The sequence below is a fragment of the Gorilla gorilla genome, chromosome 9, assembly GCF_029281585.2.
Source record: "Gorilla gorilla gorilla isolate KB3781 chromosome 9, NHGRI_mGorGor1-v2.1_pri, whole genome shotgun sequence".
In the NCBI taxonomy this organism is placed as follows: Eukaryota; Metazoa; Chordata; class Mammalia; order Primates; family Hominidae; genus Gorilla; species Gorilla gorilla.
In genome coordinates, this window is record NC_073233.2 from 42265989 (window position 1) to 42842704 (window position 576716).

Sequence of the window (576716 nt, forward strand, 5' to 3'; positions counted from 1 at the left end):
GATGGTTGCCATAAGGAGTGGGTTTGTGGTTGGAAGTAAGTAAGAGGGAGCTTTTGAAGTGCTGGTTACACAAGGATGTTTAATATGTGAAAACGTACCCAGTTGTGTATTTATGGTTTGTAATTTTAAAAAATCAATTCCTGGTGGATGGATAACTATGACTATCAAAACTAAGAACTTCTGGACTAACAGAGCCACATTGAAGGTGGTAGGTAGAAAAAAACTAAGTCACTTTGGAAAATAGAATTCTGGTTATATATTGTAAAGCTAAAGACAAAAAGAACCATATAGAAATATTGTACTATAGTTAAGTACATTTCCTTCTTATAAAGGCTATGAGGTTAAAGGTTAAGTACATTTGCTTCTTATAAAGTTTAGCAATTCTGAAAGCATTTGATGTCTGTACTAGGTTTGAGCAAATAAATACATTGTAGATAATGACAGGTTTTTCACTATCAGAGAAAGAAGATAAAAATGAGGGAAATGAGGGTCAAAGAAACTCTGTGGTGTTAGATTATAACCTATACCATCCGTATGAATTCATGGCTTTTAATATGCACTCCCACAGAATGCATAGATATAAAAATAAACATAGCTATATGTATGTGTGTGCTGTACATATATGATATACTTCCTAGCTCTTTCTGTTGAGAGGGACTAGAAGCACTGAAACCTCAGTAACAATGAGCAAAGCTAGCACCAAGATCTTGATTTATAAATATCATCTTACAATAAAAGGAACAATAAATCCTTGGAAAAATGGTTGACTCCAGAGCATGGACAGGGAAAATAGAAGATGAGCCTGGAGCATATTGTGGGACCCGAAAGTAAGTTTACAACCAGAAAACGAGGTGATATTGATAGGAATCAACCTGAAAGAGCTCCCAATGGTTAATCCTGGGACCATTTGAAAAACAAAATAAATATGAAAGAAATGAATTGTAACCCATAAAATAAAATCAATATCCTTGAGTCCATATCAGTATAATTGAATAAATAAATGGGGACAAAAGGACACCACTTCCTTACGCAGAATTCCAATTAATAAGTGCAAAGGGAATTATAGATAAAGAAAATCATCATAGGCAACAACAGAGTAATAATTACTGGGAGCACAAATCATTGCAGGATGCCAAAATTAGTAGGTAAAGGTAGAACGAGAAACAGGATAGTTGTATGGTCCTAAAGTATGTCCCTACAGGATACTTATTAGTTATAAAGGAAAAAATAGTAAATTTACTGTGAATTCTGGCACATATCACCTTAATCAAAGTTAACCCGACCAGTAACAATATCAGCATCCTATACTTTCTGATATGATGCACTGAGAAAAGCAAAATGTCAATGTTTTATTCTTGAAAAAAAAAAAAGGCATAACCCCAATCTAATCATGAGAAAAACTGACAATATCAAGTGCTATCAAGGATATGGAGCAACTAGAACTCCCATATGTTGAGAGTGAGAATGCAAAATAGTACAGCCACTTTGAAAAACAGTTTGGCAATTACTTATATATAAACATTTACCATATGATCCAGCAATTCCATCACCACGTATTTACCCAAGAAAAATGAAAGCTTGCATCCACACAAAGACTTCTATACAAATTTTTTAATGGCTTTATTTGTATACAAGTCAAAACTTTACCAAAAACTGGAAACAGCTCAATGTCCACCAACTGGTGAATGGATAAACCAGTTAGTGCCTATATATTCTTTACCCAGCTTTGTCTAATAGTAACATAACCAGAGTAAAATCATTGAAACGAACAAAAAACCAAATTGTGGTACATCCATTCAATGGAATACTACTAAGAAATGAAAAAGAACAGACTACTGATACAATCAAATAAAGTGTCTCAAATGCATTATTCTAAGTGAAATAAGCCAGACTCAAAAGGCTCTATTCTGTATGACTCTATATGTCAATTCTGGAAAAAACAAAACTATAGGGATTAAAAACAGGTCAGCAGTCCTCAACCTTCTTGGCACCCAGAACCGGTTTCATGGGGAGACAACTTTTCCATGGGGTGGGGTAAGGGGGATTGTTTCAAGACAAAACTGTTCCACCTCAGGTCATCAGGCATTAGATTCTCATAAGGAGCACACAACCTAGATCCCTTGTATGCGCAGCTCACAATAGGGTTTGTGCTCCTATGAGAATCTAATGCCACTGCTGATCTGACAGGAGGCAGAGCTCAGGTGGTAATGCTCACTCACCTGCCACTCACCTCCTGCTGTGCAGCCAGGTGATAACAGGCCACAAACTGATACCATGACCTGGGGGTTGTGGACCCCTGAGATAGGTGGTTGCCATGGGCTGGAGTAGGGGAAGAGGTTGACTAAAAAGGGGCATGAGGGGGCCGGGCACGGTGGCTCACGCCTGTAATCCCAGCACTTTTGGAGGCCGAGGCGGGTGGATCATGAGGTCAGGAGATTGAGACCATCCTGGCTAAGATGGTGAAACCCCGTTTCTACTAAAAATACAAAAAATTATCTGGGCGTGGTGGGTGGGCGCCTGTAGTCCCAGCTACTGGGGAGGCTGACACAGGATAATAGCGTGATCCCGGGAGGTGGGGCTTGCAGTGAGCTGAGATCGCACCACTGCACTCCAGCCTGGGCGACAGAGCAAGACTCTGTCTCAAAAAAAAAAAAAAAAAAAAAGAGTAGGGGGCATGAGGGAATTTTAGGGGGTTAATGGGACTGTTCTATTTTTCAACTGTGATAGTTATTACATGACTGGAAATATTTGTCAAAATTCAGAACTATACACTAACAAGGGTGAATTGTACTCTATGTGAATATAAATCATACTCAAAAACCTGACTTAAAAAAAGACAAAGTAAACCAAAATTTCTTAGATACGCCATGTTTATAGTTACTAATTATTGGAATAGTTTTGCTAATTATGAGAAAACATTAGAGAGTCCCAAATTGAGGGATAGTCTACAAAATACTTCTTCAAAAGTGTTGAGTTCAAAAAGACAAAGAAAAACTGAGGAATCACCTCAGATTGCAAGAGACCAAGGATATATCACAATTTTAGTCAATGTAGGAATCTTAGGTTGGATCCTGAACTGTAAAAAGGGCATTAGTGGACAGTTGACAAAATGGGGATTAAGGTCTGTAGATTAGTAATAGTATTGTGGCAGTATTAATTTTTTGTACTCTGGTTAAGTAATATTTTACTACCAGGGAATGCTAGGTAAAAAGTATACAGGCACTCTCTGTATTATTTTTGTAAGTCTAAAATGATTTTATTGTAAAAAGTTTTTTAAAAATTAACAACTTCTATTTATTAAAAGATTCTATGAGAATGTAAAAAGGCAACCCACAGAGTGGGAGACAGTATTTGCAATACATATATCCAACAAAGAACTCATTTCCATAATATATAAAGAAGTCTTTAATATTAATAAGAAATATATATAACACTCAACAGAAAAAGGATGAAAACTGTTCTAAGCACTTCATAGAGGAGGATCTCCAAATGCCAATAAACATAAAAGGTATGCAATCTTATTATTCATCAGGAATATGCAAAATAAGACCAACAAGATGCTGCCACCCACTTAACAGAATTGCTATCATTAAAAGACCAATAATACCAAGTGCTGGCAAGTATTTGAACTGATACAGGACTTTCATACCTTCTTGGCAGAAATATAAATTGGGATAACCTACAAACAGTGAATATATACATACCCTCTTCCCCATTAATTCTGCCTCTAGGTACATATAACTAAGAAAAATGTGGACATATATTCACCAAAAGACACATACAAAAATGTGATAGCAGTACTACTTGTAATAGCCCCAAATTTGCAAATCAAATGGCCATCAACATAAATTGTAGTGTAGTCATCCAATGGAATGGTATGCAGTAGTAAAAAGGAAACTACCATTATCCATCACAACACGATTGAATCATACAACTGTAATGTCGAGCAAAAGAGGAAAAATTTAGCTTGATGATAGGAGTCAGAATAGTGGTTACCTTTGGGAACAACAGGCAGGCAGCGACAGTGAGGGGACATGAGGGGACAATTGTTACACAGCTGTGCTCACTTTGTGAAAATGCATTGAACTATACACACATCTGCATATGTGATACTTACAAAAAGGTTTAATTTTTAAAATCCTTTGGAAGGCAAGGAATAGGGAGAGAAATAGAAGTGTTTTTCATGAAAATATTAAAAATTCCTTTTGTTTTGAAGAAAACTATTGTTCTGTGTAATACACTTCTCCATATGGGCGAAGAAAAGCGTCCGGATAGCCCTCTTCAATGTAGGTATAATGTAAAAGCCAAGACTTCCATGTGCTAAAACAGTAGCAACAACATAAACAAATACCAAAAGGAAGCAGACAGAAAAATTAGAGAAGAAAGTAACCATACGCATCTGGAGAACCAAAAGCAAACAAACAAACAAAAAAATTCCAAGATATCAAATTGGAGAAGTGAAAATACAGTATATGTTTTATAAGATAATCAAACTGCCATGCCCTTGGTGATTTCAGGAAGCTGTCTTCTCAGAGTGAAAGCCAGGGGTTACTTTGCGGGGTAAGGATAAAGAACAAAAAGATACACTGCATAATGAAAGGGCATCAGAATGAATAGAAGATAATTCCCTTGGACATGAGATGCAATGAAGTCAAGACCCATATTTTCTCTCTGCTGGAGGCAGTCTTATTTGTTAGTAAAGTGCTAGGATAATAAACCATTGTTCTCCTTGCCAAGAACGTCAAAACAAATACAAGCTTCTTTGCTCAGTGCTAAAAATGTCTGAGCCTTTGGAGAACAGCTGGGCAGAAAGCGATCTTGTTCAATTTCAGCACATTTTTTCCCAAGTATTAGGCTGTCCGAACTCAGCCCACATCAAATCATCCCAGGCACCCAGTGCTGGGACAGACCTGTCATGAAAACACAGCCTATCAAACCTGAGCGAGCAGAACGCACAATAAAACCACTTTAAACTTGTCCAACTCTCTGTCTGAAGGAGCAAGGACTTTGAAGCACAAAAAAAGCTACTTTAAACAGATAATTCCTTTGAGGTGCTTTTTTCATAAATACAAAAAAAAATGTTGCTGGGCTTGTAAAATTCTGTATATTGATAAGGCTCTGGGAGCATTAGAAATGATTTATGATCTCCTGGCTACCAATATCACTGTTGCCTAAGGGACAGCTTCTCCTAAGAATTTGCAAAATTGTTCTCCATGCTATCAAGTCAGCTCTCATTAAAGTATGTCTCATTTGTGGCTTGTGATTTGTATTAATTTGGAGGTATGTCATTTAGGATGTTTGGGGATTCAAGTAACTAAAAATTAAAAATGAATTCAACTGGCTTAAACAATAAGAACCCTTCTTTTATCAAATAACAAGAATCCCAGAAGTAAAGTAGTCCAAGGTGGGTTAACCCAGTGACTCAAATGATGTCATCAAGGACCCAAGTTCTTTCTATCTTTCAGTTCTTCCATTCTCATGCTAAGTCCCCTCATGGGCCTAAGGTGGCTGCCACAGTCCCACGCATCACAGCCAGATCTAAAAGTATCTAAAAGAAGAAGGAGTGTTCCTATGAGTTTCTTTTCATCACTGAGAATAAAAAAATCTTTGCAAAAGGCCTATCAGCAGACTGTCTGTCGAGTTTTAGTGGCTAGAATTGTATCACATGCTTATGTCTAAGCCAATAACTAGACAGCAAATAGGATCACAATGCACCTATTAGACTAATTTACATCTAAACACAGGGATGGGGGTTATCCATGACTGATAAGATGATGGAGCAGACACCCAAGTAAATGTGTGGTACGGTCAACTTAGAAGAAAAGAGAATAGGCTGTTAGGTAGGCAAGCATCTGTGTCTGCTACAATTGACATGAAAGGTAAAATAAGTTTGGTCTAATTGAATTTTTTGGCTTAACTATAGTATGTATATATTTTAAAAAACCTTCTTACTTTCATTTTTTAATAGGCAGAATGTCGTTCTGCTGCCCAGACTGGGGTTCAGTAGTGTGATAATAGCTCACTGCAACCTTGAACTCCTTCAAGAGATCCTCCTGCCTCAGCCTCCTGAGTAGCTGGGACTTCAGGCATGCACCACCATGCCTGGCTAATTTGTTTTTATTTTTATTTTTGTAGAGACGGGGTCTCATTATGTTGCCCAGGCTGGTCTCAAACTCCTGGGCTCAAGTGATCCTCCCGCCTCAGCCTCCCAAAGTGTTGCAATTACAAGTGTGAGCCACCATGCTAAGCCAAAACCCTTTTAGATTGTGACTCTGGCTGTTAAAAATTATTCTATATTAGTTCACCTCCCCCCTACTATTTAAACTGGAATGACACCTTTGGTGTGTCTATACCTAATGACACTCACCTTTCCCCACCCTTTGAAACTCCTCTTTTATTTCCATCTTCAGGATCTTAGGAGTAAGCCTCCCGCACCTGTGTTTGTGCAATGCTGTCTTCCTAGCCACAGATGATTGGAGCTGAGGTGTACAGCAGACCTTAGCTAAACCAATCAGCTTCTTTCTCTGAGAATTTCAAATTGGGGGCAACTCTGGTTGCATCAGTCTCTTCATGTGCTTGGATCTATAACATAACCTCTAGAATTGTGGGGCAGCAGTTTTTCTGCCATTTGGGACAAGAAGCAAAAACTAGTGGAAGGGAAAGTAAAAATGAAAAAGATATACAGTGAGTAGTTTCTACAAGTTTTGGCTCCGTAAGACACTTTGAACTACCCCTTCACCACACACAGGCATGTGGGCTTGTGTACATGTACACACACACCTCCAAATGCATATGCAAGCCAGCTTGAGGCAGCTTATGTTACTTGCAGCCAAACAGTCCTAACCAAAAAGGAACACAGTGTCCCTTTTCAGAGATGATTGAGGATCTTGCAGAATGCTAGGGTCATCCTGAAGAACTGCCAGTTCTCATTTCCTTTGTGCATAGAAAACTGAAGACAATGAGTCATACCTGTCATAAATTCACCCCAGACCTTGCTGCAGAGGTTGCCTTTGTTCGATTTAAATCTTCACTATTGGTTTGGTTTCTAATACTTTTTACTCTTTTTTCTAAAAGTATTCAACAAAACACTCAACAGTAACAGCAACAAATAACTGTGTATCATGTGAATGGGAGGTGTTATGTTGTATCTTGGAGGGGCAGGGAATGGGACTAATATCTATTGAGTTCCAACAATTTGCTTTGCATGTATTGTTTACTTTTATCCTTATCACACACTACCTACTAGTAATAACAAAACGAGGCCATGCCTGGTGGCTCATGCCTGTAATCCCAGCACTTTGGGAGGCCGAGGTGGGTGGATCACTTGAGATCAGGAGTTTGAGACCAGCCTGGCCAACATGGTGAAACCCGGTCTCTACAAAAAATAAAAAATTAGCTGGGCGTGGTGATGGGGACCTATAATCCTAGCTTCTTGGGAGGCTGAGGCAGGAGAATCACTTGAACCCGGGAGGTGGAGGTTCCAGTAAGCCGAGATCGCGCCACTGCACTCCAGCCTCGGAAACATTGCGTGACTCCATCTCAAAAAAATATATGTGTGTATATGTATGTGTGTGTGTGTGTGTGCGTATTTATAACAAAACCATTTTACTAGTGTGGAAGCTGAGTCTCAGAGAAGTACATTGATTTTGTTAAAGTCACACAGCTAGAAAGCCATGGAAGATTTTAAGCCCAGGTCTCCGGAGAATCAAAGTTGATGATGTTTTCACTATTCCACGTTGTTAAACAGAAAAAAAATAAAAGTGCTTTGATTAACCATCCTGTTAGGCAGACTCTGATTAACTGACATCTGACTCTGGCTATTTTTATTCTCACAATATAGGATATTCTCTACCATCAGGGAAAGAAACAGAGACAGGGAGAATGACCTTGTAGCACCAGATCTATTACGGATATTTCTGCATTTTTAAAATTTCTAAATTAAGCACTGCTACCTCTGGTAAAAACAGAGGATAACATTTTTTAACATGTGGAACAAACAAAGGCCAGGGAAGATTAAATGAGGGGCACAAGATCCTTAGAGACAGAAGCACTTTGTAGCCATCCCTTCTCGCTGTCTTAGTAGGTGTACATTCTCAAGCTGTTGATTTTTCTTGACTAATTAAAGATGATTGGAGTTTTAGAGTTTGGCTTTATTTTTGTTTTTCTCCATCTTTCACATATTCCAACTCACACACTGCCTGCTGCTGCCAATTAGCAAGAACGTGGGAGAAGAGTTAGTCCTGGCTATAACCAGGCTGGATACAAACCTGTCACAATGAGATTAGGGAGATTCAGGCAAAAGCATTTACCTTAATGTGTTTCGTTCCTAGCAAAACAATCATGCAAATGTTTTAAGTCAAACTTTCCAAAACAGACACAGTCATGCAAAGCTGTCCATGTGAAACAGGTTGCGAGTCAGAACCACCATTTTTATCTTCCACTGCTGTTCTGTAGGCCAGTTAACTCTTCTCTACCCATAGAATGTTTTGGTTTTAGATTTTTTAAAAAACCACCCAGTTGAATTGTTACATTACAAAAAAAGGTTACACTTTTGTTTTTAATACATTCCAACATTACAGGAATGAAATGCAGAAAGGGAAATTTGGATTTGAGTTTTTCATACTGTCAGTAGCCCTTCCTGTAAACCTTGCCAATATCAAGAAGGTCTTAAAAAGTGTAAACTACAGGAAAACTGCAATTAGTCAAAATGCCCCGGGTACGGGAGATTCCAGGTTATCTCAGAGTTAACCAGAAAATCCTTTTCACTTCAACCCTTGCCATTGAAAGTCTCTGAAAAGCGTGAGTTGAGTTTCCTGCCTTAAAAGGCACAGTTTACTCTAAATGCAATTTAATGTTTGCCTGATAGCTGAGGGTCAGGGTGGACCTCGGGCTAAATATTCTGGACCCCAATTCCCATTGTCCAGAAAAAGCAAAACAAAAGGAAATGGGAGATTGGGTAGAATTTCTGCTCAACCCTAGGACATGTTTTTGAAGTTCTTGAAATGAGCCTTTTCCTTCTGGTATTTTGCTCCTTTCTACTTCTATAAGGAGAGAAAAAAAAAAGTCTGCTAAACTAGGAGTTTTGCCTATATAAGTTCCAGTGAAATCAAGATGCTATGATATTTGAATTTTTCATTTAATCTTTATGAAAGAGATGACTGAGGTGTTGGCCATCAGGAGTTGGGAGCCATCCTCTTCCACCTGGTCTTGGATCTAGTACAGGGAGGCTTGGAAAAGTGAGTTCCCCTAGCCACCCCCTACCTTTCACTACCCCTCCAACGAGAGAGCAGAATGGCATGGGTCATGCATTTGGTTATTTCTTCTCATCATTTGTCACTCTCTAGACCAAGGTTCCTCATCCTTGGCGTTACTGACATTTTGGGTTGGATAATTATTTGTTGTAGGAGGCTGTATTAGGGTTCTCTAGTGGGACAGAACTAATAAGATAGACGTATATATAAAGGGGAGTTTTTTTTATTTTTTATTTTTTTTTATTTTTGAGACAGAGTCTTGCTCCGTTGCCCAGGCTGAAGTGCAGTGGCACGATCTCAGTTCACTGCAAGGTCTGCCTCCTGGGTTCACGCCATTCTCCTGCCTCAGCCTTCCGAGTAGCTGGGACTACAGGCACCCACCACCATGCCTGGCTAATTTTTTTGTATTTTTAGAAAAGACAGCATTTCACTGTGTTAGCCAGGCTGGTCTTGATCTCCTGACCTCATGGTCCACGCACCTTGACCTCCCAAAGTGCTGGGATTACAGGCGTGAGCCATCACGCCTGTTTATTAAGAGTACTGACTCATACCATCACAAGGGGAGGTCCCACAATTGGTTGTCTGCAAGCTGAGGAACAAGGAAGCCAGTCTGAGTCTCAAAACCTCAAAACTAGGGAAGCAAACAGTGCAGCCCTCTGTTGGTGGTCAAAGGTCCAAGAGTCCCAAAGCTTGGAGCCTGATGTTCAAGGGAGGCATCATCCAGCACAGGAGAAAGGTGTAGGCTGGGAGACCCAGCCAGTCTAGTCTTTTCACATTCTTCTGCCTGCTTTTATTCTGGCCATGCTGGCAACTGATTAGATTGTGCCCACCCACATTGAGGGTGAGTCTGACTTTCCCTATCCACCGACTCAAATGTTTATCTCCTTTGACAACACCCTCACAGACACACCCAGGAACAATACTTTGCATCTTTCAATCCAATCAAGGTGACAGTTGATATTAACCATCACATAGGCTGTTCTGCACTCAGTAGGATGTTCCTGCTAGATGCCAGCAGCACTCCCCTCACCTCCTCAGTTGTGACAACCAAAAATGACTCCAGACATTGCCAAATATTCCCTGAGAGGCAAAACTGCCCCTTGTTGAGAATTACTGGTCTAGATGGAGGCACAATTATTCTTTTTCTCCCCCACTTGTCAAGATTATGAGTTTTCTTGACCTTGGCAAGTAATTTCATAACATATTTCCTGTGCTATTTCATGGAAAAACAAAAATAATTCTCTGATGAAAGTGGTATTTTGACTTGAATTGTATGAGGCAGGCCTTGTTAAAATACAACTGCAGGTTCTGCATTGTTTACTCTTCTAAATTTCCCTTGAGCTCATTGTCATTATGGACACGGAGTCAAGCCTTAGCCACAGCCTCTTATGTTGTATGGTCATCTTCAATTTCATTTTTGCATCTGTCTCAGAAATACTTTCACTACTGTTGCTGCTTCCTAAAGGCTTAACAGATTTTTCACCCACTGGGTTCTTTTAAACCTGTTATTCTTTCTCTCCAGTGGACTGGGTTAAATTTAAATTCCACATTCTTAAAGAATATTTTGTATATTTTAAAAATTTGATAAATTAGTTGAATTCAGGCAGTTAGTTCTAGATGCCTGATTTTAAGGGTGTAGTAGTATTTCTGCTATAGAAAGAGCAGAAGTTAAATTGTTGTGGAGAGCAGATTAGGAGAGTTACTTACATATGTTGATTTTCAAATTTCAAACAATTAAATATTTCATATATTTATATTATAATATAATGTATGTACAATTTTCCAGGTTCATCGGATTTTTTATGTATGTTACTTTTGCTTAGATGGTAAAGAATAGAACACAAAACAATAGGTGCTGACTATATAAAAAATGTTCATTTACCTAGGTAAAGCCTAAAATATAACAATTAAGGCCAGGTGTGCTGGCTCACGCCTGTAATCCCAGCACTTTGGGAGGCCAAGGCAGGTGGGTCACCTGAGGTCAGGCGTTTGCGACCAGTCTGACCAACATGGAGAAACCTCATCTCTACTAAAAATACAAAATTAGTCAGGAGTGGTGGCGCATGCCTGTAATTCCAGCTACTTAAGAAGGCTGAGGCAGGAGAATCGCTTGAACCCACGAGGTGGAGGTTGTGGTGAACTGAGATCGCACCATTGCACTCCAGCCTGGGCAACAAGAGCAAAACTCCATCAAAAAAAAAAAAATCTTGTTTACATAAATTTAAAATAGCATGTATTTTTCTGACATGAAAGTAACACCCTCACATGACGTTCACTGGAAATACAAAAAGTGAAATGATGAAAAAGTACTTGCAATATTATCACCCAGAGATTGTCACTATTAACATTTAGAAAATGTTTCCTTTCAGTCTTTCTTTCCTTTTACAAAACTGAGACCACCCTAGAGTTATTCTGATTTTTAAAATCATAGTAAGCACAGATATAAATATAACTAGTGTATTTAAACTGCACCCCCGTAGGACTTTAGGTGATTTCCAGTTCTTCACCATTATATGTTTAGTGCTGCAATGAAAGTCTCTATACATAAATCTTTGCACACATGCCTGAGCAGCACTTTCAGCTAAAACTTGAAAAGACAAATACAGGGTCAAAAGGTATGAATTTCTAAGACTCAATCCATATTGCTGAATTACCTCAGGAAAGCTATGCCCATTTTCAGGCTTTCTTTATTGACAATTTTCTTGAAGGGCTTCCATCTTGTTCTGTCAACCTCCAGGCCTGTGAAGACATTTCCCACAGGACATTCTTCAGATATGTCAATGTCAATGTAATAAGATCCATCTTAAGATATCTGTCAACAGCCTCCTTGGACCCATCTCAAACCATCTGTCAATGGCAACTCTAATATATTTTAGGAAGATGCTGATGCAGTTACCAAAAAAAAGTTTGCAATGGAATCAGATTGTCCAATCACTCAAGTTGCAGAATTGAACTGTGTTAATGACATGTGACAATTTTATCACAATATCCAGAGACTCCGTGCTAGGAACATGTCCTTGTAATTTTTTTTTTTTTTTTGAGACAGATTCTCACTCTGTCACCCAGGCTGGAATGCAGTGGTGCAGTGGCGTGATCTTGTCTCACTGCAACCTCTGCCTCCTGGGTTCAAGTGATTCTCCTGCCTCAGCCTCCTAAGTAGCTGGGATTATAGGTGCGTGCCACCACTCCCAGCTGATTTTTGTATTTTTAGTAGAGATGGGGTTTCACCATGTTGGTCAGGCTGGTCTCGAACTCCTGACCTCATGATCCACCCACCTCAGCCTCCCAAAGTCATGTCCTTGTAAATTTAAGGGCAGGCTGCAGGAGGAGGAACGGGAATTATCTTTCATGTGGCTTCTGTAGAACTCACACAATCCCAGCCATGTCGCAAACTTGGCAGCAAGAATTGACTGCCAACCCTTAGCTCCAGTCAAGACTATGGAGAAAAACACTGCTTAGATACAGGACTATATGACTTAGAAAGGTAGATTAGTATAATCTGACTATAACACATACAACTGTTACTTTGCTGTAGGTTTGAATTTCGTGCCTCCAAATGATCTCTAACCAAGACAAGTATGGTGTTCCCAGGAAATGGAAAGGACCAGCCTTCTTACACTATAGAAAGCACTTTCATAGGTGTATAAAAGTACTTTTCTTTCTTCCTTTTTCTTTTCTTCAAATGGAGTCTTCCTCTGTCCATGGGCTGGAGTGCAGTGGCACCATCTTGGGTCACTGAAGCCTCCACCTCCTGGATTCAAGCGATTTTCATGCCTCAACCTCTCAAGTAGCCTAGACTACAGGCACGCGCCACCACGCCTAGCTAATTTTTGTATTTTTACTAGACATGGGGTTTCACCATGTTGGCCAGGCTGGTCTCAAACTCCTGACCTCAAGTGATACACCAGTCTCAGCCTCCCAAAATGCTGGGATTACAGGCATGGGCCACCATACCCAGCCCATAAGTGCTTTTCATTACTGTTTATTACTGTTATCATACTTTTATTATTGTTCTGAGGTGACTCTGAAACCCAGAATCTAAAATATCTGGAGAACGAATTCATTTTATTTTGAGGCACAAAATTGGTATCAGTAATCGCCTGGTCTCATCCTCTTACCAGATCCTCGCTGGCAACTTGACCCTCATCAAGAATCATAAAGCCGGAATTAGCCTTTAACTTTCAAGAGGCTGGTGTATAGTCTAGTCTAAGTTTTCAAGTGGCCAGAGTAGTCTCTACCCTCAAATGGACGAAGTGTTCATGGGTTCTCATTGCTCTGAACCACTGGCTAATTGAGTCACTTTCTGAACTGTCACAGACAGTACAAAGTCCCCAGGCATTCAGGCTGTTCCTTAGCTCTCTGGACCATATTATCTCCTTGGCATCTCATCTAAATGCAACACACCACCAAAGTCAGAGCAGACAGAAACCACAAGGAACACATAAGAGACAGAAGTCAGGGGCCTACCGCTTTGCCAATGAGGCAGACTGGAAAGGCAGGCCTGACCCAAATTGCTTCTCACTATAAATAGCTTTATTAAGAGTGGGTTGTACTTAGCCACCCCTCAGATGAGATCAAGGCATCTTGAATACATTTCCTGGATGTGGTCTGTTGGGTATAAGAATGACCCAAATTCTTTATGTCCGTACACTGTAGCCAAAATTCACCCAAATGGCATTCTCCTGGAATGGAGACCAGAACCTGGCTTATCCATCTGCATGTGTTCTATGGATATATTCCTACCCTGAGTGTAGGAAAAGAAAGGGGGAATTAGAAACATAGACATTTTTTAAGCATTTCACCCATTTTATTGCATGTAGTTGTCCCAATAATTCTACAAGCCAGGACTTTTATCTCGTTCAGAGAAGAGCAAAATGAGGCTCAGAGAGGGTAAGTATCTCACCCTAAGTCATACAGGACAGGAAAGAAATGGCAAAGCCAGGACATGAATGTGAATCAAACTGCCCAATTTTTTTTTCTTTTTCTTTTTGAGATGGAGTCTTGCTCTGTCACCAGGCTAGAGTGCGGTGGCACAAGCTCGGCTCACTGCAACCTCCGCCTCCTAGGTTCAAGAAATTCTCCTGCCTCAGCCTCCTGAGTAGCTGAGACTACAGGCACACACCACCACACCCAGCTTATTTTTATATTTTCAGTAGAGACTGGGTTTCACTATGTTGGCCAGGATGGTCTTGATCTCTTGACCTCGTGATCTGCGCGCCTCAGCCTCCCAAAGTGCTGGGATTACAGGCATAAGCCACCTCACCTGGCCTCAAACTGCTCAATTTTAAGGTCTCTGTACTCTCCATCATCACATAGCAGGGGGTCTCAAGTAGGCAAATTTCATATGGACTGACTTCTGAGATGGCCATGTCCCTACAGATGTACAGTCTTCTATCTTTGCCTTAGAGTTGCTGTTGAGCTATTGCGGGGAAGGAAGTGGGGAGGTGGTGAATGTAGGAGAGTTAGAATGAGGACTCCAGGGGTTATATCACTTTGATGAAAAAATAACATTATAAGGCATGGCATATTGGTTATAAATTTGTGCAATTTTTATGTGTCAATTTCTCTGTCTGAATGAACCTCTTCTATCCTGTATCAACACAAGTAATTTGTATGTCTTTTTATACGTTTTTGTTTCATCTTGAACTCCTAGGGCCTGAGAGCCCTGACCATCTATGTTATACCTAGAATTTAGAATTGTTTTTCCTTTTCTTTCAATCCTGATTTAGTGTGGAATTCAGAGTCAGTGCAGGCAACTCAAGAGTGTATGATTATTGCAGAAACAGGCTGCCCAGCCAGGGTCACATTTCATAGTCCTCTGAATGTAGCTGGCCCCATGTGGTCATTTCTAGTCCAAGGTAGTTAAGAAAGAGATATGCTCCTTCACGCTTCCTCTTTTCTCTTCCACCTGGTTGCAGAGAACTTTGCAACTAGATGTGGTAGCTCACACCTGTAATCTCAGCACTCTGGGAGGCCAGGAATTTAAGACCAGCCTGGGCAACATAGTGAGACCCTCATGTCTACCAAAAAAAAGAAAAGAAAGAAAGAAAGAAAAATTAGCCAGGCATGGTGATGTGCACCTGTGGTCGCAGCTACTCAGGAGGCTGAGGCAAGAGGATCACTTGAGTCTAGGAGGTTGAGGTTGGGGCTGCAGTGAGCCATGATTGCACCACTGCACTCCAGCCTGGGTGACAGAGCAAGATCCTATCTCGAAAACAAAACAAAACTTGAATATGCCTCAGAATCAACTAGAAGGCTGTTAAAACACAGATTGCTGGGCTCTATCCCCAGAGTTTTTCTTCAGTAGATCAGGGACTTGATAATTTGCAAGTCTTACAAGTTCCCAGATGTTGTGGATATACCAATCTGGGCACCACACATTGGGAACCACTGCCCTAGGGCAACACCCTTGTGTAACACTGGCTATACTTTAGACACCCCTGGAGGTGTTTTAAACTTGTTGATGCCCAAGCTGCAACTAAAACCAATAAAATCAGAATATCTTGGGGATGGGGTTCATGTATTAGCATAAAGCTCCTCAGGTAATTACAATATTGAGTTAAAATTGAAAATCACCAGTGTAAGGTGGAGCCTTAAGATTGAAGAAACATTGGTTCTTAAATCATTGAGTGGAGGAAAGCAGCCCTACTGGAAGAAATACCCACTTTGGATTGTTATACAAACAGAAAATAAACTTTTATTGGGATAGGCTGCTGAAATTTTGGAGATGAGTTGCTGTTGCAGCTGGCATTATCCTTATTAATACTACAATGTTGACTATTAAGAACCAGCTTTCAAACATTCTGTTGCTTATCCTTTTAATTCCTGCCTTGTTCTGCTCTGAGAGTATTGATAGGATTGGTTAGCTTCTGCGATAATTAGTGGCCCATATTTTCTAGAGGTGGAACTTACAACAGAAATAGGGTTATATAAAGCACACGTAACATAGGCATAGCCTCTCTTTTTCTCCCTATCCTCGTGGCCAAAATAGCAGGGTAGCTCTAGTTCATTCTCTTCCCTTCTCCCCACTCCTTCACTTTTTCTCTCCTTGGAAACACAGTCCTCCTCCCACCTGGAAGCAGGCTCAGATTTCTTCACTCAATTTGAAAGGACCTGGGCAGCCACCATTCGGCAAATATTCTAGGCAAAGGTGACAAAATACTTTCGCTTTTTTCTCTGATATAGTTGAAAACCAAGAATCAAAACCAAACCACAAAAAACCTGAGCCAATATACATCAGCCAGAGGCAGAGAACATGAAACTAGAAAGTCGAACAGGTAATACCTGAGAATCGGGCTTGAACCATGACAGGCAAGAAGCATGAGGTCCACTCTTGCTCAAGTTTGCATTATGGTTTTTCACCAAAGCTCTCTCTAAAAATAAAGTGCTACTTACCGCTCCTGTGAAGGCACTGCTGAGAAATGGGGCTAGCCAGCCAAAGGTGGGATTCAGGTGTTTCAGGGTCCTCTGGCCAAATGTCTTCATCGACCGACCCTCCATTAGCTAAAAAGATGGTGTAATTGTGCAAACATAAGCATTTAAAAGGCATGGTGACCAAAAGCAGATATGGATGACTTTTATTGAGGAATCAACCCATGTCTGTGTTCATTCTAAGGGAGACTAACATGTGAATAAACAACTGGACAGATTCCCCCCACCACCCATAAAACTATCAGGTTTTTGATGGACAGAAATGGAAAAGCTAATGGCTCTAAAAGCATATGTTGCAAGTTCTGCCTTTTCATGATAAACGTAAAGGGACAATAGCCTCAGTTGAGAATCAGTTTCCTGGCTGACGGCAGTGAACTGCCCCTCTCCTGGCTGCTCTTGTTCTTGGAGCTTCCCCTCAACTTTCCCTAGTGGGAAAAGGACAACTTTTTTGGTTGTGAGAAACAGAAAATCCAACCTAAGATAGTGCTCAAAGAAATTTTATTGAATCATGTACTGAATGTCTGAAATCAGGACTTACTTTAGACATTGATTGATTCGAGGGCTCAAGCACTGTCCTCAAGATCTAGCGTCTCTTGTTCTCGTCCTGACTCGACTGTGTTCTCAAACCCGTGTTCCCTCAATAGATGCAGATGGCTACAGCTGTTCCAACCTCATACCTCTCAAGTCAAGCAAGGATCTAGTGAGAGTCTCCTTCCCAGAATTCCCTGCAAAAGTCTCATTGTGTCTCTAATTGGCTCTAGTTAAGTCACATAATTATCAATGAGCCAGTCATTGGAGTCCAAGGAAATGCAATACCTCGATGGGCTTAAACCTAAATCACATGCCCTAGTCCTGAGCCAGGATGAGTCATCCTGGCAGAAAGAAGAAGGGATGGCAGAATTGTCAAAAGAAGGGGGATTAGATTCTGGACAGCCAAAAAGGAACAGGTGTCTGGCATAGTATCCCTGACTTCCAGGGCCAATCAAAGAAAATTCTTCCTTAACTGTTTTCTCCTGCGGGGCAGCTTAGCAGGCACATATGATTCCCTACATTATGTTTCCAACTAGTCACAGTAAAAGGGGAAGGATGGAGACAGGAATAAGCCTGAAAAGGGAACAGAATTGAGGGGAGAGCTCTCCTGAGGAGGCAATAATGAGACTGCAGAGTGGGGACAGTGTTATCCACTCTACCCATCATCTTTCCCCCGGCAGAGCAGCCTGCCCACACAGGAACCGGATCGCAAGAGCTCGTGGTGTTCTCTTTCCAATGGAGACTCACCAGGCTGATGCTTCCTTGTTTGCCCTGGGCTGCTTCTCTCCTGCCACTCTATTGACACACACATAGATCCTCTTATGATGATGCTCCATGGAAACCAGGGATGGAATGAATCAAAAGTGGTCAGAAGAACCATTGTTCTCCTTTGCAAAATAACTGAACCCTTGTTAATCTGTTGCCAGCCTTACATTTCTCCCAGAGAGATCTCCATTGGATGGAGGCTGTAAACAGGAAACTTGAAACCCTCAGTCATCCTTTGTATTACTTATTGTTTGCAGGCAGCTGCCGGGTATTCACCACCACAGAGCTTATGCCTGGGGTTGAATCCTAGTAGGGAGATGAGCAGTATAGTTTCTAAGACACAACCCGCAGAGGAGAAAATATACTTCTTCAAAAGGAAAGCAGAAATAAGGCTCAGAATTGAGCAAAGACGCATTTTTAAATGGGTGACAGATTTGCAAGGATAGTAAAATAACTCTTAGTTTTACTTTGTGTACAATCAGCATGCCCACATGCTGTGGCTATAGGAAAATGTAAAAAATTTTTAATTTCCTGTAGTCTGGCTGAAGATGGACTATTACTATGGACAATACTGAAGCTTTGGGCAACAGAAGTAAATTGCAAAGTAAGGCATTCTTTAGAAATACCAGCAGATGCAGCTGGTGTCTAGGCTCAAGAGATCCTAGCTATAAAGATGGTACCATGTGGGGAATAAGAGCTAGGACCCAGACTATATGAGTGTGAATCCCAACTCTGACACTCACCAGCTGTGGGCTTTGGGAAAGTCACTTAACCTTTTTCTGCTTGTTTCATCATCTATAACACGGGGATAATAATAGTACATACCTCATTGGGTTATTGTGAACATTATATAGGTTACTATGAATAAGGTGCTTAGAAAAATGACTAATGCATGGTAAGAGCTTGTATGTGTTAGCTATCATTATTTTTACTAAATAATTCTTCCCCATGTAGGTACTGGATTTGTTTGTTGAGTGAATAAATAGATGAATGGATAAAATCAGCCTTAGCATTCACTGCACATAAAACACCAACCTCTCAGTCCCATTTTGCCCAGGTCCATTTTCTCAGCCACGACTGGTGTGCGGTGAGGCTCAGACCTCTTGGTTGTTTCTAAAGCCTTCTTGGGTCTCCACTCTGCAACTTCTGGAAGCTAACCAACCCCCACCAACCCCTCACATATTTAAAAAACAAAGCGTAGTCTAAAATCCATTCAGGGAAACAAGTTTATTTAAATAAAAATAAAACAAAGCAATATTGTCTGTGAAACAAGCACTGAAACATTTTTCACTGTATGGAAGGACTTTGAAATGGACCAAATGCATTACTGAGTACATTCATTGAAAATCCACGTGCTGTCTTGGGCAACCTTCCAGGGTGTTTGATTCTGTGGGATTGCTGCAACTTTCACTGCCTTGAACAATTTTACAACTTTGTAAGTTGCAGCTAACTGATTGCAATACAAGTGATTATTTTCCATGGACATGTGTATGAGTTTTCTGTTGCTGTTTTAAAAAAACTACCATAAACTAAGCAACTTGATATAACATACATGTATTATCTTGTATTTTCTGTGGGTCAGGAGTTCAGGCACAGGTTCACTGGGTCTTCTGCCCAGGATATCAGCAGGTTGAAATCATGATGTGGTCCTGGGCTTGGGTTTCTCTCCTAAGTGCATTTCATTGACAGAATTCATCTTGTGGTTTAAGACTGAGGTCCCTGAATTTTTTTTTTTTTTTTTTTTTTTTTTTTTTTGAGAGGGAGTCTCGCTCTGTCGCTCAGGCTGGAGTACAGTGGCACAATCTCGGCACACTGCAACCTCTGCCTCCTAGGTTCAAGCAATTTTCCTGCCTCAGCCTCCCATGTAGTTGGGACCACAGGCACGTGCTACAATGCCCAGCCAATTTTTTGTATTTTTAGTACCGACGGGTTTTCACCGTGTTAGCCAGGATGGTCTTGATCTCCTGACTTCGTGATCTACCCACCTTGGCCTCCCAAAGTGCTGCGATTACAGGCGTGAGCCACCAAGCCCGGCCCCCTGATTTTTTACTGGCTGTCAGCATGGGCCATTCTCAGTTTCTAGAGGCCACCTGCTGTTCCCTACCACGTGGCCTTCACAACTTGGCAATTTGCCTCTCAAAGGTCAGCAGAATCTTTCCTACTTTAAATCTCTTCATTTAAGGGTTTGCTTGATTTAGATCATACCTACTCAGGATAATCTCCCTTTTGATTAATTTGTCTCAAACATTTAATTACACCTGCAATTTCCTTTCACCTTTGTTGACCAATGTAACCTAATCACGAGAATGAAATCCATCATACTCACAGTCCTGCCCATACTCAAGAAGAAGAAATTCTGCAGGGGGTCAGCCATGGTGGCTCACGCCTGCAATCCCAGCACTTTGGGAGGCCGAGGCGAGTGGATCACTTGAGGTCAGGAGTTCAAGACCAGCGTGGCCAACATGGTGAAACCCCTTCTCTATTAAAAATACAAAAATTAGCTGGGCATGGTGGTGCACACCTGTAGTCCCAGCTACTCATGAGGCTGAGACAGGATGATTGCTTGAACCTGGGAGGCGGTGGTTGCAGTGTTACAAGATCACACCAGTGTACTCCAACCTAGGCAACAGGGTGAGACTCCGTCTCAAAAAAAAAAAAAAAAAAAAGAAAAGATTAAAAAAAAGAAATTCTACAATCTCAAAAAAAAAAAAAGTTATGCAAGGCATGTACATTAAGGGGTAGGACTCTTAGAATTCTGGCTACCACCACATGCAATTAATTTTGAAAATTGTCCCTACTGTTTCCCCTCAAGCCAGTTTTTGCATCTCTTCAACAAATTTGTCAGCTTTCTTGTTTTTGTTTGTTTGTTTGTTTTGGTGGTTTTTTGGGTTTTGTTTGAAACAAGGTTTCACTCTGTTGCCCAGGCCAGAGTGCAGTGGTGTGATCATAGTTGCAGTTGCTCACTGCAACTTTGAACTCCTGGGCTCAAGAGATCCTCCCCCCTCAGCCTCATCTAGGCATTACGGCCACCAACCACCAAGCCCAACTAATTTTTAAATTTTTGGTAGAGATGGGATCTAACTATGTTGCCCAGGCTGTTCTCAAACTCCTGGGCTCAAGCAGTCCTCCTCCCTGGGCCTCCTGAAGTGTTGGGATTACAGGCGTGAGCCACCACACTCAGCTGTCGGCACTCTTGATTGCCCATATGTGTATCTACTCTTTGATTTCCTTTGAACCTGTTATAACGCCTTACTGTTTTCCTCATTAATTAATGAGTTAAATAAAATATTTGACATGTGTTCACTTTCTGTTTGTATGAGTCATGGTTTTACTTTTTAAAGTATTCTATTTTACATCAACTTTTATATTAATATTTATTGCATAATTTTTCTGAAAAATGATGGATATGTTACATACTTTTACATGTGCAACCAAAGGGCTGTTTCCCTTTTCTAGAACTTCTAGCTCTTGAAACCTAATATTATTTGCTTCTGTGAAAATATAATGTTTCTGGCTTTTACTAGCCTCATTTTAAGCGGCCTAATCCTGGGACATAGCAGTAGAACTACCATTACCTTAGCGTTAGAGAGGAGCAGACAACAACCCACCTCACCACCCCTAGATTAATTTCCTTCCTTATGAACAAAAAATATCAAAGGGCCCTGCTGACATTTTCTTCTAGAATCTTGGGATTCCAGGATTTTGCTACTGGAAAGGGCAGAGGATTTTTCTCCTCTCTATGCTCAAAATAACGCACTTTTCTGATCACTAACAATGCCTCTGTGGAAACAAATATTAATGAAAATTAGATGTTATCTTCCTGTGCCTAGTGTGGTGCCTGGTACATAGTAGGTCTTCAGGAGATGTTAGGTCTCTGCTTCCTTTCCAGCCATACTGTGAAGGGTGAAAAGAGAAGAGGCATAAAGAGGCTTCTGGGTTTCCTGCCTCTATCCTGGCATCAAGCTCATTGGCAGCATGGCCAGCCTTTCACAAGTGAGTATAGCACCTATGTAGCACACTCCTGATCACTTCCACGAGCAAAGAAAAATCTTGCTCTTGCCAGAGAGGCAAATGAAAGATTAATGCCAGTTAAATAATAAATAATAGTAAGATCATTATTCTGTCCTCTCCCAGTCAACTAACTTTGTAATGTGTAAACACTTATGGGGCATACAAAATCAAACTCCATAAACTGTTGTAAAGTGGAAGGAACGATGCTGATTAGTCTGGCGGCACACAAGGACACAAGAATTCTACTTTGTTTCCCTTTTTCAAGTGAGGAGCCAAGCTGACATTCTGGACAGTCATGACAAAACAAATTTCCTGTCCAAGTTTAACAGGAAGCATCCAATCTTTACAACTGGTGCTTCCCATTACACACCCCCATGCTAACTTTCTCACAAGTTTCCTCTACCTTTAAAAGCAAAGGCTGTAACATCATAGTTTTGTCTTCAAAGCCATCAGCAAATATTGGTCATGTTTCATCAAAGTGTGTCCTGGAGAGACAGAAAACCCACATGACTCCCTTTTTCCATTTCTTCTTACTGCGTGGTAAGAATGAAACAACAAACTATTATAGAAAAAGCCTTCAAGAAGGGACTTAAGATGGAGATAGGGAAAGGTATGGTTTGCAGTGTAAAAGTAGAAAAGACAATCAAGTGTGAGCAGTGCATGTTTTTGAAATTGCTTCTGAATCCACCATTATAGGTTACATTTTCAGCAGGCTGTATTGATTATTTTTAGGTAATATATTTGTAGAATCTCTGCTAATGGACACTTCAGGATCATCTTTTGCATTTAATATATCTAATACCCATTGATCAGGTCATTGGCTTATTGGTTATCTACTTTGCTGCCAAATGATTCTCTATAATTGTTTTCTTCACTACCCAATTCCATTCCAGGAGCAGCTTCTATTGTGTCCCATTACACTAATGGAAATTATTGATATGGAAATTAGTAGGTGCGAGCTTAAGAATTCTATGATACACACATTGCATTTCTTTAAGTTGTCGATGTTCTTGTATAATTAGCAGTAAATATTGACATGGTGAAATTAGTGAACTTAATTCAAAGCAAAAGAACAAGAAACATCTTTAAAAAGGAAACACCAAATATTTTGCATAGCTATGTATACTTTAGTAAAAATAAATATAGCAAGTTTGGCATTTATGTTTAACATTGTTTAGCATCCTGAGTTAAAAGACAAGAGTGTTTTTGATTCTTGTTGCTATAAGCATGCTCATGTTATAGATGGAAAAGTTAGCCTCAGGGTGGCTAATATCTGTGTTATGTTGTCCAATATGTTAGCCACTAGCTACATGTGGCTGTTGAGCACTTGAAATACAGCCAGTCTAGATGGAGATGTGTTATAATTATAAAAGGCACACCAAATGCTGAAGACTTAGCATGAAAAAAGGATTGGAAAATATCTCATTAATTTTTTAATTGATTATAGGTTGGAATAATATTTTGAATAGTCAGTCATAAAATATATTATTGAAATTAATTTCACCCTCTTTCTTTTTCCTTATTTTAATGTGACTACTAGAAAAAACTAAATTATATATGTTGTTCACATTATATTTCCATTGGACAGCACTGGTCTAGCACAAGTCCTAAGTGGGTAGTGTCTAGCACTTCACTGTGCCATATGGTAGCAACTAGTCTCATGTGATAATTATATTTAAATGCAAATTATTTAAAGATGATACTTCTAAAATTCAGTTCCTCAGTTGTGCTAGTCACATTTCAAGTGCTACTGCTGTATGGCTGGGAGCTACCAGACTGGACAACACAGATAGAGAAGCCTCATAGCATCCCAGAAAGTTGCACTGAAATGTGCTGATCAAGGTCAGGAGTTCAAGACCAGCCTAGTCAGCATGGTGAAAACCTGTCTCTACTAAAAATACAAACATGAGCTGGGTGTGGTGGTGTGCACCTGTAATCATAGCTACTTGGGAGGCTGAGGTAGGAGAATCGCTTGAACCCAGGAGGTGGAGATTGCAGTGAGCCGAGATTGCGCCACTGCTCTACAGCCTGGAGACAGAGTGAGACTCCATCTCAAAAAATAAAAATAAAAAAAGGAAAAGTGCTGGTTCAGCACATCACTAAGCAAGCATTAAAATTGAGAATGCCTAGTCTGGGCGCAGTGGCTCACGCCTTTAATCCCAGCACTTTGGGATGCCGAGGCGGGTGGATCACAAGGTCAGGAGTTCGAGACCAGCCTGGCCAATATGGTGAAACCCCATCTCTACTAAAAATACAAACAATTAGCCATGCGTGGTGGTAGGTGCCTGTAATCCCAGGTATTCAGGAGGCTGAGGCAGGGGAATCGCTTGAACCCAGGAAGTGGAGGTTGCAGTGAGCCGAGATCTTGAGATCTTGCCATTGTACTCCAGCTAGGGTGACAGTGTGAGACTCCATCTCAAAAAAAAAAAAAAAAAATTCCTGAGAATTCCTCAATTCCTCTCTGCTAAGCCATTGTCCATGGAGACTATAATGAAATGCCATGAAAATAAATGTGTCATATTAAAGGTAAAACTGTGCAAATAGTGATAACGCATAGTTGGCAATGATAGTTATTAAACCAGGTGTTCGTCCTTGGAAAGTCTAATCTCTAAGCACTGCTCAGAATATAGCTTCAGAGATGGTATTTATCCATTGGGGTGACCACTTAATTTTGAAGGACAGAAAAGATGCAAATTAGGCAGATAAAACTGGAAACACATATAGCATTTTAATAAGTTGTAGTGAACAAGAGCTTCCATTTTGGCTCTAATCTCTTTGAAGGGGCTTGGAAGTTAGACGACAAAGCAAGGCCTGTGGTCCCCCAGCCAGACAATGCCAGACAATGCCAGTGTTCCTCCCTCTGTGCCCTGCTGCCTGGAGGTTAAGAGAGTAGTGACAACGGTATGTTTGTTTAGAGGATTGGGGGCTGCAGGGTGGGGAAGTCACAGATTTTAAAGTAAGCACTTAAGGGGAAATTTCTATAAAGCCAAGTGTCAAAATTATTCCTAAACCTAAACCCTCAGAATCAGAAACCAAAATTAATGTCATCAGCTTCTCTTTGCTTTTGGCTGTGACCTTTTTGTACCCCAGTGCCATAGAAGGCCCAGGTGTCATCAGAAGAATAAGAAAAGTAGATAATAGGAGTAAAAAAAAGAACTGGAGTCTTATTTTCTTTCTTCGGCATACTCTCTTTTTCGTGGTGAGAATGGGGGTGTGTGTCCGAACATGTTTATTTAAATGTACATTTGGGCCAGGCACGGTGGCTCACGCCTGTAATCCCAGCACTTTGGGAGGCCACGGTGGGTGGATCACGAGGTCAGGAGATCGAGACCATCCTGGCTAACACAGTGAAACCCCATCTCTACTAAAAATACAAAAAATTAGCCAGGTGTGGTGGCACGTGCCTGTAGACCCAGCTACTCGAGAAGCTGAGGCAGGAGAATCGCTTGAACTCAGGAGGCAGAGGTTGCAGTGAGCAGAGATCGCGCCACTGCACTCCAGCCTGGGCGTCGGAGCAAGACTCCAGCCTGAGTGACGGAGTGAGACTCCATCTCAAAAAAAAAAAAAAAGTACATTTGATGGAACCACTCCGTCGTTTTGTTATGTTTATTGTGTTTGTCTAGAAGTGAAGGTTATCAGGGAAATTATCCCTTCTTGAATGCCTGCATGTTATTATTCTCTCCAGTGTTCAGAGGAGGAAACTGAGTCTTCTAATGATAAAGTTCGTTGTCCAGCGTCACCAGCTGGTTAGTAGCTAAACCAGGATTTAAACCCAGGTTTTCCTTGAAGCCGAGCTCTGTTTTACACCAAAATAGCTCTTCTGGGCACCAAGGCAGGCACAACGGAGTTCGCTGCTACCAGCATTAATGTGGGTATAAATGAGTTAACACTGAACACTGCTTCTGGGGCATGCGATGTAGCCCATTAGATTCTCCGTGGACTCTGAGTCCAGAGGCTAGGAATCTTTGTTTTGTCACTGATAAATGATCTACGGGCTCTTAATCCTGATTCTATATTCCTCATTTGTAAAGCTGTTGGCATGTTTGCACTGAGCAGATCGCTCTCTCTGCCAGCTTAGCTTCACGTGGCAGTTTGGGATATTTTTTTTCTTTAAGATTTTATAACGCCGAGAGTAAAATGGGAATGTTTTCATAAATGCTTAAGCATCTTTAGTGAAGCTAATTTATAGAATTGAAATGTTCCTCTCCGGCAGTTTTAAACTCAAATTTCTCAGCGGCGGTTGGGGGGTTGGGGCCAAGAAACAGGAAACTGCTCTGTTTCACTGTTCATACTCAACAATAAAAAATTAAACGGCCTAAAAAGTGCAAGCTAGAGAGAATTTTTTTCAGACGTACCCTCCTCTGAATTGGAGTGACGGTGATAAAGGCAAAAATGGGATTCTTCTCTTTTCCGGGTCCCCCGGCCCTCCTTGGCAGGGGCCTGGCGGCCACACCTTAAATTTCTGGGGTGACTCAGCCCCTGTGACACAGTGCTAGGCATAACACCCAGCACCTTACTCAAGTCACCTTTGCCAGCGGCTTGCCTCCCAGCCCCTCCCTTGGGAGCATGCTTTGGCAATGGTGTGACTGGGTGATGAAGAACCTAACCTGGATTGTGCAACCTTGCGAGGTTGTGTAACCACCACGGCTGCACTTTTTGCACAGTCGGCTAGAGAGCTTAGCGCACAGCCAGAGTCTGCAGTGAGGTTCCCATGGTAAGATTTTTTTGGGAGCCACTTTCTGCTTCTATTTTACATCCCGTCCTTGTTTTAGCACCTGTTTTTGTTGCCAGAAGATGAGATGGCATGAAGTCTGTCTTCCTCTCTCTTCTTATATGGAACCAGGTGGTGTATACATAAGTAGATATTTAATATATCAAAAGGGGAGGCCTTTCTCCTCACTTCTCGTTTACGGCTTTGGGAGTTCAAAAGCCTCCTTTTTTCTCTCAGCCCTAACCAAACTCAAAAGATACTCAATTTTCTCTCTGGATGTGCTGATTCAGCTTTTTTTTTTTTTTTTTTTTAACTGTGCATAGCGGACACCCTCCTAGCCTTCAGCTCAAGAGATTGTAGACTGTATAATAATAGAAGTAATATGGCCGGACTCGGTGGTTCACGCCTGTAATCCCAGCACTTTGGGAGGCCGAGGTGGGCAGATCACGAGGTCAGGAGATTGAGATCATCCTGGCTATCACGGTGAAACCCCGTCTCTACTAAAAAAATACAAAACCATTAGCCGGGCGTGGTGGCGGGCGCCTGTAGTCCCAGCTACTCAGGAGGCTGAAGCAGGAGAATCGCTCAAACCCAGGAGGCGGAGGTTGCAGTGAGCTTAGATCGTGCCACTGCACTCCAGCCTGGGCGACAGAGTGAGGCTCCACCTCAAAAAATAATAATAATAATAATAGAAGTAATAATGGAAGTAATATAACAACTAACATTTAATAAGTGCTTATGCTGTGCCCAGTGCCATATAATAGATACCTATCCCTTAATTCTCACAATCCTGAGATAAGTGTTATAATCATCTTCCCATTTTACTGGTGAGAAAACTGAGGCTCAGAGAGATTCTGTAATTTATCCAAGGCCACACTGCTTGTAGGTGGCATGACAAGGTGGGCACCCTGGTCCATGTCATGCATATCTCACATGTCTCACTGAGCAGAAGCTCAGCTTTCCAGATTGCCTATGGTGGAAAGGAAAGACATTCCTTAGGCTACCCTCTAGGCTAACAGGGTTTATCTCATTACATTAAATAACCGTATACTTGAAAATCATTCTTAGTCCAGGATAAGGTAGGCTACACTGCAGCAATCAACCCAAAGTATTAGTGGCTTAGCATAGCAAAGGTTTATTGCGGACTCTTGCAAAATCTAATGTGAAAGTTCAGGCTGGATGGAAGGGCATGTGTTGATGTTTCAGCTGATGGTCCCAGCTGAGTCCAGCTTCAGAGTTGTCCCGTTCCAGACCCCAGGCATATGAGGGAAGAAGTTTCCAGGCAATTTCTTTTTCTTTTGAGATGGAGTTTCACTCTTGTTGCCCAGGCTGGAGTGCAGTGGTGTGATTTCAGCTCACTGCAACCCCCACCTCCTGGGTTCAAGTAATCCTCCTGCTTCAGTCTCCCGAGTAGCTGGCATTACAGGCGTGCGCCACCATGCCTGGCTAATTTTTTGTATTTTTAGCAGAGACGGGGTTTCATCATGTTGGCCAGGCTGGTCTTGAACTCCTGACCTCAGATAATCCACCTGCCTCGGCCTCTCAAAGTGCTGGGATTACATGCATGAGCCACTGCACCCAGCCTTTCCAGGCTATTTCTGCTTCTAACATTTCAAGTCACCTGCAGCTATTCATGTTGTTATGGGCAGTTTGTGTACCCCCAAAATGCATATGTCAGACTGCTAATCCCCAAAATGATAGTATTTGGAGATGGGACCTTTAAGAGTTGATTAGGGTTAGATGAGGCCATGACGGGGTGTAGGGGAGACCCGGTTTGATAAAATCAGTGTCTTAATGAGAAGAGACAGCAAAGAGCTCCTTCCTCTCTCTCAACTGTATGAGGACAGAGTAAGAAGGGAGCCCCCTGTAAGCCAGAAAGACAGCCCTCCCCAGAAACCAAATGGGCTGCCACCTTGATCATGAACTTCCCAGGAGCCAGAACAGTAAGAAAATAAATTTCTGTTGTTTAAGCCACCCATTCTATGACAGCCATAGTTAGGGCAGCCAGGCCAGGCCAGGCATGGTGGCTCACACCTGTAATCTCAGCACTTTGGGAGCCTGAGGTGAAAGGATCACATCAACCCAGGATTTCAAGGCAGCCCAGGCAACAGAGTGGGACACCCACCTATACAGAATATAATAATAATAATTAGCCAGGTGTTGTGGCACACACTTATAGTCCCATCTACTCGGAAGGCTGAGGCAGGGGGATCACTGGGGATCACTTGAGGCCAGGAGGTCAAGGCTTCAGTGAGCCATGATAGTGCCACTCACTGTACTCTAGCCTGGGTGACAAGAGTGAGACCCTGTCTTAAATAAAATATGTAAATCAATAAGTCAACAAAAACATAGTTATGGCAGCAAAAGCAGAGTAATATACACATTTTTTCCCAGCTGAGGCTGCAGATATCATGGAATTAGACAAGACATCCCACTTTGTCCTGTTGGAACTCCTGGCCCACAGAATGCATGAGCCTATTACAATGGTTGCTGTTTTGAGGATGGTTATTTATGAAACCACAGATAACCTACACACACAATAGATTTGCACACACCACAGGCTATAACTTTCATTCATTCAACAAATATTTACTGAACACATATTAGGAGCCAGACACTATTCTGAGCATGTATCAGTGAACAGAACAGGTAAAGACCTGTCCTCCTACTGCTTATATTGTGTAGGGATAAAAATTGCTGTTTTTAAAAATAATCATTTTAAGTATATTTTTCTAGTTACAAAAGTAACACTTGCTTATTCAATGCATTTGAGAAATACAAAAAGATACTTTGAAAACACACAAAAAATAATCATTATGCAGAAATAATGCATTGCTAATATTATTTTATTATCTGACAATCACACGCATACATAGATGAACAAACATACTCTTTAAACTGGAGTCACACTTCATATTCAGTTTTATATCCTGTTTTTATTTCACTTAGTTATTGCAGACCTTTTCTCATGTCATTGAAATATGATTTTAATGGTTGCATATTGTTCCAGCCTGTAGCAATACGAATTATTTAACCATCCTGCAATTATTTTACATTTCAGTTGATTCCAATTTTTCACTGTGATAAGCAACGTCTTGAAGAACAACTTCGTACATGAATCTTCGGCTGCATCTCTGATTAGTTCCTTAGAATATAATCAGAGAAGTGGGATTACTGGTTCAAAGGATATGCAAATGTTCAAGCTCTTCATAAATATTGTCAGATTACTTTCCAGAATGTTAGCGCCAATTTACATTCTCACCTGTATTTTATAAGATGCCTCTCTGGTATTCTTGCCAATATTCAGTATTAGAGTGTTCGTAATCTTTGCCAATTTGTTGCATTAAAGAATGGTGTTTCATTTTAAGACTGGTTGACTGCCTAGGTCGCTCAATAATTATTGGGATTTGCCTAAATCTGAGTATTTAAACCCTAGCTCTGGCGCCTTCTAAGAAAATACATAACCTCTCTAAGCCTCAGGTTCCTTTGTCTACCAAATGGTAACATTTATCCTGACTCCTTAAGTTATTGTGTGGATTAAATATGTTCAAGTTTATAAAGTGTTTAACACTGAGCCTGTCAAATGGTAGCTATTATCACAGGTGTGACAATTTAGAAATTATCAACACATGAATAATTCCAAACTTTGCTCTTTCCTGTGTGTGTTAAAGAAGATCCTGATTTTGCTTAATCATATTGCTCTTCCTTCTCTCTCCTTTGAAGGAGAAGCTTGCCATGCGTTGGGGCTTTGTGAATTAGAATTAGGAGGAATGAGAAAGAGAAGAACAGGAAGACACACACTGACCATTGACAGACCACCCAAAACCCAGTGGCTAACAACAAACGTTATTCTGCTGCACATGGGTCTGCTGTTGGCTACAGTTAGACTGACTGTGTCTGGGCTGGGCTCAGCTGGGTGGTTCTGCATCAGGCTGTGGGCTGACTGGACTGGATCCAAGCTGTGAATAGGTTCATGTCTGCCCCATGTATGCATGGTTTGGGACACATATGAATAGAGCAGAAAATACCCAGGGCATATTCTCATGGTAGATTACCAGAGCATAAGAGGTCAGACCAAAACCCACAAGCAAATTTAAGACCTCTGCAACGTTAGATCTGCTAATATTCCTTTGGCCAAAGCAAGTCACATGGCTTAGCCCAACATCGGTGGACTGGAAAGTCTCTTCTTCCCACAGTGGGAGGTGGAAAGGAGGTGAATATTTTCTGAACAAAAGATCATAATAAATGTTTCCAGAAATTTGCAGGAAGAGGCTACATACACCACAGTGTAAGAAAACTGAGAAAAGTGATTATGAAATATGTTGGGTATGCGTAGGACTTTACCAATCAGGTTCCTCTTAATTTCTGGAAGACTCCAATTAAAAACTTCATGTAAGTTATTTTTTGTCCGTTTAGACTGGAATTTATTAGAGACGACTTCCCCTTAGGACTGATCTTATGGTGTAATGACTTTGATAGGGTTACGTAATGGAAACCATATTATCTTTTTGATTGCCACAACCCTTCACAGTTCTTCCTCTTTGGGTATGTTAGATCTTTCAAACATATCCTAATGGTTCTCTTTTTTTTTTCTTCTCCAAGAAGAAAAAGTATAGGTGTCAGCTTCCTGATTGTGATTTACCAACTAGAGGCACAGTCTCTGCAGGAAATATGCCAGCTGTCTCATTGCTATCTTATTTAAAGTAGGACAGACACCAAGCTTGAAAAAACTTGGACAGGAGGACTCAGAGGTAGAAAATGCAAGCAAACATGTCAGTCTCAGTCATGACTCACAAGCTCCAAATTCACTTATGGAATCATTTGGTGAAATCAAATTGATAGTGAGAACAGGGCGCAGCAACGATCAGAAGGAGCCCAAAGAGCTCTAATGTCATTTTCGCAGACTTTATTCTTGGTGTCTCCCTGAAGACCATTTACTTGGAACCTAGACAGGAGACTAAAGTCTGTGATCTCTGGGTTTGCTTAGCTCTGTAGACAGCTGGTACATCACATACAAAATATTACCCCACGCTCTCATAGTGTGATGAGTTGTTAATAAATCCATTCCAAATTCTTGGTTCTCATTCCTCTGAATGTAGATAGACTGGCTGAATATGGATATATCAGCTCTGCTTATCACTCTAAATGTCATCTGTCTTTAACTTTATCCAAAACAGTTTTATTTTGCTTCAGAGAAAGCAGTGTTCTCAACTTCTTGAAAATCCAAGCCAAGAAGAATCATAGAATGAAGAATTATGCTAAATATTTGGTCCTCAGCCTTCCTGGAGCTGTGGCATGAAGCATCAGTGGCCTCAATATGTGTTGGGTTTTCCTCAGAATAATGAATAACACGTGTGTTTTAAAAAAATGTATGTACATTTGAGAGTTTTGGGATAGGGAACTGTCCATAATTCTGTCTCCTCAAGTCATTACAAGACATTTTTCTGTCTTTCCATATTTCCACAAAGAGAGAGTGTGAGTGTATAAAAAATTCCCTAATATTGTTTCTGCCTCGCTCTCACCCTATCCCCAAATAGATGCTTTTTATGGTTTGCTTTCTTTCTGAAGTCCCAGTATAGGTGATATTTTAACATGGTTTAAAGCCTAGACTAAGGATTTGGACAACACAGTTTGAATCTTCAGCCATTTCCTAACTCTGCAACTTTTAATAAGATACAGATTCTTCTTCTGAAAATGAGAAAAATAATAGGTGCTACCTTGGCCTCCCAAAGTGCTGGGATTACAGTTCTAATGATGGACAGCAGCAGTGTAGGGTTGAAGTAGGAGGTGGGACTCAACTCCAGAGGCGGGGCTCGGACACCGACCAGACTGGGGACTAGCTAAAACAGGGCCGGGGTGGGAGCAGCTTTCCAATTAGACACACTCACCAGTGTGCCATGTCAGTTTACCACTGCTATGGAAACACCCAGGAGTGATTACTCTTTTCTGTGGTAATGACCCGATGACCCAAAAGCTACTACTCCTTCCCTAGAAATGTCTGCATAAATCGCCCCTTAATCTGCATGTTATTATGTGGGTGAGTATAAATGTGACGCAAAACTGCTCTGAGTTGCTACTCTCTGCCTACAGGGCAGCCCTGTTCTGCAGGAGCAGTCACGGAGCAGTAACACCACCAGTGCTGTAACACTGCTGCCTCAATAAAGCTCTTTTCTTCTACCCCTGGCTTGCCCTTGAATTCTTTCCTGGGCAAAACCAAGAACCCCCGAGGGCTAAGCCCCACTTTGGGGCTCGCCTGCCCTGCATCAGGGTGACTATAGTTAACAACAATGATATATTTCAAGGTAGCTAGAAGAGAGGACTTGAACTGTTCCCAGCACATAGAAATGATAGATACGCAAGGTGATACATATGCCAATAACCCTAACTTCATCATTACACATTCCATGCATGTAATAAAATATCACATGTACCCCACACATATCTAAAATATTATGTATCAATGTAAAAAAGTAGCATGCATGCTCCCCCCACCAAAGAATTGAGCAAATGAATAAATGAATGAATGGTAGTTATTTGCTATTTTCCAGTAGTTGTAATCAGAAATGATATTCAAAAGACGGGGCATCAACTAGTTGCATGAGGCTTTAATCCTAAATGGTCACTGCATCAGGGAGCTCCAGGGGCAGCTGGGGTGATATGGGAGGCACCCGGGGGATCAGCCCCCAACTGGTCCAGAGGTGTTTTATTATTCGACAGTTGGCTGTCTGTATTGGTGTGCTCTGTCTGAATGTCAGCCCTGCTTGTCAACACTGGCAATAGGTCTTCCACACTCTTTCCCCATCCCTTTTTGATCCCAAACACCAGCATTGGCAGGATGACTGAGTGGGATGAAGGTTCTAGCCAGTGACCATAGAACTTTTTTCCTCTTCAGTGCAAAGCCAACTGGCCCACATCAGTATCGACTTCAACTTTGTCTTCTTTGGCCCTGCACTGTGAGATCTGAGCCACTGGCCTATGCAGCCAGCTTCTAGTATTACCACTGCCTGATCTTTTTCTACCTTGGAAATTTTCATTGTAACCACTCCATATTTTTGCTATGATCAGGCTTATGATGATAAGGCAGGGACTTGAACATTGCAGGGTGGGTTGGCACACCTCTTCAGATGGACTAGCTAGGGCACATGTCCTCCTTCCAATTTTCTCTTAAGTTGAATCACTCCTCTGACTTGGCCAGGAGGATACCAGCTTTGCCAAGGTGACTTTATTATGCGTATCCTGGTACACATTCCCTTTTGTGTATGTAGCTCTGTTTCCTGGCATCATTATTTTTGGTAGGATTGGGGTTGACTTCTGGCTATGTGCTATTTTTCCAGCTGAAGTGTTTTGTTCCTCCACTTCGACATTCCATGAAGCCTTGTGAAAACACTTGTCCTGTTGTTGGAAGGTTGTTTGTAGGGGGTTATATTGCCCTAAACTTTTCCTTCCAGGCCATGGTGCGATCCACAGGACTGAGACGAGCTGCAGCTCTGCTGCTCATTCACTGCAGGACTTAGGGCTTAAAATTTGATTTCTGTGAGCCTTTATTATCACAACTGTAAAGTGGAGATAAGGAGAGAACAAAAGAGATAATGTGAATCGAAGTATAAAGCAATTGAAGGTAGTCATTCATTCTACCACGCATCAGCCATAGTTCCCAACCGTAGGGAGCTATGGATTGATGGGGGAAATAACACATTAATATTCAATTAAGATACAGACTCAGAAGTCCTACAAACAGGGGTAAATGCAAGGTGTTATAAAAGCACATGGGAACAGGGCTGAACTCAGTCTTGAGGGGTTAGAAAAAGCATAGAAAGAGTAGGAATTATTAATAGTAATGATAGTTAAAATTAGTGGGGTGCTTACAATTCACAATTGCAAAAATATGGAACCAGCCCAAATGCCCATCAATCAATGAGTGGATAAAGAAATTGTGGTATATGTATACCACGGAATACTGCTCAGCCATAAAAAGGAAAGAAATAATGGCATTCACAGCAACCTGGATGGAATTGAGACATTATTCTAAGTGAGGTAGCTCAGGAATGAAAAACCAAATATTGTGTGTTCTCACTCATAAGTGAGAGCTAAACTATGAGGATGCAAAGGCATAAGAATGATAGAAAGGACTCTGGGGACTCAGGGGAAAGGGTGGGAGGGGGATGAGGGATAAAAGACTACAAATTGGGAACAGTGTATACTGCTCAGGTGATGGGTGCACCAACATCTCAGAAATTACCACTAAATAACATTCATGTAACCAAACACCACCTGTTCCCCCAAAACCTATGGAAATAAAAAATAAATGAATAAAAAAATAGTGGGATGCTTACTGTGTGCCAAGTAGTATGCTAAGCATGATCTCATTTAGCTCTCACAAAGTGTGCCTATCTCATAGAAGTTTTAACTCTCATTTTATAATCAGAGAAACTGGTCCAAAAAGCTTCAGTAAGTTGCCCAAGGACACACAACTAGGTGGCATGGTCAGATCTGAATTTAAGTTGAATTCCAGAACCCTTGCTTTTAACTGCTATGCAAATCTGTTCATGCCATGCCCCTGCTTAAAACTGACCATTTGTGGCCAGGCGTGGTGGCTCATGCCTGTAATCCCAGCACTTTGGGAGGCCGAGGTGGGTGGATCACCAGAGGTCAGGAGTTCGAGACCAGTCTGGCCAACATGGTGAAATCATGTCTCTACTAAAAATACAAAAATTAGCTGGGCGTGGTGGCACACACCTGTAATCCCAGTTACTCAGGACGCTGGGGCAGAAGAATCACTTGAACCCAGGAGGCAGAGGTTGCAGTGAGCTGAGATCACACACCATTGCACTCCAGCCTGGATGACAAGAGCAAAAACTCCATTTCAAAAAAAAAAGACAACAGGAAAAAACCCTGAGCATTTGTGACTTTCCATTGCTCATAGGATAATGACTAAACTCCTTACATCCCTAAAACTTTCCTGCCCAACCCTCTGGTCTTACTCTTCATCCTTTTCTCTGCCCCCCACCCCATGGTCATCAGCCTCAGCAGCAGATCATAAAGGATATACTCAGCTAAGGAGTCTGAGCTTGTTCTATCACCAACAGGGAGCCATGGAGCTTTTAAGCAGGCTGAACAGGAGTAAGACAAGACCTGAAAAAGCCAGTGAGGAGGTCGTTGAAGTAACCCAGGCACAGGTACATGGGGGTGTGAACTAAGGGACAGAAAGAGTGAGGGAGAGGGAGAGGGGTGAATTGGATGTAAGAGACATTAGCTTATGGAATCTACAAATCTTTGTGACTGATGATGCAGGGGAGTCCAGCAGAGCAAGGACTCTAGGCTTATACCCACACTTCTAGCTTAGACGACAAGGTAGAGGGCACTAGCTATTTTTAAGGAGCTCCTATCAATGCCTAACAAAAGCCAACAATACCCATGATTCTGCATTTTTACTACGTGTATGTTGCAAGGCCCTGAAAGCTGTAAGATAGTTTCCCTTCCCTGTCCCTTTTGTTCACTCCCTTCCACACTGAGTGTGGGAATTCACTGAAAGCTCAGCAAAACCCATCACCTCTGTCACACCCCCGCCCCCCGCCCAAGTTGAACTACAAACCCACACATCAGACCCAGGTTAGCAATCTAACAGTGCCTGAAATTAAGCGTTTAAACATTAAAACCAAACAAGCCCAAAGAACCTAACTTGAAATGAAGAGGCGTTTAAAAGAAGTAGGCTAAGGTACACCGAGAAAAACAACTTAAATTATTAAAGTGGAGTTTTCACCATGCAGGAAAAATGTTCCAATAATGTCAGATTAAAAATGTAAATCTATTTACCTTCCAGATGGGTTTTATGAGAGCTCTTATTAAAATCAGCTGCCTACCTGTTTGTGAAAAAGAATTTGTTACTTAGGGAAGGTAGTCAGACCCAGGCATGCTGGAATCATTTTCTCACATTTGTCGCTGACTGAATAGCTCCTGTGACTTCTGCTTTGTCAGTTAATTACTGTGTAAACTTTCCCACTGAAAACGAAGGTCTTATTCAGTGTTGTGGTTTTTTTTTTTCTGTTTTTTTTTTGTTTGTTTTTTGAGACGAAGTCTCGAAGTCTCGCTCTGTTGCCCAGGCAGGAATGCAGTGGTATGATCTCGGCTCACTGCAACCTCTGCCTCCCGGATTCAAGCGATTCTCATGCCTCAGCCATCCAAGTAGCTGGGATTACAGGTGTGCGCCACCATGCCCAGCTAATTTTTGTATTTTTAGTAAAGATGGGGATTTCATCATGTTGGCCAGGCTGGTCTCGAATGCCTGACCTCAAGTGATCCAACCATCTTGGCCTTTCAAAGTGCTGGGATTACAGGGATGAGCCACTGCACCCGGCCTCAGTGTTGTGTTTTTTTCTGAATCCAAGTGACAAATGTTCATGTTGTCTAAAGTGGATTTCTTCCAATTCATTTATTGCCTTCCTCTTGACCCTGTAGTGCATTTGTAATTCTGAAATTATGACATTAATATCACTTCCATATCAATGAACTTTGTGTCTAGGTTATATGGTTAAGAGAGCTTTGAGGCAGAATTAGTCAGATGGAGAAACTAGGAGGGAAAAAAAGTCCTTCATAAGTCAGTGATGGACAAGAAGACTTATTTTCAACTATGATGCAAGAAACTCTAAAGGGTCATGTGTTCATTCATGAAATAAAATATTATCTATATCCGTTCTGTGTAATAGAAATTGTTGTGAGCCCCCTATGGAAGCCATAAATGAAATTTAAAATTGTCTAGGAGCCACATAATAAAAGCAAAAAAAGGTCAGTGATAATTTTAACATTGTTTTAGTTAATTATATGTTCCAATACTATATTTCAATGTGATCAATGTAAATCCTACTGAGATCTTTTACATTCTTTTTTGTATTAAGTGTTTGAAATCCAGTTTGCATTCTATAGCTAGAGCATATCACAGTTGAGGACAGCCACATCTCAAATGCTCAATGTCAGAAGTAGCTCATGACTACAGTACTGCATTCTGCAGATCTGTGCAGTTCAGTGACAGCTTTCCTCATCAAATTGATAGACCAAGAATAGGTTTATACATGTAATAAATCTACCACCTTTTTTTTTCCAGTTGAGAAAGAAAATGAAATGTGACTATGGGAAAACATGGCCAAAATTTCTTTTGCTACACCGCAGGTTAAATTTCTTTTTCGTATCATTGTTCCTTGGTTTCAGGTCTGGTCACGTATGAGAAATCATCCTTTTAAGGGGGTCGATAACTTCATTCAAGGGACAATAAAACTAAGGCATTAAAATAAATAACCAACTGCACATTTTAAAAAATGAGGGGTAAAAATGTCATTGTTTCAGATGGTGCAAAATTTTCATTAATAAATGTCAGCAGCTCTCTTTTCTGCAAGCTTGTGACTATATTAAACATGAATTAAAAGAACTCTGTTGGTTCCCAGCAGTATTTTTCTGTAGATTAGTCTGACAATTTAAAAATATATAGATACATTTGGCAGCTCTGGGATGACTTTAATTTCTAGCTGAAAGAACTCTCATGCTCAGCATGTTTTGGGGGTGGGTGGAGGCTACAACAATTAGATGCATCCTGAGAACTTTTCTAGTTTTCAGTTTTCTAGTTTGTAATTGTAGTACAAAATAAATCAAGTTCTGTTTGACATGCTGAACATCTTGAGCTTTCTAGCTCAAACCCAGTGAACACATTGTCTTCAAAGCTGCAAATACATTTTGTGTTTTATACATTGGGGATTATTTTGCTGTAGTAGGCAGCATTGTTTGGCATGGTATTGTGGGAACCTTTTAGAATCAATAGGATCTGCTTCAAATCTGTTATTCACTGGATTATTCGGGGAAAGTCTTTAATTCTCTGAGCCTGAGATTCCCCACCTGTGTAAAAGAGATAATAATGTCTATCTCAAAGATTATTGTAAAAATTAAATGTGATCATAAATATACAATGCCAGAAGCAGACACTTGATTAATGACAGTCCTCTGTTCCTGTCTCTCTCAGGGTGACTGGTAAGTGAGATTCAATGATGTTAAGTATTCACAGACCCGATGTTTGCTCTAAGGCTTTGTATTAGCTGTCTTTTGCTAAGTAATAAATTAGCTCAAAACTTTGTGGTTTGAAACAACAAACATATATAATCTTGCAGTTTTTCTGGGTTGGGAATCTGGGCACAGCTTAGCTGGGTGCCTTTGCCTTAAGGTCTGTCATGAGGTTTTAGTAAAGCTGTTGGCCAGGGCTGTAATTTCATCTGAAGGCATGACTGGGGAAGATCTGCTTCTAAGCCCACTTCTGTGGTTGTTGGTAGGATTTAGTTCTTTGTGAACTCTTGGGTTGAGGGCCTTAATTCCTCACTGGCTGTGGACTGAAGGCCTTTACAGTTCTTTATCATGTGAGATTTTCCATAGGCAGTTCACAACATGGCAGCTAGCAATAGAAAGAGAGAGAGAGAGAGACCAAGGATAGGAGCCAGAGTCTTCTTGCAACCTAATCTTGGAAGAGACTGTCCCCCTGCTTTTGCCATATTCTGTTTGCTAGAATTGAGTCACTAGGTCCAGCAACACTCAAGGGAAGGAAATTGCACAAGGGTGTGAATATCTGGAGATGGGGATCATTAGGGGCTGTCTCAGAGGTTGCTGACAGCAGGCTTTTCTCCCCTTTTTTTCTTTTCCAAATCAATTTCAGGCAATATAGCAGGCTTTTTCTGCAGCCTTAGCCTTCGTGTTTCCTGGCTTTACTCCTCTCTCACGTGTAGGTTCTAAGTCTGTAATACAAATAAGAGCTGAAAATACAGGAGTTCTACAATAAGGAACTCTGCTAAATGCTTCGCATAGCCCTTATGACATCATACACCCTTATATTATATGCCCTTACATTATATGCTCTTATGACACTATGTGATGTGGTCATTTGTTAATTTAATACTCATCCACATCTCAATTATACTGTGAGCTCCCTAAGGACAGGGAATTGGTTTTGTTCACTGCAGAAATCCAGAGCCCACAACAGTGTCTGGCACAGAGTGCCAGACAATAACTGTTTGTCAGATAAATAAAGGAATGAGAAGGAGTCCTTTTGCTTCATACAACAACCCTACGAGGTGGGTACAGTTCTTATGCTCATTCCATAGGAAATTGAGACTCAGAGATAAACTGAGTTTCTCAGCCATACATAGCTAGGAAGTAGTGGGACCCAGGAGCCCAGGTATATCAAACCACCTCAAAGCCCATTCTCTTAGTTACCTGAGTCTGTGGCCTCCTGCTTTTATGTTGGGGGTAGAAACTGTGTGTGCATGTGTGTGTGTGTGTGATGTATTTGTGAGGGACTCAGTGATCTTCCACCAGGCAGCTTCTCAGTAGGCAGTTTCCACCACCCACTATAATTTGGAGTAGAGTAAGCCTTCCTTGGCTGAATCCTCAAGTGAATTTCTATTTTCTTCACTTATTGGAGAGAAGAATGAAAATCGGATGAAGGGAAGAGAGAACAGAGAACAAGAAATATGGAACCATAGAAACCATGAGTCACAGAAGTGACTGGGGGAGTCGAATGTCTCCTACTATCTCTGCTTCTTATGAAGTCAATGAAGCTAAGGCAGACTTGGTGTCAGTAAACTTTTTGTAGGTAAGGTTTTTTTTCCCTTGGTCCTTCTAGTGTCTCTGCTCCTTTTATCTTCTTGTCAGTTGCCACATGTTCCTACTCTTATTCAAGTTTAAATATTTTTGTTGAAAGTTTGAAAGGTCTGCGTCTTAGGTGCTTTGTGAGAGAGGTAATGATACTGACAATTAAAAAAAAACCTGTGATAACAAAACTAACATATATTGAGTGCTTACTATGTACTAGGCAAAATTCTAAGTGTTTCCCATGTACTAACTTATTTAAAAGATCCTATGGAACCATTAAGTCAACCCTATGGATGACCTTAAAGGCAGATATACTAGTTATCTATTACTGCATGTGAATTATCCTGAAAGTTAGTGGCTTAGAACAGGAATGAACATTTATTACATCTGCCAGTTTCTGTGTATCAGGAATTTGGGGGTGTCTGGGAGTTTTATTCCAGCTCACCAAAAGGTCAATCATATGTTAGCCAAGGGTACAGTCATCCAAAGACTTTACTGGGGCTGGAGGATCTGCTCCCAAGATGGTTCACTCCAAGGCTGGCAAGACAGCAGGAAGCTCAGTTTCTTCCCACATAGACATATCCACAGGGGTGCTCGAGTGTCCTTACAACATGGTGGCTGGCTTCCCCTAAGACAAGTGATCAAAGAGAACAAAGAAGAAACTGCAATGTCCTTTTTGACTCAGTCTTGGAGTAACCTACTGTCACTTCCACCATATCCATTGGTCACATATGGCAGCCCCATTCAGTGTGGAAGGACACTGCACAAAGGCATGGATGCTAGAAGGTGAGAATCTTTGAGAGCCATCTCAGAAGCTAGCTTCCACAACAATTGCCTTGTAGTGTGTACCACGACCACACAAAAGCTAATGTTTCTCGAGCAATTACTATGTGCAAGGTATCATGCCAGATACTTTACATATGTTATCTGTTTAAATCCTGGACAGCAACCCTAAGATCCGGGTGATACTGTAATCCCCGTTTTACAGATAAGGAAACTAGGACTCAGAGAGGCTAATAACTTGCACAAGGTCACAGAGCTAGTTTGTGGCAAGTGAAATGAGTATAGGAGCACATCTCATACACACCACAAGTTCAGTTTGTGCTATTTTCACCTGTAATGTTGCAGAGGCTGCTGTGGGGAGTAAATGAGAAAATGTTTGCAAATTACAGAGCATTGTATGGAGGCCCACAGAGAGACGACATTCTTTCTTCCCTCCTTCAGCAATGTGAAACCGTGTCAGAAGCACACATGCATGGTCAGAGTGTCTCTTGGTAAATAAGAGACATAAAGCACTTTGTTTTTGATTTTTATTAAACCAATCTTAAAAAAGATTGATTGGCTCCATAGACCTAAACAATTAGCACTGAAACCTCTCACATTTCCTGGAAACTGAATGTTTTGCGCTTGGAATTCTAAAGAACTGGGAAAAAGGAGAGTAATAAAGTATAAAGAATAGTTTCATCTCCTACCCAGCTTATACGGTGAGGAGCAGGTTGGCAGTGATTTAGTATAAGTATAAAAACAACAGTCGGGCCGGGCACAGTGGCTCACACCTGTAATCCCAGCAGTTTGGGAGGCTGAGGTGGGCGGATCACGAGGTCAGGAGATCGAGACCAGCCTGGCCAACATGGTGAAACCCCTGTTTCTACTAAAAATACAAAAATTAGCTGGGCATGGTGGCGGGTGCTTGTAGTCCCAGCTACTTGGGAGGCTGAGGCAGGAGAATCCCTGGAACTCGGGAGGCGGAGGTTGCAGTGAGCCGAAATGTGCCACTGCACCCAGCCTGGGCAACAGAGTGAGACTCTGTTTCATAAATAAATAAATAAATAAAAACAACAATTGACCTTAAATAAGGTTTTACATTAGTCCAAATGATTTCAAAGACATTAATATATTTATATTTAAAAGTGTGTGTGCCTGTGCGTATGTGAGAGAGAGAGGACAAGAGAGAGAGTCAGAGTCAAACTTGCAAAGTAAGGAAGTTGATGTGTCCAAAGAAACCTAAGGAAATAAGAACTATAGCAGTGGGTCAGTTGCATTATCTTTCCATATCCCTAATGTTTGGAGGCAAATGAGCAGCTGTAGGAGAAATTATTTGCTTATTTGCCTCCTCAGATATTATTATCAAAGGCAGAAGGCCTCTTCCCAACAAGCTTCCTGGAACAATGCACATACCCACATGCACAGGACATTTTGCATAAAATTTTAAGGGCTTTAAAATTCTTTGAAGCCCATGGGACGATCTCCATAATATTCATCAATCCCAGGATAAAAGCCCTGAATGCCAAATCATTTAGATAATTGATTCATATTTTCCATGTGTACTATGAACTATGGAACTTAAACTTTCCTCCCTCACATCACACTTTCTCATTACCTTGAACAATCATTGGTATTTTTAAATTTTGACCTCATCCTTTTTAGCCTTTATGTTTCCAGACTACAGCACGCAATTACAAAGTAAAGTAATTGAATCTTAACACCCTTGAGGGTGTCTCCAGGGCATCCCAAAATCTGATGCAGGCATCCCTTTTATAACTGCCCCTGTACCCATACCTTCCCCTTTCTTTCAGCCAGGTGGAGTTTGTGTAAATCAACTCAACCCTTTTGAGGGGTGGATTTTAGGGATGCAGTTCTATTGTTTTGACAAATGTATACAGTTGTGTAACTACCACTATAATCAAGATTAGAACAGTCGCACTGCCCCCAAAAGTTTTAATTTATTGATCCATTTGTCAATTGATGGACACTTGAGTTGTTTCCAGTTTTTGGCAATTATTTGCATTAGTCTTTTGCTTTTTTTGGGTGGGGGATCAGAGAGAGTGGAGCACAAAAGTGTCATCCCCTTCTTCCACCATCTAAGTCTTTCGGGGATTTTCACCAGTGCCCTCTGGAAGCAAGTGCATTGGTGCAGCTATATTTTTTTGCATTTGGGTATCTGCCTTTCATGACCTTTTCCTTTTTTTAATTTTATTTTTTCCAAATTGGGTCCCAAACGTTCAACAGGTCAAGGTGGACACTATGCTGACAAAATAACTCATGTGGTCCACGCTGTGTGCATGGTAGGTGTCAGCTGCTCTTACCTGTGGCTCCCGGATCATCAGCCTTGGAATCAGCCACCATGTTGTTAAAAATGCAGAATCTCAGGCTCTACGCCAGATCTACTGAACCAGAGTCAGTATTTTAACAAGATGGTGAAGTGTGCCGGATGCATATTAAAGTTTGAGAAGCACTGGTATTCCACACTCGCTACTAAAAATATACTACAATTTTCTCATAAGATTTGACCCTTTATTTTAACTTTTTCTCTCTCGGTAGTAAACTCACTTTGTAGTTTGAGTAAAGAACTCAAGTTTTGGTCTGGGCGCTGCATCTCGCTGGGTGTGGAAGCAAAGGCAGAAATGAGAGGGACAAAAGGAAGCAGAGAACAGAGCCCAGGCTGTTAGAAGATCCTCGCGGCCAGACCCGGGAGGCGACGAGAGACCGAAAGGCTGAACCCTCCGCCCCGCTCGGCGGCCCCTCGGAGTCAGGACACCCAGGGTAACATGCGGGTGGCCACGCGCATCCCAGGCGCTTGCAAAACTTAGCGGAGCCGGGCCGGGGCCGGGCCCAGGAAAGGCGGGAGGGAGGAGGGCCAGGCGGGAGGGCGGGGCCGGCGCGGCGAGGGGCGGGGTCAGCGCCGAGGCCGCGGGGGCAGCAACGGCGCCGGGCAGCGGGAGCGGCGGCCGCGCCATGTGGCTGCTGGGGCCGCTTTGCCTGCTGCTGAGCAGCGCCGCGGGTGAGTCGGGGGGCTGCCGGCGAACTTCCCGCGGGGCGCGGGGCGCGGGGCGCGGGGCGCAGCGGCCGGGTGCGATCGCGTCCCCTCCCGGGCGCGGGCCGCTCTCCGGGCGTGGGTGAGCGTGGAGGGCGGACCCCGGCGCCGGGCTGGCCGGGACCCTGCCGAGGGGCCGCCGCGGGGTGCGAGCCGTCCTATTGTGTGGGCGTGCGCGCCGGGTCGTGTTGTGCTGTGTGCGCGGGCGGAGCTCTGTGTGCAGTCCGGGTCTGGGGAGCCCGGCGGCTGCCCCGATTGGGCGTAGCTCGAGTGTGGCTGTGTGTGTGTTGTGTGTGTTGAGGAACGGAGGCGGGGAAAGGAAAGGAGAGGAGAGAACTCTTCCCTGGTCTCATCTTCCCAGACGCCTGGGCGCGCGCGGCTGCGTTAGCCTCCTCTGGGCCTCTTCCCGAGTCTCTGGCGTGCACTCCGTGCCTCAGTTTCCCCACCTGCACCGCGGAGGGAGTAGCAAAGCTGCTTCCTTTCATTCCTCTCTGGGACTGTTTGGTTTGGGTAAAGTGAGTTGAAGCAGGGCCGGATCTGGGAATTCTTCATTTTTCCCACTGATCCTGGGAACCGAAGCTTTATTTAAGACGTCTGACCACCCTACTTGCCCCGCGATGGGCGCCCTGACCGGCGAGGGGCCCTGGGAGAGGACACGGGGCTTCATCCGGCGGCCCTTTGAACTTGGCATCACCACCGCGTGTGCATCCCGGGGCCTGGACCGCAGCAAGCCTCCTTCCCTTCTAGACAGCGTGCTGTCCCAGGAACTTTTCTGCTGATGTGGGCATGATCCGAATTCCAGCCTGGGAGCCCTTCCTCCTCTGCCCCTGCCCGCCGCCCACAGCTCAGCTGTCAGCTGTCCCTCCTGGACTGGGCCCGCCCTTGGCCCCTTGACGTTTATTTCTGGGCATCTGATGCCTAGAATGTGGGTGACAGGGCCCAGTGAACTTTCTTCAGCAGAATCTTGCCTGCCTGGTGTTTGTGCCATCCACATGTCCAACAGCTGCCCTATTTTGCCAAGTGCTTCTAGCAGCTTGGCTGTCGAGGTGTCTTTGGTGGCCTGTGGGTTTGCTAAGTTGAGGCTCACTTCATTCTTAGCTGTGCCTTGGAGTTATGAATGCGTTAAAGGGATATCTCCTCTCTTCCTTGATGTCCCTGGTCCTGGGCATCCTCACAGCCCACTGGGCAGCCTTTCCTGCTCTCAGACCCATGACATCATCTCCACTCCTCTGATACCCCATTTAGATGCTTATGGGTTTGCTGGGCTTCCAGGGAGGGACTAGACCTCCTGGTAACTGCTGTGGATTTTTAACCAGGTCTGGGTGAGAGTGCCCTTAAATTAGTCCACCTGGGGAGAGAGTTCTCACAGGACATTGGGCAGCCAGGAGCAGGTGTGAATTGTTTGGAGGCTGTTAGAGCAGGTCGATTTTCAGGGCGTCTACAGATATGAAGACCTGTTTGGATTCACAAATTCAATCTGTGTAGCTGTGGTGTGTCCCCTCATAGCACCTGAGAAGGACAGTATGGAAGCTGGCTCTTGTGTGTGTCCTGGGAGAGCCACTGTGGCCAAATGGAAACTTATTTATTGCATCTCCCAGTTGGTACTGGGTTGCTTTAGTTGAGTCTCCAGCTCTGTAAAAATAGTTGTAAAGTTAATTTTGTCCCTCTCTGGTCAGCAGTGGCTATTTAATGTGTGTGTGTACATCTAAAATAGGGCTAAAATAAATAAAATGGTCATAGCAAGGAGCAGACGGATAGGGGGAGGAATAGCCCAACTGTCCCTGGTGGGTTTTCCATTATCTGTGGGCTTTGAATTACCTTTAGAGTTGCTGCCTTAGAAACATCTAGGCAGGTTGGAGTGTGTGCATCTTTCATGTTACATTAAGCATCATCTTTTTAGCATGGATTTCACTTTGACCCAAGTGTTGCCAGAAACAGGGCTGGTCATTTTTCCTAATGTCAACTAGATGCTCCTGGGCTCCCAGCCCATAAGAAAAGCCTGTTTGGTTCAGTTTGGGTTTCATAGCCAGACCAGAGACCCTACCCCTCCATCCCATGGCCTATGCTTGGATCCTCTTCTGGGAAGTTGATAAAACAAGACAGATTGTAAAAGCCAAGACTTTGGATCTCTGTCTCCATCTGATAGTCTGTGAAAGAATCCCAGGGTCAAGGTTGAACCGTAGTTAGAGTCCTGAGTCTTTGTGGGGCTGGAAAGCCACTGACATTCCAAGAGCAGTTTGGAGGCCTTTTTTATTCAGGAACCTTCTCAGACACCTTGCGTATTTTTTTCTTCCTTTGTTTTTATTTGTGTTAGGGAAGTGAAGCATTGATTTTCACCGTTACTATTTTTTAATGTATCCTGCGAGAGAGACTCAGCCCAAGTCATGTCATCTGATGTCCAGTTTTCCTGCATGTGGGTGGACTCAGTGGGTTTAAGTGCGTATGGCTTGAGACATTTCTAAAGGCAGCCATGCTGGATGATGGTCCATCTTCTCACCTCCTCCAGGACTGACCTTTGCCTAGACTTCCTGACATTCTGTATCAGTGAAAAGGCTTGATTTTCCGAGGAGTGAGTATACTCCCAGGAGTGAGTATTGACCTTTTCTCCTGGAAAGATCTGCTTAACGGTGTGAGGGGTGGGTTTTATTGTTTTTAACTTACTGAGTAGCTGTGCACAGCTCAGCACAGCTCAGCTCAGGAAGATGAGGCCTAAAAGAGGCCTTGTACACCAGAGTACAAATAAACACACCTTGTTGCTTTTCATCTTCAAAGAGATGTGACTAAGGCTCCCTACTGGGGTGTGAGATGTTTTTTCCTGACAGCTGACTTAGGCCATTTACTCTGGGATAAGTGGGGGAGGGAGAGAGATGTGAGTAGGAGAGGGTGGGGTGGTAAATTCTGGGCCTTGAAGAGTGGTTTAGACACCTTTCAGCCAGTCTGCAGGATAAGTTGAAAGTGGACTTGTATTGTCACCTTTGTAAAGCAGTTTAGAGAATTTGGAGTTTAGGAACACGTATAATCAAGTAATTTCATGTTAAAGAATTGGCCTTAAGCCGGAGTAATGGCTCACGCCTGTAATCCCAGCACTTTGGGAGGCCAAGATGTGTGGATCACTTGAGGTCAGGAGTTTGAGACCAGCCTGGCCAACATGGTGAAACCGTCGTCTCTACTAAAAATACAAAAATTAGCCAGGTGTGGTGACGTGCGCCTGTAATCCCAGCTACTCCGGAGGCCAAGGTGGGAGAATTACTTGAACCTGGGAAGCGGAGGTTGCAATAAGCCAAGATCGCGCCGCTGCACTCCAGAGCAAGACTGCCTCAATTAAAAAAAAAAAAAAAAAAAAGAAAAAAGAATTGGCCTTTACAACCTTGCCTGTTTCTGTGGGCAAGGGAAAGAGAGGGAACCCACTATTAGTGAAGCATCTCCTGTGTGTGAGATGCTTTGCTCATTACTTTAAGCACGTGATCCCATTGAAACTTGCCAAGGATATCATGTGGCAGGAAATCATTGTATGGTTCAGGAGAGATTGATAATACCCAGGGTACCACAGTAAAGGCTGAAGCCTAGATTCTAACTTAAGCTTCTCTTTGCCCCCCACCTGGGCTTTTCCCACTCTGTTTCCAGGCTTCCTGCACCATGCTTCCATGCCTTTCCTCCACAATGCTCTTGCGAATTGACACAGTGAGATTGTTTACATGAATGCTCCCCCTCCCCAAATCTGTTCACTTTGTGGTCACTGCCCAGGATCTATTCAGCAGAGACATCAGCTTTCTTTGCAGGATACTTTGGTGTTCATGGTAAATACATAAAATACATCTCAATCCTTATGTGAAGATGAAACTTTTTCAGACTAACTCTGGTCCTTTTGCTGTGTGTGTGGGTGAGTGACAAACACACTAAGCGGGGAGATGATACCAGCCAGGGTTCGATTTCTTGACCCGAATTGTAGTTACATGGGGGTTCGTTTTCATTCTTTGAGCTCTAAATTCGTATTCCCCCCTTAAAATGTGTTTATTGTATTTTAGAATTTAAAAAATAAGGTACTTTCCACCATGGACATGCCTTGGAGTGATGGAACTGTTTTTAGCTATGGGATTGCCCCAGGGACGGATCTATTTTTGGTTGTTGGGTTTTCTTGTTTGTTCTTTTCCCCTCTTTCTGTCTTCGAAATATTTAGGAAATGCTTGGACTGTTCTAACCATGCAGTTTTGTTGTTGTTTTGCCAGTGCCTCTACCTGACAACCAGGGAGATTTTTAAGTTGGCTGATCGTGTGTGTGTGTGTGCACGCACACACATGTGCATATGTATGTAACTGCCTTCTTCTATTGTTGTGAAAAAATCTACTCACTTGGATGCTAAGGAGTACCTTGAAGATGTTTGCTGGGAGAGCAGCCAGGTACTTTTGATATGCCATATTTGCTCGTCACATCATTGGCTTGATGTTTAATATATCTTAATATAGTACGTGGATTTTTATGACAGAGTAACTGCTTGGTCGGGGGAGAGCAAAAGTTTACTTGAGATAGGATTCTTAGGGCTTTTGGAGGTGGTTGCAGGGATGGGGTTAGTCTCGGGCAGGGTTTCTCAGCCTTGGTACCAACGACACCTTGGCCTGGATAGTTCTTTGTTGTGGGGGTTGTCCTGTACATTGTGGGATGGTCACAGCAGCATCACTAGTTCTTGATGCCTGTATTGGCTTACTCTTCACCCACAGCGGTGACAGCCAAAAATGCCTCCCGACATTGCCACGTCGCCCCTAGTTGAGAACCCCTGGTCTAGCGTGAGCAAGTGTCCTTGCCATGCATCTTGAGCATTATTACTGTGCATCCTGAGTGTGTCTTCTGGATGCAGGAGGTCAAGATGCCATCCTCCTCCCAAGGGCCTTTGGGCTTTGGCTTTATGTTTTGTAGCCACACAGTTCCATGGGAAAACCCATTCTTAATCAGGAATGCCGTCAGCACTGACCCTTTCCCTCTCGCTTTCCTCTTGTGTCAGAGTGAAAACTTCTGGAATTTTCTATATGTGGTTTCCTTGGGAGAGACATATGCAGAGAAAGCAGGTGATAGGCAGGTGACAGCTGACACCAAAAGCCACCTAGTTCCCTGAATGTTAAACCTGGGAGGTTCAGCAGCCCCGAGGGCTATAGGAGCACAAGCTGCCAGATTGCCTTGGAAGTCTTGTGTTGAAATCCTAACCCTGGAAGTTCCCCTTCCTCCACTTCACAGAGTAGGTATTGTTCTTCTGGGCTCCCCTTTCCCTCCCCATAATTCCTTCTCCCTTGCCATCAAAAGGCCTTACAACTTGATTCGTTCTGCAGGTGCTTGGGAAAATCATCTCTACTAGCGGCAAGCTGTGTGTGTGTGTTTTTAGAAGTTTTCATCTTACACTTTTTTCTCTAAAGTCTCTTTGTTGCTCTGTGTCACTTTATAACACTTCAGTTTCTTTAAGACACCTTTCCTTCCAGCTGTCGTTTTGCTTTGCTCTGTTCCAAACCTTCCTTAAGAATTGTGCTTCCACCTCTCTTCAGACTAGCCACATAACTTATCTGCAGCTGTCTTCTTTTGGGCATGAATTCACAGGATGCAAGGTGGCACCCAGAGGAGGACGATGGCTTCCTGGGGAGAAATGCACATTGTTTCAGTTCAGGTCCATTTATCTGAAACCATGCCCTCTTGGAAAAGCCTTCTGTAGTGAGGAGCTTTAGCTTCCTGAGTGTGCAAATGTCATTTTCTTTGTCTTTGGATAGTTAGCAATTTCTTAATATTTTATTTGGTTGTTCGTCATTGTGCCATCATCTCTGCCACACCCAGGCACCGTGTCTATTTCCGGGGGTAGGCGAAGCCATGTAAAACTTGTTCTTTGCCCTTGAAGACCCAAATGACCCACTGATGGAAATGGGATTGTTGACCTTCGTTATCTGGGAAGGGTAGAGGCTCTCTGCCAGTGTTATCTCGGAGGCATTTCTAAACAGGAGATGTGCTGATGGATCTTGGACCTTGATGGGAACACAGAGCTGTGAAGATGTCACAGTGCCCAGGCAAACATGGGTACTGCGTCTTCAGGGATATTTAATCAATGTGTCATTCTTGAACAGGTTTCAGAGGTGATGACACATGTCCTAGTTTGCTTCTTTAGCTTTCAAGATAAAATACTGGTATACGTGTGTTGGTGCTCTGTGACTTTTCTAGCTCTAGGCTTCTGAGGTTTGAGCTAGAAATGTCTTCTGTGGCTTTTGGACAATAGCCTTCTTTACCTTATGGTCATACACAGTATATATGTGTATGTGTATGTCTGTGTATACCCTGGTTATATATATATACTACATATGTAAAACCTCTCTTACCTTCTAAATCCTGCTAGATTGAAAGCTCCTTGAGGGACTGGGATCACATATTAAATGTCTGTGATACTTTTTCTTTTGTGGTGTCTAGAAGAGTGAGAGTGGCTCCCATTCATTGAAGGTTTACTCTGTCTGGCAGGGTGGCAAGCACTGTATGTGTCTTATTTTGTTATAAACTTCTTGAATTACAAACACTGCAAAAATAATACACGGGGGCCAGGAGCAGTGGCTCATGCCTGTAATCCCAGCACTTTGGGAGGCCGAGGTGGGTGGATCACGAAGTCAGAAGATCGAGACCATCCTGGCTAACGTGGTGAAACCCCGTCTCTTCTAAAAATGCAAAACATTAGCCGGGAGTGGTGGCACGCACCTGTAATCCCAGCTACTTGGGAGGCTGAGGCAGGAGAATCACTTGAACCTGGGAAGTGGAGGTTGCAGTGAGCCGAGATCGTGCCACTGACTCCAGCCTGGGTGACATAGTGAGACTCTGTCTCAAAAAATAAAAAATAAAAAATAAAAAAAAAATACACAGACTGAGTACGTGCTTATGATACAAAATTCATACAGATTAGAAGTAATGGCAATAATAAAACATTAAAATCTTCCTTCATCTTCCTTTCCCATTTCTCTCCCCTCCCTTAAGTAACTACTGTGAATTGTCTGGTATATATCAATTTAGCTTTAACATGGATTTATAATTATATACAGGTACACACACACAGAGACATAATTTAATGAGCTCCTGCTTGTCTCTATTTGTAGTTTTTTGGCTGGCTTTTTAACTCAAGTACTATATTTCATCAATTTTATTTTGAGCCGTGTGAATGCCTCACATCTGTCTCCTGTTGTTTAGACATTTCAGTTAGTCCCAAGCAATTTGGCAGTTTCCCTCACCTTCCCTTGCTTTGCTCGGCTCTTGAACAGACACCCCTTTTGTTGCTGTCTCAGAAGCACAGCTGATACACCTTCAGTTATTTGTGTTTTCCTCTTTTAATTCTCTTAAAGGGCTGACTCTTGCTTTGCAAGAAAATATGGAATTATGGTAATTTCGTGCCGTGAGAGATATTTGCTTCACTATTATCAAATTCATGCTGTTTCCCTGCCTCTTTGTGTATACACAAATGTGTTTAATTTTTCATTTCAGTGCCACATTTTAACATCATCTTTTGAAGGACATTCTAAATAGCAGGTCAGTTCAACCTGTGCAGTACCAGCCATGCACATAACTGGAGGGAAGTGACGAAATAGGAACAGCTGTGACCAAGTTTACCCAGGCACTGCCAGTGACCAGTAAATCACAGCTTCCGCCCACCCTGTGCTTTTAGAAGATGCAGTTGGCCATTAGGTACATCATGATGTCAGAGATGTTACAACATCAAATAAAAGTGTCTTCTTGGCCATCTTTCTTTCCGCTCTTATATACCTACCCATTCTTTTAAAAACAGCTTTCTGGTGTGTGTACATACTATAATTTATTTAATGCTTTCTCTGCTGGTGGATCTTATTTCATTTTCAGAGTAGTTTATTCAGGTGGGTAGTATGCTTTACCATTTTATAGATGAGGAAACTAAAAGGTTCAGTAAGTTTCCTAAACCTTCGACCAGTAAGAGATAGTTTCAGAATTGGCACGTGGGTCTGCGTGACTTAGACTTGGTCTCCTAACCACTGGCCCTGCTGCTTTGGTATAGAATAGAAATCCAAGTCTGTATGTGTTGGGAGAAGAATTGCACCGTCTACCTTGTGCTGGAGAATTCCAGCATTGCATAGGGATGTCAATATTGACTCCATGCTTATCGTGTTGGATAGAATGATTTGTTAGAGAGCCATCGGAGTGGGGGGCATCTCAGGTTGATTCTACTCAAATGGCCTGTCTTTGGCAGATAGAAACTGCTGTTCTCCTATGTGGAGAACGTATCAGTATGGGTGTTTAAATTGGCTTTTGCAAAGACTGAATTTATTAAACAAAAATAAGAATAAACAAGTTATTTCAGCACCATGACACTTGCCTTTGAATGTATTAATGATAGAGATAATTTTTCCCCGCTTTATGGGAATATTTTGTTAGAACACCAACCAAAAGCAATTTCTTTTCAGCACTTCCCTCAAATAGTGCTGGGTGCCAAATAGAAGGGCCCGCTGTTCAAAAAGTCTGGAAATATATTTTCTAGACAAAGATACAGTACTGATGATAATGCCTCGTATCAAAAGAGAAATTAAAGTATTTTTAAAATTACTTTCTGACCCTGAGCTTAAGCTTATGTGGTCCATGTATGAGAGAACATTTCCTGAACTAGAGATTGATGTTCTTTATTGTGGAAGCTGAAATTTTAATATGTTGCTCCAGAAAGAAACTAGAAATAATTGGCCCCATCTTGTTGCTTCAAACTAAGGGGCTCTTGTGAGAAAGTAGGCAGTGATGTCTTGTGAGAAAGTAATGCCACAGGCCTGTAAAGTGTTAGCTACAGGCAGAGTAGAGTGAACCCCAGGATTTTAAACTTACTCCCAAGGCCTTTTCAGAGACCTGAGAACCAGACTCTCCTTTTGTTGAGTCATTGTGATATCAAGAGACAGGTGATAAATTGGGTGAATTCGCTGTTGCCCAAATCCAACTGTGATTTTTGACAGACAAATAGCGCAGTGTGCAGACGATGTTGTCTCTGTCCTGGAGAGCGGCCACAGGGAGGGAGGGAGGGCAGGCCCTTTAGCTTACTCTGGAACAGGCCTTGGGCATCCGGGTGCTGCAAGGATGTGGAATTTATGAATAACTTGATTTAGAAGACTTGCATACCCAAGGTGCCAGTGTTCCAGGTGGCAGTGGGACACTTATGTGTTTGTTGGCATAAAGAAATGAAAGCATAAAGGGTGTTTAATTTTATTGCATTAAAAATCCCTTCTCATTATTATAAGACCGAGTGAGTTTGGCTTGGCGAATGTCAGAAGTGTGTCCTCTTTGATGGCATTACTGGAACATTTTGCTTCAGGTTTAGCCTTGAATCAGAGCAGTGTTCTCCAGGCGTCGTTAAACTAATTGGACATGGCTGAAAAATGAGCCCTAGTCACACTTGTAGTTCCACAGTCCGTTGAAAAAAGCCTCTTGATTGATTTGGAAAGTTCTAAATTTAACTTGTTTTTTTATTATAAAAATAAAATTGGGGGAATTTGGGGAGGGGAAGAGTGATTAGCAACATAGGGTATTTCATCAGAGTTCAAGCTGTAAAGAATGGTTAATGCTAAGAGAAACCAGAACAGAACTAAATAAGGTGTTTCAAAAACAGATTGATAAAAACATTGGCATAAGCTTGATTAAAAAGTATGATACTAGCAAGTGAGCCCAGCTGGCAGGAACCTGGGGAAGCAGGATTGGAATGAGTTGATGCTTACTACTGTAAAAGAGATAAAGTTGGAAAGAATGACTTTTACATTGAGAATATTTGGTATTAATGAAAGATAGAACTAATCTTGTAAATGTTACAGTGTAACAATAAACATCGGTGGATCCTATGAAGGGCAGTGGTGACATAATAAAGGTTTAGCATACCCAGAGTTCATTTATGTTATTCAAGTAAATGATAATGATGACAATACAAGAAAAGCTAACAGGTGTCAAAAATATAATAGGGTTCAGTTTTTGAATAATAAGCATACCAGAACAGTCAGAGATGGTACAAAATATGAATATATATATATTCAGCGGAAGGAACACTGCCCAGAATTGAAGGGCAACGTCAACATCTTTTAAAAGTACCCATAAAATGTGACTTGGCAACAATCCTGAACAGAAAAAAGAATTCTTCTGTTTTCCTGTGTGACTAAAGCTCCATGAGGTGGGATGGAGTCTACTGTGTTTTTGATGTCTATCTTATTTGTTGTTATACTCCAGAACCTGATTCAGTGCTTGGCATAGTGTCAGGCACACAGTAGGATTTCCTGTAAGTTACCCTACAAGAAGGAATGAAGGGGATCACTAAAGACATGACTATGACTTTGAAAAAGAGACGGAATTGGGGGAGTCAGACTAAGCCATGGTGAATGAAATTTACCTGGCCAAGCTAACTTTGCCTTTTGGTGAAAATTGCTTCTCCTTCGCTGGAGTTTAGAACAGTCTCATTGATCTTCAAAGACTTGGAAAGATCTTTACAGGATATCCCTTGGCTTGAAAAGACAAAGAAAAAGAGGCCTTTGAGAGGGCAATGTATTATAGCAATTTTAAATCAGGTGATAAATTAGATTCATTATGAGACTAGCATGTGACATATCAAAAGGGTTTCTGACAGACTAATGAAAACTGCTATGCATCTTAATTCCATTTGAAGGGAGTTTACATAGTTTACTTAACAAGTAGGAGAGGTCACCAAGAGGAAATAAATTAAAGCAGGTCTGTTTTATAAAATAACAGTATTAGGCCGGGTGCGCTGGCTTACACCTTGGGAGGCCGAGGCGGGCAGATAACTTGAGGCCAGGACTTCGAGACCAGCCTGGCCAACATGGCGAAACATCATCTCTACTAAAAATATAAAAATTAGCTGGGCATGGTGGCACATGCCTGTAATCCCAGCTACTTGGGAGGCCGAGGCACGAGAATCGCTTGAACCTGGGAGGTGGGGGGTTGTAATGAGCTGAGATTGCACCACTGCACTCCAGCCTGGGCAACAGAATGAGACTCTCTCTCAAAACAAAACAAAATGAAAAAACAGTATTAAACACATGAAATAGTAAGGAACAATTGGTTATCTTCTGGTCTAGTTTAAAAGGAAATAAAACTTTGCTGGTCAAACCACGCAAATGATTCCAGGAAGGAAGCACATCAGTAAATATAACATTAAAGGTAAGTGGAAGGTGATATGAATACATCAACTAAAGACTAAATGTAAAGCAAAATGTTACTCTATTAAAAGAAATCACCTATCTGCTCACTTTAGGACACGTAGTAAAATTCAAGAGATATAAATAGAGTGAAAAGTTAAGGAAATAAAATCCATTATGTAAGGACTACTTTTATGGCATCATATAAGTAATTTCATAGCATTAAGCATTAAAATAGATAAACAGGGTTACTGCAAATGACAAAAGATTCATTAAACAACAAATATCTGATCATCCCACATAAAAAGACATGAAGAATTAGGAACATAATGAAAGGGTGTTGAAGGTTCTTCAAGTATAAAATTAGCTGGTGCTTGCCAAATTTTGGAAGGTTAAAATATTTAGAGAATACATAGTTCTAATGTTTTAAGTAAAGTCTATGGGAATGGGGAAGTGCTCATCAGGTGCTGAGGACTGGGTGGTGTGTGCAGTGGGAATGGTGGGTGGGACTGACCAGTTCCTTGGGGAGCCCCCAGGGGCCTTTCCTACACACCTGCTCCCTGGATCTACAGAAGTGCTCACTAATGGAAGCTATGGGGATAAAATCCTTCCTGCTAATGAGATGAGAAGGTTGATTAACTTTGAGTTGGGCTTAGTGAGTCTGACACCAGTGGCTGCCCAAGGCCTTGAGTCTGCTGGTGGGAATTTACAAGAGCAGCTTCGGGCCTCTCATATGGATGGAAAGAGGACGTAAAGGTTACTGAGAAGAAGGTGTATTTTTGTTATATATTATTAAGCTTTCACATTATTTAAATTATTCGATAACAGAGCTGGGTATGGTGGCTCATGCCTGTAATTCCAGCTACTCCGGAGGCTGAGACAGGAGGATCGCTTGAGGCCACGAGTGGAGACCAGCCTGTGCAACATAGCAAGACCCCCATCTCTAAAAATAAAATTCAAAATAATTATTAGAAAACATTTTCCTGGTTGAGTATAGTGTATTTTCTCTTTTAAGATTTTACCATATGGATTGTGTAGAGCTTTGCTACTCTTAGTGTGGTTGACAGACCAACAGCATCAGCATCACCTGAATCAGAATCTGCATTTTAACAAGATCCCCAAGTGATACATGTGCATATTAAAGTTTGAGAGGCATTGATGTGGTGATTAAGAATACAGGCTTTAGAGTGAGTCAGTCTGGGTTCAGATTCCAGCTCCTTGCCTTGACCTTGGCTAGGTTTCTTAAACTTTTTAAATCCATCACATCTTCGTCTGTTAATAGGTATAATAATGGTCTGTACCATGTAGAAATATTTTAAATAAAATAATGCATGCAAAACACTTAACTTTATTTTTATTTATTTTATTTATTTTTTTTGAGACGGAGTCTCGCTCTGTTTCCCAGGCTGGAGTGCAGTGGTGCAGTCTCGGCTCACTGCAAGCTCTGCCTCCCGGGTTCACACCATTCTCCTGCCTCAGCCTCCTGAGTAGCTAGGACTACAGGCGCCCACCACTACGCTCGGCTAATTTTTTGTATTTTTAGTAGAGATGGGGTTTCACCACGTTAGCCAGGATGATCTCAATCTCCCGACCTCGTGATCCGCCTGTCTCGGCCTCCCAAAGTGCTGGGATTACCCAAAGTGCTGGGATTACAGGTGCGAGACACTGCACCTGGCCACACTTTATTTATAATTGCTCACTAAATGTTATTGATTAGTAATAGGTTTATTATAAAAACTTGGACAAAAGGTAGAAACACATAACATACAGTCTACCACCTAAAGATTTTTAACACATTGGTTTATTTATTTATATTTGATTTTAGATAGTTTTGATCATACATGGAATATAATTTCATGTCCTGCTTTTTTCACTTATGAATATAGCGTAGGTGTTTTCCCATGTTACACTAATCTATGAGTACAAGAAGTCTCCCATCACAGAATGCTGGGTGTATTCTTTGATGTTGGCTGTAAAAATCATCTGACCCACCCAAGCCAGCAACATGCTGCCTCACAGCTTATATCCTTGTCTATATGTAGGAGATGACATTACCTGGCCCCTCTGCTTTTACATGATGGTCATGAGAATCCAGTTAGAATCCTGTAGGATGTAAAAACAGCTAGTAAAAAGTAAAATGAGCTGGACGCGGTGGCTCATGCCTGTTATCCCAGCACTTTGGGAGGCTGAGGCAGTTGGATCACCTGAGCTCAGGAGTTTGAGCTGGGCAGCCTGGGCAACATGGCGAAACCTCGTCACTACTAAAAATACAAAAATTAGCTGGGCACAGTGGTGTGCATCTATAGTCTCAGTTAGGAGGCTGAGACAGAAGAATCGCTTAAACCCAGGAGACAGAGGTTGCATTGAGCTAGATCGTGCCATTGCGCTCCAGCCTGGGTGACAGAGTGAGACCTTATCTCAAAAAAAAAAAGAAAAGAAAAAAAATACAATGCCGTACACATCTGTGTTGTTTTAAGTGGGTGATTCTAATATGTAGGAAAACCCTAAAAACAGAAATTACCCATTGACTCCACAATTCCACTTCTAGCACTTTAACTCAGTGAAATAGTTTGCAATGTGTACAAAAATTTGGCAGTGAGGATACCTGTGTTTGTGGCAGTATCATTTATAGTGGTGAAACACTGGAGACTAACAAAATGCTCACTAGTAGGGGAGAGTTATCGTGCCAGTATACTAGAATACTATGCAGACATTAAGAAGGATGTCACTGACCTGTGTTCTCCAGTAAGGTGGCTACTAGCCACCTGGGGCTACTGAAATTTAAATTAGTTAAGTTTAAATAAAATGTAAAAATTCAGTTTCTCAGTCACACGCAGTAGTCCCATGCTCAGTAGTCCCATGTGGCTGGTGGGATTGGATAGCACAGACACAGAGCATTTCTGTCATTGAGGAAAGTTCTAATGGACAGTGTTACTGTAGAATAATCCTTCCATGGAAAGAAAATTCTTACGAAACAGATGATTCAAATTTGTAGTGTGTATGTGTGTGAGGTACAAATTGCCCCATGGTGCTTGGTGCCCAGCACTTCATTTCTTTATTTTTCTACGTTCAGTCCAATCTGGCCATAGTAGTCCCCACTCACTAAAAGCTAGAGATCTGGTGTCAGTCACCTCGAAGAATTGACCTTTGGTGTAGGCCAATTCTTGAGGGCCCTCCTTTTCCTGTAGGCTCTCTCAGGACTCCTGGGTGCCTGGTCTGATCATTGGTGTTACTATTGCATTTTGTTCCAAAGCCTGTTGTTGCCCAGCCTTGGATCTTCTTTTCTTCCAGTTTCTTCAGTCCACCTTTTCCCATCAATTAACTACCCCCTACATTTTACAGCAGTGATATTCAAGGGTTGGGGAAGAGGAAGCCACTCTTCCTCTCCCTCATTGAGATTGATGGGAGAGTGTTACCTAGGGGGTGGAAAAAAGGCTGAAAACCATACTACATGAGTACAAGGTGATAACCACCCCAGACCTTGAGTCACGTGTGCATACGTGCGCTGCTCTCGTCTAGTTTGCAGACCCTCCTGGAAACTTTGCAAGAAGGCTCTGCGGTCACTGGACCTTCCATCCCCTGCCCCTCCCAGCAGCATTGGGCCTCCAGGCGCCCAGGCCTTGCCACAGGGGTGAACTGATACAAATCAAGATGGTGTCGGTACCATAGTGATCCATGTTTCTTGTTGGCTTTTTTAGCACATGATTCTGGTCAGCTTGATGGAGAAGGAACGCCGTCTCCCAGCTCGCACCTTTTCCCACAGCTCAGTGCAGCCGTATGCATTGTGTGCTCTTGTTTGCTGTCTGGTCTCACTATTAATTAAGGATATGACTGTGTTTGCAGACAGTTTATCAGAGAAAGCTTCCTGTTCACCCTCTGAAACCTGGCTAGTGAATCTCCTTTTCTAGAAAAGTGTCCTCTCATCTTCAACTCCCAATCAGAGAATTAATCTCTGACTTCTTAATGGCTGCCTGTAACTTGTATTTGTTCGTGTAGAACTTAACACACAGTATTGCAGTTTATTTATGTTTGTTCCCTATGCTTGAATGTTTATTAAGCCTAGATGATTATAAGAGTAACTTGGGTGCTTTAAAATATATTTTTAATTACTTTAAATTATTGAATCTTCCAAATAGCATAAAAGATCTGAGAAGAGTATAAGAAACACTAGTGTACCTATCATATAGATTTATCAGATTTTTAATATATGTCATTGTAATTCAGGCTTTCCTTTTAAAAGAAAAATGTGGCTGGGTGTGGTGGCTCATACCTATAATCTTAGCACTTTGGGAGGCTGAGGCTGGTGGATCACTTGAGGCCAGGAGTTCGAGACCAGCCTGGCTAACATGGTGAAACCCCGTCTCTACTAAAAATATACAGAAAAAAAATTAGCCGGGCATGGTAGGGTACACCTGTAGTCCCTGTAGCTACTTGGGAGGCTGAGGCATGAGAATTGCTTGAACCCAGAAGGCTGAGGTTGCCGTGAGCTAAGATCTCACCATTCTACTCCAGCTTTGGTGACAGAGTGAGACTCCATCCCCCGCCAAAAAAAGAAAAATGTATTACAGATAGAGTCAAAGACTTTGCTTCATCCCATTACTCTCTCTTGGCCCAGAGGTCATCACTATCCCCAAATTGGCATATATCCTTTCTGTCCCTGTTTTTAGTCTTTTGCTACTGATGTGCACTTATATCCCTTGCATAGGATTTTAAAGTGTACATAGGTGGCTATCAAATGGCCTACACTTCTGCAGCTGGCTTTTTTCATTTACCTTTATAATTTTGAGTTCCATCCCATTTATAATTTTGAGTTCTATCCACATTGCCACATATACATACAGTTTATTTCAGCTGCGGTAGAATATCCTATTATATGAATATACTACACTTTGCTCATTCATCTCTTAAAAGGATATTTAGATTATTACCATGACTAGCCACACTGCAGTGAAAATTTTTGTGCATAATAGCAGGACTTTCTCTATAATAATATCCTTGAAGTAGAATTGCTGATCAAAGGATTTGCACGTTTTCAACCTGAGTAGATATTGCCAACTTCTCTATAAAATGGTCCTGCCCATTTATCCTCTCATTAGTGGTTTATGAGAGCATCTGTTTCTCCACCTTTCTTCCAACATTTGGAATTTAGAGTTTTTAATTTGTTTCTCCAAGGTGCAAGGTGGTGACTTGCTGTGTTTTGTTTATTTTTGAGACGGAGTCTCGCTCTGTCACCCAGGCTGGAGTGCAGTGGCGCGATCTCGGCTCACTGCAACCCCCCACCTGTTGGGTTCAAGCAGTTCTCTGCCTCAGCCACCTTAGTAGCTGGGATTATAGGCTTGTGTTCCCACATCTGGCTAATTTTTGTATTTTTAGTAGAGACGGAGTTTCACCATGTTGGCCAGGCTGGTCTTGAACTCCTGACCTCATGATCTGCCCGCCTCGCCTCCCAAAGTGCTGGGATTACAGGCGTGAGCCACCGTGCCCATCCTGCTGTGGTTTTAATTTGCCTGCCCCTGATGACTGGTCAGGGGAGTGGTGGGCTGTGGCCAGGCCTGTTCCCTCATCCCCCGCTGAGGTGGATAATGGATGGGGAACCCCAAGGCCATTCATGACAGGCAGTTAAGAGGCGGTTGTTCTACTGTTGGCATGGCATGAACGTCCAGGCCCCAGCTCTGGACCATAGGACTGGGTGATAAGGTCTCATTCTGCTGGAGATCAGAATGTTTCCCAATTGTGTGGATTCTGGTGCCCCCGTGGCTCAGCGTATAGAAGGCAGTGAGCGTCAGCCTTGTGCTCCTCCTCCCTGGAGGGTGTCTCATTCTGTGATGCTGGGACCATTCATCCAGGGTGCGCTGCTGCAAGAAGATAAGCAAAGCTGTGGTGAGCCCTTTTCTAGGCTCCGCTTCCGCTGGAGGTGTGGGAGAGTGATGGTTCAGAAGGCAGGCTCTTGAACCAAACAGTCTGAGGTCAGATCCTGGCTGCGTGACCTTAGTTAGGCCAGTTACAGAGCTGCTCTGCCTCAGTGTGTTCTTTACCTGTAAAAGGAGGATAAGGTTAATAGCAGCCTCACAGCATTCTTGGGGAGAATAGACAAGATCATGAATGCGGGTTGCTTAGCCCGTGCTGGCATTTCAGGAGCACTCACCACATGCTTACCAATCCATCCCGAGACTAGGGTTGAGGGCTGGGAGTGTCATTTATCTCAAACCCCCAGTGCCTAGCTTGTTGAATAAATCAATGAGTTTCTACTTAGTGACTTCTCAGTTGTGCTTCGGTTTGTGCAGCCAGCTATGTAAAGCTTTTGCATTTTACTCTAACAGCAATGAGAATATTAAAATTTTTTTAAAATTTAAAATTTTTGTGTGTACAGAGTAGGTGCATATTTACGGGGTACATGAGATGTTTTGATACAGGCATGCAATGTTTCATATAATCACATCATGGAGAATGGGGTATCCATTCCCTCAAGCATTTATCCTTTGTGTTACAAACGATCCAATTATACTCTTTTAGTTATTTTAAAATGTACAATGAGGATATTTTAAGCCAGGGATGACTGTGATCCTGTTTGTGGTCTTAAAACAGAGATGAGGACTCTTGATCCTCCTGAAAATTTCAATCCTGAAATTTCTGGTCACTAATCATGAGCTTGAAATTAGACTTTGGTGACTCCTCATTTTCACATTTTCACTTAAAAAAATCATTATTTGCATTTTTTCCTCCTCCTTGAAATGTTCTTCGCTCTGTCTTCTTGGTCTTTTTGAAATACATTTAAATAGCCTTTTTCCTTTTTTGTTGATTCTAAAATCCTCACGTTTTTGGAGTTTGAACTTGAGCTTGTCTCCAAGTTCTAGGGGTATTCTCTTTCATGACCTAGGACATAGTGCAGGGTCAGTGCTAAGTGAGATTCTGGAAGTAGAGTCTTCAGAATTCCAGGTATATTTTAGTTTTGCTGCTAGTTCAAACGGCTCATCTCAGTCTCGTTTTGTCTGTACAGAAAGTACCTTTTTCTTCCTGAATTTTGGGTGGAAGAGGGTATACCCACCCTCTGGGGCCATCATCAGGACTAAGTGGCTGATGATCATTTTCCATACGTTCGTTCCACACTGACTTCAAAAGGGTATGAACAGCTTGCGTCTGGGAGGCTCATTAAGTTTCCTGGGCTCTCTGGACCACCTCCAGTTTAATGAGTTCATACAGTGGACTAAAGAGCCTCAAAGATTATGAAATAGAAATGCCCTTTCTCTAAGCATATTTAGGGGAGGACACACTGACTGTTCCCTTTCCTGTTTAAATATGTTATATTTGTTTGCGAGATGTAAGAGGAAAGTAGAATGAAAAGAAATTAAAATCTCTGTAGACTTGAGCTATTTGCATACATAGGACACCATGAAAAGGACATTTAGTGGATTCAGAACTCAACGTGGGTGGGGAACAAAACAGAGGGTAAAAAGACTGGCTTTGCAAAATAAATAACAGTGTCACTCGGAAGTGGTGATCTGAGTGAAGATATGGAAATAATGTGGTAAAGACTAAACCAGAAGTAGATATACCAGAAGAAGACATAATCAAAACAACACAGAGATCAGAAGTACAGAGATGTAGATGTTAATGGGAGAACAAAGTAGAGTTATATGGTGACAGTCAGTCACAACTGTGGAGGGAGGAAGGCCAGGCCACAAGGACGATGGATTTAAATGCCATTTTATTAAAATTTTAATTACTGTCCACTTGCATTGCCTGAGATTTTGGGATGAACATATTTGTGTCTGTGCATGTATATGAAACCAACCAACGGTCCCATAGATAGTTTTTTGGGTAAACATAGAAATTGACCCTTCTGGTCTTAAAGCTTGAAACTTACATTTTTTAAATATGTGTTCCTTCCTTAGGAAATGATCTTCAGGCCTCTTAAAAAAAAATCAAAGAACTGAAACTTGCCAGATCACCACATTCTGACAGTTAGATGTCAGAACCCCTCATTCATTACAATTGTTTCCTTGCCCCTCCCAGTTCTGTGTGTGGTTTTTTTTTTTTTTTTTTTTAACACATTGTTACATTTCTTCCCTAAAACCTCTAGTTTTAGTTATTCAGGGAGATTGATTTAAGACTGAGTCTCCTCGGCTTTGCCACCCGATTAAAGCCTTCTTCCTTGGCAATAATCATCATCTCAGCCATTGGCTTTCTTTGCGGAAAACAGCAGGTCGTAGACCCAACTTGTGGTATTTCTGTAACATATATACCCACATATAAACACTGCTGTTCTTCGTCCTAGGAAGAAATTCAACATTAGCCATAAGAAGTCTCCACTCTGTATGTGCTTACCATCTATTTTTAAATGACCTGTTTGGTATTATTGTCACTGGCTTTTTAAAACAATTGCTTATTGTTCGCTTACTTGTAAATCAATATAGTAGGTATGGTTGGATGTGCAGAACTTTCACCTGACCTTAAGTAATGAAGAATTTATGAAAAGAGGGAAAACGTGCACGTGGGTCTCTGAGTAAGGTGTTGTATAGTAATGTGGTGAGTGGCACTAGAGTGATATAGACCTAATGTTGCTGGAGTTAGAGGAGGTCCCCATTTCTTCCGGCCATGATGAATAAACAAGGATTGGGAAGGCAGTCCTTGACGTGATGGAATTCCAGGATGGCGTGGGCTGGGTCCCAGAGGAGAGAAACTATGCAGTGTATTTGGGAAGCCATAAGTGTTACAAGTTTGCTGGAGTCTTGAGCAATGGAAGATAAAACTAGAAAGAGGGCATTGTCTACTAGGAACACTCCTACTACTAACCACGTTCCCAATTATTTGGTGCTTACTGTGTCCCAGGCACTGGGGAAAGTGCTTTACCCACTGGATTTTTTTGAATCCCCTCAAGATCCCTATGAGGTCAAGACTGTCGTGATCATGATTTGACCCAGTAGGAGACTGAGTTTCAGAGAAATTGAACAACTTGCTGGGACTTGGGTGAAAGTGAGGTTGTGTGAGTCCTGGGCTTTTCCAGCCCCACAGTCTTGCTTTGGTAGATGGGGTAGTGATGAGGCCACAGAGACCCAGCTTAGGACTTGGGGTTTGGGCTTTGGGACATAGGCACTGGGAAGGCTTTCCCTTGCTCAGGGCTCTGTTTGGAAAGCCTGGAGTTAGCCTCTACTTTGGAGGCTGTCGTCTGTCTGAGTGTAACCAGGGCCTGGTCTAGGCTGTCAGATGCAGGCTAGAGGGAAGAAGGCCCAGATTTGGACACCATTGAGGGAATGGTTTCACTTGAATGGTGAGAGTAGAAGCTGGGTTTGTAAATTAGGGTTGAGCCTGGGTGTGGTGGCTCATGCCTGTAATCCTAGCACTTGGGGAGGCTGAGGTGGGAGGATCACTTGAGCCCTGGCGTTCAAGACCAGCTTGGGCAACATGGTGAAACCCTGTCTATACAAAAAATACAAAAATTAGGTTGGGCATTCTGGTGCACACCTGTAGTGCCTGCTACTCAGAAGCTTGAGGTAGGAAGATAACTTGAACCCAGGAAGTTGAGGCTGCAGTGAGCTGTGATTATGCCACCACACTTCAGCCTGGGCAACAGAGCAAGACTGTCTCCAAAAAAAAAAAAAAAATAGTGTTGAGAAGAGTTGAGCTGGGGCGGAAGTGGAGGCAGCCAACTGAAACTGATTAGTATAATAAACACAATTCCCAGGCTTGGATATTATGGACCAGTAAAGTAATGAAAAAAAAGAAAAAAACAAAAGCTTGGGCTCTTGATGTTGAGTCACCCGCTTTTATTTGATCAGATGAGAATAATGAAAACCAAATCACTCTCTAATTATCCAATCATTATTTTATAAAATAAATTATGTTTTAATACAAAAATGTTGTAATGGCTCATCAGAATGAAGGATGGTCCTGTAACTGGAATAAGTTTAATTCTAAGAAGAGCTTGCTGCAATTGTGCCTTCATTTTCTACTTTTGTTGCTAACCAGTGAACCCTTTGTCACGGACCAGGGTGTTCTTGTAACACACATTTGGGAACTGCTGGTAGAGACTATTCTGTTCAGAGGCTTGACTGGGAGGGAGGAGGCTCCAAGGCTGTGGCTGGGGGCCATGGGAGGGTGTAGGTAATTTGTTTTCAGGTATGTGGGTATTTAGGATTTCAGGAAGGGTTTTCTAAAGCAGGAAGCCCTCACTATGTGCCGAGAAACTGGGGAGGCCTTTGTGAAGATAGGAATGGGTAAAAAATTCTGGGGAGAGGAGGGAGGAAACCAAAGAGAGATGGGGGAATAAGATTTATTTAGCATCTGCCGGTCATATGTTAGGAGAGAGGTCTGTCTCATTTAATGCTCTTAAATAGTCTTTGGGGTCAGAGACACACTATTTTTTTAAAGAATAGTGTGAGGGTTTATTCAATTTAAAAAATTCGCTTTTAAAATCAGGAAAAGAAGAAAATCCAACAGTAAAAAAAGCCGTTAATCATTAACAGGTTGCATTCATTAAGATGACACAAACAATTTATCAAATACCTTTATGACCAACATTATTTTATAGCAGATCCTGACTGTTATTAACTTTTGGATCTGTGAATCTGGGCCCTACTGCCAAGGCATGTTACTACTGACCTACTGAATTCTCTTACCCTTTTATCACATAAAATGTTCTCTAACGTAAATTTTTCATTCTTTGTTAGTGACGTATGACAAAGAAGAGTACTCTACCTGTAATTTGTCTTTGGACAAGATAAAATGCTTTATTTAAAAATGCAGGCTGGGCGCAGTGGCTCACGCCTGTAGTCCCAGCACTTTGGGAGACCGAGGTGGGTGGATCAGAGGTCAGGAGTTTGAGACCAGCCTGGACAATATGGTGAAACCCCATCTCTACTAAAAATATAAAAGTTAGCCAGACATGGTGGTATGCACCTGTAGTCCCAGCTCCTCGGGAGACTGAGGCAGAAGAATCTCTTGAACCCGGGAGGCAGAGGTTGCAGTGAGCTGAGATCGCACCACTGCACTCCAGCCTGGGTGACAGAGTGAGACTCCGTCCCAAAAAACAAAAAACAAAAATGCAGTATTCTTTTCCTTTAAAAATGTGTACATAAAAAGGATTTGGATAAAGTATGATGAAATAATAGGAAACAAGGCCAAATTTTGATAAAATAAAGGGAAATTGGTGAGGCTTGGAACATCAAACCAGTCAGAACGTGGCCACAAGAGGGACAGGGCAAGTAGATGGAGAACAGCCATGTCAAGTTTTCCTTGAAACTTCTCCATCCAGCGTTTTTGTTCTGCAAGTTAAACAACCAGCTCAGAGATGTCCAAGTTATATACAGTCTTACTTTTACCCACCTCATGTAATGGTGAAGCCATTTATTTAGTAAATACAATATCAGAAAGGGTATATATATTAGGAGACCCACTTCCACAAAGGGGTTGGGAACTCTTTTTCAGAAATAGCATCATATAACCTGGGAAGTACTGTGGAAATCCAGGCACATTTTCTTGTAAACTGTTACTTGAATTCAAAACCAAATTCTGTTCCTTTCTATGTACAGTGAATCCCTGGGATCCTTGGTAGGGCAACCTCCTAATCCATAAGGCCAAGCAAGGGCTGTTTCCTGTTTTCTTCCTTTAGTTCAGAGGCTCGTGCTGTCCTGAGGTAAAGCTTGAAGACCTTGCACTCTTTCCTCCTACCAGGCATTTGGTGTTTTCTGATCCCGTGTGGTCCCAGAGACCCCAGGGTCACCATGATGGAAGTCTCCCTGTAGGGACTGGGCCTGCTGGGCTTCCCTTAGTTCCCTTTCCAGTGCAGCTGTCTTGGACTTTTCCAAATTCAGCTGCTGCTAGAGCTCTTCTGCTTTCCCCAGGGAGGGCCAGGGCCAATTTCTGACCAGAGCTGCTGCAGAAGGTCTCTGTCCTGGATCAGGGTGGATCATGTGCTTGAGCAGACTGTAAAAGTCTTCTGAGAGCTCCTGAGGAATGTCTGGGAAGTTACTCTCATGGTTATGGTGCCTTGCAGCACTGTTGATGGGTAATGTCCTTACTCCTTCAGCCATTGCAGTGATTAATCCCAAGGCAAATAGGTCTGCTTTGGGAAGGTACTAATAATCCTCTTGCAAAATCTCATTTGCTAGGAAGCAACTATCTCCTTTTTCCACTTTGAGTTTGCTTATTGATGTCACATGGCCTAGGTCACCAATTTTATATATCACATGGGCAGAGAGAAACTAATCAGCTTCATTTTCAACTTCTGTGACTCCAGAGGAGTCACTTTGCATCTTGTGACAAAGGAAGGTTTTACAAGGTTTCATATCCGGGTGTACCACGCCAGAGTTGTGGCTGTATTTAAGTTCAAGGGAAATCTGTGGAAGGATGTCCTTGAGTTTTGGCTCTTGGAAGTGATTAGTAGACTTAGTGTTTTCAGATATAGCAGCCTGCAAGCTCCTGCCATTGCAGTATTCATTCTGAATGATCATATGGTTATCTTCTGCCCGTGAGGGGTAGTAATGTACCAGGTGGGGTGATGTCCAAACACTGTATGAGTATAAACTTCACACAAAGCCAAATTCTCAGGTGAAATCCTGCAAAAGTTTTCATATAGTGCTTTATTGCATAAACACTTCTATCCAGGCTTTTAATGCACTTGTAGACTGTACCAAATTCACCAACCCCAATTTTTTCTACCTCCGAGCATTCTTTTTTATAGTAGGAAGCCATGTTGGTTTCTCATAGAACACATGTCTCAGCAGGCAGCCCTTGTTCTTCCTTGCCTTCCTCTGGACCAGCTTCCTCAAGATCATCTCGAATTTTCCTCTTGACACCGGATTGAAGGAATAATTTTGTATAGGACTTTGGGGTGAAGGGATTAGTATTGACCAGAGCCAGTGAGGTCATCTCATCCTTGGGAGGAGTGGATGTGAGCATCAGATGCTTAGAGCCTCTGGAAGGAGGCTTCGCTGTTGGAGAAATAACGTCTGGCTCAGCGGGCTTTTGGGAGTAGAGGGGCTGGCACCATGTGGCAGCTTGTTCCTGTTGCCTGGTTGGCCTGGTGTCTCAGGATATTTGAGAAGGTGTGACACTGGAGTCCTCAAAATCTGATCTGGATCTTCTTTTTCTTTTTCCTGAGGTGTGTTGAGTTCATGCACGTTACTGAGAGGAGTCCTGGGCAATGTAAGCATTGCCTCTGAATCCTGCACTTCACTCTTCTCTGGGGTCTGGCTCTGGGCCTCCCTGCTTCCTTGTGCTTTCTTTTGCCCTTCATTCTGAGTCTCTTCTTCCAAACAGGAAAAGCTTAATTTCTCAGTTTTAATGTTTTAATTTAATTTATGTTTAATGCCTCAGTTTTTTGTTAATATTTCTGTCATCCATCTCAGCCAAAGAGCTTTACAACATAGGCAAGATCTATTGCAAGAGAACACCGTGATTCTGCAGAAAGAGGAGAAAATTATTTAACCTGGCAGGTTTCACAACTCTAGCCTGCCTTTCCCTCTACCAGCTAACATCTAGCTGTTTCAGATGGTTAAATTCCTCACGTGTGGCCTCATCATTTGGTAACTGGCAGATGGGACTCTGTCGTCTACAGATCTGTTTACGAACAGTCCTTTCCTAAGTGCATATGGTGTGCGTACCAAGTCCCCGGCTCAGAGTCACGATTTTATACACAGGTTCCAGTCGTGGAATCCACATACCTTAGACTGGGGGGCACTTCCCCCTCAGGACACCGAAGCTCAGAGAGAGGAAAGAAATCCCTAATATTCCAGATGCAGCCAGGATTTCAACCCAGGCCTCTGTCTTCTCGGTCGAGGTCCTTCTCACTTCATGTCCATGGAGGCTTCTCTGCTCACTCTGGTGTGAACCCCAAGGGGCTTCCCCTGAAAACTCATAATAGAATCTTTGAACAGCTGCCCAAGAACAGATTTCAGATTTTCAGCCATTTTCCTCTTTTAATGGAAGCTCTGACTGGCTAGTTGGTTAATGGGTCCCAGGTTCTCCCAAGCCACTTAACTTCCTAATTTTCAAGCATTATCCATGGAGAAAATCCACTCTGCAGAAGCTTATGACTTAATGAGCTCAGTCAAAGTCAATCTGAAGTTGCAGGCAGCAGCTTTGATCATTGTGATAGGCGTTTTGGTTTCCACCGAGCAGAGAATGGGAAAAAGCTTTGCCCATGACTTATTAATCACTTCCTTGGCTGAGCTGTCTTGCCTGGCTCTCCTGGGAAGCACCAGTGTTGAGGTTGCTCAGGATTCAGCCTCAGCATGGGCTTTAGGTGTCCAAAGGCCCCGTGTTGCCTTGTTTCTGGAAGGCTTTGCTGAGCTGGAATGCAGCCAGGTGTTGGAACCAGAGGTGCACACCTTGAGTAAACTCCTCTCTGCTTTCAAGCAGCCCTTGAGGCCCCTTATTGGCAGAACCAGCTCCTCCAGGGAGGAGGCATGTGGGGCCCACATGCATGCGTGGAGTTTTTTTCAGAGACCCACTGATAAAATACTTACTTCAGTGACATGGTACCAAGTCCTGCTTTGTTTATTTTAAAAGTCTTAATACAGCATTAGCCATGAGGATGCCGGCTTATTTGCTTTTGGTTTCTTGCTTGTGGTTTTTGTTTTTATGAGGAGCAAAGAAGCTAGGCCTGATCTTCTGGGAAAGTAGCCTGCTGTATGTTAGCCACACACTGGAAGAGGAAAACTGTTCTGTGTGGAGTGCTTACTGTGTGCCCCGGGTACTGTCCTTAGTGCTTTTAGGTCATTATTTAATCCTCTCACAATCATTCAAGTAGGTGTCACAGGTTAAATTGTGTCCCCTGAAAAGATACATTGAAGCCCTAAAACCTGGTACTTGTGAATGCAAACCAATTTGCAAATGGGGTCTTGACATACGTAATTCGTTAAGACACAGTTCTGTTGGACTGGGGTGGGCCCTAATTCCCATGACTGGTGTCTTTGTAATAAGAGGGGGCACACAGACACTCACAGAGGGAAGATGGCCTTGTGAAGACAGAGGCAGACACTGGAGCATGTAGGTGCAGGTCAAGGAATGCCAGGGATTGCTAGCAACCTCCAGAAGCCAGGCAAGGAAGGATTCTGCCCTGGAGTTTTCAGAGGAAGTATGGCCCTGCCAACACCTTGAACTTCTAGCCTCCAGAATTGTGAAAGAACATATTTTTGTTGTTTTAAGCCACTCAGTTCGTGGCAATTAATTACAGCAGCCCTTGGAATTAGTATAGTTAGAATTACCTAGAAGAATATTAACCCCATTTTATAGATGAGTACATCAAGGCTGAGAAGTGTTAAGCATCTTGCCCCAGGTCACTCAGTTCATAAGTGGAGACAGACAAATCAGGTCTTGCATAATGCCGCTGCCAAGTCCATGCATTCATTTTCACGATGGAGCCAGCAAGGTGGTAACTTTCTAATGCTGGGTATCTAGGACATCTTAATGAGCAGTTTAGTCTCAAAGGGAGATTGCCCAGTTGCAGTTTAGATCTGCTTCTAATCCTGGATTTGGCCAGAAGATTCCTTGATTGACTCTGGGGGAACCTTTACTTTTATAGAGAGGATACAGGCCTGGTATTTTCTGTCCAGGGGATGTAAGCATGGGGTGGAGTATGCCATCTCTCCCCGCTACTCAGCCAGGCCTGTGGGTCATCAAGGACCCAGCCCATTCTGCAGAGAGTTTAGACAGCTTGCCCAAAGTCTATCTGTAGTTGGAAGAAGCATGACTGGAAGGGAGATAATGAAAGGGTGCCATTTCTTCCTGATCTCTCTAATTCTGCCTGTACCCTTACCCCCATCTGAACTCCCACCCCTGCCTACACTACCCCTCCATCTGGGAGAGAGAATAGTAGGAGGGATGTCATGTTTTAGAAAGGATATTATTTCAAGGGCGTTGGGACCCCAGTGAAAGATTTTATTGAGGGGAGTGACATGACCTGTTGGACACTGTGATGTGCTGAATTGCATCCCCAAAACTCATATGTTGAGCCCTAACCCTCGGTACCTCAGAAGGTGACTGTATTTGGAGATAGGGCCTTAAAGAGGTAATTAAGTTACCTGTTAGGTAGGCTGTTAGGTTAGGCTCTAGCCCAGTTTGACCTATGTCCTTGTAAGAGGAGGAGTTTTAGACACACAGAGAAACACCAGGCATGCACATACACAGAGGAAGGACCATGTGCAGACACAGTGAGAAGGTGGTCATCTGCAAGCCAAGGAGAATTCTTGAGAAGCCAAACCTGCTGACTCCTTGAACTTGGACTTCCAGCCTCCAGAACTATGTCTGTCATTCAAGCCCCTCGGTCAGTGGCATTTTGTGATGGCAGTCCCAGGGAACGAATATAGAACCAAAAAGAAGAATTGAGCCTCAGGACGGAGAATGGATAGGGGAGCAGTATTGTGGGTATTCAGAACAGCTGGGAACTCACAGGAAAGAGGAAGGTGGTGTGGACCAGGGAGATCTACAGAGGTGGGAGGAAGAGGACAGATTACAGAACTGTGTAGGAGCCTTAAAACTGATTATTGGGATGGGGAAGGAGTGGGGGAAAGAATCTAGGAAGATCCCAGTATACTATCTGAATGGATGGTGGCTCCATTCACTGGTTTATGGGAACACTGAAGGAGCTGCCGGTGTTGGGGAGGAGTCCCAGTTGTCAGTAAGATGTTCTCTGGCAACTGGTTTTTGTATCTGGAGCTCAGACAAGCGATCTGGGCAGGGATGGGGATTTGGAAAGTACTGGCATCTAGATGACCACTCAGCTGTGGGTACCAATGAGGAGGAGGAGACGAAAACTTGTTAAGCACAAAACTCTGTGAAACCCCAGAGTTTCACAGAAACCAGATCTTAAGGGAAGGCACCACCGTAGGAGAATAAGAAGGGGAATCACCAGACCACTGTGCTGAGAAACTGAGGGAAAGACTGTTTCAGGATGACAGTTCAAGACACGGGCCAGGATTTAGGAGTTATCAGCATGGAGATGTTAGGGCGATTCATCAGTGAGAATCTTAAAGGGGGAAGAGCAGAGGACCAGAGAAACCACAATAGCTTAAACTTTTTTTTTAATCGTTTGTTTTCAAATTGGTAATAGATATAATGATATAAAATTTGAAAGAGAATTTCTCATCCCTGCTGCCTCACTGCACAGTTTACTGGTTACCCGTTCTCCAGCCCAGAGGAAACCAGCCCTCAGATTCTTGTGTGCTACTTCAGAGGTAGCTGTTTACGTGCAAGAATGTATGTAGGTAGGTATGTCTGAACAGATAGATAGTCTGAATTTAATTTCTTTGCAGTAACTGTAGCATACCATGCATCCTATTCTACAAATTATATGTATTTATTGATTTGAATTTTATTGTTTGAAAAAGAAATGCAACCATATGGTTCAACATTTAAAAGGTATAAAAGAGGCCAGGCGCAGTGGCTCACGCCTGTAATCCTACCACTTTGGGAGACCCAGGTGGATGGACTTCCTGAGCTCAGGAGTTTGAGACCAGCCTGGGGAACACAGTGAAACCCCGTCTCTACTGAAAATGCAAAAAAATTAGCCAGGCATGGTGGTTTGTGCCTTTAATCCCAGCTACTTGGGAGGCTGAGACAGGAGAATCACTTGAACCCGGGAGGCAGAGGTTGCAGTGAGCCTAGATTGCACCATTACACTCCAGCCTGGGCAACAGAGTGAGACTCCATCTCAAAAAAAAAAAAAAAAAAAAAAAAAAGAGCACATAATAAAAGCTGTCCTTTTGACCTGACCCCAGCTGCCCTGGTCTCCTCCCTGAAGGCACCTCAGTTTTGTTTTGTTTTGTTTTTTTTGATTATTGTTGTTGTTGTTTACTTACTAAATATATTTCAGAGATCTCTCTTTCAGAATGGAAAGATTCCTTATTCTGTGTGTATGGTTCATGGTATTCTGTTATATATGCACTATAAATTATTTCACTCTAAGCTCCTATTGGTAGACAGGTTGATTCACATCTTTGCTGTGACAAACAATGTTACATTGGATAGCCTTATACATATGTCATTCTACATACCTGTAGAGATGGAATTGTTGAGTTGAGGAGTCAAGTGTGTTTGTAGGTGTTTTTTTTTTGTTTTTTTTTTTTTTGAGGTGTAGTCTTACTCTGTCTCCCAGGCGGGAGTGCAGTCGTGTGTGGCATGATCTCTGCTCACTGCAACCTCAGCCTCCTGGGTTCAAGCTATTCTTCTGCCTTAGCCTCCTGAGTAGCTGGGACTACAGGTGCACGCCACCACGCCTGGCTAATTTTTGTATTTTTTTTTTAGTAGAAATGAGGTTTCACCATGTTGCCCAGGCTGGTCTCCAACTCCTAACCTTAGGTGATATGCCCACCTCAGCTTCCCAGAATGCTGGGATTACAGGCGTGAGTCACCGTGCCCAACCACATTTGTAGTTTTGATAGTTACTGCCTTGATGTCCTCTAAAGAGGCTGCACCAGTATACTCCCCACCAGCACTAAATGAGGGTGCCATTTTTCCCATTGCTTTTCAATCAAGTGTGTTATCACACATTTTGATCCTAGTCAGTGTCTCATTGTGTTTCTCACTATGAGGAAACATCTTTCCATAAGTGTAAGAACCATGTGTAGTTTCATTTCTATAAACTGTTTATAGCCTTTGCTTTTTTTTCCCTATTGAGTAATTAATCTTTTTCTTCTTGATTTGTAGGAACTACTTACATATTACAGAAATTAGCCCTCTGTGATACAAGTTGCAGATATATTTTCTCTCTTAATCAGATTTATTAGTCTTTTCTTTCATAGTTTTTGGACTTTCACTTAGGAAGGTCTTCCTCACTCCAAAATTACACATTAAAAGCATGTTTTCTCTTTTGATGTATTTTTCTATTTAAATCTTTCCTCTACCTGGAATTTATGGTGATATCATGTGAGAGTGAGGGATCCAGCTTTATTTTTTTTTCAGGGGCTACCCAGTTGTTTGGATCATTTGTTGAACATTCATTCTTGCTCACTAACTTGACCTCTCTTCTGTTGCTGCTGTGTAACAATATTATCACAAACTCCATGTTTTAACACAGCACACACTTACTGTGTCACAGTTTCTGTGGGCCAGGAGCCTGGATACAGCTTAGCTGGGCTCTCTGAAAGCCTGAAATCAAAGTGTCAGCTGAAGCTGCAGTCTTATCTGAGGCTCGACTGGGGAAGGATTCAATTCTTAGCTCATGAGGTTATTAGCAAAATTCATTTCCTTGCAGACAGCCAGATTAAAGGCCTCATTTTCTTGCTGGCTGTTGACTGGAGGCCAGTCTCAGTTTCTTGTCATGTGGGTCCTCCATACAGTCTCTTGTTTCGTCAAATCAACAAGAAAGAGAAGGACTCCAGCATGATGGGAGCTGCAATACACACATCTGGTCACCTTCCATTTATGGATTAGAAGGAAGTTACAAGTCCTGTCCACATTCAGGGGAAGAGGATCACACAAGGGCATGATGCCAAGAGGTGAAGACCATGGTGGGGCCTTAAGAGTCCACCTGCCATCCTAGGTTTATTTTACTTTAAATTTCTATGGGTATATACCTGCTTCTGTGACCCCACCAACTTTTAAGGAGTGAAGCCAGCTGCAAGAAGTAAATGCAATGGGGCTGAGCTCATCTTTCCTGATTCCCTGGTTAGGTGCGGAGCCTAACTCTGTCCAGTTGTGGACTTCATTTCATAAGACCCTTTGGCAGCTCTTCACTGGCTGAACTTGATACATATGCTGCCTGCTGACTTCATGTCCATAATCCATGTCTCCAGGCTGTGATAACCTACGAACTGCTTGGGTATAGGACAAGCTTACTACCTGTTTCCATACATTTGGCCCCGAAATTCTGTATTTTATTAGGGATTATGTTCATATTGTTAAATACTACTTTTCTGGCCACACCACTGCTTCTTGGTGAAATCAAGTGTGTCATTGCAACTTGAAGATGTTGTCCTAGTAGTAATAGCAAATAGCAGTAATAGCAAAGCTGTGGAGTGTTTGAGTTGCTGATGGATTAGTGCCAATCTCTCTCCCTGAAGAACAAGAGCATGCAGAACAGGCATCTGGAAGAAGGATGGAAATTCTGGCAGCTGTGTTCTCTGCATTTTCGTTTTCCCCACATTTCCTTAAGTCAATTTTGTTACCTACAGTTCCTGGCCAAAATAATGCTTCCATTTCCTTTCCCAAAAGTCATTATAGATTGATTGACCTGTAGGGGGTAGAGAACTCAGACTCTAATTAAAAGATGATGGGTTAAAGGAAGTTAAAAACCAAAACGAAATAACAAACAGTATAGGCACTGGAGTGCAACTGGTGTAATCTTTGGTACTGAGCTTTGTAGGACAGAGAGGTATAGGATGATGCCGTGATTCATGAGAGAAGGTTGGAGAATGGAACCTTCAAATGGGCTGAGCCAGAGAGCTGCCCAGGAAGAGGAGGGAGCACTAGGGATTTTTTTTTTTTTTTTTAGAAGAAGGGTGTGAAGCCAAAAAGAGTTGTCAGTTGTGTTTGGATGTGCTGATGGTGGTAGAGACTTCTGAGAACAGGTGAGTAGAGCATTGTGTGCCCAGGCTCAGGAGAATGTTCATATAGAAGATACCTTGGGCAGGTTGGGGAATCAGTTGAAGAGAGGGACCCTTTTTGATATCAGGTAAGAGGAGTTGGGCTGGTGAGGGGTGGAGGGGTCTCATTTTCCTAGGAGTGTAGGGTGCTGAAAGGAAGGATAGGGCCTAGTTCCTGAAGCAGAAATGTGATGATCTCAGAGTTGGGGACCACATGGATGGGGTGGGGTGATGTTGGCAGGAAACCTGCCTGGTAATTCTTTAAACTTGTTGTGAGTGAATGGTGTCATGGTAGAATTTGAACTTGGAAGTGTACACAGTTAGATCCTTATGTCCCTTCATAATTAAGACAGGCATAGTTGTAGGGATTAGTTCTGTGAGTCCAGCTCTTCCTGAGATGCAGAGGGTTCATATCTTGGTGGGAAAGGAGGGTAGGAGGCAATATGGGACTTTACGGATGTTGGAGCTGGAAAGTTTCTCCCCAAAACAGGTAATGAGAGCTGGCCAGGTGGCCTCCGAAGGAGATCGTGTACAGGAGAGGTATGGAGGCCCAGGGGCAATGGATGAGGGATGCTTTCTGGAAACACAGACATAGACACAGTCAGGAAGGGGATGCTGGTATTTCCTATGTACACTCATTTCCTCCCCTCCTGTGACAGTGCATGAATTTGACCTCATTCATCATGAAACTTACTATGTTGCAGGCATCGTGTTAGGCACTTGGGGGTACTGAGTTGAATAACACAAAGTCTCTTCTCCAGGAGCTTAGTCTGGTGGGGGTGGGGAAGGACACTATGAGGTGTCTGAGACAATGTTGGAATGAATAAGTCTTCCATTTTCAAAAGAGTCTGTTTTAGTTGAATTTTATTATATCGCAAGGTGGACGGTGATTTAAGGTGTGTGTTTGTGTGTGTGTGCGTGTGTGTGCATGTGTGTGCACACATGTCCATGCATGCATGTGTCTGTGTTTAGCTGTGTTGCTTTGGCTTTTTATTTATCTTGGAGTTCTAGAAATATGCATGCTTGCAACATATTTACAAATGTGGTTTTTTGGGTGTTACTGGTTTATTGAAATTCAAGCTCGAATTCAATAACTCACCTTATTAGAATGAAAACTGCATTGCTCAGGCATGTGTTATGCCTATAGAGTGGCTTTCAGAGCCTGCTGGAGGTAGGTAATTCAGGGTGGCATGGTGCTGGCTCCATGCTATCAGGGACCCAGCTCCCTCTCTTACTTGGTATTCCTGTGCTAAGTACCTCATGGCCCAAGATGACTGCTTGAGTACCAGCCATGTCATCTGAATTCCAGCTGGAGGAAGGCAGAAGGCACCAAGAAGGATGGGCTCCGTCTTCTTAAGGATCCTTCCTGGAAGTCACACACTGAACTTCTGCTTGCATCCCATTGGCCAAAACGCAGCCACATTTTGTTGCAAAGAAGACTGGAGAATGTGCTTAAGTAAAATCAGGAGTCTTTTTAGTAATTAGAAAAGGAAAACATATAATGGGGCCGGGAGGAGTGTATGAAGGGGTTCATTATGAAGGGAAGAGGACCAAATTCCAGAATTTTACTTCTGAAAACTTCACAGGGGTATTTTACAGAAAATATGATCATTCTCCCAAGCAGCTTTACTAGAGGAATAAGAGGTATCCTGGGAGAGTACAGGTAGGGAGAGGCCCAGTGAGACGCCCGTCTTAGGTCCTTTCAAGCTGCTATAACAAAAAACCTTAGACTGGGTAATTTATAGACAATAGAAATTGATCACTCACAATTCTCTAGGCTGGGAAGTCCAAGAGCAAGTCACCAGCAGATTCCGTGTCTGGTGAGGGTGCTCTGCTTCATAGGTGGTCCTCACATGGTGGGAGGGGAAAAAGGCCCTTTCAGGCCTCTTTCATAAAGGTGCTAATCCCATTCATGACCTAACCACCTCCTGAAGGCCCCATCTCTTAACACTATTACATTGGGAATTAGATTTAAACATAAGAATTTTGGAGGTACACAGACGCTCAGGCCATGGCAGTGCCTTCAGATGGTGGGGTTAGGGAAAACAGATGGTGGTTTCAAACCTGAACCCCTACATCAGTGGTCACCGTGGCAGACTCCAGGATGTGGATACGGATTTATAATAGGGCTGCAGCTTCCTGTGTGGGTTCCATGGGATATGCTCCAGGGTGAGGCACAGTGGGGATCTTCTTACTGATTGACAATGGCTTGTGATTCTCCCAAGCGATGCAAGGTAAGTCAGCTTATTTAAAATAACCAGGATGTCTAATTCACATTTTTAGGAGGAAGAGAAGTAACACTGAAGGCTGTTTCCCATTGCATCAAAGGCAAAATCCAAACTGTAGTCGTTTCTGAATGGAATCCCTGCCTGTCTCCAGCCTCACACCCACTCGAGGTGTGCCTGCCTGCAGTGCTGCACTGCTCCCTTCAGCCTTCGTGCAGGGTCATCCAGGATCGTCCAGGGCAGGGCAGCCTCATCCATTCTGTTTGTGACATTGTGTAACACAACCTAGTACGGCCATCAGTTAAATGTGTTTGCTGTCGTGGTAGCTCTTCTTGATGTACTAAACTCCTTGATTCAAGATGGGCTGTTCCTCACACATCTTTGGGACCCCAGCTTTGCTTTGCTTGGGACATGTGACTCTGACCCAGTACCCCAGACCTGAAGTCCCCTCTATGTGTCAGTCCTGAAAGGATTCGCTGTTTTCTTAGCCTCATGGTCTCTCCTGAGCAGGAGGCATTGCTTTACCTAGAGCAGATTATTGAGCTGGAAAAGACAGTTAATAGGTAAATTGATCACCAGCTGAGTCCAGGATAGTCAGCTCAATGAAACATTAAAATTTTAAACACCTGCATTCAGAGTTGTTTCTCTAACATTCCAAGTGCTTCAGGTCAGGGGAGGAAAGAGGAGTTATTTTAGCTTAAATTATGCTTATCCTCTGAGGGGCACAGCTATTAGTATATGGTTTCCCTGAACTTGGGCTCATTTTGGATTTTGCTGAATGGTTTACACATTTTTCCCTTATTAGTGAATACCAGAATCTCAGATTTGCAAAGGATTCTTTAATAAGGCTATTTGTTCTCAGCCATTTGCTTTCATATTTGAGTTGTTTTTCTTTCCACACATTGAATAATGCTCCACTCCGGATCTGAGGTGTCTGCCTGGAGTGTTGCTTTCATAAACATGGTGAGGAAAGACAAGAAGAAGCAGGCCCAATCTGTGGAAACTAACCTGGTTGATAATTCGGGTGGTGGGCACCAGGAAACAGGCATGTGGTTTTTCCTTTGGGTACCCTCCAGCCGAGTAGGGCCCGGGCTCCTAGATGGGACAGTGCTGCGTTAGAGTTTGGTCACAGGCTTGACTAGGTGGAAGAGCTTTCTGAGAGTTGTGTGCAAAAAAACACTTAGCTGCCGTTCCATATTTGCTTGCTTGATCCCCTTGGCTGCTTTGGGACTCATCCAACCTATGACCTCTCTGAACTTGGAAAATGAAGTTGCAGTTTTGGCCACAGGATATTTATTGATGGTGGAAGGGTGTGGAAGTCTCTGAGTTGCAGTTGTGTTGTAGTATGATAGAGTTTTCCTTCCTGAGGTTGACCATGGCTTAGTCCTTGCTATGCAGGGTAGTGTGAGGATTGGATTTCTCAGGTTAGCGGAGCTTTAGATGAGCGTTGAGACTGTCTCAGAGCCTCTGATCCATTTGTTTTAGGTTGTTGGAGTTTATTTGCCTCTTCTGAAGACATTGGGAGAAGCCAAGTTAAAATCGAGTTAAGTTAGTTCCTAGGTACCATACTTGAAAGAGAATTTATAAGATATACTGAGCCTTGTTGCTCCGTGTTGAGAGATGTGGTGGTTGATGTACCTGGGACAAGGTTGTTGAGCCAGTGGCATTCTCCTGGGAAGGGCTCTCCTGGTCTCCCGATTTCAGCCAGGCTCACAACTATTCTACTGGATATATCCTCTTACCTTTAATTGGCCAATTGTTTATCAATGCGGAGCATCATCAAGAATGTTAGAGAAGGCCTGGTGTCTCTTTGCTAGAAATATCTAAACCGGCTGTTTAAGTGTTCTTGTCTTTAAAATAACAAGGTGATGGAAATTATTTAAAAATGAAGCCTTTTAATTGAGCCTTAATCTCCAGAGAAGTATTTTAATGAGATTTATAATGTGTTTAGTAGCTCTCTAATGAGTTCGTCAATTTGCATAATGCTGATTATCCAGGCAATTCAAAGTAATTTACAGCTATATCTTCATTACTATGTGGCAGATATTATCCCCATTTTATTGCTGGGGAAATTGAGGCTTCATATAGTGAAATAAATGACCCATGGACAGTCAAACCACAGAAAAGAATGACTGTGCTGGCATTTTCCCCTTCCTTGATACCATTGGCTTTATTAGGATGGGCGTTATATGGCTTATTGGCTCCTGTTAGGGAACTGATCCACTGGTAGATTAGTTAGTTGGTTTGAGTTACTCCTTTTGAAAATGAGGTTTCTGTTTCTGTTTATATATATAAAATGGAAATTCTAGTTCATTTAGCTCCCCTACTGTGAAGGTTAATGAGTGTATGTGAACTTTGTTAAAGTTTGGGAGAATGACAGTATGAGAAATATTATTTTATTAATGAGAAACTTGGATTCTGCTCCTGGGCCTTGTGAAAGTATTTTCTGGTTTTCCAAATGCGAACAGGTGCTGATAAATCCTTTTCTACTCACTCCCTGCCCAACCCAGCTGAGGACTTCTTTTATAATATTCTCCCCACTAGCCAGATGTTTTAAAATAGCAAAATTATTAAATAATAATTTGTATTGTTAAAACATGAATGAAAGACATGTATAGCTATGAGAGTTTCTACTTAGAGGTCGTTCTTGTTGCCTTGCAGATGTGTTTTGATTTCAGCCAAGAACAAAGATATTTGATATGTCAATTGCCCAGTGTTTAGGAAAAAGGATAATTTTGGTTACTGCTTTTGAACTAGTGGTGGGAACCTTGGACATCCCCCACAGTCTGGGGACCCCAGTTTAGAAGCTATTATTGGGGACCCTCGGGCCACTGCTGACCCCAGGGGAGGCAAGACTTCCTCGTTTGGATTTTGGTTTTCAGATTAGTTGGGGGAAATCTCACATACGGGAAGAAGAAGAAAAACAAATATAAGTAAGTTTCCCTTTGGGGCCATGGTCCACTTACAGCTGTGACTTGGACCTTTCACTTCTATTTCCTAAATGCTCACGTCATTAGGCCATGCTTTTGGGAAACATGAGGGCAGTGGGCAGTGGGCGGGGGAGGGGGTGGGGGGGCTGAGTCAGAGGGAGGGAGGGTTTTGTGGTGACAACCAGGACTCTGCAGGCAGAGTAACTTGGGACTATAACTTTGCTGTCTGTTTCTCAGCTATGTGACCTTGGCCATGTCACTTAACCTTCCTGGTCTCAGTGTCTTCATTTGCAAAATGGAGACAATAACGACCTCAGTGGGGTGGCTGTGGGGATTAAGTGGGTTAAGGTTTGTGAAAAACAAACAAAAACAATGGGGGTGTCCTTGGCTGTTAATATTAAGAACAGAAAAATAACTCATAAATATCTCAGATTCTGATAGCTGCTGCACACGCTGATGAAAAGATTTGTTTTCAGATCCTCAGATCTTTTTAGGAGTACACTTCTCTAATGTTCATTTAGATGGTCCTGATGCTGTGACCTTCTCTTTCTCTTTAGAAAAGGAAGTCGATTTCAGTAGGGGCTTCTCCTTGCCTGCAGTTTGCCAAAGCTGCATTGGCAGGATAGACTTGGAAATGCAAGGGTGCTTGGCATCTCCCATCAAGTTGGCATTTCCCTGGCTTTAGCTTTCGACAGGAGCCAGCTGTGGCCCTGCTCAGCCCAGGCTGTGAACACAGTGTGTGGGTGAGCGTTCGGGTGCTTGAGGCATGCTTTTGTTGCATGTTAGAAAAGCTGTATTTTCTGCTTTTGGCTATTCCACTGAAAACTAAAGGACGATTCCTTCTTACTTGGCCGTGTAGCCTGGGAGTTGGAGCTCTTTGGGCCTTCCATCACCAGTGTTGTTTCCTCGGCTGTTCTGGGTTGCAGCAGTTAGTCCTACGTTCAGGGCCAAGTTGTGTGCCTGCACTCAGGAACAGGCACTATATTATTAAATAGTTTTCTGGAGTGGGTGTAACAAAGTACCAAGACCGAGTGGCTTAAGCAACAGAAATTTATTGTTTCACAGTTCTGGAGGCCAGAAGTTCTACATCAAGGTGTCTGCAGGGTTTGTTCCATTTGCAGGTGGTGAGGGAGAATCTGTTCCGTGCCTTCCCCTAGCTCCCGGTGGCTTTCTGGCACTCTGTCGATCCTTGGGCAGCATTCCCTTGGTCTCTGCCTTCGTCGTGACATTATGTTCTCTGTGTGTCTCCACATCACCCTCTCTCTGTACAGGTCTGTCTCTATGTACAAATATCCCCTCTTTATAAGGATGCCAGTCATGTTGGATTAGGACCCATCTTAATGACCCCATTTTAACTCGATCACTTCTGTAAAGATCCTGTCTCCAAATATGGCCATATTCTGAGTTAACTGGAGGTTAGGACTCCGGCATATTGTTTTTGGGGGACACATTTCAACCCATAACTAATATGTGCTAATTTGCACAAAGTAGCCTACTCATGAAGCCATGGACTTACTGGGCATGCCCAGAAGGTGCGCCTTTTAAAAATCCACTCAAGGGCATGTCTGGGTAGCTGCCACTTGCCCCACAGGTCTGTCATACCCCTTCCTCTCTTCCCACGCATGTTGTTGTGCAGCTTGAAGACAGCTCAGCTCTCTCTAAGGTGGCCTTTTCTTCTGACTTCATTACACCCATGTGCATTCCATTCCTTTCCCAAGGCCACTGCTTGTGACATTTCTTGTGTCTGTGTTTAGGCCTGTTTGCTGCTTTTTTTTTTTTTTTTTTTTTGAGACGGAGTCTTGCTCTGTCGTCCAAGCTGCAGTGCGGTGTCGCAATCTCAACTCGTTACAACCTCTGCTTCCCAGATTCAAGCGATTCTCCTGCCTCAGCCTCCCGAGTTGCTGGGACTACACGTGTGCACCACCATGCCTGGCTAATTTTTGTATTTTCAATAGAGGCAGGGTTTTACCATGTTGGCCAGGCTGGTCTTGAACTCCTGACCTCAAGTGATCTACCCACCTTGGCCTCCCAAGGTGTTGGGGTTACAGGCGTGAGCCACCGCTCCCGGATAGTTGCTGCTTTTGAACTAATCCTGGGAACTTGCTTGATTATTAAATATATGTGAGCCTTATTTCCTTACCTCCATCGTACACACATTGAAGACAAGGATCATATATCAACCCTATATTGGGTGTATAGATTAAATAAAAGATACCATCAAAATTAATTTTACCTGTTCCTTTTTACCTGTTTGTAATGTGGCTACTAGAAACATTTTAATTACATATGTGGCTTGCATTATATTTCTGGTCACTGCTCTCTCCCTGTATCCATATAACAAACCTCATGGACCTGTTTGGGCTATGAGGCTAGATTGAAGGTTTGGAAGGAGGTTGGCATGCAGTGCTCTCACTGGCTGGCTTACCGTTCAGATGGCAACACCTAGACCCCTGTAGGGGGGTGTGTGGCGGTCAAGGTATGTGCACTCAGAACTTGTGAATCTGACCTTATTTGGAAAAAGGGTAATTAAGTTAAGGATTTTTATTTATTTATTTGTTTGTTTTTTAGACAGAGTCTTGCTCTGTCACCCAGGCTGGAGTGTAGTGGCACGATCTCAGCTCACTGCAACCTCTGCCTCCTAGGTTCAAGTGATTCTCCTGCCTCGGCCTCCTGAGTAGCTGGGATTACAGGTGCATGCCTGGCTAATTCTTTTGTATTTTTAGTAGACACGGGGTTTCACCGTGTTGGCCGGGCTGGCCTCGAACTCCTGACCTCAAGTGATCTGCCTGCCTCGGCCTCCCAAAGTGCTGGGATTACAGGCGTGAGCCACTGTGCCTGGCCAAGTTAAGATCTTGAGAAGAGGTCATGCTGGATTATCTAAAGCCAATGACAAATGTCCTTATAAGAAGAAAAACAGTTTGCTAATGATGAAGGATTTTTTCTGCTTGTTGAGAAATCTGATGTCTTCTTGGTGCTCATTAAGTACTTGTTGAAATAGATTGCTCCATTTTTGGGAAAACAGCATAACATACTGATTTACCTAGAGATTTTGGGTTCCCAGCAAACATTTTAGAAAGGACCCTCACACTACTAATTGCAAAATAAACATCTTCAGCCTCATGTGCAGCTGACTTATTTGGCCAGTGTTTATGTTTATGGGGAAGAGAAGGAACATTTGTTGACCGCCCACAATGCATTAGGCATTTTTTTTTTCATAATTACTTCTGTTAATCCTCATGCTAGGCCTGTGAAGTGGTTTATTGCCCTGGTTTATAGAGAAGGGATCTGGGTCTCAGAGAGGTCAACTGATTTGTCCAAGGACAGACAGATGGAGAGCTGGGAGTCCCACAGTCCAAGCCACTTTCAGCAGCAAGTGACTTTTTAGCAAGGAAATCTTTACATCAAAGCTAATGTGTGAAACAGGTCATCTGTACCGCTTTGGTTAGATGGGAGTCGGGTGAGCTCTTTGGCTCTGTGTCCCTTCACCAAGATTCTCACCAAGCAGGCTCTGGGGCATCCCTGCAGAGCACATTTAAACTTAATTGTTCTTTTTGTTTGTTTGTTTGTTTGTGAGATGGAGTTTTGCTCTTGTTGCCCAGGCTGGAGTGCAATGGTGCGATCTTGGCTCACCGCAACCTCCGCCTTCTGGAGTCAAGCGATCTCCTGCCTCAGCCTCCCGAGTAGCTGGGATTATAGGCATGCATCACCACGCCTGGCTAATTTGTATTTTTAGTAGAGATGGGGTTTCTCCATGTTGGTCAGGCTGGTCTCAGACTGCTGACCTCAGGTGATCTGGCCCCCTCGGCCTCCCAAAGCACTGGGATTACAGGCATGAGCCACCTCATCCTGCCTGTTCTTTTTTTTTTTTTTTTCCTGAGACCGGGTCCCACTATGTGCAGTGGCATGAACATAGCTCACTGCAGCCTCGAACTCCTGGGCTCAAGCGATTCTCCCACCTCAGCCTCCCAAGTAGCAGGGAACTACTTGTGCATGCCATGATGCCAGGCTCACTTTTTACTTACAGTTTTTGTAGAGATGAGCTCTTGCTTTGTTGCCCAGGCTGATCTCGAACTCCTGGCTTCACGCAATTCACTCACCTTTGTTCCCTGAAGTGCTGGGATTATGGGCATCGGCCAGCATGTCAGATCCATTATTGTTCTTGACTTGGTGCTTCCTGTACCCTTCGACTGTCTGGTTCTGTGGATTCCCTATTGCATGTCTCTCTTGGAGTTAGTAAATCTCTAGCATTTTGAGCTTTTCCTTTTAGACAAGTTAGGAAATGGAGTAGACTCAGGGAGAGGATATTTTTGCAGATTCCGTAAGGTGGTCTTGCTGAGATGGTGGGACTCTCTGGCCATTGGGATGGTAGGCTGAAACTCTGCCGTGGAGTCTTTTAGTACCTGGGCTCTAGTCAGTCTCTTGGTCCCTGAGGGAGGCAAATATGGGAGATACTTTGGTGAATTATATGGTTTGGCTGTGTCCCCACCTAAATCTCATCTCGAATTGTAGCTCCCATAATCCCTTCGTGTTGTGGGAGGGATCCGGTGGGAGGTAACTGAATCACGGGGGCAGGTTTTTCCAATGCCATTCTCGTGATAGTGAATAATAAGTCTCACAAGATCTGATGGTTTTATAAAGGGCAGTTCCCCTACACAGGCTCTCTTGCCTGCCACCATGTAAGATGTGCCTTTGCTCCTCCTTCACCTTCCACCATGATTGTGAGGCCTCCCCAGCCATGTGGAACTGTGAGTCCATTAAGCCTTTTTTTTCTTTTTTTTAAAATAAATTACCCAGTCTCGGGTATGTCTTTATTAGCAGCGTGAGAACAGACTAATACAGTGGAGTTCAATTTATGGTGTGTGGAAGGTGCAAAATCTAGGCTGGGGTGTGCCCAAGGAGAGGGCAGGAGACAGTACCCTGAGGCCAGTCTGGACAGATGAGTATTTGACGAGAGACTTATGTTGATGACTTTGTGTGAGAATGCTGCCGTTGTTCATGAGAGACATTCATATCCCAAGCATTTGTTGGATCCAGGAAGATCCAGATCCATCTAGGTTAGGGGCCACAAAAATAAGACAAAAATCTCTGCATAAAGGGCCATTGGGATTGCAACTGGACAGTGGCTGATTATCCCTAGGAAGAGGCTGAATTCTGAAAACATTTTGTATATGCAATGCCCCGGATTGGTTAAAGGAGAGATAATTTATTTCATTTTATTTTTGTGTCTCTTTGATATAGAAGAAAAGAAATGTGAACAGAACTTGTACAATATATGGTAAATTCTCTTTACCAGAATGTTGTTGATGTTCAGGCTCTAAGAATTAATGTGGTTTTATCTTGGAATTTAACCTGTTATTTATTGTGATATGCTTATGTAAGGACATGTGTTAGATAATGTATTAGGGTAGGAGAGTTCTGTGCTGCGGTAACAAACTTCCTGGAAAGTTTAACACATAGAAGCCTATTTTTCACACAAAAGCCCCTGCAGATTGGATGGCAGTAGTGGGTGAGGGCTCTACCTGTCTTGGTCACTTTCTCCTGGCTGATTGAGACTCCACCGTTTGCAACATTGCCACAGCAGGAGAAGAGATTGCAGGACCTGTTGTTGCCAGCTCCTCTGTTCACCCTAAAAGTGATACATGTCACCTTTCTGCACATTCCATTGACCCAAACTAGTCACGTGGCCCTGCCTAACCTGGGAAATGGGAGGACTGTCAGATGAGTATCACTCTCTGCCACAAATGATGCAGAGCACACCTTTTGGTAATTAGTTCATTGAATCTGAGTAAAAGCTCGGGCATGAGTAGTGTTGGGCCCATTTACTAGAGAAAATGAAGTCTTGAGCTCTTCAAAGTCAAGGGCTGTATCTCTAGATCTTTCACACCGGGCTGTCTGCCTCACACTTTTCTCAGCACTCAGCAAAGGTTAGTTGAGTTGAATGAATGAGGCATTTAAAATCTGTTTGAGTATTTGTCTGATTCACAGGGCTGCTTCACTTAGAATTTTGCTAATGTAGTTGTCTGCCTAAAGAGAACATTCATGCCTCCTGTGGTGGAGGTGGGTCAAGTACCAGCTATGACACATTTGTATATCTTGTTATGACACATTTGTATATCTTGCTAGCAAGAAACTACTGAAGTCTGCATATTTTTAGGGATCATCTTTTTAAAGAGTAATTTCAACTTTTATTTTAGATACAGGGGATACCTGTGCAGGTTTGTGACGTGAGGGTATTGCAAGATGCTAGGATTTGGGGCATGATTGATCCCATCACCCAGGTAGTGAGCTTAGTACCCAATACTTAGTTTTTCAGCCCTTGCCCTGCTCCCTTCCTGCTCTGTCTAGCAGTCTCCAGTGTCTGTTGTTGCCATGTTTATGGCCATAAATACCCAATGTTTAGCTCCCACTTATAAATGAGAACATACGGTATTTGGTTTTCTGTTCCTGCATGAATTCACTTAGGATAATGGCCACCAGCTGCATCCATGTTGCTGCAGAGGACAAGATTTTGTTCTTTTTATGGCTGTGTATGTAGTAGTCCGTGGTGTATATGTACCATATTTTCTTTATCCCATCCATTGTTGATGGGCACCTAGTTTGATTCCATGTCTTTGCTATTGTGAATGGTGCTATGACGAACATACGAGTGCATGTGTCCTTTTGGTAGAATGATCTATTTTCTTTTATATATATACCTAGTAATGAGATTGCTGGGTCAGTCAAATGGTAATTTTGTTTTAAGCTCTTTGAGAAATCTCCAAACTGCTTTTCACAGTGGCTGAACTAGGTTACATTCCCATCAACTGTGTATAAGCGTTCCCTTTGCTCCACAGCCTCACCAGCATCTGTTGTTTTTTGACTTTTTAATAATAGTCATCCTGACGGGTATGAGATGGTATCTCATTATGGTTTTGATTTGCACTTCTCTAATGACATTTTTAAAAATATGTTTCTTGGCCACTTGTATGCCTTCTTTTTTGTTCGTTTGTTTTTTGAGACATGGTCTCACTCTGTCACCCAGGCTGGAGTGCAGTGGCATGGTCACAACTCACTGCAGTCTCAACCTCGTGGAGTCAAGCCATTCTCCCATCTTAGCCTCCCAATTAGCTGGGACTACAGGCATGTGCCACTATGCCTGCTAATTTTTAAATTAATTTTTATAGAGATGGGGTCTCACTATGTTGCCCAGGCTGGTGTCAAACTCCTGGGCTCAAGTGATTCTCCCACCTCAACCTCCCAAAGTACTGAGATTACAGGCATGAGCCACTGTGCCTGGCTGTATGTCTTCTTTTGAGAAGTGGCTGTTCGTGTCTTTTGCCCACTTTTTAATGAGGTTATTTGATTTTTGCTTTTCGAATTAAGTTCCTTATGGATTCTGGATATTAGACCTTTGTGGGATGCATAGTTTGTGAATATTTTCTCTCATTCTATAGGTTGTTTACTCTGTTGATAGTTTCTTTTGCTGTGCAGAAGCTCCTTAGTTTAATTAGGTCCCACTTGTCAATTTTTTTTTTTTTTTTTTTGAGATGGAGTCTTGCTCTGTCGCCCAGGCTGGAGTGCAGTGGTGCGATCTTGGCCCATTGCAACCTCCACTTCCTGGGTTCAAGCGATTCTCCTGCCCCAGCCTCCCAAGTAGCTGGCTCTACAGGCACATGCCACCATGCCCTGCTAATTTTTTGTATTTTTAGTAGAGTTGGGGTTTCACTGTGTTTGTCAGGATGATCTCAGTCTCCTGACCTCATGATCTGCTCACCTCGGCCTTTCAAAGTGCTGGGATTACAGGTGTGAGCCACCATGCCTGGCCAGGTCCCATTTGTCAATTTTTGTTTTTGTTGCAGTTGCTTTTGAGGACTTAGCTATAAATTCTTTGCCGAGACTGATGTCCAGAATAGTATTTCCTACGTTTTCTTCTGGGAATCTTATAGTTTGTGGTCTTATATTTAAATCTCTACTCTATCTTGAGTTAATTTTTGTGTATACTGAAAGATGGGTGTTCAATTTCATTCTTCTGCTTATAGCTAGCCAGATATCCCAGCACCATTTACTGAATAGGAAGTCCTTTCCCCATTGTTTGTTTTTGTCGACTTCGTAAAAGATCAGATGGCTGTAGGTTTGCAGGTTTATTTCTGGGTTCTCTATTCTGTTCCATTGGTTTATGTGTCTGTCTTTGTACCATTACCATGCTGTTTTGGTTCGTGTAGCCCTATAGTATAGTTTGAAGTCCAGTAATGTGATGCCTGCACCTTTGTTCTTTTTGCTTAGGATTGCTCTGGCTCTTTGGGCTCTTTTTTGGTTCCATATGAATTTTAGAATCACTTTTTTCTAATTCTGTGGGAAATGACATTGCTAGTTTGATAGGATTAGCATTGAATCTGTAGATTGCTTTTGGCAGTATGGCCATTTTAACAATGTTGATTATTCTAATCCATGAGCCCATTGGAAGGTTTTGTTTGTTTGTTTGTGTCTATGATCTCTTTCAGCAGTGTTTTGTAATTCTCCTTATAGAGATCTTTCACCTGCTTAGTTATATGTATTCCTAACCAAGGAATATATCTTGGTTAGGTATGTATTTTATTTGTTAATTTTTTTTGTGGCTATTATAAATGGGATTGTGTTCTTGATTTGACTCTCAGCTTGAATGTTATTGGTGGGTAGAAATGCTACTGATTTTTGTACATTAATTTTGTATCCCCAAACTTTACTGAAGTTGTTTATCAGTTCTGGGAGCCTTTTGTTGGAGTCTTTAGGGTTCTCTAGGTATGGAATCATATTGTCAGTGAAGAGAGATGGCTTGACATCTTCTTTTCCTATTTGGATGCCCTTCCTTTCTTTCTCTTGCTTGATTGCTCTGCTAAGACTTCCAGGGATCGTCTGAAAACCTCACAGGAAAACCACTCTACAGACACAATGGCAACATTTGGTACCTCTTAGCTAGTAGTTTGGGCTTGGGGTTTACTTAGAGTTATACAACCTAGGGGCCTGATTCCTCCATTTGTTCTCTATGTGATTTTGACATTTTGCTGAGTCTCAGTTTTTCCATTACCTATAAAGGCATGGGGGGTGGTTTGAAAATGCCCAGCTCTCAGGGTTGTGTAAGGATTTTATTTATAGTAATGTTAGTTCCCTAAGGCTGTTGTAACAAATTCTTACCAACTGGGTGGTTTAAAACAGTGGACGCTTTACTCTCTCACAGTTGTGGAGAGAGAAATTTGAATCAAGGTGTTTGTAGGGCTGGTTCCATCTGGAGGCTCTGAGGGAGAATCTGCTCCAGGCTTCTCTCTTAGATTCTGCTGGTTACCAGGAATCTTTGGCATTCCTTGGCTGGCAGCTGCATAACTTCAATCTCTGCCTCCATCTTTTTTTTTTTTTTTTTTTTTTTTGAGATGGAATCTCGCTCTGTCACCCTGGCTGGAGTTCAGTGGCATGATCTCAGCTCACTGCCACCTCTGTCTCCTGGGTTCAAGCGATTCTCCTGCCTCAGCTTCCTGAGTAGCTAGGATTACAGGTGCATGCCAGCTAATTTTTATATTTTTTTTTTTTAGTAGAGATGGGGTTTTGCCATGTTGCCCAGGCTGGTCTTGAACTCCTGGCCTCCAATGATCTGCGTGCCTCAGCCTCCCAAAGTGCTGGGATTACAGGTGTGAGCCACCATGCCTGGCCTCTGCCTCCATCTTCACATGGTATTCTTCCCTGTCTGTGTCCAAATTTCCCTCTTGTTATAAGGATACCACTCCTTGCATTAGAACTCACCTTGATCCAGTGTGACCTCTTCTTAAACTTTATATATGCAAAGACTCTTTTTCCAGTTGAGGTCACATTCAGAGGTATTGGAGGTTAGGATTTGAACATATCTTTTTGGGAGACTCAGTGCTAACCTCAGTAGCATGTTAAAGTCCTAACACAGTATCCACACATAGGTGGCCTTCAGTAAATAATAGTTTCCATTGTTCTGCTGTTGTAGAGTGTTTGGCAGTGCCTATATGGAACTTTCTAACTGAATTCTGCGGTCTTTTCAGACCTTGGAGGCTATCGTGTCAATAAAACCAGAGCATTTTCTGTTGTTTGGTAATGCACAGCTTCTGTTTGCGGCATGATGCTCTTCTAGGGTGCGTATAAGAGCCCCCATGCATCTCAATTACAGAATATGTTAGGCGTTTGGATTTTGTCTAACTTAGCCTAGTACTGTCGTGGGTTCCTTCGGGCACTTTTGTCTTGCTTAACAATGCAAACTAGAAACTGCACACAAATGGTTACCCAAAATGAGTCCTGTTATTATTGCTTCTTTTACCCCTGGGGCTCCAAACTGCAGAAGGCTTATTCACTGCAAGACTCTAAATGTCTTGCCTCCATATATTACATTCCGTATTATGCCGGAACATGGTGAAATTAATTGTGGCCAGCTCAGGGAAGACAGAAAAAAACCTATAATGGTTTATCATATTTTTTAGGCTTTGTGAGGGCCATAAATTTAAGGCATATAGGAATTGTATTTATTCCTTAGATTTCACAAATTTGTCATGTTCCTTTTCTCCAGTGGCGACAGCTTCTTCCAACAACTGGGTCTCTGTTGCTGAAGTAGAAAATAGAAAAGGGAGTGGGCACGGGGATGTTCCTAGTGTCACAGATCTCTGCAGAGCTCTCCCTTGTAAGCTTCTTTGGTTACATGGCTGTTAATAGCTAAATTATTAATGCAGGTTTGCTGGTGGAGGGAGCTGCTTTTGACCATTGCCTCTCTTCTTACATCAGCTTTTCAATAGCCACAATTGTAGGAGTCACATTGCATGCAGAGCAGTTCATAAATTGAATGGTTGTGTGTGTGTGTGTGTGTGTGTGTGTGTGTGTGTGTGTGTGTAGCAGGGGAGGCTCAGAGTTTTGGCCTCTGGCTGTATGGCTGTATGCTTGTGAGTATCCTTTGTCTGAAACCTGATGATGCAGGAATTTACATCTTGGAATGGGAGCTGGTTTAAACAAGGAAATTTATTCATCACTGAATTCTCCTGAGAGTTCAGCACCTCCTGTGAGCGTGGAAGTGCCCCCGTCTCAGTCTTTCTGGACAATGAAGATGCATATTCCAAAGGTTAGATTTCTCTGAAATGACTGGTTTTTCAAGATAGTAGGGAAGCAGTATTGGCCACAGAGATCCAGGTGGCAGCATGAACAAGAATGCAACCTTGATTTTATGGTCTTTATTTCCTTTTCCAAAGTCAAGGTCCATGAGTTGATTAAAAATATCACGAAGTGATTTAACTATTCCTCAGTAATCTTGTAGCCTATTGCCATCAAACTTTGTTGACAGTGACTTATGGAAACACATTGGTATGTCCACACACAAATTTGTGTGCTGGTGGTTCATAGCAGCATTATTCATAATAGCCTGAAAGTGGCAACAACCCACATGTTCCCCAGTGGATGAATGGATAAATAAAATGTAGTGTATCTATACAATGGGATATTATTCAGCCATACAAAGGACAAAGTTCTGATACATGCTACAGTGTGATTGAACCTTGGAAATATTATGCTAAATGAAAAGAAGCCAGTTACAAAAGACCACATATTGTATCATTCAATTTATAGGAAATGTCCAGAATAGGCAAATACATGGAGATAGAAAGTAGATAGGTGGTTGCCTAGGGCTGAGTGGGGGTTTGGGAGGAAATAGGGCATGGCTGCTAATGGGCATGGGGTTTCCTTTTGGGGTGATGAAATGTTCTAAAATTGATTGTGGTGATGGTTGCACAACTCTGCATATACCAAAAGCCATAGCGTTGTATACTTTCAATGGGTAAATTGTATAGTGTGTGAGTTTTATCTCTTAGTCATGCTGTTAAAGATCACATTTACATTGCAAACAAGAACATTTATATAAAGGTGAATCAAAACATACCCTTCATATCTGATATATTCTGATTTATTCCAGTCTTTTCCATTTTTTTCTTTAAAAGTGTCTGGACATGAGCCATGATACTGAATCCATAATCCACACTTTTATGGATTCCTTTCCATTTTACAGATTTAAAAAATGGCGTCCCAGCGCTTAAGAAGTGAGTACAGGGTTACACAATTTATAAATGACTGAGTTGAGACTTCAGACTGGGTCTTTCTTCTGACTCCCATTTCACTGTGCTAGCTAAGAGGTTGGGTAGTGTTTAAAAACAAGTTAAAAGATTGAGCAAATTTGGGGGTAAACAAAAAAGTACCAGCAAGGAATAGCCTCCTTATAAATACCTTTACCTATAGTCTGAATTGCTTAGGGAAGCTCAGGGCACAGAGAAGGGCTGGCTGCACATTTTTGCATTGAGCATAGTGTCTGACACCCTGTGCATTGCCCTGGCTGAGCGAGGAGGCTCCATTTGTTTATTTTTCAAGCATAGATGCTATTTTCTCAGGACTGTAGAGTAAAAACATTAGAAATTTCTAGCTGCCTGCCACTTAGGGCTTGCTGGCTTCTAGCCCTTCCGCTGAAAGTCAAATTTAAGGTAGGGGATCATAGAAAATGAAGAAAAGACATACAAGTCATTAGGGAGAAAAGAGGAGCTGGTGTTCTCCTGCAGCTCTGGAATCAGTATCAGATAATTGTGCCCTGACTGCGCAGTCCTGGCCAGAGATACAAAAAAAAAAAAAAGAATTTTTACTGGAGTAAATGGGGAGTAGGGAGTGAGGTACCAGAAGAGTCTTGGGTTAGCCCAGATAAGTGGTATATTTTTAATAGGGAGAGGATTCATGAGCTGATTCAGATGTGTGGCCCCTTCCAGTGTCTGTGAGAGGCCATTTCATAAGCAGGTCTGTTTTTTTTCCACCAAGTTTTGCTTAACATTTGGAAAGAACACTCTACCTCCTTAGTTAATTATATGCATAAATATTTGCTTCTCCAGGAAGGACCTTTTCCCACATTATTTTAAAGGACTCACATAGATTTAAAGGTTTTCTTTTCTCCCACCCCTAAGGAATTCAGTGTTGGTAAATGGTGCCCATCTCAGGAACAGAGAAGCTTCTGATTAGTTAGGAGTCCAGCTGTGGATATAGGAGCAGAGATGGGAGGAAGAACAGTCCCGTACTTCAGCAGGGTTCCAGGAGCCTACCATACCTCAGAGATACCGTGGGTTCAGTTCCAGACCACCACAATAAAGTGAGTCACATGAACTTTTTGGTTTCCTAGTATATATAAAAGTGATCAGGAGGCTGAGGCAGGAGAATGGCATGAACCCAGGAGGCGGAGCTTGCAGTGAGCCGAGATAGATAGCGCCACTGCACTCCAGCCTGGGGGACAGAGCGAGACTTCGTCTCCAAAAAAAAAAAAAAAAAAAAAAAAAGTGATGTTTACACTATATTGTAGTCTATTAAGTGTACAATAGCATTATATCTAAAAAAAAATGTATATACCTTAATTAAAAATACTTTATTGCTAGAAAGTGCTAATGAACATCTAGCCTTCAGTCAGTTTTAATGTTTTTTGTTGGTATAGGATCTTGCCTCAGTGTTGATGGTTGCTGACTGATCAGTGTAGTGGTTGCTGAAGGTTGGGGTGGCTGTGGCATTTTCTTAAAATAAGATTACAGTGAAGTTTACCACATCAATGGACTCTTCCTTTCATGTAAGACTTCTCTGTAGCACGCAATGCCTGTTTTATAGCACTTTATGCACAGAGCAACTTCTTTCAAAATTGGAGTCAGTCTTCTCAAACCCTGCCACTGCTTTGCCAGCTGTTTATGGAATATTCTAAATCCTTGTCATTTCGACAGTGTTCATAGCATCTCCATCAGGACTGGATTCCATCTGAAGAAGCCACTTTCTTTGCTCATCTGTAAGAAGCAGCTCCTCATCCATTAAATTTGTTCCTGAGATTGCATCAATTCAGTCACATCTTTAGGCTCCACTTCTAATTCTAGTTCTTTTGCTGTTTCCACTACATCTGCAGTTACTCCCCCGACTGAAGTCTTGAACACCTAAAAGTCATTTGTGAGGGTTGGAATCAGTTTCCTCCAAACTCCTGTTAATGTTGATATTTTGACCTCCCACGAATCACAGATGTTCTTAATGGCATCTGAAATGGTGAATCCTTTCCAGAAGGTTTTGAATTTACTTGGCCCATATCCATCAAAGGAATCAGTATCAATGGCAGATATAGCCTTAAAAATGTATTCCTAAATAAGACTTGAAAGTTGGAATGACTCTTTGATCCCTGGGCTGCAGAATGGATGTTGTGTTAGCAGGCATTAAAAATCATTAATCTTCTTGAATGTCTCCAACAGAGCTTGTGGGTAACCAGATGCATTGCTACTGAGCAGTAATATTTTGAAAGGAATCTTTTCCTGAGCAGTAGGTCTCAACAGTGTGCTTAAAATATTCAGTAAACCATGCTATAAACAGATGCACTGTCATCCAGGCTTTGTTGTTCCATTTATAGAGTGCAGGCAGGTTAGAGTTAGCATACTTTTTAAAGGCTCCAGGATTTTCAGAAAAGTAAATGAGTATTCACTTCAGCTTGAAGTCACCAGCTGCATTAGCTCTTAACAAGACAGTTAGCCTGTCCTGTGAAATTTGAAGCCAGGCATTGACTTATTCTGTCTAGATATGAAAGTCCTGGATGGCATCTTCTTCCAAAAGAAGGCTGTTCCATCTACATTGAAAATCTGTTTTTAGTGTAGCCACCGTTATCAATGATCTTAGCTATCTAGATCTTTTGGATAACTTGCTGCAGCTTCTACATCAGTATTTGCTGCTTCATCTTGTATTTTTATATTACAGAGATGGCTGCCTTCCACAAACCTCATGAACCAATCTCTGCTAGCTTTAAACTTTCCTTCTGCAGCTTTCTCACCTCGTTAGCATTCTAGAATTGAAGAGTTAGAGCCTTGCCCTGGATTAGGCTGTGGCTTAAGGGAATGCTATGGCTGGTTTGATTTTTCTCTCCAGACCACTAAAACTTCCTCCATATCAGCAATAAGGCTGTTTTGCTTTCTTATCATTTGTGTGTTCATTGGAGTAACACTTTCAATTTCCTTTAAGAACTTTTCCTTTGCATTCATAATTTGGCTAAGTGTTTGGCCCAAGAGGCCTGGCTTTCTTCCTGTCTTGGCTTTCGACATGCCTTCCTCACTAAGCTTAACCATTTCTAGCTTTTGATTTAAAGTGAGAGATGTACAACACTTTCTTCCTCTGGAACACTTAGAGGCCATGGTAGGATTATTAACTGGCCTAATTCCATTATTGTTGTGTCTCAAGGAATAGGGAGGCCCGAGGAGAGGTAAAGAAATTGGGGAACGGCCTGATGGTGGGGTAGTAAGAGCTCGTGTATTTATTAATGAAGTTGTTGTCTTATATCGGTGTGGTTTGAGGTGCCCCAAAATGTTTGCAATGATAACATCAAAGATCACTGATCACAGGTCACCAGAATAGATATAATAATAATAAAAAAGTTTGAGATATTATGAGAATTACCAAAGTGTGATACAAACACATGAAGTGGCACACGAGGTTGGAAAAATAGTGCTGGTAGACTTACTGCGTTCAGGATTGCCATAGACCTTCAGTTTGTAAAAAATATAATACTTATGAAGCTCAATAAAGTGAAGCACAGCAAAATGAGATTTGCCTGCACAGTTTCTATATCGAGTGGAGGTCTGTTCTTTAGATCAAGAATTGATGTTCTCACCTGATTGAGAGGGCCAGGAGCAAGGACCATGATGAAGGGAATCAAAGCCACAAATATAAATCATAATGAGTAAAACAATAACAGTTAACTGTTTTTGGTTAAATGTGCCAGCCCCTGTGCACGGTGTGGGTTGTCTCATCCAAATTCTTCCAACATCTCAGTACAGTAGGTACGATATTGCCAAACTTTGGCAGACCTGGTTCAAGTCTGGACTCCTCCATGCAGCTTTGGGAATGGGTTAACCATGTACCTTTGGGAATATAGTGTCTGCCTTTCTAAGCCTTAGTTTCTCATGTCAAACAAGGACAGTGATGTCCTTGCCTCATGGAATGATGGATGGCTGAAAATAAAGTAATACACATACAGCACTTGGCATACAAAATGGGCCATAAAATGATGGCTATTTTTATGATTAGGTGGAAACTTTTGTTTCTTTTTTTTAGTTGTCAAATGATCCTTTATTGAAATGTTTTCCTTTGTGCTTCTTAACTAGCTGGGGATTCTACCTGCACCACTGTTGATGTCATGAAGTGGCAGCCATCAGCATTGCAGCTCACAGACTGGGCAGTTCCCAGGATCTCTTTAGTGGTTTCAGAGAGTTCTCTGGCTAAAGATCAGTACCACGTCTGTGAAGCAATGTTGACAATCTCATCAAAAGTGAGATTTCCGTTGGTTTAATGTTTTTCTGTTTCTTTCCATCTCTTTGTGGTTCTTTGAGGGCTTTGCAGAAACCCTTCTGGCAGAGGCAGATGGTACCACCTCACTCTGGGTCTGTTCTGAATGGTCAGTTTCACTGTAATCCTTAGACCCTTCCAGTCACCGGTTGCCTTGGCAATGTCATCACCAACCTTTTTTGCAGACATACCCAGAGGGCCAATCTTGGGGGCCAGCACAGACATGGCATCAACTTTATCCAAGGTGCACCTCAGGTATACGACTTTGATCTTGTTGGGGTTGAACTTCAGTGGTGTGCTGGAGGCAGCTGGTGTCAGATGAACCTGGATTCAGGATGACCCAATAAAGTTGTACCTTGGCCTCCTCCAAGCCAAAAGCCAAAAGTGGAGACTATTCTTATTCCTATTTTACAGATCAGGAAAGTGAGGCTTAACTAGATTATGAATTCAAGGGTCACAGCTGCAAAGTGGTGGGGCTGGGACTGGAGTTCGGGTCTGTCGGACTCTGGCCTCCTGTCTTTTCGCTGTCATCTGATAATTGGCTGAAGATGTCAGGTTTCTAGAAGAGGCTGTGGCGAGGGCACTGGGCCTCTGCTGCCTTTTCAGATTGGACGGTCTTCTCTAGAAGGGAGTTGACTCAGCCAGGTGGCAGCCAGGAACAGGGTCAGGGCGTTCACTGGAGGAGGGTGCTTGCACCACCTGTTAACATGGGACTCCCCCAGGTGTTGTCTTTCATTTCCTTTTTCTCTAACCCTGGGATTACCGAGGCTGGCTGACGAGGTGTTTACCACCTCCTTTTTAAAGGGGGAACTCTGAGCTGATTTTTGGTAGTGCAAATTTCCTTGTCATATGCTTTCAATATGTGTTTGTTTTTTGTTCTTGTTGTCTGTCAGAGATTATCATCTGTTGTGGCAGAGAAAGGCCTTTTTCCTCCTCCCTCTTCTGTGGTGCTTGCAAACGCTCCTAGTGGCTAATAAGCATTGGATGCACCCGTGAAGTAGAATCCACACATTTAATTCTAGATTGATTCTCTGAGGCCTTCCCTGCCAGGCTCCTTTCAGCCAAGCATATTCACCCTTTGTCAGGCTTGTGTGCTCAGCTATGTGAAATGCTTAGAGCCTGTTGGGCAGGCTGATTTAAACAAACAAACAATCAAACAACAAAACAAAAAACAGTCCTAGAATGAACCTCTAGAGAGGAGTATCCTGGATTCACTTGGAAAATATCCTCTGTGGTTCCAGGGAGGTCAAAGATGTGAGCCCAGCGGTCTGTGGTTTATGAAGGTTGCAGATCGCTAATTAGGGTCTTGGTCTGATGGCTCCAGGAATCCTCTGGATTTGGTGTAGTAATAGTAATAGCACTTTAAAGTAGGCTCATTACTAGAGCGGTTATTGCTTTTGTTCGAAATGGCCCATCTAAGTCAGGCCCTATTAAATAGAGCAATTTAACGGACACTTAGCGTCTTTAGGGAGATAAATTATCCTTTGGCCTGGTCACCTCCACTTTGAAATTTGATCATTGGTATGAGTCCTGGGAGAGTCGTTCAGGCAGATGCATTTGTTCATGTAAGCCCACATTTCAGTCATTCGTTCAGGACACATTTAATGAGGGCCAACTCTATACCTGACACTGTGTAAAGCCCTGGATGTATGATAACAATGAAGAGGACATGAGCTCTGCTTTTAAGGAGCTCACAGCTTTTATTCAATCACGAAACATCGATTGGGCACCTACTGTGTGCAAAAAGCCCTGTGCTTGGTATTGCACAGGGGACAGGTCAGTGGCAGAATGTGTGTGCTCATGGGGCCTTTATGATCTGTGTAGAGAACAGACTTACAATCAGTTAACTGGGTGCAGCCTAGAACTGAATGTATGTTATAAAAGAGGTGCAGGAAAGTGCTGCGACCCTGAGGATGCAGAGGTTCCTTCAGTTGGTTGGACTGGAGTAGCCTCATGGTGGTGGTGGCATTACTGATCCTTGAAGGATGTCCTCTCTGTTGAGAGCCAGCCAGATTACCTGGAGAAACAGCGTTTAAAGCAGGACTGCTCCAGGGGCCTGGCTGCAGCCACAAGCCTCTCCAGAACCGAGCCTGCCCCTCCTCATCTCTCCTGCTGCCTGCAGATTCACTCCTTCTTGGTGTTCTTGGCTTCTCATTGGAGGCGGCTGCGTTCTCATCCTACCCACTACTTTCTCCAGGCTTCATGTCCATGACCTGCCCAATCCCAAGTCTCCCTCACGCTCTTCCATTCAGCTCCTTTGGCTAACCCAAAGTGCACTAATTCTGAAGACCCAAAGGGAGGGATGTATCACCTCTTTGTCTTTTCTGGACCTCCACGTGTGTCACTGGCCCCCTGGAAATCTCCTGTTGGATCAAAGGCCCCCTCTGGTGCAGTCAGCCATGGCAGAGTCCTCCCCAAGGGATGATGGTGACCCACTCATGAGGGCCCCAGGCCTAGTAATATCCAGGCAGGGTGATCCTTGCATCCTGTGGATGCAACATTATTGCTCAGAGAAGGTCTCTGCCTGTGCCCATGGAGACATGTACAAGGATGCTCATTGCAGGTCTGTCTGCAGTGGTAAACATTGGAAATGGCCTCATTGCCCATCTCAGGGGACTGGGTAAATAAATTACGGTACTACTATGAAGTGGAATGCCATCCAGCAATGAAAATGAATAGGCTAGATCCTCACACATCGATGCAGATAAATCTCTAAGGAGATTTAGAGTAGGTAAAAGGAAGTATCTATATGGTATAATGCCACTTGAGTTTATTTTAAAAGCACACAAAACTCTGTGTATGTGTGTGTGTAAATATTATATAGCATATATTTTTGTATATATGTGTAATATATGTATACATGCTATATACTATATAGTGTAATATATGTATATATAATATATAACATTATATATAATATAAATACACACCATGTATAGTGTTTTATGTCTGTACACACACACACACACAGTTGAAATGTATGTGGTAAAAGTAGAAAATGAGTTGTAAAGCAGATACACACTGGGATTGTGGTTAAAATGGGAAAGGAACAAAGAGAAAGGAAGATGGGTGAGAGGGTCTTTTCAACCATCCATCTCAGTAATATTTTATTACTTAAAAAAGATAGGAAATGATGGTAGAATACTAAAATTTATGAATTTGGGGTCTGGTTCCATGAGGATTTATTATGTTAACTATATTTCTTTATACGTGTGAAATATTTAATGCTGTTAAACGGTATGTCTAGAGAATGGGAGGTTGTTTGGGGTGTCTGGAACTTAGTTTGTTGGGAGGAAATATCCTGGATGATGAAAGTAGGAAGGTAGGTGGAACCTTGGTCATGCAGGCCATGAGTCTTCAAGCTGGGGCACGTGACATGGAGATGGTGACATGACCCATCCTCGGTGTGAAAAGGGCTGGAGAGGGAAGGAGCTTGGGGGCCAGTAGGCTGGATAGGAGGCTGCTGTAGTGGTTCCAGCAGAGTGGGTTGAGAGCCAGAGGTGGGCGGGTAGGGGATGCTTCAGAGGGTCCCCAGGGAAGCAGAGACACGTGGGAAGGATGGGAGATGTGTGGTTAGATTCTGCAGGAGTCCCTAGCACTGAGTCCTTCACACTCAAGGAGTGTTGGCTGTTGAAGTGGTAGAACTGGTTTACCCATACCTTGAGGGTTGTGTGTTCTCTCTATTCAGTGGTACTTTCTTTCTCAGGAAAGTGCCTGGAAAAATAGATGACAGCCAGAAAGAGAGCTTGGAGAAAAAAATGACTCCAAGGAGAAGGTGGTCATTTCCTAGAGTCTGGCTTGTCAGTTGTAAGTCTGTATTCTGTTTTTTTTTGTTTTATTATACTTTTAAGTTTTAGGGTACATGTGCACAACGTGCAGGTTAGTTACATATGTATACATGTGCCATGTTGGTGTGCCGCACCCATTAACTCATCATTTAACATTAGGTATATCTCCTAATGCTATCCCTCCCTGCTCCCCCAAGTCTGTATTCTTGATATGTAAAATATCTATTATATTTCCAAAGTACAAACTAGGATGACACTTATTACAGAAAGATTCTGTAGAGGAATTCTTTATTGAGCTCCATGTATGTTTACCTGAGTAGTTTCTTTATAAAAAAAATCTTTTAATCTAATAATTTGGGTGAAATGGTTGCTTCAGAGTCAAAGCTCAATCTACTTTGACTTACTGTTTGGCAGTTTGTTTCTGTGGTGGTCTTTAACCTCCCCTACAATTGTAAAAAATAAAAAAGGGCTTTTGTTGCTGTTTTTATTGTTCTTTGTTTTAGAAAATACAGTTGGAAAGAAGAAAATAAAAATCACCAGTAATCCTATCATTCAGAAAATGTTGGCATAGTATTCTTTCAGTTATATTGTATACGTGTGTGTGTGTGTGTGCATATAATTTGTAATGTTCTTTTTAAATTTTATACACAGCGGACATTTTTCTATTCATTAAAAGCATTTCTAACTTGGTTTTCACTCAGACTTTTTTACCCCAACTCTTTTGGTTAGTATAGTTTTAAAATTATTAGCTTTATTTTTTGTCGTTTATGTTGTTGAAAACAATAGGCTTTTAGGTTACTTGAGACCCAGTTAGCAGCTGTGTTCTAATATTAATTAACATTTACAAAACACAAAGGGCCCCTTTTGCTGGGGCTCCTCGTCTAGGGGGGTTGCTTTCGCATTTCTTCTAAACCAGTTTTAATTGCTGTATTGAATTGAATCCAGTAGATGTTCCATAAGTTATTTAACTACTCCCTGCTTTTGGGCTTTGTGTTGTTTCCAGGTTTTTGTTGTTACAAACATCACTGTGAATGACAGGTTTGTAGCTATTACTAGCATACACTTAACAGTCATTCCTGTTGATCAGAAAAATCCCCAGAAATTCCACATCCCTTTGTTCCTCCAGAGTTGAATGGCTTGCAGCAGAGACAGCTGCCTGGCACTGGCCCCGTAGGTCAGGAGCCTGGAGCTCACTGCTTTGTGCATGTGTTGTCACTCCTTCCTGTGTCGTCCTCATCATCCCTTCAACGACTAGAGTCAGAACTGGTGTCGCATGATTCTGTTCCTGTGACTGTCCTGCCTGTAGAGGAGCACGTGCGATCATCTCAAAGGCCCCATTGATACCCTCAGCTAACATCATCTCCCGGTGCTTTTTCTAACTCTTGCTTATCTTACCAGCCACCCAGGGTCACACTAGGTCTTCATCAGGCCCCTCCTGGACTGGGGAGGGTCCACTGGAACCTCACTTGGCTTTAGGACAGTGAGTGTCATCGAACTGGACAAGGTCAAAGGAAGTCAGAAATGTTATTCCTGATAAATAGCTTGCAAAAATGATTTTAGCCTGGCTTGCTTCACTGGGGAAGGGCCCCTTTGGCACACCTACCACATTGCTTCCCACTTTCCAGTAGAAAAGAATTAGAGATGGACTGCCTGAATAATAAGGTGGCATTTATGCCATAGAAGCTCACAGGCATCCTACAAATGGAATATGTAAGAACAGCTATTTCCCGTACAACAGTGCCCATTTTATCCCTTAGCTTTCTGGCATATAGAGTAACCTTGCATGTGTTATTACGTTACCATCACATTTTGTTAGGGAAAACCGTACACATTTCCAATTAAGACAAAGAATGTGCAATTTCCTGAAGTCAGGATTGAGGTCATAACTTTGAGTGCTCAAGAATTCCAAGTTTAATTAAGCCACCAAATGCTGCTGATAAAGAGAAAATGCCCTATCAATATCAGAGGTGATGAGAGGGTGATCTGGCTGTGACAGGTCACTCTTCTAATGGCCAAGCCTGATCTTACCTGGCCTGGCTGGTGCAGGAAGTATCTCCTATTAGAGTGAGTGTGTGTCACATCTGGAAGCTGCCAGGTTCTGTTCTAATACCCTTTTCTGTTTCAGTAGAGACTACACACAGATTTTGCCACTGTGAATGGGGTGTGTTGCTTTTCTTCCATATTAACTGTATTTTCTCAGCCTTTCCTGTTGAAGCCTGAGTCCTTTCAGTCAGGAGGCCTGTGAGCTTCCAAGCTGAGTGGACTTGGAGGGAAAGTGAGAGAATGTTGATAGGGTCTTACAGCAAAAATGAGCCCTGTCACATCCTGTCTCTTGGAAGGGTTGGAATGCTTTTGTCCCTGTTCTAAAGAGTCACTCTCCAGGGATGGAGCATCATGTTAGTTCAGCTTAGATTACATGATCTCCCTTTGGCTAGAAAGGGGAGAACCTCTGCCTATGGTCCTATTACATTATAGCCACTGAGAAAGCGATAATTCAAATAAAGTAGAAGGAGAATGGATGTTGTATTAGTCCGTTTTCACATTGCTGTAAAGAACCACCTGAGACTGGGTAATTTATGAAGAAAAGAGGTTTAGTTGACTCACAGTTCCATAGGTTTAACAGAAAGCATAGCTGAGAGGCCTCAGGAAGCTTACAATCATGGTGGAAGGCGAAGGGGAAGCAAGCACCTTATTCACATGGTGGCAGGAGGGAGAGAGAGAGAGTGAAGGGGGAAGTGCCACACACTTTTAAACCATCAGATCTCATGAGAACTCACTCACTATCACAAGAACAGCAAAGGGGAAATCTGCCCCATGATCCAGTCACTTCCCACCAGGCCTCTCCTCCAATACGACATGAGACTTGGGTGGGGGCACACATCCAAACCAAATTATTGCACCCCTGACCCCTCCCAAATATCGTGTCCTTTTCACATTGCAAAATACAATTATCTCTTTTCAACAGTCCCCTAGTCTTATTTCAGAATTAACTCAGAAGTTCACAGTTCAGTCTTATCTGAGACAAAGTAAATCCCTTCTGCCTATGAGCCTGTAAAATCAAAATCAAGTTAGTTACTTCCAAGATACAATGGGGCTACAGGTATTGGGTGAATGCTTTTGTTCCAAGTGGGGGAAATTGGCTGAAAAAATGGGGCTATAGTCCCCACACAAGTCTGAAACCCAGCAGGGCAGTCATTAAATCTTAAAGCTCCAAAATGATCCCCTTTGACTCCATGTCTCACATGCAGGGCACACCGATGCAAAAGGTGGGCTCTCAAGGCCTTGGGCATCTCTGCTTCTGTGAGTCTGCAGGGTACAGCCCCCATGGCAGCTTTCATAGGCTGGCATTGAATGCCTGTGGCTTTTCCAGGTGCATAGTGCAAGCAATCAGTGGATCTACCATTCTGGGGTCTGAATAATGGTGACCCCCTTCTCACAGCTCTACTAGGCAGTGCCCCAGTGGGTACTGCATGTAGGGGCTCCAACCCCACATTTCCCCTCTACATTGCCGTAGTAGAGGTTCTGCATGAGGGCTCTGCCCCTGCAGCAGACTTCTGCCTGGACATCCAGGAGTTTCCATACATCCTCTGAAATCTAGAGAGAGGTTCCCAAACCTCAACTCTTGCCTTCTGCGCACCCGCAGGTCCAACACCATGTGAAAGTTGGCAAGGCTTGAGGCTTGCACCCTCTGACACCACAGCTTGAGCTGTACCTTGGCCCCTTTTAGCTGGAGCTGGAGTGGCTAGGACACAGGGCACCATGTGCCAAGGCTGCAGAGAGCAACCGGGTCCTGGGCCCCGCTCACAAAACCATTTTTCCCTCCTGGCCTGTGACGGGAGGGGCTGCTGTGAAGTTCTCTGAAGTGCCCTGGAGACATTTCTCCTGTTGTCTTGGCTATTAACGTTCAGCTCCACTTTACTTATGCAAACTTCTGCAGCAGGGTTGAATTTCTTTCCAGAAAATAGGGTTTTCTTTTCTACCACATGGCCGGGCTGCACATATTCCAAACTGTTATGCTCTGCTTCCCTTTTAAATATAAGTTCCAATTTCAGATAATCTCTTTGTTCATGCATATGAGCATACACTTTTAGAAACAGCCAGGTCATGAATGCTTTGCTGCTTAGAAATTTCTTCTGTGAGATACCCTAAATCATCTCTCTCAAGTTCAAAGTTCCACAGATTTCTAGGGCGGGGGCAGAATGCCACCAGTCTCTTTGCTAACGCATAGCAAGAGTGACCTTTACTCCAGTTCCCAGTAAGTTCCTCATCTCCATCTGAGACCACCTCAGCCCGGACTTCATTGTCCATGTCACGATCAGCATTTTGGTCAAGAACATTCAACAAGTCTCTAGGAAGTTCCAAACTTTCCCACATTTTCCTGCCTTCTTCTGACCTCTCCAAACTGTTCCAACCTCTGCCTATTACCCAGTTCGAAAGTCACTTTCACATTTTCTGGTATCTTTACAGCAGTGCCCCACTCCTGGTACCCATTTTCTGTATTAGTTTGTTTTCACACTCCTATAAAGAACTGCCTTAGACTGGGTAATTTATGAAGAAAAAAGGGCTAATTTACTCTCAACTCTGCAAGCTTAACAGGAAGCATGACTAGGAGGCCTCAGGCAACTTAAAATCATGGCAGAAGGTGAAGGGAAAGCAAGGACCTTCTTCACATGGTGGCAGGAGAGAGAGAGCGCAAAGGGGGAAGTGCCACACATGTTTAAACATCAGATCTCTTGAGAACTTGCTATCACGAGAGCAGCAAGGGGGAAATCCACCCCCATGATTCAGTCACCTTCTACTAGGCCCCTCCTCCAATTCGACATGAGATTTGGACAGGGACACAAATCCATACCATATCTAAGATGTTGAGCAACTTAAACAAAAAACTGCGCCCTTGCCCACTATAGATGCCCACTCATTCCTCATCCCACAGGAAATATGGGCTCAGAGACCTCAATGGTGGGTAGCATCATTGAGTATTTTCCTCTAGCCCCAGCAGTTTGATTCTGTTTAATCCTTCTTTTCTCCCTAAATCTTGTGGGCGCCATAGTTACCAGAGTTACAATTAATTCACAGATTAGGGGAAAAGCCATGACTTTAGGAAGCATATGGATGAATTAAAATGTTGGCTTTTCTACTCACTAGCTGGATGCTCTTGACTTTTCCCAGCCTTGGTTTCCTTAAGGGTGCAGTCAAGGGGATGAGATGCCTCCCAGAGTTGTTCTGAGAATTAAATGGAACAGGCTTAGTGAAAGTGCTGAGCTGTGTGCTAGGCACATATGAAGTAGGAGTTACTGAATGGATGTGCGATGGTGGTTCATCCTCCCCGAATCCCAGACTGGGCACCTTGGGCTGGCTGCCTCTCCATAGCTGCTGCAGTTCCTAGTGTTTAAGAGTGTGGGTTTTAGAGTCATACAGACCTGAGTTCCATGACTGTCTGATTATGTTTCCTTGGGCAAGTTTTTGAACTCTCTGAGCCTTAGTTTTCTCCTCTGTAAACTTAGCACTGGTTCCTTCCTCCATCACATGGTGGTGGTGAGCAATCCATGACAATGCAGGATGTAGATATTTAGCTCAGTGCCTGGTGCATAAATAGTGCTCCACTGTTATCACACAGGGTGAAATTGCCTTATGGGCTCAAGCCCGTGGATTCAGACCTTATTTCTGGCTGCATCTGCCTTGCTCCAGATGTCGACTATTCCCCTTCTTGCAGGGGAAGTCGCACTTTTAGCCCAAGAGGGAGGAAATGGCTGCTCCATTGCCACCATGCTGCTCAAGGTTCAGCCCTACTGGTCCCATATTTGTGCCTTGACCTGGGTTACTCTGTCCCCAGCCCCACACAGTGGGCCTCAGTGACTCTCTCAGTCTGTGGGGGAGAAAGTTAACAATTCTGATTCCAAGAGCTTTGGAAAAATCCCACCTCCTCGAGCAGTCATTATTTATTTATACTTTAATCTTCATGGATTACTCTTAGTTGCTCATAGCTTTCCAGAAAGCTCCGAGTAAGTGGAAGTCGTACATGCACCCTAAGTAATTAATGCACTTTCTACTAGTGAGAGAAGGTGTAATTCGCAGGAATGTGTGTCAAGACCCACCCTGCTAAATTTATACCCTGTAATTTGCAACATTTGTTGGCACTAAATTGGCAGATTGGTGAGTCTAGCCTACCTGCTTTGCAATTATATCTACTGGCCGGTATTGTAGGATTGAGTAACTGGAGAGACTCATCACTTAAGTAAATTAGAACCTGCTCCTGGGACCCATCTGAGATCACCCTCTGGTAGGGAGGCTGGTTAATCATGTTTCCTTTGTGAATACTGGAGAGAATCTGATAAAGGTGAGGGAGGGAAGAGGCGAAGGCAGTCCTGAGGCTTGCCTGAGTGTGGAAGGACCGGCGGCTTGGGAAGGCGTTTCTTCAGCAGTCCTCCTCAGCCAGCACTCTGGAAAAGGAAAACACAAAACTATTAGAACAGAAATGGTTTTATGGTCCATTTTATGAGCTGCATCAGCCCTAATAATCAGCTCTGGGGGAGACTCTTGTTAGTTTTTAAAACTAGAAGTCACTTTGCAGCCTCTGCAGACCAGTGATTTTAGTACAGTCATCGTAAATTTTCTTTCTGAGGGGAAACTGGCAGGAGAATCCGATAGGCTGCAATGTAAGCTTGTAGTTCAGGTGCTGGGAAGCGGGTGTGAGATGGTTGGATTTTTCCATGGCTATGTTTTTGTGGCCAGATAAAAGAATTGAGTGAAGATAAAATAAAGTTTAGGCAGACCCAACCCTTGTAGAAATCCCAGACCCTCAGTTTACTCCACGTGACCTCTGGTGGACTGTTCAGCCTACCTGAGTGGCCTCTTCTCCTTTGTGGAAGGGAGCAAATGAGTCTTTTGATTAAAGTTGTTATAAATATTAGATGCTTGTAAAGGCTCCGGCACATGGAGAATACCCAATAAATGGTAGTTATCATTAGGGCCATTTTTATGTGAGGAGGGCATATTATTTGTCATTTGTAAAGAACACTTGGGGACGCAAACCAGGCAGAATGGATAAACAAATTGGGTAAAATCCTATATTTTTTCAAAAAGCCATTTGAATGTGCACCTGAGGCCTGAAAATGTGGATTAGATACAGATTGTGCTTTGATGAGAGTGCAGTTGTACCTCAAGGAAAGCCTCCTCCATCCCAACTCCAGGGTTCATGGAAGACGGTAGCATTCCTATTTGGTGTTGGGACCTCTTCAAGGCTTGAGAAAATATAAGGAGGAATTTAGAATCTGGGGAGAGGGATCCTTTCTCCCAGGAGTTTGTTGGGGTCAAGAAACGTAGCTTTAAATGCTGCTATTGCAAGATTGGGTTTGTCGATACACAGGCAATTCTATGGGTGTTCCAGTCCTATGGGGTGAGAAAGAATGAATATATATATTTTTTATCTGTCTCTGTATGTGCCTGTGTCAATTCCTAGTAAATATTTATGGGCTGGCAAGCTGCAACTGGGAAAGGCCCATGTTTAACTGGCTAAATATTAATAAGCATGTTCAAGAGAACTGAGGTCTTTGTTTTGTCTTCTTAAGAAATGAATCCGCTCTTATTCACTGTGTATTCACAGGAAACTGTGCTGTTCAGGGAAGAAGTACTGCCTTGTTTTCCTTGTAGGCTTTCCAGCTTGGATTTCGATTTCCACTGAGGCCTTATTTTTACAGCAGCATTACAACTGTGGAGATTATAGCAGTCTCCTACAGCTTTGGTTATGAAAATAATATATATTGTCTTTTTATTCCCTTTAATTGACCATTCTCTTACCTTCCTTTGTCTCCACATGGAGACACTGCTAGATATCTCCCTCCTTTGTATTTTTTTCTCTCTTCTCCAACACTCTGAGATCAAGGCCCAAGTAAGTACACACCTTCACTTTTATCCTGGCTTCCTGGTATCCAGTGAAATGGATTTCATACTGCTGAAATGTCCATCCTTTCCCCAACTCATATCTGTGGCTACTTCTACCTTTCTCTTCCTGGAACTTTCCTGAAGAGTTAATTTCCTTATCTTGGCAGTGCTTCCCAGGAAACTCCCTTTTTTGCTCTGAGACAGACCTTTTAATAGTATTAAATCAAATGCTTCCGAACCATAGTTTAGACCCCCTGGTCTGGGAGCAGTCATCATAGGCAGGGCTTTGATGAACTCCCTTTGCAGGATCTGGTTGGCTATCCTGGTCACCTGGATTTACAAAAGGCTAAGAATAGCATTGGAGAAGACAGTCCTGTATTATTTTTTCACTTACATACCTGAAAAATTAGTTTCTATCAGAATAGAAATGGATTTCCACCCAGCCAGAGGTTTATGCTGAAAGATGTAAAGTGGAATTGGGAAGATAAAATTAGACTCTTTAGGAAAGAATGGGTTTCCCACCTCCACTATAATCACTGTCATGCACCCTTATAAGTGGATTGGGTGTTGCTGAAATGCAAATGCCATTCGTTCTGTTGCTGATTTGCTTACCGAAAGTTGCAGAAATTTAATCCATGCAGAAAATGCTATGAGTCACTTCATTTCCTGCAACATTTTTTTTCCATTATTCATATTATGGAAAAGAGCACATCAAAAAGGCAGGTCTGCAAATAACACAGTTTTCAAAAAGATTGTTTTATTTTTCTTACGAAGAAGTTTTCCAGAAATCTGTAACCAGTATCAGGAATTCTGCAGCTTTGTATACATAGCCACTCATGATCGGATTCTACTCCTTGCTTTTATCTTGCTTGTTGTCTTTGGGGTTTTGAAGATTTGAAGGAAACTGGTCAGAATTATTGACAAAGTGCTCAGGCCTCAAAAAATACTATCAGAATAAGGGATTGAAGAATATAACCTACTTTATTGTGTTTGTGTCTGGAGTATCTGAGTGTTAAAATTTGAAGCCCAGGGTAGCTCTCTGTATTGCTTGTTACATTTTAGGATTGCTTGCCCCTTGCTCCAATGGTGCAGGCAGAAGAAATGCAAACAAAGTACAGCATTAGCCTTAGCAAAACATATAACTAGGACAGTGGATCTGCTGCCAAAAATACCATCTGCTGTTTTCCAAAGCCAGAGATTGATGACTTGAGTTGTCTCTGCCTTCAGCAAATAGTCAAGAGACTAAATAGATTTATTTACTTTAAGTTTGCCCAGCCCTTCATAATATTTCTTATTAGAAGAAGAATATATTTTGGAATTAGTGAAGATAGACCCAACTCTTTGATTCCCAAATGGATGCCTAAAAATTTCCAATAGCTTCCAAATTGGATTTTCTTATTACTTTTCTTTCCCAGTCTCTTTCTACATAGGGCTGCCAGGTTAACCTACCTGAAGCATTACTCATCTCATGTCACTCCCTTGCTCAAAAACGGATGATGTTGGCTTCTCCTTGTGTATAAAGTTAAGTCCAAGTTCTATAGTCTGGCACTTAAAGCTTTTCCCACCCTTATATCCTCCTCTCCATGACCATTTGCTTTCATGCCTCCATTTAGCTCAGTGTTTCATTTGGAATAGAGGTCTGCATCATACCCAACCTGCAAACCGGCCTGGGTGGAAATTATTCCATGCAGCATTCCATGATGCTCCCCTTGGAATAAATTTCCCCCTCCTTAGAAATTCTTTTCTTTTTGAGATGGAGTTTCGCTCTTGTTGCCTAGGCTGGAGTGTGATGGTGCGATCTTGGCTCACTGCAACCTCTGCTTCCGAGATTCAAGCAATTCTCCTGCCTCAGCCTCCTGAGTAGCTGGGATTACAGGCATGCACCATCACGCCCGGCTGATTTTGTATTTTTAGTAGAGATGGGGTTTCTCCATGTTGGTCAGGCTGGTCTCGAACTCCTAACCTCAGGTGATCTGCCTGCCTTGGCCTCCCAAAGTGCTGCAATTACAGGCGTGAGCCACCACACCCAGCCCCTCTTAGTAATTCTTACATTCCATTTCTTACTTTCTTCTGTGGCATTTATGACTTCCAACTTTTATAATTATAAAATAATTTTAATTTTATAGCTCTTTAGATGCACACTCTTCTCTCCTGCTCAATAGTAGGTTTTTGATGTGCTCAAGTCTTGTATTCCCTGCAACCTTGAGTATAGTAGGTGTCTAATGCTTTCTTTTTGGGTAAATGAATGAATCAGTTAGTTGAATGAGTGCTTACTACAAAACAGAGCATGCGATAGGCAGCGGGTATCTATTAAATATAAATATCTTGTTCCATGGCCCCAATCAGTGAAAAATGTCATTGTTGAGGAGGTCACTGGCTAGGAATTTTAGAAGTGAGAACACAGTGGTCATTGCTGTAGTCTAGATTTGGGTGGTCCTTCAACACTTCAGATGTATAATTAATTTGGGATTTGTGTATCAAAAGTTCTGCTACCTCAATAATACTGATATTATAACTTTTGAAAGGGTGGAGAGAGAACCATAAGCAATTGTAACTTATGTATTCTTCATCAACAGGTCTATTCTGCTATTTTGGGGACATAGCAGAGGTCAGTTGGAAAGAGATTTAGGGAGCCAGTTAGAGCCTGATTTGCATGCTAGTTCTCATTACCTGGCTTGTCATCTTGAACCTCAATTTCCTCATCTGGAAAATGGGTATAAGTAGCTACCCGACGCAGTGTGGATTAAATGACAAACAGAAAGCACCAGTGCAGGCTCTAACACATAGTGGGTGGCTCCACGAATGCAGGCATCACGTCTAAGGGGAGTCTGAGTGGCGGCCTGTCACCAGCATCATGACTGTTTGACTTCATAGTCTAACTGCATAACTGTGAGGAAGAAGGCAGGCATGGTCATAGAAGTTTGCTATTTTCTTCGAAAGTGGTTTCTTACTATTGATTTTAGTTAATCAGTTTAGATTGTTGTTCTTCTATAGTCTAAAGTCTCTAGGGGTTAGGAATTCTGATTAATATATTCTATAGTCGTCTACCCTTATCTTCGGGGGGTACATTTCAAGACCCCCAGTGGATGCCTGAAACCAAATATAGTACCAAATTGCTGTCAACTGGAACCTATTTCTGTCCATGTGTTCCACCTACAAATTTAATGCCTTTCCATCCTAACTAAGCACTTATCACACACTCTGGCTGTAACTTTTGCAGTTTGAGGTGTGACAGCAAAACTAGCACAAATTCTTTTTCCTTCTTCACAATTTCACAGATAGAAAATTTTTTCTTACTGTACATCTTAGCAACCTCAGCATAAGTTTTTTTTGCTTTCCTTACTAAGTCGAGAACTTTCACCTTTTCACTTAAAGGAAGCACTTTACAGCTTCTCTTTGGCATACCTGAATTACCAGCGTTACTCTTCTTGTGCTTTGGGGCCATTATTAAATAAAATTGGTTACTGAAACACAAACATTGCAAGACAGAGGCAGTTGATCTGATAACTGAGACCGTTCCTAAGTGACTAATAGGCAGATAGTGTAGACAGTGTGTGTATGCTGGACAAAGGGAAGATTCATATCCTGGGCAGGACAGAGCAGGATGACATGAGATTTCATCACACTGCTCAGAATTGGACCACAATTCAGAACTTATGAATGGTTTATTTTTGGAATTTTCCATTAATATTTTCAGAAGTCCATTGACTGAGGGTAACTGAAACTGCAAAAAACGAAACTGCAGAAAAGGGAGGACTATTGTATTTCAAGATGTGAACTTCTGGGAATTTTAAAACTGGAAAAAAGCTGGATGGAAAAGTTGAAAAGAAAAAAGTCAGATGTGTGGGAGCAGAGGATGGAAATTTATGCAGTTTCAATTCTATTTCCATTATACTTCTAAAGTTACCATTAATTTTGAAATATAAAAAATGTCCATTTTGTATAAATCAGCTTGCCCAAAGGTGATTATATTTGGTATATTTAGAGATAGAAATGCTGTTCCTTATTTGTACAGGCAACCTGAGAAATATTTTGTTTTCCAAATATCACTGAGTGTTCTTATCTCTTGTCCTTTGAGCAGTGCTTAGGATAATGCCTGATTCATAAGGGCAGTTTGGTAATAATACATTTTTTTCTGAAATTGTGTGCTTATTAGCAGGGCTTCTTAGCCTCTCAGCAGTTTGCTGATGCAAAGGGACTTTGAAGGAATGATGTCTGTTTCTTCTTCTTTTTTTTCACTTTAAGTTCCGAGATACATGTGCAGAATGTGCAGGTTTGTTACATAGGTATACATGTGCCATGGTGGTTTGCTGCACCTGTCTACCCATTGTCCAGGTTTTAAGCCCTGAATACATTAGGTATTTGTCCTGATGCTCTCCCTCCCCTTGCCCGCCACCCCCCTACAGGCCCCTGTGTGTGATGTTCCCTTCCCTGTGTCCATGTGTTCTCATTGTTCAACTCCCACTTATGAGTGAGAACATGTGGTGTTTGGTTTTCTGTTCCTGTGTTAGTTTGCCGAGAGTGATGGCTTCCAGCTTGATCCATGTCCCTGCAAAGGACATGAACTCATTCTTTTTTATGGCTGCATAGTATTCCTTGGTATATATGTGCCATATTTTCTTTAGGAGTGATGTCTATTTCTTTGGATGGTGTTTTACAAAGTCTGTTTCCTTTTCTTCTCAGGAGTTTGCAAACCCCCAGGGGAGTGTGCCTGAGTTTTTTCCTTCTCTCTAGCTGGGTTGATTGACAGTGGCTGTTACAGATGCCTTGAAATCTTTCTGCCTCCCATCCACCAGTTTTGCCTGCCCCATAGATAAGTGTTGTCCGCTAGGATCAGGAAGACATTGGTGGAGAGCTAAGGTAAGGCAGGCTTTGCAGGCACACCCCCTTTTTTTCCCTCAAAAAGATACTTTGTAAAAAAGTCTTCAGTTGGTTCTTTCTTTTGAAACCTTTCCTCCTGTGGTTTTTGGTTGTGTGTCCTGTTGCTGAACTGTGGGCCTGTGATTCTTGGGCCTGGCAAGTGTGTGCTGAGGTGTTCCTTCCACGCCTCCCTGTTATTGGAGGCTGAGCTTTGAGCAGACCTTTGCATGTTTACACAAGTTTGAGATTTTTACTGGGGTTGGGGAGGTGTCTGGAGATGGAGTTGCTCTGGGCAGAAGTTTGAACAGAAGCTGTTTTGTGGGAACACAAGAAGCTGATCTGAGAAAGAGAGACAGACAGATAGACAGAGAGAGGGGTGCATGACCGGCATGGAGCTGTGTACTAAATACAAAGGAATGGTATTACCAGCCTAGGCTTTAATGAAAATGCTGTATAACACCATTATGGGAAATGATAACTTCTGTTGTGCCCAAGGAATGGAAGGGTGCACTATGGGATGTGATTGGTACCTGCAGTGATGGTAACGCCTGGAGTGCTCTTAAAGTCACAACTCCCCTTGGCTGGGTGGCCCATCACACCTGCTCCCTCCTTTCCCGCCTGCCATGGGGAGGTGGCAGAAACTTTGCTGGCGAGGTGAAATCAGCCTTCCTTTCCCAGGGTTCAGACTCCTTCCTGAACATCTATCTGGGCAGTGGTGATGACAGGGCAGTGCCTTTTTGAAAGAATTATTACAGCAGAAAAGAGGAAGATAGCCAGGTTCAGACATCTCCCTTGGCTGCAGGCAGAAATCAGCATTCAGCTGCCTAATCTGTAGACTCATCAAACATAAATTATTCTGGATTGCTTTTCTCTCTGTATAGTTTGCTATAAACTTTATGATTTATTTTTATTTTATTTTTTGCCAAAGACAAATAAAAAATGTTTAAACAAAAGAAGAGGGGAGCCCCCAGACGAACCACGTGGAAAAGTTCAGTGAAGACCCCCCTATGATTCCTGATAACCAAGAATAATCCCAGAAGAGTTTGGAAAGTGAGTTGGATTGTAACTGGAGCTGGAATTGGCTTCCAGGAGGCAAGTCCCCTACTCCCTGTTCAGATTCATTTTGGAACTGAAGCGACAGCAGCCATGTAGACTTTTCTGAATGCATCCCAGAGTCTGGCTGTTAAGCCGAGCTTCAGTAGATGCCACCACAGAGCCTTGCGCCAGGTCTGAGAAGTTTGCATGCTTGGGGTTTATCAGGGTGTGGCTCGTGCCATTTTGGGCATTGCAGAAAAGGAGTGGGGCTGTTTTGAGTATTCAGAGAAAATGAGTGAGTCAATTAAAAATAAATCCGGGACATGCCACTCCCCCCCCGCCCCCTGCCCCCATTGCCTGCCCCGTCCCCACCCCTTGTCATTGCATTGTGAACTCTTGGACTTGATAGTGAGGTTGCTGGTTGCTCAGGCTGTAGAAGGAAGAAAGAGGAATGGTGTCTATAAGCCAGCTATGCTGTTCAAAAACATGTTTTTTATTTTTTATTTAAGTAAACTTTTTATAGAAACTTAACGCACATACCGAAGAGCGCGCAGATGTTAACTGGGGAGCTGTATGAATTTCCATGAAGTAAACACACCTGGGGAACCAGGGCTTAGCTCAAGAAGTACAGCATTGCCAACCCCAGAGCCTCAGTGGTGCCTCCATTCCATCCTCCCCCTGCCCCCCGCCACTATTCTGACTTCCAACATCACAGATTCCTTTCTTCTGTTTTTGAACCGGCAAGAATGTCTGGCTCCTCTTACTCCACATTAAAAAGATCTAGTTTCCACCTCATCTTCCAGGAGGTGGGTTGTAGGATAACCCTCCAACCACTTGGGTTGCAAGGACAACTCCAAAACCTTGGCGACCCGACATCCCACAAGCCTTGGGCTCCAGACTCCAGCACTCTTGTTCCAGGCGCCCTTGAATGAGCTCGTCTGTTTTCCAGCAGAAATCGTGGCCTGATGCCACCTGGAAGACCCAGTAGCGTGGAAACAGGAGTCCAGAGCAGGCTGTAAGTGTGAGCTCACAGGGAGGGCAAGTGAGATTTGGAGAGACCTGCCACATTCCCTGCAGAGGACGAATGACGTTTACATCCCTTAATCAGAGTCAGAGGCATCCCACCCAGGCAACTGAGGTGTGGGCCTCTTGTGGGGAGTGGGGCTGGCCAGAAGGGAGGGGAGAAGTGTGGCTGTGGAAGGTGGCGCATAAGAGCTTTTATAGAATACACTTGTGTTCTAAAAGGGAATAAAAGGAAACATAGCCCTTGGGTCATTTTCTATGCTAACTCATTAATAAGCAGTCATCCACAGGTTTCTCTAAGTGATTCCTTGTTCAGTTTTTCTTTTTAGTTTGAGCCAACATTTGGGACTATTAGTTTCTGACTGTATCAAGTACTCTTATCCCAAACTTGCTTCTCTTGTGCTTTAAGGAATGCTTCATGAAAATATTTTGTAATTTGGTGAGTAAGATGACTGTTTCCTTTTGGGTTTTGTTTCTTAATGTTAAAGGAAAAAATCTTTCTCTGTGTATATGTATTTTTACAATGAGCAGCGCTATGCAACCTCTCCCCTAAATCATCTTGGCCGCTTTCGTAAGTTCTCCAGGCATATTTACTATGGTGACACTTTAAGCAATTGGTTCTGAAGAAAAGATGCCAATAGAAAATATACCCACATTCTAAAAGGACCTCTGAGTTCCTTCCCTGCAGAGTGTGTGTTCTAAGATTGTGCAGATATAAATGTAAATACCAGTACACTATACATCTACATCTCTAGCGATGAACAAACATGGGATTCTGCTATACATATTGTTTTCCAACTTGCTCTTTCCCTTCTGACTCTATTGTGGCTATTCTTCCATGTCAGTACGTTCTAACTCCTGAATTCTTTTTAAAGGCTGATGTGGTAGTATGGCTATATTGCATCATAGGAGGGGACCTCAGAAAGTTCGTGGAAAGACAGAATTAAAAGATAAAAATATAAACTTTACTTCTCAACATAAGCTTCATCAAGTTCAAGGCACTTTGGTAAGCGATGATACCAACCATTTAGTCCATCCCTAAAGAACTGAGGGTTCTGGGAATTTAACCATGTCAATGTGTTTTTTACATTATTAACTGAAGAAAAACGTTTGCCTTTGAAAGATTTTTAGGATTAGGGAACAAAATCAGAAGCCAAGACTGTAAAGAGGCTGCCTCATGGCTTCCCATTGAAATTCTCAAAAAATTGCCCTGTTGGATGAGATGAATTGAGCAGGAACATTACTAGGATAGAGGAGGACTCTCTGGTGAAGCTTTCTGGGGCATTTTTCTGCCAAAGCTTTGGCTAACTTTCTCAAAACCTCTCATAATAAGCAGACATTATTGTTCTTTGGCCTTCCAGAAAGCTAACAAGCAAAATAGCTCTCAAGTATCCCAAAAAACTGTTGCCATGACCTTTACTCTTGACTGGTCAACTTTCGCTGTGACTGGACTACTTTCACCTCTTGGTGGCCATTGCTTTGATTGTGCTTTTTCTTCATGATTGTACTGATCAAGCCATATTTTATCATCTTTTTTTTTTTTTTTGAGTCTCGCTCTGTTCTCCAGGCTGGAGTGTGTTGGCATGATCTTGGCTCACTGCAACCTCCACCTCCCAGATTCAAGCAATTCTAGTGCTTCAGCCTCTCGAGTAGCTGGGATTACAGTCATGCACCCCCATGCCCCATGACTGTATTTTTAGTAGAGACGGGGTTTCGCCATGTTGGCCAGGCTGGTCTCCAACTCCCGACCTCAAGTGATCCACCCGCTTGGCCTCCCACAGTGCTGGAATTATAGGCATGAGCCACTACATCTGGCCTATGTTTCATTTAATACAGTTCTTCAAAGATATGCTTCAGGATCTTGGTCCCACTTGTTTAAAATTTCCATTGAAAGCTCTGTTCTACTGTGTAGCTGTTCTGGGTGCACCAGTTTTGGCATTCATCAGGTAGAAACTTCAGTTTTTCAGTCAGAATTGTGTAAGCTGAACCAGTTGAGATGTCTGTGGGTTATTATTTCTGTTGTTTATCATGGATCCTGTTTAATTAGGGCACAAACGAGATTAATTTTTTCCTCAAAAGTTGATGTGGATGGTCTGCGGCTGCAGGCTTCATCTTCAACACTGTCTTGCCCCGTCTTAAAATGAGTTAGGTGTTTGTAAACTGCTGATTTTGGCGGGGGGCATTGTTCCCATAAACTTTTTGTAAAGCATCAGTGATTTTATCATCCTTTCACCCAAGCTTCATCATAAATTTGATGTTTGTTCTTGCTTCAGTTTTAGCAGAATTCATGTTGCTCCAATAGGGGCTTTTTTCAAACTGATGTCTTATCCTTCTTAGTTCCTCAAGCTCGATCCTGTTCAGACATGTTATAACAAGTTAGTACGAGTTTATTTGGGTACAGAAAAAATTTAAAATCCATGCATAGTTTTTTCATAATATGCATTTTCACAAACTTTTTGAAGATCCCTTTCATTTACCTATCTCCTCTTATAGACACTTAAGTTCTTTAAAGTTTTGGACTTTTACAAGTGAGGCTATAAATAAAAAAACCCAACCTTTTATGTGTTTCTCCCTGCATTTATATATTTCTAAGGCTAGATTCCTAGAAATACAATCAGTGGGTCCAAAGGTAAGCTCATTATAAATTGTGCCAGGTGCTGTCAAATGGCCCTAGAGAGATTGTACCAATTTATATTCCCACCAGTAGGGTCTGAGGGTGCCAGTTTCCTCACCCTGCCAACCCTCAAGAGTACCCATCTTTTCAACTTTTGCCAGTCGCATTGTTTTAAACAATGGCATTTCACGTGCATTTGTTTACCTGCTAGTGAGGCTGTGCATCTTTTCATTTATTAGCCATGTTTATTTTTTGTGCCATGCTTGTTCGTTTTCTTTATTCATGTTTTTCTTGGTTTGTTTGCAGTTCTCTTAAGGAGTTCCAGTTAGGGACATAGAGGATTGTTTTAAAACACGCATTTAGAAAAAAAAATCTTGATGGGCATTTCTGGCTGTAAAACTCTATAAAAGACCAAGTACTTCTTCTTTCTGGCATTGAAGGCTTTGGTTTTCTGCTTTGTTTTTATTTAATTAGGTGAAATTTTTCCTCCTGGCTGGAGAGTCCGGCTGTCTGTAAATGCATTATCATTTGTGCAGCACGGGGTAGATTGTGATGTGAGCTGGAAAGTGAGCCATGGCAGGCAGGGGTTGGAGCCTGTTGGAGCTGATTATCACGGGTGTTCAGTGCAAAGCTGAATCTCTTGCCCCGTGTCTCTTAAAAACCATGGTCTCTCATGTTGTTAGCATAAAGGCACTTGATTGACAAAAGGAGAGACAGGGAGAGTCTCTGGAGATCTGCTGGCACTCTGGTTCATTATGTCTCTTTATTCTGCTGGCATTTCCTATGTCAGTCTTGCTTCATGTGGAGCCATTTTTCCTCTCTTCACATCCAGGTCATGTGGAGAGCTGCCACCTTCCATATAGGTAGATAACCTGGCCTCATTGTTCATAGGACACCAGAGCTTCCAGGAATGGGGTGGCCAAGGGCCTGGGTCCCAGCACTTCAGTGGCCATTGATAATAGAGGCAAGCTCTCGACTGAACCCCTTTAGGCTCCTTCATTCCTGCCAGCTCACCCTTACCTCTCCAGTAGTAAAGGGCTTGTGCCTTTGCCTGCTCTGGGTGAGAGTCCCAGAGCACAGTAGCCCGTCATACTGTGTTGCAGCTGTCACTATTCCCTGGATACAGAAAGAAACAAATAAAGGCCAAAGTTAGGGTGCTAATGGTTTGGGATTCACCATGGGGAGAAGGTGAATCAACCTCTCTGTGGATGGAGGACTGGAGGTTTGACTGAGAGGCGGTCTGCCACCCAGTGCAGAGCAGAAACAGAGGGCTGACTCAGAGAGGCGTTGTCACCTGCCAGATGCACCTGGGCCTGGCTGTCTTCCCCTTTAACATGTGTCTGACCTTGATTTCCTGTGAGCTGGCTCTGTGGGCATGGGTCATCACAGAATGCTGGGTTTGTCTATGGGCAGCTGTGTCAGATGATGCTGACAGCACATGTTATCACATGCAAAGTCCTTGTGCCCTGGAGTTCTGGAGGCAAGCTTTTACCTGCCAAAGTTGCAGTATGAAGTACTGGACTACATTTGAATTTTTACTCTGAACCATGAAGAATTACTGGTTTACACTCAAGCTAATCTGGAGGTAAAGGTTGCCTCACAGAAAATCCTAGGGTCCATAGCCTTCTCAGGAAAGAAAATAATAATATGAATAAAAAATAATATGAATAAAAACATGAATTTTTGGTTCCTATGCCCGCTTCTACCTTTTAAAATAAGCAAGTTATTATCTGAGCGTGAAGAGACATGTTTTAGTTCTGTAATCTTAAAATGCATGCAAATAGGGACTGTCCACAAGATGGAGGAATAATCCTAATTTGAAGGAATAATCCACAAAATGTTTACAGTATTTTAGCACAGGGAAGCAACTGTCCATTTTTCCCTCCTTCTTTTTCTGTCTCCATTTCGATAGACACTCTGTTGTGGGCTCTGGGCTACATTAGAACACATTCCCTCCTCTAGTATAAAAGTTGTTCATGAGTTGTGGGGGGAAGAAAGGCACCCATCAGAAATTTGTGGAGCATTATGGTAAATGAAGAGATAGAGGTTTGCATAAGTTATGCTGAGGGGTCTGAGTGGGGGCTTGTACATTGTCTTGGGGGACTAGGGAGAAAACCCCTGGAGAGGTGGGCTGGCCAGGATACCCAGGGCCGCCTCTGCTGACCCAGGGACCTTGAGTTTTACCCGCTGTGGGATGGGGATTTGAAACAGCATGCGACGTGGTCAGATTTGTTCTACAGCTGTGTGAAGGATGCTTTTAGAGGCCAAGACTGGAGCCAGGAAAGCCAGTAAGGAAGCCATTAGTGCCAAAGAGGTAAGAGAAGCATTTGGACTAGGGTTGTGAGTGACAGGGATGGGACATATTAATGAAAGCATCAGTTGGTTGTTGGCGGTGGGGGTGAGGGAGAGGGATGGTTGGTGGTTCTACGAGCTGAGATGGCGCATGATGCAGGAGGAGCAGCTTTAGAAGAAAACCCCAACATTCTGTTTTGGACGTGCTGAGCTTGTGCCAGGGATGGAAGTATCTTTGGCAATACGGGGTGGAAATGTGAAGCCAAGGGTGGAGGATGTCGTTGAAGGGAAGAGAACTGAATTGGCCATGTTGGTTTGGAAGTTATCACCGTGAAGGTCCAACTAATAGTGGACAAAATGACTTAACTAGGGAAGATATCGCTTGCTTAAGCAGTTGAGAGCAAAACTCTGAGGGCTGTTAAGGGAGGGAAAGGAGCTTCCAAGATGACTGAGAAGGAATGATCAGAGAGCCAGGTGTGTGTTAACGGGAGGCAGAGGAAGAGAAGAATATGGTGTGAGGGTGGCCAAGGGAATGGAGTTTCAGAAGGAGGGAATGATCTAGCTGATCCAAAGCAACAGAATTGTGCCTAAGGAAAAGATGGAAAATTAACATTTGAATTCAATGATTGGGAGGCCCCCTGGTGACTTTGTGAAGACAGATTCAGGAGAGAGTGATGGTGGTGGGAACCGGACAGATGGCAAGGGATTGAAGAATATGCAGACTGTAGGGTTTAAACCTTGTTTTCTTTTAGACGGGGTCTGGCTCTGTCTCCCAGGCTGTAGTGCAGTGGCGTGATCTTGGCTCACTGCAACCTCTGCCTGCCGGGCTCAAGTGATCCTCCCACCTCAGCCTCCTGAGTAGCCGTGACTTACAGGCACATGCCACCATGCCTGGCTAATTTTTAATTCTTTCTTTTTTTGGTAGAAATGACATCTCACTATATACCCCACACTGGTCTTGAACTAGGCTCAAGTAATCCTCCTACCTGAGCCCTGCCAAGTGCTGAGATTACAGGCGTGAGCCACTGTGCCTGGCCTCAAATGTATTTAAAGGTTAATCATGGTCTCAGCGTTCACCAGGCCTTTGACTTCTTCCAGCATCTTGGTATTGAGCTGCCCCTGTTAGCAGGGAGCAATGGAGTCACCTGAAGAACTGGACCCACACTGTGGCACACATTATTTCAATTTACTGAAAAATCATTTCCTGATAAACAGTTCCCTTCTGTTCTTTCATCTCGCCTGGTATGATTCTATTGTATTCAGTTCAGGGTGGATCCTTTTACACTTCAAATCACCCTTCCTCTAATTATTAATCATGTAACTACATTAGAATGCTTTGTCTTATGAAATGACATGTTATGTACCTACATTACATCTAGTCTTTATATCATAGTAATTCTTTAATCATGAATAATAACACCTTTAAGAAATGAGCCCTAGTTAATCTTATGGCCACTATCTGCATGCTGTCATAAAATGTGTGAAAAATTCAGAAGCTTCTACTGAATTTTAGTATTTTTTTTTTCTTTAAGAGGTTTTCTGGTGTGAGTGATAAGCAGTGAGAATTCTAGTGTTTCCAGGTCTGTGACTAGTTGGCTCCAATACCAAGATGGACAGAACAGCCCTTTGATTACCCAGGGAGCCTGTCAAGTTTGCATTTGGTCAATCTCTGTTTTATATATAAGGAAACTGAGGCACAGGGCAGGTAAGTAATTCCCTGAGCTTGGAAAGTAATGGTAATAGAATTCAGCGTATGGGCTCCAGGGCTGACTCAAATGAGAAGGGCTCTATAATCCATCTTTAATTTTTAAACTTGCTTCGTTTTCTGGAAGGTCATAAGCTACCTTTTCATAGGCTACCCTTTGCAATCTGGAAACCCCAAACAGGTTCGTCTACACAGTTTCAGCCCTTTAAAACAGATTTACCAAACCTGATAGTCTCTTGCAAAAGTAAATTGCTTGCTCAGGAGGCCTGAAAGCTGCAATCATTCAGATGTGCATACTAAAGTGGGGACTCCAGCAGTAAACACTGCTTAACTCTGGCACTTTCTAGATGTACAAACATCATTTGCTCAAGAAGTCAGCTAATTCCTCATGATGGAGGGCCTGTCGTCGTGCTCAGGAGGGAGTATGCCTGCGTGAGCAGATTGTAGAAGCGGGATGGACCAGTTTAATGGATTAAGCTACTTAAGAAAATTTTAAAAGACTCACCGGTTAATATGCACACCCTCTTTGCTTGACGGAAACAGGCTGGCGTTTTTGATCTCCCTGGCGGGGTTGCTTTCCCAATCAGAAGTGATAAGCCAAATAATCATTTATTTGCTGAGACATGATGGAAGATTATGGATAATTGAAGTGAACCAGAGAGGCCCTTTAATCCATAGGGAACGGGAGGCAGGTGTGATTCCCGTCCCTTTGGAGATTATTTTCTCCTGTTGCAGGGGGCCATGGGGACTAGCCATCTCCTAGCTGAGTAGAGAGGGTCAGAGTTGTAAAGTGCAGAGGCCAGAATTGGGTCTCATCTGGGAGCTGGAGACCTGGATTCTTTGGCCAGCTCCAGCACTGCCTTTTGATGAGCTGGTTGATCTCTGGGTTTTAGTCTCTGTATTAAACAGGAGGAACTATCTTCAGTACCTGCCTTTCAAGGATATTTTCAGTCCTTCAGAGGAGGAGCTCTATGTCAATCCCACTTATTATTTTTAAATGCCAAAGACTCTATCTAGGACAGGCAGATGATGTGTGTTTGCCTGCTAAGGGGACGATTACGAGTCCACAGAAACAAAGAATGAGTGGGGGAATTTGGTTGTCATCTCTTACTGCCTTACTTTATGCATGGGGAAACTGAGGCTCAGGGAAGTGAAGCAACTCCCCCAAAGCCCAGTGGTGAGTCCCATATGCCTTTCTCATTTGACCTGCTTTATAGCTTTATAGTTGTTTGGAAGGGTTCGTTCATGTGTATAGTTTGGCTGCTATTAAAGAGCTCTAGGAATGATTTAAGGAGGGCTAATTATTTCTTAGGAATAATTGAGCTGAGGCTATCATGTATGAGAAGACACACAGCCAGGGTCTGCACTGGGAGGTCTTTAACTGTGTCCTTAAAGCCTGGTGTCTGTCTGCTTTTCAGGATCTAAGTGACCACCACGTTCCAGCTAACCAGCCCAGATTCCAGCAGGCTTCCCATCTGACCAGGCTACACCCACTCTAGAGAGGCAGGAAGAGAAAAGGGACCCAGCCTTCTCTGACTCAGAGAGTCAGTAAGAATGTATGGAGGGAAGGAAGGAGTAACATATACTAGTACCATTTATTAAACCCCAAGTATATACCACCTGCTCTCATATATACTTTATCCTTCTATCTCTTGTATGTCCACATTTTACCTATATTTATATATATTTTATATCTATATCTATAGCTATATCCATATCTATATCTATAGCCGTATCTTTGTCATGATTTGTATCTATCATCCCTCTATCCCTCAGCAATGCTGCCAGGGATGTGGGGTTTCCTCAGTTTTACAAATGGAAAATTGAAGCTCAGAGAGGGTAGCTCACTTGTCTGAAGTTGCCACAGCTAGTTATGGTTATAAGAGAATTAGGCATTAGAACCCAAGTCTGGCTCACTCCTGAGCTCGTGCTCTTTTTAACAGACTGCCTTCCCAGAAGGGAGGACAAGGGATTGGGCTTCACTGTCTGGTTTCGTTGCCTTCCCCCATCCTTCACCCTCAAACCACTTCTTCTGTGCTGGCCACCCTGGTTTTTGACTCTGCTTTGTGCCTTTGGCCCCTCCTTAGTTGCAAAAGCCAGGGGGCCCTACCAGGTCACAGCCTTGGCTATCCCCAGCTGAGCCCATCTGAGCCTTGCTCAGCCTTCTGCAGCCCCATGTTGAGGGGCGAGGAGGCAGATGGTGTGGACTATTCTAAGGAAGACAGCTTTACTGTGGCTTTCCTCACCCTGACTTCTTAGGGAGTTAGTACTCAAAAAATATCTGACCTACTGGCTAGGCCTTGCTATTTCTGTTTTTGGAATGTCATGGCTTAGTAAGTTTGGTGGGTAAATCTATCTTAGGAGATAACATTTATTTTTTCCTCCACAATCAGTTTCTACCCTGCAACTGTTGCTGCCTTTCAGAATATGAAAAGAGCTCATAATAGATGGAATCTCCCAGAAGAAGGTCTTTGCATTTGCTCTTTCTTTTCCAGTATGAACGCTTGCCCCCTTTTATCTCGCATTCCTTTGTAGTTGGTGGGGTTTTTGAAGCGAGAATATAGTGGTAAATGCTTCTATATGTCTTTCATAGGGTTTTTTTAAATAAAATATTAGTGTAATTTTTGTTCCTTATAATAAAGTTTTAGCAATGAAACATTTTTTTAAAGGGTAGTGAAAAGTAACCAAGAATAGCACAAATCCCACTGTGTGCCTGCACCCAGTTCCACTGAATTCTAATATTTTGCCATGCTGGCTTCAGATTTTTTTTTTTTTTTTTTGAGATGGAGTCTCGCTCTCTCTCCCAGTCTGGAGTGCAGTGGTGTGATCTCGGCTCACTGCAAGCACCGCCTCCAGGGTTCATGCTATTCTCCTGCCTCAGCCTCCCGAGTAGCTGGGACTATAGGCGCCCGCCACCACTCCCGACGAATTTTTTGTATTTTTTAGTAGAGACGGGGTTTCACCCTGTTAGCCAGGATGGGCTTGATCTCCTGACCTTGTGATCTGCCCGCCTCGGCCTCCCAAAGTGCTGGGATTACAGGTGTGAGCCACCGCGCCCGGCCCAGATTTTTTTTTAAGACAAATCTTGCAGTTGAAGTTCATTGTGTACGATCCCAGTTGCCAGAGGTACCCATGATCCTGAATTTGATTTTTTTTTTTTTTTTTTTTTTTTTGAGATGGAGTTTCACTCTTGTTGCCCAGGCTGGAGTGCAATGGTATGATCTTGGCTCACTGCAACCTCTGCCTCCCAGGTTCTAGCGATTCTCCTGCCCTATCCTCCTGAGTAGCTGGGGTTATAGGCATGCACCACCATGCCCAGCTAATTTTTGTATTTTTCATAGAGACGGGGTTTCACCATGTTGGTCAGGCTGGTCTCAAACTCCCGACCTTAGATGATCTGCCCGCTTTGGCCTCCCAAAGTGCTGGGATTACAGATGTGAGCCACCACACCCGGCCCTGAATTTGATATTTACCTCTCCTGTACATTTAAAAAATCTGTATGTACCCATTAAAATAGTATTTTTTAAACAGGATGTAGGTGATATTCTGCAGTTCGCTCTTTTCACTTAGCAGTAAGTTTCGCAGATTTACCTATGTTGAGTGATGTAAACCCTAGTTCATTTAATTGAAGCTCTGAGTAGCCTTTTCATTGTGTGAATGTACCCTGTTTTCTCATCCATTCTCCTTTTGATGAACATTTAGTTTGTCTTACAGTTTTGTATTATAGTAGTGTCTCACTGAATGTTCTCTTGCTGTCGCCCTGTGCACATGTACATGTTTGTCCCTAGGCCTAGGGTATCTATTAGGATTGGCTGGGTCAAAGTGTCAGAGGCATTTAAACCAGAGTGATTCCATCTTAATAGGGGCTGGATAAAATGAGGCTGAGACCTACTGGGCCACATTCCCGGGAGGTTAGGCATTCTAAGTCACAGGATGAGATAGGAGGTCAGTAGAACATACAGGTCATAAAGACCTGCTGATACAACAGATTTCAGTAAAGAAGCCAGCTAAAACCCACCAAAAGCAAGATGGCAAGGAACATGACCTCTGGTCGTCCTCATTGCTCATTATATGCTAATTACGATGCATTAGCATGCTAAAAGACACTCCCACAAGTGCCATAACAGTTTCCAAATGCCATAGCAACATCAGGAAGTTACCCTATATGGTCTAAAATGGGGAGGAGTCCTCACTTCCAGGAATTGCCCACCCCTTTCCTAGAAAACTTATGAATAATCCACCCTGTGTTTAGCATGTAATCAAGAAATAACCATAAAAATGAGCAACCAGCAGCCATTGGGGCTGCTTTGCCTATGGAGTAGGCATTCTTTTATTCTTTTGCTTTCCTAATAAACTTGCTCTCACGTTACTCTGGATTCACCTTGAATTCTTTCTTACATGAGATCCAAGAACCCTCTCTTGGAGTTTGGATCGGGACCCTTTTCCAGTAACAAAAGTGTGTGAGCTTCACTAGGAGTTGCCAAATTGCTCTTCAGATGTGCCGTGTATGAGTTCCTGTTCCTCCCCATCTTCTTGCCACTTAAGAATGTCAGGCTTCAAATTTTTGCAAGTCTGTTGGGTGTAAAAGAGAGCCCTCTTGTTCCATTAATCATTCTTTGATTACAAGTGAGATTGAGTATATATTAAGTGGCTATTTGAGTTTCCTCATCAGTGAAAGTACCTGTTCATGTGCTTTGTCCATTTTTCTACTGGGCTGCTTGTATTTTCTTATATCATTTTGTCAGAAAATTCTAGATATTGATACTTCGTGGGTTATACATGTGGCAGATAATCTTTTTCTAGTTCGAGGCTTCTCTTTCAACTTTGTTTATAATATCTGTTGATGATTAGGAGTCTTACATTTTAATGCAGTTGTATTTATCAGTCTTCTCCTTTGTGGCCTCTCCTTTGAGTCTTATTTAAGAATTTCTTCCTTACCCTGAGCTCATAGAGATACATTTTGGGGCCTATATGAAGATCATTTTGCTTTTCTGGCCTTATTGCTTAGTTGGCTTTGGTATTTTCCTTATTTGCCCTGCCTGGAGGCATCTGCATGGAGCAGAAGAGAGGCTATCGAATGGTTCCCAGTGGCTGTGGAAATTGCTGCAGTTGTTCTTGGGCACAAGGGGCTGGGCTGAACTTGGGGTTGTAGCAAAATCCTTCTTTTTGGGCAGTGGCTGTTCCTGAGAGGTGCTGAAGTGCAGAGTCGATTGGCTCTCTCATAAGCCCTGGCTTATCACAAGCCAGATAAAATTGGTCGTAAAGTTGTCTCCTCCTTCAGTTTAGTGGCATGCCCAGCTCACTTCCTCCTGCTGCTGCTGATTGAGCTGAAAAGACAGAAGGCATAGGAGGATGGCTCCTGCTCTGGGTTCTCTCCCAGGCCTGACCGGCAGCCAGCCCTTGGCAAGGACATGGGTGTGAGTGAAAAGCAAGCGCTTGCAAAAGTTCTTCCAGAAGCTCTTGACTTCAGTGCCTTTACTCCTGGGAGCCCAGAAGTGTTCTTCACCCCAGTCTCATTTATCCATTGCATATTGCATGGCAGATTATAAATGGGTTCAACTCCTGTTTAGATAAATTCACAGAATTTAAGAATGTCAGAACTGGAAAGGTTCTTAAGGTTCAACAGGTTCTGTTGCCTGTTCATGCAGTCAATAGGCATTTATGGAGAGTCTTCCAGGCACCTGGCACTTGCTAGTTGCTGAGGATGCAGCAGCAAGAAGACATGGTGTTGGGAGCAGCCAGTCAACAACGGGGCTCATTTCAGAGTGGTGGATGTGATGGGATAGGGAGGATATGCCTTGGGATTGGCCACTTCTGTCATTTTCTTATTTTACATAAGCCTGTAGTCGTCTAGTGCAGGGAGTCGGTTGGCAAATGGGCTAAAGTCAGCCATCACCTGCTTGTAGACACTCCTCTGAACCAGGTATGGCTTTTACATATTTAAATGGTTGGGAAAAAAATCAGACATTTATAATATATTTTGATAATGGGAAGCACTAACTTTGAACCTCAATTAAGTGAAATGTTAATTACCCTTCCCAAAAAGAATTCCATTTTTTTCTTAGTAGACCTATATTACAGAAAATTGTTCCCAATGATTATGAAAATATTTTGAATTTAATCAATAAAAAATTTGTAGAATATTCTTTTCTCTCCTCTTATATAGGTACCTTAATTTGGCTTCTTGGCCTACACTGCCTGAAATATTTACTCTGGCCATTTGCAGACTTGTTCTAGGTGTGTGACCTTGGGCAAGTTACTTCTTCAGTTTCAGTTTCCTCATCTGCAAAATGGAAATGGTGCCTATTTCATAGGGCAATTGTAAGGAGTAAAAAAGAACTGAAGGGCCGGGCGCAGTGGCTCACGCCTGTAATCCAAGCACTTTGGGAGGCCGAGGCAGGCGGATCACAAGGTCAGGAGATCGAGACCATCCTGGTCAATATGGGGAAACCCCGTCTCTACTAAAAATACAAAAAAATTAGCTGGGCGTGGTGGCACATGCCTGTAATCCCAGCTACTTGGGAGGCTGAGACAGAAGAATCGCTTGAACCCGGGAGGCGGAGGTTGCAGTGAGCCGAGATTGTGTCACTGTACTCCAGCCTGTCAAAAGAGTAAGACTCCATCTCAAAACAAACAAACAAACAAACAAACAAACAAAAACTGATGTTCCACTTCTGCCATGTGTATGTGTTTCAGTAGATGTCAGGTCTTCCCTAGTGAAAAGTCCATAATAATTGATATCTTGAGGGCTGTTAAAGGGAGCAGGAGGAGGGATGGGACAAGGGTGGCGCCAGGACTCAGTGCTCATCTTGGAGGTCAGTATCATGACAAACAGCATCTTCCAGAGTTGCTGTCAGACCCCCAAACTGTGGACCTTGGATCTCACAAAGGCCGTATCCCGATGGCTCTGCAAACCCCCACTAGATTAACATTGCTGCAACATAATTTTCCTCATGAAATGCACTGAAGCATAACTAAAAAAATGTAAGTAGCAGCTATCAGGCCCTTAATGAGGCTATAAATACAGCACAAAAATAATTCATAAAACTATTTCCTGGTGAAAAACTGTCCTTTACCTAGACCTCTTTGCTTGCCCCATTAATAACAGCCATTGGCTTTCTTTACTAACTCGCTTTGTAAGAAAGGAACGAAGCCTTTATCATTTTGTAACTCATGCTGCTTTACCCTTGTAGGAGAAACAACCACATAGCTGTACAAAGTACAGACACCTCATGGCACAGTAGGCAGCTAGGCCCACTCACTATCCCGGTGACTGGCTCCATCCGTCAGTTGTTCCTGCTGCAGAATTGCACACCATCTTCTTTTAGGATCATAGGCAGTGTAAATATGAAATCTGTGGATATCAATAGCCAGTGGTCCTGGGCTGAACCCAGGGGTCATGTTATACCTTCTCACCAATTTCCCTGGGCTGTCTTCCTTGAACAGATGGGTAAATGGAGGCTGGGGCTACTGGAATGAGCTTAGAGGGCAGGGTTGCCTGAAGAGTCTAGACAGAGCTAGAGATCTGGCTGTGCTCAGGTGCTTAGACCCAGAAAGCCCGTCTTCGCCCCAAACTCAGACAGCCTTGTGTGACTCTTCTTGGTGACAGCTAGAGTGCTCCTCATAGTCAGGCTCCAGCAGGAAGCAGTTTGATGGGAACCGAATGGGAAGTGCACAGGACAGATGTCTCTGGTTCCTTCTGTCACTGATGCTACTGTGTGGAGCAACCTAGAGTCGAGGAGGTCTTCAGGGATTTTCTAGGGATGTTTGTAAACAGATCACTGCAGAGCCGCTCACTCACTGGCCTTGTGCCTGTGCATGGAGAGTGTGTGTGTGTGTGTGTGTGTGTGTGTGTGTGTGTGTACGTTTGAAGAAGACAGTCACGGAAAACAGACAGTGGCCTTCAGTGGCCTCATGACACTATGTTTGTTGGCACTGGGCAGTGGAAAGAGGTTGTTAATTCTCTGGGGAGGTTTTAGACAAGATCCGTTTGAGATCTGCAAAACCAAATGCTAAGCCGTATGTGTGTCTGTACATATGTATGGGTGTATGTCTTGCTTTTGCTGTTCATTGAGCCTTCAGATCCAGATTGTCAGGAAGCAGAGGATAAAAATGAAGGCCACTGGGCAGAAGTTGGAAAGCAGGGCTGTCATGGTTTCCAGATGTCAGTTCTTGATTGCATCATGACAAGGGGTCCCCCTAGGGCAGGAAGAACAGCAGTAGGAGAGGAGAGAGCCAGGAGGACTCCAGCTGGTAGGATGGAATTCCCATTTCTCAGCTGGAAAAGTCAACATCACTAACTGCATGTTCTGGAGTAATTTGAGTGGAAAGCAGCAGCTGTCTCAGTTTTTGTAGTTGCCCCAGTTTGGGCCCCCTTGTCAAATATAAATTTGTGGGATCCAGCAGTTTTGGAAGAAGCTTCTGCAGCAGGCTGTTTGCCTTTGTCCAATAGAATGGGACTTGTAATTTTTTTTTTTCATTCTTGGTGCAGATGGTGTAGTTATTTTAAGTAAGTGATGTGCTGCAGTAAAAATGGGCAACTCTTTTTCATTTTTCAGCTTAATGAAAAAAAGAAAAGGGAGGAGGAGAAACCCCAGCTAGCCAACTTCATGCTAATGCTTGTCTTTTTTGGATTCTAAATGTGTCCCAAGGCACTAAGATGGGATAAATATTTCAGCCACTAGAAAGTCCTGCTGTCGGCCTGAAAAGATTTCTAACCTCTTTTAAAGCAGACTGGGTAGTAATTTACTTGTACAAATCCAGACACCCCCGTGTCCCTTATTTTAACTATGTATGTACAGATTCCACTCACATTCTAGGAGGATGAGGCAAGGGGCAGGTGGAACTTTCTAGGGAAGAGTATGGGGGAAAGGGACGAAATAAATTAGTGACTGAACACTTGGCTTTCTTCTTAGAGTGGTTATAAGTATTTATTGGAGACCTGCAGAGTGGTCAGGTGCCCATCGTGCAGAGTTGAACAAAACAGTGCCTCTCTGCCTTCACGGAGTGTTCAGTCTAGATGGAGAGAGAGTACAGACACACCAGTAAGCAAAAGCTGGGTTAAAGGAAAACAGGACACTACCAGCGTGGAAAACCAGGGGGACCAGCTTTAGATTGAGTGTCCATGAAGGGACCTGAAGAAGTGATGTAAGCTGAGGTCTGGATGAATGAGGTTAGCCAAGTATATTAGTTTGCTCGGGCTGCTGTTAGGTTGGTGCAGAAGTAATTGCCTTGTGTATTATGCAATTACTTCTGCACCAACTTAACATAGCAAAGTCCACAGACTGGGTGGCTGAAATGACAGAAGTTTGTTTTCCCACAGTGCTGGAGGCTAGAAGTCTGAGATGGAGGTGCAGGATTAGTTTCCTCTGAGGCCCCCCTTCCTTGGCTTATGAATGGTCATCTTCTCCCTGTGTCCTCACATGGTCTTCCCTCTTACATGGTCTCTTTCCTGATGTCTTCTTAGAAGGACATCTGTCATACTGAATTAGGGCCCATCCTAATGCCATTGTTTTAACTTCATTACCTCTTTAAAGATCCTCATCTCCAAATACAGTCACATTCGGAGGTTCTAGGGTTTAGGACTTCAACATATAAATTTTTGGGGGACACAATTGAGCCCATTACACAGATGAAAGGTAGGTGGAAGAATGTCCGGGGTCAGCAAACAGCACATCTGGAGGCCTCACAGCAGGGGTCACTGAGGTGTGTTGCAGGAGATGGTTCGAAATGAATATCTAGAAGCAGGAAGCAACTGGACCATGCTGGGCTTTGTAAACTATGGCCAGAGTTTTAGATTTATTCTGAGGACACAGAGAACCCAGCAGTGCATTTTAAAATCTCACTCTGTGTGAAGAGAAGGACCTGGAAGGAGTGAGAAGTGGGAAGTCCAAAGGTTTTTTAATTAATAAACTAAGGTTTGTCAACCTCAGCACTATTGACATTTTCAGCGGGATGATTCTTCATTGTGGGGGCTGTCTTGTGTATTGCAGGAGGTATAGCAACATCTCTGGACTCTGCCCACTAGACGCCAATAGCACCCCCATCTCCCCATCATGACAACCGAAAATGTCTCCAGACAGTGCCATATGTTCCCAGGGGGGCAAAATTGATCCCTGTTGAAAACCCATGGTTGAAAAGGGCAAGAGATAATGGCGGCTTGGATTGGGTGGTGCCAGTTGAGTGATGCAAATTGGATGGGTTTGAGGCAGGTTTTTGAAGACAGAATCAATAAAATTTAACCTGCCTTTGCCTTAGTTTCTCCTCATGCCTTTTTTTTTTTTTTTAGACAGAGTTTTGCTCTTGTCGCCCAGGCTGGAGTGCAGTGGCATGATCTCGGCTCACTGCAACCTCTGCCTCCTGGGTTCAAGCGATTCTCCTGCCTCAGACTCCCAAGTAGCTGGGATTACAGGTGTGCACCACCACACCCGGCTAATTTTGTGTTTTTAGTAGAGAAGGGGTTTCACCATGTTGGTAGGCTGGTCTCAAACTCCTGACCTCAAGTGATCCACCCGCCTCGGCCTCCCAAAGTGCTGTGATTACAGGTGTGAGCTACCGTTACCGGCCCTCCTCATGCTTTGAGTTTGATGATGTCACTTCCCTAAAGCACACGGCTGTGCACCAGCTGCATGCCTAATGCAGTTGCTCAGAAGAGCAAAAAGCATGTGCCTCTCTGTTATTGTTCACCAGGGCCCAGGATCCCTGGTCCTGCTGAGAAAGCACGTTGAGCCCCATGGCTGGCAGGACCACCTGTGTGTAACAGACATGGTATTTAGTCTCTGCATCCACCCATCCATTTGTCAAGTCCATGTGCCGCCAGCCTTATTGACTCTCAGAGCAAGTACTTTGGAATCTAATCTGGCCAATTTTCCCGCTCCAGAAATCTGTTTATCAGAACAAGATTTCACAGTTGCAGTGACGTTTCCAGGGGGGCTTGCCTTCGAGGAGCTAGCTCTACAAATGCAAGTGTAAGTATTTCCAAACAAAGCAGAATGACCGTTACATTCCAGGCCCCTGAAGAGTTCTCTGCTACAGAGCAGTTCTCTAACAACAGAGCAGTTGTTAGCAAACAGCTGGAATGTGGGGGTTTTCTGGGTTGAGCATTCGTTGTCTGGCTAGTATCCAGTACCTGGCTGCCCTTCTAGGGTCCCCCTCAAGCCCTTGCCTGGAGATGGTGAATTGGTTTCATGTTCTTCTCAGGGTTGTTGGTGGCTTTCTGGAGTCCGGTCTTGAGAGGGAGTCTCATATTGATTCTTGGCTCGGTGGAACAGAGCATCATGATTAATTAGGGATGGCTGACTTTGCACTACAATAGGAGAAATTGCAGCAGAATAGGAGAAATAGTAGCATAATACCTTTGCATTTCCTAACAATCAGAGCTGCATGATTTTTAAATTCCATGTTGTTCCATGCTCTGGGCTACGTCTTCCTGCACAGAGTCTTTGCTGACACTGTTCTCTAGACCTGAAGGGTGCTTACTTTTTATCTCTGTGTGTCTATCAACATCCACTGTAGATGCTACCCTCTTTCTTGGAATCTTTTTTGATTTATTTGAATTTTGACTTTATCTTAAGAACACCAGGGAGCCATTCAATGACCTTTTAAAGTTAAGAAACGATTCATTTGGTGTTTAGACAGATCCTTCTGGCCACAGAGGGGAGAGTGGGTTGGAGAGGGGCAAGATGGCAGGCAGGGAGGCCAAGTTGGGAAGTTGTGCTGTGCAGCAATCCCTGTAAGAAAGGGTGGCTGCTTTGGCTGGAGTCGCAACTGTGGCAGTGGAGACTCGGGGACTGGCCACATGTAGGGGTTGATAGATTGAGGAGGGGACAAGGGAGATTTCTAGGATTCTGATGTGGGCAGTTGGGCAGGGTAGAGCCCCTCATTGTAGTTTCTCTCCTAGAGTTCTCCAGTGAGCGATGAAAGCTCATTTTCAGTAATGAAACGTGCATGTGCATTATTAATTCAGTATAATGCAGCAGATGGTCTACAAGGGAAATTCCATGCACCAAGGCCGGTGGGGTGTTGCTTGCCTGTGACGGTGTCCATTGCAATTGGTTGTTGCCCGCTTGTTCTAGTTATAAAATATTTTTAGTATCACCCCAGTGGTACTATCACAAGACTACAGAGTTAGTGCTCATCTGTGTTTGGAAAAGCCAGGGGACACGTCAGAGGAAAGGCGACATATTTGTTTGCTGAAGGGTGTGTAGGGATTTACTGGGAGACCCAGCAGGCTGAAGGGCATCCCTGGTAAAAAGAATAGCACGCATAAAGGACAGTGGCCTGTAGGAGGATATGATGTTAGGGATCTGGAAATCTAGAGATGCTTCTCTTTGGCAAGGTTTATGAAAGAGAATCATGGACCTTCTCTTCTGCTACCCCCAGGCGGGTCTAGACATCCCTGTTCTTATTTTGCTGTGTGTGCCTTTCCAGCCTAAAGGTATAATAAGCCCTAGCCTTTATCTCTGCATCTTTAGAACATAGCACAAGTATCTGGTCATAAATGTCCAGTAAATGCTTATGGAATGACTCAGTAGGGAGCTCTGGAGTTGTGGTGTGCTGAAGGACTGGTCTTTTTTTTTTTTTTTTTTCCTGCTTTTCCCCAAAACTCTTTTACTCACATGGCTCCTTATCTCTCAGCCATTGATCACAATGGATCAGACTGGTCAGATCGATCAGATCCTGGCTCCCTTGAAAATCTCCCCCAGGGTCCACTGGTAGATGAACTCAGCACCCTGCCCACCTCCACCGCCACAGCACTGGTGTTCTCTATTTGCTTTCTAGCCTGAGGGTTGGCTGTTCGGGTTGGGGGCTTTGGCACTTTATGACCATGCTCAGTGGAGTTGAATCTGAACTTGCAGCTTGGTTCTCAGCTTCCAGTAACTCTTGGAAGGCAATTCCATGACCTTGGGACCCTGGTGGAGGTTACAAATCCCAAGTTCAAGATTCAATGTGGCCTTTTCCACCTGTGCCACCTCAGGCAGGTTGGTTTTATAGGTCTGGGCTCTTGTTTCCTAGAGTGAAATGATCTCCCAGTATTCCTTCCAACTTGGCCCAACTTCAAGGATTCTGTGATTGTAAGGGCTACAGAGTGTGAGGCCTGGAAAGATCTTGCAGTTCCTACTGTTGGAGACATTGGGAGTCCAGTGCTCACTCCTGTCTAGAATTTTAATTTTTAACCACTGCTGATGGCCAGAAAAGAACATTTGGATTTTACAACCAGTCTTTGATGGAGAAAGAAAAAAAGTCAGTGAACACCCATTTTGTGCCTGACATTCAAGTATGTTTGTTCCCTGTATTTCTCCATTTAGTCCTCTCAGAATCTCTGGAGGTGGACTGGGGCAGATTATTAGTCCATTTCACAGATGAGGAAACTGAAGGTCAGAGAGGTTGAGTCACCTACCAGAAGTCTCACCTATACCAAACCACACACCTTTCAGTTGAGGGGCGCTGAGGTCCCTGCTGTTGCTGTGCCGTCTGACCTGTCCCCTCTCTCTGACAGAGAGCCAGCTGCTCCCCGGGAACAACTTCACCAACGAGTGCAACATACCAGGCAACTTCATGTGCAGCAATGGACGGTGCATCCCGGGTGCCTGGCAGTGTGACGGGCTGCCTGACTGCTTCGACAAGAGTGATGAGAAGGAGTGCCGTGAGTGGCCTGGCCCTTTGCTGGGGTGGGGTGGCAGCCATCCTGGGGCAGAGGGGAGCAGGTCCTGAGCTGGCTTAGACCCTGCACACTCTGCTTGCTGCAAGCTGGTGGTTTTGTGCCTCTTGCCAGCAGTCCTGCTTCTTTGCTGTATCTCCATCTCAGAGTCACATGCTCTGTGTAGACACAGGGATCTTGGTGGTGGTGGAGCCAACGCTTTGAGAGAGCAGAAGGTTTTACCATCAGGCTCTACTAATCCCTACCCTGGAGTCCCGTCCTTGCCTTCGCTTTATGTACGAGCCAACTGAGCATCCCAGAGGTTATGTGGCTGCAGCATCTTAAAACCAGCAAGTGGCACATTGGACTTGGGAACCCAGGGCTGCCTGACACCAGAGTCCATGCTGGTGACCATCTTACAGAGCACCGTGGAATTTTCTTGATGATTAAATGAGGCATAGCATCCTGCCAAGTATTCAGCGTGGAGTTGGCACTGAATACATAGTAACGTGCTTTCCCATCCCCTTTTCTCTGCCGATAGATATGGCTTGAGCTTTGCTGGGGACATCATCTTCTAATGGGCACCACCAGGATCAAATGGTTTTGTGATCCTTCCCACCCCACCTCCTTTTCTGCCCTTTACCTGTTCCATGACGCCGAAACATGCATGAGATTTGGGTTGATGATCATCTACGAGAAAAGAGGCACCGGGGATGTGAGTTGAGAGGAGTCCATGGTGTCAAATGATCCTGCTCCCTGCCCTGCAGAGGTGTATTTCTCTTCCTCTTCAGTTTGTCTCTGCAGAGTGATCTTGGCCATGGTGCCCTGTGTGGTTGTCCTCCTGGGTGCCCTGGTAGGTAGGAAGCATGACTGACAAGTGGTGGGCACAGGGTTGTCTCACAGGGGATTGCCTTGAGACCACATGACTGGACGATGGTTCCTGGCTCTTTCGTGTGCTTTGGGCACCAGGCCACGTGGCCTGTCTGACAGGAGAACTATGTGTCCTGGCTCTGAGCCTGCTGTCTCCCTGGTAGCCAGCTGAGGAAATAGCTGAAGACAGGTTAATCATTTGAACTTTTTTTTTTTTTTCCCTGAAACGGAGTCTTGCTCTGTCACCCGGGGCTGGAGTGCAGTGGTGTGATCTCGGCTCACTGCAACCCCCACCTCCCGGGTTCAAGCGATTCTCCTGCCTCAGCCTTCTGAGTAGCTGGAGTACAGGCACCCACCACCGTGCCCAACTAATTTTTGTATTTTTATTAGAGACAGGGTTTTACCATGTTGGCCAGGCTGGTCTCAAACTACTGACCTCATGATCCGCCCACCTCAGCCTCCCAAAGTGCTGGGATTACAGGCATGAGCCACTGTGCCCAGCCAGTCATTTGAATTTTTAACATATTTCTGACCGGAATTTGGGGCCCAGTCTATTGACGCATGGGAAGGGGCACTGGCTTTGGAGTTCACACACCTCTGGAGCAAGCTGCCCCCTCTGAAACTGGTCCTTCGCCCATCCAAGGGGTCCCGTATCCCCAATGCCTGCTCCTGCCCTTCAGAGAAGTTTTTCGGATGGGAAAATTGGGGGTGTGTTATTTGGGGAGAATATTTCATACTGCTTGTTGCATATGATATTTCTGAATTGATCACTATACACACTGAATTTTTATATTTGCAGAATTGTTTGTTTGTTTGTTTATTGTTTTCCAGCCCAGGCTGGAATGCAATGGCATGATCACAGCTCACTGCAGCCTCGACCTCCTGGACTCAAGTGATCTTCCCACTTTGGCCCCCCTAGTAGCTGGGACCACAGGAGTGCGCCGTCACGCCTGGCTAATGCATTTTTATTTTTTGTAGAGACAGGGTTTCACCATGTTGCCCAGGTTGCTCTTGAACCCCTGAGCTCAAGTAATCCATCTACCTCCGCCTTCCAACGTGCTGGGATTACAGATTACAGATGTGAGCCACCAAGCCCGGCCTGCAGAATTATTTTTTAAAAGTATTATTATGTCTATTTTAGCTTTTCTCTGTTTCTAACATGGCCTCAGAATTACTAGAGCTATAACATTAGTAATCTGAGCAAATGACATAGTATGTTTGAGCTCTGTCATCTGTCTGGTTTTGAGGATTTATTAAACACTGTACAAGTGTGCCAAGTTACCATTTTTGAGATACGGTGTATATTTCAACTTCGGCACATACGGATTGTTGTTAGCTGACCTGGGAATGTTTGGCGCATGATCAGTTTCTGAAAGAACGCAGGATTAAGGAGTTGATTCCTAAATTGTATGCCCAGCTTTGTCAATAACAGCTGTGTGATATTAGTTCATTCTATGGCATTCTGTGTCCTGTCACTCCAGTCTCACGATTTTAGAATTCATGCTCAAACTGGAAGACATGGTGGAGAGCAAATGTTTTTTAAAAAGATGTTGCCGGCAGCTGCCTGGAGCTGCTTGGTTTGGTTTGGAACAGGCTCATTCTTGGCTATTCTCCATTATTTTTTTCCCCTGACTTCCTACCCTTAGCCCCCAAGTGTGGTGGAGGTTTGAGTGGCATTTATTTAGTCCTTTGAGCAAAACATAATTAAAAAACCATGCACCCCAAACATACATTAACCTCTCTCTGTAGCCCTTCTTTTTTTGTCTTTAAATCGTGAAAACAGAACATTAGAAAGTTTAGACAGTAGAGGGAAGGAGAAAAAGTCCCTTTTCTAAAACAAATTCTACTTTCATTTAAAATTTCTTTCTTTTTTTTTTTTTTTTTTTAGACGGAGTCTTGCCTCTGTCACCCAGGCTGGAATGCAGTGGCGTGATCTCGGCTCATTGCAAGCTCCGCCTCCCGGGTTCACGCCATTCTCTTGCCTCAGTCTCCCGAGTAGCTGGGACTACAGGCGCCCGCCACTACGCCCGGCTAATTTTTTGTATTTTTAGTAGAGACGGGGTTTCACCGTGTTAGCCAGGATGGTCTGGATCTCCTGACCTCGTGACCCGTCCGCCTCAGCCTCCCAAAGTGCTGGGATTACAGGCGTGAGCCACCGCGCCTGGCCTAAAATTTCTTATATATTCCCTTTCAGCTTAGGAGTTGAGGGTGTGAGCTCTTGAGAAGGCCGATTTGTGTCAAAATCAGAGCCCTTCTTCCCCCTTAGGGGGCTGTGTGATCGTGGGAAACTTACCAGAATGTTCTAAACTTTAGCCTTTGGGAGGTTTAAAGAGAATTCTTTAACCTCCTGGTGCCTCAATTTCCTCCTCTCCAAAATGGGGGTAATAAGGCTTCTGATACTTAACAATGTTGTGAAATTTTAACCTGTATGAAGCACGCAGCACAGTGCCTGTATACAGTAAGTGGCTTGTAAACATTAACTATTATTGGTTAAATCTGTATCAACTATTTTATTTGGTCGTTGTCATGGGGAAATACAGTTCAATTACCTGCTTTTTTCTACTTAACATTAGAGGCCCTTGGCCACATTCTATATTGAGGATTCACAGTTGTTTTGGGAGGCTGCCTAATGCTCTGTCAAGTAGTGACACTGTAACTTAACCATCCACCTATGTTTCAGTCTCTTCTGTTTTCAGTCTCTTCTGCACTTTTACTTCTGCTGGTCAAAATGTTTAGGATCATTTAAAGAACTTATGCATAACCAGACAGAAATATACAATGGTTTCAGCCAGAGTCAGGGTGGACAGGGCTGAAGTCTCCAGGGTGACCAACTTGACCACCTTTTCAAGGATGATGGAAACGGCTGATGTGGAATTTCTGCTGCCTTCCCGGAGGGAGGGAGACTGGTTCTGTGTCTTGCTTATGAGCTACAAAGCCCTTTCTCTGATTCTTTGGAGCAACTGGGTACTTAAGGGGAGGTGAGTGAAGGTGGCAGTGTTCTCGCCTCGGGGAGGTGATTACTTCAAGTGCCCTGTGGAGCTTTGGCATTGGGAAGATAATACGCTTCTTAAAAAAGAGAGAATTCTTGCCCTTTTCAAAGGGCAAGAAAGAGCCTGGAGAGGTGTGTCATGGTGGGATATGAGGCAGTGAGCAGCTCTTCTGTATCCACAGCAGAGGAAGGATTTTTACCAGACAGGAAGATTCTTTTTTTTTTTTAATCGTGACGGTAATAAGATCACATATGTAAAAATTGAGGGCAGAGAAGGAGGAAAAGCGTCCGTACTCAGATCCACTATTGGCATCCAGGAAGTTCTCATTCAGGCTTTTCCCCAGTGTAATCGCCAGGGGTGTACAGTTTTATATTTTGACATTTTCTCATGTAACATTTCAACCTGTTAACAGTTTTTCTGTATCTCCCCCCATTTTGCTCTTTATCATTTTTAGTGCCATTAACTTGCTATAATATGGTTTATTTACACGTAATTTGGCATTTCTCTTCTTTCCAGTTTTCCACTATGGGAAACAGTGCTCACTTGTGAACAGGAGGGTGGACATGACTTTCCCTCTGTTTTGAGAAATTTGCTTAGGCTAAATTCTCAGAATTAAAATTACTGGGTTGGAGGGAAGGCGCCTTTTCTGGCTCTTGACACCGACTGCCGACTTGTTTTGCTAAAGGTTTGCACCAGTTTGTTGGCAACATGTGAAAACTATGACTTTATTTTAGTCTTGGCAGCCCTGGGTAACATCTTTAAAAAATATTTTTCTGGTTAATTTAATAATTGAAAAGTTACTTTTTTTAATTAAAAAAAATTATCTAGCCAGATTGAGTGTTTTCCCTTACCTCTAGTTACTAGTTTTATTTCTTTGTGAGATACCTATTGATGGACTAATATTAATTTCCAGCTGAGTTAAGACATTAGATTTTCTGCCTCTTGAATCTGTAGAAGAGGCTCATTTTGGGACACTTTGAGTATATTTCTGTTCTTGGTTAGTGGAGTGCCCTCAGTGATAGTTTTATCCAAATAACTTAAAAAAAAAAAAAAGGAATAAAGATAATGTTTTACAAAAATGAGGAAGCTCCATGGAAGTCCTGATTATGAGGAGAGCTTATTAGAGCTTCCTCTAGGCCACACTATCCCAGGCATTTTACATTCTATTGATTCATTTGATTATTGGGGAAGCCTTATTAGTAACGGGCTGGTGTCATCTCCAGATGAGGAAATTGAGCAGTAGAGCGATTACATGGAGCTTGCCTGTTGGCCCAGAAAATAAGTCTCCATAACCTTCCTCCATCAGAGATCCCCAGTGGGGGCTTTCAGTCTTTTTCTCTAGGTATCTGTTACCCTGCTGAAATGGAATCTTACTGCTATCATGACATATTATCATGTCAAACCTGCTTTTTAAAAAGATTCTAAAAACGTCGATAATGGTTTCTTATAGAAATGAATATTTACATGGCTGTTAGTCCTGGGAGTCTCTGAAATGTTTTTCTTGAAGAGACTGTCCTTTGATTAGTGCTCCCCTCTGTAATAAAGCAGCAGTCCAAATTTCCAGAACCCACAGGGGACCAGGGGTCAAGAGCCTTAAGGTCTTTTTCCAGTTCTGTGTTGATTTTAGCTGCTGTCTCTCCGTGTTCTAACCAAGTGGTTGAGGGGATCCTGAATGTTTGGGGTCGTCTTCCCAAGGCGGTTCATTTTCTTCTTTGGAAAGTTACACTGATTGATGTCTTTGACTTTGCATGTACAGACCTGGCCCTTTATGTTTGGTGGGCATGTTTGGTGGGGGGTGTGGAGGAGGGATAAATTTGAGGACTTTGTTAAATGATAAAATATTAACGAATCTCCAAATCCAGAGATAGAAAAGTAGGTGCAAAAATGGGATTTGAATTTTACTTGCTTTTACTGTTCCTGATCGTTTCTTGAACATGTGTTATTATTGCTCTAGTGTAAAGGCATAAATCCATGAGATAGGGTTGAGAGGGCAAGTTTGGGCAAATGATCACCACGAAATATAAGAGCAGGAAAGCTGGGGTTGAGATTGTTCAGGCTCCATACTCTTCCTCTTTTCCTTTTTAGCATCTGCCTCGTCTTCTGCCTCTAGGTGGTGCCACCTATATTTTCTTTTAACCTTGCACTACAGGGCAAGTAGAGATGTGGGGAAAAAGTTGGATTCTGAGTTATCCTTTACCTTTTCTAAGCTTTACCAGGAATTCAGCTGTTTCTCTAGGGCACCTGATGCCGGCTCCACACACAAAATGCCTCTGGAAATCAGGAAGCTTTCATAGGATGGATAGAGCTTGCTGCTTCTCTTGGGCCGTTCTGTCATTTCTCAAAGAAGGGGATGTGTTGGCTGATGAGCTGTGGCTTAGAAAGGCAACCTGTCAGTCATTGTGTGCAGCTGCAGTGGGCTCAGTTCTCCCCATCACTCTGTAGAAAGCAGAACTGGCACAACACTATCATTTTGGGTTGAATTATAGCCCAGCCTTCCCCCACAATTTTCCTGTGTTGAAGTCCTAACCCCCAGTATTTCAGAATGTGACTTTATTTAAAGATGGAGTTTTATAAAGGTAACCAAGTAAAAATGAAGTCGTTAGGTGGGTCCTAATCCAATACGACTGGAGTCCTTATGAAAAGGGGAAATTTGGAAGCAGAAATATGTACAGAGGGAAGATGATGTGAAGACTTGGAGCAAGAAGACAGCTGTCTACACTCCAAGGAGAGGGCCCGGAACAGATCCTTCCATCATAGCCCCCAGAGGGAATCAACCCTGCTAACACCTTGATTTCAGACTCCTGGCCATCAGAACTGTGAGACAGTGAATTCTGTGGTTGAAGCTGTCCAATTTGTGGTACTTGGTTATGGCAGCCCTAGCAAACTAATACGACCATCAAACTATCTCCTTTGTTTAAAAAAAAAATTATTATAGGCTGGGCATGGTGGCTTATGCCTGTAATCCCAGCACTTTGGGAGGCCAAGGTGGGCAGATCATTTGAGCCCAAGAATTTGAGACCAGCCTGGGCAACATGGTGAAATCCTGACTCTACTAAAAATACAAAAATTAGCTAGATGTGTTGGCGGGAGCCTGTAATCCCAGCTACTTGGGAGACTGAGGCACAAGATTTACTTGAACCTGGGAGGTGGAGGTTGCAGTGAGCTGAGACTGTGCCACTGCACTCCAGTCTGAGTGACAGAGTGAGACCCTATCTCAAAACAAACCCCAAGAATTATTATATAGTGAATGATAGCTTCCTGCAGCTGTCTAACAGGCTGACATCTGCAGACATCCTGCTTTCATTTTTTTCCTTTAACAATTTGCAAGTAAGAATCTCACTGTTATGGGTCAAATTGTATCTTCCAAAAGGATATAGGATATGTTGAAATCCAAACCCCCGGTATCTCAGAATGTGACTTTATTTGGAAATGGGGGTCCTTGTGGATGTAATTAGTTAAGATGAAGTTGTACTGGAGTAGGGTGGGCCCTTAATCGAATGTGAATGTTGTCTTTATAAGAAGATAATATGAAGCTATGAGGGAAGAAGACCATGTGACAACAGAGGCAGAGACTGGAGGGAGGCACCTGCAAGCCAAGGAGTGCCAAGGATTGGCTTTCTCGTATGAGTGAGATGTCCGGTTTTTTTTCTGCATCTTGGTTCTTGGCAAGCCACTGCTAGCCAAGGGCTGAATTCCAAAGGCCTTCTGAAGGAGTTGAGCCTCAGAAAACATAACTGGCACTCTGAAGGGTCTAGAGAATATCGTGGTTTAAAGCTCTGTCCATTAAACACTTCAGAATGAAAAGACATGCTCTTTCACAGCGCTTATGGTGTGCAGGAAATCCAAGACCTATGTATATTAGTGTTGCTTCTTTTCTCATTGAGTCATTCTGTTTGTATTTGGTTTTTAAATGTCTCACCTAATTCCTGGCATGATCCTCACTTCACTAAATTTCTTTAGTCTTAAATGCAAAACCATTAATGCTATGGTTAAGAACAGGGGCTTTGGGCCCAGGCAGTACTGAGTTCTCCCCCCAGCTTCCATTTATGACCTGTGCAGCCCCGGGGCTTACCATGCACCTATTTTCTCATCTGTAAAATGGAGATAATAGCAGTGCCTATCCCAGAGATGTGATATTTCAGGGGTGATGTTTCAAACATCTAGTAAGTGCTGTGTCCAGGCCCTAAGCCAGTTAGAAAGGACTGGATTTAAACAATAGGTATTGTTTCCTGGTGCAGAGAAGGTGAAGATCAGCTCTGTGAGTCTGACATGAGCTAATATGAGGCTTGTAGCTGGTGCCTGGTGTGAGTTAAGCATTCAGTGAATGCTAGCTGACCCTATTCCCTCAAACACATGTATACTGGTGACATTTCCTGGCCAGCGCAATGCTGGGAGTTATTACTCCCCTGTTCCCAACACCTCCATCCTCCACTTCCGCTTCCCACACCCGGTCTTTTCTTGCTCTTAGTTTGAGAGCCTGTGCCACAGAAACACCTTCATCTGCTAGGCCAGTATCTGCTTTTCACTGTCCAGTCTTGGACACACATTCATGAGCTCACATGGAATAGCTTTTAGCTTAGAGCTCCAGGGAGCCAGCCAGATGCCCAAACTGGTGCAAAAGGGAAGGAAACAAACATTTGAGGGGCTGAGGTGAGCCAGGCTCTTGAGGTTGCAGGGAAGGAAGCTTGGAGGTACCTCTTCTGCATTCAGATGGGGACCTATGTCTTAATGGTCCTGCAGTGGGCGCCCACCCCCAGAGTGGCTGCCATCCGCTGTTCTCAGCTCTGCTGGAGCCCTGCACAATTAAACACCTAAGTGGATTTTAATGACGATATTTTGCTTCAGCGCTCAGGCTTCTCAGCCTCCATGAGTATGTAGTGTTTTCCACCTTCACCACACTGGCCTGAAGTCAGCACCACTCCCTATGGCCTTCAGCATTGTAGGCCTAGAACTTGCAAAAATTACTGTCTTCCTGACCCCGTCTTGCCACTCCAGATGTGCTCTTTGTGCTTCGTGGCCTATCATGAGGACAGACTTTCAGTTCAGATGTTGGAATCACAGCATGAAGTTTCAGGTGGGCATCTGATAGGCACCCACCTACATATGGACGTTTCCAGGTTGTCAGGCTACACTTAACATGGGTTTGACTGTACTCAAACTTTTCTTAAAGGCCCCTGGTAGATTTTTGAAGATGTTGGTAATTTTACACTAAGTGGAGGAAGTACAAAGTGCTCCAAATCTTTCTGGTTTTATTAGTTTCCTAGGGCTGCTGTAACAACATACCACAAACTGGGTGGCTTAGAACAACAGATATTTATTCTTTCACAGTTCTGGAGGCTAGATGTCTAAAGCAAGGTGTCGGCCCGGCCGTGGTTTCTCTGAAGGTTCTAGGGGAGGATCCTTCCTTGCCTTGTCCTCACTTCTACTGATTTGCTGTCTGATATACTTTGGTCACTGATTTGCTGTCTGATATGGTTTGGCTCTGTGTCCCCACCCAAATCTCACCTTGAATTGTGATAACCCCCATGTGGTCATGGGCGGGACCTGGTGGGAGGTAATTGAATCATGGGGTGGGTTTTTCCTGTGCTGTTCTCATGATAGTGAATAAGTCTCACGAGATCTGATGGGGTTTTTTTTTTTCATTTCAAAAAATTTATTTCAGTAGTTTTTGAGGAACAGGCGGTTTTTGGTTACATGGTAAGTTCTTTTTAAATTTTATTTTAAGTTCTGGGATACATGTGCAGAAAGTGCAGGTGTGTTACATAGGTATACATGTGCCATGATGGTTTGCCACACCCATCAACCTGTCATCTAGGTTTTAAGTCCCGCGTGCATTAGGTATTTGTCCTAATGCTCTCCCTCCCTTCGTCCCCCACCCCCAACAGGCCCCAGTGTGTGACGTTCCCCTCCCTGTGTCTATGCATACCCATTGTTCAGCTCCCACTTATGAGTGAGAACATGTGGTGTTTGGTTTTCTGTTCCTGTGTTAGTTTGCTGAGAATGATGGCTTCCAGCTTGATCCATGTCCCTGCAAAGGACATGAACTCATTCTTTTTTATGGCTGCATAGTATTCCATGGTATATATGTGCCACATTTTCTTTATCCAGCCTGATCTGATGGTTTTATGAATGGGAGTTCCCCTGTACCAGCTCTGTTGCATGCCGCCATGCAAGACGTGGCTTTGCTTCTCCTTTGCCTTCTGCCATGATTGTGAGGCCTCCCCAGCCATGTGGAACTGAGAGTCCAATAAACCTCTTTTTCTTTATAAATTACCCAGTCTCAGGTATGTCTTTATTAGCAGCATGAGAACAGACTAATACACTGTCCATCCTTGTGTTCTTTGGCTTGTAGATACATCACTCCGTCTCTGCCTCCATCATCCCATGGTTCTCTCCCTGTGTCTCTTTGCTTCTTTGTCCAGATTTCTTTTTTAAGGACACTGATCATTGGATTAGGACCCACCCTAATCTAGTATGACTTTATTTTAACTTCATTATATCAGCAAAGACCCAATTTCCAAATATAAGGTCACATTCACAGGTCCCAGGGCACTGTTCAACCTGCTACACTGGGTAAATATTGAGGAGGTAAAGCTCCCAGTGACCAGCAGCTACCACTGGAGGAGGCCTTTGCAAACTTAGCTGCCTGGTGGTCCCCAAGCTGTGTGGATGCTCACTGCATTCACTTGGGGAATATCGCTGTTAATTGTTTTACCTCTGCCTTTGTAGCATGGTGGTTATGGAACAGAACCAAGTGTGTCAATAAAGCAGGAAGGGTGATTCAAATGAGAAAATAAATAAATAAATATATATATTTTAAAAGTCAGGTGGATGTACTTTTTTCTTCTATAATCTGATGCCTTCATTTGGCCATTTCCATAATGTGAGGATACTCTAAATGCTAGTTAGTGTGTATGGCAGTCTGTGAAAGTTCTGTGCTTTTAGTAGCCCTGGGGCTGGAGGGGGCTGCTGTGGACTAAGCACACAGTGTCACCAGCTCTCCACTCTCCAGCCCTGTTTGGGACCTGGGAGGGCTCCAACTGGGGGTCCCAGCCAGTTTGGACTGCTGTCAGGTTTTGTTTGTCCTGCACAAGGACACTAAAAACAATAATTAGTTGTCTGTGTTTATAAAGCAAGAGCTTGCACATAAAAATTAGATTATCAGGTTTTCTTGAGAAATCAGATATTAGGCTACTTTTTGCACTCGCAGAGAACCATGTCCATTCTGCATCTTTCATGCATTTCACCGTCTTGATCATTCTAAGGCCTCCAGTGTTTTTTAAATTCCGAGACACACATTTTTTCCCCACATTTTTCAATGGGCTAAGAAAACACAGTGTCCTAATTTAATTGGCAGAGTTGTTTCTTTCTTAGTTGTACATAAAATAGTAGCATGCTTTGCACTCAGTGGCATCTTGGATTCAATGAAATGAACTAATTTTCTCTGATTGTTAGCATATGATATTTCAGCCAACGGTGCTGAACATTTCCAAACAGATAAATGCACCATGTGTGTATGTTTTCCTTTGGGTGCTGTGCTTAGAGGATAGCAGACAGGGTGCAAAGTGAGAAGGACCTGGCTCTGCAGCCAACACTGCCAATATTGAATCCTGACTCCATCATCTGGGAGCTGTGCAACCTACGCAAGGTACTTGGCCTCAGTTTCCTCATCATTCCCATGGCATTTTTGTGAGGGTTAAATGAGCTGAAACCTTGAAACCCCTTCAAACAGCAGCTGGCACAGAGGAAGCACACCATCAACGTCAGCTGTACTCTTCCTGGCAGTGTGGAGATCCCAGCTCTGCCCGTAGCTAGTCACTTCTCTTCTTGGAATCTCAGTTCCTTCATCTGGGAAATGGCAGCAGATGTGAAAAGGGGCAGGGTGAGAATACATATGAAAGTACTGGCTCCTGGTGCATAGCAGGCATTTAATACGATATGCTTTTCCATCTTCTGCCTTCCCCACGGATGCATTGTGCCATGTGAGAGAGAGAGCCTCCAGGGTTGGCGAGAGTTTTTGATCCAGGCTCCTTCCGGTGTCAAAGATGAGCTGGGTGATTCTCCATAGATTCTCCTTTCTAACAGGTGACAGTTCTATTTCAGAAATACTGTGGATGTTCAGGTTTACAGCACATTAGTCAAAATTAGCACCTCCCCTTCCCTGAACCATTTTCAGGAGATGGAATCCAGGGATCTCATGATAGTCTGGTTCTGAGGAGTGGGCTGGGGGCAGCCTAGGATGGGGAGCCCCACTCCAACTACAATGCTGTCGAGTTCCCATTGACACCCCCACCCCCTGCCCAGGAGGTGAGAAGAATCAGACTATCTACCTGGGGTCCCGGTGCTCCCTCCCTTGAAGCTGGGACAGAAGACCCAAGACTCTGGTTGGGAAGAAGTTGAGTCAGGTCTATTGAGATAAGGCTTCCTGGAGCCTAGAGAAAAACTGAGAAGAACTTATCCAATTAAGTATCTCCCAGGAGAAGAGTGACTGTTTCATTTTCTGAAGTGACTAAATCCCCCATTTCTTAGAACGTTTGTTTCATTATTTAGTTAAGTCTCCTATCACATATCCCTGCTGGTGCCATTCTAATCCTATTCTGGTGGTGATGGGGGGACTTGGACGGCATCTGCAAGAATCCCACCAGGCCTCTTCCATCTCCCTTGGTCCCTCCTAGGTGATAGCAGCTGTTGTTTGGGACCTGCCACTGCTTTCTTGGAAACTACCAATTTAAATGCCAATATTGTCACCAGCTGAGAAGTGAGTGGTATGGAGTCGTCTTAAAGTTGTCTTTTAAACCAATTCTTTTGCACAAATATCAGCTTCATTCCATCTCGCCAGTCTTCTTCCCCACTTCCAGAGAGCTTCATTATCATCAGCACTGTGTGCTCCCTTTTCTCTGCTTGCAAGGGGAGAATCTTAATGAAATAACTCTGAGCTGGGGGGCAGGGGTCGTGTTTCTGTGTTTCTGGAATGAGTGTGGTCAGGTTGCCTGGGCCCCTGTCATTCCAGCATGCTCTCATTGCCAGGACTTGGCTGTAACTGCAAAATATAGTCAGTGGTAATACGCTTGGTAATGGCTAATAAAATTTAAATGGCTGCAAAATCACAGAACATCAAAAAAAATTTTCTCCTGGCACATCCAGACAAATCTTGCTGATCCGAGTTAGGGTATGCAGTCTTTATTTTTATTTTTTAATGCAGACTTGCACTTTTATCTGCAACATAGCTAGTGTGCAGTTGCCAGATTGCTTTTTAAAAAAATCTTGAGACAGATGAGAAAATAATAATTAGAAAAAGAGAATGTGGTGCATTCATATAATGCAGACACATGACCAGAGAGACTCTCTCACTAGTAACACTTGAATATTTTCTAAAGGTTGGGAGTGGGAGGAGATGGGGGTAGAGAATCTTTGAAGTCAAAAGGTAACTGCATACCCCTCTTTAGAAAGCATTTCAGAAACTTTTAGCTTTTGACATGGTTAATGTCGTGTCCTTTTCTCAGATCACTACAAGAGGAGTCACATAAAATGTAGGGAATGTCTTAGGTCTGAAAGGCTGTTGGGTGTTCTAGAATCAGTGATTGGAAGGCAAAGGACTCAGGTAGGTTACATTGCAAGTATTCCATGTTCTATAGCACTGCAGAGCTTTAGGTTAATTTCAAATTAAAATACAGTCCTTACTCCCCTGAAAAGGCATCATTTGCATGTACCTGAGTTACTTATTTCTATTATCCATGCCCTTCATTTTGGTGGGATAAGGGTGGAGAGGCAAAAACTCAGTGTCTCAGATTCTCCATGAGATTTAAATATGCAGGATCTGAAGACCATCTTGGCTCCTGCTGTGTCCTGTCAAGTGAAGGGTTGTTTGCCTCTCCTGCTCTTTCAGGATCTAGCAATAAAGCCTGTGATGTTTACTGACCTCTGAGAGAGAGGTGAGGAGAATAGACCCGAGAATTTTGTTTATTTGGAGAGAGGAGGGAGAGAGGCCATCCTGTTGCTTTCTTGAATCACATAGAGAGCTAAGAGAGAATGCTTCAAAGATGGATTGGACACTGTTGGAGGAGTAAGTGATTGTGGTAAGGAGGTTTCCATGATCTATGTTTTCCCTCAGCTGTTTTGAACATTTTAGCCAATGACGAGTGAACTGTAGCAGGATCCTGCTGGTAGCTGTATGTATGTTCCTGAGTCTGTGCAAGCCCATCACCATCACTCTGCTGCATGTCTGTAGACCTTGTCCTGTTGAACCCTGGGCAGTGCCTGCTTTTTGATGCTCAGACCACATATTCAGATTGTTGTTGGTCCCCAGGCAGCAGGGCAGGCAGTCTGGTGGGCCACTGAGTGAAGCTGTTGGATGACAGGGAGCAGATGGCCCTGATGCGGAACATGGTGGGTCTCTGCCACTTGTCTGACATTAAAATCCAAACTAGGGCTGTTCCCAGTTCCCTGGAATGGAGGCCCACTGGCCAGTCTGATGCTGTTAAGGGAAAGTTGAGTGTAGTTCAGTGGTGACAGTGCTGGCTGCCTTGATTCAAGACCTGACTGCTGCATCCTCTCTATTTCTCGTCACTACTGGCACTCAGAGCCTATACTGAGTGTCCCTTTAGATGGATGTAGAGTTGAAGACCCTCTGCTTTATTTTTTTCATTTAATCTTCTCAGAGTGACAGTATCTTAATCCATTCAAATACCACTAACTGGGTGGCTTATAAACAGCAACACTTATTTCTCTCAGTTCTGGAGTGGGAAAGTCCAAGACCAAGGCACTGACAGATTTGGTGTTTGGTGAGGGCTCACATCCTGGTTTGTGGACAGCCGTCTTCTCACTGTGTCCTCATATGGTGTAAAGGATGCTTGAGCTCCCTTGGGCCTTTTTCATAATGGCACTAATCTCATTAATGAGGGCTCCACCCTCATGATCTAACCAGCTCCCAAGAGCCCTGCCTCCTATTATCATCAGATTGGAGACTAGGGACTCAACAGAAGAATTTCAGGAGGACAAAAACATCCAGTCCATTGCAGGGTGGAAGGACTTTCATGGAAAAAGAAAGCCTAAATATAGCCCTGAGGGTAAAGAAACAAGAGGATGCTGCATATTTAGGCTTGTTTATGGTGATTCCTATGGCTGGTGGGAAGGGAGAGGAAAGGTTTCAGGGGCACCTAGAGAAGTATGTGGTGGGTCAGTCAGGCAGGGCCACATAAGCCAAGGGAAGGAAGTAGCCATGTGCTTAGTGGTCAACATGGTTGAGAGCATTGGCGCCAAAGTGGGATGAGTGAGTCAAATCATGCTCTACCTCTACCTAGCTGTGTGATCCTGGGCAAGTTACTTAACCTCTCTGTACCTCAGTTGCCACATCTGTAAAATGAGATAGGAATAGTTCCCGTGTCACGGGCTGGTGAAGATTAAATGACTCTCTGGAAAGCTCTTAGAACAACACCTGCTCCACAGTAAGCATTCAATAAATGTTTGTTGCAGTTCTTGACATTACTTCATGCTTTAAATTCTCCTGTATAAAAGTTATGGTAAAAAAAGTTGTAAACGCTTGCCTGCTATCATCTGTCAGTCACCAGACTAACCATAATGACACGACTCATAAATTTTCAGAATGAATAAAGGAGTACTGGAGTGTTATCTTGGTGGCTCAGCATGGTGCTACCAAACAAAAAGAAAGAAAAGAAAAAGAAAAAGAAAAGTGAAACAAACTAAGTTTTGAGTTGTCTCTCGAATAACCACAAAATAAAGGGCTAAGCTCTTTGCCACCTTGGGCTCCTGGGCTCTTAGGGACAGTGCCCAACCAGTACTTTGTAAACTGTGCTTGATGGGTCACCTTACTCATTTGTTAATGCAGATTTGGGGATGACTCAAAAGCTGCTGGAATAGAATTCTTAGAAACAGAGTGGAGCCCAGGAATCTGCATCTAAACAAGCAGCCCAGGGGAGTCTGGTGCTCACTGAATTTTGAAACTCATCTGTCATAGGACTAGACTGAGTCTCACTGAGTAAGGAAGTTGGTTGGACAAATCTTACATTGCCAGCCTCTTTTGATGTCTGGGTAGGGGGAATGTTCAGCAGAGCGTTCCTTCTGCTAAGTCCAGGCAGATGCATTGCAGTTAGTATGGTGGCCTGAAAAGCAAACTGTTTTGAACAGGGGGTGCTAAGTAATGGGATGGCGACATGATATGGGTTATTGCTTTGTTTTGCTTTTAAAGTTCTTTCATGCGTATTATCTCCTAAAGAAATCAAATAGATCGCAGATGCTCTTGTTGCAATGCCCATGAGAGGAAATGACTTTATCTGAGCCAGAAATGAAATTCTCAGCAAGAGACACCTGTCTGTTGGAAATTTCAACAAATATTGCCAATAAGATTATATCCCTGTTAACAGTGGGTATCTCTGGAAGGTGGGATAATGATAATTGTTCATTTCTAACATCATCTTATTTTTGCATGGGAGGCGGTGTGTGGAGTGCTTGAAAATACACGAGCTTGACAGAGGCCAACCTGGGTTTGTCCTAGTTCCTTTGCATACTGGACACATTATTTAATCTCTCTGTGCTTCAGTTTCCTCATCTGTGAAATAGGGAAATAATAAAATAGTATCTACCTCCTAGAGTTTAAATACATTTATACCTGTTAAGTGTTTAACAGGTATTAACAATGCTTGACCCTTCTTAGTTGTTGAAAAGAATTAGCTATAGTTATTAACAATGTCATCTTTAAGTACATGCAACTGGTAGTCCTTTGACCATAAAGAAAAATTAAAGCATAAAGAGAAATGCTGCCCAGGTCCTAGAAGCTGATGTGTGAAGGGTCTAGCATATCTGTCATAAGGACCAATCGGGATTTGCTAAGACCCACCCAGCTCTCTGATTTGGGGTCTGATTTTTTTTTTTTTAATCTCTGCAGTGAGGAGTAGGACTCCTATCTGTTTTTCTAACTGTACTTCTTGGAGTGCCAAAGGGAGAAAGGAGAGCACCTGAGCCATGGGGGCTTGGAGCATGGACTCTTGTCCTTGCCGAAAACAAAGCAGCTACAAGTCTATTTTGTAAAAAATATCTATTGGGCCTGAGATTTGATTTTCACAGAGGCTTCTGTGGTAAACAGACAAAAGAGTTGATTCCTACTGGACTTGCTCTCTAAGCAGCCTTTTTTTTCTTTCTTTTTTTAAATCTCATTTTGACATCTGTGATTCCAAAGACAGCACCGTAATTGTCTTTTTTCAGAACAGCTCACTTCCAACTATCATAGCATGAGAGTACTCAGAAATTTATTTCTCATAATGAGCCAAAATCTCTCTGCAACTCTTTAAAGGTAGCTGTGGAGCGCCTTACGTGCTAATGAGCCCCCTGTTAATAGAAATGCTCAGGCTTGTGATGGTTTCAGCTGCCAGCTTCACTCATGACTGGCTGTGTTGTACGGCTGGGTAAGTCTCGCCACCTGTCCAAGAAATAAATATGAGGATGTATGCAAAGTGCTTGGTACAGTGCCTGGTAGACATAAGCCTTGGCTGCCACTAGCAGCAGCAACACTACTGTTCTAACAATCAGAAGTGACTGGTGCACATCTGCTTGGAATCCTCTTCCCGTGACCCCAGAAGAAGAGACTTATGTTCATGGTTAAGGATAATTTTTAGATGATGCCATTAAGATCTCTCTTCAGTGCCCTTGACACTGCGAATGGGCCATGCACCATTAGGAGATGGGGCCTTTCATAGTTACTACAGGGGCTACCTGGAAACATTGTGTGAGCACCTCCAAGAAGTTGTGGACATGTGACTCTTATAAGGAGTCACCCTAATGCTAGCAGTTAGCTATGCCCACAGACAAGGTGATGGATGGGGTTCCCTAGAGTCCATCAATCCTGCACTCTTCCCTTTGCCCTGTAGGGTATATTTCAGAAGAAAACATAAACTGTGGATTGTATAATCATCCTCTGATGCAAACCAAACTTTGGCAAGTGCAAACGATTATGAAAACAATGCATATATGAAACACACTTTCCCTGCGCTCTGTGTTTAACGTCCCAGGTTGTGTGCCAGGTTTCCCCCCCATTTTCTGCATTTCAGAAATATTTTGTTTTTCATTCCAGACAGTGGGAGTACAAAGGCAGATTTGTGTCATCACTTAATTTGTTAATTCTGCCAGGATTTTTCTCCCACCAACTGGCAATCCTTTTTGAAGTCTTACATTTAAGGCTGGCCTTGAGGAAAATTACATAGGAGCAGCATTGTATTTACCCTTTGTATGACTGCAGGGGATGTGAGTAAAATCAAAACAAAACAAGCAATTTTAAAAACAAAACAGTACTTCTGTGAGTGAATTCCAGAGTAGACTGGTATGCCGTGGCTGAGCAAGGTAGAAGAGCAGCTCTTCTTGACCCTGCATGGAACCTAGAGCATGGGGTTTTACTTTAGTGAGCCTTCTTTTCCTTCTAAATAGAAACATGCGCTCTGGCATCTTCCCAGAGATGCTGGTTATTTACAGGATCGACATCACCCAGTTCTTTGATTTCTCTGCTGATGGAAGAACAGAACTGTAAAACATCATCAACAGAAGCTGCTGCTTAAAAAGAATGAAGATGGATGGATGCATGGATGGATACGTAGATGAATGGGTGGATGGGTGGGTCAGTGGATGGATGGATGGATGGATGGAAGTATGCATGGATGCTTCGATGGATGCATGGATGGATAGATGGAAGTATGCATGGATGCTTGGATGGATAGATGTATGGATGGATAGATGGATGGATGATGGGTACATGAATGGATGGATGGATGGATGGATGGATGGATGGATGGATGGATGTGTGGATGGATGGGTGGATGGATGGATGAATGGATGGATGGATGGATAGATGGATGGGTGGATGAATGGATGGATGGATGCCTGGATGGATGGATGAATGGATGGATGATGGATACATGGATACATGGATGCATGGATGGATGGATGGATGATGGATACATGGATGCATGGATGGATGGATGCATGGATGGATGGATGGATGCATGGATGGATAGATGGTTGGATAATTGGATGGATGGATGCATGGATGGGTAGATGAATGGATGGATGGATGGATGGATGTGTGGATGGATGGATGGATGGATGGATGCATAGATGGATAGTTGGATGGATGGATGGATGAATGGATGGATGGATAGATGGATGGATGGGTGGGTGGATGAATGGATGGATACATGGATGGATGGGTGAATGGATGGATGATGGATACATGGATACATGGATGGATGGTTGGATGAATGGATGGATGGATACATGGATGCATGGATGGATGCATGGATGGATGGATGGATGGATGGATGGATGGATGGATGGATGCATGGATGCATGGATGGATGGATGGATGATGGATACATGGATGCACGGATGGATGCATGGATGGATGGATGATGGATACATGGATGCATGGATGGATGGATGCATGGATGGATGGATGCATGGGTGGATGGATGCACAGATGGGTGCATGGATGGATGGATGGATGGATGCATGAATGGATGGTTGGATGGATGGATGGATAAATGGATGGATGGATGAATGGATGGATGGATGGATGCATGGATGCATGGATGGATGGTTGGATGGATGGATGGATGGATGGGTGGATGGATGGATGGATGGATGGGTGGATGGATGGATAGATGCATGGTTGGATGGATGAATGGATGGATGGATGGATAAATGGATGAATGGATGAATGGATGAGTAGGTGAAAGGTAGATAGATAGATGGGTGGGTCAATGGATGGATGGATAGTTGGGTGGTTGAGTAGGTGGATGGATGAATGGGTAGATTTATGGGCCAATGTGTAAAGACAGAGGCCCTCATTCCACAACCACATGTCCTACTGGAAGCCTTCTCTCCCTTCCTACCAAGGCTAGGTAGATGCCCCTTGTCCCTGCTACCATAGCATTGCCTCTCTCTACATTTGACTTGTAAACAAGAAGATACAGTGAACTGATATAGTTTTCATTTTCCAAGGAATCAGATGCTTCAGTACAGCCAGGAGAAGGCCTGATACACCTTGTTCACTGTTATCCCCACACCAAACAACATTAGCTCCTGCTACATGGGAGATGCTTAGTACACATTTGTTGAATGAATCAATGAAAGAACAGTGACTGTTTACTAGTACTTGTGGGGCAAATCATTGCTTGTATTCTTACATCTGTCTCACTACTGCTGTCTCAGAGCTAGTTTTCTCTTACCAGGAGGCCAGATGGGATTGCTGAGCAAGAATAAGATTGCTTCCATCTGTAACACACACACACACACACACACACACACACACACACACACACTTGTTCTCTCAGCACTTTTAAAGGATCACTTGATTGATTCACTTTAACAGCCTCATATCCTCCCTTTCCACCTGCCCTGACCCCAATTCCTGCTTGTAATTAATTTTTCTTCTGAAGGGAAATATTCTCTCAACTTTTCTCCTTTTTGATTTGGGTCCCAAGGGGTATGAACTCTTGGAGAGTGTTATCCCTCCCTCTCTTTCTCTCTCAGCCCTTGCATAGATGCCTATTATCATCAGTTCAAGCCATGGTATCCAGATATTTTGCTTGGATTTAAAGACCAGAGGCAGAAGCTAATGAAGGGCTTTCATGTTCAGAAACAGAGGGTTCCTGGCAGCCTCACTGGCTTCTCCATTTAATTCCATGGTGCTAGGGGCACTCCCACTGCTTAGCACAGCCTGGGGGACTGGCAGATGGCACTATCGGCCCAGAAGGGCCAGTCTTCCCTGGTTCAGCCATTGCCTGTGCAGCCCCAGTGCCCATGTGCAGGGTAGAAACCACAGCGCTAAAAGACACTTGCCTGTGGTCTTCCTAGTTAGTATACTTTGGTGCAAAGAATGAGCTGTGGGTGAGCACTCTGGCTTTTCTCAGCTGTAGTTTTCTCATCTATAAAGTGGTTCTGTTACCTCCAAGCACCCTTACAACTACAGACCTCTGTAATTTTCAATGGAATGTTCTCTTCCTTGTGAAAATACAGAATGGTTTTCTTGCAGGTGGACCTACACATGTAGGAATGAGTTTGGGTAGCTTTAGGGTTATGCAAAATGGTAGAGACTCTAAGTGAGCCTGTAGTGTAGGGGTTCTGGGGTCAGACAGCTTGCCTTTTTTTTTTTTTTTGAGACAAGAGTCTTGCTCTGTCACCCAGGCCGGAGTGCAGTGGCGTGATCTCGGTTCACTGCAGCCTCTGCCTCCCAGGTTCAAGCAATTCTCCTGCCTCAGCCTCCTGAGTAGCTGAGATTACAGTCATGCGCCACCACGCCCGGCTAATTTTGTATTTTTAGTAGAGACAGCGTTTCACCATGTTGGTCAGGCTGGTCTCGAACTCCTGACTTTGTGATCCGCCCGCCGTGGCCTCCCAAAGTGCTGGGTTTACAGGTGTGAGCCACCGCGCCTGGCCGACAGCCTGCCTTTAAATAGCAACTGAATTTTATATAATAGGCACTGTGCCCAATGCTCTGCATGGATGATCTCATTCAGTCCTCACATCACCTAAGTTCTGCTAGTATCCCCATTATACAGTTGGAGAGTTGAGGCTTAGAGAAGTTAAGTAACTGGCTGAGGCACTTGGGTGGCCTAGCCAAGTTTTGAAAGCAGACATTCTGGCTTGAGTTGAGCCGCTGAACCACTCTGCTGTGTGCCCCCTGTGGGTAAGTGCACACCACGGCAGGTCTGTATGGAGGAGGTTTTCAGGATTCACTTGGAGCTCTGGGAATGCATAAAGTGCAATACTTTCCCATTGCTGCAAAAAGATATTGCATTTTAAATGTCTGAAATCATGATTGACTTAGCTCCTCAGCCCTGAAGGGTGCAGCAGTGGCTTGAAGCATCAGAACCTTGAAGGAGATTTCTTTGAGGAACACTTTGCTATCTCCTGTAAAAATTCGCAGCAAGCATTCTCAGGGCACTCTCCACTAAATATGTCTGGCAGGAGGGTACACGATACCTCTCCCTTCACTCCCCAAATCCTCCCTGTATTGCAGTCCAGAGCTTTTCAAACTTTATATGCATTCAAAAGGCATGGGGGTCTTGGTAAAATGCAGAGTCTGGCTCAGTAGGTATGTGGGGTAAGGCTGATTGAATTTCAAACAACCCCCCAGGTGACTGTTGATGCACTGGTCTGAGGTCTATACTTTGAGCCACAAGGGTCTAGAGTTTATGATTTTCAAGGAGCTAAGCTGGCTGTATCAGAATGACCTAGAGTCTTCAGTAAGCAGCTTCCCAGGACCTTTCTGGGATATTCTCAATCAGGAGGCCTAGGATAGACTCAGGAAGCTGCCAGTGTCCCAGGAACCACACTATGAGAAACGCTGCCTCACTCAGTGGTTCCTGTGATCATCAGGGTCCCTGGTGGATTGAGGCCAACTTGGGAAACATTGATTATTGGGTTTGGGATGGGGCCAGAAGCCCACTTGTATCCTGTTTCGCCAGGGGAGCCTAATCTACACACAGGTTTGTGAATTCCTTGCAGTAATTACTTCTTTACCTCCTCATCTTTCGTCTCTCCCTTGGCCCCAAACTCTTCCTCAAGCTAGTGTCCCACTGGCTCTTGTTCCTTCTCCTTTGTTGTAGCCAGTGTGTGACTCCTTGGCCCTCTGCACCTGGCTTTTGCATCCTCCACAGTAATGTTTTGCTCCAAGAATCTCTTAGTTGTCAGATCCAGCAAATGTTGAAATATGCTATTACTTGGCCTTGAAGCAGTACTGGACACTGCAGACTGCCTCTTTGTCTTCTCTCCTTTGTTTGCTGACATTCTCCCCACTATCTCTTGGCTGCCCTTCTGCCTTCTTGGTCTTCCTCCCTGGATCGTCAATTGCCTGGAAATCAATTCTGACCTTTCCATCTAATACATTTTCCCTTGCTCATTTATTTCCATAAACTGGTGATCCTCAGATATTTTTATTTCCTGAATGATTTTCCTAAACCACACATTTGCGTCACCATTTCCTTGCTTAACGTGGACTCTGGAGCCAGCTGGTCTGGGTTCACATCCTGGCTCTGCCACTTGTCAGCCAAGAAATCTTGTGCAAGTCACTGAGTTCTTTAGGTTGCAGTTTTCTCATCTGGAGGAGGGATGAAGTACCTCATCTCAGTAGAGCGCCCAGCACTGGGGTTGATGCCCTCTGAGCACTCAGGAGATGTCTCTTTGATTTTCCTTTAATCATTAGTAATACGGAGTAGGAATAATAACAACAACCCTCCAGTGGCTCCCAGATTGCACATGAAATCAGGTGTGTCTTAGAGAGCCCTCCTGGCTGGTCCCTCCTGTCTCTTCAGCAGCAGCTCCTTCCCTCCTGCTCTCCGCCCGCCAGCTCTGTCTCACACCCTGGTGCTGTGGCACATGCCATTTCCCTCTGTGCCTCTGTTTTCCAGGCACAACACTGGAATCTTACTGGAGCACTCACACCACTTCCCCCAGAAGCAAAGAGCCACGTCTTCCTTCACGCTTCTGGTCAGTCTTGGGGGTTTTTCTGAAGCATATGACCTACTTTATCAACTCCCATTTGCTTATAGGTCTGTGTCTCTGTCAGATTGCGAGCTCTTTTAAGTTATGCTTGCATCCCTGGCATCGGGTTTGGCTGACACTCATTGTGGACTGTTTGAATGAATGAATGATTGAGTGGCACTGCAAATCAAAACCCAGTCCACTGGTATAGAGGGAGAGCCCTCTGAATGTCTGAGATGATCTTACCTTGTTACATACAAAAACTTAGAAATCCTTCTTGAGTCCTCTGTTTTAGTAATTGCCCACTCTCCGTATTCTAATCCATTAGCAAGCCCAGTCAACTCTACTTCTAAAGCAGTGGGTCTCAGTCAGAGGTGATTTTAACCCTCATAGTCATTTGGCAACGTATAGAGACATTTTTGATGGTCACAATTGGGGTTGCAGCTGGTGTATATGGATAGAGGCTAGGAAAGATGTGAAACACCTTACAATGTATAGGACAGTCACCTCAACAAAGAATTATCCAGCTTTAGTGTGAAGAGTGCTGAGGTTGAGGAACCCTGATTTAGAGGATACTGAGTTCATTCACAGCTCTCTGTCTTCCCCACTCCTGTGCTAGTGTAAGGCACTGTTGTTACTCCCTGGACTGGTCTTCCTGCTTCCTTTACCTCCCTCTGTGCCTCCCTCTGTGCTCTCAGAGCATTTCTCACAGGGCAGCTGAGTGGTCTTTTATAAAGGATAAATCAGGCCAGGTACAGTGGCTCACACTTGTAATCCCAGCATTTTGGGAGGCTAAGGTAAGAGGACCACTTGAGCGGAGGAATTCAAGACCAGCCTGGGAAACATAGTGAGACATTGTCTCTACAGAAAATGAGAAAATTAGCTGGTCAGTAATTCATGTCTGTAGTTCCAGCTACTCAGGAGGCTGGGGCACACTTGAGCATGAGAGGTTGAGGCAGCTTTGAGCCATGATTGTACCACTGCACACTAACTTGAGCAACAGAGTGAAACCCTGTCTCAAAAAAAAAAGATAAGGTCACTCCCCTGTAATGACTTCTCATCACAGCTAGAATTCTGAACTCAAACTCCTTAGCCAGGCTGAAGAAGCCCTACCTGACCTGGCTCCTGCTGACCTCTCTGATTCATTGTACCCTCCCTTGCCATCCCTGGGCACTATGCTTCAGCCCCACTCCACAACCCTTCTTTCTGTTTCAGGTTCTTCCCAGGCTTTAGGTATGTTCTTCCCAGGCTTTAGGTATGTTCTTCCCAGGCTTTAGGTATGTTCTTGAGATGTTGCCTCTGCCTGGGCTGCTGTCCCCTCTTACCCTTGGTTGGCTGACTTCTTGTCTTCTTCTAAACCTCTCTGGAACTGCTTCTGCCTTAGATATTCCTTTCCTCAACACCCAAACTACTTGTACAGTTGCCGACTATCACATCTCCGTACATCACCACCTAGCACTTAGCACTGCCTGATTAGTTTTTTGTTTTTTCTTTTTCATCCTCCCCTGACTAGAGCACCATTGAGAGTGAGACCTCCCCTGCCTTGTGAAAGGCTCTATCCACCCATGCTTAGCACAATGCCTAGCACATGGCCAATTATCAATAGACAGTGATGGGAATAGGAGGGATAGTAATAGTTTACACTTATGTAATGGAGTCTAACAAGTCTAAGTGCTTTACATTTAATCTCCAAAGTAGTTTTGCGAGATGTGTATCATGATTGGCATCTTCATTTTACAGATAAGGAAATGGAGGCATCAGAAGTTATATAACTCAGCCGGGTGAGGTGGCTCATGCCTGTAATCCCAGCACTTTGGGAGGCCAAGGCAGGTGGATCACGAGGTCAGGTGATTGAGACCACCTTGGGAAACACTGTGACGTTCCATCTCTACTAAAAATACAAAAAACTAGCTGGGCATGGTGGTGGGCACCTGTAATCCCAGCTACTCGGGAGGCTGAGACAGGAGAATGGCGTGAACCCGGGAGGCGGAGCTTGCAGTGAGCTGAGATCGCGCCACTGCACTCCAGCCTGGGCGACAGAGCGAGACTCTGTCTCAAAAAAAAAAAAAATAAATAAAAAGTTATATAACTCACAGTCAAAGATCATGTAGCCATGTACCTAGAAAGTTGCAGAGCTGGGATTTAACTTAAGTGGTCCAACTCCAGAGTTGTTGCTCTTAATCACCCCACCACACTGCTTGTTGAGGAAATGAATGTGGAATTTGAATGATGAATTCACACTTATCCTTCCTTAGGGTAGCCTTTGTAGGATTGGGATTCAGTCTGATCTGGGTTCAAATTTTGTAACTGACTCACATTTTATGATTTACTTGCTTGTGTGATGGGGTTATGATGTGGGAGCACCAAAAATCTCTTGTCTTATAAAGAGTTCACTTCTAATGTTCTGGATACTTCTCTCCATCCTCACTATTGATCGTGCTTCCTTTGTTGTTTTGGTCACAAGGAAACTCAACTAAAATTTGAGCCCTGATACTAGTAATCATATAATAGTCTGTGGAATGCATTTTGTCTATTACCTTTCTTTTCTGCTTTTCTTTATAACATCCCATTTTCCACATTTTAAACTATTTATCTCAGCCAACTCAATTTATGAAAATATGAATTTATAACAGATAAATATATGTATAAAAGTGTGTCCCTGGACAGGTTACCTAACCACTGTGATGCTTCCTGTCTTCTGTGCAGTGTTGGTAATCATTCCTGCCTCACAGTTTTTTGGTGGAGCCTAAGTGGGGTAAAGTCCATGAAAGCCCAGAACACACAATAAACATTTAGTAAGAGTGTCTTCTTCCTCTTCCTCATTTACGGTAAAGATGAGGAAATCTTTTTTTTCCCCTGAGACAGAGTCTTGCTCTGTTGCCCAGGCTGTGGTGCAGTGGTGCAATCTCGGCTCACTGCAACCTCCGCCTGCTGGGTTCCAGTGATTCTTCTGCCTCAGCCTCCTGAGTAGCTGGGACTGCAGGCACGTGGCACCACGTCTGGCTAATTTTTGTATTTTTTTAGTAGAGATGGGGTTTCACCATGTTGGTCAGGCTGGTCTCGAACTTCTGACCTCAAGTGATCTGCCTGCCTTGGCCTCCCAAAGTGCTGGGATTACAGGTGTGAGCCACTGCGCCTGGCCAAGCATGAAGGAATCTTGTGCTGGTACCTGGCATAGTGGAGGTGATAGAAGGTGGTTTAATATGTCTTACTGAGCTGCTAAGCAGCAGCTGCATGTCTTATTGAGCTGCTAATTGATACTACTAACTGGGGAGCTCCATTACAAAAAGCCACAATAAATGATAGGCTGTCATCATGCCCTGTTTTGGGTGGCTCTTTTCACTATAATAAATTGGTTTTTGAGCAGCAGAAAGATAATAGGTTTAGTAAGTAGAAAAGACTCGACCACAGGGGGCTTGTGCATAAAGCCCAGCCTGGAAAATGGAAAGCATTTATCAGTAAGACCCACAGAAACTTTTTATTACTATGGCAACTGGGTCTTTGGTAAGTCTCTCTTTAGCTAGATTATAATGTAGTAGTGAGGAATATCAACTGTATGTTTCAATTGCTTATTAGCTCATAAAATTGCCAGTTTGCATATTAATTGTTACTGGATAAAATAGCCCTATTTTTAGGTGACCCAGTCACCCATTTTCTGATACCAAGCCACTTTGGGAACTTAAAAAAAAAAAAACAGTAGTTATAGTAATAAAAACTCTTAGCCTTAGACAGGCATCTTCTCATTTAATCCTCCCAGCTACTCTGTAAGGTCAGTTTCATCTCCCATTTTACAGATGAGAGAGGAAAAGCCCAGGGCAGTTAGGTAACTTGTCCAAGGTCACAGTTCTGGTAAGGTGTAGATCCAGGATTTGAATCCATGTCTGTTTGATTTCTATGATAAAAATAACTTTATAGTCTTAACCATTAATATGGGCTATAGCCCATATGATATAGAATATAAAGTTTCTGTAAATCTGAAAAGGCAAAAAATCCAAGAGTATTGACCTTTCCCTAGTACAGGGTTGGTTCTTCAACCTCAAAGGTATTGACATTTTGGGGCCAGGTAAGTCTTTCTTTTTGTTACTGAAACACCAGGGGTTCGGTCTAGGTCCTGTTACTCGACACACAGAAAGCCAATCACTGACACGACGATTATTGCCAAGGAAGAAGCCTTTAATTAGGTGCTGCAGCTTAGGAGATGGGAGCTCAGTCAGTCTCAAATTCATCTCCCTGACTGATATGGTTTGGCTGTGTCCCCACCCAAATCTCATCTTGAATTGTAGTTCCCATAATCCCCACATGTCATGGGAGGGACCTGGTGGGAGGTAATTTAATCATGGGGGTGGTTACCTTCATGCTGTTCTCATGACAGTGAGTGAGTTCTCATGAAATCTGATGGTTTTATAAGGGGCTTTTCCCCCATTTGCTTGGCACTTCTCGCTGCCGCCTTGTGAAGAAGCACGTGTTTGCTTACCCTTCCACCACGATTGTAAGTTTCCTGAGGCCTCCCCAGCCATGCTGAACTGTGAGTCAATTAAACCTCTTTCCTTTATAAATTACCCAGTCTTGGGTATGTCTTTAGGTGTATCTTTATTAGAAGGGACTAATACGTTGACCCACTAAAACTAGCTTTGTATAGCAGGGAAGAAATGTAACAATGTGTAAGAAAACAGGAACTGGGAAAGGGCAAGGAAACGATTATGATGAATAGAGAGTCTCTGCATTTCATTGTCTGGATGTGGTGATCTGGTGAGTTTCAGCTCTTTGATACTTTTTTGAGAAAAAAAAGTCCTTCCCTGAGGAAGGAACTGAAATAAAACAAATGTAAACTTCAAACTTAAGACCAGAAGGGTTATCCACACCCACCCCACTACATCCCCCAGTATTGCCTAACTTTGCCTGGGGAGGAATTGGCTAATTAGGACTTTCCTGGAAAAAAAGCAACTCTTTCATTTCTGATGTCACCAGTCTTCTTAGATCTCAGGATTTACCAGAAAGTTTTGTTCTTTATTTGGTTATGTTCAGAGAGCTGTGCAATTTATTGCGACTATCTAATTTTAGAACATTTTAATCACCCCAGGAAGAAACCATGTACCCATTAGCAGTCATTCCCCGTTCTTCCCTCTCTTAGTCCCTGGGAACCACTAATCCACTTTTTGTCTCTACAGATTTGCCTATTCTGGACATTTCATATAATGGAATCATACAATATGTGGCCTTTTGTGTCTAGCTTCTTTGACTTAGAATAATGTTTTCAAGGTTCATCTGTGTTGTATCATGTATCAGTACTTCATTCCATTATATGGAATATAGGAGTCCAGTTTTGTTCTTTTATATGTGAATTTCCAGTTGTTTCAGCCATTTGTTGAAAAGACTATCCAGTGAATTTTCTTGGCACTCTTGTCAAAAATCAATTGACTAGAAAAGTAAAGGTTTATTTCTAGACACTCAATTTTATTTTATTGATCCATATGTGTACCCTTATGCCAATAACCACAGTGTCTTAATTACTCTAGCTTTGTGTAGTACATTTTTAAATTGAGAACTGTTAGTCCTCTAATTTTGTTCTTCTTTTTCAATATGGTTTTGGCTATTCAGAGTCCCTTGAATTTCCATATGAATTTATGATCAGCTTGTCCACTCTGCCAAGAAGCTAGCTGAGATTTTAGTATAAGTGTTCCATAGACTCTGTGGATCAATTTGGGGAGTATTGCCATCTTAACCAATTTTAAGTCTTTCAATTTTTGAACATGGGTTGGCTTTCTGTTTACTTAGGTCTTCTTTATTTCAGTGATGTTTTGTAGTTTTCAGTGTACAAGTCTTACACTTCTTTTGTTAAAATTATTCCTAAGTATTATTTTTGATACTATTGGAAATGGAATTGTTTTCATAATTTCATTTTTGGATTGCTGATTGCTAGTGTATACAAATACAATTGATTTGGGTGTATCCACCTTGTCTCCTGCAACCTTGCTAAACTTGTTCGTTAGTTCTAATAGTTTTTTTTTTTTTTTTAATTTTTGAGACAGGATCTCACTCTGTTGCCCAGGCTAGAGTGCAGGAGTGCAGTGGTGTGATCACAGCTCACTGGAGCCTTGACCTCCCAGGCTCAAGTGATTCTCCAGCCTCAGCCTCCCAAATAGCTGGACTACAGGTGCAGGCCACCACACCTGGCTAATTAAATTTTTTTTTTTTTTTTTTTTTTGTAGAGACAGGGTTTTGCCATGTTGCCCAGGCTGGTCTCCAGCTCCTGGGCTCAAGTGATCTGACCTTCTTAGCCTCCCAAAGTGCTGGGATTACAGGCATGGGCTACCACTCTCGGCTAGTTCTAATAGTTTTTTTGTGTGTGAGTTTGAAATCGTTCTTGTTTTCTAATGTAGGCATTTACAGCTATAACTTTCACTCTCAGCCTTGTTTTGGTATATTGTGCTTTTGTTTTCATTCATCTCAAATTATTTTTTAATTTTATTTTTGATCTTCCGACCCATTGGTTATTTAGGAGTGTGTCAATTTCCACATACTTGTGAGTTTCACAAGTTTCCTTCTGTTGTTGATTTCTAATTTCATTCCATTTTGGTTGGAGAACATATGTTATATGATTGCATTCCTTTTAACTGTATTGAGGTTTGTTTTATGTCCTAACATTTGGTCTGTCCTGGAGAATGTTTCATGTATACTTGGGAAGAATGTGTTCTGTGTTTGTTGGGTAGCGTGTCCTGTAGACTTCTATTAGGTCCACTTTGTGGTGGTGTTCATGCCTTCTGTTTTCTTGTTGATCTTCAGCCTAGTTATTCTATCCATTATTGAAGATGGAGTACTGAAGTTTCTATCATTGTTTAACTGACTGTTTCTGCCTTTAATTCTGTCAGTTTTTGCTTCAAGTATCTTGGGGCTCTGTTTTTAAGTACATGTAATTATGTCTTCCTGATAGAAGACATATTGGCTGTTTTATCATAAAAGTTCTACTTTGACTCTGGGAACTGAACTTTTTTTTGTCTGATATTAGTATAGCCACTTATACTCTCCTGATTTCAAATATTTTTTAAGCCTCCCAGGCTATTCTAATATGCAGCCAGGATTGAAGGCACTGCTTTTTTGGATAAGTTAGAAGCTGAGGATCAGTATTTTGTTGTTAAAGTTAGCTCATAGCTACCAAGAGATGATAGCCATGGGATTTTCTGATTCCTGTGACTGATGTAGAAGGCATTATAGAAATTTCAGGATGCCTTGGTGAAACCTTTCCTAGAGCAAGACTTGTGGTTCACTAACGTACTATTTTCCCTAAAGAGTTGTTTTCAAGTTACATCATGACACAGAGAATGTTTTCTTGTGCAGGCTGTGGGAACAGCCTGAAGGAGCCTCCCTCCCTCTCTGCCCTGTTGACACACTCACCTCTGATGTATCTGAATGGAAGTCTTGAGTTCCCGTGGGTGTTACAGTGGCTTATCTTCACATTGTAGGCCTTTATATCTGCCCTTTGCAGGTGTTTTGAGACAAAACCTGAGTTTTAGGGTTCTGCTGTTTATGTGGATCATGTGGGGAGGGCCAAGAAAACCTTTCAGAGATGCCTCTAGAGAGCTCATCAGAAATGAGCTTCCTCTTTGGAGTCTGAAGGCAAAGAATATGCCACGGAAGCGAGGATGTTTGAAGAAGGAAAACCTCAAGGTTTGCTAGGAGCCAGGGGGATGGGAGAGGGTGGAGGCTCTGAAAAGTAAACCCTTCTTCTTTTGGCAAAGATAACCCTGCTTACCTAAGTGAGATGGAAAAGGGTCTAGAATGGAGTCCTCTTTGAGTTCATTCAAACTTGAAAACTGTCTGTGATTCTTACACTCTTCACTCATTTTCTTTTTTCTTTTTTTCTACCGCTTGTTAGGAGTCATCCCTTAGATATCACCTTTCATGCAGTTGGATGATACCTTTACTGAAAGACTCTTTTTTTAGGTGGAAACTATTCTGTTCTCCCTGAATCTCTGTGCCCACATCTGGTCTTAATCCCAGGGACTTGGATCCACTGTCAGGAAGTTTTTCCACCAAGTAGTGAAAAGCCTCCAGAGGCTCAGTTACCTAACCCACATTTATTTATTATCTTTTTAGATCTTTCCTCACCCCTCAAGATTTGTCTGTAGAAGCAGCGGTTGGGAATATCTTAGTTTCCTGCTTATAAATTCTCTAGAATTTTCATTCCAATGTATATGCACACAAAAACCTCTTTATCCACATATGTGTGTGCGTTACAAATAGCCAAAATAAATAACCTTTAAAAACCCCTTTACATTATAATTTCCTAATCCCAAACTTGCTTGGTGGAAATTTTGCCTTTTTTTCCCCGTCATTCTTCGTAATAAAAGTACTTTAAAGGTCGATGATAGCCACTTTCAATTCTGTTATGGTTTATAGTGTCTTTCTTTCTAAAAGTACGAAGAATATTATGGGCTTGTCTCTCTTCTGCTCCCTCAGGGCTGTTGGGGGGATGAGGAGATTTCCTTGACTTTCAATAGCCTCATGATATCTTTGTGAGTTCATATAAAAAGTTTCTTCACAAAAAACAAATCTGACTCATCACTTTCCTTTAGAAAGATGTCTGTTGGCTTCCAGGATAATTCCAGACTCCTGTCTGCCTTGCTCCCAGACGCATCTCCTGCTGCATAGCCTATGTCCCAGGTGTCCTAACTTCTCCCAGATTTCTGGGAGTCATACTGTCAATATGTCAATATGTCAAACAAGCCATAACCTGTTTCAATTCTGAGCTTCAGTTCATGCCATTCCTCTTGTCTGGAGTGTCCTTCCCTCTTTTTTTTCACTAGCACACTCCTAATAATCTTTCATACCCAACTAAAATAGCACGGGTTTATGAAGTACTCCTTGGCTTCCCCAGGCTGAGTGGGTCCCACTCTTTCTGAGTTCCTTTTGCATTCTGGCCATTCCCCACGTATTAATTAAGCATCCACTGCTGGGCAGAAAGTGTCTGAAATGATAATAATAATAAATGGGAATAGTAATAATAGCTAATACTGTATAATGATGCTGGATAATCTGTAACACTCAATACTACATAATACTATATATTTTATACTACTATATTTTGTAGTGTAATATCAAATAATAAGATGTAATGTATAAAACAATAGCAAATATATTATTAACTATCATAGCTAATACTTTGTTCCAGAAAAAGTGCCAAGTAATTATTACATTGTCTTATTTAATCCCCACAACAACTGAGCAAGGTTGGTAGTGTTCATCTCTCTATTTCCTGATAAGGAAATTGAGGCACAGAGCGGGTAACCAACTTACCATAAATCATATGGCCAATAAGTGGTAGACACAACATTTAAACCCAGGCAGGCTGACATCTAACTGCTTAACTGCTGTAATTAACTTTTTTTTGAGACAGGATCTTGCTCTGTCACCCAGGCTAGAGTGCATTGGTGCAATCTCAGCTCACTGCAGCCTCTGCCTCCTGGGCTGAAGTGATCCTCCCACCCCAGCCTCCAGAATAGCTGGGACTACAGGCGTGTGCCTGGCTAAATTTTTTTTTGTATTTTTTTTGTAGAGATAAGGTTTCACCATGTTGCTCAGGCTGGTCTTGAACTCTGAGTTCAAGCAATCCACTCGTCTTGGCCTCACAAAGTGCTGAGATTACATGTGAGAGACACCACACCTAGCCATAATTAACTGTTGAAAGGCAAATGTTGATACAGCTTATGTTGTGCTTACCACATCTCATTGCAATCATCTGCTTATTGTCTCTTTTTCGTTCTCTTTCTCTTGGCCAGGTGTTTTTTTTAGCTAAGGGCCTCTTGGTAGCAGGAATCATTCTTGCAGCCCCCACACTTGGTTCTGTGTGTGGCATAAAGTGAGTTTGAGAATTAATGTTGGTGGAATGAATAACTGAAAGAGCAAAGCCTCAGACTGTCTAAACATTACATTGATTTCCACCTCATTTTTCTCAGGACTAGCCGTCTATGTGAAAAGCAATTTGTAGAACCATGAACTATGTTAGGGAAGGGAGGGCATTACTGAATCTCTACCAGATAGCAAGCATTTTGCTGTATTCTCTACATGCAAAATCTCATTTTATTTTCACAACAGCTCGGGAGTTCTATACCATCTTTATCTTCCTTTTACAGATGGGGATGCTGAGGCTGAGGGAAGTTAAGTGATTCATCCAAGATCTCAGTGATTACGTGGTGGAACTGAGGTGGAAACCTGGATGCTTCTTTTCTTTTCTTTTTGACAGAGTCTCACTCTGTCGCCCAGGCTGGAGTGCGGAGGCGCAATCTCAGCTCACTGCAATCACCGCCTCTTGGGTTCAAGCGATTCTCCTGCCTCAACCTCCCAAGTAGCTGGGACTACAGACATGTGCCACCACACCCGGCTAATTTTTTGTATTTTTAGTAGAGATGGGGTTTCACCGTGTTAGCCAGGATGGTCTCGATCTCCTGATCTCGTGATCCACCCACCTCAGCCTCCCAGAGTGCTGGGATTACAGGCGTGAGCCACCGCGCCCGGCCCAGAATCCTGGCTGCTTCTTAACTCTGAGTCCTTCTGACCTCTTAACCCTAGGCTGTAGACCTCCTCTTCTCAGCATAAAAGAGAAGAGTTTTGGAAAGAATTTTCTACGAGAGAATCTTCTGGCAACGCTGTTTCAACTGGATGCCTTCTTTCTGTATTTATATTCCAGTTAGCGTATGGTCTGTTGCTCTTTCACTCCCCAGTGTGTACATCTGAAACAGCCAATATGTTATTTTAGGAAGAAATAATACATTGCAATATCTGATCAATAAAACTTAGAGTCTACTCCAGTAGTCATGTGGAGCTGAACTGTTGCAACAAGCAAAGGACTTCTTGCTCAAGCCATAAATTTTGCAAAGGCTAGAATTCCAGGAGTGAGTTTGCTTTCTGGGCTGTTTGTCATCTGCCTTGGGACCACAATAAAGGAGCTCCCCCGTTTAGCCCCCAGATTTCCTGGAGAATCCAGGCAGATTACTTTTTAGAAGTCAGTTATTTTTACAAGGCCTTCTTTGCTTTCTTATCCCCAACCATGAAGTCATTTTCAAAGGAACCACAGTTTGACCTTTTACCAAATGAGCTAGAGGACTGAATATATTAATAGCAGCAACATCAGATCGACCGCTTTTTGCAGTTTTTAGCTAGCAATGGCCACATGTCGGTTTTCACTTTGGGGAGCTGTGCATGTTGATTCAAATTATGTGAATTTTATACTTTGATTCTTTTCTAACATATACTTTTGATTAGCCCTTGTCATTCTCACATCTTTACAGTGAGCTGAATTGTAACTGGTTCATAGCACATTTTTTTTAAATGAGAAATAGGGCTTTTTTTTTAATTAATGAAAAGATACCAGGTACTTTTGCGGATATGAGAAGCATGTTCATACTGACCTCCTTTACCACATTGTTCTGCCTCCAGGCCTTTACACAGGTGGCTTGGAACATCTTTGATTCCACAATTCCACAAACACTAAAATTTCAAATGTGGCCTAGGTGTCTTCTATGTATTCTCATTCTTTGCAGGTGCGACACAGAGTTTGTGAATTAATATTAGTGGAATGAAAAACGGAATGAGTAAGGCCTCACGCTGTAAATATTACATTGCTTTTCCGCCTAGACCGTGGCCGACCTCAGCTGAAACCGACCTTCCCCTGAGAAGCCTGTTCTGATGCCAGCCTCGTTCCTAGTTTGAGATTAAGCATCCTATAGCTCCCCCATCAGGGCACTATTTGCATTACATGCAGAGGCTCCTTTACCTGTCTCTGTCTTCCACTATCATAGAGCCTGTCAGCTTCACTTTTGAATCCCCACACAACTGACTCAGCACCAGACAGGTAATAGAATGCTTAGGAATATTTTGATATTGGCCAAACAGGGGCAGATTATTTATTGCCTCTTTAATCCTATTTTCTGTTGGGCACAGGTAAATGTAAATCCTTACAAAGTAGACAGAACTGAGTAAGTTTCAAAGCTCTAAAAAGGGCCTTTTTGCTTGAACAAAAACCATTTGTATATGAGCCCACAGCTTTTGTGTGTGAAGCAGAATTTGTATCTTGCACACAAATGGGGAAGAAGAGAGCAGTGTTGAAATGGGGAAAGATCATAAAGAGGCCAGTTGTTTCCTTGTGGATATTCATCTCATGGTAACTCCTCTATCTGGGGTGTATTAGACTTGGCTTGAAGGAGTCATGGCCAGAGTAGGTCCCACATTGGCTGTGTAGCCATGATTCTTGGAGTGGCAATAACATCAGGAAGAAAGGAATCATGAGGCCATTTGCTCTGTGGGTATAAGAAGGTGGTAGAATCGGTCAGAGTAGGATGTTCACATTTTAGTGCCCATTGAGATCCTTAGTGTGCTTAGTAAAAATGCAGATTCCCCTAGGGGAGAGACTCAGGAATCTGCATATTCACAAGCGTCCCTGGGGATCCTGCTGCAGGTGGATCACTGACTTGTTCTCTGCAACACTGCCCCAGAGGATGGGGAATTCTGGAGAAATACTGGCAGGTAGGACAGTCCTAAGAGCGAGAGCCTGCCCTTGCCCTTTGTCAAGGTCCTTAGTCAAAGGAGACCTTGTAGCCCAGGAAAGTCATCTCAAGGAGCATCTCACAGAAGGAGGATGCTGCATTTTCCCATGATTCCTGCAACCCAGAGAAACCAATTCCAGCAAAGATTGATGCCCTGTACCCAGTACAAATTTAGAATGATAAAAAGAAGAGTCATGGTTTCCTCGACCAGACAGGAGTGTCCCCTACTTTGCAGAATAATGAAATACACAGATGTTAAAATGAAAAGAGACAGAGATGGATGGAGAATAATAGAGCGCAGCAGCAGTTAAGGAGCAACTTAACAAAAATGCAGAGGAACCGTGGGATGCTCTCAGCCTTTGTGCTTCTAGGAGCGTCATTGCCAACATGAGAGAATCAGCCCATCGCAGACAATCCTAGGCTGGAGGCTTTTCTCATAGCCGTCTGTGGCCAGAAGACAATACCAGTTCCTCAGGGAGGAGGCAGTCAACAGTCAAAAGGATACCAAAATGTAAAACATGCATATCCTTTGACCTAGCAGTTGTACCTTCACGAGATAATATACAAGTGGGAAAAATAATATATGTATCTGGCTGTGCATTGTTTATTGAAAACACCCCAAATGTCCATCAGTAACGGGATTTATGGGTACATAGACACAGTAAAGTTACCCTTAGCCATTAAAAATGATGATGTGTACCAGTAGTTATTGACAAGAAAAGATGTCACAACATATTATGTAGCAAAAACAGGTTTCAGAATAGCATATATTTTAAGGGTGCATTTAAGTATAATTGCATGCTCGGATTTCTGCCTATTAATTCAGTCAGTAATTATTGAGTAGTCTGTGTGCCTGGCACTTCTCTGGGCATTGGAGATACACGGTGAACAAGACAGTGGCCCTTTGCTATTGGAAGTGTGGTACCTGGAGCCAGCAGCATCGCCTGGGAGCTTGTTAGGAATGCAGGATCCCAGGCTCCACCCCAGACCCACTGCATTTTAACAAGGTCCTGGGGCAATCCATTTGCACACACTAGTTTTTGAGACCATGCTGTAAGAGCATGTTTACCAAAATGTCTACAGAATACTTCCCCACGTGGTGGCAATTTGTGATAAATTTTACATCTGTCTTTGTATGTTTATCCATGGTTTGACTTTTTCACAGTGAGCTGTCTTATTTATAAAAGCAAGGGTGGTGATATTGTGGAACAGCTCCTCATTCGTTGGGCTCTCTCAGCCACATACTGGCAGGATCCTGAGGCAGGAGTGGGAGGTGAGCAGGGGTTGAGGGTGAGTAGCTGTTGCTCATTTGGCCAACCACAGAGGTCTAGAAGAGAGATCCTGGAGACCCACAGCTACAGCAGGAGCTGTTGCCATAGCCTGAGAGATGCAGCAGGTCTGATTAGCTGACTTCATGGCTGTTCTGGTGGAACAGAGAGGCTTCCACATTGCAGCCTCTGTCCAGCTCTTTTGTATGATTGCTGCCTGGGAAGAGTCTGGGGAGGTGGCCAGAGACAGCAAGCCCATGCTGAAGTTTCCATCATCCTCCAGGACCTTGAGCAGCCCTGAGCCCTTCCCAGGCAGATTGGGAGCTACAGGCATGATGTCTGGGGAAGAGCCTTCTATACAAGGCCTGGAAAGTTCTGCTCCTGTGGGAGAAGGGCTTTTTCTTGGGAGTCTCTCCTGTACCTGTCCCAGATGAGGGGTTTGATCAGGTATGGCTCTAGGGTACCCTGCCTGAAGTGTAGTGTAGTTAAAAGAAGCTGGACTCAAGAGCAGAAGAACTGGACTATAGACCAGTCTGACCCTAAATAGCAATGTGACTTTGGGCAAGTCCAGTTGCCTCTTTGGGCTTCAGTTTTGTCATCTGTGGAACGTGAGAATTAGTTACTGAGTGCACCTATGTGGACTGCCTGTGTGCCCCAGCTGTTACACGAGTCTTTGTCCTTAGGATATCACAACCTGGAGACACTGGAATGCCTCCTGGCCCCCTCTAGTTCTCACGTGGACCCCAAATATGGGTCCCAGGACTGTCTCTGATTTATGACCTGGTTGTCACTGGCCTCTGGTGAAATGGGAAAAATAAGGACATCTAGTGAACATGTAGCTATAAAGTTTCTACCCTTTCAGGGTGGAGAGTTCTTTACTCTGAGACTTTGCCTTCCTGTATTTCGGATGCTAAGGCAGCTGTTTATTTAGGGTATTAGTAAGTAGAGCTCATTGCTGGTGTTTTTGTAAGTCTTTGTGTAAAATAAAAAGTTGGCAATTGTATTAGTCTTCCCTCCACTCTCATCTACTTTTTTTATTTTTTATTTTGCAGATCTGTGAATTCCAGGACTGTGGGAAGTAGGCTCTAAAAAGTGGGGACATGACTTAGATCAGGAAATAAACCCAACTCACAGGAGACCCTTGGTCCCCATCTTCCTGCTAATGAAAGCTGCCGCTTTGAAAAGTCTGTGGACCAGATCCTTGAAAAGTGGTGAATTCAAGTATTCAATGGAGTAGAGTCACCCTGTCTGCCTTTGTCAGGGCCACTTTAAAGACAGGCAGGGTCAGTCTTTTGCCTTCTGTCGGGCGCTGCTGAGTTCTACAAGGAAATCTCCCCTTTGTGGAAATAGGGGGTGAGAGAGGGACAGTCGGGGCCTTGCCCAGGACCCCCCTTCCCCACAGCCCTGTAGCAAGTCATGCAGGCAGGGAGCAGCTGACAGCTGTTGTCTGGGATAGGCTTCTCTCTGTTCCTGCCAGGCACTCGGCTGGTTGCCTGTGATCTGCTTTGCAGGCATGTGATGATGCAAATGTAAATCATAACAGGACAGGCTTCCCTGACATAAACAGCAACTGAGCATGCTGACCAGGCAGGAAGTCTCATTAGTAATTCCTGAAAAGGGTGCAAGGGCAGGGCCAAAGAGCTGGTTAATTGAATGATGGCTAATTCGTTTATAATTATTCATCTTTTCACTCTTTTCTCTTTCTCCCATAAAACCTAGTCCTCTGGAGCTGGGCCGGTCCTTAGAGAAATCTAAGGAGGCGGCAGAGCAGCTGTGCCAAGGGAAAGATTTGAACCTTGACTTTGTTTATTAGCAGTGTCAAGTTACTTCACTTCTGGACCTCAGTTTTCTTATCTGTAAAATGTTTTTTGTGTGTGTGTGAGAACTTAAAGAAAAAGATATCTGTGAAACAAAGAGCAATGCTTAGCTCATACTAAGCATTCAGAAAATGCTAGCCATGGTCTCCTGCCTCACTCTTTCCTTTTATAGGTTCATTTGGACATTATGCAAATATTTATGAGGCACATGGTGTAGGCACTGTATGGTGCAGCTCCTTTAAAAATGGTAAATGAAAGTATGCAAATGAGTGTACGTTCTTGGAGGCTGGAAGGCAGAGGCGTTAGCCAAACAGCTTAATACAAAACTGGGGAGACCAAGTAGTGATGTGTCCTGTGAAGGGAAAGAAAAGAAGGCTGAGGGTTAGAGCGACTAAGGGTGGGAGTGTAGGTTCTACTGCAGATAGTGCAATGATTCAAGAGACTGAGTAAGATGGAGGAGTGAGCCATGCTGAGCCCTGGGAAAAAGACATTCCAGGCAGTGGGAACAGAGAGTGCAAAGGCCCTGAGGTGGGAATATGCTGCCTGGGCTTGAGAAGGAACAAGGAAGCCTGTGTAGTTAAGATTTCCAAGATAGGAAGATCTTCATGGCCTTCATGAGAAAGCCTGGAATTGGAGAGCAGCATGATGACTCTAGGTTTCATTCTAACGTAATGGGAAGGCAGTGATGTTCTTACTAGAGGAGTGATGTGCTGAGGCTTGAGGAAACACTCTCAGCGTAGATGGCAAAGCCTATAAGCATTCTTCCCTCATCCCTCAAAAGGTGATCAGAACCAGACTGGCTGATCAAGGACCGTGTGTCAGAAGCTTGAACCTGTCTGGAAGGACACGATGGCTGGAGAGCTGGCAGAGGGGCAAACCTGACCCTGGAAAATGGAACTCCTCTGCTTTTCTGTTACTGTAGACTTTCCCAGCAGAAGCTAAAATGCCCATCTGTGCAGAAAAAGCATTAACGCAGCAGGCCTGACTGCTGCCCTTTGAAAAGTCTGCCTGGAACATTGGCCCTTGGCTGGCATCTGGGAATCTAAATTTCAGTAGGTTTCCCATTACCCAACTGTTAATGGTGGCTCACTGTGCCTAAACTGGCTGTGCAGACAGTGTAGTTGATGCTGTTTTTCTGCTGGAAGTCTGGAAATTTGGTGTACCGAGAACCTGTGTGACCAGCCTCTCATAAAAACCGTGAGCACTGAGCCTCTAATGAGCTGCCCTGGTGGATGACATTTCACACATGTTGTCAACAACTTGTTGCTGGAGGAATTAAGCACATCCTGTGTGTCTACCCTGGAAGAATACTTGTGAAAGCTTGAGCCTGGTTTCCTGTGACTTCATTTCATATACCTTTTTCCTTGGCCTTTTTATCCTTTCACTGTAAGAAATCTTAGCTTTGATTATATGCCGAGTCCTGGGAGTTAGCCTAGTGAATCATTGAATCTGTGTGGGCTTGGGGACCCCTGACACAGCATCTTATATGAAGGGACTGTAGTGTTGATGTATCTCATTACTGATGATGTTGACCATGGTCACTTGGCTGAGGTGATATCTACCAAGTTTCTCCACTGTCAAGTTACTATTTTTTTCTTTGTAATTAATAACATATTGCGGAAGATACTTTGACACTGTGCATATCCTGTTTCTCCTCAAGTGTTTATTTTCTAATTTTAGCATCCATTGCCAGATCTTGCCTGTAACAGTTATTACAATAGTGTCTGCTTCGTGGTGACTTTCTGTTTCCTGCACCTCTTCTACATTTATTAATGAGAAGTCTTCAGTAAGGAAGAACTTTCCTTTCTCCCCTTTTTACTTACTTATTCAACAATTTTTGGTATCAGTCTCAGGTACTAGATCCTTATTTTGTTGGCCTCAGATATTTATTTTATTCTCTGTGTCATAATCTGATACCGTTGTTGATTTTGTTGCTTGGATGGTTCTAGCTTTGGCTATTGGGAACTTCAGGTTAACTTCTGTGTCCTTTTGACATGCCCCATTATATTTGGACACTTATTTACTTTATTTTGACACTTCTGGCAACAGAAGATACTCTGGGTTCATCTTGTTTGTATATTCTTCCTGGAATCAACTATTTCTCCAAGGAGGTTGGTTCTCTTTGCTGGATAATGGTATTTAGAAACCAAGATCTGGGTGCTAGGTGTGCTTATTGCTGTTGAGATGTACTGCTTCTAGTCTTCTCTCAGCAGACAGAGCTAGGAAATGTATGTATGTGCATTATCCCATACATACACACAAGTCAGTATTTATTTTTGTCTGTCTGTCTGTCCGTCCGTGCATCCATCCATCCATCCATACTGTCTGTCTAATTTTTAAAGACCTTGAGTTCATACTGGTGACCTCCAATTCCTTCAAATTTCCATTGGAAATTTTGGTTCAGTTTCAATGAACCAAAGCCTCAGGATTCACTTTAGCCTTCTCACTGTCTTTTTTTTTTGAGATGAGTCTCTCTCTGTCACCCAGGCTGGAGTGCAGTGGCACAATCTCGGCTCACTGCAACCTCCACCTCCCGGGTTCAAGCAGTTCTCTGCCTCAGCCTCCTGAGTGGCTGGGACTACAGGTGCCCGCCACCACGCCCGGCTAATTTGTTTGTATATGTAGTAGAGACGAGGTTTCACCATCTTGGCCAGGCTGGTCTTGAACTCCTGACCTTGTGATCCACCCACCTCGGCCTCCCAAAGTGCTGGGATTACAGGCATCAGCCAACGCGCCTGGCCTAGCCTTCCCACTTTCTTTATTTGCAACTTCTTTCTCTGACAGAAATCTTACAATATATTTACATATTTGTTCACCCCTAGTGCACCCAGAAGACAGTTTCAGAATTGATGACCCATACCCTTGGGAGAAACAAATATGACTAGTGTACAGTATTGTAGATTTTTTTTTTCTTTAGCTTCATGGAATCTAGTCAACATACTGTTTTCCTGAGTTACTTAGGCTGGTTCTTTTCTTCCCCATCCCCTTCAGTGTGGTGGTGTTATTTACTAGTAATACAGTTATGTTTACTTGTTATTGTTTATATTTCATTTTGAGTTTTCCCCACATGTGATTGATTTTAAGTGTTTATTTTTGGGGTATATAAAATACTACCCTAGTTCTGAGATATACACTGCTCTGAGTATATTTACACAAGTATATGTTAAGTCAGATAGATACACTCAGAGAAATGTGTAACCTTCTCATCCTGTTATCTTGTCTGATATCAGTTCCCCATGTTTTTTCACTCCTTTCCCACTCACGCCCTGTAGATAACCAATCTCTTTAGTTTCTGGTTTATCCTCCTGTATTTCTTTTGCACAGATAAGCCAATACATGTATGTTTTCTTATACCCCTTCTCTTCTTATATGGAGGGCAGCAAAGTACTGTTACGGGATCTTTGGGGTATCACTTTGCCAACTGGAAATTTCTGTGGCCAGTGACACCTTTGCCCAAGTTTTGCTCTGGCCTGCTGGGCTTCTCTGCCTGCTTGACCTGGCAGGCTGCGTTCGGCTCCCACTACCAGCCTAGATCCCATACCTGCCAAGGGCAAGCCAGTTGCAGAACAGTGAGGGTTGTGTGAGCGAGCGTGGAGTTCAGCCACTGCACAGCCAGGTATGCCAGCTGTGGTGGGGCAGGCAGCTCCAGGCACCAGCATGGGTGCCAGCTCCCTGCAAGGCTGCAGGTGGACCAGGCATACCATAAGCAGTTTCCATGGCTGACACTGGGGAATGCAGTGTGGTGCCCAGAAGCTTGGAGACTCCAGCAACCACAGAGCCCTAAAGAGGGTATCACAACCCTGGCTTGGGGTTGCTCCTAGGTCTGGGCTCCCCAAAGGGCCACAGCCCTTCTCTTCCTTCTTCTCTCCTCTTGTCTCCTGCAACATTGTGGGCAAACAGCATGTTTCAGCCCTGTTTGTGTTATAGCTCTTTTAGCCTTGCCATTCAGTGAGTCCCTAGTTCTTGTCCTGCATCCAGGAAGAATGAGGTACGCAGACAACTGGAGGGTGAGCAAGACAAAGGGGAACTTTATTGAGTAATAGAACAGCTCAGAGGAGACTCACAGTGGGCAGCTCCTCTCCATAGCCAGGGTATCTTGATGAGTGTTCAGCTCTCAGCAGAGAGGGTAGCTCCTCTGTGCAGCTTGTCCTGTTGTCTCCTCAAGTCTGGCTGAGTCCGGAGTTTTTATGGGCCTCAGAGGGGAGGAAGTGCATGCTGATTAATCCATGGGCAGGCCTGGAAAAGTTCCCACGCCAGTCTGTGGGACCCACAGCCTGGCCCTCAGGCCTCAGGCCTTCCCTGGCTTGAAGATTGGGCTTCACCTGGGACCTACCCCTTCCGCCTAGGAGCATGTCTGCCTCCTGCTGCCTTTCATGGTGCCCAGGTTTGTACCAAGGGGCACCTGCAGGGCAGTGCCAAGCTGTCTTCAGCACCCCCTTGGTCTCCCTCCCATGTTTGTCTTCACCCAAAGTCCGGAGGCGGCTGAAGTGGCAGGGGACTTGTGTGTCAGTGCTGCCCTGAGCGTGCGCACATCCGGCTGGGTTGCAACAGTTCCCAGGTTCAGCCTCAACTTTGCTCCATGATCTGAGTGGGTGCTGACAGCAGGGAGAGGCCAGGGAGCTGGAGCAGACACCTCTGAGCCTGTGGGAGTAAGGGAGGCCCAGGGAGTGCAGAGATGTCTGCATCTGCAGCTGCAATTTGGGTGGCTGCAGCCATGCCCAGAAGGGTGGGACTCCTGCCTGCTCCATGCTTCTGCTGACACTGTAGGGTGTGGCACTGCCCTGGGCCCAGCTCTGCCTCAGTGCCCCTCTCTGCCTGCCTCTCCATGACCGACCACACTGCTTCCCTACCAGCAGATGATTCAGCTTGGCCCCGTCACAGTGGGTCCCAGGGTGGCGGGCAAGGTGCAGGTGGTACAGCAGCCCCAGTCAACCCCACACAAATGAACCTGACGCTTCCAGGGCCAGTCCCATAAGTCCCAGCTGTGCCATCAGCTGGGTGCTCGCAGGCCCCTGGGATACAGCGGAGAGCGAGGTTAAGACTGTGGCAGAGGCTTCAGGTCTGGGAGCGGATCCTACCAGGCCGTGTGAGGGTGGGGATTTTGGCTCCCTCAGGGATGCAGGGCACAGGGGACCTACTGCCGCCACTGCTGCTCCTGCAGCCGCTCCTGCTGCCACAGCTCACGCTTCCTCACTGCAGCTGGTGTGATGGCAGTGGCCACTCTGAACAGCCCACTGCTGCCATCAGTACTATAGATACTCTTTTCTACTTTACTTTTTTGACTTATCAGTATGTCCTAGAAATCACTTCATACCAGTTTATAGAGACCTTTCATAATAAGCTTTCTAAACTTTGGTCATCAGAAAAAAATTTCTGTCAGCCCAAGGATCAGTTTTTAAATTCTATGAACTTAGTGATGATGATGATGATGAGGATGAGGATGAGGATGATGATAAATAGCATAAGCATTACCATTAATTGAGCATCTACTGTATTCCATGCTCTATACTGTTTTGTATAGATTATCTCACTTAATCTTTACTAGAGCCTAAGGAAGTAGATATTACCTCCAATTTACTGATAAGTGCTGTGGATACAACTGGTTGGGGCTGATGTCGTGGGTGGTGAAAGAATACCAAGACAGTCATAGGTAAAGAAAGGCAGATTTGTTAGCGAAAGTACAAAAATATGTTGCATGGGTGCAAGAGGCAGCACAGCAGCGAAGGGGCTATCTGCAAAGCCGCAGGGGCTGGAGGAAAGTTTTATAGGGTCGTGCTAGACTAGGGGCCTGCTTGTGGAACGAGGTATTTAATGAAAGGATGTTGGGCCAGTGGGTTTGTGATTAGCCATTTCTTGGAACAATTGTTCTCCCCGACTTGGGCCCTCTTGTTGTTGCTTACTTATCAGGATGCCGCAGTAAGGAAACTGAAGTCCAGCAAAATTTAGAAACTTGCCCAAAGTCATAAAAAATAGAGTTGGAATTTGAACCCAGGACTGTCCGGAGTTTATGCTTTGAGAAGAGTACACCAGTACCATGACAGAAGTTCCAAGGTGAAACAAAGCCACATGGGTTTTTGAAACCTGGAACATTTCAGGCCTTAAAGCCCTGATGATTGTGAGTTGGCTGTTGCCAAAGTCAGCATGTTACAGATAGCAAGAACATGGAGGTAATTTATTGCCTGTTTGTTTCAAAGAAATGGCCCTTCCTTCTTGGAGGACCATGGGTCCTGCCTCTAAGACAGGAGACAAGAGGGATGCTATAGGGCCTGCTACCTGGGATGTAGCAATAGATCTCATCTTACATCTCCTAATCGCAAGCCAGAGCACCAGAACCATTAACGGGAGAGTACGTTACCCCACAGGGCTGTTTGGTTTAGCAGGACACTCAATCAAGCCCAAGTTACAGCAGTTTCTGCTAAAACTGTTTGTACAGCATGAGTGGAAGAAGAATTTATTTGGAGCAGGAGTCCGGCTTCTGTTGTGAAAAGTGACAGCCTCTGGCAGAGAGAGAGGCAATGCTGTTGAGTTGGTTGAGATCAGGGCTTCTGGAATCTGCATGCCGGGCCTCACCCGGTGCTTGATTTTCCAGCTGTGTGACCTTGGGCAAGTCACTTCATCTCTCAAAGCGCATTTATGAAGTGGTGATAAGAACCATACTCATTTGTTTGGGGCTCCCAAGACCACCCCAGATTCAGCGATTTGCCAGGAGGATTCACAGGACTCAGTATATGATCATACTCATGGCTGTGATTAATTACAGCAAAGGGATACAAAGCAAAATCAACACAGATAAAAGACGAATGGAATAAAGTCCAGAGGAAACCAGGTTCAGGCTTCCAAGAGTCCTCTCCCAGTTGAGTCCAAAGGATGCACTAATTCCCCTAGCAATGAGTTGTAATGTAACAACATATGTGGAAGGTTATCCAGCAGGGACACTCACTAGAGACTCAGTATCCAGAATTTTTATCAGGGGCTGATCACATAGGCACCCTCTGTTCAGCATGTACCAAAATTATAGCCTCCCAGAAGTAAGGAAAGCAGGGGTGTTCAGTGTAAGTTGTACTGTTTGCATAAACAGTTCAGGCACAGTGAGCCACTCTTGTTAGTTAGGGTGGTGCAAAGTCTCCCAAAATCCAAGTTCCCAGACTCCAGCCAAGGAAGAGCCAACCTTGCAAGGAGGTCTTTGTAAGCGTAGCAGTTGCAGTTCTGTTTTGTTACCTCTTTTCTGCCCATCATCCCATTGGGTGATTGCTGGGTGGATTAAATGAGATGATCCATACAAAGCTCTCAGCACACTTCCTAGTACGGTGAATACTTACTAAATGTTGATTACAGTTCCTTTGACATTCAGGGAATGAATTTTGATTGGTGCTTCAGCACCTTCATCTACTCGTCATCCATTTACTTACCTGTTCTTCGCTCATGGCTTTGTTCAGCACATTTTGATTGGCACCTGCTGTGGTGCCGGGGCTATGTTATCCTCTTGGGTACTTTTGAAGCATTCCTCTCTAAACAGTGCGACGTGTGGGTGTCCAATCTGGCTGGGTGTTTGAGGTGGGTGGTGGTAATGAGAAGAAAGCTTCAAGGACTTTAAGATAAATCTTAAGTGGACTCATTTTCACATTCAGTGTTAGTGGGATGAGTATGCAGTCATCTGAGAACGTCTCCTGATGTCTTGCTGTTTCTTTTTCTTCCTGCAGCCAAGGCTAAGTCGAAATGTGGCCCGACCTTCTTCCCCTGTGCCAGCGGCATCCATTGCATCATTGGTCGCTTCCGGTGCAATGGGTTTGAGGACTGTCCCGATGGCAGCGATGAAGAGAACTGCAGTAAGTGCTGCGCACTTGAACACTGTGATCCCTTGTTCTTTCCCGCCAGCCAAACTTGTCCATATTGGTCACCCTCATCATGTGCTTCTTATACCTAGAGGCTCAGGCATTCTCTTCTGTTACCCAGATTCTGTTCTTTCCTACTTCTTGTGTAAATCTGTAAATGTTCAGCCACCATTTATCAGGGGCTCTACCAAGTGCACTGAGCCTGAGGCTTGCTGTATTTTCGGTTCCGACAATAGCCTTGCAAATGCAGATGTATTATCCTTAGTTAACAGATAAGAAATTTCAAGTTAGAGAAGTACATTAACTCATCCAGGGTCACATAGCTCATAAGAAGCAGAGCCATTTCTAGGTTCATTCAAACCCTCATCTGACTGATACAACACTTAATGTTTATGTGTTTGCTTACTTTTTTCTTACTTTGAATTCTTTTATTAAAAAAGTTGGCCAGGTGTGGTGGCTTGCACCTGTAATCTCAGCACTTTAGGAGGCTGAGAAGGGAGGATTGCTTGAGTCCAGGAGTTCAAGACCAGCCTAGGCAACAAGGTAAAACCCCATCTCTACAAAAAGTACAAAAGTTAAGTAGGCATGGTGGCACATGCCTCTAGTCCCAGCTACTCAGGAGGATGAGGTGGGAGGATGCTTGAGCCTGGGAGGTCAAGGCTGCAGTGAGCTGAGATGGCACCACTGCACTCCAGCCTGGGCAACAGAGCGAGACCCTGTCTCAAACAAAAAGTGTTTATATGTTAGTTGTATGCATACTATAAAAATTTATTCTTGAGAAAACAGTTCAAGTAGCATAGATGAAGTTAATGTCCTCCTTGACTGTGACCACCCTGATTTGTTTTACCTGCTGTATAATATTCCCCTGGTATCAGTGTGCATGCACACACACACTCATGTTCACTCCCTCTTTCCTTGCAGCTTAGCAGTCTTGCTGTTGGGTTTAACTACTCCTTGCCTTGGATACATGCAGATCCTTCCTTTTAGCATCCTGCTGTCCACAATGACTTTGCGTACAGCAGCCTCAGTGACCTTCAAGCCTCTCTTCTTTGCCTTTAATACTGGCCCAGCTCGCCCATCAGGTTGCTTCATACCTGCCACTGGTCACTCTGGTCACTGTTTCTTCTTCTTTCCCCATTCCTCAAAATGTTTAGACTACTTGAGCCTTCATAATTATCATCGGCTCTGAACAAACTTACGCGTTTATTTTCTGTGCATATATATATAAAAGACTTTATGTTTTAGAGGGGTTTGAGGTTCACAGCAAAACTGAGAGGAAGGTACAGAGATTTTCCAAATCCTCTGCCCCGACACATACACAGCTTCTCCCATTATCAATATCCCTGGCCAGTGTGATACAGTCTTTACAATCAAACCTGTGTTAACACATCAAGTCCATAATTTACATTAGGGTTCACTCTGGTGTTGAACATTCTATGGATCTTGATAAGTATATCATGACACATAGCCACCATTATAGTATCATACGGAATAGTTTCACTGCCCTAAACATTTTCTGTGCTTGTCCTATTCATCCCTTTTTGTAGCCCCACCACATATTTTAATAAATATTTTTCTTCTCATTATTGTAAAGAACTTGGAAAATATAAACAAGTATAAAGAAGAAAGCAAAACTGCCCATATCCCGTAAGTTAGAATGAGACACTATTCATATTTATCCCATTGTTGGAGATATTAGATTGCTGGAGAATTAGATGAAATAATAACTGAAAAGTACTCAGTATAATGGCTGGCACAGAGTAATTGATTTTTTAAAATAGTGGTTTAAAACAAAACTGTAAGAGAAGACCATAGTTACTAGGGTTTTGCCTTTGATTTTGGACTTACAATATACTTCTTTTGTATTTTAGTTAATCCTTTAGTAAGTGAGTATCAGCTTGATCTCTGCTTCCTGCTGTCCATGGGGATCTTATAATCTAAGGGAGAAATTACACACACACACACACACACACACACACACACACACACCCCAGAATAATCCAATGGCAATAAAATGCAAGTATGACACATTATAGTATAAGCATTCTAAATGATTATGTCATCCTATATATTCCCTGCCATAATTAAAGACCTTATATGATTTAAATGTTTGGACATTGGTCTTTAATTTTCTCTTTTTTTTGAGACAAGGTCTTGCTCTGTCACCCAGGCTGGAGTGCAGTGGTGCCATCACAGCTCACTCCAGCCTCAACCTCCTGGGCTCAGCTAATCCTTCTACCTCAGCCTTGTGAGTAGCTAGGATCACAGGGGCGTGCCACCACACCCTCCTAATTTAAAAGCAATTTTTTTTTGTAGAGATGGCATTTTACCCGTTGCCCAAGCTGGTCTCGAACTCCTGGGCTCAAACAATCCTCCCGCCTTGGGTTCCCAAAGTGCTGGGATTATAGGTATGAGCCACCATGCCTGGTCTGGTCTTTAATTTTCTAAATGAGTAAATTATACCCATTCCAAACTATGCCAATGAGGATTAAGCCAGCATCTTCCTCTGACATAGCAACCATTTAAAAATAGTGGTTCTGAAGCCGGGCGAGGTAGGGCACCCGTCTTAGCCCTAACTACTCGAGAGTGTGAGGTGGGAGGATTGCTTAAGCCCAGGAGTTCAAGGTCAGCCTGGGTAACATAGCAAGACCCCATCCCTATAAAAATAAATAAGTAAATACAATTTTTTTTTAATTAGAAAAAATAGTGATTCTAGCTCACTATGTTGGAAAGTGGTAAATAAAAGTATGAGTCAAACTATTTATCCCCTCGTTCCTATGTGAATTATACTTCAGAGTAATCAAATAGCTGACTTTAAAAGGTTATTTTTTATTGAAGAATACCAGCTAATAGAAGAATAAAGAAATTAGAGTATCTTCATTTTGTAACTCCTAATGAAAAATGGGTCTAGGTAATGATCATCAATGACTGCTTAAAACCATTAGGTAAAAAATTGATGGGGCCTTCATAATGGAGAGATCAGGCTGAAAACTCCTGAATCTACCAGTCAGTCTTCTCACAGCTTTGAATCAGTGTGGATTCACTTCAAGTAGAATGTATTAATAGAAACCTTGCCACTCTCTAGGTCGCTTTAGAGTATAGTTGTCTTATATAATACATCTGTGTACATTAGCCACCCCACGAGACCGTGTTTTAATTTTTGCTTTAAATATTCAAACATATTTTGAAGAGTTCCAAAGGTATTGTATTTACCCACATATTCACCATTTGATCACTCTTGCTTCATTCCTGATATTGCCAAGTCTTCTTCTAGTATCATTTTCCTCCTCTGTGAAGAAATTCCTTTAGCAATTCTTCTGAAGTTGGCAACAAATTATCTTAGCTTGCCTTCATCTGAGAATGTCTTTATTTCACCTTCATTCCTAAAGGATATTTTTACTGCATATAGAATTCTGAGCTGACAGTTCTTTTCTGTAAGCACTTTAAGTATGCCACTTCTATCTGGCTTTTACGATTTCCGAAGAGAAATTTACAGTCGTTGAAGTTGTTTCCCCATAGATTATATATCATTTTTCTTTAGCTGCTTTGAAGTGATTTTTTTTTTTTTTTTTTTTTTGTCTTTAGTTTTCATCAGTTAGATCATAGCATGTCTGGGTATAATTTCTTTGAGTTTATCCTGTTAGGGTTCTCTAAGCTATTTGAATCTGTAGGTTTTTGTCTTTTGCTATACATGTTCAGCTATTATTTCTTCAGATATTTTAAAAATACTATACGTTTTCTCCTTTCTTTATGGGAGTCTAATGACAACAATGTTAGATCTGTTTTTATAGTCCCACAAGTCCTTGATTCTCTGTGAGTTTTTATTTTTTTATTTTTTGGGGAGTAGGTCAGGGTTTCACTCCATCACCCAGGCTAGAGTGCAGTGGTGCGATCATGGCTCACTGCAGCCTCAACTTCCTGAGCTCCATTGATCCTCCCTCCTCAGCCTCCTGAGTAGCTGGGACCACAGGCATGCACCACCATGCCTGGCTAATTTTTTTTTTATTGTATTTTTTGTAGAGGTGGGTTTTGATATGTTGCCCAGGTTGGTCTCAAACTCCTGAGCTCAAGTGATCCGCCTGCCTCAGCCTCCCAAAGTGCTGGGATTATAAGCGTGAGCCACCACACCAGAACTCTGTTCATTTTTAATTACTCCTTTTTCTTTTTATTGTTCATATTGGACAATTTCTATTAATCTGTCATCAAGCTCACTTACTCTTTCATCTGTCATCTCCAGTCTGCTTTCAAGCCTATATAGTGTTTTGTTTTGTTTAGTTGTTTAAATTTCAGTTACTGTATCTTTCTGTTCTAAAATTTCTTTTTGGTTTTCTTTATATCTTTCTTTGCTGAGACTTTCTGTTTTTCCATTTGTTTTGAGAGTGTGTGTGATTGCTTACTCGAGCATTTATGTAATAGCTGCTATAAAATCTTCATCATATAACTTCAACATCTGTGTCATCTTGGCATTTCTCTGTTGATTGTCTTAACCCAAATGAATTGAGATTTTCTTGGTTCTTAATATGACAAGAAATTTTGGATTATATTCTGGATATTTTGATTATTATGTGTGACACTCTGGGTCTTATTTGAAGCCTAGCGGGAGTGCTTATATATGTGTTTTCGTAGGTAAATGACCTGCGCAGGTCAGGCCACAGGTTTCTACCAGCCCTCTGTGGGCTATGGTTACAATCGTTTTCACGCTGTTTTTGCAATGCTATTTGGATGTATCCTGCCTATGCCCCTACCAGTAGTTTATGAGTTCAGTCTTTGATGTGCTGATTAGGACCAGGTCCATGTGCATGCAGCTTGAGGGGATCATCCTAGGAGTTTGTAAACAGTTTTATGGGTTAGCTTTTCTGAGCTCCTTTCTCTTCTTAGTGTCTCTGGTTCTTTCCAGTTTCCTGGGGCTCCAGAAGGGAGAAAATACGGTAAACTCGCCACCATTTTGGTGATAGTTTAAATTTTGGTCTTATTCTCCATTTGGCCTGCTCCAAATTACCCTTCACAGCTACTGCATGCATTCTCTTCAGGTTTTTTAAGTGATATTCAGTGGGAAAGCCAGAGTGAGGTGTGATGACTGTATCTGACCTGGAGCAGGAACTTCTATAAGCCAGTTTCAGCAGCACAAAAAGACAGTCGTCTGATGCGGTGCAAAGGAATACACATTACCATTATGAGATTGTTCTGCCAAAATCATCCCACCTGAATCCGATTGAGCCTCTAAATCTAACCATTAGTTTACTGGAAATTCAGGGACAGGGGAATATGTTAATGACCCCACAGGGAGGCAAACTTTTAGATACAGAATGTGGGAAATTCTTTAAGACCCAGTTTCATTCATAAATAAACTCTAAGAAAAAAAAACAGAGGAAAAGGGAACTTACGGATTAAAAGAGAGTAAATGACAAATTAACTAAATGTGATGTGTGGACCATATTTGAATGCTGATCATACAAATCAACTATTAAAAAAATTGAGATAGAGAAATTTAAATCATGGTTTGATACTTGATATTAAGGCATTATTATTTATTTTTGATATGTAAGAATGATATTGTGTCTATTTTTTAAAGTCCTTATCTTTTAGAAATATATACTGAAGTATATAAAGAGATTATGTGCTATCTGGGATGCACTTCAAGCCAGTTCCATCAGGGATTGAAACAAAATGTTCAGTGAGTTGATAATTGTTAAACCCATGGAGTTCAATAAACCAGTCTGTATTTTTGTATACGTTTGAAATTTTCCATAATGAAATGGTGAGAAGAAATAAATAAAAGTTAAAGAAGTGGTTCTGTTTGGTGATGTCTTGACTTTAACAAAAATAACTAGAGAGTTATATTTTTAAAGAACTTTGGTTTGCAGACATGTGTTTTCCAGGTTTAGCATTCATTTTGCACTCAGGAGTGAGGATAAGCAAAAACCCAGTATATATAATTTTTTTTTTCCAAATAGGGTCTCGCTCTCATTTTCTAGGCTGGAGTGCAGTAGTACGAACACAGCTCACTGCAGCCTTGACTTCCCAGGCTCAGGTGATTCTTCCACCTCAGCTGCCCAAGAGTAGCTGGGACTTCAGGCGCACACTACCACACCAGGCTAAATTTTTTTTGGTATTTTTAGTAGTGTCGGAGTTTCACCCTGTTACCCAGGCTGGTGTCGAACTCCTAGCCTCAAGAAATCCACCCTGCTTGGCCTCCCAAAGTGCTGGGATTACAGGCATGAGCCTCTGCACCCAGCCAAATTAAAAAAAAAAAGGTAGAGATGGGGTTTTGCCATGCTGCCCAGGCTGGTCTTGAACTCCTGAGCTCAAGCCAACTGCTTGCCTTGGCCTCCCAAAGTACTGGAATTACAGGTGTGAGCCACCCCACCCAGCCCCCCAAAACCAGTATTTTCTTTTAGAGCTTCACAATGCTGAGATTTTGCCCTTTGACTTTTTTTCCTTTCTGCTTTTTGCTATTTGGCCTCTTTCTTCCGCTGTCCTCATACGTTCTTGGCTGGAGGTGAAACCCTGGGTTGGCTGGCAGCACGGCTCTCACCCCAGTCCTCATTCAGTAAGGACGAGGACTCCAGCCAAGAACTGAAATGGCAGGGTGTCTGGGGGACCATGATAGAAAATTGATTCGAGCTGAAGATCTTCTGCTACAGCTTTTATTGTAGTTGTGCCCAGAAAAACCACTGTGTCCTGGACTGTATCTCTCCACTGATGACAAATTCTTGCCTGAATTCTGAGTACCACTGAATCATTTAGCTAGTATGTCTGTGTTTTTGTGCACAGAGCTCCACACTCCTGGCATATTTCTGTAGCTCTATTCATGTCAATCCAGATGAGAGTCCCCATTTCCTCTTCACCTCTCAGCCAATTCATCAGTTGTAGCCTCAGAAAGCTGTGTCTTTTATTGGGTGGACTAGCCGAGCTACAAGTGTCAACAGGAAAATTTTTCCTCCCAGTACTCCAAAGCTGCATCATCAAGGTCTCCTTAAAGACTCTTATATGACTGGTTTCCTTTGGAAATCTTTCTGGTTTGCCAAGGCTGGGCTGGGTCATCCTCCTGTTTGTTCTCAGACCATACAGGACCTTCTTCAAACAAATGTCACCTCATCAGAGAGGCCTTCCATGACCACTCTATGAAAAATGACCCCTCTCTTCCCCAGTCTCACACTCTGTTTCTGTCCCCTGCTTCATCCTTCCCCACACTTACTGTCTTCCCTACTACATTGTGACAGCCATGAGGTGGTATTATAGTGTGGCTCACAGCTATATTTCCAGCACCATGTATATTGTCAGGCTCAGCCTTAGCAAGCGACAAACATATACTGAATAAATGGTACTTCTCATGCTTTCTCGTAATGGCATATTGACTTGCCTGTATAGTATACAAACTTTCAGGGCAAGTGAACTGCTTGGCTGTCAGTTACTGAGCACTTACCTTGTGTATGGCCAGTTTCTACATGCTTTACGTGGATGATCTCATTGTAGGTAGATAGTATTATTACCTCCTTTTTATAGATAAGGGAACAGAGACATAGAAAGGATAAATAACTTGCCCATATTCACACACTTAGTAAGTGGCATAGTTGAGGTATCAACCTAGGCGGTATAAATACAGAGCCTGAACTTTTAACTATTATATGAATGTGTATTCCCAATACATTTTTTTTTTTTGAGATGGAGACTCGCTCTGTCTCCAGGCTGGAGTGCAGTGGCACGATCTTGGCTAACTGCAACCTCAGCCTCCCGGGTTCAAGCAATTCTCCTGCCTCAGACTCCCGAGTAGCTGGGATTACAGGCGTGTACCACAACGCCCAGCTAATTTTTGCCCAATACATATGTTTTAGAGACAGGGTCTTACTCTGTTGCCCAGGCTAAAGTGCAGTGGTGCAATTATAGCTCATTGTACCTTAGTCACCTGGGTTCAATTGATACTCCCATCTCAGCCTCTTAAGTAGCTAGAGATATAGGTGCATGCCACCTTGCCTGGCTAATTTTTAAACTTTTTTTTTTTTTTTTTTTTGTAGAGAAGCGGTCTTGCTATGCTGCTTTGAATGGTCTCGAACTCCTAGCCCCAAGCTATCCTCCCACTTCAGCAACCTGAAGTGCTGGGACTACAGGCTTGAGCCATCATGCCTGGCTAATAATTATTATAATAAACATTTATTGAGCACCTACTATGGGCCACATGCTACTTTCCGTGCTTTGCTCATTTAATTTTTATAAAAGCTTATGACAGAGACATTGTTTTTGTCCTCACTTTATAGATGAGGACATTGAGGCTTAGAGAAGTTGAATAATTTTTCCAACATCACATAGCTAGTGAAGTGGTAGGCTGAAATTTGAGCCCAGGTGGACTTCACACTTTCACTTCTAACCACTACAGCAAAATGTATGCTTGGAATTGTCAGCTGGGGCAGATCATAAGAAGTTGAGAATATAAAAGGTTATATTTTATACTCAGAAGCAGTTGATACTGAGCTGATGCAGGATGAGGAGAGGAAGAAGATCACATGATGGGAGACTGGGGAACTGGGAAATGGTGGCCCTTTCATAGCAGCAGGACCACAGGAAGAGGGAGAGGCTAGGAGCAGAAGGGAGAATGTCAGTTTCAGACATGCAGAGTTTGAGGTGAGAGGGTGTTCAGGCAGAGGAACCCATGAGGCAGTAGGAGAAAGATGTTTATTTCTGGGGGAAGGTTTAGGGAGCTATCCACAGAAAGGTGGTGATTGAAGCAGTGATACTGGACTTGTTCCCCGGAAAAGGCAGGGTTGGGTGTTGGACAGGAGATAACCATGTCCAGGAAGCCTTTACCGACAAGGAAGAAACAGACTACCATTAGCAATGACTGAGTTCTGCCAGTGGCCCCTTGCACTGACTCTAGAGGGGTTTTGAAAATTAAAATCCTCGAGTCATTAGAGCCTGAGGAAAAGGGAAGCAAGACTGAAGTATTTTTGCCTCTTGCCTGCTTGCCCAGAGTGGTGGCCCTTTCCTCTCCTACAGACACAGAAGAAGTTCCATGTGCAGAATGCGGCTGTACATAGGCTACGTTCTGTCTTCGAGGGGGAAAGGCTGCTGAGGCTGGGGGACCTGGTAGCCTTGGGGCTGGGAGAGGCCCAGAGGACCTGTTGAGCAGACTTAGGAAGGAGGAACTGACGGGTGTCCATAGGCAAGCCAAGGTCAAGGCAGCGAGCATTTTCCAAGTCACAAAGGGTGCAGGGCTTGTTGTCGGGATGATTTGCAGGGAGACTGCTTCAGTGGGCTCTGGTTTCCTGGGTCCAGGCGCCCTCTATCCTCTAGAAGAGAAGTCTCAGTGCAGCCTCCTCTCCCTCAGTTGCCTGGTTTCCAGGGAAATTGGGGCTGGGAAGACAAGGACCGTGTGGAGGCTATGAGGTTGGGAAGTGAGTGGTGACCACCTCAGGATGGAGGAGCCGATGGGAATTGTGGGGGCTAATGACAAGGAGTTTCTCATTTATGTGTTTTTGTCAAGACCCTTTGAGGTAGGAGAGGAGCCGACTTCACAGACTTTAAATGAATTAAAGAGTACATTTCCCTAAGTCCTACTGTAGACAGATTGCTTCATTTCCTGTCTTGAAGCAGGTCAGTTGCTTTTGGGAGATGGCAGTGGTCCCTCGGTCTTATCTTTTAGATATGGTTGAAGTAAACCCTGCCAGTTTAATTAACCACTAAGCGGTTCCCTTCACTCCTGCCTCCCTCCCTCCCTCCCTCTGCCAGAAAGAGAAACAAGTTCTTTTTCCTGAGTGTCGTGGCTTGGGAAATAGAGCTTTAGAACCCTGTGTTTTTTTGGGTAATAATAACCAAGGAGCTTTTGAGCCTACGATTCAGTTTTTGAAGTTAACTCTGCAGACAGTTTTTTCCACCCCTAGTGAAATAAATATTGTAAAATACAATGTTCCTCTCCCCAGTTAACTGAGTAACATAATACATTTCTCAGTGACTGGTAAGCCACAACGAGGACAAAGAAAACAAACATTTGGAGCACATTAAATATGGCTAAAAGATAGTGAAACATAACATCCCAGAGGATGAAATGTTTCCTGGTCTGTTTATGATCTGTTCATTGAGCATTTACTATTTCCAGGGTCCTGGACCAGGCCCCATGGGACCACAGAAACCCCTAAGACTTGTCTACCATAGTCCCGAATGCAATCATTCTGAAATCTGGCTGAGCCAAGTAAATAGCTGCAGAGGGTCTGGAAGAAATGTAGTGAAATCTGAGCTGTCTGGGGTCTTTGGAGAGATCTGCCACTCTGGTTAAGTAAGTCTGCTTAATAACTGAATATTTATGCCTTTCAACACCATCAACAGGAATCTCTCTGAGATGTATAGAATCTTGGCTTTGTCAACATGTACCTTTTTTGGTAGTAGCACAGGGTCATTCTTAGGAACATTAATTTTTAGACCAGGCTATAATACAGGGTTGCCTTTGGCTCCTTTTTAGAACCTTCTAGTCTCTTTTTGAACTATTCTAGGCTGTTGTGCTTTTGGAATTCTTTTTAAAATATTTTTATTTTTATTTTTTAAATTTATGCATATATATGGGGTACAGGAGAAATTTTGTTACATACGCATAATGCATGATGTGATCAAGTCAGGGTATTCAGGTGTCCATTACTCAAGTGCAGTACATTTTTGTTAAGTATATTCACCCTACTCTGGTTTCCTTTTATCTCACTGTATGTTTGTATCCTTTAACCCACTTCTCTTCATCTCTTTATCTTCCTCCCTTCCCCCTGCTCACCCTTCCCAGTCTCTGTTATCTATTTTTCCACTCTCTACCGCCATGTGATCAAATTTTTAGCTTTTGGAATTCTTGAGGTTGCTTTTTAGAGCGTTTCTGTCCCCTTCTCTGGCTGTCAGCTTTTATTTCTTGCTGCCAGTTTGTCTGCAAGGCAGTAAGTGGCATCCCCTCTCCCTTTTTATTTGCTTTGTCCTTGGGAGCTGGAATACAGAACTTGTTGGAATTTACGTAAATGGAGAAGCCATAGACCCTGAGAGAGGTGATGGCCTGAGGCCTTTTCCTTGAGGAAGCTCCTGGCACTTTCAAGGCATGAACATTGTGATGTATATTTTGATGGTTGGGAGGCATTTTTCTGTGGCTTGCTGCTAGGTTTGGGCTGTGTTCCTCTACCATCCTCTGCTTCTGTTTTTTCTGCCCTGCAAAGGATGGGGGAGATTACACTGTGTTTTATGAGGAGTCATTGACAAGGTGGAATGCTAGGTGTGGTTGTATACAAGGATATAGCTATGTCTCCTGAGCAACTGTGCCCCTGAGTGTGAAAGATACTAAATATTAAGAGGTGTTTGTGGACCAGGGAGAGCTTTATGATGGGAGAGTAAAAGGGAAGGGAAGTGAGTGCTCATGGAAACGTTTCTGCTAGACTAGATGTTCAAAAATGTTTAGCGAAGTTTCTCAAACCTACTGAAAAGGAAAAGTAAAGTAAAATGAACACCTGCATTCCCAACATCCAGTTTCAAAAATGTATCATTGTGTTGCTGTATTTGCTTCAGAATTTTAAAATAATAAAATATTACCAAATATAATTAGAAATTTCAGCCATGCCCCTTTGGGATCTTCTCTTTTCTCCAGAGGCATCCATTGTTCTGGACTTGGGGTTGTTTATTCCCATTAAGGTTTTTTTTTTTTCTTTCTGTATATATTTTTTTAATCCTGCTATGATAAGTAGCATTCTCTTGCATGGGGTAACTTCATATTAATGTAATATAGTACAGTACATAGCCTACTACTGACACAGGATTTTTCTGGGCCACTTTGCCAGTCGGGTACCTCCACAGGCAGTGACCCTCCCTGCCCCGCCCAGGCCTTACTGCACCCCAGGTCTACTGCTGGAGGCACCCTGCCCATTCAGCCCACCTGTGTTATAGGTTGTACCCACGTTCAGTGGTTCCTGAGCTCTTGTCCCATGTCCAAGAAGAATGAGATATGCTGACAATTTGAAGGGTGTGTGGGGGTAGATAAGAATTTTATTGAGTGATAGAACAGCTCTCAGTGGAGAGGGGATGCAGGGGTGGTTTTCTCTCCCAGTGTGTCTGGGTCCAGGGCTTTTTATGGACTCAGAATGGGGAGTCCATGCTGATTGGTTTGTGACTGTGCAAAAAAGGTTAAAGTGAAGACACCGCTCAAAGTTCGGCGTGACAGTGTAGAAAACCAATTAGGAAAGGGTAGGTATATGTAAAATAGGTGATGGTGGGGATCCATCAGAGGAGAGTGCACCAAATAAGAAGACAGTTTCTCAATCCAGTCTGTGGATTTGACTTGTAGCTTGGCTTTCAGGCTTTAAACTGTCTTTGGCTTGGAGGTGGGGTTTCACCGGGGACTCGCCCCTGTCTGCCCAGGCATTTGTCTGCTTCCTGGCACCATCACTGCTTGCTTTTCTCCCTCACTATTGTATTTGTGAGATTTATCCATCTTGACACCAGTTCATTGATTTTTCACTACAATACAGCATTGGTTGATGCACTATGGCCCTATTTTGCCTAGCACCAGTTTTTGTACATAAAGTTGTATGCATACACAGTATGCCCTTCATTTACAAATTACCTGTGGCTGCTTTGTGACACGATGGCAAAGTTGAGTCATTACAACAGAGACAAAAGACCAAACAGCTACCAAAACCTACAATATTTACTATCTGGCCCTTGATAGGAACAGTTAGCCAGCCCTGGCATTGTAACAGTATAACACATGGTATCTATTCTCTTATAAGTAAACATTTGAGCCTTTTCTTTTCTTTTCTTTTCTTTTTTGAGACGGGGTCTCACTCTGTCACCCAGGCTGGAGTGCAGTGGCATGGACTCGGCTCATTTCAACTTCTGCCTCTCAGGCTCAAGCGATACTCCTGCCTCAGCCTCCCAAGTAGCTGAGATTACAGGCATGCGCCACTACCACCCAGCTAATTTTTGTATTTTTAGTAGAGGCAGGGTTTCACCATGTTGGCCAGGCTGGTCTTGACCTCGTGACCTCAAATGATCCACCCACCTCAGCCTCCCAAAGTGCTGGGATTACAGGTGTGAGTCACCATGTCTGGCCCATTTTAGTCATTTCTGATTTTTTAATTTTGCAAATAATGGCTTCAGTAAACATTTTTGTTTCTTCAAGAGTCTTGCAGTGGCTCACGCTTGTAATTACAACACTTTGGGAGGCTGAGGTGGGAGGATTGCTTGAGGCCAGGATTTGAGACCAAGCTGAGCTTCATAGCAAGACCCCTGTCTCTACAAAACATTAAATAATTAGCTAGGCATGGTGATATATGCCTGTAGTCCTGGCTACTCAGGAGGCTGAGGTGGGAGGATCGCTTGAGCCCAGGAGTTGAAGGCTACAGTGAGGTATGATTACACCACTGCACTGCAGTCGGTGACTGAGACCCTGTTTCTTAAAAAGGAAGAAAAAAGAGTCTCTCTAGAGAAGAATATGTAGCTGGAAGTGAAATTACTGGGCCATGCCATGTGCACCATAGGCTTTACTATTCCTAAATGGGCCTCCTAGGTGGACGTACCAATTTGCACCCCCACTTGTAACTTATGAGACTTCCTCTCCCTCCACATTCTTGCCAATGACCTGGTACTTTAAGACCTTGAGTGTGGTAAGTCTTATCCATAGTGGCACGTCGTCACCAGTGACAGTATACATTATTTCACGTTTTTACTGATCATTTGCCGTTCCTCTTATGTCAATTGCCTGATTACATCCTTGGCCCTTTTTTCTATTGAGTTATCTTTTCTTTTTGATTTTTGAGAGTTCTTTATATATTCTTGCTACTAGTCTTTTGGGTTATATGCATTACAACCAATCTGTGAGTTGGTTTTTAAACATACGTACACATACTTGTAGACATACACACACATAAACACGTATATGACGTTTTTCCTTGGAAAGTTTGAGAGGTTGAAAGGGTCTAAGACTGAAGGAAAAGTAAGTAGATGACAGTGGTTTCAGCAAGGATGACTCTGCACAGCTTTCCCCATCAGGACGTTTACATAAGCTTATGAACGCCCCCTCTTGGAGCACTTAGAATGCTTTTCCCAGGCTGTCTGAGTGAGCAGATGGTTACTGATGTTTTGGTTGCATAGATGTGACCCACAAGGTCCTAGAGAAGCTGAAGGCCACCATGGTGGGATGTTGATGGACACAAGGGTTTGGAGAGCTGCCTTGGACAAAAACCAGACGTGATTTGTGGTTTTGGATTTCTCCATCTCGGTTTTGGCTGAAGTCAGACCTCGGTTTCAGCTTGATCCAGTTGAGCCATTCTCTGGCCCACAGCGATGTCAATAATTAAAACTTCCATTTTCAGGCCAGACCACTTTTGTTTGAATTTACATCATTGGTCCATCATCCTCAACACTGAAAGCACTGGTTTCCTCCATTTCCCCACCTCTCTGACCTTTCAAATCAAACTTTTGGGATTGAATAGTTAAAATAAAAAAGTCTTCAGTTCCTCAGCTTTATATAACGTTGTGAAGTTAACCAAGTCCTTGCAGCTGTGATCTCTGTGTTCACAACAGCTCAGAGAAGCATAGGGAGTAGATTACAACTGCCATCTTGCCGTTGAGGACCACAGAGAGACACTGGAGCTGGTGTGGCCCTGATCCTGTAGCAACATAGCAATCTTCTGTGCTGGGCCTGGCGTCTGTTCTGGTGCTGTACCCACCACATGAATATGGGTGCCTGCTCAGTTCATTCCCTGATGTCTGGGATGACCCCTCTTCATCATTACAGATGTTGCTCCTTGTGGGAGGGCTGCACTCTGTAGGACCGAGATTCACATAATGAGGACAATGAGTGTAACATTCCCTGAGCCTGTGCTACATGTCAGACTGGGCACTGTACATTTTCCCACGGATATCATTTGATGTGCAGATTAATGCCGTAAGTAGCAGTATCAGCTTCTTGGTCTGTGGCTGGCGTAGCCATACAGGGCCAGTGCTTAGCTTAGAAGGGGACCATGCTTGGTTTTATGTTCTGCTCTTGCCATCTTGAGTTTTTAAAATAATTTTTGACAGCAGATCCCACATTTTCAGTAGGCACTGGACCTCACAAATCATGTAGAGGGTCCTGTCCACAGATAAAGCAGCTGAGGCTCAGAGAGGTGAAGTAATTTGCCCAAGATTAATAAGTGGCAGAGCTGGGATTGGAGTAATTTCTACTTGGCTGATTCAGTTATTGAAAACAGAGCCCTGGAATGAACCTTGTTTGAATCACACTGCAAGTAAATTGTACTGTAGAAATACTAGTTTTCTGTGGAGATTTGCTGTTGTGTTGTTAAGTAGCTTTGTGCTGACCTTGTACTGGCCAGTTGTCACACTTCTTCTTAAGGGGAGGGCCCAGATCTGTCATTTCCTTTGAGGTCTCAGAAAGTGCCTAGAATAGGAGCCTCATGGAGGAGCTGCTCAGAAAATGCTCACTGACCAACTAGGTTCATGGGCTTTTTTGTTTGCAAAGAAGAAATCGAGGCTACTAAGTTTGCCTTAGTGAGTCATAAAGAATAAGTGAGGAATTAAAAGGCTGATATATAGTTAGGGAACTGGAAGCATCCTACACGGCTGTGGGATCAGATCATGTCATTACCTCCACAGTGGCAGAGAGGTAAGTCAATCCCTGCCTCAGCTACTCCTTCTGGCTTGGCTTTGCTCCATGTGTCTCTTATGCTACCAGCCATTCACTCTTGCCTCCTCCAGGATATGTCCATGAGGTTCAGGTTTTGCCCAGACCCCTCAGTGGCTGCTGGCCAGCCTTCGAGTTGACCATTTCGGGTGAGGCATTTAGCATGTCGGGGTGGAGAGTGGCAAAATAGATAACAGAGACCAGAGACTTGGAAGGGTGAGTGGGGGGAAGGGAGGAAGATAAAGAGATGAAGAGAAGTGGGTTAAAAGATACAAACATACAGTGAGATAAAAGGAAACCAGAGTAGGGTGAATATACTTAACAAAAATGTACTGCACTTGAGTAATGGACAGCTGAATACCCTGACTTGATCACATCATGCATTATGTATATGTAACAAAATTTCTCCTGTACCCCATATATTTGCATAAATAAAAAAACAAAAATGGAAAAAAAAATTAAAAAGAATTCCAAAAGCACAGCAGCCTAGGATAGTTTAAAAAGAGACTAGAAAGTTCTAAAAAGGAGCCAAAGGCAACCCTGTATTATAGCCTGGTCTAAAAATTAATGTTCCTAAGAATGACCCTGTGCTGTCACCAAAGAAGGTAAGTGTTGATGAACTCAATATTTGATGCATCTCAGAGAGATTCCTGTTGCTGGTGTTGAAAGGCATCAATATTCAGTTATTAAGCAGACTTACTTAACCAGAGTGGCAGATCTCTCCAAAGACCCCCAGGAGGTTTTAGAATGAGGCAGAGTAAGTCTTGTGTCCAGGTTTGGCTGGCCAGCCTTACAGGATGGGCTTTGAGTCTGCCAGCTTAGAAGATAAGCTTACTGCTTCCTGAGTGGGACACACCCCAGGCTGGAAGAAGTTCCAGGGTCCCCAAGGGAACTTGCTGGCCTCCCTGGTAATGTGCTATGTTTTCCCTCTGCAGCAGCAAACCCTCTGCTTTGCTCCACCGCCCGCTACCACTGCAAGAACGGCCTCTGTATTGACAAGAGCTTCATCTGCGATGGACAGAATAACTGTCAAGACAACAGTGATGAGGAAAGCTGTGAAAGTTCTCAAGGTAGGAACCTCTCAAGCTCTAAAAAGATAATTGCAACACAACACTGCAGTAATGGAACACACTGAAAGGCAGAAAGCAACACCCATTCCCACTTCCAAACACAATAGCTCTGTTAGTTTTTGCACTCAGCCTTGCAGCCCTTGTACAGGTAGGTACCCGTGTTTACATGGCTTTAACTACAACACACCTACCATTTTGAATTTTGTATTGTTCCTGAATTAAATATCATCTATACATTTCTCTTCAAAACTGTAATATGCCCCAACTGTGTTACATACTGTCATGTTGCTCTCCTGTGGTTTTCTGAGACAATGCTTTATTGGGGCAATCCAGGTTGTTTCTTTCCCTTGAATTACTTCTTTGGGATAAAGTCCGCAGAGTGGGATGTCTGCGCAGGTGTCTGTTACACCTCAGCATGCAGCTGTGTTTTTTTTCTTTTTTAAGTTTACATTGCTGACATCATTGTCTGTGCCTGTCAGTTTTACTGTGCTATCACAGACATTCACAGGCATCACAACTGCTGCCCTATTTTTTTTTTCCCATTTTTGCTAATTTGGTAGTCATAGAATAACAACCTCCCCAAATGCTTTCATTTGCATTTCTCTGATTATGAGCAGAGTTCACATTTTTTCCCGTCACGTTTGTTTACTACTTTGTTTCCTTTTCTGTGAATTGCCTCCTTGTGTCTGGGCTATTGATTTTGGGGCTGTCTCATGGAAGCTGAGGGATGCAGCTGGAGGATGGGAAGATGAGCTTTGTTAGGGAGTCTGAGGAGGACACAATGGGATAAGGTCATGTCCTCCCTAGTTAAAACTGACCGGGTACATTTCTTTAATCATGGACTCTTTTTTTTTAGCATTTCTTCAGTGATTAGAAATCCTAAGATTTAAAATGCACATCTGTTTTAAGGCATCCGAAAGAATATATATTTCTAATGTTATAAATTGGTATCATCTGTATGTAATCTTTCCTATTTTCACTTAGTATTATATTGCTGTGATTCACCTGTATTGTTTGTTGTTGGAGATTGTTTGTCTTGACTGATGTTCAGTGTTCTACTATATGATTGTACCATAGTTTATAGATCTAATAAAAGTGTAAAAAGAAAAGTAAGAGAATGATGGTTAACTGCTTAGCTGGTTAACTCATATATTGGGAGGTAGGATAGATGATGGATAAGTTCCATGTAGTTAGATGTAGGTTATTTTCAAGGTCCTAGCTTTTATTTTGATTGGTGTTTATGCTATTAAAAATGAATGAGTGAATGAACAGATGGGCATACATAACCACTGGTGAGAGTGGGCTACAAACCAAGGATTATGGTCAATCTAAATCTATATGCCTGAGGTCCATAGGAAAGAAAAGACAAAATGTGTATTGGCATAGACTTTGCCAAGATTTGTGCAGAGAACAGCTGTGGGAGGCGAGTCTTGGATAGAATTAGCTTCTGATTGTCTTTGCCTGGAAAATGCCTTTCTTGGGTCGACCCTTCGCAGTGGTTCTCAAAGTATAATCCTCAGTCCGGGAGCATCAGCATCACATGAGAACTCCGAAAATGCAGTTGTTCAGGCGCCATTCTAGACCAGCTAAATCAACTGGTGTCGGTGGGCCCAGCCAGAAATGCAGTTGTTCAGGCCCCGTTCTAGATCAGCTAAATCAACTGGCGGGAGTGGGCCCAGCCATTGGCGTTTTACTTAAGAAGCCCTCAAGGTGATTCTAATGCACACTGAAGGCTGAGCGCCACCATTCTACACTCACCTGAGAGAGGTTTATAATCCTGCCATTTGCCTAGAAATTTCCAAACTTCTGACTGAACGCAACGTATTGCTGGCCTTTACACAAGATCAAATTTTTATAAAACCAAACATGCCAATGTCTTGCCAGTGATGGACACAAAATAGGGAACAAGAATGCAAAATCAAGTAAGTATTAGCATAGATAGGAAAGATTGAGGAACATTTTCTATGGAGATTGTTTCTTTTTGGTGGCGGGGGTGGCGTGGACGGAGTCTTGCTCTGTCACCCAGGCTGAAGTGCAGTGGCGTGATCTTGGCTCCGTGCAACCTCCGCCTCCCGGGTTCAAGCGATTCTCCTGCCTCAGCCTCCCAAGTAGCTGGGACTACAGGCGTGCGCCACCACGCCCAGCTAATTTTTGTATTTTTAGTAGAGATGGGTTTCACCATGTTGGCCAGGATGGTCTTGATCTCTTGACCTCGTGATCTGCCTGCCTCGGCCTCCCCAAGTGCCAGGATTACAGGCGTGAGCCACTGCGCCCGGCCTATACAGTTTCTTAAGTGTGTATGTATCCTGGACTCACTTACTCACGGTGCCCTAAGACATTCAGTGAAAAGACTCCCACGTCTAAGATGTGGAGGTTAGGCCTGTCAGTAGTTTGGGCAACACCCTCTTCTGTGCCCATCCCAGTATTTTACTGAAGCAGATTTTTGCTTGCCCTTAAGAAGAATGGTGGGCCCCTCTGTAGGCTGTTTAAAGCTCCTATTTTTTTAAATTCTGCTTTTTCTCTCTCACCATATTCCACGTCCCATAAATATGAGTTTTATGGAGAAAGTTAGTGGTGGACACATACTTATGAAGCCCAACTCTTGACACATACTTTCCTTAGAATCTCAGCTTTGTGCCTTCCTTAGCCAGAGGGCATCCCCTTAGAAAATAAGCTACATATGCATGTGCTCCCAGAAAATAAGGCCCACCAGGCAGTTGGTGACACCTGTCAGTTTCATGGGTATAACAGCCACCCCACAAGGTGCCCACTTGTGGAAGGCATTGCTGTGAGCTACCCAAGAAGAGTAACAAGAACAGGACGTGTGCCCATTTTGCCTCTCAAATCCTGCCGAACCTGCGTGGTGGCATTGTGCTCTGTACATAGTGGATTTGCTAAGTGCTGAAGACTAGAAAAGACTTCTCGGTAGAGTGTTGTTATTAATGCTGTGTTTTAATTTGCACCCTGTGTGATATTGCACCGTATAGGTTTTTTAAGTTATGTGAGTTCAGATATCCACGATCTATTAAAATAATAACAAGTATTATTATTATTGTTTAAATTGGGTAGAGAATTCCGTCATTTCCTCAGTGGGAATCTGCCCTGCAGTGAGTGTGAGATGGGAGACAGATGTGGAGTTCCCTTAGCTGTCTGCAATTCTGCAGCCTCATCCCTCATAGGGTGTACACATCTCCCTGCCCTGAGTGAGACTCTGGTATTAAGGGTGTGTTTTCTTGCATCATGTAACCTCTATGTCCAAACCGACTAACTCATTTTGGTGCTTGACCAAAGGAACCCCAGCGCATCAGTGCTGTGGGAAAACTGACCCACACTGAGCTCTATGCAGTGTTTTCCTGAAGAATCTCAGAGATAGTTTGACTAGACAAAATATTGCCCTATGCCACATAAGATTTGACCCACTGTCGTCTTTTTTTTTTTTTTTTTTTGAGACGGAGTCTCACTCTTGTTGCCCAGGCTGGAGTGCAGTGGTGAGATCTCGGCTCACTGCAAGCTCCGCCTCCCAGGTTCACGCCATTCTCCTGCCTCAGCCTCCCGAGTAGCTGGGACTACAGGCGCCCGCCACTACGCCTGGCTTATTTTTTGTATTTTTAGTAGAGACGGGGTTTCACCGTCTTAGCCAGGATGGTCTTGATCTCCTGACCTCGTGATCCACCCGCCTTGGCCTCCCAAAGTGCTGGGATTACAGGCGTGAGCCACCGCACCCGGCCGACCCACTGCCATCTTAACAATACTTTTTGATGCACCGAGTACTCTGCTAAGCACCTCTGTAGATGAGCTCACTTAGTCAAACTTTGTTCTCTCTCCTTCTGCTGGGTGTGTAGCCCTTAAAAATAGATCTTTGCTCTCAGTTATGTGGGAGAAAATGATATTTTATCATATTTATCTTGATGGGGTAGAGCAAAACTGGCTGGCTCCAAGACCAGAAAGAGAGTGCGTGAAATAATTTTCTTCCAATTTGACTAGGGTATGAAATAGTGGTTTCTCCACTTTAGCAACACCAGTTTATGGGAACCCCTCCTCCTCTCTCTCCTTATCTGGGATTTAGTTCCCCTCCTTATCCTTGGCCTTGAAAACTAACAGTACAGTTTGTAAGGAACTGGGCACGAGAATGGGGCCCTGAAAGTGCGGTCATTATTCTGTCTTTGTATTCTATATGAGATGTATTAGAGACCAAAGATGGTTGTGGTGGAACTGAATTTTAATTGGGGCTTCATTGATTGGCAACATAACCCATTTCCAAGAAATAAAGTAATAGCTGTGAAGCAGGCTTTCGATGGCTTTTCTGTTGCTTGGGAACTCTCTGTGGGAGGGACACATCTGAGAGTGAGCAGGTCCTGCCATGTACATGTTGGGGGTCGGCGGCACTCAGGTGGCCTTACAAATGTTGACTGAATGTGGCAGGCAACCTCTGATGATCCCCACCTCCTGGTATTCATGCCTTGGTATAATCTCATCCCTTCAAATGTGATCTAGATCTTAGATCCCATTCTTTTGGCGTGTGTCAAAATTTGTCTACCGTAAAATTTATCATTTTAACCGTTTGTAAGTATACAGTTCAGTAGGTGTTAAGTATGTTCACGTTGTTGTGCAGCCAATCTCCAGAACGTTTTCATTTTGCAAATCTGAATCTCTATACCCATTAAAAAATAACTCCCTATTCTCCTTCCCCCCAGGCCCCGGGCAGTCATCATTCTACTTCTATCTTCATTAATTTGGTTACTCTAGGTACCTCATACAGTGGAATCATACAGTATTTAATCATTTTTTTTTTTTGAGGTGGAGTCTCACTCTGTTGCCCAGGCTGGAGTGCAGTGGTGCAATCTCAGCCTCACTGCAAGCTCCACCTCCCGGGTTCACACCATTCTCCTGCCTCAGCCTCCAGAGTAGCTGGGACTACAGGCGCCCACCACCACGCCCAGCTAATTTTTTGTATTTTTTAGTAGAGACGGGGTTTCACCATGTTAGCCAGGATGGTCTCGATCTCCTGACCTCATGATCCGCCCGCCTCGGCCTCCCAAAGTGCTGGGATTACAGGCGTGAGCCGCCGTGCCTGGCCCAGTATTTAATCATTCTTAAGTGTATATGTATCCTGGACTCACTTACTCAGGGTGCCCTAAGACGTTCAGTGAAAAGACTCCCAAGTCTAAGACGTGGAGGTTAGGCGTGCCGAAGGTTTGGGCAACACCCTTTTCCACGCCCATCCCAGTGTTTTACTGAAGCAGATTTTTGTTTGCCCTTAAGAAGAATGGCAAGTCCCTCTGTAGGCCATTTGAAGTTTGCATTTTTAAATCCTGCTTTTCTCTCTCTTCATATTCCATGTTTGTGACTGGCTTATTTCACTTAGCATAATGTCCTCACGGTCCATCCATGTTGTAGCCTATCTCAGAATTTCCTTCCTTTTTAAAGCTGAGTGGTATTCAGGTGTATATATGTCACATTTTGTTTATCCATTCATCCATTAATGGACACTTAGGTTGCTTCCACCTTTTGACTATTGTGAATCATTATGGTAAGACATGGGTGTATGGATTGTGACTCGCTTTTAACAAAGAAAATGCAGCAAAAGTGGCAGCTGTCAGTCCCGAGGTTAGATGATGGAGCCACTCTAGCATTGTCTTGCCTGCCCTCGCTGGCTAGCTCTCTCCCACTCTCGAGGCAAGCCAGCTGCCATATTGTGAGCCGCCCTACTCAGAGGCCTATATGTCAAGGAACTGAAGGAGGGCTCCAACCTAAGCTAGCGGGGAACCGAGGCCTGCCAATAGCCACATGAGTGAGGTTGGAAGTGGGTCCTCCCCTAGTCAAATGGAGACATCTGCAGCCGCGGCTGACACGCCGACTGTAGCCTTGTAAGACACCCTGAGCCAGGGTGTGGCCACTCCTGGGTTTCTGACCCATAGAAACTGTGAGATCATAAATGTTTGTTTGTTTAAACCTCTAAGTTTTGGGGGTCATTTTTTCTGCCACATTAGATAACTGACATACTGAATACTTCTCAGGTGGGCTCCAATTCTCACTGCTCTAACCATAGAGAGCTTGTGGTGACTCAGGTCACAGTGATCGGTGAAACCTTTGGAAGATCATGCAGGGGTTTATAAGAATAGCAAACATTTGGAGTACTAACTGCATGTCAGGCACCATTCTGAGCATTATTGTATTTTCCTGTACAGTTCTCACAGATTCCCTCTTGAGAGTGGGTGCTCTTATCACACCCCTTTTCTAGATGAAGAAACTGAGGAACACATAGTTTGTTCCTGGTCTAGTCCGCACAGGGAGCAGGTGGTGGAGCCAGGATGGGAACTCGGGTCATCACACTGACGGACAGACTCATGTTTTTCATCACCCCATAAGACTCCTGTCTGGTAACACTGAGCTGGGCGCAGGACTTTCAGGTGGTCAGTCCAACTCTTGGCCTGTGAGTTTATGGGGGAGGTTAGTATGAAGACTGGCATGTTTTCCCTCTCTTTGTACTCCAAAAGTTTTCCTTTCCATGAAAAAGAATAATGTGCCTGTCCACCTTCCCTCCTCCTGAGGAATGTCTGGCAGTTAAGCTCTTCTCAAGCAGCCACCAATGCCAGGAGAGTTAATTAAGTGTTTTGGCAGTTTCTTTATCTTGCTTGCTGTATCCTGGTGATAAGGCTTGAGGAGAATTTGAAAAGCTGGCTGTGAGATTTGGCACCTCACTGGAAGCTAACGTTGACAGCTTTGTTCTGTTCCTTCTGCAGAATTGTGTGTGTGTGTGTGTGTGTGTGTGTGTGTGAGAGAGAGAGAGAGAGAGAGAGAGAGAGAAAGACAAGGCGGTGTGTGTGGTTGTGAGAGTGTATGCATTCTTCAAGTTGGCATTTTTGTCCTTGGGGAGGTAATGGGTAGGTGAGGTGTTACCTCCCCTGTGCCAGGCCCCTGGCTGCATGCAGGAGTATAGAAGTGGTCTTGGCCCCTTGTTGAATTGTCCTCCTCCCCCGCTGAAATTCTTGTGTTCATGTCCTAAACCCCAGAGCCTCAGAGTGTGACCTTATTTGGAAATAGGGTCATTGCAGATGTTACTTGTAAAGACGAGGTCATACTGGAGTTGTGTGGGGCTCTAATCTGATATGACCGGTGTTCTTATAAGAAGGGAAATTTGGACACCGACATCACAGAGAGAGAACACCATGTGAAGGTGAAGGCAGAAATTGGGATGATGCATTTACAAGCCAAGGATCAGCAGAGATCGCCAGCAAACACCAGAAGTCAGGAGAGAGGCTCGGAACAGATTCTCTCTCGCAGCCCTCAGAAGGAGCCAACCCTGCGGACATTTTGATCTTGGACTTCTGGCCTCTGGAACGAGGAGACAATACATTTCTATTGTTTTAGCTGCCTAGTCTGTGGTACTTTGTTGCAGCAGCCGTAGCCAACTAATACAGTCCCCGAGAAGTCACACTTAAGCAAGGCACAGCCATTCACTAAGTGCCAGAGCAGAAATATAGCCAAGAGGATGTGAAACTGCCAGAGAGTAATCAGAGTAGAGTGCAAGAGCGAAGGAAAGTGAGCTTCCAAGGGAGACTGGAAGTGCTGGATGCTGTGTGGGAACTGGACAGTTGCTGGTAAAGAATCCCCTTGGCAGGGAGAGCTGGAAGTAAAGAATCGCCTCGGTAAGGAGAGCTGCTGGTAAAGAATCGCCTTGGTAGGGAGAACTCCTGGTCTGCCTATGGTGTGGGACTTGGTAGAGCCATGCTTGGTTAGGAGGACACCTCCCAGCCTGTATTTCAAGTTCATTTTCTGTACTTGGTGCACAGACCTCATTATCTCTCTCTACAACAGCCCCAGACCTGGAGTCAGTGGAGTCAGAACCCTTCCATGTTCCTTGAAAGCCATGGCCTAATCCATCAGTATCTGTGTTCTAAGGACCTTGGACAGTTGCACTTTCCCCTTGGAGTTCTAATGCCTAAGTTAGCTGGTGACTGACCTTGATTTATTGCTGGATTCTGGGCTCACAGTGAATATATATGTATCTATGAGAAGAAAGAATTAGGGACAGTGACTGCTTCTTGCCTTACCCTCTCAAATAGATACCTCAAATAAAACCTCAGAGGTGGGGAACCCCAGGAGGAGGGTCCTAAGGGCTGCTAGGCAGAGGGGTCACCAAATCAGACCAACACTGCTAACTCTGTGGCTTTTGTGTCCTGCATCCGTGATGACCAGGGTATATTGTATATGGTTCATCGAGGGAACTGTCCTTTAGCTGCTGCTGAAACTTGGAGTTTTGTGTCCCTTCACACGCTCCACCTACCCCAAACCCACCACCACCATGTGGGGTCTGTGATAGACTGGATTTTTACTTTCAGTTCTTCACTCCCTCCCTCTGCTGTGTGACCTGGCAGAATGGCCAGAGGAAATGTCCCTGCCCGTGGATGCGGGGCTTGCTTTGGCCCGTGGTGTGTTGGCAGTCAGCATGAGACCAGCATGGCCTCTTGCATCTCAGAGATCTTCCTGGAGAAGAATATACCCTGGGAGCTGCTGGTCCAAGGTGAATGCAGTGGCACATGGAACTGACCCGGACCCACCCCGCAGCTCAGGATCTGTCCCAGCTGAAGCCAGCAGAGCCACAGCCAGCCTGCAGATCCAGGAGAAGCCAGTGAATCTTTGCTGTTGTAAACCACTGAGATTTTAAGATGTGTCTGCTACATAGCAAAACTGATTGATATTGGATCCTCGGGAAATGTCTGTCTGTAATTTTTCTTTTTCTTTTTCTTTTTTTTTTTTTTTTGAGACAGTTTCACTCTTGTCACCCAGGCTGGAGTGCAATGGCGCGATCTTGGCTCACTGCAACCTCCATCTCCCAGGTTCAAGCAGTTCTCCTGCCACAGCCTCCCAAGTAGCTGAGAGGCGCCCGCTACTATGTCTCACTAATTTTTGTATTTTTAGTAGAGACGGGGTTTCACCACGTTGGCCAGGCTGGTCTCAAACTCCTGACCTCAGGTGATCTGCCCACCTCAGCTTCCCAAAGTGCTGGGATTACAGGTGTGAGCCACCGTGCCCAGCCTCTGTTTGTAGTTTAACAGGTATAGTCATGTGCTGCATAATGACATTGCAGTCAACCTACATATATGACTGTGGTCCCATGAAATTATAATACAATGTTTTTACTGTATTTTTTTATGTTTAAATACACAAATAATTGCCATTGTGTTACAGTTGCCTACAGTGTTCAGTACAGTAACATGCTGTACAGGTTTATAGCCTAGGAGCAGCAGGCTGTACCATACAACCTAGGTGTGTAGTAGGCTGTTCCTTCCAGCTTTGTGTAAGTTAATTCTATGATGTGCACACCATGATGAAATTGCCTAATGATGCATTTCTTACAATATATCCCTGTCGTTAAGCAACACATGACTATATTTTTGATTGCTACTGTGTGCCAGGCATTATGCCCAGGAGACAAAGGCACGTACCAAATTTTGTTAAATCTTAAAATGCCATCTATTGTAAGAGCTATCATTATTTTATGTTTTGCTGAGAAAGAAACAATACTGACCATTAAATTATGGCACAATGTTTTTAAGATGCAATCCAGGCCAGGCACGGTGGCTCACTCCTGTAATCCCAGCACTTTGGGAGGCTGAGGTGGGCGGATCACGAGGTCAGGAGATCGAGATCGAGTCCGTCCCGGCTAACACAGTGAAACCCTGTCTCTACTAAAAATACAAAAACAAAATTAGCTGGGCGTGGTGGTGGGTGCCTGTAGTCCCAGCTACTCTGGAGGCTGAGGCAGGAGAATGGCATGAACCCAGGAGGTGGAGCTTCCAGTGAGCTGAGATCGCGCCATTGCACTCCAGCCTAGGTGACAGAGTGAGACTCCGTCTCAAAAAAAAAAAAAAAAAAAAGATGCATTCCAATTTCAGAATGTTAAAATGTAAAATAAAAATTGTATCTTAGAATTGAAGAATGGTAATAGGGAACCAGACAAATGTGGTCTCTGCTCTGATAGAGCTCATATTCTATAGGAAGAGCAGGTGTTCGGTTGGTCAGTAGCGTGAGGAATGTGTTGCAAGGACAGGCGCAGGACACTCTGGAAGTGAATGGCAGGGCAGTCTGTGGGGTGCTAAGTCTTTCTCAAGACAATGATGCTGAAGTTGAAACCACAAGGCTGGGGAAGAGTTAACTGGACAAGAGAGAGGAGGGTCAGCGGAGAAGGATCCTTCCAGGCAGAGAGAATGACAGGTAAGCAGATCCCAAGGTGAGAAACAGCGTGATGCATTTGAGGAACTGGCAGATCCACGTGGCTGCCCTGGGGTGGATGTCAAAGAAAAGCCAGAGCTAGATGGTAAAGCACTAAAAACAAACTTTATCTAGAAAAACGGTTGCCATCAGGGAAAAGAGACCTCAGTATAGAACTGGGTTCAATTCCAAATATAATAGGAAAAATGGGAATTTTTAGCCAAGCAGTAGGGTGGGGTTAGTGGGTGGAAAATTACTAAGAGGAAACATCAGGGTAAGGGGGGATTCTGACTCAATGGACCTAACAGGATTCTCACTGAAGGCAGACCAGGAGGATGGTGGAGGATGGTGGAGGATGAGGAACAGGATCAGATATCAAGGGTGAGCATGTGGCAGATGGAGAATTTTGCTAAACTGACTCTTAGGGCTCTTGCTAGAATCAGACAATGCAGAGAGGAACGCAGAAGCCCCAAAGCTAGGGCTTCTTTGAGAAGAGAGCTCAGAAGAACCGGAGTGGAGTTTGGTCAAGGAGAGAATCTTTGTCATGGACGGGGGAAGAACAGCCTGCAGGGAAGCTGGAGTGGTCCGTGGTGGCCTGCGTGGACTGGGGGCCTGGGAAACCACGGGAAGGATGTTGAGCTCTCTCCCATGGGCCGTGGGAAGCCATGGATAAGACATGCGAAGGTGGTGGCAGTGGGAACATGGGGGATGGCTTCAGGAAGTATTTCAGGCTAGAATCGCCAAGATTTGATGACAAACTGGATGAGAGTAGCAAGCTGCGTTATCACCATGGGGATACTAATTTTGTGGAACTAGAGAATCTGCCGTATTATTTTCTGATTGTGCTTGCTTTCCACTTTGCTGCTCCAGGCCCCCCACTAGTCTGGGTAATTGAGAGTAAAAGAGCTTATGCTTTTGGAATAGAGAGATCTTTGCTTTTTTCTGTCGCCAAATAGAACCAAGTGACTAAGCAGGCAGAGATAATTTCTACAGAAGTCGTGCAGGGCATGTGATAGGAGAAGTGCTAATTTTAGTTTAGTTTTCCAAATATGGATGGAAAAAGCTTTATATTTTTAAAAAAATAGTAGTCTGCGTTTAGGGGATCCAATCAAAAATGTCACAACCTGGAATTTGAAGGGTGGTCAGTATTTACGCCAAACCTTGTGGCTGCCAAGTGATGTCAAGAGCTTCATTAGAGAGTTCATAGGAAAGAATCATCACCCTTAAGGAAATCCTGTAGATTTTCATAGAATGAAGCTGCTGGAGGTCCATTTAACAGGAAGAATGTGGAAGCCTTTTTTCCACTTTTAATTTAAGAGTTTGAAAGCCCAGCTGGGCTGAGAGAGGCAAAAATGCTGACTCCATTCGAAGAAACTGAAGGAGGCTGGGAGAGGTTGATTGCTGCCTTTGTGTACAGGTGGAGTTTTCTTCTTAGTAATTGAGTGTTTGCATGACAAAAGCTTCCTTTTCTTTAACCACAGCAGCAGGAGTTTGAAGATTTCTGAAACGTCTTTCATTTAGAAGCAAGTCAGAATGATTCTGTACTCAAAGACAGTAGTTGCTTCCTGATAACTTTGTTACTGCGGTAATCTTCAGGGCTGTTTCTTTAGTCTCCCCCATTTCTTTCAGGTGCAGGTTTCCCCTCCTCGTCCCTCTCCCAGTTGGTCCCTGCCTCTGTCCTAGCTCTCTCTCCCTGGGGAATGGCGGAGTCCATTCTGGACACCTGGCAGAGTGTGATTCCTCCTGAGGTGGAAGGACTGAGTTTCAGAGCAGTCAGGGATCAGGTGTAGGGCTTGCTGTCTCTGCAGGTTTGCTCTGCAAGTTTCTGGAGCCCTAAGACTGCTGTGTTGTGCTGCTTGATTGTAGAGGGGACATTTATCTTTCCATGGACTGACTGCTGTGGCTCTCAGCTCCCCAACCCCCAACACCCTTCGACTGTCTTGGGTCTTTCTAACATTCGTTCATGCACACATCATTTGCAGAGTGCCTGCAATTGCCCGGTCTCACCAGGTACTGGAAGAAATACAAACTATTATAGATCAGATCAAAGTTGCTCACAGTCCTGCAAGGGAGAAACATAATAGCCTGCAGATAATTACCCTCAAGTGTGATAAATGATGTAATAGAGGAATGAGCAGCATGCCGTGGGAGCTTGAGGCTGGCAAGGAATGACAGTTTTTCCTAGGGGGATATGGCAAGGCTTCAGAGAAATGAAATCGCTGCCCAGTCTTTACAAATACATAAAAATGGACCTGAAAACAAACGTGGGGCTGGGCATCTAGCCAGAGAGGGAATAGTATAGCCAAAGACAGAGATTCTGTATGGCTGGAGCAAAGTATGCATGTGTATGTGTGGGGAGTGGGAGACGTGAAACTGTTAGGGTGCGTTGAGGCTGACTCCTGGGGGCCCCCTCCCTGCAGGAGCCAATGAGAAGGTGGAGACAGAAGAAGAAACCCGGGAGAAATGAGATGTTCAACCCTGGAAAAGAAATTCATAGGAGCAGCTCTTTATCACTGCATGCCGTGAGAATTCTGCTTATCCTTGTGTCTTACTGAGCCCTGCTAGCCTACAGGCAGGATGAGCCTGGGGAATCAGGGAATCGTAGACCTGTGAATTTCTAGGGGTGAGAAGAGTTTGGGAAGCTCAGCGACCATAGAAGGGATATCCTCCCCCTCCTGCTTCCAACAAGTGGCTTGAAAAACTTTCCTGGGTTATTCAATCAAGTCAGTTATGTCCTTTTTTTTTTGGCCCCAGTTTGACTTCCTGATAGCTTTGTGGCCAGTGAAAGGTGGAAATGTGGTCTGTGTTGCAAATATGTCAGTTCTTGTCGCATCCCCCAAGTACTCCAAGCAGCTCTTTCTTGTTTCCACCTTGTTTTCCTCTCTGGAAACCCACCATGTTATCAGTCCGGTTCATCTTTTTTTTTTTTTTCTTTCTCTGAGATGGAGTCTCACTCTGTTGCCTAGGCTGGAGTGCAGTAGAGTGATCTCAGCTCACTGCATCCTCCGCCTCCCGGGTTCAAGCAGTTCTCTGCCTCACCCTCCCAAGTAGCTGGGATTACAGGCACCCGCCACCACACCCGGCTAATTTTTGTGTTTTTAGTAGAGATGGGGTTTCGTCATGTTGGTCAGGCTGGTCTTGAACTCTTGACCTTGTGATCCACCTGCCTCGGCCTCCCAAAGTGTTGGGGTTACAGGCGTGAGCCACCACGCCCGGCCCAGTCTGGTTCATCTTTAGTTCATTTTGTGGAATGCCTCTAAATGACACTTACCCATCTTCTCCCATTAGTTCCCTTCCTTGAGATTTCGTGCCCTTCATCATGTGTCTGCTGCTCGAATTTGCTTCAGTAGGTCAGCTGTTATTGAAACCCTCCTTTTTTTCTTTAAGAAAATTTATTTGTACCTCTACAGCAGAAATAGAGAAATAGAGAATAAGTTTGTGCAAACCATACTTTATGAAATGGATCCTCATAGCACGTCCTTTTTAATGCAGGCTTGTTGTTACAACATTATTCCTGGATTTTCAAAATCCAGCCAACATGGATACCTCTGCTACTCTGAAACCCTCCTTTTTGCACAGCACATTGCTAGGTGCTGAGAGTCAAGAGAATTCCTAGGAGCTGCTTCATTCTAGTAGCTTATTTTTTAATTGAAGAGAAAGACCAGGAATACACAACCATCTCTTTGACCACTACTAACTTGAGAAATGTTGCATAAGGCCTTCTATTTAAAAGTATACATGAATTCCCCATATATCCAGAGTGCCAGGGGACGTAATGTATGTTAAATTAGTTGCCCTGTCCTCAGCAACTTCCAGACCGTGCACTCATGACCTTTGGAAGGGGCAGCCCTCTGCTCTCCAAGACACCTCCCTGCCATCTCAGTCATTGCTGACCAAACCTTAAGTGGACAATTGATCCTAGGCTAGTCTGTTTATCAGCTGGCCAGCAGCAAATCAGAATGTCTCTTTCAAAGACACTCAGGACTGAATCAGCCTTAGGATGCTAAGCAAATCATTCCGTAGGATAAGACACAGTCACATGGAAGCTACAGCTGGGAAAGGCAGAATTCATAGTAGAGAGTGCTGGTCCACCTAGAGGCCAGCCCAAGAGGCCAGAGGTGGCCATCCCCAAAAGAGAGATGGAGAGAGTATTTGCTTTTTTTCCTCAGATGTTTTCCCAAATCCCCAGGAAGCCCAGTGTCTCTGCCTTTTCAGTGAAGCCTCTGTCTTCTAGAGTATGCCTTTCCCTTCATTTGAACTGATTTGAGTGGAGTGCAAGCTTCTTATCAAGAATGGTAAGTGTCAGTCAGTCATACATGGAGCCATGGAAGACCTACATTGCATACCTCTGACAAATAGGAAGGAATGGGAAGACAGGGAAAAGGTTCAGAAAGACAGATATGTGCACATCTTTTGAGGGACTTTTGGGATCTAGTTTCTAGGGTTTCTTCTATGATTCTTTCTCACATTAGGTTCTTAATGTGGAATATTTGAGGTGGCCCAGGGATTCTGTATTAGTTAGAACATAGGGTAAGCTGCCATAACAAAGAGATCCCATTGTGAAGTGGCTAAAATGAGATGCAGGTTATGGCTTAATAAGTGCCTTCAATGAGAAAAAGTCTCTCACTTGGAATACCCCAGAGATGAGCAGTTTAGGCCAACAAGGAGCTCTCTGCTCCTCAGGAATTCCAAGACCACTACAGTGGTTACTATTTCTGAGACATCAGAAAGGGGGGAAGTACAGAAGGAGCAAGACTGAAATTAAAAAAAAAAAGAAAAAGAAAAAAGAAAAAGGAAATAAGAAGGGGAGACCAGGACAGATAGCTTGATATATAAGAAGATGACCTGAAAGTTACACACATCACTTTCACTGATCTGGTTGCCTGATCATGACATATTCACATGACCACACCTAGCTGCAAGGGAGGCTGAGCAATGTTTTCTTTCTCATTGTGTGTACTTATCGCCTTTTATATCTTAGGTGTAGAAATCACTTTTTTTTTTTTTTTTTTTTTTGAGACAGAGTCTTGCTCTGTCATCCGGGCTGGAGTTCAGTAGCACGATCTCAGCTCATTGCAACCCCTGCCTCCCAGGTTCATGCGATTCTCCTGCCTCAACCTCCTGAGTAGGTGAGATTACAGGCCTGCGCCACCACACCCAGCTAATTTTTGTATTTTTAGTAGAGACGGAGTTTCGCCATTTTGGCCAGGCTGGTCTCAAACTCCTAACCTCAGGTGATCCACCTGCCTTGGCCTCCCAAAGTGCTGGGATTACAGGTGTGAGCCACCATTCCCAGCCAACTTCTGCCATACTCTATTGATCAAAATAGTCAGGACTTTCTATAATATTATGAAAAGGCAGAAAGGGAGATTGGATGGGTACTGGGGATTGATTAGCCACAGTCTTTGCCACAGACTCTTTTGGACTGAGCCGATAGGTCAAAGATTAGCTTATGCAGTAGCATAGGCTGTAGGTTTTTTGCACTGACCAACACCGGAACTTTTAGAAGATTTGTTGCTGCTGTGAGTGACATCAGTTCACACAGCCTGAGAGAGAACTCTCAGTCCATGCTGTCCCTCCTTGGGCTCACTCAAGCGAAACGGGTCGAGCTGCAACACTGTGCAGTGCCAACTGGGAGAAACCTGCCTGTCGGGGCTGAGAGACATCCTGTAGTGGCTGCCAATCTCCTTTGCCCCAAATGTCAAGTGGAAGAGGTGCTTCACATATTTATTTCTTCCTACATGGGCTCATTTATTGTAAGCCCATTGTGACCCTTGGAAAGCCAAGCTTTTATCTTGATTTTGGAGTGTGATCAAGGTGACAGTTGTTCTCTGGGTGACGGAAATCTGACTTTGGTTTTGCTTTTTCCATAGAGGTCAGTTGGCCTCAAATTTGGGCCAATTTGCATCTGGAGGAGACCTCCAAGGACAGATGCCTTGTCCTCATTAGCTAATTTGTCAGGCAGTCTTTCCTGTGTGGCACAGAACCTTTTATAGATTTTTCCTCAAACTTGTTTTGGTTGCCCAGTGCCTGCCTGCCTTTCTTTCTGGAAATGTGCTGTGTATTTGTGGGGACGTGACTCCATGGTGCGTCTCTCTTCCCAGTACATTCCCTTTCTGCTATCCACAGCCCTGTTACTTCTGTCTTTCTTCCACTCTCAGTGCAGCAGTTTTAAAGTACATCCACAGATTCTTTGGCACTCCTACCTTCGAGAGGTACAGACTGTGTCCCTACTTCTGGAAACTGGGCCAGCTATTGTGACTATTTTGATCAGTAGAGTATGGCAGAAATGATGCTATGTGATTTCTACGACTAGGATATAAAAGGCGACATGGCCTCTTCCGTGTCCAGAATACCCCTCTTGAAAGCTTCAGCCACCATGTGAATGTGGTGCCCTGAGACTGCCATATTGTGAGGAAGCCCAAACTACCTACACAAAGAGACCCTGGAGAGGCCAATGAGAGGAGAGAGATGCTTGGGCCACCCCTGGCTGCTTCAGCCACTGCTGTCCCAGCTGCAGATACTGTCTGACTGCAATGACTTGTGAGACCCGGAACCAGAACCACCGCTTCCTTCTCAAATTCCTAAACCATGGAAACTGTGAGAGATGATAAAGATGGTGTTAAATTTGGGGATGATTTATTATATAGTAGTTGCTGATTGGAACCTCAGTCAATAAAAAGGCATCTCCTTGCTGCATCGTCAGTGTGCTCGTCTTGATAGAGAAGCTAATAGGTACCCATTTTCAGAGTCTTACTTTTCCTAGGGGCAGCTCGAACCTTTCACTGGACCCCCGCTTCCCAAGAGAGCGTTCATGTGGCCCTTGTGTTCCTGAACTCTGTCAAAGATGACCACTCCCTGAGGTTGCACACGAAGGCCAGAAAGGCTACTGACCTCAAGCTCTGCTGTGTCATGTTTCTGTCACACACAGCTATTCCTTATCACCCCATGGTCACATCTGCAAAAGGATGCCCCGGTCCCTCCTCACCTCAAGCATCATCCAGCGAGGCTGTGTATGATGCTTCTGATGGAAGCTGAGCCTGAGTCCCTGATCCCTCACTTCCTTGGCATGAGACTGAAGCCTGAGATACCTTTACTTTCTCTGTGCCAGGCCTGTGCTAGGCATGGAGGATACGGAGGAGAACATTAGGTGTGAGAAAGTTTTTAAAAATAAAGTCCTTCTGCTTTGGGTATAAATCTCAGGAGCAAGCTAATTTTGCAAGGCCTCCCCCTTACCTTAGCATGTATATTAACATATTCATGATATAAAACATTAAGAGCCCAGGTTCTGGGTAGGTCAGGCAACAGCTGTACCACTTAGTAGCTCTGTGATTTTGAGCTAGTTACTTAACCACTCTGAGCCTCACAAAGGCAGCCAGGCCTGCCTCTAGGATTGCTGGGAGGAAATGTGAGAAAGGCTGTCCAGCACTTAGCAGGTACTTCTAAGAGTAAGTTCCATTCCCCATGGACCACCATTCCCCTATATAACCAGCAACCATCAGAGCTACCAGCCCAAGCCATTCCATCTTTCGAAAAACACCAAATTGAAGAACCAGATGGGTTCCCCAGCGTACTCTGTCTCTGACAGCTGACAAGGGTTTTCTTTTTCCTGCCTACCAGCAAGAAGCCAGGGTCCCAGCTTGGTTCCATCTGGTATCTTGCTTCCTGGCCTAACAAAAAAAGGAAATACCAGTGGAATGTTCACATATAGCTGGGGGTGAAACAGACGCTCTTCCAGGAAGGCGGGGATGGGGGGATGCTCAGAAGGCGCTTCTATTGTCTAAAGTGCCCACTATAATAACTCCCCCAATTGCGTTCAGAGAAACTGTATTACAAATAACAGAGCTGAATCTCGTATTAGCCTTTGTTAATTCAGTGTTAGGCACCTGGGATGCATCCTTGGACAAGAGAGACTCCCTGCATTATGTGGTTCTCTTCCTTTCTAGTGATTGGCACCTCAGATATCAAGGGTGGGGACTAAAAAAATAAAAAATAAAAAAATAAAAAAATAACAACTGGCACTAGTTTAAAAGCCACGTGTAATTCTCGATTAGTTTTCTTGATTAGTTTGGGGAAATTAACCATATTTTGATTATTTATCAGGACAAAGACTTGCCTTGTCATTGCCTGAGTAACTTTTCTTTTTCTTTTTTTCTTTTTTTTTTTTTTTTTGAGATAGAGTCTCACTCTGTCACCCAGGCTGGACTTCAGTAGGGCAATCTTGGGTCACTGCAACCTCTGCCTCCCGGGTTCAACCAATTCTCGTGCCTCAGCCTCCTGAGTAGCTGGGACTACAGGCGCGAGCTGCCATGCCCGGCTAATTTTTGTATTTTTATAGAGGTGGGGTTTCACCATGTTGGCCAGGCTGGTCTCGAACTCCTGACCTCAGGTGATCTACCCACCAGTGATCTGCCCACCTTGGCCTCCCAGAGTTCAGGGATTATACAGGTATGAGCCACCGCACCTGGCCTGCCTAAGTAATCATTTAGAGCAAAAGTTGTGAGGTAGAATCTGGAAGGAAAGGGAGGAAGGAGCCTCTGAGATCAGTGATCCATTCTAGACAATCACACTTTGAGACATTTGGCGTAGATGAGTCACCTTAGACTAATTTATGGTGTGTTTTCTATTAGAATTGCAAAATTCTCACACTTGCAGGGTGTTAAAATCTGACTTCACATCATATTTAATACATACTATATTTAAAACTGGGACATGAACTGAAACAAAAGCAAAAACTAGAAAGAACTACACTCGTTTGCTGACTTCTGAACTGATCTTGCGTTTGGCCATTGTCATTTTTATTTCCACCATTGTGACTCTCTGTATCTCAGTAATGTATTTTGGATCTGAACCATTCCATGGATTATCAGAATTATTCAACTAGGACAAACCTAAAACATCGGAACACCCCAGCAGAGCTTGAACTGAACTGGTTGTTGCCTGGCTCCCTGGTTCCCACCCAGCGTGACGGTGTGATGGGCAGTGTGACAGCCGTGGCTGCCGTGGTGTCTGCAACTGAGCTTCCACTTCAGCTCTGCTCTGATTCAGGGGCAGTGTCAGTGATGGCCTTGATGCCTTAAATGGTGGCTTCTCCGCTATGCCAACCCTTCAGCTCCTAATATGGTGGTAAAATTCAGATTATTATGTAAGATATCTATAAACATTGGTGGAAAGAGCTGGAGAGTGGAAATAAGTGTAATCAGGGCTCTATGGGGCAGAAGTTATCAAAGGAGAAGGCACCAAGGCCAGCATCAAGGTGTGTTTGGAGCTAGAAGAGTTGCCCTGGAGAATATCTAGTTATAGTGATCCTTAACCAAAGGTGGTGGAAAAATGTGGGACTGAGAGAAGGCATTTGGAAATGTGGATGGTGAGTTCCACAGTGTTGGCGTAGGGGTGGAGATGTGATTGGCATTTAATCATAGGGTCAGGGAAACTTAACGTCCTCCGTGATAGGGTAGTCTTACAAAGCAAAGAATTGTCCCACTCTGGATACCAACAGTACTCTGGTTGAAAGGTGTTAGACCAACTCTTTTGTTTTATAGAGGAAAAAATGGAGACCAAGAGAGATGATGTAATTTGTGCAAGGTCACACAGCTAGGAAATGGCAAGAACTGCGAATGGGAACCTGGTTCTTTGGACTCTAAAACTGAGGTCTGTTTTCATCATGCTCCTTGTTAAGGGGAAAAAATTAACTTATGGTGTAGTGATTAGAGGGAAATGTGTGCATGGCATTGTATATGGTATCAGCACATTACTACTGTGCCATTTGACACACATGTCTCCAAACAGAAGTGAGAAAGTAAGAGTGAGTGTGTGTGTGTGTGTGTGTGTGTGTGTGTGTGTGAGAGAGAGAGAGAGAAGGAGGGAGAGAGAGAGAAAAAAATACCTCATTTTCTGCCAAGTAGAAGCCCTAAACTGAACTGGATTCAATTTGGGGGTCCTGAGCACCACTACAGAAGGTATCAGTCAATAAGTATATTATTTTGTTTTAGGGTTTTTTTTTAACAGCTTATTTAGATGTAATTAATATACCATATTAATTCCCCCATTTAAAGCACACAATTCAATGTGTATTCACATAGTTAGACAGCCATCCCCACTGTCTAATTTTGGAACATTTTAATTACTTCAGAAAGAAACCCCCATACCCACACACAGTCATTCCCTATGAATTCCCTGCACCTTTCCTTCAGCCCTGGGCAGCCCCAGTTTGATTTCTGTTTCTATGGATTTGCTTCTTCTAGAGATTTTATAGTGATAGAGTTATATAATATGTGTTCTTTTGTGACTGACTTCTTTCACTTAGCATAACGTGTTCAAGGTTCATGTAACCATGGGTGTCCTACCTTTTGGCTTCCCTGGGCCATAACTGGAAGAAAAATTGCCTTGGGCAATTGTTAGTGTAGTAAAATACACTAACAATAGCTGATGAGCTAAAAATAAAAAATAAAAAAGGTTCGTCCATAATTTTCTTGATATCCACCACAAACGATAAGCAAAAAAGTCCTCACATTCAAAGAACACTCATGATTCTAACCTATAGTATGTATCAGCTTCTGGATTTTTTTCACTTTTTGGCTATCATGAATAAGGCTGCCATGCACATTTGTGTGCAAGTTTCTGTGTGGACATGTGTGTTCATTTCTCATGAGTTTATACCTAGAAGTGGAATTGTTGGGTTATGTGGGAACTCTGTTTTAACTCTGAGGAACTGCTTTCTGCTATTTTGGACTGTTTTCCAAAGCTGCTACATTGTTTCTCATTTTACATTCCTACCAGCAGTGCATGAAGGTTCTGACTTCTCTACATCCTCACCAGCACTTATTATTCTCTGTGTTTTTTTTTTTTTGAAGACAGCTATCCTAGTGGTGTGAAATAATATCTCATTGTGGTTTTGATTTGCATTTTCCTAATGACTAATGTTGAGCATCTTTTCATGTACTTATTGTCACTTGTATGCTTTCTTGTGAGAAATGTCTGTTGCTGTCCTTTGCCCATTTGTAAGTTGAGGTCTTTTGATTGTTGAGTTGTAAAAGTTCTTTTTTTAATTCTTCAGACAATTCCTTTATCAGATATACGATTTGCAAATATTTTCTCTCATTCTGAGTTGTCGTTTCACATTCTTGACAGCATCATTTGCCACACAAAGGTTTAATTTTGATGAGGTCCACCTCATCTATTTTGTTGTTATTATTGCTTGTGCCTTTAATGGCATATCTAAAAACCATTGCCTAATTCAAAGTGCCAAAGATTTACTCTTATGTTTTCTTTTAAGAGTTTTGTAGTTTTAGCTCTTATTTTTAAGTCTGTGATTCATTTTGAGTTCATATTTATGTATGGTGGGAGTTACGCATCATTCTTTTGCATGTGGATGTCCAGTTGTCCCAACATCTTTTATCGAAAAGGTTATTTTTTCCCTCACTGAATTGTCTTGGCACCCTTGTCTGCTGTTTTAAATAAATACACTGCATAGACTCCCTTGGCTATATTTCTAGTCTGGAAACAAATACACAAGTAGTGTGTGATTGTCTCTGTCTTCGTATTTAGTTGGGACAAGCTGAAGCTGTATGATGATGTAACAAGCATTTTTTTTTAAATGGTCAGATCTCTTCTTCACTGAGTGACCTTATAACACCACACATGTCTCCTGCAGAGAACCAGTGCCAATCTCCTTCACCAGAATATGTTCTACTCCACAGATAGTGATAGTTGTAGCAGTAGTTGTACTCATTGGAAACTGTCCTGTGAGTGTTTAGTATGTGCTAGGCACTCTCCTGAGCACTTTATGCATATTATTTATTTAAACCTTGTGAGATCTTAGACTAAGTTAGCACAGTGAAAAAAGGAATTTAAAAAAAAAAAAGAAAAAAAAAGAAACCTTGGGGGAACCTCATGAGGCAGTGAGGAGTATCCACGTTTTACCAATGAAGAAAATGAGACCCAGAGACATTAGTTAATTTGCCCTGGGTCACTCAGCTAGTAGGTGAAGGGGCCAGGTTTGAACCCAGCAGCCCACCTCCAGATGCCAGTCTACACCTCCAGAAGTGAGACTAAACTGCCTGCTGTGGGTCTGAATGTTTGTGTCTCCCCCAAATTCTATATGCTGAAATTCTAACCCCCAGTATGATTGTATTAGGAGATGAGGCCTTTGGGAGGTGATTAGGTCATAAGGGCAGAGCCCTCATCGATGCCCTTAGAAAAGGGGTACAAGGGAGCACATTCTCTCTTTCCATTGTGCAAGGACACAGTGAGAAGACACTGTCTGTGAACCAGGAAATGGGCCCTCACCAGACCCTGATTCTACCAGGACTTTGATCTTAGACTTCCCAGCCTCCAGAACCATGAGGAATAAATGTTTGTTGTTCACCTGGTCCATGGTATTTTGTTAGAGCAGCCCCAACTAAGCCACTGCCTCTCTAGTTCACTGTTCTGTCCCCGGTACCCAGGGCATCATAGACACTCAACAACTATTCGTTGAATATGCAATTGGATGAAATGAATAAACGACCAGAGGAATAATCCAGACAGAGCAGCAGTGGCCAAGGGAAGGGAGGATTGATTTATGGGAGAAAATTAGGGGAATGAAATCCATAGAAAGGGTTTGCCTAAGTGAGAGTGATGACTGAAGCCAGAAGACACCCAGGGGGAGAGGAATTGTTTCACATGGCAGGAAAAGGGGAGGAGGGAGAGAGCTGGGGTGGTGGAGTGCAGCCTCGAGGCTGGAATATAAATGAAGAGCCACAGAGCTGATATTTCAGCCTGTGGAACAGTCTGAGGAAAGTATGGAAATGCCATCATGTAAGCACGTACACCCAGGGCATTCTACCCTGTCCTGTAAAACAGCAAGGGCCCACTTTGTCCACCACCACGATGGCGATGCTCCATGAGTATCAAATTATTATGGTTCAGGAAAAGAATTGCTGGTTGTGGAATTCTGGAGAAGTAGTATTGCAAAAGAGAGACATGCACAGAAGTGTTCAGGCAGGGAGAGCTGGTTTGTGTAAATAAGAGCTCGATGAGCTATCTGTTATGATTTATGCTAGGAATCCATAGCCTCTGTGCCTCACACACAGTATGTAAACCCAAAAGGTCACCTCTAGTTTGGAGTGGTGATGCTGTGCCAGTGTGGGAGCAGGCAAAGCCGTGAGGCCTTCTTCCTCACAAATCCAGCACCTCCCACCTGCCATCGGGTAAAGAGAGGGAGGGCACTGCAATGGCTGGTGTTACTGAGCCCTCGTGGCATGCCAGGCACTGCTCATTCGTGTTTTACACCATTTCGGAATCCTTTGAGGACGTTACTTCTATTATCACAATCCCCATTTTACAGGAGGGGAAAGTGAGGTTAAGGGAGACAATGGGATAGGCATGAGGTCATCCAGTAAATGGCAGAGCCAGGATTCGAACACACACTCTTGTGACCTCAGAGCCCAAGCTCTTAACTACTGCCATCCACAGACACAATCCATGCACCTTAGGATTTTTACCTGAGGTTCTTAGTTTGGTTTGGGGGACCAAAGGAACAAGTAAACAAGCAGAAAATGACGAGGAAGGGCTGTGCTGTGTGCCCATCGAGGAAGCAAAAGGATGGGCATGAACAATTTGTAGATGCCATCCAGAACAGAGTGGTCAAGGATATGGAGGCTCAGTGCAGGGGGAGAAGTGGGAAGGGCTTGTGCTGTACACATGAGGGTTAGGAACTGATGAAGCCACCTCCCCAAGCCTCAGATTTTCCATCTGAAAAATGGAAATAGGATTCATCTCCTTAATTGTGACTATCAAGTGTAATAACATTGGTAAAGAGCTTAGCACAGGCTTGGCACATGGTAGGACTCCATAAATAGACACTGCAATTATTCGTTTTGTGGTTACTGCATGATGATGATGATAACAATAATAATTACTATTATTATTAAGCAGGAACTGTTTTAGGTGCTGGGAAACCAAAAGGAAAAAACTCCATCCCCAGCCCCTTGGAGCCTGTAGTCTAGTGAAGGAGATAAACCTGTGAACAGATAATTCCTATCTAACTGCTTGCTTCCTTTTCTATGCACTCATGGTACTGCCTGGTGTGATGGTTCGTGCCTGTAATCCCAGCACTTTGGGAGGGCATGGCAGAAGGATTGCTTAAGCCCAGGAGTTCAATACCAACCTGGGCAACATAACGAGATCCTATCTCAATTTTCAAATAAATAAATAAAAAAAATAAAATTTCATACAAGGCTAGGAAAGTGACTCATGCCTGTAATACCAGCACTTTGGGAAGCTGAGGTGGGAGGATTGTTTGAGCTAAGGAGTTTGAGACCAGCCTGGGCCACGCAGTGAGACCTTGTCTCTACAACAACAACAACAAAAATTTAAAAATCAGCCAGACATGATGGCACATGCCTGTAGTCCCAGCTGCTTGGGAGGTTGAGGTGGGAGGATCACTTGAGCCCAGGAGGTCAAGGCTGCAATGACCTATGATGGCACCACTGCATTCCAGCCTGGGTGACAGACCGAGACTCCGTCTCAAAATAATAATAATAATAAAAGTGTGGTACATAATAAGTATTCAGCAGATACTTTCAAATGAGTAACCATCAGTGCTTATTTTTAAATGTAATATGATGTGTGCAACACAAGAGTTGAACCCAGCCTAGAGCTCAGCTAATCGTAGCTCACCAAGCTTAGCTCCATTCTACAAGCTGGTGCAGGTTTGCCCTACCTGCTTTTCTTTCTCCTGGGAGCAATGCGCTGCCCCACAGCATGGTTTTCTCCTGGCAGTATTAGAAGTACAAAATCGCAAGCCCAGCTCTATAAGCATATTTTAAGCATCTGCTCATTTGTCCCATTGACCCCAAAGTAAGTCACATGACCAAGCCCAAGATCAGTGGGGCAGATAAATATATTCTATCTCCAGTGAGAGAGGCTGCAAGGTGGCATGGCCAAGTGCACGGGCGTGGAAAGGGTGAAGAATTGGAAACAGTTATGCCTCTTTCACAGTGAAGTTTGGAGGGGGAGTAGGCCCTAGCCACAAATGTCTGCCCGTTGGCCTGGCAGATGTCCTGTTTTCCAGGAGTACAGCCAGGCTGTGGCACAGTGCCGACCCCCTGACTCTTGTCCGAGGGTCTGTGCCAACCACCCAGACTCCTAAAGTCCGGCTGTGGCTGTGGAGTTGAACTCTGGCTGAAGCCAGGCTGCCTTTGATTGAGTCTGCCTCCATCTCATTATTTACATAGACTGTAAAATAAAGCTTAACTCAAAATTACCGTAAGTCAGCGCATCCGAGTGAAGCCGGCAGCTGGACCTTCACAATTGAAAGCAGACTAAATAAAAGGGGGAGGATGAAAAAAGAAGAGCTGCAAATAAAATGTCAGGGAATGCTTAATTATATAAAGGTTATGCATTTGCCTGCATAATTGTCCCAAACAACTGATGGCAACAGCTGGCAGAGAAGCTGGTCTTCAGCTCTATTTGTGTTTATCTGGTGCCTGTCACCGTAATAGCTACAAGAAGTATTGATCACAAATTAATTTGGCCTCATTCCTTCTCCTTTTTGTCTCTACCCTTATCAGTCTCACTTCCCCTACTAAAATAGGAAGCCCATTGAATACATGGAGAAAACTTGGAGTTTGTGGAGGCTGAGGCTACCAAGTATCATGGAAGCAATATACTATATGCCAGGCACTAGCATAGGTAGCATTTGTAACTGACTTTTTTAATAAAACAACCCTATAAGGTAGGTATTCTTATTCCTGTTTTACATATAAGGGTAGTGAGACCCAGAGAGATGAACTCATTTGACAAAAGTCACACAGCTTGGGGTAGCCTGGTGATTCCCTTAACCACGGCTCTCCCAACTGGGCTCTGCAAGGTGGGTATTTTGGGAGTTTTTTCACTGCACCTGGAGTGAAATCTGAACCCTTTACCACAGACTACATGCCCTGTATGTTCTAGCTGGTCTTCAAGCACATCTTCTCCTGGTATCCTCCACCTTGTCTGGCACGCTAGTCTCCTTTTCTTTTCTTTTTTTTTTTTATTTTCTTGGAGACAGAGTCTCACTCTGTCGCCCAGGCTGGAGTGCAGTGGCATGATCTTGGCTCACTGCAACCTCTGCCACCTGGGTTCAAGCAATTCTCATGCCTCAGACTCCCGAGTAGCTGGGATTACCGGCTTGTGCCACAATGCCCAGCTAATTTTGGTATTTTTAGTAGAGATGGGGTTTCGCCATGTTGGTCAGGCTGGTCTTGATCTCCTGGCCTCAAGTGATCTGCCTGCCTTGACCTCCTCATTTCCATTTCTTAGAGATGCCAAGCTCTTTCCTGTTTAAGGGTCTTTGCAGGTGCTGTTACCTCTGCCTAGAACTGTGTTCCTGCAAGGTCACCCGCTCTACCTTAGCTGTTTCCCTCCTCACCCTTAGTATTATTGATCACAGTGTCCAGAGTGTTTGTTCCAGGGCAGTTATCATAATCATCAGTTGTGCCTTTATGATTGTGGGTCTGCACTCTGATCTGTGCATTCCATGTAAGCAGGGATCATACTTGTTTCATTCACTTACGTGTACCTAGATCCTGGTACACAGAGGCAGTAGAGTGCATTAGAGCATGGTCTCTGAAAGCAACTTCCCGGGTTCAAATTCCAGCTCTGCCACTTATTGTCGACTATGTGACTTTTAGGCGGATGACTTGCTCTTTCTGTCCTTGTTTTCTCTGTCTGTAAAATAGAAATAATGATATTGTTGTGTAGAATGAATTAAGACATAAAAATGCTTTGTACAGTGCCTAATACGCAGCAAGCAGTACATGTTTAACTGCTGTTAGTCATCATGATTAAAATCATTAGCACATAGTAGATAGTCAATGTTTGTTGAATGGATGAATGAATTTCTAATCGCAGAAGGGTAAACAGGCCTCAGCGGGTCGATGGGGTGAGTTTGTAAGCTCAGTGTGAGACTGCTCCATCTGAGATGACACGGTAATCAAAGGGTTGTTCTTTAAGGTGTGCTGATCTCCACTACTCGGCACCCAACTGCCCAAACAGTGCTGTAAGGTGAACAGATTTGGGAGACCACTTTTTGTGATTCCGTAAGTTATTTTGGTGGAGGTGGACAGAGTTTTGGTGGTGGAGAATGGTGTCTTCTTGCTCCTGCAGTGCACAAGATGTTTTCAAGCCACATGGAGGGTGTAGCTGGTAGGCTATGGTCCTCTTCCGTCCCCTCCTATAACCCCCTCAACCTGATCTACTGCAGAAGTCTACCCCCCTTGGAAGGCAGCTGATAGAGAAGCTGTAGGCTTATGCTGGGACCCCACCAGGGACAAATGAGGCCGATTTGGAGACACTGTGGAACCAAGAAGTCAGTCTGCACATTGTGATCTGCGCCTGCGATGCTCCTCCCCACCCTTCACGTACAGTGCTGTTTGGAGGGCTCAGCCCTGCTTTCTGCTCTCCTCTTGCCTTTGGTTCTCCTTTGGCAGGATACCACAGGAAGCGTTAGAACCCCACCACCGCTCCCCATTCCTTGCTTCTGTCTGCTGCTGGTCCCCGCTGCCTGCACTGCCTGTCCCCCCATCACCTATCTCTGCTGGCCTCTCGAGGGCACTGCATTGTTCTTCAGTTCCTGGGCGTGAACCTGCTCATCAGGCACCATTTACCTTCTCCAGCCCTGTACCCTCTTCCTAAATCAAGGCTTACACCCACCAAGAGCAGGGTTTCTTTTATCCCACTGTAATCACTCCTAATGTAATCAATATGCTCAGATCTCTTACTGAAGAGAGTAAGTTATCACCAAGACCCCTGCCAGCCCCATTTCAGCCAATTCCAGCATGCAGGGAAGGGGTTGAGGATTGGCCCTCGGTGTGGTCAGGGTCGGGAGGCTGGTCCCCAGAAGAAGCCAGTTGTTGGCTGTGCCTTTGGGGCAGCGGAGTCTGGAGCCCGGATCATCCATCAGGGCTATCAGCCTTGTTTGGGTTTTTCGGTGGAAGCTCATTCACATATGCAATAATAGGATGCTGGGTGGTCTCAGTTGCCTTTTGATTTTTAGTCTCCGGGAACTCCAGTGTTCCTGGTGTTATTTGGTATGTCTGTGGCTTTAATTTCCTTTTTAATTTCTGTTGAAAGGAAGAAAGAACTTTGTGGAGTTATAATCTGCAGAGAACCTATGTTGTAAGACCAGTGGGTGTCCTGAATGGCTAAGTAATTAGAACATGCATAATCACCCAGAGTTAAACCCACTGCCGAGCAAGTGCGTCCTGTGAACTCGACTGTGTAAACAAAATTGTGCAGAATCAGCCCAAAAGGAAAATTCAACAAATGTGAGCAGTGGTCATCGCTGGTGGTGGATTGTAGAGAACTTAATGTCTGGTTTTGCCCATTTTTCAGTTTTTTACACTGAGCACATTACTGTTGTGTTTTGAAAGAAAGACACGCATTAAAAAATAAACAACACCTGTATTCTTGAACACTTGATCTTGCAATCTTAATATAGAAGACTGAAAAAAAATGACTGTTAGAAGCTAAAGATACAGGTTTAAGGAATGTCTTTATTTTATTGTTTATATAATGAAATATTAATATAATAAAACTACAGATTTGCATATGGAGTTGGGGTTAAACAGAGGTTTGAAGGATTATCAATTATGAATAGTTTATGGTGAAAGTTACAAAAAAAAACAGTACTGAGAGGAAGGTGTTTTTCACTTATATATTTGAATTTATATAGTACATGCTGTTTAATCCTGGGCTGGTTCCTTAAATCTCACTTTGCCTCAGTTTCACCATCTGTAAAATTGGGGTACTAGCCTGTTAGGTTATTTTTAGGAAGAAGTGATTAATATTTGTGAAATTCTTAGAATAGGATTGGAACATAGTAGGCACTCAAGAAATGCTTGATGCTGCTGGGTTAGTCTTATTGTTGTGATATAGAGGCTTTGACAACAGTTTTTGCTCCTACATCAGAAGTAACAGTAGGTAAAGCTATAATGTTAATGAACCTGAGTAGACTTCTTACCATGTCTGAGCCACCATGCTCAGTTTTTTATTTAGGTTATCTCATTTGCTCCTTAAATCTGCTTCATATCAGTTTAGGATGTAGGGGCTCAGAGAGGTTAAGTGACCTGCCCAAGATCACACAGCTTGTAAGAATTTGATTCCAAAGCTCATGCTCTGAATCACTGTTTTATTACCTAGTATTGTATTTTTTGTTCTTCTGCAGGTACCCAAAATATGCACTTGCCTTTACTTTCCCTGGGTCAAAGGTCCACCAGTTGAGGTGTTTTAATGCCCTTCCAAAGATATATGTTGGGAATTTCTCCAGCTGTTTCCCCAAAGCAGCCTCCTCCTGGTGGATGTACACTGAGGAGGCAGGAGCTACCCCACACTCACTGATCTGAGGCATCAGGTGGCCGGGAGGTTCATAACTCAACTGTTGCGTATTGATGGCAGAGTTGTTTATATATATATGTAGGCATTTAAACTTAGACATGTAGGCAATTAAACTTAGAATGGGAACTGAAAGATGAAGAATTAATTCCCTGTTTGTTTGTAATACTGTGTGTAGGCAAACAATTAATCAGCATCTGTATAAATACCCTCCCCATAGGGGTCTGGCCCAGGGACAGGGAGCTCCTCTGCCTCCTGCTAGCTGGAGAATATTGGTCCATCTCACGTATTTAACAGCAATTTCTTCTGCCCAGCCTTGTGCTGGATGCTTCAACAAGTGAAGCTTACCGAACCACCGTGCACAGATGCTCCCCCTGGGACTCATGGGTAGAGATGCCAGAGGGTGCCATCATAAAGGGCTGTAGAAGCCTGTGCACCTGGGAAATTGGACTTTATCTCGAGAGCAGAGGGGAGCCCAAAGGGCAGAACTACAATCCAGTTTTTAATCAGAAAAATCACTCTAGGCCAGGCACGGTGATTCATGCCTGTAATCCCAGCACTTTGGGAGGCTGAAGTGGGTGGATTACCTGAGGTCGGGAATTCAAGACCAGCTTGGGCAACATGGTGAAACCCCATCTCTACAAAAATACAAAAATTAGCCTGGTGTGGTGATAGGCACCTGTAGTCTCAGCTACTCAGGTGGCTGAGTCAGGAGAATCGCTTGAACCCAGGAGGCTGAGGTTGCAGTGAGTGGAGATCGCGTTACTGCACTCCAGCCTGGGTAAGAGAGTGAGACTGTGTCTCAAGGAAAAAAAAAAAGAGAGAAAAGAAAAATCACCCTAGCATCGGTGGAACAGTGATGGGCAGAGGCCAAGGTTAGTAGAGAGACCCTGGCTGGGATGCTACCTTTGTAGTCTACATGAGGGATGGTGGTGGCTTTCCCTGTGAGATGGAGAGAAATGGACAAAGTCAAGAGATGTCAGGGAAGTAGAAGTACAGGTCTCAATACTAGATATGATGTTTGGGGAGTAGAGAGGAATAATGATGAGGTAACCAGCCCCTGCCTCTAGCTCGAGAGATTTAATAGACCTTCCCAGATAGAAATGTCCTGGTCATTGTGTGGGAAGGTTAATTTAGAAGAGCATATGGCATTCGTTCTCTGCCTGCTTCTGAGAAGAACACTATTAGCCCTTTTCTAAGTCCTTTCTAAAACAAAAACTAAAACCCAAAGGATTTGGCTTGCAACTGTCGATGGCAGAGGCTGCTGCAAGCAGGACTTGGTGTTTTGCTGATTCGAACATTGAGCAGAGGTATATGGTCTGGGATTCCCTGTGAAATCAGCCGCAGAGCCTTCATCTCCAATAGCCTGTGCCAACCTAGAAGGCCAATATGAAAGTTGAACGAGGAACTAGGAATGGTCCTGTCCCAGAGTCCGTTCAGAGGAGGTGAGCCAGTATCAAATCCGACCTTGCTGGGACCCCAAGGGATGTTCTGCACTCAGATTTTATAAATTGTCCTTTGTGCCAGGTCCCTTCCCAGGAGCCACAGGCATGACTTAGGTTGTTGCGTGGATTCCCTTACCTAGGGCATAGAGAGGCCGTGCAAATGACCATTGCTCTGAGGCAGTCAGAAAATGTGGAAGGAGGCATCCCAGCTGAAACATCTGCCCTAAGCCTCCTTCTTGGCCCTAAAACCTGCCTAGAATGTTCACCACCCCCAACACTCTCCCCAATCCACCCACCTCCTCTGGGTCTTTGCTCAGTGAGACCTTCTCTGACCACCCTCTATCAAACTGCATCTTTTCCCTTCCCTGCTATATTTTTCTCTGTAGTATTTATCACCACTGGGTGTACACTGTCCTTACATTCATTCTTGTTGTATGCTAGTCTCCCTCTGTAAGATAAAAGCTCCAGGAGGGAACTTCTGTGTTTTGTTTGTTGTTCATTGCAGTATCCTCAGCCCCCATAGTGGTGCTTGGAACTCAGGAGGGGCTCAGTCAATATTTGTTGAATGGATAGTAATAGTAATGGCTAGCTTTTATCAGCTGAGACCCTATGCTTACAGTTCATTGCAGAGTTGAGAGACAGGCATTGAACAGGCAATTTCAAGTGTGATGATTCGTGTAAGGAAAAGTGTAGGACACGATAGTAGCACGGTGGGCTTCCCTGAGGAAGGGGCATTTGGCTGAGACCTGAAGGGTGATAAGACCCTGAAGAGAAGAGTCTTCCCGGTGGAGGGAGCAGCATTTGTGAGGGCATAAGGTAAAAAGAATGGGGCTGACGGGATAGAACTCACAAATGAAGTGTGCAGAGGCCTGTCTGGATGGGTCCACGGGGGCTGGAAGGGGCTGGATTTTAGAAAAAGTATTAAGATCCCAGCCTTGATCCTCAGGACAGCATGAGGCCATCAAAAGGTTCGGAAGGAAGTTTGGAGGGCAGAAGGCTGGAGGGAATGCTTCCTTGCCCAGATGAAGCCTGAATGACTCACAGGGCTGGGGCAAGCTGCCGCCAGTTTTATCCACAAAGCAGCAACCACTTCAGCTAAGATAGTGATGACTCCGAGCCCCTCCAGCTCCCCTGTTCTCCTCAACCCCGATCTGAGCGCCTGCTTTGTGCGAGTCATTCAGGCTTCATCAAGGCACTATGTTAATGTTAGGTCCTTCTTACAGATCAGCCCACGTAGTCCTCACAGCAGCTGGTTGAGGAGCTATTATCATTATCATCCCCACTTGGCAGTGGTAGAGGCTGAGGCTGAGAGAGTTGCCCAGGTTCACTCTTCTGGAAGGAGCCAGCTCTGGAATCTGGAATTCAGCCCCAGGCCTCTCTCAGTCCAAGTCTAGTGCGCATGATCTCTTTCATGGACTGCCTCCCATTCTCAGGATCCTAATGTCTTTATCTAACCCTGCTGGTGGCCAGAAGCCTCTACCTGGTACCCGTCACAACCCAGGTGAGACCAGGCATCTCAGGATGCCTCACCTGACTTCCAGCTGGAATCCAAGCTGAGCTGTGCAGTTGGCTCAAAGGGTGGCCAACCAGAGGAGCAGATTTATCCACATTGGCATCAGAAAAACCACTCTAGGCCGGGCACAGTGGCTCATGCCTGTAAGGCTCATGCCTTGAGAGGCTTTCCCTGTTCTCCCAGCTCTCACCCCACCACCAGTAAGTAATCTGTGCTTAAACGAGCTGTCTTGCCTTTCCACGCAAATGAATTGCAGATAGTGAGGCTCGAGGCAGCAGCAGACGCATCTCAAAGCTGGTTTGGGGCATAAGAGCTTTCTCTCTATGAGAATAACCTGCTTCGGAGCCTTCTCAAGGATAGGGAGGTTGGTATTTATATAAAGTGAGGTTTTTGAAATGAACAGAGGTATGAGCTGCCTGGCAGTGTCCTGGAACGAGCCAGTTTGTAAAACAACTACTTTTTTGTTGCTTTGGGGCTAGAATACATTATACCAGAGTAAAAGATGGTAACTGACTACATTATTGTGTTTATTTCTTAGGAATGAAAACACTATACTATTCCTATTATTGGGGATGCTTTGCCTTTTAAAAAAAAATGATGGTGAAATATACATAACAGAAAACCTACTGTCTTAGCCATTTTTAAGTGTATGGCTCAGTAGCATTAAGTACTGAATTATTGTGATGATTTGCCTTTTGAAATCCAGAAAAGAATACCTGGGTGTATTTTGTCCAAGCATATAATATTGCTTCCTTGACTCCTATTTATAGTTTCTAACATTTGCATGGTTTATTCCAGTTTGTATAGTCTATATCACACATCTTGCCTCATTGAACCCACCTGGGGCCTGGGGTGGGCTGGGCGAAGGACCAGAGGAGCTTAGGTGTTGGGTGGTCTTTGTTTCGAGCATGTTCTAGTGCCATCTAGCGTCTGTGGGACCTTGTGCTGGCCAGGCTAAGGCTGTTGGATTTCCCCTGCTTGGGGCGATGGCTCTGTAAAACCCAAATAGCTTTAAAAGAGCACCAAGGAGATGTTTGTCTTTTTACATCAGCTGGGATTTTTTTTTCCAGCTCTGATCCCTTGGAAACTTACAACTAAAATTCATTTCATTAGCAGTCAGAACAGTGTGTCCCTTTGAAGTTCAGACAGGGTGAGATTAATATGAACCCAATATTAAGCTATTAAGCATCAGTTTGCCAAACCTATTTATAAAGGAGAGCGGAAGACGGAAAATAAAGGAGCCTGCATTAAGAGGCTCCTTTGCCAAGTCCGCTGTCTCTTGCTGGAAAATGAGTCTCAATAACCCGTTTTTGTGTGAGAGAAGAGAAAAAGAAAACGTGTGACTGTGTGTGTGTGTACACGTGTTTCAATGATGTGTGATTATCTAATAAGAGCAATAATGCAGCGTGGCTAAACTTACACAGTGTTGACTGTGTGCCCAACACTGTTCTTAGTGCTTTATATTTAAAATTTGTTAAATCACACAACAACCCAGAAGGAGTAGGTGTCATTATTTCCCCGTTTTATAGATGAGAAAACTGGGGCACACAAAGGTTGGGTGGTTTGTCGAAGGTCACAAAGCCGCAGTAAATATTTTGTGATAGAGAAATTGTTCAGGACTCAGAAGCACGTGGATTTTTAATTCGGGTTTCAGGTGATGTTGTGTTTTTTCTTCCTATCCATACATCACTTTTGAGCGCCTTACAGGCCCGAAAGGAGAGGACCTTACATTGTGCTTGTCAAGTGAATGCAGCGGTTTAAGCCCATGTGGGGTTTTTGGCTTGTTTTAACGCACTCATAAGTAACGTACTCATGCGGGGCTGTGTATACAGAGGGAAGAGCACCACGTTAGAGTCACCAGGTTTGAGTTCGGTCCTCAGCTCTGTGGCTTCCCAGCCACGTGACCCTGGGCAAGTGACTTCCTCTCCCCAGCCTCAGTTCCCCCCTTTTGGGGATAATAGAATGAGTTTTATAGTGTTTTAGGGTTTTTATTTTGAGAGGATAAATGAGATACTGATTAAAATAGCATCTTATCTAGTGTTTGGCCCATGGTATATGCTCATTAAATTTTACCTTTGTTTACCTTTTATCTGGAAACTTAAACTTACTTAGCTCTCCTTTTGCATTTTCTGGCATCTCCTGCAGTGATGATTCATCTTCCTTATGGCCTAAGAAGGCCAAGTCCACTTGTCCATTTTCTTTTTTCTTTTTTTCAGTTGAGACGGGGCCTTGCTATGTTGTCCAGGTTGGTCTCGAACTCCTGGGCTCAAGCAGTCCTCCTGCCTCAGCCTCCCAAAGTGCTAGGATTACAGGCATGAGCCACCATGCCCAGCCCAAGTCCGTTTTCTTTTTCTTTTTCTTTTTCTTTTTTTGAGACGGAGTCTTGCTCTGTCACCTAGGCTGTGTCTCCACTCACTGCAAGCTCCGCCTCCTGGGTTCACGCCATTCTCCTGCCTCAGCCTCCCGAGTAGCTGGGACCACAGGCGCCTGCCACCACGCCTGGCTAATTTTGTTTTTTGTATTTTTAGTAGAGACAGGGTTTCACCGTGTTAGCCAGGATGGTCTTGATCTCCTGACCTTGTGATCCGCCTGCCTCAGCCTCCCAAAGTGTTGGTATTACAGGCATGAGCCACCGCGCCCGGCCCATTTTCTACATCGAAGGATAAAATGGTCCAGTTCTGCTTGGGTGTGGGTTCTTAAATGTCTGTTCTAGTTGAAAGAACTGAAAGCTGAGAAAATCTGGCTTTGTTCCTTCTTCCCTCTTTCAGATTTCCAAGTATATATATATAACATGTATGTATACACACACATACACACACATGCATGCGTAGCAACCCAGATAATTTTGGATCAAGTATAACAGGAATGGAGATAAAATCAGAAGGACATCAGACATTTGGATGGGCAACCAGACACTGGGGAAAAAATCTTGTTTGTCTGCATGTTACCTCCTACAAGGCAAAAATCATAACATCAGCTTCTTATGGAAACTGAAAAGGGAGATCCCGAGAAGCTTCCAGAAAGCAGGGGGATACGTTGAAATGCATTGTACACTCCTAATGATTGCAATTTTAAGATGTGTAAAGTGTTACTGATAGTCTCCTTAATATGCAGTGTCTGTAGTCATTAGGTATTAATAAGCACTAACGATATTAATAAGCACTTTTATCAGTTCCTGTAAAAATCGAGTTTTCCTAATCTTATTTTTCCTGTCATGTCTTAGGCTGCTTAATCATAGATTCTCACTCCATAGGGTCTGCAGCATTTGCATGTCTGAAGGAAGTGGTTTCTTCATCCAGAGCTCTCAAGCTTTGAGAGGGAATTTTACATATCATCTTAACAGTGGTGTGTGGGAAATGAGATATGGCATTTTTGTTCAAGGGTACTCTTGTAGGCCCCCTTCACATCTCATGGAGAAGGCAGCAGTGTAGTTTTTGCAAGCCTGAGCCCAGCCTTTCAGCTGAAGGTAGCTGCAGCCACACTGGGCATCTGTTACGGACCTCATTGAGAAATGGAATCATTCATTCCCTCTTGGGCTCATTCAGTTGCAGTTATGTTTAACTTGCTTTTGGGAACCTCCCCTCTTGCTGGGAAGTCTGTCTTTTGCTCTGCAGCAGGAAGAATAGCTCAGAATTGGCAAGTTGGTGGTGGGTGCTGCCGGCTCTCTGGGGACAAGGAGGTATCATCTGCCTGGTACCATGAGGGTATTAAAGGGGGTGAAACACTAATGACTTCTTCCAGCTCCCCTGCCTCTAGGTTTCTCTCCTGGTTACTCTTATGTCCCCAGTTCTCCACTCTCAGCACCCTTCTTTTCTCCATTTTCCCTGTTTCCCCTCTCTCTTTCCCTCCTCTTCCTCACTGTTGTAGGTGCAGCAAAAGAAGAGTGATGTTTGGTGGATACTTGGGATAACTGAGCTTCCACCTTCTTTTGTCTCAGCCTGGAGATGCAGCCTCTCAACTTTTCTATATAAATCATTTAAACACACGGTTTAATAAGCACAGAGTTTTGCTGTGGCTTGCCTCTGGTCTTTCAGATCAAAGCCAGAAGTCCAGGGAAATGTCTGGGAAAAGTCGTGCCTCTGCATTCCAGTTCTGTGCATTTTGATTCTTGAAAGATTGATTGCTGGCTTTTTGCCCTTTCCCCATGGCTGGGGTTTGGGAAGATTCTGGAGAGTTGTTATTTCTGGTCCCTAAGCCTTGAGGGGTGGCAACAATTCTGACCTTGCTTTCCTTCTTCCTGCCTTCTGTTCCCATTCTGAGTCTTCTCATTATCCTGAGTGTTTAAAATGATAAACTCCTTCATGGCATCACCTACCCATCTCCCAAAACAGTGATTTAAAAAGTATGAAAAACCCCAGGTAAAATGAAGTCAAACAGATTTCTTTGTTTTGGAACTACTACAAGTCTTGGATGCTTTAGAAATCCGTAAGTGGGGTTGGGCACGGTGGCTCACGCTGTAACCCCAGCACTTTGGGAAGCCGAGGCGGGCGGATCACTTGAGGCCAGGAGTTCAACACCAGCCTGGCCAACATGGTGAAACACCATCTCTACTAAAAATCCAAAAATTAGTTGGGTGTGGTGGTGCACACCTGTAATCCCAGCTACTCAGGAGGCTGAGGCAGGAGAATCGTTTGAACCCGGGAGGCGGAGGTTGCAGTGAGCCGAGATAGCGCCACTGCACTCCAGCCCAGGCAACAGAGTGAGACTCCATCTCAAAAAAAGAAGAAGAAAAAATAAATCCGTAAGTGGGAGATACAGTATCTGGCATTTTCCAAAAGTACCCAACCAAGGAATTATTTCTTGGAGTTACATCTCGTGGATCAACACTACCAACACTCTAGCTCTGAAGGACCTGCTAGCATCATTCCTTCAGGATAAGATATTCCTTCTATATAACCCAGTTCATCTGTGCACATGAATCTGTGTACACTGAGTCCGGTGCTCTATGCCGATTGGCCTTCATGAATGTGTGCTGCAGGGGGCATGCTGGCCTATCTCAGAAGGATTAAGTTGAGGCATAAAAGCCTGAGTGCCCACTGTGCACCAGATGTTTCATATACACTGTCTTAGGTAGACTTCACAACAACCCCACAAGGTAGATCCTGTTTTTCCTATTTCACAATTGAGGCCAGTGTACAGAGAAGTAAAGTAAGTTACTGATACAGTTTGGTTATTTGTCCCTGCCCAAATCTCACGTTGAATTGTAATCCCCAGTGCTGGAGGTGGGGCCTGGTGGGAGGTGTTTGGATCATGGGGGCGGATCCTTCATGGCTTGGTGCTGTCTCTATGATAGTGAGTTCTCTTGAGATATGGTTGTTTAAGTGTGTGGCACCTCCCGCCAGACTCTCTCTTACTTGCATCTGCTTTCACCATGTGACATGCCTGCTCCTCCTTCACCTTCTGCCATGATGGAAAGTTTCCTGAGGCCCACCCAGAAGCTGAGTAGATGCCTGCACCATGCCTCTTGTAAAGCCTGCAGAACTGTGAGCCAACTAATCCTCTTTTTTTTTTTTTTTTTTTTTTTGAGACAGAGTCTTAGTCACCCACGCTGGAGTACAGTGGCGCGATCTTAGCTCACGGTTACCCCTGTCTCCTGAGTTCAAGCAACTCTTGTGCCTCAGCCTCCTGAGTAGCTGGGATTACAGGTGTGTGCCACCACAGCTGGCTAATTTTTGTATTTTTAGTAGAGGCAGGGTTTTGCCATGTTGGCCAAGTGGGTCTCAAACTCCTGGCCTCAAGTGATCCACCTGCCTCAGCCTCCCAAAGTGCTGGGATTACAGGCATGAGCCACCGCACCCAGCCTAAACCTCTTGTTTATAAATTACCCAGACTCAGGTATTTCTTTATAGCAATGCAAGAACAGCCGAACACAGTTACCCAAAGCCCTACAACTAGCAAATTCTGGCAGGGCCAGAATTCAGCATAGATATTAGGAAGAGGTCCATGGAACATAACTCAGCCATGCTAAGCCTCATTTGTCACTGGCCAGCAACCTGAACTGAGGTTGACCAGGAAATGGATTTGTGATGGGACCATTCTGTCACTGTTTGTGTATGTAAATAAGGGACATCTCTGACACCTGCTGGGGTAGCCAGAACATTTAATATCCTTTGCCTGCCTGAACACCTTTTCAGATGTAGGGCTCAATTCACATACCTACAAGTTCAGTTTTTACCCAAACAACTTCTAATGACATAATCTCATGAGTTCATTGTGTCTGTAACCTCTCATCAGAATTAGCAGATCCTCTGCAATTTGGGAACTCTGGACAAAATCCAGGGGAAAGATTCTGAAGGTGAAGCATTCAAGTCTAGCAGCCCTAATGGAAACAGTGTAATAGCAACACACCACTCATCTGCAGTCAGCCTGGATCACTTAAATTGGTTTCCAGGAGGTTGAAGTTTCATGAGAACAGCTCGGCACAGCTAAGCTGGTATTAATAAGCACATTGTGCCCGTGGACAGCATTGTAGATCAATACAATATATGCTCCAAATTCACATGATAGATGAGTACCATTATGACCTAATTAGCAAGCCTTATATTTCGAATAGATAAATAGTAATTCCACCACATAATCCTAAACCACTTCTTGAAAAACGCCGTTGCTGCCGCTCTTCCCTGCTGCAGAGATGAAGGCAGAGTGAGCAGACGAATGGGTAACCATTTACATATTTATTTGCTTCTGTGATGGGTAACTGTTTTGTCTGTATTCACAGACGTCTCTAGTTCAGCTGTGCTCATTGTTTTTTAACATGAGATAAGAGGAAAGTGTTCAATTTTTTTAAAAGTCAAACCACCTCTTAAGGGTGGAATTTACTGGGCCATACGTAACTCAGGGGCCCTTTAATCTGTTGCATTTGAGGTGCATCAGCCTGAGTGCTTGAAGATCAGGGAGTTGGGTCCAAGGCTGGCAGTGACACCAGCAGGCTGTCCTCTGCAAGGGAACCATCCATTGCCTTGTGGGCAAGAACATGGGCACTGGATTCAGAGAGATCTGGGTTCAAATCCTGACTCTCACCTTTCTTAACTTTGCGACCATAACATTTCTGAAAGGCAAGTAAATGGGACTGCTAATAGTACCTACTTCCTTGGGTGGTTGGGAGGATTAAATGAGATAATGTGTGTCGTGCCTAACACAGTGCCTGGCACATGATGCGGGAATAGATCAGTTAGTTTTTATTGATAGTCTCTTTTATTTTTGTGCAATAAAGTAGTTTGACCAAATCAAACAGTCCCAAAGTAAGGTCTTGACAAACATATTGGTGGAGGTGGCTCTCAGACTATTTTCAGTATTAATTAGAAGTGCCTGATGTCTTTGCCTTTGACTGGACTCACTCCAACTTCATAGCAACACCCATTATCTCATGGAGGTCAGAGGCTTGGTTTGGCAGTGACATTTGTTTATGATTAGTAAAAAATGGGAATCATATTAATTAGTATTTAATAGCTGCATTTTGGTGACAGATTTTGCTACCAAGCTGCCCTTACACATCTTACTTGGAAAATGCCTCTGGTTTAGAAGATGGCAGTTGTCAGAACATGTGATGCTTGTGGGGTTTGAGGGGTAGGTGGACAGTGAAGATTTGTGGTGGTAGAAAGTTTAAGACCCTTGGTCTGGATGGTGATTTCTAGTTAACCTTCTCTGATTCTGTGAGTCCTGCCTGTACAGAGAGCACAGTAATAGGGTAATATGTAATCCCTATGTAATAGGGAACCTGACTGTTTACCTATACACACCTTGCCTACCCTTTCCTCTCCCACCCATTATGCCCTAGCTGGTGGCCTTGGCTTAAGCCAGATAAATGTCCTTATAATCTCAGGAAAATGCAACTCTCACTTCTACTGCCTGCTATCCCTGTGCTGCCAGCCTGCCTGGAATGCTCTTCTCTCTTTGTGGCCCTACTCAGGGTTCCTTTAGCTTGATACTGCTGGTCTTTTGGACTGGCAAACTCTTTGTTGCATTATAGGATGTTAGCCAGCATCTCTGAGGTCTATCCATTAGATACTAGTAGCACCCCTGGCCCCTGAGTTGTGACAACTAACAATGTCTCTAAGACCTTGCCAAATGTCCCCTGGGAGTGGGGGCAGACCCAACTTAACATCCTGCCTTCTCCATGAAGACTTCAGTTCCAGTCCACAGAATTCATCCATCAATTATAGATGATCCCAACTTTGGTTTGTGTGTGTCATTTTGTCTCCCCATTCAGGTCTCACTGTTAAAGAGTTTGGACCACATTGTAACTTCTCTGTCTCCACAGAGCAGATCCTTGTTTGCTGTATTGATTTTTAACAAGAGCCTTCTGGCTTGCTGTTCGTTGCCATGAATTGAGCGCCTGATGTTTTTCAGTCGCTTCATGTATATTTTCTCTAATTCTTACAACAGCCCTCATCTTAACAGGAAAGATATCTGAGGCTCAGAGCGGGTAAGTAACTTACCCGTAGTCACACAGCTGATGAGTCCAAACCTGTGCGCTTTCCCGTAAACCACCAAACCCTGCCAGTTTCGGGAGGGCAGCAAGAAGGCAGTTGGTGTCTCTGTCTGTCTGTGGCCTGTGTTTAAAGTATCTCCAGGAGACGAGGGTGAAGGGATAGCGTGGGAGTGCCCTTTGAGAATGGATGTTGGGAAGAACCTAGTATGGAAAGAATAGGGGGCAACCTCTCTTTCCCTGGAAGGCTTGGCAGCAGGAATCCAGCCGAGGTGAATGTGCTGTGGGTGTAGAGCTGGGCACTGATTGGTTCTTCTGTGGCAGCCCTGAAGGCTGAGTCAAGAATAGGTCAGCCTGACATGCTTGGAGATGCTCTGGAAAATGACATATCTCTTATTGGGCTAAGCACCATGCTAGGGAAAAGTAAATATTCCTTCTGGCAGCCGTGAAAAGAACAGTCAGCAGTGATGAGCAGGACAAGGGAAATGATTTGTTTTGTCTTGGAAAGCTGTGTTTGTTACCTCTGAATGTGGCATGTTTGTTCTTAACAAAGACTTACCTGGGCAGTTTGCAGAAGGGGAAATCTGGTGAACCATGAGCCTATGAGGGGATGTGCACTTCTTCTAGTAGGCAGGGCAAAGTAAACCAAAATGGCAGGACCCTTCTCACACCAGAGAACACCTTGGCCTGTGTAGAAGAGGATGCGCATACGCTCATTCATGTCCTCATTGTTGGTAATGATGAAAAATTAACAAACCATCTAAATGCCTGTCTGTAGGGGATTTGACAAATCCTGTGATGGAATACCATGCAGCACATCAATTTTTGAGACAGGGTTTCACTATGTCACCCAGGCTACGGTGTAGTGGCACTATCACGGTTCACTGCAGCCTCTACTTCCCGGGCTCAAGCAATCCTCCCACCTCAGCCTCCTGAGTAGCTGGGACTACAGGTGTGCACCACCATGCCCAGCTAATTTTTTGTAGAGACGGGGTCTCTCCATGTTGCCCAGGCTGGTCCTGAACTCCTGGGATCGAGCGATCTGCCCACTTCGGCCTCCCTAAGTGCTGGGATTACATACGTGAGCCACCGTGCCTGACCTTGTGTACACTTTAAAAGCATACGGAAACCAATATTGTTTATTTATCATAGATAGAAATGTGTCTATGAAAGTATTAAAAATAGACTTTCAGGTTGCAAAACAAACTGAAGAAAATAATTACCTAGGAACACGAGGGGTGAGCAGGCAATGCAATTGAAGTGGATAAAGCATCCTTCTTTACCTTATCCGAAAGGTACTATTAATGTGAAAAATAATTAATGGAAACGTGACAAAATCCTAGCTGGTTTTAATTCTGGGTGCTGTTGAGCTTTCTCTCTCTCTCTCTCTCTCTCTCTCTCTCTCTCTCTCTCTCTCTCTCTCTCTCTCTCTCTCTGTCTCCATGTGGGGGTGTGTGTGTGTGTCTGTATTTTAAAAAATGGTTCCATCCTAAATGGAGATATGTGTGGTACTAGCCCTGCTTCCTGTATGGGCTGTCATGGGGATTCGATGGCAGTAATATATGTGAAAATGCTCTGTCAACTAGGAAGCAATGCAAAGGCAGGATAATGTTTATTTAATAAGAATAATCACCTATCGGGTTTCTCTTTGGTCCTTGGCTAAGTAGCTTTGTAGCATTTGGAGGCTTGGGAGAGTTTGCAGTGATTTACACTCTCCATACCTTGAAGTTCATGTTCGTTTGTTTTGTAAAAACTCCCCAGAGCACACAGCAGAGATAAAAGTAAAGAGAAAGCAGGGATCGAATTTTTATGTGCGTCTTGGAAGGCTGGGGAGGATGTGGAAGCGGATGCATCCCTCCAGGAAAACGGAGACAGCTGCCTGAATGGAAACCCACAGCCCCAGCCCTGTCCTGAGGTCTGGGGTTTGATCTTGTAGTGCATCTGATCAACTTTAGTACATGCTTACTGGGTCGTTGGTTTAGGCAGTAGCCAGAATAGGAGAATTTGGTGGGGGTGGGAGTAGGGAATCAGTCAGTAAAGGGAGACAGGGATGGGTGAAGAAGGGATGTAGGCTAACCCATATAGATGAAGGGCATGTTCAAATAAGTAGTTTCTATGGCAACATGTGGAGTGAGCCAGGTGCCCCTGGCCCGAGCAGACAAGCAGGCTCTGAATGGAGCACTCTCCGTTAGTAGCTGGCTGGAGCAGCGAGGGTCACAGGAAGTCAGCAGAATAGTTGGGTGGAAGGCAGGCTAAAACACAGTGCATAGCCTCATCTGCATTTCTGAAGGCAATAAATTCCCATTTAAGCGCAATATCGATCTGCTCTGTGAAATTGTAGTATCAGAGGTTGGTTTTTTTTTTTCTTAACCATACAATTGGGACCTTTCCCTGAATCTCAGACAGGATGTGCAGGCTAATTTGTTCCATTTTCTAAGGAAAAATAAACCACTATTGCTTGCTTCCAGTTGCCTCCCCCTTCTTCACTTTTGGGGAAGCCATCCAGCCATGGCTGGGGTTTCCGGACAGATGGTGCCCATCCTTAGCAGCCTCTGTGGACCTCCATTTGGGACACTCTGAATGCAGTGACACACTAGAGTCATTCCTTAGTTTCTGACCTCTCTGATGATTTTACTCTGATGAAAGGGTAGACCGCAGTCTCCCTCATTCACACATCCCAGCTGTATTAAGTGAGCTGAAGAGGACATAGACACAAGAATATCCATGTGCCTGTTTGTTCCTACTCTGTAGTTCTGCTGTGTGTTTGTGATTTGTCATCATATTCCGTTTAGTAGCTGCTGGTGAAATTTTGAGGTTGAATTCTTACTAGGACAACTGTTCACCTACCAGCCTTAAACCTGGCTTCTCATGAAGTCTGGATGTCCTCAACCTTCAGCACCTCTTAGCCCTTTAGTCTGAGTGGAGGAGGATTCGGTTACTTGATCCACACTGTCTGGTTCCCGCCCCCGCTTCCTGCACTTAGTCTTAAGCACAAACGTCTAAAAGAAGCCAGGTGGGAGGGGCAGCAGTGCACCCGGTGCCGCCGGTGAAGTGAGACTCACACTCATTGGAGGGCACGTGCCACACCAAAGGGAAGCCCCCAGCCCAGCCGCAGCCAGGCATTGCCATGCAGAAGGGTACTTTCTGCATTACTGCCTCTTCCAGGTTATCTAAAGGAGCCAGAGGTTGGAATTTCTGTGTGAAAGCTCTTGATTTTTAAATATTGAAGGAAAAAACAATTGGAAATCTGAAAGCACTGTGCAGTCACGCAAAAATCCAGCTCCCAGGCTCACGGAACCCAGGGGAAAAGAGGCAAACCACCCCAATGGGATTTAGGTACAGTTGAAAAAGGAGCCAAATTGGTGAACCTTTTCATTAATATACATAACAAACATTGATTAAACACGTCCTGTGTGGTGGGCACTGTGCTAAGTGCTTAACATTGCAGATGCATATTCACCAGTGAGGTGGATGGGGTTATCTTCACTTTACACATGAGGACATTGAGTCTCAGTCTGGGAAAGCATTTTGCCTGGGGTCACCTAGGAGTGATCCGAACCAGTATCTGAACCCAATTCTCTCTGTGAGCCTGTGAACCTGTTCCCCAGGCACAACGCGCTGTCTCCGGCAGCCTTGCTTCCCCTGCTTAAAAGTCACAAAGAACTCCGTGGCCAGAAAGGAAACCCAAGGCCTGGCGTCCTCTACCTCTTTCCCGTGGTGGCCTTGAATGAGAAACCAGAAGAAGCTGGCACATCAGGTGAATGTGGCTTTGACCACTCTCTTTCTCCACGGTTCAGGGCGGACCTTCTTCCAAAAATAGACTTGCCTAAAGTCTTGGCTGTTGTTAGCTCAGAAATAACCTCATTGGGCAGGAGGATCCTGTACCTGGAAATTATGTATTTTCCCACTTCCTGTTTGAGCCCAGGGAGAATGCCACAGGAAAAAGAGAAACAGGTATGGAGACTGTGTGTTCCAGCCTTCCTAAGTGTATTAGTTGGCTGTGGATGCTAACAAAATACTACAGACTGGGTGGCTTTAACAACAGAAATGCATCTGCTCACTGTTCTGGAGGCCGGAAGTCCAAGCACAAGGTGTCAGCAGGTCTGGTTTCTCCCAGCACCCCTTTTTTTTGGCTTGTAGATGGCATCTCCTTGCTATGTCTTCACATTAGATTAGAGCCCACCCTACAAACAAAACAAAACAAAAACCTCATTTTAGCTTAATCACTTCTTGAAAGACCTTGCCTGCAAATGCAGTCGCATTCTAAAGTGTTGGAGGTTAGGACTTCAACACAGAAATTTAGGAGAGAACAAAATTCAGCCCATAACACCAGGTAAATAGCCAAATGAATGGGTGCTGGTGAGAAGCACCAAGACCTAAATTCTTATTCAGACTCAGTCACTGCTCAGCCTCCTGATCACACTCCAACTCAAGTTGTCACCCATAAAATCAGAATAATGTCCCCCTGTGCACTTACCTCCCTGGATTATTTTGAATATCAAGTGTCCGATGAAAGTAAGAACTGCTACATGGCAGCAAGGCTTTGCTTTTAGATAATCCATCAGTGATAAGAGATGGCAAACTTTTTGTATGTTTCTCATAACCTTTTCTCTCTTTATAGGAGTAATATACACCCATTGTCCATCCTTTTTATACCATATAATTGAAATTATCCTGTAAAGAGCTATATAAGCTGCTTCTACATATCATAGTATATTGTATATTGGTTTCCTCAGGCTGCATAAATTACTACAGATTTGGTGGCTTAAAACAACAGACAGTTATTCTCGTACGGTTCAGAAGAGAAGTCCAAATCAAGGCATCAGCAGGGTTTGTTCCTTCTGCGGACCCTGAGGGAAAATTCACTGCATACCTTTCTCCTAGGTTCTGGCAGCTTCCAGCAATCCTTGGCATTTCTTGGCTTGTAGACGCATCCCTGCAATCTCTGCTTCCGTCTTCACCTGGCATTCTCCCCGGAGTCCCAAGATTTCTTGTCTCTGTGTCCCAAATTTCCCTCTACTTTATTTTATTTTATTTTATTTTATTGATTGATTGAGATGGAATCTTGTTTTGTCACCCAGGCTGGAGTACAGTGGCGTGGTTTTGGCTCACTGCAACCTCCGCCTCCCAGCTTCAAGTGATTTTCTCCTCAGCCTCCTGAATAGCTGAGACTACAGATGCATACTGCCACGTGCGGCTAATTTTTGTATTTTTAGTAGAGACAGTGTTTCACCGTGTTAGTCAGGCTGGTCTCCAACTCCTAACCTCGAGTGACCCACCCACCTTGGCCCCCAAAGTGCTGGATTACAGGTGTGAGCCACCATGACTGGCCCCCATATTTACTTTTTTTTTTTTTTTTTTGAGACGGAGTCTTGCTCTGTCATCCAGGCTGGAGTGCAGTGGCATGATCTCAGCTCACTGCAAGCTCCGCCTCCCAGGTTCATGCCATTCTCCTGCCTCAGCCTCCCGAGTAGCTGGGACTACAGGCACCCACCACCACACCCAGCTAATTTTTTTGTATTTTTAGTAGAGACAGGGTTTCACCATGTTAGCCAGGATGGTCTCAATCTCCTGACTTTGTGATCCACCCACCTCGGCCTCCCAAAGTGCTGGGATTACAGGCATGAGCCACCACACCCGGCCCCTCTATTTACTTTTAAAAGGACACCAGTCATTGGACTTAGGGTCAAGTCTAAATGCAAGATGATCTCATCTAAAGTTCCTTAACTCAATTACATCTGCAGAGACCCCATTTTCCAAATAAAGTCATATTCACAGGCACCAGGGGTTAGAACGTGGACATAACTTTTGAGGGACACAGTTCAACCCCCTACACATAGTATCATGTACACATTCTCAAGTTATTAACAATTCCTAAAACAATCAGTGTTTCAGAACGTCTCCTCATGGGGCTGTGGTATGATGTATCTGACACTGCAGTTGCCAGACTCCTGTGATTCTGACGTCTTACATCACTGCAAAGCAATACCTGACTTTGCATATGCCCTGTGGTATTACAAGGGTGAGCCACCAGCTTGAGTCTTTATTGCCTGGGCCTTTATTTCTTTTCCTTTTTTCCATTAGTTGTTTTTTATTTTTATTTTTATTTTTTTTGAGACAGAGTTTCACTGTGTTGCCCAGGCTGGAGTGCAGTGGTGCGATCCTGGCTCACTGCAACCTCCACCTCCCAGGTTTAAGCGATTCTCCTGCCTCAGCCTTCCGAGTAGCTGAGATTATAGGCACCCACCACCAGCCTCGGCTAATGGTTGTATTGTTAGTAGAGACGGGGTTTCACCATGTTGGCCAGGCTGGTCTTGAACTCCTGACCTCAGTGATCTGCCCACCTCGGCCTCCCAAAATGCTGGGATTACAGGCGTGAGCCACCACACCTGGCCAGATTTTTTTCATTGTTTCTGTTTTTCTTATTAAATAAATGTTATATATCTAGCATAGGGATTTTAGCAAAGGAGCCCAGTGATGGTCCTCTCCTTGTTTCTCAACCCTGTGATCTTTGTGTTTTAACCCCTGCCCTGTCACTTTAGGGGTCTGGAAGCGGGAAGGAGACATCTGCGAGTGCTCAGATGACCATCTCGATACACTCAGGCTGTATTTTCTGGGGTGACTGTAGGGGCATCTCGGTTCATTTGGTGGCAAATCCAACTTTTCTATTCCCTAACGAGGACTTTGCTGCCTTTATGATTTCTCTCTCACTGCCTGCTTTTGGAAAAATCTTCTGACAGTTATATTTACCAGTAGAACTAGAAGGGAATGCTTCAGTCTATCCTGTGTTTAGAGTCATGGAGTTGGCGGAGGTTTAGGTGGGAATCTGAGTGACAGCCAAGGAGAAGGAGATAGGGCCGTCTTGGGGTTTTCTGCAGTCTCAGACTCTGGGTCTTTGTATGACCCTTGGGAACATGAAGCAGCCAGGGAATGGAGCCAGGACCACTTTACCCAGCAAGACTCCCAAGCTATATCCTCAAAGGTCTGAGGGACATGGTGCATTCACTTGTCTTCTCCTACCCACAGATGACCAGCTCTGTGAAGGAGGCATCCCCTGGCTTGGGTAGGCAGAAAGTGTTGGAAAGGAATTGAAGTAACATTTCAGTTTGAAGCTTTTGTAACAGATGGTGGTGGCAGCTGCTCTAGGAGAGACAAATGAAGTTAGTGAAATGGTCCTTCATTCAGTCTACCTTGTGCATCCATCCATTTAGCCAACTGTGTTGATATGTATGATGAACCAGGCCCCATGTCGCACACTGGGATGATAAAGAGAGAAGACCTGGCCACAGCGTCTGGAAACTCCTTATCTAAGAAGAGGGACAGACTCATGCCCACATGATGAGTTCTGTTGAGTACCAAGGTAGCAGAAAAGGGGAGCTTTAAACTCCATTTGGGAGTAGCCAGGGAAGACGGCCTTTCTGCAAGATTCTTGAGGGAATGATCAGGCACTCAGGCCTGGGAGGGGAGAAGACATCAGATGTCAGGGGATGGTCAGATGCCTGTGCAGAAGGTAAAATGAAATCTGTCAAATAAAATCTACAAAAGAATAGCGGTTGGAGAGTTGGGGGCCCAACAAATGCAAAGACCATCCTGGATAAAGTTAAGTTGGCAGAAAGTAAGAGAAAAAGGGGAAAGAAAGTATCAGTATGCAGTCGCTAGAAAGGATAGGACAAAATAACCCAACTTGGAAGGCCCCAGAAAGACAGATGATTCAAGAAGCACCGTCTATGTCTGAGACGCTGTCCCTGCACAGCAACGTCGTCCGGCTGGTGAGAGATGAGGATGAGAGGGAGTTTGAATCTGTTCGCTGCTCCTGTCTACCTGTTGAAAATGTCAGAGCTGCGAGTCTGCTTCTGGGCTGGTGGCCAGGGTCTGTGGCTCCCAGCGCTGTGGTATCCTGCCACGTTTGTCTCAGTTGGTAATTGGGTAGAAAACCATCTCCTGGGGCTTGCAGACCAGGGTATGAGGGCACTGAACACAGTGCCAGAGCTTCCAGAAGTGCTGGGGCAGGTGCAGCCCTTGCTGACTTGGGGCCCCATTGAGGTTCTGCGTCTGTTCCTCATGACCCCGCCATGTGGCTGAATTGAGGGCTAAAGCCCTGGGTCTCTCTTACAGCATTGCTTTGGCATTCACCAGGCCAGGGCAGGCGTGAACGGTGGAATAGGGAGTGTGGTAGGATGAGGTGGAAGGTGGGGTGTCCTTTTTCATTCCCCAAAACAGCTTTCTTGAACTATCCACCAGGCTGCAGGGGGTGTCGTTTACCTGGGGACTGTGTGGTGTCGCATCTCTAGGGAAGAACCGTGTTGCCTCCTAGTGGCTGTGTCTGTCTTGGGCACCAGTATCTGAGGACTGAGAACAATATTTGTTCCATAAATGAGGCATGAATATTACTCTTTAAAGATTCCCTGTTGAAGGCAGGCACAGTGGCTCACACGTGTAATCCCAACACTTTGGGAGGCTGAGGCAGCAGGATCACTTGGGGCCAGGAGTTTGAGAACAGCCAGGGCAACAAAGTGAGACCTCATCTCTACAAAACAATTAAAAAGTAGCCAGGTGTGGTACCACATGCCTGTAGTCCCAGGAGGCTGAGGTGGGAGGATCACTTGCACCCAGGAGTCCCAGGCTGCCGTGTGTTATAATTGCACCAGTGCACTCCAGCGTGGGTGGTAGAGCGAGACCTTGTCTCTTTAAAAAAAAATAAAAAAGGCAAGACCATCCTGGCTAACACAGTGAAACCCCATCTCTACTAAAAATACAAAAAAAATTAGCCGGGCGTGGTGGCGGGCGCCTGTAGTCCCAGCTACTCGGGAGGCTGAGGCAGGAGAATCGTGTGAACCCAGGAGGCGGAGCTTGCAGTGAGCCAAGATTGAGCCACTGCACTCCAGCCTGGGCAACAGAGCAAGACTCTGTTTCAAAAAAATAAATAAATAAAAAATTAAAAAGGAAAGAAAGAAAGAAAGATCCCTTGTTGAAGCTGAATGCCCATGCCCAAATTCTGGCCTTCTCTCTACCTCCTGCTTTTGCAGTAGCTTTCTAATGAGCCTTTCTGACCTCCAGTCCTTGTCACTGAAAGCCCACTCCTGCTTGTCTTGCTGTCTGTGCTCAAACACACAATAGCCCCTCATTGCCAGTAGCATAAAGCTGAATCTCTTACTGGACATGGAAGGTTCTCTGAGGTCTGATCTGTTCACCACATGCACCCATAGGCACCTCTGCACAATCCTTGGTTTCCCACCTTTCAGGCACACTTTTCTGTCTGTCTAGAATGCCCTCACCAGTCTAGCCAGGCCAGAGGTTTCCAGTTGTTCAAATTGTAATTCACATGGTGCTGTTTCAGTGAATCATGCTTTTATCTGGGAATGACCTGAATTCTATCCCAGCTCTGATGTACCCACATGGTAACATTAGAGACAGTCATAATAGCAGCTACTGTGTATTGAGCACTTACTACACAATACACAGTATTGTGTAGTAAGATGGGCCAGGGCTGCACATCGCAAAACTTCAGGGGATGCCATTTACATCGAATACAGAAGAGAGGCACTGCTGGTCACTGTGCCAAGACCTTCATATAGATAATCTCAGCCCTAACAGTTGGACTCTGTTACCGCCATTTTACAAAGAAGGAAACTAAGGCTACAAATGTTAAGTTTCTTGCCCAGGGCCACATAGCTAGTAAACAATTGGGCTGGGCAGTAGTCAACTCAGGTCTCTTTCCAAAGCCCATGGTCTTTCCATGGCACTCAGCTCCCTCCTTACTAGACGCTAAGTTCCGTGAGGGCGGGATCCCGCTTTGAATTGTTTTTAGTCTTCCACCTCCTCCACTGAGCTTGATAAATGTTTATTGGTCAAAATCCCCAATCCTGTCTAGTGCCAGTTACACATCAGTGTCTGTAGTAGAGACCCTGGCGCTAGCATGAATTCTACCAAGTAGGCTAGACTTTACAATCAATCAATAGAATAAAAGGAAGGAAAATAAACAGTTCCTCCCAGCCCACCGAGTACTATCATCTTGTCTCTTAGTACCACTACAAGGAAATGCTAGATCATGAGCTGGGGCTACCAGAGAGCTTCATAGACTTGACCCCAACACTTTAGCTGGATGACTTGGAGAAAATTACCCCAAAGTGTCTGCGGTGACTTCTGTGACCACCACCAGCTTCCCAAACCAGCCCATCCAACTCCCTTTTCCTGAGTGAGGTAAAAACTGGTAGAACCAAGGAATGCTGAATTTCCAAACGCCTCCTAAGGGAACTGAAACCGCAAATTGGCCACTTGGCTGAGAAATGCTCTCTTTCCCTCCAACACACACTTTCCTTTTCCTTTAGCTAAAGAATCCATAGATGAGTCTCACTTTGTGATACACGTGCTCCTGAAAGCTGTGTGGAATTGAGTCATTTTCTAAATTCACCAGGGAATCTTTCCATTTTAAAGAAAATCTCTAGTCAGTTATAAAACCAGATGCTATCAGAGACAGAAAGACCATTAGAGGTTTATCTAATTCAGCTTTCGTCTCATTTTACAGATGAGAAAACCAGAGAGGTTAAGTGACTTGGCCACAGTCACACAGCTCATTAGCGATAGGAATTGACCTTAAGTCAAACAGAGCCTTAGGTCCTCTGATGCTGGTGCCAGTGCTTTCCCCTTTCCAAACCTCTTTCATAATGAAATCACCCAGCCCCTACCCGTGTCCCTATTCACTCCCACCAAAAAAATCTTCCATATAGTCTGTTTTACAAATTCATCCATTCTTCTATCAGGGAGGGTTTCATATATACTCTGGCTTTGTCTGCTTCCAACTCCCTTTGGCCATTTGCACAGATCAGCTTTTCTAACAGAAGGGTGTGCAGAAAAAAGTTTAAATAGCAGGTCTGTTTTAGGATAAATAGTTGGGACGCTTGACAGCTTGCACCTGGTTTCCCCCAGACTTTACTCCATGCACCTTTTTCCGTGCTATTTTTGCTCTGTAACCTTTTGCTCTAATACATTGTGCCTGTGAGTACAAGTATATGCTGAGTCCTGTGAGTCCTCTTAGCAAATCTTCACATTTGGGGTGCTCTTGGGGACCTCCAACAAAGAGGGAGAGGAAGCTTTCAGTCGAGGGTACAATCAAGGAGTCTCCTTTCTTAATTGAGGCAGGGATGATTAAGGTTTGTGGATGAATACTCTGAGGTCCTGCTCACCTGGGTTCCACTCCTGAATCTGCCATTTACCATGGATTTGTGGCAAGTTATTTTCTCACTCTGAGCCTCAGGATCTCCAACAAAGGGGTTAGTAACACTTACGGCTTCGGGTTCTTGGAGGACGCCGAGAGATGCCCAGCATAGTGGGGGTGCTTGACCAGGATGTGCTCCATGGGCATAGGAACTCTTAGTTGTAGATGTGGTATCCCCACTTCTCAGAACAGGTCCTCCTGCAGCAAATATTTGTTGAATGTATACTTCAGGAGTGAATAAATGCCACCTAACATTGCTGCAGAAAGCACTTGAGTCCAGGAGGGACCAGAGATTATTGTCAAGCAAGATGAGTAAATTCCATGTAAGTTTCTGTCTGAGCACTGGCTGGCTCTGGTTGCTGTGGGAGAGAACTTTTAATTGAACACAGTTGGGGGTATCTCTGCTTTCCCAGACCTTTTGCTGGGTCAGTTGGCACCCCTCCCTCTCTTAGGACATTGAGGCTTCTCTCTGGATTACCTTGGTTGATCTATTTCTGGATCTGTCTGTAAATTTGTCGTAAAGGTAGACCCTGTTACCAAGTACATGTTCTTAATTAGCAAGACACATTTTGAATGGCTAAGTGGAACATCCCTTTTTGCAATCCCAGTGACCCATTTCCCAAGTGCTCTCTTTTGGCCTTATTTTTTTCTGCTTCTTGAACAAAGGAGAAGGGAGGAATGCAGCTATGTGCATATTTATTTGCTCTAGTGGTGGGCAAATGTTTACCTTCCTGCCATAGGGGGTTTCTCTAGCTTGCTTTGCTTGTTAATGTTTTTTTTTAACAGGATAAATCATGTGCAAGTGTCATCGATAGACTAACAAGAGGTAGGCGGGCCATGGGAAAGTAGAATTTACCACCTCTCCAACAGCTCAAGGATACTGTTCTTCTAAGTTTTTAAACATTGGTTGGAATTGTGCCTTCAGTGGGGTGTGGGGGAGTTGGAGAGGCACCTTCATCCCAGACTGAAGGCCAGAAGCCTCGGGTTCCAGTTGTGTCTCAACCACTGAGTTGTCCCAGAGACTTTGGCATAAACCGCTTGACTTCCTCGGCCTCTGTTCTTCTTTTTGTAAAGAGATGAGTTCATCCAGAATGTTCTCTCGCATTCTGGCATTCTTAAAGAGTCCCAATTTTGAGCTCAGAGAATGCCACACCGACTGAAAGTAAGTCACACCTTTAAACATCTCGGGGACTTTGAAGAATGTGCCCATGATACCACCACCACTGATGTCTCCAGCCTGCGGGTGAGCCAGGACAGGTAAATGGTGACCCACCGTTAGTGTCCAAGAGATGACTAGACCCCAGGTGGCACAGCCTAGGGGCTCTTGGACCCCACTTATTCCCTTCGTACCCAAGTAGCTTTCCTAAAGCATGTTCCTTAGAACCCTAAATCCACAAGCAGCTCCGCCTGTGGTCACATGAATTTGGGAGCCACTTTCCCAATCTTAGAAATCACAACAGAGGTTTAGAGAAGTCGTATGGAAAAGAAATTGTTTGTTGTTGTCTAACCTGTGTTTCCTGAACTTAGTTGACCAAAAAGCCCATTATTTTCCCCCATTCCATACTGCCTGTAGCCTCCCATGCAAACCCATTTCAGAACCTGCAGCTGCAGTCAGTCTGGAGTCAGGTAACTTAATTAGGAATTTGTTTCATGTCTTATCATTCAGTTCCTATTGGTTAATTTTCTTGGAACTTATGTCAGAGGGACATCCATGTGCATCCTAATGACAGCCTCCTTTGAGACAAAATTTTCCATCGTGGACAAACCAACCACCAGGTGACCCCAAGCAGTCTCCCCTGGCCTCTACCACAAGTCCCTCTCCCAGGAGCTCATGCTGTCTTTAGGCCCAGTCCATCTGTCTGTCTGCTTCTCTCTCTCCCTTCCTGTCCTCTTTCCTTGGGCAGCTCCTCCTCTTCCCCATTTCCCTGTTTTCCACCCTCTCACCCTTGCCCTTACTTTGAATTCTGCTGGGAAGGGGATGGCCTTTTACCCCAGACCCACAATCTTTCCAGGTTCAGGCTGGTTCATTTGCCATCATTTGCTTTCTCATTGATTAGGAATTAATCAATGGCTGACAGTCTCCCCAGAGTGGATCACAGCTGTCTAGGAAATCTGCTGACCTAGAAAGATTTTCAGATGCTGTTAACAACCCACAGATCACGCTGTCAAGTATTTTCTTTTTTCAGCAGCTCTTGGCATGGCGAGCATGTGATTCTGCCCCTCTGCTCTGTGGCCTTTCAGTGACATTCATTGTTTATCCGGGTCCTTTGAAGCTCTGCCTCAAAATGTTGCCAGAAATTCCAAATTATTTTCTTCCTTCTTGTTTAAAGAATTTCATCTAAAACTTTGTTTGGAGAGAGCCCGCTGAAGTCATAGTTATATTGACTTCCGCATCTGTTCCCCAGCTCATCTTTGCTCCCTGTTTTCTCCCCACGCTGGCCTCCATGCCTGGAGCAAGTCAGACTTGTGTTATTTCCCAGCTGTGTGACCTTGAGCAAGTGGCTTAATGTTTCTGAGCCTTAGTTTCTTCCTCTGTAAAATAAGGATAATAATACGTACTTCACAGACTAGTGGTAAGGATTAAATGAGACAATGAGAGAATGCAAAGCACTTAGCCTAGTTCAAGAACATAGTTATCCATCACTTTAGGATACAGCAGGGGCCTCTTGTTCACCCCTGTTATTCCCAGGGGTACCCGCCTGGCTTATAGTAGGTGCGCAGCAAGATTTTTTTCAATGGAAACTAGAGGAGTGGGATGCGCCTATCTAGAAAATCCTCTGTTGGAGCCTAGTCTTGGTCCTTAAAAGTCCTGGGCCTGCCTTCCCCCTGCCTTCAAGAAGCTGAGCCAGCAGTAGTAGCATGTGGCCACCTGCAGGGCTCTGTGGAGGAAAGAGCTTTGAGCTGGGAAATTATGTTCTTAGATGAGTCGTGTTCTGCCTCTCCATTTCTTTAGTGGTTCTCAATCCTAGTTGCACATTAGAATCACCCAGGGAGCAGTTTTTAGAGACTTCATACAAGAGATTGACTCTGCTGATTCGAGGTGGAGCCTTGCGATGTGTCAGAAGTCCTTTGCTTTCATTGAGAAGAACGTACTGAGTGGAAATTGTATAACCTCATCAACAGCTTAGCACCTGAAGGGATAAAAAAGACCGCCAGTAGTTGGCAGTCTTGGTTGAGGCTTCAAGATTGAATCCAAAGCAGTTTGTGATTCCTTTGGAGTGGCATGATCCCCAACTGAAGAGCTGTTTGCACATACACATTGTCACTGCAAACTCAAAGCCCAAGTTTGTTCGTATAGCCAGCTCTGCCCAGCAAGACCCTGGGTAGGGCCAGGTGCCTTGGCAGAACATGGATGGGGCAGTACAGGGCCACTTGGATCAGGGCCACCCATTTGCCATTGTTAGCATGAGCTGAAAGAAGTTGGGTCTCCCAAGGCAGTGCTGTCTCACTGCAGTAAACAGCAGTTTTCAGAAGATCTACGTCCTTGAAATATACACAGATTGGGTTTTGTTTGTTTACCCACACACAGCCTTCTCTTAGAGGGGAGTTAAGGTAAAGAAATGACTGTCTCAACACTCACACCCTGATGTGGCATTATTTGGCAACAATAACTTCTTCATCATCCCCTCCCCTCCTCATGGCACCCACCCAGCTGGCAGAAAATGACAAAGAAGGAAGATCAGCATTCATCATCTTCAGCATGATATGGTTTCAGAGATTTTTAGCATTTGATTTGTAACATTTCAGAAGGCAACATAAATCAAGCTGGTAATTTTTTTTTGTCATGCGAAAAAAAAAAGGAAAATCTGAATTCATTTGGGAGAACGTGTGTATGTCAGTCACTGCCTTTTCAGATCTGGTTGAAAAGCTGCAAATATTTTTCTCCACACAAAGTACATTCAGGTTTTGTTGATGATGTTGTTATTAGTACAGATCTCCTCTGGGGCACTGAGTAACCCTGGGGAGAGGATGGGAAACAGCGTAAGGGCTGTAATTTTCAGCCTGGAATAGAAGCAGCAATTTTAGGCAATTTAAACAATTCTATTAAGGGCAATCTGTTGGTCTCCTGCTGGAAAGAGAGGACCCCATTCAGAATGCTCCCAGTAATGCTGTAAGGGGCTGATGGGGTCTCCAGATTGTATACAGTCTCCTGCACCCCCGAAACCATCACAGAGGATCTCTGCCCCCTCATGCCTTTAAACGGGAACATTAATAATTTCCTGCTTAGTGCAGGATGTAGTCCAAAAACTCAAAATGAGTTGTCCAGATAAAGGGAGACCTCTGGGGGATGCCAGACAAACTTGGTCTTGTCAGAAGAGAAAAACTTGAGAGGGAGTTAATTGAAGAGTTTCCCACATTGCAGCTTGTGAGTGGTTCTATTGCACTTTTGTTGATTTTTAAAATTTCTTTTTATTTAGTCAGTTTTTAAAGTCCCAAATGAACCATGGGGTTCTTGGCCCAGAGAACAGATGAACATTGGTTAGGCCAGGGAGTTATTTTCCAGCAAACTGCCCATGAGTTAAACTCCACTCTGTGGATTGGGGGTCATGATAAGGGAAGGGAGCCCCTACTATTGTGCGGGTCTCTGTTTTGAGTGTCTTAAAATTCTAGTGGAGTAGGAGCCATTGGGACCATCACAGGAAGATGTAGCCCCTGGGTGGGAAGCAGGGTGTCTGTCTTTTGGAGGGAGCAGAGTGTCTCCATTTCAGTTGTTGCTGAGACAGGCAACGTCTGGTGGTTGAGGAAACGTCTTTTTCTCTCTGAGCCTCTTTTTGAGCTTAGATTATAAGGAATCTAGATCTGTCATGGGCAGATGCTTCCAGGTTCTGGGAGCAGAAGGCACTGCTACAAGGAGGCAGGTTGGGGACTCAGTAGAAGGTAGCCTGTTGGTTAGTAGCTGTTAAGCAATTTGGACCCCAACCTACAATAAGAACTACTTTTATATCACAAATATACAGATAGGAAGTCATTCTACATTCAGCACACTGACGCAGGTATTTTTTAATACATTCTATTTCCTTCTTTTCGTTTTATGCTGGCCCTGACCCACTATGTTAGTTTCTGTACTTATTACACTATTTGGTTGAGACCTGATGTTGAAAAAACATTCCAGTGGATAACATTCCAGTGGGATAGTCTATGAAGATAGCCTCAGCACGTGAGTTATGAGAGCTGCCTCAGCTATGAGAGTTCCAGGCATGTCACTGTCCAGGGGTAATTCCCTTTGAGTTTCATTGAATTTTAAGGAAAAAGCCCCCTTCGTCTTCCTCAAATGCACCAAAGACTCTCTCACCCCAGGATCTTTGCACTTGCTGTTCTGGTCACTTAGAACACCTGTCTTCCATATACCCAAGGGTCCACCTTCAGCTCTTTATCAGGTGCCACCCTCTCAAGGAGAACCCCATCCCCATCCCCACCCCCTGTTTAAAATTGCAACCCATCACCAACCCCGCTCCCTCTTCGTTCCACTTACCATGTTCTGGGCTTTTTTTTTTTTTGCCACAGCATTTATTATCTTCTCCCAAACAGTATACCCTATAACTTTTTATTATGTCTGCTCTCTGTCTCTGCCCACTACCATGTAAATTCTGTGAGGGCAGGAATTTCTGTTCTGTATATCCTCGTATCCCATCAGCTGGAGCAGTGCCTGTGGTGTGACAGATGCTCACTAAAGACTTTGTGGAATGAATAAATGAATGAATTAATGATGTTAAAATGACAGCCTCTTCTTACTACAACTGTCTTTTATATTTTTTTAATTGATACGTAATAATTGTACATATTTACAGGGTACAATGTGTTGTAATCCATGTATACATTGTGTAATGATCAAATCAGGGTAATTGGCATATCCATCACCTTATATGTGTGTCATTTCTTTTGGGGACTACATTCAGAAAGGTCTAGCTACTTTGAAATATACAATACATTATTATTAACTATAGCCGCCCTACTGTGCAAGAGAACACCAGTTTTTCTAATTGTAATTTTGTACGTGTTGGCTGCTTTCTTAAATTGTGGAAATTAAAGGAAGGGCTGAACTGTTACTCAGATTTGAATAGAAATGAGGAAGATGAAGAAGAACAGTGAGATAAGGAGATAGTGACAGTGATACGTGGTGACAATTCCATTGAAAAAGAACTTGGCTGGGTGTGGTCGTTCACGGCTGTAATCCCAGCACTTAGGACACGAAGGCCGAAGCATCACTTGAGCCCAGGAATTTGAGACCAGCCTGGGCAACATAGTGAGACCCCCATCTATATAAAAATTTTAAAAAACTAGCTGGGTATGGTGGTGTTTGCCTGTAGTCCCAGCTACTCGAGAAGCCGAGGTGGGAGGATCACCTGAGCTCAGGAGGTTGAGTCTGCGGTGAGCCGTGAGCACGCCACTGGACTCCAGCCTCAGCAACAGAGTCAGACCCTGTCTCTAAAAAGAAAAAGGAGCCAGATGCGGTGGCTCACTGCTGTAATCCCAGGGGAAGCCAAGGCAGAAGGATCACTTGAGGCCAGGAGTTCAAGACCAGCCTGGTCAACATAGTAAAACACCGTCTTTACAGAAACTAAAAAAAAAAAAAAAAAAAAATAGCCAGATGTGGTGACATGCTCCTGTAGTCCCAGCTACATGGGACGCTGAGGTGGGAGGATTGCTTGAGCTTGGGAGGTTGAGGCTGCAGTAAGCCCAGATCATGCCACTGCACTCCAGCCTGGGCAACAGAGCGAGGCCCTCAAAAAAAAAGGAGAACTCAGGGGACAAGAATCAAGGTGGCAAAGGCCTATGACCTTTGCCCACAGAATAACCACCCCTACCCTGGAGGGCCAGGATGGTTCCTTCCTCTCCTTCCATCCCAAGCCTGAGTCTTATGTTCCCTGCCCAGTAGTGAGTCCTCCGGCAACTCATCAGCAACACAGAGCCGCAGGGCTTTTGTTGGGACCCCCTTGAAAACACTCAGTCCCACGTTGCTGCACATTGCTAGTGGTTGATAAGACTGTTGCGGGAAAATTTATAAATCCGTGGCCTTACTGGCTGTGAGCGAGGCAGATAAGCCACAGTCTGACAGAAAGAAAAGCATCTCCCTTCCCTGTTCTTGCCTGAGACGCAAAGAATAAACCTGAATCTATGTGGTGAATGAACGTCCTGGTGAAGTGAACGTGATAAAATTCCAGCTTGCTGTTTTGTGGGACATATTGCAGGCACCGCATCTTTGTTCTCAGACCCCTCTGCCCTTTGTGTGGGCCAGCCTCGAGGGACGTGGCCCAGTGAATCCTGGGGGAAAATCACGCTCACAGAAAGCCAGCGTGGTTTCCCAGCCAGAGGAGATAAGGCCCGTGGGAGTGAATGGCAGCTTAGCGACCCCTGTTGCACCAAATCCTCCTTGAAATATTTAATTATAAGATACATGAACGCTTATCCCAGCAGTTATTTTTTCCTCTTAACCCATATTTAGCCTTGCAGCAAAAAATAAAATATGGTTCCTGGGAGTTTATCTTTCTTTTAATGAGGCTCTCAGGGGTCAGTTTTTTCCCTTAAAATATTTTTGGCCCATCGTTCAACCCAGGAACTCTGCTTGTCAGAGAGGATCTTTGAATAAAATAATGCTGTCTGGTTCTTTTCATAGGTATCGTTTACCCTTTCATATTGGTTTTCAGTTTTAAAAAGTATTTTCACATAGAAGAGATCAGGACTGAAAATGCGTTAGTGACCAGCTCGAAGTCACACAATGACTTAGTGAGAACTTGAAATGGAAACAGGATCTTTTTTTTTGGCATGGGGAGGGACGGAGTTTCGCTCTTGTTGCCCAGGCTGGAGTGCAATGGCGCAATCTGGGCTCACTGCAACCTCCGCCTCCCAGGTTCAAGTGATTCTCCTGCCTCACCCTCCCGAGTAGTTGGGATTACAGGCACCTGCAACCACACCCAGCTAATTTCTGTATTTTCAGTAGAAATAGGGTTTCACCATGTTGGCCAGGCTGGTCTTGAACTCCTGACCTCAGGTGATCTGCCCACCTCGGCCTCGCAAAGTGTTGGGATTACAGGCGTGAGCCACAGCGCCCGGCCGGAAGCAGGATCTTGAAGCTCTCAGAATGCCCGTCTCTCTTTCTGTGCACAGTGAGGGCTTCCCATTCTTTCTGATTTCCCTTTCCTGTAGCAGAGAGGGGAAGATACTCCACATTTGTCAAGAGCTTTAGGGTACCAGGCACTGTGTGTAAAGTACATTTCTTATATTACCCCTTTGATTCCTCCCAGGAATCCTATGACATCTATAATATTATCCCCATTTTCTAACTGAGGAAATGGAACTTCAGAGTGATTTTGTTCCAAGTAGAAATCAGGCTTTGGCAACTGCTTCCTGCTAGCAGGGTGAGATACAAACTTTTACAAATAGCAGACAGGCCATCATATAAATATATGATGTATTTATAAATACATATCTGTAGATATGTTTCTAAATACATATCTGTAGATGTGTTTATAAATGTGGGGGAAACAGATAAAAATCCCTACCCTTGTGGAGTCTACATTCTGTTGATTCATTTTGGGATGGATGGATGGATGGATGGATGGATGGATGGATGGATGGATGGATGGATGGATGAATGGATGGAGTACAACAATCTTCAGAGGCCAACTCCACTTCCGTTCCAGCAAATTCCTCTTAAGAGAGGTAAGATACATTGGTAGACATATACAACCTGGGCTTCAGACCAGGGAAGTTTTATTTTGCCACTAAATTTAGCCACTGTGTCAACACATCTCCCAACTTACAAGATGACTGAGAACAAGTGTAAGTTCTTGAGGACACAAGCCCTTGCCTTAGTCAGCTTTGTGTGCCCTGCTGTACTTAATGCTTCATGGGTGTTCATTAAATGTTTAAATGAATGAGATGCATAATTCAGTTACGATGAGGCTCTCTGAGAATGAGTTAACATCTATCGAGAGTTGTGCAGTCCGCAGACTTAGAAATATCCAAAAATAATCACCCCTAGAGAGATCTCTGCAAATCAGTAATGAAAGAACTGAAGTAAAACTATAAATCATTCCGTTATGGTTTTATACATTTACAAGTAAGTAATTTTGGAAGCAAAATTGGTATATAAGCTGTATTTAGCCTCGATGTGCTAAGCAACTTTGAACCAAATATAAATTCCTGGCATGGTATTTTTAAGCCATGGTGGGGGCAGGGTGCTGGGGAAAAAGTTGAGTTGGAGGAGCATCGAAGCTATTTTTGTAAGTTTCATCTACATTTTTAGAAAGGTGCATTTTTGAAGAATTGGAATATCAGTCACTTCTCCCTGGCAGGATTCCTCATCAAGGGAGAAATGACAGCATGTCCGATCTTCCTTGAGTCTCTAAAGATCGCATTATTAAAATGGTTTCTGTCACTGCACCATGTCTGAGAAGAACATGTCTTGGCACACCACCCTGTCCTTCGTCTCCTGATTTATAGCTTGCAATAGACTTGTTGAGTGTGAAGCTAGAACCGAGACAGAATGTTAATGCAGGGAAATGACATGTGAATCAGTGGTGCCCTGGGCTTTGAGTGCACACGACTGAGGGGAGGCCCAGTCAGCTGTGGCTGTGCTCCTCACATTAGCTTTGATTTGCTAGACATTGCATGAAGAATGAAGCAGAGCCTTAGCCGTGAGCTTCTCAGACTGGAGCTAAGCCATGGTCCCTAAGTCTATAGCTTCCCACTGGAGACTGACTTAATTAGCCAGGATCCTGAGCTTGGCTAATGGTGGGCCCAGTGAATGCTTGATTTGCAATGGAAATGCCCAATTTGGTATGGAGTCTCCATTTTTAAAATGCATTGGCTAACTTTGCAGCTTCCCCCATCCCCTTCTCATGACAGTCTCCCTTTCTGGAATATTTCAAATGCAAAGGGGGAAACAGGGTTGTCGTTATATCTGGATCCTATCCACAAGGGCTCAGCAGCTGTGATGTTCAGCAGGACAAATACAGACCCAAGAGACCAAACAGCTTCTTCCTTCCCCAAGCAGTTAAAACAAAGATCTGCTCACTGCCTTGCCTGTGTGTCTTCATGGGTGTTTGATATCAGGGTAAACTCTAGGGGCTAAAAGTGGGAGCAGAAAAAGCAATGCAAACGCATTAGGCGAGAAGCCAGGGCGGATCAGCAAAAGGTCTGGAATTATGGAAGGCTGAAGATAAGCACTTTTGGTTGATTTCCAACACAGGCAGTTGCCTGCTTTAATGTCTGGATAAGAACTTGCCTGTAATTGGTAGATGGATTGCTTGGCTATAAATGGAGCCTGAAAAGAGTCTATTCCCTTCCAGCAATTAAACATCCCCCTGACTGCTGCCACTTTCTCCACTCTGATTATTCAGCAGACCCATTCTTCTTAATACACAGCACCGAGGTGTTGCTTAGCCCAGCCTGGTTTGAATTAGCTTATGGGATCCACGTTAATGAAGCCTAGCCTTACTTCCCTGCATATGATGTGTGACTGGGTATAGTCAAGTGCCCAGTGTAGGTAAATAGATTTTGGAGAATGGTGATGTAAGATACCTACCAACCATATGTGGAAATCCTTTTCAGGATGGTTTCCCTCTGCAAGACTGTAAAGGTAGGAAATGCACTGCCTTTCCCGCCCCTTCACTCCTGCACCCATTTGATAACCCACTTGAGTGTTTAGAACAGTCTTCCAAAGAGGGATGTGTGCAAGGTGATTGTTTAGGGAAGGAAGGGAGGGAGGGAGGGAGGGAGGGAGGGAAAAGGGAGAGAGAAAGGGAAAAGGGGAGGGGAAGAAGGGCAGGAAGAAAGAAAAGCTTTAGATTTGATATATAGATTGACGGGATCATGTATATAATGTAAATATACATATATTGGGGGAATAGTGTCTCAAATGATGGAAGTTCACTGGTTTAGAGCACTGAATGAGCCACCTCAATTTTGCTCCCGTTTTCTTCTTTGTCCCTAGTGCTGAGTGGCTTCAGTTTTCACTGCTTTGATCTATGTCCTGCCTGACTGGATTAAGAAAATAGAGACCTAGAGCTTCCAGTGGGAAGAGAGGAAATCGGTGACAGAACTGAATTAAGACATCTCTCTAGAAGGAGCCATTTTCCAGCCTCTTACCACTGCCCTGGGTGATCATCTAGGTCACACAGGAGCTGATATCATGGTTGAGCCCTGGGAATCTCAGCCACGCTCTGTCCCTGTGCATCTCATACAAGCTTCCATGGTGATGAAAATTGTTAAGATGCCTTATGTGAAGCACATGGGCACTGGGTTTGCTCATCACAAGCTGCCTGCTGCTGATGCTGTTTCACCTATTTAAATCACCCAAGTGTTGCTTTATTTAAAATTGAACAAGAGTCAGCCACTTAGAACATTTATCAATAAACTCATCACTCAAATGAAATTGTGCCCCTGCCCCTGCACTTGCATATGGCCTTAGATTGCTGCTCATTTCCAGACACAGATGGCTTGCTTCAAAATTTTTTGCTTGAACAGGGTAAAAAAGCGAGAGGTGGTAGCTTTTAAGTGTACAAACTTGCCAAGAAAGGAAAATGCTGTGAGTGGGGATGATTGCTGGCAAGCAGCAGGGTCCGATACAATCCATGTCTGTCCATCCGTGTGTCTGTTCTTCAGCCCTGTGTGGCAGATCCCCTTCCAGTGGGTGAGCTTTAGCAAATGGAGTGTCTATGACAGCTATTTGAATCATCCTGGAATCTACTGGCTTAAAGCTGACAGCTCTGACTCTTCCTTTAACTTCGTAAGTGCAGTATTTTGGACAGAGATAGAAGCTTTGTGAGCAGGCAGCCCTCCAGATTCTCCTATGTCCCAGATCTGGATGTTAGATTAGAAAATTTGATATTTACAAATGTGCTTCACCTTGAATTAGCCATGACCCAGTTGCTATTGTTTGTTGAAGGAGATATCTTTTAAAATTTTACTTATACAACTGACTTGCTTTTCAAAAGCACAATAAAATCTTATGTTCCCATTATAAAAGTACATATACTCATTACAGGATGTTTGGAAAATATAGAACAGGGAAAAATTTACCCACATTTCCTGCTTCCATAAAGAATCACTATTAGCAGTTGGTGTATTTCCTCCCATATCCTTTTCCATGCCTAGGCAATGGAGGCTTTTTGTTCTTGCAACCGTGATACTTTTTATTCAGTTTTACATCCTACTTTTTTTCCCACTTATATTAATAAATATTTTCCCATGTTGTTATAAACTCTTAGTAAGCATTCTTAATGGTTGTATGATATTCTATTAAATGGGTGCATCTTATTTTACTTAGCCACACATCTATTGATGAACATTTAGATTTTGTCAATACATTGTTGTAGACGAAGTTGTGATGGCTTCAAAGCTTTTTTTTTGCTTTCGTCTTTTGAATTACTTCCTTAGGATAGATTACCATAAGATTTATATGAGGTATGAACACTTTTAGGGCCCATTACACTTATATTACTAACTTGTTATCCAAATGGATATCTGTTTACACCCCCACAAGCAATTTGATAGAACCTTTTTTTCATCACGTAATTGCCAACATAGGATATTATCATTTTAAAAAATCATTCTCACACTGCTAGGCAAGAAATGGTATCTAATTGCAGCTCCCTTCTAAGTGTTGATTGAGCCTTTATTTAGGAAGGTCCTGCTGTGTTTTGCATAGTTCATGGAAATTCTAGGAAAGTGCTCTTGAAAAAGGAAATTATTTATTTTCATTCTACTTTTTCAAACTTCTCACCTCCCCCTCCCACCCCCCAGTTTTAAGTCATCTTACATGAAGAAATATAAGACCAAATTACAGAAGCAGGGAATTAATGATCCAAAGATTCTAGTTAACAAGATGATCACCCAGGTTTCAAAAAATAAGTGATCTAATTTTTATGGCTTAAATATTTTAGTCAGTAACTGTTGAGTGCCTACTGTTTATATTTCTTTTCTAGGCTGACTGGCTTCCTTCCTTCCTCCCTCCCTCCTTCCTTCCTTCCTTCCTTCCTTCCTTCCTCTATTCCATCCTCTCCTCTCCTCCCTCCTCTCCCATCCTAGACAGCTTAAGTGAAGGGCTGACAGAGGGAAATTGACTGGCTAATCTATGTGCAGTAGCCCCTGGTTCCTGCTCTTTCCGCTGAACATGATTTATAGTTGTTTGGCAGAAGGTCAAAATCTGATTCCATAGAGTGGGAATGCAGGGGGAAATATTTGATTTCTTTGACACAGTTCATTAAAAATTCATACATATGGATCTGAAAATGAAACATTGCTCCATGTCAACATGAGTTACAGTGGGAGCCTAGAGCAAGACATGAGTATTCAAGTGAGACACTGTCACCAGGTAATCACATCGGCATGGCAGTGCCTCTCAGTGAGACATGGAAGGGGGAAAGGTGACCTGGACTCTGGAGGGTGGAAATGAAATTTTTCTCTCTTTTGCCTGAAGGCTTTCCTTGTAAATAGAAGCCAGTTTGTTAGAAAACCTCTGTTACAAAGAGCTCATTTCATTCATGTATTCTTTTGTCCATTTGTTTGACAAATATTTATTTATTTTCCACTATTGGTAAGGTGTATATTGATTAATAAGAGAGATGACTTATTTCAAATCTCCCTGTTGTTTCTACTTTGCTTCTTAATTCTTCCTCTTTGACCCTTTAGAGCTATCTGACTTTTATAATGTCTAGACTTCAAGCCTTTTATTATAAATACTGTAAATGGTTGGAAACATGATCTTCTAGCCCAGTACTTCTGAAATTGTAATGTACACACAAATCATCTGGGGATCTGTTAAAATGAAGATTCTGATTCAGTAGATCCAGGATGGGGCCAGAGAGAATGCATGTCTGTCAAATTCCCAGGAGATGCCACTGCTGCTGATCCAAGCGCCATTTGAATAGCGAGGCTCTAATCTACCATATCTGTACTGGGTTGAATAATGTTCTCCATAAATTCATAACCACCCAGCACCTGTGTATGTGACCTTATTTGGATATAGTTTTTGCAGATGTAATCAAGTTAAGATGGTTTTATGGTCAACATTCTTCAGGAAAATGGAATTAATAGAATAGGATGTAGATAGAATGATGTTAATTTATTTTAAGGAATTGGTTCATGCAGTTGTTCGGGGCTAGCTAGTCCAAAATCTGCAGGGCAAGTTAGCAAGCTGGAGACCAAGAGAAGAGTAGATGTTGCAGTCTTGAGTCAGAAGGGAGTCTGGAAGCAGAATTCCTTCTTTTCCCGGGAACCTCAGTCTTTTCTCTGAAAGCCTTCAACTGATTGGATGAGGCCCGCCCACATTATTTGCTTGAACTCAGAGATGTTAATCTTATCTGAAGAAATATCTTCACAGCTGCATCTGGACTGGTGGTGGACTAAAAGCTGATTACCATAGCCTAGCTAAGTTGACACATAAAATTAACCATCACGATGATGTCATACTGGATTAGGGTGGGCCCTAAATCCAATATGTCTCATGTCCCTATAAGAAGAAGGAATTTTGGACACAGAGACACAGACTCACAGGACCACGTGAAGACAGAAACAGAGATTGAGAGCTAAACACAACTCATCCAATGGAGGTAAAGAGTAGAATCATTACCAGATGCATCTACAAGCCAAGGAGCACCCAAGATAGCCAGCAACCACCAGCAGCGAGGAAGAGAAAAGGAAGGACTCTTTCCTAGGGCCTTCAAAGGGAGCATGCCCTGCTGACAGCTTGATTGCAGACTTTGGGCCTCCGGAATACATTTCTGTTGTTTTCATGCCACGCAGTTCATGGCATTTTGTTACAGCAGCCCTGGGAAGCTAGCACAGTATCTAAGACATATGCCTACAACAGACCTAAGAACATCACAAAGCCAGAATGCTTGACTTTTCTGGTAATTTGCCACCTTGACACATGGATGCAGTGTCTGGAAGGTGCACCAACTAAAATGCTTTGTCATTCTCATGGAAGAGAAGTTCAGAGTCACTGTGGGTGGGAATGAATTGGTCAGGAATCCCCTCCTCTTTCTTAGACTCCCGAGTTGGTCTGAAAACGCTCATCGATCTTCTTCTCTACTTTCTCTTCTGGCCCTGCCTTCAGGTTGCAGGGCAACCCGGTGACAAATGAGGAGGAGCTTAGTTTGCTTTTTCTTTGAACAAACTATACTAATTGAAATGGACCCCACTGGGATTGCTGTCTGCCATAAGTAATGTATATTTCATTAACATTTTCTTTAAAAACCAACAAGATCATAAAGCTAAGATTGCTTTAGCCTAAATGCTGTCCAGATTTAATATGCATGATATAACCTCCTGGCATAGCACTAAGCTTGAGCATGCAATTTTTGGTGCCTCCCTGATGCTTGTTTTTAACAGGAGGAGAATCAATACGGGGTGAGGGTTAGACTAACAACGTGAACTGTCAAGAACCAGAGAAATAAATAAAGTTATAATATTAACAAAACAACATGGTTGTAGAGGGGATGGATAAATGATTTTATTCCATTTTTTTCTTTCTTCTTTTTTTTTTTTTTTACTGCCTCAGCCATGTTTGTTGGCATTTTCAGAAGGAGATAGAATCAGGAGGTATTTTTCTGCTAGGAAATGTTTAAGTAAATCCCAGTTGTGATCAATAGGGTAGCCTCCACAAAGCAAGCAAAGCAGTAAATGTCACTCATTTCACTTTTTAGCAACAGTTGTGTGTGTGTTAGAGCCGAAGTCTGAAACCAGTGACTTCAACATTAGCCAGGGAGTATCGACCAAAATCGGTGGTGAGGAGATAAAATTGCCCTGGAAAAGTTGGGCTCCCCTTAACAATGGTAGCATGGAGAAATCAAACTTCCAGATGTTGTGATTTCTCAGCTCTCTAATTCATCAAATTAAGATGACTTTCAGGACTGCCTGGAGGTGGACTTCAGACAGAACACAGCCCACATCGTGCTTTGAGCTGAACACGTTTAAAAGAGTTTCACATTGAGGTTGAAGCATGGCTGTGCAGAATGGCATATAAGGAATGACTCTGTATTCCCATTATAGGAGTCACCCTGCTTTTTTACTCTCCCAGAAGAGTTGTCTTATTTCTGATTTGGGTGAGTGCAGACTACAGTTGTGGAGCATTAGCTGGACCCCTGCTCCACCTGGGGCAAAACAAATCCTTCTTATTGATCTGTGAGTTTTTTTATTGATACATAATGATTGTAGTGTTTATGGGGTACATGTGATATTTTGATAAATGCATACAGTGCATAATGATCAAACCAGGGTAATTGGGATATCCACCACCTCAAACATTTATCATTTATTTCTGCTGGGAACATGCCAAATCATCTCTTCTAGCTGTTTTGAAATATATAATTATTGTTAACTGTAGTCATCCTACTGCGCTGTTAAATACTAGGACTTATTCCTTCTGTTTAACTTTACGTTTGTACCTATTAACCAAACTGTCTTTATCCCAGCCTCACCCCTGCCACCCTTCCCAGCTTCTGGTAACCATCATTCTACTCTTTCCCTCCGTGAGATCAATTTTGTTTAGCTCCCACATGTAAGTGAGAACATGTAATATTTGTGTTTCTGTGCCTGGCTTATTTCACTTAACCTAATGTCTTTCAGTTCCAGTTCCTGTCATTTGTTACTGCAAATGACAGAATTTCATTCTTTCTGTGGCTAAATAGTATTCCATTATGTATACATACCACATTTTCTTTATCTGTTCATCCATTGATGGGCACTTATGTTGATTTCGTATCTTGGCTAATAGAGCTGCATAAGCATGGGAGTGCAGGCATCTTTTCGGTATCCTGATTTCCTTTCCTTTGGATATATCCTCAGCAGTGAGATTGCTGGATCATGGGGGTAAATCTATTTTTAGGTTTTTGTATTTTTTAAGTTTTTTAATTCAATAGGTTTTTGGGGAACAGGTGCTGTTTGGTTGCATGGATAAGTTCTTTAGCGGTAATTTCTGAAATTCTGGTACACCTATCACCCAAGCAATGTACACTGTACCCAATGTGCAGTCTTTTATCCCTCACCCTCCTCCCACCCTTCCCTCTCTGGATCCCCAGAGTGCATTATATCATTCTCACGCCTTTGCCTCCTCATAGCTTAGCTCCCACTTGTAAGTGAGAACATATGATGTTTGGTTTTCCATCCCTGAGTTAATTCACTTAAAATAATGGTCTTGAACTCCATCCAGGTTGTTGAAAATGCCATTATTTTGTTCCTTTTTATGGCTGAACAATATTCCATGGTGTGTATGTGTGTGTATATATATATACATATATATACACATATATATACATATATATGTATATATGTATACATATATACATATATATGTATATATATGTGTATATATATGTATACATGTATATATATACATATATACATGTATATATACACACACACATATATATCTGACATTTTCTTTATCCACTTGTTGATTTATGGGCATTTGGGCTGGTTCCATATTTTTTCAATTGCAAATTGTGCTGCTATAAACATGTATGTGCAAGTGTATTTTTTATATAATGACTTCTTTTCCTCTGGGTAGATACCCAGTAATGAAATTGCTGGATCAAATGATAGATCTACTTTTAGTTCTTTAAGGAATCTCCATATTGTTTTCCATAGTGGTTGTACTAGTTTACATTCCTACCAGCGATATAAAAGTGTTCCCTGTTCACCACATTCATGCCAACATTTATTATCTTTTGATGTTTTAATGATGGCCATTCTTGCAAGAGTAAAGTGGAATCACACTGTGGTTTTGATCTGCAGTTCCCTGATCATTAGTGATGTTGAGCAATTTGTCATACGTTTGTTGGCCATTTGTATATCTTCTTTTTTTTTTTTTTTTTTTGAGACGGAGTCTCCCTCTGTTGCCAGGTTGGAGTGCAGTGGCGCGATCTTGGCTCACTGAAACCTCCGCCTCCCAAGTTGAAGCGATTCTCCTGCCTCAGCCTCCCGAGTAGGTGGGACAACAGGCACATGCCACCATGCCCAGCTAATTTTTGTATTTTTAGTAGAGATAGGGTTTCACCATGTTGGCCAGGATGGTATCGATCTCTTGACTTTGTGATCCACCTGTCTTGGCCTCCCAAAGTGCTGGGATTATAGGCGTGATGTGTATCTTCTTTTGGGAATTGTCTATTTGTGTCCTTAGCCCACTATCTGTGGAGATTATTTGTTTTTTTCTTGCTGAATTGTTTGAGTCCCTTGTAGATTCTGGATATTAGTCGTTTGTTGAATGCATAGTTTGCAAAGATTTTCTCCCACTCTGTTGGGTTGTGTGTTTACTCTGCTGATTGTTTCTTTTGCTATGCAGAAGCTTTTTAGTTTAATTAAGTCCCACTATTTATCTGTTTTTGTTGCATTTGCTTTTGGGTTCTTGGTCATGAAGTCTTTGCCTAAGCCCATGTCTGGAAGGGTTTTTCTGATGTTATCTTCTAGACTTTTTATGGTTTCAGGTCTTAGATTTAAGTCTTTGATCCATGTTGAGTTTATTTTTGTATAAGGTGAGAGATGAGGATCCAGTTTCGTTCTTTTACATGAGGCTTGTCCATTTATCCCAACACCATTTGGTGAATAGAATGTGCTTTCCCCACTTTATGTTGTTGTTTGCTTTCCCCACTTTATGTTGTTGTTTGCTTTCCCCACTTTATGTTGTTGTTTGCTTTCCCCAAGGTCGGTTGACTGTAAGTATTTGGCTTCATTTCTGGGTTCCCTATTCTGTTCCATTGGTCTATGTGCCTATTTTTCTACCAGTACCATGCTGTTTTGGTGACTATAGCCTTATAGTATAATTTGAAGTTGGATAATGTGATGCCTCCAGATTTGTTCTTTTTGCTTAGTCTTTCTTTGGCTATGAGGGCTCTTTTTTGGTTCCACATGAATTTTAGGATTGTTTTTTCTAGTTCTTTGAAGAATTATGATAATATATTGATGGGAATTAGTTTGAATTTGGAGATTGCATTTGCAATATAGTCATTTTCACAATATTCTACCCATCCATAAGCATAGGGTGTGTTTCAATTTGTTTGTGTAATCTGTGATTTCTTTCAGCAGTGTTTTGTAGTTTTCCTTGTAGAGGTCTTTCATGTTCTTGGTTAGGTATATTCCTAAGGTGTTTTTTTGTTTGTTTGTTTTGCAGCTATTGCAAAAGGAGTTTAGTTTTTGATTTGATTCTCAGCTTGGTCGCTGTTGGTGTATAGCAGTACTTCTGATTTGTGCACATTGAATTCATTTGTCAGATCTAGGAGACTCTAGAACATCTAGAGTCTTTAGAGTTTTTTAGGTATATGATCATATCATAAGCAAAGAGCAACAGTTTGACCTCCTCTTTGACAATTTGGATGCCCTTTATTTCGTTCTCTTGTTTGATTGCTCTGGCTAGGACTTCCAGAACTATGTTGAATAGAAGTGGTGAATGTGGGCATCCTTGTCTTGTTCCAGTTCTCGGGGGGACTGCTTTCAACTATTCCCCATTCAGTATAATGTTGGCTGTGGGTTTGTCATAAATGGCTTTTATTACATTAAGGTATGTCCCTTCTATGCCGATTTTGCTGAGGGTTTTAATAAAAAAGGGATACTGGATTTTTGTCAAATGCTTTTTCTGCATCTATTGAGATGATCATATGATTTTTGGTTTTGATTTTGTTTATGTCATGTATCACATTTATTGACTTGCGTGTATTAAACCAGCCCTGCATCCCTGGTATGAAACTCACTTGATCATGGTTGGATTATCTCTTTGATATGCTGTTGGATTCAGTTAGCTACCATTTTGTTGAGGATTTTTGCATCTATGTTCATCAGGGATATTGGTCTGTAATTTTAGTTTTTGGTTATGTCCTTTCCTGGTTTTGGTGTTAGGGTGATATTGGCTTCATAGAAAGATTTAGGGAGAATTCCCTATTTCTCTATCATTTGTAATAGTTTCAATGGGATTGGTACTAATTCTTTCTTGAATGTCTGATGGAATTCAGCTGTGAATCTGTCTGTTCCTGGACTTTTTTGGTTGGCAATTTTTTAATTACCATTTCAATTGGGCTGCTTGTTATTAGTCTGTTTAGAGTTCCTTTTTCTTCCTGGTTTAATCTAGGAGGGTTGTATATTTCCAAAAATTTATCCATCTCCTCTAGCTTTTCTACTTTGTGTGTGTAAGGGTGTTCATAATAGCCTTTAATGGTCTTTTGTATTTCTGTGGTATCACCTATAATATCTCCCATTTCATTCTTTTTTATTATTATTATGCTTTAAGTTCTAGGGTACATGTGCACAACGTGCAGGTTTGTTACATATGTATACATGTGCCATGTTGGTGTGCTGCACCCATTAACTCATCATTTACATTAGGTATATCTCATAATGCTATCCCTCCCCACTCCCCCTACCCCACAACAGGCCCAGGTGTGTGATGTTCCCATTCCTGTGTCCAAGTATTGTCATTGTTCAATTCCCACCTATGAGTGAGAACATGCAGTATTTGGTTTTTTGTCTCTGCGATAGTTTGCTGAGAATGATGGTTTCCAGCTTCATCCATGTCCCTACAAAGGACATGAACTCATCCATTTTTATGGTTGCGTAGTATTCCATGGTGTATATATGCCACATTTTCTTAATCCAGTCTATCATTGATGGACATTTTGGTTGGTTCCAAGTCTTTGCTATTGTGAATAATGCCACAATAAACATACATGTGCCTGTGTCTTTATAGCAGCATGATTTATAATCCTTTGGGTATATACCCAGTAATGGGATGGCTGGGTCAAATGGTATTTCTGGTTCTAGATCTAGATCTTTGAGAATCAATATCGTGAAAATGGCCATACTGCCCAAGGTAATTTATAGATTTAATGCCATCCCCATCAAGGTACCAATGACTTTCTTCACAGAATTGGAAAAAAACTACTTTAAAGTTCATATGGAACCAAAAAAGAACCTGCATTGCTAAGACAATCCTAAGCCAAAAGAACAAAGCTGGAGGCATCACGCTGCCTGACTTCAAACTACACTACAAGGCTACAGTAACCAAAACAGCATGGTACTGGTACCAAAACAGAGATACAGACCAATGGAACAGAACAGAGCCCTCAGAAATAATACTACACATCTGCAACCATCTGATCTTTGACAAACCTGATAAAAACAAGCAATGGGGAAAGGATTCCCTACTTAATAAATGGTGCTGGGAAAACTGGCTAGCCATATGTAGAAAGCTGAAACTGGATCCCTTCCTTACACCTTACACAAAAATTAATTCAAGATGGATTAAAGACTTAAATGTTAGACCTAAAACCATAAAAACCCTAGAAGAAAACCTAGGCAATGCCATTCAGGCCATAGGCATGGGCATGGACTTCATGTCTAAAGCAACAAAAGCCAAAATTGACAAGTGGGATCTAATTAAACTAAAGAGCTTCTGCACAGCAAAAGAAACTACCATCAGAGTGAACAAGCAACCTACAGAATGGGAGAAAATTTTTGCAATCTACTCATCTGACAAAGGGCTAATATCCAGAAGCTACAAAGAACTCAAACAAATTTACAAGAAAAAAACAAACAACCCCATCAAAAAGTGGGCAAAGTATATGAACAGACACTTCTCAAAAGAAGACATTCATGCAGCCAACAGACACATGAAAAAATGCTTGTCATCACTGGCCATCAGAGAAATGCAAATCAAAACCACAATGAGATGCCATCTCACACCAGTTAGAATGGCGATCATTAGGCCAGGCACGGTGGCTCACGCCTGTAATCCCAGTACTTTGGGAGGCTGAGGCAGGCGGATCATGAGGTCAGGAGATCGAGACCATCCTGGCTAACATGATGAAACCCTGTCTCTACTAAAAATACAAAAAAATTAGCTGGGCGTGGTGGCGGGTGCCTGTAGTCCCAGCTACTCAGGAGGCTGAGACAGGAGAATTGCATGAACCCAGGAGGCAGAGCTTGCAGTGAGCTGAGATCGTGCTACTCCACTCCAGCCTGGGGACAGAGCGAGATTCTGTCTCAAAAAAAAAAAAAAAAAGAAAAAGAAAAGAAAAAAAAGAATGGAGATCATTAAAAAGTCAGGAAACAACAGGTGCTGGAGAGGATGTGGAGAAATACGAACATTTTTGTGCTGTTGATGGGACTGTAAACTGGTTCAACCATTGTGGAAGACAGTGTGGCAATTCCTCAAGGATCTAGAACTAGAAATATCTCCCATTTCATTCTTAATTGAACCTATTTGGATCTCTCTTCTTTTTTTTGGTTAACCTCACTAATGGTCTATTGATTTTGTTTATCTTTTCAAAGAACCACCTTTTGTCTCATTTATCTTCTGTAATTTTTTTTGTTTCAATTTCATTTAGTTCTGCTCTGATCTTTGTTCTTTCATTTCTTCTGCTGGGCTTGGGTTTGCTTTGTTCTTGTTTCTCTAGTTCCTTTAGGTGTGACCTTAGATTGTCTATTTGTGCTCTTTCAGACTTTTCAATGGAGGTATTTAATGCTATGAACTTTCCTCTTAGCACTGCTTTCGTTGTATCCCAGAGTTTTTGATAAGTTGTATCACTATTATTGTTCAGTTCAAGGAATTTTAATTTCCATCTTGATGTCATTGTTGACCCAGAGATCATTCAGGAGCAGATTATTTAATTTCTGTGTATTTGCATGGTTTTAAGGGTTCCTTTTGGAGTCAATTTCCAATTTTATTCTGCTTTGGTCTGAGAGAATCCTTGATATAATTTCAGTTTTCAGAAATTTGTTGAGACTTGTTTTGTGGCCTATTATATGGTCTGTCTTGGAAAATGTTCCATGCACTGATGAATAGAATGTATATCTGCAGTTGTTGGGTAGAATGTTCTGTACATATCTGTTAAGTTTAGTTGTTCTAGGGTATAGTTTAAGTCCATTGTTACTTTGCTGACTTTCTGTCTTGACTTGTCTAGTGCTGTCAGTGGAGTATTGAAATCTCCCACTATTATTGTGTTGCTGTCTATCTCATTTCTTAGGTCTAGAAGTAATTGTTCTACAAACCTAGGAGCTCTATTGTTAGTACATATATATTTAGAATTATGATATTTTCCTGTTGGACTAATCCTTTTACCATTATATAATGTCCCTCTTTGTCTTTTTTAACTGTTGTTGCTTTAAAGTCTGTTTTGTCTATAGCTACTCCTGCTCGCTTTTGTTGTCCATTTGCATAGACTGTCTTTTTCCACCCCCTTACCTTAAGTTTATGTGAGTCCTTATGTGTTAGGTGAGTCTCTTGAAGACAGCAGATACTTGGTTGGCGAATTCTTATCCATTCTGACATTCTTTCTCTTTTAAGTGGAGTACTTAGGCCATTTACTTTCAATGTTAGTATTGAGATGTGAGGTCCTATTCTGTTCATCGTGCTAGTTGTTGCCTGAATACCTTGTGGGGTTCTTTTTTTCACTGTGTTACTGTTTTATAGGCCCTGTGGGATTTATGCTTTTTGAAAGTTCTATTTTGGTGTATTTCAAGGTTTTTTTTTTTCAAAATTTAGAACTCCTTTTAGCAGTTGTTATAAGTGCTGGCTTGGTAGTGGTGAATTGTCTCAGCATTTCTTTGTCTAAAAGAGACTATCTTTCCTTCATTTATGGAGCTTAGTTTCACTGGGTACAGGATTCTTGGCTGATAATTGTTTTGTTTAATCAGGCTAAAGCTAGGACCACTCCCTTCTAGCTTGCAGGGTTTCTGCTGAGAAACCTGCCATTAATCTGATAGGTTTTCCTTTATAGGTTACCTGATGCTTTTGCCTCACAGCTGTTAAGATTATTTCCTTCATCTTGACTTCAGATAACCTGATGACTGTGTGTCTAGGTGATTATCTTTTTGTGATGAATTTCCCAGGTGTTCTTTGAGCTTCTTCTCTTTGAATGTCTAGGTCTCTAGCAAGGCCAGGGAAGTTTTCCTCAGTTATTCCCTCAAATACGTTTTCCAGAATTCTGGATTTCTCTTCTTACTCAGGAATACCAATTATTCTTAGGTTTGGTGGTTTAACATAATCCCAAACTTCTTGGGGAGTTTGTTCAATTTTTTTTTTCTTTTTTCTTTGTCTTTGTCAGATTGGGTTAATTTGAAAGGCTTGTCTTCGAGCTCTGAAGTTCTTTCCTCTACTTGTTTGATTCTGTTGTTGAAAATTTCCGGTTTATTTTGCATTTCTCTGAGTGTGTCTTTTATTTCCAGAAGTTGTAATTGTTTTTCATTGATGATATTTACTTCCAAGGAGACTTTTTTCATTCATATCCTATATTACTTTTTAAATTTCTTTAAATTGGTTTTCACCTTTCTCTGGTGCCTCCATGAGTAGCTAAACAATTGAGCTTCTTAGATCTTTTTCTGGCAGTTTAGTGATTTCTTCTTGATTTGGATCCATTGCTGGTGAGCTAGTGTGATCTTTTGTGGATGATAAAGAACCTTGCTTTGTCATATTACCAGAATTGTTTTTCTGGTTCCTTCTCATTTGGGTAGACTCTGTCAGAGGAAGGATTGGGGGTTCAAGGGCTGCTATTCAGATTCTTTTGTCCCACAGGGTGGTCCCTTCATGTGGTGCTCTCCCTCTTCCCCTAGGGATGGGGCTTCCTGAGAGCCAGACTGCAGTGATTGTTATTGCTCTTCTGGGTCTAGCCACCCAGTGGAGCTATTGGACTCCAGGCTGGTGCTAGGGAGTGCCTGCAGAGAGTCAAAGAGTCCCGCAATGTGATCCGTCTTCACGTCTCTCAGCCATGGATACCAGCACCTGCTCAGGTGGAGGTAGCAGGGGAGTGAAGTGGACTCTGTCCTTGGTTGTAATTTTGTATAGTCCGCTGGTTTTCACAAATGCTGCTTGTGCTCCCGATTGGTTGGACTCCAGCAAGGAGGTGATGCTTTCAAGAGAGCATCAGCTGATACAACCTAAGGTCGCCTGGATAAGTATTTGGGTTTCTCAGGCCATAGGCAGTGCCATAGAGCTCCTAAGACATTATGTCTTTTGTCTGAATTCAGAGTTTTTGTTTTTTGGCTGTCTCATGGAGTTTGCAATGGCAAGCCACTTCCTTCAAAGATTCTGTGAAATCTTGTGGCTTTCCTGGGGTGTTCCTGTGGTGGTTTTTGGAGCTAAAGTTCACAATGTGAGTTTCTACATGCTGTTCTGTCCTTCTGAGTGGGAGCTGCAAGTTAGTCCTGCCTCCTCACCACCATTTTTCCCTATTTTCAGTTTTTTGATGCTACCACAGTTTTATACCACTTTGTTCTCAATCCCTCAGTCTCATCCTGCAGAAGCCCTTGCCTCCAACTCTGTGGAGAAGAATTAAGCCCTCCCAGTGAGAGTTTCTTCAACCTCCTCTCCACCCCAGGATTTCAGTTTCCCACTGTTCCCCTCCCCGCCACCAGCCCAACTGCTGAGGGTCCTCTCCTGGAACCTGCCACACTTCTTTGACCTCCATGGTTCATCTGCCCGGTGGTCTTCCCACCTCCTCATTCCCTCTTACGCCAAATCCATCCTACACTCAGTGTCATATTTGTTTTTCTCAGTTGTTACCTCCCCCACTCAAACCCCTCCCAAATGCCCCTTTTGAGTAAGCTCCTCACCCTGGCATTCAGAGCCATGCATTTGAGTCCAGTGGACATATACCCCACCTCTATGCCCCATCAAAACTGGATTGTTGATCATTACCCAAAAAGATCTTGCAGTTTCTCTCCTTCCACTGACCAGCGCTAATTCCCTTCACATGAAATATTCTGTCTCCATCTCCACTTGCTAAAGTTGTTTGCATCCTTCAAGACTCAAATACCACCTACCTGATGAATCATGAGCTGATCTTCACTTCTGTGCCAGAGACCCTCCCATCCCTCCTGCCTTTGAACATCCATAGCATGTAATTTATTCTGCTTTTCCATCACTTATGTTGGAGAACTTGTATTCCTGACACTTGCCTACCTTGATTTGTCCACCAATTTGATTGTAAGTGTCTTGAGGTCATAGAAGTAAAAGCATGCCTTGTTACCCAGAGTATGGGCTGTCTGCCTTTGCTATGAGAAGCCCTCCTTAATTGTGAACTGCATTGAATTCTCAACAGAGCAGGACCTGTCTCTGTAATTTAATCTTTTCCCTGACTTGAACAACAATGAAGCAGGGAGACAGAATGCTTTGGCTGACATGGGAATCCCAGGGTGTTCACTAAGTACACATTCTTGTTCTGCATCCCTGGAGATTCTGAATGAAAAGGTAGAGCCCAGATAGGCCAGGCATCGTGGCTCATGCCTGTAATCCCAGCACTTTGAGAGGCTGAGGCGGATGGATCACTTGAGGTCAGGAGTTAGAGACCAGCCTGGCTAACATGGTGAAACCCCATCTCTACTAAAAATACAAAAATTAGCTGGGAGTGGTAGCAGGTGCCTGTAATCCCAGCTACTTGAGAGGCTGAGGTAGGAGAATCGCTTGAACCCAGGAGGTGGTGGTTGCAGTGAGCCAAGATTGTGCCACTGCACTCCAGCCTCGGTAACAGAGTGAGACTCTGTCTCAAAAAAAAAAAAGTTAGAGCCCAGAAACCTGTATTTTTAACAAGCATCTCAGCTCAGAAGTTCATTGCTACTAAAACACCTTGTGAGAACCACTGGGGCAGTGGACCAAATGAAGTTGAGTTTGAATCCAGTTCTTCAGTTCCCTAGTTGTGCAGACCTGAGCAGCCTCCTCATCTGTAAAATGGGATAATACTTGCCTTTTTAGGCCACTGCAGGGAGTGAATAAAACAACGGATGTAGCTGAGCTCGGTGGCTCATGCCTATAATTCCAGCACTTTGGGAGGCTGAGGCAGGAGGATGGCTTGAGCCCAGGAGTTTGATACCAGCTTGGGCAACATAGGGAGACCCCCATCTGTACAAAAAAATAAAAAATTAGCCAGACATGGTAGCCTGTGCTTGCCTGTGGTCCTAGCTACTTGGGAGGCTGTGGTCGGAGGCTTGCTTGAACCCAGATCGAGGCCATAGTAAGCCATGATCACATCACCGCACTCTAGCCTAGACAACAGAGCAAAACCCTGTCTCAAAAAGATAAATAATCAAAACAAACAAAAAACAACATATGTAAAATGGCCAGCCCAACGCACAGATCAGGGTAGATGCTGTGTCAGTTTTCTTCCCAAAGTGCCACATTCAGTTCTGCATCCTGGTTCCAGGGGGGTCCTACCTGCCTCGGTACACTATCATTTTTCCTCATCCTCAGCATTAGTTGAAGGTCTCTTCCATCTTAAGTCAGCAGCTCTTCTTCAGCTGGGATTTGTCTGCCTCTTCACTCTCTTCTGCTTGTGGCCCAGAGGACCTAAGTTGCAGAGGTCACAACTGCTGTGCTGGCTTTCTTAGAACACCTTTCTGTTGGGCCATTTACTCAACATACACTTGTTGAGTGTCTGCCCTGTGGCAGATTCTGTCTTAGAGACTGGATGTACAGCAGTGAATACAATGAGCCCAAATCCCTGTCTTCATGGACGTATAGTCTAGAGGCACTGTACGTGTAGAAGTAAGTAGGAAGGTGCTCAAGGAAGCCCGCGAGGAGAGTGGCGGGAGCTGGGGACAGCTGAAGACAGGAGGCGTGTGCCAGACAGTGAAGCCTTATGAGGCATTGAAGGGACTTTTGCCTCTACTCTGGGTGACACGGAGCGCATGGACAATTTTGAGTGGAGGAGTACCCTCATGTGGCTCATATTTTGACAGGATCATCTGGCTGCTGTGTTGAGAATAGACTGCAGAGGGTAGTGGTGGACATGAGGAAGCAGTTGGGAGACTCTGGCTGTAATAAGGGGTAGGTGGGGTTTGGGGGTGGGGTGCGGATGGTGGCCAAGGCCAGCGTGTGCCAATCGGTGTGGTAAGAACGGTCAGTGTGGGCCATGCTTGGAAAGTAGAGACCATTGGAATTGCTTGTGGATTTGATGTAGAGTGTGAGAGAATCGCTAAGGATGGCACCAAGGTTTTTGGCCTGAAGAAATGGAAGGATGGAGCTACCAGTAACAGAGATGGGGCAGGGGCACACATTGCAGAAAGAACACATCAGGAACTCAGCTAGGGATATATTACCTCCTGAAATTCAGTGTGGCCTTGGGTAGCTGATCTCGGGCAGAGATTTGTGACTCTTGTGCCCGTGTGTGGCTCAATGTTAACTTTTTAACGATCAGATGCTGACCTCTCCCAATAAAATGTATTAACTGCTGGCACCGCTTCAAAACTCTGGCTAGTCTTTAAAATAACTAGTTAGCTTTCATTACAAAAGTAATACATACACATGGTAAAAAAAAAAAAATTCTAAGAATTACAGGACTAAGGTGAAAAAATAAGCCTTCCTCACTACCCCTGCTTATTGTTCTCTGTCTTTTTGCAGCTATTTTTCCACAAATTACTGTGTCCTGAGCCCTGAGCTAATTAAGTGCTGGATAAGCATCACCTCCCGGTAATCCTCTTATCAGCCTTTGAAATGTAGGTAGCTTTATTATCCACATTTTGCAGATGAGGAAACAGAGTTGGGTGAAGTGTCTTTTCCAAGGCCAAGCTCCTGAGGGCAGGGGCTCAAGCTTAGGCCTTCAGACTCCAACGTCCAGACCGTCCCTGGGAACAAGCACCCTAGGTTTTCACATGGAGCCTCTGAAATGCCTCTGGCATCTCCTGCTGTGGGGTTGGATATGAGCTGTCTTATATAGACCCTATCTAAATTAAATTAAAATTGACTAATTAAATGTGGCCTCTTTGAATACACTGCCATATTTCTAATTACAGCTTTCCTTCTCTCCTGAGAAGGCAGCCCAACATTGTTTCTGAAAAGGTCCTCAATTACTAATGGTTGGATAACATTTTGAAAAAGTAAGTGTCATTAAATTGTTAGTTAGAAGGCCCTGAGTGGGGATGAGAAGATGGAAGTCAGTTGTCAACCCTCTCCTCTCTCTCTCTGTTTCTGTCTCTGTCTCTCACACTTTCTCTCTCTCACTGTTTCTCTCTCTGTCTCTCTCTGTAATACACATATGCACATCCTTATCTCACAATTGACCCAAAGCATCAGAAATCAAAAGTCAGACTGAGTGACCTTAGCTGCTAGGAAGCATCTTATTGTGCCTTCCCTCCCTCTCTGACTTTGGCCTTGACACTGATCTGAGCCTGCAGATAACAGAAAGGAGGAGCTTATCTAGACAGGAGTGGTAGAAGTAGCCAGTAACAAATCATTGAAGTGAGGAGAATGAAGGTAGAGAAATTGATCAGCTTTAAATAGGAGGTGACTCCGCATTCCTCTTGCTTGGAAATGATCCCCAGGATGGAATTGTGTCTAGGGTGTGAGGTTGTTTGTGAATCAGTCCTTTCCAGATAGAATATATGAGGCTTGAAACTACATAGTGCTTATCACCAAGAGGTATATAGGTTTGTCAGAGCAAGAAGACCACTCTCCCCTCCACCTGCCCCCGCAAAAAAAAAGAAAGGTAGTATAGAGACTTAGAAAGTAGAGAAATATAGGTAGAAGTACAGTACCTTTGAGTGACCTTCAGAATTCGGTCCTCTTGGCTCAAAATTTTGGCATCATTTCAACAAACTATTTTTTTTTCTCTCCTCATTTGATTTCCCCTTCAAGAAGACAGGGAGTGAGTGGGCTCCAATCTTGGCAACGTTGGCTGCTTATTAGAGCATTTGCAGGCCTAGGAGATTTGCTCCTCCTCTTGGTATCTGAAGTTCCACAAGCCCCTTGTTCACTTCCCCTGGAGTAGGGACTATGCAATGTTGCCACTCACCTTCAGTTCCCTGTTGAAGCTCTTGCGGACCCCTAACAGTGCATGCTACCATTCTGCAGAGAAGACCATGATGACAAACCACAGACATCCCTCTTCATCTATTGTCTTCTGCATCTTTGGGAAGGCATTCCTGGAATGACTGGGGGCTGTGTGTCTCAGTTTAATAATGCAAGCTTTTGGTTTTTGTTAAACACATGCAGAGCCTGATATTAAGCATTAAACCAAGGAGCCAGGCTAAGACAGTTGTGTCAAGAAGTTGTTGTCTTTGAAGAAGCACAAGGAATTTAAAGGGATGAGGAAACAAGAAGGGGGCCTATCCAGTTGGGACCACAATACAAAATTGAATTTATCATTTATGAATAATGGCTTCTAGTTTTTGAGTACTTACAGGGTCCCAGGCACTGCAGATGGTGGGACGTAGATGGTGGGATGGTGGGAAGGTGGGAGACCCAGAGAGCTTAAGTGATCCAGCCATAGACACACAGTGTTAGTTAACTTTTGGGAGACACTTTTCACAAGCTGGTGTGAATGAAAGAAAAGCAGCATGTACTTTTACAAACCTTAATTTAAGCAAAGGTAATACATTTAAACCTACTCAAAGCAGAACTAGGGTGTGATTACTTGCTTTGTAAAAGATTTTTTGCTTTGGAAAGTTAGAAATACTGGTTTTCAAAATATGTTTTGATTTTCCTATCTAAACCTCTATGGGATTAAAGTAAAACATGTTGACCATATTACATGGAGAAATATTGCACACTCTGTCCAGCTATGCTGGATGAAAAGGTTGCAGTCAGTGAAGGGTGAAAAACTTAGTCTAGTTTGGACAAGAAGAAAAAATTAACTTCTGAACTTTACCACCTAGATGTCACTACTCTAATACTTCTCAAAGTATAGATGGACACCACACCTGCTAATATTGCATATTCCTGGGACTCAACCTAGTCTGAAGAATCAAAAGAGTGGTATTAGAGCCCCAGAATCCATGTTTTAATAAGCTCCAAAGGTGATTCTGCACCATAATTTGAATTTCCTTTAGATCACCTCAATCCATATCTGTTAACCTCTCGTCCATATTTTCTCTTTTTGTGTCTCTTTCTGCTGCGTTCTGAATAATTCTTCTTGAGCTATCTTTCAGTTCATTTATTCTTTTTTCATCTGTGTCTAATCTACGGTTAAATGGGTCCATTGAGTTTTTAATTTTAGCTACAGTATTTTTCACTTCTAGATGTTCTATTTGGTTCTTTTTCCAAATATATTCCATCTTTTTTTTTTTTTTTTTTTTTTCCCGAGATGGAGTTTCGCTCTTGTTGCCCAGCCTGGAGTGCAGTGGCACATCTTGGCTCACTGCAACCTCCACCTTCCGGGTTCAAGTGATTCTCCTGCCTCAGCCTCCTGAGTAGCTGGGATTACAGGCATGCGCTACCACACCCGGCTAATTTTGTATTTTTAGTAGAGACGGGGTTTCTCCATGTTGGTCAGTCTGGTCTCAAACTCCTGACCTCAGGTGATCCACCCACCTTGGCGTCCCAAAGTGCTGAGATTGCAAATGTGAGCCACCGCGTCCGGTCTTCCATCATTTTTTAATAGTTTACTCTTCCCTGCAGATGGACATATTCAAGCTTTGCTTTTATTTCTTAATAATTTACTAATATGTTCATGAAATTTAGTAATATGTTTATGATTAGGTCTGATAATTTTAATATCTGAAGTCTTTACATGTCTATTTCTGATATCTGCTGTTTTTACTGGTCTACTCATGGTATCTTGGATCCTCCAGTACTTAGTATTTTTGACTGTATATTACTCATTGTCTTTGAAAAATTATTTTTGGAAATTCATTGAAGACTATGATAAAAGATGCCTTTCTCCAGAAGGATTTAGGTTGGCTTCTGACAGGTGCCTAGGAGTACTACCAGTTCAGGACCATTTCAAACCAAGTTTATGAGGTTCCCTGGACCATCTGAGTAATGCAAGGCCAAGGTATACAATCCATGAGAAGGCCATCCATGGTGAATAAATCCTTCCACATCTCCTTTGTTGAATTTGTTGCAAAGATAGCCTTCTCCACAGTCCTCTGATCTGGAGAAGGTTTATTTCTGGCTCATCCTCACCTTAAAAATTAGCACTTTGGAGTCCAAGCATAACAGAGGGTCTCCTTTAGACTCTCCACTTTGGCTCTGGATCTTGACTTAATGTTCCTCTCAATTTTTGGCAAAACTGAAACTCAAGTTGGTCTAGCTCACCATTGCCCTTGGAAGAAAATTTGCCTCAATTTTCCAGGTGCTTACCTTTTCCTTTTTATTACTTTTTTGATGATACTAAGAATCTTAAACAATATATTTTACTCTAGAATTAGGTTTTTTTCCCAGTAGGGGAGATGGTTTGCATATATAGCTCTCCATATTACTAGAACTGGAAGTCTCTGCGCTAGAATTATAGAACCATTCCTCTGTTTATTCCAGCCCGTGATGTTGGAGAGACAAAACTGAAGCTGTCCTCTGGCCTGTAGTTGGGTAGAATATTTTACTGACCTTTGCCCAGATCTTTCACCTTTGTTCTCCCTAGAGTGTTTCCAGGTATCTCAAATGAGATGGCCCAAGTCTCAAAGCACCAGTAACTTTAATGCAATAAAAAGATCAAATAGTACTTTTAGAAGGAGACAAAGGGGATTCCATAAAAGGTGAAAATCTTTAGATGCTGAGAATTTAGGGTATAGGAACCACAGCTGTTCAGATGAACTTGGGCTAGTCTTCCCTGTCACGATCACCATGTGCCTCTAGACAATAAATGCAGTTTGAGGAATGCAGTGGCACAAGATGGCTTGTGTTCACCACTGAGACTGATAAATGAGAGCTGGAAAGAGTGCTCCAGTGTCTGTCATTGAAAAGTGGGGAGATAGACAGCCTGTACCTGGGCTCCCTCACTGTCGAGTTCATTATTCCCTCACATGGATTAATTGGCCTCTCGAGGTGAGATTGCCACTGGTTCTGAAGGATGCCTCTCTTTACCACATTATTGCTCGCCCTTCACTCTGCTTCTGAAAGTCACCCTTGAAAACACACATTCTTCTCTACTGGTGAAGTCTGATTTATCAGCCAACTCCTCAGAGAAGAAACAACAAGATAAAAACCTCTGGCTATAAAGCACTGTTATGCATTATGCTCTGTTGGCTTTATGTCTAGACAGAGCTAAGAGACGCCTTTGTGACCCTAGCAATACCTAGAGATGACTGTATATTTACCTCTTTTTAGAAGAAAGATGGACTTGACATTTTTATATATTAGAGGCCACAGAGGCAAAGAAAGCTCTAGCCAGGGAGACAGGAGGTGACACTTTAAAACCCTGGTCTGCCTGTCCTTCCCTGAATGAGAGAAAGTATAGTATAGCCTTGCAGATAAAAACAGACCCTGGAGTCACCAACTGCCTGGGTTCCCATTCTTCACACTATCACTTTTTAATTCTATGACCTCGAGCAAGTTACTCACATCTCTGTGCCTGGGTTCCCCATCTATGAAGTGGAAATAATGGTGGTACCTATCTCATGGTGGTGTTATACAGATCAATCATGTAAGGTACTTAGAATATAATGCTTGACATGTAATAAGCACTCAGTAAATGTGAGATATCATGATTATTATGCTAGCCCAGAGAAACTACGGTATATGCAGTTGCTGGCAATGTCTATAAAATAGTCTTCTCTTGCAGTGAGTCACAGGAGCTAACAGCTCCCATTTTGAAAAGGGAAATTGACAATGGTAGCTGGCTTATTTGAGAGAGTTGGTCCACATCCAAAAATCTTTTCAGGCCAATACGTTCTTGCCAGACTGATTGCATGCGTGGTCTAGGGTTACCATGTTCATTGCCAAGAGACATGTGAGTTACTGAGCTAGGAGAAACCCAAATTAGGAGTACATGGAATCAGGAGATCTCTGGGAAATGCAGTCAGAAGACTAGATAGCACTACCAGGCAGGTCCAGATTCAGATTTAGTGAGACGGATGGGGTATGAATCCCATACTCACCACCTATTCCTGTGACTGATCGTGGCTGAGTGAGCTCATCTCCTACAGATTCATGCACTTGCATATGGCTATGAGCTTTTGTTTAAAATGAGCCCCCCTGTGGGTTACGTGGGCATATGCATTTTTCAGAAGTCATAGCCTGTATACTCAAGATGTGTGCATTTTGCTGTATGGAAATTACACAGTTTTTTAAAAATGAGTTATTCCTCCCCTTAAGTTGATAGTGGAGCTTGCATAAATGTGCAGGTGGTTGCCATGGCCCACAGGGGATCCATTTGTGATTACCAGCTGGGAGGAGATACACCTGCTTGCACGTCTCTAGCAGAGGTGTGTGACCTGCCCCCAACTCCTGCTAATTCTGGCCCCTTTCTTAGCCTCTTCTCCTATATCCATCTTTCCTTGGCTTCCTATTACCGTTACTTCTTTTCTCAGATCCTAGGGTTTTTTTTACTCCTTTAATTTACATTTAGTCTTTCCTTTTTTATGATCAGAAGTAACCTATGCATATTATGAGAAAGAGCAAACTGCTTAGAACTATATAAAGTAAAAAGCAAAAGTTGTTTTCAATTCCCCAGAAGTGACCAGCATGATTTGGTGAAAATGCAGCCAGACTTTTCTATATATGCATGTCGTGTATCTATGTGCCTATATAATACAAATATATAGATGTGTAGATAGAAAAATACCTACACATATATAGGGTTATGTTGTTTTATTATAGGAACGGAATCCTACAAAACATCTTTCATGGCACTACATATAGCACTGCCACCCCATTCTTTTTCAGTGGCTATCATATATCCACTGTTTGGATATATTAACCACTCTTTTTTCCGTATTTCTAACTTTAGTCAAGGTGGACATACAGCTCAGCTGAGAAGCAGACACATTGTGAAATGGACTCCCCCAAAAGAGTTTCATCTGACTTATCCCTTCTCCGCAATAAAATCTTGGATTCTGGGTGTGTTTGTTTTAGATGCTGTGGTACCGGCTGGTTTTAGCAACAAGGACAGTGTTGGTAGGGTGAGAAACACTATCCCAAGTCATATGTCTGTGTGACTACAGGACATTTCTTTTGAATGCCACAAGGATGATTTATATGATTACTGGAGACAAGCCTCTGTCTCCTGAAGACAGGCCAAGATAACGTTAGATTGAATTTCAAGAGATGAAAGTGAGGTTTTTAAGTAATAGCAAAGCCTTGTGTTTCTGTAGTACTTTGTGCTTTTTGAAGTGCTTTCACAGTCATTATCCTGTTTGATCCTACTAAGAACCCTGAAAGTACATAGGTTGGTGGTTTTTATCCTGAGACTACAAATGATACCAAGGATAACAATGAGTAGGAATCAGAGCTAGAATTAACCCCTATTTTCTTACTATTGACCCAGCATGCTTTCTATGTTGAAAAGTGCACCGCATCGAGAAGAGATTGGTCACCGCAGCACAGGGCACGCAGAATTCCGTTAGTATCACTTACCTGGGAAGTTCAGGTGCCTTCAATAGTTGAGGGGAGTAAATGATATGACTACCTACCTTCAAAACTTGTAGTTTAAAGTGGTAACTTGAATACTCACATTTACCTCTGTTTCCTTCCTCTAAAAGAATGGTTTTTTAAAGGGTAAATCCACAGGGACAAAGAAAAGGAGAGGAAAAACAGCAAAAAAAAAAAAAAATGTGGAAGCTGGAGAACAAATGGGTGAGCTATGACTGGATTAGTGAACTCAGAAAATGGAATTCTAAGCTGGCACTCAGGAGAACCAAGAGGCAACCAGATATACTTCCAGAAGGCCTGGGAATTGGCAACTTGAGATAACTCTGGAAACAGAAGAGATGGGCTAAAAATGGCAAGATTAGTTGAAATTTCGTTAGGAAGCTATGACACTTTCATATTCCTTCCCTATGCTACACAGCCTAGCGACTGCCCCTCTCACACCCAGGCGGAAGACTGGAGCTTACTCTCTGCTGAGTGTAGAACAGGTCTCTGGAATACCAGATATGAAGCACAGCTGTGAGTGGGGGTCCGTTTCTGAAAACAGGGATTTAGCACAAGTCAACATAATGAACATTGAAACTACTAGCCCTTTTCCTCAAGTCAGGTCCCAGAACACAGCCAGCCAGGCTCATATTCCTTCTAAGCAGGAGTTTATAAAAGTCTTCTTTGGGAAAACTCACCAGTTTAAGAGATTGGATGTCAATGAAGTGGCCCAACTGAATCATCTAATGGTGAAGCCCACAACCAAGAGCTTTTTTTTTTTTCTTCATTTTTTTAAATAAAAGCTTTATTAAGACATTCACATAGCATGCTTTCACTCATTGAAATTGTACAATTTGGGTTTTTCATAGAATTTGCAACCATCATCACATTAAACATATTTATAGAATTTGCAACCATCACTGCATTGTCTACTTACAGAATTTGCAAGCATCATCACTATAAACTTTAGAACATTTTTATCACCTCAAAAAGAAAACCCCTAGGCTGGATGCAGTGGCTCACACCTGTAATCCCAACACTTTGGGAGGCTGAGGTGAGTGAATCACTTGAGGTGAGGAGTTCAAGACCAGCCTGGCCAACGTGGTGAAACCCCATCTCTACTAAAAATACAAAAATTAGCTGGGCGTGGTGGCACACATGTGATCCCAGCTACGTGAGAGGCTGAGGCAGGAGAATTGCTTGAACCTGAGAGGCGGAGGTTGCAGTGAGCCGAGATTGTGCCACTGCACTCCAGCTTGGGTGACAGAGCGAGACTCCATCTCAAAAAATGAAGAAGAAAAAAAAAACCCTTGTCCTTTAGCTATCACCCCCTGCACCCCCATCTACACCCTAGGCCTACGTAACCACGAATTTACTTTTTTTTTTTATTATTATTATACTTTAAGTTCTAGGGTACATGTGCACAACATGCAGGTTTGTTACATATGTACACATGTGCCATGTTGGTGTGCTGCACCCATTAACTCGTCATTTACATTAGGTATATCTCCTAATGCTTTCCCTCCCCTCTTCCCCCACCCCACAACAGGCCCCAGTGTGTGATGTTCCCTTTCCTGTGTCCAAGTGTTCTCATTGTTCAATTCCTACCTATGAGTGAGAACATGTGGCATTTGGTTTTTTGTTCTTGCGATAGTTTGCTGAGAATGATGACTTTCAGCTTCATTCATGTCCCTACAAAGGACATGAACTCATCCTTTTTTATGGCTGCATAGTATTCCATGGTGTATATGTGCCACATAGCTTTTTAGTGTCCCACACTTAAAAATGAGTGTCAGCCAAGGATCACCAGACATTTGACACTTGACAGAAACCTTGAATATGAAAGACAGAACACTCACACATCTATGGGGAGGGGGAGGGGAGGAGGAGGAGAAAGAGGAGAAAAGCATTTTGGAGGGAAACAGGCTATATCAAGAGAAGGAAACTTAAAACAGAAAAACCTAAAAGATGACTGAAGATATAGAATCCTTGAAATAAAAATAAGATGCCTCCCCTCTTTTAAAGGACTAAACAGGAAAGGACTCTTAGAAATTTAACTTGAAAAAGTTGGGATTGCTTAAGGTCAGGAAATCAAGACTAGTGTGGGCAACATAGTGAGACCCCATCTTCACAAACAATTTAAAAAATATATTAGTTGGGTGTGGTGGCACATGCCTGTAGTCGTAGCTACTCAGTTGGCTGAGGTGGGAGGATTGCTTGATCCCAGGAGTTAAAGTCTGCCGTGAGTTATGATTGCACCACTGCATTCCAGCCTGGGCAACAGAGTGAGACCTTGTCTCTAAAAAAACATAATAATGGAAAAAGTTAGGTCATAAATTTGAAGGTATATCCCAGAAGGTAGAAAAACACAAATCGAAAATAAGAAAAACTGAAGACCGGGTTAGGAGATATATATCCAAATCGTAGGAATTCTAGAGAGAAGAGAGAAAAAAAAATGAGAAATTGAAGAAAATGCTCCCTGAACCAAAGAACAGTGGTTTTCAGACAGAAAAGAGCCCACCTAATGCTCAGATTGGTGTATGACAGTAAACCACACCAAACACATCATTATGAAATTTCAGAACATTGGGCAAAAAGAAGATCCTACAAGTTTCTAGAGAGGGCATTACAAAAATAAATACATAAATGGAAGTAAGTTTTTTACAAAGGTTCAAGAATCAAAATGGTGTCAGTCTTCTCAATAACATTGGACATGAGAAGACAGTTCTGAAACAAATCGTTTCAACTCAAGTTCTGTACTATAAAGACATTTTCAGAAATGATTAAAAAGTTACTCTCATACAGTCCTTTCAAGAAGCTGCTAATAAATACGGTCTACCAAAACCAAGGGAGTAAACCAAGAAAAAGAAAGACACAGGATATGGGAAATTGGGGATCCAACCTTAGAGAGTGAAAAGGAGCCTCTGGAATGACACTGAAGGGCCATCACAGGGTGGCGGCTGTGTATCAGGCCTGGGAGCCCTTTGTCCAGACAGTGGTGGATCCGAAGGTGTGGGGAGAGATTTCTATAGGAAGAACTTGATAGGCCAAGTAGTATGGTGGCTCACTCAGGCCTGTAATCCCAACACTTTGGGAGGCTGAGGAAAGAGGATCACTTGATGCCAGGAATACAAGACCAGCCTGAACAACATACTGAGACCCCATATCTACAGAAAAATTAAAAATTATTATAGCTGGGCATGGTGGTGCTCACTTACAATCCCAGCTACTCCAGAGGCTGAGATTGGAGGATTGCTTGAACCCAGGAGTTTGAGGCTGTGGTGAGCTATGAGCACGCCACTGCACTCTAGCCTGGGTGACAGAGCAAGACCCTGTCTCTCTCTCTCTCTCTCTCTCTCTCTCTCTCTCTCTCTCTCTCTCTCTCTATATATATATATATATATATATATATATATATATATACGCACGCACAAAGAAGAAATTGATAGAATACTTAATGTATTTGAATTCGTTGAGAAGAGATTTATGAATCTGGGAAAGACTTTGTGTTTGAATTATTGAGAAATATATGGAATGCTAAACAAATGGGGAGGGGGAAACTTTTGTTTTCCCAGGAAGAAAAGTGTTCAAATCATAGTATACCTGTGTTGCTCATCTGTAGCATTTTCTTGATCAAGATAACAAAAACAGTGATTATCTATAATTACTGTCTAACTAAGGGGCTTGAAAATGGGCATATGTGTGGCAGTGGCAGAGATGGTAATAAACTAGAACTAAATCCTCACCTTTCAGAGTGGGAAGACAATAGATAATTCCTAAAACTAAAGAATCACAAAGTAGCATACAAGCATGCTATTTAGAGATATGGCAGTAAGCTTTCAAAAGAGCTAACCAAAATAGTAGAAAATGACTACTTCTGGAAGATGAGGGTCAAAGAATGCGATCGCTTTTATCAAGCCTCTTACAACTATTTGACTCTTTAAATTGTGTGCACATGTTACTTTGATAGAAATAAAAGTGGAATTTCAAGAATGCGCTGGTAGGAACAATTGGTCTGTGACAGTACTTGCACTTTAAACGGGAGCTATCAAACAAAAACCTCTTTCAAGCATCTCTAGCCTGGCAACAGATGGTCTGGGCATGCAGAAGACCACTGCACCCCCACTTGTCTCCCAGTCTTGGATCCACCTTAATGATGGAAGCACAGATGCTGTGGGAACATTTCAGAAGCCTGTGACCTGACTTTTATCTCTGCAGGTAACTGCAGGATGAGTGGTTTTTTGAAAAATCCAATTCTGAGCATTTTGGTCTACCACAAACTAGAGGAGAAGGCAGAGGTGCCATCTAAATGGGTTTGGGTCACACACAAAGCATCACAAGGCCGCTTTGTGGGGTAAGTTATAATGCTGCCCTGCTCTTCAAAGCAAAGCCACATGCACATATCTGGCATATGTGCAGGATAAGAATTCATTCTCTTTTTCTCTCACACTCCTAGGCAGCCTGGATTAGGTCCAGGGCATGAATTGTGACACCTTCCGTTACAAACTCCAAATGCAGAATGTGTTACCGGAGTTGTCTCCCTGGAACCTTTTAGGGTGAATGATGGAGACTCCTTTCCTGAGATGAGATCTTGCCACTTGCTCCCCGGCCAAACCAGCCAAAGCCTCAGGGGTCAAATGCACATGCTCGTGAGTATAGCAATTCAGAGCATGGACTTTGGAGCCAAACTCAGCGGAGTTCAAATCTGGACCTTGCTACTTACTAGCTGGGTGCAACTCAGAGGAAGTTACTTCACTTCCCTGATCCTCCATTTTCTCTTCTGTAAAATGGGAATAATAGTAGTGTCTATGTTGTAACATTAAAGAAGACCTAGGATATGCTTTTACCACCTATCATATATTAGCTATTAACTCAGTATTATATTTGCTATGTCATTTTGGGAAAATCACGGAATCTCTCCGAGCCCCAGTTTCCTCATCCGTAAAATGGGGGTAATGCTGCATCCTCGAGAGTGTTGGGAACATTCTGTGAGCCAATGTGTACAAATTGCTTAGCCCAAAATATGGCAACTAGTGAGAGCTCAATTCATGAAGGTGATTATTACTTTCCTGCCTTTTCCTTTCCACAGCTTCTCTCCTAATTCAGGCCTACTTTCCTTTTGTCTGGCCACCAAAATAGCTTATCTGGCCATCCTGAGTCTCTCTCCCTCTTTCTGCTGTAGCTCATCCTGTATATAGTCGCCAGAACAATTTTACATCAACACGGCTTTTATCACTTCCCACCCCTGCTGAGGAGCCCACTGCGGTTGGAAGATCGAAACACCCCAGCCTGTTATTTAAACCTTTGCACGCTGAGATGTGTGCTTTGCATCTTTTCTGTCCAGCCAGTCACCTTATTCCTCATCTACCTTTGTGCCTACTGCCTCTGTGTGCTAGATGTTGTCGCATGCCCCTCCCAGCTCTCCTGTTAAGAGCACCACTTAGTTTTAATAATTAATTGATTTGAAATGAAACTCACTTCTTTCAAAAATTCGCCCTGACACCTTTACCCTCCTCATTCCTTTATGCCTTGTCTTAGCAGCCTTTGGGGCTATAGCCAGCACTGGTCTCATGCAGCTTTGAGTAAATTTCCTTGTCCTGAAAAGCCACCGAGTGTAGTGGAAAGGGCTTGAAGCTTTGGAGGTCTGACAGATTTGGATTCAGATCTTAGCTCTGCCACTTACTAGCTGAGACATCTTGGGAATGTTATTTTACTTCTCAATGTTCTCACCAAATAGGAATTTATAAACTGGGAATACTGTCATTATTCCCAGTTTACAAATGGGGACATTGAGAGGTGAGATAACACATGAGATTATTATTACATAAAGTCCTTAGTATCACATCTGGCATTTAGCTGCTTACATATTACAGTTCCCTTCCTCTTGTTGTTTCATATGTGCATGGTTTTTTGCTTTGCCAGAATACAGGCTCCTTAGGTGCAGGGCCCGGATGTTTTGTCTGTGTACCTTAGCCCCCTGTATTAGTTGGTATATGCTAGGTGGTGCTTTGGTAACTTACAGGCCCAAGTCTCAGCAGTTTCAAACAATAGAGGTTTGTTTCCCACTTGCTTTGTAGGTCCATGATGGATTAGTAGGGCAGGCGTCTCTCATCTTAGTTACCCAGGGAGCTAGGCCACTCACATTTCACTGGCCAAAGCACATCACCTAGCCAGATCAGAACTTCTAAGGGGACAGGGAAGTGTAATCCTATTGTGTATCTGGAAGGAGAGAAATTCAGGAACATTTTCAACCACCTAGTGACCACCATATCCTCCAGGTCCTATCTCAGGTTTCCTGTGTGGAGATGTCTGTTGGCAAGCCTGGTGCCACCACTGGGCATATGGTTCACTCCCAGGACTTGGAGTCTTGGTGATTAGATACAGTCCTATTCTCCATGGGTTCATGGTTTCCCAACTGTAATTCACAATCTCTGCCAGAAACCCAGTGTGAATCCACTTGTCTCAGGACTCAACCATACCCCTACCAGTAAGGACACAATGAAGACAATAGCTTTGTCCCGTCTGAAAAAATAAGCAATGTTCAGGGACTCCCAGTTCTCTAAAACTCTGTCATCCTTGACTCATTCATTCCGTCCACAATACTAGATTTGTGGAGATTTGCTGTGTGTCAAGCACAATTTTATTTACAACAATACAGTGATACTAAGACAGACATGGTCCCTGCCTCTTCAGACCTGACAATTAGGAGGAGAAGGCAGTAGTCTAAAATGATTAACAGAATGGGCTCTGGAGTCAGACAGCTCATCACTGGACTTGCGTTTCTTCCAATCAACCTTGGGAAAGTTCCTAAACCTCTCTGTACCTCAGTCTTACCATGTGCAAAGTGGGAGTGAGGACCATACTTCTGTTATAGAGCTTTTTTAAAGAGGAAATGAGGTTGGTAATCCATATAGAACATTTCATAAAGACATCGGCTTCTAGGAAGCCCATGGTAAATGTTAGCCATGGCTGCTATCATCATCTTCATCATCATCATTACCATCATTAGTAGTAACAGTAGGAGTATTTAGGATGAATAGTGGTAGGATGAGGAAGATGTTGAGCCAGCAGGGAAAGTTGTGCATTTTTCTAGAAGCATCGTACTATCTTGGCATTGCACATAAGTCCATGAAAACCTATTTCTTATGGACCAGAAGCACACTGTGAACACCACCATTCCAGTTACACCTCACCACTGTTTATAACATTGTGCAGGGTCCAGCTCATCCCCTGTTATTGGCCATTTATGTTGTTCCAACTGATTCTCTGTTGTTGGCCCCTGAAGTCCCACCGTCTAATTCCTTTTGAACATTCAAGTAGCTTTTCATGATTAAGGCTCAGAGTATAGAAAGAACAGCTGAATAGGAATTGAACATTTTAAAATAGGGAGAAAAGACTCATAATTCTAAAAGCCAGATTAAAGGGCTGCAAAACAGCCCTTCGATGCATCAGACTTGTGCCTGTGTATATTTGTTTATGGCCTGACTTTGAGTCACTGTTCTTAAGGAAAAATATATTCTAAATCCCTCTGTGGCTCCCCTCCTCAGTCACCCAGGACACTTGACCCAGCAGTGACATGGTGAATTTAGCATTGAAGCAGGAAAGACAGGAGAGCCAGAGACATGCCACTGTTAATTCCCCATATGTGCATAAAATTCAGATACCTCTGGGTCTATATTTACTTGTGTTTAGCATCTGCACGTAAAGAAAGGGAAGTTACCCCCTGCTACCTCCCATCAGTCAAGCATCACCTGATTCAAGGACATACTAAGCTATAGTCAGCCCATCCCAACTTTTTGCCAAAATGCCTACCCCAAAAGACAAAAAAAAAAAAACATACCCCATCCAAAAAGCTGGCCTAATTAAATCCTGACAGACTGCTGCTCTATTTCACAGCTGCCTAGTAGCTGGGTCTGTTTCTGAGCTCTGGCAGGAATAGGATACATCTGGCTTTACTGAGTTATCTAATATCTTTGGCATGAGCCAGAAAATGGTGGAAATGGTAGAAAATGTGTTCTTTTCTTACTCTAAGACACAAGGGAGTTGGAAAAAGCACATTTTTTTTCCTCCACATTTAAAAATGACTAGAAGGTGAGAGAGAAAGAGAGAAAGCTCATCTGCAGCCGGTGAAGTCACGCTTTTGCATTCTGTTTCTAGGACAAGTTGTCAGTGTGCGATGATTTCCGTAGGCTTTGAAATGGGGTAGCAGTTTGAACATATCAAATGCTTAATGAAGTGAGGCCCCATCTCATCGGTATTCAGTGTGGCACTAACATTACATACGCTAATCCTGAAACAATAAGCTATAAGGAGAGCCTCGCTTTCTGGGTTTGAAATGAATGGAGCAGTCTGAATTCTTCCAGTTTTATCTCCTGCTTTAACCTGGAATGATGCCAGCATGTTGGGTTTTACCCTGGAGAATTCATATCATGTGAAAAACTTAAATCAGGTCTGTCTGCCGGTACACGCAGTCCTAATCCGTTAAATATTTCTAGCTAACAATGCACGTGGGGCTCTTCAGCTCTGCACACAGTCATGTTCTGCTAAGTCCATGCAAATATAACCACTTCTGCCTGCTTTTTTGAGGGAGGGATCAGTAATGCCTACATGGTTTTACCCAAATCCCTCATGCGACATACAAGGCTCTTGGCATATCTTAACCCTGGTGGTAGCTCCCTATCCGTTCTCTAGGACCTGGCTCTCTTACTGTGAGCTTGGGAAGGTTTCAAATGAGAGATTGCTTCTCTTTCATTGGTCATTTAAAAGGAACCAGAACTCTTGACTTTATCAAGTTATAGAAACTTGAGCCCAGAGTCCCGGCTGTAGAATGTCTAAAGAGAATGCCACTGAACCCCATCATTCCCTACGCCCTTCTGCATTCAGAAAAATTAAAAACATTAGGACTTGTGTGAACCATGTATGGGGCATTTTTCTTCAGAGTCAAACACTGCTGTCTGAAAAAGAACACTTCTTTCCAGAAAACTCTGTTTTTTCAGAACGACCTCTTTCATTCTGCTGCCTCATTCCCAGAGGAGTGATTTTGTATTTCCCCTCATCCAAACACGGAGATGACTTTTTCAGGATTGTAAAAAGGAATGTGTGATCAGTCTTTTATTTAATACATATTTATGAGGTGCTTCTGTGTGTGAAGTTAAGTGCTGGGTAAAAGGGCAGTGTAGCATCACAGTCGCAAGCATGGATTCAAGAGTCCAACTGCCCGGGTTGATAACTGTGTGAGGTTGTGCTGGGTACACAGTCTTTCTGTGCTGTGGTTTCCCCTTCAGGAAAATGGGGCTGTTGACCATACTGATCTCATAACGAAGTCCTTGGGGTCTGACACCTAGCAGGTACTAAGCAAGTGTTAGCTGCCACTGCCGCCATTTCTGCTCCTGCTGCTCTGCTGTTGATCTCATTACTGTTACCTTCATCTTTACTATTATTAGGTGCTGGGAACAAAGTTGTCCACCAAAACAAAGCGAAACTATACCCACCATGGTTCCTGTCCTTATGGAGCATCAAGTTTCCTGAGGGAGGCATACACTGAATAAAAGACTATAGACCAGGTATAGTGGCTCATGCCTGTAATCCCAACGCTTTGGGAAGCTAAGCAGGAGGATGTCTTGAGGCCAGCTGTTCAAGACCAACCTGGGCAACATAGCAAGACCCCATCTCTAAAAAAAAAAAAAAGAAATTAACTGGGCGTGGTGGCACACACCTATAGTCCCAGCTGCTCAGGAGGCTGAGGCAAGAGGATTGCTTCATCCCAGAACTTCAAGGCTACAGTGAGCTATGATTGTACTGCTGCACCCCAGCCTGGGCAACAGAGGGAGACCCTGTCTCTAAAAAATACCAAACAAACAAAAGATTGTAGTAAATGTATAACTATAGCATGTGCTATGATGAAAGAGAGATAACTAGATTTAGGTGAACATGAATAAGGGGATCTGTCGTAATCATGAAGGTCATCAAATGCTTTTCTGAAGAGCAGATGATTGACCTGAGATGAAGGAGAGGTCTTAATTCAATACAAGATCATTAACTCAGAAAATATAGAAAAATAATACCCCCTTCACATTGCATATAATTTGTCCATCCAATCATAGCCATTATTAACATTTTGCTATATATAGCCCTCTACACCTTCTTTATGAATGGTTAGAAATACACACACACACACACACTTTCTCATCAACATAAATGGCATCCTGCTCTCGTAAAAGATATACTGTCCACTAATGTGCTGTCTTTACCAAGCAGCATGCTGAGGATACCTTTCTGTGTCAGCCAGCAGGACCAACATCCTGAGAGCCAAGAGCCACTGCGGACCTTCCAGCTCAGTTCCGTGCCTGGTTTGCTTCCCCCTCATCCCACTCCTGCCTCTGCATGAAGCAGGGTGGTTCTGCTTCTAGAGCCAGCCTTCTTCACTCTCACCTGACAGCTCTTGGCACACACCTAGCTCTGGACTTCCATCTATTTGCAAGGCTACTTCCTGGCACCTGCTTAGAGCCTCCAGGTACCTTACAGTGTATTCTCCTGATGTGCAAATTGGATCCAGAGGCTTTATGGCTGTGTCTGAACACCTTATTTAGGTTTGTGATCAACATCAACATTTATGGGCTTATCTGGAATGAAAGCCTCTGTTTACACATTTGGAGGAAAAATGTATCCACAGGCACAGCACCTTATTTCTTGTTTTGTTTTTTTTTTGGAGATGGAGTCTTGCTCTGTTGCCCAGGCTGGAATGGAATGGCGTGATCTCGGCTCACTGCAAGCTCTGCCTCCGGGGTTCACCCCATTCTCCTGCCTCAGCCTCCCAAGTAGCTGGGACTACAGGCGCCCGCCACCTCGCCTGGCTAATTTTTTATATTTTTAGTAGAGACGGGGTTTCACCGTATTAGCCAGGATGGTCTCGATCTCCTGACCTCATGATCCGCCCACCTTGGCCTCCCAAAGAGCTGGGATTACAGGCGTGAGCCGCTGCGCCCGGCCACAGCACCTTATTTCTTAAAATACCTTTCATATTCCTGGAGCCAGAGCACTAAAGGATCCCTGTTAAAGAATTTGCTCCTAGGGTCTTAAGAGACTCCCGAATCTTAGGAGCCTCTTAGAGGATGGATTGTTTCTTCTGAAATTGTTGAAGGCTCAGATCACGAAAGTCACCTTTATAGAAGATACTTCTATGGGCTTAAAAAGAAATCAATGTCTTTGTGCTATGTTAATTTGCTTTCCACCTCTTTCCTCTCCTCATCTACTCAATACAAGTCTATTCATTCATCTCCTCTGTGGTACGATCGAAGACGTCTCTCAGTGAGGGTCCCTGTTATATAATGTTAGGAGTAGCAGGAAGCTGTGGTTCTACACACACACACACACACACACACACACACACACACACACACACACACACACACACACACACACACACGCACGCATGCGCACATGCTTTCTGGCTTATTCCAGGTGGATTGACAGCAGCTGCTTAGCATGTCACAGGCCTCAACCTTCTAACAGTAGCCCATCCAGCTTCCTTTGTGTCATAAAGAGTTGTCTTCTCCCTCTTGAGTTGATTTTTCTCTTATATTCTCACAGCTTAACCCTGAATCAGTCCAAAATGAATAAAGTGAGTAACCAAGGTCATCTAATAAAACTGTGGAATGATCTCACAGTCTGCTTAGGCTGCCATAACAAAATACCATAGACTGGAGCCAGGTGTGGTGGCTCATGCCTGTAATCTCAGCACTTTAGGAGGCTGAGGTGGGCAGATCTCTTGAGGTCAGGAGTTCAAGAACAGGCCGGCCAACATGGTGAAACCCCATCTCTACTAAAAATACAAAAATTAGCTGGGTGTGGTGGCATGCACCTGTAGTCCTAGCTACTTGGGAGTCTGAGGCCGGAGAATCACTTGAACCAGAAAGGCGGATGTGTAGTGAGCCAAGATCGTGCCACTGCATTTCAGCCTGGGTGACAGAGCAAGACTCCATCTAAAAAAAATAATAAATTAAAAATTAAAAAAACAGACCAGGTGGCTTAAACAACAGAAATTTTCAGTTTTGGAGGCTGAAAGTCCAAGATCAAGGCCCGCCAATTCAGTTCCTAGTAAGGGCCCTCCTGGCTTATAGACAGCCAGCTTTTCATGGCGTCCTCCTCAGCACGCACTCTGGTGTTCCCTCTTCACTGGGGCGCCAATCCTAGCATGGGGGTCCCACTCTCAGGACCTCATTACTCCCTAACCTCCCAAAGGCTTCATCTTAACCACCATCACACTGGGGGTTAGGACCTCAACATATGAATTGAGGGGGATACATACATTCAGTCCATAACAATCCGTTTTCAGGACTCAGGGTCAAGAAAGGCATGTGGCCAAGATACCACAGCTGGCAAAAGCTAAAATCTGAACTGCCAAGATGGCAGGCCATCAGGAAAAGGATGGAGAGGCAACATGGTGATGGGGTGGGGGAAGACAGTGTTGGCACCAAATGCCCGCTCTGCCACTTGCTGGCTGTGTGAACTTAGGAGCATACTTAATTTCTCTGAATTTGCCTTTCCTTCTCTCTCAAAGTGGGGCCGATGGTGCTCAACCCATGGGCTTGCAGTAAGTGTTCTTCTATCAATCAGCCAGTCAAGAAATAATGATAGATTTATATGTCAGGAACTCTTAGGTGATGAAATTAAATGAAACTCTTGCTTATGCTGAAAGCTCAGTGCAGGACATGGTAGACACATGATCAATGTCTCCTTCCTGGTCCCACGCAGAAGGGATCCCCAAAACAGGATTAGTGGGAGTAACTCAAATAAAAGACCTGATGGGAACAGAGTGCAGTAACAGAGGGGGAGAAAGAAATGTTTTCTGTTGGTTCGTTGAGCATGAAAGTGAAGTTTCTTGCATGCCAGATTGCAGTTGGGTCCTGAAAATGGGGACCAGTAGAGTTATTTGAAGGTAGAAGTGTGATGGAGTGACAATGGAAACCCCATGCTGGTCTTCTTTGAAGGCTGGAGATGTAATTTCTGAAGGATAACATGATAAACCAGCAACCAGAAGACAGCTGGACCACTGACAGCCCTCCCCACTCAACACAAGTCTTTGTTGCTATATGGTAGAAAAAATAGAGATGTGAGTTCTGAGACATTTATGGGACTGGCCTTTTATTATAGCTTGACAAGTACAACACTGCACTCAAGTTAGAAGTAATCACGTCACATTTTTAGTGCCCATCGTAACTCTGAAAAACCAGATTTGCCATAATGCCTGGTAGTGGGATTTTTTTGTTGTGGGTTTTTGTGGGGTTTTTTGTATCTTTTAAATTAATTTTCAATTAAGTTTTGAAAGGACAAAGTGTAAAATTAACTAACTTGCAATTAATTTCAACAGTCATTATGCAAAAATTCTAGGCATGTGAAAGATGGGGAGCACGGAATAATTAGGCGTGGATTTTTTCACTACCATAATTACAACGATGAATATGCATGAAACCATTTGGGAAAGGAACACACAGCAAGCAATTGTATTTAATTAAACTTCTAGCTGGCTTAGCCAGGCAAGCCTGCCTTGTGTTGTGTTGTAGTCTCCTCAAACTATTAGCAAAGTCTTTCCAAACAAATAGCACCCCAAAATATAAAGGAGGCAGTTGCTGGAAAGGAGGCAGTCGTGGATGTGGTTTTTCTCAACTCTTCCTTTAATTTTCAGATCTCTAGCTTCCTTGGACCTTAGGCATAGCATGCATCATTGTCTAGGTGTGACCTGAACAGCAATACCTTGGAATAGATTTTTATGGCAAATAAGCACAGCTCAGCCTTATGCAAATGCCACTTTGTTTCATTTCCACCTTGTGTCAAAGACCCCTCCTTGGGTACTTCTTGGGGGCATCTTTTTTTTTTTTTTTTAAGACGGAGTTTCACTCTTGTCGCCCAGACTGTAGTGCAATGGTAGGATCTCAGCCCACTGCAACCTCCACCTCCCAGGTTCAAGCAATTCTCCTGCCTCAGCCTCCAGAGTAGCCGGGATAAAAGGTGTGCACCACCACGCCCAGCTAATTTTTGTATTTTTAGTAGAGAAGGCTACTATGTTGGCCAGGCTGGTCTCAAACTCCTGACCTCAGGTGATCCACCCGCCTCAGCCTCCCAAAGTGCTGGTATTACAGGTGTGAGCCACCGCGCCTGGCAGGGGACATCTTTATCTATAATGCAGGATGTAGGAATTGGACTATAGCAGGAATACCCAATAATAATAGTAACAGCACCTCTCACGGTTGAGCCATTCCTACAGGCCAGAGATGCTGACCACTTGACATGCATCTTTCATCTTCCTGGTCACCGAAGTTTGAGACTTGAGGAACTTGTTCAGAGTCGCTTGCATAGCAAGTGGCAGAGGGAGATTTGAACCACAGATCCTGAGGTCTGTGTGCTGTGTGCCACTCATTCACTATCATTTTTCTCCAACTTGAGAAAAAGAAGGAAATTATTGTAAGTCCCCAGTTTAGGCTGTAGATGGAATTCATGTATCTCCCTTGTTTTTCCAAGGTCACCTTCCTACTACAGATAGATGTCCCAGGGGCACCTAAGTCAGTAAGGTCAGACCCTGACAGGGAGCTAGGAAGAAGGACACAGCAGAGGGGGATGTGATGGTGGCACTGGCAGCAGCAGCTGCAAATATTTAATGACCCCTTAGACTGTTTGCCAGGCACTGTGCTACATACTTATTTAATTATGTGTTTTTATTTGTCTTAAGAGACAGAGTCTTGCTCTGTCGCCCAGGCTGGAGTGCAGTGGTGCCATCATAGCACACTGTGACCTCAAAACTCCTGGGCTCAAGCGATCCTCCCTCCTTAGCCTCCTGAGTAGCTAGGTTTACAGGAGCATGCCACCATGCCCAGCAAATTTTTAAATTTTTTATAGAGACAGTGTCTCACTGTGTTGCCCAGGCTGGAGTACGGTAGTGCAATCATAGTTCACTGTGACCTTGAACTCCTGGCCTCAAGTGATCCTCCCATCTCAGCCTCCAAAAGTGCTGAGATTACAGGTGTGAGCCCCCGTGTCCAGCCCTGTGCTACATACTTTATAACGACCGTGTCTGATCTTCACAAACACCTCATGAGATGCATGCTCTTATCCTTCATTTTATAGATGAGGAAACAGGCTCAGGAGTTTAAGTAACTTGCCACAGTTGCAAAGCCAATAAATGGTAGAGCCAGGATTCAGACATGGGTCTGTCAGCCTTCAGAGTCTGTGGTCTATGTTGGATGTCAGTGCATCATCGTCTCAACTCCTTTTTAATATCCATGGGCACCCATCCAACAGGTAGGGAAACCTGGCCCAACAAAGGCAGTCTTTAATTTTGCTCACTGGTGGTAAGAGCCAGAGTGCGAGTGTTGGACATCTTGGAAAATTTCCCCAGGCGGCACTTGAGATGATATTTGGATACTTGCAAAGAACTTTCTAGAATCTCCACAGCAAAGAGTTAAAGAAGTGTAGATTGTCCCTCACTGTAATGATTACGGGGTCTTGTTTTTATTTGACATGGAGCACTTTGTCTGAGCTTCTCATTTCCAAATGCATAACCCCAGAAGGCCTCTCCACCCTTGCCCCTTCACTGTTAGGTCACCACATCTCAGCTAGTGACTTTCTTTGGTCTGGGAAGCACACTTTTTGAGGTCAGCTGTTACTTTCTGGAATAGTGTGTGATTTCTGAAGGCAGTTACAGCTCACCAGAGGGGCCAGGATGGGCCCCAGTGAATGCTGGTTCCACGGCACTTTTCCAATTCTCATTAAGCACAATGGCTTTTAGTTTAAAAAAAAAAAAAATCCATCACAGACATACATACCAGACTGCCATTAGCTGACCCGGGAAGAACCTTTTGCCAAGTGAAGCAATTTCCTTCTTCTGTAATTAAAGCAATTTGGGGGCTGAATGTATTTATGGGCAAACCTGGTGAAGTGAGACAGAAGCATTTTACAATGTGCATGTCAGAGGAAAATCGGAGGCTCTGGGCAGAACATCCTGGGTATCCCCTTGTCATAAATATGGCATAGCAAGGGGGTCAGGTCCAAGCCATCTCTTCCTGCTATATCTGGGGCAGCATAAAGAGACCAGGAAACTGAGGTACAAAGAAGGTAAGTAGTTGGCCCAAAGTGGAAAAACGAGCCAACCAGTGGCCAAACAGTTCCAGGCTTGGTCCTTCTTCTCCTCCCATGTCCCTCCTACACTTAGACAACTCGTGCTCTTCTTTGGCATGTTGGGTTTTTCTTGATGTCATTGGAGTTTCTCTCTCTTTCTTTTTTTTTTTTTTTTTGAGATGAAGTCTTGCTCTTGTCATCCAGGTTGGAGTGCAATGGCTGCTCACTGCAACCTCCACCTCCCGGGTTTAAGCGATTCTGCTGCCTCATCCTCCTGAGTAGCTGAGATTACAGGCACCCACCACCACGCCCTGCTAATTTTTTGTATTTTTAGTAGAGATGGGGTTTCACCATGTTGGCCAGGCTGGTCTTGAACTCCTGACTTCAGGTAATCCACCTGCCTCGGCTTCCCAGAGTGCTGGGATTACAGGCGTGAGCCACAGTGCCCGGCCTGGAGTTTCTTCTTTAATGGTTTCAGTTTTCCTCTGGTTCTTAGGTTTGCAAAGTTTTCCTAAGCTATCATTTCAGTATTTGGACATTCCTGTCTCCTGCCAGACAGCCACTTAGGTTGTCACATTGGCACTTGTTCTGCAGAAGTCCCTTGAGCACCTGTGACAATGGGCTGGAGCCGCCTATTCTTGCCCCCGCCCTAATGCACAGCCCCCATCTTCCCTTCAGGTTTCCAGGTTCTTCCTCCTCTTCATTTATAAGTGACTTGAAACTAAGAGGAAACTAAGATTTATAGTTTCCAAGCTCAGCTGGGACTCCAGCGCCATGTTCTGTTCATTTTGGTTTTGCCTTATTCTTAATGGTAACAGAAACCTATGAATTTAGGACAGATTAAGGCAACAAAGCCATTCTGTGTTCTCTGTGGGGCCGGGGGATTCCTGCCTTCAGCTGAGCTTACCCCACATTTGACTGTCATCATTATGAATGCCCCAAGGCAGCTTACAGCTTTCTCTTCCTAGAGGAAAAGCCCAGTGTTGTGGCTCTTTTCGTGCTCCCCTCTGCGTCTTGAAAAGTGAATTCCAAGGAGTAGGACAGTCACCGGCTTCACACAGCCCTGTCATTGTCTTGGTGTCCCTGATGAAGGGCTGTTGAAGGGCTTTTATCCACAGAGAGAATTGATAATGGTGGAGATGCCACAGATGACAGTATCTTTAGCTGAAGGTGTGAAGTTGAGGGATGTAAGCAGAAGGAAGCAAGAAGGTCCACAGCATCTCCTGTTATTCCCCCAAAGTCTTTACAGATCAAAAAAGGGTTTAAGAGCTGTTATCTGCCATCAAGCAAGATGCCTCAGAATAGCTCCATTTGGGGCCTGTGCTGCTGAGACCACAAGGGAAGTTTGTAATTATGACTGATTATGGGTTTTTCTCCTCGGAAGCCAATGAAAAAATACAATTAGCTGAGTCTCCCTTTATCTCCCTCATTTGCGTGTTCAATTAATGCAATTGGACATAGATACTGTTACAAGAGGAGCTTTGCCGGCAATGATAGGGTGGCCAGCAAATGCTCAGAAGCGATGAGTAGAATATTAATTGACATGAATCTTGTTTATCCTCCTGCCTGGAAGTTCCTGCTCCCTGGGTCTCCAGTACAGATTTTCCATTGGTGTTAACAGCGGTGTCTCCTTGTTGCTCTGGGTGGAAGTATCAGCAGAAGAAGCACTTGATGTATGAAAATAGCAGAATTAAGCTAGAGGCCCTCAACTTTTGGTCTGGAGTTATTTGTTATTTCTTCTCAACTTAGAAATTCAAAAATTGGAGAGGAAAATCATGAAGAGTCGAGAAAATTATATCCTTTTTAGAGAAGCAAACATTCATTCTTGAAATATCGAGTGGTGATAATAATGCTTCGAAGAGTTAACACTGTATGCGGTAGGTGCTGGGGCTGCCTGTTGGTCCTGAACCCATCATTTAAGGCTTATTATTACATATTAGCTTTACAGATATTTTAGAATACCTAATATATATGTGCAAGGCTGTGCTAAGTGCTTAGCAGTGAGAAGTATTGGTTATAAACATGACTGAGAGGAGAATCCAGCCCTTGACAAGTTTAATGTTTGCTTTACGGAAGACTAGCTATGTCCGTAACTCTACAACATGGGAGAGAGTAAGATGTGCCATGACATGGGTCAGGTAAAGCACAGTGGGAGGCTGAGGCAGAGCGTGGTTATTTCTAGTTAGGGAACTCAGGGGAGAAGTCAAGGAGGAAGTGGCTTAGTGGCCATTTGAATCTTGAAGGCTGGCCGGATGTGAACAGGAGGTCATGTTGGCCAAGAGAGCATCAGGCTCTTATACGAGGTCAAAGAGAGCGTCAGTCCTAGGAAGGAAGCACCTCTAGAATGATTTACCTGTACAGCCCTGTAACTAGCAAGACTTGTTGATTTTACTTTTTTTTTTTTTTTTTGAGATGGAGTCCTGCTCTGTCACCCAGGCTAGAGTACAGTAGTGCGATCTTGGCTCACTTCAACCTCTCCCTCCTGGGTTCAAGCAATTCTCCTGCCTCAGCCTCCCGTGTAGCTGGGATTACAGGCGCCCCCGCCACCAAGCCCGGGTAATTTCTGTATTTTTAGTAGAGGCGAGTTTTCACCATGTTGGCCAGGCTGGTCTCAAACTCTTGACCTCGTGATACACCCACCTCGGCCTCCCAAAGTGCTGGGATTACAGGCATGAACCACTGCGCCCAACCCTGATTCTACTTTTTGTACGCGAGTTTCTCTGGCTTAAGATCTCTCATGTGATTGCACTTCTTCTATCTGCTGGAACTGTGGTCTCATCTGAAGTTTCAACTAGGGGGTTTCCATTCCTTGTGGGTTGCTGGAATGAGAGCCTCAGTCCCTCACTGGCTATCTGTTTGCTGGAGGCCTCCCTCTGTTCCTGGGCACGTGGACTTCTCCATAGGGCAGCTCACATCATGGTTCTTAGAGCAAGCAAACAAGAAAATGATCAAGAGCAGGTAGCTGAGATGGAACGGAAACCACAGTCCTTTGATAACCTGGTATTGGAAGTGACATCTTATTTCCATCATCTTTCATTAATTAGAAGTGAGAAATGGCTGGGTGTGGTTTTTCCCACCTATAATCCCAACACTTTGGGAAACAGAGGGAGTTCAAGATCAGCCTGGGCAGCATAAGGAGACCCTGTCTCTAAAAATAATTTTTAAAATTAGCCTGGCATGGTGGCATGCACCTGGGGTCCCAGCTACTCAGGAGGATGAGGCAGGAGGATCACCTAAGGCTGGAAGGCTGAAGCTGCAGTAAGCCATGATCATGCCACTGCACTCCAGCCTGGGTGTTGGAGTGTGAAGGGCTATTGAAGGGCTTGTATCCACAGTGAGATCATGTCTCAAAAAAAAAAGTGAGAAATAAGTCCAACCACAACTCACGGGAAAGGGATCACAAAAGGGCATGAATCTCAAAAGGCAGGCATTGAAGGAGCTGCCTCAGAGGTTGTCCACCACACTGGAGAAGGGAATAGAACATCTGGAGCGAGGGCAGAGAGAGAACACGGGGGCTGCTCAGAGAGGGCCTCCTAGGTCTTTGTAAATGCTTAGGTTTTACTTTAACAACTGCTTATGTATGAAACCGCCCACCTACGAGGATTTTTATTGTAAAAGATTATAATAGAAAAGTTTGGAAATAGATAGATCCTGGTTGTAAATAAATCATTTCTACATCTCCACAAATGGCACACTCACTATGCAGCTATTAAGAGTTAGAGTTGATTCTAGGCCTGGGGCTGGGAAATACAAGATGAGCCCGAAGCGTCTTCTCCTAGAAAGTGAACAAGTAGCCCCCAAACCAAACAACAAAAAACCAAGAACATGGAGGTGCATTGAAAGGATGCGGGAGCCAACCTGAAAGTGTTCCCCATGGCCAAAGGTGAAACAACCTGAGCAACAAAATAAATAATAATGCCTTTGTTTTGTGCTGGTGTAACAAAATACCTGAGACTGAATCATCTATAAAGAACAGAAATTTGTTTCTCACAGTTCTGGAGCCTGGGAAGTTCAAGAACAAGGCGCGAGCAGGTTCAGCCATCTAGCGAGGGCTGCTCTCTGCTTCTAAGATACTACCCTATTGCTGCATCCTCTAGAGATGACAATCACTGTGTCCCCAGGTGGCCAAAGGGCAGCTAGCCAAACATTGCATGATGCCCCTTCTATAAGTGCCCCAATCCCATTCCTGAGGAAGGAGCCTTCCTGGCCTAATCGCCCTTAAATGCCTCACCCTTCAGTACCATCACATTGGCAGTACTTGTATTTTGGAGGGAACCCATTCAAATAGTATTGGGTTTTATAACTCAGAGAGTAACTTAAATAATAAGTCCATCTGAAGTAAATAAATAATTAATAAATAAATTGGAGAAAGCAAATCTTCCTTATAGAAAAATTGTAATTATTGAAATGTGGAAGGAATCAAGGAAATAGGGGGAAAAAACACCATGAGAACAACACAGTAATATTTGCTGCAGGCAGCAGGCAAAGTCCATGATGAATGCTAAAATTAGTGGGTGAAAGTTTAAGCAGAAACAGGATATTTGCATAGTTTCAAATAATCTCCCCCAAAATATTTATTGACTACAAAGACAGAAATAGTAACTTTGCAGTGAAGAATCCTGGCAGATAAAGTGATCAAAGTTAACATCATCAGTGAATGCATTTCAGGTACCCCTGATGGGATACACTGAATATGCTCTGATACTCTTTTCAATAATATATATTCTCACAATTGTGAAACTACAGCAGAAAAACCCAAATTGAGGGACATTCTACAAAATAACTTCCGATCCTCTTCACAGTATTAAAGTCATGAAGAACAAGGAAAGACTGAGAAACCGTCACCGATTAGAGATCAATGCCATGTGGGATCCTGGCAAAATTTGAATCAATTCTATTAACTTAGTTAATACAGTTGTTCCAAGGTTAACTCAGTTTTAGCAGTTGTTCTGTGGTTAGGAAAGGGATCATCACTAGGGGAACCTAGATGAAGGATTTGCAGAAACTGTACTTTTTTTTTTTTTTTTTTTTTTTGAGACAGAGTCTCGCTCTGTCACCCAGGCTGGAGTGCAATGGTGTGATCTCGGCTCACTGCAACCTTCGCCTCCCGGGTTCAAGCAATTCTCTTGCCTCAGCCTCCTGAGTAGCTGGGATTACAGGCGCATGCCAGCACGCCTGGCTAATTTTTGTATTTTTAGTAGAGACAGGGTTTCACCATGTTGGTCAGGCTGGTCTCGAACTACTGACCTCGTGATCCACCTGCCTCGGCCTCCCAAAGTGCTGGGATTACAGGCGTGAACCACCATGCCTGGCCAAACTGTACTATTTTTGCAACTCTTGTGTATGTCTAAACTTACCTCCAAATAAAAAATTAAATTTTAAAAAAGGAGAACCTAGCATATAGAAAGTGCTGTATAGGTATTTATTAAATAGACAAAATGGTAATTGGTTAAAAGTATGTATTGATGTGCTTAATTAAGTAAAAAAATCAGGGTGTAACCATGCATGTTAAAACCATAGATATGTGCTAATATATGCCTGTACTATTCCTGGAAGGCTTCACAAAAAAGAAACTGAACAAAATAAATGGGTGCCAAGGGTTGCTTCTGGGGAAGGGAAGCCCATGGCTAGGAGAGAGATACATGAAACAGACTTATTTTTGTCTGCAAATCCTTTCTTACTTTTTGAATTTTGAATCATGCATATTTTGCCTATTCAAAAAATAGATTTTAAATAATCTTAGCCATGGTAATCCTGAGGTTCCCAGAGCTCCCCATCCATTCCCCAATAACTCATGCCCCATAACAGTGGCTCAGAATCTTCTGGCACCCTGGCTGGCCCTTAGTAGGTGCTAGGAAATGTAGGATGAATGAGTGAATTCATTCTGCTGCCTGCCCTCCGTGGGATTCATCTTTGTATCACATCAGACTGTGTAGGTCCTTTTATTCTTCTTCCTAAGGAGGCCAGCTTGGGCCCTCTATTGGCAACAGAAGACTTTGATTTCTTCACTTTCTTGTTATAAACACAGCCCCATTAATGTTTAAAATGCTTGCCTGAGCTCTCCAGTCTGTCTTAGGTGTTTCGAGAGCTTTCAACAGGGATTCTAAAGCGGCCCAGGGATACTAGGTTATTATTTCCTCTTTATAGAATTGAATGAGTAACTTTGAATCCTCCACAGCCCGAGACCCTGTAGTTATTCATCTATTATGGAACAACCGGGTTCAGTGACCCACTGCCCAGGAGGCCCACTGGTGTTGGAATAGAGCCTCCAGCACCTTGTCTTAAAGAACATTCAAATGCTCCACCAAGACTTCATTTCAAGAAGTATAAATATGAGACATTCAAGTACCTCTCAGAAGACAGGATTGCACAGGCAGGCAGTATTGCTTAACCACCCAGGGAGGTGGTGGTGGCAAGAACAGATAGATTTTTAAGTGTTCAGGTATTTCATAGCCAAGATTGAGACCAAGTTTGCCATTTCCTGTAGGAACATTTCAGTAGCTTACTTCTACAGATAACAAAAAGCAAAAGAGCTAATGGAGGGATAGCGGGAGAGGGGCGTGCTTGATTTCTTCCTTGATTTCTTCATTTCTCCATTTATTTTCTACAGCAGTTATAGTTACCTCATGCTGATTGCCGCATTTTGTGTAGAGTAACTTCCCAAAGAGACTATAAGCTGGATAAAAGCTGCGCATCTCTAAGCTCATGGTTCATTGCAGTATTGGTCTCCTCAAGGAATTAACATTAGCCCTTCTTGGGTCAGTTTGTATTTTAGGCTTGATGGGCCCTAGAGTCACTGTCTCAACTATGCAACTCTGCCATTGTAGCATGAAAGCAGCCATAGATGATACATAATGAATGGGAATGGCTGTGTACCAATAAAACTTTATCTATGAAAGCAGACAGTAGGCTGGACTGACCCCTGAGCTAGAACACAGGATGCTAACAGGCAGGTTGTAGAAGAGCCAAGGGCCTCTTGTAGAGATCATATGTCTAAGCCATTGCTAGGAGTTTGGATTTCCAGTACAGTGAGCAACGCTTGGCAGGAATATAAAGCAGGAAACATACCATGGTCTTATTTATTTCCTAAAACAAGTTTTCTAGGTGCTGTGTGGAAAATGGATTGGAGAGGGGCAAGATCAGAAATTGGGAGACCAAGTAGAGGTTCACATGGTAATCCATGCAACAGATGATGGTAACTTGTCCCATATTATGGAAGCAGAATCAGCAGGACCTGCCCCTGAGTTGGACATGAATGGAAAAGGAAAGGAAGGAACCAGGTTTAACACTGAGGCCTGCAGCTCCAGTGACTGCCTGGGGTCCCTGGCCCAGGATTGTAATTGCTATTTAATGATGATACTTGCTTTCCCAACTCCCACAAGTGAGGTTTTATTTGCAACAGTGGCCTGCCTGAAGTAGAATTTTCTCTCTCCAGTTTTTAGGGTTTGCTTTTCCCTGCAATGCTATTTGTGTGTGATTACACCATACTCACAAACTGATCAAAGCATCTCTGCTTCCTGCGTCCTGCTTGAGTTAGCAGTATTCGCTCTGGCCGCTGACTCGGCAGGCTCAATAAACTATTGTATTGTAGTTGGCCAAGCCTTATTACTGGACCAGAAACCAACTGACCATTGAGTTCAAAGAATGTCTGCTAAGCATTTAATTTTGCGGCTTCCACCAAACACTACAGGTAAATAGCTACAGTAAGCAATAGAAATAGTAGTTCTTTAGAGCCTTCCTTATTCAGCAAATTCCAGAGGCATGGATAGTCATTTCCAGATGTGGCCTGCAGGAGCAGCCCAGGATATCATATATAGGAATCTGGGTCTGGCGAAGCCACTCGATGCAGAGGAGACAGATGCCTCAGAGGTTTCCCTTTGGATTGGTAGAATGGTTAGATTGATCCCGGTGCAGGTGCATGAGCTCATTACCAAGTCCCACCCCCTTCCCATGCTGTCTCTCATTGGCTTCTGCTGCTTTTGTGGCCTGCAGTAGGAGAGGTAGCAAAGAACTCCTACCCCTCATTTTCACTGCATTTTTCTGTTGACATTTCTGAAGCAATGACACAATTGAGCAGAGTTCTAAAAAGGCCACCTGGGCCCTAGCTCCCAATTACCCTCTCACTGAGTTTTAGTGGTAATCTGAATTCCTATTTAAAAAATGCCATTGCACTCTAGCCTGGGCAACAGAGTGAGACCCTGTCTCAAAAAAAAAAAAAAAAAAAAAAGCCCTTTTCTATCTTAAACAGCCAATTAAATGCCTTACCCTCCAACCAGTTCTGCAATTGCCCTGAGTCTGTGTCTTAGCAAAGAGGCCATTAGCCACCCGACTCCCTGGCTTATCACTGGGCCCTTCCTCATCAGACACAGAGATCAAATTCTGAGGGTGTACAGCAGCTCTTAGCAGGCTTCAAAGAGCTCTGGGACTGCTGGGGGCTTTCCTCCATTCTAAGAAACTCTCTGGGGTGAACAGCTTAGAAATTAGGGGCCATTGATACCAGTTGGCTGTTCAGTAGCACTTATTGAAAGGATGGAATGCAGCTTTCAGGGAGACTCCCTGCTCCCATTTGCCCAAAGGATGGCAGTGGTTAGGCAGATAGAAAACCTCTGCAGTCTTTTGGAATAAGAATGACTGAAAATTTCCAGGGAAGTGTCTACTTCATTCGGTCTTCAGTTTAGAACTTTCTTCTCTCTCTGTCTCTCTCTCCCCCACCCCTCTCTTTCTCTCCCCCTCGCTCCCTCCCTCTCTCCCTCCCTGTTCCTCTTCCACTCCCCCTCCCCTTGCTTTCCCTCCCTCTCATTTTGAATTTAATCCTCGGGCACTTGTCTCCCAGCTCTCAATGGTCCTGGTTCCCAGCATCCTGGCAGATGGGTCTCCTCTCTCATTTCCCTCTGGCTTGGGGCCAGGTTGGCCCCTGCTGTGACCGGTCTGAGGTTGCGCAGCTCCAGTTTTCCCATCACCCTCTTTTCGGTTAATTTTAGCAACTTGAGTTGCCATGGTAATTGTTCAGCGGGGTTTTCATGGCTCTCTTTTGATTCAGTCATTTGCTGGTCTGCCCTTTAAATTAAACTTTTTCAATCCGCATCTAAATTGGGATGGGTGATGTGCTTGGAATAGGGATCCGCAAAGGCGCTCCAGCCCCATGGGATGCTTTTTTTAGATAGGAAAGTCAGGGTGGTTGTGGGGATGCCCTTGGTTTACAGTGGCCCAGACAATCCCTTGATGCTTCCAGGCTTGAGAAAATGTGGCTGCCACTGTGGCAGAGGCCATGGTAGGAGGCATGCAGGAGTGAAATGGGCCCCCCAGGGCCACTCCCACCCTGGGAGTGCCACTGGGGTCAGGCCTGCTCCCCGCACCTGAGCACAGGGCCCAGCCAGGATCTGGGCTCTCCAAGTGGACGAATGAATTGTGGACCCAGCCAGACTTCCCTCCATCGCATCACAGCTTGGAGGCTCTGTGTCCCTGTGAATCCCAACTGTTCTCCCTGCCTCCCTCTCAGCAGCGTTTTCTCTTCTCTGCCATTCAGCACTCCCAAGGCCCGTTTTAATCTAGTGTGAAGGGTCAGACTCTTCGTCCAGGTAAAAGGAAACTACAGAAGCAAGCTCACAGTCTCTTCACTCGGCTCAAATTTAAAACAGTCTTCAGTGTTCATCTAAACTTTGTGGCAGGTACAAGTTGTTCATCCTGATTTTACAGTCCCAATTTTAATACCACTGTCCCTTCATTAAATGCTTTCAGTTGCCTCTTTTAAACCAGGAGGCTGTGGGGCCCAGCGTTGACAGGATTTAGGCACTAGTCAGGCAAGTTGTTCTAGGCATGGCTGGCTAGAGAAGGAGGCAGTGAGAGAGAGGAGAGTGGGGGAGAAAGTGGGGGTGAAGAGCTTTGACCTTCATGATGAGGGCGTGGGACTTGACCCTTGGCAAATAAGAAGTCCTGGAAGGGCTGTGAGTGGGGGCAAACCCAGGTCCAGTCTGCAGGGTTGGCCTGGAGTGACTATGTCAAGGCACCATCTTGGCCACTTTGGGAGAGGAGTCTGCCTGCACTGGCCCCACACTTTTGGTCCTGCGAGTTGGTGGATCTCTAGATGATTCTGGGAAAGGGTTACATTGATCCCACCTCATTTGTGAGAAGGAAGATTCTAGAAGGATGAGACTGTTTTTGTACAGTGAACATGTGTTTTCTCTATAAATCTTGAGCTCAGCCAGTGCCCATCAATAACAGTGTGAATATTTCAGCCACAAGGGTGGTTTTCCCTTTCCCAAAACAGATCACCGGGAAAACTGGTTGAGTGGGACCTGCCCTCATACCATGTGTCATCTCTGGGTGTTGGCCAGACAGACCTGGGCTCGTGTCTCAGCTCAATCACTTCCTGGCTGTGTGACCTGGGGCAAATGACCTCACTTCTCTCGGTCTTCTTTTTCTCGCCTGTGAGGCTGAATGGAATGATGGCCATGAAGGCTTGGAGTCTCATAGGAAAGATGCACAAGCCAAGACTTCACAGGGCCACAGAGTTAGAGACACTCTGCCGGCTTCTCCCAGCAAATTTTTACTATTTGGAGCTTTGGGGATTCAGGGATGAGCAAGCAGAATTCAGTTCTGCCCTCAGGGAGTTCTATTCCAATAGGAAAGAGAGACAATTAAATACAAATAGAATGTACAATGACAGGCAGTAACAGTGCTGTGAAGGTAGACGAGGTGGGTGGGGGGATGGAGAGTGATGTCGGTGGGCCAGAAAGGAGTAGAGTCTTGAATGGAATCGTGAGTGATGCGGATGCCCTGGAAGGTCGTGCTAAGCAGACGGCAAGGGCCCTGTAGCAGGTGCATGCTGGGTGTGTTCCAGAACCACATCAAGGAGGCCAACGGGTCTGCAGCAGCAGCCAGGGAGGAGCAGGAGTGGAAGTCAGAGTAGCAACGGGGACGAGATTATTCAGGGCCTGGAGGCCATGTAAGGACTTTGGACTTTATTCTGAGTACATGAGAAGCCACTGGAAGGTTTTGAGCTGAGGAGTGACATGAACAGATGAATGTTTTTAGAAGGAGCACCCTGCAGCCATGTGGAAAAGACACTACGGGGAGCCAGAGTGGAGGCAGGTGGAAGGGACAGTGGCTGGGAACAGGGAGGTTATGAAGCACAGGCACCAGTACTGGGGATTGGTTGAGGCTGGTGTGCAGAGTCCCGTTTGGCATCAGATATGTCTTGTGCTCCCCTTTCGGGCATGCTCATCCTGCCTGCACTGAGACTGGAGCCCAAGAGCCCAGTGTCTGGAGAACAAGAACCCAGTGTGTGCAAAATGAACAGCCCTGCCCTCCAAGATGCTGGAGCTCGTTGGGTCAGGGTCGTTGTGTTCAGATCTGAAATCTCAAGAAGCCATGAATTTGTTCATGGTGGATAAAGCTCCCCCTTGGGAGCCCTGCTTACAGTGATTCTGTATCAGCCCGTTCCCCTAAATTACTCAGAAAGTTTTCTGCACTCTGAAGCTCCAAGTGTGCACACTCAGCATTTCCCCGGGTAATAAAGTTTCACAGGCAGGAGTAGCACCGATGAACTGATTATGCAAGGGGCCGTGACAAACTCGCAGATCCGAAGAACAGAACCAGGGCAGCCTTTGGACTCCTTGTGAATTTCTGCAGCATCAGCTCCTGCATGCTCAGTTCTTGACAAATGTCAGACGCGGCAGAGTGTCATACAGCCCCCACAGTGGCATCTCTCACTTCACGCTCAGGAGCTGCTCCCAGTGCTTGGCCATCAGTGATGATGATGCCGAACCTTAACTGATGTGGCCTGGGACCTGGGCCTCACTGTATCATGAGAAGAGAGGATGGGGCTAAGATAGTTGTCTCTCAGCTTCATCTTCTTCCATCGGCAGCTGCAACACAGGGCTTCCTCCAACAGCCTGCCCAAAGGCCGGGGATTCCCCTTTCTGATTTGTGAGAAGATATCTTCTAGAATGTTGGGAATGCACATATTTGGAATATGGTGTATGTTCTGTCCATCTCAGCCTAGCAGTGAGGTTGAGGAAATAATCACATCCTTTCATGAAGAGTCACAGTGGACATTTGCCTAGTAAAGGCTCTGACAAGTCTTGTAATAATAGCTATTGATAATAACTAAAAGTTTTGTCGAATGCTACTTTGTGCCAGACACCACTTTAAACATTTCTATACATATTTTCCCTTTTTATCCAAAAAATAACCCTATGGGGTGGGTTCTATTATCCCATTTTAAAGGTGAGGATTTTGAGACACAGAGAGGCAAAGTAACTTTTCCTAGTCCATACAGCTACTGAGTGACACGGCTGAGGTTTGAATCTAGACAGTTTGATCTCTGTACCTTCCCTCCAAACAGCTACAAAAGAGGGGGGAAGGGGTTTAACTTGTCTAATCCAGTCGTTGTCACACCTGTTTGACCAAGGTACTCTTTTTCATGAAATACCTCTTGCCATCCCACAGAAGACACTTCCAGTATATTGATCAGACTCTAAGATTGAGTATTCATTGAAGTTACTGGAAAGGGACCCCATTGCAAGAGCAGTACAGTGAGGTGACAGATGTTCAGGATAAATGGGACAGAGGAGAGGAGGGAGCAGAGAGAAGTATTCAGGATAGCGCAATGGATTCTGACTTCAGACTCCTGCACCCAAAGACTAGTTGTACCACTTGTTTGCTCTATGACCTTCTGTAAGTTACTTAACCTCTCTGTTAATAAAATGGCACACTTCACAGGATTGTTGTAAAGAAGAAGGGAAATTGTGTATATCAAAGGAAAAGTAGAAGAAAGAGGTTCAGTGCTCACTGCTCAGCATCTAGGTTATCCTCATTTTCTTCTTCAAATGTTTGCTTTCCTATAGTTTTGACTCTGTCTGTAAGTGAAGAAATTGTGAATTACCATGTTGACATGTTTCAGAGTTAGTTTACCAATATCAAAAAACACTGTGGAGTACCTGTTGTATTTCCCAGATTGCGGTGAGCCCTGAGTGGGGTTCCAAGAAGGAGCAAGCCTAGTCTTTGCCCACCGAGAACTTAATGGTAAGATAGCCACATATGTAAAATGAAATAAAGCTTTGGGCTAAGAGCACAGATGCTGGAACCAGACTTCCTGGGTTCCTCTTGGTTTCTCTACTAGCTAGCTCTGATAATAGCTATTAATAATTCCTCAGGTATAGGGAGTATTTGGGCAAGTTCCTTAACCTGTGTTCCCATTTCCTCACCTGTGAAATGGTCTACTTCATAGGAGGGTGTATTCGTTTGCTAGGGCTGCCGTAACAAATGACCACAAACTTGGCTTTGAAACAACAGAAATTTATTCTCTCACAGTTCTGGAGGCCAGAAGTGCAAATTGAAGGTACTGGCAGGGTTTGTTCTTTCTGGAGGCTCTGAGGGAGAGTCTGTTCCGTGCCTCATTCCTAGCTTCTGAGGCCGCTGGCAATTCTTGGTGTTCCTTGGCTTGGTTGGGGCTGCATGATTCCAGTTTCTGCCTTCAACTTCGCATGGCCTTTGCCCTTGTCTGTTTCTGTGTCATCTCCTTCTCTGTCTCTCATAAAGACACTCATCATTGGATCTAAAGCACTCTCTAATTCAGAATGATCTCATCTTGAAACTCTTACCTTAATTATATCTGCAAAGACCCTTTTTCCAAATAAGGTCACATTCTGAGGTTCTGGGTGGACATACCTTTGGAGGGACACTACTCAACTCAATACAGATGGTGCAAGGATTAAAAGTGTTAGAATGTGTAAAACACATCAGATATTAATGAGAATAGAGTTAAGAGCTGCCAGGATAATTATGGTGATGATATTATGTTTACTCTTGTTTTTGAGTTCAAAGTAAATATGCGTGGTGGTGATGGTTGTTAGTATTATTAGTATCATTATTTAGTTCAAATCAGGAATGAGGACATGTCACAAGGCAAATGGTGTTCCTCATTCCAACTCTGGACTTTTCCCCATGCCCTTCTGGGGGTTGATGCTGGGAAATTAATCACAGGGAACAGTGCTGTCTGTGAACAACAGGCCAAACAGGGTGATGTGAGCCACCGAGGTTCCTTGATCTGAAGAATTCTACAAGAATTACACAGCAACATAGTCCTGGGTAATGTTCAGACTTGTGGGAGTATTGCAAAAAGACTAGAATCCGAAGAGGCTACAGGTGGCAAGACTCTCACGGAGGTTTTCTTCCTGGCCTGGGCCTGGATGTGGGCATGAGAATGGACGTGAGGTTAAGAGGCTGGAGAAACACAGCACAGTAGAAATTGACCATACTTGGTTGCTTGATGTGGACAGAGAAAAAGGAGAATGTTCAAGACAACCCCAAGTGTTCAAACCTGGCAGACCAGATGGCCAGGTAAACATCCAGCATCTAGGAATTCGTCCAAAGAAATAATTGCATCAGTGACCAAAGATCACTGGCCCCTCCCCTCATGACCCTCACTGTCTGCCTGAATGGTATTGTAGCATTGTTTGTAATAGCAAAACTGGGGAGCAACCTAAAGGTACTTCAATAGAGGTTTGGCTAAATAAACTGTAGTTTATCTCTATAGTGGGATACTATGTGGCTGTTCTTTCACAAAGGTGTGGGAGACAAGGAAAGATGCCCACATGCTGAAGTATCCATATAACATGAAGAAAAGTACATGTGTGTGCACAAGCATAGGGAGCAGTTTTCAAGGATCTATGCTGTGGATAGACAGCAAACTATGGCCAGTGGGCCAAATCTGACCTGCCACCTGTTTTTGTAAATAAAGTTTGTCTGGGACACAGCCACATTCATTCATTGACATATTGTCCATGACAGCTTTTATCTACTTGTGTAGCTCACAAAGCATAAAATATTTACTATCTGGTCCTTGACAGTAAAAGTTTGCCAGCTCATGGTCTATACCAAACTGTAAACCATGTCTAGTAGAATCCTAATAGGTTTGGGGGAGAGGAGGGGACATTTTGTCTGCCTTGAACATTTCTATATTACTTTTTTTTAAAATAATGAACATGGATTTTTATAATCAGAAATAAAGTTCATTTTGGAAGGGGGAAAAAGGTGTGCAAGACACACTACCTCATTTCGAGACTTAACTATAAAGCTGTAGTTAACAACACCCTTATTGGCATAAAGGTAGTTGTATAGCTCAATCATACAAAATAGATAGTCTAAGAATAGACTCAGACTTGTATGATCAATTGATTTTCAACAAAGGTGCCAAGGTAATTCAATAAGAGAGGATAGGCTTTTCAACAAATGGTGTTAGAAAAGTTGGAAAGCTAAATGGGGAGATGAAAAGAACCTTGACCTTTACCTTGCACCATAAACAAAAATTAATTTGCTGTGGATCATAGACATAAATGTAGAAGCTAAAGCTATAAGACTTCTTCTAAACAATGATTTAGGGGAAGATTCCTTGAATCGAATATAAAAAACACAAACCATTAAGAAGGAATTGATGCAAATGACTATATAAAAATTTGTTTTGAAACGTTTTCTTCATTGACTAGTCTTAAAAAAGAAAGTACCAAAAAGCTCTTTTTAAGACACTGTAAAGAAAATGAAAAGATAAGCCATAGACTGGGAGAAAATATTTGCAAAACACATTTGTGATAAAATACTATGTCACAGAACATATAAAATGCTCTTACTATCCAATAATAATGTCAAACCAATTTAAAAATGGGCAAAATATTTGAATAAACACTTCATTAAAGAAGATAAGCTGTGGCAAATCAGTACATGAACAGATGCTCACATCATTAGTCAGTAGGAAATGCTAATTAAAACCTCAATAAGAGGTTTTAAGTGGTATCAATAAGATACCACTAAATACCTATTAAGATGGCTAAAATTAAAAAGACTGGTATTACTAAGTGCTGGTGAGGACACAGGATGACTGAGAGTTTCATACATTGCTGCTGGTGGGGATGGGAAATGCTATAGCAACTTTGGAGAACAGTGGGACAATTTCTTCTAAAGTTAAACATATGCTTCCCATATGATGCAGAAATCTCTCAGCCCTATGTATGCCCAAGAAATATGAAAATATGTGTTAGCACAAAGACCAGCATTCCTGAAACTGGAAACAGCCCAGTACCCTCCCTCATTTGGGGAATCAAACAAATTGTGATACATCCATGCAACTGAATACTACTCAGGGACAAAACGGAATGAAATATTAACACTTAAAGAAACATGGATGAATCTCAAAAGCAGTGTGCTGAGTGAAAGAAGTCAGATGGAATAGAATATAAAAAACACAAACCATTAAGAAAGAATTGATGCAAAGGACTATGTAAAAATTTGTTTTTACATACTGTAGGATACTGCATACTGTAGGATTCCACTTATATGGCTTTCTGGAAAAAAGTGAATCTTTTTGGACAGAAAACAGACCCCTGGTTTCCAGAGGCTTGGAATGAGGGGAGAAGATTGACCACAAGAAGCACAAAATACCTTTCATGGGGATGGAAAGGGTCTATATCTTGATTGTGGAAGAGGACATGTGACTGTTTCATTTTGTCAGAATTCATCTAACGGCGCATTTTTAAAGGGCAAATTTTATTATGCCTAAGGTGTACCTCAATAAATCTAACTGTTAAAATATATAATCTGGAGGAAGAACAAACTGAAGAAAAATACTTTAAAAAAAATTGCAAGTTAGGAGTTTTTCAAAGGGAGGAGGAAGAGTCAGTTTGAAGGGCAATGAATATTCCAGGACAGGAATTCTGGACTTAGGAGGCCAGGCTGGGCCAGGCACGGTGGCTCACACCTGTAGTCCCAGCACTTTGGGATGCTGAGGTGGGTGGATCACTTGAGGTCAGGAGTTCAAGACTGGCCTGGCCATCATAGTGAAACCCCATCTCTACTAAGTATATAAAATTAGCCAGGCATGGTGGGTGTCATGCGCTTATAATCCCAGTTACTCGTGAGGCTGAGGCAGGAGAATCACTTGAACCCAGGAGGTGGAGGTTGCAGTGAGCCAAGATTGTGCAGTAGCCAAGATTGTGCCACTGCACTCCAGCCTGGGAGACAGAGTGAGACTCCATCTCAAAAAAAAAAAAAGGTCAGGCTGGAGGCATTGGAAGCTGTCCTCAGGGACTCATGAGTCAGTAAGGGGTCTCCAAGTGAGCATGAAACAGTGAGGCCTGAACCCCAAGAAGCACCTACAGGGAGAGAAGGACAGGAAACAATAAAGGAACTGAGCCAGGTGCAGTGGCACATGCTGCAATCCCAGCTACTCAGAGGCTTAGGTGGCAGGATCACTTGAGCCTAAGAGTTCAAGACCAGCCTGGGCAGCATAGCAAGACCCTATGTCTAAAAATAAAAATAAAGAAACTGAGATGCACCATCAGCCTGGGCAAGTCTTAAAGGAAGAAGACAGAGTGCTTATTTTTTTAATAGATAATACAGAACAAATGCTACAAAGTAGGAAGGAGTAAACAATAAAAAGTAAAGTAAATCTCCCTCTCCACAAGCATCTATTCCCCTTCCTGGAAGCTCCCAGTGTTACTGGTTATATTGTGTCTTTCCAGATATATTCTATACATTCTCTACTGAACTTTGCTTTTTTCCCCTTATTGATATATCCTTCTGATTTTTCCATATCAGTATATGTAGAGGTTCCCTAATTTTAAAAATAGGTACAAGATTGTACGGATACACCATAATTTATTTAGCCAGGCTGCAACTGATAAACATTTGGATTGTTTCTGATATATCTTGCTGTCACGAACCATGCTTTCACGAATGCTCATTTAGTTTGTTGGTTTTTTAGAGACAGGGTCTCGCTCTGTCACTCATGCTGGATCATATTGGCACGATCATAGCTCGCTGCAGCCTCAAACTCCTGGGTTCAAGTGATCTTCCTTCTTAGCCTCCTGAGTAGCTGGGACTACAGGCGCATGCCACTACGCCCAGCTAATTTACTAAATTATTACATTTTTATTTTTTGCAGAGACAGGGTCTCCCTATGTTGCCCAGGCTGGTCTTGAGCTCCTGGGCTCAAGCCATCCCCCCTACTTTCACCTCCCAAAGAGCTGGGTTTACAGATATGAGTCACGTGCCTGGCCAATCTCAAAGAATATGCACATTTTTATATTAATATATATTATTAGCTCTTCCACCACCCTGGGTTGGTACTGACTTACCCTCCCACTAGCCATGCCTGCATATATACCAGGCACGAATATACCTGTTTGCCTGAGACCTGGCCAGCAGTATATGAGCTCAAACTTCGCTTCTGCCAATCTGATAGGCGAAAAATAGTATCCGGTAGGAAATTTAATTTGCATCTGGAGGAGGGGATTTTTTTGGAAGTGAAAGAACACCAAGTCACAAGTGTCAGCTGCTTGAGTGCCTTTGCTGGTCCAGACAGCACCTCTGAGTGAATTAGTTAAAGGTACTCCTCCTCAAGACACTTGGCTGCCATCTGCTAGAAGGCTGTCGTGATAACTAAACAAATATGTAATGACTTTGAGGTGAAGAGCACCCCTGGAGTTGTACAAAACACAGCCTGCTTCTCCACAGGCGGCTGTGGAGCTACTGGCAGTCTTGATAGAACAGCAGTTTCTAGGTAGTGACCAGATTGCCTGGAATTAGTACAGTAGAAGCGGCACGTACAGGACAAGAATTCAAGATGCTTGACAGTGGAGCACAAGGGCATTAGCTTGAGGGACAGCCAGAATAAATGGAAACTTCATTATCCATGGATTATGCACTTGGAACTTAGGTCCTAGGCAACTCTGATATTAGTAATTTGGCCAGCAGGCTCATTAAGCTCTTAAGAAAAGTGGGCCTAGTTAATGAATTAACGCAAGATGACATTTTACACACAGCAAAAACGAGAGCAGGCACCACTGAGTTATGCAACATCATAATTTCTCAGGCAAATGTGATCGCTGCGTCTCGCCTGCCAAAGCGAAGAGAGGTCTGAAGAGAGCCTGCTTTCGGAGACATAAGTGAGCCCATTAAGTTCCACAGGCATTTTATATCCCATGCATTTTAAAGGGCTCCCACTTGTATTCTTAAAACCTCACGTGTTTACACAGAAGTCAGCGTTTTAAAATCTCTGGACCATTTGTTTTCTGTGTGACAGTTTACCCACTTTCCTCCTTTAAGAAATACATTTCACTGGCCAGGAGTGGTGACTCACGCCTGTAATCCCAACATTTTGGAAGGCAGAGATGGATAGATTACTTGAGCCCAGGAGTTCAAGACTAGCCTGGGCAACATAGGGAGACTCCGTCTTTACAAAATATGCAAACATTAGCTAGGTTGTGTGGCGCACCCTTGTAGCCCCAGCCACTGAGACGGGAAGGTGGCTCGAGCCCAGGAGGTTGAAGCTGTTGAACCAAGATCGCGCCACTGCACTCCAGCTTGGGCAACAGAGTGAGACCTTGTCTCAAAAAATACATATTAAAAATTTAAAAGGAATAAAAAATAAAAAAATACATCTCACTGGAATGGAACTCAGTCTGTTCATATCTTCTCCCCAACCCCATCCCCCAGAGGTGGCTCCCCCAGCTTTCTACCCCCAGTTGCGAGAAGTTGGTGAGGATAATGGTAAGAACAGCAACACTAAAATCTAGTGTTCTTTAGTGAGGGATGATGAAAAATTCTGGAGCTGGATAGTGGTGATGGATGCACTATAACATGTGTGAACGTTAATAATGTGTATGAATGTTAAGCGCCACTGAACTGTGCACTTTAAAATGGTTACAGTGGTAAATTTTATGTTATGTCTATTTTATCATCATTATATAATTATATAATTATATATTATATAATTATATAATAATAATTATTATTTTGTTGTGGTGGTGGTTGTTACAAGAAAGAACTAGCATTACTGAGGCAAACCCTTGCCAGGCACTGTGCTCAGCACTTGTGTATATGTTATACTCTACCATCTGGATAGTCCAGGGAGACATGGATACTGTTGTTTACCCAGGACCACCACCATTTCACAGACGAGGAGGGTGAGGCTTCTAACAGTTAAGTGACTCACTTGAGCTCAAACAGCTAGAAGCAGTGGCTCCAGGATTCCCCCAAGGCTCCTAACTCTGCAGCTCCCCCTGCTAGATAATAAAATAAAGAAGTTATTTTAGTTTAAGCCAGAATTCTGAAACATACACATACACAAGCCTCCACCCAGCTTCTAATTGTCTCACTGAGAACAGACAAAACTCCAGTAGAATCCTTGAATGACAGCTAATTGTCTCCAGAAAAAATCCAAAATTGCCTCCCTCCCTTAATTGTAGTGCAGCATGATTCTGTTTTTCTGCTGGGTCCCTATTTGCTTCTTTCTGTGCAATGAATCATTGAAACAGTGACCACCAGGGACTTGGAGAATCTTTGTAGCTTTTAGTCTGTGTTTGGGTGTGGCTGGAGAGAGAAATTAACACACAGAGCCGGACCTTGAAGGGGAAGGTCATCATTTGTCTCAGATTGGGATCATTTGGGGAATCAGAAAATGTTTATATCAGAAAAGAAGAGAAGTCAATATGTTTCGCAGGTTTGTGGTTTTTTGAAGGAGAAACATCTAGATCCTAGTCCTGTTCCTCTGCCTCCTTCTTAGGTGATGTTAGACAAAATAATTCACCTCTCTGAGTCAATTTGCTTATCTGAAAAATAGCAATAACAACAGCACTCATTTTACTAGGGCATGTGAATAAACAGATTTTTTCCCCATTGAGTGGTGGGTATTTATTGAGTGCCTACTATGTGCCAGGCACCATCCTACTCTCTGGGGATACAGCAGTGAACAAAACAGACACACAGATAGTGATGAGGGATGGAGTAAAGCCCTTAGCCGATGCCAGGACAGAGGACATGAGTCACCTGTAGTCGCTGCCGCTGCTGCTATTTCATGGCTACATTTTGACCCCTGTGGACCCACTGAAACCTCCTCACTGCCTCACAGGCGGAACAAGGACAGGGTCGTGGCCACCAAGTTTACTCACTTTGAGCTGCATTTAGATTATTCTTCCAGCTAGGCCATGACAGTAGGTAGTGGCAGCTCTCTGTAAAGATGAGGGGTCCCCAGCTCGGACCCCTGGTTTCCTCCGCCTGCCTGGACCTTACAGTGGTGGCCAGGTGTGTCCTGCTGACTGGGAAGCTCCTTACCTGAGTGCTTGAAGTATGGCTCCTTAGCATGTGTGGAGAGAAGGCTATTATGATAGCAACCTGCAGGGGTGGGATGTGTACCAGACCTTCACCCTGGAACTCCCGAGGAAGTGCCTGCAGATTGCCTGGCAGGTCTTATTCGGGTGATGTAGAGCAGAATGCTGGGGCCAGGTTCTGAAGTCAGACCCCTGGACTCAACTCACGCACAGCTCCTTACCTCCAAACTGTGTGGCCTTGGTCAGGGGAACTGACTTCTCTGAGCTTCATTTTCTTCATCTAAAAAAAAAAGGAGAATCACACCACCTACCCCATGGAGTTGTTATGAGGCAGGGAGATGTGATATAAAGCATGTACTTGGCCAGGCACAGTGGCTCACGCCTGTAATCCCAGCACTTTGGGAGGCCGAGGCAGTTGGATCACTTGAGGTCAAGAGTTCGAGACCAGCCTGGCCAACATAGTTGAAAGCCCATCTCTAAAACACTAAAAGTAGCTGAGCATGGTGGCACACACCTGTAGTCCCAGCTACTTGGGAGGCTGAGGTGAGAGAATTGCTTGAACCCAGGAGGCGGAGGTTGAGTGCACCGAGATTGTGCCACTGCACTCCAGCCTGGGTGACAGGGCGAGACCCTGTCTCAAATAAATAAATAAATAAATAATGAATCATGTACTTGTATGTACCAAACACATGCACTTACAGAGCACAACGTATAGCTATGTTCAGGGGCCTGATGAGTATTGACTCATTTCAGGCTCACAGAAGCCCCAAGAACTGGGCACTATTACATCTCCATTTTGCAGCCCAGAGAGGGTAACACTTCCAAAGGGCACACAGCAAGCAAGTTTTGAGGGGCTGGGATTTGAGCCCAGGAGTTCCTGCTGTTAGCCTGGGCTGTGCTGGCTCTCCATCCCAAAAGCTCCATGTGAAGCCTGGCTTGAAATAAATGATCTGCAGGTATGAGGACCCCAGAGGTACTACCTGTGTTCCTGAGGTGTGTTATAAATTTCTACTAAAGAACGGATTTCTGCTACAAGAACTCTCACTCCTGTTCCCTGGATAGCATATGATACTTTTTAAAACAACTTAATTGAGATATTATTTGCAGTACTTAAAATCTGCCCATTTTAAGTGTACAGTTCAGTGATTTTGCGGGGGGAAATTTACCAATTTGTGCAACCATCACCATAAACCAGTTTTGGGACATTCCCATCATCCGAACAAGATTCCTCATGCCCATTGACTGTTAATCCCCATTCTCTTTCCCACTCCAGGCAACCACTAATCTACTTTCTGCCTCTGTAAAATTGCCTTTCCTGGAAATTTTGTATATACAGAATCTTACAATATGTGATCTTTTGTATCTGGCTTAGTTCACTGCATCATGTTTTTGAGGTCCATCCATGCAGTAGCATGTATCAGTATTTATTAACTTTTCATGGCTGAATAATATTCCTTTGGGTGGATGTACCACATTTTGTTTATCTGTTCATCGGTTGGTGGACATTTGGGCGGTTTCCACTTTTTGGCTATTGTGAATAGGGCTACTGTGAACATTCGCATGCAAGTTCTGGGGCTGATGTTGAAACACAAAGATTAGCCAAACTGGTAACCTTCTCTCTTTTCTCTCTTCTCTTGGGTTTCTCAGAACCCGGCAGCGGGCAGGTGTTTGTGACTTCAGAGAACCAGCTTGTGTATTACCCCAGCATCACCTATGCCATCATCGGCAGCTCCGTCATTTTTGTGCTGGTGGTGGCCCTGCTGGCACTGGTCTTGCACCACCAGCGGAAGCGGAACAACCTCATGACGCTGCCCGTGCACCGGCTGCAGCACCCTGTGCTGCTGTCCCGCCTGGTGGTCCTGGACCACCCCCACCACTGCAACGTCACCTACAACGTCAATAATGGCATCCAGTATGTGGCCAGCCAGGCGGAGCAGAATGCGTCGGAAGTAGGCTCCCCACCCTCCTACTCCGAGGCCTTGCTGGACCAGAGGTGTGTGCTGGATGGAAGAGATTGAGGCAGGAGAGGTCATCCATTGCGGGGAGGGGAATAGGTGCACACACTGAGGTTCCTAGGTCTTGCCAAGAGCCTGGCTTCAGCTGCTATAGGCAGTGGCAGCATCTGACATTTGCCAAGTCCTTGCAAAATTCTCTACATGTATCACCTCATTTAATCCTCTTAGCGCCTCACTGAGGAGGGAAACTGATAGGAATGTTCCAAAACTGGATTATGGTGATAGTTGCACAAATCAGGAAATTTCCAAATTCTACAGATGAGGAAACTGAGGCTCTGGGATGTTAAATGACTTGTCTGAGGAACATACAGTTAGGATCCTGGCCTGCTCCTCCTGGGAATGTCACGCTGGTCCATGTTCTGGCCACAGACTAGCTCTGAGCCTCACCTGCTACTGCAGAGCAGTGCCCAGTACATGTGACAGGTTTGGTTAATATCTGTCAAATGAATGGATGAATGAAGAAGTGAATGAATGAGAGAATCAGTTAGTTCCTTAACTTTGCTTGGCTTCATCTATAAAATAAAGGAGGTGGAAAGGAGGATTTCAAGCTTTTTTAAGCAGTACCACATTGCAAATGGAATTGTACAAGAACCCCCAGTATGTATAAAGCCAGGAAGCAGAGTTCTGTAGTGAAGCAAGTAGTGGGCCCGTTTCCTGATCAGCATCCCTCTTCCTCAAGCTCTGCCGTGTATGGCATTAGACGTTTTGCGGGCCGTGTTCTGATGGTGACTGGGCTCTTCCTTGGACCCTCTTCCATGGCAGCTCTTACATTATTTAATCTTTGTTTTCCTACCTCATAGAAGGTGAATAAAGTTTCAGAGGTCAGGGGAGAGGATGGCACTTAAGGATCTCTTTGCAAATAAGTGTAAGAATTCAGGACCTTCCTCACCTAATAAAGTTCCCACTCATAATCTCTTCATTTGGACCATCCAGCATAGGGTAAGGTTAAAATTGCTGAGTCTGGAAACAGAATGCGTGGGTTCAAATCCCAGCATTGCTGTTTACCCGTTATTTCTGATCCTGGGCTAGACATTGACTGTCCCTGTGCCTCAGTTTCCTCACCAGAGCAACAGGCATGAAAGTAATGCCCACCTCCCAGCATTCTTGTGAGCATTAAATAAGGTAAGGAATGTAAGGGGCATGGCAAAGTGCCTGGCTCATGAGAAGCCTTCAGTAAATGAGAGCTAGAAGATAAAATGTCTTTTCTGTTAAATTCATTCCTTTTAAGCCCCTTCTGCCGATACAGACCGAGGTGTTGAGAGGATGCCCTCTCACCCCAGTTCATAGCCAGGAAGAGTTGGCTTTCAATAGAAATGCCAATTCCATGTTCCCATCAGAGGCCCAGTCAAGATACCAGCCCAGCCTCTTGGCCACAGGGCTTTTGGCTGATGGAGCAGAGTGGCAATGCCAAACCACCCAGGTTGAGCCGAGGGACTTGGTGGGCGACCTCATTCTGGTTCTACCCAGAGGATGTGGTTTTGGCACCGTCCGGTCAACACGAACCAGCCAGAACACACTGGCCTTTTCTGTTCCGATGTGGTTCCTGGTCCTTGAATTAATTGTCTTTGTGCTTGGAGGGAAAAATCTCATTTCGCACTGGAAACACTGTCTCAGAAATGGGCTGAAGTTGGCTTATCTTGGCCCTAATGTGTTCTCTTCTCTTCCTGTCTCCATTGCCCCTGCCCCCCTGCTGTCCCCATCACAGGCCTGCGTGGTACGACCTTCCTCCACCGCCCTACTCTTCTGACACGGAATCTCTGAACCAAGCCGACCTGCCCCCCTACCGCTCCCGGTCCGGGAGTGCCAACAGTGCCAGCTCCCAGGCAGCCAGCAGCCTCGTGAGCGTGGAAGACACCAGCCACAGCCCGGGGCAGCCTGGCCCCCAGGAGGGCACTGCTGAGCCCAGGGACTCTGAGCCCAGCCAGGGCACTGAAGAAGTATAAGTCCCAGTTATTCCAAAGTCCATATGGGTTAATCTGCTCTGACTTGTTGCCATTCTAACAATTTGTGCTCATGGGAAGCTCTTTAAGCACCTGTAAGGGTGTCTCAAGTTACAGTTTGGGATATTAACTATCTCTGCATTTCCCTCCTCCCCCAGACTTCAGAGATGTTTTTCTGGCGTCTCAGTTGACATGATCTGTTGTGCATCTTTTCTGTCAGGTCACTCTTCCCTTGGGACCCGAGATCACACCCTCATTTTTCACATTATTCTGTTTCTGTTGGAGAGACAGCATATAAAACAGTATTGAAATAGGCTGGGAGAGAGCAATGTTTCTGTGCTATATTGGATGCTCAGAAGTGCAGGAGACGCTGGACCCAATTCTCTCTGCTGGGTAGTTACCTTATAGCATTTGGGGATTTGGGTTAGATGATCTAACCAGGAGGCCATCATTGGATGGTCACCCCCCCCCAAAAAAAAATTCCATTTGAGCATCAAAACCTGCTTTGCACAATCCTATATGATGCCCCCAGTTCAGCAGAGTCAGTGGCCAAAGAAAACTTTGGACGTGAGTAACACCCTTCAGCAGTCGCGACATTATTCTGGTTTTGTGAAGGACTCTGAAACCATCTACCCTGTATAAATTCTGGCTTTAGAAATTTGCCCAAGAATGCTCATTCTGAGAGCTTTCCTCAGCAGCGTATATCATCAGCCTCATCCTAAAATAGGCAGGGAGCCCCTCCCATGAGTTTATCCAAGTTCTCAGCTCCTAAAATGCAGGCTCCCAAGACCCTACACCTGCCCTGGCTCTACAGCCACTTACCTGGTTTCTGGACTGTCACCCTCCCAGCTGACCTGCCCGTAGCCAAGGAATGAGGACCTAACTTGAGTTGGCCCAAAGTCTGACCTGGCTCTATGTCCCTGTGGCCCACACCCAGCCTGTCTTGCTCATTCATGCAGCCTCAACACTGGCCTCCAAAGTTCCCTTGACACTTGCAAAGTCCTTTTTACCTGTGCGTTTGGACTTGAGGACACTGGTTTCTATCACAGGTGAGAGCCGTGTTCAATACCTCCAGCAAGCTCTCCTGGCTCCCTGCACTGTGCACGCTCCTCTTCCCAAGGTCCCAATACCAGCACCTCTAGTTAAGAGTTAGGGTCAGGGTCAGGCCTCTCCCAACATCCCAGTAGTTTCTCCTCTGAGACACATGGGCAAGAGACAATTTGGAGTCAAGATTTTCCATTTGGATTTATTTTAAATCTTTTAGAAATGCATTTGAAACAGTGTGTTTGTTTTTTCCCTTCTAGTTAAGGGACTATTTATATGTGTATAGGAAAGCTGTCTCTTTTTTTGTTTTTCCTTTAACAAGGTCCAAAGAAAGATGCAAAAGGAGATCACACCCTTGCCCCGCTGAGCCCCGTGATAACAAGTCACTCCAGACTAACCTGTGTGCCAGACATTTGTGCATTGTTGCACTTTGAGGTTATTATTTATCAAGTTCTTGAAGGAAGCAGAAAGAGGGACTCCTCTCTCCCTCCGTGTATAGTCTCTATGTTTGTGCTAGTTTTTCTTTTTTTTCTCTGTGTCCAGTCAGCCACAGGGCCCGCCTCCCTGCAGGAATAAGGGGTAAAACATTGGGTGTTGTTTGGCAAGAAACCACGCTGACTGATGAGGGGTAAAATGGAACCAGGTAGAGCCACTCCGGGCAGCTGTCACCCATTCAGAACTTCTTTCCGCAGCTGAAGAAATGTTCAGTAACCTGTTTGATGCTAATTAAAACAGAGCCTGCAGGAAGTGGGGCTAAAGTGGCATTCAGTGATCCTGTTCTGTAGACTTTTCTTTCTTTTTTTAACCAAATCCAAAGGATGTTACAGAAAAGCTAGCCACTGGTATTTTGTTTTGTTTAAAAAAAAAAGAAAGAAAGAAAGAAAAACGGAAAGGAACCTAGCTGCCTGTATCTTTCATTTTTAAAATAGCACTTGAGTTATTTTCTGAGTAATCCAATAAAGAACTTTTGATGACAGCCAGAATGTGTTAGAACTCTGGCTGAACATTTCATCTCCTGTGAGTCAGAAGGGCTTTATTTCTCCCTTTGATGGGGCCCCTTCTTCTTTCTGGTGCTCTGGAAGTTGTTTAGAGGAAAGAATTCTAATTTTAATTAATTGCGCAGTGAGTTAATCTCACTCGCTTTTCTGCTTCCAGGCATCTTAGGAAAAACAAATGGTTTTAGTAGATAAGGGATGCCTACTAATGTTTTTTTTAAAACAAACAGGGACATTTTTATTATAGATTTGATTTTTTTAATGAATGTTTTTAAAAATATGTAAATAGGACACCAAAGCGGCAGGGTTTTTTTTTGGGGGGAGGGGGGTTGTTTTCCAACTCAAGATGGCACATCAGTGGCCAGCAATATTTTTTAACTCATTCCAACCAGGAAGCTTTTTTATACATTGCCTAAATCTACGCCAACCAGAAAATAGTCTCATCTCTTTTTTTCTCAAATGAGATCAGTGTTTTATTTTAGCATTAAATTAGTTACACTGTGATGACTGGCCTATTACCTGACTCAGCTCCCTCTACCTTGAAATTGATATTTTTAAAAAATGCAACTAAGTGGTTAATGGTGTGTGACGCTCAAAGTTAACGTAAACTGGAAAGGTTGTGTGTCGTTGCTTTTTGTGTTTTGGTTAGGCTTGGTTTTGTTTTTTAATTTTTATACTTTCTAATAAATTTGCAGTTTCATTCTTTCTGTTTGTGCAAATGGTTCTTGACCCACTCATTTCCCTTATAGCAATATAAACAGTGGACAGTCACTTCTGTCATAGCTTTTGCAATGAATTTATGCCATAATAAAATGAGAAAAAGGACGAATATGTTGGTGGGACCTCAAAATGTGATGGATGCTTCAGGATTCTGCAGCTGATATGATTGGAATACAGAGGCAAAGTTGTGGACACCAGTTAATGTAATGGGCCCTGGGAAATCATATTGGAAGATGGGTGTTTCTGCTTTTGCTACAGCATTGTTCAAGGGAAAAGGACAAGTGGCTGTGGTAACTGTAACAGATTCTGACCGCATATTCAGGAGCACACTATAGCTCTTGCATAGGTGGGCTAGTAATTAGTTTCAAAACACAAATGGCTCAGATTGTCCGCATCCATGATGGGAACATCTTTATGCTTTTTTAAGTCTAGTTTTGGAGCCACATGTTGGCCAATGCAGCAGGGACATCTGCCTGGGAAGGAAGTTAGGATGCCCCATAGGTCGCCAGCACCACCATCATGAACAGGGACAGTAACTCCAGCCCTGGCCGAAGTGAAATCCACATGGAAATCCAAATGCAAGACCCACAGTACCAAGATTTGGATCATGTATTGATCCCAGATTCCTCAAATGAAGACTGGGCTGTCAGGCAGGTGTATCCCAAATATATGCTATGTCATGCCCTGCCCCAAGTGATGTAGAGTAGACTTTCCCAAACCCCAAAGATTTGTCAAGTTACTCATTTCATCATCCCCCGAGGTACCTTATGAATACCTTTTTTTTTCTTTTTTTTTTGAGATGAAGTCTCGCTCTGTCGCCCAGGCTGGAGTGCAGTGGCGTGATCTCGGCTCACTGCAAGCTCCGCCTCCCGGGTTCATGCCATTCTTCTGCCTCAGCTTCCCGAGTAGCTGGGACTACAGGCACCCACCACCACGCCCGGCTAATTTTTTTTTTTTTTTTTTTTTTTTGCATTTTTAGTAGAGACAGGATTTCACCGTGTTAGCCAGGATGGTCTTGACCTCCTGACCTCGTGATCCGCCCACCTCGGCCTCCCAAAGTGCTGGGATTACAGGCGTGAGCTGCCACGCCCAGCCATGAATACCATTTTTATGGATGCCAAGATGAGCATTTTTTATGGATGCTAGTGCTTTGCAATGATAGTGAAATACTCAGCTAGAGCAGGGGTTGATAAACTTTCTCTAAGGGGCCAGAGAGTAAATATTTTTGGCTTGTGGCCATGTGGTTTCTGTAGCAACTGCAAAAGCAGCCATAGACAATACAAAATTGAATGGATGTGGTTGTGTTCCAAGAAAACTATTTACAAAAACAAGCTACTGGTGGGATTTGACCTGTGGGCTGTGGTTTGTCAGTAATCTAAAGGATCACTTCCACATTGGGTTCATAGATGTAAAGCTAAGGACACTGAAGAGAAGAAACAGTTGTGTTAATGGCTTGGAGTACTAGAACCCTTGAAATGACACCAATCTCAAAAAATTAAAAATAGGCCGGGTGCGGTGGCTCACGCCTGTAATCCCAGCACTTTGGGAGTCCAAGGTGGGCAGATCACGAGGCCAGGAGATTGAGACCTTCCTGGCTAACATGGTGAAACCCCATCTCTACTAAAAATACAAAAAAAAAAGAAAAATTAACTGGGCGTGGTGGCGGGCACCTGTAGTCCCAGCTACTTGGGAAGCTGAGGCAGGAGAATGGCATGAACCTGGGAGGCAGAGCTTGCAGTGAGCCAAGATCGAGCCACTGCACTCCAGCCTGGGTGACAGAGCGAGACTCCATCTCAAAAAAGAAAAAAAATTAAAAATAGAAAAACTCATGAAGCAGACAATTCAAGGCCCCTATTAGTTCTCTTCCAAAATAAGAAGATAACACGATTAAGATGAAGAGAGGCTTTCTTAATGAAATCCTAAATATTTGGGTTCAATATAGCAATCCTAGAAAACAAAAAACAAAAAACTACTCTTACTGGGAGTTCTTCAAGGTCATGAACTCACACAGCAATCTGTCTTTTTTTTTTTTTTTTTGAGACAGAGTCTCACTCTGTTGCCTAGGCTGGAGTGCAGTGGCACAATCTCGGCTCACTGCAACCTCTGCCTCCCAGGTTCAAGTGATTCTCCTGCCTCAGCCTCCCAAGTAGCTGAGATAATAGGTGTGTGCCACCACACCTAGCTAATTTTTTGTATTTTTAGTAGAGACGGGGTTACACCGTGTTAGCCAGGACGATCTCGATCTCCTGACCTCATGATCAACCCGCCTCAGCCTCCCAAAGTGCTGGGATTACAGGAATCTGTCTTTTAGAGAAGGTTCATGGGAGTGAGTGACGTGGTATGTCCATCTTCTATATTGAGCTTGCAACCCACAGGCAAAGCAGTAGATTCTAAGAGTGAATTGAATGAGAAAGAGATTCAGGTGGCTGCAGTGGAAGTGTATGAGTGTACATAACTATGCACCCAGTGAGACCCTTAGGGAAAAGGTCAGTGAGAAAATATACTGACTCCCTTGACATCCTACAGCTAAACAAGTTCATAGGACATTAATTAGAACTCCTAGTTGTAAGTAATAGAAATCTGACTCATACATGATTAATTGCATTAAATTTTAGAAGCTATATTGTCTAAAGCAACCAAGTCCAAGATTATGGAACTTTTGGGTTCAAGCAGACCTGGATCCAGCTGCTCAACAGCCTTCATTAGGAATTTGTTCCTCCCTTGCCAGTTTCTCAGCCCTACTTGCTCATGGAAAAGAGAGTCCAGAAAACCCAGGTTCACAGTCTCAGGAGAGGCACTCTCTCCTAGCATCTATAGAAACCTTTAAACGGACTCACGATTTGTTGTTCTTGGTCATGTGACCACTACTATGAGTGGGTCTCAGTCCCTTGATTGACAGCCCCACCTGAATTACATGAAGTGGGAAAGAGAAAATTCCCATATGGAAAGAGTCTGGTAGTAGACCAAATACCAATATATCTACTGTAAACCCTCACCAAAGAATGGGACTCACAACTGGCTGGTACAATTTGTAATATACATAAGAAAATAGCAGACAACTACAAGCTTCAGACAACGTAACCCTGGGCATTATATGGTCTGAAAGAAACAGAGGCAACGTTGCAGTGAAAATTTCAGGAGACTCAACAGCCTTTCCTTAAACCTATGAGGCAAGGTTAGTTTCAAGTTGGGGTTAGATCATGTATACTTTTGTGAGACGGTCATGAATAAGCTGTGTAGGAGGAATTCTACCCTAAAGATACCCCAAATATCTCTTGGGCTCAGAACTGTCTCCCAACCACTGAAATGGGGCAATTATCCTGCCAAGAGTTTCCCCATCCTTCACAGTATTTTTAAGCTGATGGATCAGAAATATATTCCCATTCATCACCCTTATCAAGCTACCTGAAGACCTAGACTCAAGTATGCATGCAGTTAATGAGGCTTTCCATAGTTAACCATTTGTCTATACCTGAAAGTTAGGATGTGTCAATATCTAGAGAACCATCCACTAGAAATTTTGGAACAGCTCGTGTCACTGGAGCTGAGGGGCTGAGTTTCCATTATATTGAGAGCTTGAAGGCATAATCATGGGGAGCTGTGATGAAATATTGGAGGAAGCATGTTAATTTAAATATTACTGATGCCTCAGTTGGGCTGAGTTTATAGTCTGAGCAAGGATAATTCACTCTAAAGTTCTAATATCAGGCTGTATTTGACTTTACATGCTTTTCAAGGTCACCCTTGACGGTGAGTCATCCCAGTGAGCCAGCAGAGAAAAGGCATTCCAAGGAGCACACATGCATGGGCAGTGTTTACGGGCCAGACCTGGAAGCAACACACACCTTCACTCATATTTCATTGCTCAGAGCCTGGTCAGTCCCATGGTCAGACCTACCTGTAAGAGAGGCTGAGAAGTTAGATTAGCCGTGTGTCCAGGAAGAACCAGAAATGGATTTTGGTGCTGGTGACCAAACCTGTGTTTGCACTTTTCTTCCCCTTCTGAAAGAAGACACCCAACCATTCCATCTAATCAGATCCAAGATCTGGGATCTGGTGAAAAATTCTGTCAAGTCCAAATTTGGCTTTTCTAGGATGACAACTTTTCAACCCCACACAGCTCATATCATCTCTCCCCTAGATTGCCTCCCTTTGGCCTATTTTCAGAAGCTCTTTCTTTTCTTTTCTTCCTTTATTTATTTATTTATTGACAGGGTCTCATTCTGTCACCCAGGCTGGAGTGCAGTGGCATGATCTCTGCTCGCTGCAGCCTCAACCTCCCGGGCTCAAGTGAACTTCCCACCTCAGCCTCCCAAGTATCTGGGACTGCAGGCATGGGCTAACATGCCCAGCTAATTTTTGTATTTATTGTAGAGATGGGGTTTTGCCATGTTGCCCAGGCTGACCTCAAACTCCTGAGCTCAAGCGATCCGCCCACCTTTACCTCCCAAAATGCCATGATTCCAGGCACACACCAGCACTCCCAGCCTATTCTCAGAATCTTTGAATAACTTTTCCAGGCACACACCACCGCTCACAGCCTATTCTCAGATTCTTTGAATAATTTTCAACTCACTCCGGAGAAAGATCAAAATGCTAGTCTATGGGACTTTCCACCACCTGGCTTCTCCCTTCTCCCTTACCCTGCTCCGGCTATCCTGACCACCCTCCTGGTTCGAACCTACCAGGCAGACTCTCAGCTCCCAAACTTTGTTCTTGCTGTTCCCTTTGCTGGAACAGCTTCTCAAGATCCCTAGAATACTCTTCCCCATCAGAGAACCATCAGGAGCCACAGCCACTTGGAATCTTGCTATTGATGTCTTTGGGACCTCAGCTGTGGCCACACTGAGATTCGTGGAAGACAGAAGTACCAGACTCCTTCTTGACCAAGATACTGATTGATCCCTAGACTAAAGCAGTACATGAGAACTTGGGAAGGTGAGTTGAAATACCTTGAAATAATAAACAATACACTGGAATGTGAAGAACGGGACTAAGTGATGGAGGTGGTACCTGAACACATGCCCACCTGGGGGCCTGCTCTTTTGGTGACCCCTCAATAGGTATGACTCTTTTGCAAAAGGACTTGGGCCAGACCATCTTGGAAGTGTGTTCTTGGTGTGCTAGTCTGTGAATCAACTAAGAGCACACCGACATGCCAGGCAACTTCCCAGGGATAGGACCGCAGATTCTATTTGAAAATGGTGGCATCCCCAGTTTGGAGATAAGAAACTGACACTTTGTTCAAACAGGGAAAAGAGGTAAGAAATTATAGAAAGAGAAGACAGGGCCAGCCTCCTTTTACATGAAAATAAACTGCTTAAATAACTCAGCTCTCAGTTACCAGGAAATGATCGAATGTGAATGTCTTGACCCCACTTGCTGGCTTGGCTTAGATCTAATAAGTGATCCTTTCGTGAAAATGATGTTTGTGCTTGCCTGGTGTATCAGCTGGGATCAGTCAGAGCCACTGCAAGTATTACAGGAATAAGGGATTTCATATGGAAATTAGGGCTTATCCTGATGCAGAAAGAGCTGGTGGAGGGATGGTCTGGAAAGTTGGAGGATCTGGGACATTATCTCCAAGGCCACTAGCCTGGGGCCTGGGACAGATGGAGAAACGAGCTGGCAAGGAAGGCCAAGAAGGTGCTGCCACATGAAGTCTTCAAAATGGTATTGCAACAAGTAAGCTAATGGAGAAGACTGTGAAGCCACGTGTCTGACTACCCCAATACTTTGAGAATAATGACTTCTGCTCAAGCCCAATCCTCTGGCCCTCCCAGAAACTCTTCAAGTCACTTAATGAATTCCTTTTCTGCTTAAATCAGCAAAATAGGCTTCATCATTTGCAGCAAAGATCCTAACTAATCCAATATTCAGCCCAAGTGAGTTGTGGGAGAAATGAGCACTGGATCTAGAGTCCAAAGATCTGAGATCAAGTCTCAGCTCTGCTCCTGATCTTGTGACTTCACACATATCAGTGTGTCTTACCAAAAATCAGTGTCTTGTCTACAAAATGGTTGTAATAGTCATTATCTCTTCAAGCAGCATTGAGAAATCCACATGATATTGCAAAGGAAAGTCCCCTGTGAAGGGTAATAGACATATTTAATGGGAAGTCCTGTCATTGTTCCTTCACTATGAATCCAAGCTGCCCTTCCTTTAAATGCTAAGGAACTGGGAATTTGCATTAAGCAAATCATGTCAGGACAAAATCTTGACTGCACCTGCACCCAGGAGTTGAGTGGGTCCATTCACATGCCCTTTTTGGAAATGGAGTGATATGGTTTGGCTCTGTGTCCCCACCCAAATCTCATGTTGAATTGTAATTCCAGTGTTGGAGGAGGGGCCTGTTGGGAGGTGATTGATTCATGGGGGTGGACTTCCCCCTTGCTGTTCTCATGATAGTGAGTTCTCATGAGATCTGGTTGTTTGAAAGTGTATAGCACCTTCCCCTTTGCTTTCTCTCTTCCCCCTGCTCCCACCACGTAAGATGTGCCTTCTTCTTCTTTGCCTTCTGCCATGATTGAAAGTTTCCTGAGGCCTCCCTACCCATGCTGCCTGTACAGCCTGCAGAACCATGAGCCAATTAAACCTCTTTTCTTTATAAATTACCCCATCTCAGGTAGTTCTTAATAGCAATGAGAAAATGGACTAATATATTGACTGACTGACAGGATAATGCAGGGAGAAGGGAAGTAGAGCTATTTACTGGCATCTGATGATCTAAGTGGCCAAACGCAGAGCAGCAAGGCTGATAATAATAGTAGTAGTAACATCATTTATTCTTCAGTTATTTTGTGCCAAGCACTTTGCTAACACATAATCCTCTGAATCAGGAGTTGGCAAATGTGACCCACAACCCAAATCTGGTCCACTGCTTATTTTGTAAATAAAGATTTGTTGGGACATACCATTCCCATTCATGTATTATTTCCCTGGCTGCTTTCATGCAGAGTTGTAGCATTAAACAGAGACCATATGGCCCAAAATGCCCAAAATATTTGCTATGTGGCTCTTTATAGAAAAATTTGCTGACTCTACTCTGAATGAACCATGGAAGATGGATACTATTATTCTACCCTCTTTCCAGATTGGAAAACTGAGGCCTAGAGATATAAGGAGCTTATTCTAACACCAAAAGCTAGTAAATCCTCAATCTCAGATTTGAGCTCAAAGCCCAGGCTCTAATCACTGTTTTACCCTTGCCATCATTTTAGGTGAGTGATGTCCCCTCCTTTTTCTGTTTGCTGTTACTTTTGGGGAAATTGGCGCGGGGCAGTCACTGCCTTCCACCTTCAAGTGAAGACATCAGGCTTGGATTGAAATGTCTACTTCCTGCCTTCAGGTTCTAGAGCAGGACTGGATGTTTCTTCCCTAGGGGTTATTTGCTGCCTTGCTGCTCTCAAAATCAATCAGTTCCCTAAAGCCATGGTTCTCCTTCTACTAAATGGTTGGAAATCTGTGCAGTTTTCGGGGCTGAATCCAGGGCCTCTGGAGAAATGCAGCTTTGCCAGGCAGGGCTGGCTTTGCAGAAGCTCTTCTTTTTAGCTGAGTTTCCAGGGTTTTGGCTCACATGACTTTGGTGTCCCTGTACCCCAACCCCCACTGTAGGGATCCCTGGACCCCAGAGGGTGTTATGGCATTTTATTGTACTTCTCATCTGAGTCCAAAGCTTACTTGGGGTGGATTTGTCTCTGGCAGTAAACAACCACAGACTGTGGATGGTGCCATGGCAGATGCTCCTCTGGAGAGAGGCTCTCAGTCTGGGCACCTACCCACTGCCTGTCTGGGCAGAACTAAAGGAGTGAGCCAGAAGAACAGTCCTCACTCTGCGACTTCCCAGTTTAATTGCTTCTTCACATCTGTGGTTTTCTTTTTTTAATTTTTCTTTTTTTTTTTTTTTTTTTTTTAGAGATAGGGTCTCGTTCTGTCACCCAGGCTGGAGTGTAGTGATGCAGCCACAGCTCACTGCAGCATTCAATCCTCCTGCTTTACCCTCCCCTGTAGCTAGGACTACAGGCATAGGCCACCACACCTGGATTTTTTTTATTTTTTATTTTTTTATTTTTTGTAGAGACAGGGTCTTGCTCTGTTGCCCAGGCTGGTCTCGAACTCCTGGTCTCAAGCAATCCTCTTGCCTCCACCTCCAAAATACTGGGGCTACAGCTGTGAGCCACCACACCCAGTCATATCTGTGGTTTCCCACTGACTTTGTCATCTTAATTCTGGTGTCATGAAACATTTCAGAGTTGGCAGAAACTGGGGGCAGGAAGCAGTGAGGAAGCCCCTGGATGAGGGGTCTGCTAGGAAGGGCTTGGCCCATTGGTATGAAGCCTGAGAGAGTGGGTTTGTGCCTGGACCCTGCTCAGAAGCCTCTTTCAAGCAAACGAGTGCTGATAGAATGGTTCTGCTCTTCACAATGAGATCCATGGCCCTTCCTACCACTCAGAATGGGCTCCTCTGTCATCTCAGGGTGTGCCAGAAAGATACTCTGTTATGCACAATTCCCAAAGATAGACAAGCCCAGGCCAGTCCTGGCTTCCATGCACCCCAGGGCTTTTTCCATGTCTAAGACCCTTCTCTATGCCTCAACAAGCCTGTCTGTAAAATGGGAGAGCAACTGGCCAGCAGCCCAGGGAGAATCCCCATTCCAGAGAGTCTTGGTCCCAGTAGACAGGCATGGGGCTTGGCAGCACTGACAGCAGGGGAATTCTACCTCTCAAAGAAAGGGCTGGGGGAGGATTCTGAAGATAGTCTCTCAATAGGCCTTATATCTTGACTAAATTGCATGTTGGAATTTAATTTGGAATCCCTGCTGTTTCCTTGATGAACGCAAACCACACTGCAATTAGAGTGATGAAGCGGGATGCTGCCACGTCTGACAAGGGTGATCTATCTAAGCAGGGAGGGAGGGGACAGGCAGTTGGCAGGTGCCTGGTGGACTCATGCTGGGCATATTCTCAGCATCTCTCCAACTAGACAGAGGCCATCAGGGGAGAGGAAGGAGTTCAGGGGACAGAGATTGTGTGGTCTAACAGCTCACGGGGCAGAGTGGAGGGGAGAGTTTCAGGGGACTTTCTTGGATTGTACTCCATGGCTTATCCACTGCAGTGTCCTGGGCCCACATGACACCAAGTACAGCAGATTAAGCTCATGACTTGTGTCTCAGAATCTCGCCTCTTCCATCCTCCCACTATGGAAGGAAATAAACATTTATTTAGCACTTCCTATGTGCCAGGCACTGGGCTAGGTGCTCTAAAGGCATTATCTCATTTAATCCACCCAGCAATCTCATGAGATAGGCACTCTTATCTCCATTTTACACGTGCAAAACCTGTGAGCCAAGAGGTTAAATAACTTGCACACAAGGTCACAGAGCTCGTAAGTGATGACGGTAGGTAGGATCCTAACCCAGTGGTCTGGGTCCAAGTTCCCTTTCCACCTTACCCATGCATCTGCCAAGGCCCCAGCCTTTGAGAGACTTGAGCTGGTCTCTCCCTAATCATCTGCTACTTCCTCCAGAGGATTCTTGTTCCTGCTATCTGCACATCCCCATACTGGCTAATTGAAAGGGGAACCTGCTCTCTCTCCACCCTGCTTGCTACTTCTTCCCTGCTGGAGGAGGGCTAGCTTATCTGATGCATGCATGTAGGAGAGTTGCCAATTCATGGGACCATATGAAACAGGTGCCCTGAGCATACCTGCCCTCCATCTCTGGGTGGAAAGCAGACTCTGCAGAGTCCACAGCTGGAAGCCTGAGCCAGGTGTTTGCTCTCTGACAACAGCTCTTCCATCTGGAACTAGATCGAATGCTCAGTGTGGCCATTTCTGCAGAGAGATCACAGATAGAGGTAGAAAAAAAGCTTCATTTGGCCTCAGTCTTGGTTGCATACTCTCGAACCTGACTTTTAAGCCCCATTTTGTTCAGTTCTCTGTATTGATACATTATAGGCCAGAATTCAGGAAAGGAAGAAAGAGGCTATTGCTTCAAACCTAACCCCCAACTTACAGGCACTGGAGCTGGACATCTTTGCTCCCAGGCTGGGGTGTTGCAGTAGAGGAGACTTTTCCCAGAAACTGCCGCAGAGCACCCAGGCAAAGGATATTTCCTGCTGAGCTCCCAATACATTCTTCTTCCTGATACTCCAAATCCAAACCATCAGAGAGAAGATGCAAGAAGAGCCAGAGAGCTCCCAGAACCAGACTCAGGGGAAGAACAGAAGCAATTCCACTGGAAAGTTTACATATAGACAGTGGGCCCTGGAGCAGTAGAACAAGCATGGACCTCATTGGCAGTGAACCTGAATTTCAATCCCAGCTCTACTGCTAGCTTGCTGTGTGGTCCTTTTGGGCTTAACTTCCACCTGGGTAAAGTAAGAACATTAAATAAGTAACTTTTAAGTCATTATAATACTGTGATTCTAATGTGATTAACGGACATGTGAAAGCCAAAGCCAACAGGTCAAGAGATCCTGAGTACTCATGGTGACGCCCTGCTGAAGACAAGTGGCAAATATACCTCAGGCCTCTGATTCCATCATTCATTCTGCAAACATGTAGTAGAGGTCTGCGATGTATGGTTTGTGCCAGGAGGTAAGAATTCATTACAGAACAAAAAAGTTCTTCGTCTCATGGATCACCATCAAAGGGAGGGAAGGACAGTGCCACAAGGGCATAAGCACAGAGGGGCTGACTGCAGGCCAATCTCAGCATCTCCTGATGTCACTGCGGTGATTAGGCTATAGGTTTGGCTGCTTGGCTGAGACCAAAACTAGACTTGCTCAAACAAGATAGATGTCTGTTTCTCCCCGACTCTAGCAGTTCAAACACAAGGCATCCAGGGCTGTTATGATGGCTTCAGGACATCAGGGACTGGATTCCTTCCTTCCTGTGTCTCTGCCATCCTTGGGTGTTGCCCTTGTCCTCTTGTCTGACAATGGCCCACCACCATTGCCATTGTCCAGCCAACAGGAGAGAGGAGGAGGAGAAAAGGATGGTGCAGTCCAGAAGTTGCACACCTCCCTTCTGCTCATGTTCTATCAACCAGAGCTTAGTTGTATGTCCATATCTAGTTGGTAAGGACATTGGGAAGGGTGGGCTTTTGGGGGCAGCCATGTGAAGTGCCTAGCTAAAGGCCAAGGATTCTGTTACTGTGTAAGGGAGAGTGGGAAACAGAGAACCAGCCATCACTGCCAGACTTGTTTTCCCCTTCTTTTAAACCATGGCTAAATCAAATATAACAGACTTAGCCCAGCACATGTCAAGTGCTATCGTAGTCCCAGAAGACAGAGTCTACACCCTCAGAGCATGTAGATTGGTTGGAAACCAGAGAACATAGGACTGTGGGACTGTCTGCAGTGGCTTTGTAGGAGGGGGCAAATCAGAAAAGCAGCCACTGTAGGTCTTTTAAACAAAGGGCAATTAATATGAGGAATTGGTTATTCATGGGGTGGAAGAGCTGATAAGCTGAACAACCCAGAGACTAGAAACTGTAGGGAGTCATTTCACTCCCAGGCTGCAGGGACCAAGGGAGGAGCCAAAATCATGGTGGCTGATGCCCACTGGATCCCAGGACTACAGAAGCAAGAACTGTCCAGCAGGAACTGGATCCAACAAGTAAATACAGCCAGAGCTGGGGCTGCCACTCAAGGCAGAGCAAAAGATGAAGAAATATTCTGGCTTCTCCCTTCTTCCCACCTTCTGTCAGTGCTGCCCATTGGCCAAATTTAGCTGGATGCCAGCTGGAAAGAGATTCTTGAAAGTGTAGTTTTCTGCAGTGTGAAGCAGAGCAGAGAGCAGGGAAAGGCTGGCGGGTGGATCTGAGTACAAACAGGCTAGCATAGACCAGCACAGGGCCAGAAACACCCAAGGGACAGACCTTAGAGTATATTATTGGAAAATCGTATTTTCTCCAGTCTAGCACTAATTAATATAACAGAGTAGGCTTTGATTTTTATAATAAGATAAAAGCCGGATCCTTGATTTTAGAAAAGGATAGAGCAGATTTGAAAGTAGAAGGCCCATGTATTAGTTTCCTATTGCTGTTGGAACAAATTATCATCCACATAGTGGCTGAAAATGACACAAATGTATTACCTTACAGTTCTGGAGGTCAGAAGTACAAAATGGATCTTACAGGGATAAAATCAAGATGTTGGCAAAATTGCATCTCTTCTCGAGGCTCCTGTAAATAATCCATTCCTTGCCTTTTCCAGTTTCTACACATTGCCACATTCTTTGTCTCGTGGCCAACCTCCAACGTCTGCTTCTGTGGTCACAGGTCCTTCTCCCGTTTTCCCATGTCCCTCCTACAAGGACACTTATGATTACATTGGGCCCATCCAGATAACCCAGAATAATCCCTCCATCTCAGGATTCTTAACTTGATAATATCTGCAGAATCCCTTTTATGATGTAAGGTAACACGTTACTTAGGATGAGGACTGGGATGCAGACGTCTTTGGGGAGGCCATTATTCTGCCTACTACAGCCCTCATTTCATTTTCCTCCTAAATCTGAATCTAGGCCCCCAAAGATTATCAGCATGCAAAAGTAATTACAGTCAAATTTCTTCAGGCCCTCGGTAGGTCTCCTATAGGTACTCTGCAGACCATAGCTGCCCTTTGAAAACTAATATGCAATGCGTCTTTGGAGGATGTGCAGAGGGAGTTCAATCAATACTGGCTTCCTTCCTGGTTGAGCAGCATTGGGTCAGTTAGGAATACTTTGGGCTGCCAAGGTACTAAAAAATCTGACTCAAATATGGTTCGTCAGTTGTTGTTGTTTTGTTTTTCTTAATAGCAAAATTCTATAGGTGGCTGCTGGCCTTGGTTCAGTGGGTCAGTGATTTCAGGGCTGGCATCTCTGGAAGTCACTTTCAAGTTCCCTAATGCTTTTGCCTCACTCACTGGATGTCTGTCCCAGCTCCAGGCATCATGTCCAAAGTCAAGTCAAGAAAGATGGAAGAGATGGCAACAATAACTATGTCCCTGTTGTCAGGAAAGCAAGCTCTTCCTGATCCCCCAGCAGATTTCCACTTACATGTCATTGGCCCAAACAGTCATGTCACCATCTTTAGCAGCAAGGGAGGCTGGAAAAGCAAGTATTTGACATTTCCAGCGTCTATAGTGAAGTTGGGTGAGTGGGGAGGAGTTTAGATATTGAATTAATCCAACAAAAGAATCTGTCACCACTACCTTTCTTGGATTTACTTGGTTCCTCCCATTGAGTGTATAGATGAAATATAGTCATTTTGGGCTGATTATGCCTATCAGTAACTTTTATCTCACCATTCCTCTTCTAACTCTCATGAAAGTCAGCTGTTTAGAAAAGCTCATGACCTCTCTGTCCACCCTTGTTGACTCTAGGGTCCTGGCAGGCTAGTGCTGGGACCTGGGGAGTTTGTTAGAGACCCACAGCATGGATGACCATGTTTGCTGCTGGTGATGACAATGACAAAAATAAGTATGTGAATGAGTTCTATTATTATTTCCATTTTACAGAGGAGGAGACTGAGGCTCGGGAAAGTTTAATGACCTTTCTCAAAGTGACACCTCTACTAACAGCCTAAGTTGTTGTTCACTATGATATATCTCCTCCTGGAATTCACTTTCCAGGAAGAAAAGACCAAAGGCAGAAAGTCTTTATTACTACAAAGCCAGGGCAAGAATGTTGCAAGATTAATGATCCAAGTGATGCCTCCAGTGTCCAAAATTTGTTGCATGTACAGCATCAGCAGAGTCGGAATGTGATCTGAAGAGGCAATGAGGTCAGGAGATCGAGACCATCCTGGCTAACACTGTGAAACCCCGTCTCTACTAAAAATCCAAAATAAAATTAGCTGGGCATGGTGGCGGGCGCCTGTAGTCCCAGCTACTGGGGAGGATGAGGCAGGAGAATGGCGTGAACCCAGGAGGTGGAGCTGGCAGTGAGCTGAGATTGCGCCACTGCAATCCAGCCTGGGCAACAGAGTGAGACGCCGTCTCAAAAAAATAAATAAATAAATAAATAAATAAAAAAGAGGCAATGAGCATACCACACACTTAGCCTTGTCCCACAGTTCATTAATCACCCTAAATTCAAAAGCATTTATCATGATTAGATCCAGCTCAGCCCCTGTGGTAAGAGATTTTTTTTAAAAAGTAATGCAAATAACAAACCATATCTTCCCTGTGGCTTCTACAGTTCAGGGTCTGGAGGTCAAGCTCCCTCATTCATTTAGTAAATATTTGTTGAGCACCTACTGTGTGCTAGGCACTGATCTGGATGCTGAAAATCCAGCAGGGATCAAATACATCAAAATCCCTGCCCTCATGGAACCTATATGTCTCCTCCAGTGAAGAGAAAGGCAATAAGCGAAATAAATAGGTAAAATACAATGATTGTTACATGGTGTTCCCACAATCCTAGGAAATAATTGGTTGTTCCATAGTCAAGATGACGAGTTTCCATCACTTTGTTTTAAACCTGTCTAATCCATCAATGACAGTCCTATAATCTTTGTATCAAAGAAAAGCTAATTTTACAATTTGGACAAGTTGATGAGTGGTAACTCACTTCAATGAACAAAACTCTGAAAGCCAACCGATCCACAGCAGCTTCATGATGTGGAAGTAAACCAATCCCTGGTGGACTCGCTTATGTGAACATCCTTCTAAGGCTGATATCAACCCACCCCTGCTTCTAAAAGCAACACAACCTGAAACACTCTTCCCAACAACTCTATAAAAGACTGGCAGTTTGCTTTGGTTGGAGAAGTTTTCCTGACCACAGTGGGTATTCCTTACTTAAGAAAGATATTCAGATTTTGAGTGGTGGTCTCCTCCTTTGATAAATCCAGAGGTCCCGATGAGATTGTGTTGAAAACGCCTAGTTGGCAGAATTCCATGGGACTCGACAACAGATGCTTTGAGCCCAGGTCCTCTGTGCCCTAATTCTACTTACTTTGTGGATTTCCCTGACGTGTTTCATTAAAATGTCTTTGCTGAATTTATTTTGTTATCCTAGAATTCATAACCAAATAGTTCTTTGTACAAGAAAATGAGATCTCAGTCTTTTTGTATAATTAGCACTTCTTTTTTGGAAATGCATCATTTGTTGAATATTTTTGCCTTTAATCTGCTTATTCTTTTCCTGCTTGCTTTGCTTTTGTTTTTATTTGACTGTTTGTACAAAGTCTCATCTTGTGCAGCTCTGATTTGATCTGCACTGTCTTGTGTCTGTTAAATGCATGAGAGAGTGCTCCACAAGGATAGCTGGAGGCGTAGGCTCCAATCCCATCCAAGCTAGCCCTGAGGACTGCGCGTTGGAGGTTCAGGAGATAAGCAATTAATTCATGCAAAAGTGATGGATCAGATTTTGCTCTCAATCCCTTTCCAAATTTTATGAGGATGTTCCCTATCTTATCAACGTGTAAAAGAAGGTCATTTTGTTCAGTCTGTCCCAAGGTCAACAATTGTTGCATCATTGATTGTGTGACCTCTTCCTAGATTCTGCTTGGTTGGTTGAAACACTCTTTACAAGTACACACACTCTTGACTAACTATGGTGGTCTTTTTGTCATGAGATTGGCTAGGTCAAAGCCTCAACCTTTTCCTAACAGAACTCCTGCTTTTTGTACGAATTTACTTTTAACTTGGTAAGTGACAAAACAAAATTGTTTATTTAGTATATTAGCTTGCTAGGGCTGCCATGCCAGAGTACCACAGACCAAGTGGTTTAAACAACAGAAATTGATTTTCTTGAAATTCTGGAGGCTAGAAGTTTGAGATCAAAGTGTCAGCAGGATTGGTTTCTCCCTGTGTTGCCATATGGGTCTTCTCTCTGTGTCTTTCTGTGTCCTAATTGCTCCTCTTCTCCTCCTCCTCCTCCCCCTCTTCCTCCTCCTCCTTCTTGTTCCTTCTCCTTCTCCTCCTTCTTCTTTCTTTTTTCTTCTTCTTGATGGGTCTTGCTCTGTTGCCCAGGCTGGAGTACAGTGATGTGATTATAGCTCACTGTGGCCCCAAGCCATCCTCTTACCTCAGCCTCCCTAGTAGCTGGGACTAAGGGCATGCACCACCATACCCAGGTAATTTTTATTTATTTTTTTAGAGATGAGGTCTTGCTATGTTGCTGAGGCTGGTCTCGAGCTTTTGGCCTCAAGCCATCCTCCTGCCTCAGCCTCCTGAGAAGCTGAAATTACAGACCTGAGCCACAGCACCTGGCTCTAATCTTCTCTTCTTAGAAAGATGCCAGTCATATTGGATTAGGGCTCACCCTAATTACCTCTGTGACGACCCTATCTCCAATTACAGTCAGATTCTGAAATACTGGGGATTAGGACTTAAACATATGAATCTCAGAGAGACAAAATTCAGCCCCCGACACTGAGAACTGATCATTTTGGGGAAATTGTGACATGTCAAAATTAGGAAATTAATACATTTCACAATAGCTCTGGAAAATGATGAGAAAAACATATTCAAAGTTCAGGAGTCAGCTTTTTTGATGGATAGACTAAGGACTCAAAACAAAGCATTGATACGGATAGAACCTGTCACAAAAATTCTACTTAGCTCCTGCTCAGACTCAGAACTCTCTCCTCTGTGCTCGGCTCTCTTTCCTTGCTCATCACCACCACTTACATTCCTCTATTTCTTCTGCTCTCTCTCCTGAGCTTCTAAGGAAGTTTGTCTCAGGAAAAGAACAATTACCTTGCAAAATAGCCGCTGAAAACTACTAGACCAGAAGGCATATCTATAGAAGCTGAATTTTAACCACGGTCTACAGCTAAACTGAGGGATATAATTAAAGTATTTCTGTAAACCTCAGGAAGGAAGGCAGAAATTTGCTGCAGAGTTCAGGATTTTTTTACACTGACTGTCCGCAGCAATCAGATATATACCAACTAGTCTACTGCATTGTCAGGCTCTCTGGTGAGGGAAAATATTAAAAGTAGCAGTGTAGGAGAGATAAAGAGAGAAACTAAATAACTCAGCTATGCCATAATTTTTTAAATGGCCCTAAAAGCACAAGGAAATAGGAAAGTTGTTAAAATAAGGCCATGTCAGAAGGCTTTTCCTAAAAGGCAGTGGTGTGCTGGTGAATATTTAACCACCAGCTCTTTGGTGTTGGGGGAGTAGAGGAAAGCTATGAATCGTAACATTTGCACATTTCCATGTTGTAAATCCTCCCACCATAGCCAGTTTCAAGCTAACCACAAGATATGACCTAATGCAGCATGGGGTACAGAAGCTCTCAAGAGTCAGCACAAGCCAGTTCCAGCACACTATGGCTTCAGGGCAGCTTAGACAAAGATTTGAATTTGCAAAGAAAACAAGGATGAATCAACAGATGCCAAGAACCTTTAATAACAGTATTCTTGAGTGAACCCACAGCCGAAGTCAAGAGAGAGTCATCCTCTCTCTTTTTTAATGTCCTCTGACCTAAAATAGGAGAATAGGAAAAAAATATGTTTGAAAGAAAAGTTGCCAGTGTAGAAAATTTTCAACATGTAGCCTAATAGAAATCAATAAGCTAGAAATGGAAGTAAACATCTGAGTTTCTGATTTAAACAACTGGCCCAGGGATCAAAACATGCCTTCTGTGCTCAGAATTCAGAACTTCTTGAGAGGATTACCTTTGGAGGTTGCACACAGAAGAACCACTGGAGGAATGAATGGCCCATAGTTGTGTAGAAACTGAAAAACAACTATCCGAAATCTGTCCAGCGATGCCTCACAGAGAGACATTAGCACCCAACAATTCCTAGTTGTCCTCTTCTAAACTCCATGTACAATAGACATCTTTTGTTTTACCTGCCCAGGGTCTCTGCCTCTGGAATCAAAACTCGTTTTTCATGTGCTTTAAGTGAAGCTGACCCCAGCTCCTTCACCTTCCCCTAGCCTAGCAGGTGACTCAGAGATGGCTGGTTGGGAACTCCAGCCCCTTGGTTCAGTGATGGGCAAGTGACCCAACCTGGGCCAACCAGAGTCCTCCTTGATCTGCAGGATTTTCAGGAAAGATGGTATCTCTTCAATAGAGTTGCTAAGCTAGTGAGCAGTCATCCATTCTCCTTAAACCTGGGCTTGCCACTGGGGCAGCTCAGCTGTGTTTTGCCTCTGCTTCTATTTCTCCTGCATTACTGACTATCCTTCTCCCTCTTCTCTTTACCTCCATCATAGCTGCTGCTTTCTCGTGATCTCAAATGGCCTACCTAGTTCATGGCCTTCCCAGTTCTTGCCTATTGCTTTTGCACTTTGCATCTTTACACCTCTGCCTATCTACCCTGTGAAGACAGGGATCATGCATGTTTTGTGTACCATTTTATACCCAGTGCCTGGAATTCTTTTGAATAAGTGAATGATCTTTGTCTTTCTCTGAGTTTTCCATTCAAATTTGCCAAAAATGGGTTCTGATGGAGTTGAGCCCCCCACCCCACTGGGGCTGTCTTTGGTCAGGTATTCTACTCTTGTCCAATCCATTATGGCCAGTGTCATTATGGCCACATTGTATAAGGAACTCCCTGCAGTTAATAGAAGGTTTCCAGAAAGACGAATGTATAGCTTGCAGAAAAAGCCTGTTCAGCCCAAAAGGTTATGGGAGGCAGATTCTGACATGACCCCATTGAACTCTGCCTCCTGATATTCCTGCCCTTGTGTAATCCCCTTCCCTAAGCATGGGCTGGACCTACTGACTCGCTTCTAACCAATAGAATAAGGCAAAAGTGATGAGATGTCACTTCCATGATTAGGTTAGAAAACACTGACTTATCTTTTTCTTCTTATATGTTTGTCCTGATGGACAGGCCAATCTGTCAAGGAACTGTGGGTGGCCTCCAGCCAACAGCTAGAAAATGAATCCTACTAATGTGTGCTTGAAAGTGTACCCTTCCCAGCAAAGCCTTCAGATGAGACCACAGCCCCAGTCAACACATTGATTTCAGTCTTGTGAGAAACCTTAAGGCAGAGTACCCAGCTAAACTGTGCCTGGATTTTTGATTTACATTAACTGTGAGAAAATAAATGCTGTTTCAAGTCACTAAGTTTGGGGATAATTTGTTATGCAGTAGTAGATAACTATATACAAGCCAAGTGATATCTCATCCCACTATCATGTCTACCATTATTTCTTAAAGTACTACTGCCTTAAAAATTCAGGGCAGTCCTCCTGGACTGGGCATTTGGGGTGACAGAGTCAACTCTTTCTTAGAACTCTGTTGTATTTCAAGGACCAGAGGCAGGGAGATGCCTAAATAGACATTCACAGAAGATGTCCACAACTCGAGCCTATATCCAAGGAGAAGACTACAGCTCACCAAATCTCTGGCTTCTAGTGCCCTGTAGTGCCGGTGCTGGGAGCTGAGGCTTTATTGCCTGGGTAGTGGGTGGCCAACCCTCTGAAAAGTGGCCTGAGGCCAAGAGACACCAGTAACAGCAAGAAGATGGCTTGCATTGCGGCTGAATTCTCCTCTTTCATTTCTGGAGAATGGTTTATATTTTGGCCTAGGATGGCCACTGGGTTCCCAAATTCTGCTCTGAGCCTCTGAAACCAACCTGAGCTGTCTAGGCTAGAAGCCCTTGGCTGCCCTCCCTGATATCTCTCTGTTGCATTCCAAGCTCCTAACCTTGCTAGAGTGACCTCTGTCCAGAGAGCCCAAGATTCATGACTCCAGAGCTCCTCAGTCAGAGCCAAGACACAGAACTGCCCAGCAGGGGATGGGGCAAAGGCAAAGCCTCTTCCCATTCTTCCCCAGACTAGCTGTCTCCTTGGGAACGTTAAACACCCAGCTGAGGCCTAAACCAGAAGAAAAACAAAGCATCCCTATTGAAAGAGTGCCTCCATCATTTCCATCCAATAGATGAGGTGGCTTCTCAGAGAGGAGCTGGGAAACCAAAGACAAAAGAGACAAAGAGCCTGATGTCCTCATCTTCCCACAGGCTGCTGGGTGGGTGGGTCACAGGGTGGGTTGGGAGCTGCCTCTGCATCTTCAGTGCAGCCCCAGCCTCGGGAAAGGCATAAAAGATCTGTCCTCCAGGGCCCTTTTAGTTTGAGGCCCTTTACCTCTCTTTACTTCTGTGTTGCAGATCAAGGAGTTTACCTGGTGAGCAGAGCCAATGTGCCCTGGTGGCTCTGCAGAATCTGCCATCATATCACCCTTGTGTGATATAGGAGTCCCAGGGTGGGTTTCTGGCCGTCTCGGAAGGCCAACTTTGTAGCAAAGCAGTCCTGAATGACTTCATAGAAGTGCTCTGGGGGCAACTTTGTGCAGTGAGAACAGAGGCACGGGAGTCAGACAAGCCCAGGACTAAATATATCCCAAGCCACCTGCAGTGTGCCCTTGGGTAAATTACTCACACCTTGTCCCCCTCAAGCCTCAGTTTCCCCATCTGTAGATGTGCAATAATTTATTCACACTGCACCAGCGCCCTACCTTGTAGAATTAAACAGGGTTGGGACTAGGGTGAGGTGAGTGAGACCCTTGTCTTGGGCACAAAATTTAAGGGGGTGCCAGAAAGCTCAGTAGCCAACATAAATAATATTTTAATGCAATATTTTTAAAAATCAAAATTAATGCAAAAAAATCCATAATCAACAAAATATCACAATTCTAAACAAAGAGGATCTATTCAATAATTGGCTGTGAAGATTACACTCAATAAGCTTTTTGAGATGCTTTCCAGGAGGCTGCAAATATGGGTTGTAGCTGCTTGAAGAGCCCCATCAGGCCTGCTCAGGCCCAAGTTCAAGTGCACCGTGCCGGCTTGCACTGCGTAGTGCAGTGGTTAGTCATATAGGCTTGGGGGTCCAGTAGACCCAGATCTGAAAACTGACTTCACTACTTACCGTCTCTGTGACCTTGGATGAGTTATTTTGTCACTCTAAGCCTCAGCTTCCTTATGTGTAAATTAGGGATAATAATAACACTATCTCCACCAAAAGGTTGTTGTAATGCAGGATGCCTGACCCATAGAAAGGGCTTCGTCATGGTGGCTGTCATTATGGTATCATTTAACAAACATCAGAATCAACATGAAAAATTCCCTTGGCTGGGCAGAGGATAAAACAGGCTGGCATTTTGTGGCCGTCTGCTCGCTGCCTTTGTGAGTCCTCCCGATAAGCTGCATCTGCCTGGCTTTCTTGTTAATCAAATACACAGCTGGCTTGGGAACTGCTTGCCTGGAGCTGCCTTTGCTACTGTGTCTGCTACCATCTGGATATCAGAGGGATCACAGAGAAGAGGCTGGGTGTCAAGGCAGGAACAGCTGGGGCAGAGGGCGGGGAGAGTCCCGGGCTGCAATCTGTTTGCTGCACACTTGTTTGAGATGCATGGTGGTTGGCAAGGAACAAAATAGCATCCCGGGGGTACAGCCAGCCACTCTCTGCCTTTCTCCTTGGCATGCAGAGAGCATGGGGCTCTGGTCTGGATTTGACCAGTGATCTGATTTGTGGGTGATTTGTCCAGTTTGAGGAGAGCTAGGGGTGCAGGTGACCCCAATAGGACAAAGGAGGACACTTTCCAATTTATTTTGGGCAGGCTTTTTCCTTCTGATGCTTCCGACATCAGATGCGAGAAGAAAGGTTTTGAACCAGAGTTATGTGTAGGTGACAGTATTAATTTGTTCATTTAGTAAGCCACAGACCTGTGCTAGCTACCAGAAGAACTAACTGATGGGGTGGAGAGGCAGCACAATAGCAGAGCACAGGGTTCGTAAACTTTAACGTGTATCAGAATCATCAAGAGGGCTCATTAAAAACCAGAGTTCTGATTCAGTAGGTCTGGGGAGGGACCCAAGAATTCACATTTCTAACAAGCTCCCAGGTGCTGCTGCTGCTGCTGCTGCTGGTCTGAGTACGACTGACATTAGAAATGTGCTGTGTAGTTAGACTGCCTGAGTTTGAGTTGAGACCAACTCAGCTACTTACTGGCTGTGGGGGGCCTTTGGCAGCTTAATCTCTCTGTGAATCGGTTTCCTTATCTGTAAAATAAGGATGAAAATAACAGCATCTAGTTCACGGGCTCCATGATTTACGCATACAAAGCACCCAAAGCAGTGCCTGGAATATGGTAAGCCCTCAATATGCATGAGCTATTATAATCTGTAATATGTAAACATTTTACAATGAATTATGACATGTGTGTTTTTATAAATAAACAAGGAAAGTGAGTAGCGAAAGGTCCCTATGGATTCATACATATACAAAATATTTGCATACAATTTCAAGGGGCTCATAGGCCCCCAGGAATTTCATCCTTCTTGATGCCCCTGGTTTTGTAGATTATAATAGTTATCGTTTTTGAGCCTCCTCTCTGTTGCATGACGTGTGGCAGGTAATTGATATTCTAAATTATTTCATTTAGTTCGCACTCTAACTTTGTAAGACAGTCATTGTCATTCCTATTTCACAGGCAGAACAACCGAGGCTTAGAGAACTTGCCAAGTGAGGGTTAGAGTTAGGATTTGCACCCAAATCTGTCAGACTCTATGTCACATGGCCACTAGTCACTTCCTTAGAATGACCGTGTCACCAGTTTATCTAGAGGAGCACATTTAGCAGTGACCAAGTGATCAGCCCTATAGGGGAGAAATTAAAGGTTGTTCTTGACCTCAAAGAGCTTCTATCTAGTTGAGAAATCAAGATAAACAGAAATCTCCAACATAGTATATTATTGCCAGCAAATAATAGGTGTGGCAGAGCATTGATGTGATTCACCAGATATGCATTTGCTTTTCGTATTTTCCAGCTTCCCTTGCAGTTGTATTAGGCTCATGTGACTGCGCTTTGGCCAAGGAATATTGGGCATCATATAAGTTACTTTCAGTCTTGGCCCTTATAAACATGTCAAATGGTCTCTACTTTCTTTCCCTTGCCTTGTTGCAGTGATTTAGGAAGCCATGTGTTCCGGATGGCACAGTTCAAGATGGAGGAGAATTGCCCACCTGCTGTCAGATTGAGACAGGAAGGAGAAATGAACTTCTATGTGTTAAACCACTGAGATTTCTGGTCACTGCAGCATAGTCTAAGCCTCCTGACTAGTCAAATGGGATAGCCATAGTTGCATACTGAGGAGTTCTGAGAAGATTAGGAAGTCCTGAAATATTCAGGCCTTGAGTTGGCTGCAGGCCCCATTCTAGACAAGGTGAGTCAAAATCTTTAGAGAAGGGTCACAGTACTCTTTAATTTTTAAGGTGATACTGAGGAGAGGCTGGTACTGTGGTCTGCTATGTCTCCCGGAGAATCTCTCAAGAGAGGGGCACCATCCCATGAACATCTACAGAGCAGCCTCTGGGGTGGGACTCCTTGGGCTAGAAGCCTACCACCACCCATTCTAGCTTTATGCTGGATAATTTAAGGATCTACTTTGTAAAGTTGTGATGACTAAATGAGAGTTGATGTATTCGTTATCTATTGCAGTATAACAAATTACCCAAAACTTAGTGTGGTCAACAAAAAGAGTCAAACACTGTAAAATATTTGAAGAGGCTTATTCTGAGACAAATATGGGTGACCATGGCCCATGACACAGCCCTCAGGAGGTCCTGAGAACATGTGCCCAAGGAGGTCGGGGTGCAGCTTAGTTTTATATATTTTAGACAGTCATGAGACTTCAATCAAATACATTTAAGAAATACACTAGTTTGGTCCAGAAAGGTGGGACAACTTGAACCAGGGGCCTCCAGCTTATAGGTAGATGTGAAAATTTTCTGATTGACAATTGGTTGAGTTTATCTAAAGACGTGGGATCAATAGAAAGGAATGTCTGGGTTAAGATAAAATATTGTGGAGACCAAATTCTTATTTGCAGAGGAAGCCTTCAGATGGTAGGCTTCAGAGAGAATAGGTTGTAAAATGTTTCTTATCAGACTAAAGTCTGTGTTGATGTTAATGCCAGAGAGGTATAATGAGACATATCCAACCCCTACTTCTCATCAAGGCGTGAACTAGTCTTTCAGGTTAAATTTTAAGAATGCCCTGGCTGAGGAGGAAGTCCATTCAGATGACTGGGGGGCCTTAGAATTTTATTTTTGGTATGCAGTGCCATAAAACAGCCACCATTTACTATCTCATAGTTTCTATGGACCAGGAATTCAGGGGTGTTTCACTGGGCAGTTCTGGCCTCTTGTGAGGGTGCTGTCACATATTGGCTGGTGCTGCATCATCTGAAGGCTCAAGTGGGGCTGGAGCATCCACTTCCAAGTTGTCTCACTCACGTGGCTGTTGGCCAGAGGCCTCATTTCTTTTCCACACAGGCTGCACCATGGGACCGCCTAAGTGTCCTCCCTGCATGGGAGCAGGCTTCCCTCAGAGTGAGTGATCCAAGAGACCAAGGGGGAAGTCGTGATGCACTGGCGTCACACAGGTCTGCCCTGACTCAGTTTGGGCTGGGACTAAGCACGGATAAGGATACCAGGAGGCGAGGATCCCTGGAGGCCATCTGTGAGATTGGACAGCATAAGCTTTTCAAATATCAGCTTATCTGATATATAATCTTACCCTTATCAACAGCATAACCATTTCATTTGATATCTGAAATGCTTCAAACCATGTCTGACATGGAATTACAACTCAGTAAACATTAGCTATTTTTTATTACTAATAGAATGATCAGTAATCTCTATGAATTCCAGCTTTTCCACCATTTTATCCTCCTTCCCTCATTCCTCAACCACCCTCCCAGGTGGAGTCCAGCTGTATAAACACCTGTGCACCTGTTATGCCAGGCTGTGCACTGGGTGCTTGGCTCCCAGAAGGTAGGGGTCCACCTGGGCACCTCTGTGCCTCAGGGCAGAAAAACTCGAATAGAGACACAGAAGATGCTAGAAGCCAGGGAAGAAGAGGTTGAAAAACAATGAATGCTTACATGGGGGTGTCACAGTTAACAGGCTTGTTCGCCTCCATTATCCTACTAGAGAAAAAGTGGTAGAGTGGCTAAGAGCACACACTCTGCAATGAGATTGCCTGGGAGCAAATTCCAGTTCTCCTTACTAATTATGCGAACTTGGGCAAGTTACATAACTTCCCCGGTGCCCAGTTTTCTGTGAAAAAAAGGGAATAATAGTTCTCATTTTACAGGGTTGTTGTGTGAATGAAACATTCTAAGCATTTAAAAGGCTCAGAACAGTGTCTGGCTCATATTGCTATTATTTTCTTTCTCATATCACCTGGGGCAGGGGGTGGGGGCAGTGGTTAAAGAGGAGATAAAGAGACAAGGGAATAAACAGATGCAGACACCTTAAAAATTCCAAGGCAAAGCTGGTATTAAGACATAGCTCTCTAGGACTTTCCCCTAGAGTCTCCCTGGCTCAGTGGGTGCTGTTCATGCAGGGGAAAGCTTGACCGAGAGTGAGTCCATCACGCTGTGAGTCACTGGGTCAGGGTTGCACGCCCTCACAGACACCTGGCACGCTTCTTGGCTGACTTCTTCTGTGACCAGGACCTCTGATAGCCCTGTTCCCCTCCCTGCATGTTGTTTGTATCTTCTTTTCCTAGTTTTCTTTGTTTCAGATAAGCTCAGGGGCTCCTGAGCCGATCTTGTCTTCCTTTGATGGATGGGTGGCAAGGGAGTAGGGCTGGGGCCAGGGGCCCGTCTGTGGAGGGTGGAGGCAGATGGAGTGGGGCAAGGCAGCAGGCAGGTAGGAGAAATGAAAGGGCTTCACATCAAAGAAAGAGAAGCCAATCAACTGGAGTGTTCTCTGGCCTCTGAGATTGGATCTGAGCTCTAATTTGTGAATCTTAGTTAAGTTTTGAAAACCAAAAGCAAGGGGCTGCTGGACCTCCTGCCTAACAAAAGTGTTTGTTGAAAAGATTCAGAACCGTGACAAAGATATGGCTCCTGCAGAGCTCTAAAGAGAAGGGAATTCAAGCTCCAGAAGGTGGGGACCCCACAGTGAAAATGACAAACAGGGTTCACACTCTCCTAGAGCTTGTCTTCCAGTGGGAGTACACAGACAATGCCAAACAAGATCATTTCAGCAAGTGTGATACGTAAAAAAGATGCTCTGTGACTTTGGGTTGAGTGGTCAAGGAAGCTTCCCTGAGAAGGTCACACTGGGGCTGAACCCTGCGCAGCCACATGTGGATCTGGGGGAAGTGTATTCTAGGGCGACCAAAGAGCTGGTGCCAAGGTCTTGTGCAGAAGGGAGTTCAATGTGATTGAGGAACAGAGGGAGGTCAGCATGCCTGGGGAAAGTGCAGGGAGGAGAGGGGGCCCACTGAGCCGGGGAGGCTGGGACAAGGAGCGCAGGTGTTATGGTGAGCCTCGTGGCAGGTTTTAAGTGTAAGAGTGATGACATCTGATGGGTTTAAAGTGACCACTCAGCCATCTGGCACAGAATGGATTTCAGGGGACAACAGAAGGGGTGAAGCCTGTTAGGAGGATGTCAGGAATCCAGGTGAGGGCTACACCTAAACTAGTGTGGACAGTGGAACTGAAGGGCATGGCAAATGGACCCACGTTGTGAACAGAGAAGAGAACCGCTCTTTACAACTCGTGAGGGAGCGATCACAAAGGAGCCTCACTTGACGGTGCCACGGGGTGGGGCTCTGAGGAAAGGAGGCAGATCACAGCCGGGTCTGCACTGTCTAGGATAAAAAGGGTTTGGGAGGAGTCCCTGATTCCGGCCCCATTCCTAGCATGAACGAGTTTCTTTTATCCCAGGGCTCAGCAGATGGGAGGGCAGGCGACTTACCCCGGGACTGGGAAGCTGATGGCGGGCCTTCTTTCTGGACTAGTGCTCCCCCTGCAGGAATCGCTGAATGCATAGCTTAGAAAAGTGAGACGCTTCGGGGGGTTTTGGAAAAGGGAAGTGCATTGGATGAGGCCAGGACACGTGTATAGTGAGGTCCAGAGTTCTGTGTTGTGGTAGCCTCTGAGCCCTGGCAGCTCCAGCCCTGGGGAGGACTATCCGTGCAGCTTCCACTGTTTGTCTGGATGGAGTACAGAGCTTCTGCAGGTGCTCCATCTTCGTCGGCAGCAAGGTTCAGAGGGAAAAGGTCCAGGACAAAGCTTAAGGAAGGACAGGTCAGCAGGGACCCACTTCTTACTACTTTCCCACAGCTGGCCAGGCTCCCAGCAGCCCCACCTCCAGCATGCAGGAGCAGCTGGGGACTGCTGGGCTGGAGACGGCATGAAGGTGCTGTAGAGGCACCCCTGGGAACCACTGTGCTGGTGGAGAGGGACAGAAGAGAGGAGAAAGGGCTTCGGAACAAATGCAGACCACTCAAGACTTGGTTTTCCCTGGGGCAACCTCCCAGACCTAAGTCCATTCACTCACTCACTCACCAATATTTGAGACACCAGGGATATAGCCAAGAGGTAAAATGAGGAAAGAAGCAGGGAAGGAAGAAAAGAAGGGAGGGAGGAAAAAGAGAAAGGGATGGAGGAAAAGGGCACAGGCCCTGCCCTTATAAACCTCATAGCCTAGTAGAGAAAAAAACAGGAATCAAAGAATTACAGGCCCATGAGTTGGAGGTTCCAGCCAGACTGAATGAGCGTGAATTCCTGCAGTCAGTTCTGAGCCCTTCACTGTCTCCTCTGAGCCTTTGCATGTGCTGTCCCTCTGCCTGGCCATCTTCCCCGTGTCCCTCCCTCCTTTATCAGGGGAGGGAGCAGAACTGAGGCTGGGCCAGTAGGACATGTTCACTGGGGCAGCTAAAGGCTCAATTGAGGTCTGAGGAGGGGAGACTAGCAGGGCAAATAGTCCTGCTGCTGCTATCCGTAGACGCTTCTCATTCAGAGGGACCATGGCCTGGGGGGCTTTCTTGTGATGAACCTCAGCAGTGACATGAGTGGGATGGGGTTTCCAGTCCCCATGGCATGTGCTTCCCCTCAACCTTTCACCAAGGACCTACCATGTGCCAAAGACTAAGCACTGGGGATAGAAGGTGAACGAGACTGGTGTGTCCCCCCACCCTGCTCTCAGACCTGCCAATCTCCAGGGTTTGTTTTCTTGAGACTCCTGACGCTGCCTGGCCTGAGTCAGAACTAGGGATTCCTGATCTCTGCATATCCCTTCCCAGCCATCCAAGACAGCAAGAGCTGTTACCCTCTGGCTAACTCTTACTTATGCTTCCAGTCTCAGTCACATGTCATGTCCCCAGCTCAGCCTCCCCCGGGGGCCCTTGACATGCTCCACAACCCCTGTACCTCCCCATCATTGCCCTGGGCCAGAACAGGCTCTGACTGTGTCTCAATAGAGACAAAAAAACTCTGAGATCACAATACCACTTTGGCTTCCTAATTTTCTCTCCAATCTTTGGGGGGCCAGTGCCAACCAGGCCTTGAAGACTGATATTCCTCTATGGGATGAGAGATGCTTGACTCCCTCTCTGGACTCTTATGGGACCAGCAAAGGGGATCCAGCCTTTCTTGTCGTCAGAAGGCATGAGCTATAAATGTGATTCCCCAACCTGGCTGCATGTGCAACGCTTGGGGAATTCCTAAAAGTACAGATGCCTGGGACTCTGACTCCAAAGACACTGCCTCAGGAGATCTGTGCTGAGATCTGGGCATATACATTTCTTGGAACTTTCTCCAGCTTCCTGTACAAATCTACCTATTGCAGCAGCATTTGTAATAGCAGAAGGTTGGTAACAGCCTAACTGTCCACCAATAGGAAACTGGCTAAATAAATCATAGTGCATCCAGACAATGGTATATTGTGTGCCCTAGAAAGGAATGAAGAAGCTCTTAAGTACTGATAGAAGGAGACCTTCAGGATAGGTTATTGGGTTAAAGAAAAAAAAAAGCAAGGTGTATAACATACACTATTTTTTCATCAAACTTTAATCAAACTTTTTCTGTAAAGAGCCTGATGGTAAATATTTTAGGATTTACAAGCCACATATAACCTCAGCCTGGAGGCGCTGATGTGGCTTCAACAGAGTAAACCTGTAAATGGAGTGGATCACAGAAAACTGAGGTGTTAGTCCTGAGTGGCCACTGGAGAAGACAGGCACCTGTGTTAGGACCCTCGGATGGAGGCTTCTGAAGAACCTACAGAGGCACCTGATGTTAAAGCGCTAGCTTTTACCATTCTCAACCCCTAGAGCCAGAGAATAACCCTACAAAGCCAGCCAGCTATCCCTCCCCACTGTCCTCCCCACTCCAACCTTGCCCTGCCACCTGGAATAACATGCATCCCCCCTGCCATGAGATAGCCTTTTGATGTTACCCCCTCCTGAGCCTCCTTCTTTCTTTCCCTCCTCTATTTCCAGCTGCTCCTAATGTCACAAGGCTCCCAGACATCTACCCAGCTTCCTTTGTCTCTGACCGGTCTCGGTCCATCTGGGGCAGCCATCCTTCTCCTTGTTCCTGGAGCTCCCAGCTTTAGATCACTGGCACTCCTGGGTGGCCATCTCGTCGATTTTGACACTTTTATCTTCTGAGGATGATCCTTTTCCACACTGTAACTTCCCAGCCCTGAATTTGTCCAGAAACTGAAAACCACTGGACTTGGGGCCAGACCTAGCTGTGACCTCCAGCAAATTATTTCTCATCTCCAAGGCTCTGTTTCCTGATCTGAGGAAGTGGAGATAATAAAACCACCGCTGAGGGATATGAGGATTCAAAGACCTAGTGTGCATGCCCGCCAGATGCTTTGTGTGACAACTTCTGGTGCCCAGTGTGAATGTGGAGATACTTTGCCCTCTCAGCGGACTCATCTCAGTGGATTAATCAGAAGTGCACACAGCTTTTGGGGTTTGCTGTGGAGAAGCTTGTGCTGCTTGGAAGGACTGTGTTTCATGAAAAAGCCCCTAGATACCCTCAGCTCCTCCTACCCCATCCCTGCTGCAGAGGCTCAATTTATATCTGTGGTCAGGGCTGAGCCCGGAGGTCTATACCCAGAGCCGCACACCTAGGAATCAACGGAACACTCTCTGAGGAAGCTGACTTAGAGACTCGGAGGTGCCTTCTTCAATCCTGGCAGCTGCCTGGTGCTGCTGGGCTTGGGAGGATTAGAGCAAGAAACCAGGGGCTGAGCACAGTGGCTCACGCCTATAATCCCAGCACTTTAGGAGGCTGAGGCAGGAGGGTTGCTTGAGCCCAGGAGTTTGCAACCAGCCTGGGCAACAAAGCAAGACTGCATCTGTACTTTTTTTTTTTTAATCAGGTGGGCTGTTGTGGTGTGTGATACTTGGCAGGCTGAGGTGGGAGGACTGCTTGAGCCCAGGTGGTTGAGTCTGCAGTGAACCCAGATTACACCATACTCCAGCCTGGGCAACAGAGCGAGACCCTGCCTCAAACAAAAAAAAAAAAAAAAGAAAAAGAAAAGAAAAGAAACCCTATCCAGACACAGAGCCATTGCAAAGACCCACCAAAGATGTTTAATCTGTCAGATATGTTTAGCAGTGGAGGGAGCAAAACTGAGGCTGGGCCAGTAGGACATGTTCACCGGGGCGGCTGAAGGCTCAGTTGAGGTCTGAGGAGGGCAGACAAGTGGGGCAAATAGCCCTGCCCCTGCCATCCATAGATGCTTCTCATTGAGAGAGACCATGGCCTGGGGGGCTTTCTTGTGATCTCGATGACACTCAGCAGTGACATTAGTGGGACGGGGTTTCCGGTCCCCGTGGCATGTGCTTCCCCCCAACCTTTCACCAAGGACCTACCATGTGCCAAAGATTAAGCACTGGGGATAGAAGGTGAACGAGACCGGTGTGGCCCCCCGCCCTGCTCTCGGACCTGCCAATCTCCAGGGTTTGTTTTCTTGAGACTCCTGACGCTGCCTGGCCCGAGTCAGCACTAGGGATTCCTGATCTCTGCATATCCCTTCCCAGCCATCCAAGACAGCAAGAGCTGTTGCTTCTTTTCTCAAATTTCTCCCTTGGCTTCTTGATTCAGAGTTTCATCCCAGCTATGGTTTAAAAAACAAACAGCAAACAAACAAACAAACAAACTAACCACACACTCAAACCTCAGACTGCACAATGGAAGCACTGCCTGGAATCATAAAGATCATTTGTTCAATGTCCCTTTTTCTCACTGCCAGGCCAGTGCTCTCGTCTGCACCATGGAACCCATTATGGCTTGAACCTTTCCAGATTGATTCCCCATAAACCTAATGAAGACATTGGAAAGGTGAGCTGAGGTAAGGTCGTGAAGAAACTCTAATGGAGCCCTATGGAGTTTGGAGTTTTGACAGCATACTGGGGACAATGGGAAGCCATTGACAGAGAAAAGCAGGACAGTGCCATGATGCATCTTCCATTTATTACATTCAGTTAGCAAATATTTATTGAGCAAGTACTCTGTGCCAGGCTATGGGGATATAACATCAAACAAGATAGACAAGTTGCTCATCTTCATGTCTCCAGTGGGGAGACAGACAATGACCATGGTAAATAAATTAGAATGCACATCAGTTCACTGAATTAATAAGACTTTCCATGGCGTGGAGTGGTGGGGGGCAAGAAATGAACAGGATGTTGCGATTCAGAATAAAAGAAGGAATCCTCTTTAGAGAGCATGGCTTGAGAAAGTTTCTCTAAGATAGTGATCTTTTAGATGAGTATTAAAAAAATGGGAAGAACCCAGTCTTTTCAAGAGCAGGGGAAAGAGTGTTACAGTTTGGAGCAGGGTGAGGGGTGGGTGGGGGAGGCAGTGAGTGCACAGGCATTGCGGCTGGAAAGACTTTGGGGGACTCTTGGAACTGAAGGAAGGTTGGTGTGAATGGAGTGCTGAGGAAAGTGTTATAAGCTCAGGAGGCAGAGGCTGTCAGATGTCATCATGCTTAGAGGCTACCATAGGTGAGAAATGACAGAGTCATTAACCAAGGTGGTGCAGAGGTGGAGAGAAATGGACCAATGTGAGTATATTTTGGAGAGAGAACCAGCAAGTCTTGCTAATGGATTAAATGGGAGGAAGGTGGGTGCAGCAGCAGGCAGAGAAGGAGGCAGTGATGTTTCCCACGTCTCTGGTTGGGGCTGTTGTTTACTAAGATGGAGAAGCCCGGGAAGGCGGGACCAGGTTTAGGGGGTAAAACCAGATCAAGTTTACTTTCTGGAAAGCACTGAGAAGGCTGGACTTGGGGAGGACAAAGCCAGTGCAGGGTGCCCTTTGGAGGCTAATCCAGTATTCCAGGTGAGAGATCATGATGAGGATGGGCTAAGGTGGTGAAGGGGGATGAAGGGATACCCATGTCTCTGCTAAACAAGCAAAGAGAAGAGTTTCCCACTGCTTCAGATGCTATGAATTTAATTTTGTGAGATGGCTCAACAGACCAACCAGAGGGAGGAGTTCTTCTTGGATAAGGTTGAAATGAAACCAACATATGGAGAGGAGTGGAGGCGAATGATGTGGAAAATGGGGTCACGAGAGAGACCAGGCAGAGACTGCAGCAATGCAGTGTCTTCCACAGCTGGCTGTTTGACATGGGAGAGAGAAGTCTGGTTTCACCATCTGTGCCAGGGAGAAAGCCATCCTGGGAAACAGATGGCCGGCAGCCATGCCCATACACCCTGGATGACCATGGGGGTTCCCTGGGGCTCTGCAGCCCAGGTGACTTTCTTGGGAGGTTTGGGACAAGCATTCAGAGGCTGTGGGCATAGCAGGCTCTAGGATTTCTGCTCTTGATGTCACTGTTACCCAGACCCCTAGAGCTGGGTCCCAGATGGTGCAGCTGAGACGAGCTCTCTTCTCCTTAGCCTCACTGTTCTCCAGCAGTGCCCCTTCCAGCCTCTGAGGTTAGCAAAAGGCAGTGGCTGGTGGCACTGACTGAGTGACCACTCAGTCAACCCTAGTCCCTGTCAGGATAGCCATTTTTTTCATTCGTTTGTTCATTCATTCCTACATGCATTCAACAAATCCTGACTGAGTACCTGTAACTACAGGCACTGTCCCAGGCCCTGCCCTTGAGAAAACACAGATTGAGAATTGGACAATGCGGGCTACCAAGCCCTCTTATTCCCTTCTTCCTCATCCTGTCACTGCTTCTGGCCTTGAGGCCCAGAGCTGACCCGAATCATCACCCGGGACCCATTCCAGCCCCTGGCCCTGGCACGGCTGATTCCGATTTAAGTCCATTTCTTAATTTTATTTCATGAGACTAAGATGTCGTCAGAAATCAGGTTGTAAAGGACACTGAATAATATTTTTCTGAGTTTGGGCTTTATTCTGAGTATTTTAGGCAGGAAAGTGACATTAACTTTCCATTGCAAGACACCTGCAGCAATGAGGAGGAAGGATGGGAGGCGGGGTGAGAGGGATGGCACGATGGGAGGCAGGGAACCAGTTTGGAGGCCTTTGGACTCGTCCAGATGAGAGGTGACAAGGACTCCTTGCCATGTCCCCCCCACAACCCCATCATATCAAACCTACTCTCAGAAAAGAACTGATGAGTCCTCTGATGTGTGGAGGGGCTCACCCCAGTGGAGGCACCTGTGTACATATTTGAAGCTAAACCAACATTGGGCATCTTTTATTTCTCAGACACCTTCATGTACAATGAATCCCCTCCAAGCTGCATTGCCAGGAAAAAGTACTTTACATCTCTCTCTTTTAGAGATGAGAAACTGAGACTTAGCTCTAAGCAGACCTAAATTTGAATCCTGGCCCTACCACCTGTCCAGGTGTAGAAAGTTCCACTGTGGACTGACTGCGGGACTTGCATGGTTGCCATGAGCAAAACCTGATCTGGAAGAGTTGTATCTAATGGGCCCTAATGGTGGCATTTCAGAAGCACCGAGGAGACCCTGGGGGCTTCTGCAGCTGGGTCTGGGGAGCAGGGTTGAATGGGTGCCCTGGGTGGGCCTGCGCTGCCTGCTCTGTCTTCTGCCTTCTCTGCCTATGTTGCCCAGGGCCTGAGCAGGAGAGTTCTGTTAGGTGAAGGGTCTGGGCCTGAGGTTTTCTTTTGCAGGAAGCTTCTCCCCTTGCAGGGTTCTAGGAGAGGCCTGCCCACTACCCCACCTTCCCTCAGCTTCCCTGGTCTTTGTTCCGATTTTAGGCCAGGGTGGGAAGATAAGGAGGACGACTGCGCCATCTGCTGGGCATCTTGGGCAAGCTCCAGCTGCGCCCAGGTGAGGTTTGGCTTTTGCACATGAGAACCTTGGGTCACCAAACAGGGTATGGCCCCTTGACCAATGATCTCTTTTATAGAAGTAGCCCCAGGGATACACTTCCAGTTCAGCTGGTGCCAGGAAACTCTCGGTACCCACAGAAGCTGCCCATTATCTGTGCACTCAGGTGTGGGGAACAGAAAGGTGAACAGTGTGTGGGGGAAGGCACAGACACAGACCATTAAAATGCAGTGTGCTGAGGAATGATGGAGAAAACGCAGGTGGGGAAGACAGGCCAGTTAATCTGACTTCCTGGGCCCCTGTTAGGTGCTGCTCCTGAATCCAGAAGGATGAAAAGGAATTAGGCCAGGATTAAGGGAAGGCATTCCAGAGAGAGGGCATGGTGGGGCAAAGCCCTGGTGACCATGCTGCCACCTCTGCTCATGCCCAGGGCTAGTGCCTCTTTCCTGCCCTCCTCCAGCAGTTGGAGACTTTGCTGACCCCTTGGAAGTGCTGGTCCCTGAACTCTACAGTGGCAGGAGCTCAGAAGATCCACGTCTGCCCCTCCACTTACCACCTCAGCAGCAGCTCTTTCCTACCCTCATCCAGAGTTCCCAATCCCTACCTCTTCCTACCCAAGCCAAATAGTGTGGCTGGGAGACTGCTATAAACAAACCTTCCACGCTCACAGTCAAAACCAATAAAGGCCAGAAATCAATGCTGGAGAATGAAAGCAAGCTGGAGAATGATGAAATCACCTAGTTGGTGAATTAGGGCCCAGCTGAGGTCGATTTAGGATGAGCAATTCAAGTGAGCGTGAATTCTGTCAGTCTGCCATTCTATTGCATTCAATCTAATTCAGGCATGGTTTACTACACAGGTCAAATCCTGTGAGTTTGTGGAAGAAGTGGGATGCAAAGGGACATTTATGGAGCAATCTACTGTGTGCCAGTCACAATGGAAGCTGTCATGGATAACGAGTGAATGAGACATGGTCTCTGTCCTCAAGAAGCACCCACATCACCACCTGCTCCTCCCCACCACTGCATAGTTCCTTTCTGTTCTTTTCTCTTCCCGCAGAAAACCTGCTTCCGGGAAAGCAACTGATAAATTAAGCCACACTGAGCTGTAGTCAGCTGAGTGGGTGTTTATGACCATACCTGTGAATTGTCTCTCACTATCTGCTCTATTTCAGTAAAATACAGAAACCCACTGGCTCATTCTCCTGCCCTCCCCCACCCCAACATGTTAGCTACACACAAGACCACCCAGCAGAGACTGTATTTCCCAACCTATCTTGCAGCTAAGTATAGATCATGTGATTGAGGCCAGTGGAATATGAGTGGAAATAACGTGGCAACTTCTGGGGTATACCCTCCTCCTCCTCATCCTCTTCCCCTTCCCTCTTTCCCATGGCTGGGATATAGACTTGGAGGGTGATGGGGCACAGGCTTTGCTCACAGCAATGAGGGCAATACTTGGTGGTTGGTGAAACAAGATGGAAGGATTCTGAGTCTATGAACCAGAGCAGAATGATCCTACCCGCTCAAAGCCCCTACCAGCTCAGACTTTTACATAGAGAGAAACTTCTAAATTCTTTAATCCATGGAAGCTGGGCTTTTGTTAAAGCAGCCAAATCAATATCCTAATACAGTGACTCTTGCTCCCTGATGTTTAATAAGCAAATAAGCAAAAATATCTTGAGTAAGAGCTTTATCAGAGTTCCTGAAATTCTAACCAGAGGCCATCCCCTGAGCTGGGGATCCAGCATGTGTATAACAATGACCCCATGCCCTCTGATATCCCAGAGCATCTCTCAAATCCTTTATCATTCAGTTTGTTGGGGCAGTATTGTATTTTACTGTGTGGTATGTGTGTTAGGTCATATGGCTAGTTCAACATTGATAACAATAGCCAAGAAAGTTCCATTCTTCAGCCTGTGGGTCTATGCAGTTTACCGTAAATTTATGAGATGCATTACTTAAGTAGTTATCATCTCTACTTACAGATGAGACCTAAAACCCCATTAGAGACTTTCCCAAGGGCCTGAGGCTAATAGAAACTCAGCCTCTCAGACTAACCTTCAAGAGCTCTTGACACTTCCCCAAATAAAGAACCATTCCCTCTCCTTAGAGTTTAGGGTCCTCTGACACCAACCAGGGACTTAAAGTACTCGTAAAAAGGATGATTAAATCACAGAAATGTGAGCACCAAAGAAAGAAGGAAGTTGTGCAAAGGTCAACATTATGCTGGTAAGAGAATGTTTAGGAACGATCAGTATTTGGAAGCTAACAGTCACAGGTTCACAATTGTTCTTGTAAATGTTCAACCACTGGAAAACTTTCAAAATGCCAGGTAGCCAATGGTTTCTAGATTAAAATATTAATACAAATAATAATTTTTTTAAAAATTGTCACTTCTGATAACATCTCAGCTTACTGAACAAAGTAACGGAGAGCCTCTCGCACCACGCTGGACTCGTTTCCTGGAAATTTGTAAATACCAGACCACAGAGCTTGACTAATGACTATTGGACATGGTGCCCACTGTGTGTGTTCAGAGAATTGGCTTGTGTAGGAAGAACCCAAATGTCTGGTCCTCGTGCCAATTTGTCTTTGTACCTAAAAATCACCAGAAAAGGGAGGCAAAGGAAAATGACCATGATCCAGATAGAGATGGTAAGGCAGGACTGATGACGGAGTGAGCTGAAAGTTGCCAAATCAAGGGGAAATTTAGGCGATCTGCAAAGAATCATGAGTTTTCTCTTCCCCAGATTGAGGCAGGAATGGAGAAAACACTGGCTTTTGAGTTGAAAGCCCCAGATACAAGTTCCAGCTCAGCCCCAGACTACTCTGAGCTGACTTCTCCTCAGTAAAATGCACAAATACTTGTGAATGGATGCTCCAATAACCTCAGCAGGTTTGTGTGAAGAGGTAAGATGATATCTAAGAAAATGTTTCAAGTTCTCTCATGTGCCACACAGGTGAGATTTATCATTATATCATGAGAAAAAAAGCTGAAATGGGGTGTTGGGGCATGTATTATTACAATTCTTTTTTATTTTTATTTTGAGACAGGGTCTCACTCTGTCACCTAGGCTGGAGAGCAGTGGTGCGATCTCAGCTCACTGCCACCTCAATTAAGCTCAAGCAATCCTCCCACCTCAGCCTCCTGAATAGCTGGGACTACAGGCATACACCAGCATGCCCAGCTGATATTTGTATTTTATGTAGCTACAGAGTTTCACCATCTTGCCCAGGCCCGTCTCAAACGCTTGGCCTCCCAAAGTGCTAGGATTGCAGGTGCAAGCCACTGCACCTGGCCACAATTCTTTTGAACAATTCTTCTTTTTTGCTTAAGCAAAAGAGGAATCTTTTGGTTCCAAAGACAGGTGTCAGTAGTCATCAGAACTAATCACAAATATCCCACTTCTCTTCCATCCTGGCACATGGTAGGATTCAGCTTCTCTGCCCTTTCATAGTTAGGTGTGCCCATATGATTTGACTGTTACTTCTGGGCAGGAGCTTTAAGATCACAGGTGCAATTTGCCACAGTCCCTTTCCCTGCCTTGGTGATTGTGGAGGCATGTGTTGAGATGAAGCTTCCATCATCCTGGGCCTTTAGTGATTACAGTGAGCAGAATACCCGCCCTCCTCCTCCAACCTGCAGTGAATGTGCAGCATTGGCAAAGAAACTTTAGTTGTGTAAAAAGCCACTACAACCTTGGGATTGTTTGTTACTGCAGCATAACCTCGTATTGAGTATATGTTCTTATTTTCTGTATTCTTCATGCTCTAACATTTGGGTCCTTGATCCAAAGAGGTCACCCCATTCAGGGCTAGCAAATTCCTAGAGAGAGAGAGAGAGATGGGGGGAGGGGTGGAAAACAATTCTCCTGGGAGCATGCCTTTGATGTACAAACCAGCTAATCTGGAGCCCACACTCCCAACCATCTTCTTCTTTTTAAAACCAAACTCTCACACACCAAGCCAATATTCTCTCTGCCCTAAGTCACCCTAGGGTCAGACAACTAGGGACCATCCCTATGGCCCTGAACCCATCCAAATTATTCAAACTATCCAACCCTAAACTTAGCCAGCATATGTACCTTGTCTTAACCATTCCTTCCTATGAAAACCCCAATAAAGGCTTGGGGCCATGCTCTCCCCTCTCCCTGCCTCCTGACCAACACTTATCCTTCCGAACCATGTGGCCCCGTGTGCCACACCTCCTGCTTCTAGAGCTCTATGAGCACAAACTTCTTCCTTCATGATAATCATTTCCACGTCTGTGTGCCTTATGTGTTACCATTCCTGATTAAAACAAATCCTGAGAACAACTGGCATAGGGAGCAGGGTGGTTTGATGCCAGATGGAGATAGAATGTCCTTAGACTGATCTTGACTTGCTACCTGCTCCTGACAGACAGCAGCCACTGCTTGGCAAGGCACAGCTGAGAGTGGAGTGCTCGGGCTTCCTGCTTGATGGCTACTGCATTGTGTTGTCAGGTGTTGCCATTAATTCCCAACTTGAAATTGCGACGCTTGCTCGAGCAGCTGAGTCCTGGAGCTGCCTCATAGGCTGTGTCATGTGTCTGGGACTAACCTATTTCTCCACGGTGGTGGAACGCCCAGGATTCAGGACAGAGTGCCTGGGGTTATATAAGTAATTGGCTATATTTTTTTCTCGAAAGGTCCCTCTGAAGGGGACCAGGAGTGACTGACTACCCTCCTTGTGCCAAGGGCAAGTCTGATCCACTGACTGAGGAGCACTGACAACACTGGGGTCATCAAAGTCATTTAGATGAAAGTGCCTAGTGTCTAGGATGTGATAGCTCCTGAGGACACTCATCAACCACTTTCCCTTTTCCCTCTGGGCTTTGCTGAGTCAAATTTCAGCCTCTTCCTTGGAGTACTGCGAGAGCACTTGTCAGAATGCTTGCTCCTTGCTCGTGCATGTGTTGAGGGCCATTCATGGGATCAGTGTGAAGGGCTCCTCCAGGGATCACGGCATCCCACAGATGTTCAGATCACACACTTCTCTGCGTTGTCTGATTGCTGCTGTCATGATTTATTTCCCAACCCAGGGGTAAATAAGAAGTCCCCTCCCTAGAGACGAGGGACTCAATGTTTAATGATCAACAGGAAGGAAAAAGAGCATCTGTTTCCAACTTCCCCAAAAGCCCCAAAGAGATGGTCCTTCCCCATGTGGCCCTACGTGGCATGCCATGCCTCCTGTTTCTAGGGTTCTGTGAGCACAGACTTCTTCCTCATGACAATCACCTCTGTGCCTGTGAGTCTTGCCATTCCTGATTAAAACAAATCCCGGGTACACCTTAACACAAGCCTGGTCCGTCCTGATGAATACACAAGGAGGAAGAGTGGGAATGGCATCAGGTACCGAGATTTTCTCATGTTCTTCCCAACCTCTGGGGTCTAGATGGCCTCTCCGACTGCAGACGAGCTTTCGGTGTGGCAGGAAGATGGACCTCATCATCACTGGCCTGGCTGTCAGAGCCTAGAGGCAGGAGGTGGTCTCAGAAATTACAGCAGAGAAAGCCCCAGGGACAGACTCAGACTGGCTGATTGGAATCATGAACATTCAGGAGACAATCGCTGTGGCACATGCATTTGATCAGGATTGAGGCAGATGCTGACCCCTGTTGGTGGGTGGCTGGGTGGGATGTGTTGGGCAGCCAGCACAGGCACCAGTGAGATTGATCATTGTCCTTCTGTGGATGGAGTTTGGACATCCAAACCTTGCCACACCCTGAGGAAGGACAGTTTGTATACAGCTGCTTCATCACACAAAGCACTACTGGGAAACCAGACAAGCAGTGAATGAGCCAACTTCCTTTGAGATCAACAGATAAGAGCCAGGAGGCCCTTCTGAGATAGGGCCAGGCCAACCAGAAATACGGTATCTACAAACAATCCATCATCACTAATAGAGGAAAACAAATGCCTTAAATGATCACGAGGTGAAGGGTAGCAAAGATTTATTGACTTTTCCAGTTATTTATCAAATGCCCTCTGCGTCATGTACCCAGATGGCTCTATTCGGACAGATCTGGCTAGAGGAAATGTCCAACTGCCCAGACACCTATACTGGGCTTCTTGCTTCAAGTAAGTTTCTTATGGATGCCCATGGGAGGCCAAGAGGAAGGTATCTGAGATCTCTCTCTGCAGGTCATGGGGAATGGAAGGAAAGGAGAGGGGTAAATTTGTGACAAGTCTGAGCTCAACTGGAGGGTATGACCAGGGGCTCTCAACTTGGAAGTAGCGGGCTGGCTTCTGGGGTCCTTGACCTCTTGTTGTTGCATGCAAAAAACTGAATGTTCATTTCCTATAGCAGATAAAGAAGAGCTTGGAATTTTTTTTCCCTTGACCTTCCTCATATCTCACTGGGTAGGCAGACGTAAGATCTCTCATCTCTACTTCAGTTTCAACATTTTCCAAATGGCGCTAGTCACAGAATTATATGTTCCTTGCAAAGTCCTGTGTTGTAAAGAGAAAGCTAGAGAAATATGGGTCCACCTCTTAATGAGACCATTTACCAGCAGATGACTCAATCTCAATGAGCTGGTTTCCTGGTCAATAAAGGGAGGATGATAATACTAATTCTCACACCAACTCTGTTATAGTAGATGAGACAATAAATGCACCAAGCTTTCTACTCTCATCCATTAATAATCAAAGCCTTTCCTATTAGTTGTAATAGTACTGTTTTTAGGTGCATTATATCATTTAATTTTCACAAAAGTCCTATCAAGTAGGTACTACTATTATACTCATTTAATTTAGGAAAAAAGTACAAAGTGGGTGAAAATTGAGATGCAGAAGTCAAGCACCTTACCACTGAGAAGCAGAGCTGGCTTCTGACCTTGGCTGCCTGACGCCTGAGAGCATATTCTTAATCTGTGGATTTACCTCCTCCATTCACTCCATACACAAACTAGCAGAGAAGCTGCCAAAACAAAGCACTCCAAGAGCAGGCTGCAAGCTGTTGCCATGGAGATGATCTGGTGAGTGAAGGGGGGATCTTCTTCACACATGGAGTCCCTGTGAGGCGTGAGGCACATGACAGAGATGATCTCATTTGGTTAAACTCGAAGGAGTGCCTTCATCATAGCTCTTGTAACAAGCACATACTGATGATTAGCCTTGCTTCCTTTTTATTTTTTTTATTTTTTGAGACGAGTCCTTCTCTGTCACCCAGACTGGAGTGCAGTGGCACGATCTCGGCTCACTGCAAGCTCTGCCTCCCAGGTTCACGCCATTCTCCTGCCTCAGCCTCCTGAGGAGCTGGGACTACAGATGCCTGCCACCGCGCCCAGCTAATTTTTTGTATTTTTAGTAGAGATGGGGTTTCACCATGGTCTCGATCTCCTGCCCTCATGATCTGCCTGCCTCGGCCTCCCAAAGTGCTGGGATTACAGGCGTGAGCCATTGCGCCTGGCCACCTTGCTTCCTTTTGTTCTACGTAACAGGTGAAAACACAGAAAGTGGTGCGATTCAATTGCCTGATTTCATGTCACACCATGGGTCAAGGGCTTAGCTGGGAATTAGGAAGTTGGGATCATCTTTAAAAACTAGAGAAAGTACTGGCCAAAGGCTTCAACTTGGGGACAAAAGAAGCTACAAAAATCATGGAAGTTTTAGAACTGTTGTTTATTTCCAATTATTCCCACTTCTTCACCTAGGAGTGGCTGCATTAGATGAAGGAAGAGGGCCCTGGTTTCATGAAGAAGGGAATTAGCACCCATTTCAGACTTCCTACACTGAAGAGGGGTTCCAGTATGGTGGAGGGGGCTCAGGGAACACTCTGGATGGACCATGCTCTGTGGGCTCTGCCTGGCTTCCCTGACAGAGGAGCGGGAACTGCTGGCATCACCTGTCCGATTCCCTCCATGTGTTCTGGGATTGGAAATGAACTAATTAGAGCTAATGTTGGAAATAAACTTATTGGATAGGCTGCATGATTTGGGCCTGAATTTCCCAAACAGCTATGCAGAGGCAGCTGACGATGCAAATGTTCCCTCACCCTGCCATGGTGGTAATTAAGTTGCACTCAGGAGCTTTTCAAAGATGGGGGCTTCTGCTCTCCAGCTTCAGAAAGAGAAAGAAGATGAGTGAAGAGAACAGTGGGGGATCTGGCTGCTTCTTCCCAATCCAACTGTAACTTCTGGATGGCAGTAGCCCCCTGCTGTCCCCACCATCCTGCCTGTTGTCAGCTGCAGCTGCAAGGGCAGCCTGCATATGGGGAGACATTTATCACTCATGAGCAGCTGGGTCATGGCAGTGGCCCTGGCAGCTGGCTGGATCATTTACTGGCCACGGCAGAGAGTTGGTCTCGGATGCGGCCCAGGCCATCTAACATGGTGTCCAGTGTTTCTTTGCTCAGCTCCACGGTGACAGCTGAGATGGAGGGTTTGTCTCCACATAGGCTGGGATCTTCTTGGATCTGAAAAGAGAACACAGCCCAGAAAGTCAAAGCTGCCTCTTTTCCCATCTCCCTGTAAGTGAGCCCTGAACCTGCGAGGCTGAGCTCAGTTCTGCTGAACCTCTGAAGAGAGGCTCTTTCCTAAGCACTAGAGAGTACCAGCCCTTGGGTCATTTAGCAGTAAGGGAGAGTACAGGAGATGCCTCAGAGGCCTGGGTCAGTCTCCATTTGCAACAAGTGCCTTGGGTAGGTATCAAAGAAGGCCAAGCCAAGGCTCACTCACCTCTCTGATACCCTAACTCTCAGCATTCAAGCAAGAAAACATTACATGTGTTTACATTGGTACTTTAAGGAGCAGGTTCTGTTGGATACTTCAGACAATCCTGCATTGGGATGCAGGAACAATCTTACAACCTTTAGTTTTAAAAAATAAAGAAGTTAAGCTTCACTAATATTTAAAACTTAATTGCTAGAGGCACCCTTCTTCATTTTCTTATAAGTGGTAACTTTCTGGGTGTCTGGTTATGTAGATATAGCATTACATTTCTAGTTTTAACTAAACAAACACTACAATATGGATATGTAGCTTAAAAAGATTCCTGAAAATAACTATAAAATGAAGACAACACCAATGAAGCAAAGGTATGTGAGCAAGAAAATGAAGACCTGACACTCCTCCAGCTGCTGGTAGAAACTTTTTTTTTTTTTTTTGAGACGGAGTCTCACTCTTTCACCAGGCGGGAGTGCAGTGGTGTGATCTCGGCTCACTGCAATCTCCACCTCCTTGGTTCAAGCGATTCTCCTCCCTCAGCCTCCTGAGTAGCTGGGACTATAGGCGCCCGCCACCACGCCCGGCTTATTTTTGCATTTTTGGTAGAGACGCGGTTTCACCATGTTGGCAAGGATGGTCTTGATCTCGACCTCATGATCCGCCCACCTCGGCCTCCCAAAGTGCTGGGATTACAGGCGTAAGCCACTGCTCCCAGCGACTAGTAGAAACTCTTGAGCACCACATTACAAATAATGACAGCCTAATCACTGGACAAGAAGTTGCTAAAGTACACTGAAATGATCAGGCAGGCTATTCAAAATCTGGAAGCACACTACTATTGTTAAAGCTAAACTGCTAAGAGTATAGGGTTACCTTTAGGTATCAGCAAATTATTTTAAAAATATGTTTTGTATTTGTTTTATTGTTTTAATATGTCCATAGTATGTTACTGCAGTAGTACACATACACGTTGTAACTAAACAAAGGAGGATAAAGGGGATGGTAATTTAAAAAAATATATGGGTTAGAGATCCCAAACCTTGGAGACTAGTGTTTTAGATGGCCATAGGGGTGCTGCCTCTTCTTTCTAATGGCATGATAGTGAATGTACCTTCATCTGGAGCAGGCAGGTGGGGACGGCCATGCGGCTGATGCTGTCTGAGGAGGTTTTGATATCCACTCTCCAGTCCAGATCGACCAGGCGTGGCAGAGAGACTGTGGAAGGAACAGCTCAGCTCAATGCTCATGCTGCCCGTGTTTACCAAGCATTTATTGTACGACAGGCGGCTCTGAGGACTGCACACATGCAATGCATTGGTCTATGCAGCAAGTCTCTGAGAGAGACAGATAAACAAAGCCCGAGACCCACAGCGAGTCATGTGCCTTACCCATTGCTCTGTGCTGCCTGCACTTAGTACTAATTCACAGTGGCAGCGTATCCAGGCTTCTACCTGAACACCCAGCCCTCCAGATGTTAGGGCAGAATGAGAAGTGACATAAGGCAGAGAAGAAATCATGGCCTGAGGCTTAGGAAATGTGTAGCTTCAGCAATAGTGGTAAGAGCTCTTGTTTTAGAGATAAATGGACTTGACTTGAATATAGGTGCTACCACTTATCTAACCTCTGAGCTTCTGTTTGCTCATCAGCCTAGCTCACAGGGCTGAAGGGACGACTAAATGACTTGAGCAGATTAACTGCTCCAGCACTGTGGCTGGCTCAGAGTTACTGTAATGACTATTTATTAAACATGGACTTTTATTCAGCCTTTCAAACTATTTTTGATTATTGTTAATTTTTTTCACAATTGAAATACCATTATTTTAAGTACTTCACTTTCTGCTTTGGATATTTCTGTTTTTTAACAACATGCCTATATAATAATGTTTATAATCAGAAAAAAGTTAAAAAGTAGAATTAGGGAAAAAAAACCCACCATACACAGAGTATGGGTTGAGACTAGAATGGTTCACTTTGGTTTCTGTCGAAATCTCTGATCACTTGGCAGACTGAGAGCTGGGGCTGGGGAGACAAATAAGAAGGGAGGGGCAGATTTATTGGTACTCACTCTGATTTGCCTGGGCTTCGGTTCTCCAAGTAGACCTGTTTAAGAGGGAAAGATGAGGAAAAAATAATGGAAAGGGGATGAGACTGACTCTTCTGATAGAGAGGGGAACTGGCCCTTCCTGTGATCTTCAGACCTGTCATCACCTGCTAACAGGAAAGGACCACAGAAACCCCTCCCTCCAAGAAAGTCTTTTGTTTATTTGTTTTACAAAGCTCAGTGATGTTAAGGCCCTAAGTGTTGTCAGTTTTCATAGTTCAGGACAAAAAAGAAGAAAATACAATGTATTGTAATCTTATTGTGCTATTGTTCTTTTGTGCTTTTGTTCAAAGACAAAACAGAAAAAAAGGTCAACTTCTCTTTATTGAGCACCTACTGCATACACAAATATTGCATCTTCTGCAAAAACACATCCAAACAGACCTGACTAATGCTACAACAAACATAATAAAATGTGATCATGTATGAGAAAGTTCTTAAAATACAATAAAACCCTTGGTAAATAGGCATTATCAGTTATTGCTATTAGAGAGGTCTGTTCAAGCCTTCTCCTAACCAATAGTTAATCAATTCTGCTTAAAATGTACATGTTTAAAAGGAACTTCCCAGCCAAGAAAATATACAGATACTTCACAAAAGAAAAAAAAAAGAATCAATTAAACATATGAAAAAGATATCTGACATCACTAGTGTCAAAGATAGGGACACTGAAATGAGGTACCATTTGCCATTTGTGGAACTGGGAAAAATGTAAGAAAAAAATCCCTTCAGTGAAGGTGTAGGGAGAGGGGTACACTTGTATCCTACTACTGTGGAAAAATACTGCAATCTTTCTAATGGCCAACTTGAACATTTAAGGCCAAACCCTCAAAATGTCCATTACCTTTAACCCAGTAAAAAAATAATTAAGCACACAAGCAAAGTTTTCATTGTAAATTGTTCACTGAAATGAAAAAGTGCCAAAAGCCGCCGTGTCCAACACTAAGAAATTTTTAAATTATACATCATTTCTTCCTATAACAGGATATGTTTAACCATTACAATGATATTGAAGGTAAACATTGACCTGAAATTTCACTATCGTTAATACTGTTAACAGAAAATAAGCAAGTTACAAAACAGCATGATCCATTTTGTAAAAACAAAAACAAAACATCAACCTCTTACAGAGGTGTAAAGAGAAAAAAAAAAAAACATGTTTTAAACGGCTTTCCATTAAGAAAAGACTACCACTAACCTCTGGCTGGTGGAATTACAGGTGTCTTATTTTCTTTTTGCTTATCCAGGCTTCCTAAGTTTTCAACAATGAGCATATTACTACTTCTAGAATGAGAATAAAAATAATAAGAAATGTAAAAGTTAGAAGGGACTTTCAAGAAATGAGCACTTACACATATTCTAGGATGATCTTTGTCAGCAGGTTTTTGAGGTTTTGGTGGAAATTTTCTGGAAAGAGAGCCAGAATTGCCTCGGCAGAGGACAGGTCACGGAATGCCACCAGCCTAGTGAGGCGGTGCAGAGCCTGGAGCAGCTGCAAGATAAACGGAACCACCTGTAGCTGTAACAGAAGCAGCAGGCAGGGGGCACAAGGCAGGGCCAGGGGCAGGGCTCTACACCCCGAAGGCTGCATACTGCTATGGTCATTCAACTGAGTCACAAGTCCAGAGGCCTCTGTGGCACATGCTCATGCCCCACATGCCTTGGCCTGCCTCGGAGTTCACCTGTTGCTTTAGAAGACAGATGCAGCTGCCTGACCTAGGAAGCTTGTCAGAACTCTCCACTTGTGGACAAAGAGTTAATATAGCCCTTTTCCTTCTGCATGAGAATCTGACCTTCAGTTAACTTTCTGGTGCTGTTTCCCTGGTAACCTGAGAGCAGTGCAAAGTCAGCTGTGTTACTAAGCAACACTGCATTGGTCCAAGCCTCTGGACTGAGAGGACTGCATAAATACCTGGGGTGCCGGTAGCTCTGGACTTGCCTATGTGTGGCTACAGGCTCCTTTCGAGAACCTGAAGCTGTGCTTACTGAACTGTGACACAAGATACCGGCTCCTGTGGAGTGAGGGCCTTGAATCCAGGGTGGTAGGATTCATGTCCTTTCCTCTCAACTGGTTGCCTAGGAGGGCAAAGAGAACAAACAGCTCCTGGCCGGCTGTGCGGGTTCCTCCTGGGAAGAGGCGTGTCTGCCCGTCCTGCTAAAATGCTGTGTTCTCATCCTAGGTCCTTCTAAGTGAATCTGTAACTTCGAAGTGTAAGAGTGGTTTATGGTGGTCTTGTGAATACGGTAATACTTAGCTAACCTAAAAAAGCTCTCTGGAGGTAACTGTTTCTCTGCTTTAGGGCTTTCTCTGATATCACTGCAGATTACCTGACACAACCCGGAAGTGAAGGGAAGTTAACCTACCACCAATGAGAGTGGGTGTTCATGGATAAATGGCCAAGCCTCTCTGTTCTCCCAGGGAACAATTCTGAGAGGTGTTCTACTTGGTTTCTTACAGGATCCCAAGTTTTCCATAGCAGTAATTGCTCTTAACATCCTCTTTCATTGACTTGCCTTCCCTGTTTGATTTTCCCCACCTGCTTTGTGTTTTCTAGAATCATCTCCCAAATAATCTACTTTGTGGGGGAACCCAAAATAAGTCTCCAAATCACTTCCAAAATTTTGCTTTTTCCTTTTACTTTTCTACAGCTCACTTCAATAAACAAGGTCCAGAATTAAAACAAAAAACATAGGCCAGGTGCAGTGGCTCATGCCTGTAATCCCAGCACTTTGGGAGGCTGAGGTGGGTGGATTGCTTGAGCTCAGGAGTTCAAGACCAGCCTGGGCAACATGGCAAAACCCTGTCTCTACAAAAAATACAAAAATTAGCCAGGCATCGTGGCATATGCTTGCAGTCCCAGCTACTCGTGGAGCTGAGGTGGGAGGACTGCCTGAGCCTGGGGCATCGAGGCTGCAGTGAGCCATGTTCATGCCACTGCCCTCCAGCCTGGGTAACAAAATGAGACCCTGTCTCAAAAATGAAAAAAATCCAAAAACATAGGCCCATTTAGATGAAGAAAGTGCTGTTTTAAAAACATATTTGCCTTGGAAAGATAAGGCTGTCACTGCTACATAATAACTTACCACAAGTTACCTTAATCTCCCTCTTGGCTACCTGCTGAGATCAGGTGAGCTGAGGAGAAGGGGACCTTCTGTGGGACAGAGGGGTGAGGAGGGAGTGAGATACACAAAGCACCCCTCAGGAAGCCTGATGGAATCTAGCAGTGCCTACTCCTGAATCTTATGCAGGCCTCAAACCTTCTGTTCAAAGATCCCTTAAAAGTCTGCCCTAAGCTATCCAGCTAACAGTTTATGAGCATCAGCAAGTTATAGGTTGGAAAAGAAAATCACAGAAAGGTTGGCTTTTGTTCCACATTGTCTGGGTAATAGGTCTGAAAGAAAATGGTCAAGAGCTCTGATTCTGGGTACAGTTCTCCCACTCATGTCCCATTTATAAAAGTTTGCTACAGTGTCAACAGATGTTTCAAGGGATTTTCCTTGGACATGGCAATGACTGGGAAGTCAAGAAAGAGACTAATAAGAGGGCCAGTGGCCAAAGATCATTTCTGACCACACTTACTTCCTCTGCCTCCTCCTGGGTCACAGACAAGCTGGAACATGTAACATCCAAGAGTTTTTTCGAGCCAAGGGCTGAACTGGAAAAGCTTTCTTGACACAGCTGTCTGACAACATCTTTCGAGGAGGCCTATGAATTAAATCACAGATAGGCAAAAAAAACTCAGACTCTGAAAACACATGTTTTGAGTAATAATGTCTTTGTCATACATGATACCTTTGAGACTTAAATTTTTTTTTTTCTTTTTTTTTTTATTATACTTTAAGTTTTACGGTACATGTGCACATTGTGCAGGTTAGTTACATATGTATACATGTGTCGTGCTGGTGCGCTGCACCCACTAACTCGTCATCTACCATTAGGTATATCTCCCAATGCTATCCCTCTCCCCTCCCCCCACCCCACCACAGTCCCCAGAGTGTGATATTCCCCTTCCTGTGTCCATGTGATCTCATTGTTCAATTCCCACCTATGAGTGAGAATATGCGGTGTTTGGTTTTTTGTTCTTGCGATAGTTTACTGAGAATGATTTCCAATTTCATCCATGTCCCTACAAAGGACATGAACTCATCATTTTTTATGGCTGCATAGTATTCCATGATGTATATGTGCCACATTTTCTTAATCCAGTCTGTCATTGTTGGACATTTGGGTTGGTTCCAAGTCTTTGCTATTGTGAATAATGCCGCAAGAAACATACGTGTGCATGTGTCTTTATAGCAGCATGATTTATAGTCATTTGGGTATATACCCAGTAATGGGATAGCTGGGTCAAATGGTATTTTTAGTTCTAGATCCCTGAGGAATCGCCACACTGACTTCCACAATGGTTGAACTAGTTTACAGTCCCACCAACAGTGTAAAAGTGTTCCTATTTCTCCACATCCTCTCCAGCACCTGTTGTTTCCTGACTTTTTAATGATTGCCATTCTAACTGGTGTGAGATGGTATCTCATAGTGGTTTTGATTTGCATTTCTCTGATGGCTAGTGATGATGAGCATTTTTTCATGTGTTTTTTGGCTGCATAGATGTCTTCTTTTGAGAAGTGTCTGTTCATGTCCTTCGCCCACTTTTTGATGGGGTTGTTTATTTTTTTCTTGTAAATTTGTTTGAGTTCATTGTAGATTCTGGATATTAGCCCTTTGTCAGATGAGTAGGTTGCAAAAATTTTCTTCCATTTTGTAGGTTGCCTGTTCACTCTGATGGTAGTTTCTTTTGCTGTGCAGAAGCTCTTTAGTTTAATTAGATCCCATTTGTCAATTTTGTCTTTTGTTGCCATTGCTTTTGGTGTTTTGGACATGAAGTCCTTGCCCATGCCTATGTCCTGAATGGTAACACCTAGGTTTTCTTCTAGGGTTTTTATGGTTTTAGGTCTAACGTTTAAATCTTTAATCCATCTTGAATTGATTTTTGTATAAGGTGTAAGGAAGGGATCCAGTTTCAGCTTTCTACATATGGCTAGCCAGTTTTCCCAGCACCATTTATTAAATAGGGAATCCTTTCCCCATTGTTTGTTTTTCTCAGGTTTGTCAAAGATCAGATAGTTGTAGGTATGCGGCGTTATTTCTGAGGGCTCTGTTCTGTTCCATTGATCTATATCTCTGTTTTGGTACCAGTACCATGCTGCTTTGGTTACTGTAGCCTTGTAGTATAGTTTGAAGTCAGGTAGTGTGATGCCTCCAGCTTTGTTCTTTTGGCTTAGGATTGACTTGGTGATGCGGGCTCTTTTTTGGTTCCATATGAACTTTAAAGTAGTTTTTTCCAATTCTGTGAAGAAAGATATTGGTAGCTTGATGGGGATGGCATTGAATCTGTAAATTACCTTGGGCAGTATGGCCATTTTCACGATATTGATTCTTCCTACCCATGAGCATGGAATGTTCTTTCATTTGTTTGTATCCTCTTTTATTTCCTTGAGCAGTGGTTTGTAGTTCTCCTTGAAGAGGTCCTTCACATCCCTTGTAAGTTGGATTCCTAGGTATTTTATTCTCTTTGAAGCAATTGTGAATGGGAGTTCACTCATGATTTGGCTCTCTGTTTGTCTGTTGTTGGTGTATAAGAATGCTTGTGATTTTTCTACATTGATTTTGTATCCTGAGACTTTGCTGAAGTTGCTTATCAGCTGAAGGAGATTTTGGGCTGAGACAATGGGGTTTTCTAGATATACAATCATGTCGTCTGCAAACAGGGACAATTTGACTTCCTCTTTTCCTAATTGAATACCCTTTATTTCCTTCTCCTGCCTAATTGCCCTGGCCAGAACTTCCAACACTATGTTGAATAGGAGTGGTGAGAGAGGGCATCCCTGTCTTGTGCCAGTTTTCAAAGGGAATGCTTCCAGTTTTTGCCCATTCAGTATGATATTGGCTGTGGGTTTGTCATAGATAGCTCTTATTATTTTGAAATACGTCCCATCAATACCTAATTTATTGAGAGTTTTTAGCATGAAGGGTTGTTGAATTTTGTCAAAGGCTTTTTCTGCATCTATTGAGATAATCATGTGGTTTTTGTCTTTGGCTCTGTTTATATGCTGGATTACATTTATTGATTTGTGTATATTGAACCAGCCTTGCATCCCAGGGATGAAGCCCACTTGATCATGGTGGATAAGCTTTTTGATGTGCTGCTGGATTCGGTTTGCCAGTATTTTATTGAGGATTTTTGCATCAATGTTCATCAAGGATATTGGTCTAAAATTCTCTTTTTTGGTTGTGTTTCTGCCCGGCTTTGGTATCAGAATGATGCTGGCCTCATAAAATGAGTTAGGGAGGATTCCCTCTTTTTCTATTGATTGGAATAGTTTCAGAAGGAATGGTACCAGTTCCTCCTTGTACCTCTGGTAGAATTCGGCTGTGAATCCATCTGGTCCTGGACTCTTTTTGGTTGGTAAACTATTGATTATTGCCACAATTTCAGCTCCTGTTATTGGTCTATTCAGAGATTCAATTTCTTCCTGGTTTAGTCTTGGGAGAGTGTATGTGTCGAGGAATGTATCCATTTCTTCTAGATTTTCTAGTTTATTTGCGTAGAGGTGTTTGTAGTATTCTCTGATGGTAGTTTGTATTTCTGTGGGATCGGTGGTGATATCCCCTTTATCATTTTTTATTGTGTCTATTTGATTCTTCTCTCTTTTTTTCTTTATTAGTCTTGCTAGCGGTCTATCAATTTTGTTGATCCTTTCAAAAAACCCAGCTCCTGGATTCATTGATTTTTTGAAGGGTTTTTTGTGTCTCTATTTCCTTCAGTTCTGCTCTGATTTTAGTTATTTCTTGCCTTCTGCTAGCTTTTGAATGCGTTTGCTCTTGCTTTTCTAGTTCTTTTAATTGTGATGTTAGGGTGTCAATTTTGGATCTTTCCTGCTTTCTCTTGTGGGCATTTAGTGCTATAAATTTCCCTCTACACACTGCTTTGAATGCGTCCCAGAGATTCTGGTATGTTGTGTCTTTGTTCTCGTTGGTTTCAAAGAACATCTTTATTTCTGCCTTCATTTCGTTATGTACCCAGTAGTCATTCAGGAGCAGGTTGTTCAGTTTCCATGTAGTTGAGCGGCTTTGAGTGAGATTCTTAATCCTGAGTTCTAGTTTGATTGCACTGTGGTCTGAGAGATAGTTTGTTATAACTTCTGTTCTTTTACATTTGCTGAGGAGAGCTTTACTTCCAACTATGTGGTCAATTTTGGAATAGGTGTGGTGTGGTGCTGAAAAAAAATGTATATTCTGCTGATTTGGGGTGGAGAGTTCTATAGATGTCTATTAGGTCCGCTTGGTGCAGAGCTGAGTTCAATTCCTGAGTATCCTTGTTGACTTTCTGTCTCGTCGATCTGTCTAATGTTGACAGTGGGGTGTTAAAGTCTCCCATTATTAATGTGTGGGAGTCTAAGTCTCTTTGTAGGTCACTCAGGACTTGCTTTATGAATCTGGGTGCTCCTGTATTGGGTGCATGTATATTTAGGATAGTTAGCTCTTCTTGTTGAATTGATCCCTTTACCATTATGTAATGGCCTTCTTTGTCTCTTTTGATCTTTGTTGGTTTCAAGTCTGTTTTATCAGAGACTAGGATTGCAACCCCTGCCTTTTTTTGTTTTCCATTTGCTTGGTAGATCTTCCTCCATCCTTTTATTTTGAGCCTATGTGTGTCTCTGCACGTGAGATGGGTTTCCTGAATACAGCACACTGATGGGTCTTGACTCTTTATCCAATTTGCCAGTCTGTGTCTTTTAATTGGAGCATTTAGTCCATTTACATTTAAAGTTAATATTGTTATGTGTGAATTTGATCCTGTCATTATGATGTTAGCTGGTGATTTTGCTCGTTAGTTGATGCAGTTTCTTCCTAGTCTCGATGGTCTTTACATTTTGGCATGATTTTGCAGCGGCTGGTACCGGTTGTTCCTTTCCATGTTTAGTGCTTCCTTCAGGAGCTCTTTTAGGGCAGGCCTGGTGGTGACAAAATCTCTCAGCATTTGCTTGTCTGTAAAGTATTTTATTTCTCCTTCACTTATGAAGCTTAGTTTGGCTGGATATGAAATTCTGGGTTGAAAATTCTTTTCTTTAAGAATGTTGACTATTGGCCCCCAGTCTCTTCTGGCTTGTAGGGTTTCTGCCGAGAGATCCGCTGTTAGTCTGATGGGCTTCCCTTTGAGGGTAACCCAACCTTTCTCTCTGGCTGCCCTTAACATTTTTTCCTTCATTTCAACTTTGGTGAATCTGACAATTATGTGTCTTGGAGTTGCTCTTCTCGAGGAGTATCTTTGTGGCGTTCTCTGTATTTCCTGTATCTGAACATTGGCCGGCCTTGCTAGATTGGGGAGGTTCTCCTGGATAATATCCTGCAGAGTGTTTTCCAACTTGGTTCCATTCTCCCCATCACTTTCAGGTACACCAATCAGACGTAGATTTGGTCTTTTCACATAGTCCCATATTTCTTGGAGGCTTTGCTCATTTCTTTTTATTCTTTTTTCTCTAGACTTCCCTTCTCGCTTCATTTCATTCATTTCATCTTCCATGGCTGATACCCTTTCTTCCAGTTGATCGCATCGGCTCCTGAGGCTTCTGCATTCTTCACGTAGTTCTCGAGCCTTGGTTTTGAGCTCCATCAGCTCCTTTAAGCACTTCTCTGTATTGGTTATTCTAGTTATACATTCTTCTAAATTTTTTTCAAAGTTTTCAACTTCTTTGCCTTTGGTTTGAATGTCCTCCCGTAGCTCAGAGTAATTTGATCGTCTGAAGCCTTCTTCTCTCAGCTCGTCAAAGTCATTCTCCATCCAGCTTTGTTCCGTTGCTGGTGAGGAACTGCGTTCCTTTGGAGGAGGAGAGGCGCTCTGCGTTTTAGAGTTTCCAGTTTTTCTGTTCTGTTTTTTCCCCATCTTTGTTGTTTTATCTACTTTTGGTCTTTGATGATGGTGATGTACAGATGGGTTTTCGGGGTGGATGTCCTTTCTGTTTGTTAGTTTTCCTTCTAACAGACAGGACCCTCAGCTGCAGGTCTGTTGGAATACCCTGCCGTGTGAGGTGTCAGTGTGCCCCTGCTGGGGGGTGCCTCCCAGTTAGGCTGCTCGGGGGTCAGGGGTCAGGGACCCACCTGAGGAGGCAGTCTGCTGGTTCTCAGATCTCCAGCTGCGTGCTGGGAGAACCACTGCTCTCTTCAAAGCTGTCAGACAGGGACATTTAAGTCTGCAGAGGTTACTGCTGTCTTTTTGTTTGTCTGTGCCCTGCCCCCAGAGGTGGAGCCTACAGAGGCAGGCAGGCCTCCTTGAGCTGTGGTGGGCTCCACCCAGTTCGAGCTTCCCGGCTGCTTTGTTTACCTAAGCAAGCCTGGGCAATGACGGGCGCCCCTCCCCCAGCCTCGCTGCCGCCTTGCAGTTTGATCTCAGACTGCTGTGCTAGCAATCAGCGAGATTCCGTGGGCGTAGGACCCTCCGAGCCAGGTGTGGGATATAGTCTCATGGTGTGCCGTTTTTTAAGCAGGTCTGAAAAGCACAATATTCGGGTGGGAGTGACCCGATTTTCCAGGTGCGTCCGTCACCCCTTCCTTTGACTCGGAAAGGGAACTCCCTGACCCCTTGCGCTTCCCAGGTGAGGCAATGCCTCGCCCTGCTTCGGCTCGCGCACGGTGCGCGCACCCACTGGCCTGCGCCCACTGTCTGGCACTCCCTAGTGAGATGAACCCGGTACCTCAGATGGAAATGCAGAAATCACCCGTCTTCTGCGTCGCTCACGCTGGGAGCTGTAGACCGGAGCTGTTCCTATTCGGCCATCTTGGCTCCTCCCCCGAGACTTAAATTTTAAAGGTACATAAGACTTTGGATTCTAGGAAGATCAAATAGATGTACTTTTCCCTAATCTTGCTGCTAAGTACAACCAAAAACTTTGGACATATACAGAAAACATACATAAGACTCTGGAAGCAGGAGAGAAGGAGGCAGATCTGCTAGGGACCTCATAATACAAGGAATGACACAGTGGTGAGTTCCCTGGATTTTTTTTGCTTCATATATCCCAGACTTTCAGCTGAAGAAGAGGGCAACAGGAAATGACAATGGATGCAGAGGGGGAAAAAACGCTACAATAAATAGCTCTTCTGTCTAGCTAAAGGACCAACAAAGGGGCAGCCTTGCAAGACAGAAAACTTTTAGATGACAACTGCTACACTCCAGCCAAATATCATAGAAACACTGCAGCCCCACCCACCTCTATGTCAACAAAGGCTGAGTGGGAGGCCTAGACCTGAGTGAGAAGGCTTGTGAGGCTATAATGAGGTACCCCAACATTCCTGCTGGGGAGGTGTCAGAGAAGGCCAAGTAGGAAGCTGGGACCTTTATCCCCACCAGCTGGTAACAAGCCTCATCATTCTGTGATGCCAGTGGAGACCACGTGGAGTCAGAGATTCCACCCTTACCCAGTGGTAACAAGGAACCTCTGCTTTCAGGTATCAACAGATGCCAAGTGGGGAACCTGGACTTCAACTTCCACCTGATAGTAATGAGGTGGCACCCCCTTCCCCTGCCTAAGCAGTGCCACAGAAAGCCAGCTAAAACATAAAATTTAAATAAAATCCATTCTCAGAACATAATATGAAAATGTCCAGGTTTTCATTGAAAATCATTCATCAAACCAAGAACCAGAAAGATCTCAAACTGAATGAAAAAAGGTAATCAATAGATGTCAACACCAAGATGACAGATGTTAAAATTATCTGACAAAGAATTTTAAGTAGCCAGGATAAATATGCTTCAACAAATAATTATGAACTTGCTTGAAACAATTTTTAAAATCACCTCCTCAGCCAAGAAATAGAAGATATAAAGAACAACAAAATGGAAATTTTAGAACTGAAAAATAAAATAACCAAAATAAAAAGCTCAGTAGATGGGCTCAGCACCAAAATGGAAAGAATAGAGGAAAGAATTAGTGAACCAGAAGACAGAGAAGTAGAAATTACCCACTCAGAAAAGCAGAGAAAAGAGAAAAAATTATGAACAGAGCCTCAGGGACATGCAGGACTATAACAAAAAACCTAACATTTGTATCATTGGAGTCCTGGAAGGAGATGATAGAAGAGGGCAAGACTGAAAGAATATTCAAAGAAATAATAGCTCAAAACTTCTCAAGTTTACTTAGAGACATACTCCTATATATTTCAAGAACCTGAGTGAACCCTAGACAGGATAAATCCAAAGAAATTCATACCCAGACATATAACTGAACTTCGAAAATGAAAGACAAAGAAAAAAATATTTAAAGCAGAGAAAAATGACACCTTACCTATTTAAAAAAAACAATTAGAATGAAAGCAGATTTCATATCAGAAACCATGGAAGCAAGAAAGAAGTGACAATATTTTTCAGGTGCTGAAAGGGAAAAAAAACCTGTCAACCTGGAATCCTACACCCAGCAAAAGTATCCTTCAGGAATGAAGAAGAAATCAAGACATTCTCAGTTGAAGAAAAACTAAGAATATCTGTCACAAGACCTGCCGTAAAAGAATGGTTAAAATAAATTCTCTAAACAGATATGAAACAATGAAACAAGAAACCATGGAACACCAGTGTACTAGCCAGAGCTCTCCAGAGAGACAAAACCAACAGGGTATGTAAGAGGGGACTTATTAGGGGGAAATGGGTCACATGATCACAGAGGCAAAGTCCCACAACAGGCCGTCTGCAAGCTGGAGGATCAGAGAAGCTGGCAGCTTGGCTCAGTCAAAGTCTGGCAACACCTCAGAACCAGGGAAGCTGATGGTACAGCCCCTAGCTTGAGGCCAAAAGACTGAGAGCCACTGGGAGGCCACTGGTGCAAGTCCCAGAGTCCAAAAAATGAAGAACCCAGAGTCTGATGTCCAAGAGTAAGAGGAGAAAAGGCATCTTGCTTTAGAAGGAAGGGAGAGAACAGAGAGAAAGGGAATCCCCCATCTTCCACCTGTTTGGCCCAGTTGGGTCCCCAGCCAATGGGATGGTACCTGCCCACATTGAGGGCAGGTCTTCCTCTCTTTGTCCACTGACTCACACATCAATTGTCTCTGGCAACACCCTCACACACTCAGAAACAATGCTTCACCAACCATCTAGGCATCCCTCAATCAAGTCGACACCTAAAATAAACCATCACAATCAGGAAGACAGAACAGGGCAAACAAAAACATGGATAAATACTGTAGGCTCTCTTTCTTTTCTTGAGTTTTCTATTATGTTTGAAGGCTGAAGCAAAAAATATAATATATCTGATGTGGCTCTAAATGTATATAGAGGAAATATTTAAGACAATTATAAATGAGGGAAGATAAAGAGGTATAAAGGGACGTAAAGTTTCTATACTTCGCCCTAACTGATAAAATGATGACACCAATAGACTGTGATAAGTTACGTATATAGAATGTAGTAATTAGGGCAACCACTAAAAAGGCTATAAAAAGAAATGCACTTTAAAACATTACATATAAACCAAAATGGGATTCTAAAAAAATGTTAACCTATGGGAAGGCAGGAAAAAGTAAAATGAAAGAAAAATCAAGAGAGAACAGGCAGAAAACAAAAATAAAACAGTAGACTTAACGCCCTAACATACAAATAATTATACTAAATGTAAATGGTCTAAGTGTACCAATTAAAAGACAAAAATTGGCAGAGTAGATTAAAAATATGACTCAAATGCTATCTATAAGAAACTCTTGGCCAGGCATGGTGGCTCAGGCTTGTAATCCCACCACTTTGCAAGGCCATGGCAGGTGGATAGCTTGAGCCCAAAAGTTTAAGACCAGGCTGGGCAACGTGGTAAAATCTCTTCTCTACAAAAAAATATAAAAATTAGCCAGGCATGGTGGCGCTTGCCTGTAGCAGCAGCTACTCGGGAGGCTGAGGTGGGAAGATTGCTTAAGCCTGGGAAGTAAAGGCTGCGGTGAGCCGAGATTGCACCACTGCATTCCAGCCTGGGTGACAGAGCGAGACCCTGTCTCAACAACAACAACAACAACAACAACAACAACAACAACAACAACAAATCTCCCTTCAAATATAAGACATAAGGCAGGCTGAAAGTAAAAGAATGAAAAAAGATACATTATGCAAACATTAATCAGAGGAAAGTAAGAGTGGCTAAATTAATAATAGATAAAGTAAACTTCACTGGCAAAGAAAATTACCAGAAACAGAGAGGGACATTAATAATGAAAGATTTTATCCACCAGGAAGCTGTCCTAAATGTGTATGTACCCAACAACAGAATTGGAAAATATGTGAAGCAAAAACTATCAGAACTGTAAGAAGAAACAGACCAAATGACAAATACAGCTGAGGACTTCAACACTCCTCTTTCAACAACTGACATAACTAAACAGATATTCAACAAGGATACAGAAGGAACTAACAATACCATCAATCAATTAAATTAATATTCATGAAACAATACCCAGTAACAGCAGAATACAAATTCATTTCAAGTGTCCACTGAACACATACCCAGACATATCATATTCTGGGCCATAAAACAAACTTCATCAAATTCAAAAGAAGTGAAGTAATGAAGAGTGTGTTCTATGTGACCACAATGGAATCGAACTAGAAAGCAATAGCAGAAAGGTAACAGAAAAATATCTGAACCCTTATAAACTTAAACAGTACACTTCTAAATAATCCATATGTCAAATGGGAAGTCTCAGGGATATTTTAAAAATTACACTGAATAAGTGAAAATGAAAACACACCATATCAACATTTGTGGTACACAGCCTAGCAAGTGGTGAGATGAAATTTTATAGTATTAAATGCATATACTAGAAAAGAGGAAAAGTCTCAAATCAATAATCTAAGCTCCCACCTCAAGAACCGATAAAAAGGAAAGCATAATAAACCCAAAGGAAGCAGTGGAAGTAACAATGATAAGAGCAGAAACCAATGAAATTGAAAATAGAGAAATCAATGAAACAAACAGCTGGTTCTTTGACAATGTCAATAAAAATCGACAAACCTTTAGCAAGACGGACAAAGTTAAGAGGGGAGACACAAATTATCAGTATTAGGAATGAAATAGAGGATATTATCACAGATCCTGCAGACATCAAAAGGATAAGGGGAACTTAATGAAAAATTCTATAAACATAAATTTGATAATTTAAATAAAATGGGCCAATTCCTCAAATAACACAAACTACTTCCACTCCCCTAATATGAAATTGATCATCTGAATAGTCCTATGACTATTAAGAAAATTAAATTCACAATTTTAAGGCTCCTAAAAAAGTCTCTAGGCCCAGATAGTTTAACTGGAGAATTCTAACAAACATTTAAAAAAAGAATGAACTGATTCTACACAATCTCCACTAGAAAAACAGAAGATGATGGAGTACTCTCTAAATGATTTTATATAGCTACAAAGCTAGTATTACCCGGATACCAAAACCGCACAAAATTGTACAGAAAAATGAGAAAACTACAGACCAATATCCCTCATAAAAATAGATGCGAAAATTCTTAGAAAATATTGGCAAATAGAGATTATATATATGTATAATATTTTATTAGCAAATAGAGACATATAATTATATATAATATATAATTATACACTATGAGGTGGGATTTATTCCACAGATGCAAGGCTGGTTCAGTATTTGCAAATCTATGTAATCCATCACATTAACAAAGAAAATCACATGATATAAATCAATGCAGAGAAAGCATTTGATAAAATTAAACATCCATTCTTGATAAAAGCCCTCAGAAAAACAGGAATAGAAGAGAACTTCCTTATCTTGATAAACAGTATCTACAAAAAAACCTACAGTGAACATTATACTTAATGGTGAAAGACTGAATGCTTTGCCCCCAAAACTGAGAACAAGGCAAGATATCTGCTTTCTCCACTCTGAATCAACACAGTGCTGAAAATTCTAGCCACTAAAATAAGGCAAGAAAAGGAAATAAAATGTGTGCAGATCAGAAAGGAAGAAATAAAACTGTCTCTATTTGTAAATAACATGATTTTCCATGTAGAACATTCCAAGAAATATACCAAAAACTCCTAGAAACAATGAGTTTAGCAAGTTTGCATGTAGAAGATAAACATACATAAATCAGTTGTATTTCTATTTATTAGCAATAAACATGTGGACACTAAAATTAAAAATATGGGCTGGGCATGGTGGCTCACATCTATAATCCCAGCACTTTGGGAGGCCAAGGCTGGTGGATCACTTGTGGCCAGGAGTTCGAGACCAGCCTGGCCAACGTGGGGAAACCCTGTCTCTACTAAAAATACAAAAAGAAAAAAAAAAGAAAGAAAGAAAGAAAAGAAAAATAAAAAAAAAATCAGCCTGGAGTGGTGGTGGGCACCTGTAGTCCTAGCTACTTGGTAGACTGAGGCATGAGAATCCCTTGAACCCAGGAGGTGGAAGTTGCAGTGAGCTGAGATCATGCCACTGAACTGTAGCCTGGGCCACAGAGCGAGACTCTCTCAAAACAAACAAACAAACAAACCAAAAAAAACCAAAACCATTTGCAATTGCTCAAAAAATGAAATACAGGATGTGCATGCTGAAAACTACACAGTACAACACTGTTGGACAATCATTACATGGAATACCACTCAGCAATAAAAAGGAAAGAACTATTGATACACACAACATGGATGAAAATTAGGCTGAGTGAAAAAAGTCAATCTCAGAAGGTTACTTACTGTATTATTCCATTTATACGGCATTCTTGAAATGACGAAATTAGAGAAATGAATAACGCCAAAGGTTAAGGAGGGTGTGGCTATTCATGAGGAATCTTTGTGGTGGTGGAAATGTTTTGTATTTTGACTGTCAATATCAATACTTTTGACATTAGGTATTGACATCCATTTATCCTTTACTCAATTTCCCCTATGCAGAACCATACATAATAGTAAGTATGCTATATATGTATACTATATACTATGTATATCATACAGTATGTATACTATATACTATATGATACAGTATGTATACTATATACTATATGATACAGTATGTATACTATATACTATATCATACAGTATGTATACTATATACTATATCATACAGTATGTATACTATATACTATATCATACAGTATGTATACTATATCATACAGTATGTATACTATATACTATATCATACAGTATGTATACTATATACTATGTATATCATACAGTATGTATACTATATACTATGTATATCATACAGTATGTATACTATATACTATGTATATCATACAGTATGTATACTATATACTATGTATATCATATAGTATGTATACTATATACTATGTATATCATATAGTATGTATACTATATACTATGTATATCATATAGTATGTATACTATATATTATATACATACTATGTATATCATATAGTATGTATACTATATATTATATACATACTATACATAGTAGTATATATACTATATTATGTATAGTTCTGCAGAATCCTGCAGAACTGAGGGAAACTGAGTAAAGGATAAATGGGATCTCTCTATATTATTTCTTACAACTACATATGAATTTATAATTATCTCATAATTAAAAAGTCTAAGTTTTTTTTTAAAAAAGAAAAGAAAGTACATAGGACAGTAGCAATGAAAATCAATGAACTACTGCTACATAATGGTGAGCAAAAGAAGCCAGGCATAAAAAAAAAGTATATGCTGTATTATTCCATTTATGTCAAGTTCAAACATGGGCAATATTAAATGAATTGTATCAGAAGCAAACATAGAGGTTACCGTTGGGGAAGAAAGTGAGGAAGCAAAGAAGGGGCGAAAGGGAGACTTCTGTGGTACTGGTAACATTTCATTTTTTGACTTTGGTGGTGGTTACATTGGTGTGTAATAAATCATTTAACTGTAAATGTATGGTTTATGCACTTTTCTGTATGTATACTACACATTAATCTTTTAAAGTTTTTAAAAGAAAAGAGTGCATAAGACCAACAGGTATGGGGGCGGGGGTAGGTACACAGCAGCCAAAATGAAGGTGAAAAGGCACTGGGTTGGGAGCTGAGAGCCCTAGATTGCCAGTCCCAGCTCTGTTTCTTCATTTATTAATTCATTTAACAGCTATTTACTGAGCACGTGCTGTGTGCCAGGTATTATTGTTCTACTTGTTGGGCATTAACACTTCTGAACAAAAGAGTAGATCCCCTTAGGAGTGGAGAACGCTAATGAACACTGAGAAGGCAATTAAAAAATAAATAAGTAAAACAAAACAGAGACTATTACATGGACCGATGATGATGATGTGCCATAAATTGAGGAGAGTAACTCAACCCTCTTCAAACAAAAAAAAAAAAAGAGAGGAAGAAAGGAAAGGTCCCTGATGGATCTTACATTCTTATGAGACAGACGGACAACGGGCAAATAGCTAGCGACAAGTTCTACGAAGGAAAATAAAGCTGCCCTTTCTCCTACAGGGCAAATCATAAGTTAAATAATTCCGGCCAGGCGCGGTGGCTCACGCCTGTAATCCCAACACTTTGGAAGGCGGAGGCGAGTGGATCACGCGGTCAGGAGTTCAAGACCAGCCTGGCCAAGATGTTGAAACCCCGTCTCTACTAAAAATACATAAATTTGCCAGGCTTGGTGGCGGGCGCCTGTAATCCCAGCTACTCGGGAGGCTGAGGCATAGAATTGCTTGAACTCGGGGGGGCGGAGGTTGCAGTGAGCCGAGATTGCGCCACTGCTCTCCAGCCTGGACAACAGAGCTAGACTCCGACTCAAATAATAATACTTCATTTGAGCTTTACAAAGCCCTATGAAGTAGGTCCCTTTCAACCTCACAACTTTTCAAATGATTATCAGGAGTGTGTCCTGCCCCTTTCACAGGTCAAAGAGAGTAGGGAAAATCTGGACCTCGAGGGAACATTGAACGCACAGGTCATTCGGAGGGCTGGGCGGACGCAGTAGGAGATAATTTCTTAATTGTGCAATGCAAGAGGGGCTACGGGATGAAATGGGGAACTGACAACGTGGGTCTAGCAATTACCACTTCAGTGCACCAATACCGAAAACCAATCCCAAAGACTAACAGCAGGAGGTTGTACTGCGCCTTCATGCCCATTATTATTATTTTTTTTTATCTTACGTTCCTGTCAAAACGATATTTTGTTCTTACTTTTTAAAAGCTCAGAAAGACGCAACGATTTGCCTGGGATCACACAGAGAACAAGCAGCAGAGTTGTGGCTCCAAACCAGGGTCAATTTGTTCCCAATTCCTGCTCCGTCTAAAGTCTCGGAGACAAAGGGCCACCTCACGCTGTCCCCACCCCTTCGACTTACCTTGAGCAGGCTCTGGAGTGCTGCAAAATGCTCCGCTGTCAGGGCAGCCATCTTCCCGAAGTCACATGATCGTGGCACCCAGCGAAGCGAGGTCACGTGGCTTTCGCTGTTGTCGCGGGGCCTGCCGGGGGCTGTAGTCCTTCAGAGTGGGGGAAGGCCTTTCGGTTGTGGTGCTGCGGCAGTGCGCGCGGATCAAGACGGACGCGGCGGCTGCATGGCTAAACCCCAGGACTCTAGAACCAAAGGACTAGGGGGACCAGGGCGGAGGATGGTTTACTCGGGGAGGAAATTGGCTTGACTTGTCTACTTACCAAGTCAGGGAAACAGGTTTTCCCTTGACCCATGTGGGTGGGCTGGCGCACTTGGGGAATGCACCTGCAAGCTTGGCAGGCGCCTTGGAAACGTAGTTGTTCAGGAGTGATCGGCGTACCAGTGTTTGGAATGAAAATGAGGCTGTGCATATCGGGCTTCTTGGAATTGACACACACACATGCACACATCCTGTCTTGAATGTAAAATTACTTCTGCGTAGTTTTTCAGCCTATGTAGTAGGTTGGAGCTGGTATTATTAGTATTATCCAGATTGGGAAATAATCATTTAGGGTTTTTAGTAACTTTCCCATAGTCATAGAGAAGATCTGATTCCAAGAGCAGGTGAGGAAGTGTTTGGGAGAGGGGACAAGAGAGGAATGGAATGAAAGCTACTACCTAGCTAGGTTCTTGTTATACGGGGGTGAGATGGGGGAGGGGGTTAATGGAAATGATTTAGTTCATTTATTCAAAAAGGTAATTATAATGAATATAATTGTAAAGAGTGATTTTGCACTGGCAGTACTGGACTCTGATTTGCTCTGTTCTCAGAGACCGTACATCAAAACAGACATTTCCTTTATCTACCTTTAGTATTTGGGTGGCTCTTTTCTTTTCCTACCCTCCGCTTTTTTTTAAGCAAATTCCAGCTCAAAAAATGGGTTCTGATATATTCGAGCTTAAGAAAGAATGCCCATTTGTGAAATTCCAGAAATTGGTAAGCTGCTAAGGACATTTGTTCCTTTGTCTCCTCTCCTCCCCCTTCCCCTTCCCCCACTCCATTTTCTGTGGGGATGTTGTCAAGGCCCAGGAAAACAAAAATCAAATTGTCTAAGGAGGAACCCATTCCTGGATTAGAAGATTTTAGAACCATTTTGTCACAGGGTCCTGATTCTAGCTCTCTTTCTTGGCCTCTCTTTTCCATGAACCCTCATGGCCTGATTCCTGGTTTCTGTTATAACTCAATGTAGATTCTAGGTTTAACTCCTGCCTGTATCTATAGGGCTGGGCCCATTGTCTTGGGTTAATTGAATATTTGTTAAATAAACAACCACCCAAAAAAGTGATTAGACTAAGATGAAATTTTGTGACTTATTTGAGGATATTGCCTTGGTATTTGCAGGATTGTGCCTTCTTGTCTTACTTTAGAGTAATGAGGAGTGTGGTCACCAGCCTTCAAGATGGCCCTCAATGATCCCAGCCTCCTGGTGTTCACAACCTAGTGTAGACACCTCCCACCTTGTACCAGGATTGGTATGCATGACCAATAGCAAATGGTGGGTGTGAATGGCATATCACTTCTGAGATTAGGTTATACAAGACTGCACCAAAAAACTAACAAAAAGACTGAAGTTCCTGTCTCCTGGATTGGGTGCTCTCTCATGTGCCCTGCTCTCTTTCACTTGAATCCTTTGCTCTGGGGAAAGCAAACTGCCATGTTGTAAACAGTCCCACAGAGAGGCCTAGGTGACAAGGAACTGAAGCATCTGGCCAACAACTTCATTACTGACCTGAGAAGCAGATTGTCTAGGCCCAGTAGAACCTTAAGAAGGCAGTAGTCTTGGCCAACAGCTTAACTGCAACCTCATGAGAGATTCTGAGCCAGAACCACCCAGCGAAGGCACGCCTGGATTTCTGGCCTTCAAACACTGTTAAGATTATAAAGGTTTGTTGTTTTAAGCTATGAAGCTTTGAAGTAATTTGTTATACAGCAATAGTAACTAGTGCATGGTGGCAGCAAAGCATAGGGGTTTTAGAATTCAACCTGAGTTGGAATCCTAATTCTACACATTATTAACTTTTCCATGTACAAATTCTTGAACTTCTCTGGGCCTCAGTTTCCACCTCTGTAAAATGGCGTTCATCACACCCATCTAGTTCAGAGAGCAGAGCTGAGCGACAGGAGCTGCTTCAGTGGGAGGATTCCCAGCTCTCCTTACTCTCGCGAGCTGGTATGATATGAATGGCACCATGTCATCCCATTTTGGTAGGGCTGCCCAGATTGCCAATGCCATGTTGCATGTAAAGGTTTGTCTGTGGTCTGCAGAATGTCCAGCAATTTCTAAACCATAAACATTTTCATGGGTGGGAACAAAACAGAATGTCGGAGTTCATTTCTATGATTTGGTTCCATTGCCTGGTTTTCATTAGGCCAAATCTAATTTCTTTCCAATTCTGAATATAGGAATCAGTGCTGACTTTCATTTATTTAATAAACTTGTTATGTGCCCGGCTCTGTTCTAAGCCCTTACATTTACTGATTTATTTACTTCCCATTCCTATCCTATGATATTATATATATACATATGTATATACATACACACACATATGTACACACACACGTACATACATATACATATATAAGCACACACACTGTATTATTTCCATTTTACATATGGAGAAACAGACATAGGCAGATTAAGTAGTCTGAGGTCACACAGCTAAGTAGTGGCAAAGCCCAGATTCAAATATGGCCAGTCTGGCTCCAGATTCTGCACTGTTAACCGCCAAGCTGTACATGTCTCCTTGTTGTCCCGCAGCTGTAAATTCGTGTTTCTTCTCTTTGCATGTCTGACTACCTTCCTCAGGCAGCAAGAACAATCTAAGAGTGTTCCTGGACAATCAATCTGGTGGTGGTGAGAAACAATATAATGAGTGAGTGGAAGGGCTACCTTGGGCTTTGGAAAAAGACCTAGGTTCAGCTTCCGACTCCTGCGTACTGTTAGCAAATTACTTCCCCTCTTGGAACCTCAATTTCATCATCCGTAAAATGGGAGCAATAATAAAAATACCTTTTGGCCATTAGGGGGAGCTCAAGGATGACTTATACCCCAAAAGGGGAAGGATTGCTTATGTGGATTCTCAGTTCTAGTCATTGGCAACGCTAAAGGGCAGAACTTTCCCCTGTTGTGGGCAAGGGTTTGCACGAGGGGGACTGGCCATCCCAGTTTTCCCAGGGATGAGGGATTTCCTGGGATGCAGGACTTTCAGGGCTAGCGCTGGGACAGTTCTGGACAAACCAGGCCAGTTAGTCACCCAAGTTTGAGCCCTGAGCCTTGGGGGAAACCAGCCTTTTGGAACACTTGCCCTGCTTTCTCCAGTGGGGCAGATATGAAGCAAGGGATATGGACACAGAATTTATTAGTAGAAAATGATTAAGGGCAGCAATCTTAGTATTGAGGGGTTTTTTTATAGTAGCTTTATTGAAATAGAATTAACATTCACATACCATATAATTTATCCATTTGAAGTGTAAAATTCGATGGATTTTAGTATACTCACAGAGTTGTCCAACTATCACCACAATTAATTTTAGAACATGTTCATCATCCCCAAAAGAAACAGCATATCCTTTAGCTATCAACACCCACCTCTGCCCCCAATTCTCCCCATCACACCCAGCCCTAGGCAATCGCTAATCTACTTTCTGTCTCTATGGTTTTGCCTTCTGGACATTTCCCATGAATTGGATCATATGATACGTTTTCTCCTCTTATACTAAGCAAAGGAAATGAGTACAAAAACCACATATCATATGTTTTGTACTCGTTTCCTCTACTTAGCATAAGAGGAGAAACTTCTTCAAGGTTCGTTCATGTTATAGCCTGTACCGGTACTTCATTTGTTTTTTGCTGAATAATATTTTTTTGTACAGATATACCATAGTTTGTTCATTCATCAGTTGTAGACATTTGAGTTGTTTCTACTTTTTAGCTGTTGTTAGTAATGCTGCCATGAGCAATCATGTACAAAGTTTTTGTGTGAACATATGTTTCATTTCTCTTGGAGTATACACTGAAGAGTGGAATAGTGGAGTTTCTGGGCCATGTGATTACTCTGTGTTTAACCTTTTGAGGAAGTGTAAGACCATTTTCCAAAGTGACTGCACCATTTTACAGTCCCCAGAAGCAATGTATAAGGGTTTCAATTTCTCCACATCTGCACCAACATTTGTTTAAAAAAAAAAGAGAGAGAGAGATGGGGGTCTCTGCTCTTTTACCCAGGCTGGAGTACAGTGGTGTAATCATGGCTCACTGTAGCCTCAAACTCCTGGGCTCAACTGATCTTCCCACTTCAGCCTCCTGAGTAGCTGGGACTACAGGCATGCACAACCATACCCAGCTAATTTTATTTTATTTTTTTTAGAGACAAAAAATATGTTTTGTCTCTAAAACATGTGTTTGCTATGTTGCTCAGGCTGGTCTCAAACTCCTGGCCTCAAACGATCCTCCTGCCTCAGCCTTCTGAGTAGCTGGGATTACAGATGGGAGCCACTGCATCTGGCTCTGCCTTTTTGATTATAGTGATCCTAGTGGGTATGAAGTAGTATCTCATTGTGAGCGGTCTTGTTTTGAAGTTGCATTGGTATATCAAACACATTTTGTAACTGGTTCTGTCTTTTTGATTATAGCAATCTTAGTGGGTATGAAGTGGTATCTCATTGTGAGCAGTCTTGTTTTTAAGTTGCATTTGCATAGCAAACACATTTTGTCACTTACACTACTTTGGTTCATTTGAGGTAACTGATGAAGGTTATGGAAGCTTAAATAAACTCCTATTCTCCCCTTTGGTTTCACTACTAAGTCCTGGCTGCCTTCTTTGTCAGAGGAATGCCTGCAGGAGGTGGATTAGGCCAAGGGTCCTGTAGTCCTTTAAGGAGAGCCCTTGCCACCCTCCTGTTATTTCCCTAGTTTCCCTTTTCCTCACCTTTGTCTCAGTCCAGAGATGAGGGTGGGTTGCAGGGGGAAAGGGCTGATCAATCTTTTTGACTTTATGCCCCCTTTGTGGCTTTGACGTGGCCTGATCAGCTCACCAGGCGTCTTAGTCCATATGGGCTAATATAACAAAATACCATAAACTGGGTGGCTTATCAACAACAGAAATGTGTTGCTCATAGTTCTGGAGGCTGGGAAGTCCAAGACCAAGGCACTGGCAGATTCTATGTTTGATGAGGACATTTTCCTGGTTCATAGATGGTGTCTTCTCACTGTGTCCTCAAATGGTGGCTGTGGGCAAGGGAGCTCTCTTGGGCCTCTTTATAAGGGCACTAATCCCATTCATGAGGGCTCCACACTCATGACCTAATCACCCCCCATAGGTCCCACCTCCAAATACCATCACCTGGGGGTGAAGATTTCAGCATATGAATTTGTGGGGGACGCATACACTCAGACCATAGCGCAAGTTGGGGACAAAAGCTCTGAGTGTCAGCAGGGTTGCACTGGCTTGGAAATGCTGTCTGTTTCCAGATCAGGCATTACAAACTGCATGATCTAGGGCTCACGTTGCATTAACAATGTTGTGTTTGGTCCACAGTGTTTCAAAATTGGAAAACTCAACATAAAAAATCCAGCCTTCTGGCTTTTCTTTAAAAATGTGCAGGCCCAACCATGCTGTTTCCACCTTTCTGCATTGCAGTAGTTGGCTGAGGCTGAGCCCTGGCTGCCCCCTGAAGACTGGTGTGAGCTTTCAAATCCCCACAGTTCCCGCCACACACTGTTGCATCACAGTGGGCCCTCTCCACACATTTGTCACCTGTCTCATACTTGAGAATATGTATTAGTGCCCAATTCCTTCAGGGACCTAACAGGGTGAACTTAGGCCATAGTAGGTAACAGGGCTAAATACAGACACTTGGGATCCTGGCTTTCCAGCCATCCCCGTACCATCTCCTCATGAGTACAGGCAAGTTTCAGGTGTAATGTGGGCATCTAATTTGTGATTTGTGGTTCTTGATCACTTTTATGGGCCAGCCACTGTTCTAAGAGTTTTGCATATATTAATTCATTTAATCCTCCTAGGAACCCAATCATAATCCCGGTTTACAGATGGGAAAACTAACATCCAGAGAAAACACTTGCTCACAGTCCATGGGTAATAGTTGCAGAGCCAGAATTTGAAGTCAGGAGCAAATGAGGTCATTTTGCAAGGTTGCTCATGACCTAGTGTCTGGTTCATTATGGGGATTCAGTGGGTGCAAGCTTTATAATATTCATCTAGTCTTGCCAACTGCTGCTAACGTGCTGCACGGCTAGGGTTTAGTCCCAGCCAGATGTCCCATCACAAAAGTTAGGCATTGAAGTGGATGACATTTGTGTTTAGAGAAATGATATGTCTCATTCTTTTCAGCTCTAACTTGGGGTAAGTTTCTGAAAGCAAGTAAGAGAAAAGGAGAGGGACATTTGTGATCTCTCATGTATAGAAGACTAACAAATAGGCAGGTGGTCACACCTGAAGGCACGTCCCCTGACCCTTATTACATAATGCCATGGGCTAAATGTCCAAAATTCCTCTCCCAGCTCTGATTGGCCTGGCTACTATGATGAGTGAAGTCCACCAGGGAAGACATTGTGGCCTCGTTTCTCATCCTCCTGTCCCCAGGAGTAACACAGAAGCAGCTAGTAACACAACAGCATTGTCCTCACATACACAGGCCTGCTTTGTTTCCCCACCACACAGAGCAGCCGCTGTAACAATGGCCCCGAATGACACTTTACCCTCCTTTCTCCAATGTTGCACTTGTTTTTTTAGTCTGGAATGGGCTTAACAATGGTTTCCTGCAGGGGGTATCAGCTTTTTATATTTTCTGCCTGCTTCTCTGTCAGTCTTCAGGTCCCAGGTCAGTGAGTGGCAAGCCAGGCCCAGAGAGCTCTGGGCCCATTGGAACATCCCCTTCTCGGGAGGCTGGAAGGCCATGGTCATTCACCTCTCCCCAGCAAGGTGGGACCTGCCCTGGAAGAAGAAACCAGACCAGGTAACACAAGAGAGACAATGAGAGCTTGGGGCTAGGGGGTGGGGTTGCAGGGGATGGCTGAGTATCCAGCCCAAGGAGGATGGGTTTCTGGCTTCAAGACATCCGATTTTCTTGACAGCCAACATCTGCTGTTAAATAAATAATGAAAAGCAACAGAGGTCAAATTCAGCAGCCTCCCAGTTAGGAAAATACCCTCTGTCTGTCTGGCCCTGTTCAGTGCCTCTGATATCTCTGGGTGACCAGGGTCTTCATGGCCCATGTAGATTTATTGAGGTGGCTGTTGCCTTAATAATAGCTGCTAGTACTAAGCTCTTTCTCTATGTATTGTGTATGTATACCTATTACTGTATGTCTCTCATTGAATGAATAGTAATGATAGCAAACCCTTACACAACATGCCTCAGATTCTTGCTTCTTTCAAACCCAGGGAGTTGGGTTCTAGAATCTGCGCTTTTCGTCATCATGCCCCTTGTAAAGCATTTTTTTTTACAACATCCTGCTAATAAACCAAGGTCATCATCACAATATTTCACTTTGAGAGGCAATGATATGTGATGATAGCTATGTGTATTGTGAGTCCTTTGCCCTGTGCCAGGCAGCATTCTAACTGTTTTGCAGCTATTTCATCAGATAGGTACTTTATGATCTCTATTTTATGGATGAGGAAATTGAAGTACGGATAATTTAAGTCATTCACCCGGGGTCACACAGTTGTTAAATGGCAGAGCCTGGATTTGAATTCAGTTTTCTCTTAAGTATTATGGGAATCTTAGACCCGCCCAGCCCTGCTGGTCTGGAGTTAGTCTTCTTCTCTAGGTCATGGTGTATAGAGGGTGACATTCAGTTTCTGGCTTCATAGAACGTCTGCACCCAAGTTGACAGCTTAAGGAATTTTTTCGTTTGTTTGTTTTAAATGATTTTTCTATTGGCATCAGCTTTTGTCTTGCTTGAAGAAGATGGAATTGCTCAATGATGACAGTAAAGGAATTTGAAAGGGTAAGAATTGCTCAATGAGTGGTATCTCTTTTTTGGCCAGAGACCAGGCTAAGTTGCCTCATATGTAGGAGAACATACGTCAAATACACAGGACTCACGGTATATTATGGAAGCAAACTTTATTTTTGCCTCTCATTGTCCCTAATTTTTTTCAGCGGGCCCTCCCTCTTCCCTTGCCCTGGGATGAAAATTAAAGTAGGTCCACAACTCTTCTGGGCCCCCTTCAGGAATCAAAAGTTCTTAAGTTGCTTTTAGTTCCAGCACAGCCTCATTCAGCAATTGGGATGTCCAGTCCCAGGGAATCAGCCAGATCTTTGAATTTGGTTCCCAGTGGAGACTTTTCTCCCTCCTCCAGTGGGGCCTGCAGCTTGGAAAGGGGGTCTGTGGTTGGCTTCTCATTTCCCACGTTAAGCCCCACGTTAAGCTTCCATCCTTCTCTCCTCTGGCTTACTGATGATTTTGACTCTTGGCAGGGGGAAGGGGAAAAGAGAAGAGGCAGGAAAGGAGCTGGAAGTCCTTACTTGGTTAATGCTGTGGCAAGCTGGCATTTCACTGGCAGGTTCTGGTGGGTGTGTAAACCTAGTTCTTTCTCTCTAGGCACAATCTTGTGGATACTTCAGAGAGCACCATTATTTCTCATCTTTGGGGATCTCTGAGTTGCTGGTCCCTTGAAGCTGGTTGCCTAATAAGACTCCTTCCTTAGTTCCCTGGCATCTAAGCAGTGCCGTATTAGTTTGCTGGGGCTGCCATGACAAAATATCAGACTGAGGGGCTTAAACCAGCAGTCACCAATTTTTTTGGTACCAGAGACCGGTTTTGTAGATGACACTTTTTTCCACAGACCAGGGTAGGGATGGTTTCAGGATGATTCAAGTGCATTACATTTATTGAGAACCTTATTTCTATTATTATTACATTGTAATATATAATGAAATAATTACACAATTCACCACAGTGTAGAATCAGTGGGAGCCCTAAACTTGTTTTCCTGCAATTAGACAGTCCCATATGGGGGTGATGGGAAACAGTGACAGATCATCAGGCATTAGATTCTCATAAGGAGCATGCAAACTAGACCCCTCACATGCGCAGTTCACAATAGGGTTTGTGCTCCTATGAGAATCTAATGCTGCTGCTGATCTGACAGGAGGTGGAGCTCAGGTGGTAATGTGAATGATTGGGAGCAGCTGTAAATATGGATGAAGCTTCGTGCTCTCTCTGTACCTGCTGTGTGGCCTGGTTCCTAACAGACCACAGACCAGTACTGGTCCATGGCCCGGGAGTTGGGGGCCCCTGGCTTAAACAACAGAACTTAATTTTCTCCCAGTTCTGGAGGTTAAAAGTCCAAGATCAAGGTGTTGGAAGGTTTGTTTTCTCCTGAGGTCTCTGTCCTTGGCTTGTGGATGGCCACCTTCTCACTGAGTTCTCACATGGTCTTTCCTCTGTGTGTGCATTCCTGGTGTCTCTTGGCATGTGCAAATGTCCTCTTCTTATAAGGACACCAGTCAGAGAGGATTAAGGCCTACCCTAAGGGGCTCATTTTAACTTAATCACATTTTTTAAAGGTCCTGCTTCTAAATGCAGTCACATTCTGAGGTCCTGGGGGTTAGGGCTTCATCATATAAATTTTGGGAGGATAGTTGAGGCCACAACAAGTGCTGTCAGCTTTTCTCTGAAGGTAAATTTCCATTCCTCCTGGTGGTCCTTGTCAGAAGGACCTACACATCCCACAGGTTGGCCATGGTACATCTCTGGCTTATGGAAAATGCTCAAGTTTCATTATCCCAGGAAATCCAAAGCTACCACGTTCTCTTCACTCCAGCTGATCACTCCATCTCTCTTGTATTTTGGGATTCACAGACATGATTCAGACATCAGCCCTCAGTGACAGTCAACCTCCAGGGACACAGCATCTTGGAGGCCAATCTTGGAGGGTGGGTAGTGGGCAATTGGGACTTGGAGTGCTCCTATTGCTTTCTCCAAAATTCCTCCTCTACACCACCAACTGTTCTTCTCACCCAGCCTTCTTTGTAGGCTGAAGATGATCAGTTAAGAGTGAAACCAGTTTCGTGCCACTTCTTTTGTCAGCCCTGCATGATGGCCTCAGTGTCACAGCTCACTTTGAAACATGTCTTTTGTCCTTGGCAATACCCGAACTGAGACCATACTCATTTTTACATCCTGCTACACAAATAGCATCTCATTTAGTTTTCCTAAAGAACCCTAGGAGTTCTTCTACACATGGAAGAGGAATCTGGAGCTCAGAAAGGTTAACGAATTCACCCAAAAGAGATTATTCAGCGAGTGGCGGGGAGGGGAGTAGAGATTCAAGCTTTAACCCACTTCATTATTTACTTCTTTGGGCCTTCATCATCCAGGCTTCTTAGAGCTTTTACCTACTGGAGTTTGGTCTGTGCTGCTAAAATGTTTTCTTCTTAGCAGAAAACTATAAAGGTAAACAACAACAACAACAACAAACACTTCATCGCTGCTTGCACCACTTGTGATGCAGGGGCTGGCAACAGGAGTGACAGGTGCATCAGGAGCTTTCTTAGGTATGTTGTGAGATGAGCTCTGTGTACCCAGGAAAGTCTTTGACTGCTTGAAAGTCCTCCATCCCTGCCCCACTATAATTTAATCAGCAGAATAATGAAGTACAAGTGAAATATCTTTTTTTTTTTTGTAGAAATGCATAAAAGCAATTCTGTTAGTCTGTTTTGTGTTCCTGTAAAGGAATACCTGAGACTGGGTAATTTTTAAAGAAAAGAGGTTTATTTGGCTCACGTTTCTGCAGGCTGTACAAGCATGGCACTTGCATCTGCTCAGCTTTTGGTGAGGCCTCAGGGAGCTTTTACTTATGGCAGAAGGTGAGGGGGGAGCATGTCACATGGCGAGAAAGGGTGCAAGAGAGTGCCAGGCTCTTTTTAAATGACCAGCTTTCTTGTGAACTTACAGGGTAAGAACTCACTCCATTATCACCAGGGCAGCACCAAGTCATTCATGAAAGATCCGCCCCCGTGACCCAAACATGTCCCACTAGGCCCCACCTCCAATGTTGGCAATCGCATTTCAACATGCGATTTAGAGGAGACAAACATTCAAACTATATCAGCAATATTGCATTCTGAGAATTTTATTCAAGGCAGAAGGGGCCATATCATCTCACCTTCTAGCTCCCAGGAGGTACTTAACCTAAAGATGACTTCTGAATATGAAGCTATTTAAAAGAAAAAAAAATCCTCTTTTTTGTTTAGATTTTTAATTATTTTCTTTACAAATAAAGAAGCCCAAGCCTGTCATCGCCCATTCTTCCTTAGGAAAGGGAAAGCTACATATGGGCCTGGCAGTGGTTCAGAGGCTGCCTGCCAAGGCTGTGTCAGGTTCATCTGGCAGCCGTGCAGAGCTGGGCTGGGCTGGGCTGGGCTGGGCTGAAGTTGGGGCCCAGGGCACAGGCCTGGGATGGGCTGGAGCTGCAGCTGTCTCCGTCCAGTGAGGAAGGGGAGGATGATATTTCTGTTCACCCACTCAGGAATTATTTAACAAACATTTATTGTGCCCAAGACTTTTGTGGGCTCTCTGCCAGGAAAGGGCAGGTCATTGAATGGGCCCTGGGAAAAATGATGTCTGAGCTTCTCTCCAGTTCTCAGAGAAAGGTAAAGCACTGGAAGCGGGTGGTTCAGGGAGAGGGCGTGGAGGCATGGAAAAGCATGGTGTGCTTGGAGATCTATGGATGGTTTTGAACTGCTCAAGCACAGGCCGGGGTCAAGGGAGGGCAGGGGTCAGAAGAGGGAGGAGGAAGAAGGTGGAGGAGCTGCCAGACTGGAACTTGGTAGGCAGGTTGGGCCCCGGGAGGGCCACAGAAGGGTCTGAAGCAGAGTTGTGACCAGAGTGGGTTTGTCTTTTAGAGGGAACTCTGAGGCAGGACGGGGACACACTTGAGCATCAGAGGCGTCAAGGCTCAGGGAGAGGGGTGAGGGAAGATGAAGGGCAGAACCGAAGCCCTGGCTGAGATCATGGGAATGGGGAGGGGTTAAGCTGGAGAGAGTGGCAGCCACCTGAGGGAGGGGTTGGTCTATAATGTCTTTCAGGTTTCTGACTTGAACTACAGAAGGGATGCTATGCCATGATGGGTCAGTGTGTGTATAGGGGGCCGAGGACCCTTCCCAGCTGGAGGAAGTGGGGCATGGGGGTCGGGGGGTTGTCCTTTCTTTTAATAAACATACGGAGGGGCTGCCCTGAGCTGCGTGCTGGGAGAGGAGAGCAGAGGGGACACCTTCCATTCCTCACAGAGCCCTTGGGCCAATGAAAGAGCAATTCAAATGCAATGGAGCAGGAAGACCCTAAGAGAGAATTGGAAAATGACTGGGAAAATTTGAATGTAGACCAAGCATTCGGTGATATTAGAGAATTATTAATTTTTTCAGGTGTGATGAAATTATTGTGTTTTAGGTGGGAGAATACCCCCTCATCTTTTTTTCTTTTGGGGAGATGCAAGCTGGAATATTTAGGAGTGAAATATCATGATGTCTGTAATTTACTTGGAAACAAATAAATACAGAGGGAGAGAAGGAGAGACAGAAAGAGAATGAGCAAATATGGCAAAACGTTACCAATTGTTGGGAGTATATGGGAGTTTACTGTACTGTTATTGCACTATGCTTTTGGCTTTTCTGTGTGAAATATTTTGTAGTAAAAACTGGAAAATACAAAGTAGCAAGCGCATTGATGGGAGGTAAGGGTACCACAGGAACACAATGAACGGCCTCTAATCAGAATTTGATGCATGAGGGATGCTTCTAAAGAAAACAGCATCTAAGACCTGAGGAAGAGTGATCCTTGAAGGGGGGATGGGGAAGAATTTTGGGGAGAATGTACTAGGCAGAGAGGGAACAGCCTGTGTGTAGGCCTGCTGGCCTGTCTTGCTAGAGGAACAAAAAGACATTTAACATGAGTGTCAAATGTGAAGCAGAGGCACCAAGAGATGGGAAGAGAAAGGTAGGCAGGTCCTATAGAGTCATATAAGGAGTATGGGGGAGTTTGGACCCTGTCCCAACCACAGCATAACTAGGGGGGCTTCATTTCAGAAAGATGCTGGCTCAGCTGGGTGCGGGGGCTCATACCTGTTATCCCAGCACTTTGGGAGGCCAAGGCAGGCAGATCACCTGAGCTCAGGAGTTCGAGACCAGCCTAGGCAACATGGTGAAACCCCATCTCTACTAAACATACAAAAAATTAGCTGGGCATGGTGGCGGGCACCTGTAATCCCAGCTACTCGGGAGGCTGAGGCATGAGAATCGCTTGAGCCTGGGAGGTAGAGCTTGCAGTGAGGTGGAGGTTGCAGTGCATTGCACTCTAGCCTGGGTGACAGAGCGAGACTCTGTCTCAAAATAAAAATAAAAATAAAAAAGAAAGATGCTGGCTTACGTGTGTGCAGTTGCTAGGATCTGGCAGCCCCTGTTTTAAGCACTTCATCTATATGAGTTCGCCTAATCCTCACTGTGACTTTATCAAGTATGTGCAGATTAGCACCTCTATTTATGAGAGAAGCCAGCCAAGGCACAGAAGAGTGAAGTCACCTGCTCAAGGTCACATATCTGGAAGAGTCAGGATTCGAGCCCAGGCATCCTGGCTCCAGAGCCCATGCTGCCCTAATCGCAAGGCAACACTGCCTCTTGAGTTTAGTCTCTGTGTGGAGAAGGAAGTGGAGGGAAGCAGGACTCTTCCTCAAGACAGGAAGACAGCTTAGGAAGCAACTGTACACATCCAGACTCAAGGTGATGGTGACTTGAACTAAAACAATGACAGTGGTGATGGAGAGAAATAGATGTAATACAAAGTTATTTTGGAGTGAAATCTATAGGACTTGGTACTTGAACAGTTGTGTCAGGGAAGTCAAAGACAATGCCCAATCCATACCCCACTGAACACCTAGCTCTGTGCCTTCTTGGCAGGAGAAAAGGGCTAGAGTAAGAGAATGTGGAGATACCTTGCTCATAAAAAAATCGAGAAGACATTATCAGACCCATAATATCCCCTTCAACTGTGAGGAGCAGCCTGTTGTCCACCCAACCTACATATCTCTTTCCTGGCTTCCACTAATCCTCACTTTTGGTGCAACTTGCCATTTTCACTGTTTGAATTTTTTAATCTGCACCTGTTGTAAAATAGAGATCATTCCTTTATCCTGACTTGACTGGCAAAACAGAGTCAAACCACAGCTCCTGGTCCCTTCCCTAATTGTCTCTCAACTCACTAACCTGCCATTAGCCTTGAGTGATGTGACGTATGCACCTGTCTGTGTTTCACAAGAAGCCCTTGATCCTTGGGCCTCTTCAGAGGGCTTAACTGGAATGAAAAATTAAACAAATATTGAAAAAACAATAGAACGAACAATACATGGTCATGTCCCTCTAATGCTTATTGATTTTTAAGATCTTCTCAGGCATGAAAACAAGATTCACTGCTAGCAACCCAACATTGGATTTCTGTTAACTGAAAGAGTAGCTTATTGATCAGGGTGGGATGTCCAGCAGGACAGGAGCAGGCCTGTGTCTGCCCCACCAGCTAGTCAACCCTAATTCAACCCTAAAAGGTGGAGCTCAGTTGAGTGAGAGCTGCACTCACTTGAAATGAGGGACACTGTGGCCCAGGAGGGTCCTCGCAGCATCCTCAGAAGAGACTGAGGCCATTCCTCAGTTATATACCAACTCTCTGGGGACCCTCATCTTTTTCTTGCTAAAGGCCTCAAGAATTCCTCATTATTTTTTTCTGTGTCAAAAATAATATAACTACTACATGAATTCATGTATAGGGGACATGGGTCTGCAGAATAAAATGAGTTCATCTACGTATATTCCTGCCTTCCATTCCTCTGTCTCAAGGAATTGTTCATTTAACAACAGATTCAGCTGTTATTCTATGCTGTTTGAAGGTTGGCAATACAGCCATTCACCGTATGCCAAATGGCAAAAATCCCTGCTCTCATGGAGCTTTTATTTTAGGGGATATTGTGAACAGTTTGGTGAGGAGCCTTCCAATCCATATATGTATTAATACAAACAGGTTTGTGCTGTACATATGATTCTGTGGCTGGCTTTTTTCACTAACAATATGTCTTGGAGCTCATTCTGTGTCAGCATGAATGGTCCTTCCTCATTCTTTGATAGTTGCATAATGGTTCTCTGCAGGGATAAACCCCTGCTAGTAAACATACAGTTCTAATTTTTGTTTTCACAAATAGTGTTGCAGCGAACTTCCTTCTGCATGTACTGTCGTACACACACAATTTTGGACACTTACTAAGCCATGATATATAAATTAATTACCCTCTCTGTGCCTCAGTTTCCTCATCTGTACATTGAAAGTCATGGTAATAATCTCCCTCTAGCCATCAGGGAAAAGCAAATGAAAACCATGATGAGACACACTTTACACTCACTGGGATGGATATAATTTTTAAAAATAGATGACAGGTGTGGGAGAAGATGTGGAGAAATTGGAATCCTCATGTGCTGCTGGTGGGAATATAAAATGAGGCAGCTGCTTTGCAAACAGTCTGTGCATTCCCCAAAAGGTTAACACAGAGTTACAATTTAACCCAGCAATTCCACTCATAGGTATATACTCAAGAGAAATAAAAACACATGTTGCCACAAAAATTCGTTTAGAAATGTTCATAGCAGCATTATTCATAATAGCCAAAAGGTGGAAACAACCCAACTGTTCATCAACTAATGAAGAGATAAAATTTGGCATATTCACACCCAGGAATATTATGTCACATTAAAAAGATATGAAGTACTGATACAGGATCCAACATGGATGACCTTTGAAACATTATGCTAAGTGCAAGAAGTCAGTCATAAAAAGCTACATATTATATGATTCCATTTATATGAAATGTCCGGAATTGCCAAATGTATAATGACAGAAAGTAGATAAGTGGTTTTTAGGGGCTGGGGTTGTGTGGGAAGGGAGGAAATGGAGAGTGACTGTTAATGGATATGAAGTTTCCTTTTTGGGGTGATAAAAATGTTCTAAAATTTGCTGTGGTGATGGTTGCACCTATCTGTGAATATACTAAAAGCCATTGAATTGTATACTTTAAATGATTGAATTGTATGGTAGGTTCTATGGTCTGAATATTTATGTCCCCCTGAAATTCATCTTTTGAAACCGAATTACTAATGTGATGAGGTTTTGGAGGTGATTAGGTCATAAGGGTGGGGCCCTCCTGAATGAGATTTTTGCCATTACTTAAAAGGCTGGAGAGAGACCCTTCACCCCTTCCATCATGAGGATACAGCAAGAAGGCACCGTCTATAAACCAGAAAGTGGGCCCTCAATAGACACTGAATCTACCAGTGCTTTAATCTAGGACTTCCCAGCCTCCAAAACTGTAAGAAACAAATTTCTGTTGTTGATAAGCCATTCAGTTTATGGCGTTTTGTTATAGCAGTTTAAATGGACTGAGTTAGTATATGAATTATATTTCAATAAAGCTGTTATTAAATAAAGTAAGATTGCTGTGAGGACTGACTGAATTACATAAGGTGTGTATAAAGGTGCTGGCACTTGGTCTTTTTGGGCCTAGCTTATGTCACTTAGCCAGGAATCTCCTTGCAAATGACAGGATCTCATTCTTTTTTATGGCTGAATAGTACTCCATTATGTATATGTACCATATTTTCTTTTTTGAATTATTATACTTTAAGTTCTAGGGTACATGTGCACAACGTGCAGGTTTGATACAAGGTATACATGTGCCATGTTGGTTTGCTGCACCCATCAACTCATCATTTACATTAGGTATTTCTCCTATCCCTCCCCCAGCCCCCCATCCTGGTGTGTGATGTTCCCTGCCCTGTGTCCAAGTGATCTCATTGTTCAATTCCCACCTATTGTTCAAAACTCACATGTGATGTTTGGTTTTCTGTCCTTGTGATAGTTTGCTGAGCATGATGGTTTCCAGCTTCATCTATGTCCCTGCAAAGGACATGAACTCATCCTTTTTTATGGCTGCATAGTATTCCATGGTGTATATATGCCACATTTTCTTAATCCAGTCTGTCATTGATGGACATTTGGGTTGGTCCCAAGTCTTTGCTTTGTGAGTAGTGGGTGCTGGCACTTTGAATCTATGTACCTACTACCTTCGTTGTTGCTTCCAGGGGATGGATTTCTAGAAGCGGAATTGCTGAGCGAAAGGGGAGGTGCATTATTATTATTTTTTAATCATCTTGCAAAGTTGCCTTCTAATAAAGGCTTTACCAATGCACCCTCCAAGAAGCAGTGCATGAGGATACCAGTTTTTTCCTATTTCCTTTTCCTTTTCAAAGCAACCACCACCAAAAAAGTCTGAAAGAATACACACAAGTGTTCATAGTGATTTCATTGGGTAATGGGATCAGGTGTGAACTTCCTCTTCCTTTTCCTGTATTGTTTATCTCTATTTTGTCATAGTGCTAAAAAAAAGAACATGTAATAGTTGTATAATGTTTAAAAAATAAAAGCACCCCCCACATCTCTTCTCCTTGAGGCTCCTACCCACTCACAGGGTTGGTAGTGATGACTACAGAAGACCCCTATTGCCACACCCTAAAAAGGACAGGAGCCCTTCCCATTGTGATGGTTTTTGTTGTAAATTTCTAGAAGAAACGGCCAGGGGGCGACAAATCTAAACATGAAGGAAGTGCAGAAACTGCAGTTATTTCCCCAGACCTGTACTTTCTTGCTAGAAGGCACCAAAAAGCCCTGTAATAAAAATCATACTGTGAGATATTCCCCCCTTACCAGCTACTAGACACAACAAGTTTGCAAATGCTTCATATGCCTTGTCATTCACTCCTCACAATTCCATGACAGAGGTATTGGCGCAAAAATGAAGTTAAGGAAATTAAGCAGCTTACTCAAAGGCAGACTGCTAGGAAGTGGCAGAGGTAGATACTGTTAAGACGCTTTCAACTTCAAGTCAAGAGTCATCAACAAGGATATTTTATTATCTCATTTAGAAATGAGTACATAGGGCAAGCTTCAGGGGAGGTTGATTCAGCAGCTCAGCAATGTCCTCAGGGTGCCTCTTCTTTCCACCTCTCTGCTCTGCCATCTTCCTGTTGCCTACATCCTCAGGCAGAAATAGGGCACTAGCAATGACATCTAGAATAGCAGAAGGCCAAGCCAATGCACCCTCCCAGAAGTAGTGCATGAGGATACCAGTTTTTCCTCTTTCCTTTCCTTATCAAAGCAGCCACCAACAAAAAAATCTGAAAGAATACGCACAAATGTTCACAGTGATTTCTGTGGGCGATGGGATCAGGTGTGAACTTCCTCTTTCTTTTCTTGTATTGCTTATCTCTATTTTCTCACAGTGCTAAAAAAGAACATGTAATAATTGTGTAATGTTTAAAAAATAAAAGTACCGCCCACATTTCCCTTTGCTACGTCCAGGGGAAGAAGAGAGGGACAGTTTATTCCTAGAGTTTTCTCCTTGGAATGACGAAATTTTTCTTGAAATCCCTTTCTCTTTTTTCCAGCAAACTTTCCCCCACAGGCACACTGTATGTCTCATTGGCCCAATCTAGGTCACTTACCTACTTGGGAACCAATCATTGGCAAGGTGAATGGAATTCTCTCTCGGTCTGTCCCTGGGGTTTGTGCTGGAGGTGGGTCATTGTCCCCTGAGGAGGAACATTTCCTGAGAAAAATTGGGATTTTATTAGGAAGAAAGAGGGGAAATGGATGTTGTGGAGTTGAAAGGAAGAACCAATGTATCCAGCATTGGTAGAGACTCAAACATGCAATTGTGAAACTCAGTAGACTGTTTATAGCTGCTGTGCTGTTCTGTGTCTTTGCCAAGACTTCCATTGCTAGAAATTGATTATTGAGGATGGAGAATATAAGTCGTCCACATCTGCTCTTTCTCTCTATCTTCAGGCCCCAATCCTCAAAGAAAGGGGATTTGAAAGTTTGGTTTGGGGCAGGTTTTTAGAAGTGAAGTAGTTGATTTTTGAAATGCCACGGTCTCCACTAGATAATTTCTACCTTGCTGTCTCTAGCCTGGAAGAGTGCCATTACACATTCCCCTTGGGTGTCTCAGGAAAGGTCCCTTTGGGATGGTCTCCTCCTGGCAGCTTATAGGACTAACTTGATTAATAGTATTGCATTTTAGATTTAGAGGACTTTGGAAAGACCTGCTTGACCTCCCTTCATGGGAATCACAATTTTAGCTGATGTAATAGATTGAGGTATTGTTCAGTAAATCTTCACTCATTTCCCTTCCACCTTGGGACACAGTACACTTCCTGAGTCACTGACTCTGGGCTTGGGCATTGACTTGTTCTGGTCAATGGAATGTGATCAGATATGACTCTATCAGAGGCTTTAAATAATGCTTGCACTGTTTGGCTTGGCCTTCTGCTATTCTGACAGCCAAGAGAAGAGCATAACTTGGGTAGACACTGCCCTTTCTCCCTGTGCTCCACAATTAGTCACATGGAACAGACACAAACCTAAACTAAGGCAGAATTGCCCTAGTCAACCTGCAGATCTGTAAGTGAGAAAAAGAAAGGCTTATTTTCCTCAGTCACAAAGTTTTTATTTTGCAGCAGTATTGCAGCAATAGTAGACTGATACAGGCGAAATTTGAGGGCATTCAGCAAAGTGTATGGACAGTGTAGACAAATTAGATAAGCTGTGAGAATATGTCTCATCGAAGCAGCTCCTGGAATAACAAGTGTTAAGTATGGCTCAGGGAGGGAATGACTTGGAGTTGTTTTTGGTGAGTTTCTTGGAGCAGCCTAAATTCTAAGAACTTTCTATAAACTGTTTTCTGACCTATTCTCACCAAAACAAGCATCAACGCCAAGAAATTACTAAACCATGTGTTTCATCATCAATACGCAAATGTAGAATAATGTAGAAGAAAGAGTACTGGATATGGTGAGGTTTTGGACCACAGCTGTGTACCAGTTTAGCTCACGTCTAGTCTGTGGCTTCAGGCATGTCATTTAATTTCTCTCAACTTTACTTTCCTCACCTGCAAGTTAATGGTAGTTTTAAGAATAAAATTATCAGGCATATCTATGGTTATCAAACTGTACATTTAGTGATGGGATTTTCTTCAAAGAAAAGCAACAGGTAAACCTGAGAACTGAATATCACAGTCAGTTTAAACATTCCTTATTTGGAACCAAGTCTTTTACTGTTGGTGGTAGTGGGCATGATGGTGGTGGTGGTAGTGGGGATGATGGTGGTGGTGGTAGTGGGGATGATGGTGGTGGTGGTAGTGGGGATGATGGTGGTGGTGGTAGTGGGGATGATGGTGGTGGTGGTAGTGGAGATGGTGGTGGTGGTAGTGGGGATGATGGGTGGTGGTAGTGGGGATGATGGTGGTGGTAGTAGTGGGGATGATGGTGGTGGTGGTAGTGGGGATGATGGTGGTGGTGGTAGTGGGGATGATGGGTGGTGGTATTGGGGATGATGGTGGTGGTGGTAGTGGGGATGATGGTGGTGGTGGTAGTGGGGATGATGGTGGTGGTGGTAGTGGGGATGATGGTGGTGGTATTGGGGATGATGGTGGTGGTGGTAGTGGAGATGGTGGTGGTGGTAGTGGGGATGATGGGTGGTGGTATTGGGGATGATGATGGTGGTGGTATGGGGATGATGATGGTGGTGGTAGTGGGGATGATGGTGGTGGTGGTAGTGGAGATGGTGGTGGTGGTAGTGGGGATGATGATGGTGGTGGTAGTGGGGATGATGGTGGTGGTGGTAGTGGGGATGATGGGTGGTGGTAGTGGGGATGATGGTGGTGGTGGTAGTGGGGATGATGGTGGTGGTGGTGGTATTGGGGATGATGATGGTGGTGGTAGTGGGGATGATGGTGGTGGTGGTAGTGGAGATGGTGGTGGTGGTAGTGGGGATGATGATGGTGGTGGTAGTGGGGATGATGGTGGTGGTGGTAGTGGGGATGATGGGTGGTGGTAGTGGGGATGATGGTGGTGGTGGTAGTGGGGATGATGGTGGTGGTGGTAGTGGGGATGATGGTGGTGGTGGTAGTGGGGATGATGGTGGTGGTGGTAGTGGGGATGATGGTGGTGGTGGTAGTGGGGATGATGGTGGTGGTGGTAGTGGGGATGATGGGTGGTGGTATTGGGGATGATGATGGTGGTGGTATTGGGGATGATGATGGTGGTGGTAGTGGGGATGATGGTGGTGGTGGTAGTGGAGATGGTGGTGGTGGTAGTGGGGATGATTGGTGGTGGTAGTGGGGATGATGGTGGTGGTGGTAGTGGGGATGATGGTGGTGGTGGTAGTGGGGATGGTGGGTGGTGGTATTGGGGATGATGGTGGTGGTGGTATTGGGGATGATGGGTGGTGGTATTGAGGATGATGGTGGGTGGTGGTAGTGGGGATGATGGTGGTGGTGGTGGTATTGGGGATGATGGTGGTGGTGGTGGTAGTGGGGATGATGGGTGGTGGTATTGGGGATGATGGTGGTGGTGGTAGTGGAGATGGTGGTGGTGGTAGTGGGGATGATGATGGTGGTGGTAGTGGGGATGATGGTGGTGGTGGTAGTGGGGATGATGGGTGGTGGTGGTGGTATTGGGGATGATGGTGGTGGTGGTAGTGGGGATGATGGTGGTGGTGGTGGTATTGGGGATGATGGTGGTGGTGGTATTGGGGATGATGGTGGTGGTGGTAGTGGAGATGGTGGTGGTGGTAGTGGGGATGATGGTGGTGGTGGTAGTGGGGATGATGGTGGTGGTGGTAGTGGGGATGATGGTGGTGGTGGTGGTATTGGGGATGATGGTGGTGGTGGTATTGGGGATGATGGTGGTGGTGGTAGTGGGGATGATGGTGGTGGTGGTAGTGGGGATGATGGTGGTGGTGGTAGTGGGGATGATGGTGGTGGTGGTAGTGGGGATGATGGTGGTGGTGGTAGTGGGGATGATGGTGGTGGTGGTATTGGGGATGATGGTGGTGGTGGTAGTGGGGATGATGGTGGTGGTGGTAGTGGGGATGATGGTGGTGGTGGTAGTGGGGATGATGGTGGTGGTGGTAGTGGGGATGATGGGTGGTTGTAGTGGGGATGATGGTGGTGGTGGTATTGGGGATGATGGTGGTGGTGGTAGTGGAGATGGTGGTGGTGGTAGTGGGGATGATGGTGGTGGTGGTAGTGGGGATGATGGTGGTGGTGGTAGTGGGGATGATGGTAGTGGTGGTAGTGGGGATGATGGTGGTGGTGGTAGTGGGGATGATGGTGGTGGTGGTAGTGGGGATGATGGTGGTGGTGGTAGTGGGGATGATGGTGGTGGTGGTAGTGGGGATGATGGTGGTGGTGGTAGTGGGGATGATGGTGGTGGTGGTAGTGGGGATGATGGTGGTGGTGGTAGTGGGGATGATGGTGGTGGTGGTAGTGGGGATGATGGGTGGTGGTAGTGGGGATGATGGTGGTGGTAGTAGTGGGGATGATGGTGGTGGTGGTAGTGGGGATGATGGGTGGTGGTAGTGGAGATGGTGGTGGTGGTAGTGGGGATGATGGTGGTGGTGGTAGTGGGGATGATGGTGGTGGTGGTATTGGGGATGATGGTGGTGGTGGTAGTGGAGATGGTGGTGGTGGTAGTGGGGATGATGGGTGGTGGTAGTGGGGATGATGATGATGGTGGTATTGGGGATGATGGTGGTGGTGGTAGTGGAGATGGTGGTGGTGGTAGTGGGGATGATGATGGTGGTGGTATTGGGGATGATGGTGGTGGTGGTAGTGAGGATGATGGTGGTGGTGGTAGTGGGGATGATGATGGTGGTGGTGGTATATGATTTCAAAGTCTCCAAAAATGTTTCCTTGTCTTCTCTTTCTTCCAGATACCTCTCACTGGCTGTGATCTGAAAGCCACAATTAAAGATTTTGTATGTGTGTTTTGGCACACTTCTAAGCTTAAAGGGATGAAGAGACTCATCCATACTCAACAAGTCCACCATAATGACAACACAGTCACTTTTACAGTTCTATGATGTCTCAAAGTGTCTGTACATCACCCATGACTATCCCGTTAGTTATGTGGCAATTCTTTGACTCCATGTCAAAGAATGACTCCATCATCCCCACTACCACCACCACCATCATCCCCACTATGACCACCACCATCACTATTAGAGCGGAACAATTTACCATCCTGACCTGGAAGCCTGTTGTGTCCTCTCAAAAGAACACATCATCATTCTGTGGCTTGACATAATGCTGGGCTTCTTTACTCTTATGTGCTACAAATGGTACCCCAATTTACTCTGTCCCCAAGGGTATTCTCGGTTCACAACTCTGTCTGACAGTGAATAACAATAAGTACAATCAGCTGTTGCAAAAATAGATTTTACTGTTAGATCAAAACTTGGCAGCAAGCCCATCAAGAACTCCCGTGTGTCCAGCCCACTGCTTTAGAACTACTGCCTTAAGTATATTTCCACTTTGAAACTCACTCCCCTGATCCTTAGGAGCTGTTTACACTTTAATAAGAATGAGCCCATTAGAGTCCACCCAGAGAGCATTTAATGGGGGTGAAGTAGAGCCTCTTAGTTTGAATTCACTCAGGAGCAGACCCTGAGACAAGGATACAAATGCAAGTAATTTATTTGTAAGGTTACTGTTACACAAGTAAGGAAGTTAGGTGGGCAAGGGAAAGTAGCCAATAAAAGATGAATTGTCAAGAAAATTACCCATTGGGTGACTGAAGCTAAATCCTACCAGGGGACTCCCAGAACCAGCATGGAACATGCACCCAAGAGTTCTCCCACACAAGAGGAAAAGGACTTGCAATATTTATACAGCAACTTCCTTAGTCACTGGTTAAGAATGTTCTCAGGGGTTGGGTGTGGTGGCTCACGCCTGTAATCGCAGCACTTTGGGGGGCCGAGGTGGGCAGATTACAAGGTCAGAAGATTGAGACCATCCTGGCGAACATGGTGAAACCCCGTCTCTACTAAAAATACAAAAATTAGCTTGGCATGGTGGCGTGTGCCTGTAATCCCAGCTACTCGGGAGGCCAAGGCAAGAGAATCGCTTGAACCAGGGAGTCAGAGGTTGCAGTGAGCCGAGATCACGCCACTGCACTCTGCCTGGTGACAGAGTGAGACTCCGTCTCCAAAAAAAAAAAAAAAAAAGAATGTTCCCAGGAACATCAGTCCTGAATTTTCTGGCCTTCCATGTGCATGAGCATAATGCACCCCATAGCATCAATTACAGGGAGAATGGGAGGAAGGAAGAGCTTGAGAATGCAGCAATTGAGTTTAGGGAAGGAAAGGATGTCAAGGGTGTTCAAAGTTTCTTAATTCTCATTTTGTTCAGTGCTAGTCCCATTCTAAGGTGTGGCTGCTTGGCATAGCAGTTTTTAGTAAAAACCTTAAAGAGGTAGAAGAAGAAATACCACCTCTTGGTGACATATCTAGCACCAACAGGACATTTTCACAACTTCAGGCAAGCATTTCTGGCTTGGATGGAGCAGAGCCGGGGGAGCAAATGTCTTGGTGGAGAGGGCTATTGCTTGGCTCCTAATGGGCCCAGCCAAAGAAGCAAAGGCCTCCCTGCTTGGCCCCCTCATGGGTTGGCAGGCTATGCTGGCTTGAATTTTATATCATCTTAACAAACCGACTGAAGTTATAATAAAAAAATTGGAGAGGTTTACTACTTTTATGAAAACTATAAGACATTAAGCACTAATGCTCTATGTATGGGGTTACCTAGTTCAAGATGTCACTTTTTTTTCTGGGCTGAGGAGAAATGGGGTCTTTGGAAAAAGGTAGATATGGCAGTCTCCTGGCATAGTAAGATCTTTTCACACAGGGGCTTTTGCTGAATGTTTTGCTTTTTCACTCTGAGAGCTTTTAGTGATGGATAATGCTGGAATTTTGGATGTCTATCTATCTTTCTCCTCTCTGAGCTCTAGCCAATTGAGTTATATATTTAAGGAGTTCAAAGTATCAACTTATGAATAACAAAAGCTTGGAGACCATTTGAATGTTTGGTAATATGGGAAAGATTAAATATTAATACATTATGGTAAATCCATACGCTGCAACTCTATGTAGCTATAAAAGAGAATGAAGATGCCCCCCCTGAATATTCACATGAAAAAAGTGCCAATAAAATGGGAAGGAGTGAGAGGAGATAGCATATTTGCAGTGTCTTGTATATGCATGAAGTTTGGAAAGAATCACAAGAAAATACTAATAGGTAGGGCTTGGGAGTAGGAACAGGGTGGGAGCGTGGGTGGGAGAGAGAATTTTTACTGAATACCGTTTTTTGAGAAGCACGTAAATATATTGCCTGTATCTACCTAGACATGTAGAGAAAGACTCAAAGAGGGGAAGACATAGGGGCAACTGCTTAAAATTCTTGCTTTGTTCCTCAGATCATGAGTCATCAGAGTGTATCTGACCATGACTTTGGGAAAGGGAAAAAATGTGGGGGAAGAAAAGATGGGAAAGTACAAATGGGAGAACAGGGGTTGTGTACTCTGAAGGTAAAGATCACCATCTCCATCTGTTAAACACAGCACTGCTGTGCTGTCTACATTTCACTCAGCAGGTGTGCTTTACACCAAGTAGGTGCTTGGAAGTATGCCTGCTAAGGGCTGAGCCAGCCAGAGTGTTGTATGATCTGTTGGACCAGCTGTTCATTGCCACTCACTTGAGAGGCGGTTTAAGGTGATGGATAAGAGCATGGTCTCCTCCATCAGAATAAACCAATGTTCAAGTCCTGGCTCTGCCATTTACTAAACACATGGGCCTAGGTCCCTATTTCATCCTCTCTGAGCCTCTGTCTTCCCTAGTAAAACAGGAATACTGGTATTACCCACCTCGCTATTATGAAGTATAACATACAGCGTGCGCAGCACAGTGTCTGGCCCATTGTAGTTGCTCAATAGCTTTTAGTGTTTGCTTTTATGAGTTTGAGTCATCTTTGTGGTGAGGATTACAGACCCTGACCCCTCTACTTGAGGTAGAACCAAGTCTATGGTTTCTCAGCCTGGGCAGGGCAACCTGCCCTTTTCTGACTTTTTCTGTGTGATGCAGCAGCTGCATTTCCATTCCAGCTTCCAAGGGCTGAGTGTGGGGGTCTCCAGAGGAGCCGCTTTACTGACAGATGTATCCTCTAGGATTCCAGAGGCAATGCCAGATGTCGGTGTGCAGCTGTGTTCACAGAACATCCTATCAATGTTTATTCCCTGTGTAATTGCAAAGCAAATGGCTTAACGCCATTGTAAAAACAACTCTAAAAGTTAATAGTTCTTCTAATAGGAACCCCCTCACCGCCACCTTCAGCAGCACCAAATTGTTAGTTCTCAGTCTTCCATCTCACAGAAAGAAAACCAGATTACATCTTGGTCAAGAAATGTACCTAAAGTTTCCTTCTTGATGATTTAATCTTGGTTGGGGTGAGAAAAAAGCAGGTATCAGCCGTGCTATTGGGGATTTCCTAACCCTTTATATTATTACATGTTTCATCCTGCCTTGAGGAAGAAGTTTTAAGCTACACCAATATTCAGGGCTCAAAGAGTTATGTATGTTTCAAGTTTTCAAAATGTTTGATATATCAAAGATGGTTTTTGTCCTGGTCCCTGCGTTCTGACTGGAGACACTTTGTTTTGTTGGGTAGCCAAATGCTGCCTCCTTTTGAAGCAGCAGGTGAGCCAATGACAGATGTAATAGGGAGTGGGGCAGAGATGCTCTAAGAATGGAGGGACCTGGGACTGGACATCTGGCTTGTGAGTCCAAGTTCATTCCCGATGTCTTTTCCTGTATGAAAAAGCCAAGCACCTCAAATTAAGGTTCCAGAAGCAGCCAACCTGTAGTTTTAACAGCATGATTGACCTTGTCTGCATTGCCAGTTCAATCTACCTTGAGGAAGAATACTAAATAGAGTTTGCCCATGGTCAACTCAGGAACTAGAGGTGGGAGGTTAGAAGGCACTGCAATTACTGCCATTGCTGATTTCTCCTCAGTCCACTACACTCTAGGCAGCATGCACTGGGCAGTTTGGTGTAGTGGTTCAGATTATGGGCTCTGAAGCCACACTGCCTGAATTCAAGTCCCAGCAGTGCTCTTATTAACAGCTGTGTGGTTTTGACCTAGTTATTTAAATTCCATGTGCTTCAATTTCTCTGATGTAAAATGGTTACAATATCTCTACTTCATAGGACTGTGAGGGTTAAATAATTAACATGGGTAAGATACCTGTTTGATAGTGAGCAGTGTAGAAACTTAGTCTCAAATACCCTGTAATGAGTCTTTTCGTTTATTTGTTTAGTACCTGGTACTAAAGAGGACCTAATTCAAATGAATCGTGTAGTTGACAAGCAGGAACTGAAATAAGTTCCTTGTAAATTATTTACGTAACTTGGATGGGAGGTCAGCTGGTCCCTTGGGCTTGGGCTCCTGTACCCACATGAGCAATCTCTGTTTTTGCCTTGCAACAGTCCACAGCTAGGGTTAAGTTATCTGGAAAGAATCTCCCCACACATCAGTAAAGTGGACTTGGCTCACAATAAGCTGGTGAAGTCTGAGGAGGGGGTGAGGGGATGTATATTGCACATACTTCAACACACACATACATGCACCTGCACATCCCTGCAAACCACTTTCACAACTTTCAGGATTTCTTCTCTCCAAAGTTCCACTTGGCTATGTTTTAAGGGTTCCCCTTGATGCCCTTTGCTCCACAGCAGCCTCCAGTGTTGTTTTTGCTCTGCCTCTGGGGAACTTCAAATTCCTTACTCTTTTTAGTAAGCGGAGCTGTTTAGCTCTGTCCCCGCTCTGACCCACAATATTACTCCATCATACACATCGCAGCCCAACGTCTTCAACTAGATTCATTGATGTATGAAGACGGCGCTTTCCTTAAGGGGTCTCAAAGCACTTTGCAGACATGCAAATGTCCATTCCCCAATTAAGTGCCTGCTCTGTTGTTTACTATCTATGTGACCTTGGGTGAGTTATTTCACCTCTCTGAGTCTCAGGTCACTCAACTGAAAAATGAAGATAATGCAAGGACTGTGGAGGTTGCTAGGAAGAAGTGAAATCATGACTGCAAAACATAGAACAGCGCCTGGTGTCTAATAGCATCACAATGTATGCTTTTTGTATAACTATATAGCAGAATCCTTCATCTAAATTGGATTTCTCACAGTAGAAAATGGGCATCGACAACTTTTTATGATGTGTGTATAAGGACTATAGGGCACAAAGGAGTGAACAGGGCTATCTAGACAGCACTAGGAACTTTTGCAAGTTACTTAATCACTACACATTAGTCTCCTCCATTGTAAAATGGGGATAGTAATCCTACTTATTTATGACTGTCGGGGAGACGAAATGAGATAATGCATGCAAAAACAGAGTCTAGTCCAATGTAAGAATTTAGAAAAGCATAGCTATTATTACTAAAAGCATATGTTTTTAATTGAACTATTAGGATAAGAAAGCATATTTGCCTCCTTTCCTGATGTATTTTGTATTTTGATTTGATGTATACATGTATTTTGGAAATCCCGATGTTATTTTGCTGAAGGCTTTAGTCAAGAAAGAAGTTATTTAAGCTGATAGCTTTGGCTTTAGAAGTATTAAATCACTACACAGTCCATAAACTTACTAATAATTGTCTCTCGATATTTCATTTGAAAATCTGAACTTCTTTTTGGGCTGTTAGCTTTGTAGTAATATCCTTTCATCAGTGACACATTAAAATTAATCTGGAGTATAAGAGAATAGTTCAGTACTCCTGACCAGTGTTCCCTTTGATTTTGTATAAACTGTGAGCAATTGGCCATATTCCACAAGCAACTAGTTATGAAGGTGGAATATGCATGAGCAGACTTTAGTGTTGAGATCAAATAAAGCTTGCAGCAAATTTAATGTGATGTTGTAAAGGATCTGCAAAAACCAATATTGTGCTGTGTGATAATTAGACATAAACGCAGTTCACACAGATGAGTGTAGGTGCCTTGCCTGAAACAAGCCCTTCTAGGATTAGCTACCTAAGAAGTGGGTGGGCCTGTTAGGAGCAGAAAACAGCTTTGGAGCCCCTCAGAATTCTTCTGAACTAAGAGCCTCCAGATGTCTGTTCATGGAGATGGAGCCTGGGTGACCAGGAGGCTTATCAGGACCAGGACATGAAAATATCAACCTCCTCCTGGTTGTTATAGGGGATTGACTGAGGGGAAGTTTATTAGTCTAGGACAGGAATCAGCAAACTTTTTTATGAAGGGTGAGATAGAAAATAATTTAGGCACCGAGGGCCATATGGTCTGTGTTGCAGTTACTCAACACTGCCATTGTAGGGCAAAAGCAGCAATAAAGGATACAAATGGGTCTGGCTGTGTTCCAATAAAACTTTATAGAAACAGGTGATCTGCTGGACATGGCTGTGGTTTGCCAGCTCCTCCTATAACCATCTGATGGGTTCACCTGGCCCACTGCCTAGACAGAGCTGATTTATCAAGACAGGGGAATTGCAATGGAGAAAGAGTAATTCACGCAGAACCAGCTGTGCAGGAGACCAAGGTTTTATTATTACTCAAATCAGTCTCCCAGAGCATTTGGGGATGGGATTTTTTAAAGAGAATTTGGCAAGTAGGGGCTTGGGAAGTGGGAAGTGCTGATTGGTGAGGTTGGAAATGGAAGCATAGAGGGGGTTGAAATGAGGTTTTCTTGCTGTCTTCTGTTCCTGGGTCAGATCACAGAACTGGTTGAGCCAGATTACCGGTCTGGGTGGTGTCAGCTGATCCATCCAGTGCAGGGTCTGCAAAATATCTCAAGCACTGATCTTAGGTTTTACAATAGTGATGTTATCCCTAGGAGCAATTTGGGAAGGGTCAGACTCTTGCATCCAGAGGCTGCATGACCCCTAAAACATAATTTCTAATTTTGTAGTGAATTTGTTAGTCCTACAAAGGCAGACTGGTCCCCAGGCAAGAAGGGGGCCTTTTTGGGAAAGGGTTACTATCAATTTTGTTTCAGAGTAAAACTATAAACTAAATTCCTTCCTAAGGTTAGTTCAGCTTATGCCTAGGAATGAACAAGGACAGCTTAAAGGTTAGGAGCAAGATGGAGTCAATTAGGTCTGATCTTTTTCACTGTCATAATTTCCTCAGTTATAATCTGTACAGAGGTGGCTTCACTCCTAGTCTAGACTAAGGCTCTGAATGGGAAACTGGAGGAGAACCCAAACCAACACTTTCCAGAAAAGGCTAGCATCTGGGTTGATGAATGAAATAAGGCCATGGGAAGTCAGAGCACAGGGAAGCTTCAAACGTTCTTCTCTCTTCTCCGCCTTTACAGGGCTTGTCTGCCTTAGTGAGGGCAACCAGCTGGAGAGGTAGTATGGAATGGATAAGCGTCTTAACACTGACTGGGGTCAGGCTTAAACCCCAGCTCTCTCAATTTAGCTGTGTGATCTTCGGCAAGTTATTCTGCCTCTCTGAGCCCATCCATACAATGGGGTTCATAGAACCTGTCTAGTAGAATTGTGAGGATCAAATGAACTTTGCTATGTAAACAGTTTAGCATGCACCAAATGGTAGAGATAGTGTGTCTGTATACTGTATTTTATGGACAATTTAAGGAGGGTTCAAGGTCTTTTTGAGATTTGTCGCTTTTCCTACAGACTTTAAATTGCAACTCCCCATAAGTTGAGTTTGTGTTCGGAGTTGTTTGACTAGTTCCATAATATGCCTAGGAGTAGAATTGTTGGTTCAGCTTTAGGTTGTCCATGTTCAGCAAGTACTAAACAGCTTAGTAGACACTAGGTAGTTTTTCAAAATGGCTATACCTATTTGCATTTTCATGAGCAGTGTGATGTGAGTTCCAGTTGTTCATCATTCTGGTTCCTGGTGGTTTTAATTGGCATATTCCCAGTGGGTTAATAAGTGTGTGCACTTTTTCATATGCTTATTAGCCACCTGAATATCCTGACACTTCTGTGAAATAGCTGTTCAAGTGTCAAGTTTTCTTATTGGTTTGTGAAAGTTATTTACATAGTCTAGATATGAGAATTTAGCTGCTATGGGCATTTTCTGATAAACAGAAGTCTCTAATTTTAATATACAGTCATATACCACATAATAACATTTTTGGTCAATGACTGCATATATGATGGTTGTCCTGTAAGATTATAATGCTATATTTTTACTGTTCCTTTTCTATGTTTACATACACAAATATTTACCATTGTGTTACAATTGCCTACAGTATTCAGTAGAGTAATGTGCTGTACACGTTTGTAGCCTAGGAGCGATATATACCATATAGCCCAGGTGTGGCAAAGGCTGTACCACCTAGGTTTGTATCAAGTACATTCTGTGATGTTTGCACAATGATGAAATCACCTAACAACACATTTCTGAGGATGTGTCTCCATTGTTAAGTGCCTGACTGGAGTTCTATTTACCTATCTTTGCTTTACTTTTTTAAGTCAATAATTTAAATGAATTATTTGGTACTATTTACACCATATTGCTTGTAACACTTCCCACTAATATCTACTAGTTGCGAACCATTGGATTCATTGGCTAATTTCCTTCCAACCCTGAAACTTGGTGAATCTGCGAAGTCCTGCCAGTTGGTGTTCGTTTGGGCTCATTTTCAACATGCCTGAGAGGGATGGATATGTGGAGCTACTGTTAGCTATGAATCACGATGGACATTTTGATGTAATTCAGTTTAATCTATTTGCTTGTCTAGCATCTAACTAGAAGTGCGAGTGGTTGGTGCAGAAAAGAAAAGGAGGACATTTTGGAGTGCACAAATTTGTGCTAGGATAGGATTTCAGGGGAAAGGTTAGGTATTGTAGGGAGACAGAGATTTGAGCAGCCATGGAGTATAGCCAAGGAAGGATCCTGGATATCTGGAAAAGTGAAGAGAAATTGAGAGGAAGTTGGATCACAGGACAGGTGAGAGAGAAGGGAAATGGGAGGGAAAGGCCAAAAAGAAGGTTTCAATTATGTAGCAAATGTCAGAGGCTTAAACATAACAAAGGAAGCTGTTCATGAGAGCTTGGCCTGATGAGAACTGATTTCCTTGACTTCTCTCGATTTTTTACTAGAAAGGTCCTAATACTAAATCACATATCAAGGCTTTCTTTAATAATAGAAGCCATTAATACTCATCACTTTTTTCTCTCCTGATTGGGAATAAAATGGATTATTAACTCTTGAGTAGGCACTGTATGAAATAAAGGGGATAAAGGAAATTTAGGAGCAGAAGCAAGCACTCTGAGCTCCTGCAGTTAATCGTGATTGGCTTAAAGCAATCAGGAAGTCTCATCCCTGGGACCACAGTGAAAGGCTGATTAGGACCAGTGAGGGCCTGGCCCAAGACTTTTATTTGCTGGTGGACAGGATGAAGCTGAGAAGATGTGGTTTGGAGTTGATGCAATCATCTTGCTACCACAGGGAAGAGCCTGAGAATAGAGCTAACACAAGGAAGAAAGCAGACAGAAGCCAAGAGATGGACGGATTGTGTTTTAGAAATGTCATCTGAATCCCTTGATCTAGCGGCACCTGACTTTTAATCTACCTAAGTCAGGGATTGGCAAACTTTGCCCGTAAAGGGCCAGATAGTAAGGGCTTTAGGCTTTGTGGGTCATGTCGTCTCTATCACAGCTACTGGTCTCTACCATTGGAGTACAAAAGCCATAGGTGATACATAAACCAATGGGCTTAGCTGTGTTCCAATAAAACTACTTACAAAGGCAGGCAGTTGTGGGGAGGGCTTGGCACAAGAGCAATACTTTGTAGATCCCTCATCTAAGACGACACTAAATTTCCTTTTTTTTTTTTTTTTTTTTTTGCTTAAGTGTATTTGGCTTGGGTTTTCTAACACTTGCAACTGAAAAAGGCCTTAAGTGTTATAGGTTCTTAGGTTGTGGACAATGGAAATCGACTCCAAATTCCTTGGGGGAAAACAAAGATTTATTATCAAAATAAAGCATAGACAAATTACAAATTCCCAAGAGAGAAATTTCAATTGTTGTGACTGAAGTCGCATGTCCAGGGGAGGGGGATTTACCAGCCCTCTCAAGGCTGCACGCAGGAGGAAAGAGGTTGTTTCTGTAGGGAAAATTAGGGGACTATATTAAGACAAACAGGTACTGGAGGCTGGATCTACTCCATTAAGACAGGAAAAAGTTCCCATATCAAGTGTATTCAGCAGGTGCCCTGCAAATGCAGTTCATCAAAGGCAGTCTTGTGTATTAGAAAAACATGTTGATTAACAAAGACTTGTGTCGTCGTACCTCTGCCCCTACTGGCTGTGTTGCCCTGGGCAAGATAAGAAATTTCTCTGGGTCTCAGTTCTTCAAGAACAAAAAGAAGGTGATGAACTGGGAATTTTTTTTTTTTTTTTTTTTGATGGAGTCTCACTCTGTCGTCCAGGCTGGAGTGCAGTGGTGCGATCTCGGCTCAGTGCAATCTCTGCCTCCCGGGTTCAAGCTATTCTCCTGCCTCAGCCTCCCGAGTAACTGGGATTACAGGTGCCTGCCGCCACGCACAGCTAATTTTTTTTATGAACTGGGAATCTTTAAGGGCTCTTTGAGTGCCAAGCTTTGGTGGCTTTTTCCATGTATTCATCATCTTGCCTGTTAATCTCTGAGACGACGCTCTGTGCCCTGTGGCTTATCTTTTTGTATAATTACTAGCTGTGGGACCTCCCTCATGTTACATAATGTCTGTAAGTGTTAATTTCCTCATCTGCTGTTAGCCCTACCTGGTAAGGTGGTATACGGATTAGAGCTATGCATGCTACTTGCTTAGAAAGGCAGAGTGTGTACTGGTATAGAGTAGGAGTTTCAGAGTTAGATGATCAGGACTCAATCTTTGTTTAGTCTTTTTCTTACTGTGCAACATTAAACAAATTATTTAAATTCTTGGAATCTTTGTTTCCTCATCTGTAAAATGAGGATATTTATAGAACCCTCTTGAGATTGTTGTGTGGATTAAATGAGATACCACATATAATATGCTTAGCACGTGGCTTGGCATGTGGTACTCTGTAAAGAGAAATTGTTATTACTTGTAATGATTTAGTTGGTTTCTAGAAATAGGCTCCTGTTAGAAAGAAAGTTTCTCCTATTTTTTACAGTTCTTATTACAGAATTTTAAAAAATAATTCTTTGAGTTTTGATGTTGTTTGCTTTTAGTTATTTCTGTAAAGTTAAAAAAGTAACAGAGGCCTATTTTAAAAATATTTTATTTTCTAACCATTATAGTAGGATGCATTCAGTTATAACAACAGGCTTAAGAAAGAAAAGGTATTTATTGGCCCATGTAATTTGCTGCACTTAATACAGCACCCAATAATGTCCTCAGATTGTTTTCTTCCTCTCTGCACTCTGCCTTCTGTAGGGATCATTTCCTGGTAATATAGTCTCAACTCATGATCACAAGATGGTTGCCAGTAGACCCAGGGCCTGCCTGCTTCCTCCTCCAGATCCTGTAGAAAGAGTAAAGGGGCTCTCTCAGTAGCTTTTTCAGAAAAGCAAGAAAGTTTCTTTTCCATGAGCTTCTAGCATGTGTCCTCTCAAGGCTCATTTGCCCAGGTTAGGTCATGAATCCACTGCAGAAAGAAATTGTGTCCCTAGAGGTTGGGCACCAATTAACATGTCTAAAAGGACCTGGACCCATCTCTGAAGCTGGCTGGCAGTGCCCATACAGCATGCCTGAGAATACAGAAGCAGCATGCCCTGAAAGAAACAAAGATTGGCAAAGGTTAGGCATCAGCGTGGGTTCACCGCCTCTGCTTTAATCCTCCGTGTTGTCGCTAAGTCCCTGTATTAATTTGCTGGGGCTGCCACAACAAAGGACCACAAGCTGGGTGGTTTAAACAACAGACATTTATTTTCTCACACCGTGGAGTCTAGATGAAGTGCAAGATCAAGGTGCAGCAGGGTTGGTTTCTTCTGAGGCCTCTTCCTTGGCTTGTAGATGGCCATCTTCTCCCTGTGTCTTCACGGGGCCTTCCCTCTGCAGGTGTCTGTGTCCTAATCTCTTCTCATAAGGACACAGGTCATATGGGGTTAAAGCCCACTTATTTAATGTTGTTTTATCTTAATTACTTTTTCAAAGCCTCTGTCTCCAAATATGGTCATCTCTGAGGTTCTTGGGACTTAGGACTTCAACATATGAGCTTGTGGGGGATGTAATCAACCCATAACAGTCTCCCCAGCCCTCAGGTCTACTCCTCAGAATCACTATTTTGAACAGTTTGTACATATCTATAATTCTTAATTGTTTCAAAAATGTTCTTTGAAATGAACCTACATTGACTGCTTCAGAGATTAAGGCAGCTCTTTTATCAATGAAATTATCTCAGCAGTCAGAAAATCTTCTGTGTGCCTGACAGTTTTTCCCTAGAAAGGGCTTAAAGTAGATGTTACCGTAATTCAGGGTATCTGTTTTTTTAAAGTATCTCAGTAAAATATCTCCAACAATATGTACACCAAAAATTCTTGGTGAGCCTCCCAAAATGAATTTTATAATATGTACAACACCAGAAAACAGAATGATTTATGGTTTAGAGTGAACTGTTGTAGATATTGTTTTTATCTGCCTACCGTACTTTGGTCATACCATTTCTTTTGGTTTCTTTGGGGAATTCTTTCTCTAGTCCATGTTATTTTTGAATATTTGACAGTCAAATCATTGTGCACCACCACCCACCTCTGGCCTCATCACAGGGTTGAGTATGTGATCCAGACTAAACAAACTATAGTACTGCATCTTTGGGACACCAAAGATAAGTTAAAGGGCTAGGCACATAACCTGAGGCAGCCCTTGCCCAGGTGTTATGAATTGCCAGGGAAGAGTAGGCCCCTTGTTGTGGATTGGATTGTTACCCACAAAAGATATGGTGAAGACCTAACCCCTCATACCTATGAATGTGACCTTATTTGGGTCTTAATCCAATATGACTGGAGTCCTTATAAAAAGAGAAGAGTCACAGGGACCGAGGAGGAAAATGTCGTGGGAGGATGGAAGCAGAAACTCAAGTGATCATTAAGGCAAGTGGCATCTACAAGCCAAGGAATGCAAGGATCGCTGGCGACGACACCAGAAGCTAAGAGAAAGGCATGAACTAGATTCTTCTCTAGAGCATATCCCTGTGCACACCTTGATTTCAGTGTTCCAGCCTCCATAACTGACAGAGGAGAAATTTTGTTTTTTTTAAGCCACCCAGTCTGTGGTACTTTGTTGCAGAAGCCCCAGGACACTGATGCCCCTCCCATTCTCTTGGATATAAGTTGTCAGAAGCTAAGGATTCTGGGTGGCTACCATCCACAGCCCACGGAGAAAGGATAAGGCCAAAACAAAGAGATAAAGAGTGGTGAGAGGCAGACTAGTAGGAAGTGGGTTCTCGTATCATTGAGTCCCTGTTCTACTATATTGGCCTGGTTCCCATAGCAATTCTTTATTGTGTTACCTGTTACCGACCTCAGAGCTTTCCAACCAGGGTGCCAAAGGTAGCAGGGTTGAGCATCAACTTGGGTTCATCGTCTCTGCTTTAGTCCTCTGTGTGTTGGTTCCTTCAGCCTGGTAGCCAGGCTGGGCTGAAGCAGGCATGCTGCCTCCAACTGCAACCAGAGTTGAGCCGATTTAAGATGACTCCTGTGGGCTCTTATACATATTATCATTTTCTGTGTGTGCCATGACATGAAAAACCTGTCTTCACAGCCTTCCAGTGGTATGAAACATACGTTTCTGTTTTTTGCTGACACTATTTTGATTTGACTTTCTATCACTTGGATTTAAAAGTGTCCTGGTTAATTTTGAATCATTAGCTATAAATCTGTTAAGCATTGGGAGAAGGCCTACTAAAAATTATTTGAAGGTTGTGAGCACCAGTAATCCCAGTTACTTGGAAGGCTGATGCAGAAAGATTGCTTCAGTTTAGGGAGTTTGACACTGCAGTGAGCTATGATTATGCCACCGCACTCCAGCCTGGGCAACATAGCAAGACTCTGTCTTTTAAAAAATTGAGCTAAAATTTAAAAGACTAATAATACCGTGTATTGGCAAGGATGTGAAACAACTGGAAGTCTCTTACATTGTTAGTAGGAATATAAAATGGTGCTACTTTGGAAAGCTATTTGGCAGTTATTATAATTAACCATTTATTTCACTCCTAGGTATATACCCAAGAGAAATGGGTGTATATGTTCACAAAAGACTTAACGAAGTTACTAGAAAAGTGATTCCTAATAGTCCCTAACTTGAAACAGCTCAAATGCCTCAGTAACAAGATAATGAATAAATTATGACATAATTAGATAATTAAATTCTATACAGTTAGTACAAAAGAATGGATCACTAGAACACACAAGAATATAGATGAATTACAAACACTGTGCTGTGTTCCAGAAGCCAGACCCAAAAAATATATACTGCATCATTCAATTTAGATAATGTTAAAGAACAGTACAAATCTGACAATATTTATAGATGTCAAAATAGTGGTTAATTCTAAGTGAAGGCAATAGACTGGAAATGTATGTAAGAAAACAGGAGGTGCTGGAAACGCTCTATATCTTGATGTGGGTAGTGGTAACATCTGGGTGTGTACATATGTAAAAAAACCACTAGGTTGGGCACTTGAAATTAGTGTACTTTACTGCAAATAAAAAAAAAATTCTAAGAATAAATACACCTACTATGTACCCACAAAATTTAAAAACAATTTTTTAATTCAAAAAATAGTCATTGCCAAAAAATTCTAAGAAAACGTAGTGCTTTTTGCATTTGTAAAGCATGACATTTAACATTAAGAATTTTAATGTATTCTTTTAAAATTAATCTGAAAACAAATACATATTTATATTTAGAATTTTAGACAATATTGAAAACTAAAAAGTAGAAAATAAGTCATCTATATTCCCACTATTTAGAGAAAATCATTGTGACTTTCAAGGTATATCTTTTCATTCTCTTAATAAGATGTTTTTATTTTCTTAATTTTAGTGAAAGTCTGACTGTAGGGTGCCAATTATTTTGTAATCTTTCTAAAAACCCATTTTGTACATTTTTATATTAGTATTTTTCAACAGCATTTTTCACGATGATGTTACCAGGGGTCCTTGCTCCCAGAGCTCCCAAGATGATGGTGGGCTGCTTCCAAAATGGCGGCGGGTTGCTTCCAACATGGTGGCAAGCCTCCTGTTCTCTGACCTGGGGTTCTTGGCCTCACAGATTCCAAAGAATGGAATCTTGGGCCATGCTGTGAGTTTTATAGCTCTATTAGAAGCCATGGGTCACGGAAGAGAACAGTGGAACCCAGTGACAAGTGTTCAGCTCGATTACGACCAACCCGGACACTTAACTGTGCAGGAATGATGGCAAGCCTTTAGCCCGATTTGGAGCGGCAGTGGGCGCCTTGCTGGATCAGGAGCACAGCGGACACCCTGCTGGATCTGGAGGGTTGGAAGTCAGCGGCAGGTCTGCGACAGTAGCAAAGGGCAGTGGTGGACGGGGAGCGAAAGCTCGGCTCCAGCTGTAACAAACATGGACCAGAAGACAGTGCAGTTGCAAGATTTAATAGAGTGAAAACAGAGCTCCCATACAAAGGGAGGGGACCCAAAGAGGGTAGCCGTTGCTGGCTTGAATGCCTGGGTTTATATCCTGACCATTGTCCCTCGCGCTGTGCTCTCAGGCAATAGATGATTGGCTATTTCTTTACCTCCTGTTTTTGCCTAATTAGCATTTTACTGAGCTGTCTCTACTATCTGATTGGTTGGGTGTGAGCTGAGTTGCAAGCCCCCTGTTTAAAGGTGGACGCAGTCACCTTCCCAGCTAGGCTTAGGGATTCTTAGTCGGCCTGGGAAATCCAGCTACTCCTGTCTCTCGATGATGTAATACACCAACATATTCTTTTTCCATAAGTTAAACTAATTTTTATTGATGGCAATTACAGTGGTTTTTCATGTTCTGACATTCTAACCTCCTCCAGGACAAATATCCTTTCAGTAATCTTTACACATATCCGGGATTATTTTCTTAGGATAGATTCCTGTGAGTCAGTTGTTGGTCTGCAAAAATGCTGAGGGTTTGTTTGTTTGTTTTTTATTAAGTGGTAAACATTTTTATTATTTTTGGTGAGTATTTCAAATTCTTTTTCAAAGAATTTGTATTAATTTACACTACCAGCAACAATGTGTGCCTTTTTATTTTACTTGTTTATTATTTAAAATATCAAACATACAAAATTAGAATAGTGAACCTCTGCATAGCCATCACCCAGTTTTAATAATTATCAGCATTTTTCTGATTTTAATCTGTGTCCCTTTATCCTCCAATATACACCTTTTCCTCCCAGGTGTATTTAAAGTAAACTGCAAATGTTATAACTTTTTATCTCTAAACACTTTAGTGTGTCTCCCCAATAGATACACACACGCACACACACACACACACACACACACACACACAGGCAAACCATTATTGCTATCACTCACAATTAAATTAACAACCATCAATGATTCAATTCTAACTGGATCTTCTAATACCCAATACACATTCAATTTTCCCAGTTTTCTCAAAAAAAATATTTTAGCACTTGGTTTATTGGAATCAAGATCCAAACCAAAATTACATTTGATTGATCTACCTCTTGAGTCTAATCCTTTAATCTCTAATAATTTTCCCTCTCCCCTCTTTTTACCCAATTCCATTGATTTGAAGACTGTGGGTCAGTCATTTGTTCTATAGCAGGTTTTCTATTCCTCATTTGACTGATGTACCCCTGTGGTATGCTGAACAGGCTCCTCCCTCCTCCCACCTCCACCCCCATCCCCACAAGGAGCTAGCTGGCAGAGACTCCATTAGATTGTTTCAGTTAAAGTAGTTGAACTCTTGAAATGACTTTTTAAATGCCACCTGGAAAATATTTAAAGAATCTAAACCAGTCTTAAGAACCCAATTAAATATCATGGTAAGTGGTTGTTAACACCTCACCTAGTTAGGGGCAGAAATAAAACCCTTTTGTCTGCACTGGGTGAATTCCACTAGAAGCCAGTTGGAGATGAAACAGGAGGGTGGTATGAAACCTTTAAATCACAAGTTAAAGTGGAGTGGAAAATTGACTTAATGAATTTTCTGACTCTGTGCCCCCAGTTGGGGCCATTGGACAAGCAGAATAATTCTTGTATACAGGTAGCTATTAATTTAGCACAACCTGTGGAAGCAGTCTCTGTTTCATTTACACTGTGAGGAGGAAATACTTCTCCTTTACCTTCTTACATTCAGTAATTGAGGAACTGCAAATGAAGCTGACTGTAAACCAAAAATAAAACTCTAAGATGCCCACCGAACTGAATGGACCTCTCCTCTCAGCCAAGGGGATTCCAGGGTAAACCTGAAAAACTAGTTCATGCCATGATGGGAATCGGGGTGTTGGACGTGCCTTATTTTACCCTCCTCCCTTTGGAATTTCAGGCACAACCAATCAGCATTAACATTCAAACAGAGATCCTAAGACTGACAAAACAGACTCTGTAACAATAAGATTCCAAATTCCAACGTGAGTCTAGTATAGCATCACATGACAGCAGGCCCTGAAAGAAATTATTTTACCCAAAATATATTTCTTTGACATATTTTGGAATGTCCCTGCAAAATTCTCTCTTGTAGGAGAAATTTACATTCTCCAGAGAATCCTCTTCCCTTTCCAGGTCTTTTTCTGATTCTCAAGAGATTAAGTGAGAATCTAGCACTTTTAAAGGTCTGAATAGAAATCACTGGTCATCTATTTCCTCTAAGGGTAGTCACCTATGAGAATTCTTCTACATAATAAGAACCTTAGACTCCACAATCCCTTATCTTAACCCTGACACTCCTTTCTATTGACTCCAGGTCTTTAGATAATAACTCTTTCAACCAACTGCCAATCAGAAAATCTCTGAATCTACCTATGACCTGGAGGTACCCCTGTCGGCACCCCCTGTCCCAACTTCAAGTTTTCCTGCCTTTCTGGATTGAACCAATGTACACCTTACACTTACTGATTGATGTCTGCCTGTAGCATTTTCCAAAATCGAGCTGTAACCCAATCTCCTTGGGTACATGTTCTCAGGACCTCTTGGGGTTGTCACAGGTCATGGTCCTTACATTTGGCTCAGAATAAATCTCTTGAAATATGTTACAGAGTTTGCCTTTTCTGTCAACATGACAAAAGACAGATTAGCAATATTCATGTGTGTACATGAAGCTCACAGAAAAATGTGACTTTAAAAAGCAGTTAGAATTTGGGGTCTTATCACAATAGGGGAAAGAGGGAGAGAAGGACACTTATGGGGAAACAAATGACTTTTAGGAAAGATAAATGGACTCAGAAATATGAGTGGGAAGTATCAGTTTTGAGGCTGATATGGTTTGGGTTTGTGTCCCCGCCCAAATCTTATGTCCAATTGTAATCCCCAATGTTGGAGGTGGGGCCTGGTGAGAGGCGATTGATCATGGGGGTGCATTTACCCCTTTGGTGCTGTTCTTGTGATAGAGTTCCCACGAGATTTGGTTGTTTAAAAGTGAGTGGCAACTCTACCCTCTCTCTCTTTTTCTCCTGCACCAGCCATGTGGAGTGCCTTGCTCCCTCTTTGTTTTCCACCATGATTGAAAGGTTCCTGAGGCCCCCTCAGAAGCTGAGCAGATGCCAACATCATGCTTCCTGTACAGCCTGTGGAACCATGAGCCAATCAGATCTTTTTTCTTTATAAATTACCCAGTCTCAGGTATTTCTTTAATACAGTGGCAGTATATGTTTTTCCCGATGCCAACTTCTCATCTCCAGTGATAGGAATCTATCTTCCTGGGTTGCAAAACTCCCATAGAGGGCATTAATGGCTATCAAATTTCTTTAGGAGGCTCTGCTTTTAGGCAGATGAGGGATGTTCAGAAAAAAATACTCTTTATAGTGGTATATTCTGGTTCTCTTCATTCCCTCATCTGAAACTTCCCTAGAAATGTCACAGATAAGGAGCAGAATTATTTAATTGCCCCATATTCCATTTAACCAGTCTTCCAATCCTGGGAAAGTTTACACGTTTGTAAATCATTTCAGGAGGCAGTGGTGCAGGTGGGAGTTAGGGCTTTATGTGCTGGAAACAATCAGGTATTTAATAAAGGGCATTTCTATGGAGACAAAACAAAAACAAAGATTAATGGTTGAAGCAGACAATAATCTCATTTTTTTTCTTTTTTTCTTTTAGTCTAGAGGGCAGCCAGTCAAGAAGGTTTCTAGAAATTGGGCCCAAAGTGTCTTTGGATGATGAAATGAGGATGACAGTGGCAATGTTATGGTCATGGTTATTTCCTTGAGCATGGCATGGAAGATGAGGTGTTCTAGTGAACTTTCTCGCTGGCCCAAACTGTTGTGATAAATCCTTTGAAGTTATATCAATTCATCCATCTTCAACTTCCAGAGCTTCGGGAAAAGGGCAGTTTTAGCTCTCAAGTCAGGAAGGTGGGAGAAAAATTGGAAACATTAATTACTGAAAAAATGTGTAAAAGAGCAGGATCCTATTTACATTGAGATAAAAACAGCTCAAAGACAATGAATAGGACTGGACTCTGATAACCCACAGGGTGAGTCATAGTTTTCCACTGCATATAAAATTTCTTTCTACAATTATTCCCATTTTGCTCAAAGATAATCAAAGTAAGATTACCCTTGTTTATAAATAAGTCATCTCATTAAATATGGCCTGGTCATTTATTTGCATAAGTGCAGCAAAAATTGTAATTGACCATACAAACTTTTTAAAATGTGCTTTATTGGAACTTTTATAATGAACCTCAGATTGGACCTTTAAAAGCCTTTGAGGCAAAAAGTCAAGCCAAGAGCTTGCTATCAGACTTCACTTGTAGTCCCTATAGATTTGGGTGAATTCCTATCTTCTTGAGGTCTTCAAAACATACAGTTTCCTGAGACTGCCACAAAAGTGACCTTCATCACTCATCTGTAAGGCTGGGAACCCTGTAGTCCAGGAACCAGGTCTATTTTTCCAAGACGGCTTTTTAAAGCATTGACTCCATAAAGTCAAACTTAGTTGTTAAATATTGGTCATATCTGATTCAAGGCACATCAGTCTCAAATATGACAATTTAGTCAAAGCCTTCATAATATAACCTATGTTTCCAATTATTTCTTGTTTCAAGGGGAAGAGATTTTTATTAAACTTACGCAAATAGCTGTGTTGCCATGAAAATAAGAATACTCAATAAGAGTTTCTGAATTCTGCAGGGATTATAGAGAGAAAAAGATGAATGTTTCATTTTTGTTTACAGACATATAATCTACTAAATTGCTGTAAGTTATAGAGAGTTTAAGAGAAAAGAGAAAGGGGTTCCTTATATCCCCAGAAAATAAAACATTAAAGAACTAACAATATTCCAAACAAAAAGGCCACAAAAATTTTAACTCTTCTTCATCAATTCATTTAGTCCTATGCAATTCATTTTTGTTTTGCTTGATCTTAGCAGTTTTATGAACCCCTATCTCCTCTATTAGTTCTGGAAATCTTAACTCAGTCTAGTGGTATAATCATCAAGTTACTTAGGTAATGTAATTGGAAACCTGTACTTCTGAGTACTTGTCATATCCCTTTCCGTGGGTCTTGAGAGAGGCCCTTTTGTTAATCATGAAGCACTTTGCCCAGTTGCTGATTGTAAAATCATTCAGGCAGTCATTACGGTAAAACAGTAGCTATCTGTGGATGACAAAAGACTTAAAATGGCTGTGGTTAAAGGTATGATGAGAGTTCATTATAATGTAATTGATAAGAAAATTTCATTGTCTCTGTGACATATTAATACAACATTTAGAGACAATAGCTAGAATTATGACTGATAACATTTGCCAGGACATATTATGGACAGCAAGGACATTGACAGATTTTTGTTTGTTTGTTTTTTTGAGATGGAGTTTCACTCTTGTTGTGTAGGCCGGCGTTAGAGGTGTGATCTTGGCTCATTGCAACCTCCACCTCCTGGGTTCAAGTGATTCTCCTGCCTCAGCTTCCTGAGTAGCTGGGATTACAGGCATCCACCACCATGCCTGGCTAATTTTTGTATTTTTAGTAGAGATGGGGTTACACCATGTTGGCCAGGCTAGTCTTGAACTCCCGACCTCAATTGATCCTCCTGCCTTGGCCTCCTAAAGTGCTGGGATTACAGGCATAAGCCACCACACCTGGTCCACATTGACAGATTTCTAAGAACGTTATACATTTCTGAAATATTTATATTAATAACATATACCCATACTAATATAACATAGAGACAGTTAAGAATCCCTTTTTATTTGACAATGCTTCATAGGCAATTTAGAATGTCAAATAACCTAATTTGTTTAACATCTCTCTTTTTACAAGGCAAGAGAACAAATTCTTTCAGATTTTTCAGGAGCTGTCTTGATCTCAAAATCAGTTTGAAGTTAAGAAGAATTCATTTAGAATTCCATTTGGAAAGTCATCAAAAATGTCAAAAAGTTTGAACACTTGATGAAATAGAATCATAGGTCATTTAGAAAAAAAGATTTGGTTCTCTTAAATAATCAAAAACATGATAAAGATAACATAAAGCATAGGAAATTATTCTGATAAGACAGAGAATCCTTGTTTCCTCAGTAGATTATTCAAAAAGTAAAAGAAAAACAAACTTTCATAACTTCCTACTAAGAGCAGAACAATAATCCAAGAAACTTTATCCTTTTAAGAGAGAACGGCAAACTCTAGTTTAGCATTGAAATGCTATTGATATTAAAACTCATTTTCAAACCTTATAATAAATCCATTCAATGTTAGCCAGATTGACCATGAATGAAACTGTGAGCTAAGCTGAAAAAAGAGATTAGCAAGAGAAAAGACAGATTTTTATTCATGTATATCCACGAGTTCATAGAAAAATGTGATTCAAAGAGGTGGTTATAATTTGGAGCTTGTATTAGTCAGGGTTCTTCAGAATAACAGAATGTGTCTATGTATGTATCTATATTTGGAATGAAGTTCCAAAACATAAGTGTCACTCCTTACAAGCTGTTTGACCTTGGATAGGTTACTTAAGCTTTCCGGGTCTTAGTTTCTTTACCTGTAAAATGCAGAAAACCACAGGATTGTTGTGAGGATGAAATAAAAAATCATTCACCTAAAGCTCTTAGTCTAGTTCTTGGCTTTAGATGGGTTCATTCTCATTTAAGTCCTTTAATTTTTATCCCCCCTGGATTTGAAGTTAAAAGGAGGTACACACAGAAATCAGTAACAATAATAATTTAATTAGTATTAACAAAAATGTAATAGCATTACAAAAAAACCCCATGGATGCCAACACCATCATTTGTACATCCTCTTTCCTTCTGCCTAAAATGCCCTCTTCCACAACAAAACAAAGATACAAACAACCAAACCAGCAAAACTGTAAGTTTGCCATAGCTGAAGCTGCAGCTGTTGCCAGTTCTCCTCCGTGTGACTTTGGCATCTTGGGGACAAAGAGAGCGGTAGTTGGGAGTATTCTCTGGCATTAAATAAGCCTGGTTCTGAGACCCTGTTAATCTACTATATAACCTGAGTGATTTTCTTAACCTTCCATACCTAATTTATCATGGAATCCTACATCCATTATCTCCTAAATGTCTCACCAATCCATCTGCTATGGTTTGGACATTTGTCCCCTCCAAATCTCATGTTGAAACGTGATCTCCAATGGTGGAGGTGGGGCCTGGTGGGAGGTGTTTTGGTCATGGGAGTGGACCTCTCATGACTGGCTTTGTGACCTTCCCTTGGTGATGAGTGAGTTCTCACTCTATTAGTTCATGTGAGAGCTGGTTGTTTAAAGAGCCTGGCACCTCCTCCTCCTGCTGTTGCTCCCTCTCTCGCCATGTAATATGCCTGCTCCCCTTTGCCTCTCACAATGAGTGGAAGCTTGCTGAGGCCTCATCAGGAGCAGGTGCTGGCACTATACTTCTTGTACAGCCTGCAGAACCACGAGCCAAATAAACCTCTTTTCTTTATAAATTACCCAGTCTTGGGTGTTCCTTTATAGCAATGTAAAATGGACTAATAAACCATTCATTTTTCTCCATGTCCACTGCCTTTCCCTACTCCAATCTACCATCATCTGTTGTCTGAACTACAGGAGTCTCCTAACTGGTCTTCCTCTTTCTTCCTTGCTTTCTGTATTCAATAGAATTTAGCTTTGGTTAAGAGTGATAGCAAATCCAAAATAATGTGGCTTAAGGACAACTTAAAATTTTATTTTTTACTCATATAAAAATCCAGGTAGCCTATTGAGAACCCATTAGAATGTCTAAAATTCAAAAGACTGACAATACCAGGTATTGGGAAGATCTGGAGCAAATGGCACTCCTATTCGCTGCTCGTGGGGATGGAAAATGACACATTTACTTTGAAAAACTGGCTGTTTCCCATATTGCTAAACATACAGCTACCATATGACCTGGCCATTCCACTCCCAGGTATTCTCCCAGAGAAATGAAGCATACATCTATATAAAGACTGTATGTAAATGTTCACATTTATGTACACAATAGCCCCAAACAGTAAACAACCCAAATGTCCATTGACTGGTGAGTGGATTAAATGAAGTGTGGCACAACCATACAACAGAATACAACTCAGTCATAAATAAGAATGAACTATTTATAGAACAGCATGGATTAATCTCAAAATAGTTATGCTGAATGGAAGCAGCTAGACACAGAAGAGTGTGTCACATATGAGTCAGTTTATAGAAAGCTATAGAAAATGAGAAATAGTCTGTGACAGAAAGTGGATCAGCGATTGCCTCATTCTGGGTGTAAGGTTGGGGATGAATTGCAAAAGGGCATGGAAATCTTCTGGGAATGGTAGAAATGTTCTGAACTTTGGTTGTGTTGGTAGTGGCACAGTTGTATACAACTGCCAGAACAAACCAAATTGTACACTTTAAATGGATGCAGGGATTTATTGTATATAAAAAGCGTATGTAGATTATAGCTCAATAAATTAAAAAGTAAAAGGAGCTGTCCAAGGCTAGTAAAGCAGTCCACACTGTCAAGAACCCAAGATCCCCTTTTTGTGCTGCTTCTGCACAACAGGCTTCATCCTCATGGTCCAAGATGGTAGCATCTGGTTTCCAGGCTGCACCATGGAGGAAGGGCCAAAGAAAACGAAGAGCACATGGGAGTCTCTTAGAAGCCCCTTCCACTTGGCAATTCTGCTCACATGCCATTGGCCATCTTCTAGTCACAGAGACACACCTACTGCAAAGGAGGCTGGGAAATGTAGTCTTTATCCTGGATGGTGGTCTTGGGTCCGGGGGAAATTTCATGACTGTGGGAAAAAGGAAAAATGGATACTGAGGGACAATTAGCAGGTGTTTTTGACACTGCCACTTGTTTTCAAAAATGTACATCTGATTGTATTTCCCTCTCTACTTAAAGTTCTTCTGTGGCTTTCCACTGGTCTCAGAATATAGTCCAAACAAGCTCCTGGCCATGGCCTCCAAGAACCTATGCAATCTGGCCCTTTCTTCTGTGGCTTTCCACTGGTCTCAGAATATAGTCCAAACAAGCTCCTGGCCATGGCCTCCAAGAACCTGTGCAATCTGGCCCTTGCCTGCCTTGTACCTTACTCTTGACTAGTTCTGAACTCCACCAAGTATTTGCTGGCTTCAGCTCCTCTGGTACACCATCAAGGTTATTATTTACTCTATTTCAATTTGCTTGTAACCCTTTGCCCTCCTTCTTTGCCTGGTTAACCACTCTTTATCCTTTGGCTTTTGGTTGGTTGATCTTAACTCTTCAGCATAGGTCAGGCCCCCTTTTTGTTTTACACTTACCTTTTCTATGTAGCACTCCTCACAGTTTGTAATTTTATATTTGTGTGGTAATTTGATTACATCTTCCTCATACGCTAGACTGTAAGCTCCTTTTGTTCACCTTTGTATTCTGGAAACTAACTCAGTACTTAGCAAGGCAGAAGGAACTAAATAAACTTTTGTTGAGTGATCAGATGAATGAATCCAGTATATATAATTCATATTGTTAATTGATCTGAGGTTGCTAAGGAATAATTTTGTACTTCCACTGAGCTCTGACTGCAAAACACTCACTCACCCACGAATTATCTTTGTTAGGTATTGCTTTTGAAATGCTGAATAGTATTTCATCTGATCATTTGATCTGTACCACCACCAAAAATGTTTATTTAAGTCTCCATCAATGTTTTGAGTGGAGATTTTTTTTTTCTTTTAAGACAGAGTCTTACTCTGTGGCCCAGGCTGGAGTGCAGTGGTGCAATGATGGCTCATTGTGGCCTCGACCTCAGCCTTTCTCCCAAGTAGCTGAAACTACAGGTGCATGCCACTACGCCAGGCTAATTTTTGTATTTTTTGTAGAGACAGGGTTTCTCCACGTTGCCAAGGCTGGTCTCGAGCTCCTGAGCTCAAGTGATCTGCCTGCCTCGACCTCCCAAAGTGCTGGAATTATAGGCATGAGCCACCATGCTTGGCTGAGTAGAAACCTTTCTATAAATATTGTCTGCTTGGGTGGCGGTGTGTGTGTGTATGGTGTTTGGGGAGTAATGTGAAATGAGTAAAGTTTGTGGAAATGAAAGTTACTGTACAGTTCATTAATGTCTGTTTTCCTATAAGGGAAATTTGAATTATTTAGGGTAGAAACAGGACTGGTGTGCAGCAGGCTCCAGGGAAAGCAGCCACACCTTGTGATATGGTTATATTGTTCATTTAACTGGAGAAGTAGGGCTCTATTGATCTACTCAAGGAGATAAATTATTCTTGAGTATGTGGTATTTATTTAGAATGCAAATACAACATGGTCTACTTAAGTGGGAGCTTTGACAGGATAATTATAGGATATTAATATAGATTCAAAAAACCATGTTCTCCATAGTGTGACTCACGGTTAGCCAACTATATAATAAGCAAAAGTGAAACCACTTTTCTTTATAAATATTTTCTTATTCAAAGTTTTCTTCATTTATTCATTTACAAAGCTTTGCCGCAGTGAATCCTATTAGTGGGTTTTCTTATATTTTGAAATGGAAATACTCTGATTTAATCTTGTGTAAGCCGCAGAACATAGTCAAAGGAGTAACTGCATGACTTGGGGTGAAAACGGGAGGAGGCAGGCAGAACCTGAGAGGGAAGGTGTCCATGAGGTTCGAGGAGAGAGCACCAGCCTGGACAACCCTTCTTCCCATGGGTACTTAGTGAGCTGCCTCAGACCCAGCACATCCAAATGTGGCTGATTTTGTATCACCCTCACCATTTTTGCCATATCTGCCAACCAACCAGGCATTGTTTACTTAAAAAATAGACTCTCTTTTTCAAACTTAAATGTATTTTAAAAAGAAAACTAATTGTTTTTTTAAATTTGAGATGAGGTCTCTGTTGCCCAGGCTAGAGTGCGGTGGCACGATCACAGCTCACTTGCAACCTCCTTCTCTTGGGCTCAAGCAATCCTCCCACCTCAGCCTCCCAAGTAGCTGGGACTGTAGGCATGCACCATCACACCCAGCTAATTTTTGTATTTTTAGTAGAGACTGAGTTTTGCCATGTTGCCCAGGCCAGTCTTGAGCTCCTGGGTTCAAGCGATCTGCCTGCCTCTGCCTCCCAAAGTGCTGGGATTACAGGCATGAACCACCGCGCCTGGTCTTTTTTTTTTTTTTTTTTTTGAGGTATAATGCTAGCGCTGGTATGTCAGGGATTTTTCTGTGTTGCTCTCTGCTGTATTCCCCTAGTGCCTAATCTACTACCTGGTAGGTGTGTAAATAATGTTTGTTGAATGAATAAACGTCATTCTCATCAATGGAAAAGCATGTATTTTTCTAAGATGTGTTATAAACATATAGCTATTACAATTAAAAATATCTGCTTCCCATTTAGAATCCTCTTGCATGCCACCTGTAATACACTTATGTACCATAGTTTTCTAAACTGCATAGCAATTGTCACTGAAGAAATTATCTCATATCATTATTTACTTATTGTCTTTGTCCCTCATAGATGGGTACCTCTGTTTCTTAAGAGTTTTGTCGACCTCTGTATCCTGAGCATCTAGCACTGTGTGGGGGCACATTACAGGTATACTACAAACATATATAAATAAATAAATATCTTTACAGTTATCCTGGCATGTAAATTATTATCTCCATTATCATATAGATGAAGAAGAAACCAAGGCATAGAGGAGTTAGGCCATAAAGGTTGTTGCTTTCTTTTCAACATTTTCAAAATGCATTGTATTTGCCACGGTCGCTGGGTCATGGGTCATTCCCCCATGGGTCATCCCCCCAAAATTAATAACCCCCAATGCAATAGTATTAAGAAGGAGGGCGTTTCAGAGGTGATTAGGCCATGAGGACTCCATCCTCCTGAATGGGATTAGTGCTCCTACAAAAGGGCTTAGAGAAGTCTACTTGCCCCTTCCGGTTTCTCCCCTCTTCTGCCACGTGAGGACTCAGCAAAAGGTGCCATCTATGAAGCAGTGAGCAAGACTTCACCATCTAGCCCTCTAGCATCTTGATCTTCAACTTCCCAGCCTCCAGAACTGTGAGCAATAAATGTATGCTCTTTGTAAATTATTCAGCCTAGGGCATTCTGTTACAGCATTCCAAATGGACTAAGAAAATTCTCTTGTGTATTTATGACTTTTTAAAATCCCAATTCTTAGAATGGTTTTACCTCCAAACAGGTTTCAGCACATGCTCATTTATTCTTCTTGCCTAAATGGCTGCACTCAACTTCCTCTCTGAGCTCTTAGCCTCCTTGCGTCCTTGCTGCACAGTTGCTGCCATATTGTTCCGCATGGCATCCTCCACACCACATATTCATCTTACAACCTGCCTGCTCCTAAACTTCCAATGGTTGCCTGCTGCTCCAGGACGAAAGTGTGAAGTCTTTGGCTTGCTCATCAGTTATGAATAATTTCAGGCACAGGTTAAGATCCAAAATAATAGTGGCTTATATCACAAAGAAGTTTCTTTAATGTGAAACAGTTCAGAGGTCAGATGTCCCAGGCTGATATATTCATCAGGGAGGTTGGTCCCTTTCTTTTCCTTTATCATCTTTAACATTCTGTCTCATGATCTAAGATGGTGCCGAAGTTTCAGCCATTATGTTCACATTCCAGAATCTGTGCATAGGACTTTCCTTTAAGTCTTATTCTTTAGAACTTTGTCACGTGGCCATACCCAGCTACCAGTAAGGCTGATAAATACAGTCTATGCTAGGAAAATAAATTAGATGTCTTGTTAAAAAGGAAGAAGGGGAGACATCTAGTAGTCTCTACCATAGCCTGGCATTGAAGGCCTTTCTCAATCAAGTATCAACCCAGCTTTTCGGGTTTCCTTTACTTACTTGCAGTTCTTAATACTCTATCCCCATTGAGCTCCTTTGTTCACAGTCTCTAAAACACACCTTGTATTTGGTCACTTTCTCTGCATTCATTCACCCCTCTTGAAATGCTTTCTTGCTTGACATCCAAGCTGTAATTTTGTTTCCATGATTCTTTCCCGTAATTGCTGGAATCTGAAATGACTTCTGACGTGGCACTCTTCTAGAAGTGACCATGAGATCTCTTCAGATAATCACTCTCTTCTGCCTTGGATTTCTCTTCTTTGGATTAGTTGAAAAGCTAAAATCTTTCATTGTTAATTTTTTACACACTTAGGTCTTACCCCTCACGTCAACCCCTCATTCTAGATTCCCTGACGGCAGGATCCCCTTATGCAGGGAATATTTATTGGCCTCATAGTTCACATGTGGCATCGTGCTCTGTGTTGGGAATTTTGTACGGAATAAGATGTTGGACCACTCCTCAAAATCCTCATATTGCCTATGAAATCTGTTTTTTTTGAGACAAAGTCTCACTCTGTTGCCCAGGCTGGAGTGCAGTGGCGTGATCTTGGCTCACTGCAACCTCCGTGATATGGTTTGGCTGTGCCCCACCCAGACCTCTACTTGAATGGTATCTCCCAGAATTCCCACGTGCTGTGGGAGGGACCTAATGGGAGGTAATTGAATCACGGGGGCCTGTCTTTCCCATGCTATTCTCGTGATAGTGAATAAGTCTCATGAGATCTGATGGGTTTGTCAGGGGTTTCCACTTTTGCTTCCTCCTCATTCTCTCTTGCCACCACCATGTAAGAAGTACCTTCTGCCCTCTATCATGATTGTGAGACCTTCCTCAGCCATGTGGAACTGTAAGTCCAATTAAACCTCTTTCTTTTGTAAATTGCCCAGTCTCAGGTATGCCTTTATCAGCAGTGTAAAAATGGACTAATACACTCCACCTCCCGGGTTCAGGCAATTCTCCCACCTCAGCCTCCTGAGTAGGTGGGATTACAGGCGCCGGCCACCACACCCAACTAATTTTTGTATTTTTAGTAGAGACATGGTTTTGCCGTGTTGGCCAGGCTGGTCTGAAACTTCTGACCTCAGACGATCCACTCACCTTGGCCTCCCAAAGTGCTGGGATTACAGGTGTGAGCCACCATGCCTGGCCTTGGAATCTGGTTTTAAAACTTGTATATATTAAGTACTTTGTAAATCCCTGTTGGTTTATTGAGGAATAAAAGCTGACACTTATTTAAATTATTATAACATATTCACAATAATATTTATTAACTTCTATGTGCTAGGCACTATGCTAGTCTTTCATGTATATCATTTCATTTCTTTCTTTTGACATCTAGGAGGTACACACCATTAATTTTTACACAGATAAAAATGAGGCACAGAGAGGTTAAGTTACTTGCCCAAACTCACACAGCTGGTAAGGGGTGGAGCCAGGATTTAATCCAGGCAGCTTGATTCCTGAGCCTAGGCTCTTAGTCAATATGGTAAGAAGGTGACTGGAAAACAATGGTGGTCTCATAATTTAAAGATTTACTGCCTTTATTTAAAATATCCATCCACAGTGTGGACAATGCCAGCTACCCCACCCCATTAGGAAGCTTTCTTGGGCTGGGATGGCCTTGCCCCAGCCTGGGCACTGCCAACCTACCACTCCCCATCCGAGTCTCAGCTGCCAGCCCTCTGTCCCTCCCTTCCCTTTTGGTTATCAAATCCTACTTTGGACTTGATAAAAACAATTCACCTCTTTCTGTGTTTTGCCTAAATGACTGTACCCAACTTCTTCTCTGAGCTCTCAGCCTCTGGTCTCTCCCTCCTTACGTGCTTACTGCACAGTTGCTGCCATCCAGTGCACAGCTGTGTTTCTGTGTACAGCTTTGATCTCATCCATTCTGCAGTGACAGGAAGGAGTAACTGAGCAAAGGCTGCAGTCTGGAGCCCCCCTGCTGGACTGGGCTCACCAATCTGTGTTGTTTTGTTCTGTCCAGCCCAGTATTTAATAATGTTTCTAAATTTGTTGTCAGCATTTGCAAATTAGATGTCACACAAAGTCTGGATTTTTAGTTTCTCTTGAAAAACTGGCCTATTTTGGAAACACTGGGTCTATATGCCCATGGGCTCAGGCTGCCAAGTGCAGATGGGGCATGTGCTGTCTAAGATGGCACAGTCCCTCCTCCCTATGACTTGGGCCCTTATAGCCATATTCATTTTCCTTTCTAGCTTGTCACAAATAATAACTGATAATAATGATACAGAGTGCGCATGCATATAACACTATGTGTCAGACACTGTTCGAAGTGCTTTACTTTTCATCACGGCAGCCAATTTGGGAAGAGGTACTGTTACACTGGCACCACTTTGCAGATGAGGGAACTGGGGCCACACTAGTAGTGAAATGGCTGGGACTCACACCCTGGCATTCTGGCTTCAGAGTCTTTGCTTTGAAGCTCTGCACTGTTACCTCTCAATACCGAGAATGGAATTTGTGTCTCTGCTCTAAAAGGAGAGAGAAGCAGGGAGGAACCTGCCCCTGCCCCCTGTGCTGCCTGAAGCTGACACATCAAAACTACAAAAACCCGAGAGCTGATTTCCTATACAAATAACATGCAAGCAGGGAAAGACTGTTTTTCTTTATTGCTCTAAACAAAGTTGAACTTGCACTAGAGATGGTGGCAATGAAAGGATCCCAGCTGAACACCTAGCAGTGTCTCTGGGGCCATCTCAGAGCCAGCTGTGGTAGACAGAGCTTTCTTCTACCTCTCATGGGACAGAGGGAATTAATTAATTCTATTAAGCCTCCGTCCAACTCTCATTTGAAACGTAAGCCCATAAACAAATGTAATCCATCTCCATCCCAGATTCTCTCTGGGAAAGGCAGGCAGATGGAGAGGCAGATATGAAACGTGGTGCTGGACTAAGTAAGCATACTGGCCTTTATGCCAATGTCCACGGTGGTCGCCCAGCCTTCCTGAGCCTCCCTGTGCTGCAGAGTCCACAACATGATAAATGGAGCCTGTCACACAGAGAGAGATTAATTTGGGGGCAGGGTTACTTGCCTGGCAGCCATGGGAAAGTGAGCCCTCTATATGCTTGGCTCAAGTCAGAATTTCATTTGAAAGCTTCTATAATTCAGAGGCAAAGGGAATATGGCTGGTTCAGGGGGGTGACGGCTGTCCAAAGACCAACCTGAGAGCTGAAGATATTCACTGGGTACTTCGATATGCCAGGTGCTGTGGATGTAACAATGGACAAGCCTCTAGCATACATAGTTAAGATGATCATAGGATTCCAGACCAGAGTGCTTTGAGAGTGAAGAACACAGGCTTCAATTGGAACTATCTGGAGCTCAATGGGACATGCCGTCACAGTGAGCAGAGCCATTAAGACCACCCACAGCTCTGGAGCTCCCAATTCTGAATCTGGCCAAGTGACCATGGGCAAGTTAACCTCTGAGCTTGTTTCTTGCTGCACAAAATGGGAACAATAACAGTACAGAGCTCTTGCCTCTCATAAATGTTGTAAGGGTTATATCAGATAATAATAGTGGCTAGAATTTGCTAAGAACCCCCTCCCCACAAGATAAGAGCTTGAGGTCAAGTCGTTGGGCTCTGTGGTGTTTACCTGGCTTTCCAGAAGCTGAGATGCCAGGTGGGCTTTGCAAGGTGAGAGCCAGTGCTTAATGGCTCTGGAATATCCAAGGGAATTAAAGAGGCAAAGGTGGGGAAGAGAACAGGAGAAACGAAGAGACAACTGGAAGAGGAAAGAAATGTTGGGTGGACATTGGACAGCTAATGGAAATGTTTCAAAGTACCTACTGTTCGGTCCACACTGTGATTCCATCTACAAGCCCGTCTCTGCATAACGTCTTCAGCAAAATAGCCATTGTTTCTGAACGTCTTGATGGAGGCAGATCTTTTTGGGAGGATACAGCAGACTCAAGGTGGGTCGGCAGTGGGAGCTGAGGCACTCCCCATGTCCCACTCCGCACTCCATGAAGGCTCAACTAAGGGTGAATTGGTGAACACCAAGTGCTTAGCCTAGTACCAGTCTGTAGAGGAGTTTCTATAAACCGTATTATTATCACCATTATCTTTATTATGTAGGCTGGCTTTGGTCTATCAACACTAACCTGGAAATATAAAGCTGGAGATCAATAGGGCAGATGGGGGGGGGGGGGAATATGCCCCATAAGAACAAAGGGGAGTGTTATTATTATACGTTATCCCTAGGGAAGCCTAGGGTTCAGGAGAAAGAAATGACTTTGAGAAATCCCAGGAGAGTCTCAGGCAGCTCTACGTGTGCCAGGTCTACCTCCAGTAAGACATGGGTGGTATTCCACACTGATCAGTTGTTTGAAGAATGAGAAGAATGTTAATTAATCCTGTTATCTGAGCAGAGTACTTTCTGGTTCAATTTCTCTGATAAAACCACCCTGAATGGAGAACTCTCAGAATACCAAAGCAGGCCTCCTTCTAGGATCCCTTGAGGTTCAGCGAGACTTGGAATCGGGTGGGATGGGGCACCCTTTCTGGTCCTAGGAACTTCAGGGTCAGGGCTGACTCTTTCCTCTCAGTGTTCTGACCAGAGACCCTTTACAATCCAGTCTTATTCTCCCTTTAAACATAGCCGCACTTCAGAAAGAAATGGGAAAAAATTAATTCATGTGTCACTTTGGCACATTGTTTTTTTCTCATAGTCTCTCCTTAAAAACCTGCAGGCATTTAAAAAAATACTGGCGATGCACCAGGGACTGCGTGCTGGGCACTGGATAGAACTGCTTTAGAACAGACTTCAATAAGTGAATTGTTAAATTGAAAGGCAAGAACAATTTGATGTTTCGAGGGAGATCATGGTTTTGCAAAAGGGATTCTTAAAGTGATTGGCAGCTTATGGAGATTCACAATTTAGCATGAAGGGCTGACGATCTCAAAGGCAGCTGGGCAAAGACCCCAAAATGATTCCTTCAGGACCAAGATGTGACTGGCTTGTGTGATTTTTATCAGAATTCCATGTTGATCAGAAATGCATTCAGAATTGTTTCAAATGTTAAAAAAACAGAAAAGAGAGACAAATTCTAGTTCAATATCTGTAAGGGAGTACATGTACTTTCAGTGAGTGATATGCAAGATTTGCAGATTAGCCAGAAAGTATTGTGTCTACCCTGTGTGAAAAGTATATAAGACGCCTTGACCTTTGTAAGTTCCTCTATCTAGCTACTTAGAGGATTTCTTTGTTGCCTGAGGCTGTCTATAAGGGTCTCACAACCTTGCCTCTGAAATATGGTTTCACTTACCTTGGGGACCCTTTCATGCAAGGTGGAGGTTGGTCTGAACAGCTAAAAAGACAGTGAACAAAGACTTCACTGAGCACGCAGTAAAGGCTGTAGGAACCACATTATTTCTGCTCACTCTAAAAGTTGAGCAGATGTTGGTAGTGTGGAAGATTTGGTCTGAGATTTGCTCTCAGGTGGTAGAAGAGCAGCTAACCTTCACCCATCAGCCTTTATAGTGGTTTCCATCACTTACCAAAAAGAAACTAAGTGTACGTACATAAGGTATGTGATTCTCGCAATGACGCCGTGATGTAAATACTATTGTTACCTCCACTTACTGTTGAGGAAACAGGTCTGGAAAGCTTAAGTCACCTATCCAAGGACACAGTCAGAATATAGATCTAGGGCATTTGATTCTAAAGACCATGCTCTTTTTACTATGTAGAAATAAGTTTTATGTTGTTTTTATTTTAAAAATATCACATGCTTGGTGGGGTGTGGTGGCTCACGCCTGTAATTCAAGCACTTTGGGAAGCCGAGGCGGGTGGATCACCCGAAGTCAGGAGTTCGGGACCAGCCTGGCCAACACGGAGAAATCCCGTCTCTACTAAAAATACAAAAATTAGCCAGGTGTGGTGGCATGTGCCTGTTATCCCAGCTACTCAGGAGGCTGAGGTAGGAGAATCACTTGAACCTGGGAGGCGGAGGTTGCAGTGAGCCAGGATTGTGCCACTGCACACTCCAGCCTGGGCAACAAGAGCAAAACTCTGTCTCAAAAAAAAAAAAATCGCATGCTCATAGAAAAATCAGAAAATATATAAATGTATGAAATAGTCTAATTCCACTACTCACAGAAAATCATGTTATGTCTTGATGTATTACTTCCAGACCTATTTCCATGCACATTTAGTTGAGATTGCACTGTATTTACAGTTTTGTGTTTTGTTTCCTTAACATGTTATAAATATTTCTTGATATTATTAAAAGTTATTGACATCATTTTTAAGGCAAACATAATGTTCCATTCTATGGCTATATTGTACCACCTGTTTTGGACATTTAACTTCATTTGTACTTTTGCTATTGTCGATAACAACAAAATGGCCATCTCTGAAGGTGATTTTTGTTTACATTTCTTAGTATTTTACCAGGGCAGATTTCTGGAAAGGGTATTACTGGGTCAAAGGGCAAGAACAGTTTAATGGACATTATGAGGCATTAGAATGCAAAAAATGCACTCTGTTTTTGTAAATAACAAAAAATGAGCATTACTTTTCAAGACTGAGATTAAAAAATCAAGATAAATGAAAACCATGAGGATTCTGACTGAGAATGAACTGACCAGTCATCAGGTTTATTTAGTGCTACTTTTCTGACCAGTAAGGAAGGGGCAGCACTAATACCCACGGAGCTCCTCCTTGACTATTGAATTTGGCATTTTTGAAGCATTTTTGCCAAGCTTGATTTGTTAAAATTTAGCAACAACAAAGTCATCAAATTTTCAGGCAGGGGCCAGAAAGGAAAAACTAGTTCACAAAGATTTACAGCTTTCAGGAATGTTCCAGAAGACTTTTCCAGATGGCAAAGGGCTAGAGAGAAAAGGGTCTTTCCAGCTTGGGCTTGACTGGAGGCTAGGAAGGGAGGTCAGGGTGAGAGCAGCGGCAGGAAGGACGGTGTTGGCCCGTGGGACTGATGGTTGTGTTCTGCACCGGGTGAGAGGTGGTTTGAGGGCTAGGAAGTCAGTTTATCTTCCCAAACAGGATAGGTAGAGGAAGAAGGGGGCACGTGACTGCCAGCCCAAGGAAGTCCTTTGGAACAGCAGGCACAAGGTCGATGATGGGAGGAAGGGAAGTGTTAATGAATCACAGAGAAATATGCTGTGTCTTAAACTCCTGACAAGGGGCGGGTAACCCGCCATAGGGAACATGATTGCAGTGTGTAACCCGCCGTAGAGAACATGATTGCAGTGTACCTGGAGCTGGGGTTGTTAACCTAGGGATTGTGCCCCGTGGATAGCATTTTCAGGAATTCTGTGCATGCCCTGAATTTATGAAGAATTCATGCAGAAAAAAAAACAGACATAGTTTTTGGTGAGACAAGGTCTATAGCTTTCAGGAGTCTGTGATCCCCAAAAGATTAGAAACAAGTGACCTGTGTGTATATTCCCTCAATCTCTAGGATCAAAGGTATCTTCTCTCCTGAGCCTAACTCCTCCTCCCCTGTTCCAAGGTGCCTCTTGCCCTGGCAGTGGCAGAAAGCCCTGCCTGGATGCAGTGGTAGGTGCCCCAGCCTAATGCCTGGGTTGTAATGGAGGGTTTAGTGGGAGGTGTGGGTAGGTCAGGTAACAGCAGATGCTCCGGGAAAAGCTCTGTGCTTCGGCAGAAAGCTGGGAAGCGTCTAGGTGAGTCTATCAGGACAAGATTTTCACTTGGAGACATATTCTGTTTCCTAAAAGTATAATTCCTTTCACGGGAGCGTGGCAACACCCAGGGCTGGCTATAACTGCTGCTTGAGGAGGCTCATTGACACAGTGAGAGCGTCATGTTTGAGATTAGGGCTGTATTTCTCTTGAGAGCCCCTTGGCTCTCTTCATTATACTCAGTTTCTTTTGAAGGATTTATTTTTTAATTTTTTTGTAGCGATGGGGCCTTATCATCTTGGGATTTATTTCAAAAAAATAAATCCATCTTTTGAAGGATTTATTTTTTAATATTTTTGTAGAGATGGGGCCTTATTATTTGAGCCCAGGCTGGTCTCAAACTCCTGTGTTCAAGCGATCCTCCAGCCTCAGTCTCCTATAGTGCTGGCATTACAGTATAAGCCACCGGCCCAGCCTTCTGAAGGATTTAAGAAATAAGTGTTTAGGCCGGGCGTGATGGCTCATGCCTGTAATTCCAGCACTTTGGGAGGCCGAGGCGGGTGGATCACGAGGTCAGGAGATCGAGACCATCCTGGCTAACATGGTGAAACCCCGGCTCTACTAAAAATACCAAAAATTAGCCGGGCGTGGTGGCGGGAGTCTGTAGTCCCAGCTACTCGGGAGGTTGAGGCAGGAGAATGGCGTGAACCCGGGAGGCGGAGCTTGTAGTGAGCCGAGATTGTGCCACTGCACTTCAGCCTGGGCCACAGAGTGAGACTCCATCTCAAAGGAAAAAAAAAGAAATAGGTGTTTATTACAGCATTGTCCATAGTGGCAGAAACCTGAAAACAATTTCAGTGTCTAGCAATAGTGAAATAATAGAAGAAACTGTGGATCATTCATATTATGAAATACTAGATAGCTTTTAAAAGAATATTAGCTCCGTAGGCAGTGACCTAAAGGGAGACCACAATGTTTTCTTAAATGAAAAACCAAGCTAGTATAGTACATAGGATGGGAATAGGCAAACAGCTTTTTGTAAAGAGCCAAATAGTAAATATTGTAGGCTTTGTGGGCCATACAGTTTTTGCTACAACTACTCAGCTTGGCAATTGTAGTGCAAAAACAGCTATAGACAATACACAAAAGAATAGGCATGGCTGTGTTCCAATAAAACTTTATTTACAAAAGCAAGCAGTGGATCAGATTTTGTCTACCAGTCATGGTTTGCAGATACTTTGCATAGTGTATAATATCTTTGAAAAGAAACTTTGAATATTGTGTATGTGTTTTATAAGAATAGGCTCCAAACTATTAATACTGGTTACCTTGGGGAGAAAAAGGGTGGGATTAGCAGTAGGGTGATTATTCGTTTTTTCTTTATTCATTTCTATTTTTTTTGATTTGAAATGAAACACATGTATTGTTTCATAATTTCTTTTTCACGTTCCTAAAATGAAATACATATGCAGTGGGAATTCCCAGATGTATAGAAATGACTTTGCCTATGGAATGGGACAGTTTTGACTTGATTTAAGGGGATTTTGATTGACCACAAGCTTCAAGAAACCATCAGTTGCTAAAAGCCTAACCTAGTTTGAGAAGGTGGTAATGAAAGTATAATTTTCTGATTAATAGAGGGGACAGTCCCAGTGTTTTTTGCAACAGTCAAACCATATCTAGGACTTTCTTTTAATTTTGGGGTGCTGAGTTGTAAGGCAGACATGGACAAACTAGATGTTTGCTGAAGACAGAGACTGGGAAGGTGAAGAGTGTGGAAGTGCTGTCAAGAGGAGTGGAGCTTGCTGAGCCTGAAGAAGACAGGGCAAGCATGGAAGAAATAAAAGCTGCCCTCACATCCTAGAGAGGAGAAAGGAACAGTTACCCATGCTCCAGGCTGTGCCCTGAACCACTGACATCCACTTCTTGTCAAGCAGATGATGGTCCAGCCAGCACGTAAGGGCGAGATCCTTACATAGCCTCCTTCTAAAATATTTCAGGAGGACCTGGTCTCTGCAAGATTCAGGAGCTTGGGGAGGGGGAAAAAAGTTCCTATGGTGGTTCAGGGCCTGAACTTTGGGATAGATAGACCTGGTTTTGCAACCCTGGAAAAGTTTCTGAATCTCTCCAAGCCTCCATTTTTCCTCTGTAAAAGAGCCATAATAAGATTATGATAATGATACTTATTTCATGGGGCCATTATGAGAATCAAATGAATCAATGCACATTTAGCATTTTCCAGTATGTCTGGCACAATCAGTAAGTGCTCAGTACATGTTAACAGTTTGTTGTTGGCTTGGTTCTTATTATTGTGGTTGTTACTCTAACAGCTGCCGGAGTAGTCTTCTAGTTTACTCCTGTAGCTGTGTTTGACATGCTGGTCCCCTTAACTTCACAACATTTTACCCCATACTCTTCTTAGCCAAAACCAAAGTGATAGCTTGGCTGCATGGCTTTCTCTGGGCTTTGGTTGTTTTCATCTGTAAAACAGCCTTCACGGTATCTATTGTTCCTATTTAACAAGGCAGATGAGGTATGAAAGACTCCATGGATATATCTTTGGAGAGACAAATGAAGGATGTAAATCGAAGGTGACACAGTGCCTAAAGCCCGAGTTCCCTGCCTCACCTTTCTGTGCATCCGAATCCCACTCCTGCTTTAGCTAACCAAGTCCCCGCCTCTTCCGACCATGTGTTTATCTCCTTCCTGGAACTTCCGGGCACCTCTGTCTGCCTTGCCCATTTGGGCTGGTAATTCTATGCTGTATTGATTTGCATCATAAATTAATAATCTCACATGGCTGTGTCATAACCATAACTGTAAGTAAGATCTCAGAGAGTTGGGTCTTTGTCTTACATATTTTCATATTAATAGCTGTTTAAAAAATTATTTTAGAATGAATATTTGATGCCAAGTTCAAGCAGATTGCTGTGTGTCAGAAATGGTGCCAGATGTCTTCACAGATAATCAATATTGAATGACATCACAACACCCCTATAACTCCGGTACCAATGTCTCTACTTTACTGATGAGCAGTGGAGTTCAGAAAATTAGTTAGCTAGTCCGTGACCACTCAAGTATAGTAAAAGATTTGTTCTTTCCTATTCTCTCAGGGCCAAGCGGGGTATCAGGCACACAGTACGTTCAGGGTACATTTGATGTAAAATGTCCTCAGCATCCCTCGCTGAAAAATTGAAGATTTTGGCTGGGTGTGGTAGCTCACACCTGTAATCCCATCACTTTGGGAGACGAAGGTGAGCGAATCATTTGAGGCCGGGAGTTCAAGACCAGTGTGGCCAACGTGGTGAAACCAGATCTCTACTAAAAATACAAAAATTAGCCGGGCATGGTGGCGGGCGCCTGTAATCCCAGCACTTGGGAGGTTGAGGCGGGAGAATAGCTTGAACCCGCGAGGCGGAGGTTGCAGTGGGCTGAGATTGCACCACTGCACTCCAGCCTGGGTGACAGCAAGACTCTGCCAAAAAAAAAAAAAAAAAAGAAAGAAAAATTGAAGATTTCAAAAACTGTTGTTTCTAAAAGCAACTAAATTAAAGTTAAAAAAAAAATCCATAGGAGCTTGTACTTGCCTCTTTCTGGCATCTGTTTACCAAACAGGCTGATCATTCACCTGGAACTGAACCAGGGCCAGTGAGGGAGGGGAAACAGGAGGCCCTAGTAGGACCCAGGTTTCCTGCAGGGAAGTCCTGGCCAAGTATCCCGCTTCCTTCTGGTCGATTGTTCATGGGAAGGAAGGCGAGGGGCCTTCTGTTCTTTCTCTGGAATCCCGTGGTGCCCGTCTTTGTCAGGCAGAAACAATGAGCCTACCCCAGCCTCCCACAGTGTGTTTGAGGCACATCTTCCCCATTCTGTGGCCTAGGTGATGCTTGGACACATTGTAAGCACACAGATGTATGGATTCATTATTATTTCCTAAAACCTATGCTCTGCTGGCTGAGATGGGCCTGGGATTTATAAGCCCTACCAATTAGCCGAGTGCTGAGCACTGTAACCCAGGGCCAGTACTGCTCTCCTAGCTGCAGGGAAGGGGTGGTGAAAAATCACAAGAGGAAAATGGAACCTGGCACTAGAATGTGAGCAAAAAAGAGGCAATTCTGCTGACTTCAGAGAAGCTTCCTTGCAGAAGGAATCTGAAACAAGAGCACCTCTCTGGGGAGATGAGAAGCTCTTCTACAAGGAGGAGGGAAACATACCTTAGGCTATATGGCTGCTGGGATTCCAGGTTAAAATGTTTAACCCTGGAGAAAAAGAGGTCAATTAGGAGTTTCTTGCTGTAATCCAAGTGGTGACAATGAGGGCCCGGATGCAGGAAGAGAGTGAGTGAGTGTGTGTGTGGGTGTGTGTGTGGGACGGTGTGTGGGTGTGAGTGTGTGTGGGGTGTGTGTGTGGGAGGGGGTATAAGTGTGTGTGTGTGGGATGGGTGAGTGTGTGGATGTGTGAGTCTGTGAATGTGAGAGTGTGTGTGGGTGTGGGTGTGTGTGAATGTGTGAGTGTGTGTGTATGCATGTGTGTGCCGGGGAGGAGGAAGTGGTGGAGAAGTGAAGAATAAGAGGGAGTGAAGAATAAAAGGGACAGTGGCAAGAGGTTCTTAAAGGTAAAGATAAAGCTTGACTTGGGATTGGTTATGAAACAGAGAACCAGTTAAAAAAAGTTCATGTTTCAGAATTTGTTAAAACTAGAGTTTTATTTATTTATTTTTTCTTTTTTAAAATTTCAATAGGTTTTTGGGGAACAGGTGGTGTTTGGTTACATGAATAAGTTCTTTAGTGGTGATTTCTGAGATCTTGGTGCACCCATCACCTGAGCAGTGTACACTGTACCCAATGTGTATAGTCTTTTATACTTCACCACCCTCCCACCCTTTCCCCCGAGTCCCCAAGTCCACTGTATCATTCTTATGCCTTTGCATCCTTATAGCTTAGCTCCCACTTATGAGTGAGAACATACGATGTTTGGTTTTCCATTCTTGAGTTACTTCATTTAGAATAATGGTCTCCAGTTCCATCCAGGTTGCTGTGAATGGCATTATTTCATCCCTTTTTATGGCTGAGTAGTATTCCATGGTAAATATATATATATATTTATATTCATATATTTATATATTTATATCTATATATCTACATATTTATATATTTATATATATTTATATATTTATATATATTTATATATTCATATATTTATATATATTTATATATATTTTTATATATTTATATATTTCTATATATTTATATATATTTATATATTTATATATATTTATATATTTATATATATTTATATATATTTATATATTTACATATTTATATATTTACATATTTATATATATTTACATATTTATATATTTATATATTTGCATATTTATATATTTATATATACTTATATATTTATATATTTATATATACTTAGATATTTATATATTTATATATTTATATATACTTATATATTTATATATTTATATATATTTATATATTTATATATACTTATATATATTTACATATATTTATATATTTATATATATTTTTATATATTTATATATATTTTAATATATTTTTATATATTTATATATTTTAATATATTTTTATATATTATATAAATAAATATAAATATATATTTATTTATATTTTTAAATAAATATTTAAAATAAATATTTATATTTATATAAATATAAAAATATATTTATATAAATATATATAAAAATATAAAAAATTTATATAAATAGATATAAAATATATTTATATAAATAGATATAAAAATATATTTATATAAATATATATAAAAATATATTTATATAAATATATATAAAAATATATTTATATAAATATATATAAAAATATATTTATATAAATAAATAAAAATATATATTTATATAAATATATATAAAAATATATTTATATAAATAAATAAAAATATATATTTATATAAATAAATAAAAATATATATTTATATAAATAAATATATAAATATATAAATATATATTTATATAAATAAATATATTTATATAAATAAATATATAAATAAATATATAAATATATATTTATATAAATAAATATAAATAAATATATATTTATATAAATAAATATATATTTGTATAAATAAATATATATTTGTATAAATATATATTTGTATAAATAAATATATATTTGTATAAATAAATATATTTGTATAAATAAATAAATATTTATATAAATAAATATATAAATAAATATTTATATAAATAAATAAATATACTTATATATTTATATATTTATATATACTTATATATTTATATATATTTATATATTTATATATACTTATTTATATATATTTATATATTTATATATTTTTTATATATTTATATATTTTTTATATATACCACAATTTCTTTATCTACTCGTTGACTGATGGGCATTTGGACTAGTTCCACATTTTTGCAATTGCGAATTGTGCGGCTATAAACATGCGTGTGCAAATATCTTTTTTCTATAATGACTTATTTTCCTCTGGGTAGAAACCCACTAGCAGGATTATTAGATCTAATGGTAGTTCTACCTTTAGTTCTTTAAGGAATCTCCACACCTTTTTCCATAGTGGTTGTATTAGTTTACATTCCCACTAGCAGTGTAAAAAAATTGTTCCCTTTTCACTGCATCCCCGCCAACATCTATTATTTTTTTATATTTCTGATTATGGCCATTCTTGCAGGAGTAAGGTGGTATGGTATTGTGGTTTCAGTTTGCATTTCCCTGATCATTAGTGATGTTGAGCATTTTTTCATATGTTTGTTGGCCATTTGTATATCTTCTTTTGAGAATTGTCTATCCATGTTCTTAGCCCATTTTTGATGGGATTATTTGTTTTTTGTTTTTTGTTTTTTCTTGCTAATTTGTTTGAGTTCCTTGTAGATTCTGGACATTAGCCCTTTTTCAGTTGTATAGATTGTGAAGATTTTCTCCCACTCTGTGTGTTGTCTGTTTACTCTGCTGATTGTTTCTTTTGCTGTGCAGAAGCTTTTTAGTTAATTGAGTCCCATCTATTTATCTTTGAAATTAGAGAGTTTTAGATCTAGATAGGGCTCACCTTACTCCTTCACCCTTTCCCCTTTACAGATGAAAAGTTGAGCCCAGGGAGGTTAAACAACTTGCCTACAGGAGTAACTCATGTCGGTACCTGGCTTCAGGGCCAGTAATTAGATCTCTGGATCCTCAGTCTGGATCCCCAGTTTCCCCCTGTTTCTTCTATTCAGCTCAGAGGTCAGTGCTAATCCCAGGTTACAGTACTTGGCACTCAGCTAAACAGTGGGGCTTAGACATCCCTGGCCCTCCTCAGATACCAGGATACCAGTTTTATGAAGAACAAACCCTGATACCAGTGTTCTCAACCTCAGCACTATTGACTTTTGGACAGAGAGGACAGAGAGAGGGAATATGGTGTGAGATGAACTGGAGAGGTGGACAGCCATATTGGGCACAGTCCTGTGGGTCACATAGATTTCTGCCTTGTCCTGGAAGTGACAGGAAGCCCTTGGCCCACCTGACTGAGAAGGATGGTGTAAAAATATTTGGTTTTGTTTGTTTGTTCTTACAGACAGAGTCTTGCTCTGTCTCCCAGACTGGAGTGCAGTGGCACCATCATAGCCCACTGCAACCTCAAACTCACATAGCTCTTTGTTGTGGGTGACTGTCACCCACATTGTAGGATGTTTAGCAGCATCCCTGTCTTGCACGTCATATGTTCGGCGGCATCCTTGCCACTAGATGCCATTGGCATCTTCTCCTTCTCTGCACATCTACAGTGGTGACATTTAAAAACATCTCCACACATTGCCAAGTGTCCCCAGAGGAGTGGGTGTGGAGGGACAAAATTGCCCCTGCTTGAGAACCAATGTCTTATGCTGATGAGCTCCAGCATCACATGAGTCAAAGAAAACCAGAAAATTGAAAAGGGTAAAGCTCCTATCATTCATTTAGAATGAAATGATTACTATTTTCCTAATAATCTTGAGAAAAGTGATTTGTTCATTCACTCATTCAACAAAAATATATTGTTTATGTACTATTGCCAGGTGCTGTCACAGTCTTTAGGGAGACAGGAATGAACGGGTTGGATTCTAGAGCAGCAGTCCCCAACCTTTTTGGCACCAGGGACCAGTTTTGTGGAAACAATTTTTCCACGGATGGTTAGGGAGAGATGGTTTTGGGATGAAACTGTTCCACCTCAGAACATCAGGCATTAGATTCTCATAAGGAGCACACATCCTATATCCCTCACATGTGCAGTTCACAATAGGGTTAGTGTTCCTATAAGAATTTAATGCTGCAGCTGATCTGACAGGAGGTGGAGCTCAGCTAGTAATGCTTGCTTGCCCACCACTCACCTCCTGCTCTGTGGCCCCATTCCTAACAGGCCACAGACTGGTACTGATCCGCTGCCTGGGGGTTGGGGACCCCTGCTCCAGAGGGTTTATAATCAAGCTCAGTGACTGTGAAAATGAGAGACCATTTCTAGGACTTCAAGAGTCCATGGAGAAAGGGAAAAAGGAGAGAAGCCAGAGGAGACAAAGAATCAATAGTCAGAAGTGGCTAGAAAGCCAGGAGAGTACACCGCGACAGAAGTCAACCTAGGCATTGGGTCGCTGAGACATAGACTTCATTGTCAGGAGCCACCTGTGTCTCAATTCTGGCTTACTATTACTTGGGCAAATTACTTCTTTAACCTCAGTTTCCTTGTCTGTAGAATGGAAATCATAACAGTAGTCACTTCCTGACTGTTTTGAAGACGAAACAAAAATAAGATAATACATGTGAAGCTCTTAGCACAGAGAGAGCACAGACTGGGACCTGGTAAACATGCAACAAACCTATGGAAGCTGCTCTAGTTATCTTTCAGTTTATACTATTTTATTGCTAGGAACAAAGTTGTGCTCCAGGCAAAGGCACATCAACTGCCACCAAAGATTGGAATAAGTCTTTGGGGCAGTTATTTTAGCTTTAGCCATCTGGCTGTCCCTTATCAATAATTTGTTGGTTGCATCTGCGGTGGGTTTTGAGGTATCATAAAGTTTACTAAGCCTGTTATTTCCTATATGCACAGAAGCAGTGAGAGGAATGTGCTGCAGTCATAATGAAAGTAGAGGTCATTTTTTAAAATTGAAAGTGAGAAAATGTATTGCAATAGGACCATTCTATATTTATTTAAAAAAGAAAAGAAAGTGAGAAAACGCAGAATGCTACATGTGCCTTTGAAGTGAAGCATTGGATGATGGGGATGATGATACATATTAAATACTTAGAAATGAGTTTGGCACATGGTGAGCACTTAAGCAACATCTTCCTTTGTGATTATGATTATTACGATGGTGCAGAACAAAGAGGGAATCATACGGTATGTGAAAAATGTTGAGTTTACACACAAGACAGTTATTAGCCAGGGGCAAGGAAAAGTGAAGACTAAACTGGAAAAAATCTGGAATATGTGGCTAGAGCTCAGCATCAATTTCAGATGCCTTATGCAAATTCAGGAGATGGCTAGAGGTTGGAGAACGTAAAGGGGTAGCTGGGAGAAAATGCTGCTTGGAGATGATTGTTGTAAGCCATAGGCATTCCGTGAGGCTAAGTTCATTCATTAGAATCTGTTCCTCATTAAAATGAATCTCAGGTGATTGGGTCATGGAGCCCATACCTCTCAGATATTTCTAGAGACTATCAGCAGAGGGAGGTCTCATCTGCCTCAACAGGTTTACGAATTGATCCATTTTAAGGAAGGATGTCCAAGAGAGGAATGTTTTACGGTGGCAAAGAGAAACATAAACTTCAGAGCCTAAACTAACATTTCTGTTTGGTGGATATGTGAGTGAAGATTGCAAACTTAATCTCTTCTTGTTCTCCTCGGATTTACAAATATAGCATCAAGAACAACTCACATTTACTGAGAATGCAATATGTGGCAGACAGTTCTAAGCATATTGCACTTTCACCAAGACTCTGTGAACTAGTTAGTGTTACGTGCCCATTTTATAGATTTAGAAGCGGAGGCACAACTTGCTTAAGGGACTCAGTTAGCCCAGTTAGTGAATTGTACAAGCAAGATTTGAACCAGGTAGTCTGACCCCAGAGCCCATGCTCTGCTTTGCTTTTTTTTTTTTTTTTTTTTTTTGAGACAGAGTCTTGCTCTGTCACCCAGTCTGGAGTACAGTGGTGCAATCTCAGCTCACTGCAACCTCTGCCTCCTGGGTTCAAGTGATTCTCCAGCCTCAGCCTCCCAGGTAGCTGGGATTATAGGTGCGTGTCACCATGCCCAGCTATTTTTTTTAATTTTTTTTTATTTTTTAGTAGAAATAGGGTTTCACCATGTTGGCCAGTCTGGTCTCGAACTCCTGATCTCAGGTGATCTGCCCGCCTTGGCCTCCCAGAGTGCTGGGATTACAGGGGTGAGCCACCACACCCAGCCCCATGCTTTTAACTACTGAATTTACAAACAGCCTATTAACACCTGATCTTTGCTTTTTTTTTTCTTTTTGAGACAGGGTCTCACTTTGTTGCCCAAGATGAAGTGCAGTGGCACGAACAGCTCACTGCAGCCTTGACCTCCCAGGCTCAAATGATCCTCCAGCCTCAGCCCTTCAAGTAGCTGGGACTACAGGCACATGGCACCATGCTCAGCTAATTTTTGTATTTTTTGTAGAGTCTAGGTTTCACCGTGTTGCCTGGGCTGGTCTCGACCTCCTGAGCTCAATTGATCTGCCTGCCTCGGCCTCCTAAAATGCTGGAATTACAGGCATGAGCCACCATGCCCAGCCAACACCTGATCTATTTTTAAGTATCAAAGCTTCTGTATTATTATGATGGCTGTCACTAGTAGGGAAGCATGATCATTGACGTCAAGGATAATTGTGACCAAGTAAAAGCCATTTGATTTAGCAACAAGCAGATCATTGGCCTCTGAGTGGGTGGTTTCTGTAAAGTACTGGGGTGGCAGCCAGACTGTGAGGCCTCAAGGGAGTTGAGGGAAGTGAGAAAAGGGAAGCCTCCAGGGTTTACAGGCATACCTTGTTTTATTCTGCTTCGCTTTATTGCACTTCACAGATATTGTGCTTTTTACTGATTGAATGTTGTGGCAACCCTCTGGCCAAGTCAATTGGCCCCATTTTTCCAACAGCGTGTGCTCACTTTATGTCTCTGTGTCACATTTTGGTAATTCTGACAATATTTCCAACTTTTTCATTATTATTTTATCAGTTATGGTGATCTATCATGAGTGATCTTTGCTGTTACCATTGTAATTGTTTTGGGGCACCACACACTGTACCCGATAAGATGGCACACTTAATCAATAAATGTTATATGCATTCTGATTGCTCCATTAACTGGTTGTTCCCCTGACTCTCCCTCTCCTGGGGCCTTGGTATTTCCTGAGACACAATATTATTGAAATTAGCCAATTAATAATGCCACAATGACCTCTAAGTGTTCAAGTGGAGGAAAGATCATGTCTCTCACTTTAAGTCAAAATCTAGAAGTGATTAAGTTTAGTGAGGAAGGCATGTTGAAAGCTGAGATGGGCCAAAAGCTAGACCTCTTGGGCCAAACAGCCAAGTTCTGAATGCAAAGGAAAAGTTCTTGAAATTAAAAGTGCTACTCCAGTGAACTCAATAATAATAAGAAGCAAAACAGCCTTATTATTGATATGGAGAAAATGTTAGTGGTTTGGATGGATGATCACACCAGCCACAACATTCCCTTACGCCAAGGCATAATTCAGAGCAAAGCCCTAGCTCTCTTTAATCCTATGAAGCCTGAGCAAGGTGAGGAAGCTGCAGAAGAAAAGTTGGAAGCTACAAGAGGTTGGTTCATGAGGTTTAAGGAAAGAAACCTGTCTCCATTACATAAAAGTGCAAGGTGAGGCAGCATGGGCTGATGGATAAGCTGCAGTAAGTTATATGGAAGATCTAGCTAAGATCATTGATGAAGGTGGCTACACTAAACAGATTTTCAATGTAGGCAAACAGCTTTCATTGGAAGAAGGTGCTATCTAGGACTTTCATTTTAATAAGAAGTCAGTGGTTGTTTCCAAAGCTTCAAAGGACAGGCTGACTCTCTTCTTAGGAGCCAATGCAGCTAGTGACTTTAAGTTGAAGTCAGTCCTCATTTACCTTTTTCAAAATCCTAGGGCCCTTAAGAATTATGCTAAATATACTCTGCCTGTGCTCTGTTAGGGAAACGAGAAGTCCAGATGACAGCACATCTGCTTACAGCATGTTTTACAGAACATTTTAAGCCCACTGTTGAGACTACTATTCAGAAAAAAAAAAAAGATGCCTTTAAAAACATTACTGCTCATTGACAATGCACCTAGTCACCCAGAAGTTGTGATAAAGATGTACAAGGAGATTAATGTTTTCTGCCTGCTAACACAACATCCGTTCTGCAGCCCAGGGATCAAGGAGTAATTTTGATTTTCAAGTCTTATTATTTAAGAAATACGTTTTGTAAGGCTAAAGCTGTCATAGATAGTGACTCCTCTGATGGATCTGAACAAAGTCAGTTGAAAATCTTCTGGAAAGGATTAACCATTTCAAGTGCCATTAAGAACATTTGTGATTCATGGGAGGAAGTTGAAACCTCAGCATTAACAGGTGTTTAGAAGAAGTTGATTTCAACCCTAATGAGTGACAGTGGTTTCTTGAGATAGAACCTCCTCCTGATGAAGATGCTGTGAACATTGTCAAAATAACAACAAAGATTTAGAATATTACATAAATTTAGTTGATAAAGCAGTGGCAGGGTTTAAGAGGACTGACCCCAATTTTGAAAGAAATTCCACTGAGGGTAAAATGCTATCAGCTATCTCTTGTGAAAGGAAGAGTTTTTTGTGAATGGAAGAATCAATCAATGAGGCTAACTTCGTTGTTGTCTTATTTTAAGAAATTGCCACAGCCACCCTAACCTTCAGCACCCACCACCCTGACCAGTCAGTCAGAAGCCATCAACATTGAGGCAACACCCTCCAGCAGCAAAAAAGATTACTACTCACTGAAGCCTCAGATGATCAACATTTTTTAGCCGTAAAGTATTTTTAAATTAAAGTATGTACATTTTTTAGGCACAATGCTATTGCACACACTTTTAATAGACTACAGTATAGTATAAACATAACTTTTATATGCACCAGGGAACTCAAACATTTGTGTGACTCACTTTATTGTGATATTATTATTCACTTTATTGCTATGGTCTGGAACCAAACCTGCAATATCTCCAAGGTACACCTGTATATAACTTCCAAGAATTTGGCAGTAACTGTCAGAAAAGAAATAGAATTACAACTACAAGGAGTAGCCAGCCATGGAGAGGTTTGTTTTTTCTTCTTCCCAAGGTGATAAATACACAATGGAAGTCAGAAAAAGGGCTGGTAAAGGGGAAGAGGATGAAGATACTGAAGAGGAAGGAAAGACACTTCATACATCTGGGAGGCGATAGTGCTCAGGGCACTGGTTAAGGGCTTTGGCACCTGGCTAGATTTGGAGATGTTTTGCATTTTACTTATTGACAATCCCTGATACATCAGTGCTTGGATTTTTAGTAATCAGTGGTTGGATTTTCAGTAACCTGGACCCACACTGACTTGCAGTCTCATATTCTTGTGGTTGGATGGTCCTTTATCTAATGTTAGGAGAACTGCGTTTGAGTCCCAGTGCTGCCATTAAATAGCTGTGTGTGATTTTGGACAAATAAGTCACTTCATGTCGCTGAGCCTCAGTTTCCTCATCTGTAAGTGGCAGATTTGAACTAAAGATCCAGGGGTCCTTTGTACGTGAAGCGGTATTAACTTCTAATGAGAATAGAAGGATGTTCTGCCATTTTAGGTGAAAGATTAATCCTCTTATTGTAAGATTTTGTCTTAGCACGGGAGAGAGGCCACAGTCACTTCCTTCGGTGTTGGAGAGAGAGGTGATTTGACCAGAATTGTAATAGAGTCCACATTATATTTATACAAGTGTATACTATTCTTTGAAATGGATTAATTTGTTACTGGAGTCTAGGGCATTCATTTTAATTTTAATTTTTTTACATATTAATTATCATTTTATTCTGGTGTTTTGTTCTTTAGGAAGACACAAATGTTTGTGATCAAATGTTGACAATCAATAATGATGCAAAGATGTCAGCAATTAGTGTAACACTTTCATTAAAACGTAGAAAATAACAGATAAGATACAGACATGACGATTCCAGAGCAGATGCCATGAAGACACTAACAGTATGTCCCAAAGGAGCGGATCAACAGAAACAGAGACGGGATAAATCCAGACTGTTCTATAACAGAAACTATAGGGCATTGTTTTAAATACTTCAGAAGCCTGGCCGAGTGCAGTGGCTCACGCGTGTAATCCCAGCACTTTGGGAGGCCGAGGTGGGTGGATCACCTGAGGTCAGGAGTTTGAAGGCCAACAGGACAAAACCCCGTCTCTACTAAAAATACAAAAATCAGCTGGACATGGTGATGCGCGCCTGTAGTCCCAGCTACTAGGAAGTCTGAGACATAAGAATTGCTTGAGCCTGGGAGGCAGAGGTTGCAGTGTGCCGAGATCATGCCACTGCACTCCAGCCTAGGCGACAGAGTGAGACTCTGTCTCACACACACACACACACACACACACACACACACACACACAGACACACAAAACAGAAACCTTATGTTCTTTATTAGCTAAATTCATGCCTGAATCTCAGGAGAATCATGAAATATTGCTACCTTGTATCTAGTAGAATGACAATGACATACTGTTCTTCTTTGGACAAGTCTACCTATTATTAGTGGGATGGTTACCTCCCTAAGTGTTGAGTTCTCAGGAAGGAGGATCAAATGGGATATCTATGTGCTAACCATCAGTTGCTAACAGTATTTAATAAGCATAATTTTCTCTAACCACCAGAGTTATAAAATTTAACTCAGCAAATGCTTAGAGTGCCTACTATGTATAAGGTACCAAACAGGAAAATGGGGACTAGAGATATCAGTTTTGCTGATCAAAGCCTGTCACCCAATAAAAACCCAAAACAGGAAACCATGACAAATATCTGACTATCTGGTGTGCAGCCATTTGGAACACAAAGGGGTATGTGCAACCCATCGCACATGTAACACACACACCCACATGCATGCAAGCCATCAGCTCAAGGCGTATGTGTGTGCATGCATAAATGCATGTGTGTGTGTGTGTTTAGGGTCAGTGTGGAATAATAGGCTGAATAAGAGGATAAGGTTTTATGATATACACCCAGGGGGAAAATCTGTGTAAGTTATGCTTTTATCTTGTTAGGTGTATGTTATTACTCAAGAACACTTATACCTGGTGATCCAGCAGCTCAAACACACATACATGCACACACTCCTAACTTGATATCACCCTGGTGTACACTAATTGTCTTAAGCCACTCATTTGATTCAAGAAGCAAGTATAACTCTACAGCAGTAGTTCTCGACATGTGGTCAGAGACCCCTGAAGTTGCCTGCAGGAACTGTGAAGTCACGCAGGGCTCCATGCTCAGAGCTCAGTTCAGTGTTCTGCTGTGGCTGTCTTGAAATGCTTTATAACTTTTGGACAAGAAACAGCACTTTCACTTTGCACTGGTCCCCACCTATGTAACTCATCTTAGTTGCTTGAGATCCTTTTAGGAGGTCCATGAGCTCAAAACTATTTTAACAAGACTAACAATATTAATATATTATTTGCCTTTTCTACTCTGATTTTCACACAAGTATACAGTGGAGTTTTCCGGAGGTGACATGGCATTGGTATTGCAACAGACTAAGTGCACAGCAGATATGAGAATCCAGATCTCTTAGGCCAGACATTCAAGAGATTTGCAGAAATAAAAAACAAAGCCACTTTTCTTGCTATATATACCTTTTGCTTTTGGAAAATATAGCTATTTTTCATAAAAATACATTACTTATGTTAATTTGTAATGGCTTTTAAAATTGTTTCTAAATCGATTAATAAATAACCAAGGATTTTCTCAGTTTTAGTTTCTAATATGTTAAGTATTTACAGATATAACTTATAAAAACAAAAGACTTTAAGGCTCATAATAATTTCTAAGACTTTAAAGGGTTACTGAGTTCAGAAAGTTTGAGTCACTGATCTCTAGGTATTTACTGTTTCTACCAGAGGAAAGAAATCATTGTGGGAATGTGATCAAACGATAGTGTGTTTGCTTATACTTGTTCATTTACGTGGGCAAATCAATGTCTACTGAAAAAAATGAGGTAAAGAGACAACCTTTTTCATTACCCTTGGACTTCTGCAGAATTTTCCTAAGTGTGACCTAACACAAGTCACTTGTTTTTACTTGTTTTTCTCCTTTGTTTTAGAGCAGCAGGTTCTAGGTTATATCTAACTCCTGTGGTTTTCTAAAAGGGAATGGCTGTTAAAGAGAGATCGTGAGCCTCTCTTCCCTCGAGGGGCTTGGGAGAGGTGCTACAGACGATTCCAGCATGAGGCAGAGTTGGATAAAGTGACCTCTGAGGGTCCTTTCAGTTTGGAGGATGCTAGTAGAGAGAGTCTTTTCCCTTACCAAGTTCAAAGTTGGGGGGTGCTGAAGTAATAACAAATGAGTACATAAAAGGCAAAAAAAAAAAAAAAAAAGACATTCTGTCAGCACGGAAGCAGCAGGCAGTCACCAGAGACTCCTGCCTTCCATTGGCGAACCAGTCATCAGCTCCGTCCTGAAAACAGAACTTGCTCCGAGTGATGTAGGCAAGGGAGAATGCTTCTGATGGGAGGGCAGGGCAGGGTGGGTATGGGAATCGCATGCTCTCATTCTTATGACTCTGACTCACTGAAACGGATCCCTCCCTTCCCTTTTTGAGGACCCTATTCCTCCACTTTTAGCACCAAAGTGCTGACGTGCCTTTTCCCCACTTGTCTTTAGAAAATCTATCTTGCAAGTGAATGCTAAGGTGCTGGGCTATTGACAGTTTCACACATCACCCTTGGCGGGGTGGGGGTGGGCGGACGGGGGCGATGGTTGGTGGGAAACAATGACAAGGAGAACCGGAGACAGTGTCTTTACCCCAGGAACAAATCTCCAAAAAAGGACGTTTTAGACACTGGGCAAGCAGAATTGACATATTGGGGAAAGAATGTTTTTCTAGCACTTCTCACACCATGCCTGCTGCTGTTTCTGTTTGAAAGCGTAATCCATTATGTTTGTCCTCCCTTCTTCTCTCCACCCATCTTCCCTTCCTCACTTCCACTTTTCCTCCTTCCTTCCATAAAAGGTCTTATGGATTCTCTGTTATAGCCCAGGTATTGCTTAGATATTGGGGATTCAAAGATAAATAATGTGCTGTCATTGATTTTATAATTTGTGAGTGGCGACAGACAGGTAAACTGATCACTGTAACAAGAGGAGGCAAATGCTGCATGGGTGGGGGCTGGGGGGTGGTGTGTGTGCTGAGTGCTTGGGCAGCCTGCCTGGGATGGAGGAGCAGGGCAGCCCTTTGACCTGGCTCCTGCAGGGGAAGTGGGTATTTCTAAGGGGGAGAAAGAGAACAAGGTTCTCCAGGCCCAGAGACGTTAAGTCATGCACCCAGGTTCACATGGCTATGTCACTGGACCAGGCCTGAGCCTGGTTTGTCTCTGCACCCTCGACCTGTGTGCAATAACTACTGCCTTTCCCAGACCACAGGCATCTCAGTGTGCCTGGGCATAGGATGAGGTGAGAGGGAAAGAGTGGCCGGGAATGAGGCTGTGGTCAAGACTCCACACACCATTCTTTGCATCATACCAGGAGAAAGAAAGAGAGGCAAATATTTATGGACCAGGAGAAAAGTAAGCCCAATTCTTTGCTGTTAACTTACATTCATGACACAAGTTATTTCAAATATATTCCTGGAGTGCTTTCGAAGTGTGAGGGCAGACATCACTCCTTGACCTCTGGGAGCTCATATCTTTCTTTCCAGATTAGCTGGGGACAGATTGACTGTACTAAGCAGAATTCACTGTTAATAGCTCAATGCCTTTTCTGCAGATGCTGTGGTTACAGCTCCTCACCGCTTCCTTAGAAGCTCTTTTGCCCCTTCTGATAATAAATGACCTGACTCTTGTCTTGTCTTTTCCCCTTCCTCCTGACCCGCCTTTGAGAGATGAATCAACCCCCGGGCAGGTTTCCTGCAAGGAGTGGAGGAAGGGCCCCAGCTCCTAGACCAGCAGAAAAAGCAGGAGTTGACCGATTTCTGCTAAGCTCACTTGACAAAGGGATCTGGTCCCCTTTACCTACCAGTCTTTCTGTACCTGCCTGACACTGGCAAGGCACTTACTCTCCCAGAAACAGCTGGGCCAGAGGAAAATGGCCCACCCCTCCCACAAGAATGCCAAGAAACAATCGGCTGTTAATTTCCAGTAGGACGAACAGGAACCCTTTCAGCCAGGAAATCTAAATTGAACAGTGATTAAGTCATTCAAGCTCCATGGCCCTGTTTAATTTCCAGGTCTACAGATGGCTCTGCCTTCCTCTTAGAGACCATTTTTAGCCACTGGTCTTGGGAGGGTATTTCACTTTTAAATAAGGCACCTGCATGTTCTTGTCAGGCTGCACTCTGTGGTGGTTAAACCCACAGACTAGTGGGGGCAGAATGTCCAGGTGTGAATTTCAGCTCTGCCATTTGCTGTGTGACTTTGGGCAAGTTACTTACCTCTCTGTGCTTCAGTTTCCTCATCTGTGAAATGGAAATAATAATAATTGCACTGGGCTCATAGTGTTGTTTCATGTTTTAGGAGAATTAATGAGTTGACACTTGTGATGTGCTGAGAGCTATGCATAGTAAACATTTTTGGGGGTTAAATTAATACACATATTTAACTATCCAACTGTGAATGGGACTTGCCTTTGTCCTTTCCTTCTCTCGTGAGGTCTGTCATTAGATAGAGGGAATGAATTTAGTAAAGAGGTTAAATGCAGAGATTTGGGGATCGAATTGCCTCAGTTCAAGTCCTGACTCCACCACTTAATTAGAGGTTAAGTCACCTCACCCCTCTGCTCTTCAGTGTCTTCTTCTGTAAGGTAGGTTATAATTGCACCTATTTCTTAGGATGGTCATGGAGAATGAGCTTTGTAAAGTTCTTAGAATAGTGCCTGGTGCTTAGCTTAGTAAGTGCTCAGTAAATTTTACCTATTGCATTATTACAAACTCAAAAAAAGTACCATATAAACACAGCAGTTTTGATTATACAAGCTACAAGCTGCCCAAAGCTAACGTCCTGAGCAAGTGTAGCCAGCGCCTCAAGCCAGCTCCTAGAGGCTGGCTGTGTGTTAGTGAGCAGGAAGCTTGGCAGTTTGTCCAGGTGTGGAAGAGCTCAGCTCTTCCGTGTTTGAGTCCTGACTTTCCTGCTTGTTAAAGGTGTGACGTCGGGCAATTTGATATCTCTAAACCTCAATTTGTTTCCTTTCTCCCTCCCTCCGTTCCTTTCTCTCTTCCTTCCTCTAGTGAACATTTATTGAGTGGCTGCTCAGTGGAGGAGGCACTGTGTGAGGTTCTAGATATTCCCCAATGGACAGTTCAGTGATCCGTACATCACAGGCAGGCTGTAAGGATTAAACGAGTTACTACCTGCTGGGGGCTTAGTCTGGGCCTGGTACTTAATGTAAACTCAGTAAATAATGGCTGCTCATGCTGATTTCCTATCAAACGTCCTTAGATCATATCTGTTAGGTCTCATCATCCCTTCTGTGAAGGAGGTAGCTGGTTCTTATGATAAAGCACTTAGCGGGAATGATTGTTCAAGGTTACTTGCTTTGTTTCTGCAGTGGAAACTGAAGCAGGGCTTTTTTTTTTCTCTGTAAATTTGGGAGACTATCAGCAGACCAGTCATCCAAGAAATTAAAAAGCCGAAAGCAGAATTTACTGAGTAGACTCAGTTAAGATCTCCCCTCGTCTTATACAGTCTCGGGTCCTTTCGAAGCAAGTTTGACTGACAGGGAATTCTTTTGTCTAGGACCACATTTCCCAATTATATCCTGCTGAATATTATTTCCTTCAGCTGTTAATAGTATTCCATGAAATGAAATTAAACTATTGATTTTTTTTTTCTGAAGACCACCTCCAAGTTCTTAATAAACGACTGCATTTTACAGTATTGCATGGAGTATTTTTCCAAAAGTTATTAGACTAAGGAATGTTTCTCCAGCAACACCAGCAACATTTCATGGTATTATCCCTTCCCCTTCTTGGGGAACAGTTTGAGAAGTGCCCATCTAGGATAGCTAAGCCAGACTTCATCAATGAAAGCCAGGCTGAAACACCAAAACTCTGGTGATACAAGTATTATATTTAGGAAAAGAATTGAAGCAGATGTTGAGTGATGGGCCAGTTTGTGTTATTGTCAGACTAGAACTGCCCACCAGTTAACGCTGGAGAAAGAAGAGAGTTCTTTGTGAAGGGCAGCCATCCACCTGGCTGGCGTGTCTCACCTTGACTGAGTGAGACATTCAAGCACTGCTAGGTACAGGTGCTGCTAGGGGACAGGGCATCTTTCCTCTGTTCACTTTCTGCTCTTGCAGAAATCTAATTTCTCACATCCAGCAGAAAACCTCCCTGCAATGAGTGGTTTGGATGAGAATATTTATCTTCCCCGAACAGTTTTGCAACTTCCTCTTCCTTAACTGGGAGGTCAAGATGACTGAAGAACTTACTTTGGGAAATAAAACTGTATAATTTGTAGTTATTTCTACCTCTGTCAAGCTGTGGGACCTTGGGAAATGACTAAGCTGTTTCTTTTAATCTCAACTTCTTCATCTATAAAATGGGGATAATAATAGCACCTCTTTCCTGGTGTTGTCTGGGGAGTAAGTGAGCCACTGCTTGAAAAGTACCTCACATAGTGTCAGCACATGGTACATCTGCAATTCATGTTTTTTTGCAATTAATATTAATGTCAGTTGTAATTTTTTTGTTTTTATCAATTCCATATGTGTGTGTGTGTGAGAGAGAGAGAGGACAAAAAGGGAGGAAGAGGGAGGCATATGGCGTACTTAGAGTATAATGTAAATTCTATTTTGCAAAGGAAGATTTTGAGTAAAATGAAAAACAAATACATTTCCTATTAATGACATCTCTTTTGCTAAAGAGATAATTTATAAATGTGATTTTAGGTAGAAAGTCCTAGAAACCAAATTACTGATTAATTAGTATTTTAGTTTATTTGTCACTCTCTGGGGAATGTAGTTAGCATGAGTTAATCCCCCAAAGCTTACTTTGTATGGGGTGTACCTTGTATTATGGTGCCTAGGACGCTAAATTAGTGGTTAGAGGGTTGTACAGTAGGCTTTGACACTGAGGAAAGGGGCTGAGATTGCCTTGAGGAATTTTTGATTGGGTCTCTTGAATAGCCTAGATAAACTATCCTGGCCAGAATTCTTTCACAGTAGAGTTTAAAACTCCTCTCTCCTTCTTTCTCCCCTTCTTTGCCCTCCCTTCCTTCCCTTCTCCTCCCTTCTCCCACAGACAGGAATGAATAAGCATACACAAATTTTTGCTTATTCCATTCGCCTTTCTATATATCCAATGCAGACTGCTGTCTTATGACATTATTTATGTTATATTCATGTGATTATGTTCCTTATCTTGATTTTATCTGTTTCTGAAGTGGGAAGGGTGTAAATGTCATTTTTTATTTTTAAGATTACGACTGTATTTCCATATTCTCAGACCACTTATTGAAGTCTCATTTATATTCAACAGCATGCAGTAATACACATCAGAATGTAAATAAAGGCTAAAACATATGTTCACCAAATTGGGAATAGAATAAAATACTAGGCTTTGCCATGAAAGAATTGAGATTATTTATGTGGGGAAACAAACATAATGGTTGGTCAATAACACACAAGGTCTCTTATTTCAAATATGGTATCTAATTATTTTTCTTTGTTACTAAAAAATGTATTACAATGTGCCAAGCATTGTGCCAAGTATTTCACACAGCTCTCCTAAACCTCATTTAGGCCTCATGAAATCCCTGAGAAAAAGGTGGTGTCTGCAACTGAGACTCTCACTGCCTTCAAATGGAACTGTCCTTAATGGTACTACCAGGTCTCAGTCCAAACCTTAGCCTTTTTCCCCACAAGGAAACATTGATTGACCTAAGGTTTGGCTTATACTAGAAGGGATGACTGTTCTGGTCAAGATATTTGGGTTTCAAAGGACAACTTGACCTGGACCCTGGACCCCACTATCTCAAATAAAAGGAGTGTCTCATAGAAACAAGCCCAAGCCAGGCTTCATGGGAGCCGGGACCAGAGAACTTCTCTCTCTCTCTCTCTCTCTCTCTCTGTTGCTGTCTCTCTCTCAAAGTAAATACAATGAAGTGTACGAGGTAAACAAAAGGGTAAGAGAGTCCAGGGTGTATGTGAGGGAGTTAATATAATAAGGGAATCTAATCTGGGTGAGGAGGGAAGTGAGGACTTGAGGATGACCAGCCGTGGGTTAAGATAGTATATCTCAGGGGAGCTGAAGATTTGTGGGAGCCAAAGTACTAGAGGGAATGACCGTGAAAGATGGGAGGTGGTGTTAAGAGAGTGGGAGTGGGCGTAAATAGGAAATGACAACGTCAAGGCTGACCGTGACAGTAAGTGGCTGCCGTAGATTGGAGAACAAGGTCATCAGGGCAGAGGTCAAGGATCTGAGCTTCTGGGATATTGGAAAAATTTCTATGAATATTGAAATCATGGAGAATTATGAAAAGCGCAACATCTAAGAGAGTGATCATAAACCAGGTCTGAAAATTTCAAGGCAAGAGGGAGATAACCCAGGAATCTGTAATGACCACTACAGGGGCAGGGGATAGCGAGTAGAATAGTCTAATGGCTTCATGGGGATTTTAGGGAGGGATTGTGGTCTGGAAGTGGCACAAAAAAACAAGGAAAACAATAACTCTACCTCAAAGTCCAGTCATGCCATGAGTGTGGGAGAGAAACTACCATCGTTTGAGAGGATTTTTAGGGCCTCAGCAGAAAAGCAGAGTTCACTTTGAACAGCGATTCTCAAAATGTGGTTCAGGGACCCTTAGGGAATCTCTAAGACCTGGCAGAGATCCACAGCTCAAAACTATTTTCATAGAAAACTAAGATATTATTCACCTTATCACTCTCATTCTCTCACAAGTCTGTAGTGGAATTTTCCAGAGTCTACGTAATGTGTGATAATGCAACAACAGATTGAATGCAGAAGTCAGTAGAAGAATCCAACTGTCTTCTATTAAGCCAGGCATTAAAGAGATTTTCAGAAATGTAAAACAATACCATCCTTCCCAGTACTTTTGTTCTGTTTTGTTTTGGAAAATATAGTTATTTTCCATAAAATATGTGATGGTTTTACTATTATTTTAAACTGAATACATTAATTTTAATTTTTAATTTCAAATACAGTAAGTATTGATAGACACTACCCACGAAAATCAAAGCTCTTAGGGTCCCCAATCACTTTAAAGAGAGTCGTGAGATAAAAATGTTTGACAACCACTGAGTTAGTACATAAAGGCAAAGGAAATGCTCAGAAAAGAAGTCGAAGTGTAGGGGATTTTGCTGGTGATGGACTATGGGTTTCAGGGTGTACAAAAGGAGGTTTGGGAATGAAGAAGGGCTGGGAGACAGGTCAGAAACTGGGATGGATAAAAGCACGTGGTGATGATAATCTGGGGTGATTAAGAGAACCTTAGGCCCTGATCTTTGAACTGATGGGCAGAGACAAGGATGCAGGGCATAAGGTGGCCAGTCCTGATGACTGCAGTGCAGAGAGTGATGCTGAGGCTGAGGCTGAGTGTTGTGAGGAAACCAGAAGCCAGCTTCTGCTGGGGGAGGATGAAGCTGGGAGACCAGTTATCTTATATAGCACATGGGTCCCTTAGTTTGTATCCCAAAGGACACTTTGATTGGCACATCTCATCTACTCATGTGTCAGGTGCCCAGTCCCAGGACCAGTCACCTGATACAGGTCTAGGACAATCCACTGCCCCATTCTGCAGCGTCTGAGGTATGTGATGGTTCCTGGAAAAGGCGGTATGGTCTGGTCAGATGCCCCCCAAAGGCATCTACAATCACCAAGAAAGACGAAAATCTCTTGTGTTTTGGATAGCTCTGGGAATTTATTTATTTATTTATTTTTGAGATGGAGCCTCACTCTGTCACCCAGGCTGGAGTGCAGTGGTGCGATCTCAGCTCACCACACCTCTGCCTCCCAGGTTCAAGCGATTCTCCTGCCTCAGCCTCCCAAGTAGCTGGGACTACAGGCTCCTGCCACCATGCCTGGCTAATTGTTTTGTATTTTTGGTAGAGATGGGGTTTCACCATGTTGTCCAGGCTGGTCTTGAACTCCTGACCTCAGGTGATCCACCCGCCTTGGCCTCCCAAAATGCTGGGATTACAGGCATGAACCACCATGCCCAGCCTGCAACTCGGTATTTATTTGGAATGTTTCCCGTTCAATCCTGCCTTAAGATGCAGAGAGGGGATTATTTGCAATGGAGTGTCTTCCATTGATGCAAAAGGCCTTCTAGGAAATGAACTGGGCAATACAATGGCAGCATGTTTGATCATGGCAGTGGTGACTTCCCACTGTGACCAACTCCTTACCAGGACCTTACCATGACCTTGCTCTGTTGCTTGGACCTCATCTTGTCCCCCACCCCACCTGTTTCCTATGCTTCAACCATAGGGGCTTGCTTTCTCCTTCTAACTTGCCATGCTTCTTCCTGACTCAGGGCCTCTGTACTGACCATTTCTTCTGTTTGGAACATTCTTCTGTTTCCATAAATGCCTCTTTTCATCATTTAAGTCTCGATTTCAAAGTTATCTTCTATGGAAGATCATCGTTGATGACCCTATGTAAAGCATTTCTCTTCTTTTTTTCTGGTCACTCTAGTTTGTCCTCTTCATAGCACACATCAGTACTTGAGATGATCTCCTTTATGCATTTGTTTCCATGTGTAATGTTTGTCTTCTGCTCTTTGGTGTTAGAAACCTTGTCTTTCTTGTTCACCATTACATCACTGGTGCTTGACACCAATAAGTGGCCAGCCAGTATTTGTTGACCAAATGACTGACTTAGGATTGTGGGAAGGAATAATTGAAATCCTTGAAAGTTATCCAAGAGGCCGGGCGAGGTGACTCACGCCTGTAATCCCAGCAGTTTGGGAGGCCAACGCCGGCAAATCACAAGGTCAGGAGTTTGAGACCAGCCTGGCCAACCTGGTGAAACCCCATCTCTACTAAAAATACAAAAAATTAGCTGGGTGTGGTGGCGGGCACCTGTAATCCCAGCTGCTTGGGAGGCTGAGGCAGGAGAGTCACTTGAACCCCGGAAGTGGAGGTTGCAGTGAGGCAAGATCATGCCACTGCACTCCAGCCTGGGCAACAGTGGGAAACTCCATCTCAAAAAAAAAAAAAACAAAAAACAAAAAAAAAAAACAAAAAAAAACAAGAAGAAGAAAATTATCCAAGAAAAATTCAAGTAGGATCACCAAATTTCTTTTTTCCCTGTTAAGATTTGCTTATTCAAATTATTCTCAGAAGACAGTCAGATTTAATTCACTACGAGCCACTTTAGAATGGAGGGCAGACACTCCCTAATACCAAAAGACAGAAACGATGATAAAACCCAACATACCAGAAATACCCCATTGCTAACAAGAGAAGGATGACAGGGACTAAAATAATTATTTTGCTTATGTCATCCAAAATTCTCCCAAAAAGCAGACTTCAGGGTTCTCAATTTTTCTACTGTGGAAGTTACAAGGAAGGCAGAAGGAGGGCAAACTTTTATCATTTCTGTGCTAAATCTCCATGCTGTACCAAAGGTCACTGATTTTACACCCTGGTGTTAGATCAGATGCTGAGCATATTTCTCAAATGGTCCCGTTTTTATGGATAGTATAGTGCTGTGGTGGTATATTGAGTGCTTATGCAAGTTTTATATCTAGATTGGTATTTATCATGAGTAACTACATTAACTCATTTTATTACCTGAGCTCTGAGGACCTGAAAAACTGTGTGTTCTTATGTTGCACACGGCTGGGAGATCTACTTGTGCTCCTCACAAGTTGTGCTAGGCATTAACAAAGGATCTTGGATTATCCTTTTTTCCATCTACAAAAGGAGAAAACTTACGGGAGGATATATGTTTTTCTTCATTGGAATACTTTTATATCATAGTATGATATACTATGTACTTTTATATCATAGTATGAGACACTAGGGTTATTGTGGAGGGAGATCAAACTTCAAACACCTAAATGTGGCAGACATTTGTTTCACACCTATTGTATCTCAGACCCCTAAGGCATTAAATGTGATAATGTGGGCTGGGCATGGTGGTTCAGGTCTGTAATCCCAGCGCTTTGGGAGGCAGAGGTGGGCGGATCACCCGAGGTCAAGGGTTGGAGACCAGCCTGGCCAACATGGTGAAATCCCATCTCTACTAAAAAACCAAAATTAGCTGTGTGTGGTGGCACACGCCTGTAATCCCAGCTACTTGGGAGGCTGAGGCAGGACAGTCACTTGAACCCAGGAGGCAGAATTTGCAGGGAGCCAAGATCGTGCCACTGCACTTCAGCCTGGGTGACAGAGAGAGATTCCATCTCAAAAAAATAATAATAATAATAATAAAATGAATAAATAAATGCGATAATGCGTAAATTGAGTAATTTTCATTATTATTCAGAGATGGAAGCAGTTAATCAGAGGAAGAGAGAGTGGACAGAGATCTCTGTCCTGTCCTTTTTTGCCTGTGTATAACTTCAAACAAGTCACCTAACCCTGCCTGAACTTGGTCTGATTAGGCTCTGTGCGGGGTAGAAATGAGTAATGGGAATGGGGTGGGCAGGCATTGTCATGGGAACAAAGCAAAAGTAGAACAACAGACTTCTGGAAGAACAGAATCTGAAAGGTGGTTTTGATCACAAGGCAGCCTCTCAGGGAGGGCCTCTGCTTCTCCTGGTCTTGATGTCCAATTGTCTTCTACTGCTTCCTTTATCTCAGTAGTGTTCAAATTATGTGGTTCCAAGCAAGGTTTTCTTTGTAAAATGGTTTGAACCCATGCCATTCTATTGCATAATTTCTGCTTGCTCATAGCTCTGGCCCATTCTAACTATGTGTCTGCATCCCTTGCAAGCTGCATTCAGAGTGGCAGGAAAATGGGCGATCAGGCTGGTAACAAGAGAAGCAGGGAGTGGCTGGGATTGTGGCAAACTGGAAACTGCACGTTCTCCCTAAAAGGGAGAAAAAGCACTGCAGAACTAGCCAATTACAGAGTGCAGGTCTGCAGCAAGAATGATGCCAGGTCCCCTAGGTTTTTCAAGGCAAGCTGAAAAATCTGTATTTTTGCATGATGTTTTCTAATTTTAAAATATTGGCAAGTAGTTCAAACAATGTTGACCTCATAAGGTTCAAACAATACAATCTAATGTAGAACATTTAATGAGCCCGCAGCCAGTGTGCAGCTTTTAGAATCTAGAGTTCAGATAAAGTCACAAACTTCAGCTTTTGCTCTGCCTAATAGTTGTGTGTGTGTGTGTGTGTGTGTGTGTGTGTGTGTTCACATTCCTGAAATCTAATCTTACTGGTGAAGTGTACTTTTTGGGGCCAAAATTTTCACAGCACACATCTATGGATTGGATGCACCTGGGTTAGGTGCCCACCCTTAGTCTTAAAGGGGGCTGCCTAAGGGATAGCTACTCTTTCAACAGGAGCCTTGATTGGACTGACTTCCATTTCAGAGGTTGTGGACATGGCAAGCTGTGTATATATCTAATAAAGACCTAGAATTTCCTCCTCATAAATTAATGTTTAAATAGAATGACCAACACTGGTTTCTCCTATGAAGATTCTGTTTCTTAATAAGAAAAAGCAAAGTCCCATTGACATTTAGGTAGAATTTTGGTTAGAATTTGGCTGGTGACAAGCATCATATATTGGCATTAATGGTCCTTAAGGAGAAGCTCTGATTTCCATGGAAATACTGACTACTTCTCCTCTTAAGAAAATTCTGGCTTGGCATGGTGGCTGTGATCCCAGTGCTTTGGGAGGCTGAGGCAAAGGCTCAGCTGAGCCCAGAAATTTGAGGCTATGGTGAGCTATGATTAAGACACTGCAGTCCAGCCTAGGCAAGAGAGCAAGACTCTGTTTTTTTAAAAAAAGAAAAGAAAGAAAAAACATCTGCTTACAAAATGAGAAACTCTTAGGGTTAGAAAAGAATTTAACCTCTTTAAACTTCCCTTTCAGTCCTTCAATACTTTTTTATGGCATGCTTGTATGTTGTGAATACTTCTCTTTACCAGGAAGTACGCTTCTTCCAGAGGAGCCTCTTTCATCTTTAGACAGGCCTCATGATTAACCTTTTTTTTCTTATTGCACAATGCCCTGCCCACCATAGGCAATCAGTACAGCACACGCTAAATAAGTTCATTTCTATGTCATTTGCTGAGTACATACTATGTGCCAGACACTATTCTAGAAACTTGGGCAATATCAGTGAATTAAAAACATCAGATTTGTTTAACTGAACTGATCCCTTATAGAGCTGATGTTCTACCCTGAAAGTAGGAGGTGGTAAAAGACAGATAATAATTTTTTCCTCCTTCCTTCCTTCCTTCCTTCCTTCCTTCCTTCCTTCCTCTCTCTCTCTCTTTCTTTCTTTCTTTGTCTTGCTCTGTCTCCCAGCCTGGAGTGCAGTGCTCACTATACCCTCCACCTCCAGGGTTCAAGCAATTCTCTGCCTCAGTCTCCAGAGTACTTGGGATTACAGGCACCTGCCACCATGCCCGGCTAATTTTTGTATTTTTAGTAGAGATGGGGTTTCGCTATGTTGGCCAGGCTGGTCTTGAACTCCTGACCTCGTGATCTATCCGCCTCAGCCTCCCAAAGTGCTGGGATTACAGGCGTGAGCCACCGCACCCGGCCAAAATTTTTTTCTTAAAGTAAACCATACAATATGTTACAAGGTTATAGATGCTATTTTAAAAAAAAGCAGAGTTGAATGAGGGAGACTGGGAGGGACGGGCGAATTACAGCTTTAAATAGGTGGAATAGGGTAGGTCTTATTGAAATAAAACTTGAAGGAGATTGAGAGAGTTAGCAATGTAGAATGGATGTTCCCAAACTGATCTCCCTGCAGCCGGGTGGAACTAGTTCCCTTTCCACTTCCCAGGCCCTAGGGATAATGATAGGAAAAATAATAGCTTAATATCCTTTGAATCCCAGCAGGGATTCTAAGCACTTTTTCTGGATGAATTCACTAAATCCTCATAGCCACCCTAAGACATAGCTACTACTTTTATCCCCATTTTCATATGAGTAAACTGAGGCACAGCAAAGTTAAGTAACTTGGCTAATAACCAGAGGATGGGAGGAAGAGGAGCTGCTGTAGAGACCTTGCCATTTTGGCTCCAGGCTTTGGCTCTTAATCCCTTAGACCAGCCTCTTTTAAGTCTCCTCCCTGCTCATTGTCCTCTCAGTTTCTTGCCAGGCACGGTGGCTTATGCCTATAATCCCAGCTCTTTGGGAGGCTGAGACATGTGGATCACTTGAGGTCAGGAGTTCTACACCAGCCTGGCCAACATGGTGAAACCCTGTCTCTACTAAAAATACAATAATTAGCCGGGTATGGTGGTGCATGCCTGTAATCCCAGCTACTCGGGAGGCTGAAGCATGAGAATTCCTTGAACCCGGGGAGGTGGAGGTTGCAGGGAGTCGAGATCATGCCACTGCACTCCAGCCTGGATGACAGAGGGGAAACTGTCTCAAAAAAAAAAAAAAAAAAAAAAGATTTTGTTTCCCAGGCATGTGTCCCATGCCCAGTCTCTTTCATTGTGTGTGATTCCTGGGATGAAATTTAAAGCCCTTCGTCATTCTAGGGCTTCTGTTGAGGATCTTTTAGCTTTACCTAATACCGCAGGACAAATGAGACACCCAGAACTTCTTCAACCCGCTCCCATGCCCACAACCACTGTAACACATAGGTTTTGTAGGGTCGCAATGACCAAATCAAAAAATGAAAATGAGTCTTGCTCAGTTTTGAGATAAAAGGACACGCACATCTTTTTCTTCAGCAAATGTCACTGTGGTTTCAAAGCCTATGTGTGATGTGCGATCGGGCAGCATTTTTAAAGTATTTCCTGCTCAACCATAGGGTGAAATGATGCAGGTAGTGAGTCCTGCAAACAGCTGCACTAAATTCTTAACACCTGCAAACAACAACAACAACAACAAAACCCAACAGTTTTCAAAGTAATTATGCATTGTTTTTAATTTTTGGCTTGTTGGTTTTCTGTGATTTCAAACTCTGAAGGACCCTCTAATTCATGAAACCTGCAGTTAGAAAATGAGTTTGGGAGCTTTAAAAGAATTTGCAAACAAGGGAAAGATTTCACTTGCATTATATTTTCATCAATGCACTTAAAACAACTTCTGGAATCGCCAGAGTTCCAGGCTCCACTCCTCTCTTCAGCTCCGCCCTGCTCCTTTTAAATGAGCCCCAGAATCACCTCTTGGCTTGGCAGTTTCCCATTGCGGGGCAGCTGGGCCGGGGGCGGGGGGGCGGCTGCAGATCTCCCGTTGTGTGAGAGAAACGCAAGCACGGAGCTCCCTTGACCTGCTGCATCCTCCTCGGCAATTTTTTTTTTTTTTTTAAGTCAAAAAGCTTGGATTTCCTGAAATTGTTGAACTGGATGTAAGTGCAGGGCCCCCCTCTCCGCTCTCCCCAGCAGGGTGAGAGTTGCTGAAGGGGAGCAGGAGTGGGATGGGGTGAAGTGAGTTGGGGGACATTGGAGAGACACTAAAGCTAGGTGCCCGGGACAGGAAAAGTGGGAGGAGAAGGAGGAAGAGGGGAGGAGGGGGAGAAGGGGGAGGAGGAGGAAGAGGAGGAGGAGGAGGAGGAGGAGGCGGCCGTAAGATGAGAGAGGAGGGAAACGTGTCACCAGTCCGGCTGTGGGAGCTCCGCGGCCGAAGCGATTGTTGACTCGCGCTGGAGAGGAACCGAGGCTGGACGGGACCCCATCTGAGGGCAGAGCTGGGGGAGGAGGGAGGGAGGGAGGGAGGGAGAGCTGGGCAGAGCGCGACGGGGAGAACCATCCAGGTCGCTCATTTCTCTCCGGTGAGAAAACTTCCTCGGGAAGACCGGAAACTTTTTCCTAGGCGCGCGGAGTCTGCGGCGGAGGCGAGCGGCGGGTGTGCGCGACTCGGGGTGATTCACGCCGGAGACCCCAACGAGGTGAGTGGTGGGTGGGGGGCGTCTCTGGGAGGGGCCGGAGTCATAGGCTCAGCAACCGCGCAGGATTGAGCGAAAATTACCGCGCGCTAATCTGACGGGGCGCGGCGTGGCGGGGGTAGGAGCTGGGGAAAAGTGTCACATTTGGGGGGCAACCAGGTGGGAACTCCTGCATGGTTAAGGATCCTCCGATCGGACGCTGCAGGCAGGCGTAGGGGATCCTACTCGCGACCACCATGGTGGGGGGTGGGCAGGCCACGCTCCTGGTCTGCTTTTTAGGGTGGTTGAAGTACCGCCGTGGGGTGGGATGGGGATGCTGGTGATCATGGGACCTAGGCTGAGCCGGGAGGTCGAAAAAGAAAGTCGGCTTGTTTGACTCTCTCGTTCTCCCTCTGGGGGGCAAATCTAAAGAGCTGACCCCGCTTAAGCACGGGTGATTTCGCGCCTGCAGCAGCCTTTTCCCGGCGGTCCCCCTTTTTCTGGAGGGAGGCGTGGGAGAGAAGGGCAGGGAAGGGAACCACTTTGTCCCGTGCGCTGCTGCACGCGCGCGCTCTGTGGACTAGGGTGGGCCAGGGCCCAGCCGGTGGGGATCCCGCCGGGACGGGCTGCGAGCAAGCCCTGGGACGGCCCGGCTGCGGACCCCGCGCTGGGAGCCCGCAGTATCCCCTTCCGTTTTATTTCTCCCGCCTGCCTTCCTTTCGGCGAGGCTTTCCTCTGCGCGCTTACTGTGCGCGCATGCCGGGCTCGCTGCACGCAGGGGGCGCTCTAGGGGCCCCGCCCGGGCAGCTGGGACCCTGCCTGCCCAACCCTCCGGCCCATTTTCCTTGAGGCCGCCGCCCGGGGTGGGACCAGGCTGTGTGCCTGCTAACTGTGCTTCAGGAATCCGCTCTGGGATGCCTTCCTGTCAGGCAAAAGGGATTTCCCCCAGTTCTACCCAGTCCCTGTCCTCGGTCACATGCTGCCGCCGCCTTTTCCCCGCGGTGCCGGGAGCCCGCGTTTTGTTTGTCAGCAGTTAGGCAGTGAGTATTTATAGACGCCACGGCAGTCCTGCGGTGTGCAAGGTTTCAATTACTGCGATGCGCCCCACAAGACGAAAGGTTCACGCGCTGCGTCTGAGCTGCACGTCTGCCCCGGAGACCCGCGTGGAAAAAGCTCTGGGCTGGAATCTCCGGGCTTCCCTGCTTAGGCAGAATTCTGGACCTGTTGCCCAGACGACACGTGCACATTCAGATGACCCATGCTAAGGACCAAAGGGATGCCACCGGCCCAATGGACTGCCTTCATCCCCCACCATCCTCAAGGGACCCTTGCTGATCAAGCCCGGGAGACTACCCTTTTTGACCTCTCTTTGGTGATCCTGACCACCGTAGAAATTTGCAGTCATGACATTTCATTGCCCTACATACTGCAAAATGTCAAAGTGCTGAGCTGTGGTAAATTGCTCTGGGGTGGAAGGCGCTGTTACTGACAACACGAAGCAGCCAGCGGGTCAGGAGGGGAAATGGAGCTTGCAGAAACTAATTTAGCCACATTTAAAATTTAGCCCCTGGTAAGGTTCCCAGTATGACTGACGAAGGTGCAGGGCTCCTGTCTGTGGAACCTGGCTGGTTAGTCTTCTCTGGTTGCAGCCCTAGAATCAGGATCAAGGGTGCTGTTTAGAGCGGTTTCTGTAGAATGTAGCCTTTCAGATAAGGGAAGTGATGCTTGGTCAATCCACAAAGTTGTCTTCAGTTTTTCTAACTGCAACCATTGTTCTTTGAGTATGTTACTGATGCTTCTAACAACTGGAACCACTAATATGTAAAAGAAGAAAGGCACTAGAAATAAGAAAGTCTAACTAGCTTATTTCTCAAAGGCTTAGTTTAGACTAGTTTGTTTCTCAAGGGTGGGACCTCATTTCTTTCAGGTCCAGAGGGCCATGGATATATATTTATTTCTGTGGGTGAAATTTCAATAATGTTCTGTCTTAGAACATTACAAATATGTGCCACTTGTTTTAAAAAGGGGAAAGGTGCAAATGCCTCTTGAGGTCTTAATGATGTCTTAAACTTTGCACTGAGAGACTTTGATAATATTATATACTCCTCATGCAAACAATGATATAGGTACTATTATATCCCTATCATATAGATGAGCCCACTGAGGCTTGGAGAATTTAAGTAATTTGTCTAAAGCCATACACACAGGGATGGAGCTGAGAATGGATTACAGATTTGTTACTCCAGACTCATAGTCTGGACATGTCTTTGCCTTCAATTCTCCATTGTTGATTAGCTCACGTTATAGTTGATTAGATGGATGGCTTTTTATTTATTTTCAAAATTTCACAGAATGTTACAAATTGGCTCAGTTATTGGGGAAAAAAGCCCTAATCTTGTCTTTAGAAAACTGTTATATTGATTATCTGAAAATCTCGTGCTGATAGTCCAGACCTAAATCATAATCCTCACTTTGCTCCTTGACTTAATGTATCTTCAGCATTAAAGCCATTTATCTGTAGAAAATTGAATTCAGTAAGGACTTTGTGGATTACTTAATTTTTTTCAGATTTCTCCATACTAATTAATGATTTGTAGGTATGCATGTGTCTGTTTTCCTGTGGCTGTTCCTTTCGTACAAGGTAAAATATGCTGACATCTCTCTTAAATTGCAGCCTTTTTCCTTTTCATTCTTTTTGCAGAGCTAGACCCAATACAGAATTGATTTGAAAAACAGTGTGTGAGTTCCTCTGAAAGATCCTTACAATGTCTAATGTTCATCATTAAAGGTTTGTTCTCAAGAGTTGCATCTCTGTATGTAAAATGTAAATAACATGTTAAAGGCAATGCTTGTAGAAATGACCCTTTGTTAACAAGTCAGTGTGAATTAATATTTTAGTTGCTGAAATATAGGAATAAAATATTTTGATGGGTTTTGTACAGAATATTATGGGGTTTGGAATTGGGGAACAGAGAGCGGTACCCTGATAAGCAGAAAGCACTGTTTTACAAGAGAAGATTTCACATGGAGCCAAGGAGGGGGATGGATGGCAGTGATGGGGCATCAGAGGTGAATATGAGTTAATTCACATTTTTGTCAGTACCTGGGGATCCAAGATTTACTTTGAAACTTGTACAGTTAAAACAAATGAGCTGACTTATTTATTGGGCAACTTCTGTGAGTCAGGTATAGCTATGGTAATGGTATTTGCGCCTCCCAACAACTCAGGTAGGAAGGTATTATTTTCTCTATTTTCAGATGAGAAAACAGAGGCTCAGAGAGGGTTGTTAATTTCCCAGTGTCACACAGCCATGAACTCAAGCGTCTTGCTCTTTTCAGTACATTTTGATATCTACCCTTGAAGGCCTTCCATGGAGAACCCAGGGTCCCAAGTTCTCAAGAAAATCCTAGTGGTTCACATGGAAGTTTCTGGATCGGAAGTCAAGGCCGGAGCTATTCAGGGACTCTAAAATGAGGAGACAGGAGGTGGGTGAACAATGAAGCCTGAAGGGATAGTCTGGATAATTCTGACAGTAGTGATGCCACAGAAGAAGGAAAGTCAGGCCCTGTGGATATTGTGAATATAGAGAATTACTAGCACTGGCCTGGGCGAGGATGGCTGTCGCATTGCAGAACACACTAGATGAGGTTCCCAGAAGGGAAGAGTGGTGAAGTGTCTCCACCTCCCTCCCGATGCCTTCTGCTGCCCGGTGTTGGCTTTATAGTCAATATAAATTAGGGAGCCTGCGGGACCTGTTTGCATTTTAATTAGACTTGGCCCTTTGAGGTTCCAGTCACTCAGTCTCCCTCTTTAAATATTCTTTTTTTATGCTTTGCCAGTTTATGGCCTTTGTAGATTAATCCTCGGATTTCATGTACGGGAGAGAGAAAGAGAGAAAAAAAGCAAAGGTTAGTGATTACCTAAATTGGATTAAGTTCTGTCTAGCAGCATTTAAAGAAATGCCGCTTGCTCCCTAATTACCATCAACTAAGAATTTAAACAGTCTATTAAATTTAAGCTGACTTTTTAAAAAAACTCCCTGAAATTTCCAGCTGTAACATATTCTGAGATTTTAGAGGCTTTTATATATTCCTCAAATGTGTAGAGGACATTCTCTGCTTTCCCCCGCCTTTGAAAAAATATTGCATTTCTGGAGCAGGATAATAAATGACATCACTATATACTAACTTCATTAAACAGCAGAAGCTCACAGCTAGGCTCAGCTAGAAGGGTTTGTGGAGAGCAGTAGAAATCCATCTGACCGTGGCCTACGGGAAGACCTTGTAAACATCTACCCCCTCCAAACAACCTGTCATTAATTATTTGTTCAATTTATTTAGCATAGAATTATATGTTACATAAAATTATGTATTCACTCATGTATTAAACTTGCAAAGTTTTCATTCTTCTTTTTCTCCCCTCAATTTTGAGGTGCGAATATGTTTCCCTCACCCACACATCAATATTCTGGTTTCACTTTAGCTGGTTACCAAATGCCGGCAACACTTCCACTTTCCCATTCTCTCCTTACATTACCTATTACAGAACTTTCTCCAACTTTGCTGGTTCTTTTTGACACAGGATGCGTCCTGTATTTTGTTGATGGCATCTTTGACAGCAGTTGGGTTTCCAGCAAATACTAGGATTAAGGGACTGCAATGGACTCAGCTGTTTAGGAACTGGAGTATATGTTAGCTTAAGTTGAGCCTGGAAGAATAGCTGAAAGGATTTGTTTTTATCTTTTTCCCAAGGACAGGGGGCAGGGTAGGGGTGGGTGGGGAGGGGGAGAAAAATCTACCATTGGCTCTGATGTGTGTCTGTATCAGACTGAACTAAGCTGCCTCAAACCCTGTCACAACCTGCTTGTGACCTCAGCCACATAAATCCTTGGTGTAAACCCTTTTATGCTTGCCATTTAATTCTAAATACTTCTCTGGAACTGGTTCAATATCATTCCCCAGATGTCTTTGAGGAGACCACATCGACTGCTGCCATCATTTTGGAGAACTGTTTCATCATGCTAGCTCCCGGACACCACCACTATGGAAGCAGTATGGCCACTTTCCTTGTAAAACATCTCGCAGGCTGAATTCTTGGGTAAACATGGTACTCTTTTGTGGTGTTTGGGATAATTTTTTTTTTAATTATTCACCAACAGGACAATAGATTCCTTTCAGGCCTCAAAAAAGCTCCCCACCAGCCAGGCGCGGTGGCTCACATCTGTAATCCCAGCACTTTGGGAGGCCGAGGCGGGTGGATCATGAGGTCAGGAGATCGAGACCATCCTGACCAGCATGGTGAAACCCCATCTCTACTAAAAATACAAAAAATTAGCTGGGCATGGTGGCGCGTGCCTGTAGTCCCAGCTACTCGGGAGGCTGAGGCAGGAGAATTGCCTGAAGCCGGGAGGCAGAGGCTGCAGTGAGCGGAGATCGTGCCACTTCACTCCAGCCTGGGTGACAGAGTGAGACTCTGTCTCAAACAAAAGAAAACCTCCCCACCAAGGTTGGTATCAGCTTTTCAGAGAGGCAGGGTTGTTGAATGAGCCCTCATTTTGGTCTTAACGGGCATCATGGAGATAACACAGGTTGAGGAATTGAGATCTGGAATCTGATCTCAGCTCTGCCATAAGCAAGCTGTATGACCATGGTGAGTTGCTCAGTTATTCTGGGCCTCAGTTTCCCTATTTACAAAGTAATGACTTTGGCCTACCACTAAGCTTCCATTCTGTTCTAAAATTCCTTGATGGCCAAGGAAGCGTGGTCTAGAGCTGTGCTTCTGAAAGCACACGTGCATCACCTGGAGATCCTGTTAAACCACAGAATCCAATTCAGTAGGTCTGGGCTGGTGCCAGAATGTCTAAGAAGCTCCCAGGCAATGTTGATTCTGTTGATTCCCAGACTACAATGTGGGTAGCAGGGCACTAGAGCCTTGGTCAGGGCTTCCCCACCTTGGCCCTATTGATGGTTTTGGCGGATAATTCTTTGTGGTGGGGGCTGTCCTGTGCATAGTAGGATTTTTGGCAGCATCCTTGGCCTCCACCCATTAGATGCCCATGGCATCCTCCACTCCCATAGTTATGACTATCAAAAAGTGTCTCCAGGCAGTGGGACAAAATCGCCACTAGTTGAGGACATTGGTCTAGACCAGTGTTATCAAGCCTAGTTGTACATCAGAATCACTTGGAAGATATCTGGGAAGTACAAATTTAGGTATCTTGGGCCCAGTGAATGAAAATGACTAGGGGAGGGCCCAGGAATCTATATTCCTTAAAAATAAGGTGATAGAGATGGCCTGGAATTCTTCTCTTTGACAGTCTGAAAAAGTACAAGATCTACACCTGAGTTCTGGTGTTATCCCTCCATAGCTATGGGACCACACAGGCAAGTTGCTTAAATGCTCTGAACCAGAAACTCTCCACTTCTAAAATAGGAATAATAATAGTGTCTACCTCCTAGGATTGTTGGGGGCCAAGTGGGATAACATGAGGAAGAGCCTTAGTAACTATAAAGTGCTGTGCAGATGTTAGTGGCACATGTTATACCACAGGCCTCTGGAGTTTAATTTTTTTGGTTCAGTTACTTTATTTATTTTTCCCAGGGCTGTATTTCTTTTTCTTGAGGCTTAGCTCTGTAACCTTCACAATATCTCTTTTCTTTGGCCCTCACAGTCAACAGCTGTGTACATTTGTCCCCACTCAGTCCCATGCCAGTCTCAAACTGGCAGCCCATGGGCCAAACTTTGGCATCAGATATGTACTGTTTGGCTTGCATTGTATTTTGGGGAAAAGAAGAAAACAAGATGATTTTCTCCAGTATTTAAAAGTTGGGAGAGTTGACATCTGAACACAGGTTTTCAGCTTTTCTGTAATAAACCAAAAGGAGTCTGAGGACACTCTTTAGTTTGCCACATTCCCCACCTGACCCGCTAATCTTGTTCACGTTCTCTGCTTTGGTCTGCTGTAAGCATTGTTTCCCATCCCAGCATTAGGCTTTCCTGTCTTTTTCTTTCTTTTCCTTTTTTTTTTTTTTGAGATGGAGTCTCGCTCTGTCGCCCAGGCTGGAGTGCAATGGTGCGATCACGGATCACTGCAATCACTGCCTCCCGGGTTCAAGTGATTCTCCTGCCTCAGCCTCCCCAGTAGCTGGAATTACAGGCGCCTGCCACCACGCCCAGCTAATTTTTGTATCTGTAGTAGAGATGAGGTTTCACCAGGTTGGCCAGGCTGGTTTCAAACTCCTGACCTCAGGTGATCTGCCCGCCTCGGCCTCCCCTGTCTTTTTCTTTAATCATGACCAACTACTATTCCCTTTTATTATTATATTATTGTAGGAGCCATATCTGGCTCATCTTTGTGGCGAGGGTAGTAGGTACTACCTAGATATTTGTTGAAATGTGATATTTTCATCCTACACCTGGTCTTTCATAGTTAAGACCTTGGATACACCTTGAACTTTTAAAGCTTCTTACCTATGAAAACTTGTTCTTCCCTCTCAAAATTTCCTTTCCAGTCTCCAGGCCCCATATTCTTTAGCGTTATGGGCAAGGAAGTAGAGAACCTGTAGTTTTCAGTTGGCCTTTCATTAGCTTTGCTTCGTAACTCCAGAATGTGAGTTAACCTTTCTGCCTCAATCTTGTCTCAGTTGTCCATCTTCAATTACAGCCCTTGGTGTCTGCATTTATAGTATTACTTTTGGATATTTCCTTAGAAACCCTGAGCTCCCTGGGAGAAGATAATTTATTCTTCTTTGCCCCCTGTAACTTCCTTTACTCAGATCCTGGCATCCAGTGGACACTCTAATGTTTGGTTGAGTTAAATGGACTTGAATTGGAATCATTACCTCCATGAAATGATCATATGTGGATATTTCCATCAGTTTTCTGAGCCTCTATTCAATGCCTGTTATACCTGGCTATACTACCTGAGAAGAAATTTCCCTTCCTTTCATCTCTTTTTCTCTTCTTTTCTTTTCTTTTTCTTTCTTTCTTTCTTTCTTTTTTGGAGATAGTGTCTCACTTTGTCACACAGACTGGAGTGCAGTGGCATGATTATAGCTCACTGCAGCCTTGAACTCCTGGGCTCAAGGGATCCTCCTGCCTCAGCCTCCTGAGTAGGTAGGACTACAGGCATGTACCACCATGCCTGGCTTTTTTTTTTTTTTTTTTAGAGATGGGATCTGGCTAGATTGCCCAGGCTGGTCTCAAACTCCTGGCCTCAAGGGATTCTCCCACTTTGGCCTCCCAAATTGCTGGGATTATAGGCATGAGGCACTGCACCCAGCCTTATCTCCTTTTCTTATGAAAAAAACCATTTTATCTTATTTCTGCCATGAGAGAGTAGAGCTAATTTTTTAAAGTAAGTTGCACATTTTAATCTATAGCACATTTTCCCACACTTAAAACTCTTGTTGGCTGCCAGACTGTAGCTTTTGACTACTCTTTCACTCACCAGGGTTTTATATACGTTACATGTCAGAAATGTAATTGCTCACTCACATAATGGTCAGTCTTAGCTACTGTTTGTGTCTAGACTTTTTGGCTTACCATCTGGTAGGCACTGCAGAATCACTCTGGATGACATTTGGGGGCCACACCCAGACAATATGCACTCCAAGAAACTTGATACTTAAAGTAGGCTTATACATGAGTAAATAAGATGTGTGGTTATTTCCCACAGCTTTGTTTAACTTGTATCACAGAAGGGGATTTTTCTGGTGATTACACAGTGGCTTGCAGGCCAAGGTGATGATGATGTGATGATATAATTACTTCTAGGTGCATCTAAATTGTCAGCTTTCTGAATCCTGTGGACACTTAGTGAACACCGTTAAGCAGAGATAAACACTTGAGCGTGTATCCTGTTTGCCCTAATATTTATTGTTGTGCAAATTTGGACTCTCAGACTCTTCTCTCTGCACTCGGTTTCCAGTAGCGCCTGAGAAAGTTGTCTCTTGCTTCCTGTTGAGCCCTTTCCATAGTTCACAGTTGACCCTTAACATTTTCTTGTTTGTGAGAGTCAGTGTTCATTCTTTGGCTGGCTTTTGACTCCTAAAAGTTGCAAAGATTGGTCCTTAATAGAAACAATTGTGCTATGCTATGTCTGTAGGCTCCACTGACCAGCAAACAGACTCAGGATTGCTCACCCATGTGGCCCAGGTCTACGTCCCCGTGGACAATAATGCTTAGATGGACCCAAGTTTAGTCAGCAGCAAAGAAAATTATTCCGATCTCTCAGAAATGGGAAGGCCACTCTTCCTGGTGGCTTGGAAGTGCACCTTTCATTCCATCATTTAAAAATATTTGGGCAGGCATGGTGGCTCACACCTGTAATCCCAATATTTTGAGAGGCTGCAATGGAAGGATCACTTGAGGCCAGGAGTTCAAGACTAGTCTGGGCAACACAGCAAGACCTGTCTCTACAAAAAATTAGCTGAGTGTGGTGGTACACACCTGTAGTCCTAGCTACTCAGGAGGCTGAGGTGGGAGGATTGCTTGAGCCAGGAGGTCAAGGCTGCAGTGGGCTGTGATTGTGCCACCATACTCCAGCCTGGGTGACAGAGTGAGACCTTGTCTTAGAAAAAAAAAGTAAAAATAATTAAAAATACATTAAAAATAAATAAAATAAAAATATTTATTGGGTACCTTTTATGTGCTCAGTACTGTGATAGGCACCAGGATACAATAGTGAACAAGACGGGCAAGATTTTTGCCTTTAAGGATCTTCCATTCTGTCAGGGCTCATCAGACACTGAACAAGTAAACAAACACAACAACTGCAGCCTGGTCTGTGGGTGCCACAAGGAAACAGAGACTCCTTGATTGAGGGGCAGAGTCCTCTTGTTCTAAGGTAAGAAGCTATGGGTGATGTTTATGCAGGGAAGCAATGGGTGGCGTTTAATCTCTCGGCTCTGTGTGTGGCACACACTTGCATTGTTTAAGACAGGGGTCAGGAGTTCAGGCTCTGGAATCACACAGGATTTGCCTCTTGGTTCCTCTTCCTAGTCTTCTGCCTTTGGGCAAGTGAATCCCTATGCTTCGGTTTCTTCATCTGCAAAATGAGCCTAATGAAACCTACCTCATTGGTTTAGAGTAGAAATTAACTGAGGTAATAGATGCAAATGGAGGCTTGACACAGTCCTGACCATCATGGGCAGCCTCTGATGATAGTTAATATTATTCTAATCAGCAGTCATAATGGTAATAAAATAGTCATGGTTGACAATTGATTTGACCAAATGGCCCCACCACTTTTGAAAATCTGCTTGTGACCTGGTTTCCATCCAATGGGCTGGCGCAGGGGCAGGCGTGGGGTCCAGATCTAGTCTCCTATGCTGGCTCGGAGGGTTCTGCCTTCTGTGTGTTTCCTTTAGCAGTACCTTGGGTGCTGCTGGCTTACCCTGTATCTGGGTGTGTATATAATACATAGGGGAGTATGTCATACATAAGACTTCATAGAGAAATCGGTGATGGGCTGCATGTTCTCATTCATAGGTGGGAATTGAACAATGAGAGCACTTGGACACAGGGTGGGGAACACCACACACCGGGGCCTGTCGTGCGGTGGGGGGAGGAGGAAGGATAGCATTAGGAGATGTACCTAATGTAAATGATGAGTTAATGGGTGTAGCACACCAACATGGCACATGTATACATATGTAACAAACCTGCACGTTGTGCACATGTACCCTAGAACTTAAAGTATAAAAAAAAAGAAATCGGTGATGGGCTGACAGTGAGATAAGACAGCTGCCAAGTTAAGAGGCTGGTGAATTAGATGATGTGGTAGGTGGGAGTTCAAACATGGCTGAGGGATGGTTCTGAGTTTGTATTGTGTTAGGGTGTCAGCCCCTGCCTCCTCTCTCAAAGGTTCTCAGTGTGTATGGCTCCCAGGGTAGGGGCTGAATGCACAGCCAGAGATGGTGAAAGATCATCGTGGCCATCAGCTGGGCCAAACCATTAACTGAATGGTGAGTCAGCAGACCCAGAGAAGTGAAGTGACTTGCCCAAGGCCACAGGGACTGATTAGTGCAGGCTTACCTTATACCTGGCTTAGGCTCCGCATAAAAGGTCTGAGAAGGCTGGAGGCCGTAGCTGTGATGGGGTAGAATAAAGGTCACAAACCTACATGTTTGGCCTTCAGAGTGCTGGTTGGCCTGGTGAATTAGGTGCCAACACTTACAAATCCAGTGATTTCACATTTCTAAAAATTTGGATTTTTGGACTTTCTTGGGAAAAATCAGATCTGGCAAAACCAGGCTTATATCCTAAGATGGCAAACACCAGATCGGATTGAGTAATGGCTGCCTCCTTTAGCCAGGGCAGGTGCTGGTAGTAAAGCAAGCTTACTGTCCACACCTGCCTCACTCCCTAAGCTGGTCCCAGCCTGGCCCTTTTGGCCCATTTATGATGCATAGTGCAGAAAAAAGAAAAGAAATTGGTTCTTCCTTTCATCTACTTTTCCTGCCAGTGTTTATTTGCTAGCCCATATGTTCCTGCACAGGGTCACTCCTATTGTGAAATAAATGCTGAATAAATAAAATTGGTGTCAAATGAATGAACTGTCATTGCTAGAGCCCAACTTGGGATCAGAAGCTGAATCCTGACTTCCTCCTAACAGCTGGGTGACTTTGAAGAAATCATATGACCTTTATTTGTTGTCTTCCTTTTGGGGAAAGGAGGTTAGGGGAGTCACTATTGCCTTTACGTTTATTTATTTAAGGCATTTTCATGTTTCTGAATTCAAAAAGTCCAAAAGGGCTTATAGAGAAAAGCCTCCCTACTGTCTCGCTGCTACCCAGCTCCTTGCCCTAGGGGAAACCAGTGTTATCTGTTGCTGGTTTGCCCTTCCAGAGACATTTTACGCACATGCAATGAAAAGGGTAAATGCTCTTTTTAATCCTTTTTACATAGATGGTAGCATAATGTACACGTGGCTCTGTGTTTAGCCTTTCTTTCATTCAAGGTCGGCTCTTTCTTTTTTTTTTTTTGAGACGGAGTCTCGCTCTGTCGCCCAGGCTGGAATACAGTGGCGCGATCTCGGCTCACTGCAAGCTCCGCCTCCCGGGTTCACGCCATTCTCCTGCCTCAGCCTCCGGAGTAGCTGGGACTACAGGCGCCCGCCACCAAGCCTGGCTGATTTTTTTGTATTTTTAGTAGAGACGGGGTTTCACCGTGTTAGCTAGGATGGTCTGGATCTCCTGACCTCGTGATCTGCCTGCCTCGGCCTCCCAAAGTGCTGGGATTACAGGCGTGAGCCACCACGATCGGCTCAAGGTTGGCTCTTTCTTAGAGCTGCATCACCTTCCAGTATATGGGACACCATAGTTTACATATGGCCAGTTCCCTGTTGGTGAGCACTTAAGTTATTTCCAGCTCATTGTTGTTATAAAGAAGGCTGCAGTAAAAACCCATGTTACATAAGCCACTTGACGGGCCTTGAATAAAATTCTTGGAAATACATTTGTTGGGTCAGAGGGTATGGCCTTTGTCACTTCGGTAGATCTTGTCACATTTCCTTCCACAGCAGTCAATTCAGACTGCTCTCCCTCCAGCGATGCGTTCGAGTGCCTGTCTCCCTCAACCCCACCACCCACCACCTTGTGAAGCCTAAGAGGGTTTTGTGAAGAACACAATGTTGTATAAAAATATTAATACTAACTATAGCTTTTTGCACCCCTACTCAGGGCGAGGCCGTGATCTAGGTTATCTCATTTTCATCTTAACAACATGCACATAAGCATTACAACCATTTGACAGACAAGGACACTGAAATTCAGAGCCTATGAGGAACGTACGCAAGTCATCCAGCTAATAAGCTGTAGAGGCTGGATTTGAAGCCAAGTTAGTCAGATTTCAGTACCATGGTGTTTACCCATGGTGAAGCCCCATGTATTTTTTTTTTTTTTTGGTAGAGTTTTGCTCTTGTCACCCAGGCTGGAGTGCAATGGCGCGACCTCGGCTCACTGCAACCTCCGCCTTCCGGGTTCAAGCAATTCTCCTGCCTCAGCCCCCTGAGTAGCTGGGATTACAGGGGCCCGCCACCATGCCTGGCTAGTTTTTTATTTTTTTTAGAGACGGGGTTTCGCCATGTTGGCCAGGCTGGTCTCGAACTCCTGAGCTCAGGTGATCCACCCGCCTTGGCCTCCCAAAATGCCCATGTAATTTTAAATGTTGGTGTTCTGAGCCGACACCTGCTTATGGTTCCTGTCTCTCAGCAATGATGCCTCACACACAGCTGGCTCATTTACTCATTCAGAGAATATCTGTGGAATTCCTGCTTCACTAAGCCCTGTGCTAAGCCCTGGGGATGTACCTGAGAACATGACAGACAGTGCCTGCCCTTATGGGCCTCACAAACCTATAACAAATAATTCTGTAGTCATTTATTAAGGCAGATTATGACAAGACGACAAAGGAGGTGGGGAGGGTGCTCTCTGGGGTAGTGGAACCTAATCAGGGGTGAGGAGAAAGGAGGGTGTCTCTGAGCAAGTGAAGGTGGGCTATAAAGGGGGTGCAGGTTTGAACCTGGAGAGTTGGGTGGGAAATATTTCACATAGAGGCCACAGCACATGGAAGGATCCTGAGGTGAGGCAGAGCAGGTGCTGGTGGAAGACATGAAGGCAGGCCAATGAGCAGAACTGCAGAGTGGTGAGAAGTGAGCCTGTGAGGATGGAGTTTGTGAATTTATTCTAAGACTTGTGGGGAACATTTGAAGGCATCGCAGCAAAGAGTGACATAAGCGTTGTGGGCTATGGACTGTTGGGTTCTAGTTCCAGCATCGTTTCTCATGAGATGTGTTACCTGAGACAAGTTAAACACTCGGTACCTCCATTTGCTTTTCTGTAAGCTGGGGCTGGTAATAGCACCTGCCTTCTGGTGGTTGTAAGATCAGACACAGGTGCTTCCAAACAGGTGCTTTCATGTAGTTTTGAGTGCCATATGAGGTATGAAATAAATGAGGCATTTTAACCCAGTAATCATGAATAAATTTATTTTCTCCAAATGTGATGCACTCCGATATCTTCTATTCCATTTCACTAAAAGTCAAGACCCTCTCAGTTCATTTTTAAAATGCTGAGATAATACATGTCAAGTGCCCGCCTCACAGTTGGCAGTCAGTAAATGGTGCTATCATGATCATCAAGGTTGTCATTAGAAAGACCATTCTGACTGCAATTAGAGAATGGATCAGTTGAGTTTGACCGATCATTATCTAAATCCTGGTGGTGTGGAAGGACATTGGGTCATTCCTGTGTTCATGGTCCAGGGAAGGATTTGCACACTGGGCTTTCTGACTGCAGAAGCTTCCGAGGGTTGTGTGTAAAAGAGGCCATCTCTCTTGTTTCCCTGGTAACTAGTTTCTCCTTGTTTTCCAGGCAGTCACATCAGATGGCATGGCTGTTTTCTTTGACTTATTTGTTACTTACACTCAGAATGGCTTTTTCCTGGAAGCCTCAGAGTTATTATAAGCCACCCACTTCTTTATTTTAAGTTGTTGGGCCATGATTCTACTTCCCTTTTCAGAGTCAAAGGTTGGAGCCCTAGTGGAATTCATTTGCATTTTCCACTAAGTGCAGCATCTTCCTCTACCCACTGCCCCAGCAGGCAGGGCTGTGCCCCATCTCCATGCCCTGGCCGTGGCAGCTGTGAGGAGAAAGTGAGATGACACATTCTTTTTCTCCTAGAAACACATCTTGGAAGTTTTTCATGAAACTCATATAAGCTGAGTGTTAGCAAGGCCTGTGATACCTCCCAGTAACCCTGTAACTGCCACCGAATTTCCCGGACCCAGGGCCTGGGCTTTCCGGATAACTGAAGTTAACCCTTTCAGCACCAAAACTTTTAAGTTGCTTTTGAAGGGGATTTTTCTTAATGTAAATGGCATTGGTCCTTCAGAAAGAAATATGGACCAAAATTCTAGTTTCTCTAACTTGGAGACATTGGGCATAGAATATTTCTTTTAATTTTTAATTTTTGTGGGTACTTAGTGTGTATATTTATGGGGTACATGAGATATTTTGGTACAGGCATGCAATGCATAATAATCACATCAGGGTAAATGGGGTATCCATCACTTCAAGCATTTCTCCTTTCTTTGTGTTACAAACATTCCAATTATACTCTTAGTTATTTTAAAATACAGTTGACTGTAGTCACCCTATTGTGCTATCACATACAAGATCTTGTTCATTTTACCTAACTATATTTTTTTACCCATTTAATATCCCCCCTTCCTCCCACCACAACTACCCCTTCCAAGTCTCTAGTAACCATCATTTTCCTGTCTCCGTGAGTTCAATCATTTTAATTTTTAGCTACCACAAATAAATGAGAACATGTGAAGTCTGTTGTTCTGTGGCTGGCTTATTTCACTTAACATAATGATATCCAGTTCCACCCATGTTGTTGCAAATGACAGGATCTCATTCTTTTTTATGGATGAAGAGTACTCCATTATGTATATGTACCACATTTTCTTTATCCATTCCACTGTTGATGGACACTTAGATTGCATACAGATTTTGGCTATTTTGAATAGTGCTGCAATAAACATGGGAGTGCAGATATCTCCTTTGTATTCTGATTTCCTTTCTTTTGGGTATATACTCAGCAGTGAGATTGCTGAATCATATGGTAGCCCTATTTTTTGTTTTTTGAGGAACCTCCAAACTGTTCTCTATAGTGGTTGCACTGATTTACATTCCCACCAACAGTATATGAAGGTTCCCTTTTCTTCACATCCTCACCGGCATTTGCTATTGCCTGTCTTTTGCATAAAAGCCATTTTAATTAGGGGGAGATAATATCTCATTGTAGTTTTGATTTGCATTTCTCTGATGATCAATGATGTATTAGTCCATTTTCATACTGCTGTAAAGAACTACCTGAGACTGGGTAATTTATAAAGCAAAGAGTTTTAATTGACTCACAGTTCCGCATGGCTAGGGAGGCCTCAGGAAACTTACAATCATGGGGGAAGGCAAAGGGAAAGCATAGTGACAGGAGAGAGAGACAGACAGAGAGCAAGGCTGGAACTGCCACACACTTTAAAACCATCAGATCTCATGAGAACTCACTCACTTTCATGAGAACAGCATGGAGGAAACTGCCTCCATGATCCAATCACCTCCTACCAGGTCCCTCTCCTGACACATGGGGATTATAATTCAACATGAGATTTGGGTGGGGACACAGAGCCAAACCACATCAAATGATGTTGCACATCTTTTCATATACCTGTTTGCCATTTGTAGGTCTTCTTTTGAGAAATGTCTATTCAGGTATTTTGGCCATTTTAAAATCAGATTATTATATTTCTTTCCTATAGAGTTGTTTGAGCTTCTTATATGTTCTGGTTGTTAATCCCTTGTCAGAAGGATAGTTTGCAAATATTTTCTCCCATTCTGTGGGTTGTCTCTTCACCTTGTTGATTGGTATCTTTTGCTGGGCAGAAGCTTTTTAGCTCAATGTGATCTCATTTGTCCATTTTTGCTTTGGTTTCCTGTGCTTGTGGGGTATTACTCAAGAAATCTTTGCCCAGTCCAATGTCCTGGAGAGTTTCCCTAATGCTTTCTTTTAGTAGTTTCATAGTATAAGGTCTTAGGTTTAAGTCTTTAACCTATTTTGGTTTGATTTTTGTATATAAGATAGGGGTCTAGTTTCATTCTTCTGCATATGAATATCCAGTTTTCCCAGCACCATTTATTAAAGAGACTGTCCTTTCCTCAGTGTATGTTCTTGGCACCTTTGTCAAAAATTAGTTCACTCTAAATGTATGGATTTGTTTCTAGGTTCTCTATTCTGCTCCACTAATCTGTGTGTCTGTTTTTTATGCCAGTACTATGCTGTTTTGGTTACTACAGCTCTGTAGTATAATTTGAAGTCAGGTAATGTGATTCCTCCAGTTTTGTTCTTTTTGCTCTGGAGACTTTGGCAATTCTGGGTCTTTCATGGTTTCATATAAATTTTAGGATGTTTTTTCTATTTCTGTGAAGAATGTCATTAGTATTTTGATTGGAATTGCATTCAATCTGTAGACTGCTTTAGATAGTATGGACATTTTAACAATATTGATTCTTTCAATCTCTGAACATGGAATGTCTTTCCATTTTTGTGTATGTGTCCTAGAAGAGGCAATTAGGACATAAAGAGAAACATCAAGGGCATGAGTGCACAGAGGAAAGACCACGTGACGGCATGGCTACAAGGCAGCCATCTGTAAACCAAGGAGAGAGACCCCAAAGGAAATCAACCCTGCTGACACCTTGATCGTGGACTTCTAGCCTCCAGAACTGTAAGAAAACAAATTTCTGTTGTGTAAGCCATGCAGCCTGCTGTATTTTGTAATAGCAGTTTGAACGGGCTAATACAGGGGTAGTACTAATGGAGGCAATAAAAGAAACCATAGGTAGCATTTATCAAGCACTTGCTGTGTTCAAGGAGTATTCTAAGCCCTACTTGAGTCATCTTATCCAATATCTTGCAAATCCTAAATCACCTGCTCAATGCCCCACAGGAAGTGGTGACACCAGCCTGACTCGGGTGCCTTTTCTGTCAGCCTCCACTGCACCTGTGTCTAGCACCTATACAGTTCCAGGAACCATGCAAAGTACTTCATAGACAATCTTTCTGGTCATCACAGCTCTCCAAGGTAACTCTTCCTATTCCCACTTTTCAGATGTAGAAACTGCAGCTCAGAGATGTCCAAGGTCACACTGTGAGTTTATTGGTTTCTTGTGGCTGCTATAACAAATGACCACAGCCTTCATGGCTTCAAACAACAGAAATATATTCTTTCATGGTTCTGGAGGCCATAAGTGCAGAATTAAGGTGGGGCAGGGCTGTATTCCCTCTAGGGGGGAATCTGCTTCTTTTCTCTTTCAGCTCCTGGTGGCTGCATTACTCCAGTTTCTGCGTCTGTCTCCATATCACCTTCTTCTCTATGCATGTCTGTGTCTTCTCCTCTTCTGTCTCTAGTAACTTCTGCATCCCCTTTATAAGGACACATGTGATTGCGTTTATGGCCCACCTGGATAATCTGGGACCAGCTTCTCTTCTCAAAATTCTTATCTGAATTGCATCTTTTGCCATATAAGATAATATTCACAGGTTTTGGTGACAAGTGTATGCATCTTTGTGGGGGGTGGGGAGATGTTTTTCTGCCTACCACAGTGAGTGAATGGCAAAGTGACCACTGATTTTAGGGTTTATCTGCCCCCAGAGCTCTGAGTGATACACATTTGTGGCTGTACATCCTTCAGAGCTATAAGCATTATACTTCTCAACATCTTTTCTGCAATGCTATTTCTAGGCTCTGGTGGGGGTGGGTATTGGAGTCATAACTAAGAATTTCTGGACCCTTTGATTCAGAAGTTCCATTGCTGAGAAGGCACCTTACAAACATGGTCATGTCATCCCGAAGACCCACAGATTCGCTCATTCTTTACAGTAACCAAAAAAGGGGAAACTCCCTAAATATCTACCCATAGGGGACTGGTTAAATAAAATGTAATATCTCCTAAATGGAATAGTCAAGCTACCATTAAACATAATAAAGTAGATCAATATGTAGTGATATGGGAAGATGGCCATGACGTGTTATTAGAAGGAAAGAAAAACATTACTCATTCTTATTAGGATATTAATAAGAATGTGTGTGTACACATGTGTGCAGCTATTAACAATTAAATAAAATTAAAATTCAGTTCCTCAGTTGCACTAGCCACATTTCAAGTTCTCAATAGCCATATATGGCTAGTGGCTACCATATTGGACAGCACAAATACGGAACATTTCTGTCATCTCGAAGTTCTACAGGATAGAGCTGCTCTATGCTAAGTGGCTAGAAAGAGGCCTTTCACTATGTTTGTTATAGAGTTATGTGAATGCTTATGTTTGTTATAATAAATGACCAAGTATGCTATTATCAGAAAAATAGGGGCACATAGAGTTTCCAAGGTAACATTCTATTTCTTAAGTAGGTACTAGTTCATCATTATTTATTTATTAGTTATTTTTTTTAATAGAAACAGGGTTTTGCTTCGTTGCCTAGGGTGGAGTGCAGTGACATGATCACAGCTCACTGTAACCTTGAATTCCTGGGCCCAAGCGATCATCCTGCCTTAGCCTCCTCAGTAGCTAAGAATACGGGCAAACACTACCATGCCTGAATAATTTATTTTTATTTTTATTTTTTGTAGAGACAGGGTCTCACTACATTTCCCAGGCTGGTCTCAACCTCCTGGGCTCAAGCAGTCTGCCCGCCTCAGCTTCCCAAAGTGCTGGGATTATAGGCGTGGGCCACTATGCCTGGCCTATTATTATTATTTAAAATGTATGTTTGCGTGTGTATAAACTTTTAAAGTATGTTTCATAATGAAAATATTTTGAAATATATAGGAAAAAAGAAAAAAGGAATCTCCTGGCAGGCTCAACAGTGAGCCAGGCGTGAGTCTGGGACACTTCCGGCCGGGGCTGAATCCCTGACCTGACAGCTTTCCAGGCTTGGCCAAGTCAGGCACCTGCTCAGGCCTCAGTTTCCTAATTTGTGACAGACTGTCTGCTCCATCTGCCTTACAGGACTGAGGTAAGACTTAGAAGCACACCATGTGTAGAAAAACACTTTCAAACTGAGGAACTTGCTACACAGAGATGTAGGGTCAGTAAATAAGGTCATGAGTTATTAAAGGGCTAAGGAGGCAAGCCTGGGTGCACTGTGATGGGGATGGCGGCTCAGAGGACTTGTCTGCTCCTCAGTGTAGTATTTCCAGACGCTACTGAGTCACCAGAAGCAGAGGGAGCTGCTGTTGTATTCCCACTGCTATCATGGCTTGGCAATTTAGAAATAACTACGACAACATGATTTTATTTATTGAACGAGCTCTTAGGTAGCACTTATTTGCCAGGTACAGTTCTAAGTGCTTGACAAATATTTATTCATTTAATCCTCCTCCAACCCTCAGGTAGTCACTCAGGGTCATTTCATGTGGGAGGAATTTGAGACTCAGAGAAGTCAAGTAACTTGATTAAGGTCACACAGCTCGTAGGGAGTGGGTGTCTAAGGCAGCTGTGCTTTCTCCTTTCATCCTTTCTCACCACTCCTCTTGCCCCATCAAATATGGTCATGAGTTCCTTATGCCAGTTTATTTATCTCAGGGGCATGAGATTGAACTTTTGATAGAAAATTTAGTTCCTAACTTAGTGGCTTCAGTTCTGGTTTTCTGGCTGAGTTTGGTAGCATGGAAAAGTGGGAATGGGCTGGAGAATGAGGCACCAGTCAATGATCTGCCACACACTAGCTGTGTGACTTTGGGTAGGTTACCTAACTTCTCTGATGTTCAAGTTTTCTTTCTTTTTTTTTTTTTTTTGAGATGGAGCCTTGCTCTGTTGCCCAGGCTGGAGTGCAGTGGCACGATCTCGGCTCACTGCAACCCCTGCCACCTGGGTTCAAGCGATTCTCCTGTCTCAGCCTCCTGAGTAGTTAGGATTACAGGCGCGCCACCACGCCCGGCTAATTTTTGTATTTTTAGTCGAGACAGGGTTTCACCATGTTGGTCAGGCTGATTTCGAACTCCTGCCCTCGAGATCTACCCATCTTGGCCTCCCAAAGTGCTGGGACTACAGGCATGAGCCACTGTGCCCAGCTCAACTGGTATTTTGTGAGGGTTGAGTAAGTTTATGTATTGTGACAATGCTTGGCTTCATGTCAGCCAGGCAGCTGATGCCTTTTTTTTTTTTTTTTTTTTTTTGAGAGAGAAGCCTTGCTTTGTTGCCCAGGCTGGAGTGCAGTGGTGCCATCTTGGCTCACTGCAACCTCCACCTCTCGGATTCAAGCGATTCTCCTGCCTCAGCCTCCTGAGCAGCTGAGACTACAGGCACGCACCACCATGCCCGGCTAATTTTTGTACTTTTAATAGAGACAGGGTTGTGCCATATTGACCAGGCTGATCTCGAACTCCTGACCTCAGGTGATCCACCTGCCTTGGCCGGGATTACAGATGTGAGTGACTGTGCCCGGCCTAGCCAATGCCTTCTTAATTCTTTTCCTTCATCTTTTTCTTTTTCTTTTTTTTTTTTTTTTTGAGACGAGTTTCGCTCTTGTTGCCCAGGCTATAGTGCAATGGCACGATCTCGGATCACCGCAACCTCTGCCTCCCAGGTTCAAGTGATTCTCCTGCCTCAGCCCCCCGAGTTGCTGGGATTAAAGGCATGCGCCCCATGCCCGGCTCATTTGGTATTTTTAGTAGAGATGGGGTTTCTCCATGTTGGTCACGCTGGTCTCGAACTCCCGACCTCAGGTGATCCACCCACCTCGGCCTCCCAAAGTGCTGGGATTTCAGGCTAAGCAGTGAGCTTAGTGTTGAGGATACAGAGGTGAATAAAGCCCGATGCCTGTCTTCAAGGAGTTTGCAGAATGGCCTAGGTGGGAGCTGGGGAACATGCTCAAACAGGTGTCGGGGAATAGCTCTCACAGTCCTGGCTCTCTTCCTGCCTCAAGCACCTTGGACGTGTTTCTTTGCTTCTTTGCTATACCTTTGTCATCTGTCAGTGGGACCTGGACTGGCCCCACTCCAAGGCCCCGTCTGTTCTGTCATTTTCTGACTTGTCAGATATAGGTCAGGACAGGCCTGCGCCTGCCGGGCCAGTGCTGTAGCAGGTGAACCCAGGGTGTATCAGCGTTTCCCTTTAGGCCACTCTTGTCAATGCTCCCAACGGCCTCCTCCTTCCTCCCTGTGCTGCTCTGGGGAGGTCTCTTGGCTTTGCCCGGCAGTAGGAACAGTGGAGACAAAGACAGCTTCACATTCTCTTCAGCTGTCAGGATTGAGAGTGGCGGATTCGGGAGGAGAAAAATGAGTCAGTGGCAACTCGTTGTGTGTGACTGTGCAGTTTATCTGAGTCCGCGGGAGCCACAGTCGTAGGCTGAAAATGACTCTTATTTAAGAGAGGCTGAGTGCGTGGATGGGGCTGCCCAGGCGCTTTGCTGGACTAGGCAGCCTGGGAACACTAACTGAGAAGTGGATGGGGACAGGAGCCAGCCTGCGATCCTCAGTGTCTTACAGTTTCCTGGAGAAGTGGATGTTTCGGCAGGAAGGTGGTGGGTAAACACCTGGAACGATCCATTCTGCTCACTTTTCTACTTCCCTGTACCAGTGCCATGGAATGAGAGGCAGCTCCATTAACTTGTTTAAGATCCTCATAAAGGGAGTTAAGATCCTGTAATTACACAGGTGAATTGCATTTAGCAGGCCCATTTGAAGAATGGCAGCGAAATGGATCCTGTCTTAGTAGTGTGACCTTTACTGGGTGAGTTAAATCCCAAAGCTAGCCAATTTAAGGATATGGAAGGACCTTCTGTGGCTTTATTTCTTCATCACCTCATTTTTTGGTTTGTGTAGATCTTTCCACGTTGCAGTGGCATTTATGAAGCTGCTGAGGCCTTCTGAAACTTGACAGCCTGTTATGCTTCTTTTGTTAATAAAGTTTAACAAAACTGTTGAACTCATTCTGAGCAGGGGGTGAAGGGGCAAAGACTGTACAGGAAAACAGGACATAAGTCTGCTTTCCTTAAAAGAAAAAAGTTAAGAGACAGGACAAGCCATTTCTTTTCTGCCTCTTCGTATTACAAGTTCCTTGTTGCTATGCCTGTTGCCTGCAGATAGCTGCTAACACCTCCCGTGCCCTCTCGATGGCTTGCCTCCATGCCCATCTGAGTGGCTTAACTCACTCTTCTGACCACAACAGCATGTTTGATTTGGAGGTGAGACTTCGGTTTCCCCTTCTTCAAGTGCTAACCAGCTGGAGCTGCAAAAATCTTCTCCCCTGGCAACCTGAAGGTTGACTTAAGGCTAGAATATCTTTTTCTTGCATCATTAGTTTTTTGGACATAGCAGAGTTAGCTGGTGAGAGAGATGGCAGTGAAAACACTTCTGGGCTAAACCTACTAAATCGTCAAGTAAAAAGTGACTATGAGATTCGTGGTGTTTCCTTTTGTCCTTCACTCTGCTGAACTCTAATACTCGCCTTTTAAGTCATTCATTTAGACTTTAGGGTCACTAAAGAATAAGAGCCTGAAATTACAGGTCCAAAGGTGTAAAGGAAAGAAAGAAATTCATCTGAATGGAAATAGCCAGTCCTTGAGGCCCATGGCTCCGCCATTCTGCCAGCCATGTCACATGATCTCATTTCATCTCTCCAGTCCTGGAAAGTGGGCATTAGTAACAGCTGAGGACTTCAGACTCAGTGTGTTCAAAGTCACACAACTTGGGAGTGGCCAAGTTAAGACTCAAACCTGAAGCCACTGCCTTTAACCGCGAAGCCATAAAGTCTCCCAGCAACTGCTACAAGGGGACAGTGTCCTTGAACCCAACCCTGCAGGGCGAGTTGGGTTTAAATAAGCAGAGGGAAAAAGGAAGAGAATTCTGGGCAAGAGGAGTAGTTGGTATGAGCAAAAGTGTGGGGGAAGGACTGTGCATGACATAGAAGAGTGCCTGCTGGTTGCGAGCTCCACGGTGCAGGGCACCAGGGCCTCTGGAGCCATCTTATATCTCCCAGTGCCTGAGTGGCTATGCATAGTAGCTGCTCAATAAATATTTATTGCATGAGTGAATACTTGAAAAGACAGTTATCTTCTCCATAGACTGAGTACCCTGAGAGCAGGGATTTGGTCTTAGAAATCTTTGGATGTTCTGCAACTCACAGTGGTTAATAAATAGCAAACACTCGTGTCCTGATGAAATGAGTGAAGGAACAGCAGGTAAAGGAAGGTGAGATGTGCTTGAGTGAAGAGTCACTGATACGTTGAGAAAAACTGAGCAATATATGCAGACTGGCATGGTAAGGGCATATCATGGATGGTCATCAATGCCAGGATGAGGAGCTCTTGTGTCCTCCTTGAGACATTTTTTAAAAATCCATCTCTTACTGCACAACATCGTGGGCCACAGGAACCCAGGCAGTGCCCAAACCGATGGGTGCATATTGGAACCAGAGTCTAGCACAGCTTAGAAATCATTGTTCTGCAGGACTGGCCTTAGGCTGGCCCCATTGTCACTGTCTTGCCACTTGAGGGTGACCACACTGTTACAACCGAAAAGAGCCCTGTGCAAACTTGTGAATGGGAACCTGCCAGGGAATAGATGCTATTGCTGGGTCCCGCAGTTGTTTTCGGGGTAGTTAGGCTGGAAAGTCCCAGCCAACTTCCTCTAAGAGGTGTTCTCAGGCCAGGAGTTCTCAATAAAAGCTGCCCTCTCTTTTCAGGTGTTGGCTACATTTGTGGTTTTAAGAAAGCCTGAGGGCCTGAAGGCAGCCCCTGGAGAAGCCCTTTCCGAGGGCATTAGGAACCTTCTGGTCCTAGAGGTGAAGCTGAACTGTCACCAGGACTTATGACCCGCGGCTTCGCTCCCATTCTACCCATCGAGTTCCACAAGATGGGCTCCTTCCGCAGGCCTAGACCGCGCTTCATGAGCTCCCCCGTGCTCAGCGACCTTCCCCGATTCCAAGCAACTCGGCAGGCTCTGCAGCTGAGCTCCAGCTCAGCCTGGAACAGGTGAAGGAGGCCGCAGGATGTGGGGTGGAGGGCTGCCAAGGGCCATGGCAGGGAGGGAGGCATCCGGGGGCTGACTGAGCTTCTGCTGATTCTGGGAAGGCCGTGATTATGGGGGTAAATAATGACGAGAGCAAATTTTCTTTTTTTCCTTTTTTTAGAGACAGGGTCTCACTCTGTCACCCAGGCTGGAGTGCAGTCGTGCAATTATAGTTCACTGCAGCCTCAAACTTCTGGGCTCGAGCGATCCTCCTGCCCCAGCCTCCCGAGTAGCTGGGACTACAGGCACATGCCACCACACCCAGCTAATTAAAAAAGCAATTTTTTTTTAAAGAGATGGGGGGGGGGGGGGTCTCACTATACTGCCCAGGCTGGCCTTGAACTCCTGGCCTCAAGGGATCACTCCCACCTCAGCCTTCCAAAGCGCTGGGATTATGGGTGTGAGCTACTGCACCTGGCCAAGAGAGCAAGTTTTTTTAATATCCAGTGTGTCTGTTAGCTTTCTTTGTTTCAGTAGCCAGAAAATAGACCACTGAGAGCCTCTGGCCTGTTAGAGTCAGTTTACCAGACTGGGACAGTTGCACTGGAATTTACGGTCACTTTCATGCGCATTAGTCACACCTGAAACTGTCAGCCTATCCGAGAGTGGGCTTTTATAAGAAACCTTAAGTAACCTACTTCCCACTTGGGAAGATAAAACATGTCTGTGAAAAATTAAATGATTGGCATAAACCCAAGATTATGAAGACCTGTGAGCCACAGGTGCTTGGAAGAGGAGGCACAGAGTTTTGTTAGGTGTCTAGCCAACCTTTTGTGCACCAAGAATTGAGCAGACTGAATCAGCACTATGTCTTATATGCTTGTGGGCTACTGTTTTTCAAATCTTTGCAGACACTGTTTGGAGTAATTAAATGCATCATTATTTTGAAGCATGACTGAATTATTTGTAGTTTGGATCGTTATGGATCTTTTCTCTTTTTTCTTTTCTTGAGACAGTCTTGCTCTGTTACCCAGGCTGGAGTGCAGTGGTGCAGTCTTGGCTCACTGCACCCTCTGCCTCCCAGGTTCAAGCGATTCTCCTGCCTCAGCCTCCTGAGTAGCTGGGTTTACAAGTGCGTGCCACCACACCTGACTGATTTTGTATTTTTAGTAGAGATGGGATTTCACCATGTTGGCCAGACTGGTCTCGAACTCCTGACCTCAAGTGATCCACCTGCCTCTGCCTCCCAAAGTGCTGGGATTACAGGCGTGAGCCACTGTGCCCAGCCCATTATGGATATTTTAAATGAATGGACACAGAAAGCAGGACTCTGATGATAGGGATGGAGAGAGGGGGCTCCAAAATGTTTTGGTGTTAAATGGATCCCTGTTCTTTAAAGGAAAGGCCAGGGCCCTTAATATAGATAAGATTGTAAGCAGCTCCTTTGCTGAAACACTGGGCTGTCGTCCCAGAGGCTGTGGAGTAAGCCCTGATGTGGCCTCTCAAGGAACTAACTCTACTGCCGGTACACCTCACAGGAGTGGAAATATGAGGGGCCTGTAAGGCTGGCCTGCGAGAAATTCTTCCAAGGAAAGTGCTGTTAAAAAGGAAAGGACTTACCGGTTCATGTTAGCTCAAGGCCACCAAGCTTCCCTGTGAAGACAGTGGCTGTGAAAGAACCGCAGGCATGGGTCAGCTTCTGCTTGCAGGAAATGCCATTTGGAATCTCCCAGGCCCATGCAGTTTCCTGCGATCAGATGGCTGCCTTTGACTGTGGCTGCACCAGCAGGGCCGCCAGCGAGGTGAGGGAGGAAGACCTGCCGGCTTGCAAGAAAGCGGGGGCTGCTTTTGAGTCCTTTCGGCTTTGGTCTTCCTTTCTCTCCGAGGACACTGAGGAAATGGAGGATGGATGGAGAGTCTGGCCAGGTTTGTGCTATGAACTTCCTGGTCACTCCACACACCTTTAGCCCTGAGCTGCTATTGAAATGGCCCAAGAAGGGAGATTCTCTAACCAGGGGTTATTCTCTTTTCCTGTAGCGTTCAGACTGCCGTGATCAACGTTTTCAAAGGGGGTGGCTTGCAAAGCAACGAGCTCTATGCCCTGAACGAAAACATCAGGTATGTGGCAGGCCAGACTTGGTGCCATTTTCCCCTATAAACCTGAGCAGGGGCATAGGGGCTACCGCCTTAGGAGCCTTAAGGGTTTTTTTTTTTTTCCTGCTTGATTCTTATTGCTTCTTCTGTCAGCTATGCTGCTTTCATGGCTGTTCCGTTCTGAGACCTGTGTCTGTCTAGACTTCTGATCCATAGAGAATCATTTGTTCAGTATGTAGTGTGTTTTGTAGGGGAAGGGGTAGAGAGTTGATAGATGGCAGCTGTCATTTATTCTGTAAGCATTTATTGCGCCCTTCCTAACCATTAGGCACCATAATAGGCAATTCAGCTTAGTTGTTGGAACCAGACTGCTTGGGGTTTTATTGCGTTCTTCCTTTTACTAAGTGACTTACCAGCAAACATTTGAGTCCGTCTCTGTTGGCCAGGCACTGGAGAGACAGCAAGGACCAAAGGCAGACATGGAACCTGCCCTCCTGGAATTTATATTCATTGGGAAGAGAATCATTAGTCAACTAGCCACACATGTGAAATGTAAAAGTGCAACTAAGACAGCTACTCCAACACAGCTGATGCGATGAAAGCATATGTTAAAATGACTTGATTTTTGTCAAGGAGGCCAGGAATGGTGGATGTGATGCTGCTGCTGTGATCTGAAACATCCATGGAAATTACCTAGGTGAACAGGGCTCCAGTTGGTAGAAACTGCGCATGCAAAGTTCCTCTGGTTGCAATGAGCAAGGAACCAAAAGAAGGCCCATCCATGTGCATAGAGCACCAGAAGTTGAGTAGTTGTGCAGTTAGGTCTATGTTTTGGTGAAATGAGAGCAGCAAGTCAGGCAGGGCTCAGAGCACCAGGATCTTCTAGGGACAGGAGATCGATCCATCACGTCTTTTTTTTTTTTTTTTTTTTAAACGGAGTCTTGCTCTGTTACCCAGGCTGGAGTGCAGTGGCGCCATCTCGGCTCACTGCAACCTCTGCCTCCTGGGATCAAGCAATTCTCTGCCTCAGCCTCCTGAGCTGGGATCACAGGTGCCCACCACCATGCCTGGCTAATTTTAGTATTTTTAGTAGAGACAAGGTTTCATCATCTTGGTCAGGCTGGTCTTGAACTCCTGACCTCGTGATCCACCCACCTCAGCTTCCCAAAGTGCTGGGATTACAGGCGTGAGCCACTGTGCCTGGCCTCCATCAGGTCTTTTCATGTCCTGGTATTCATTTGTTTCTGGATATGTTAAGTGCAGAACTTCAAGGCTAAAGACCCAACCCTGGAGTGGGCAGAACAATAAACAAGTCCATTGTTCTGGTCCTGTTTACTGTTGGTTAAGGCCTGCATTAAGGTCATTGAGATGTTTTAAGAGCTCTACTTTCATTAAAGTCTTTAGAATTGTATTAAATTTCCATCCATGTTCTTGAATTTCACATGATACTTACATAAATATGGAAAAAGACAAAAGATATCTAGCCCAAGGCCTCATTTCACAAAGGAGGAAACTGAGGCCCCAAGAAGTTGAGTGACAGGGGCAAAGTGGGGTCAGCCAACACACACGTTGCAAAGTTTCATTTTTCTCCAAGAACTAAAATTCTGGCCTTTCCATGAGGTTCTTTAGTTCACAATAGAAGTATAAATAAATAAAACAGTGACTCAGGAATGTGCTAATTGTTTTTCACTTTGGGAGGCTGATCCTGAAATTGTACTTAAAAGCTCTGTTTGTGGACAGCTGGGAGAGGTACAGGTCAAGCCAGATTTCACCAGCCCAGGTAGCCCAGGGACTGCTAACTCAAAAGACTTCCGGTACCAAGCAGGTCTTCTGAATGGGTGAAGCTGGCGTGGGTGCCTGGCAGTGAGATCGTGCCCTCTGTCAAAAGAGGATTACCCTGGTAGAACACAGGCCCACTGATACATCTCTTACTTTTCAAGAAGAACTGGAAATTGAGATGTTTATGTAAATTTTCTGACTTTTAAATGTTGGTAAATAATCCAAATTTCCTCAAACATTGGTGCAGGCCAACACATCTGTGGATTGAATATGGCCAAGAAGCTGCCCTTTTATAATACCAGCCATTGCATGCATTGGGGAGGCATTGCTGCTTCAGAGTGTTGAGTCCCAGAAAATGCTAGGTGCCTTTCTCCTCCATCAACACATTCAACCCTCCCCACAGCCCTTTGTTATGAGTAGTTGATAAATGAGAAAATCATGCATTAGAGAAATTAAATAAAAGTCACACAGCAATGAGCAGTGGCAAAAGGATTTGAACTCCTTTCTGACTTAGATACCTGTAGTAGTCTACTGGGGCTGCCATAACAAATACCATAGACTGGATGACTTAAACAACAAAAATTTATTTCTCAATGTTCTGGAGGCTGGGAAGTCCAAGATCAAGGTGCCGGTCATTTCCATTCCTGGTGATGGCCCTCTTCCCGACTGGAAGATGTGTACTGTGTGTACACATGACCTCTTTTGCACTTGATGGTGACAGAGAGCTCTCTGATGTCCCTTATAAGGACACTAATCATGTGGGCCCTACTCTTATGACCTCATCTAAACCCAAGTATCTCTCAAAGGCCCATCTCCAAATCCCATCAAATTGGGGGTTAAGGCTTTGACATATAAATTTTCGGGGGACTCATAGCAACACCTTTGTTCTTTGCACTATATTGTAGTGTCAGAAAGAGAGGTCTTATGTTGGGAGAAGGATTAAGTTGATGGTTCCTGATCTTTTTTTCTGCCATCGTTCCTTTCCCGAGGTCTCTGTGAGCCCATCTCTTATCACATCCTGTGACTAACACTCATCATGAGGAGCATGACACTCCCCCAGCCCTCCTTTCCAGTGTTGGGGTTAGGGCTGCTAGATGTTCCTCTGTGTCTTGAGTGATTTTTCAGACTAGTGGGAGATACATATGGTTGAGGTTTGAAACTATGTGCCCAGATGTAAATTGAGCCCAGAATAAGCCAAAGCTTAAAAAAAAAAATCAGAGCTTTCCTTCCCCATGTTTCTGTACCTTGCATTCTAGCCACACTATTTTAGAGAAGGCCAGAGGATGGAGATAGGCTTTCACATCAGAGACACAGAATATAACTGAGGATGTGAAGTATCTCCCAGGCATTGACGTGACCTGGATGTCTCAAGTTGAGTGAAGCTAGCCCTCCCACATCAGCAAGTGCCTGTATGGAGGTAAACACAGCTGACTTTACTCCAGCATCTTAAACACTGAAATAGGCTGCTCTCTGGTTACATTCAAGTAGACACTTGGGCTTTGATTTTCCTTTTGGAAGACTTGTTTGCAGAACAGATCTATCAACTCAACATGGTTGAGGCAGGACTGGTGGAGAGGGTGGGGCACAGGATGGTAGGGATGTCAGAAAGAGATGTGCAAACAGAGAAGCCTCAATTCTTCAGCCCATTTTTCAGTTGTGACAGTCCTGTTATATGCAAGAGGATTTGTGCTAAGTTTAATGGAAATTTTTAACCGAAGAGAGCAGTTTCTGGATTCAGAGAGACCAGGGATCAAGATTGGGCTAGCTGTGTGACCTTGGGAAAGTGACTTCATTTTTCTAAGTCTGTTTTGTCTTTTATGAAATGAGGATAATAATAGCACTAACCTCATGGTCATTGGGAGGGTTGAGATAATGCTAAAAGCATCCTTAGCACAGGGTCTGGTAATTTAATAAAGGTTTAATAAATGTTAGCCATATGATTCTTATTACTGTGAACAGTTAAGAAATAGTAAAGTGATACATAATGGGTGAGACGATGCATGAGAACACAGGCCGACATGATGAATTGCCCCATGAATAGTGCTGTGTATAACCCTCTCCAGGCCAGGTGTCATGCTCCCACCTGTAATCCCAGCTCTTTGGGAGGCTGAGGCAGGAGGATCGCTTGAGTCCAAGTGTTTGAGATGAGCTTTAATGAAACCCCAGTTTCTACAAAAAATACAAATAAAATGAAAAGCTGGGCGTGATGATGCATACTGCACTCCAGCCTGGGCAACAGAGCAAGATCCTGTCTCAGAAAAAACTTCTCCAGCAGTTTGGATGAGGTGAGCTCACTTTGAACTAGAGAGTCTGGGACAGAATCCTCAAAGAGTGGTGCCTGGAGTTGAAGTTTGGGTAAGGCTAAGTTCTTACAAGGAGAGCCAGCTGTTTCTCCTTTCCACAGAGAAAAGAACAAGAGGAAATGACTTTCTCAGTTCTCCATTCTACTGAACCCAAATGGTAATAAACTTTTTGATGGAGTATCCAAGTCTGGAATCAAAGCCTAAATCAGATTCTTTGGGTCACTCATCCCAGCCACCCCAGCCACTTTCTATCTGTAGAGTTAGTATGTACCTGGGAAATACAAATTTATTTAAATAGTAGCCAATGCAAAGGATGACTAGGAAGGTAGATGTTTTATGTAACTGAGTCTTGTAATGCAGTCATTATTATAAGTGGCCTTTCCATTTAAGACATGTCTTTGAAAATAGACTCTAGTTTAAATGTTAGCAGATAGACTTTGAAGTAATTATGAGGAAGAACTTGGGACTGAGGATGGTCAAATTCTAAAACACAGTATTGGATCCAAAGACAGGTTTCTCCACCCTTTAAGAATAAATCTGTCAGGCCAGGTGCGGTGGCTCACCCCGTAGTCCCAGAACTTTGAGAGGCCGAGGTGGGTGGATCACCTGAGGTCAGGAGTTTGAGACCAGCCTGGCCAGCATGGCAAAACCCTGACTCTACTAAAAATACAAAAATTAGCCAGGTGTGGTGGTGTGCGCCTGTAATCCCAGCCAGCTATTTTTGGGAGGCTGAGGCAGGAGAATCGCTTGAACCTGGGAGACAGAGGTTGCAGTGAGCCAAGATCGTGCCACACCGCACTCCAGCCTGGGGGACAGAGAGAGAATTTGTCTCAAAAAAAAAAAAGAAATCCATCAGAAATGTCTCACCTCAATATAGCAGCCAATGTTGTCCCATGTAAAAGTCAGGGCACATGGTCTATTGATATGAAAACCATAAATCAGAATATTTCCTATTGAAACTGCCTTAGGAGGCACAGCTTGCACATTGTAATATCTCTCAAGGCAAGAAAATGACCTTTCAGAATAGACGTATTCTAGCTAAATCCCCAGGCATCCCAATCAACAATTCTGGCTTCCCTAAATTTCCATCTGCCAGAGTTCGGGCTGATTCTGGGAGTCTTCTTGTTTTGAATTCTCAATGGGGTGTTAGTGCGGTTTTTAACACCCCTCTCCAGCCTCACCCCTGATGTGGCTGCATTTTGGCAGCGAGGAAAAGTCTGGGTTAGAGGTTTGGGTTTCATGAGCCCTTCCAAGAACAAGAGCAGCTAAGCTGACACAAGAGCACACTCTCCCTAAACAGTCTTTTCTGCCAACTCTCCCACTGATTTTATGTAACCGAGAAGAATTAGAAAAGTGTGAAAAAAGCAAGATTGATGTTTGCTGGTTCTTTGAAGAACCTGCTTGCCAATGTTCTTATAAGTGCTTTCAGTCTTTGAGTGTTGGGGTGTGTGTGTCGAAGGAGGGGCCATTGATTCATTGATTTATTTATTGAATAAATGTGGAGTGCTCTGCCCAGTACTGGGCTGTATACTGGGGTGGTCATTGAGTAGGTGGTTTGTGTCTTGAAGATCTTACAGCAGAATGAGAGAGGAACTGGGCAGGTAGTTCTCAGGCAACGCTTTTAGAGGGATGATGGTGGAATCTGGAGTGCTGGGGGCATGTGGAGGATGGGCACATAATTAGACCTAGGAGAAAATGATATCCAAGTTGAAATCAGAAGTGGGAGCAGGCAGAAAGGGCAGTTGAGGATCTAACATTCTTGCCACCACCACTCACTCCATGCCCTCCCGCCTCCTCAAACTCCCTGGGAGGACTTTTTCTCTGCAGAAATAAATGCTCAGAGATGAAGTTTCCGGAAACCAGAGATCAGTTATCTGCAGCCGGCCCAAGACAGGAAACGCACATTTTCCTTCTCTCTCCAACCACCCTGCTTCTGTTCTTCTTGGGAGGGGGGAGGTGGTGTGAAGAAAACCCCAGAGATTTTCAAGGAAAGAGGAGGTTCCAAGAATTGTGTTTGATCTCTGACAGGTCTGAGTTGAAATATCTTCCTTCTGAGTCAGTTGGTTGCCTGAAACCCAAAGGGAAATCCACCTCCGATTTTTCCATCTCTTTAACAGAGTGTTGACTGTAAGAGAGGGGAACCCACTGTAGGAGGGGAGAGCTGGGAGGGGACGGGAGGAAGGTGAGCCTGGATCCAGCTCACAGGCTGATGCCACAGACCAGTCCCAGGCCTGATGCCATGAGGTAATGATAACTGCAGACACTTGCTTAGCCTTTAGTATATGCCAGGTTCCAAGTGCTTCATATGTGTCAACTCTTTTAAAACTCCCCACACCCTGTGAGATAGATACTGTATCCCTGTCTTACAAGGAGGAAGTACAGACACAGGGAGGTGGAATAACTCACCCAGAGTCATGTAGCCAGTAAGTGCCTGAGCTGGGATTTGAACCCAAGCCTCCCACATGCTTAAACCCTTAGTAAGTGGGCTGCAAGAGCCACACAGAGCTGGCATTATCCAGATTTGGGCTTGATGTACCTGGACATAGGTTCATGAATAGATCATGAGGTAAGGGGGGCATTGCCCTTCTGAGGAGCCTAGTTTTGGAGGGATTAAGATGAGGGCTCTTCTTGGTCTGGGTGACTCTGCCTGATGATGTGTTACTACCTTGTACCTGCTGTGGCTGAGAAACAGACTTGGCTTTCAGGTTAAGAAGGGTTGTTAGAAATGGCAGATTGGAAACCCATGGGGTTGGTGCATGTGATTTGGCCTAAAAGTTGTTTAGAAATCTGGACATCTCACCTAGAACTCCAGGTTTCCGGCCTCTCTGGAAAGGTCAGATCTGGGCACTGGACTCACGGTCTGGTGTGGAGCCTGTCAGGGGAGCTGAGGCCTGGCTGCTGGCTTTAGAGGGACTTTCTTGGTCCTTACAGTACACACTCACTTGCCTCCCTTCCTTGCCCGCCTGCCCCTGTGGCATGGGGGGTACCACTGCCTGATTAGGTTGGCCTCCATTTGAGTTGGGATCTACCAATGTATGGCCCCTGGCAAAGCTCTGAGCATCGATCTTATCTGCAAAATGAGGATACACTCCTACCTGTGAGGCTGTTGGAGAATTTGAGATTCTGTGTGCAGACTGCCGAGCATAGTGTGCCACATAACTAGGAGCTCAATAAATGCTCTTTGTCGGTTTCCTCCATGTTTCTCACTATTCCCACTGCCACCCACTAGGATGCAGACACCCGAAGTGTGTGAGTACTCCATGTCCTGAGTCAAGGACACCACCTCCCATGGGCTCCCATGGAATGGACCAGAGAAGGGGAGGGGGCCTTTCTATCTGTTCCTGCTTAAGAGAAGCTGCCTCCTTGAAACATATCCTATTGCAGAAGTGAGGTGGGTGATTTCAGAGCATTCAGCAGTCAGGCTAGATGGGCACTGACCAGCTACAGCATTGGGCACAGGACTCTGGAGGACCCCTGCTGTTCCTGGATCTTGAGGCGGTCTGGGCAGATCTCACCAAAGGGCCAGGGTGCAGGGCCAGAGAACTTGGGGCAAACCCTACTTGCCAGATGGCGCAGAAATATTAACTACTGATATGGTTATTCCAACTCATTTTGGCTAACCTGCAGCACTTCTTGCAAGCTGCCTCATCGTCTTTAACCTCATGTGGGAAGAGAGTTGGGACAAGCAGTGGGATTTTGCCGCCTTGGGTCTTTCTCTGTGTGCAAGGCAGACTGACTCCGTCCAGGGTGATTTCCCTCTGTCACTTCCGTGCTTGCCCACTCTGCTGCCATCCTGCTGTCCCTGCGCCTCTCCACCAGCTTGATTCCAGCTTTTAGTAATGCCTCCTTTACCTTTAAGCCCACAGAAGTGGGAAGTTGAGTTGACAAGACGGTGAGGCGTGAGATCGCAGGTCTGTGTAATAACAGGAAATCCTGTCAACTGGGGTGGTGTCTCAGCTGGTCAGCCTGGGAGGGAGAAAGGGTGAGATAATGTAGACCAGTCAGTGCTTCCCCATTTGTTCCCCCTGTTATGGCTCCTTTTGGCTTCTAGCTGAACTTCACGCCCAGTTTCTCATTTTGGTCAGGCCCCATGTAAGTGTCCCCTTCACATTACCCTCAGCTCCCGGCTTCCCTTTTTCTAGCTCAGTGGCTTGTGGTGGTGGTTGGTAGCAGCAGAATTCTGTTTTCAAATGAAACCAGGCATGGAAGTCCAATATGTGAAACAGATGGCATATGGGGGCTGCTGAGGCTGAGGGGTTGCTTTCATGTCGGTTACACGTCCCAGCAATTCTTTTCTCCAAAGCTCTGCCTCCACCTTCCTACCTTCTTATCCTTTCATCAGCTGGTCTGGCCCTACCTAACATATTACCTGCTTTATGAATTTCTCCTGGGTCCGCAATCCCGGTGTAGGAAATGCTGGTGTGGTTATACTTGTAGGAAGATGCGAGAAGCAGTGGCCTGGAGTTTTCAAGACCCAGGGCTTGAGAGTCCTGGGTGAAATCATAGTAGCTCATGCTTGCCAAGCCTTGCTGTGGGCCAGGCAGCGTTCTAGCAATTTGATGAGGATTAACCCATTTTACTTGTGCAGTAATCCTGTGAAGTAGGTATCCTTATCCTCCCCACATTCTAGGTGAGGAAACTGAAGTATGAAAAACCAGTGAATTTTCCTGGGTCATTGCTAACAACAGCTACTAAGTGGCTGCCAGGATGCAGAGCCAGGCAGCTCTGGGCTCCCTGATCTCAACAAGACACTTGTTATCTCTGGCCTGTGCTTGCTTGGGTCAGTTTCCTTGTATATTAAAATTGAGGATATTATTGCTGCTTACAGTTCTGTTTTAGGCTTAAATGTGGGAACGCCTACATTGTTGACAGTGGTGTCCAGCACCCAGCAAGTGCTCAATAAAGTTTAATTGGAGAAAAAATGCTGGGTTCCATCCTAGGAGCAATTTGTTTATTATTCATTATGATGATGATGATTGTTTGTTCTAACAAGTAATTGCGTTTCTGTTGACAGGGCAGCAACCCTAGGATAGAGTGGGAAAAGCGGAAGGAAGGCTGCCAGATTCTAGGCCTGAGCCTCAAAGGAGCTTATGGCCTAGGTATTAGGAATCGGGATTTTCATCTTTCCTGCATCTAGGGAACCACAAACCACAGCCTCTTTAATTTGGCTGTCTCTCTCCAGCTTTTCTCTTCTTTCTTGTTCTTTACAAATTAAATTGGTAAAAGTAAGTCAGGCTACAGGGTGAATTGTCCCATTGTGATTTTGGCCTAGGTATCTAATGCCTTGATATTTTTTACTGTCATCTTTTGGGTAAGATGAACCTCCTGTGCCCTATAAGAGAGTGGCCCAGATCACTCTCTCATAGGGCCCAGGAGAAATCATTGAGCTCTGTTTCATACTTTTCTTCTAGCATCCAGAACCATGTCTAACACATAACATTATGTTTTCAGTAAATGGCTAAGATTCAAAGAATTAATGAGTGGGGTCTCCACTCTGAGTTCCTCTTTTTTTGGTGGGGGGAAGGTAGCTTTTAAGTGAGGAAGCACCTGCCAAGTTCCACTGGAGATGGTGTATCGGAACAGAGGTGTGGAAAATCCCCTTCTCTCAATTCAGCTGAGACAAGAATAGAGGTTTTCTTCAGAAGCATTCTTTCCTTATAAACCAATGCAAGCAGAATAAACAGAGTATAGACATGGATTGTAGATTTGTAACATGACTCAGCCACAGTCTGCTCACAGGCTGGCCTAGCCAGCACTGCTGGGGACTCCTGGCCCCCTTTCCTCATCTCTTCACTCTCTCTAGTCCTGGGAACAAGGGTTCTTGGGTTACCAGCTTGAGGCAGGTCTGGATTGGTGGATTCCCAGGACTTGTGGGATTCTCTGTTAGCTGGTACACAACCCTACTTCCTGATGTCGTGCCCTTGGTAGGGACTTACTCCTGCGATTCTTTCTCAGGCTTCTGGCCATGCTGCGGTAATCTTGGTGGTGGTTATTAACTTCAGAATCTTAAAAATTTGTTTCTGAATAGGATTGTTTTGACATGGTTCAAAAATTTTACACATATAGCAAGGGTATACAGTAGAGTCTCCACCCCTGTATCCCAGAAACCAGTTTTCCATTCTCTTTTCCTTAAAGATAAGTATTAGTAACAGTAGCTTATTGGGTATTCTTCCAGTTTCTTTATGCATGTATAAGGAATACATATGGAAACACAGCTGATGATACTGGATACTTTATTTATTTTTATTTTTTATTTTATTTTATTATTATTATACTTTAAGTTTTAGGGTACATGTGCACAATGTGCAGGTTAGTTACATATGTATACATGTGCCATGCTGGTGTGCTGCACCCATTAACTCGTCATTTAGCATTAGGTATATCTCCTAATGCTATCCCTCCCCCCTCCCCCGACCCCACAACAGTCCCCAGAGTGTGATGTTCCCCTTCCAGTGTCCGTGTGTTCTCATTGTTCAATTCACACCTATGAGTGAGAACATGCGGTGTTTGGTTTTTTGTCCTTGCAATAGTTTACTGAGAATGATGATTTCCACTTTCATCCATGTCCCTACAAAGGACATGAACTCATCATTTTTTATGGCTGCATAGTATTCCATGGTGTATATGTGCCACATTTTCTTAATCCAGTCTATCATTGTTGGACATTTGGGTTGGTTCCAAGTCTTTGCTATTGTGAATAGTGCCTCAGTAAACATACGTGTGCATGTGTCTTTATAGCAGCATGATTTATAGTCCTTTGGGTATATACCCAGTAATGGGATGGCTGGGTCAAATGGTATTTCTAGTTCTAGATCCCTGAGGAATCGCCACACTGACTTCCACAATGGTTGAACTAGTTTACAGTCCCACCAACAGTGTAAAAGTGTTCCTATTTCTCCAATTCCTCTCCAGCACCTGTTGTTTCCTGACTTTTTAATGACTGCCATTCTAACTGGTGTGAGATGGTATCTCATAGTGGTTTTGATTTGCATTTCTCTGATGGCCAGTGATGCTGAGCATTTTTTCATGTGTTTTTTGGCTGCATAAATGTCTTCTTTTGAGAAGTGTCTGTTCATGTCCTTCGCCCACTTTTTGATGGGGTTGTTTGTTTCTTGTAAATTTGTTTGAGTTCATTGTAGATTCTGCATATTAGCCCTTTGTCAGATGAGTAGGTTGCGAAAATTTTCTCCCATTTTGTAGGTTGCCTGTTCACTCTGATGGTAGTTTCTTTTGCTGTGCAGAAGCTCTTTAGTTTAATTAGATCCCATTTGTCAATTTTGTCTTTTGTTGCCATTGCTTTTGGTGTTTTGGACATGAAGTCCTTGCCCATGCCTATGTCCTGAATGGTAATGCCTAGGTTTTCTTCTAGGGTTTTTATGGTTTTAGGTCTAACGTTTAAGTCTTTAATCCATCTTGAATTAATTTTTGTATAAGGTGTAAGGAAGGGATCCAGTTTCAGCTTTCTACATATGGCTAGCCAGTTTTCCCAGCACCATTTATTAAATAGGGAATCCTTTCCCCATCTCTTGTTTTTCTCAGGTTTGTCAAAGATCAGATAGTTGTAGATATGTGGCATTATTTCTGAGGGCTCTGTTCTGTTCCATTGGTCTATATCTCTGTTTTGGTACCAGTACCATGCTGTTTTGGTTACTGTAGCCTTGTAGTATAGTTTGAAGTCAGGTAGTGTGATGCCTCCAGCTTTGTTCTTTTGGCTTAGGATTGACTTGGTGATGCGGGCTCTTTTTTGGTTCCATATGAACTTTAAAGTAGATACTGGATACTTTATACAGGGTCTATGGACTAGACTGGGGTCTGGTGATGTGGTGTTTGTGGGACAGCGTCTTCCTCAAACTTCAGGGAATCAAGCTGGCTAAAGTGTTGTGTTCCCTTACGTAATTTCCAGCAACAACTTCAAGCTTCTCCAAGGCTTTACATGTAGACATGGAGAAGAGGACACACAACTCGGTGCTTTTTTACATATGATTTTTAAAAATGCATCTGTGGGCCGGGCACAGTGGCTCATGCCTGTAATCCTAGCACTTTGGGAGGCCAAGGTGGGCAGATCACCTGAGGTCAGGAGTTTGAGGTCAGTCTGCCCAAAAGGGTGAAACTCTATCTCTACCAAAAATAGAAAAATTAGCCAGGAGCAGTGTTGCGCGCCTGCTCTCCCAGCTACTCAGGAGGCTGAGGCATAAGAATCGCTGAGCCCGGGAAGCGGAGGTTGCAGTGAGCTGAGATCGCACCACTGCACTCCAGCTTGGGCAACAGAGTGCAACTCTGTCTCAATAAAAATCAGTTAATTAATTAAAAAATAAATAAAATGCATATGTGTTCTCTGTTTAAAAATCAAGGAGCTATATATTTCAATTCTAAGGGCCTATGGGGAAACCCCTTCATATAGTAATACAGACTTGAACAGCAAGTTATAAGAGTGGAATTGACCAACAAATATGTTAGTGTTGTGTAAACTAAAATGTGTATTCTTATTTTTCTCTTCCCATTTTACAAGGTAGCCTGTTGTATGTACACACTGTTCTGTATCTTGCATTGTTTCTTTGCTTACTATGACTTAGATCTTTCATATTATTTAGAGCACTTCTTCACTCCCTTTTTAAAATAGTTGCATAGAATTCCATTGCCTGGATGAACATAATCTTTTTATTAGCACTTTATTGGTGCATATTTATGTTGATTTCTATATTTTGCTGCAGTGAAAAACTCTGTATATATATATAACATGTGACCCTGTCTAACCATGTTATCATGCCCAGACAGAAGGCAGGATTTTGTAAGGGATAAGGGCAGTGTAGCTTACTGATTTGCCCAGGTAGAGCAATAGAATCTTGACTTAAATGATTAAGAAAGGTCTTTTCTGTTCAGATAATTCTATGAACAGTACCTAGTGGAGAAGGTTTTGCATTCTGGATTTTATAAAAGGACAAGTGTGTGGTTCTCCTACTGTACCTGGCTATGGCCCATTACATTTAAAGTATATAAAGCAGATTACCACATCGTGTCTGGTTCCTCCTCAGTAAAGAAATGGTTATCACTATCAGCATGGTGAAAGGCCCCTCTTCATGTTCTACTTCTTTATTCTTACCCATTACCATCTCATCCCCCCTGTTACAGCTGCTTCTAGCTTCAGAGTCCTTTCTGCTAAGTCTTTGTCTTGGAAGTTGCATTGTCTGCTCTTTAGCTTCTGCTCTGTTATTGGCTGATTTCTATCTAGACTTTTCTCTTCCTGGGACACTCTGCAGAATTCTGGCCTTGGCTGTGGCTTGCTGCACCCTAGCTGCAATGTAAGGCTGTTGTGCTTCCACCCTCCCTGTAGAGTGAAGCCCCTTCCTGCCCTCCCTGATAGGAGGGGAGGAGATGTCTTGGATTCCTCAACTGGGTAGCATCAGGATGCTTTTCTGCATCCCACTGTGAGATGCCTGGGGCAACCTTTACTTGTTCAGTCGTATCTAGCCCAAACTCACAATTATTACACCATCATAGATCCCTCCTCCATGCTGCTCTCCAGGAGTGTATCCATGGTTTTTTATTTTGAAGGCCCCCTTAACCCCGACCTCTTTCTTTTTCAATCTTACCCATGGCATCTTCATGAGCATAGTGTTTTCCCACTGTGGGTTCCTTGGGACACCAATTCCACAGCGTATTATTTGATCTCAGAAGCACATTAGTCCCTCAGCATCATGAGTACCCAAGATATCTCCTTGGGAAGCTCTCTCCTAAGTAGCCTATCAGTAGGACTTGTTTTTCCACTTGTGCGCAAAGCTTGGCTTCTTCACCTATGGTTTTGAGACTTCCCAAGGATGACGAAGACTTTGTTAGGAGGTGTTTCTCCCTCCTGTGGTCAGAAGCAATCTCCTTACCTCTTCCTGTTTCAAAGCCTCCGTCCACTTGGGGCTGCCCCATAGGTAGCTGTTTCCTGTCTGAGAGACATGTCTAGCCTCTGCCTCAAAGACTAGTGATGCCCAACCTGCTCTTAGTCCAGTGGCTTTTGATGAAGGCTTCCCTCTCGGATCAGACCTGCCCACATCTGAGAGAACTCCTGGGTTGTGTTGACAGGGTGGCCCTCCATGAGACTGCCTTTAAATTGGCCCTCAAAATGCAGCATCCACAACAGACATATATTCTGTCATGGGAAAAGGAAGGTATTTTCTTTGTTCAACGTGTGTTTGTGGCTTTCCAGGGCTTTTTCTGCTATAGTAATTCAAATCATGAGTGGTTCTCTATTCTTTTGTCTTAATTTTGTTCTGCCTGTTTTCTCTGCACATAACATCTTGCTGTAACCTCCTGTTTATCCTTCAGTGACATGAGTGAACGTGTTTTGGGGGAGTGAATACTCAGCAAGCGTCGTCAGAAACTTGAGCATTTGCTCCTTAATAGCCATAGCGAATGGGATTAGTAAAGAAAATCATTTGAAATCATGAAGGGTTTACTCACTGGATCTGGGGAGCCAGTTATTCTTTTTGTTCCCTTACCTTGTCTGGATCAAAATAAAGAATAGTATGGATGGTTCCATTATTTGTCACAGGGAAAAGGAGAGCTGGTGTCAATATCCCTATTTTCCATTTGTATTTTATTAGCACTTAAGATTCGTTGAAGTCATCTTGTGAGTATATTTATTAATGTGCTATCTATCCATCAGTCCCCAAGAAGAGAGCAGAGACCTTGTCTGTCTCATTCACCTTTGAACTCCTTGTGCTAGAACAACGTGTAACACATAAAGAGCTGCTCAATACATCTTCGTTGCTGGATAAATAAAATCTCTCTATTGTCCCTGCTGTGGTCCCCTTGGAAGACTGCCTCAGTCCATTGGGCATGGGTTGTAAGACCACCCAAACCATGGTACCAAGCTGAATTTTAAGTTAGGGTGAGGGGAGGGGGTTCTGGATTTGGAGGAGAGACAGGGTGGAGTTATGGGAAAAGATGTTGAATTTGCAGAAAGTCTGGGTTCACATCTTGGCTCTGCCACTGACTTATTTTGGGGAACTCTCTGAGGCATAATTTTAAAAATCTGTACAGGAAGAATAATAATTACTTCTGCCCGCGGTGGCTCACACCTGTAATCCCAGCACTTTGGGAGGCCGAGGTGGGCAGATCACGAGGTCAGGAGATCGAGACCATCCTGGCTAACATGGTGAAACCCTGTCTCTACTAAAAATACAAAAAATTAGTCGGGCATGATGGCGGGCGCCTGTGGTGCCAGCTACTCGGGAGGCTGAGGCAGGAGAATGGCATGAACCCAGGAGGCGGAGCTTGCAGTGAGCCAAGATTGCGCCACTGCACTCCAGCCTGGGCAACACAGCGAGACTCTGTCTCAAAAAAATAATAATAATAAATAATTACTCCTACCCCACCCCACATACACTTTATAATCCTTAGTTGAAGAATGTATGAAAAATGTGTTTTAAACTATAAAGTGATCTGCAAATGTGGAGGAGTGCAAAATGATGATCTTTCTCTTCCTTCTTTTTGCTTCACATAAAGTCAGGTGCCCTGGCCTGCCCCTAGCAGCTCTGCTAGAATTAGGATTTCCTGTTGCCAGCTGCCCTCTTCACAGTGCTACTTTCTCAGAGTGAACTGAGGAATGCATCTCCTTCTAGGATTCCCATCACTGCAATTCCATGATAACAATGGGGGAAGGGGGACCAGGACCTAAGAAAGTGCCCTCAAGATCTCAGACCTGGCCCCACCCCGTGCCACTGGTGAGCACATTGTCACCATGAGCTGTACCATCAAGGGCTGCTTGACGGTGTTTCTCTTCTCCCTTCTCCCCAGGCGGCTGTTGAAGAGTGAACTTGGATCATTCATTACAGACTATTTTCAGGTAAGCTATGTGGATCTGAGCATCCATCATTATCATGCATGTGGGGGCATGGACCTAAAAGGGGTGGCCAATACTGTACAGTTGGACATTCCTTCAACAGACAAAATTATGTATCTCAAGTCCCTGCTGTGTGCTGCACGTTGCAGAGGGGCACCACTCCTGTGTCTCCCAGCAGTTAATGGAGATCACAGTCTCATGAAGCAGTTCTCAGGCATTTTGGTCTCAGGACCCCTTTACACTCGTAAAATGTATTGCTTATTTGGGTTATGTCTATCTTTACCATAATAGAAATTAAACCTGAAGAGCTTTAAAATATGTCTTAATGTATTTAAGTAATAAGCCTATTACATACTAGTGCTAATTACATTTTTATGAAAAACAACTCTCAGAATAAAATAGAAAGGAGATCTCTGCATTGTCCGGCTTCATAGAAGACAGTTGGATTCTTATATCTGCTTCACTTTCAATTTGTAATGATATTGCATGCCACGTAGTTTTGGGAAAATTCCACTGTAAACTCGTGGAGAATGTAAGGGAAAAAAACAAATAGCTTAGTATTATCAAGAAAATAGTTTTGACCATGGGGATCCCTTGAAAGAGTTTGGGTAGTAGGGGTCCCCCAGGGACCCTGAATCATACCACATCTGGATCCATTGTCTGGATCAGTCAGACTTCTCCCCTGTCTATCTATTGTTGGTATAAAGCTAGTGAGTTTAAGGTTCCAGGACCAATCAGAGGATAGTTTCTAATTCACAGACGCAAGCTGTTTTCATGACTCTAACCAAAGGCATATGGTGGAGAGGGAATGAGGAGTGTTGAGTGACAAGGAGTCACTGACTGGATGGCACCTTAGTGAAGTCAGAATCCCTACTTCTCACTCATTTGCTGAGTGGGCAAGCTGTTTCACCTCCCTGTGCCTCAGTTTCCTCATCTGCAAAATGGGACTAAAAATACAACTTACCTTAAAAGGTTATTATATGCTCTATGTGAAATAACACATGTAAAGCACTCTGTACGTAGTGTGTAGGGGGGCAGTATAGAGTAGTGGTCAAGATCACAGCCTTTAGAGGCAGAGTGCTTGGGTTCAGTGCCCAGCATAGCCACTTACTAGCTATGTGACCTTGAGCAAGTTGCTTTACCTCTCTGTATTTCCTTTTCTGTGAAACAGCGGTAATAGGACCAAACCTTATACGGTTGTCGTGAAGACTAAATAAGTTATTTATAAAAAGTGCTCAGTGACTAGCAGAGAGTAAGACAGTAATAAGTGCTTATTAAATTTATATAAGTGCCTATGTGTTATTCTAAGGTGTAATCCATCTCTTTTAGTGGGAAAGTAGCATGAAATGCCTAACATCTTGGTTTCAAGTTAGCAATGTTATTCTGTATCCAAATAGAGCATACTTTTAAGACAGTTTAAAGAGATTTTAGGTTTTGAAAACAGTACAGGCATCCTTTTATAATTTTTCTTTATGAGATTCAGGAAGCTTAAACTTTTACGTGCACTTTAAAAGAATGACATGTCAGTTGTTTAAAAACACACACACACACACACACACACACACACACACACACACACACACACACACACACACACACACACACACACACGGACAGCTCCTCTAAATCTGGACAAACCAAGACCCAACAGAAGCCTGGAATTCAATCGGGTCATATGTCTCAGCTGCTTGGAAGACAGCTCCTGTTCAGGGAGAGACAAACATAAAGATTAAGAGAGAGATAATTAGTCACAAATGTGAATCATTTCAGTCGCCCTTGACTCAAAGGTCAGTCTTGGCCTCACTCTCTTCTCTTGCTGTCTCTACTGATTGATTTTTTAAAAATCTAACTACAGAGAAGTGGTTTTTCAGTCAGTCCTGGAGAAACCTGCTGGGTTGAATTGCCTTCCTCCTTGACATTTAAAAGCTCCATGGTTTGGTGTGGTTTCAATCAGGTTTTAAATGTCATTTGTCTTTTGGTGCTGGGGGTTACCCCTAGGACAGATAGGAAAGGGTGTTTGGGTGGGGACTTGTTTATCTGGGAAGCCCTGAGGTTTTTGGGGGCGGTTAATACTGCTTACGAAGCGTGCCAGATGCTTAAAAACTAATAACCACTTGTCATTTCCTACCGGGAACATAATCAGAAATGCTGCTTTGTGAATACAGAATCTCTTGCTGGGGTGTGGGGCGAGAACTGGTTTTCACAGTTTTAAATCGAAGTTTATTTAAGGTGCTGATCTGGAAAGAAGGCTCTCCTAGATACAGTTTTTTTTTTTTAATAGATTTTAAGTGTCATGTGGGCACACAGCTTTTTTTTCTTTCTTTTTTAGTCTTTTGGTTCCCCACTCCCTACAAAGTTCCTGGAACAAAGTAGATACTCAGTAAACCTTCCTGGGAGAGAGGGAGGGATTTTCTGCCACAGATCACTGAAATGATTTTAGGCGATGCGTGCAATGACATTAAATAACATTAGGGCTTGTGGTTAGAAACTGCTCTCCTCTTTTATTTTCCTTTCACCCTTGGGATTGTGCTAGAGAGGATCTTGAGTTGTACCATGGTGTCCTCTCCCCTCCTCCAGGACTTGGAAATCTCCCTCATTTGAAGAAGGAGGAGCAGTCCTCGAACTTAGTGTCTTCAGCTAGGGATGCTGACTAGTTAGGATTTCTTAACATTATTTTGTTGGCATTGAGTTGATCATTGAGTTCCATTCCACTTAGTGTAAATTATGTTGCTGTGGTTTCTGTTTTAAATGTATTTACGTGTTTAAAAAGTGGATTGATATAAGAAAAATAGTATGCAAAGAATAATCATGTAGGTGGCCCTGGCTGTGGCCCTAGTCATGCAGGTGGTTCAACAGAGACTCAGATTTGGAAAGCCCATTACCAGGCACTGCTTAAAAATGGGCTGGTTTCAAACCATTCACTTTACAGAAGAAATCTCCATATAAGGAGACACGTCCCAGAGGGAAGGCTTGTAGAGGCGAGCTTAGCCTTCACATTTGACTGTCAGATGTCGTTTCAGGAGGGAAAGTCAGGAGGAACTCCAGAAAGTGTGTTCCTCCAGTAAAGGGGCAGAAGGAAGGCCTGGGGACAGATGAGGAATGGAACCCAGGGGTGGACAGGAAAGTCACCAAAACCATGGACCTGGCTGTTGGGAAAGGTGAAAGATGGGCTTCCTGGGTGCTGGGCTCTGCACTGCAGAGGCTCAGATGGCCATGCCTAGACATCTGCATTCAGCAGTCAAGTCTGTCTCCTCACCCTGACCCCCAACTCTGAGCTTGCCACTCGTACAGCCCTTTCTGTGGCTCTGCTTTTGAAAGCGAACATTCTCATTTTACATTCTGTGAGTCTTAACACAGAATGTCCTGAGCGGGGAATAATGAAAATGACCCCAGGTGAGGCCAAGAGAAAGCAGGTAGGAAAATTGTGCTTATCTCATGCCTGCACACAGAGAAGACAAGCTGTGTGATCTGCAGAAGCCCAGCTACACGTCCATAAGGCACTGGCTGGAAAAGTCTCTGACATTTCCAGTATTGATTTTTTTTCCTTTCCCTCTGTTTTGAATTGTGTCCGGAAGGAAAATTGGGGTTTCCGACAGAAACACTATATACTAGTAACAGCTCTGAGGGATAATTGGTTTCTTGTAATTTTTGAAACTGATGATATGAAACGTTCTGGATTTTCCTATTTACCTCATTAGGTATCTTGGTGGTTCAGAGCATGGGTGTGTTTGCAGATTGCACTTTCTGCTATTCTGTATCTACTGGCTTTGTTGTGTGTGTTATAAGCTTTTCCCCCAAGCCCAGAAAGTTCAATTCCTTTTGTTGGGACTGGAGTTTTGCTTGATATAGAAACTCAGGCTAGAGTCAGTGGCTTTGAATGGGTTAATACTAGGAAGAGAGGAAACTTAGCTACTACCGTTGTCAATAGGTCATGGATACCTGGTAATGTGTGAGATATATTTGTGTGTATGTATGTGTACGTGTGTGTGCATGTATGCATATATATGTATTTTTCCATTTGCTGCTCATATCTGCAAGAGTCCCAGGAGGCCAGTTTCCCCTAGAGTTTACAGCATATGGCAGAGAGCTGAAGGAGTGTAGCGTTAACTGAAGACCCGGATAGATGGCGAAGAGTTTAAATCAGGCCCAGAAAAGGCAATTATACTTTGTTGGGACAAAGGTAGAACTTCTAAGGATTCATGGCAAGCTGGATGGAGAGAAGATCAAGAGTGGTGACCGTAACTTTTGTGATTTCTAAATCCAAATTGAGGAGGAGAGAGAAGTTTCAGCTGTTCTTTGATCAGCTGGACAGGCTCCTCTAACAAGCAGGACTCCCAAAATGGAAAAAGAGCTAATTGGGTGAACAGAAAGTAGTAAAAGGAATTCCACATACACTCTGCTTTGAAGGTAAAATTGGGGCCTATCTACACAGGGGGGCTTTGAACAACTGGAGCAGGGATCTGGTGAGAAGACAGAGGAGAAGTTATGTTTTTAGGTGAGAGGTCATCAGAGGTTGCATTTTTTGATTTGGCCAGTACTTAGAGAAGAACAGCACTGTGGAATCTATAAGCTTTGGGTGGCCTAGAAGCTCCCACTGGCCACTGTGAGGGGCGAGAATGAGGGGGAGCCAGACTGGGGGCTTCGAGAAGCACCCCTGGGTGTCTTAGGCTACTCGCTGTGGGGCTCGCTGCCTGCCAGAGGTCACTTCTCAGCAGCTTTGCCATTCTTAATCTCCTTAGCAATTATTTGAATTTTGTACAATTAGTTGAATATTTTGATTGTACTTTTATCATACTTTATGAGTCTCCGTGGAAAAAAATGGATCTTGAAATTGATGACCACAGGTCTTAATATAATTGAGATAAAGATGAAAATCAATAGGCTTGCAGAAGTGGCAAATCTTTATCCTCATTGGACTCAGGTTATTGCACATCAGTTGTGGAAGAAAGGAACACATGGGTACCAAAGGCTGAAAATATATCACCCGAAAATGAGCTCTGAAGATGAGGTGTAATTAGGGATTTTATAATCCTTTCAAGCTCTATGAGGACAGAATTCCTCCTAAATCATGGAAATGTGGTATTCTACACGAGTATGTATTTGCAGGAACTCATTATGTATGGAATTTGGTGATTTACTGTAGAAGAGAAAGGAAGGGCAGGAGCCAGGCTTAGGGCATTGATGGGGGAGGCATAAAAGGTAGGAGCAGATGCTGGAAACAACGTGGTATTAAAATAGTGGAAACACTCAGTGATTCAGTGGGCATGAGAAGTAGAAACTGAGTTGGAAGCGTCGGGAAATTTTTGTTCAATATGGAAAGCAATAAGGTGACTTTCTCTGAGGCTCTTGAAGAGCTATAAGGAGAACAGAATTAATGATAATGGTAGTGACAGCTAACATTTTCAAGCACATACATGCTGGGCATTGTTCTAAGCTGAAGGTTCTCAAAGTATGGTCCCCGAACCAGGAGCTTCAGTATCAGCTGGGAATCTGTTAGAGAAGCAAAGTTTAACTGACTCAGAAACTCTGGGGTTAGGGCCCAAGTGATCTGTTTTTTTTTTTTTTTTTAGACAAAGTCTTGCTCTTGTCACCCAGGCTGGAGTGCAATGGCACGATCTTGGCTCAATGCAACCTCCACCTCCCGGATTCAAGTGATTCTCCTGGCTCAGCTTCCTGAGTAGTTGGGATTACAGGCGCACCCCACCATGCGTAGCTAATTTTTGTAATTTTAGTAGAGACAGAGTTTCACCATATTGGTCAGGCTGGTCTCAAACTCCTGACCTCAGGTGATCCACCCGCCTCGGCCTCCCAAAGTGCTGGGATTACAGGTGTGAGCCACTGCCCCCAGCCACAATCTGTGTTTTGATGAGTCCTGCATGATTGTGAGGCATGCTCAAGTCTGGCAATGCTTTCAGCATTTCCCCTGGGCTAACTCATTTATTCCTCCTGATAACTGATGAGGACGGTTCTGTTATTACATATCCCTCTTTTACAGATGCTGCCACTGAGGCTCAGAGATGGGGGCTATTTGTCTAAGATACAAATACATACAGCTAGTAAATAGTGGCATGAAGACCCAACCCAGGTCATCTGGCCACAGAAGAAAAATCTCTTCGATTATATTTAAAACGCCCTCAAGGAATCCCCAGGAAAAAACCCAAAAACCCAGGCAGGAGGAGTTCCAGGGTTACTTTATTTGTTGTTGTTTTTGTTTTGAGTGTTCAGCAAGTCAGACATGGACTGTCTTCCTTCTTCCTTATAAACATAACCTTTTTGAGGCCCCAATGCACACTTTAACTATGGCTGAAACAGTGCTAAATGAAGAATTAGCATTAGCACCAAGTTTCCACTTCTTCAGTCTCCATCTGGGCACTTCTCGCGGGTCTCATCACACCCACACACACCAACATTGGCTTATTAGGAACTCTCTGGGCCTGGGAGTAAGTTGTGTTTGTAAGACTTTGTTGTTTATCTAGGAAGGCATCCAGGTTCACAGGAGATGTGCACATCATTAGAGGTGATGGCTGGCCTTTCAAAGTCATAGAGGAAAAAAAAAACTGGAAATGGCCTATAATTTGCAGCCCTGGGTTTATGCCAACAACAGGAACCTTCTAAGACATTGATATCACCAGAAGCAAATGTCTGGAGTGAAACTGGTTAACACAGGTTCTGGGAAGGCAGAGCAACACAGCTGCCACCCCTCTGGGGTAGGAAAGAATATCTCACTTGGAAATGGAATCCACTCGAGTGCCAGGCACTCCCCTTGCTAGATGTTGAATGTGGATAGTCGAGAGGAAGGCCCAGCTGGGTGGAGGCCTTGTGGCAGAACCCAGTTACATGGCCTGAGATTGCCAAGCCAACTGCCCCAGTATCTGAATCTGTAATGGATCCCATCTGCTTTCTCCTCTGGGCAAGGACATAAGAAACCTCTCTAAGGCAGGAGAGCATGATGTCTAAAAGCATCAGCCCTTCTGCCAGTAGGTCTGGGTTCTAATCTTTGTTAGAACACTTACTAATCTAATCTTATAATCTTTGTTAGAACACTTACTTCGTTAGAACACTTACCTCAGCCTTGTTACTTAGTCTCTCTGATGCTCAGTTTTCTTAATAGTAATCCAGGTGGAATCATGGGAACTACTTCATATGGTTGATGTGGTTACTAAGTGAGATGACGTACACAAAGTGCCTGATTACATAGCAGTCAACAAGGGATAAGTATTTGTATCAGTATTTTTATTACTATTGCTAAGTAAACCAGAAGAATATAATAGGGGAAAGATATGGGCTTTGGATTCAGACCAACCTTGGTGCAAAGTCTGGTCTCACACTTGCTAGTTGCTTCTTTGAGCCTCAAGTTCTTTATTTGCAAAAAGTGGATAGGTTGTGGCGAAAGTAAAATGTGAGAAGGCAGGAAAAGACTGTAAGATAGTGTCTGACACTGAGTAAAAACCAATAACTGACTCCACTGACATTCTTACTGCATTATCATCACCACTAAAACATTAAAAGGGACGGTAGCTAGCAGCCTTAGCGTTTACAGAATTCCTGCTTCCTGGTCTGTGTGGAAAGTTCTTCCTGCTGGGAAGATGGGGTTCTCCCTGTACCTAGCCTTCTTGGTTACCCATCTCATCTGGGTCCATCCCACCGGGTTGTGAAGGTGCCTGCTTGGCAGGAGGCATGCATCATTGGTAGCCCCACACCAGCCATGGCCACCCTCTGCTCTGTTCTGCCCACCTTTCCAACCCGCCCTCTGTGATGACCGGGGAGGAGCTGGGTCTTTCCTGTCCACTGAAGACTGGGTGGTTTTAGACACCTTTCCCCAAACATCTTGTTTACATTTTTCCTAGCTAAGCCTCATTTTTCTGTTTGCAGCCCGTTTTTCTATGTCTTAGGAAAATTAGATATGTCAGCTGTTTTTCTTTTTCACTTCCATCTCCTTTGCCACTTCATTATAGTGCGACTTGACTGTGTCCAAGTTCATTTATGGGGTGGGGAGAGGATGCATTAAGTAACGATGGGCCCAGTTCCAAGTCCCAAGTTGCTTCCTGGGTGGTTACTATTTAGTAACCATTTTTGGCTTAGTCTTCTGCCTGGGGAGGTGGTGGGGTTGGTGCCATCAGGCAAGGAGTGGGACAAGAGAAACTTGGGTCATCTCCAGCTCTGTTACCATACAGCTCCATCACTACAGCTCAGCAGCCAGCAAACACTCAGAAACTTCTGGAGTCAGGCATTTGTCAGGGGATGGGAATACTGTGAGGTGAGGTCCAGGAAGACTGGACACTTAGGAAGAACAAACAATGCAAGATGGCTGCCTGAAACCCAAGGCTGGGTTTCGCCCCGCCTTCAACCCATTTGAGCAGGCTTAAGCCCCACAGATGTCAAGTTGGCATATCTTTAGGTGAAGTGACAGGGTGAGCTTCATAATTTGCAGAGCCCAGTGCAGAAGGAACATGTGGGTACTCAGCATTCTGTGCAAGAACTCCTGAATGCCATTCTTCTCACCACCTCTAATGTCAACACTGGTGTCCCTGGCTTCTTCTAAAACAACTCTACTCACCAGACTGGTGTGGGGATGCCAATCTCCCCTTCCCACTGGCCTGCCACTGCAGCTCATAGTGGGCAGGTAACCCCAAGAGATTGCACATCTGCACTGGGCACTCTTGGTACCTAGATGGAGAGTGGGCGAGAGGTCCCCATTGAGTCAGCAGCAATTGCACTGCAGCACTGCCAGTCCAGGGAGTGCAGGATGGCTGGCACTATGCCTCTCCCCACAACGTTGCAGGGTGCATGCCAAGTCCTGACTCTCCCTGTACTGGTGCGGAGGCCTCCACCAACATGACTCTGTCAGCACCTTGGGAGTAGGGTGACATTGGTGGTGGAGCCCAGGCACCAGGGGTGAGGTGTAGGTGCCTGAAAATCCCTCCTGGGGAGGTGGTGAGGAGGCAGGGCCATGGGTGAGCTGGGGCTTTAGACCCCAGTGCATGTTCTGTTATCCCTTCAGACTTCACTTATAAAACACAAATTCAAAGATAAAAATACTAAGAATCAACTGCAGAGCACCCAACTGCAAGTGGAGGCCTTCAGAGTACAAGGGCCTTAAGAATGCAAGACCCTTTGGGGCTCCAATTCTCTAGAGAGGAGATTTGGGGTTCAGTTTGAGACCCATTAGCAAAGCTGGAAAATGCAGCTGTGGCTCGGTTGTTGGAGCATGAATGGATGGGCACAGCTCCATTGGGTGGATGGCAGTGGTTCCCCAGTGAAGAGAGTCCTGGGGCTTGGCTAACTCAAAAGATCCTTACTCTGATAGTGTGTGCTGAATAAAACATGAGTAGTAGAGAGACTGAGCCTCACTCTCATGTCTTTTATTGGAATTTTGGAGAGGGAGACCCTACTTCTAGCCTCGGTTTATACAGCTATAAGATAAGAGCCAAATCTATAGACTCCTGGGGGCAGGGGGTTATATAAGGATTTTCAAGATGCCTTTGAAAGGTACTTTAGCCTCCTGGAAAATGGAAATGGGTCTACTAAATATCATCAAAATGTGTGTGACCAATTGATTTTGACTGTAGGACTGGGGAGAGGAAAGAATGTATAGATGATTCTTAAGACCCCTTCTAACCTCAAGTTTGTGTTTCTCTTATTTTGGTCTAAGCTATAGAATTTCCATGCTGTGTATTGTGACAAATTTTAAAAGAGCATTTTCTTTATCATTTCTCCATAATATAGAAATAATTACTTTTCCTTGAAAATATATAAAAAAGATTTTTTTTCCTAATGTCTCCTTGAAGGGAGAAGACCTAGAAAGGAGAAGAAAGGAAAATCCAGGCCATGATTTGAGGTTTATTCCGTAAGATATGGACAATGTAATTTTCAAATGATTTTCTAATTCAAATGAAGAAAATGGCAACAAACTTAGGGACCATATAGCACTTATTCTTCTTTAAGATATTCTGTCTTTTATCTTGGCTTCTTAAAAATAAAAAATCTATCACTAAAATAGCCAGTATATATATTCAGTAAATATTTATTAGGTACCTACTATGTTCTAGGTACCATACCAGGAGCCAAGGGTACTAACTAAAATAAGATATGGTCCTCACTCCTAAGGACCTAAAATTCTAACAAATGAATGGTTTGAATTAATTTCTGTTAACTCATGCTATCACCTGGACTAGTCTTTCATTTCTGTCCATGCCTCAGTTCCCCCTATCCTCCCCACATGTAGATAATTACAGTGATAGAACAAAATGATGAAAATTGAATCACAGAGGCGATCTCTATTACCTCTATAGTTGCATCTCAGAAATGTGAAATTAGGGAGGGTTAGGAAAGTTGTTTTAATAGAAGCCTGGAACATCAGTGTTGACACTAGATGTGCTGAGAAGAATGACATTTAGGAGCCCATGCACAGAATGCTAAGGGGACATTCTGAGAGCCTCACCTGGACTAGGTGAAAGGGACCAACCAGGTGGAGACTGCAGGGCACAAATGAGATTTGTGCTAAGAAGCATTCAGGTGGAGTGGTTGCCATCTGAACACACCTCCACAGACCACTCATGTCCAGCTCAGCTGTCACAAGATGTCGATTTGGTGCTGCTGTATTTTCTTGCTTTCTGACCCAGAAAGTCTTGCCATGACCCAGCTGGGATTCATGAACTTGGCTGGAAGCTAAAGAACAGGTTAGGGCTTTGTCTTTATTGCCTGTGTGTTTCACAATTCTTTGTGAAGGAATTGCTTTTTTTTTCCTTTAACAAAGTTGGTGTATTCCTATATGGTGTCACTGTAACTTTGATTTGGTGTTCTATCTGCCATCTTGAAACTACATGGTGGCTGGGTGTGGTGTCTCACACCTGTAATCCCAACACTTTGGGAGGCCGAGGTGGGCAGATCACTTAAGGTCAAAAGTTCGAGATCAGCCTGGCCAACATGGTGAAACCCTGTCTCTACCAAAAAAGTACAAAAATTTGCTGGGCATGGTGGCTGGTGCCTGTAATCCCATCTACACAGGAGGCTGAGGTGGGAGAATTGCGTGAACCTGGGAGACAGAGGTTGCAGTGAGCCAAGATCCCACTACTGCACTCCAGCCTGGGTGACAGATCAAGACTCCATTTCAAAAGAAAGAACTACATGATGACCAGTTATTTTTTCAAATTAGGTCGTATTTTGTAAATCTTAATAGGAGTATGAATTTGGTTAATGTGTATCCATCACAGAAATGGGATAGTACCTTTGATAAAATGTTCTATTAGTACATTTTATAAAGGCCCATTCACTACTGACTCTCAGCCTCCCACTCCTTTTTTGAAGAAGTTGGGCTGAGATAGCAGCTATTACTATTCCTACCACCAGTGCTGATTACTAAGGACATAAAATACTGTGTGTATGTGTTTATAATGATTAATGTGTTTATAATGATTATAATGAAGAATGTTATGGTATTGCTAGTATTATGCCATTTTACATATGAGGAGCTTGGGACTCAGGGAAATTAAATACAAAATTGCACAGCTAGAATGTAGCTGAGCTGGAACTTGAACTGATACCCAAGTTCTTTCCACTCTGCTCCATATGCTTCTTTTGTCATTGCAGTAGGATCTAGGGTTTTATAAAGGAGAAGGCTAAAGAATGCATTAGGTACTTTGGTAAGATACGTATCACCTTTGCAGCTGCCTCTCCTATAATCATAGGCCTAGGTAATCTAATAATGTGACATGAGTGTAAAGACACCAGCCCGTCATTGATCTCTGAGCTTCTGTGACTTGCAGAAGTCTTAGGGGGCCAGCTATAGACTTTCAAGGGAAGAAAGGGGTCTGGGTGGGAAGACTTGCTGGAAGGCAGTGAAGTGGAGTGGAAAGAACATGGCTTACAGACCCAGGAAGACCAGGTCTGTCTCCCTTGAGCAGTCTCTTCCCTAACCATCAGTAAAGTGAGGACAGTAGCACCAACTTGATAGGATTGAATTAAATGAGATGAAGGATATAAAGCTTATGATGTAGACAGGACGCTCAACAATTGTTAGTTGCAGCTGCAAGAGGACTTTACTTTCTCTTTCCACAATTTCCCATGCATACATTCATTGACAGATGCATATTCACTGCTGCTTAAGATTTTGCACGCAGTCTCTTTCATGCTAATGTGAGAAGCCCTAAATTTATCTTTTTTAAAAAAAAAAAAATGTTATTTCTGCATAGTTTCCCATTGCCTCAATGCTTCCTTTTGTGAGTTTAGATCACTAAGGGCCTCTAGGACACTGGGTGTCAACAATAGCGAATTCATCCCAAGTTTGTGTCATGCCTCTTCCCTGGTCTGAGGGATGAGGGTGGCGGTTGGGTTTGCCTCTTATCTCACTCGCTCTTTTGCTATGGGAAGTCTCACTGTCTTCTCCGGAAGCCTTGACCTTCCAAGAGGAAAAAAGGCTTCTTAAACTCCGAGGCACGGCTAGAACACAAGTGCCTAGAACTCAGTGCCCTTACCCACTGGAAGTGGAAGAGGGTTCATCACTTCACGCTCTGGAGTTGTCCAAATTCTTATGTTCTTTGTTCTCTTTTGGCAGAACCAGCTTCTTGCAAAAGGACTGTTCTTTGTGGAGGAGAAGATCAAGCTGTGTGAAGGCAAGTACAAGACAGCCCTGGTAGACTGGGGCCTCTGTGACTCAGCCTTTGATGTCTGGACAGCTGAGATGCTTCTGTCCAGAAGGGGCAGGCTCCAAGCGAGTGATTCACCCTGTCCGTTTCCTCCCTACCTAGGCAGCAGCACTTTCATTTGAGTCAGCTGCTCACAGCAGTGCAAGTCAGAACTGTGTTTCAGAAAAATGTAGTGGGATGGGGTGGTTTCTTTGGAGACCTTGTTCAGGGTTTTTTTTGTTTTTGTTTTTGTTTTTAATGGGATGCAGGCTGGTGGTCTCCTTTGAAGGTATAAGTTATACTGTGAATCCTCCATGCTATTTCCTCTGGTCTGTCCCGAGCTGTTTCCTACAGGCCTTTGTAATATTTCTGGGGAGTCATAGAAGAGAGGAGTCCTGTCCATTTGCAGGACGTTAGGCTAAGCAGGCACTCACTCAATAGGGTATGATTTGATAGATAAAGGGAAATTTCCTGATCTTAGAGTTTAAAGTCCAACTGACAGGAAAGAAAGGAACTGAATGGAGATAGAAACAGGTTCCAAAGGCAAGAATTAGCCAACCCCATGACTCTACCAAGGGCTACTCTTAGCTCCCACCAAAGTGAGGCTTGATCTTAGCTTGCCACCTCCTTCTTGGGTGACTTTTGGTTAGTTACTAGTTTCTCCAAGTCTCAGCTTTTATCATTTTTGAAGTGATAAATTGGGGTGAGGGGTTGTAGGGAACATAAGGCACATGAGTGGCGTAACACCATACCTGGCACACACAGGCGAACATACCGGACCCTTCCTTTTTTTTCTGCTCCAGCCTAATGAGCCGTAGATCAAACTTACTTCCAGATCCAGACTTATTAGGTGTCATGTCATCATCCTTTTGTTTCTTCCCATTCCCTGGGAAAGACACTAGTGTGTCCAGGAAAGGGGCTCCTAGAAAGACAAAGTAGGAAGGAAAATGAGAAACTGACGCTGGAAAGTTCCAAGGTCTGGAAAACAGTAAATGCTTACCAAGCCTTGGGAATAATAGAGGTTAGAAATTAACCTTTGCACACTTGAGAGTTGGCTGAACCTGTAGCCATTCTTCCCTTGAATACATTGATGACATTTTTTTTTTCAACCTTATAAATACCCAATAACCCAAGACCTTTAGAAAAAAAATTTAAATTGTGGTTAAACAAAACCCCACACAATATAAAATATACCCTCTTTATAATTTCAGTACTTTACAGTTCAGTAGTGTTAATTATATTTACATTGTTGTGTAACAGATCTCTAGAACTTTATCTTGCAAAACAGAAACTCCATGTCCATTGAACAACTCCCAACATTGCCCCCTTTCCTCAGCCCCTGACAGCCACCATCTTATTTTTTGTTCCCATGCTTTGACTAATCTAGGCGTCTTATAAGTGGAATCATACGGTGTTTGTCCTTTTGAGACTGGCGTAGTTTTATTCAGCATAAGGTCCTCAAATTCATGTTGTAGCATGTGACAGGATTCCCTTCTTATTTTAAGGCTAATATTCCATTTTATGTGTATGCTACCTTAGCTTTATCCTCTCATGTGTCAAAGGAAGGGGCTTATTCTTAGGTGACTTGCTTTGACCAAGAATTTAGTGGCTCTTTTGCTTTTTTTTTGAGACAGAGTCTCACTTCTGTGGCCCAGGCTGGAGTACAGTGGCATGATTTCGGCTCACTGCAACCTCCACCTCCCAGGTTCAAGTGATTCTCATGCCTCAGCCTCTTGAATAGCTGGGATTACAGGCACGTGCCACCACGCCCAGCTAATTTTTGTATATTTAGTAGGCGTTTCACCATGTTGGCCAGGCTGGTCTCGACTCCTGACCTCAAATGATCCACCGCCTTGGCCTCCCAAAGTGCTGGGATTACAGGCATAAGCCACTGTGCCCGGCCCTCTTTTGCATTTTGGAGTCAGGCTAGTACAAAAACATGTAAGACAACTGCGTGGTAAAGGGAGGGAAAAGAAACATTATCCCTGGCCATATTAATTGTATGTATGTTATCTGGGGAGTTATTACAAGCTCCTGGAAATGTGGAAAAACAGCTCTATGAAAAAGATACTGAATAAAACCGGAGGTTCAAGTGCCCTTAAAAGGGGAAGGTGAATGTCTCTCACCCAAATAACCCTCATCATAGATACATTCAGAGTGAAAACTCAGAAATGGGGCTGGACAGGATGAACAAAGTTCATCCAAGATTCTGTCCCCCTGCCCTGGCATGGCCTGAGAGCACCAGGCCTGGGATATTCTCTGAGTCTCTTCTAGTCCTAGAGTTCTGGGTGTTGGGGCCTTTTCTGTACAGTGAATGGGCATGTGGGGAACCTTTAAGGGACTCTGCCATCTTCAACCAGGCATCTCTACTTTTTAATTTTATGTATTAGAACTCCAAGAAAAATTGTGTTTGGATAAAACTTGCTGTAAAACAAAGTTTGAAAACAATTAATATGATCTGTCCAGTCACTGCACAAACTCCTCTTTGTCGACATCTCCGCTTAGGTACTTACATGTCTATATATACACACCCCTTCTTTACTGCTGCAGAAAAGACAGGTGGCTGTTCATATCCACTTATTGCTGTTTTGTGAGCAGAAGATGCCATGTTAACTTCAACTTTTCTAGAGCCTTAGTGACCTTGAGTCTTAGGAAGTTCCTTATACTTACCTATATAATTCTGGTGACCTAAACTGCTGCGTTACATTAGAGGGCAGATTTATAGGACAGTCACCTAGAACCATCCATCCAACCCCCTTCATTTTTGCAGGGAGCTAAGTCCTTGACTTATGGGCTGTTTCTGGAAGGGAAGGCACCTGTGTTCTTTAACTCTTTCTCCCCCAGGGCTACCCTGTTGCTGTGTCTGTGTCTGTCTGATGTTCTTCTCTGAACACTTTCCAAAACCTCCATTACTCTCTGAAGTTTGCAGCCAGCAATTAGACCTGGGTTCTCGGGAGGCGTCTTACTGCTGCTGGGTTGCAGAATTACCTTGTGTGCCAGTGAGCATCCTGTCTTGGCATTGAAAGGGGGAGTAAGTAGGCACCAGTGCTGACCTGCAAGGTTCTCTCTTCTTCCCCTCCTTCAGATCAAGAGGGCCTCTGCTTGTCTTGGTTGTAGAAAGCTTAAGATAAGGGACATTAACAAAGAAGCTGGAGTAACCTTTTGCCCTTTGGGGTAAATTATCCAGGTGCTGGAGTTCACCTTGGTTCTAGGAACCAGGGTGACTCAGTATGTGAGAGGGTCCTTTTAGACTTCCCCCTCCTCCTCCCTGCAGTGAAACAGCATAGCCTATATTTGAAAGAGGATGGTGACTGCTTCAATCAAATGTTTATTTGGTTATCTACTATGAGCCAGTACTTTGCTAGGTGCTGGGGAGTCAGGAATCAGAAAAACCATCACAGCATTACAGGCCCTCATGGAGCTCACACATGAATCAAATCATCACCAAGTATAAAACTGTACCTAGGACAAGTACTAAGAATACAATCTGCAGCGGGGTGGTTTGACCAATGGGGAGAGACTTTCCCCTAGAAGTGATGTTCAAGCTGCAACTAGAAAGATAAACAGAAGTAGGTTAGGTAAAGAAGGGAGAGAAAGAGCAGTCAAGGCAGAAGGGCTAGCATATGCAAAGGCCCTGTGGCATGACAGAGAATGGTGACTGAAAGAGGGATGATTAGAGCCCAAAGGCTGACAGGAATACAGAAGAGAGGATCAAGACCCAGAAGGAGGAGGCGGATTCTCCTGGGCTGTGTAGATCATATTATTGATGTTTTCTTTATCCTAGGAGCAAAGGAAAATGTTCATGCTAACTATTAAGTCCTGTTCTACACTGTCCTATATTTGGGTTAAATGGTAACCTCCTTCCACTCACCAGCCCCAGTATCTGCAAAAATCTATACACTTGGCACTTTCCATCCATTCATGCAAAGATTTTAAAAGATTGATTTATTGAAGTGGCTGCACCATGCTAAGCACTATGATGAGCAAGACAGGTGGGGCTCCATTCCCACTCCCGTTCCAGTGATGAGACAGAGAAGAAGTGAATAAGCTGTTCCGATAAAGTGTGATCAGTGGTTTGCACAGGAAAGTTGAGGGTGCCCTGGATTTGCATTTTCCCCCTGTGAATTTCACCCTGACCTTTCAAAATCTGCACATCTTTGGACCTGCTGGCTACCAGTCATGCCCTTGTTCTATTCTCTCTCCCCAGCCACTGCTTTTATTGCCCATTAAATTAATAGACGGGAGGCGCCAAATGAATCTTTCAAGATTTATTCAGTGGAACTGGCAGTGTCTTGCCAAACGCGTCTCTCAGTGTCTAATCTTGGCTGACCCAGTTTCTCTGCCTGGGATGAGCAGAGGCAGTGACCAATATCAGCTCTGATATCTAGGTCATTAAACAGCAACTGCTGCGTAGGCTCCTCTCTGCCAGGGCCCGTCTTTCCTGGAGGTGCAGAGTTCCTCACACAGCCTTCCGATGGCATTGGGTGACCTGTGTGCTCTCCAGCCTGGGGTAGCAGGGACACTTGGCCATAGCTTAGGCTTCCTGATCCTCAGGGTGAGTAGGGACAGCATCAGGAGGCAGGTGCTGTGTTTTGCAGATGGCCTTTTCAGAGAATGCTGCCTTCCCAGTTACTGTTAAGTGGGTGGAGGAAACAGTTTCCAAGTTCTCTTTCTGCCTCTCTCCATTGACAGCTGAAACCCAGAATAAAGCCAATACCTTAATGAGTAAGAAAACAAAACAGTATATAGCTGTGCACACGATCTTCCTGGATAAGATTGGCCGAGAGCATGGGTTGTGGAATCACAGCTCTGCCTTCGAGCTGTGTGACTTTGGGGCAGTTACTTGGCCTCTCTGAGCCTGTAAAGCGGGGGTATTAGAGTCTAGTCATGAGATATCTTATAGGTAAGTAAACTAGCGTAGTGCTGGATAATGTTGTAACCATTCATGTAATAACAATTACTATGTGATTTTAAGATGTCAGCTCCCTTTTCTGGATTGGAGGATGGAAAGGCATATTTGCATATTTTCAGTTGAGTTTTCCCACCCAGTCCTACATTTACTATAGTAAAACCTTGTAGATCAAATGTAAGTAATGCGCTCTCTTTCCTCCCCACACCTAATGCTGCGCCTCCCATTCAGAGTCTTACTAGTGAAGACTAGTAAGTTTAGATTACTTATTAGTAAGACCAGAGAGTTAGGATCAATACATGCACCCTTGTGAGATGGAATATATTTCTGCCCTGAGAATTTCTGTTGGTCTTAGCCTGGAATTAAGATCCTGTAGCACCACACCTCTGCTCTCTGGGCTTTAATAGATCCTGGCTGCAAGTTTTTTAGCATGTGCAGCTTGACATTTTATGTGGAACTGTCTTCTGGCCTCTCCTACAAGTAATGACGAATTCTTTTCTTTCTTCCTCCCTTCCCATCTTCTCGCCCTCTTGTAGGTGAAAATCGCATTGAGGTTCTGGCTGAAGTCTGGGACCACTTCTTCACTGAGACTCTCCCTACCCTGCAGGCAATATTTTATCCAGTTCAGGTTAGTCTCATTGGGGAACACTTCCTGCCATCCTCAGCGATCTGTCTTCTCTCCTGGCTCTTGCGGCCTGAGGGCTCCTGGTAAATGGGAGAAAACTTGGAGATTGGGCACTTGCATTGGTTAAGGAGTTTAGAGATTGTTTAAGGGCTCTCTGGTTCTATATTTAGTGCCTAACTTCAAGTGAAGAAGAGTGCCTGCATAACTAGCAATTTGTAGGCTCTTGTTACCCTCTTGGTTTTGAGTATGTCTTTATATTCTTGGAGTGGTTTGTTTTTCTTAGTTTTCAGAAGTACAGAAGATGGGGGAAGGGAGATTTCTTGTTTCTTTTCTTTCTTTCTCCCCTGCCTCTATCTTTCTTCTCTCCCCCCGCCCCCACCTTTTTTTTGTGAAGCACAATTTTAAAGCAAGTTTGCTGTCGCATTCAAATTATGAAAAAGGAGTAACATTCCGTGTTCCTCTGTAAGGGATCCTACGTGATTTAGTAGGAAGAATGCTGGACTAGGTATCTGTAGACTTAGATTCAAGAGTGTGGGCTTGGGCAGAGTCATTTATCTTCTGTGAGCATAGCTCCATTGTATCTCCTACAAAACAAGGAATTTAGAATAAAATATGAATGACACCTCTAGTATTCTTATTCTGTGACCTCCACTCCTACCATTTGTGTTGATATCCTTGCCCCCTTGTCTCTGTAGAGCTCATACCACGATGGTCACTGCCAGGTTGAAGCCACCGCTAAGGGAGGTTGACCCATAGATGTTCCTCTCCAAAATACATGTCTCTCTCACTTAAGCTGCAGTGTACTCACTCTTCTCTCCTCCCACTGGGGTTGAGGCTTCGTATGTAATTAGGTATTGTTGAAGTGTGGGCGTCGTATGCAGAGGAACACAGCCATTAAGCAATGGGTAGAATGACCTTATACCACATAGATTGTTTGGTCTGAACAGTGTTTTAAAGGAATTTTGGATTGCTGAAAACATTTGTCAAATATTTAAAACCTGGGAGGTTATGCTTACAGATTCCATTTTCCATGTTAGACCCACCCCATAACATTTCCAGTAAGATAGTACAGATAGAAGCTTCTGTCCTGTAGCCTGCAGAAACCTTCCCCTTCCTTACAGTAGTCGCTCATCAGCCATCAGTGAGTCTTCTCTCAGGAAGACAGGTATGGGGATAAGGTTGCCAGATTAAGCAAATAAAAATACAGGATGTTGGCCGGGCACAGCACTTTGGGAGGCTGAGGTGGGTGGATCACTTGAGCCCAGGAGTTTGAGACCAGGCTGGGCAACATGATGACAACCCATCTCTATTAAAAAAAATTAGCCAGGCATGGTGGCTTGTGTCTGTAGTCTCAGGTACTAGGGAAGCTGAAGTAGGAGGAACACTTGAGCCCAGACGATCGAAGCTGTAGTGAGCTGAGACTGCACCACTGTACTACAACCTGGGTGACAGAGCAAAACCCTGTCTCGAAATAAATAAATACTACAGGATGTTGAGTTATATTTGAATTGCATATATAAGCAAATAATGCAATATTTGGGACATATTTATACTGAAAAACACTTCAAATTTAACTGGGCATCCTGTGTTTTATCTGGCAACCCTACTAGAAGGGGTGTGCAGAAAAGACCTGCATTTGTAGGTGGACAAAGGGGCATGTTGAATCAGTACCTGGCGCCTCCTGTGTTTAAAGGCAAACTGAACCAGACCCAGGACAGCAACATGGTACCACCATTTCGAGGGGCCCTGGGTCTCTCTTCAGGCCATTTGTGTAGGGAATTCCAGGGTGCAGGTGTCCAGATGGTTCTAGAATGGAGAGTGCAGGATCTGGGTGGACATAGCCCCAGTATAGTCAAGAGGGCAAAGGTGGGGGAGGGGGGTTTTAAAAGCTCAGAGCCAGGCAGGAGCCCAGACATGTGGGTCTAAGGATAGCTGTTTTGGTTCTCTTGAGAGATGGTAAGATCTGGCAACAATTAATATTGCCCCTGTTCACCTCCTCACTCCCCAATGACTGACTTGAATTCTGCTTCTCTTCTCGAGTTTGCCACGGCCCCCACCTTGCTGGCTTCCCTTTTCCTGTCAACTCCTGAGGCCATTCGCATGTGCTAACCCTGCTTTATTCAATTAGCTGAATTGGGTTTGGGTGAGATGGGCATGTCCATATTCAGATTGTGGACAGGGAATATTCCGGGGAGGTGGCGAAGATCTGCAGCAAATGGTCATCAAAGGTATATAGCATACCCAGAAAAAGGCAAACTGTGCCTTCCTCCTCCTTTTTGTTCTCAGCTGATCCAGGTTCACATATTTATAGTTTTATAGGACTGTATCTCTTAGGCTTTACTTTTTCTTTGTGCTTAGCCTAGAGAAACTGGATGGCATTTGGGTAACAGGGATATGCACTGTTATTTTTTTTGGAGTACGTAGGTTGTGAGGAGACAGGCTTGGTTTTGTTATGCTTTCCCCATCAAGCCTAAAACAAGAACAGAAAAGTGAATTCTGGATTAGTAGGAATTCCTTCTCTGATTCATTGTGGGCCTAAGAGATGGCTAAGGCCTGGTAACAAGCCAGTGCTCTGGTTAATGGCCCCAAATGATCCTCTAAGAAAGCAATGATTCTCTAAGAAAGCAATGATTAACTTGTTTATGTGGCAGGTTGGTATAAACCGGGTACCCCATACCCTCCCTTAAAAGTATTTTCTGCTCGCATCGAAGGCCAGATTCTGCATATAGAAAAGGCCTTTATGGGTTGGGAACCAGCGAGGAGTTCTGAAGATAAAACTTCCCCCCCACCTATGCTGGGGAGGAATTTAGATATTGAGAGATTGGGATATTGGAGCCAGTTCTAACATAAATGGTTGTGGCATGTTGCTGTCCTTGGCCCGGTTAAACTCACCTTTAAACACAGGAGGTACTAGGTACTGATTCAGTATGCCCTGCTGGTCACTTATAAATCCAGGCCTTTTCTTCTGAGAGTGTAATGTTTAACCAGGGGCTTAGAAGTCCCAAAGGCAAAATCCATCATGTTCTCCAGGTGAGTGCTATAACTACCCATGCCCAGTCTAGACCCAAATGACTACAGGTATTTCATATGAAGAAATGATGGCAACAGAATAATCTGGGGAAGAAATGAGGGAGGGGGAGCAGTGCCAAAGAGGAACAAAGTGGTTCAAAGCATGAGCTGCAGAGTTAGCTCATGACTGACTGTGTTAGTCTGTTTGTGTTGCTATAAAGGAATACCCAAGACTGGGTAATTTATAAAGAAAAGAGGCTTGTTTGGCTCATGGTTCTGTAGGCTGAACAAGAAGTGTAGTTGCCAGCATCTGCCCCAGGTGAGGCCACAGCAAGCCTTCACTCATGGCAGAAGGCAACAGGGGAGCCAGTGTATCACATGGCAAGAGGAAGCAAGAGACAGGGAGGAGGTGGCAGACTTTTTGAAACAACTAGCTCTCTCATACTAATAGAGTGAGAACTAATAGAGTGAAAACTCACTAAAGAGTGAGAGCTCACTCATTACCAAGGGGAGGGAACCAAGCCGTTCATGAGGGATCTGTCCCCATGACTCTACCTTCTACTAGGCCCCACCTCCAACATTGGAGATCACATTTCAACACGACATTTGGAGGGGACAAATATCTAAGCCATATTTTCTGCCCCTGGTACTCCAAATCTCATGTCCTTCTCACATCACAAAATACAATCATTCCTGCCCAATAGTCCCCTAAAGTCTTAATTTATTCCAGCATCAACTCAATCAAAAGTTCAAAGTCTCATCTGAGACTCAAGGCAAGTTCCTTGCACCTATGAGCTTGTAAAATCAAGAATAAGTTATTTACTTATAAGATACAATGGTGGCACAGGCATTGGGTACACATTCCCATTCCAAAAGGGAGAATTTGGCCAAAAGAAAGGGACAGCAGGCCCCACTTGAGTCTGAAACACAGCAGAGCAGACATTAAATCTTAAAGCTCCAAAATAGTCTTTGACCCCATGTTCCACATCCAGGGCATACTGATGCAAAGGATGGGCTCCCAAGGCCCTGGGCAGCTCTGCCCCTGTGGCTTTGAAGGGTTCCAGCCCCTGGGTCTGCTCTCACAGATTGGAGTTGAATGCCTGTGGTTTTTCCAGGCTCAGGGTGCAAGCCGGCGGCTCTACCCTTCTTGGGTCTACAGGGCAAGAACCCCCTTCCCACGACTCCACTAGGAAGTGTCAGGGGCTCCAACCCCACATATCCCCTTGGCACTGCCCTGGTAGAGTCTCTTTGTGGGGGCTCCACCCCTGTGGTAGGCTTCTGCTTGGGAACCCAGGCTTTTCTATACATCTTCTGAAATCTAGGTGGAAGCTGCAAAGCCTCCTTCTCTCTTGTACTCTGTGCACCTGTAGACTTAGCACTATGTGGAAGCCACCAAGGCTTATAGCTTGCTCCCTCCAGAGTAACAGCTGGAATGGTACCTGGGGCACTTTGAGCCACTGCTGGAGCCAGAGAAACTGGGATGTGGGCAGCAGTGTCCTGAGGTAGCACTAGGCATCCCCTGAGCGTGGCCTCCAAAACCATTATTTCCTTTAGGCTTCTGGGCCTGTAATGGGAGGGACTGTCCCAGAGGTTTCTGAAATGACTTCAATGCCTTTTTTAAACTCTGGTCTTGGCTATCAGCACCTGTTTCCCTTTTAGTCATGCAAATCTCTCTAGGAAGTGATTGTTCCACAGCTCTCTTATGTTTCTCTCCTGCAAATGCCTTTTCCTTCTTCACTGCATGGCCAGGCTGCAAATTTTCCAAATTTTTATGCTCTGTTTTCCTTTTAATTATAAGTTCCAACTTTAAGTCATTCCTTTACACCTATTCCTGATCTTAGGCTGTTCGAAGCAGCCATGCCACATCTTGAATGCTTTGCTTCTTATATATTTTTTTTTTTTTTGAGACAGTCTCACTCTGTCACCCAGGCTAGAGTGCAGTGGCACAATCTCAGCTCACTACAACCTCCACCTCCTGGGTTCAAGCTATTCTCCTGCCTCAGCCTCCCAAGTAGCTGGGATTACAGGCGCCCGCCACCATGCCAGGCTAATTTTTGTATTTTTAGTAGAGATGGGGTTTCACCATATTGGCTAGGCTGGTCTCAAACTCCTGACCTTGTGATCCACCTGCCTTGGCCTTCCAAAGTGCTGGGATTACAAGTGTGAGCTACTGCGCCCGCCCTAGAAATTTATTTTACCAGATACTCTAAGTCATCACTCTTAAGTTCAACCTCCCACAAATCCCCCGGGCATGGACACAATACAGACAAATTATTTGCTAAGGCATAAAAAGGGGGATCTTTATTCCAGTTCCCAATAACTGCCTCATTTCCACTTGAGACCACCTCAGCCTGGCCTTTGCTGTCCCTATTTCTATCAGTATTTTAGTTATTACCATTTAACTAGTCTCAAAGAAGGTCCAAACCTTCCCTTGTCTTTTTGTCATCTTTTGAGCCCTGAGCCCTCCAAACTCTTCCAACCTCTGCTCATTACCCAGTTCCAGAGCTGCTTCCACACCTTCAGGTATCTTCATAGCAACATTCTACTCCTTAGCACCAATTTTCTGTATTAGTTCATTTTGCGTTGTTATAACGGAATACCTGAGACTGGGTAATTTATTTATTTAAAAAAAACAAGGTTTATTATTTGGCTTACAGTCCTGCAGGCTGTATATGAAACACAGTACCAGCATCTGCTCCTGGTGAGGCTTCAGGAAGCTTATAACCATGGCAGAAAGGTGATGGGGAGCAGGTGTATCACATGATGAGAGAAGGAAGCAGGAGATGGGGGAAGAGGCACCAGGCTCTTTTAAACAACTAGCTCTCATGTGAATTAATTGAGAACTCACTTATCACCAAGGGGAGGGCACCTAAGCCATTCATGAGGGATCCGCTCTCATGACCCAAACACCTCCTGCTAGGCCCCACCTATAACATTGGAGAAAACATTTCAACATGAGATTTGGAGGGGACAAATATCCAAACCACGTCACTGACCTGGGTTCACATCGTCAGTCTGCCACTTATCATCTTGATATTCTTGGGAAGATAACTTTGCTTCTCTGAGCCTTGGTTTTCTTCTAGAAAATAATAAAACTTGCTTCACAGGAGTGTTAAGAAGAGTAAGTGAGATAATACTTGAAAAGCACTTAATTTTGCATATGACACACAGTAAGGGCTTAAGAATTGTCGCCATCATCATCAATATCATTATCATTATTATTCTCTGCCCAATAAAATGTGTTGGAATCACAGCAGATAATCCAGTTATTTGGATGAGTTTTTCCCACGTCATGGGCTGAGCAGATGAGTTGACAATGGGTGACTGTTGAGTGTCTACCATATACTGGCACTGTTATGGAAGTGTGGGCACAGCTCCTGAGAGTTGCCTAAGTGGGATTATGACCTGTATTTTCCTAATCATCCTACTTAGGAAATCATCCCCCCAGTTGGTGTAAGACAGTAGGCTCTCTTATACACTGTTGCTGGAAGTACAAATGGATGCAATCTTTTTGGAGAGCAACATGGCAGTATTTTTTTTAAGACTTTTTAAAGGCACATTTGGATTGAGTAATTTTCCTTTGCAGAATAATCTGGATATGCTGATAAAATATGCCCAACATGGCATGGATAAATATGTTTGAAACACACACACACACACGTGTGCAAATGAAAGCATCTTGGTCAGGAGATGGTTGGTTACACACAGTGTGTTCACATAGTGGTAGAATATTACGCAGCCTTACAAGTGAGGGAGGTCAATATGTGCTGGTATGAAAAGATGTCCAAAATATACAAAGTGAAACAAAAGCAAGCTGCAGAACAGTAGGAGGGGTATAATCTCTGTGTGGGTTTAAAGGTTTGGATATGTGATTATGTGGATATAGGAACTTTCTGGAAAATCCAGAATATAAATAAAAACCTCAAGGAGCAGTTACCAGTGTGGAGTGAGAATAAGAGATTAGACGAAGAGGACTTGTAACTTTACCTTAAGCCCTTTTTCTGATCTGTTTTAATCTTTGCCTTTAAATGTTTTATAATATAAATACAAAACCAAAAACAATAAGGCAAAATAATCGTCTATTTGGAGTGCAGTTCAGGGGAATGAAGAGTCCTTCGGGATGCCTTGATGACCTTCTAGGGAATTCCTAGATAATCAGTTCTGGAAAGTGATTTGGCAGTTGTTGGAGCAGGAGGTCCTAGAATTGTTTCCTTTTGCTTTGCAGTCTTTCCTTCCCACCAGATTTGCTGTTCTAGTTTCTAGAAGGTTGCCTGCCCCAGTCTTCCTTTTTCTGTCTTCCCACATTCTATAGTTTAAATCAGACAGTTCTATTGTTCACTTCCCTGGAAGGTTGTGAACAAAAAGTTGTTTATGTCCCCTCTGCTTCCAGCATCACAAAGGACCAAGAGCCAGGACCTGGCCAGAATAATGCTGCCTAATGCTGGCTCTCTCCTGTTGCCTCAGCATCTCTGTCCATCAATCCATCCAACAGAGGTAGTACCAACTGGCCAACTTTTAAAAGATATTGAAGGAATAAAACCCAATCAAAGTCTCTCATTATAAGATAACTTATTTAAAGCACCCAACATAATGTGAGCTCTATTTATAATTTTTTATGGTATTGAAAGGTATGGGTGGTGATTGTGTGTATCTGTTGGATGTGGGGGGTCAGGGGATATGGAGATAGCAAAACCACTCTTGACCACGTTTCTGTAAAACTCTATGGAGTTGCAGGAAATATAAAACATCCTTAAACCTTGGTCAGCTTGGGAGGGTACCCTAATGATGTCTTTGGTTCTACCAGGAACAACCGACTTTTAGTGTGCATTTGTATGTATGTGTGCAAAGGAGAGTCTGAAAAATGCACCCTCTTTTCTCTTTTGTTCTTGAAAAACTTGAGCTCTAAAATCAAGAAGTTTGGGTTTGAAACCCTGCTCTACTTTGGGTGTATTATAGTAAGTCTCTGGGTTTTCAGGTGTTTCATCTGTGAAATGGGTTTGGCTCTACCAAGAACAACCGATTTTTAGTGCATGTTGTATGTATTGTGTAAAGGAGCCTGAAAAGTGCACCTTCCTTTCTCTTTTGGTCTTGGGAAACTTGAGCAGCTCTAAAATCGAGAAGTTTGGGTTTGAAATGCAGCTGTACTTTGGTTGAATTAGAGTAACTCTCTGGGTTTTTGGGTGTTTCATCTGTGAAATCGGTTTTATAATGGTACCTATCTCAAAGGGTGGTTGTGGGGATTACACATGTTGACATCTAAACTATGTAGAATCATGCCTAGCACATAGAATTTAATACATGTTAGCTTATTTATAGTTATTATTTTCACCTTCTGCTCCCTACCCCATCCCCACAATTGAACAAATCCCTTTCCTCCTACTTTCCTATTTATTTTTCTTCCTAAATTACCAGTATTTATACAACAATCTAAGAGGTCCTGTGTTTTCCTTCTTTATTTGTATGATAGATGTTCAGATATATTATAGATGAAGTTGAGAAAACGGCCTTGAATGTAGGGAGGTAGTATTGATCTTCTCTTTGTTTCTCCCATCTTTCTCTTTCTCTCCTTCCTGACCACTCATAGCACTTATAATAGTGTGGCCCTGATTATATGTGCCTTGTATTGTCTTTCAGTCATTTAGGTAGGCAGGTTGAGTCATGCCTTATCTTAACAGCATTTTAATTCTAGAGGAGCCAGGTCTTTGGCTCTTTGAAAGACACACTGGCCCTTGCAGACGCCTCATCCCATCTTTGGTGCTATATAAACATGTGTTGTCTTGAACCCCACGTGGTCGGTGGCAGATTCAGTAAGCTCTCACCTCCTGGCCCTCTCTCCCCTGTCCCCTCTAGGGCCAGGAGCTGACTATCCGCCAGATCTCCCTGCTGGGCTTCCGAGACCTAGTCTTGCTGAAGGTGAAGCTGGGTGACCTGCTGCTGCTGGCCCAGTCCAAGCTGCCCTCGTCCATTGTCCAGATGTTGCTCATCTTGCAGGTGAGGCTGTGCTGGAGACTTGCCCCAAGGCAGAGGGAGGGAGCGAGGGAAGAGACTGCCTTTCTGAGATGAGGGCGAAGGAACCTAGTGACCAGAGCACCTTAGCTTGGCTTACTACTATTTAGTTTGTTGGCCCGTGTTCATTCATTCATTCATTTGTTCATTTGAGGTGCATTCACTGAGCACCTGTTAGGTCCTGGTGCTGTGCTTGGTGCCAGGACCACACTGGGGAGTGAGGGAAGCATAGTCTTTCATTCAGGAAGTAGATGCCCTTTTCCCCTCTCCAGTGATGCCAGGGAGCCACAAGTTGCAAGTCACAGCAAAGAATACACTTTGGCCTAGCTTAAGCAGATGAGGAACTCCCTGAAAAGCTCCCAGGGCAGATGGACTTCAGGAGGGATTACAACCAGGAATGAGGCTGTCTCAGGCCATGAAGCCACCATCCTTTCTCTACTTTCTAGTCTCTACTTGTATCTGGGCTACTTTGTCTGTCTTCATCTTATCCTATCTTTCCTGGACTTGGTCTTTTTCTCCCTGCAGGCTTATGCTCTGTGTTTGGTTTGTACCTGATCGAATGTGACACCTCACAGCTGATGTGCTTCCAGTAAGAGACTGCCCAGTGGCTGCCTAGTGTCACTCAATCCCAATTCTAAATCAATACTAGGAATTTGAGCTAACACATATTGGTCCTTGGCTATGTGCCGGGCACAGGCCAAGGACGTTAAGTGTGTTGTTTCCTTAATCAGATAATCCAGACAATCACTGTATGAAGTAGGCATTGTTGTTATTCCCATTTTAGAGGTGAGGAAAATGAAACCTAGTAAGTTGGTGTGCTTGCCTGAGGTTCCTCAGTTAGGAAGAGGCAGTAAGATTTGGAATTATGCACACCATGCTTCCTCCCCAGAGGAAATAATTTAATTGGTCCAGCTTGAGCTAGATGATTCCTCTTTGCCCAATCAGCCATGACCCTTGAATAAGATCAAGCAGTATAAACATGGCCTTGGCAAACTCATTCCTATGGGTGGGGGCACACAATTCTTGACGAGTAGGGTTTTTTGGCTAGGGACACCCCTAAGAGGTGACTACTATGCCTCTTCACCTCTGTAACAAGTTCAGATGCTGCAGCATTAGCTCTGAGCCCTTCCTCAGGGAAGATGGCTTCATCCTTGATCAGGCTAGTGATGACCCCTTGCTGCCCTCACAGCAGTGATGGAATGTCAGGCATTGGGGCTCCAATCCTTCCCCCACATCCCCCAGCTGGTGTTCTCTTTCAGTCCTTGAAGCTGGGCCATCCTTCTGGGCATTCTCCCCCTTTCCTGTAATTAGAGAGGAGGAAGAGTTGCCTAATAGGATGAGGGTGGGTGTAATTGGCCGGAATGCCAGGTCAAGTATTTTTATGGAAGAGATGGAAAAGGAGGGGGATAGAAAAATGCATGTGGCGCTCGGGTCTGAGAAGCCTTAATTAGAGCATGCTTCCTGAATAAGGAGTCTTGAAAATGAACCCTTTGGGATTCTGACAGGAAAATTCGGAAAGTTGGGCTCCCATCTTCCCATATCAGTTTATAATAGTTTAGGGCTGAGAAGCGATTCCTTTGTGTTTTGGGCGGTGGCGGTTTGTTTGGTTTTGTGGGAAGGAGAATTGATCCACTCCTGCAGGTGAAGACTCTCACCTGTTGCTGCTGGAACAGGAGGGCCTGTGTCTATCACATTCCAACATTCCGGGCCCTGTGCCAGGTAGCCCTGCAGCCATATGAGAAAGCTGTCATCATACCCCTGAGTCCCCAAAGACAGGTGAGACTGCTTGCCCAGGAGAATCTACCCTCATGCACTCTGGTCCCCACCCCCATTTGCCCTCCATGGGACGGCCTCAAACTCTTCAGTGGTTTCCAATCAATCTTAGAAAAACAGCCCAAGTCTGTACCCTGGCCTTCAGCATCTCCCACCCTTCCATCCCTGCCTGGAACCTGACTTACCCACTGCTCTGGTCTTCTTGGCTTCTCCTGGCTGCCATGGGATCTTTGTGATCACCATTCCCCCTGCTCAGAACACTTTGTCTTCCGGGGTCCTCAAGCCCCTGTCTAATCAAGGCAGGTCAATGTTTTCTCCTTGCCCTTGTACCCTCAGCACCCAGCACAGTCTTTGGCACATAATAGGTATTAATTAAACACTGTCCAGGGAATATAGCACCAGCTAGTAGAAGGTTGAGCAGGACTGATGCTGGGTCCCTGACCTCACACCCATGTTGGTGACTGTCACGTAGGGCTTCTTCTCTTGGCAGAGGGAAGTACAGTCAAAGAAGCTCTGGGATCATGGCGAATTTCCAGAAAGTCAGGCAAGGAAATGGTTCCTCCTGTGTCTATACCATTATTTTTCCCATCTCACAGCTGAGATGGAGGTTCAGAGAAGGTGGCGACCTTTCTCAAGGTCTTGTACTCATTTATAAGAGAGCTGGATTGCTCCCCATCCCTTAGCCCTTGTCTTCCTACCTCCACTTAGCCTTTCTAGGCAACTACTGCCTCCCTTCTGCAGTCTCCCAGGGTACTCGGAAACGCCCCACAGGCATCCTACAGATCATTAAAGATCGTCCCTCTCTCCTGCAGGGCATCTGGCATCACTTCCCCTGAGGGCTTCCTGGGAATGTTGCCTTTGGCCCATGTTCTTCCTTGCCAGGAGCTCTAGAGCCTGGGGCTGGGGGTGTGACTGTGAAGAACCCGGATCTTTCCCCGGCCCAAGTCCATCTTGAGCAGCAAGGGCGATGGCCTCTGGATCTGAATGGAACTTCCAGGTGGCACTGCCCTGGGGCCATATCTGCTACAGGAAATTTGGGCCTCGGTACTTAGAATTGTCCATTCTCTCCCTAGACATGCACTTTCCACAGTGCCATGAGACCTGGGGCTGATATTTTTCAAAACTACCTGACCCTACTACAGAGAAAAGAGCTCTTTCTTAGGCCTTCAGCTCCGTCTTTTCTGTCGCTCTTCCACAATGTCCCTGACCCAACTCCACCCTTCCCAAGTTGTACAAATACTCCTACAGTAGGCCATGTGCTCTGCCTTCAAACTGCCCCAGTGAGAGGCAGAATCAGAGATATTGACCACTGCGAAGATCTGTTTCCTCCCAGCTGATGCAGACAGGTCCTGAGACCACCGGAATGGTGCATTCTCAGGGGCCCCAGCCAGGCAGGGTGTGCAGCCTGTACTCAGAGGACCCTGAGCTTGGTTTTATTTTCTCCCATCAGCATTTGACATTCTTAATGATTTTTGAACACGAGGCCCTGCATTTTCATTTTACGCTGGACCACACAAATTCCATAGCTGTTTGGCAGCCAAGCCAAGGGCTGAGGACAGCACCTTCCTAGAGGGCTGTGCACAAGCCAAGTTCTCAGCAGCAACTTTTCTGAGAGAAAACCATCCAGCTCCAAATAACGTGTTCATTATCCATTTTCTTCCCACCTTTTACCACTTCTCCTTTTTCTGTGGTCCCTCCCTGTTTAGCAGGTATGGAAGGTTTGGGGGAGAAGCCACTCATTTTCTCTGCATCTCTTCTGGCCCTGTTTCTACCTCCAAATCTGCACCATAGCCCCGTCCTCAGCTTCCTTGTATTTCCTGAAGCTGTGTCCTCTCTCCCCCAGCCCCTGGCCGCACCCATCTCAGTGTAATGGTACCATAAAGGGGCCAAGGAAGAGCCTGTTTCCTTGGCAGCTTACATCTCCCCCTGGGATTGCCAACATGCAGGAGTCAGCCCTTCCTGCCTCATTACCTGAACAGCTTCCCCTTCAATCCCTGAAACACTGCACTGGAGTGGAGTCTACTTTGAAAGTGAAAGTGATTTAGAGTCTACTCCATTTCGAGAATTTGCATGTTAACCCCTTGGGCTGGGCACAGCCCCATGGAGATTTGTTTCTTTCCTGACCAGGCCCCTCTCCTGCCAGGTGGTCTTTGCTTCTTTGCAGCCCCTCAACATGACAGCATGTTTGAGTCCTTTCCAGCAAGAAGCTGAACTCCCCAGGAGTCTGCCAGTTTTCTAGAAAACATTGGTTACTGGCTCCTTTCTGGTTTTGACCATTCTTTACTCAGGGCTTAGCTTTGAGGACTCCTGTCATGCCGGGGTTTTTAATTGGCTCTTCATCTTGGTGCTAAAACTATTCCTGGCTCAAAAAGAATTATCCCTTTCTCTTATAGCCCTGAACTTTTCCATATTCTTTCCTCTCTTCTTTTCTAGCATGTTAGCAAGTGGCAGAAGAGGGGATCAGAGCCAGATAGCCTGGGTTCCAGTTCAGGGTTTTTGCCATTTACTGGCTGTGTTTTTCTGCTCAAGGTATTTAAGCTCTCTGGGTCTTTAGTTCTTCATCCACAGAAGGGGGATAATAAGAGCACCTTCCTCTTTGCATTGTCAGGAGACCTCCGTGCATTAATATATGTTAAATGTCTCTGTGCTGTTTATGAACCAGTCACGATGACAGTATGGGTAGGATTATTGTCTTTGAGACCAGCCAGATCTCAGCCTTGGAGGTGGGACACCCACACTGCATTGGTGGCCCAGTGGGAGAGGCTGCTGTGGTACTAACCATGCACAGTTCTAATTGCAGTGACCCATGACAAGTGACTAAGGCTTCAGGCCTCAGTTTCCTTCATCCTAACTGCAAGGATGCTGCCTGCCAGCAACACAGCCTTGTACATTGGAGGAGGACAATCAGGATTTGTTGAGTGAGAACCTGCTGGTCACGGCAATGAACACTGACCTTTGTGTATCTTGGCTGTTCATTTTCCAGAGTGTTCACGAGCCCACAGGCCCAAGTGAGAGTTATTTGCAACTGGAGGAGCTGGTGAAGCAAGTGGTTTCTCCTTTCCTCGGCATCAGCGGGGACCGTAGCTTCTCAGGCCCCACGTACACGCTGGGTAAGGAGTGCAGCTCTCAAGTTGTCAAGAGGCCCAATGATCATGATACCAGCACTGTTTAACTGAGCACTGTTTAACTGAGCACTGATACCAGCACTGTTTAACTGAGCACAGCCTTTTGCTTCCTGTGTGGGTCAGTGCAAATCCGTGCATCTTAAGCACTCACGTTCCTGGCCTCTGGAGGTTGCAGTAACCTTCTCCCCTTGATGATTCCTCCCCAAGGACCGATACTGTGCCTTTGCGGTGGTGCTTGTCTGATCCACATCTTTGATCAGTGGCTTTGATCATTTTGGTGCGCCTAGGACATTAATCTTTCTGTATCTGACACCAGAAACTGTGCTTTGTTACACCCTCCCTCTGGTTGAGTAGAGAAACCTCCTGAGATAGATTTCCCTTTGAAACCAACTGGAAATGTCAGGCCAACTTGTATGCATGGCCAGATGTTATCGAGTTGCTGTCTCCCACTCCATTTCTGTAGGTACCACCACATGGCAAGGAAAGGGGCTCTTGCATTTGGGGACAAATCCTGTTGGGGCCTTTTTTTGATGGCTGTAAACCTAGCATCAGTGAGTGTCAGGCTCTGTACCAGGCACCATGGAAGATCTGGAGATGAATCAGATCTGTTCCTTCTCTCAGTGACACTGCAGTCTAGATGGGTTCAGTACAAATATCTCTATAATATAATACAAAATAGCTCTCAGACCAGTCTTTGTAGAAATAGCTGTATGATAAGGCTTCCAATAATTATAATAATAAAAAACCCAGTTATTGTCTGACATATAAACGCTCAAAATGCAGAAATGTTTTATTCATTGTTCTGTCCCCAGGAATGGTGCCTGGCGTATAGTAGGCACTCAAAAAATGTTAGATGATGGCAGCAATGGTACTTCAGGGCCAGGGGAGCCAGCACCCATGGAGGGATGCAGAGGCGGAAATTGATTACTCAAATTGGGAACCTGATGCCCCTCTTCTCACTTTAATGGAGTTGTAGTGGTTGAGCTTCAAAGAAAGGAGCGTCCTCCAGTGAGGTTCCTGCCCCTTCCTGGGCCTCTCTACCACAGCAAGAGCCAGGGCCAGCTGGCAGTTTTCACCACCCTGCTCATGTTTTTCTGGAGACACCAGCTTAACCACAGCCACCACAGATCGGAGGGTGCTGGCCCCAGCCTGCTGCCTGCTGGTTCTTCTCCTTCCTCCCTACCTTCCTCATTCATTCCTCCCAGGAGCTGGAATGAGCCAGAGTTTCAATGACACTGAAGGAAAACAGTCTTCTGCAGCCCCACTCTGAGCTGGGTGCCATGTTGCTGCAGTCTCCCTGGAGTCCACCTTCCTGCTGGCTCAGCTCACTGAATTTTGGGGGACCGGGGCATCCAGGGAGCTGTCGATGTCAGCAGGTTAGCTGGGCCATGGCAGGAACGCCACCATTGTTTGGGCCTAATGCCAGTGTAGAGGAAGAAAAACAGTTTTTCTTCCAACTCTCCTAAGCTCTTAGTTGGAACAGACCCCTGTAACACATTAACAGGAGAAAAACAAACAGCAGCTTATTAAAACTGTATGTTTCATACATACATGGGTCACACCCAGGGAGTTAGTAGTTCTTAAATACATGGCTTTGAATTCCAGCTTATATAGCATCTTCAACAACAAAACATAAATTTCTAGAGAAGTGATAAGGCAAAGAAAAACAACTTTGAGTCTTCAGGGGTGGCAGCTTGTGGCAAGGGAAATAGATGGCAGATAAGGGCTGGTTAGTGAGGCTTGTTCATGTAGGTTTCTCTGTTGGCATTGCTGGCTGATAAGGGTCTAAAATTGTCTTCAGTGGTTAACCTTTGCTCTCCCTGGTAGAAGTGAGATGGGATACCGTTTGTCTTTATACATCTATATCCTGCCTTTAAGCAAATAGAGGGAGGACAGAGAGCTTCCTGTATCTGCTTCTTAACTGCCTTCAGTTCATAAATCCTTATGCCCAAGAGGCATATTTTGTGGTGGCATATTCTGGTGTCCTATCCCAGGAACGAGAGTCAATTGGGAAGTTTGTTCAGTGAGGACTCACTCTAAGAGGGGATAGCTTTAGCTTTCCAGCTAAAATAAGAATAATGCACACTTTTGCCAAATTATAAAGCAAAAGACTCAAGGTTTTATTCTTGTACCTAGGACAGTCCCTGCCTCTGGAGAGTTGTCGCACTAGGGGTGGGGAGGGAAGGATGTGACCCTCTTTTTGGTTAATTTTAAATTATCATTTCAGCAAATGTGTACTAAGACCCTGTCCTGGCACACTGGGAGGTGCCATAGCTCTATCTGTAAATGAAGCCAACCCATCCCTGCCCTCCAGTGCATACAGCCCAGGGAAGAAGTCACAAACAGGGCAGTGTCTCATCAGTGTACACATGTTCTGAGGGGGAAAGTACAGGGGCCACGGGTCCCAGGGCACACGGACTTCATCTTGACTAGGGAATCAGGGAAGACTACCTGGAGGAAGTAATGATGTCTGTGATGGGACCTGCAGGATGAATATAAGTTAGCTGAGTAAACAGAGAGGGATGACTATCCCCAGGCCAAGGGGAGGAGCTTGGGAGGGTCTGGAGGACAGGAGGTGAGCAAGAGGAAGGAGCGTTAGAGGAACTGAAAGGGCTTCAGAGTTGCAAGGAAGCTGATGGCAAGGGGAGCTACTGGACACAGACCTCGTCCTGGGCATGGTGCTGGGGGTGCTGGATGCTGGACCATGGAGCAGACACTGCTGTTCCCAGGTTTACAGGGGAAGCAAGTGAGGATTAAGGTAACATGGAGCCAGGATTCCAATGCCTCAAGCTGTGGATACTTTATCAGCTGCCCCACATGCTCTACCGTCACCCCCACCCCCACTGACCGCTGCCAACTTTGAGGAGGTGACTTTATTAAGGGACAGCCCAGGAGGTGTTCCTTAGCCCAAGAGGGATCCTAAGCCAGACATTTCACCCCATGTCTCTGGATACTAAGAAGCTAAAATGGTCACAGCAGTGCCCATCCTGACTGAGGACACTGCTTTCCAGATAAAGAGACGACTCTCAGGGCCTCCGTCTACCCCTTAGTAAAAGGTTTATTTTGCCTGTGGGAGGGGAGCATTGAGATCGCTGGCTGAAGTAAAAACTAAGGAGTTGGGTTGGGGATGATAAACCCCTTTACCTATGGGAGGGCTTTGCCGTGGCTCACTTGGGCCGGAGGATAGGTAGGCGTGGTCGCAGGTAGGCGTGGTCGCAGGTAGGCGTGGTCACAGGCAGCGGAGGGTAGTGGGGGCCACCCATCCCTTCAGAAGCCACCACTCACCCTGGATTACTGACCAGGGTTTTGACGCGTAACTCATTCCATCCTCCAAGGTACTGTTGTGCTTTCAGTCTCCAGGTCACCCGCAGGGTAGGTGACCAGAGCCAGAGAAGCGGTTTATTCCCGGGGCTCCGCACTGCACCCACGCGCCCGCGCCTGTGTTTGACTGCAGGAGGATTCTCGGGAGGTGTCCCTTCCTGCCAGCCAGGCCTCACCCCTGGGTATGCATAGGTCAGAGGCCCATGATGAGAGTGAGAGAGAATGTGCCGCCCTCTCCAAAGCAGCCACTTTTCTGCAACAGTGGGAGTTGCTGAGGGGGGAGGAAGAGGATAGTGAAACTTTTTTTAAAAGGCCGACTCCTCAGAGGCTGGCCTTTGCCCCATCTTTCAAGTCCCCGAAGTCTCCAGGCTGTTTCCCTGATGTTTGCAGGGCCCTCCCGAGCACACACTCAGCAGCACGCTCGACTTCTCCCACACAAAGGCCCTGGCCTCCCACAGGCCTCCGTCCATTGTGTCTGCCTGGGGGAGGGCCCTTCTCCTTCAGGATACTGTAACTTCTCTGCGTGACAAGCCAGCATTCACGGCTTTCAGGTGCCAGCCTGGAGAGGGACGCCCACCACGGGCTTGGTGTGCTGGGGTCACAATGGCCTTATTATGGCGGTCGCTCCGGTGGGGCCTGGCCAGGGAGCCTGGGAGATCAAAAGCCTGGGAACCAAGTCCCCAACAAAGGACCCGAGGACGGCCTTATCCAGGCTTTGCTTCTCTCTGGGGGTTTGAAAGGAGCTGCTCTTGCTGGCTCCGGTGCAGGGGATGAATGCCAGTGAATGCCAGTGTTCAGCAGGGCTCCTGGTGAGTGAGGAGGGAATAAAGCCTCCCCTTGGCCTCACCCCGTGTGAAAGGGAAGAGGAGGAGGCAGAGGTGGCCTGGAGATGCCAGCTGAAATGGCAGGACCCGGCCCTCTTCCCGCTAAAAGGGCACCACTGCAAGGGAAGGGCTGGTTTGGAGCCCCAGGGGGTACCCACAGGATAATCAGTCCCTTAGTGGGAGATTCCCTTCCCTGGGTGACAGGGCCCTGCCTTCCCGGGAGCAGAGAAGAAAAAGGTTGGGGAGGAGAACAAGAAGCAAGAGTGTCGGTCGCTGTCTGCCAGCCCCGGGCCTGGCGTTCAGTTTTAAGGCCTCCCAAGGGGCCCAGCAGGCCTGACCTCCCAGTGGGGACACAGCTGACGCACTTGTCTGAGGCTTGGCTCTGGAGTCTGGCGGGAACTTAGCAAGGAAACGCTGTCTGCCCGGGGGACTCAACACAGCCTTGCGGTCCCTGTGGTCCTGGCTCTGCCCACACCCAATCTTGGGAATGAAAACATTCCACCCAGAAAGTAGAAGGAAGAGCTGTAGCCTCTCCTGTGAGTCATCAGCAGGGGGAGAGAGGCTGAGGCAGCTGTGGAGAGAGCAGGGCCTTAGAAACCACAAGAGCTGGGGCTCAGCTGTGTGGCCTGGAGCAACTTCTGAGCCACAGAGGGCTAAGCACAGAGGCCCTGTCCTTCCATTCAGGATCAGCAGGAGGAAGAAGCTGCCCTGTCTCAGGGAAGGGCCAGGTAGAGCTGCCTGCTATGTTATGGACGCCCAGCTAAAGGCGGCCTGGCGTCCGTGGAATCACTCCCCGGGGAGGTTGTGTGTACCTCCCCAATCCCTCCCCTGGATCCCAAACCACATCCTTGGCCTTGCCTTGCTGTATTGCCATGTCCTATTTCTCAGCCTCTCCCTTACACTGAGCTTGCTCGTTGAGAGCAGGGATTTTGTATCCCAGGACCTGGCACAGACCTCTCCTGTGAGTGAGTGGTTCAGTCTGTAAGTCAAGCCTAGAGAAGCACAGCCCATCTGAAATAGGCTTTCTTTGTGACTTCTCTTCCTTCTCCTCTGAATTTCCAGGGTGCTGTCGTCTGTATCTCTGACCTGACATTTGCCACACTGACCTGTTCTAACAGTTATCTGTGTGTGTGGGTCATGAGCTGGGCCTGTGCTGTCAGCTCTGGGTTTGAGTCCTGGTTTCATCACTAACTATGACTGTAGTTATTCCACATCTCAACTTCAGGTTCTTCTGCAAAGTGGTTAGAAGCCATCAGTGGAGCACCTCCTTTTTGGTACAGTACCTAGCATATCATAGATGCTTAGTAAATAGTTCCTCCAAGAACTCGTGCCCCTGACATGTGAACATACATGCATGGAGGTACACAAGTGTGCTGGGCTCAAGCCCCTGTTGGGGGCCCCACATCAGATTTATGTTTCTTTTCTTCTCTGCAGCTAGTGCAGCATTTTGCATGTACAGGTAGTAGTGTTTGTTGAAGGTGGGGACAGGTGGTGGTGTGGTCTCCTCCTCCAGGGCAGCCCCCCTCTGGCTCCAGCTCTTGGCCTGTGAGCAGCCAGAGTGGCTTCTCTTGTCCATTTGCTGCCTGGGCCCTCCAAGGATCATTGGAGACACCTTTCCCTGGCTCATCCCAGTGGGCTGGGACCTGCGGAAATCATCTGACGAATTCTCATTTCCTACAAAGATGCTGCATGTGTCTGCCAAGCAAGTTGATTTCCTGTTCTCTCGATTTACCCTCTGTCCTCTCTGGTCCCAGCCTTTCTTCCAAGTTTCAGCCATGTTATAAAATCTAACATTAATACTGTATCTTTCCAGATACCCCTTCCCCAAAGAGAGGAGTCCCCCATACTCTTATAAAACATTATCGAGGCCGGGCACAGTGGCTCATGCCTGTAATCCCAGCACTTTGGGAGGCCAAGGCAGGCGGATCATGAGGTCAGGAGTTCGAGACCATCCTGGCTAACACAGTGAAACCCTGTCTCTGCTAAAAATACAAAAAATTAGCTGGGTGTGGTGGTGGGCACCTGTAGTCCCAGCTACTCTGGAGGCTGAGGCAAGGGAATTGCGTGAACCCAGTAGGCAGCGCTTGTAGTGAGCCAAGATCACGCCACTGCACTCCAGCCTGGGCAACAGAGCGAGACTCCGTCTCAAAAAAAAAAAAAAAAATAACAAAAAACAAAACAAAACATCAAAATCTCTAGCAACATTAGAAATAATGTCACTACTGTCTACCTCTTTGACCCTCCCCTTTGCACAAACCCCTCCTGGCAGATAGGTACCCAGTCTCAGAGGCCCAGACATCTGCATGCAGCAAATGCTCCCTAAACAGGTCTCGTCCTGTCTCTTGCTAGACTGGTTGTAGGGTTCAGGTCCCCACATGGGTTTCCCAGCAGCAATCTGAAGTGTGTACTTCTATCAGCAGTGAGAGAGAAATGAATTGTTCTCAAGGGCATTTTTTTTTTAAGGACAGTTTTTCAATGGGATCCTTGCTGCTCTGAACTCTTCTGGTGCTTCTGTTTTATAGTTATTGATTTTGGAGATCATAAAAGTAATACAGGTATTATAAGAATGTGGGAACATTATAGAAATGTGTAACTTGGAGAGTACGAGCGTCCATGCTTCAGAAAGAACCGCTGCCAATGCCTGGCGTATTCTTGGTTGCTCCTTGGCGTTTTGTCTCTTATCTCCAAAGAGGGGCGCCAGTGTCAGCTTCTTGTCTAGCATCTGCTGGGGGGCAGTGTTTGCTATTACTTGACTTCAGTGGGTGGGCCGCTTCAAGGAACATGTCTTCTGAGGGCAGCAGCAGTCACCTGAGACACAGCAGCGTGTAGTGGGGAAAGTCTGGGCACTGCCATCTAGAACCCAAGAGAAACGGGGCTGAGCCTCAGTCTTCCTCATCTGTGCAGTGGGCATACGAAGAACAACTCTGTTTTGGAGGGAGATTGGGTGGGAACACACTCTACACTCTAAATTCTATGTAATATCCTTTGATTTTGAAAAATTGTTATTGTCACCACCAAACAGGCCCCTTGGGCTTCTGAGCCAGTAGACTCAAGATTTAGTCCAAAGGGTTAGAATTTCATTCTCTTCATTATTTATACACACACACAACAGTCCGATGACGGGAGCTGCTGTGAGCTTTGCAGATGGATGTAGGCAGGTCTTGCTGTGATCTCCTTCCAGGAGCAGTGGCTCTAGAAGTGGCTGACACACGTGTCTAGGACCCTCCAGATCCACTGGAAGAGCAGAGAGTAAACTAAAGCAGCATGAGCCACGTGTCCCCATGGGCCAGTCTGTGAACAGCATGGTTTGCTTTCCTCTTGGAAAGTGGGGTGTTCCCCCTCCTGTCCAAGTGTGGTGGAAATACTGATACCATTGGGCCCCACTCCCTTTCTCCCCACAGCATTGTCCTGCCTGGCTGGCAGAGGGAACACCTTTCTCTTGGGTCTTCAGGGTGTCAGAGATATGGGCACTGTGGAAGGCAGAGACAGGTGAAATGGTGTATGTGACTGGGAAGCTGGGAAGAGGTGTGCTCTGGCAGAAAGGGAGGCTGAAAAGAAGAGGAGGCCCAGAACAGAATCCACCCATCCCCCAGCCCTCTGAAGCTGTGTTTCTCCCATGGCCGTGCCTTCAAATTTACTCTCTCCCAGGCCAGACCGGTTGCAGTGGCTGGACCATCCCACGCCTCTGCCTCTCTCAGGTCCAGAGCCGCTCAGCTCGTGACATGATACCAGGCCTAGGTGGCAGAGGAGGCAGCACTGCCTCAAGAGGAGCATGAGTTGGGGGACTTCTCTGGGACCAAGGGACCCAGCCTTGTCATGGTGCTTACTCTATTCCAAACTCTGTGCATGTTTCTGCCCTAGCGCAGCCCATGTGAAGGTGGGAGAGCAGAGGCCCTGGGAGCTGGGGTGTTGCTGTCAGATTTGCTTCCTCTCTTGGGACTCTACTCCCGAGGCTTCAGTTATCTGAGTTTTTTGGTTCTTCTCCTGCCTCTCTGACCCACCCTAGGGTTTCCTTCCTTCTGGAAAGGCAATGGGGCTTACCCGGTTTTTGGAGGCTGCCATCTGTGCTCCAGTCCCAGCTTTGCCTCTTCTTTGCAATGTTGAACAAGTTATTTAACCTCTCTGTGCTTTAGTTTCCCCATCTGTAAGGTGGCAGTGGTGATAGCAGTACCCAGCTCATTGGGTTGAGAGGATTTAATTATTCACAGATACAAGATGCTCAGATCAGCACCGAACATTCTTAAGTGCTATCCTGTGTGTTAGCTCTTAATACTTCAGCCCCTCTGAAAGTAGTGCTGTTAGCCCTTCTCATGTTATCCACCCAGCACAGGTGTACACACGGGAATAATGTAGTCCTTTACCCCATCTTCATTTTCAGAGAGGTCACATTTACTCGGAGGGCCCCAGCCATTACTAAGTTCCAGAGGACTTTGATTTTCATATCCTAAAATGTTTTCTTCTTGTCGTAAAATGCCCACATATGGAATGAAAATTTTAAAGACGTATCAATAAAAAGATAATGAAATTTTAAAAATCACCGGGTAATACCTTTACCCAGAGATGATAACTAGATATTTTGATGTAGCGTTTCCCAGTTTTTATACACAGGTGTGGTGGGTGAGTACAACACCCAGTATAACCCCAGTTTTGCTTAAAAAGGGACAAAATGCATATAATACTGTTGTTTATATTCTGCTTTTGTCGCCAAATATTATCAACATTTCTCACTGTCCTTAAATATTATTTGAAAATGACCAAATTTCTGTCTTTAGATAGAAACTTCTTTTCCCAGCTCAAAACTGCATGTCTGTCGGCCGGTGGAGGTTGCCCCTTCAGCATCTCAGACGCGATGTGGCCAGGACCCGGCGCTGGGTCTCACGAGCTGCCTCCTCTGCATCCTCCCCATCCTTCGCCCCTCCCCCAAGTCTGCCGTTCCTTTGTTCTGTCCCACAGCTCCTCCTCCCTGCCCCGCTCCCATGATCTCTTAGTTGTGGGGTTCTGTAGTATCTCTGTAGTATCTCTGTGGTGTCTCCAGCGGTCATCCTCACCTTACTGTCATCACCACAACTCTACTTCCTTTCTTGATCACCTCTCACTTTGACACTGATGTTAGCATTACCTTTTTTCACATGCTATCCCTATTTATTATAGAATATAATACCTGAGCCTTCTCCCTGGCTTTCCTTGCTGCTGGCCTCGCTGGCTCCAGCCCATTCTGCCACACTTCTGCCCAAGGAAGCTTCCTGAGCACAGTACATCCTGCCCTATGACCTTCGATGTCAACTGCGTCCCCGCAGCTGTGCTGTGACCTGGTACCACAGGTGCTTCCATCTGCCTGCCGGGGCACCTCTCCTGGAGTCTGTTCCAGCCAGGCTGTGACCTGATGGTGCACCTGTCTCAGCAGCTTTCTCAGGCTGCTGCCATTGCTCAGAACTCTGTCACCCCTTTCCCGCTTCTGGGAGTTCTGCCATCCTAAAGGTCCATCTCCAGTGTACATCCTCCAGGCAAGTTTCCTATCTTCAGATGGGCATGCTTTTTCCGGCCCTTGAAGCCCCTCCACTTGGCTCATCCTTCCCTTAAGGTATTTCACCTACCCTAGTTATCTGTGGGCCTTGGATGGGCAGCTAGAAGAGCAAGGGTCTGGAGAGAGACAGAGATTGTTTGAGTCCCAGCTTAAACTACCTTCTATCTATATGACCTTGGGTAAGCTATTCCCTCTCTGAGACTCAGTTTTCTCATCTGGAAAGTGGAAACTGATACTATACCATGACTTAGGTTCAATTTTGAGGGGGATTCAAAAGCTAAAATGTCTAGGTTTAGCACAGTTTTTGGAACATGATGAGAATTCAAAAGCAGCAGTTTAGGCCGGACGTGGTGGCTCACACCTTTAATCCCAGCACTTTGGGAGGCTGAGGCGGGTGGATCACCTGAGGTCAGGAGTTCAGGACCACCCTGGCCAACATGATGAAACCCCGTCTCTAGTAAAAATACAAAAATTAGCTGGGCATGGTGGTGGGCGCCTGTAGTCCCAGCAACTCAGGAGGCTGAGGTGGGAGAATCACTTGAACCTGGGAAGCGGAGGTTGCAGTGAGCTGAGATCACACCATTGCACTCCAGCCTGGGTAATAAGAGCAAAACTGTCTCAAAAAAAAAAACAAAAAGCAGCAGTTTTATAATTAGTATCCAGCCTTCCTGTGTCTGCCTCCTTGGGGTGATCCATGGAACCTAGCCTGTTCTTTGATGATGCTAAAGGCTGTTTGAGTCCAGGAGAATTGACTTGAACAGAACATAGGTCTGAGACCCTTCACCTGGCAGGAGATGAGGGCCATTGATAGTCGTGGTTCTGTATGATTTGCAAGATAGTCCTGCTACCCTGGGTTTGACAACTGAGGTAACTCCCCAGTTATCTCTTCCTCTGGATTTCAGCTTAGGCAGACTCTTTTATATCACCTGTTGGCATGGGAGAGGCCACTCCTGCAGGAAGTCAGGGTGCTTCTTTTGGAATGCCCAGGTCCTCAGAGGACATTGATTGAAAGGGAATTTTAGGGCAAACCCAATGAAGCTCAGGCAGCAGCTGAAAAACACACCAGATTCCCTTGACCCTTATTTGTCAAGGAAAGTCTGTTGGTGACCACCTAATATGTGGGGTAGGGTTGCTTACAGGCAGGATCTGGCATAAACAGGTAAAGTTGCAAGAGAAACATTTAGGTATCACCAGATTCCTCCCTTGCATTGTGGCAGGGCTGTACCTAAGAGCTGCTCCTAAAGGTTGAGCACCTTGTTCTTTTCCCCCAGTTGGATTAGGAGCTTTTAAGCACCAATACCCCCTCCCCAATAACAGTCTTTGCTGATTTTTCTCTTGCAGCCAGGCGGCACTCCAGGGTCCGGCCCAAGGTGACTGTCCTGAACTATGCCTCCCCGATAACCGCAGTCAGCCGGCCACTGAATGAGATGGTCTTGACCCCACTGACAGAGCAGGAGGGGGAAGCCTACCTGGAGAAGTGTGGCAGTGTGCGGCGGCACACGGTGGCCAATGCCCACTCGGACATCCAGCTGCTGGCCATGGCCACCATGATGCACTCGGGCCTGGGGGAGGAGGCCAGCAGTGAGAACAAGTGCCTGCTCCTGCCACCCAGCTTCCCCCCACCCCACCGGCAGTGCTCCAGTGAGCCCAACATCACCGACAACCCTGACGGACTGGAGGAGGGGGCCAGGGGCAGCCAGGAGGGCTCGGAGCTGAACTGTGCTTCCCTCAGCTGAGTCGCCACCCCTGGGCCTTTCCATCTCCTGTTTTGCAACCAGGATGAGGACCCCTCCATCTCCGTGGATTACCGAGGGGGGCTCTTGCTTTATGCGATGCTGCCTTATTTCTTTTAGGGTACTGTCCTGGTCAAAATGACCTAAGGGGAAACCGTTGTTGTAAACCTCTTTATTTTGGTGACTGTGACCACTTCTTTGTAGCCACCAATTGTAGTGACCAATTGCCTAATGGTCACTTTCTGACTCCAGCCTTGCCAGCCTGACTCAGATCCTCATCTCTGGGCCTTTCTCCCTCCAATGTTGGACCGCCTGATGCTCCCAATGACATATCCAATGCTCCTGGCATTTCTGGAGCAGGAGGTTGTCAGGACAACACATATAACCACCAAGGATGTGTTGGCCTTTGGCGTTCCCCTTTAGGTTCCTAGTGATGTGGAGGTTTATGGGTGAAAAATTAGTGGAGAGGGAACTCCTCTCCCCCATTTTGTGTAGAGTGAAAATAGCCTGAAGCCCCTACTCAGCAGGGCTCTGGGAATGTGCCTTCCTTATTTTAGTTTCAGAATTGCTGGGAAAGTTACCCCACTGGTGGGTGAGGATCTATCCTCACCTACATCCAGATCCTATGTGCTGCTTGCACAGAGGTCTTTGGCTTTTGACCCAGGAGGGCCGCGAGGCTGGAGCTGCCCTGTCTTTCATTGAGCCTTAGCATTTCCCTCTCAGGCTTCCTCTCAAGCTCAAGGAACTCACCCCCAGATAAGAAGCTGGTGCCTCTTGTCTCTCATTTCAGAAACAGACTTTCTCATCATGCTTTCCTATGGTGGGTATGAGGGGCCAGCTGATACCAACCAACTGGCCTGTATCTATCTGGATTTGACTTGAATTTTTAAAATGTGTATTGTTTCAAAAAAAAGTTTGCAAATTTTGCACATAGGATCTTGCACTGTTCATTTCCAATGGGGTGAGAGTCTTCACACTAAAAACACAAGCAGAGCTCCTGGGAAAAGAGACTGGAAGTGGTTCAGGATAAAGAGATCCATGGTGGGCAGGGCTCTTAGGTCACAGAGCTCTAGAAGCAGCTGGACTTGAACCCACAATGGCTTGTGTAAATTTGTAAATTTCATGGTTTCTAGGAAAAGCTGCATTGGGGTGGGGAGACCCAGTTTGCCTCATAGGCAGAGGATTCTCCAGGAAGCATGGAAAATGGAATGTTTCCATGCTTTACAGTGCTGGGAGAGAGGGGAGATGTGGGCAGGACCTTTTGGAAGGATGTTTATTCTCTGTGGTTAAAGAAATGCTGAGAATTTCTAGAATGTGAAGCACTTGGGGGCAGCAGGCCTTGGCACGGTGCTGCATCCTTCTACTGCTCCCTCCAGGTCTGGGGGCTTTTATCCACCTTGAATCCCTATCCTCCTCTTTGTAGTTGTCGGTCTCACTGATAACAGCTCCAGAAAAAAAGACAAGGCTCCCCCTCTGACCCTTCCTGTTGGTATTTATGAAATCTCAAAGAGATGAGCCACCTTGGCTTCCAATATGGCAAGAGGGTGCTGGGAGAAGGTGAAGATCAGTCGAAGCTGCCACGGTGATGAAACCTTCTCATTTAACTCTTGATGGCATTTCCCTTCTGAGTGAAGATTTGAAATATGATTAGAATTGTGCTCTTGATGGCTGGGAATTTAGAAATTTTATTTTAAGAGTTATTTCATTTTCATCCTAAGAGTGATGGGAGAGAAATGTCCAAAAGAGATCTGCTGATCTGCTGAGAATTTCAAACAAAAAAATAATCTCTATGTATGTGTTGGATAAAGTCTACAGACTGACTAACATGCATTAGCAAATGGAGCATCAGTAGGTAGCAACATGATAATTTATGTAACTGATAGCTTCTGTCCTTATTAGTACACTTAACATTTGAGACTAGTATTTATTGATCCAGGCAAAGTAATTAATCATGCTTGGGCTTACTTTTTCAGTTTGTAAGGTTAAGCATATGTGCATGCGTGCGTGTGTATATAAATGCCTTTTCCATGTCTTAAATGTCCCTGATGAGGAGAGCAGTCATCAATTAAATATATAAGCTCTTAAAATGAGAATGGAAGTGTCAGTATAGACCCAGTGTACTTAATTGCTGATGACTGTTAGCCAGTTTACAACTTTTTACCATCGATGTACACATTTGATATTTGTGCAGTAAATAGACTGTACCTATGAAAAATTTTATTGATGTTTATGGTCATGTTAGCTATCAGAGAGCTATTGGAGGAGTGATAGCTGAGGTGTTCTTAACCACTTTTTCTCTCCTAGATTCATTTTCATTATTTATGCTAGGATTTTCTTATGGTTGACATTTGATGACAGGAAGCAATCATGACTCTTCAAGTGAGCTCACAGAAACCTTTCATGTTGTCTGTTTCCAAAATGGCTTCAATAAACAACATTTTGTCCATGTTACCCTATTCTCATGCTGGGTGCCCCAGGGGTGTCTTGATCGAATTTGCAAGTATAGCAGTCAAATTAGATCTTTTTTTTTTCCCTCAGATTAGATCTTGATGCATCTTTCCCTCAAACTCCCTGCCCCAACTTCTGCCTCCTCTTTTCTTGTTGCCTCTACTCCACAGTCAGACAGCAGCCTTAGCTCAGCCAGTCTTCCCTGGGTTTTGTTTGCAATCCTGGACTGGATTGGCAACTCATTTCCTGGAGAAACATATTGTGGAGCTAGAAAATACTGAAAAAAGTCTGAGAAGCCAATACTTTTTCTAAAACCAGCTTGGCCTTTCTTCCCAGAGTATTTGACCTAGAGGGAACAGTTACCATATGTACTCATGGATGATCTCATATATTCCCCTCTGATTCTGTTTGGCAGAGGAAATTTATGTTTTACTCTGCATAAATACTTCTAGGAGGCTTATAGCAGCAACAGTCTGAGACCACTAAAGACTTAATAAGAGCCTTTGAAGAGGTGTGACTGATTAGTCATCCTGTAGGATGTAAAAGGAGAGTGTGTATGTTTTGGTTGAGCCTTTGCAGGTCATAACTATGGTAAATAACCACTGAGCATTCTGCCTCAACCGGTTTCATGTCATTAGTGTGCCCATGACATAGCAGTGCACCATCATATTCATTCATCCACCCATCTACCATCAAACATTTGTGGAGTTTCCATTGTGTGTAGGCGCTTTTCTTGGTACTAGGGATACAGTGATGGATAAATAACCAAGGTGCCTGCTCTCATGGAGCTTACACTATAGGGGGGAAGGCTGGAAATCAGGTCAACACAAGCATCACAACTACCAAACAACACTGGATGAAATGGCAAAGTGCCAGTGACTGGAGAGTGAAGAAAGGATGACTGTGGGTAGAATGGCCAAAGGAGGTCTCTCTCCAAGTCAACTGACTCAAGAGCTGAGTGACAAGGAGCCAGCCTTACGATCTGCTTTGTTTCCAATCACTGCCATAACTATCACAGACTTAGCAGCTCAAAACAACATATTTATTATTACAGTTCGTCAGTTGGAAGTCTGACAGGTCTCACTGGGCTGAAATCAAGGTGGTGTCAAGGCTGCATTCCTTTCTGGAAGCTTTAAGGGATAATCTGTTTCCTTACCTCTGCCAGCTTTTAGAGGCTGCCCATATTCCTTGGCTTGTGGCCTTCTTCCTCCATCTTCAAAGGCAGCAGTGAATGGTGGGTTGAGTCCCTTTCACATGGCATCACTCCAAACTACATTCGGCCTCCCTAGGACCCTTGTTGATTACATTGAGCCCATCCAGATAATCCAGGATTATCTCCCAACTCAAGGTCTCTAATCACATCTGCAAAGTCCCTTTTGCCTTGTAGGATACATCGCAGGTACCGTGGATTAGGATGTGGCATCCTTGATGGGGGAGGGGGAGTCTTTATTCTGCCCCACAGAATAATGATTACCACATAATCCTTAGGTTTTGCTGCTTCTACTGATTACTCTTTGTGGGTAGCAAGCTCCCGAAAGACCAGCTTAGCTACTGAGGAAACTCCTTGTCCTCCGGCCCAGTGGAATTTGATGGGAAAAGAGAAGGAAAGCAAGATGGACAAAAAGTGTCCCCCCCAGGGGCTCTGCCTTCACGCTAAGGAGCAGTGGTAAGTTGGCTGAAGCTCTTCTGAAAGTCCTTAAATGTCCTTGAGTCCCTCAGCTGGCCAGAGATACACTGGTGTCCTCTCTGGCATGCTTCTTCTTGTCTCCATCCCTCCTCAGCTGGACTGAAGATTTCTGTGGGTACTGCTCTGCTGCCGCCTCTGCTGAAATCTCTCTCCCAGCAGGAGAAAGGCCAGCCATGGGATGTACTGTGGAGCCTGGGAAGATGAAACTGCAGCATACAAGTGCTGGTCTCAGTGTTCAGGGGAGACTGGGTGACATGGCCTGGGGACTTTATGGCCTGACCTACCATGGCCTAGACTCCCACAGAGACCACGATTCTGTAGTCCCAGGCTCCAATCTCTAATTGCCTCATTGCCTTCTGTCAGGCCCTCACCATCCCCAGTCTGGACTTACACAACTTGGTACTTCCTGTATTTGTGTACAGACTCCATCTCTCCCTTATGGACATTCCCATTTGATCTAAGATGCAACCCCTGCTTAAAACTTTTCCTTGACTTTCAATATAATCCACACGCCTAAACTTGACTTCAAGGTCCTTCACAAGCTGGCCCCACCTACCTTCCTGGCCTCATTGGCTGCTCTGTGACTCCCTCGAGTTGGAGACCAACAGCTTCACTAGGACTGTTCATTGTCCCAGGAAGCTGCCTTCCATCTCCACATCCCCTGCCATGCTCCCACTGTTCCCTCTCCCTGGGGGCCCTCCTCACCACTTCTCCAGATAGAAGCAGCCACTTCAACCTCTATACATTCTCAGGGGCTTAATCCAGGAAGTCAAGAATGGGTAGGATTTATATGTGCAGGCTTAGGGCCTCACAATACAGAGAAGTTTCTAAGTCCTGTGCATTGAATAAATGAATGGGATGGTGTAATTCTGATCCCCACCCCGCCCCTCCCAGGTATGTGCAGAAAGGACACCGCCTCTCTCCTTTTTCTCCAGGTAGGGATCTTCCCCATGCAGCTCTCTCCAAGCATGTTCCAACTGAGGCTGTGTGGCCAGGTGACCCAGTGAACACAGGTGGGAGTCTGAGCCCTTCTTGCAACTCCTTGCCTTTGCTCCAGCCAATGTCTGCCACTTCCCTGCAGAGAGTTAACCCTGTTCATGGGGATGTTTTGCTCCAGAACCAGCTCATTTTCTTGGCCTGCCCTCTTTCTGTCTGTGGTAAGAGATTGCTTTGGGATCTGACAGTCCTGAGGACAGTGAGAGCACCTGTTGTTTGCTCTTTGAAGCAATCAAAGAGCCATCTCTTTGAAGAAGCTCTCCTGCCAGGAAGAGGGAGTGTCCCAGGCTAGTGAACTCAGGCAAGAGCCTCCTTGTCCTAACCCTCTCTGCATTCAGGAATCTAGCATGAGGGCCGAGTACTAGGCTGTTCCTCACAGCAAACTTGCAAGGCAGGTGTCACCCCCATTTTGCAGATGAGCAAACTGAGCCTTGGGTCTTTTAAGCAATGGAGCTTGGACTTGACCCCAGGTTCACCACAAGTCCAGTGGTCATCCCTTTCTATTCTAGGAGGTACCCTAGCCTGATAGAAAATGAAGAATAGCTAAGCCAGGGGCAGAATCTGCTCAGCTTGCTACAAGGTAAGAGATGTTCCAGCGTTTCTAGAAAAGCTGAGGAACAAAGCTGCATCTCTTGCTTTTCTGCAATCATTTCTAGAAAACCTCATGGCGTAGGGACTCTGGTATCCTGGACAGTAAATTTCTTATGTAGAAAAGATTTCGGGGCTTTTAAAAAAAACTTACGTTAAAATTTGTCTTTAAAAAAGTAATAATTTAATAAGTTTATATTTAATTTAATAAATATAATTTTGTCTTTAGAATCAATATTCCATTTCAGATGCAAAGTTTAAACTTTTTTATGCTTTTAAATTCAGCTTACAAATATTATTCTATTTTATAAGTCTAGCAGATCTTGGCAATAACTTTGGAGGAGTGTTTCAATAATGCTTGCTCTTATTTACAAGCATAGCTCAGCACTTCAAACATTTTAAAACAGGTTTAGAAATTTAATGTATTTATTTTTTAAGTACTTTGGTTTTTCTGACCACAAGCAAAATCATCCCAAATTTTAAACTCTTATAGAAGCGAATAAATTTAACTTAAAAGATAAATCTAAGTGCTCTTAAATGTTTTTATACTCTACTTAAACTTAGATGTCACCATTAAAAAATCACAAGTCTAAATTAATTCTCAATTATACATTT

The 576716-nt window shown here is 43.8% G+C and overlaps 3 protein-coding genes and 1 pseudogene across 17 annotated transcripts; 2 read left to right on the plus strand and 2 right to left on the minus strand.

The window, feature by feature from the left end:
* The first annotated feature begins 43986 nt into the window (after positions 1-43986).
* LDLRAD3 (low density lipoprotein receptor class A domain containing 3) lies at positions 43987-330914 on the plus strand. Of its 3 annotated transcripts, XM_019036946.4 has the most exons (6): positions 43987-44101; positions 135981-136127; positions 182791-182916; positions 199489-199623; positions 325863-326208; positions 327936-330914. In XM_019036946.4, exons 1-6 carry the CDS (start codon positions 44056-44058, stop codon positions 328171-328173), a joined length of 1038 nt encoding a protein of 345 aa, XP_018892491.1. In that variant the 5' UTR covers positions 43987-44055; the 3' UTR covers positions 328174-330914. The 3 variants fall into 3 exon arrangements, with proteins under 3 accessions (XP_018892491.1, XP_055211513.1, XP_018892492.1); XM_055355538.2 differs by lacking the exon at positions 135981-136127 and having other exon boundaries at positions 43992-44101; XM_019036947.4 differs by lacking the exons at positions 43987-44101; positions 135981-136127 and adding an exon at positions 179211-179474.
* LOC134759311 (wee1-like protein kinase 2) lies at positions 66883-69185 on the minus strand (annotated as a pseudogene).
* Positions 330915-372554: 41640 nt separating the features above from the next.
* On the minus strand, positions 372555-394208 carry COMMD9 (COMM domain containing 9). 2 transcript variants are annotated; one of them, XM_004050955.5, is made up of 6 exons: positions 394060-394208; positions 379298-379423; positions 377070-377209; positions 375682-375716; positions 374728-374831; positions 372555-373366 (listed from the first exon to the last, which is right to left on the minus strand). In XM_004050955.5, the coding sequence occupies exons 1-6, from the start codon at positions 394108-394110 to the stop codon at positions 373226-373228; spliced, it is 597 nt and encodes a 198-aa protein (XP_004051003.1). In that variant the 5' UTR covers positions 394111-394208; the 3' UTR covers positions 372555-373225. The 2 variants fall into 2 exon arrangements, with proteins under 2 accessions (XP_004051003.1, XP_055211514.2); XM_055355539.2 differs by lacking the exon at positions 374728-374831 and having other exon boundaries at positions 394060-394152.
* Positions 394209-400853: 6645 nt separating this feature from the next.
* PRR5L (proline rich 5 like) lies at positions 400854-572833 on the plus strand. 12 transcript variants are annotated; one of them, XM_063711072.1, is made up of 12 exons: positions 483890-483942; positions 484328-484403; positions 501508-501673; positions 503779-503965; positions 508636-508924; positions 510939-511019; positions 526865-526913; positions 539464-539521; positions 544979-545070; positions 553927-554067; positions 558839-558965; positions 569991-572833. In XM_063711072.1, exons 5-12 carry the CDS (start codon positions 508761-508763, stop codon positions 570383-570385), a joined length of 1107 nt encoding a protein of 368 aa, XP_063567142.1. In that variant the 5' UTR covers positions 483890-483942; positions 484328-484403; positions 501508-501673; positions 503779-503965; positions 508636-508760; the 3' UTR covers positions 570386-572833. The 12 variants fall into 12 exon arrangements, with proteins under 12 accessions (XP_018892494.2, XP_055211516.2, XP_063567139.1 ...); XM_063711068.1 differs by lacking the exon at positions 503779-503965; XM_063711071.1 differs by lacking the exon at positions 483890-483942 and having other exon boundaries at positions 484048-484403.
* The last annotated feature ends 3883 nt before the right edge of the window (positions 572834-576716 follow it).

Bases quoted from the DNA above. Each gene is read 5' to 3' on its own strand.
- COMMD9 (XM_004050955.5), bottom strand. From the start codon at position 394,110: ATGGCTGCCCTGACAGCGGAGCATTTTGCAGCACTCCAGAGCCTGCTC. The intron at 375,717-377,069 runs GTAAGTGCTCAT...CCTCTTAAACAG, and splicing joins AAGATCATCCTAGAATATGT to GTCTACTTGGAGAACCGAAG. The intron at 373,367-374,727 runs GTACATTCACTA...TTCTCTTTTCAG, and splicing joins CCTGCCTGCTCCAGATGAAG to ATCCAAGAAGATCCCAGCCT.
- PRR5L (XM_019036949.4), top strand. From the start codon at position 508,761: ATGACCCGCGGCTTCGCTCCCATTCTACCCATCGAGTTCCACAAGATG. The intron at 511,020-526,864 runs GTATGTGGCAGG...CCTTCTCCCCAG, and splicing joins GCCCTGAACGAAAACATCAG to GCGGCTGTTGAAGAGTGAAC. The intron at 545,071-553,926 runs GTTAGTCTCATT...TGTCCCCTCTAG, and splicing joins CAATATTTTATCCAGTTCAG to GGCCAGGAGCTGACTATCCG.
- LDLRAD3 (XM_019036946.4), top strand. From the start codon at position 44,056: ATGTGGCTGCTGGGGCCGCTTTGCCTGCTGCTGAGCAGCGCCGCGG. The intron at 44,102-135,980 runs GTGAGTCGGGGG...TCTCTCTGACAG, and splicing joins GCTGCTGAGCAGCGCCGCGG to AGAGCCAGCTGCTCCCCGGG. The intron at 136,128-182,790 runs GTGAGTGGCCTG...TTCTTCCTGCAG, and splicing joins GAGTGATGAGAAGGAGTGCC to CCAAGGCTAAGTCGAAATGT.